Source organism: Schistocerca serialis, chromosome 5, assembly GCF_023864345.2.
Source record: "Schistocerca serialis cubense isolate TAMUIC-IGC-003099 chromosome 5, iqSchSeri2.2, whole genome shotgun sequence".
NCBI lineage: Eukaryota > Metazoa > Arthropoda > Insecta > Orthoptera > Acrididae > Schistocerca > Schistocerca serialis.
Window position 1 is genome coordinate 56,068,603 of NC_064642.1, and position 576,716 is coordinate 56,645,318.

Below are 576,716 nucleotides of genomic sequence, written 5' to 3' on the forward strand. Positions count from 1 at the left end.
ATACTACATTGGTTTTCCTTGTAGCTTTGGTCAGTTAAGGTCGTACTCACATTAGCTGTATGTTAAGTGTGTTGCATAGCTACTGGGCGTTGCCTCATAACGATCGCTTACTTCACATATACGATCAGTGTCTTATTAGATTCCCCTAAAAACGGGAAGGGCGAACCATCTAAAAACTGTGAGACGATGTATAAAGGACAGGGTAATATATCAAACAGTTTTGTTCTACGTAGCTATCCTCCTTTCTCTTACTTAAAGGTAAACAGTGTTTACAGCAAAATTCAAACTGTCAATGTTTAATTCAGGTTTCGGTCCAAAAGTGTTGATTTGTAACAATAAACAGAGAGGTGTTGTAGTAAAAATAAAGAAAACAGTACAGTGCTAGAAAACGCAGTTTTCTTAACAAAAGGGTAAAATTAAAAAAAACACACACACACACAAAACAAAAGTGTATGAAACATCACTTCAATACTTTGTTGAACTTACGTGAAAGATGTTTCTGCTATTCATAAACAACTTTCGCATTTACCGATGATAACATGAACCTCTTGCCTTTGATCATGATGAAGAACGTGTTACTGAGTACAGAATAACAACAATAATTATATTTCTGAATGTGAACCGTATTTTCATCAAAAATAACTGCTTTGGTTACATAAAAGCGTATAAATTACACGATAGTCTAATTTCATTACTTATAAAATGCAATTTATATTTTGCAATGATATAAAATACACAATGAACCAACACTAAATGATGTGCGGCTCTAATTTATGAGCAAAACAAACAACCAAATACACACATCAAAAAAAGTATTGCACAATTATCTGTAACAGTGACTTTTTATTTCCTCCAACGGCGTGTTTCGAAGCCTTACATCCTGATCTTCAGGAGCGTCATGGGATCACGTTACATATCTGTTTGCTACATGTAGCCATTTGTTTGCTTTGAGTTTCATTTCGAATGTATTCCAGCAGAAAGAACCGAATGTTTGTCATAAACGTACATTTTCATCTTTAGATGTCACACAAAAATGAAACAACAACAAACAGTCCCCTGCCTGTACTGCTTATGTTATTGTTTCGTGTTTTTGAGACGTCTGAAGATGAAAATTTACATTTCCGACGAACCTCAGTGTTCCTTCTGCAGTAATAATTTTAAGGTGACCATGTAGCTGGGAGTCGAAGTTGGGACCAATTTTGTAACTTCTTACTCCTCGAAATGCAGTATTGCTCTCTAATTGTTATACATTATTAAAACTTATAACGAAATGAATAGTAGGCACCAAATGACAATATAACAGACATAACCCAACACACATTCATAATCACTAAGTAATTGTACCACAATTAAGTCTTAAAAGTTACAGGACAGGACGCAACACTCGCTTAGGTAATTACACACAATTTTTAACACTCAGTTTTCACGCCGTCATGCTTTTTGTGATCAATGAATTTGATTCAGCAGATGTTTGATTTCCTTTAAGTTTAAGAAGTCGTAGAATTCCAAATGACTGTGTTTCGAATTCACTTTCATCATCAGTACTGCTTCCAAAGTCTCCGCTTTCATTCGAGTGTTCTCACTGCTCATGTCTTATTCATCAAAGGCATGATCGACTGCTAGAAATAGAAAGAGTTATATGTTGAAACCTGACATGATCGAGAACTTGATTCGATTTCTGAAAACCAGAACATTTAGCCATCCCGGCGAAACCTAATGGGGAAAAGGGGACTAGACTCCAAAAATCGGAACTGTCTCGGCCATATAGGGAGCCTGGTCACTTTATTACATACGAAATGAAACTTAAAACAAACAACTGGCTACATACAGCAAACAAACATGTAATCAACCCATTGATCTACCTGAAGATGAAAGTGTAAGCCCACGAAACGCATAATCGGTGAAAATAAAAAGTGACTGACGCAGACAATTCATTTAATTTATCCTTAATTGTCAAAGTGTCGCAGTTCCCTACCCACAATGCAACATCGACTACCTAAGATGTTGGACGTTGTTATCTAGAAAACTTCGTGATTCATGAGATCGTAATTTCATAAATGACATACAGACGGGTCGCACCAGCTCGGACTACGACGAGCGCAAAAAGCATTCATCTAGCTGCATACTTCTGTTAAAAAACTAAGTCTGTGGGGTGTAAAAAGAAACGAATACTAAATGTGAACGGCCAGTCCTGTGGAAAATATCTCTGTAAATCACTTTTATATAAAAACTAGAACAAAATACACTCACGGCGATAACAAGGTTAAGAAAATAGAAAATGTCACAGAAAAGCTACGTCAAAAAATATTCGTCCATTCACGTTTTTTGACATTTAGAGCCCGAGGACATGGTTTAATTACAAATACCGATACTTAGCGAGATTTTTCTTCTCAGTTATTACTGCTTGCAGTCATCTGGACACAGAGTTGACTAAGTTTGCTGTCACAGAGGATGGAAAATTGTCGCATTCGTCTTGAAGAGTTTGTTTTCCACCATCAGGAAACACCCACCGTGTTTCACCGAGGTCGCAACGTTCCGTGGCAGCATCTCCGTGTTTTTCTTACGCCTCACCATTCGCCTGCCATCGGACCCAAATATGTTAGGTTTACTTTAATCAGAAAGTAGAACTCTATTCCAGACGTCTTCCTTCTTGAATCTATGTTTCTATGGAAAAAAAAGGACGTTTCTTCCGAGTCTCTTCAATAACTCACAATTTCTTGCGAACTACCTGGCCTTTATATCCGTACTTCTTGCAGATATTTGTGATTGGCTGGGAAATACCTTCTTGCCGCTCCCCCCCCCCCCCCCCCCCCCGGCCCACCGCCCCCCCCCCGACTCTAAACCCTCCAACCAACTTAGCAGCGCTGATTTTTATGTTTCTTCTTGATTTCCCTTACGGTAAACCTCACGCCCGCGTCGGTGAGTGAGCGAGGGTGTCCGGTCCGTAGCTGGTTTCTCAAAGTTTTGCTCGCACAAAATCGATCTGTTCTCGGTGAACGGTCGACACCGGTCGACCGACTACCGTAGCATTTTCGTAAGACGATCTGCACTGTTCATGCAAGCGTAGAATACGTTTTCTTTCAGTTATGGTTGTCTCACTACCCTTACGGCTCATGTTACAGACTGCACTGTCCCGGTGTAGCTCAAAACAACAACAGGTGGCAGATTGCCTGCTGGCGGTTGACACTAGTGTGTGCCGTAGCCCGGCATTAAAGTTTCGGCCCCGGGCGTGAATTCCAGTCGTATTGAGACGGTGGACGAATACGTTATGAAGTAGCTTTTGTATGAAATTTTGCGTTTTGTCAAACTTGTTATCGCTACGAATGTACAGGGTGTATCAAAAAGAATCATCCGATTTGGCACGTCTACACTCCTGGAAATTGAAATAAGAACACCGTGAATTCATTGTCCCAGGAAGGGGAAACTTTATTGTCACATTCCTGGGGTCAGATACATCACATGATCACACTGACAGAACCACAGGCACATAGACACAGGCAACAGAGCATGCACAATGTCGGCACTAGTACAGTGTATATCCACCTTTCGCAGCAATGCAGGCTGCTATTCTCCCATGGAGACGATCGTAGAGATGCTGGATGTAGTCCTGTGGAACGGCTTGCCATGCCATTTCCACCTGGCGCCTCAGTTGGACCAGCGTTCGTGCTGGACGTGCAGACCGCGTGAGACGACGCTTCATCCAGTCCCAAACATGCTCAATGGGGGACACATCCGGAGATCTTGCTGGCCAAGGTAGTTGACTTACACCTTCTAGAGCACGTTGGGTGGCACGGGATACATGCGGACGTGCATTGTCCTGTTGGAACAGCAAGTTCCCTTGCCGGTCTAGGAATGGTAGAACGATGGGTTCGATGACGGTTTGGATGTACCGTGCACTATTCAGTGTCCCCTCGACGATCACCAGTGGTGTACGGCCAGTGTAGGAGATCGCTCCCCACACCATGATGCCGGGTGTTGGCCCTGTGTGCCTCGGTCGTATGCAGTCCTGATTGTGGCGCTCACCTGCACGGCGCCAAACACGCATACGACCATCATTGGCACCAAGGCAGAAGCGACTCTCATCGCTGAAGACGACACGTCTCCATTCGTCCCTCCATTCACGCCTGTCGCGACACCACTGGAGGCGGGCTGCACGATGTTGGGGCGTGAGCGGAAGACGGCCAAACGGTGTGCGGGACCGTAGCCCAGCTTCATGGAGACGGTTGCGAATGGTCCTCGCCGATACCCCAGGAGCAACAGTGTTCCTAATTTGCTGGGAAGTGGCGGTGCGGTCCCCTACGGCACTGCGTAGGATCCTACGGTCTTGGCGTGCATCCGTGCGTCGCTGCGGTCCGGTCCCAGGTCGACGGGCACGTGCACCTTCCGCCGACCACTGGCGACAACATCGATGTACTGTGGAGACCTCACGCCCCACGTGTTGAGCAATTCGGCGGTACGTCCACCCGGCCTCCCGCATGCCCACTATACGCCCTCGCTCAAAGTCCGTCAACTGCACATACGGTTCACGTCCACGCTGTCGCGGCATGCTACCAGTGTTAAAGACTGCGATGGAGCTCCGTATGCCACGGCAAACTGGCTGACACTGACGGCGGCGGTGCACAAATGCTGCGCAGGTAGCGCTATTCGACGGCCAACACCGCGGTTCCTGGTGTGTCCGCTGTGCCGTGCGTGTGATCATTGCTTGTACAGCCCTCTCGCAGTGTCCGGAGCAAGTATGGTGGGTCTGACACACCGGTGTCAATGTGTTCTTTTTTCCATTTCCAGGAGTGTATATTTCTGAAACTAATAAACATACACAAATAATTTTGGTTTTTGATGAACGGGAAACTCAATAAGTTTTTTTCCATACTTTCCATAGGTGTTCAATATGACAGCCCCCCTCCCACCTTGAGATGCACGGCAAATGTCAATGCGATATTCAAATTGTTCTCACACTGCAGCGAGCATGTTTTGATTTACAACTTCCACAGCTGCTGTTACGTGATGTCTCACCTCATTTATTGTTGTTGGTAACGGAGGCACATAAACACAGTCTTTTATAAACCCCCACAAGAAATAATCAGATACAGGCCAGTAAAGTAAGGCTGAATCATTTGGTCCAGTGCGACCTTCGATTTAAAAATTCCCGCACTTCCAGATGCGGTTTCCCATCGTGTTGGTAAATGAATTCGTTCGAATCGGTCTCCAACTGTGAGAAAAGAAAGTTCTCAAGCATATCGAGATATGTGCTTCCTGTGATAGTGTTCTCGGCAAAGAAAAATGGACCATCCACCTTTTTCTGTGAAACTGCACAAAACACATTAAATTTTGGAGAGTCCCTCTCATATTGTACAACTTAATGCGTTTGTTCCGCACCCCAAATTCTCACATTATGACGGTTCACCTTTCTATTTAAATGGAATGTTGCGTCGTCACTAAACACGTGGAAAAATACTGTCATCCTCCGTCTTGCCAAGAACGAAAATAGGGAACTCCACACGTTGTTGTTCGTCACCTCCACGAAGAGCTTGCAGTAGCTGGATTTTGTATGGTTTCATGAGTAAGCGTCGACGCAACACAACCCGTTACGTCGCCGTAAACGAAACTGTACGTATTGCCACAGGATGCCTCAAACCAACTCCCACAGACATCATTTATCCACAGACATCATAGGCATAGCACCACCCACTATCCGCAGACAAGTAGCCGCCGAGATCGAAAGATCAAAACAAAAGAATGATCCTCGACACCCGATGTATATGCACCGGAAACAACGTGTCCGGCTGAAATCCCGCAGGAGTTTCATGGAAACTACTGAAGAGCTCGCCACCAAGCCCGTCGCAAGGCGGCTATCTCTCTGGGAAGAAATGGTGCCACACTCCACAATGGAACTACGAGGGCCGTTCAGAAAGTAACCTCCGGTTGATTTAAAAAAATACACCAAGTTAAATAAAAATATTTTAATATATACATCTTACAACTACATCTTTGCACTATTTTTCTACATAGTCTCCATAGCGATTGAGGCACTCTTCACAAGCTTTGAAATTCCTTCTGCATAAAAATCACCCGCTTGTGCCTGGAGCCAGCCTGTGACCGCATCTTTGAGCTCTTCGTCGTCATCAAACCGCTGTGACCCAAGCCATTTCTTCAAATGCATGAAGAGGTGATAATCACTTGGCGCCAGGTCTGGGCTGTAAGGTGGATGGTTGATAACGTCCCACTTGAAGGACTCAAGAAGGGCCGTTGTTCTGCGAGCAGAGTGAGGACGGGCGTTATCGTGCAAAAAAACGATACCGGAAGTCAGCATACCACGGCGTTTGTTCTGTATAGCCCGTCGTAACTTTTTTATTGTTTCACAGTACACGTCTTGATTAATGGTCGTACCACGTTCCATGAATTCAACCAACAACACCCCTTTGGCATCCCAAAACACCGTTGCCATCAGTTTTCTGGCAGAAAAATCTTGCGAGGCTTTTCTTGGTTTGGTAGGCGAATTTGAATGTGCCCACATCTTTGATTGTTCTTTTGTCTCAGGGTTCACGTACTTAATCCAGGTTTCGTCACCGGTCACGATTCTGTTTAACAATGGTTCTCCTTCGTCCTCATAACATGACAGAAAGTCTAATGCAGAGGCCATTCTTCGAGTTTTGTGGTGGTCGGTAAGAATTTTGGGCACCCATCGTGCACAGAACTTATGGTAACCCAATCTTGCTGTCACTATCTCGTACAAGAGAGTCTTAGAAATCTGTGGAAAACCAGTAGACAACTCCGACGTTGAGAAACGTTGATTTTCACGAACTTTTGCATCAACTGTCTGAACGAGTTCGTCAGTCACCAATGATGGTCTACCACTCCTCTCTTCATCATGAACGTTTTCTCGTCCACTTTTAAATAAACGTACCCATTCACGGACAACTCCTTCACTCATAACTCTTGGTCCGTACACGGCACAAAGCTCACGATGAATAGCTGCTGCAGAATATCCTTTGGCTGTAAAAAACCTTATGGCAGCACGCACTTCACATTTGGCGGGGTTTTCTATTGCAGCACACATTTCAAACTGCCACAAAAACTAAACTAGCGCAGGTACGACGTTCACTCGACCACGGCTTGATGCCGACTGACCTGTTGAGTGCGTGAACGCACAGATGGCGTCGCTACTCCCCCCACAACCCGCACTGTGACCAATCGGAGGTTACTTTCTGAACCGCCCTCGTACTTGAGGAGGGATCTGCAGGATTTCAACTACCTTTTACAACTTGGAGGTCATTAAACCGGCTGCGCACTGGAGTAACTGGGTGCAAATCAAACCTATTTAAATGGGGTTACAGTGATAGCGATAGGTGTGAATGCGGAGCGATACAGGACTTGGACCACCTACTGATCTGCCCAGATATGTCTATAACATGCACTAAAGATGATATTTTGAAAGTCAATGACAAAGCAATCTATGTTGCTAATTACTGGGAAGGGAAGATATAATTGGTGCATCCGGACACGGAAGAACAAGAAGAAGAAGAAGAAGACGGATATCGGGGGCACGTTGTGCTGTCGAGTTGCAGAGCGAACGGATTTCTGCGGACTCCTTGTGAAACTATGGCGGATGCGTTCGATGTCTGTGTCAGACACTCGGGGACGGGCAGGCGTTTTGTGTTTACACAAACAGCCTGATTCTCGGAATTGTCCATGCCATCGCCTGATGCTCTGTGCTCTAGGAGGATCCACACCGTAACGAGTACGAAAGTCACGCTGGACAGTTATTACTGACCCGCACTGCGCAAAACGTAGAACACAAAAACGCTTCCTGTTGTCCCGACACCATTTTTCGTAGAACTGAAGGGGGCGCACTCTGCTGCCACCTAACGGGAACCATGTAAACCTCGAGAGTTTGCTCATTCCAACATCACGTTGCTCACGCACATGTCTCAAGTAATATAATAGTTATGATTTCTTACATCGGATGATTCTTTTTGATATACCCTGTATTTTAGTTCCTCGTTTTTTCAATAAAAAGGACTTAGTAAGGCACTTCTCACAGGACTGACTCTTCAGGTTTTGCACTCTTTTCTTTTCACGTGCCACCGACTTACTTCTTTAAAAAAGCTACACGAATACTTTTTGGACTCACTGCGTTGACTCGCCCTGCTGTGCTGGGCCGGGACGACCACGCGTTTTGTTCGGCGGTCGCGCTCCTCGCATCACGGAGGGCCTCTCCCCCGCCTCCCCCCCTCCCCCTAACACCGTGGCGGGATGCCGACTGCGCAATTTATACGGCAATATCGCTGATTGCGCTCTAAATCATTCACGTGCGCGGTGGGGGCCGCGGCGAGCGCATTCAAGCTGCAGCACTTACCGGCGCCGAAGAGGGATATTATTTACGTAGAAAATACACACAAGCAACGACAATGGAAACTCATTTCTTTGAATGAAAACATAAGCACAATGGCCAGAAAACTAGTGTCCCCATAGAGACATCACGCTAAATCTACAAGCTTCTTTATGTGTGCCACATCGAGGTGTAACCACCCATTGCTGACTGGATCATGTAACTCTAGCAAACTGCGGAGGTAATAGGCTTGTTGGTTGTTCCAAATCGTGCCACAAACCGTCTATGGAAGTAAGATGAGGTGATGTAGAAGACCAGGCGAGTTGCCACAGGATTCCTTAGTGTTCTCCCAACGAGCAGCGTATGAGTGCAGTCCTGCGAACACGCCTGCTATCCTGGAAAACGGCAGTGCCCACAACATACTCATCATGAGGATCTAGAAGGCAACATCTGTGGAAAACCGAGAATGTAGGAACAAACACGCTGGTGTTTATTACAAAACTAATGGTTCAAATGGCTCTGAGCACTATGGGACTCAACATCTGAGCTCATCAGTCCCCTAGAACTTAGAACTACTTAAACCTAACCAACCTAAGGACATCACACACATCCATGCCCGAGGCAGGATTCGAACCTGCGACCGTAGCAGTCACGCGGTTCCGGACTGAAGTGCCTAGAACGGCACGGCCACCGCGGCCGGCACAAAACTAATACCCCATGTTTTATATTACTTCTGCATGTTACACTCGTGATAGCATTATCCCATGATTAAGAGCGTTGTGGGTATTGTAGCCAACAGTATTTTTTTCCGATTAGTGACTCAAACACACTGATGAGCCAGAACATTATGACCAATTGCTTAAGCCGGACGGCGTGGCCGAGCGGTTCTAGGCGCTTCAGTCCGGAACCGCGCTACCGCTACGGTCGCAGTTTCGAATCCTGCCTCTGGCATGAATGTGTGATGTCCTTAGGTCGGTTAGGTTTAATTAGTTCTAAGTTCTAGCGGACTGATGACCTCAGAAGTTAAGTCCCAGTGTGCTCAGAGCCATTTGAACCAATTGCTTGATAGCTTGTTTGTACGTCTTTGAAACGAAATACATCACTTGTCCTGTGTATCACGGATCGAACAGTTTGTTGGTAGGTTTGTGGAGGTATGCAGCATTAGATCACTACGCTCAGGCCATGTAATTCGTGCAAACAACGGGCCGCTGATCTGCGTACGCTATAATGGAGCCCAATAGCGACACAGACGGGTTCCGTAGGATTTACATCAGGCGAATTTGGTTGCCGAGACACCACCGTGAGTTCTCTGTAATGCTCCTCAAAGCACTGTAGTACGCTCCTGGCTCTGAGACATGGAGAATTACACTGCTGAAAGATGACATCGCCGTCGTGGGAGACATCAAGCATGAAGGGATTCAGGTCAGCGTATCTTCGATTACTACCACAGGTCCCATGCAAGCACAGGAAGACACCTCCCTTTGCATAATACTGGTCCCAACAGCCCGCGTCCGTGGCGCGCTGCACGTTTCGAGCCGTCGTTAACGTCGATGACGATGTTTGTGGAGACGACCATCGACGTACTGTAGGAAAAATGTGATCACCCGCAGAACCCATATGTTTCCATTGATCGACGGTCGAATCCCGATGGTCCTGCACCCACTGTAATCGTAACTGACGATGTCGTTGGGTCAACATGTGAGTACGTGGAGTTAGTCTGCTGTGGAGCTCTGTGTACTACAGCGTACAATGAACGGTGTGCTCCGAAACACTTGTGCGTGCATCAGTGTTGTGCTCTTTCGGCAGAGATGCCACAGATCACCGTCTATCCTACTTTACAGAACAGACAAGCCTCCGAACCCCACGTTCTTTGAAGAATCGTGGACCTCCAAGCATTCAGCGGCTTGTGGTAATTTCACTGTCCGTCTACCTCTTTCCGTAGATGCTCACAGCAGTAGCACGTAAACATTCGACCAGCTTCGCCCCTTTCGAGATACTCGTTCACATGCTTTGCTTAATAATAATCTGTCCTTTGACAAAGCCTCAGTGGATTTTCCTCATTTGCAGCCCGTATCTTCGCTATAGTCATCCCCCGCCCGTCTCTGCTACGCTGACATACTTTTCATAGTGGGTCAGGTGCCCGAAAAGTTAGCAAGCGGCATGCGACCTCGCGGTGGCCACTGGACATAATGTGTTTACTTATCAGTGCTTGTGCTTGTGCCTGTTTTCCCGCGGAGACGTAGGGTCGGCATGGTTAATCGGATGTGGCAATGGTAGTTTAAGGGGTGGCCGGATGCCCTTCCTGCCGCCACCCCGTACCCGCCGGGAAGGAATTAGTGTACCCCAACTGTCTGCGACTAGTGTAATCCATGGAATAGTGCGAAAGTGTTCAGATATCTGCGAGCCGTGTAACTGAGGCGGAACGTGGAGACCAGCCCGGTATTCACCTATGGAAATGTGGAAAACCGCCTAAAAACCACATCCCTGCCCTCGACATTAATCCGCTGGGCGGATTCGATCCGGGTCCGGCGCGCCTACTCGAGTCCATGAAGCAGCGCGTTAGCGCTCTCGGCTAACCTGGCGGGTTATGTGTTTACTTATCAGTGTACGTACCAAATTTGGCTGGTACTGTTCCAGACTACCACAGTCATGTCTAAATGGAATCACGTCTTCGCCTACAACCCTACAAATTAGTCTCTCTTGCTTCCATGCTAATTCTTTCCTAATACTGTAGTCCTGAGACATACATTTGTACTACGTGAAACCGGTATTTTTCCCCGAGATCCAGAGCTTTCAATCAGTATCCTCGGATTCATTTGGTGCGGCCTTCCTTCTTCCTGTTTGCTGCGAATACATGTTACATACATATTGAGTTACTAAGTTCACCACACGAACCGAAGTCTGCTTACTGACTTTCTCTTCAGCCTCTTCCATTGGTCTTTGTCGTTCGCCATTAGTTCGTGGTCTCCCAGGATCTCCAGGTCATTCCTCGCTCCATCCATCCACTTCAGTGTTGGTCTACGAAGGTGTCTCGTTCCTCGCAGCTTCCTTTCTAGAACTGTCTTTACCATCCTCTATTTTCTTCTCAGTACAAGCACCGTCCATTCATTTCTACTGCTCTCTGTTGCAGCTGTCACATCTGGTTCATTAAATAGGGTGTGATTTTCTTGTTCTAAAAATGGCACTTTCTGATGCAGGTTCAAAGATTTTTCTTAATACCTTGTTTTCGGAGGTCATAAATTTCTCTCCATATTCATACTCAGTGTACATGTTTCAGCCCAATACATGAACACCGATCGCATAAGTGTCCTGTGAATTCACATTACGTGTCTTTAATGCAGTGGTTTCCATTGCATTCTGCATTCTCATGCCGTTGATCATTACGGATTCTATCACGTTAAGGGGCAGTTTGCGACCCGAAGGGCAAGATGATAACCTCAATTTGTCTCAGCTAGTCTGACCACTTTGACGAAACAGTTGGCAGAATGAGGGAGACGTCATACACCAAAAGTTTTCGGCTGCCATAACTGATGGTTTTTTGTCACAATGTAAGCGGAGGCTACAAAAGAACATGGAACCTTGTTTTTCATTAGATAAAACATAAAATGATGAGAAAAAATATTGTGATCATTGCCCACCACGAAACTGGAAGACACCTGGTGGCGTTGCAAGCTCGTGACGCACAAAGGAAACTACATAAGCGGCTCGGAGACCAATAACGAATCATTACAGCGACAACAACGGACCGCAGATGGGGAAATCCACTGGCATAAGCCACTTTCACGAAGGGCAGATTGTTATGGGCCGAGCACCTCGGAAATGTCGAAGCTGCACGGCTCTCGCGTGCTACTGTTGTGAGCATCTGCGGAAAGTGACTGAAGGACATTAAGTGATGAGAAGGCGATAAGGTACATCCAGCTTCGTATAGTAAATAGATATAACTGATATCTTCGGGTACCCTGATATCTTCAGATAAGAGTACACTTGTTCGGCTACCATTGCAGTCAACTGACAGGACGTTCCGGTTTCTCCCCTATGCTCTCCTTTTCCACCTTCCCTCACCATTTCCTCTCCGTTTCGTTCTCCTCCTCTCCATTTCCCTCTTCCTGCACCATTCACTCTCCCTTTCTCCTCCAGTGCCTTGCTCCCTCTCTTTCCCTTTGTCTCTCCCTCTGGTGTGTGTGTGAGTGTGTGTGTGTGTGTGTGTGTGTGTGTGTGTGTGTGTGTATGTGTGTGGAGGCTGAAGGGATGGTCTGTAGAAGAACGCAGCGGCTAGCGCGCCACAGCCGATGCTATCGTGTCATTCGCGCAAAACACGAGCACGGCGGCACGCCGTGGCCATGGTGAGGCGTGTGCAGAGAAAGCCGGAACGGAGCGGCTCGGCTGAACTCGGAGCTCCGCGGCGGGGAGCGGAGTGGACTGCCGCAGCCGGCAGGCACTTCATTTGCAAACGACGCGCCGCGCGGCTACGGTCGCACACGAGCGCCCACGATCCCCTCCCACCCCCGCGCCCCGCCGCCGTGTAATTGTTTATAATTGCCCCACTGCCACCTTCCCATTCTCCGCGCCGTGCACTTCACTGGCTGGTACGCGAACCTTCCGCATCGACGCTGCACACTCCATTCCCCACATCCGCTGCGAAGCCTCTTTCTGAGCATATCCACACTTCTAACGTACAGTCATGGAAATAAGTATTCATACAGTAGGTGGTGACAAACTACGATGGTGTGTTGGGATAGTAAATTACCCACAGCGCCGATACAAATAAGTACGATGATGTAGCGCCAGATAACCATGTTCTTGGTACGGAAGCTTCCCATGTGCCATGAATCTATTCTGGGAAAATAAAATATGTTACACACCGCACGGTCTACGACAGGGCAAAATGTATCCATACAGCGGACTACTTTCAACCAAACAAACGGCTGACGCAGCCCCGGAGTGCACGCCACACTTGTGTAGTCGTGTGGCGGCCGTGAAGCAACAGCACGTCGGACTTGGGTACCGTGGAACAGTAGAATGGGCCGCAAGGGGAAGGAAACGACCATTGAGGAACGAAAATATCGTTGTCGCCCAGTATCTTCAACACAAGTCGTATGCCGAAATTGCGAACATCATAGGACGAAGCCGAGCGACTGTACAATCTATCATCAAGCGATATAAGGACAGACATGTAGTAGTAAACAGTGAACGACACGGTCGTCCACAGAAGCTTACAACAAGAGAGACCAGAATGCTACTAAGAATCATCAAGAAAAACCCGAAAACGACAGCGTCGGTACTATCCGCACATGACCACTTCCGAAAGGAAATCACTCCAAGGGCAGTTCGTACCATTCCCAGTCGTTCGGGCTACAGACCCAGGGTCCCGAGACGAAAGCCCTACATCAGCAAAAAGAACAGGAAGTGGCGGATGGAATTCGCGAAACAGCATCTATCCAAGACAGCAGACTTCAGGGATACTGTATCGTTCAGTGATGAAAGCAAATTTAATATCGTGCACAATGATTGTAGGATCTTGGTCTGGAGAAGACCGAATACAGACCTCGACCGAAACAACATTCAACCCACGGTGAAGCACGGAGGTGGTGGAGTGATGGTATGGGGCTGTATGTCAGCCTCCGGTGTCGGAAAATTAGTGTTTGTGGAAGGTACCATGGAAAAATTTGTGTATATGAACATTCTCAAACAGAACTTACAACAGAGTGTTGACGCCTTGGGTCTTCCTAGAAATTATTACTTCCAACAGGACAATAATCCCAAACATACGGCGCAAATTTTCCGGCTGTGGTTGCTCTACAACACTCCACACACTCCTAAAACACCAGCTCAGAGTCCGTACCTGAGTCCCATCGAACACTTGTCGAGTGAGCTGGAAACACGAGTGACAAAACACGACATCCGTAGTAAGTCCTCTTTGAAAGAGACTCTCCTTAGAGAATGGGAAGGTATCACGTCGGAAACTACAAGAAAATTGGTCCATTCCATGCCACGGAGGTTGCGAGAAGTAATACATCGGAAGGGTATGCATACAAAGTATTACACGTGTTCTGGCTTCGTTAGAAGTGTCATTTTCTGTTGGTGTATGAATACTTAATTCCCAGCGCAGTAGAGAACTAGGTAGACGTTTTTATATGTTGTTTTGTAAAGGCTTGTTCATTCTCGTTCTATATACCAGCATAGCTGCACTGGCGACTGGCCAATGTGTATAGTGCGTATCCAATTAGAATTTTTGGTTTCGTATTATCAATAAAGGCAGTTTACTTTTCCACGCTCTAGTGTATGAATACGTATTTCCATTACTGTACATTTCGTCAAAACTGCATCCCTAGCACAGCACGGCTAATAATAAATGTCCTGCAGAGAGGTTATTTCCCTGTAAACTGTACGGTACAAAATTATGTAATCGGACATAAATTATGTAATGGCACATAAATTATGTAATGGGGCATAAATGACCGGGATTACTGTGTGACATTGAGAATATACACCGCCTGACAAAGATTAAGTGAAGCACCAAAAGGACACAACCAGATGTTAATGTAACTTCTTACAAGTAGACACAATTGGTGAGTAGCTAAATGATTAGAATTGCAATTCTTGCCACAGGTAGAGCGGCCACCACAGTTCACTAGTGTTTTTCGTGTTTGGTGTTACTACCAGGCCTGGTAGGGCATATAAAGGGCGTGTACTGTAGGATGCCGAGACGCTCCATATTCACGTGTGACAGCGTTGTCAGCACATGAACTAAAAGACGAAACTCCGTCCGAAAAGCTCCCGGAAAATCCGATGGTCCTGACCGACCGCCGTGTCATCCTCAGCCTGTAGGCGTCACTGCTGTGGCAGAGCGGTTCTAGGCTCTTCAGTCCGGAACCACGGGGCTGCTACGGTCGCAGGTTCGAATCCTGCCTCGGGCATGGATGTGTGTGATGTCCTTAGGTTAGTTCGGTTTCAGTAGTTCTGAGTCTAGGGGACTGATGACCTCAGATGTTAAGTCCCATAGTGCTTAGAACCATTTGAAACTATAGGCGTCACTAGATGCGGATGTGGAGAGGCGTGTGATCAGCGCACTGCTCTCTCGGCCTTTGTCAGTGTTCGTGACCGGATCCGCTACTCGGCAAGTGGACGGTCATCCATCCAAGTGTTAGCCAAGCCCGACCGCGCTTAACTTCTGTGATCTGACGGGAGCCGATGCTACCACCGCGGCAAGGCCATTGGCTATCAAGACTTGAGTGAGCACAAAACGGGCTCGTTGTGGGTCGCCATTCGGCCAGCCCGTCGAACATCCAAATTTTTGGGGCATTCGGCTGTGGCAGCGACCCGATGTTGAATTGATTGTGAACGAGAGGGCACGCATCTCGTTATCAAGGTTCCAGGTGACCACGTCTGATCACTTCAAGGGAGGATCGCTGTACTGGGCATCAAGTGGGTACATCATAACATCATAACCCATTTACGTGTGGGTCTGCCATCCGAGAGCAAGTAGTGGACTCCGTGCAGCACTCAGCATCATCCCGCACCATTGATCACGAATTAGCAGTAGCCAGAGCAGGGAACTACCGTCTCTTACGTAGGCTGAAATTAACATCACAACAAGAACGGCTGCATTTCGAGAGGTGCCGTGGCTGAAAAGCGTAAAGTGCTGATCAACAGCGTCGTGTTGTGTTTACCGATGAATCACGGTCATGCAGTACCCTGGACGATCAGAGTCGGCGACTGTAGCGGCTACCTGAGGAGACGACCCATTTCTTCGAATATTTTGGAGGTGCCCAGCGGTGTTACTCCTGCGGTCATGGTGTGGGGAGCGTTCGGGAATGACTTCAGGTCGAGGCTGGTAGTGGTTGATGGAACTGTGCCATCACAACACTACGTCATGAACTTGCTGCGGCCATGTGTGCTACTTCTCATGCGGCAGTATCGTGGTGCCACTTTTCAACAGGACAATGCTCGTCCAGGCATGGTGCGTGTATCTGTCAAGTCACCGCGTGATGTTGAGGTACTCCTGTGGCCGGTAAAATCGCCGTATCTAAATGGTTCAAATGGCTCTGAGCACTATGGGACTTAACATCTATGGTCATCAGTCCCCTAGAACTTAGAACTACTTAAACCTAACTAACCTAAGGACATCACACAACACCCAGTCATCACGAGGCAGAGAAAATCCCTGACCCCGCCGGGAATCGAACCCGGGAACCTGGGCGCGGGAAGCGAGAACGCTACCGCACGACCACGAGCTGCGGGCAATCGCCGTATCTCTCCCGACACTGGAGACCAGTGACCAGCTCGGACGTCAACTGCTTCCCAGTGGCAGTATAAAGGATATGAAGGCCTAGCTACAACAGCTTGCCTCATGAGAAGATACAACAGCTTAATGAAAGGCTTCTGAACTCAGTTAGTGCATGCATACAGACCAGAGGGGTGCAACGCCAAACTTGTAAGTGGGTTCATACGGTCAAGTACTTTGTAAATCGATGTTGTAGTCACTGAGGTAACATCACACACCCTCTCAATCGGTGAATCTTTATTTCGTCTCATCCTCCCCTTGTAGGTGTTACAGTTCTTTCGAGAGGCAGCGTATTTCATGTACCTTGAGACACGCAGCCCAACTTACGTCATCTTAAGGCACATGCACTATTTTCCTGGCCAGTTTTAACTCGCGCATCCTGTATCGCGCAGATTTTTCTGTGCCACTGTCGAGTGTGGAACAGACAACGAACTCACAATTTAAAGGACAATGCAATGTACACGAAAGAAAAGATACTGCACCGTTGGCTCCCACAAGTCGTCCTCGACGGGAGACGTTAGGTGATATCTTTCCGTGATGTCACTATGACGTATGCGTGCCCACTTTCCACCGTTCGGGAGTCTGTCGAATTTCGAGGTCATATTCTGAGAGTGGTGAACCTCCCGTGGCACGAATCTCACACTGCTATACTTGCTGTCGTAACTTAATGTTATTAGAATTAATGTCAGTGGTTCCTGTTTGCAATTCCTAACTACTTCCAAGCATGAAAGTAAAGTGTGGCTAACCCGGTGCCCCATTAGTTTTAATAAATGGAAACTTATTTATAGATTGTGCACCAGTGGATAACACACAACTTGCCTAATCTTTTTCGATATGACTTCGTTTTAATCGATCTGATCGTTCAGTTGAGGACACTGTATTTTTTTGTAATGTCGCCTAGTTACGTACACAACATAATACATGCTTTGCACACTACAATAATAAATGTAATATTACGATAATACTCTCTGAAACTGTAAAATGATTGTAAGTATGGAGTATCGTTGTGACTGTGGTAGGCATTCTTGCACACGAATTAAAGGAGTAACTCGTTATCTTCACTTGGTGCGTCCTATAGAATTATGGTCGCCTTTCTTCCTTTGAAAGTGAGAACCTGGCAACTTCATGCTCGTGATTTGCGTATGTGTTATCTACAATACTAAAGAATAACCTCTACAGATGGTAAAAGTGTGGTGATTGTATGGAACATGTTCTAAATTTTGTGGAAATTTAACCGAGAGAAAAATAAATTTGTTCTTTGCACTTCGAAGTAAGTGAAACAATAAGAAAAAACTGCATCAGGAAAATCCCTATCTGCATATGTACTTTAAAGATGTTCTTGTCTGGAAGTTAGGTCTCGTAAAATACCTAGCTATAAATTTTCTTTTATACTTAATAAACGGCTGAGACTACGTTACCCTTCACCTCAGTCTTTTCTATGCTTTTTATTCCGAGTGGTACCTAGTTTCCTTTACCAGATAATCATCGTGTTTTGAACATTTGCTGTCGTTTCCGTGTTTCCTGCTTAATCTGTAAATTGTTGACAATGACAACTCATTCCTGGAAGAAAATGGCTCTGAGCACTATGGGGCTTAACATCTGTGGTCATCAGTCCCCTAGAACTTAGAACTACTTAAACCTAACTAACCTAAGGACATCACACACATCCATGCCCGAAGCAGGATTCGAACCTGCGACCGTAGCGGTCACGCGGTTCCACACTGAAGCGCCTAGAACCGCACGGCCACACTGGCCGGCCATTCCTGGAAGACAGCGCACTAATATGAACATAACATTGAATATAACGGAGTATAAAATTCCGTCCGAACCAGCCTCGGAAGGCCTAATAGTAACGACCTACCACCGTGTCTGTTGTGTACGACTTCAGACACAATGGTAAGGAGAGGAGGGGGGGGGGGGGTGGCTACAGAACGCTGCGGCAACTGTCGTCGTTGGAAATTTACTTACTGGTAATGCTACAAGCATACGAAGACTCATTACAAATAAGCAGCAAGAAACAGAGCCCAGCCATCAGAATGTCGACAAAGAAGAGGCTCCCTGTAGTAAGGCACGGACGATGAAGTTGGAGCCGCGAATAGCCAGTGTCTGCATAGCGTCACATGGCAAAGTGGTTGCGAACGCAAGTCGGTTGAGCAGCTGCTGCCAGCCGTCCATCCTATACTGCGGCGGCAGAGGGCGCTCTTGGTACAGAGCAGAACTGCCGGAGGTGTGGCTCAGCGGGCATTCTCCATTGGGTCCATGTGATCCGACATGACCACTATTGGCGTTTGACGCAAACCTGTGGGTTGGTATCGATACGTGATACCGCAGAGTCATCTTCACCCAATTGGCAACACTGGCTGCAGACATGGAGGGGAGGGGGCATTTGGTCAGCACACCGCTCTCCCAGTTGTCAGTTTTTGTGAGCAGAGGACCTAGTACTCAATCATTGGCCTCACAAGGGCTGACTGCACCCCGCTCACTGGCAGTGCTCAGTATGACAGAAAATACTTTTATTTAATTATAGAGAAGTGAAGGGCAAAAGAAAAAAAAGTTATAAGTAACAAGACATGAACTACCTTCTTGTCTGTAAACTGACCTCCCAGTCCATTATGCCACCGCCAATACTAGCAATTGGTGACTGTTTTTTTTTTTTTTTTTTTTTTTTTTTCTGGCCGCCTGGGAGGCGGCGCGTGGGTCTGCTCCTGTGATCTGCAAAATAGGCCGAATGAAGGAAGCAAGTAGGAGGAGGAGAGGTAAAGCACTTCGGTACTGCATGTAAAGTAAAAGCACATTTAATAGAGAATATTAGTAAATGACATCTACTGAACTTAGGCTTGATGAGCACGTAGGTGTGAAGCTGTTCATGTATCAAAGCTAACAGTTACTATTAGTTAAACTATCACTGAAGTAACAAAGGCAAAGTCTGTAATGGCTAGCCCCCTACGAAGTAGAAGCTACGTTTGTCGGCCGTCTGCTCTTGATCAACTGGGCAAAAAGCAGAGCTGCACTCGTTGAGCTCCACAGCGTCGGCTAGAGGGCGCTGTGGTCGGCGTAGTTCGTCCGCTCTCGTAGTGCCAACCTGGGAGCGAGCACCTACGCTGTGACATCGAAATTATCGATACCACAGTTTTAAAGCAGGCCTCCAGAAGGCTTTAACCGCCGATGTCTTTATCTTACATTTAATTACAACGGATCATACCAATAATGACGCGTTTTCGAGAGATACTCGATCTTTGAACCAGCGTACATTCACAGGATGTACATTGTAACAAGCTATCGAATCAGAGCTTAAACTAAACTGACGAAATCCAATATGGCGTCTCCCATTTCTCTGAGCTTGATCCGACCACCGGAATAGATAAACATCCCAAACGGTCGAAACTGGGAACGGGAAAGTCATAGGGAAGCTACGTAGATCAGCCAAGTGAACGTAACGTCCACCGGCCTTGGCAGGACAGGAACGGGCGGCGCGGTGACGCGTGAGAGCGGCCGACAGATGGCGTCGGATTAGCGCCGTTTACCGCCGCCCCCCGCCCCCCACCCCCTCACGGCTCGCAGGTCGTGACGCGGCGTCGCGGCTCGCGCGGCCTCCGCAGCGTCGGCAGAGACGCCGCGCCGGGAGATGCGGCCGCCCGATATCGTGCCGCAGCCGGCGACGCCGCCGTAAAGTCCCGCCTGGCTTCCCAGCGGGGGAGCTGCCGCGGGGTCGGTCTCGCCGTGTCGCCGCTCTCTTCTTCATCTCCTATGAAAATACTGTCCACTCTCCAACAGCCGCCCAAGATACAAGCCGATGATGGCTCTTCTCACCCCGCGGAGGGAACTGTGCACATATTGTCTAGCTCAGCCTGAGATCTATAGCGTCAGAAAGGCACTCCTATGTGTGTGATATAATGACTGCAGTGGACGGAACATTGGCTAGAACTCGGACTCCTACATTGATGTTTACTTACACTATGCAGAGCAATTACCACGATATGTTTTTCTTTTTTTTCGGGCAATAGGTAAGTGAACTGCTCATGTATTGAGTACAAGGAGAGAAACCACCGTAAGTCGGAAAACTGGATTGCAGTGTGTTCTACTTTACGCTACCATACTTTGTACTCGTTGTCTCAAATAGATGAGTCAGACATCGGATGTTCGCAAGGAACCGTAATAGAGCCTCTAATATTTTCAATATACCCTCTAAGTCCAAAACGTTGCGAGACCGTGTAAGTAGGCTGTTTAGGTTTTTATATTGGTAACGCCATGCAGCGCTCTGTATGAAAATCACTGGCTGTGCTGTGTGCAGTCTGTGGCTGGTTTGCATTGTTGGAATTTGCTATTGTAGTGTTGGGCACTTGGCTGTGAACAGCGCGTAGCGTTGCGCAGTTGGAGGTGAACCGCCAGCAGTGGTGGATGTGGGAAGTGAGATGGCGGAGTTTTGAGAGCGGATGATCTGGACATGTGTCCATCAGAGACAGTAAATTTGTAAGACAGGATGTCACGAACACACACACACACACACACACATATATATATATATATATATATATATATATATATATATATATATATATATATATATATATATATAAAATTGAACACTATTAAGGTAAATACATTGTTTGTTCTCTATCAAAATCTTTCATTTGCTACGTATGCCTTCAGTAGTCTGAATCTTTTATTTAGCTGGCAGTAGTGGCGCTCGCTGTATTGCAGTAGTTCGAATAACGAAGATTTTTGTGAGGTTAGGTTAATGTCAGTCAGGGCCATTCTTTTATAGGGATTATTGAAAGTCAGATTGCGTTGCGCTAAAAAAAGTGTTGTGTGTCAGTTTAGTGATGATCAGAATAAGTAAAGAGAGAAATTTCTGAGTATGTTCAGTTTTGCACAGCTGTTTGAAAATCAAATAACGTAAGATGTTTATCAGCACAATCATTCATTAATTTTTCTAAGGGGTCGTTTTAACCGGATTAATAGAAAAGACACAAGTTAAAATAGTGGTTTTAATGCTACACGTAGTCTCTCACCACTTTAGTACAGCTGGCAGGACGTTCATACACCCGTACAAAACCGTCACAAAATTCTTCTTTGGGACGTTGTTCGCCCGTCATATTGCCTTGAGTATCGGTCATGTCTTCAAAGTCTTGACCGTCAACAGAAATTCTGCACTCTGTCGTTTAGTGGTAGGTCCGTATTGATAATACCAAGTCTTATCACCTGTGAACATTTTTTTCCAGAAAGAATTGTCTCCGCTTTGAACTTAAATCAGGTCGCGGTAGGTGTCCAAGTGTCTTTGTTTTTCTTCAGGAGTGAAAGTGTGGGGAATTCGCCTTCGTAGTTTGTCAGCGGTCAGCGCGCCTGCTTCGTATTCGCAGGACACGGATTCGATTCCCTGCACTGCCAGCGGTTTTTCCTTGGTCGGAGGATTCTAACGGGGTGCACTCAGGATTGACATGTCAGATGAGGGGTTCCTTATTGAGCAGTAACTACAGATTCGCTCTACCAAAACTGCGGTTCGGCAGATTTGATATACTACATAAATGACTTAGTAAATGGTAGGTATTGGTAATTGGTAGGGAAAGAAACATAACTGAATGTGTAAGAGAGAAAATGAGAGCTGACGACTTCTATTTCCTTGGTTGTCTGCTTTGCACATAATTAGAACTGCATATTATTCAGTGTTAATTCACTGTGTATTTTATATCCTTCCAGAACATAAATAGCATTTTATAAGTAATAAAAATTAGTTGATCGTGTAACTTACGCGCTTTCATGTAACTTCAGCAATCACTTTTGACGCATGTACAGTTCACATGCAGGAACATATATATACACATACTTGTTTTGTAAATAAAACCGCCTTTTGCTGCTGCTACTTAATTTATTTATCCCAGACGCGCTTCGCCTTTTTCTTCTGCTAATACATTATCAGTGGGATCTATAACGATACAGTTTTGTTAGTTTTAGATTATTGAACAGTTGGCATCGCAATTTCTTATGTAAAAAAGTAATTACATGCGATCTGCTGATCTGCGTTTCGTCTCTTCTGGTCAGAAGGTCGCACTACCACTTTATTACTGACATATAAACACAACTTTTGATGTCAGATACAAGGAACTCATGAGAGCCTGGAAATATGGCACAAACCACTCCATATTTGAAGAACACCTAAGAGAAAATGACCACAAACCAACTACTAGAAGTAACGAGTTGCCGCCTTATGGGAAGAGTCATACTAGCTTTCGTCTGAAATCATTTAGAGAACCCCAGGACGATTGAAATCCGGGTCGCCGGATAACAGGGCCGAGCGAGATGGCTAAGGCAGTGGTCAACACACAGGACTCGCATTCGGGAGGACGACGGTTCAAACCCCCGTCCTGCCATCCAGATGTACGCTTTCCGTAGTTTTCCTAAATCGCCTGAAGTAAATTCCAGGATGGTTCATTTCAGGATTAATCGGTCCGTCCCCCTCACGTGAAAGTTAAGTGACACTTTATCAGTACTCTCATTCCGTTCCTGTACTTCAGTTTTGAATCGTATTAGTAACACATATTCGTCCTTTAGTAAACTTCACACTAACACCCAATATGATTTATTAAAACAGTAAGACATACGATCCTCATGTCGGCCGAAGCAGAATAGGCATCTTTCTCTCTTTGTTCAAAACTATGTAGGCCACGTCAGTGATAGTACACCCACTGAGATATCCCTTTCTTGCGAGCAGGTTGGTACCGCCATAAATCAGGCCAAAATGCAATTTCGTTAGTTGGGCGAGAGTGCTGTGCCTTGTGTCGTTCTGTTGGTACCGACAAGAAGTTCGTTCAAATGGTTCAAATGGCTCTGAGCACTATGGGACTTAACTACTGTGGTCATCAGTCCCCTAGAACTTAGAACTACTTAAACCTAAGGACATCACACACATCCATGCCCGAGGCAGGATTCGAACCTGCGACCGTAGCAGTCGCGCGGTTCCGGACTGCGCGCCTAGAACCGCTAGACCACCGAGGCCGGCGAAGTTCGTTCCTTTCGTTTTCGCTCCACATGGTGTCTCTCTCAGAGCTGGCTCAAATGAAAACCATCTCGAGTTCTTTTTGAAATTGGAGATGTACGTTTACAATGGCTTTCAAGTGAAAGACTATTGCAAAATATAACAGCATTGTGACACTCAGAACTAACGAAGTCAAACGTCGAATTCAAGTCTTGCCTCACTTGCTACCTGTACAGTCGAAACAATTAAAAAAATGTATTCCACAAATTTTGATCACGCTGCTAACATCACTGACCCATAAATACGATTACTTGTCATACCTGAAGAACTAGGCTGTCTCGTATGTCTAAAAGTCGAATAGTAAAAACAGAGACAGCGCAAACTTAAATTCGCAATTTGTGTATCATATTTACAAAAGTTTAAGTAAACATGTCAGAGATTTACTCAGCGAAGTAATAGCTGCAATGAAAACGATGTAAGTGTTGTGTCTAGACAAGACAGCCCAGACACAACGAGAGGAAGCCGAAAGGCACGCGCTAAGCCAAAGCAGGGTGCGTGAGGTCTGAAACAGGACACGCTATGAACGCTATAAAGAAAAGTACGTAGCTTCTGGAATACTTAACTTTAATCCATCCTTTTGGTACATCTGGAGATTGTGGCGATACAAGTGAGACTCTTTAGATACATGCAATGTTACTAATGGCGCCTTGCTGGGTCGTAGCCATTGACTTAGCTGAAGGCTATTCTAACTATTGGCTCGGCTAATGAGCAATGCTTCGTCCATGTAGTCGCTAGCAAAGTCGTCCGTACAACTGGGGCGAGTGCTAGTCCGTATCTCGAGACCTGCCTTGTGGTGGCGCTCGGTCTGCGATCACACAGTGGCGACACGCGGGTCCGACATGTACTAATGGACCGCGGCCGATTTAAAGCTACCACCTAGCAAGTGTGGTGTCCGGCGGTGACACCACAGTAAGATCTATGTATATGCTACAATTACAATATATTTCCAGGGAAACACCACGGCAGGTTACACCTGCATGACAGTAGAGTAGGTTCGAAGAGCAGGGTAGACGTACTGGTAGTTTGAAATTATGTGTCACGTGGCCTGGGATGGTTAACACTGTGAGACTGTTGCTAGTCACAGGTGAAAGTCCAGACCGATACACATTTGTAGTATCCGAAATAGTTTATTATATGCTTCACAACTTTGGAAGAATCTAAGGACTACTTCCACTCGCTTTAAATTTTGTGTTGTGGTTTCTTAAATCACTAAAAATTGAGGGGAAACATGAAAGTATTATTTGTTATAAGTACTCATTTCAATAGCTATGTGAATCGCTGTACTGTAACCACTAAAGTACTAGACTATCATTTAGCATAAAATTACTTCATCAAACTGTCTGAAGTCACTAAATGCTAATGTTGCATTGAGGTTTTTGAAGAAAAACTCCATCGGAAAATGATCCAACTGCAAGCAAAGCTAATTTAAACGCTATGTCTGGTTTGAGTAACAAGGTGCTTTATTAGGCACGATCTTATTACTTAATGATGGTATGTCCGTGCCTTCCTCCGACCTCAGAACCGGTTTACCCAGCCAGTTGTAGGCGAACGCGCAGTTCAGTTTGGAATCTGGATCACAGTAAAACTAGTTTTTTTTTTTCACATACGCGACATTTTGCCACAGGCATAAGCCGCATTAATAGCCATAAAATATTTTATAACCAACCGAGCATCGAACGCTGAACGGTGGACCAGAAGATTAGCAACACGAAGCAAACCTGAAATTCACGTCAACCCATCTTATCTATAATCAATCGCCTCTTACTCTGTACCAATTTTTAGTGCTCCATACTTCAGTTGGTAGAAACGAACCCCTCATACGAGGATCATTTTGTTGTACGTCTGCCTGCCCGTCTATCTGTTGGACTGTTAGAAACCTCTTTCTAAGAAATGGTTAGAAGTATTTTTACTCGCGAATGGTTAGACTATCAAGTTAGAATATATGTCACACACTATGTTCTATGATTCCTTGATAGCGTTAACAAGTTAAATTTTTAAATTGACAGAATCATAAGATACGGTTATTTATGTCACGTATTTTGATACTCGCAAAACCAAAGCCATCAAAATAGTTTTTGACAGTGATGCATCGATATCGCCAGCTTCCACCACTGGGTCGCTATTTAATTTAATTTGCTAAAAGTAGTCTGCATGGTACGGTGTCTGGCATCTTGAAATCGTCATACAGCAATTACAGTGGGTCCTTTGCAAAGCATTTGCAGTTACAAACTACGAATACAGAAATGGAAGTAGAATCGTTTACATTGGTCAACTTTTAAAGAGGCCTTTTGCATGTTGTAGACGCGAATTGTTTCGAGCCACTGCATCTATTAGATTCCAAACCTGTTTTGTATGTACCCTGCCCCAATTGTCCCATCCCAATTACTTGCAAAGTACATTGCTAGCCCTAACGGCGATGTAAGACCTTACCGAAATGTAATGGACCCGATCATGGCAAGAATGATAGTGGGTATTGATCTACGGGACCATTGGAGGAGGATATACGCAAAAAAAGGAATCTAGTACATTAGCATATGCAGTGGTGCAAAGCCATTCGCGTCCACAATGTGCAAAAAGGTTTCTTTAAAAGCTGAGGAATGAAACGATCACATTTCCACTTCTGTGTTCGTGGTACGTAACTGCAAATGTTTTGTAGAAGATACACTGTAATCGCTGTACGACGTTTAAGATGCCAGATAATGTACCACCCAGACTACTTTTAATAAATATAAACAAATAACCTCGACTTAGAATTGAACTCTCAATCTCCTGCATGCTAACCCAGAACGGTATCCACTGCACCAACTGCACAAGAGTGCTGTATCTACTTACAGATGTAGTTGCTGTAGATGCGATTACAGTGTTGCCAGATTGCCAATCTTTAGTGTGCATTTACTGCCCAAAATATGTGCAGGACGAAATTTTGTGAGATATATTTTTTTACTGAAGTATGTGAGGAATCGCGCTGCGAAGTTGGAGTCCGCGAATTTTTCCTTCCCCACGTATTTTCACTTGTACTGGAAAGCAGTTACGGCGATTCGTTGCGCACGTGCTGTGGCCTTGCGCAGAGACGGCGCCGGCAGTCTGAATTCAGTTCCGGAGAGTTCGTTCAACAGTTTGCTCACCTGAAACAGGCAGACAGGTTGGACCGCGGAAATATTGTGATAGGGTGACTTCATGATCTGGCTGCAGACCCAAAAAGAGTGTTATCAGTAACGGCTCTGTCGTACTTGGGGCATTCTTGAAATTACCTTTACGTTTGTCACTTCTCCCGTTTAAAAACAAGCGAGCGACGTGGCGCAGGTGGTTAGCACAATGGACTCGCTTTCGGCAGGACGACGATTCAAACCCCCACCAGGCCATCTAGATTTAGGTTTTCCGTGATTTCTCTCAATCGCTCAAACCAAATTCCGGGATGGTTCCTTCAAAGAAGGCGCTGAGATACCCTTGCCCATCCTTTCGTAATCCGAACTAATGGTCAGTCTCTCATAATCTCGCTGTCGGTGGAACGTTAAACTTTACTCTCCCTTCCGTTGACAACGTGTTTAGATCTTCCTACAGCGAAGCCCCCAATCCATTCACAAACCTATTCCGATACTGGGTAATCTTGTATTTTGTTCAGTAAAAGACAGAGCGGAACTGTTTCGAATGCATTCCGGAAACCAATGACATCAGACTGGAGGCCTCTGTCTAAGGTACGTTGGATCTCATGGACGAATAAAGCAAACTGAGTTTTACAGAAGAGACTTTCGTTATCCAGAAACGTCAAAATACGTCGACATAAGGCAGTTCTCGTAACTCTACAAGAGATCGGTATCAGCGATGTCTGCCAATAATTATGCACTACTGTGCGGCAACGCTTTTTGAAAATGACAACGATCTGCGCTTTTTTCTCCATTCATTATGTACCCTTCGTTGCTCAGTGACGTATCGTAAGCGACTGCTAGGAGAGAAACAAGGTCTTTCGCATAATTTCAGAAGGACTAACAGGTATTCCAGTCGGCACAGATTGCTTTCCGCTCCTCGTCTGTTTCGCTTGCTCATAATTATTGATACAAAGCTATTGGAACATTAGAAGCTTACTTCGGAAAAGAACCATGTTTCCGTAATTCGACGTAAAAGAAGCAGATAATGTAACTCATTTTCCGTATTCGCGTACTGTTCGTTCTCCTAGTCGCCAGACATGAAGTTGCCGTTTCCTGGCTTCACGCGGCCGGTTAAACTACCGGTCAATAGCGTACGTGGGCTCCAGCTGCGCCCACATACCGGCCCTCCCACACCTCCCGGCTGAGTCCGCACGCTCACCACACAACCACTTAGGACCTCTTGCTTTCTCCTAATTGCCTCGTCACAGGTGTTCAACTCCGCACGTACATTACACGGGGCTCTCAACGAGAAGCGGTTCCTGCAGAGCCCCGCAGCAACAAAATAAATGGTCTTTTGACGTAACCAAGTAGACACTGACCACGAACTCCGACTTCAAGCTGAAAGATGTTGTATCACCTTCTCACTAACAGATCACGATTACCAATTCTTCTTAATATATATATTCATAAAAATTATTTTTTGATTACATGACTCCCACAAATTAAAATATTATCCCTTCTGAATATTTTTTTCCGTTTCATAAGCTGTTACTGTTGAAGTCATGGACTTCAGGAAAATCGGAGTAGAAGGATGATGGAAAATTGGGTGGGCTGATAAGGTTGTAGATGATGAGGTTGCCGGCACAAGTGACGAAGAATGCAGCGTATGGAAAGCACTGACAAGAAGAAAAGGCAGGATGATAGGACACCTGTTAAGACATCAGGAAATAATTTCTACGGTATTAGACGGAGCAGCAGGAGGTAAAAGCTGTAGACGAATAAAGAGACTGCAAATATCCAACAAATAATACAGGACGTTGGGTCAAAGTGCTACGCTAAGATAAAGAGGGTGGCACACGAGAGGAATTCGTGGTGGGTCGCAACATATCAGTCAGAAGAATGATGCTTTATATATATATGTAATAAATAGATGTGTAATAAAAATAGCGTATACGTCTTTCACCGAGTGAGGTGGCGCAGTGGTTAGCACAATGGAGTCGCATTCGAGAGGACGACGGTTCAAAGCCGCGTCCGGCCATCCTGATTTAGTGTCTGTGATTTCCCTAAATCGCTTCAGGCAAATGCCAGAATGGTTGCTTTAACAGGGCCTGGTCGATTTCTTGTCGAATCCTCCCTTAATCCGATGGGACCGATGACCTCACTGTTTCGTCGTATCATCTTCTTTCCCCCTCCCCCCCCCCCCCCGAATCAACCAACCAACCAACGCCGTTTCCTGCTCCCGCTAATAATGTTCGCCTGTGAAGCGTAGCTCCTGCCATGACTTTCAGAGTTTCCTCTCCATCGCGAACCTACGCAGGCTCCTCACCAAAGTGCTATTAAAACTGAGTATCCTGATTTAAATAAACAATCCTTGCATTCATGTGTTTAAAAGTGATTTTTTTTTCTAAAGTAAAAGGAATAGTAGAAGCTAGAGTAACATTTGGATGCTTTGTTAATGAACCACTCCAAGTGAAATTGTTTAGGTAGGAAGTTTACGTACAAAAATTCAAAGATCAATTAACAGGAAAGTGAGATTGGATAGGCTTTTGCAAAACTACCCTTAGTTTATTATAAAATTTTGCTTTGTATGAGTACAGTGCAAGATTGTATAAATATTATTGCAAAGACTATCTGCTTCACAGGTAATTAAGTTCAAGTACATATAAATCTTTAATGAACAGATTTACGGTAGTACTGTTAGAAGAAAAATTACGCACATTTTTAAAGAAGTTTTATTTTTGGTACTCATCATGGAAGGCTCCTTTTTTAAGTTAATTAAGCCCAGTGTTGTATTTTACTGTCTTGCAAAGTAATTTCAGTGAAGGATTAGCTTTTAGAGTTAGTCTTTAATATTGCAATAATCAAAGAGCTTTGACTAGTGAAACTATACTAGTTTATGGGTCCCCACCATATTCTCCACCTATTAAGAAACAATTAAACTATTACTGTTATATGTAGGGGAGGTTAAACAGTGTATTTATGGTGTTATTCATCTTTATTTGTATTTTTCATGTCAGTGAAGATAGAAGCCCCTCAGGTCCAAATTTAGTTCTGCACTTAATGCACTGACATTTCAGTATTTGATTGAGTGCACTGTGTCAGTTTGCTATTCAAAGGGAAATCCCAACAACAGTAACCTCAAAAACCAATGTTCAGTTTCCTCAAATATATATTTCCAAATTAATATGCCTAATTGGGCTGGCGACCGTTCATTTTTTTAAATTCATTTATGATTTTACCACTTTCGTTAACTCCCAAGATTAAAGCCCGTTTGGTTTTCTGTTATTTCACCAAATTGAAAGTTATAGTCAGATACCATTGTCTATTAGACACACGCGGGGTCGAACTTCGAAATCCCCTCAGAGAGTGACATTAGCATGTTTCACGGCACGTTAGTGTTATAAGTTGTTCTGAAAAATCGCACCAAATCAGCGCAAGGAATTGCTCGGGAGCTGCACAGTGCTACTACACAGTCCAGGTATCACAATGACAGTCCCAAGGGCATTAAAAAGAATATGTTACAAAGCTTGAGCAGCTCCTCGCAAGTCACACATTTCTATAATCACCACTAAGCGACGCTTGAGGTGGTACGAACAGCGTCGCCAGTGGACGGTGAATGATTAGAAACGAGTGCTCTGGAGTGAAGAATCATGCTATACCCTGTGGAAATCCGATGTAAGGTTTTGGGTTTGGCGAAAGCCTGGACAACGCTACGTGCCATCACGTGTGGTGCCAGCAGCGAAGTACGGAGGAGGCTGTGTTAGGGTATAGGAGTGTTTTCCGTAGTTAGCGTGTGGTCCCTTATTGCGCTTAAGAAAACGCTATATGCGGAAACATGATGATGATGATGATGATGAAGTCCTATACTCCATAACAGAGGGTAGGGGACGATGCGGGAGACCCGCACCGCCGTACTAGGCAAGGTACTAGTGGAGGTGGTTTGCCATTGCCTTCCTCCGACCGTAATGGGGATGAATGATGATCTACATCTACATCTACATTTATACTCCGCAATCCACGCAACGGTGTTTGGCAGAGGGCACTTTACATGCCACTGCCATTACCTCCCTTCCCTGTTCCAGTCGCGTATGGCTCGCGGGAAAAACGACTGCCGGAAAGCCTCCGTGCGCTCTCGAATCTCTCTAATTTTACATTCGTGATCTCCTCGGGAGGTATACGTAGGGGGAAGCAATATATTCGATACCTCATCCAGAAACGCACCCTCTCGAAACCTGGACAGCAAGCTATACCGCGATGCAGAGCGCCGCTCTTGCAGAGTCTGCCACTTGAGTTTGCTAAACGCTATCACGCTTACCAAATAACCCTGTGACGAAACGCGCCGCTCTTCTTTGGATCTTCTCTATCTCCTCTGTCAACCCGACCTGGCAGGGATCCGACACAGATGAGCAATACTCAAGTATAGGTCGAACGAGTGTTTTGTAAGCCACCTCCTTTGTTGATGGACTACGTTTTCTAAGGACTCTGCCAACGAATTTCAACCTGGCACCCGCCTTACCAACAATTTTATATGATCATTCCACTTCAAATCGTTCCGCACGCATACTCCCAGATATTTTACAGAAGTAACTGCTACCAGTGTTTGTTCCACTAACATATAATCATACAGTAAAGGATCATTCTTTCTATGTATTCGCAATACATTACATTTGATGATGATGAAGATGACACAACAACACCCAGTCATCTCGAGGCAGGTGAAAATCCTTGATCCCGCCGGGAATCGAACCCGGGATCCCGTGCTCGGGAAGCGAGAACGCTACCGCGAGACCACGAGCTGCCAACATGCGGAAAGATACGAACACATTTCACAGCACTGTGTACCGTGTGCAGTAGAAGAATGGTAGGGAAAATATTACTGTTTGTTTCAGCATGACAATGCACGCTTTGATAAAGCAACATATGCGAGGCAGCATGTGCCTGGCCAGAGTCCCGACCTGAACCCAATGGAACTCCTCTGGGATGACTAAGAACGTCAGATTTGCTCCATTCTGCCACGTCTGACAACACTACATTCTCTGATTTCGGCTGCTGAGGAAATATGGGCTGCCATTACTTCACAGACATTCAGCCCCTCACCAAAAGCGTCGCCGGCAGAGTTGCAGCAGTCATAAAGACGAAGGGTGGATACACCCTACATTAATCACTCTTAACAGGTGTCTGGATACCACTGACGAGATAGTGTATGACGATCTTTCGGTGTCGCACTCCTCTCGTTAATAATGACTCTAACAGTGGCCGGTTGTGCAGCAGTGCAGTCGCCAGCTGGACGATGCAGAGAGGCTCGCACTGAGCAGCGGGTGCGCCTGTTTGGAAAGGTCCCTCCCCCCCCCCCCTCCCCCAACCCGAGTGTCGCGCGTTGCACCGGCCCAGTGACCTGCCGCGGCGGTGCAGTGTCGCCTCGCCACGCCGGCCCGGTTCCCAGGCGCCACGGACTTTCTCCGGGGCGTCAGCCGGGTCAAAGGTCAGCGCCGGGCCCGCGTCCACCCGCCGCGCCGTCTGCCGACAATCGCTGCGAGCGTCTCCCACCGGCTGGACACACCCTGGAAACAACTGTCTCGGCCATTCATAAACTGGTTACAATCTCAACAATCAGCAAGACGCAAGTTCACTCGTGATCTCGTGACCAACGGCCTAGCAGGCGGTCGATGTCAATAACTTGCTTAGAATAATTACCGAGTGTATCAAGTTTAGGGAGACTACTGGTTTCCTCTCGCGCCATACATAAGACTATTGTCACACCCTTTACTGGCTTTACCAAATCTGTCCCGTAAACTACACTACTGGCCATTAAAATTGCTACACCAAGAACAAATGTAGGTGATAAACGGGTAGTCATTGGACAAATATATTGTACTAGAACTGACATGTGATAACATTTTCACGCAATTTGGGTGCATAGATCCTGAGAAATCAGTACCCAGAATAACCACCTCTGGCCGTAATTACGGCCTTGATGCGCCTGGGCATTGAGTCAAACAGAGCTTGGATGGCGTGTACAGGTACAGCTGCCCATTCAGCTTCCACACGATACCACAGTTCATCAAGAGTAGTGACTGGCGTATTGTGATGAGCCAGTTGCTCGGCCACCATTGGCCAGACGTTTTCAATTGGTGAGATATCTGGAGAATGTGCTGGCCAGGGCAGCATTCGAACATTTCCTGTATCCAGAAAGGCCCGTACAGGACCTGCAACATGCGGTCGGGCATTATCCTGCTGAAATGTAGGGTTTCGCAGGGATCGAATGAAGGGTAGAGCCACGGGTCGTAACACATCTGAAATGTAACGTCCACTGTTAAAAGTGCCGTCAGTGCGAACAAGAGGTGACCGAGACGTGTAACCAATGGCACCCCATGGCATCACGCCGGGTGATACGCCAGTATGGCAATGACGAATACACGCTTCCAATGTGCGTTCACCGCGATGTCGGCAAACACGGATGCGACCATCATGATTCTGTAAACAAAACCTGGATTCATCCGAAAAAAATGACGTTTTGCCATTCGTGCACCCACGTTCGTCGTTGAGTACACCATCGCAGGCGCTCCTGTCTGTGATGCAGAGTCAAAGGTACCCGCAGACTTGGTCTCCGAGCTGATAGTCCATGCTGCTGCAAACGTCTTCGAAGTGTTCGTGCAGATGGTTGTTGTCTTGCAAACGTCCCCATCTGTTGAATCAGGGATCGAGACGTGGCTGCACGATCCGTTACAGCCGTGCGGATAAGATGCCTGTCATCTCGACTGCTAGTGATACTAGGCCGTTGGGATCCAGCACGGCGTTCCGTTTACCCTACTGAACCCACAGATTCCATATTCTGCTAACAGTCATTGGATCTCGATACGATAAACTGCAATCGCGATAGGCTACAATCCGACCTTTATCTAAGTCGGAAACGTGATGGTACGCATTTCTCCTCCTTACACGAGGCATCATAACAACGTTTCACCAGGCAACGCCGGTCAACTGCTGTTTGTGTATGAGAAATCGGCTGGAAACTTTCCTCATATCAGCACGTTGTAGGTGTCGCCACCGGCTCCAACCGTGTGTGAATGCTCTGAGAAGATAATAACTTGCATATCACAGCATCTTCTTCTTATCGGTTAAATTTCGCGTCTGTAGTACGTCATCTTCGTGGTGTAACAATTTTAATTGCCAGTAGTGTATATGTGTTAATGTTTTCAGACTGACAAGAATTATTCAATAATCGACTGAACAAAGTCTGTTTCATTCTTTTCATTATCTGTGATTAAGATAATAAAGTTGTTCTATTGTCGCTCTCTCTCTCTCTCTCTCTCTCTCTCTCTCTCTCTCTCTTTTCTCGCACACATACACACAACACACTCTTTCTCTCTGACCTGCATCAAACAACATCAACATCGATTGCAGCAAACTTATCTTTGGGACTTTTCCGCTGCGACAGTCAGTGACACACGGAGGTAACGAGCAACGGAGGTATCCCGAGTTGGCAAGTACCCGACAGAGTATCAATGTCGTCTACTCTTTTACCTATTTCTGAATATTCTTGTCCTTTTTCATATTTATTCGGATTCCTGATTGTATATTTGTGTGGGTTAACTGAAAGCAGTTAGTTAGTACCTGGAAAGTATTGTCTATCACAGGGCTCGTAATTAGACTTGGTGAGTAAGAAAATACGTAGTAGTACTAAACAAATAATATTCGTCTCATTTTTCGATAATTTGTGAGAGATCCACAATCACGTTTCTCTTATGCAACTTGATTGATGATACGACGCAGTTGTCTAGGAAAGAATTTGTATATTAACCTTATCGTGCCATTGCCTGTTATTTAGCTTTCATGTTTCTTTGTTGCAAAGTTCTATCGCCTGCATACTTATTGTTAAATGGTGCTAATGAACAAAGTGGTCAGTGGTAGATGTTGTGCATCATTCAATTGTTGTAGAATATAGCTGCTAGTTCCATAATTTTCAGTAGGTCTCCTGAAGCTTCTACTCTTTTTTAAATAGTCTGATTGCTCTCGCTGCTGATTATGTATCCTAGACCCGTCGACTGGCTAGCCGCTCGGTCTAACGCGCTGCTCCCCGAGCGGGAAGGCGTGCCAGTCCCCGGCACGAATCCGCCCAGTGGATTAGTGTCGAGGTCCGGTGTGCCGGCCAGCCTGTGGATGGTCTTTAAGGCGGTTTTCCATCTGCCTCGGCGAATGTCGGCTGGTTCCGTTATTCCGCCTCAGTTGCACTACGTCGGCGATTGCTGCGCAAACACTCTCCATGTACGCGTACACCATAATTATTCTACCACGCAAACATCTGGGGTTACACTCGTCTGGTATGAGACGTTCCCAGAGGGGGGATCCACTGGGAGCCGAACCGCACAGTAACCCTGGGTTCGGTGTAGGGCGGCGGTGGGGTGGGTGGACTGCTGTGGCCTGTTGTAGGGTTGTGAACCACTGAGGGCTACGGCGGGACGAAGACTCTCCATCGTTTCTAGGTCCTCAGTTTAATACAAAACACACAATCTTAGACCCTGCTTGATCCATGTTCCAACCACGTGCCTGATCTACTATATTCATCATAGCTCTGAAATAAATTAGTACAGTTTACAATTCATTTAAGGATGTTCATTGCCCGCCACTAATCCCGCAATGTTCAGCTTATCATTGGACTGTTTTCACGTTCCCTACAACAAATATATGCTGCAGTTTCAGTTTTTCCACGCTTCTCTTAGAAAGCACTCTACAAATGCCTTACATACTATCTTCGCAGGCTTTCAATTGTAGATGTACAACATGTTCAGAACAAGAGAACGACGGCCGCTGCCTGACTTTAACATGTCCTCTCATCACAATTTGTTCGCTACATTACGCCTCGGCGCTCTTAGACCCCTTTCGCAATTGCAGCTGTTTTCTCCTACTGCTATACACCACCTGCCGTCGTATATTCAAACATAACATGGTATGCTAGTCGTACACGCGACAGATAGGAGCGAATTATAACGTCACTGAGTTGCAAACGTTATTATTCTCTAAATTATGGAAACAACTGCAGTGTGTCGGGATTTTACCCATGATGGTGGATACTTCCTTTTGACTAGAATACACTAACTGAAAATTTTTGAAATTTGTGTAAATTCCTATGGGACCAAACAGCTGAGGTCATCGGTCCGTAGGCTTACACACTACTTAAACGAACTGAAAGTAACTAACGCTAAGAACAACACACACACCCATGCCCGAGGAAAGAGTCGAACCTCCGACGGGGGAGGGGGGGGGGGCGGTGCCGGGCGAACCGAATCGCGCAGCTACACTAACTGAAACTTGAAACTCCGAAGTTACCAGCGATGAAAACAGGGAGCGAAAGGTTATCAGAAACTTGTACAGACCCCAACATGTACGCAATCGAAGGTTATGAAAGATATGCAGTTATTAACAATAGCATTAACAAAGGATTACAACCTATCCCCCATCTTAATCTATCTTTACATGGAGAAATCAGAAAAGAAAATCAAGGAAATATTTCGAATAGGTATTAAAGTCCAGGGAAAAGTAATAACAAACTTGTCAGTTGGTAATTATTGTTGTGGCAAAAGTAGACCAACCCAAATGTTTTAGCAGGTCTACTATGGTTTATTTCTTTTTTAAGAAACAGACCGTAGAAAGTCCCCTTACGCTGTTCGAGTAGTATAAATAGGGACGCCACGTCATCTGCATGGCGAAAAATTATAATGGGTGGTCCCACACGGATCAATCATTGGTCCACTACTGTCTTGCTGTATGTTAACGACCTGTCATCGTATTTCTATCAGGACAGTTTATAATGTGTTGTTGGAATAATAGGTTAATAGGAGGCTGGATCATTTCGACATTACAAAACTAGGTGAAGCGCATTTCTTCAAACATGAAGGCTAGACCATTTGTGCAAAACCATTCAATAACTTTAACAAAAATATCATTTGCCATATTGCTCGGCTTCATATCAATGCTTTATTGCGCTCGGTCAGAGACGACCTTGGCCTCAGAAAGCGTGGCGTGTATTAAATCCCATGCCAATGTGGAAAATCGTAGTTGAGCAGACTTGCCCAACCGTGCAAGAAGGTTGCGTCGAAGACCATCGTCAGACATGCCTAGGGCAATCTGATAAGTCAACGGTAGCGGAATATTGCCTGGACACGGGACATCGTATGCCTTAGAACAGACGGGAATTTTGTCCCCAGCGTCATCTTTCTGGGACTGTGCTGTTGAAAAGGCCATACAAATCCGTACGGCGGACAATCTCATCAACAAGGATGCCACTTGGAAACCAGCACTGACTGCCATTAAATCAAAAAAAAGAAAACAGGAACTTCCGATTCATCATGTAACGCAACGCGCTACTGAGATTTAGTTCAGCCTTTACCCGCAGGAGCGCCCGGCAGCACAGTTATTGTCAATAGCGCACGGGCGGATGGCCTTTCTGCGGCTCCCAGCAGGGGGCACCCGGAGCGCCGCTTTCCTCCAACTACGAGCGTCTTCCCGCGCACGCCTTTGCCTGCTCCCGGGATGATGAAATTTCGATGCCGCCGCGCGATTATCATGAGTCGCGCCTTGCAGCAGTAACAGCAGCAATCACCACCTGATAATGTGGACCACTTGCATCGACGAAATACTGAGCGAGTTACACAATACGATCCGGCGGCAAACCCGGGAAGCATATTTGCAATGTTTGCATTATCTGAAAACAGGACTAATTCTGCCTCCTCATTCAAATAAGATGACAGGACCTTAACATACAACAAGAACAGTAGTGGACCAATGAATGATCCGTGTGGTACACCCCCCCCCCCCCCAAATTGTAATTTTTCCCCATGCAGAAGGCGTGGCGTCTCTATTTCTACAACTCTAACAGCGTAAGGGAACTTCCTGCTTTCTGTATCTTAAACAGGAAATAAACCAGGAAATTGCTGAACTACGTGTTCCATAAAATCTTAAATTCTTCAATAAAATATTATGACTGAAACAATAAAATGCCTTCGATAAATCGCAGAAGATCCCAACTAGCTATGTTTCAGGATTTAAAAAAATGTGTGTGAAATCCTATGGGACTTAACTGCTAAGGTCATCAGTCCCTAAGCTTACACACTACTTAACCTAAATTATCCTAAGGACAGACACACACACACACTTGCCCGAGGGAGGACTCGAACCTCCGCCGGGACCAGCCGCACAGTCCATGACTGCAGCGCCTAAGACCGCTCGGGTAATCCCGCGTGGCTTTCAGGATTAAAAGATTTTATTGTGTAGTCAGTGAATGTGTTTCACCGGCCGCTGTGGCCGAGCGGTTGTAGGCACTTCAGTCCGGAACCGCGCGACTGCTACGGTCGCAGGTTCGTATCCTGCCTCGGGCATGGATGTGTGTGAATGTCCTTAGGTTAGTTAGATTTAAGTAGTTCTAAGTAGTTCTAAGATGTTAAGTCCCATAGTTCTCAGAGCCATTTGGACGATAAATGTGTTTACTTACGGTTGAGGAAGAGGGGGGGGGGGCACTTGTTGCAAAGGTTGTTTCGGATACGCTGCAGAAGTTTCGCTTGGTAGCCCTCACACGTCCTCCATACAGTCCCGATCTCTCCATATTCGATTCCCGTATTTTTGAAGTCGTGAAGGAGGACATTCGCTTTGGACGAAGAGTTGTAGGCCTGGGTACAGTCATGGTTCCGCAGACAGCCGCAAAACATTTCTCCATTAAGGCATTGATCGTTGTATATCACAGTGGGACAAATGCATTAACAATCGTGACGAATACTATTGAATTTAACAAACAGTTTAGTTACTTTTTCTATCCCTCTCGTTTTTATTTCACTCCCACTTATAAATGTTTCGTAGTTTTTGCGCAGTCGAACCACGAAGGTACTTATGAATATCATTGTTTGTGTAAATAACATATTGGTACAACAAGTTGTTCGCGAATGATACAGTTGGATACAGAGAAGTCTCAACGCTGGAAAATTGTTGAGAAATGCAGGAAGGCCTGCGGAGGATCGATGCTGGGTGCAGAGGTTGGAATTTGAGACTCGACATAAACAAATATAACATATTGTGCATAAATAAGTGGAAATTCCCCTTATTGTGTGGTCACCCGACTGCACAACAGTCAGTCACATACATTAAATACCTGGGAGTAACCTACGTAGCGATATGAATTGAACTGGAACGACCACATAAAGCTGGTCGTTGGAAAATAAGATGTCAGGCAGATCCAGTGAAAGCATCCTCAGGAAATGTAGTCCAATGACGAAGGATATAGCTTCCAAAACACTTATTCGACCTTTTCTCGAGTACGGCTCGGCAGTCTGAGACATTTGCCAGTTAAGATTGAGGCAAGATCCAAAGAAGGGCACGACTTTCTTCATAGGTTGTTTTAGAAAACGCAAATGCATCAGGGGCATGCTCAGGCAACTTATGTGCCACACACAACAAGATAAACTTTGTACATGACGCTATGGTTTATAGCCTCCTCCTATGTATTTCTCGCAAAAAGACAGTGGAGGTAAAACCAGAAAGCTCACACGGAGGTTACCTTCATTCGTTCTTACGGCGCATCACTCGTAACTGCAACAGAAAGGGCGCAGCCGCGAATCCTCCCGAAAGCAGGTAGGTAAGCAGGTAACAGGACCGAATCCTCCCAAACCGACGCAATGCGACGGAGCATTGTGTGCGCTAACGACCACAGTTGCCTGCGGCCACTTAGCAGTTCGCAGCGACAGACCATGCCTGCGACCACTTCGCAGTTCGCGGCAGATCGTTGTAGAGTGAACATGTCCTCAGACGAGCTCACAGTTTCAGTAAGTAGGAAGGGAAGGAAAATGTTGGTTTTGAAAGGTAAAACCTTCGGTTTTCAAAAACTGGTGAAAGGTGGTCTAGCGCGATGGACGTGCAACATTGAGGGCTGCAGAAGATTTGTTAAAACTATTTCTGTTGAGGAGCTGGATGTCGTGGAGTGTCAAGAAGAGCACAATCATGAAGAAATGCCTCATAACAAAATTCAGAGGCAAGAAATCATTTCTGACCTAAAGAGAAAAGCCATACACGATATTTGTGAAAGACCGTCAAAAATAATTTACCAGAAGTTAAAAGGAGAAGATGAACACTGAGATAGAATTTGTATTGCGAAATCATGATTTGCTATTTTAATAAATTAATTATGAAGAAATCAAGGCTATAAATGATTCCAGTTTCTAAAAATAAATATCTAAATAAGATAAAAGGTAAAACTTTTAAACATACAATACACGCGAAAAAATTTTACATCTTCTACTGTAACTTCATATGCTTTCCTTTGCCTGCTTGGGGTATTCATAACGTTTAGAACTGCTACCTCCTTCAAACGGGAGGATTCAGTCCCATTGTTTTTCAGACCCTTGCGGGTTTGGGAGGATTCAGCACCATTTTTCTGACCGCAGGAGGATTCGGGGCTGCGAACAACAGAAAAGGGTGAAAGTGACAGTGGTACACAAAATACCCCTCGCCACACATCATAAGGTGACTCGCAGAGTACAAGTGTATGAGTCACTTCCCAAATCAAAGAAAGGCAATGGCTTTCCATCTCCGATAAGTCTATCCGCAGTAAAGCGTACCGGTAACTGAAAAAGCTTTCAGGCTGATGAAGATCTTACATTTACAGATATTCCCCAATTTATTCAGTGTGAAACGGTATGACACGAGTTTCTGGTTCGGAACAAAAAGAATAACATCGTTGTTTGTAAGATCAGACTAAGCAGTAGAAAAAAGAGAAATTTGTTTTTAGCATGATCTATCACGTTCTTTTGACGTGACTGTATAATGGCGGGCTTTAAGATGTTCATCTGAGTTGCTGATTTTATTTTCATGCGTAAACATGGAATCCACAAATGGTCTGAACCACCGAAAGCATACTTTAACAGCTTTAACGTCAGTCGGAGCAGTAGAAGTTAAGCTTATGATACCATAAATAGAGAGCAGTTATGTCAAGCTCTAGATGAACTGGGAATCTCTAGAAAGTTGGTAAGGCTGGTGAGAATGACAATGAGCGAAACGCAAGGTGGTGTAAGAATAGGAGGAATGATGTGCAGTACATTGAGTATTCAAATCGGATAGCGACAACGGGATGCATTGGCATGCCTTCTCTTTACTGCGACCCTGGAGATGGTGATGAGAAACGCAAACCTTCTGAATAGGGGAACGATCTTCTATAAATCAGTGCAGATACTGGCCTACGCAGATGACATAGATATAGTAGCAAGAACCCAAAAAGCATTGGAAGAGACATTTACAGCTCTTGAACAGGCCAGTAGGAACATGAGGTTACTTATTAATGAACAAAAAACAAAATACATGGCAGCTGGAAAAGCACACAGAGAAAATATGCCAAGTGCAATAACAGTGGGCAATTATACATTTGACAGAGTTGAACATTTCAAGTACTTGGGCTCTACAGTTAAGCATCTAAATGATACCTCGTATGAAATTAATCAGAGATTGATACTAGCCAACAGAGCCTATTTTGCCCTAACAAGACTTCTATCCTCAAGGCTCCTGACTCGTACCACTAAATTAACTGTGTATAAATCACTTATACGGCCAGTGCTTACATATGCCTCTGAAGCCTGGACATTAACAACTAAAGATACTGAAACAGTGGATGCATTTGAACGAAAGGTACTTAGACGAATTATCGGCCCAATCTGTGAAAGAGAAAGATGGAGGAGGAGATACAACCATGAGCTGTATATCATATACGAAGACCAACCCATCAGAAGGATAGTGATATCGCCGGCCGGTGTGGCCGAGCGGTTCTAGGCGCGTCAGTCTGGAATCACGCGACGGCTACGGTCGCAGGTTCGAATCCTGCCTCGGGCATGGATGTGTGTGATGTCCTTAGGTTAGTTAGGTTTAAGTAGTTCTAAGTTCTAGGGGACTGATAGCCTCGTTAAGTCCCATAGCGCTTAGAGCCATTTGCGAGGGTGCCATGACTGTGTGTAATAAGATGCACCGTCGCTTGTTGGTAAACGTAATCGTAACACGTGCAGTATTAATACGTCACTTTGGGGGGGACGCATTCCGACTGGTCAACGTTAAGAAGCCTAACGGTGCCGGACCCACACGACGGTGGGGGCACTACCGCCGCGCGGATGCGACCTCCTCAGCGGGTGAGGAATGCTCTCTGTAATACGCGTAATTAACACCCGTCTTCTCCTCGCTACCAATTAGCATATGATTTATACAGCGCCACGAACACAACACACGCCACCTTTCTCCACACGCAACAAAACCCTCGAACTGTACATAACACTAACCCGGTGAAATGGAAGGCACAACTGGGCTAATGATGCCCAATCTCCCTTTACCGCTGGGTGATGAGCTGTATATTTACAATTAAACCTCAGGATGGAGCTAATAAATCACTAGGCTACGAAATACGTGATGAAATAAAACCTCACTTAATATTCAATCACAGCTGCGGCGACCGAGCGAGGTGGCGCAGTGGTTAGACACTGGACTCGCATTCGGGAGGACGACGGTTCAATCCCGCGTCCGGCCATCCTGATTTAGGTTTTCCGTTATTTCCCTAAATCGCTCCAAGCAGATGCCGGGATGGTTCCTTTCAAAGGGCACGGCCGAATTCCTTCCCCGTCCTTCCCTAATCCGATGAGACCGATGACCTCGCTGTCTGGTCTCCTTCCCCAAACCAACCCCAACAGCTGCGGCGAAGGTGAAAATGTGGTAGAAAAAGGGCTGTTTTTGTGTACATAGGAGGTAGCTGGTCACCAGTCTTTTGAACTGCTATTACGATGTCCTTCTATTCATACACTATAAACAGAATACAAACCTACGCAACAGCATTTTGATACAAAAGAATATTTGACGCCGTAAGTCTATTTTATTTACAACTTCATTCATTTAGTTGTCGTAGCCTTTACTTATCTCTGTTTCATACATGCAACATGCTCGTTGTCCCTTAAGTGTACCGCTGCTACAGGAAACCCGTGTCCGGGCCCTGTGGGGGCGTCGAAGTTTCAGAACAGTGACATCTCGGCCTACTGTATTGGTAGCCTAATACACTAATGTCCGAAAGTTCAGCATATTCGCGTAAAGGGGATAGGTTGCCTTATCACGATGTTGGAAGGATCACAGAACAAGCTACAGGTTAATAAAACATTCTCGGGTTTCAAGCCGCGTCAAGTGGTTTACTGCCCACGAGCTTTCGGCAGAGATCTCCCCTGCCACTGTCAAGTGGATGACTGTCGTGTGGTTGTCATTGCCGTGCTTATATACCGTGCCGTCGCTCTGACGTCACTGGTGCTCGGTCCCGCACCATATATGGTAATGTTTTGGCCGCGCAACCGCCGCGACCGCTTCAACTCCCTCAGCACCGGATCCCACGCTGTACTCAGCTGCTATCCACCGTCTCTATTGAAGGTGTTGTCAGAAATTCTAATCTCTACGGCCTCGTTTATCACGCTATCCCTGAAGCGATTAGTCCGTTTAATAATAGACGTCTCATCGAATGCAATTCGGTGTCAGTTTTCCAGAGCATGTTCGACTAGAGCTGACTTTTCGGGATGGCGCAGACGGTAACAGCATTCATGTTCTATGCGGCACTGTTCTATTGTGCGAACAGTCTGGCCGACATAGAACTGCCCACATCCACACGGTATCTTGTAAATTTCTGGCGTTCTGCCACATCCACACTGTGTCTTGTAAATTCCTGGCGTTCTGAAGCCTACATCGTCTTTCACAGGTTTCATTAGTTGCCGGATCTTTGCCGGAGGCCTGAAGATTGTGTCTATTATATGCCTCTTCAGGAGCCGACTAATCTTTCCTGTTGTCCAACCACAAAACGGTAAGAATGTAACCTGCTTGGTGTCTTCTTCAGAGGAATAATTCCTTTGAGGCTTGGATTACACTGCTTGTGAGACTTGTTTGTTGTTGTAAGCGTTTTCCTCAAAAACTTTGAGCCACTTGCTCTAGGAGACCTGCCTACGCCGGCGGTTCTTTTTTGTCTGTGCGACATGCGGCGAGTATACTCTTCTGCGGCTTCGTTGCGAGATGCCAACCTTGGTCTGGCACCCTGTTCTTCGGTCGATATCAGAGGATTCGTCTGTGAAGAGCACATTTCTCCATTTCATTCATCGTCCAGTTTTGATGTTGCCGACTCCACAATACACGGGCTCACGTCTATGCTGGAGTGAGCGGGATGCACACGGACGGATGACTGGGAAACAACCCTGCTGTTCTGAGCCTCCGATACAGTTTGGCTGAAAGCAGCAAGTCTTGAGGCAGCTACAAGCTCTGCAGCCAACAGTCTTGCAGGTGTTCTGCGATTTCGTCGGGCAGTTACAGCCAGATATCAGTCCTGCTGTTGGGTGCTTATTCGTGGCCGATTTGTGCTGGCCTATGGCGAATATCTCCTGTGTCTCGAAACAGTCGCCAAAGCCTCGAAATGACACTTTGTGGCACATTCAAAGATACTGAGACTTCGGTCTGTGTCTGGTCTACTTCCAGGTGGCGGAGTATTCTACCTTGCAAAACAGTCCAAACAGCGCCTTTGCGATATTCACCAAGAGACTATATTCTGCTCACTATGAACGGACAAACAAGACTGTGACATGAGTGATCTCATGCACCGCTTGTATTTATCTTTCTTACGCCGCTATTCACGGCAACGTGTTCTACTTTCCTAAACAGAGCGAAAAAGTTGGTTACGTAGGTAAAAATTTACGGTGATGATGTGTGTCTGCTCATCTTTTGTCTTTTAATTTTCGAATGTTTGTGATTATGCTTAACTTCTGGATACTAGTGTAGTCATAAAATACATCAGGCAGCATTGTAAGGAGCATTCACGACTGCGCCTAATAGCCTTCCAGTGCCAATGCATCATAAGCACACCAGACAAAAGAAAACAAAAGTAACTCCCAGGAGGCACCAGACCAATACCGTGTAGCACCGCCCCTAGCCTTTTACTGGCCCCAGTTCGTCGTATTCGAACAGTTCGATGCACCTATAACTTCCAATATGGTACGCGGTGTGGCCGAGCGGTTCTAGGCGCTTCAGTCCGGAACCGCGCTGCTGCTACGGTCGCAGGTTCGAATCCTGCCTCGGGCATGGGTGCGTGTGATGTCCTTAAGTTAGTTAGGTTTAAGTAGTTCTAAGTCTAGTGGACTGATAACCTCAGATGGTAAGTCCCATAGGGCTTAGAACTATTTGAACCATTTTTTGAACCTGACAAGGAATATAGGGAAATAGTGCTTTGCGACGGTTTTCTAATGCACCGTCCGCAGCTCGTGGTCTAGTAGCTAGCATTGCTGCCTCTGGAACACGGGGTCCCACGTTCGATTCCTGGCAGATTTGGGGATTTTCCCCGCTCGTGGACTGGGTTTTTGTGTTGTCCTCATAATTCCATCATGATTCGGGAAAAATGGCAAAGATTGGGAATTTGTACGGGCGCTGATAACCACGCAGTTGAGCGGCCCAAAAACCATGTACCATCGTCATCTTTTTAATACACGAAGCTGTCGACCGAAAGGTTAGTTTGAACACATTTCGTGTAGCTTTTGAGGCCCGCACAACTAAACATTCCACTGAATTCCTTCTCCATCCTCACCCAATCCAAGCTCGTGCACTGACGTCGACGAAACTTTAGACCCAAATCATCCTGTTCCTTGTGATTTCTGCGAACTCGTCTTCACGCAAGTAAACAGTACCACGGGAGAGCTTCGACCCTGCGACCACGCGGCACAGTGGAGACAGAGAGATCCCTCGCTGGTGAGTTGTTTTGACGGGCTGCCAGCGACACGTGGCGCCCGCAGAAAACTGCGCCGCCTCTGTCCGACACGTGTTTGCGCCCCAGCGGCAGCGGCAGACAAAAGGCCCATTGAGCGCTCCGTGGCGCCACAGCCGCGGCAAGAGTCGGCGAGTGTGCTGCACGCCCGCCGATAGCATCTCGGCTGCCCGGGGCGTGCGCGATTAACGCCCCGCTGTCACATCGCTACGGCCGCTCTCAATAGCCGACTCACCTAAGTGATTCCCCATTCCCACTGCTGCCGTCTGTTTACCCGAGCTAACCGTTGCAGGCAGATGCTCGGCCATTACAGACGTGCCACTATACATAATGCAACACCTCGCACCGAAGGCACGCGTGCTATCCCGCAGCCATTCCGGGTATACAAATTGCTGCGTTACTCCGGCGTACACGGCGCCGCGAAGGAGAGCGGAGTTCTATAGAATACTTGTAAGGCGCTGACTGCCATAAACAAGCAATTTAATACGGTACGTGAGTACAAATCAGGTTTCGAATACACATTAAGTAAATGTGTGTTCACACGTATTCGTGGAACGGCAAGGGAAATGCGTCAACGATTATTATAATTCGTCAGGTCTTATAATTTCTCCCTGAAGCCACCAAAAAGAAACGAGAGTAGATGGAAATGCGCCAGCCAACTACAAAGACAGACTGCTGCTGTTGCTGTCGCTACAGCGCTGTATTGCCTGCATATAAAGCACTGACCTGCTCATCGAGCTCTTTCGGATGATATCTACTTCGGAGGAAGACCATTCTTCAAACGTCTTTCGCGGGGATTGAAATTTATTCCAGCTTTCTTGACGTCTGGAAAATCTTAGACACAGTTCGTCTTCGCCGGCTAGCGAACAAACCGCCGCTTACTTTATCAATATAACTAAATTATGGAGGCTCTGTAAGATATTCGAGATGTTATGACATGAGCCTGTAAACGAAACATCGACCGTGTTTGAAGTACTTATCAAGAAGGGATGACGGTATACAATGTGGGCTCAAATTCTCTGTACAATTATGAATGTTTATATTACAAAATCTACAGAGCTTACAAATTTGCGCTTCGTAACAAATGAAAGAATAAATCATCACTCAGAGAGCACTACAATCTCTGTTGTACGAGTGTAATCCCAAAAGTAAGGTCTCCTATTTTTTTTACAAGTACATAGACCTATGTATTTCTGCAATGGTATAGATCAGTTTACAGCTTGAACATTTAGCTATTTTTCGACATAATCACCATTTCTGTCGATGCATTTTTGTAGACGCTGTGGCAGTTTTTGTATGCTCATGTCATACCAGCTCGCAGCCATGCTGTTCAGAGAGTTATGAACCTCTTCTTTCTCCTCGTGGCCGGCCGGTGGGGCCGAGCAGTTCTAGGCGCTTCAGTCTGGAACCGCACGACCACTACGGTCGCAGGTTCGAATCCTGCCTCGGGCATGGATGTGTGTGATGTCCTTAGGTTAGTTGGGTTTAAGCAGTTCAAGGTTCTAGCGGACTGATGACCTGAGATGTTAAGTCCCATAGTGCTCAGAGCCATTTGAACCATTTTTCTCCTCGTCGTCGGAGCTGAATCGCTTTCCGGCCAAATGTTCTTTTAACCTAGGAAACAGGTGATAGTCATTGGGCGCCAAGACAGGACTATAGGGTGGGTGGGTGATTATGTTCCACTGAAACTGTTGCAGGAGAGCAACGGTTTGCCGGGTGATGTGTGGGCGAGCGTTGTCATGGAGAATGTGTACGCCCTTCCTCAACTTTCCTCTTCTCCGGTTCTGTATTGCCCGTTTGAGTTTTTTCAGAGTCTCACAGTACCTGTCATCGTTAATTGTGGTCCCTGCGATTCAGCTGCGACGACGAGGTGAAAGAAGAGGTTTATAACTTTCTGAACAGCTTGGCGGCGAGCTGGTATGACATGGGCATACATAAATTGCCACAGCGTCTACAAAAATGCATCGACAGAAACGGTGATTATGTCGAAAAATAGCTAAATGTTCAAGCTGTAAACTGATGTAAACCATTGTAGAAATACACAGGTCTATGTACTTATAAAAAAATAGGAGACCTTACTTTTCGGATTACCCTCGTTAAATGCTATCACGCGAGTGGAAGCTGCAGCGCGTTCTGTGGTATCACGAGACAAAATGTCCCAACAACGAAATTTTGAAGGACATACGGAAGAGAAGCACCTAATAGAATAAGTACTGTTGCGCGGTACATAAAGTTTAAACAGACGGGTAATGTGTTTGATCTTCCGCCGAGAGTGCTGTCTTCGGTCAGTGAACAAAGTGTCGGACCTGGGAAACGTGTGTTCTTACGAAGGCCTTCCAAATCTGCACGACACACATCTCGTGAATGAAGGATTCCTAGGACCACATTGCAAAGAATTCCACACAACACATGGCGCATACATGCATATAAAGCCCAGATAAGACGCACCTTACAATCAGATGATGGAAGTCGGCGAGCAGCCTTTGCGCCTGAGATACTGGGACGTATCGACACCGGCAATGAGTATCTTCAACGAATTTGTTTTCAAGATGAGGCTGCTTTGCACATATAAGGTAAGGTTAACAAGTACAGTGTAACACCCCCACCCGTCACTTATCTGGTTTTGGTGTGTTTTCACCCCAGGTAATTGACTAACAGATCAACAGAGAGTGCAAAACTGCCGCAGTGTCGGATAACGCAAAGAAAGTAATAAGGCCCTGTGACTCCTGATTGAACTGCGGTGGCAGTGTTGACATTAATTGATTCAGAATTGATCCCTTTTAATTAAAAAGGGGTGCACATTGATATTATATTCAGCTATTGAACACCAGATGCAAATGTTGAACATAAAATTAATTAAGAAAGTGACTTGGGATTTCAACTACTTGATTGAAAACAGATGCAGTCGATTAGCACAGATTTACTTTAACTCACGACCTTCAATCATCACATTACATGACTCTCCTAACAGGCATTGGTAATAAATTGCGTTTGTGTGGAGTAAAGCGCGATAAATCAATAGTAATTCCTATCGACTACCCCGGGCATAATGCAAAGTGCAAGAAGAATTGTTCAGTACACCACCCATGAAACCCTCGAGGAAACTTTGCCGACATGATCCAACAAATTAATCAGTGGCCAGAGCGGGCGTAATATCACCGAATTCAGCATGGTGGAGCAGTGTCGTTCTGCGGACGTCGGCCGACCTCGTGGTGCTGCAAGGCTGCGCTCGTCTATTCACTCCTAGCTATCTTGCTACGTACATAGCTGAACCAAACCTTCCTATCTCCAAGCTCAATCGTTCCATTTGCTAAGTCCTAAACTGCAGAGATGCTCACTCTTTCTCAGGCAAGCTGAGTAAAGAACGCCATGTCCGCACTCTAGGCAAGCTGGGAACAGAAGACCACTACGGAGACTTCTCACAGTCCGCTCTTTGCTTTGGTTTCCCCTCCAGCAAAAATCACTTACGCCAATTGCAGCGCAAGTCGCGTTAATTATGCGTCGCTTCCCAGCGCCGACCAATGCCTGCTCTGGGAAGTGAACAAATTCCCAAAAAATTTCCCTTCCTCTCAACTTCTGCTATTTAGTTCCTCCCAGGCCACCCACCAAGGTTAGCGTCTGCACAAACACCAATTTTTCCGGAATTCGGACTCCCAGGGGAGTACTTCAAATTCCTTGGTCCTACGTTCCCATCGGAGGCTGGCGTATTTCATTCTGTCGCTCTTCACCTGATTTACTTCAGACTCTGCAGACCATGAATTCAGCGTGAAGTTGCTATAGTCACAAAGACGCATATTTTGACCTCTGTTGACCGCTCCACCGTAGCTTTGCACGGCTTTCTCGCATGTTTCACTGAAAACGGGACGACGGACATTTATCAACAGGCGTAAAGTTCTCCGTCTGTTTCCTGGTACACCAGCATGTAGTCGGGGTCAACCACCCACTCACTGTCACTCATCTTAAGGCAGCTGGAGGCCGCACCCCATTACCGCTTTCTCAGAGCTTGAGCCGCCCTAAGCTGCCTATTGTCGCTTCCATTCGCCGCTCCCCCGCCGGCTACGGTCAACTCGAATACTTCCCTGGGACAAACTAGCCTCCAGTAAATCGATGCGTTTCCACAAAGTTTTCATGTCGTGTGAATTACTTTAAAACTATCACCCGACATTAATTATTCCAATACGTCCATACTATACCCTCTACAAGAAGCATTGTGCCTTGTCAGTCATTTTTGTTCAGCCCTACTGTTCGCTCAACGTGAGTTAGGTGATCTTTAATGACTTCATGTAAGGGGCATGGTTCTCTCCATCTTACAACAGTGTGAGTATATGGGGTTCAGAAAGTCCACACGTTGCCTTAGATCACTTTATGAATTCCGCTGAAATGAATGTGTGGTGCTGTTTTATGCAGAATGGAGTCATTGCCTCTTTCTTTTCTGTTGAGAAATCAGTAACAACTAGCATCCATCTGGATATTCAAGAACAGTGTGTAGTCTGATCTGGTTTTCGAGCGAGATGGTGCACCAATGCATTGCGGATTGCGTCTTAAAAATTTTCTTAATGAAACATTTCCTGACAATGGATTTGGCGTGATGTTCCCACTGCCTGTCCTGCAAGGTCTCCAAACACAAAACCCTCGTATTTCATTTTATGGAGCTACATACCTCACACAGGGATCATTAGAAAAAGATAACATGGACTAAGACGCCTACAGGTGCAAACCGACAGTCATTTTTCCCTCACTCAATACGTAAATGCAGCGAGCAGAATATCGATACCATGCATTGTACAGTGCCTTGCGGAGTATACATGGTGGTCTATTGACAGTGACTGGGCCAAATATCTCACGAAATAAACGCCAAACGAAAAAACAACAAAGAACGAAACTCGTCTAGCTTGAAGGGGGAAACCAGATGGCGCTATGGTTGGCCCGCTAGATGGCGCTGCCATAGGTCAAACGGATGTCAACTGCGTTTTTTTTTTAAATAGGAACCCCCATTTTTTATACATATTCGTGTAGTAAGTAAAGAAATATGAATGTTTTAGTTGGACCACTTTTTTCGCTTCGTGATAGATGGAGCTGTAACAAATAGCTTCAAATAGCTCTGAGCACTATGCGACTCAACTGCTGAGGTCATTAGTCCCCTAGAACTTAGAACTAGTTAAACCTAACTAACCTAAGGACATCACAAACATCCATGCCCGAGGCAGGATTCGAACCTGCGACCGGAGCGGTCTTGCGGTTCCAGGCTGCAGCGCCTTTAACCGCACGGCCACTTCGGCCGGCCGGAGCTGTAATAGTCACAAACGTATAAGTACGTGGTATCACGTAACATTCCGCCAGTGCGGACGGTGTTTGCTTCGTGATACATTACCCGTGTTAAAATGGACCCTTTACCAATTGCGGAAAAGGTCGATATCGTGTTGATGTATGGCTATTGTGATAAAAATGCTCATCGGGCGTGTTCTGTGTATGCTGTTCGGTATCCTGGACGACATCATCTAAGTGTTCGGACTGTTCGCCGGATAGTTACGTTATTTAAGGAAACAGGAAGTGTTCAGCGACATGTGAAACGTCAACCACGACCTGCAACAAATGATGATGCCCAAGCAGGTGTTTTAGCTACTGTCGCGGCTAATCCGCACATCAGCAGCAGACAAACTGCGCGAGAATTGGGAATCTCAAAAACGTCGGTTCGAGAATGCTGCATCAACATCGATTGCACCCGTACCATATTTCTATGCACCAGGAATTGCACGGCGACGACTTTGAACGTCGTGTACAGTTCCGCCACTGGGCACAGGAGAAATTACGGGACGATGACAGATTTTTTGCACGCGTTCTATTTAGCGACGAAGTGTTATTCACCAACAGCGGTAACGTAAACTAGCATAATATACACTATTGGGCAACGGAAAATCCACGATGACTGCGACAAGTGGAACATCAGCGACCTTGACGGGTTAATGTATGGTGCGGCATTATGGGAGAAAGGATGATTGTCCCCCATTTTATCGATGGCAATCTAAATGGTGCAATGTATGCTAATTTCCTACGTAATTTTCTACCGATGTTACTACTAGATGTTTCACTGCATGACAGGATGGCGATGTACTTCCAACATGATGAATGTCCAGCACATACAGGTAGTTCGCGTGCGATTGAAGCGGTATTGAATAGCATATTTCAGGACAGGTGGATTGGTCGTCGAAGCACCATACCATAGCCCGCACGTTCACCGGATCTGACGTCCCCGGATTTCTTTCTGTGGGGAAAGTTGAAGGATATTTTCTGTCGTGATCCACCAACAACGCCTAACAACATGAGTCAGCGCATTGTCAATGCATGTGCGAACATTACGGAAGGCGAACTACTCGCTGTTGAGAGGAAGGTCGTTACACGTATTGCCAAATGCATTGAGGTTGACGGCCATAATTTTGAGCATTTATAGCATTAATGTGGTATTTACAGGTATTCACGCTGTAACAGCATGTGATCTCGGAAATGATAAGTTTACAAAGGTACTTGTATCACATTAGAACAACCAAAATAAAATGTTCAAACGTACCTACGTTCTGTGTTTTAATTTAAAAAACCTACCTGTTACCAACTGTTCGTCTAAAATTGTGAGCCATATGTTTGTGACTATTACAGCACCATCTATCACAAAGTGAAAAAAGTGTTCCAGCTAAAACATTCATATTTCTTTACGTACTACACGAATATGTAATAAAAATGGGGGTTCCTATTTTTTTAAAAAAACGCAGTCGATATCCGTTTGACCTATGGCAGCGCCATCTAGCGGGCCAACCATGGCGCCATCTGGTTTCCCACTTCAAGTTAGACAAGTTTCGTTCTTTGTAGTTTTTTCGTTTGACGCTTATTTCGTGAGATATTTGGCCCGGTCACGATCAATGGAGCACCCTGTATATGGACGTACAGGTGTAGGTATTCACCTACCTACGTATCCTGCCGATCGAGATATTAAATTATCGCCAACCTTATAGATAAAAACACTGTTGTATTTTAGAATACAAATGTAAAACGTGCCCAGAAGTCAAGGCTACCATCTGACGATCGGCTAAGGCCCGAAACTATTAACGGCACAATAAAAATATTTCACAAAAGGTTGTGGCAAGTTTCTGTACTTCCTACAGTGTAATTTACAAAAACAGCTGTGGTGTTCTCTAACGAACAAGGATAAGAAAGTAACTGATACGTGCCATCTGTCAACGAATCTGTCGCAATGGAGTGAGGTATGTGGCAAATCGGAGACGACTCACTCTTGCGCCGCCACGGCGATTTGTTGAACTTCGCTTCGGTTACGGAACATCCGCATTTCTGTGAGGAATGTTTTGTGACGATAGCCCCCCCCTCCTACTTTTGGCCGTGGTATACAGGTCACCGCAGGCACTGGAGGAATTCGGCTGGTCACCACTCGGCGTGACCAGGCGGTGCCTCGAGATGTCCCGTCAGATCGGGGCGGTGCGCTTTCACGGCCAGAGAGCCGTGACACAGTCGGCCACTCAGCGCCGGCATTCGAAGCTCGCGGCGCGCGGGTTAGGACCCCCGCGGGCCGGCGCGGCGCGTCTCCGTGGAGACAGCCGGACCGAGGCGAGACGGCTCAATCCACGACGTCGTCGCGTCGCGTGCCCCGCATACTGAGGCGCCGCTTTCTTCCGCCTCACGGACCTGTAAGGCATCCGTCGGCCTGTAAGGCATCCACGACGGAGGCGCCGGCGGGTCGCGTGCGGGACAACACCACTGCATACCGTCATCACTCACTGGCGGGCGCGACACGGGTCCGGGTCTGCTCGAGGCGAGGAATATCCCTCCAGCTGGTGGAAAGTGTGCCACGTCTAGGGCTGTCTGTGCCACTCCCTGTTCGGTTCAGTTCAGGAATGGTGCAAAGGGTAAATAAACTTTGCACCACATCTCAGAAATCAACCCATATACGCATAAAAGGTGGAGGCTACAGCCAAAATATTGTAATTAGAATTAATGGTGTGCCCATATGCAGAAGTTCCACCTGTAAGTGTGCGCTTGGATGGAAAATCATATTTTGATACCTACAATGTACACTACTGGCCATTAAAATTGCTACAACACGAAGATGACGTGCTACAGACGCCAAATTTAACCGACAGGAAGTAGATGCTGTGATATGCAAATGATTAGCTTTTCAGAGCATTCACACAAGGTTGGCGCCGGTGGCGACACCTACAACGTGCTGACATGAGGAAAGTTTCCAACCGATTTCTCATACACAAACAGCAGTTGACCGGCGTTGCCTGGTGAAATGTTGTTGTGATGTCTCGTGTAAGGAGGAGAAATGCGTACCATCACGTTTCCGACTTTGATAAAGGTCGGATTGTAGCCTAGTGCGATTGCGGTTTGTCATATCGCGACATTGCTGCTCGCGTTGGTCGAGATCCAATGACTGTTAGGAGAATATGGAATCGGTGGGTTCAGGAGGGTAATACGGAACTCCGTGCTGGATCCCAACGGCCACGTATCACTAGCAGTCGATACCACAGGCATCTTATCCGCATGGCTGTAACGGATCGTGCAGCCACGTCTCGATCCCTAAGTCAACAGATGGGGACGTTTGCAAGACAACAACCATCTGCACGAACAGTTCGACGACGTTTGCAGCAGCATGGACTATCAGCTCGGAGACCAAGGCTGCGGTTACCCTTGACGCTGCATCACAGACAGGAGCGCCTGCGATGGTGTACTCAACGACGAACCTGGGTGCACGAATGGCAAAACGTAATTTTTTTCGGATGAATCCAGGATCTGTTTACAACATCATGATGGTCGCATCTGTGTTTGGCGTCATCGCGGTGAACGCACATTGGAAGCGTGTATTCGTCGTCGCCATAGTGGCGTATCACTCGGCGTGATGGTACGGGGTGCCACTGGTTACGGCCAGAGGTATTTGTTCTGGGTACTGATTTCTCAGGAGCTATGCACCCAAATTGCGTGAAAATGTAATCACATGCCAGTTCCACTGTAATATATTTGTCGAATGAATACCCGTTTATCATCTGCATTTCTCCTTGGTGTAGCAATTTTAATGGCCAGTAGTGTAGCATGCTCTAAATGTTTGAAAACCATGTACAAAATGATTAATATTGCACAACGAATATTCAGTCTGCCTCTAAAAATTTTTCGTCTCTATCCTGAGGCGATGCAAGCGGCCACAGAGAGTTATCCTTGAATAACCATAACAAAACCAGCGGCTATATTAGAATCCAACGTCGTTTACTCTTTTTAACATATGCTACCAGTTTCGACACTATATGGTGTATCTTCAGGCCCCAAGCGTAACCTGCCATTCACAACCGTTTTCACGTACAGTGAACAAAATAATATGCAGCGGGCCAAAATTAACTGGACTGCGTACCTTCCTTGGCAGTAACAAGCCCAGCATGATCGGACGACAACTGGAAGTCCAGAAACAACGAGTTGTCGTGCGAGCGTATGGGAACATTGACTGAGGCTAGCGACATAGCAACATTACGCGGTGCAGGTGAAGCGTAGAGTTCTACTGCGTTGTTCGGGTGCATTTCGCACAGCTCAAATGACGCATTACGAGTAGTGTTTGCGTGCCTATCTGTTGATCTGTGTATCAGAGAAAGAGGGGTCGCGTAGGCGCCACAGGAGGAATGGTCGATTTTCAGAGATACGACAGGAACGATCAATCGAAGCAAAAACACCTAGTAAACTGAGTTCTAAAATGCACAGCTGAAGAGCAATGAGCAGGTATTGATCTTAAGTTCTATGAAACAAATATCTTCTAATGTAAGTGCTTTGGGAGGAGGTATTATGAACCTAAACAAGAAGAAGAAAATTTTCTAGTAAACATCGGCACGAAATCGTATATCTTAAGAGTTATGAACACTTATTCATTAGGATGTGTTTTACACTATCTAGAATGAAGAAATGCCTACAGCTCTTAAGGTATGGGTTTCAGGGCCCATATTACTAGACTTCTTTGCTGTAAGTGATCGTTACTGTCTTATCCCTGAATACTGAACATTCCTCCTGGGTCATCATGTATAATGGATGAAGGAAAACAGCCCACATAAAATAAATGAAATAGTTGGGTCTCGTGAAGACAACCGCATCTCCGTCAGAGAGCGTATTATGTGACAGAAGAGATTGGATGGACTGTTCAGCTACTGGAAGGCCTCCTTCTGCTTCTGCCCGAATGTCACGGAGAGACCTCCAAATGGGTCAGACTCAACCAACCGCTACTCTTGCGCTCTATCCAGCAAACGGAAAAGTGCTATAGGAACATTTTCAGCTAGGGACACAAGAGTTTCAGGGCAACAGTATCCACAAGGCACTGCGTAATGAGCTTTATTTCAGCTTCTTGAATCAATCAGCTCCATTCTTCTGACAACCAGCCAAACCTGGACGAGCGGACCGTTAAAGGCCAGCACAGGACAGAAAGACGTGAAGGATGTGACGTGTCTTGAAGGAGGGCAATAGCTCCACAGTACCACAGAAACGAATGGAAATAGGTCTCAGTGAACCATCAGCTTGTCTTTGTTTCCAAAGTCCAGCTACACTCGCATCCGAAATCAATTCTGAAAGGAGGACTGAATCTGCCGTACTGCACATGCCATGCATCTGGTGAAAGAGAAACACCAAAGTTCACTGTCGACTTGCTTTACGCTCACAGAGGCTCCTGAATCCAGTTAGAAAAGGAAACCGGACCTGAATTGCCTAGGCACTGAGATTACTTAACTTTATTTGTCGCTTACATCTCTTTCTAACAATGATAAATCGCACTGTTTCTTTCTGCTTCTTATTCTTCTTTTCAAACCATCTCTCTGGCTTTTTATTACTGTTAGTCATCCTTATTAGATTTTTGTGATATTAGGTGGAAGGGTAGTTTCAGTATGTAGCTTTAATGGACAAATTAGTAATACGAAGGTAAGTCAATTATTATCCGCAAAGTAGTTACAAAATTTTTATTGCTATCAAATAGGATACATACAAGAACATCATTTATCGACATAGTCTCCTTGCGTTTCAACGCAGTTGGTCCATCGTTGCACAAGCTTCCTGATGCCCTCATAAAACAAGGTTCTCGGTTGAGCTGCGAGCCAGGAATGTACCGCTTCTTTCACTGCTTCGTCCAAGGTAAATCGACGGCCCCTTAATGCCCCTTAAGTGGACCAAACAAGTGATAGAAGGGGCAAAATCGGGACTATATGGAGGATGATTCAGTACTTCAAATTTGAGTTTCTGGAGCGTTTCAGCAGTGTGGGCAGCAGTATGCGGACGGGCATTGTCGTGCAACAACACAACACCTTCTGACAGCAATCCTCGGCATTTGCTTCGAATTGCAGGCTTTAGCCTGGCAGTAAGCATCTCACTGTAACGTACACTGTTTATTGTTGTGCCCCTTTCTACATAGTGTTCTTGTAATGGACCTTGCGTGTCCCAAAAAACCGTAAGCATCAGTTTTCCTGCCGACGGCTGGGTCTTGAACTTTTTCTTGCACGGCGAATTTGGATGTTTCCATGCCATACTCTGCCGTTTACTCTTCGGGTCGTAATGACGGATCCATGTTTCGTCACCAGTAATGATCCTGTCTAAGAAGTTGTCCCCTTCGTTACCACAGCGATCCACATGTTTATTGCAGATGTCCAAGCACGTTTGCTTATGCAACTGTGTGAGTTGTTTTGGGACCCATCTTACACCAGCTTTATAAAACCTAAGTCCGTTGTGTATGATTTCGTAGGCAGAACCGTGACTAATTTGCAGACGATGTGCCATTTCGTAAATAGTTAATCGTCTGTCTACGAGAATCATTTCACGTGAACGCTCAATGGTTTCTTCATTTGTGGCGGTAAACGGTCGTCCGGCTCCCTCATCGTGCGTAACACTTGTGCGACCATTTCGGAGTTTTTCAATCCATTCGTAGACACTCCGTTGCGGTAAAATGCTGTTCCCGTACTGTACCGAAAGTCTTCGATGAATTTCGGCCCGTGATACGCCTTCCGACCGCAAAAAACGGATCACTGAGCGTTGCTCTTCTTTGATGCAAATAGACAGCGGAGCAGCCATGATTAACAGCACGGCAGTGATAACGAAACTAAAATAGTACTTGAAAATTGCAAAGATAGAACAACAAATAAACAAGGCATGCGTCATCAGCGTAAAACGACAGTACTACCAAAATAAACAAAAATATAACTAAATTGCGGATAGTAATTGACTAACCCTAGCTTACAGAATGAACTCGTCCAGAAGAACCCACATTGCCGGAGCTGTCGTCTGCCGATAGGTTATGAGGCAATGTCACCAGTACAAATCAGCTACTTTAAGAATTAACGATAAAAACGTGTGCGCCTTTTTTGTATAAGTTCTTTTAAATATAATGTAAAAATGTCGACTTATTTAGCTTAGTGCTGGAGAGCCAGTACAGACAAATAACTGTAAAAAAATTTATTATGTCACATATCGGAAAGTGATAATCAGGAAGACAAACTGCGTAATTGGTGCAGGTCATTAGGTGAACTGACGGTATAGCTTAGCGCGCAGAGCGCTGACTTGGGCAATAGAGAGCCGAGTGCATCGTCCATTCTGTCTTACGGCGGTTTTCCACGCTCGCTTAGGCAAACGCTGGGCTGGTCCCCAGCCTCGGCCTGGGAAAATACGATACACAGTACGCTAACATACAGAAGAAAGATGACACGATTTACCGACAGAGGGCACAGAACACTTCCCTCAGTTAGATTAACTGACGATTTTGGTAACAGGAAGGGGCATCCAACCACAAAGTTCAATCATGTTATTACATCACGAAAGCAGAAGACACCGTACGCTAAAATTAACCCTAGAAAAGATAGAAAAATGTATTGAAATTAAACTGTGACACGAGATGAAGAAGAAGAAGAAGAAGGACATTGACATGGTGCATAATTCGTCCGTACTAGCACATATACCGACAAAAGGAACGAAGATGTCATTTAATAACAAAAATTACATGTTTGAGGAAAGAGAGGAGGGGCACGTTGAGTTTCAGCAAGTTTCTCAGTCTTTGTTGCAACATTCTGATTTCGATTCTTCTATAGTGTGCATTTAAAGCAATTTACAGAGATTACCTACCCTACTATGGAGATTAGATAAGACAACTCTTTTTAGAGAATGTGGAGAATAGAGCGTTATAAAAACCTCAAAAACCATTTACATCATCAGTTTCGTATCTTTAGAGAGAAATGTTTGCGTAGTCTGGCGTCACTTACGTAACTAGAGGTTTACCTTTCAGCGCAACCGAACAGCACGAAGCACAAGGAGGAAGCGAGGAGCCAGAGAACGCACTCTGAGATCGCAAATCACGCGGCCGACCGCCGTAAAACCCAACGGTTCTTAGCGTGATGCCACAGCACGACCCTGAAGGGAGACATTCCGCGTAGAGCGAGTGAGGGCTCATTTGCATCCAGCGTTTCTCGAGACAAGCAAGGAAACTGGAGAACACCACCAGTGTCAATTCTGCATGACGCGCGGCCCGGGACGTCGCCGTGTATCAACGGGTGCCGTTTCCATGCAGTAACTTCAAAATGGCGCACAAAGCATGGCTGAGAAATTTCTAGTCTTAGAAACATGGTTCTTAATGTTTATGACTGGAAAATGTATGACTCCTTTACAATAACTACATCTGTGCAGTTAACTAAGAGGGCTATTTGGAAAGCAAGTTCCGATCAGTTGCGAAATGGAAACCACTCTGAAAATCCAGCGAAGCACAGTTGTGCTGGGTAGTGTCCCTAGGATGCTCGTCGATCACGGCACGTTGCTCTTTTCAATCCTGAGCGCACAATGAGTACGTACAGATGCCTAGAAAATAATGTCACTCGCCAAGTTTGAGAGCCTGGTGAGAGATTTCGCCTGATAACGTGCAACCCGCATAACATAACTGTCATGCGTTTCGTTCTTCATGATGGTCCTCGACCGTACTCTGCAGGGGCAATGAAGATGCTCCTGCAGCGGTTTCGATGGGAAGTGTTTGATCACCTACAACACAGCCCGTAGCTCTCTCGTCGTGAGTTTCATCTCTGCTAACATGAACCGACTACTATGAAGGCAACATTTTAGCACAGACAACGAGCTATAGACGAGCACAGAGAATTGGCGGAAAGCGCAGGAGGCTGCCTTCTATGACGAAGGTATTGCAAAATTGATACAACGCTACGACAAATGTCTAAGTCGGACTATGTAGTGAAGTAGCTGTAAGGTGTAGCATACTATCGCAAATTAGATATTTTTACTTTGCACATTGGTTTTCATTTCGCGACTGATCGGAACTTAATTTCCGAATAGCTCTCGTATATACTTTCCAGAAATATCCACAACTGACTCTTCAGTATAGATAAAATCACTCGAAAAACCGCTACTTTTCAGTTGTGGTTCAGCAGTTATGGAGGCCCGAAAGGCCGCGCATACAGAGATATTTCGTATAAGCTACCAATTATTTCACACACTATTCTGAAACGTTGATAAATAGTCAACGCAATATCAAGCAGGCGCTGAAAGTGAATTACATCAACATAATCAGGATTTGATCTACTTTCTGATGGGTCACATCCCATACTCCTATTACCAGAGCTGGAATAAGAACAGACTGCATGAGATACATGACTAAATAAGTCAAGGCGTTCTCACAAAGGTTGGGGATTATAGAGATGATAGTCACTGGTTCTCTCTCCTACAAAATCTAAGATTTCCTTGAAAGCGGGGCTTAATAACCAACAATTTGCTCTGCGAAAAAGCGTCAAAAAAGTAGCCACAGGATTTATACAAGGCGTGTATTTATAAGGACCTAGATTCTGTGAAACCGGCTGAAAAAAGGAATCTTCTTTGTCATCTCAGCCGTCTATTCTTCTCACGCACACCGTCGCACGAGAGAAATAAAGAGAAATTAAACGCAAACTCTGCAGTACCCCGATGCTGGCGCAAATGATGACCTATGATACAGAGTAAGTGCAACAGGGATGCAACGGCGAAAATACAGAGGAGTTCTACGTAACAGAAACATCCTACTCCAAATTGACTGTGGAATAATCTACCACTGCAAAATACCACTGAGAAATCCATCTCTGTCGTGCCGTAGCGCATAACATGACTGATTTTGACAGACTGCGTAAGGTACAGCACCATCAGATAGCAGACCTCCATTTAGCCAATCACTTTCGATGGTACTGGAACGTACAAAGAACAGCACGGCGCATGGTAGTCTGAAGTCTACAAATCAGCTCATTGTTGACGGACAAAGAAACGAGGAGGACCAAAGAAACTGTGGACAGATAACCTCACTAAAGCAGCACAGCCACGCCCAGAAGACGCATCGGATCGAATTAAGTATCGTATGTTGATAAACAAACTAACTCTATTGACCATGGGTCTAAGCTAGGCAGAACAAGAAAAAGTACAGAGCTCTGACAATGTACACGTCCGAATGGGAGCACCCTTCCTATCTCATCTTCTAAATATCAAGACACAAGCAAACGCCATTCGAAATGTCAAAATTTAGAACATACTGTATACATGGTCCACATTTTTAAATTGACTTTGCCTGTGTTTTATACAAGCATTTAAGACTTCTCCTCTCCCTCTCCGCCCCCCCCCCCCCCAATCCGCCTCACGCAACCTCTATGCCAGAACATGACACAGTGGCGGTATACTAATGATACCCGTGTCCATGTTCTTTCCGAACAATGATACGTATCTCCGGCAACATAAAGAATTGTTACTCGCACTCGGCGGTTGCGTCAAAACAGAAAGTTGCTCCATTCCGCCTCCGCAGCAGTTGTTTGCAGAAGTAACAATCAGTGTGATAGCTTGTTTATGCCGCCAGTCTGTTTCTTATTCCGCATGAACTCGTGAATTCACAAAGATAAACTTTATTGGAGTTTTATGCAAACGTGACTGCCCGCCGTCACGACATCTGAACAATTTCCTGGAAGAGCTCGGCGATTAGGGCCCTGATTGTCTGGCAGTTCCCTCACGAGATTATATTTCACGGGCTATCGGGTAATATCTTTTTGCGGACGCGCGACGACCAGTAGAGCAGATAACGAATTTAAAGAAACGTTCTTTGGGATTAGTTACTACCGCTGTCGCACTCTCTCTCTAAGCGGCGCTTCATTTGATTGCTGCAGCCAGAAATAAATTTACGAAACTTAAGGCAGTAATATAATTTGAGAGAAGGAGAAATATAACCTTCTTTTCCAATGTATCATACAAACTCTGAGGTATTTCATACTAGTTACGATATCAGACTGACGTATTGTATCCTTATGTCTTAGCTAGAGCAATATGAAAGATTCATTAGAAAGATTGCATACCGCCATTAGTGATATTAACTATCAATAAAATTCCAGGACAGTCGAACGAGATTGGTGACAAAAATTCGTCGGTTTAGCCGGGAGGTTGGCAGCAACACATTTTGCACCAAGCGGTATTCACTCAGACAAGCGTTATATTTGTACGTAGCATCTTGTCTGTTTGCTAGCATTGATCCAAGCTTTTACACCAGCGATCGAGATGGTGGAACGCCCTAGTGTGGTAGCACTCGACTCAGAGGTAGACAGTTTCAATCCTGGTAGTGGAAGAGAATTTAGTGGTCACAGCTTGCTTGGAAAAAGACAACTGGTTTCGTAATTTGAATAAAATCATTTTGGGTATTAGCTCGAGTCATTATGAAACACTAAAAAAATTAAAATGCTGACCTTTCGCAGAATTTGCAAAGATTGTTTTCACGGCAATCAACTGTACTTAATCGCCCTGAAGAGGCAGCTGCGAAGTCGGTCGAAACGTCATCATTTTAGTAGTTTTAGTTTTTCATGATGACGTGGCCCAACACCCACAATGATTTCAGTCAAAGTGACACTTGTCGTGAAAGCCTACGAAATTATATTGGTGGTGTAATCTTTCTGACCATCAGGCTACGTGTCAATGCATTGGATTTAATCCTAAATATCTCCGCAGTCTCTAGCTGAGTGACGGCATGTGACACTGCTCCAGGTGATCCGTCCGTCTATTGTGGACGTTAATCTCAAACTGCGATTCCGCTGGCACCCTTCTCTCTCATCGTCTGGAACAACGCAGGCGTGGTTCTAGAGTCCACATTACCATGTCGCAGTCAGCTACAGATACGAAACAAAAACTCACATTCGAAACGGGAAGGTTCCCTGAGTGCACCTAAAGAAAACCCTTTCCGTCCGTGCAACTGAACTCCAAGGTCACAACTCAGCAAACGATGTCATTTGACGTCAGACATGGGTCAGTAGGTGAGCAATCATTTACAATAGGGGACATAATTGTCGAGAGCATTGAAAAAGTGGCATCATCTGTGCTCCGTGGATTAGCGGCGAATTCTTGTTGCGTTGTACTAAGAGAAGTGCAGTGATAAAGGGACTCGGTAATGGCTTCCTCTACCAGCACTCGTTGCTGTAACGAGCACTCTCACTTCTTGACTAGCAGGATCCCTCAAAGAGCTCACAAGCCATGGCGATAAAGCAGAACAATTGATTATGTTTCATCGTGTGTTCAGCTGAGGTAATAATTCCATTTTTCTACATGGCCTTTCGACAACCGAATCTGTCGTCTTCTTCAGGTGGCGCGAGCTGTGTTTACGCGAGTAGTCCCTACCTTGGTGTCGCACCGCCGCTTAGAGTTGAGTTCGATCCTTGGCGCCCGCTACAATACGCCCTTTGACGTTCATTTGTTGCTCGTTGGTTTTTCGATGCCCGCAATGTTATTCTACGAAACGCCCATTCTCTCGCCGCTTTCCACCTCTGATGGATAAGACGGCAGACGAGGTCTTAACAAAGTTGTGGAACCGAAGCCTTGGTTAAATTGGAAATCGGTTCAAATGGCTCCGAGCACTATGGGACTTAACTTCTGAGGTCATTAGTCCCCTAGAACTTCGAACTACTTAAACGTAACATAACCTAAGGACATAGTGGCCGTGCGGTTCTAGGCGCTACAGTCTGGAGCCGAGCGGCCGCTACGGTCGCAGGTTCGAATCCTGTCTCGGGCATGGATGTGTGTGATGTCCTTAGGTTGTTGTTGTTGTTTTCAGTCCTGAGACTGGTTTGATGCAGCTCTCCATGCTAATCTATCCTGTGCAAGCTCCTTCATCTCCCAATACCTACTGCAACCTACATCATTCTGAATCTACTTAGGGTATTCATCTCTTGGTCCCCCTCTACGATTTTTACCCTCCACGCTGCCCTCCAATGCTGAATTTCTGATCCCTTGATGCGCCAGGACATGTCCTACTAACCGATCCCTTCTTCTAGTCAAGTTGTGCCACTTGTCTTCTCCCCAATCCTATTCAACACCTCCTCATTAGTTACGTGATCTATCCATCTAATCTTCAGTATTCTTCTGTAGCACCACATTTCGAAAGCTTCTATTCTCTTCTTGTCCAAACTATTTATCGTCCATGTTTCACTTCCATACATGGCTACACTCCATACAAATACTTTCAGAAACGACTTGCTGACACTTAAATCTATGCTCGATGTTAACAAATTTCTCTTCTTCAGAAACGCTTTCCTTGCCATTGCCAGTCTACATTTTATATCCTCTCTACTTCGACCATCATCAGTTATTTTGCTCCCCAAATAGCAAAACTCCTTTACTACTTTAAGTGTCTCATTTCCTAATCTAATTCCCTCAGCATCACCCGACTTAATTCGACTACATTCCATTATCCTCGTTTTGCTTTTGTTGATGTTCATCTTATATCCACCTTTCAAGACGCTATCCATTCCGTTCAACTGTTCTTCCAAGTCCTTTGCTGTCTCTGACAGAACTATAATGTCATCGGCGAACCTCAAAGTTTTTATTTCTTCTCCATGGATTTTAATACCTACTCCGAATTTTTCTTTTGTTTCCTTCACTGCTTGCTCAATATACAGATTGAATAACATCGGGGAGAGGCTACAACCCTGTCTGACTCCCTTCCCAACCACTGCTTCCCGTCCTTAGGATAGTTAGGTTTAATTAGTTCTAAGTTCTAGGCGACTGATGACCTCAGAAGTTAAGTCGCATAGTGCTCAGAGTCATTTGAACCACTTCGGCCGGCCGAGGTTTAAATCCCGGAAGATTGGTGACAGGGGAGTACGATAAACTCATGCTCGAGTTCTTCGAACCACGCATGGGCACAGAGAGCTCTATGGCACGTTGCATTGTCCTGCTGGTAGATACCATCGGCGGAGCAACAACAAACTGCATATAGTGGTGGACACGGCGTGCAAGGATAGATGCGTACTTTGGTTGATCCATTGTGGGTTCCAGAATGATGAAATCACCAATGGAATGACACAAAAACATTCGGAGACTATAACGCTTCCTACTCAAGCCTCAACCTTCCGACGATTGTTGCAGTGCTGTACACGCCAATGGTCCTGTCCAATGGAGCATAAAACGTGATTCATCTTAAAAAGGCCACCTGTGGTCACCCAGTGGACGTCCAGTTGCGCTACCGGCGTGCAAAATCGAGCCTTCGTCGCCGCATGTGTGCACGAACCAGTCGCCTGCTGCAGCGGCCCATACGCAGCAACGTTCGCTGAACGGTCGTTGAGGAGACACTGCTGGTAGACCCTTGGTTCATCCTGGAGGTCAGTTGCTCAAGAGTTGCACGACTACTCGCCCGTACCCACCTCCGCAGCCATCGCTCACCCCTGTCACCCATGGTCCTTGCTGCACCACAGTTGCCTCCCCGCTGGTTTTGGATCGCGCCATTTTCTCATGCACGGTATACTTTAAGCACGGCGGCACTCCGACAGTTTACAAACTTAGCCGTTTCGGGAACCCTTCCACCCTTGACGTGACAGCCAATGATCACATCCCTTTGGACGTCAGATACATCACTTCATTTCCGCATAACGACAACGACTACACTGTTTTCCGCGTCCCCCCCCCCCCCAATCATCCTTCATATACCTTTCGCTGCTAGTGCTACCACCTACCACCGGTGAGTGGTTATTGCCCTTTGAAGTCGATCAAATGCGGTGGTTGTTTGAGGAGTTACTGTGCAGACAGGGAGGTCTGACTATCGGCCCCTAGCGGCAAAGTCAGAGAGAAAGTAACCAAAGGATGTCCTCAGGGCTCCGTCCTGAGACCTCTCTTTTGGGACATCAATATGGAGCCACTTCTGGAAGACCTAAAGAGCAGTGACGATGTGCTAAAGGCCATAGCCTACGCTGACGACCTCCTCCTTCTGGTTGGCGGCCGGAGTCGCGAGGATTTAGAGCCGTAAGTGGAGAGAGCCATAACTATTCTGACAGCATGGTGCCGCAAGGCAAAAATAACAATCGCGCCTAGTAAGTCAACATATTTGCTACTTAAAGGTCAACTTGTCAGAAATCCAACAGTAAGAATTAAGGGCTCACCAGTTCTTCGGCGCCGTGAGGCCCGATATCTAGGTGCAGTCATCGATGGGAGGTGGAACTTTACACCACACATTGACACCGTATCTCAAAGATCTCTGGTGTTGCAAAACAGCCTTATCGCAATAGGTCACAAACGTTTCCATCTTCCACCTAACCTAATAAAGCTTCACCACAACAGCATCCTAACATCGATAGTAGGATACGGATCAAGGGTCTGGGCACACAGGCTCATGAGCGTCATGCCTGCCGTGGCCGTAAGAAGGGTACAGCGAAATATGCTCCTGCGTTCAGTAGGAGCATACAGAACAACTCCTGGGGGGGGGGGGGGGGAGGGGACGCTTCTAGTGCTAATGGTGATCTTCCACCAGATTTCAAAATAAGGGAGCAGGCTGCCTGGTACTGCGTGAAGAAGGAGAGGAGGGAAAAAATAATGGAAATAATGGGAGTTTATGTTGGGGACAAGCTTGCAAAAAAAAAAAATGAGTGGGTTAGAACTATGGCAGGATCAATGGAATAATGAGGAAACGGGGCGCAGAACCTATGAGCTGCTGAGAGACATAGAGGAACGCTTAAAGCCCACATACCTCAAACCTACGAGAGGACTGCTGCACTTTCTTACTGGACATGGGCCCTACCCGACATACCTGTGTCGGTTTGGGAAGCGGGCTACACCAACATGTGACTGTGGCGCTGCGCAGGGCACTCCAGAACATGTGCTGTATGAGTGCCCCCTCTTCGATGACGTTGCAAAGCAGCTCAGACAACAGCTCCCAAACAACGACACGCACAACCTGCTAAGGCAAGAGGACACATTCAATGTCCTAAATAAGCTTTCAGATGAGATGTCAAAAAAGGTCCTTAGGGAATTTCTGAGGAACAACCAGTAACAATCACAGCGCCTTAGACTCCGTGAACCCTCCCTGTTCCACCGGGGCCTGGACTTGGCCAGCCGCTTCACGGCTGGGATCCACCTTGCCTTGAATTAGGGGGGAGGGCGTGCATTATCTACCGATCAAGACACGCACCAATTGAGACGTTAGATATAAGAATTAGGTTAGAATGTAGAAAGATAGGATAAAACTTCTCAGCAGAGCACTGCAGCGAAACAAAGTCATCGGCCAGACCAGTGCCAGGGCAGGCCCACTGGGATCAGCTCTGTCAGCCAGGCCAACAACAACTAGGTTTATAGATCACTGGCACACCTGTAACGCTGCAGATAGCATAGGCTAGTAGGATAAATTAGATGTACCTTAATAACAGGTTTCAGAGAAAGATATAAAATAACCAATACTTGGACATAGGTAGAAATTAAAAACTAGAAGACTAGATATCCCTGCAGCGGTAGAGTAATTATAACTACTTACCTGTAGTGTACCAATAACAGCTGCAAAAATGTAAAGTATGAAATTAGAATCCACTAATGTATTTAGGTAATGGGTTAACATGTATAAATACAGTAATTGAATAAAGAATTAAAAAAAAAAAGATGCGGTTGTTATACGAGGGTCACTCCAAAACAAATGCACACTATTTTTGTAAAAGTACAGTTTTCATTCTGCATGTGTGAAAGTTTTACAGTGTGTAGATACATCCTTCCCGCTTGTTTTCAACCTGTTCCCGTGAGTGACGCCGTCACAGCACGTCTTCAAGATGGCTGCTACACTTGACTTTCGTCAGAAGTAACGTGCTGTCATTAAAAATTCCTGTGCTGTGAAAACGAGACAGTGGGAAACATCCACAAGAGGTTGAAAAAGGTGTATGGAGGTGCTGCTGTCGATCGCAGTACAGTTAGTCGGCGGGCAAGCAGGTTACGTGATGAAAGCGGGCACGGCAATATTGAGGACTGTACTCGCGGCGGCAGGCCTCGTACAGCACACACTCCAGACAATGTGCAAAGAGGTGACTACTGACAGACGCATCACAGTGAACGAATTGTCACGCTACGTTGGGATAGGGGAAGGGAGTGTCTGCAGAATACTGAAAGTGTTGGCGTTAAAAAAGGTTTGTGCCAGGTGGGTTCCCAGGATGTTGACAGTGGCTCGCAAAGAAACAAGAAAAACGGTATGCAGCGAACTTTTGGAACAGTACAAGAATGGTGGAGATGAATTTCTTGGAAGACTTGTGACAGGTGATGAAACGTGGCTCCATCATTTTTCACCAGAGACGAAGAGGCAATCAATGGAGTGGCATCATGCAAATTCACCCAAGAAAAAAAATTAAAACCACACCACCTGCTGGAAAAGTTATGGTTACGGTGTTTTTCGATCCCGGAGGACTCTTGCTTGTGGACATCATGCCAAGTGGAACCACCATAAATTCTGATGCAAATGTGAAGAAACTTCAAGCTCGACTGAGTCGTGTTCGACCACATCGGTAAAAGCAGGATGTTTTGCTGTTGCACGACAATGCACGGCCACATGTCAGTCAAAAAACCGTGGAAGCGATCACAAAACTCGGATGGACAACACTGAAACACCCGCCTTACAGTCCTGACCTGGCTCCATGTGACTATCATCTCTTTGGGAAACTGAAAGACTCTCTTCGTGGAACAAGATTTGAAGATGATGACTTCCTTGTGCACGCTGCAAAACAGTGGCTCCAACAGGTTGGTCCAGAATTTTACCGTGCGGGTATACAGGCGCTGGTTCCAAGATGGCGTAAGGCAGTTGAGAGGGATGAAAATTATGTGGAGAAATGAAAATATTGTTCCTAAAGGATGTATCTACACACTGTAAAACTTTCAAACATGTAGAATAAAAGATGGATTTAAAAAAATATATAGTGTACATTTCTTTTGGAGTGACCCTCGTTATAATGTGACTGGACCGTGTCCTTTCACCGATATGTTTTTGACGCGTATTAGTTATGGTGTACCCTGCACGTGGAAACAGGCAATAAAGCGCTGGATTTCCTTTGCGGATACTGCTAAAACCCGCAGGTTGACGGCGCTCAACTGATTAAGTTACAAGGCGATCAGCGAAGCGACTGGCGCCGTGGGTCGTGACCGGCGCACAGAGAGAGAGCCTCCGAATACGAGCGCCCCTGGCCGCGCCGGCGCCACATACGGCTGCTATCTGCGCCGGGCCCATCCATCCGTGCGACAGGCGAACCGCACCGCCTCACGGGTGCTCCATCACCGCTACTGGGTCCTGCTCCGGCCGGCACGACCACCACCACTTCCACAGCACGCCACGGCCGAGGCGGGCGATTTGTCGGACATGTCAGGCGACGTTAATCGGAGAGATAGTGGGGGTACTCAGAGCGGTTATTTCCTAAAATCGTTTCGGTGTTCAATAACAACGCTGCACGGATACACAGAGATCGTTCACAATGACGGTGCAGTGCTTCTACGTTAATTAGTGTCTGTGAAGCGATAAACAGGAGTACTTAGCACTTATCTTCAAGAGCACGGAGCTACAAGTAACAGACAGCTATGGAATTCAATAACAAGCTATTAGAGTGGAAGGAGTAGCTTCTGTCCCAACTCTCGGGTTATCGTCGCGACCTCGTGAAGTGGAGGTTGTAGTATCGAATCTCATCTCTGGCAGCGGTGAGGTTTCTGAATGTGTTGTTACTGTGTAGACATTAGAGCATAATTCGTACCCAATTGAATTCTTCGTGCCCAAAGACTGGAAAGTTGCACAAAAAAATGGTTCAAATGGCTCTAAGCACTATTGGACTTAACATCTAAGGTCATCACTCCAGTAGACTTAGAACTACTTAAACCTAACTAACCTAAGGACATCACACATCCATGCCGAGGCAGGATTCGAACCTGCGACCATAGCAGCAGCGCGGTGCCGGACTGAAGCGCCTAGAACCGCTCGGCCACAGCGGCCCGCCGAAAGTTGCACAGGTAACACAATATTCAAAGAGGTAGTAGCAGTAATCCACTAAATTATAGGCCCATATCATTAACGTCGATATGCAGCATGATTTTGGAACATATATTGTGCTCGAGCATTATCAATTGCGTCGAAGAGGACGGTGCATTGACACATAGTCAACACGTATTCAGAAAGATCGTTCTTGTGAAACGTAAATAGCTCTTTCCTCACGCGAAGTGCTGAGTGCTACTGACAAGCAATTTGAAATTGGTTCCGTATTTCTAGATTTCCAGAAAGCGTTTGACACTGTACCACACAAGCGGCTTGTAGCCAAATTGGGTGATTATGAAATATCGTCTCAGTTATGTGACTGGATTCGTGATTTCCTGTCCGAGAGGTCACATTTAGTGGTAACTGACGAAAAGTCATCGAATAAAACAGAAGTACGTGATTTCTGGCGTTCCCCAAGATAGTGTTACATTGCCCTTGCTGTCCCTTATCTATATAAACGATTTAGGAGACAATCTGAGCAGCTTTCTTAGTTTGTTTGCAGGTGATTCTGTCGTATATTGACTAGAAAACTCATCACAAGATCAAAAGAAATTGCAAAACTATTTAGGAATCTGTATTGTGGGAAAACTGGCGATTGACCCTAAATAATGAAAAGTGTGAAGTCATCCACACGACTTTTAAAAGGAATCCGTTAAACTTTGCTTACACGATAAATCAGCCAAATCTAAAGGTCGTAAATTCTACTAAATACCTAGGAATTACAATTATGAACAACTTAAATTGGAAACAACTCATAGAAAACGTTGTGTGGAAGGCAAACCAACGACAGTGTTTTTATTGGCATAACATTTAGAAGATGCAACAGATGTCTTACAGAGGTTGCCTACACTACGCTTGTCCGTCCTCTTTTGGACTACTGCTGTGCGGAGTGGGATGCTTATCCGATACGATTAACGGAGTACATCGAGAAAGTTCAAAGAACAGCAGCACGTTTTGTACTATCGCGAAATAGGGGAGAGAGTGTCACGAGCGTGATAAAGGAGTTTGAGCGGACTTTATTAACACAAAGGCGTTTTTCGTTGCGGCGGAATCTTCTCACGAAATTTCAATCACCAACTTTCCCCTCCGGATGAAAAAATATTTTGTTAACGCCTAGCTACATAATAAAACAAGGGAAATCAGAGCTGCCACCGAAAAATATAGGTGTTAGTTTTTTCCGCACTCCGTTCGAGAGTGGAATAATAGTGAATTATTGTGAAGGTGGCTCGATGAACCCTCTGCCACGCACTTAAGTGTGATTTGCAGAGTATCCATGTAGATGCGGATGTATGGCCTGTCTGGCGTTGTTATTTCTTTCCATGTTTTCGCACGTCATATATGTGGACCTGTTTTGGTATAGATTTTATGTATCTAGTTGGAGTGTCATTCTCTTAGTCCAAAGTTGGACAGCGTCGACCGATTTCAGGTACACTTCAAGTACCTGATGTTGTAGCCGGTCTACCCCTACGACACGCATTCCTGGAGTATTTGCTGCAACTTGCTGCAACAGTTTCGTCACTGTAAGGGAGTATCGAATCCTGTGGTGCTCTTCACTAGCGCACGGAAAAGTACTTCCTTTTGAGATTATAGTATTCACCAATTCTAGTATTTAGTATTGATCAATCTACGGGAGGCTTTTGACGTTACAAGACGCGATGAAAATACAGGGTGTCTACACCGAAATTTCGTATTGTGTAAGGCAATTTAAAAAACCGGTAAACCTTTCTTCGTTTCAGGTCTGACTTTTCCGTTGGGTGCAGAAGGAATTTTGCAACATCTGGTGCACTTTCGTTGTTGAATTGTTGTTGGCAGAAGCGGAAATAGCGTCAAAAAATGGCTCTGAGCACTATGGGACTTAACATCTATGGTCATCAGTCCCCTAGAACTGAGAACTACTTAAACCTAACTAACCTAAAGACATCACACACATCCATGCCCGAGGCAGGATTCGAACCTGCGACCGTAGCGGTCACGCGGTTCCAGACTGAAGCGCCTAGAACCCCACGGCCACAGCGGCCGGCTAAATAGCGTCAGTTCAGGAGGAGGCACAAACAGTGCTTTGGTACGGAGAGTTAAAATCAAACATTACGGTGCAAAGGCAGTTTCGTGGTGTTTACAGGCAAGCAGCATCAGACGCCAAGACTATAAAAGTATGGCACAGTCGGTTTCTGGAAACTGATAGCACTGCAAAGAGGCATGGAGGGGGTCAGCTCTGAAGAACAAGTTGAGAATATCCGCCAAACATTCCAATGAAGTCAATGAAAATCAGTTAGTCAAGCTCCATGAGAACTTGAGTTGCCTCGTGCAACTGTTCGTAAAGTCCTCAGAAAGCTGTTGCGTCTGTATTCATAGAAGGTGCAGATACTGCAGGCTATAAAGCGTGATGATAAGCAGCGACGATACGAATTTGCATGTGAAATGCTCAAACGAATTGACCGGAATCCTGCATTCCTGTGAAGCGTAATTTTTTCTGACGAGGCGACATTCTTGTCTCTGGAACTGTGAACGAGCATGATGTTCGAATTTGGAGGTCGCAGAATCCACACAGTGTAAGGGTAAAGGTACGAGATAGCCCGAAATGTGAACCTTCGGTATGGCCTCATGTGTGACAAGGTAATTGCACCGTTCTTCTTTGCCAAAACAACTGTCACAGGAACGGCGTACCTAGACGTGCTGAAGATCTTTGTCTCTTCCCAGACTGGAGACTTGCAACCAAGCCTTTGGTTTCAGCAAGATGGTGCTCCACCTCACTGGTCGCTGGATGTTCGGACAGCTCTGAATGCAACATTTCCTGGACGCTGGACTAGGCGAAGAGCATCCATGAATTGGACTCCACGTCCTCCTGACATCACACAGTTGGATTTTTTCTACGGGGCTACGTGAAGGACAGAGTGTTCACCAATGCCGTGCGGGACACTAAAGACCTTCGTACTCAGATGAGGAAGTCATTGACACCATTCCTTCCGACATGGATGGAAATGGAAAACATATTCGACATTCTTCGTGTCACCGCGGGGGCTCATGTGGAAGTGCAAGTATTTTTTTTTTTTTCAAAACGTATCTTCACATACAACTTATTTTTGAGAAAAAAAGCCGCGCGGATTGGCCGCGCGGTTTGAGGCGTCATGTCACGGACTGCGCGGCCCCTCCCGCCGGAGATTCGAGTCCTCCCTCGGGCATTGGTGTGTGTGTGTGTGTGTCTGTGTGTGTGTGTGTGTGTGTGTGCGTTGTTCTTATCATAAGTTAGATTAAGTAGTACGTAAGTGAAAGGACCGATGACCTCAGCAGTTTGCTCCCTTAGGAATTCATACACATTTGAACGTTTTTGAAAAAAATAAAGTTGCTTCATTTAGTTTTGTATATGGAACACATTTAAAATAGGGAATTTCGGTGTAGACACCGTGTATATTGGAAACACGGTGATTACCGTGTAAGACGTGTATATTTCTATTGTCAAACCATAGTTTATGAAAGATGTTTATATTTTATTAATAGGATTAAGTAGGAATAATTAATATTTGTCATGTTGGAAATAATTGTGGTAGCAGGGAATGTCTGCACCAAAGTATTGTCGTCAGGAGAGGCCGCACACATTGATATAATTTTAAAAAGGGCGGGAGAGACTGCGTACGGATACATTTCAAGAAAAGAGCGGGAAAGACCGCGCATTGATACATTTTGTAATGGTAGCAGGGATTGTCTGCCCCAGAAAGCATTGTTGGCGGGAGAGATCGCACTTCAGCGTTCGTAGGAAGTCAGTAGCGCGCAAGATGTGAAGCGAGTCGGTAGCAGGTCTGAAGCGAGAGGTTGAGAGGAGGGGATGTGCCTGACAGCCAATAGCTATGATTTACAAGAGATTATAAACGGATGTACAGAGACATCAGCTAACTATTATCATAAAAGGAACTAATATTATTGAATTAATTTTTTGAGAAACTCAAGACTACTGAAGATATGTTTGCGCATTGCTTGTTAGAAGATTATTGTAAAAAGTAAGTCCCATTTGAACGTTTGTAAAATCATTTCATTGAGAATATAATTAATTTTTGCCAGCAATATTGCATTACTGGTTACAATCCATCTCAAAAACCATCAACGTAAAACTTTGCCAAATTTTATTGTTGTCAAGAAAAAGTTTAACTATGAATTACATAACGCCAGTCAAATTAATGAAAGAATAACGTCAGCTTTGCTATTAAAGAATAACGTCAGCTTTGGTAATAAATACAGCCACTTATTATGACAGCCCACCAGCAGCTAATAGAGTATAGTAAAACAGAGTAAGTATATTCATGTCGCAGTTCGATGTAGCAGTCAGATGGCGATCCAGCAACACTAAAAAAGGTAAGGAACAGTTTTGGGTTATTGCAGGTAACGACTGAGGGCCACGACGACGGCACATTCTATGTTTCGTCGAAATAATAAGAAAATCACTTCTAATAAGCAGCAATTAAATTTGTGTGCGAAGAATGAGAAAGAGAATAAATTTCAAAGGGAAGATTTCGTTTGTTATTATTAAGCAAGAGATAGAAATCCGAAGGGAAGGTTTCATAGGATATTGTAGAAGGGAAGGTTTCGTAAAAAACAAATGAGATATACAGGGTGTTACAAAAAGGTACGGCCAAACTTTCAGGAAACATTCTTCACACACAAAGAAAGAAAATATGTTATGTGGGCATGTGTCCAGAAACGCTTACTTTCCATGTTAGAGCTCATTTTGTTACTTCTCTTCAAATCACATTAATCATGGAATGGAAACACACAGCAACAGAACGTACCAGCGTGACTTCAAACACTTTGTTACAGGAAATGTTCAAAATGTCCTCCGTTACCGAGGATACATGCATCCACCCTCCGTCGCATGGAATCGCTGATGCAGCCCTGGAGAATGGCGTATTGTATCACAGCCGTCCACAATATGAGCACGAAGAGTCTCTACATTTGGTACCGGGGTTGCGTAGACAAGAGCTTTCAAATGCCCCCATAAATGAAAGTCAAGAGGGTTGAGGTCAGAAGAGCGTGGAAGCCATGGGATTGGTCCGCCTCTACCAATCCATCGGTCACCGAGTCTGTTGTTGAGAAGCGTACGAACACTTCGACTGAAATGTGCAAGAGCTCCATCGTGCATGAACCACATGTTGTGTCGTATTTGTAAAGGTACATGTTCTAGCAGCACAGGTAGAGTATCCCGTATGAAATCATGATGACGTGCTCCATTGAGCGTAGGTGGAAGAACATGGGGCCCAATCAAGACATCACCAACAATGCCTGCCCAAACGTTCACAGAAAATCTGTGTTGATGACGTGATTGCACAATTGCGTGCGGATTCTCGTCAGCCCACATATGTTGATTGTGGAAATGTACAATTTGATCACGCTGGAATGAAGCCTCATCCGTAAAGAGAACATCTGCACTGAAATGAGGATTGACAGATTGTTGGATGAACCATTCGCAGAAGTGTAACCGTGGAGGCCAATCAGCTGCTGATAGTGCCTGCACACGCTGTACATGGTACGGAAACAACTGGTTCTCCCGTAGCACTCTCCATACAGTGACGTTGTCAACGCTACCTTGTACAGCAGCAACTTCTCTGACGCTGACATTAGGGTTATCGTCAACTGCACGAAGAATTGCCTCGTCCATTGCAGGTGTCCTCGTCGTTCTGGGTCTTCCCCAGTCGCGAGTCGTAGGCTGGAATGTTCCGTGCCCCCAAAGACGCCGATCAATTGCTTCGAACGTCTTCCTCTCGGGACACCTTCGTTCTGGAAATCTGCCTCGATACAAACGTACGGCGCCGCGGCTATTGCCCCGTGCTAATCCATACATCAAATGGGCATCTGCCATCTCCGCATTTGTAAACATTGCACTGACTGCAAAACCACGTTCGTGATGAACACTAACCTGTTGATGCTACGTACTGATGTGCTTGATGCTACTAGTACTGTACAGCAATGAGTCCCATGTCAACACAAGCACCGAAGTCAACATTACCTTCCTTCAATTGGGCCAACTGGCGGTGAATCGAGGAAGTACAGTACATACTGACGAAACTAAAATGAGCTGTAACATGGAAATTAAGCGTTTACGGACACATGTCCACATAACATCTTTTCTTTATTTGCGTGTGAGGAGTGTTTCCTGAAAGTTTGGCCGTACCTTTTTGTAACACCCTGTATAGAGGAGACGGGAAGGTTTCAACAGGAGCTGTTGGCAGGCAGAAAGCGCAGTGTGGCAAGGCGCAGCAGTAAGGCGTGCGGCGTACCTCGGGCAGCGCGATGGGAGTCTCAATGGCGACGGCGCCGGCGCCGGGGGCAGCGGCGGGCTCCGGCGTCTCGGACCGGGCGTCGTGCCACTCGACGGCCTCGCCGTCCGACGCCGGCAGCGCGCCGTCGCCGTCGCACGCGGCCGCGCTCTGCTCGCACCTGTCGCCGTCCTCCGTTCCGGCACTTTCTGCGTCCAGATTCGCGCTCACCGACTTGTCCGCAGTGCACCTGCCTCCTGCACTCGTCCGATCCTCGGGAATTTCCTCGGCGGCGGCCGCGCCGCGTCCCGTGCCGCCCTCGTTCCTGGAGTCCAGCACGTCTCCGGGCCCGCCCCGGCCCGGCCTCAGCTCGACGCTGTCGGGCGGGCGGCCCTCCTCGGCCGGCCGGCTCCCGCCGCCGCCGGACGACGCCCGCCGCTCGCCGCGCACCACCTCCGCGTCGTCCCGCGGCGCCACCTCCCGGGCGGCGTCGGGCGCCGCCAGCTCCCCGTCTTCGGCGGACGCGGCGCCGTCGGACGCGTCGGCGGAGTCATCGTAGAGGTCGCGTGCCCGCAGCACTTCGACCCTGTCGAGTGGCAGTTCGCAGACGTGTTCCTCGCACACGTGCTCCTGGCTCTGCTCCGCGACGTGGTAGTGCTCCACGTACCAGGAGGAGGTCCTGGCCGGCTCCTCCGCGCCCTGTGACGACGACGAGCCTCCGGAGGCGGCCCGCCGGCACTTCTTCAGGTAGCTGCGCACCCGCTTGGCTCGCCCGCCGGACTTGCGTCTCTCCACCACCGGCTGCTCTTCCTGCTGCTGCTGCTGCTGTTCTTCCTTAGCTTTCTGCTGCTGCTGCTCTTGTTTGCGCTTTTGCTTCTCCTGCTTCTTGCTCTGTTGCTGGTCCTGTTTCTGCCTGCTCTGCACCTGGGGCTGTGTCGGCACCGTCGGAGGTGCTGCGACAGCTTGGTCCTCACAGCCGAAAAACTCGTCCCTCCGCTGCCAGAGTTCAGGGTCCGGAGGGATGGGCGGCTCCTCGGGATTTACCTGCAACACCGTCACAAACGACGCCATCAATTAAGGCAAAAAGTGTTGTTGATACATATGGCTACATTAGAAAATCATCCCGCAATACATATTTTCACATCTCACTGGATATCAACGCGAAAGTATTAATACCTCCACACATAAAAATTTTGAAAATAATAATAAAAATGTAAGTGTCGTGTGACTAGGGTCTCCCGTCGGGTATACCGTTCGCCGGCTGCACGTCTTTCGATTTGACGCCACTTCGGCGACTTACGCGTCGATGAGGATGAAATGACGATGATTAGGACAACAAAATCTCCGATCCAGCCGTGAATCGAACCCGAGCCCTTAGCATTCACATTCTGTCGCGCTGAACAGTCAGCTACCGGGGGCGGACGATAATAATAATAATAAAACGTAAGTAACAGAAAAGCAATAACACACACTTTCTGGCGATTTGCTATAATTTTCCTGATTATATCGCTGTATAATTTACAGAAACTGACTTTCTGACATGCTTCTGCATTCAAATCTGAGTATATCAGTAGATGGTCTGAACGCATAACAGCGGTTTTACAGACAGGACATTCATTTCTCGGAAGGAGTCCTATCCTGTTTAGAGATCGGGCTAGGCAGTTAGTATATTTAATGTTCTTAGTCGAAAGTTGGCTGCCTGTTCCATCCTCGGTTTATTCATGAATAGCCCCGTATATTCTAGTATGTTCCCTCAAACTTTTCGTTTTGACTTACTTGTTGGGTCTGCTACGTGGGAATCTACAATCGTTTCTTCAACAAGTTTTAAACTATCATGTGGAATAGGTTTTTGTTATACAGTTTGACTGTCACAGAGAAGAAAATAGCAACCAGCCACTTTCTACAATTCCATTTATTTATTTAAATAGCACCGTTACCAGTTTCGAACTGAAAGGTCCATCTTCAGACAGCTAGTTCACGTTACGATACATTTTACATTTGCTTTTTCCCAAACATGAAATTTCCTTGTGATGGTGGTGGTGTCGTTGAATAAACCGCGTCATTCCATTCCAGTGCTGAGGGCCTGTGATAATGCAGCAGCGAAGATTGTATGATGCACTTTTTTTTTAAGTATATTTATACACATAATCTGAAGTATAGCTCACACACCCAGAAATTTCAACAAACGGAAGTATGTACACAAAGGTGGCAATGTCGCAACCATAACGATATTATAATTTGCCGAGCATATGCATCGTTCTAGGGAGAACCAGAAGCATAAACAACTGTCCAGTGTGGCGCTTACACCATCATTGCCAGTGCGAGGCTTGGAGATGTGTCGAGCGTGTGGTGTGGGACAGAGATACAGAAAGCGGACTGGCGACCCTGCAAGGAATCCTCCGTCTTCTTCCACGCAGAAGGCATCGGGCGCCCACCTTCCTACCTACAAACCACTATAGTAACGACACAGAGCACACAGCTTGGAAACAAGTGGCACAGGAGAGTGATTTCTATGCTTATTCCGCATGTGATTATGTTCCGCATTCGGTTCGTCAGAGTTGTCGTCAATACTCAAAATGACAGGGAAGAGCAACGTAACCGAAGTAATGTAACCACGTAATGACAATCTCCAGACTGTAACTAGCTAGGGCAATACAAAGTTTTGTCAAATCATTGTTGCAGGTATTATCAACAGTCTCACAAAGGGACCCTCCTTACTGCAAATCACGGATTTTGATGCACTTCAAATATGTTGTAGTGGCGCTTACCCTGGGTACCTGGCTATCCGGTTTTTTAGTGACGGGCCTTGGTTTTTGAGAAAATTGATTTTGAAGTTCACTGCGCGATTTGTATATGTGTTACATTACATATATTCCGAGCAAGTCAGCGTAGCGTAGCGGTAAAGGTTCACGGCTACTGCGCTGGAGGTACTGTGTTTGAATCCTACTCATGTACTTTTTTTTTATAAAATCGATCGAATTTTTCAATTTTATTTCAAAGAATATCAACAAACAGTGTAAGGTGTGCAGTATTATAAAGATATTTCAGTAATTAATTTTTTCAAATTTTCATTCCGTTTATGATTCGCATCATATTCTCCCAATTCATCTCTGTCTTTCGGCCAAGAGCTCCTGTATTGCGATACATATCTCATCGCCAATTGCAACGGAATTGGCAGAGATCACGCGAGGCGGTGTAATCGTTACGAGATTCAAATCGTGGAGTAGATTTTCGGTGTATTTAAAGGCATTTGTGATTTCGCCTTTTGATTCTTCGTTCAACTCCTCTACTTCTGGATCTTCTTCTGGCTGCACTACTGCAGAAACACTTGGTTCTTCCATTTCAAAGATTTTTTCTAACACACGGCACTAGAGAAGCTTTGCGAGAAACTGACGCTGTAGTTAGATGCGAACGTAAAGGAATGCAACTCGCATCCTGATTGGCCTAGGAGCTGGGGTTCCTGTTACGGCTAACAGTATTCACGGGAGAGGGGACGATAATGGGCGGAGATCGATTTCAGGTAATACAAGAAGCGACCGTTGTACGAACATTTGGCACTCCAACTGCGAACCACAAACAGAACGAATATTTGAAAAAATTAATAACTGAATATATCTTCACAATTTCGCACACCTTACACCGTTTGTTGATATTCTTTGAAATAAAATTGAAAAATTCGGTCGATGTTGGAAAAAAAAATACACGAGCAGGATTCAAACACGGTACCTCCAGCGCGGTAGCCGTGAAACTTTACCGCTGCGCTACGCCGGCTTGCTCGGAATATATGTAATGTTTTTTCTCAAAAACCAAGGCCCGTCGCTAAAAAAAAACGGATAGCCAGGTACTCAGGGTAAGTGCCTCTACAACATATTTGAAGCGCATCAAAATCCGTGATTTACAGTATTGAGGGTCCCCTTGTCAGATGTATAACATCAGTATAGCTGAAATATACCCATCGTGAATAAAGTAAACAATGTGTTTAAGTATCATTTAAAAACGATAGACCGGGAATAAAGACCATGTAATGGACAAAACTGTAGGTCTTGGAGTATTCTAGTTAAGGAGAATGCATACTCTTTTAACACCTATCTCTTTTTTACATGTACGAACCTGATCCGGATTTAGCTCGGCTGTCTCTCTAAGAAATAACTTGAACACATTGCGTTACGATACACTCTGAACTTCTTCGTAATTTAAAGCTCTGTTGCAGAGGAATTGGAAAGTAAAGTCTCCTCCGTATCAAGGTCAGCTGAGACTGAAGTCCAGCTTACTTTAAGAAGTAACAGGGAAGCAGCGGCCGAGTTCCGTGTAATGAACGCTCGCAGCATTGGGTTGGAAGATTAGCGGAACAAAGGAAAATTTTTAAGTCAGGATGTACTCAAGAAGATTTAAATCTCTTTCAAGAAGAGTACCAGTGTAATCACTGATCCACCTCCTTGCTTCTTGAAAGATCGCATCTTGAAGTCTGGTTCCAGTATAGAACAAGTGGGCAATATACGAACCTGTCAAACCTTCCGTTGCGCCGTACACTGCCCTGCATCATGAGTTCGATTCTGGAAGCTCTTTAACAACACTCACGTTCAGAAAAAGACAGAACAGCTTGAATGACTGGAGATAGGACGTTCATATTCACAGGGCATGTACATTAGCTTGTTCTGCACAAATGATTCTCATTTCAGTCTTCTCGATTCAGTATGTGTGCCCTGTTGCCTACTAGCCACAGGGTCCGCCATGGACCCTGGTAACTTATTCCGTGCGTGACACATCGACGCATGTAAAGCGCGAATGGCGTCTGGTGGTATTCCCATCCGTGCTGCATTCACCTGGTTCACCTGTGGTGGCTGGCATTGGGACGTAGAGCTGCACCCACCATTTCACCATACCCCACACATATTCGACTGGCGACAGGACTGCTGATCTGGCAGACCAGGGCAAATGGCTGGCATCTTGTGATGCCAAGAAGGCTCGTGTTCGTTCAGCAACATGTGGTCGTGCATTGTCTTGCTTAAAAATGGCGTCTGGGGTTCTGTGAGGAAAGGGTATGGCTATGGGTCACAGGATGTCATTCACATAGGTCACACTGGTCACAGTGCCCTGGACAAGCATCAGCTGTCTTTTGTGTTTGTACCCAATAGCACCCCACACCATAAAGCCTTGAGTTGGTGCTGTATGTCTTGTGCGAATGCAGTCACCATTTTCAAACAAACAGAACCTGTATCTTTCAAATAACTTCCGGGAATTCAGCCAGGTAACACTTTCAGCGACCGCCGATATTTCAGCGGGAGAACACCCCGCCATTTTCAAGGCAAACTGCAACGGACAGGCGGCGTACATGCAAATTTAATACCTCGGTTCTCGGACAGAAGCAGGAAAGATAACACACACACACTGAACACTAGTGCCACCAAAGATGACCAAAGTCAGAGCTATCGATAGTGAGACTATGAATTCGCAGGTGAGGTAGCATTGAGTCTGTCCCTCTGTTTCTTGACAAGGGAGAGAGCCGGATTCCCAACAGAGTTTAAACAGAAACCTCCATCCCTGTTAACGAGGTTGCTCGCTAATTTAATCTCAACTGCCTCCCTAATAACACTGTCCCAATAGCTGGACGTGCATGCCAATATCTCGGTGTTATTACTGTACATCGGGTGATTGATGATAATTCTGAGTCAACACCTAAGTGTACTGCCTTTTTGCCTTACGTAGGAAACACGTCCAATAAGATCGGTCGTGTTTTACGGAAATACGATGTGAAATGTGTGTTCCGACCTCCATCTAAAATTAGAGCACTTTTGAGTTCCGTTAAGCATGATCTTGGACTGCGTAAGGCGGGTGTATATCGTATTCCTTGTAGCTGCGGCATGGCATATATTGGTCAAACTATCAGGACCATGGAGGACAGATGTACTGAGCATAAACGGCACACACGATTACAGCAGCCAAATAGATCTGCTATTGCCGAACATTGCTTGGATACTGGTCACCCCATGTTATATAATAACACCGAGATATTGGCATGCACGTCCAGCTATTGAGACAGTGTCATTAGGGAGGCAGTTGAGATTAAATTAGCGAGCAACCTCGTTAACAGGGATGGAGGTTTCTGTTTAAACTCTGTTTGGAATCCGGCTCTCTCCCTTGTCAAAAAACAGAGGAACAGAGTCAATGCTGCCTCACCTGCGAATTCATAGTCTCACTATCGATAGCTCTGACTTTGGTCATCTTTGGTGGCACTAGTGTTCAGTGTGTGTGTGTTATCTTTCCTGCTTCTGTCCGAGAACCGAGGTATTAAATTTGCATGTACGCCGCCTGTCCGTTGCAGTTTGCCTTGAAAATGGCGGGGTGTTCTCCCGCCGAAATATCGGCGGTCGCTGAAAGTGTTACCTGGCTGAATTCCCGGAAGTTATTTGAAAGTTGTATACGCCAGGAGAAACTCAGAACCTGTATCTGTCCGAAAACACTATCTGATGCCATTCCTGTCCCCATGACGTCGTTCCATAGACCATTGGCATGTAGTATATTCTTGCACGTTTGTCAAAGGCTGGGGGAGAAGTGGACGACGCGCACGTAACACATGCCGTAATAAACGGCGACAGACTGTCACCCCTGATGGTGTACGACGTATTAAACTCTTATACTGTTGCGCCACAGCCGAGGAGGACGCAGATCTGTCCTGCAATGCAGTTCGGATGAAGAGTCAATCTTCCAGGGGGGTTGGTCTGGGTGGTGCGACCTGGCCCAACCCGTCGCCTTCTACAGCCTTCCGTGAACCATTCTGCACACACCCGTTGCACTACGGAAACACTTCGTCCCACACGAGCAGTAATTTCCTGTACGGATGCATCACATTCTCTCGTTCCAAAAATACGCCGTCTTTCAAACTCACTGATTTGACGGTATCGTTCACGCATACGTCAGTGAGGCATCCTGCACGTCCGCTAATGTCACACTAATCCATTACCTTCGGTTTATAAAGATAACGACAGCCGCAGGCACATTTTACGTGTCGGTGGTGTTGCGCCATGATATCTATCTTGACCTTGAACCCGCGGGCCGACATGGTTCAAATGCTAATAATTTCCACAGAACATACTGATTTACATGTCCTGTGAATATGAATCTCCTATCTCTAAACGTTCAGGGTGGTCTATTTTTTCTGAACATGAGTGTATTTGCATCTAGATAAGATGTAATATTCAGTTAAGCTCAAAAACAAAACAAATAAATAAAAATACCTATCACAAGTGCTTTTCTAACAAACTTAAAGCATTACAGTGGAGTAGTGAAATCAGGATTATAAGCTTAATGAATTAGAAATAATAAAAAGAAGACTTATATGGAAACTATTATGTCCTCAGAAAAACACAGGATTTTGAAAATCATGAAATAGCGACGAAATTCTGAGTACATTGAAAATATAGCAAAACCAATGAGGAAGATGAGGTTAAAATTTTTTGGACATATTTACAGAGTGGATGACAAGTAGCTCTTCAAATATCTTAGCGAAAAGAAATTAATAACCACCTGGATTGAAGCCGTTAGGAAAAACTTGGAAAGGAGAAACGTAAGAGAAGAAGTACTGGAAAGACAGAGTTTTATGGAAAAAATTTTAAACCCGGAGGGAAAATGTAAGGAGCACAAGGCGGTCTGATGAAAGGAAAAAGAAAAGGTGAAGCAATGAAAGAATGCTGGAATAAAAGGGAAGAACAACAAAGGATTAAAATTTAAGATTGCAACGTCGCGCCCAGAATGCCTTAACGCAAGGGAAAAAAAAGCAAAAAGGTAGTGTTACTTTACATGAGTTATTTCCAGAAAGAAACTTCTTGTTTTTGTTTCTTTTTTTTTTCTTTTAAGGAAAGAAATCTTTCACAACCGGACGTAAGTACAAATGAAAAAGAAATAAGATCGAATTACCAATTGCAGTTAACGATTCGTCTTCAAGGGTATTAAAAAGAAGATGAACCTAGAGATTACATAAGTTTCAGACCAATCCTTCAATTGCTTCCAGAGGAATAAGTGCTCACGCCAACGGGGGTTTCAGATGTTGATAACCTGTTGTGTAAATACAGGTGCGCTTCCAGACACCTCCACTCCACAACCTGTACATGTTCCTGGAGACCACAGGGTGAGGAACACGACCGACAAACCAAAAAAAGCGAGCGGAGGGAGTCGTTTAGCGATTCACCAGGGTGAAGGTCCCACTAATCTGGGGGACAATCTGTTCCCAATCACAGCCTCCATCGGATAAGAGAGGGTAGCAGCCCGTCGCGTTAACGTGTGATCGTCGCTGCGTGACCAATTAGGGCATTAGCTGCGGGGGCAGCGCCAGCAGCCGCGTCCCGATACCGCGATAGCCGGCAGGTCAGGGGCCGGTGGCGCTCGGCGAATGCGGTGGGAGCGGCCAGCCAAAAGCGAAAGCTGTGCGGTTCAAGTGCGCCACACACTCCTTAACGAACGGTGCATGTACCGATAGTGAGCAAGTGGGAGTTTCTTTTGTTTATGTCAGATATGCTAGCGTCGCCTTGATAGGGATAGTACTAGCATAGTAACAGGTCAGCCGAACAAGGATACAAAGACACATCAGCTTACAACTTTTTGGAGGAAGTACGTACTGGCGCGTCCTGTTTTCCAGAATGACCATTTGAGACACTCTTTGATTTTCTTTGTCAGTTTGTACTTACGCCATGTTTGCGCAATATACAGGGTGATTCAAAAAGAATACCACAACTTTAAAAATGTGTATTTAATGAAAGAAACATAATATAACCTTCTGTTATACATCATTACAAAGAGTATTTAAAAAGGTTTTTTTTTCACTCAAAAACAAGTTCAGAGATGTTCAATATGGCCCCCTCCAGACACTCGAGCAATATCAACCCGATACTCCAACTCGTTCCACACTCTCTGTAGCATATCAGGCGTAACAGTTTGGATAGCTGCTGTTATTTCTCGTTTCAAATCATCAATGGTGGCTGGGAGAGGTGGCCGAAACACCATATCCTTAACATACCCCCATAAGAAAAAATCGCAGGGGGTAAGATCAGGGCTTCTTGGAGGCCAGTGATGAAGTGCTCTGTTACGGGCTGCCTGGCGGCCGATCCATCGCCTCGGGTAGTTGACGTTCAGGTAGTTACGGACGGATAAGTGCCAACCTTTTTCGTAGGACTCTCCATACAGTTGATTGTCGAATTTGCAGCTCTCTGCTAGCTATGCGAGTCGATTTTCCTGGGCTGCGAACAAATGCTTGCTGGATGCGTGCTACATTTTCATCACTCGTTCTCGGCCGTCCAGAACATGTCCCTTTGCACAAACACCCATTCTCTGTAAACTGTTTATACCAACGTTTAATACACCACCTATCAGGAGGTTTAACACCATACTTCGTTCGAAATGCACGCTGAACAACTGTCTTCGATTCACTTCTGCCGTACCCAATAACACAAAAAGCTTTCTGTTGAGCGGTCGCCATCTTAGCATCAACTGACGCTGACGCCTAGTCAACAGCGCCTCAAGCGAACAAATGTACAACTAAATAATACTTTATAGCTCCCTTAATTCGCCGGCAGATAGTGCTTAGCTCTGCCTTTTGTCGTTGCAGAGTTTTAAATTCCTAAAGTTGTGGTATTCTTTTTGAATCACCCTGTATATACCGATCCTGCCCGTCACTCTGGGAATGTATGGCAGAAACGCCATACCCGACATTTCTTTTTCTGATTCTCACTTCACCGAGTGTTTGGCTGTGTTATGATTCTAATATCACTTTCGGAGCACCTGTTGCTCCTCAGAACACTCTCCACGTGTTGCATTTCGCGTCTGAGGTGCTGTGGCTCACTTTTTCGTTACAAGTATCTTAATCATGCTTCTTTGTTGGCTCAGGTGGTGATTTGATAGTTTGTGCAGGTATCGGTACGTGTGTGTCGGTTTTCGATACACGCTGTGTGCCAGGTTTTCACCATCCCTTGTGACCAGCACATCTAGAAATGGTAGTTTTTTCTCCTTCTCTACTTCCATAGTACAGGGTGTTTCAAAAATGACAGGTATATTTGAAACGGCAATAAAAACTAAACGAGCAGCGATAGAAATACACCGTTTGTTGCATTATGCTTGGGACGACAGTACATTTTCAGGCAGACAAACTTTCGAAATTACAGTAGTTACAATTTTCAACAACAGATGGCGCTGCGGTCTGGGAAACTCTATAGTACGATATTTTCCACATATCCACCATGCGTAGCAATAATATGGCGTAGTCTCTGAATGAAATTACCCGAAACCTTTGACAACGTGTCTGGCGGAATGGCTTCACATGCACATGAGATGTACTGCTTCAGCTGTTCAATTGTTTCTGGATTCTGGCGGTACACCTGGTCTTTCAAGTGTCCCCACAGAAAGAAGTCACGAGGGTTCATGTCTGGCGAATAGGGAGGCCAATCCACGCCGCCTCCTGTATGTTTCGGATAGCCCAAAGCAATCACACGATCATCGAAATATTCATTCAGGAAATTAAAGACGTCGGCCGTGCGATCTGGCCGGGCACCATCTTGCATAAACCACAAGGTGTTCGCAGTGTCGTCTAAGGCAGTTTGTACCGCCACAAATTCACGAAGAATGTCCAGATAGCGTGATGCAGTAATCGTTTCGGATCTGAAAAATGGGCCAATGATTCCTTTGGAAGAAATGGCGGCCCAGACCAGTACTTTTTGAGGATGCAGGGACGATGGGACTGCAACATGGGGCTTTTCGGTTCTCCATATGCGCCAGTTCTGTTTATTGACGAAGCCGTCCAGGTAAAAATAAGCTTCGTCAGTAAACCAAATGTTGCCCACATGCATATCGCCGCCATCAATCCTGTGCACTATATCTTTAGCGAATGTCTCTCGTGCAGCAATGGTAGCGGCGCTGAGAGGTTGCCGCATTTGAATTTTGTATGGATAGAGGTGTAAACTCTGGCGCATGAGACGATACATGGACGTTGGCGTCATTTGGACCGCAGCTGCAACACGGCGAACGGAAACCCGAGGCCGCTGTCGGATCACCTGCTGCACTAGCTGCGCGTTGCCCTCTGTGGTTGCCGTAAGTGGTCGCCCTACCTTTCCAGCACGTTCATCCATCACGTTCCCAGTCCGTTGAAATTTTTCAAACAGATCCTTTATTGTATCGCTTTTCGGCCCTTTGGTTACATTAAACCTCCGTTGAAAACTTCGTCTTGTTGCAACAACACTGTGTTCTAGGCGGTGGAATTACAACACCAGAAAAATCCTCTGTTCTAAGGAATAAACCATGTTGTCTACAGCACACTTGCACGTTGTGAACAGCACACGCTTACAGCAGAAAGACGACGTACAGAATGGCGCACCCACAGACTGCGTTGTCGTCTATATCTTTCACATCACTTGCAGCGCCATCTGTTGTTGAAAATTGTAACTACTGTAATTTCGAAAGTTTGTCTGCCTGAAAATGTACTGTTGTCCCAAGCATATTGCAACAAACGGTGTATTTCTATCGCTGCTCGTTTAGTTTTTATTGCCGTTTCAAATATACCTGTCATTTTTGAAACACCCTGTAAATTTTATGTTGTGGAGACTGTTCAAGTGTCTTAGGAAGTCACCGAGACGTTCTTCACCATGCCTCCACACAATGAAAGTATCATCGACGTATCTGTACCACACTTTAGGTTTACAAGATGCAAAGTCAATTGCCTGTGTTTCGAAATGTTCCATGAAGAAGTTGGCCACCACTGGACTAGGAGGACTACCCACGGCGACGTCTTCCAGCTGTTCGTAGAAGTTGCCATTCCACGTAAAATAGATAGTGGTGAGACACGCATGGAACAGCTTTGTGATGTCTTGCGGGAAGATGGAACCGATGTGCTCCAGAGTGTCCCTGAGTACCACTTTTGTACACAAAGAAACAACATCAAAGCTGACCAGCATGTCGTTTGGTTCAAGTTTCAGTTTCTTCAGGTTCTCAATGAAATGTCCTAAGTCCTAAACGTATGTGTCAGTCTTCCCCACGTGCGGCTGGAGCAGAGAGGGCAAGTGTTTTGCCTGTTTATACGTAGGTGAGCCAGGAGCGTTAACATTCGATCTTAGTGGAACGTTATTCTTATGGATCATAGGGCTTCTGTGTTGCGCAGTTTCCTCTGTATGTCCGCCGGCAGAGAAGACGTCTTGATTAACCGATTCGTATTCCGCGTGATTCGCTGCATCGGACCTGCGCTTAGTTTCCGATAGTCGTCGGATCTAATAGGTCTCAGATCTTCTGCTCATAATCTTCGGTCTTCATTACGACGGTCGCATTTCCCTTATCGGCAGGCAGTACCAATATACTATTGTCGGCGTTAAGGTACTTAATGGCTTGTACCTCTTCTTTCTTCAGGTTGTAAGCAAGTGGTTTTGCTAGGCGCAGTATCCTAGCTGTTTCAGTGCATATTTCCTCCGCTCTTTCACAAGGGAGGGTCCGAATGGACGCTTCGGTATTAGCAATGATGTTCTCCATGGGTACACTTCTCGGGATGATAGCGAAATTCTCTCCTTTTTGAAGGACGAACACTTCCTCTTCGGTCAGTTGTCGTTCAGTGAGGTTGGCCACTGTGCGGACATGACATGTCGGGAATCACCTCATCAGTCTGCTTCCGGCATCTTGCAAACTTTATCTTCTGTCGCTCAGTGCAGGGCTGGAGTTCGTTTTGCGTGCTCCTGTGGGTGATACTGTCGATCTTATCTCAGTCGTCTAGAAGCATTCTGCTACTTAATTGATAGAAAATGTCCGAAAGTTACTCATCCGTTTTTGTCAAGTCTCGATTAAGACGCTCGTAACGCGGGCAAGACGAATAAGTGAGCCACAGAACCTCAGGCGCGGAATACAACACTTGGAGAGTGTTCTGAGTATGAACAGGTACACCACAAGCAGAAACAGCTGCCATCACATGTCCGAATTCCACGCTGGCATGACCGTCACCAACAGGAGACTACTGTTTGTCGTCGCACGATAGTGTTCTTCGCAGCAGCCAGGGTCCCTCGGCTGTCATGCCGATATGAAGCCGACGGATTCAAGATGACCGTACTCAACACCAAACAAGGTATCCGCGTTCTCCACGCGACTAGCTCCCGAGAGTACACACACATTGTTCCTTGGGTTGTGCAGGATCTTACAACCACGTCACGCACCTTTAGTCAGATAATGACTTGCTTGCAACACGGACAATGCGAAGGCCTCTGGTACACCGCTGACTGTTAGTACAACGACCATTCTTCTGACTTCCTGTGGTGCAGGAGATGAAAGAGGCGCGCCGACCTTCGGTTCCCAGCGGCAGCACTGGACATGGGAGTGGCACCACGTCATAGTTCCAGAGGAGTCCTGGTTCTGCTTACAGCACCACGATGGACGTATCCATCTGTGGAAGCTCCGACGAGAACGCATTCCGTATCGTCAAAAGGACGCAGAATCTAGTGAGATGGTACGGTGTGCCACTGGGGACACAATACCATACCCTCTGGCTCGCAAAATTCAATGTCTTTACTGAAGCGAGAGATTGAAGTAGGTAGCTCTGCCCAATATTCGGGGTCTCCGTGGCCTTGTCGTTCAGCAACGCAACGCATAATCCTGCCCATGCTGTCCTGACCAACCGCGATACAAAGGATGTTCTACTGTTGCCCTGGGCAGCAAGTTCTAAGATTTATCAGATAGAGAAAACATCCGATCATGACTTGCTGAGACAATGCCATAGGCCAGCCGGAGTGGCCGAGCGGTTCTAGGTGCTACAGTCTGGAACCGCGCGACCGCTACGGTCGCAGGTTCGAATTCTGCCTCGGGCATGGATGTGTGTGATGTCCTTAGGTTAGTTAGGCTTAAGTAGTTCTGAGTTCTAGGGGACTAATGACCTCAGCAGTTAAGTCCCATAGTGCTCAGAGCCATTTGAACCATTTTGAACAATGCCATACTAGCACTCACCAATCATTACTATAAATGGAATAGCAAGCATTTAAAGCTGCACGGAATGACGTAACCGAAATTGTCATCAATGTCTAGCAGGATTAAAGTCACTGTTTTTACCAGAGGTGGCCTGTCTGTGTCTAGTAAAATTTGCATACTTCCAAGGTGACAATTATTGAACTTTATGAACAAACATAAATTAGGCTCGAACTACAGTATGCACACACTTTATTTAACACGTAAATCTCACTACAGACATTCGGATTTAGGTTATGACATGTTCGATATGCCTCCCATCATTGGCGATGATGTAACGCAGACGAATAGCGAAATTCTGCATGTCCCGCTGAAGTGTCGGAACATCGACGCTGCCGACGACCTCCTGAATGGCTGCTTTCAGCTCAGCAATGGTTTCGGCGTTATTGCTGTACATCTTGTCTTTAACATAGCCCCTCATGTGTTCAGATACGGAGAATATGGCAGCCAATCGAGGCACAAGCCACAGCCAGAATGCGGTCCCCAAAGTGTTACTTCACCAAAATGAAAGCCGACCAGAGTGGCCAAGGGGTTCTAGGCGTTTCAGTCTGGAACTGCGCGACCGCTCCGCTCGTAAGTTGGAATCCTGCCTAGGACATGGATGTGTGTGATGTCCTCAGGTTAGTTACGTTTAAGTAGTTCTAAGTTCTAGGGGACTGATGACCTCAGAAGTTAAGTCCCATAGTGCTCAGAGCCATTTTTGAACCAAAACGAAAGTGGGTTTCGTCGCTAAACCAAACCATGCATACGTGAACTATTTCCCATCATGCCCCGCGGCCAACCGTGTAATATGAATGTCCTAACACAAACCGTTCAGAAGTTATGACGATTTAATTCGTATAGTTCAATAATTGTCACCCTATGTGTACAGGATGATCCATTGACCGTGACCGGGCCAAATATCTCACGAAATAAGCGCCAAACGAAAAAAACTACAAAGAACGAAACTTGTCTAGCTTGAACGGGTAAACCAGCTGGCTCTATGGTTGGCCCGCTAGATGGCGCTGCCATAGGTCAAACGGATATCAATTGCGTTTTTTTTTTTAAGTACGAACCTCCATTTTTGTTACATATTCGTGTAGTACGTAAATAAATGTGAATGATTTAGTTGGACCACTTTTTTCGCATTCTGATAAATGGCGCTGTAATAGTCACAAACATATGGCGCACAATTTAAGACGAACAGTTGGTAACAGGTAGGTTTTTTAAATTAAAATACAGAACGTGGGTACGTTTGAACATTTTATTTCGATTGTTCGAATGTGATACATGTACCTTTGTGACCTCATCATTTCTGAGAACGCATGCTGTTACAGTGTGATTACCTGTAAATACCACATTAATGCTATAAATGCTCAAAATTATGTCCGTCTACCTGAATGCATTTGGCAATACGTGTAACAACATTCCTCTCAACAGCGAGTAGTTCGCCTTTCGTAATGTTCGTACATGCATTGACAATGCGCTAACGCATGTTGTCAGGCGTTGTCGGTGGATCACGACAGCAAATACCCTCCAACTTTGCCCACAGAAAGAAATCTGGGGACGTCACATTCGGTGAACGTGCGGGCCATGGTATGGTGCTTCGACGACCAATCCACCTGTCATGAAATATGCTATTCATTACCGCTATTCAACCGCACGCGAGCTATGTGCCGGACATCCATCATGTTGGAACTTCATCGCCATTCAGTCATGCAGTGAAACATCTTGTAGTAACATCCGTAGAACATTACGTAGGAAACCAGCATACATAGCACCATTTAGATTGCCATCGATAAAATGGGTGCCAATTATCCTTCCTCCCATAATGCCGCACCATACATTAACCCGCCAAGGTCGCTGATGTTCCACTTGTCGCAGCCATCGTGGATTTTCCGTTGCCAGTGTATATTATGCCGGTTTACGTTACCGCTGTTGGTGAATGACGCTTGGTCGATAAATAGAACGCGTGCAAAAAATCTGTCATCGTCCCGTAATTTCTCTTGTGCCCAGTGGCAGAACTGCACACGACGTTCAAAGTCGTCGCCATGCAATTTCTGGTGCATAGAAATATGGTACGGGTGCATTCGGTGTTGATGTAGCATTCTCAACATCGACGTTTTTGAGATTCCCGATTCTCGCGCAATTTGTCTGCTACTGGTGTGCGGATTAGCCGCGACAGCAGCTAAAACACCTAGTTGGGCATAATCATTTGTTCCAGGTCGTGGTTGGCGTTTCACATGTGGCTGAACACTTCCTGTTTCCTTAAATAATGTAACTATCCGGCGAACGGTCCGGACACTTGGATGATGTCGTCCAGGATACCGAGCAGCATACATAGCACACGCGAGTTGGGCATTTTGATCACAATAGCCATGCATCAACACGATATCGACCTTTTCATTGGTAAACGGTCCATTTTAACCCGGGTAATGTATCACTAAGCAAATACCGTCCGCACTGGAGGAATGTTACATGATACCACGTACTTACACGTTTGTGACTATTACAGCGCCAGCTATCACAAAGCGAAAAAAGTGGTCCAACTAAAACATTCATATTTCTTTGCGTACTACATGAATATGTAATAAAAAATAGGGGTTCCTATTTTAAAAAAACGCAATTGATATCCGTTTGACCTATGGCAGCGCCATCTAGCGGGCCAACCGTAGGGCCATCTGGTATCCCCCTTCAAGTTAGACGAGTTTCGTTCTTTGTAGTTTTTTTCGTTTGACGCTTATTTCGTGAGATATTTGGCCCAGTCACGATCAATGGACCACCCTGTATTTCCAGATCACTTAAGAATTTAACCATATCTCCTCCCTGCTTTATCAGATATATCAAGTAGTGAAACTTTGTTATTTTCTGTTCTGCCCGGTATTCCAGTTTTAATGGGCAATAGTGTAGACATGATTTTCAAAATGAAATGAACTACCTATAGCAAATAATAATAAGTATCTAAGCATGATGACGAAATAAGTTTTCCGAGAAGGCCGTTTTCAAGTAATTATAATTATTGTCCCGCAAGAAAGGTGAAAGAGAGCACACTCGTTCATGATGAATGTCTCCTGTATGAAAGGCACAGTATGGTGTACGTCTCTCGGTACACAGTACAGCCGCAGTAACTGTCATATAGAAAGCTTGCACGCACGCAGCTGGAATGTAGGTGCCCGTCGGTCGGCCGATAGGGAATGTTGGGATTTATGCAGAGTTTCTCCGAGCGGGCGGAAGCGGCCGGCACTGCAGAACTATACAGTGCAGTCGTAAAGCAGCCGCCCCGCAGCGACCCCGGGGCGGCGAAACAAACGCACGGCGCCCTGCCGGCAGCAGAAGTCACTGCCAGGCCGCTGCGGCTGCATGTCGGTCTTCCCTGGGTACCAGGCGAGATCACAGAGTCGTACCCACGCACGAGGCGAAACACAAGCAGAGGGACGCGCGTACACAACGACAGCGAAGAAAACGTACATGCACGCAAATGTGAAGCGTAACACTTCGAAGAAACAGTTCGATGCGTATCAAACTTGGTGGAGATGTCCGTTATAAAAATCAGTAAGAGATGTCGTCCTCACGGGCACCAATACACTCTCGCGCGTATTGTGGTATGGAAAAAAACAACTTCAGAACATCATTTTGAGTCATTTATGGGCCAAGTCTAAAAAGGATGTCGTATCATGAAAACTCCTAGCGGGAGGCTGTTATGAAACTGTAAGTGTTCCCACTACATCCACAATATGTCCTACGGGTGACGAATCAGGGGACGGGTCAGACCAGTCAAGATTCCGTACATTCCTCAGGGTATTTGTTGTCAACTACTGTGTGGGGGTCTTGCATTACGATGCTGGAATACGCCATTTGGCTTTCTACTCATGATGAGTTGCGAAAGGTAAACCATCCCTGCCACACAGCTGCGAATGTTCAGCCTTGATTCAGTAATTACCGAGTCGGCCCTGCTGTCATGGCCAACAGGTCCTCATGCCACGATTCCAAGAACTGGAAAGCTATAGGTCTCGAGAATCGCTGCTTTCTGTGACGTTTAACGCCGCGCGGTTTGAGGCGCCATGTTAAGGCCGGTTCCCACTAGGGCTGCCGCGCGTCAAAACGGCGCGTCAGCGGCGTGGTTGCCATGGAAATGGCGTCAGCGGCAAGGCGCGGCGGGCTCTGCGTCGCGGTTTGACCATGTCGAACCGCTTCCGCTGCCGCGTGCCGCGCTCCAGGTGCGCGCCGCCAATCACAGAACGCGCTGAGCGTGACGTCAGGTACGGACTCCCGGGCCACACGAACTTTCGCCGAACCGCTGGCGCGGACGCGGCGGCAGCTATGAAATACTTATCATCCGATTCCAAGGAAACTATTCGGTAGAAAAATTTGATTCTTGGGCATGTTACAGCCTGATATCTTCCCTCGATAAAGGACCGAATTTCTTTTCGTTATTCGTCGTGGTTACTTGCTGTATCGCATTTACGTAAACCTTTACACGAAATTTTAATGAGTGTGCAGAGGTAAAAACGCATTGCGTGGACTTTGCGTACAGTTCATTTTAGGTAATACATTATTGCGTATGAAATTTAGTCAACATATCGAAATTGTTTTTAAAGCTGAGAGCAGATCGATAGCTATCACCGTTCTCGAGATATTGTCTGATATGTCGGCGGACGGGCTGTGCCGTGACCGCGCGCGGGTTGCTCGGCGACGCGACCGGTGCTTCGTCCTGCTCGTCGTAAACCATGTGGTTTATCAACCGCAAATTTCGTAAACGGTTCAAGAAACCGAAATGTGGTTTTTTTTTTTTTTTTTTTGTGCAAACGATATCTTGTGAAAAGTCATGTATTTCGTCGCATGATAAATATCCTAAATCTGTTTATCTACCAAGATATGAAAGTAACTACAGTTTTTCAGAAGGGATAGATGAATTTTTTTAAACGGCATTAATAGCATGTCGAATGAGAAGTTAAACCGAAACTAATTTGCTGGTATGTCATAAGATGTAATTTACTAAATATGTAGAGCTATTGTTTATTTCCTTTCTTTTTTCTTTATCCAGTGTACTTTACTGATTCAAGACGCGTTTCGCCTTTTACTTTAAGGCATCTTCGGTGGAATCTAGAATGATTCAGTTTTGTTTTGATATGTGATACTTTGAGATTATAAAACAGTTCACATCTTTTTTTACGTGAATGACTGATTACTTTCAGTGAATCGAATTTTTGGCGGACATGTACGTTTCCCCTCACCTGGTCACATGCTGGAGGTTGAACTAAAACTTAGATTATGGAACATAAGCACATTTTCATGTTCGCTCTTTTTTCTTCAGTCACTAGCAGTAGACGTTTTACTGAAAACTCTGATTTGACGTCGTAACTACAGTGTGTTCACCTCATGTCCCTTCCTGTCTGGTTTGTTTATGTACATGTTGCCAAACTGCAGAATTATATGCTGAAAACTAATGTTTGTTTATTTTCGTTCTCCTTATATCTGTATGTGTGTGTGGCTAGCCGGTGATAGTTATAGAAAGTTGAAAGTGAATCCAGTAGTTGTCAGACAGTGGTTGAAAGATTTGGTGTTCAGCTGATTTCAGTTTTGGTTTAAATGTTTTGTGGAGGAGTGCATGGAAGAGTAAATTCACTGCTTACATTAACAGATAAAATAGTAGAATAGTATTTCAACAGATGATTATTATCAGAATAGTATCAACCAACCCCTTTGTCCTCACTCTTTGACGCCCCATAATACGTCCTGTCAACTAACCCCTATTGTTGTCAAAGTTGTGCCATAATTTCCTCTTCCTCCTCTATTTAATTCCGTACCTCTTCTTTAGTCACACGATTCTCGTATCTAATGTTCAGCATTCTTATGAATCACCACGTTTTGAAAGCGTCTATTGTCTTTTTCACAGAACTGTTCATCATCCTCGTTTCACTTACGTACAAGGCTGCACTCCACACAAATACCTTTGTAAAATAGTATCCAACCATTAGAATTTATATTCGGCATGAACAAATTTTCTTTTTCAGAACGCTTTTCTTGCTATTGACAGTCTTCAGTCAGGTTTGCGTCTGCATCAGGAAATGCCTTACAATTTAAAATCTGGTTTCGAAAACTGTTCGAAATATATATTATTCTTTCGTGATTCTTAAGAAAGGTGCTGGCGATGATTACATTATGCTCTGTGGGAAATTCAGGTGGCTTCCACTTTCATCCCTTCCCCCTAGCCTTTGTGTTCTTACTGTTTCGTGTACCTGCTACCGTATCACATTTTAAATTTTTGTCTCGCTTAACTATCTGAATAATTTCTTTTGTCGTACATTGTTTCAATGTGTTAGGAGATAGTGAACAATCGTGAACGGTAGTCGTGAAATCTGTTCATGGTGAAATGAGAAAACACGAATAATGGAATATGTGAAAGAGTACATTGTACAGAAAATGAAAAATTGGTATGTCTTCACCCAACTTCGTCTTTCCTTCATGTAGGTGTAAGATACAGTTAATCAAACGCACCGCGCGTTTCGGTGGGTCCCACCCCGTACCTCAGTGGCTGTCCGTCATTGGCTACCGCTAACGTCTGCCGCTTCCAGATGGGAACGCCAATTCCGCGAGCCGCCGCGTCAACGCGGAAAACGCTTGCCGCTGCCGTTGCCGCACGCCGCGCTGCCGCGCTCTAGTGGGAACCGGCCTTTAAGGCCGGTTCCCACTAGAGCGCGGCAGCGCGGCGTGCGGAAACGGCAGCGGCAAGCGTTTTCCGCGTTGACGCGGCGGCTCGCGGAATTGGCGTTCCCATCTGCAAGCGGCAGACGTTAGCGGTAGCCAATGACGGACCCGGTTCCCACTAGAGCGCGGCAGCGCGGCGTGCGGAAACGGCAGCGGCAAGCGTTTTCCGCGTTGACGCGGCGGCTCGCGGAATTGGCGTTCCCATCTGCAAGCGGCAGACGTTAGCGGTAGCCAATGACGGACAGCCACTGAGGTACGGGGCAGGACCCACTGAAACGCGCGGTGCGTTTGATTAGCTATATCTTACACCTACATGAAGGAAAGACGAAGTTGGGTGAAGACATACCAATTTTTCATTTTCTGTACAATGTACTCTTTCACATATTTCATTATTCATGTTTTCTCATTTCACCATAAACAGATTTCATGACTACCGTTCACGATTGTTCACTATCTCCTAACACATTGAAACAATGTACGACAAAAGAGATTATTCAGATAGTTAAGCGAGACAAAAATTTAAAATGTGATACGGTAGCAGGTACACGAAAACAGTAAGAACACAAAGACTAGGTGGAAGGGATGAAAGTGGAAGCCACCTGATAGAATTTCCCACAGAGCATAATGTAATCATCTCCAGCACCTTGCTTAAGAATCACGAAAGAATAATATATTTTGGAACAGTTTTCGAAACCAGATTTTAAATTGTAAGGCATTTCCTGGTGCAGACGCAAACCTGACTGAAGACTGTCAATAGCAAGAAAAGCGTACTGAAAAAGAAAATTTGTTCACACTGAATATAAATGCTAATGGTTGGATACTATTTTACAAAGGTATTTGTGTGGGGTGCAGCCTCGTATGTAAGTGAAACGTGGACGATGAACACTTCTGTCAAGAAGACAATGGACGCTTTCAAAACGTGGTGATTCATAAGAATGCTGAACTTTAGATACGAGGATCGGGTGACTAAAGAAGAGGTACGTAATTAAATAGAGGAGGAAGAGGAAATTACGGTACAACTTTGACGACAATAGGGGTTAGTTGACAGGGCGTATTGTGGGGCGTCAAAGAGTGAGGACAAAGGGGTTGGGTGATAGTATTCTGATAATAATCATCTGTTGAAATACTATTCTACTATTTTATCTATTAATGTAAGCAGTGAATTTACTCTTCCATGCACTCCTTAAAACATTTAAACCAAAACTGAAATCAGCTGAACACCAAATCTTTCAACCACTGTCTGACAACTACTGGATTCACTTTCAACTTTCTATAACTATCACTGGCTAGCCACACACACATACAGATATAAGGAGAACAAAAATAAACAAACATTAGTTTTCAGCATATAATTCTGCAGGTTGGCAACATGTACATAAACAAACCAGACAGGAAGGGACATGAGCTGAACACACTGTAGTTACGACTTTAAATCAGAGTTTTCGGTAAAACGTCTACTGCTAGTGATAGAAGAAAAAAGAGCGAACATGAAAATGTGCTTATGTTCCATAATCTAAGTTTTAGTTCAACCTCCAGCATGTGAGCAGGTGAGGGGAAACGTATATGTCCGCCAAAAACTCAATTCACTGTAAGTAATCAGTCATTCACGTAAAAAAAAGATGTGAACTGTTTTATAATCTCCAAGTATCACAGATCAAAACAAAACTGAGTCATTCTAGATTCCACCGAAGATGCCTTAAAGTAAAAGGCGAAACGCGTCTTGAATCAGTAAAGTACACTGGATAAAGAAAAAAGAAAGGAAATAATCAATAGCTCTACATATTTAGTAAATTACATCTTATGACATACCAGCAAATTAGTTTCGGTTTAACTTCTCATTCGACATGCTATTAATGCCATTTAAAAAAATTCATCTATCCCTTCTGAAAAACTGTAGTTACTTTCATATCTTGGTAGATAAACAGATTTAGGATATTTATCATGCGACGAAATAATGACTTTTCACAAGTTATCGTTTGCAAAAAAAAAAAAAAATTTCGATTTCTTGAACCGTTTACGAAATTTGCGGTTGATACAACCACATGGTTTACGACGAGCAGGACGAAGTACCGGTCGCGTCGCCGAGCAACCCGCGCGCGGTCACGGCATAGCCCGTCCGCCGACATATCAGACAATATCTCGAGAACGGTGATAGCTATCGATCTGCTCTCAGCTTTAAAAACAATTTCGATATGTTGACTAAATTTCATACGCAATAATGTATTACCTAAAATGAACTGTACGCAAAGTCCACGCAATGCGTTTTTACCTCTGCACACTCATTAAAATTTCGTGTAAAGGTTTACGTAAATGCGATACAGCAAGTAACCACGACGAATAACGAAAAGAAATTCGGTCCTTTATCGAGAGAAGATATCAGGCTGTAACATGCCCAAGAATCAAATTTTTCTACCGAATAGTTTCCTTGGAATCGGATGATAAGTATTTCATAGCTGCCGCCGCGTCCGCGCCAGCGGTTCGGCGAAAGTTCGTGTGGCCCGGGAGTCCGTCCCTGACGTCACGCTCAGCGCGTTCTGTGATTGGTGGCGCGCACCTGGAGCGCGGCACGCGGCAGCGGAAGCGGTTCGACATGGTCAAACCGCGACGCAGAGCCCGCCGCGCCTTGCCGCTGACGCCATTTCCATGGCAACCACGCCGCTGACGCGCCGTTTTGACGCGCGGCAGCCCTAGTGGGAACCGGCCTTTACGGATTGCGCGGCCCCTCCCGCCGGAGGTTCGAATCCTCCCTCGGGCATGGGTGCGTGTGTTGTCCTTAGCATAAGATAGTTTAAGTTAGCTTAAGTAATGTAGGCGTCTAGGGGCCGATGACCTCAGCAGTTTGGTCCCTTAGGAATTCACACACATTTGAACATCTATGACGTTTCAAATGGTTCAAATGGCTCTGAGCACTATGGAACTTAACATCTGAGGTCATCAGTCCCCTAGAACTTAGAACTACTTAAACATAACTAACCTAAGGACATCACACACATCCATGCACGGGGCATGATTCGAACCTGCGATCGTAGCGGTCGCGTGGTTCCAGACTAAAGCGCCGAGAACCGCTCGGCCACTGCGGCCGGCGTGTGTCGTTTCGCCGGGTAGCCTTCGGCAATATTGACTCGATCTGACCGCCACAAACAGATACAACACTCATAGCTGAACGCCACAGAATGTCTCTGGCTCTCACCATGAGAACCTCTGTTATCTGTGAAAGGGTAACTGGAGTTCTCAACACTGCTTCTAGTTACATATTGCGACGGTTCGTGGAGACATTTACGACTGTTGTTATTTATAAAAATATAGGGAATCCGATACATCAGAATTTAAAAGAATGTAATTATGGGTTCTGGGTATATCGAAATAAAATATCGGTAAATATATTTGTCGACGGAAAAAATATCGACGTACCTGCTTATAAAAATATCGGCTGCACATTGTAAGGATAGAGCTGGTTTAGAGGTGTATATTTAAGTATTGATTTATTATTAGATATTCTGAACATCAACAAGCTAGCAGCCTGCCTATCCCCCTTAGAGCAAGAATGGAAAGGTAAACGATGCACGTTCACGCTTGGCGATAACCACTTTGCTAACAATGGTGACTGCATGTACGTGGCACAATGAAAGGTGTCCGATGGGTCCGTCGTTTTTTTTTTTTTTTTTTTGCCTTCAATGCCAGCGACCTAGCGGTTGTAGTGGCAAGATTGTGTGGTGAAGCTACACGTTGCTGTTTCTGTTGGTAGCATTTCACCTTACATGTCTCCGCCCACCGCAAAGGCCAATCTTGTCATTTAGGTTTTTCTTCATCAAATTTCAGCAGCTGTTGTTGAAGAATGCCGATATGAAGAAATAGTACATTAGTAGCGTTCAAATGGTTCAAATGGCTCGAAGCACTATGGGTCTTAACATCTGAGGCCATCAGTCCCCTAGACTTAGAACTACTTAAACCTAACTAACCTAAGGACATCACGCACATCCATGCCCGAGGCAGGATTCGAACCTGTGACCGTAGCAGCCGCGTGGTTCCTGACTGAAGCATCTAGAACCGCCCAGACACAACGGCCAGTATTACTAGAATTAAAGATTGTTTTTCAACGCAGCTGGTGTGCTATTTCTTCACGTCTGAAATCTTGTTATTCCATTCACTCCCCCACCCTCCCAATGCAGTCGGACTTCTTCTTTTGTACCAAATATACTTGCTTCACACAGCCAAAGAGAAAGTTTGGACGTGATGAAAGCTCAAAAAGTAGCAAAACTCCGTCACGCGCTGAAAGTAAAATTACGTTCTTCTACAATGTCAAAAGAACAACTTCAAATACTTACCGAAAATTGTGAAAAAAATATAATATAAAATAAAAATATCGGCATTCGATATTGTCATTTTGATATCGATATATTGGAAGAAAATATAGCCAATATATACATATATCGATAATTTTTGGAAAATATCGATATGTCGATACCTTATGACAGCCCTAGTGACATTCTGGTATGCCATCTGTCCACTCGTCAGAGCCAGTCCGACAGTCCTATCTGAACGTCATGCAGTCCTGCCTCGCTCTAGTCCAGAGTCAATTTTCTCGTTCTGCAATCGCTGCACTGCAGGTTGTGCGATCTGTCGCTACGGTGCTCCCTCGTCCCTCGTGCCAATAATTTGACCTTTCATGAAGTCCGGTATTGGACAAGCAGCTGCACGTGCAAGTGCACGTCCAAAAAATGTTCAAATGTGTGTGAAATCTTATGGGACTTAACTGTTAAGGTCATCAGTCCCAGAGCTTACACACTACTTAACCTAAATTACCCTAAGGACAAACACACACACACACACACACACACACACACACACACACACACACACACACACATGCCCGAGGGAGGACTCGAACCTCCGCCGGGACCATCCGCACAGTCCATGACTGCAGCGCCCCAGACCGCTCGGCTAATCCCGCGCGGCGTGCACGTCCAATGGGCATGCTATGTTGCGACCTTGATCCGAAAGGTGCCAGAAACGTTAGGCAGACCAAAAGCCATTGTGTATTCACAGAATTCTTAATTTGTAGGAACGGCTCTTTCTGTACTGAACTGACCGGAAAGAAGCTCGAATAGGAATGAAATGTTGATCAGTATACTCTACAGGCATGGAAATACTTGAGCATCAGTGCCTTAGTGTTCTGTCAGAGTGTTCGTCGTGTAATGAATTCCTTTTCACTCAGTGTGTGTGTATATCTTTCTTTTTCGTGAATGTGCACAGTGCTGTACTTTGCCCGTCGCCGCACCGTGTGAAACCGATGCACCGTCAGCGGGAGAGGCGGCACGTGGTAGCGGGTTCGCGCCATCGCACGCCGCCCCCGGACGGCTGCTTTCGCCGCGCCGCCCCACCCTAACCCGCCTCCCGGGGTCAGCCCGCAATTCCGCTGCGTGCATCACGACCGCCGGCCCCATATTGCGCCGGCGCCGCCAATTCCGCGCTCACGACGCGGAATACATTAGCCAGCCGCCACTGCGCCCCCGCTCTCGCCGCCGTATGGGTTCATTCCGCACTCTCTGGCTCCCACCTCTGCGGGGTGACGTCACTGCGACACAACCGTGAAGCGGACACGAGCTGGGAGAGAGCACCTAGTTTCCGTCCGTTTCTAGCAGACGTGTGCACAATCATCCGTTTTTCATACTTTGCGGTTCTTTCCCGTCTCGCGTTTACTAAAATCTGTTATGCCTCTTCTCCTTCATGCTGCCAGAAATTTTGCTGGAATTTTTAGAAACCATGTTTTATAATACTACGGTAACGTTTATAGGAAGTTAAGCTTGTAAGCATGAACGTGTAATAAAAATACGTTATTTCCTGCTAATCGGAAGGAAATGAACAGATATTAAAGTAACTTCGGGACTAACTCAAGACTGTGTTGTAGTGCCATCATCACTGTTAGCAATATATACTGCCAGACAGAAACAGAGAAGCACCGTGACGACACATCATCATCATCAGTGTTCTGCCAAAAGGCAGGTTTTCACATGCTAGTTCTCCAGGCTGTCCGGTCTTCTGCCATCCTCTTCAGGTCTGCATAATTTCCTCTTCCCTTTATGTCGTCTATCATCTTGTATCTCCTTCTTCCTCTCAGTCTTCTCCCACAAACCAATCCTTCCAAAGCATCTGCTAGCAAGCACTCTCTTCTCAATGAATTTCCCAGCCAGTTCTTTTTCCTTTCTCTTACAACCTTCAGCAGACATCTTCTCTCACCAACCCTTTCAAATACTCTTTCATTACTCACTCTTTCCATCCAGCTTATTCTCTCCATTCTCCTCCACATCCACAACGCAAATACTTCTAACATTTTTTTCACCCTCTCGTCTCAGCGTCCATGTTTCTGCCCCATATAGTGCCACACTCCAGACAAAACATTTGCGAAGCCTTTTCCTTAGTCCTTTATTTGCCACATACGAGTCTCTCCTCTTTCTGTTGAATGCCTGCCCGCATCTCGTGGTCGTGCGGTAGCGTTCTCGCTTCCCACGCCCGGGTTCCCGGGTTCGATTCCCGGCGGGGTCAGGGATTTTCTCTGCCTCGTGATGGCTGGGTGTTGTGTGATGTCCTTAGGTTAGTTAGGTTTAAGTAGTTCTAAGTTCTAGGGGACTGATGACCATAGATGTTAAGTCCCATAGTGTTCAGAGCCATTTGAACCATTTGTTGAATGCCTCCTTCGCTATGATAATTCGAGTTTTCACCTCCTGGTGACATCTCAAGTCGTCAGTTATTGTGCTTCCAGTTATGCACGGTCACGGTCAGCTGTCAGTGTAACTTCGTCCACGTGCGCACCACTGACAGATGTGTAAACGTCTGCACTTTTCTGTGACACGCAGAACGGCCACCAGAGAGCGTTAATGTCGTTTTTAACAGGCTAGTGAACAACATGGAGATGGCACGGACAACATTATCAGCACCTATCATAGTTTGGAAGGGGCACCCTGTGTGTCTCCATTCGTATCGCTGGTCGAATCGTGTAATAACCAGATTTGTGGGGGGCGTTCTGATGTGAAAGTCGCTGATGTTGCACTGCATGGAAACGAGAGAGCATGCATACTCAGTGCTTCCGGTCGACAACCACGAGCGAAGATCGCCATATCGTAACCCCTTCACATCTGTGCCTGCCGTCCGAGAACAAGTAATGGACTCCGGGCAACGTTCTGTGTCATCCGCACCATCGGGATGGCCTGAATTCACCTCTGGTAGTGATTGACGGAACTGTGACGGCACAACGGTACGTAACGCACATCCTCTGTCCTCATGTCTTACGTCTCATGCGACAGTGTAGTGGTGCCATTTTTCAGCAGGATAATGGCCGTCCCATGGCACCTGTAACATTGAGGTATACCCATGTCCAACAAATGGCTCTAAGCACTATGGAACTTAACATCTGAGGTCATCAGTCCCCTAGACTTAGAACTACGTAAACCTAACTAACCTAAGGACATCACACACATCCATGCCCGAGGCAGGATTCGAACCTGCGACCGTAGCAGCGGCGCGGAACCGGACTGAAGCGCCTAGAACCGCTCGGTCGCACCTGCCGGCCGTGGCCAACAAGATCCCCAGATTTGTCCGCTGTAGAACGTGTGTAAGACTTGTTCAGACGCCAGCTCCGACCCTGTGCCAAGCATCGAGGATATCAAAAACTAGTTACAATTGTTGTGCGCCAGCCTGGTTCAGGAGAGGATACAATGGCTTTGTGACACCCTTCCAAACTAAGCAGTTCGTGAAACCAGGCCAAAGAGGGCGCATTGTCATACTGGACTCATACTGCCAAATTGTTTGCAAATTTGTCCTGATTTTGTAATCACCGAAATAACGTCGCGTAGCCTCTCAATAAATGCAGTTTCAATTTCTCCCCCGCCCCCCCCCCCCCCCCCTTCCACGTGCTTCCGTTGTTTTTTTTTTCGTTTTGTTTTTTTTAGCACTGTACATATCGGGACTAAAATGTAGGCAGTATACGACCGTACTGTGAGCTGTTGCAATTTCATGGCCTTGTAGGGATAGTTGAGTCGGCGTCTCTATGTTTATCATACTTATTTTATTGATGTTGTAATGTCACTGCGTAATGTGTTTGATTGTAATATTCCGGCTACGAGTACCAGCGATGATGTGCAACCGGAATTTGATATTACAACGCTCTTTGCTCTGACGACACGCTCTTCGCTAAAAAAAAGAAAAATCTATGTTTTCTTGTCATTGTTGGAAATAAGTAATGCTAATTGGACACTGTGTTTTTTTGTGGAAGATAAGTTTGCATACAGAAGTAATGTGAAACGCAGAAGTCAACGTGTAATCGCGATTATCAAGAGTAAACACTGAATTTGTGAAAAAGGTAAATATCGTTTACGAATTTATTCGATATTGGATCCTCGGACCTTCAGAAAAACTATTAGTGTGTTTAGCAACACAGTGCATGGTGATTTCTTCGCGAATTAACAATACTGGGCTAATCTGCTACTATCACGGTCCGAACGACGTGCAATATTTCGCCGTCAGCTTGTGTGTTCAAGACGTTCCCTGAGCGACCAGTTTGCTAGTCAGAAGATATCATATTGACACTGTTGTTCAACCTTATCATTCTGAAAGTGTTTTCCTTCTTACGGCGACTGTGAGTACTTTTGTGGCCAAGAGAGAGACAGAGTCTTCATCGCGAGTTGTAGCAGTTTTCTCCGACTTTGCCTGGCGTTCTCTGAGAACTCGAAAAGCTGAAACCTCCGACCGCCGGCTCATCCTGTACCTATACCGTTCTCTCCTTACAGCAGCCACAAAGATAACATATTCATCTATAATCTTTTTTTTCAACAATTTTTTATCTTAGACTGAAAAAAGTTTTTTAGAATGTGTCCATCTAGGAAAAAAATCAAAAGCGAGTTTTTATAATGCAGTACCTGTCTTATCTGTGTCAAAGACAAAAAGTCAAAGAGCAAGAAAGTTAATACATTAATAATATCTTCTTTACGACGTAGATGCAGTCTAATTTCGGTGTCTGTCATCCACGTCATGAAAGCGTTGTAATGTGGTGGTGCTCGGTTAATTCGACTGGGCCGGCCGAAGTGGCCGTGCGTTTCTAGGCGCTGCAGTCTGGAACCGAGTGACCGCTACGGTCGCAGGTTCGAATCCTGCCTCGCGCATGGATGTGTTTGATGTCCTTAGGTTAGTTAGGTTTAACTAGTTCTAAGTTCTAGGGGACTAATGACCTCAGCAGTTGAGTCCCATAGTGCTCAGAGCCATTTGAACTATTTGAACCAATTCGACTGGTGGGTATGGACGAGGAATCCGATAACTCACCGATATACGTGAGTGTACATTTTGTGGGGATACGAAATGGCCGGCCGCAGTGGCCGTGCGTTTCTAGGCGCTACAGTCTGGAACCGAGTGACCGCTACGGTCGCAGGTTCGAATCCTGCCTCGGGCATGGATGTGTGTGATGTCCTTAGGTTAGTTAGGTTTAAGTAGTTCTAAGTTCTAAGCGACTGATGACCTCAGAAGTTAAGTCGCATAGTGCTCAGAGCCATTTGAACCATTTGATACGAAATGGAATGATCGTTTAGGCTCAGTCGTACGCAAAGCAGGTGGTACAACGGAACCGTTGGTGCTATACTGGCATAAGGCAATCAGTCTACACAAGAGATATCTTGTAAAACACTCCCGGGAACCATCCCAGAATACTGATAAGGCGTATGGGACCCATGACAAACAGCACCGGGCATTGAACCCATATAAATTAGAGCAGCAAGAATGGTCATGGGTTTGTTTCACTAAAACGAAATCATCAGAAAAGTTGTGAAAAATCTCAAATGGCAGACCCTTGAAAATGATCGATAACTATCGCGCGAATGCCTCCGCACAAAATATCAAGATGCAGCAATAAGCAATGAATTTCGATTTTTATAAAACCTACTTGTACAGATAGTATGATGAATGCCAGTTCATGCCATCCTCCCCGATACAAAAAGGCTTTCTTCACCTCTACGATTCACCGCCTTCTTTGTCTGCCTTTGACCGAAAGTGAAACTTATAGAGAACCCACTAACTTAAAGCAGATCGCAGTAGCTAATGGTTTTTATGTAAATGACGTCACGCGCCCTTACAGCAGGATAAACAAACAGCAGGCGCGCGCTCGTGCACGTGCGCGTGCGCTTACACAAACGTACACACACACACACACACACACACACACACACACACACACACACACACACAGAGAGAGAGAGAGAGAGAGAGAGAGAGAGAGAGACTACGAAAACAATTCCCATGACATTTAACGGCATAATGTCCCCGCAAATAGAAAAATGTTTTAGGAAATCTGATGTTAGATGTGGCTTTCAGGTTAACACCACCCTAAAACTGCGAGTAAAACTTGAAGTAAAAATAACATGAGAAATTTGATGGCTCTGGAGTATTCAAGATTGATTGCAGTAACTGTGGCAAATGTTGCATAGGTCAAACGAGCCGCTCTTTTAACGTAAGGTTTAAAGAACACATTCACAGCCACGGAACAAAACTGCTTTGGGACGGGATTTAACTGAAACTGGTGAAGTTCTAAGATACAGTGAGAATAAGAGAACAGTATGCGTATTCTCCACAGAGTGGAAAAGGGCCGTGTCCTGAAGCATTTGGGAAAAAAAAGGAGCGACAAAAACGCTTAAGTTTCAGAGCGATTTAATGCCCAATGCCTACTTCGCTTAATTTGACAATGTTCTACATCAGTCACTAAACGCTTCTTTTTTACATACCTTGCTGACAGATTCATCTAGTATAGAGTGCCTTACATATTTACTTCGTTTTCTTACGTTGTGCGCATAACTCTAGTGTTTTTTGTTCCTTCTCTGCTTACGTAATACAATTCATTAACTAGATAATCTTGCTCATTCACTGATACGGGGTTTTATCATTCTTTTCTTGGAACGCGTGCCGCAGGGTATGAGGGGCTCTCTGGCGTCACGTTCTTCTAGCCACTTCTCGCCTATGCGGCGTTCTGGCGTTAGCGCCAACAGAAGGCGTTGGTAATGTGCGGCAGTCTGTATTCATTCATTGGGCTTCTTTAGCTATTTCTTTTGTAATTTTTATACTATTCTGGGTCCTCGGAAAGCTGCTTATTATTTATGTCATTATCTATAGCATCGCCACTTGAGCGTATGTCAGTTAATGTCTCTTAATTTTTTCCTTTTTAACAATCTAACTTCTGTCATGTTTTGTTTCATTGCATTTGATTAGTGTAATGCCTGTTACATCTTATAAACCCATTGCAGACTTTACAGATTGTATCCCCTTTTTATTTTACATCGTACAATTAATCAGTTAAGAATATGTGTACGCCTACAGTAGCGACATCTGGCGAACGTGCAACACAAATATTTTGTGGCTACCGTACGGCAGTTTGCTTTGAACAGTAGTGCTGCTGACGCGATGACTCTTGTGTATACAATTACTTATATACATTTGACGATGCTGGCGCTGGTACTGTGTTTAGCATTTGACGATACCACTATGGCTCCAGCATCTTAGGACATGTTTTTATAAAACAGGTATGCCTCTTCATATATAAAAAACCTCAAATGCCCATGTTTGTTAGTAATACTTTTCATTATGGTCTATTTCATTGTCTTAATCTGTAGACAACCTGCTAGTGTTTTTGTATTTTTCCCATATTTTGCTGCATATCTGAAGATAGTCACTATAGACCGAAACCGGTAGTCTGATAACAAAAAATTTGTGGCCATAGACGTGAAGTAAAGGAAATTTACATCTACATATACACTCCGCTAGCCACCAAGCGGTGTGTGGCGGAGGGCACAATTCGCGCCAACGTCATATTCCCCCCCCCCCCCCCCCCCCCCCCCCCCGCCCTCACTGTCTGTTCCACTCGCGGATCGCGCGAGAGAAAAACGACTGTGTGAAAGCCTCAATACGAGCTCTTATTTCCCATATCTCTGAATGGTGACATTGTGCGATTTGAAAATTGGTGGTAATAATATATGCTCTACATCCTCGGTGAAAATCGGATTTCGGAATTTAGTGAGCAGCCCCTTCTGTTTAGCGCGCCTTCTATCTGCAAGTGTGTCCCACTTGAAACTTTCTGTGATATTTGTAACGCTCTCGCGATGGCTTAATGTACCAGTCAAGAATCTTGCCGCTCTTCTTTGGACCTTCTGTATCTCTTGAATCAGACCCAACTGGTAAGGGTCCCATACAGATAAACAATACTCCAAGACTGCCCGAACTATCGTATTGTAAGCTATTTCCTTTGTTGAAGGACTGCATCGCTTCAGAATTCTACCAATAAACCGCGCAGTTCGCCTTGCCCTTTACTTGTGTAATCTGATCATTCCATTTGAGATCATTTCGAATAGTCACACCCAGATACTTGACGGACGTTACCGCTTCCAAAGACTGGGTACATATTTTGTACTCGCACATTAATGGGGATTTTCGACTTGTTATACGCACTAGGTTACACTTACTAATACTGAGAGATAACTGCCAGTCCTTACACCACGCATTTATTTTCTGCAAATCCTCATTGATTTGTTCACAACTTTCGTGATACTACTTTCCTGTAAACTACAGCATCATCTGCAAACAGTCTAAGGCTGCTGCCAATACCATCAACCAGATCGTTAATGTAAATCGTAAAAAACAGCGGACCTATTACGCTTCCCTGGGGCACACCTGAAGTTACGCTTGTTTCTGCTGAAGTCACCCCATTCAGGTCGACATACTGCTCCTTGTCTGTTAGAAAACTTTCTATCCAACCGCATATGTCATCGGATAGACCGTAAGCGCGCACTTTTTGGAGCAATCGACAGTGCGGAACAGAGTCGAACGCCTTTCGAAAGTCGAGAAATATGGAATCAACCTGGGAGCCGGTATCTAGAGCCTGTTGTAGATCATGCACGAAGAGGGCCAGTTGTGTCTCGCAAGACCGCTGTTTCCTAAAACCGTGCTGGTTTCTACAGAAGAGCTTCTCAGAGTCTAGAAAGGTCATTATGTCTGAACACAAAATATGTTCCATGAGCCTACAACAAATCTACGTTAGTGAAATTGGCCGGTAATTATGTGCATCCGATTTTCTACCCATTATATAGATTGCTATGACCTGGGCCTTCTTCCAATCCCGTGGAACTTTACGCTGTTCCAATGATCTCTGATAGATGATGGATAAGAATGTCGCTATATTTGTAGCATAGTCAACATATAATCTTACGGGGATACCGTCTGGGCCAGATGCCTTCCTGGTGTCTCCGGATCTTAACTGTTTTACAATACCAGATACACTAATCACTATGTCAGCCATCCTTGCGTTTGTTCGATAACTGAAAGGGGGAATGATGCTGCAATTCTCTACCGTAAACGAGTTTCTGACAGCTAGGTTTAGAATTTAGACCTTCTGTTTATCATCATCTGTTACATTACCCGTAATAAACCAAATAGTGGAGTTTAAGAAGCTATTCTTTCCAACCTCCACAAGCGAATGCAAGAGGAAAAACCCTGATTACTGGTACAATGGGGAGCACCCTCTGCGATGCACTTCCCAGTGGTTTGCAGAGTAGAGATATGCACTACTGGCCATTAAAATTGCTACACCAAGACAAATATATTATACAAGAACTGACATGTGATTACATTTTCACGCAATTTGGGTGCATAGATCCTGAGAAATCAGTGCCCAGAACAACCACCTCTGGTCGTAATAACGGCCTTGATACGCCTGGGCATTGAGTCAAACAGAGCTTGGATGGCGTGTACAGATACAGCTGCCCATGCATCAAGAGTAGTGACTGGCGTATTGTGACGATCCAGTTGCTCGGCCACCACTGACCAGACGATTTCAATTGGTGAGAGAGCTGGAGAATGTGCTGGCCAGGGCAGCAGTCGAACATTTTCTGTACGCAGAAAGGCCCGTATAGGGCCTGAAACATGCGGTCGTGTACTATCCTGCTGAAATGTAGGGTTTCGCAGGGATCGAATGAAGGGTAGAGCCACAGGTCGTAACACATCTGAAATGTAGCGTCCACTGTTCAAAGTGCCGTCAATGCGAACAAGAGGTGACCGAGATGTGTAACCAATGACACTCCATACCATCACGCCGGGTGATACGCCAGTAATATGTTGATGACGAATACACGCTTCCAATGTGCGTTCACCGCGATGTCGCCAAATACGGATGCGACCATCATGATGCTGTAAACAGAACCTGGATTCATCCGAAAAAATGACGTTTTCCATTCGTGCACCCAGGTTCGTCGTCGAGTACACCATCGCAGGCGCTCCTGTCTGTGATGCAGCGTCAAGGGTAACCGCAGCCATGGTCTCCAAGCTGATAGTCCGTGCTGCTGCAAACGTCGTCGAACTGTTCGTGCAGATGGTTGTTGTCTTGCAAACGTCCTCCCCATCTGTTGACTCAGGTATCGAGACGTGGCTGCACGATCCGTTACAGCCATGCGGATAAAGATGCCTGTCATCTCGACTGCTAGTGATACGAGGCCGTTGAGATCCAGCACGGAGTTCCGTATTACCCTCCTGAACCCACAGATTCCATATTCTGCTAACAGTCATTGGATCTCGACCACCGCGAGCAGCAATGTCGCGATACGATAAACCGCAGTCGCGATAGGCTACAAACCGACCTTTATCAAAGTAGGGAACGTGATGGTACGTATTTCTACTCCTTACACTAGGCATCACAACAACGTTTCAGCAGGCAACGCCTGTCAACTGCTGTTTGTGTATAAGAAAGCGGTTGGAAACTTTCCTCATGTCAGCACGTTGTAGGTGTCGCCACCGACGCCAACCTTGTGTGAATGCTCTGAAAAGCTAATCATCTGCTTATCACAGCATCTTCTTCCTGTCGGTTAAATTTGGCGTCTGTTACACGTCATCTTCGTGATGTAGCAATTTTAATGGCCAGTAGTGTAGACAGCTTACGTAGGCGAAGATATCTGAATCGTCTCCCGACAAGGAACTCACATCGAGAAGCTTTCTGTCAGAGTAATCAGTACGGACTGGCAGGCGACGGCAGGTAAACGGAAGAAAGAGAGACAGGAAAGTTGAGAATGGCGACGCCGCACCTGGCGGCTGACGAGCCCGCGCGGCGCGGTGGGCTCCGCAATTAACGATAAGGCGGGCGAAAGCCGCCTCCCTTTCGTTTCGGCGCACCACCCCCCTTTCCCGTAACCGCCGCCGCGAAAACTGTAGTTCGCGAAACCCACTTTGTCGCTAAGCCCCGACCCGCCGGCGAAAGCACGCCGCGCCGCCGTCGCGGCTGGTGTGATAAGGTTGTCCGGCAAGGTGCCAGGAAACACGTGCCTCCGGGAGAAACGGCAGCGCCTGCCGGGTGGCCGCTGTAAAGTGAGGGACACGGTACATCCCAGCGCGGAGAAAGCCCGCCACCTTCACTTGACGCGCAAATTTTCTTTCACCCGTGATGCACAGTGAATAACTCGCGACATTTGTGGTATTCTCCGAAAGAAACAAAATTCGTACTGTGCCTCCCTAAAACGTTTCACGCATCATTCGTTTATCTGGAATCCCATAAATCGTGCACCATACCTGTTCCTCTTATATCTGTCACTGAAAATTTATAGCTCGAATAGTGTTCCCGATTGTCGTAAATGCAAGAGCTACTTTACCTTCAGCCTCCGATCGTTCGTGAAATGGGAACTACAGTGAAAATCAAAAATGTATTATTTGCAACGTCTAGTTACACTTTCTAACTGATTCTCTACATAATCGCCGCTCCGACTTAGACATCTGTCGTAGCGTGTTGCCTGCTCCCCGATACCATCGTACAACGCAGCCGCCCGCGCTTTCCACCAATTTCCTATGCTAGTCTGCAGCTCACTGTGTAAGTAGGCTGTTTAGGGTTTTATGTTGGTAATGCCACGTAGTGCTCTGTATGAAAATCGCTGACTGCGCTGTGTGCAGTCTGTGGCTGGTTGGACTCGTCAGTGTATTGTTGGGCAGTTGGATGTGAACAGCACGTAGCGTTGTGCAGTTGGAGGTGAGCCGCCAGCAGTGGTGGATGTGGAGAGAGAGATGGCAGAGTTTTGAGTGGACGATCTGGATGTGTGTCCGTCAGAAAAAGGAAATTTGTTTAATTGGACGTCACAAAATTATATATAATAATATATAATGACTTTTGAACGCTATTAAATATATTATGCCTGTTCTCTAACAATATCTTTCACCTGCTACCTATGCCTATCATTAGTTAGTGCCTTCAGTAGTTAGAATCTTTTATTTAGCTGGCACTATTGGCGCTTGCTGTACTGCAGTAGTTCGAGTAACAAAGATTTCTGTGAGGTAAGTGATTCATGAAAGGTATACGTTATTGTTAGTCAGGGCCATTCCTTTGTAGGGATTATTGAAAGTCAGATTGCGTTGCGCTAAAAAAATATTGTGTCGGTTAAGTGATGATCCGAATAAGAAAGAGACATCTGTCTGAGTACTCTCAGTTTTCCTCAGCTGTTTGAAAATCCAGCACTGTCATTCATAATTTTTCTAAGGGGACGTTTCGTAACTGTAGTGCAAAAGTGTTGTTCTCAGCCGGCCGTTGTGGCCGAGCGGTTGTAGGCGCTTCAGTCCGAAACCACGCGGCTGCTACGGTCGCAGGTTCGAATCCTACCTCGGACATGGATGTGTGTGATGTCCTTAGGTTAGTTAGGTTTACGTAGTTCTAAGTCTAGGGGACTGATGACCTCAGAAGTCCCGTAGTGCTGAGAGCCATTTGAACCCTTTTTTCTTTTTGTTGTTGTCATAGCCAGCGGTTATGTGAACCAACAGACAAAAATCATTGGGAGACAGGTCAGGGCTGTATGGAGTTTGATCAAACACTTGTCATCGAAAACGCTGCAGAAGCCTCGTTGTTCCTCTTGCAGTGTGCGGCTGAGCATTGTCATGGCCGCGCGGAATGGCCGTGCGGTTAGAGGCGCCATGTCACGGATTGCGAGGCCCTTCCCGCCGGAGGTTCGAGTCCTCCTTCGGCCGTGGGTCTGTGTTTTGTTCTTGGCATAAGTTAGTTTAAGTAGTGTGTAAGTCTAGCGATCGATGACCTCAGCAGTTTGGTCCCTTAGGAATTCACACACATTTGAACATTGTCATGAAGAAGGAATCGCATCACAGTCATGTTATGGGGGCTACATGAAATCAGGCAGAACCAGTCAGCAGACACTCCGCACCTAGCGGGAGACACTAACTGTTCTGAGGAATTTTGTGTGCTATATTAGAGACACTGCGCACACCATGTGCACACAGTTCTGTCGGATTTTCATTCTGGTTGTAATTTCGTGACCGGTCCGTAGGTGAAAAAACAAATCCCTTGTATTTCAGAGAACCCTAGGCGACTCATTAGAAAATATTTCAGCACCCACTTGCAAACATGGTTATTTATAAATGAGTTAGCAGCTTTGGGAAATAAGTGATGAATATGATTTGAGAAACCGTCTAACGTCCGCGCGTCTACGCACGATATAGTCGTTGAAAGATGTAGAGGGTACAACCTCTCCCTAGATCAATTCAGTCACATTTCATCCACTCAGGTGCAACGAAATCACGCTTGACGATTGCCTACGTGGTCGATGATTTTCCCCAGTCTACCTATCCTTGTAATTCTTGTGTTCAAGACTATCTGAGTTCTGTGTTCTTGTAATCTCCTACGGGTCAGAGAATGGGTCATCACTACTGCACGTTCTTTTGTACCTAAAGCAGTCCATAATGGGATTATGACAGTAACGGATACACGCTTCTTGGGGTGAAAATTAAAATTTTTCGTTTGTGTATACATTGTATCGTGAGAAGTAAAACAATAATTAGTTCCTTTACTAGGTGGTGTTTGGAAGTTTGTGGTTCACACACAACCAAATTCCCTCGAACTTCAGTCAAGGGAATTCGCAACTTTCTTTCCACCTCAGATTAAGTTGATGATGTGGCGACATGCATACAAGTCTGAAGGAACAGACGTTGTCTGCAACGATTTTCAGCTGTGAAAGTCATAAAATGGATTCACATTTTGTGCTAGACAAGATCTGGAACCCGGTTTCCCATTTGCGATAAGCGGAAAATTATCAGCACCGTAAAAGGGACGACGACATCAAAATTACTCTGAATTCAATTATCATCGTCAGCGTTCGATTGCCCACAGATGCATCATTACGGAATTTCCACTGCCAACTTAATATGTCTCAACGCTGTAACTTATACAGGGTGTTACAAAAAGGTACGGCCAAACTTTCAGGAAACATTCCTCACACACAAAGAAAGAAAATATGTTATGTGGACATGTGTCCGTAAATGCTTAATTTCCATGTTAGAGGTCATTTTATTACTTCTCTTCAAATCACATTAATCATGGAATTGAAACACACAGCAACAGAACGTACCAGGGTGACTTCAAACACTTTGTTACAGGAAATGTTCAAAATGTCCTCCGTTAGCGAGGATACATGCATCCACCCTCCGTCGCATGGAATCGGTGATGCGCTGATGCAGCCCTGGAGAACGGCGTATTGTATCACAGTCGTCCACAATACGAGCACGAAGAGTCTCTACATTTGGTACCGGGGTTGCGTAGACAAGAGCTTTCAAATGCCCCCATAAATGAAAGTCAAGAGCGTTGAGGTCAGGAGAGCGTGGAGGCCATGGAATTGGTCCGCCTCTACCAATCCATCGGTCACCGAATCTGTTGTTGAGAAGCGTACGAACACTTCGACTGAAATGTGCAGGAGCTCCATCGTGCATGAACCACATGTTGTGTCGTGCTTGTAAAGGCACATGTTCTAGCAGCACAGGTAGAGTATCCCGTATGAAATCATGGCGGTGAGTCGAGGAAGTACAGTACATAGTGACGAAACTAGAATGAGCTCTAACATGGAAATTAAGCGTTTCCGGACACATGTCCACATAACATCTTTTCTTTGTTTGTGTGTGAGGAATGTTTCCTGAAAGTTTGGCCGTACCTTTTTGTAACACCCTGTATACTACCGATCTTAAAGCTTACGCTGTCAAATTATTTCGGTGGTGAGTGCACATGGGGCTCCAGATAGTTCAGCAGTATTTTCAGAAGACACATTCGAACAAGTTTTAAATTAAACCAATTAGAAACCGCGTTAGTGAGAAAAACATGGGCGGTACATCAGCAATCTAGTTTTCTCTGGCCACTACAAAGTAGTTAGCACAGTACATAGAGTCATGATAAATAAGAAACGGAAAATCATTAAGAGAACATCTTCTTGTCAGCTGATTTTTTTTAGAGACGAGACACTAATTGCGTCAGACAATGAGGATGAACTTTCTTACTGAAGGAATTATACCGGATTTTGCCTGAATGTATTTAGCGGAACTACGGAAATACGGATCTAGTATGATCGGACCGATATCTGAACCCCACTATTCACTAATAAAAGTGCGCTGGAGAACTGAAGATACCAGGAAGCTGTGACTACATAATAGTCTCTCTCTTGTAATGAGTATTTTGAATGTGATTCATCAGGTCACCAGTCGTCAACTGAATTAGCTGGCATAAATTTATGTCAAACGCTTTTCTCTCCTTAGTCAGAACAACATTATAAACAACCTTAAATGGTAGTAGACTTGTAAACATTTGTTTCTGAATACTTCGCGTAATCTGTTGTGTACGTGGATGTTACCTTTTCGTATTAAAAACACTTTATGGGGCTCGTTAGTTTCGATTTTTCATCAGTTGCTTGCAGGACTGTTTAGCGTTACAGTAAAAACACCAGAAACATCGTAAAAGTTCAACGAAACCCCCTTGAACCATCGGTTACACAGTGGAAGCATTGTGTCCGCCGCTGAAGTACATGAACGCCACCCGAATAATGCTTCCTGTATGTAGTCAATGTCTGACCTATTAAGGGGGAACACACAATTTTCCATCTGACAGCACAGGTCAAGAAATTTACATTCGAGGCAGTGCCTGAGCCTGTGGTTTAAACCTTCTATCCGGTTCAAAACCAGATCACCGGAGTCGGCACTATGTAAAATAAGCCTTATATTGCAGAGCATTTCATTAAGTACACCGCATATCAAACAAGAACTACGACAGCATGAAGCTAATGTTTATATGACAAATGGTTCAAATGGCTCTGAGCACTATGGGACTCAACTTCTGAGGTCATTAGTCCCCTAGAACTTAGAACTAGTTAAACCTAACTAACCTAAGGACAGCACACACAGCCATGCCCGAGGCAGGATTCGAAGCTGCGACCGTAGCGGTCTCGCGGTTCCAGACTGCAGCGCCTAGAACCGCACGGCCACTTCGGCCGGCGTTTATATGACAACCACCAAGTAATTTAGTTACGATGTAATGCTATTTTGATTCTACAAAATGTCTGGAATTTCTAAGGACAGCAGTCTGGAGACACAGATGTAGCAAATGGTTCAGATGGCTCTGAGCACTATGGTACTTAACATCTGAGGTCATCAGTCCCCTAGACTTAGAACTACTTAAACCTAACTAACCTAAGGACATCACACACATCCATGCCCGAGGCAGGATTCGAACCTGCGACCGTAGCAGCAGCGCGGTTCTGGACTAAAGCACCTAGAACCGCCCGGCCACAGATGTAGCAAATAATGGCCTCTACGTACTTGCATTAAAAAAATCTTACTGATAGAAAACACATGTAAGTTCAATGTTTATTTCAGTGTAGGAAAGTATACTGTTCGTGATTCGAACAAATACAGCTGTAAGAACTGCAGAGTAACAGTCTTAAAATCAATTTAGCCAACAGCAGTCTCACTAATGCAAGCAGCAATTTTCTATGCCTGAAGATGAGCGCCTCTGGCTCGAAGCAAATGAGAAAAACAACACTACGGTTGTATGTGGAACACGTGCTGCGTACAGAACCCCTTAGCCACAATGTATTTGCATTATTTTTATCTGATTTGAGCTGAGAGGTACCGCTCGTAGTATTTTCGCCTCGGGAAGCGGAAGGACGCTCTAGTCGCGGGCCAACTGGAAACTTGCAGCCTAGAAATGGCGACACTCGCGGATGGAGCTGGTGACGGGGAGCGGCAGCCAGCCGACGCGTGTAGGTGGCGACGCTGCACCCTGCGTCGGCTGAAGTTCGTGTCGCAACAACTACGTGTGCCGACCAGTAAGTTGTTCTGAAGCAAAGACGTGATTCGACACCTGCTGTCCACAAAACTAGGACACATCGGACGATTCGCACTCACTTCGTTCTCAACTGTCGCCCATTGTCGCCGCGTCTTGATCCGCTGCTGCTGCCGCCGCCACGAGGCGGAACATTCTGCGAAACAGCCGCGTCAGTACGGAACCCACGTTATAGGAGTTGCCGTTACAGACAAATCTCTTCAAAGCCCATGCTGGGCTAGGAGACCGTCACGTTTGTCTGAACCGGCTACAGAAACTTTACCTACCATTTCCATTCAGTGAGTCGCTTGAATCCAAACTTTCTGTCTAATCGTTACAAGAACTGGTTCCATTTCTAACCCCAGAATACAAAGGCCTGATAGTTTGCCTTTCAAACTTACTGATCGATAACTAAAGTCATTTCACGGCCATCTGAAGCAAAGAACGCACATACTGACGTTACAATTACGAAAGTGCATAAATTCCCGACTGAATTTTCTGTCTAAACGAACACTGAGATACTGATGTACAGGGTGATCAAAAAGTCAGAATAAATTTCAAAACTGAATAAATCACGGAATAATATAGATAGAGAGGTACAAATTGACACACTTGCTCGGAATGACATGGGATTTTATTAGAACCAAAAAAATACGAAGTTCAAAAAATGTCGGACAGATGGCGCTTCATCTGATCAGAATAGCAATAATTAGCATAACAAAGTAAGACAAGGCAAAGATGATGTTCTTTACAGGAAATGCTCAATACGTCCACCATCATTCCTCAACAATAGCGTAGTCGAGGAATAATGTTGTGAACAGCACTGCAAAGCATGTCCGGAGTTATGGTGAGGCATTGGCGTCGGATGTTGTCTTTCAGCATCCCTAGAGATGTCGGTCGATCACGATACACTTGCGACTTCAGGTAACCCCAAAGCCAATAATCGCACGGACTGAGGTCTGGGGACCTGGGAGGCCAAGCATGACGAAAGTGGCGACTGAGCACACGATCACCACCAAACGACGCGCGCCAGAGATCTTTCACGCGTCTAGCAATATGGGGTGTGTTTTTGGTTCTAATAAAACCCCATGTCATTCCAAGCACGTGTGTCAATTTTTACCTCTCTATATACATTATTCCTTGGTGTATTAAGTTTTCAAATTTATACTGACTTTTTGATCACCCGGTATATTTAACATATGCTACTGTTCTGCCCTAAGATCATATCGTATGTCATTGGTTGCACTGTAGCAGAATACTGCAAACACGTAGTATGTTCCTTTTGTCAAATCACACATGATACATAGAAGTCCACGTTCACTCCTGCAGCCTCTATCAAAATGAAATGAAATGATAGTATGGCACTGCTGGCTGGGAGGCCCCAACTGAGGAAGTTCGGCCGCCGAGTGCGAGTCTTATTACAGTCGACGTCACACTGGGCGACCCGCGTGCTGGTGATGAAGATGAAATGATGATGAGGACGACACAACACCCAGTCCACGAGCGGAGAAAATCTCCAACCCGGCCCGGAATCGAACCCGGCCCCACTGCATGGGAGGCGAGTACGTTACCAACCGGCTAGCAGGCGGACAGCCTCTATCAAATCTAGGCGTATGGCCACCTATAACGCCGGCCGGTGTGGCCGAGCGGTTCTAGGCGCTTCAGTCTGGAACCGCGCGACCGCTTCGGTCGCAGGTTCGAATCCTGCCTCGGGCATGGATGTGTGTGATGTCCTTAGGTTAGTGAGGTTTAAGTAGTTCTAAGTTCTAAGGGACTGATGACCTCAGATGTTAAGTCCCATAGTGCTCAGAACCATTTGAACCACGCTTAACAGAATGAACGTATAGAATTCTGGTGAGTTTCTTTTACACTAATTACGTCTTCTCAATGCAAACCTTTAATCCACGCAAAGTGGGTAAAATGGAAACTTGCGTATGGCGTCAGTGGCCGGGAGTTCCCAGTCGTGAAGTCCGGCCTCCAAGTGCACGTCTTACTGAGTGCGACACCATATTGGGCGACCTGCACGTCGACAATGGAGATGAAATGATGATAACAACAACACAACACTCAGTCCCTGAGGGGAAAAAATATCCGTCCCCAGCCGGGAATCGAAACCGGGCCCCCGTGCGTGGCAAGCCAACGCGCTGACCGTTTTTTTTTTTTTATTATTATTATTTTTGTTAATCTCATTTTGCTTGTTTTCGTTCGTTGTATCTGCTCGGGGCGGACGTCACATGACACCTGTTTCTGTTCGTCGTTGATACATTAACTCAGTTGTTTTATTACAGAGGGCAGCTAACCCTCTGACCGAACACGCTGAGCCGGCCGAAGTGGCCGTGCGGTTAAAGGTGCTGCAGTCTGGAACCGCAAGACCGATGGTTCGAATCCTGCCTCGGGCATGGATGTTTGTGATGTCCTTAGGTTAGTTAGGTTTAACTAGTTCTAAGTTCTAGGGGACTAATGACCTCAGCAGTTGAGTCCCATAGTGCTCAGAGCCATTTGAACCATTTTTGAACACGCTGAGTTACCGTGCCGGCATCCATTCAGCTAATGGGGCGGACGGCAAGGTGGTATTCAGTATTATCAGATTTATCTCTAATAGTTGTATGAACCATCTTCATCAGATCTGAATGATTGCATTTCTCAAACACGACGGCGATACACAGGTACCCTTTACATGACTAGAAAGCTATCTACTTTCCTCTGTATACACAAGAAGAAATACACATTCACATACACCAGGCGTCAACTTTTTTGGAGGGAAGAGGGGGGGGGGGGGGGGGGGAGAGACACATCGTCTCAGAATTTAATTAAAAATAGTTCCCAACCCGACGGCCTCACCATGGTTTTCGGGAGGCTTCCTTTCGTTTTGAGGACAATGCTGCAAGTAAAGACCTCGCTGCAAATGTTGCTATTACCTTTGCCTGGTATATGGTTGAAAAGTCCCTGACTGTCGAGTACAGCAGTACGCGAACAGCAAGCTCTGCCATTAAGGAAAGATAATGAAAAGCGATAAAAACAAAAAGTAGCAAAAATCAACGTGAGACCATATGCTCAATATTAAACACGAAATACTTTTTTTGATGTTTTGTAGGACATTAGGAAACCGTTTTCTGTTTAATATTGCTGTCATGTTCTGTCAAGCACCGACAGGAAGTTGAGTTGATATTGTGAGATGCCCATTCAAGATATTACACACCTTTGTAGTAAACAACTGCTAACTGCCCAGATTTATCAGATACGGGTGAGAGAATATACAGCGGTATGTTCCAGAAATGCAGATGACGCAATTCCCAGCTGCCCTGCGTCATTGAGGAGACATTCGTATGCGCAGCCATGCGGGAGAACAGCATACAGCTAAGTGTCTCCCAGCTAGAAATCTGCGGGATGTGTCGCCAAAGGTCACTTCCCGTGCCAGAGGAGATACTGTCTCTCAGGAGAACGGAGACTGGTAAGACTGGAAACAGGGATTACTGCGTAGCACGTCCTTTCTCCCAGCAATATTAACTTGTTCTCCCGGTTCACCGCCAGTGAGAATTTCTCTGTGTCCGTTCACGGTAATTAGCGCTGCGAACAGCACGTCTACATGTTACATTTTATAACAATTCTGCACAAGACTTCTGCCAGGTGTAGCTTTTGTTGACCTTTCGGCGGCCTTTGACACCGTAAACCACAGAGTGTAACTGCACAAAATCTACAACCTGACTAACGACTATGCGCTGACGAGGATAATTGCAACACTCTTACATAATCGACGTTTTTTCGTGGGCTTCCAAGGAAAACACAGCCGATGGAGAACTCAAAAGAACCGTCTCCCTCAAGGAAATGTACTGTCATCTGTTTTATTTAATGTGTACACTAACGATCAACCACAGCCACAAGAATGCAAAAGTTTCATATGTGCTGATGACCATGCTCTTGCTGCCCAGGGCAATTGGTTTGAAGATGTAGAGATAATGCTTACACATGGTCTACAACAGCTTGGTGCTTATTATAAAAAGAATCAACTCGCACCCAATACTAAGAAAACGCAAGTGTGTTCATTCCATGTGAAACATAAACAAGCTGACAGGAAACTTGAAATATTCTGGACTGGGGTTGCACTAGAATAATATTCCCACCCCAGGTATTTGGGTGTCGCTCTCGATCGTACACTGACCTACAAGGAACATTGTCTGAAGCTGAGGCAGAAAGTATCCTCCAGAAACTGCCTTCTTCGTAAACTGGCGGAATCGAACTGGGGTACACATCCACAAACGTTAAGAACAACAGCTCTTGCCTTATGCTATTCTGCAGGATAGTATGCTAGCCCAGTGTGGTACAATTCAGTACATGCCAAGCGGGTTGATGTAGCCTTAATAGCCGGCCGGGGTGGCCGAGCGGTTCTAGGCGCTACATTCTGGAACCGCGCGACCACTACGGTCGCAGATTGGAATCCTGCTTCCGGCATGGATGTGTGTGATGTCCTTAGGTTAGTTAGGTTTAAGTAGCTCTAAGTTCTAGGGGACTGATGACCTCAGAAGTTAAGTCCCATAGTGCTCAGAGCCTTTTTTTTTTTTTTTTTTAGCATTAAATGACAGCTGTAGGATTGTTACAGGCTGCCTAAGGCCAGCCCCCATGGACAAAGTTCAATGTCTTGCTGGGATTTGCTCCACGTGAAGTCAGAAGAGAGGTCGCCGATAACATCGAGAGGCATAAATTAAATACAGTGTTCTCACATCCACTCTTTGGATGTCAGCCTGCCAAGCCAAGACTGAAGTCCAGGAGGAGTTTCGTAACAACTTCACAGCCCTTAGAAGGATCAGCTGCGGCTAACCGACTCACCAAGTGGGAAGAAAGATGCCAACACCTGTCAAACTGGATGACTCCACAAGAATCCCTGCCGCCTGGACACATGGAGAAGTGGGTCATCTGGAAGTCCTTGAACAGACTACGGACCGAAGTCACAAGATCGAGGGACAATCTCCTTAAATGGAACTTCCAACTGCCAACACAACACTGTGCGAATGCGGTGAATTGCAGACAACGCAGCATCTCTTCAAATGTAACTCAAGCCCAACCAGCTGTAGCATGAAGGACTTAACGTCTGCAGCACCCAATGCTATCAAAGTTGCCCAATTCTGGATGAATACTGTATAGTTTTCTTTGTATGTATTGTATATGAGGTGCGGCTAAAAAAAACCGGACTGATGCTGGAAAAAACATTTATTTACAATTATTTACAATTTCATGTTATCTCCTTCAATGTAATCTCCTCCTCGGTCTCTACACCGCTACATACGAATTTTCCACTGTTCATAGCAATGCTGCAGATCATTTTCGGTAAGTCTATACATTACTTCCGTCGCTTTTTCTTTTACTGCTTCAACAGTCTCAAATCTAGTTCCTTTCAAAGCTGACTTGACTTTAGGGAAAAGAAAAAAGTCACAGGGGGCCAAATCAGGTGAGTAGGGTGGATGATCTAAGATGGGAATGTTGTGTTTTGCCAAAAACGTCTTCACTGACAACGCACTGTGAGCTGGGGCATTGTCTTGGTGAAGGATCCATGACTTTTTTCTCCACAAATCGTTCCGTTTTCTCCGTACTCGCTCACGTAGAGTAGCCAGGACGCTAATGTAGTAATCCTGATTCACTGTTTGTCCCTCTGGTACCCAATCAATGTGCACAATCCCTTTGATGTAAAAAAAAACAATCATCATTGCCTTGAATTTCGATTTTGACATTCGTGCTTTTTTTTGTCGTGGAGAACCAGGAGTTTTCCAATGCATCGATTGGCGTTTAGTTTCGGGATCGTAAGTAAAAAACCACGATTCATCGCAAGTAATAACATTTTGTAAGAAGGTGGGATCACTTTCAATGTTTTCCTGGATGTCAGAACAAATCATTCTTCGGCGTTCCTTCTGTTCAATTGTGAGACACTTTGGAACCATTTTTGAACACACTTTGTTCATGTTGAAACTTTCATGAAGAATCTGCCTAACACTTTCCTTGTCAACTCCTGTTAACTCAGACACTGCTCTGATTGTTAAACGGCGATCTTGTCGAACAAGTTTACCGATTTTTTCAATGTTTGCATCAGTTTTTGCTGACAATGGTCTGCCAGTGCGAGTGTCATCACTGGTGTCTTCGCGGCCATCTTTAAATCGTTTAAACCACTCAAACACTTGTGTTCGCGATAAACAATCATCGCCGTACACTTGTTGCAACATTACAAACGTTTCACTTGCAGATTTTCCTAGTTTGAAACAAAATTTGATGTTAACACGCTGTTCTTTCTGAACACTCAACATTTTCCGACGTACAGACAAAACGTCAACTACTTAAAACAGACGCCACGGGCAGACTAAGTGCAGGAGGCAGATGAAACTCGAGCAGTTTGCGGAGCGAGAGTCACGTGACAGGCCACGCGACTTTCAGCCTTATTGCATTCGTTTTATTGTTTCACCAGTACTAGTCCGGTTTTTTTCTAGCCACACCTCGTATGTGTTCATTTTAGTGTACCTCTGACACGAATAAAGAGAGAAAGACCATGAGTAACACCGTTATCGTATGGTGAAAGTATCTATGACCTTCTGAGAGTCCCTCCCCTCCGCAACTCTTGCACACTGCTGCCCAAAACTTAAGAGGGAGAGTAACTTCCGCATAATATGTCACTGCCAAGAATCATACTAGCAGCGCCATAAAACGTGGGCCATACGTCGAAAGAGCTGTTACATTATAGTGTAGAAGGTAACTGAAAAATATACGCACTTAGACGAACAGAAATGACACTTTTATTCAAATGACGCTAGCTGCGCAGCATTTGTGCACCGCCGCCATCAGTGTCAGCCAGTTTGCCGTGGCATACGGAGCTCCATCGCAGTCTTTAACACTGGTAGCATGCCGCGACAGCGTGGACGTGAACCGTATGTGCAGTTGACGGACTTTGAGCGAGGGCGTATAGTGGGCATGCGGGAGGCCGGGTGGACGTACCGCCGAATTGCTCAACACGTGGGGCGTGAGGTCTCCACAGTACATCGATGTTGTCGCCAGTGGTCGGCGGAAGGTGCACGTGCCCGTCGACCTGGGACCGGAACGCAGCGACGCACGGATGCACGCCAAGACCGTAGGATCCTACGCAGTGCCGTAGGGGACCACACCGTCACTTCCCAGCAAATTAGGGACACTGTTGCTCCTGGGGTATCGGCGAGGACCATTCGCAACCGTCTCCATGAAGCTGGACTACGGTCCCGCACACCGTTAGGCCGTCTTCCGCTCACGCCCCAACATCGTGCAGCCCGCCTCCAGTGGTGTCGCGACAGGCGTGGATGGAGGGACGAATGGAGACGTGTCGTCTTCAGCGATGAGAGTCGCTTCTGCCTTGGTGCCAATGATGGTCGTATGCGTGTTTGGCGCCGTGCAGGTGAGCGCCACAATCAGGACTGCATACGACCGAGGCACACAGGGCCAACACCCGGCATCATGGTGTGGGGAGCGATCTCCCACACTGGCCGTACACCACTGGTGATCGTCGAGGGGACACTGAATAGTGCACGGTACATCCAAACCGTCATCGAACCCATCGTTCTACCATTCCTAGACTGGCAAGGGAACTTGCTGTTCCAACAGGACAATGCACGTCCGCATGTATCCCGTGCCACCCAACGTGCTCTAGAAGGTGTAAGTCAACTACCCTGGCCAGCAAGATCTCCGGATCTGTCCCCCATTGAGCATGTTTGGGACTGGATGAAGCGTCGTCTCACGCGGTCTGCACGTCCAGCACGAACGCTGGTCCAACTGAGGCGCCAGGTGGAAATGGCATGGCAAGCCGTTCCACAGGACTACATCCAGCATCTCTACGATCGTCTCCATGGGAGAATAGCAACCTGCATTGCTGCGAAAGGTGGATATACACTGTACTAGTGCCGACATTGTGCATGCTCTGTTGCCTGTGTCTATGTGCCTGTGGTTCTGTCAGTGTGATCATGTGATGTATCTGACCCCAGGAATGTGTCAATAAAGTTTCCCCTTCCTGGGACAATGAATTCACGGTGTTCTTATTTCAATTTCCAGGAGTGTACTTTAGAGAAATAGTTTTATTTCTTGCTTTTCATGTGTGTTACCAATTCTGTTTGTCAGTTTGATTCGGCATGTGTGTGTACCAGCTTGTCTGTTGAGTTTCAGTTTTATGTCCTTGTTGTGCAGTGGTCGTGTTGTTGGTGAGTGCGTGTGCGTGGTGCGGAAAAAAAAGGAGTCCGAAGAACAAGGAGGACAACATTTATTACAGATAACAATTTCTAATCATAGTTTAAGGGTGTCATTTATTACACGTGGACGCCTATTTGTGTCTTCTAGACTGGTATGAATATTTTCATTAGTGATAGAAGCGGGTTATCAAATAAAATATCCATATTTTAAACATAGCTGCACAACAGCAACGGTTCCACGTAACTGGTCGGCTGTTTATAACGTTATTAAATAAAATATCTATTGCGACCCAAGACTGGTATAAACCCTATCAAAACGGTTCTATATGTTGGGAATGTTTGAACTCTTGCTTTCTAGTATTCTGAAGGATTTTATTCAGTAAAATCGCCCCTATTTTGAAAAAATAAAGGAAGTTCTTTTTCTTCGCGTCAAGGCTCTGTGATACACGTCTTTGAATTCCACATCCTTCACTTTGATGCTATTTTGTTCCGAAATCTGAACAAATGAATGGGTGGACGAAGATTCACATCGAAGGAAACTGAAGCAGTGACAAGCACATATTTTGTAGCATTTAACAAAAAAAAAATGGTTCAAATGGCTCTGATCACTATGGGACTTAACATCTATGGTCATCAGTCCCCTAGAACTTAGAACCACTTAAACCTAACCAACCTAAGGACATCACACAACACCCAGTTATCACGAGGCAGAGAAAATCCCTGACCCCGCCGGGAATCGAACCCGAGAACCCGGGCGCGGGAAGCGAGAACGCTACCGCACGGCCACGAGCTGCGGACAGCATTTAACAGATCTTTATTTCAGTGAGGATACTAGAAATCTGGGATTACGTTGGACAAATTTTATTTATTTTCAAGGTAGTTACGTAACTAAGCATAAGATACAATCCTCTTATTTGTTTTCTTTATTAGCACGTTCTGAACGTACCTCGCAAATAGTGTGAAGGGAATTTCGATGAGAAGAACTCAGGACTAAGAATTCTACGCAGAGCACGAGCTGCAGAGACGCAGAAAGCGAGCTACTATTATTCTACCTGTGTGCTCTCGCCTGCACGGGCCGGGCCCTACCGCAGCCTGTTCGTACATGCGGGAGCGCGGAAGCGCCGCGGGCGGCTGCCGTACTGTGGCAGGGCCGGCGCACGTGCGCAGGAGAATAGCCGCTCGAGACTGTTATCGATGCCCACACGTGTCAGCGACCTTTCGCCGGTACTCGCTTTTTGTCCGTAGGCCGGATCGCTCTTTGGCCGAACCCTAAACGGGAGTACACTCTGTGTTGAGTGCCGAGAGGCCTCGTGGCTGCGTACGCGAGGCACTGTTGAGGGGAAAAAAAGCAGCCGCGCGCGTCGGTAACTGTGGTCCAATCTTGCCGAGAGTGAGAGGTGTAGCCTGTCGTACGACATCACGTGCGGAAAGTACCAATTTTGTTTCGTTATACCACTGGCGAACCGGGCGAGGTGGCGCAGTGATAACGCACTGGACTCGTTTTCGGCAGGACAGTGGTTCGAATCTCGTCTGGCATTTCCCGTGGATTCCTTGAACTGTTTAAGGTAAACGCTGATCTGGTTCCTTTGAAAAAGTCATGGCCAGTTCGTTTCTCCAGCTCCAGTTTTTGCTCAGTCTATAACCAGCTCATAGTCGACGGAATGTGAAACAGTTATCTTCACTTTTCTTTGCCATTGGAGAATGCGTTGCAATCTTTCATTATCTCTGGGTACCCATCCGGAGTAATCTGAGACAGAGAGACCACATAAATGGAAACTACTGAAAGACTGAGACCACAGAAATTCATCGGAAGAATTCTTAGGAATTTAACAACCGAAACACACAGAATTACTGTTCCATAATAATATTCATTTCAAATTTCGTTGCCGGCCGCGGTGGCCTTGCGGTTCTAGGCGCTTCAGTCCGGAACTGCGGGACTGCTACGGTCGCAGGTTCGAATCCTGCCTCGGGCATGGTTGTGTGTGATGTCCTTAGGTTAGTTAGGTTTAAGTAGTTCTAAGTTCTAGGGGACTGATTACCTCAGATGTTAAGTCCCATAGTGCTCAGAGCCATTTTTTCAAATTTCGTTATGAACCAGCTTTCCCAAAAAAATGGCTCTGAGCACTATGGGACTTAACATCTATGGTCATCAGTCCCCTAGAACTTAGAACTACGTAAACCTAACTAACCTAAGGACAGCACACAACACCCAGCCATCACGAGGCAGAGAAAATCCCTGACCCCGCCGGGAATCGAACCCGGGAACCCGGGCGTGGGAAGCGAGAACGCTACCGCACAGCTTTCCCATTTCTGAACCATCAGCAAACAGCTTAAGTTGTCTAGAGTTGTAGAAAATCGAAAGCCGGTTCAAAACGAAATATAAAATAAATATTGTTGTGGTACTGTGTGATTTCTTTTTTTATGTGTGGTATAATTATTAAGAGCAGGAGCTTAACAGACGTAATCAAAAAATCACAGTAGCAGGAGTTAATAGAAATGCATTGTGGCTAATGAGAAAGCCTGGTAACTTAATATGCAGAGAGTGAATGTTCCAAGACGAACAAATAAACATTTTAATGTTCAAATGTGTGTGAAATCTTATGGGACTTAACTGCTACGGTCATCAGTCCCAGAGCTTACACACTACTTAACCTAAATTATCCTAAGGACAAACACACACACCCATGCCCGAGGGAGGACTCGAACCTCCGCCGGGACCAGCCGCACAATGCATGGCTGCAGCGCCCCCGACCGCGCGGCTAATCCCGCCCGCCAAACATTTTATTTCGTCACACCCTACGATCTGTGTTGTGACCGTTAGAGTACTTGGGAGAAATTAGGGTTGATATGGCGTCATACCGACAGTCGCCCCACCCGCGCAGCATCCTCCAGTGGAATACTATAGCCGGCCAGAGTGGCCGAGCGGTTAAAGGCGCTACAGTCTGGAACCGCACGGCCGCTACGGTCGCAGGTTCGAATCCTGCATCGGGCATGGATGTGTGTGATGTCCTTAGGTTAGTTAGGTTTAAGTAGTTCTAAGTTCTAAGGGACTTATGACCACAGCAGTTGAGTCCCATAGTGCTCAGAGCCATTTGAACCATTTGGAATACTATACGGGAAAATAGACATCTTATCTGGTGCGTTACGTTGTGATCAGCCCGATTTCTTAGCGGCCCATATACAGATTCTACACTCGATTTACCAATTTTACTTAAAAATAGAATATGGCTGTTATCTTCACTTCACCGGACAAAGTAGGGTTCAAAAATGGTTCAAATGGCTCTGAGCACTATAGGACTTAACTTCTGAGGTCATCAGTCCCCTAGAACTTAGAACTACTTAAACCTAACTAACCTAAGGACATCACTCACATCCATGCCCGAGGCAGGATTCGAACCTGCGACCGTATCGGTCGCGCGGTTCCAGACTGTAGCGCCTAGAACCGCTCAGCCACCCAGGCCGGCAAAGTAGGGTAATTTGTAGATTTTCCTGATATGATATATATGTTTTCATCACCATCACGAGTTTCCGTTTATTGGCCTGCCTGTGCTAACTCGCTTCGATCTTTTTTCGTCAGCGTGTACGTGACTTATGGATGTCAGATGTTCCTAAATTTAATCGTGTAGCTTAAATTGTATCTCTGCTGGGTATCATACCTCAATAAATTACCCAACTACTTTGTGTATCAGGAACATGCAGCAAAACCCCCTTCTGACTATACTGATCTGAGATTTCTTCTATACCGCCGAATCTTAGCATGGCTTTTTAAGCTAGATCACCACTGATTTCTTACCTCCCTCACTCCACCTGTGCTCTCTTCTCTAACGACCTTAATTCGGTAGAACATGAAACATTGTATTTCCTTGCACAAGTATATTGTAGAGACTGAAACAAGTAATTAAAAATGTCGTTATAACGACTAAGGAGTTGACAACACCAAAATGCAAGCATCTGACTGCTGCAACGTAGGGAGTGTTGCGAGAGAAACAAATGTCACCTTTTTTTTGTTTTTTGTTTTTTTAACGTCCCGTCGACAACGAGGTCATTAGAGACGGAGCACAAGCTCGGATTAGGGAAGGATGGGGAAGGAAATCGGCCGCGCCCTTTCAAAGGAACCATCCCGGCATTTGCCTGAAACGATTTAAGGAAATCACGGAAAACCTAAATCAGGATGGCTGGAGACGGGATTGAACCGTCGTCCTCCCGAATGCGAGTCCAGTGTGCTAACCACTGCGCCACCTCGCTCGGTAAATGGTACCTTTCTCGCGCAGTACTCTTTCGGTGGGCACCTGTGGTTTTTGCTTCTTCCCGACTGGTAAGAAATTTTAATAGCTGCCCTGTTGTGAGAAATGCTTCTTTACTAATTGTGAAAGAGGAAAGCGAACAGCACAACACAACATTCATTACATAAGCGACACTAAAATACTACGCACAGTATTGTTATCGTTGTATCTCTAAGGTACACAAAACAGTAGCGATCAGGAATCTCCCGAACCCTACACCTTCACAAGCATAGAGGAATCCTAAAAATAGTACAGTTCACTTCCGGACTGGGGGCCCGTGGTCGCCATATAAAACTACTCACTGACGCTTCATCCCGATCTGCGAAAGACGTCTTCAAAGGTGACTCAGCATCATCTTTGGAAACATCTTCCGCAGATGGGGACAAAACATCATTGAATATTTACATACACTTGTAAGGCGGCCGGAGTTGACGGACCTTACATGAGCTTGATCCATAACGACAGGACGATACTTTGTGAGATCCTCAGAAAATAATAATTACATTATATCAACAAAGGGCAATTGCAGTTAATCTCATGTACCGAAAACCAACATGGACAATGGCCTCGAACAAACAAGTTCAAGTGAAACGAATTTTGGAGACCAACCAAGCACGTGGTTAATGATATCGTAAAAATCTCATTTAGCAAGAGAACGGCGAGCTTCAGTGCAGAATGGGATAAGGCCAGAACAATACATCACTCCTTTTAACGGTAAGTGGCTACACGTCATTAACAGGGCTAGGCAGCGTCCCATCAAGAAAAATTGGAAATGTATTCACCTCTAGCGAGACGGCGATTGGCCGAAGCCATACTTGGCGACACTGACGCAACACGGTAGGGAGATCCCCTTCACATAAAAGCATTTTCAGACCTTAAGGCTATATATATATATATCGTCTCGCGGCGGACCGCACAACTGTGTGGAAACAAGGGAGGGCGTTGAGAGCTTTGCTTTCTGTGAAGTGAAGACGATACGCTTCACGTATCGTGACGACAGATAACAGAGCGTTAGTTAATTATCCCTGCGGGAATTTTTGCGGGCAAAAAAATTGTGCACATCGCTCCAACCCATAGCGTGTGTGCAATAGCCAGTATTTCGACAAGGAAAAGATTAAGGTTCTACGGAACACAGGAAAGTTGCGGCTGACTGCGTTCAGTCAAGGTCATAGTGGGGAATTAGCATTTGAGATCCAGCACGGAGACAACGCCGTTGCAGATGCCTCTGTGTAAAGTACCACTGCAAATTAGGCCACAGTAAATGTTGAGTCTAGGTTTTGCTCACTCCAACTTGCGTACGCTTTGACCATTGAATATCAAAAGCTAGGATACTAACCTACCCTCACACTGAGTACATGAGAGTTTTTTTTCATTGGTTCAAGAAGTAAATTTGTTCTCCACCAAGTCAGTGCATTGACCAGCTATGAAAACGTAGAGGCCGGCCGCTGTGGCCGAGCGGTTCTAGGCGCTTCAGTCCGGAACCGCGCAACTGCTACGGTCGCAGGTCCGAATCCTGCCTCGGGCGTGGATGTGTGTGATGTCCTTAGGTTAGTTAGGTTTAAGTAGTTCTAAGTTCTAGGGGTCTGATGACCTCAGATGTTTTAAGTCCCATAGTGCTCAGAGCCATTTTAACCATTTGAAAACGTAGATTTAAATGAGCTGATGAGGATTTTAAATAATCATTCTTTCCTGTGATGAAAAACTTTCATGTGTAGAGATAACGATTTTAATAATTGTCATTTCAATACGTCCAAGAATTAAATATTTTGTTACTGAGTGTCAAAAGTAATTGAACATTATTGTTGTTTATCACTTGTGCCCTGAAAGCACAGTTGATAAATTATATGTAGAATAAAAAAGGGAATAGCTGTTTTGTTTTTCTAGACACCAAACATTCACTTTTATCAATTCATGCATTCTAGGTAGGTGGCAGCAGCATTTCTAATGATTTTTGTTACGATTCGCACCTGATATTAGCTGCCTTACAGGGCCAGGGTCATATTTATTTAGAATGTCTGTTTGACACCCAGGGCTTCAGAAGACAGTTCAGATGTTTTGGCCACTTGCGCGTTAAGTGGTGAGCTAAGTCTGCACACATTAGTCAAATTGGTTCAAATGGCTCTGAGCACTATGGGACTCAACATCTTAGGTCATAAGTCCCCTAGAACTTAGAACTACTTAAACCTAACTAACCTAAGGACATCACACACACCCATGCCCGAGGCAGGATTCGAACCTGCGACCGTAGCAGTCCCGCGGTTCCGGACTGCAGCGCCAGAACCGCACGGCCACCGCGGCCGGCACACATTAGTACACTCACAGTGCAAATACAAAGGTCAGACGTACTACAGACTGACCACAGCCTCTCAGCCCGAAAACTTTAACTGAAATAAACGACGACTCTGGAAGCCTACACTGTATTAGAAAAATCGACGATTGCCAACAGGCCAAAGAAAGGACATTCTCAGACAACAGTGTTAATTTCTTGCGGGTGTCTCAGGATAGCATGTCAGTTGTTGCCATAAAACTGATGAAGCACACCGCAACTTGACTAAACATTGCGAAGCCCGATCAGGAAAAAAATACTTTTGTCGAAGAAATAAATATTACTGGCCTTTAAAAGGCCTACAGTGTTATTGCACTTGATTTACAAAGAACAAAGACATAATAACAAAAATAAGTAACGAAAAACTTTGATCCAGAATGTTAGGAAGTGGTTGTATATAATATTTCTATGCAGATGCTTAAACATACATAACTACCGTGTGGGTAAAAAAGGTCTCTAATGCCCATTTGTAGCATTCGACTCGGAAACAGGAGTTTCGAGTCCTGGCGGTGAAAGAGACTTCGGCGCTAGTGTTTGGTCGACAAAAGAAGGAGAGATTATGACGTAGTTTCTGATCACCAGACAGTCCACAAATGTTCTCGATTAAATTCCAAACCGCCTCTGTGATTCAAGTGATCCGTATGTCGAATCGGAGCGTTTAGCTCTACGGGTCTCTTGGTGCTATTCGAGAGAAGTAGGCTACGCCCTGGTACCAGTTCGCCCCTATCCCTCCCTTCTCCTTGATCATCTACACTAATTAAACATTTATATGAAAGTATGGTGTCTGTTCTTTGTATCATTAGTTCCTTTCCTTTCTCCTCTCCACCTCGAATTTACATAGCAAATTAAACCTACACTTATGATAGTGCCTACATTCAATAGATACGATACAAAACGAGATACACATACGACTTCTTAACTGTGCCCGACTGAAAGAAAGCAGTGGGTTGCCGCGTAAGCGACAGTTTCCAGTGTGCATACTAGAGCATGGATGAAGTTGGAAGATGTCACCACACTCACTAGAGAGCAATTAGGAAGCTCGAAAAAGTGTTCTTTTTTGCAGATAATAATGTCATCTACTTTGGAGTATGCCTCCTATTAACTGAATCTGTATCTTACTAATATTGTGCCGTAAATATCGTTCTTCCCTAATTGGAGTGGGTACCATCTCATTAGTTATTCCATCTACCCAACTAATCTCTTGCATTCTCCTGTAACACCACATTTCAAAAGCCGCTATTCTCTTCTTGTCTGAACTGTTTATCGTCCACGTTTCATTTCCGCGCAATACTATGAAAGCGAAACGTTACGTATGTACACTCCTGGAAATGGAAAAAAGAACACATTGACACCGGTGTGTCAGACCCACCATACTTGCTCCGGACACTGCGAGAGGGCTGTACAAGCAATGATCACACGCACGGCACAGCGGACACACCAGGAACCGCGGTGTTGGCCGTCGAATGGCGCTAGCTGCGCAGCATTTGTGCACCGCTGCCGTCAGTGTCAGCCAGTTTGCCGTGGCATACGAAGCTCCATCGCAGTCTTTAACACTGGTAGCATGCCGCGACAGCGTGGACGTGAACCGTATGTGCAGTTGACGGACTTTGAGCGAGGGCGTATAGGGGGCATGCGGGAGGCCGGGTGGACGTACCGCCGAATTGCTCAACACGTGGGGCGTGAGGTCTCCACAGTACATCGATGTTGTCGCCAGTGGTCGACGGAAGGTGCACGTGCCCGTCGACCTGGGACCGGACCGCAGCGACGCACGGATGCACGCCAAGACCGTAGGATCCTACGCAGTGCCGTAGGGGACCGCACCGCCACTTCCCAGCAAATTAGGGACACTGTTGCTCCTGGGGTATCGGCGAGGACCATTCGCAACCGTCTCCATGAAGCTGGGCTACGGTCCCGCACACCGTTAGGCCGTCTTCCGCTCACGCCCCAACATCGTGCAGCCCGCCTCCAGTGGTGTCGCGACAGGCGTGAATGGAGGGACGAATGGAGACGTGTCGTCTTCAGCGATGAGAGTCGCTTCTGCCTTGGTGCCAATGATGGTCGTATGCGTGTTTGGCGCCGTGCTGGTGAGCGCCACAATCAGGACTGCATACGACCGAGGCACACAGGGCCAACACCCGGCATCATGGTGTGGGGAGCGATCTCCTACACTGGCCGTACACCACTGGTGATCGTCGAGGGGACACTGAATAGTGCACGGTACATCCAAACCGTCATCGAACCCATCGTTCTACCATTCCTAGACCGGCAAGGGAACTTGCTGATCCAACAGGGCAATGCACGTCCGCATGTATCCCGTGCCACCCAACGTGCTCTAGAAGGTGTAAGTCAACTACCCTGGCCAGCAAGATCTCCGGATCTGTCCCCCATTGAGCATGTTTGGGACTGGATGAAGCGTCGTCTCACGCGGTCTGCACGTCCAGCACGAACGCTGGTCCAACTGAGGCGCCAGGTGGAAATGGCATGGCAAGCCGTTCCACAGGACTACATCCAGCATCTCTACGATCGTCTCCATGGGAGAATAGCAGCCTGCATTGCTGCGAAAGGTGGATATACACTGTACTAGTGCCGACATTGTGCATGCTCTGTTGCCTGTGTCTATGTGCCTGTGGTTCTGTCAGTGTGATCATGTGATGTATCTGACCCCAGGAATGTGTCAATAAAGTTTCCCCTTCCTGGGACAATGAATTCACGGTGTTCGTATTTCAATTTCCAGGAGTGTATTACCTGAAGTCTCCTGAGTGAACGCTCCAAGTTTCCGTCACTTCCGGCAGACAGCGTAGCTGCAGGACAGTTTCAAAATGGTGTCTGTATGTGATGTACGTTACAAGCAATGTGTCGTCATTGAATTTCTCACTGCAGAGAAAGAAGCTGTGGGGAACATTCACAAACGCTTGTGCAAAGTCTATGTAGCATCTGCTGCCGACAGAAGTACAGTGAGTCGCTGGGTACGAAAGGTGAGGTTATCAGAAGGCGGTTCGGCGGAACTCCACGATTTGCAGCGGTCGGGGAGAACACCCAGGGCTGTCACACCTCCCATGTTGCAGCAAGCTGATGTCGTCACTCGCGAGTTTCGGCCATTACAGGATGCCTTTCGTGGAAGACATTTTGAGGATGGTGGGGAGGTGATTCACAAAACGAAGCACTGGCTCCGCCAACAGGACAAGGATTGGTACTGACAGAGCATACACGCCCTTCTTTTGCGCCGGAGGAAGGCCACAGAACGGGATGGAGATTACATGGAAAGATAGGGTGAGTAGAGAAAATACCATTCTTTCGTGTGTGTAATTCTCATTATGTTCAATAACGAATTGTTGTTCGTGGGTAGCCGGCCGCGGTGGCCGAGCGGTTCTAGGCGCTTTAATCCGGAACCGCGCGACTGCTACAGTCGAGGGTTCGAATCCTGCCTCGGGCATGGATATGTGTGATGTCCTTAGGTTAGTTAGGTTTAAGTAGTTCTAAGTTCTAGGGGACTGATGATCTCACGTATTATGTCCCATAGTGCTCAGAGCTATTTGAACTTCCTGGGCAACCCTTGTAGTACTCAGTGTTACATAAATTTATCTTATCCAGCAATGCTCTTCTTTATTGCCAGTCTGTAGTTTATATACTCTCTACATCTGCCATCATCAATTATTTTGCTGCCTAAATAACAAAATCGAACCTGGGACCATTACTTTTCGCGGGCTGGTGCTGTACCGACTGAGCTATCAAAGTGTGACTCACGAAACGTCTTAACAGCTTCACTGCTGTGAGAACCTTATCTCCTACCTTCCAAACTTGACAGGAGCTCTCCTACGAGGTGCATTCAAGTTCTAAGGCCTGGAAAGAGATAGAAACATGCGCATTGTTTTAAAATGAGGCCGCGTTCATTGTCAATACATCCCAGAGATGGCAGCACCGTACGGCAGATGGAATTTTACCGCCAGCGGCGAGAATGAGAACTGTTTTAAATACTTAAAATGGCGACGTTTTTCTTACTTGAACAGCGTGCAACCATTCGTTTTTTGAATTTGCGTGATGTGAAACCAATTGAAATTCATCGACAGTTGAAGGAGACATGTGGTGATGGAGTTATGGATGTGTCGAAAGTGCGTTCGTGGGTGCGACAGTTTAATGAAGGCAGAACATCGTGTGACAACAAACCGAAACAACCTCGGGCTCGCGCAAGCTGGTCTGACGACATGATCGAGAAAGTAGAGAGAATTGTTTTGGGGGATCGCCGAATGACTGTTGAACAGATCGCCACCAGAGTTGGCATTTCTGTGGGTTCTGTGCACACAATCCTGCATGACGGCCTGAAAATGCGAAAAGTGTCATCCAGGTGGGTGCCACGAATGCTGACGGACGACCACACGGCTGCCCGTGTGGCATGTTGCCAAGCAATGTTGACGCGCAACGACAGCATGAATGGGACTTTCTTTTCGTCGATTGTGACAATGGATGAGACGTGGATGCCATTTTTCAATCCAGAAACAAAGCGCCAGTCAGCTCAGTGGAAGCACACAGATTCACCGCCACCAAAAAAATTTCGGGTAACCGCCAGTGCTGAAAAAATGATGGTGTCCATGTTCTGGGACAGCGAGGGCGTAATCCTTACCCATTGCGTTCCAAAGGGCACTACGGTAACAGGTGCATCCTACGAAAATGTTTTGAAGAACAAATTCCTTCCTGCACTGCAACAAAAACGTCCGGGAAGGGCTGCGCGTGTGCTGTTTCACCAAGACAACGCACCCGCACTTCGAGCTAACGTTACGCAACAGTTTCTTCGTGATAACAACTTTGAAGTGATTCCTCATGCTCCATACTCACCTGACACTCTCCGTGGCCGCACATTCACCACCCGTGCTGCTATTGCCTCAGCGATTTTCCAGTGGTCAAAACAGACTCCTAAAGAAGCCTTCGCCGCTGCTATGGAATCATGGCGTCAGCGTTGCAAAATATGTGTACGTCTGCAGGGCGATTACGTCGAGAAGTAACGCCAGTTTCATCGATTTCGGGTGAGTAGTTAATTAGAAAAAAAATCGGAGGCCTTAGAACTTGAATGCACCTCATACATGCCTCACGGGACTAGCAGTGCTGGAACACAGAGTACAGCGGAGAAATGGCTTAGCCGCAGCTTAGGGAGTGGTTCCAGAATGAATTTTCAGCCTGTAGCAGAGTGTACACCGATTTCAAACTTCCTGGTACATTAAAACTGTGTCAGACGGGACTCGAACCTGGTACCTGCAAGGTAGCTGGTTAAAGTTTTGAGTCCCTACAGTTAGGCAGCAGAGAGGTGAAGGGTGAAAAGGGAAGAAAATGAAAACAAAAATACTGCGTGCAGTTGGTAAGGTGATTGCAAGCAGCAGTGTTGGTGGCTAGCCAAGTAGGGAGTGTATTTTGCGATCGGTGAAGTGCAGCGTGCGGAGAGGGGTGGCGGCCCGCGCGCCAGCCAGACGCACTCGGCCGTTTCCCACAGGGCGTCATTGTTCCCCGGGAGGACGGCTCCTCGTGATAATGGAGCCGGCATTAAGAGTGAAAGAGCCGCCGTGCGCCGGCCCACAGATAAGCGAGCCAAGAGGGCGGCCGCCGCCGTAATTAGGAAACAGTCTCGGGGAGGCGGCAGATAAACAGCGCCCGCCCGAGGAACACGCAGCAGCCGGGGGCGGGGAAAAACGGCCACCCCGCCGCGGCGCCTAATTAAAGCCTCCGGCCAAGTGAAACTCTATTTGCAATAAAAAGCCCCGACAAAAGTCCGTACTGGCGTCCCGCCCGCAGTCGGCGCTAATCTACATCTGCCCAGCCTTCCGGCCGGCCCGCATTCCCACGGCACGCCAGCCAGGTAGCTCTGCGATCGGCGCCGATGTTTCGCCGATATCTCGACCGTTGTGCCGAAGCCGGGATCTCGCAGCGAACGCGGAACGGCCGATCCGGGGCTGATAGATGTAATCGTCACTGTTTGCCATCTCTGTCAGCAGCTTCTCTTAAGTCAAGATAGTGAAAACACACTCAGTCATCTCCGTCAAGTTAGGGAAAGTTTTCACACGGTTTGAATGTCTCCTGTTGTCTGTCTTTCCTAGATTTTCCCTCCCTATGCGTTCCACTGTTTTCATGATACAGCAATTTAATTTCATTTTAACTCTGTGACCGGATGCCCCTCTTGTTGTCACCATGCTGAGCGAACGTGAGACATGGATGTCCCGTGCGACATCTCAGTTTCCTTCACCGGCGTTTCTGCTCATGAGCGTCCGCAGAATTAATTGTTTCCAGAGGAGGGAAGCGGGGGGCGCGCTAGGGTTGACTAAAATGTGGATATTTAAACAAAAACAACCCACTACGTAAAATTGGGTTTTTTGGGTTTTTTTCGTACAGATGATTAAATAGTTCAATTTTAATTCCCATGATTAATTTATTCAAAACACTAAGCCATTCTTACAACTACTTCTTCAATGCCTCATTTCTTTCACTGCCAGCACTGCATCAATTCAGAGAACCTTCTCCACCCACAGTTATGTTTAGTAAATTAAGAAACAGTTTACGAGAGAAAACACGCGAGAAATTAGTGAAGATCTATAAATATCTGCATTTAAACTCAGCTGTACTTTACAGTCGTTACGACTCCGTATATATGTTTTTCCTGGAAGTGTAAACGTTATTTGTACGTTGTATGTTAACTGGGGACCTAGAAACGACTGAGAAGCTCCGTCCCCGACACAGCCGCAGTGGTCCACAACCCCAAGACGACTACCGCAGTCCACTTCACCCCTCTGCCTCTCCACATCGAACCCAGGGTTATTGTGGGGTTCGGCCCCCGGTGGACCCCCCAGGGAACGTCTCACACCAGATGAGTTTAACCCCTATGTTTGCGTGGTAGAGTAATGGTGGAGAACTTGTTTGCGCAGCAATCGCCGACATAGTGTAGCTGAGGCGGAATAAGGGGAACCAGCCAGCATTCGGCGAGGCAGATGGAGAACCGCCTAAAAACCATCCACAGACCGGCCGGCTCACCGGAGCTCGACACAAGTCCGCCGGGCGGATTCGTGCCGCGGACCGGGCGCTCCTTCCCACTCCGGAAAGCCGTGCGTTAGACCGCTCGGCTAACCGGGCGGACCAAGTGTTACTTAACTGGATTTCTTATATTGCAAGAAAAGTTAAAACACAACATTGTTAAAATAAATTCTTGTGACAGTTAATAGTTCCATCCAATATCATGGCTCTTTTTAATTTGTGTAAAGCTGACTGTGTAAAATTTTGCATACTAATTAAATTTTCATAATTAAATATAGTTCCGTTTTATTGAGTTTATAGCGGTTTTTTTTACACAGTTTTAAAGAATGCTTTTTTTGCCATTTTTAAAACAAATGAGCCAGCCAATTTCGAGAATTGTACGCCACAGGAACTAAATAATAAAGATGACACAAAAGACTTAATATAGCTCTGAGAATTGGATGTTATCCATTCAGCACGTGAATAAACTCTCCAGATTCCAGGGAAGGAGAGGGGGGGGGGGGGGTGGATTGGAGGAGGTGCGGGGCGTCAAGCACATCTCTTTCCCCGGCCCCCCACCACTCCGACTGCTGACGCCTATGTATTGTGCTACAGTAGACGGTCTAAGTGTACTCCTTACTCACTTCTTCTCTCCGTCTCACAGTTTAACTTCGATTACAAGACGACATTCACCTCCCTCTCTTTCTTAACGTTTATTTCATCCTGCAGGGTCGACTGTTTTAATGATTTAGCAAATTTATTTTTATTTTAAGGTTGTGGCCAAATGTACTCCATGCCGCGACAATCAGCCTAACTTTTCTCTCTCAAGTAGCTACGCTGCGCGTTACAGTGTACGAGTAGGTCTTGAAGGTACTAAATGGTTCAAATGGCTCCGAACACTATGGGACATAACATCTTGGGTCATCAGTCCTCTAGAACTTAGAACTACTTAAACCTAACTAACCTAAAGACATCACATACATCGAAGCCCGAGGCAAGATTCGAACCTGCGACCGTAGCGGTCCCGCGGCTCCAGACTGAAGCGTCTAGAACCGCTCGGCCACAGAAGCCGGCTTCAAGGTACTCTAGAGTACTAAAACAAAACAGATTCTATTCTAAGAGCACTACACAGACAAGGAATTCTCAAGCCTTTACCTTCTCTGTTCAACATGAGTTTCTTCTGTATTCCAAGTCGTTGTCCTTTTTTCTTTTTTTTTGTAATTCATTAGTTTTTAAAGACGTCGCTTAACACTCAAAATTAGAAAATTTGCTTTTGTATTGGCAGAAACTTGAAACTGGCACCGCCGCCTCTAACAGGAGCACGTAGAAGGGAGAACCGATAGAGGTACTCAAGGTACGCTCCGCCACACACCGTCAGGTGGCTTGCGGAGTATGGATGTAGATGTAAATGTAGACTGTCGAGTCACACACGAAGAAGTCCACAGCGCTGCTAGGAGGAGGACGGAGGGATCAATTAACGTCAATTTCGCGATGGTAGACGAAACAGTTTTTACTGTTTACGACAAATGACTCTCGGTAAGCTCGCTACTACTCAGTATCCACAACAAGTTTCGGCTTTCTTTAAACTCATGCCGAAATAGTACGCCTGACCGTTCGACGGGGCGGGGCGGGACCAGGCCGGATGCATGATCGGTTTGCGAAAGTTTATTTTAAAAGATACGGGAGGCAGTGGGACGGCAGGAGGGGGTGAAGCTGCCCTCCCCTACCCCCGCTATTATAATGATTTGTTAATATCCCCACAGTAACTGCAGATCACAGCACCCCAAGGTCCGCGGACGCCAAGAAATTCATTCAGTCAGTTGTTTCTGAATAGACATCTGGAGTCACGCTGTATGTCCTCCTTCTCACAGGTACTGGAGGGTGCTTAATGGTTGATTCACAGAAAGTTAATAGAGTTGGACCTATGTCTGTTAAGTTGATTTTAGACTCCGAGAATTTAGGGACCAGGGTTTAACATCGTACTACGGCGATATCGTTCCGTCCAGATGCTCGCCGAGATACTGCTATTCTTCGAGTCTTAAGATCTGCAGACGCTATTGTGTCAGCGTACAATAAGAAGGTCGTTCCCGCACTCCGACACTCTCAGGGGTGTTTGTGTCGGAAGCAGTCCGAAAGCGGCAGTCACATACCTGTGTATATATGAAGATGGTATCTGCTCTTTCGGACATGTCCGAAAGAACAGATACCATCTTATATAGCTCACCGGCCATGCCGGCCGGAGTGGCCGTGCGGTTCTAGGCGCTACAGTATGGAGCCGAGCGACCGCTACGGTCGCAGGTTCGAATCCTGCCTCGGGCATGGATGTGTGTGATGTCCTTAGGTAGTTAGGTTTAATTAGTTCTAAGTTGTAGGCGACTGATGACCTCAGAAGTTAAGTCGCATAGTGCTCAGAGCCATTTAAACCATTTTTTTACCGGCCATCTGACCTTCTTGTTCTGTGTGGATGCACAAACAGTGCCCGAACTCTTACGGAAATTGGTAGTAAAGCCGCGAGTAATGAGTGTAATTGGCAGGGCCACTATGAATACAGTGCGGGACAATAAGTTACGAATGTGGGTCTCACGGGAGGCGTGCAAGGGACAAGTCCCTGCAGTCGCACTATCCTCTGTGTCCTCGGTGGCTCAGATGGATAGAGCGTCTGCCAGGTAAGCAGGAGATGCCGGGTTCGAGTCCCGTCCGATGCAGATGGCTGCTAGCGTAGGGGTAAAAAGTGATTGGACATGAAATTGCAAACTGCGCCGGCACGGTAGCTCAGCGTGTTCGGTCAGAGGGTTAGCTGCCCTCTGTAATAAAAAAAAACTGAGTTAATCGATCAACAACGAACTTAAACGGGTGTCTTACGACGTCCGCCCCGAGCAAATGCAACGAACAAAAGCGAACAAAATGAGATTAAAAATAAAAATTAAAAAAAAAGATGGATAGAGCGTCTGCCATGCAAGCAGGAGATCTCGGGTTCGAGTCCCAGTCGGGGCACACATTTACAACTGTCCCCATTGACATATCAACGCCTGTATGCAGCTAAGGGTATTCATTTCATTGTAACATACCTGAGTGTCGTCCGGTCGTTCATTGTTTACACTGACAACTTTGCTTCTGGACTCTAGATTTAGGTTACGAGTACTTGGTTTCCACTTCGTTTATATTTCTTTCTTGGTTCAAATCCCCGTCCGACCATCCAGATTCAAATTTCCCTGATTTGCCAAAATCACTCCAGGCAAATGCCGGGATTATTTCTTTGAAAGGGCAGGGCCGATTTCCTTCCCCACGCTTGCGTCATTCCGAGGTTGTATTCCGTGTCTAATGATCGTTGTGTCGACGGGACGTTAAATCGTAATCTTCCTTCGTTCCTTCCTCCGTTCTCGGGTCACTGCTTCCGATCGCTTCTTGTGCTACTTCAGAGCTTAGGAACGTAGGCAGACGACCTGCAATAAGGCCAGCGCTACAAAGTGGCCGTGTTCAGCGCCGCAGCTGAACCTCGCGACTGCGTCCCGCTCAGGAGAAGTCACGGGGCACTGCGCAGTCGCTGACTCGCGGGCCAGAGGTTAATTAAACACCTGCGCACGGACAGCGGCTGCGCGCCGCCCGCTGCACTCGCCGTTAACGCCGCCCATTGTGCTCGCTGCTGATGGGCACGCCGCCAGTCGTCCACACGCTCCTCTCCCCCGCCTCACTTTCTCGCCTTCATTGATCCTACAGCAACTTGAAAATCGCTTAGATCAGTGGTGGTCAAACATGTGGCCCGAGTCACGTATTCCTGCGTCCCGCGCTTCTCAGGACCATTCTACAACAAAATGCATCCAGCAAATAACAGCTAAATCCACTACCATTAAGACCATATTTAAGGTTGTAGTTTTCCTGCTCAGTAACAAACAAAAATAAGAAGACAGTAATACCCTAAGATGTGCTCAATGACGCTGGTGAATTCGGACGTGACCTAAGTACAGTTAGCCACAGATTGGCAGAGAGGTACGTAGCGCGTCCACTACAGGGTTACAGGATGTCAGAGGAGGACGTTTTGGTGTTGTCCTCCAGCACTGGTAACTAACGGGCGTGGGTAAATGTAAATGTCGTGTGACTAGGGCCTCCCGTCGGGTAGACCGTTCGCCGAGTGCAAGTCTTTCGATTTGATTCCACTTCCGCGACTTGTGCGTCGATGGGGATGAAATGATGATGATGATTAGGACAACACAACACCCAGTCCCTGAGCGGAGGAAATCTCCGACCCAGCCGCGAATCGAACCCGAGCCCTTAGGATTGACATTCTGTCGTGCTGCCCACTCAGGTACCGGGGGCGGACACGGACGTGGGTGACTCGTACCGATCAGCTGATACGGTATAAATTTCAAACGGAAGTAATATGGATTCGTGAATGCGCTTTATAGAGACGGTCATCTTCAAATGCGGTACATATTTGTAGCCAGGAATATGACATTCAATTTCGGCTGGTGGTGCACGAAAAACCGGCCCCGAGTAAAGACTACTCGTCAGTTACGCTCGAATTGTTACTCGCCACTAGCAGATCGACAACAAATAGATAAACATTTATTTTGGGTTTTTCCTTTAAGTACGTCTGTCTGTACCCTACATTTCTCATGTTGTTATATGACGTTATTTGCGATTTTGTTCTCCAGTTGTAGTTATACTTATTGTATGTTGTACGGTGCTGGTCTTTTTATGTTTTGACTTTTGCTGTGAGAGCACATGCATGTTTGATGTTTGTCAAAGACCCTGTAACCCAAAGCCAGAATAAAGAAATTAAAAAAAAAGACATGTAATAATCAGGTACGAAAGAAATAACAAATAAGCTAATGCAATAGTCTATATTTAGTGAAATGATCTTGTCCTTCACATTACATTAGGTGTTGAAAATGACTTCCTTGTGGCTGGCCGCAGTGGCCGAGCGGTTCTAAGCGCTTCAGTCTGGGACTGTGCGAACGCTACGATCGCAGGTTCGAATCTTGCCTCGGGCATGGGTGTGTGTGATGTCCTTAGGTTAGTTAGGTTTAAGTAGTTCTAAGTTCTAGGGGATTGATGACCTTAGATGTTAAGTCCCATAGTGCTCAGAGCCATTTGAAGCCATCAAGAGTCGCTACTGACATTGTGGGCTGGCCACTGAGGCTGCGTATGTGCCAAACTTGTTATTAACAGGTAAGTCGTGCGCCCCCAAATAGAGTAGCTGTACTGAGGGCACGCTGAGATGGCTGCCGGACTCCAAGTGCTGATGGTTAAAAGTCGTCATCACTTGGAACGCTTCACGTCGAGTGTTCTCTATTTCAGATCACCGTCGCCCTCAGCGACCCCTAAGTTGTGACACCGTAATTACATGACGAAGTGTTGTTGTGTTGACTGTGTGAGCGGATGATTAATAACAGTAACTGTAATCATTTTAAATTCATTACGAAATATGATACACGATCGCAAAACGTTTAGTAATTGTTCTGAACGTAATTTTTCTTCTGCTCATTGCGATGTGCAGGGTCGCGCACTAAAAAGCGGCACCGAGCACTATTGTTGCTCGCCTGTCGTCTTTTTTTTGTTTCGAAGCTGTTGCGATTACGTTTTGTATCGTGATCATGGAGGGCGTTGCTTGTGTGTGAAGGAAATATCTCAGTGAGATGTATGCTCTTCAAAAAAGGAATCACAGTAGTGGAGGCGATCGCGTGTACCGGTTCGCTTGAGGAAACGCGGGACATTTCTGCAAAGACGTTTCCTGGCTTTTCTTTGCCAGCAGGCGACAGCAAACAGTGAAGTACTACAGTGACAGCTGCAAACGCAAAAAAAGAATCGAGCCCCGTGCGTTCGTACACCTGTTGTTATCACGTATATTCGACAACGAATGATCCAGAGTCCAAAAAAGTCGACACGCATATTGTCGCAACAAGTGAACGTTTCGAGTAGGTCTCGTCAACGTGTTTAGAACTGAAGGAAGAGGATAAGGTAAATATCTGAATTACTGTACGTGGCAATGTCAACCGGTTGAGAATGGAATTTTGGATTTGCTGCTGGACTTCATGACTCATGAAAAGGAGGGGGGGGGGGGGGGGGGAATTTGTCACACTTCACGCGAGCCAGTGTTACGGATTCTCGAAAAATTCACAGAAGAGGGCTGTCAACAAAGCATTGTGGCCGCCGCCTTCACCGGACCTAAGCACTTGTGGCTTTTGTCTGTGGGGCAGTCTAAAGAGAAAAGGGTATGTAAATGACCCGGTAACGGTAGAAGACTTGAAGGACAACATTCGCCATGAAAGTCTGAGAACTGATGCAGTAGAGTTTCGCAAAGTGTGTGTTTTAACATGTTAGAGCGTCCGCAAAAGTGCACTGAAGCTCAAGGAAGTTCAAAATGGTTCAAATGGCTCTGAGCACTATGGGACTTAACATCTGAGGTCATCAATTCCCTAGAACTTAGAACTACTTAAACCTAACTAAGCTAAGGACATCACACACATCCATGCCCGAGGCAGGATTCGAACCTGCGACCGTAGCGGTTGCGCGGTTCCAGACTGAAGCGCTACTTAAGTCTATGTAGGCTGAATAGTAAAATTCTCTGAAGATCTGCCCCGAGAAAATATAGTCTGTCATCTATTCAGACATGTTTAGGTTTGGTTGCATCATCAAAAAAAAATGTTCAAATGTGTGTGAAATCTAACTTAACTGCTAAGGTCATCAGTCCCTAAGCTTACACACTACTTAACCTAAATTATCCTAAGGACAAACACACACACCCATGCCCGAGGGAGGACTCGAATCTCCGCCGGGACCAGCCGCACAGTCCATGACTGCAGCGCCTCAGACCGCTCGGCTAATCCCGCGCGGCAGGTTGCATCATCATCATTAGGTCTGTTTCATTCATTTGGAAGCAGTCTCGCCGAAACACACATGTGTAAAGTTAAAAAGATGACGAACAGCATTTTGTTCGAGGTGGGATCCTCAAGGGACTTTATGGGTAAAGAGTATTTATTCGCCCGACATTATCCCTCTTTCTGTTCACTTCAGCTATTAGTCAAAATGACCCTCGTTTGTCTGACAATCTGCGTGGTGGACTACGCTGAAAGTGAGGACATTATCTGTCGGCCATGACGACTCCTCCTCGTCTTACAGACACCCTGTCATTACCTGATCTCGGCATTTTCGCTGGTGCGTCCGCTACCTACTGACGCCCGCTCCCTGCAGCCATGACCCTGGTTTCCGGGACGTTCGAGATCCCCTCGCTGCAGCGCGGAGCCGGATACAACAGGTGCTGCCCGCCAATCGCGAACCCAGGCTATAGAAAGTGGCCGGCCTCCCCGCGCCACGGCGAACAGGTGCGTTTCCTACACTTACGGCCGGACCTCATATCTGCTGCAATCTCATTTGTCGTCCTTCATTTTATCCACAGTGCTTATTTTCTCTTTAATGTGAGTCACGAGGCGCAGTCAGCGTGTGGAATCCGATAGAAGAGCGGATGCTGTTTGAGAAACAGCTCTCTGAATTAAAAATTAGAAAGTGGCAAAAACACTACCGCAAATGCACGATTTCAGTTCCAGCAAAAAGAAATAATTTATTTACCTCTAGCCGCAATTAAAATGAGAGTGCACTTATCTTAGAGATTGGATCTCGTCCTGGCTTTGAATTGTGCATCTCAGCCCATTCTGAACAACAGAGGCTATACTCTCTGTAGAACTTATTTGCGCTCATTAACCTTGCTTTTTCTTTAAAAAAAAAGTATTCAACGCAAAGATTAAGTAAAGAGATTTTCTTGGAAAAGACGAAGTTTCTTCATAAAGAAAGAATTTGTATATTTTGGAATCCTCCTATTAATCCAGCAACCGCCCAAGTGATATCGATCCTCCCTCACCCACATCTACATCTACAGGAGCTCTGTGCAGTTCACACTTCAATGTCTAGCAAAGGGTTCGTCGAAACACTTTCATGCTATCTCTCTACCGTTCTGCTCTCAAACAGCGCGCGGGAAAAACGAAAACTTAAATCTCCCCGTGCGACGTCTGATTTCTCTTATTTTATTAAGATGAACATTTCTCTCTGTATAAGTAGGTGTCGACAAAGTATATTCGCATGCGCAGGAGAAGGGTGGAGACTGTAATTTCGTGAAAAAATCTCGCCTCCCTATCCTTTGGAAGTCGAAGCGGTAATTACGTCATACTTTGGCCGGATATACAATTTATTCGCGGGTTTCAAAATGGCTCACAAAATTGAAAAAAAAAAGTTCAAATGTGTGTGAAATCTTATGGGACTTAACTGCTAAGGTCGTCAGTCCCTAAGCTTACACACTACTTAATCTAAATTATCCTAAGGACAAACACCACACACACACACCCATGCCCGAGGGAGGACTTGAACCTCCGCCGGGACCAGCCGCACAGGTGGTTGTTGTTAATTCGGGGGCGGATGGTAATGGGACTTTGCGGCCACGGTGTACAGTAAATCTTTCGGGTAGCTTGTCTTTCTATCTTTTGCTCCGCCGGGACCAGCCGCACCGTCCATGACTGCTGCGCCCAAGACCGCTCGGCTAATCCCGTGCGAGCGGCACAAAATTGAAAATTTCATCAAGTGTAAGGCATACGCTAATGATCAACTGGATCAGAGACAGGTACGTCCGATCACGGCGGCAAGGAGTGGTGGCAGACACCTGCACCGTTGAGGAGACAGCCTGATGCATCACAGCTGACTCGCCGTCCACACCTCACCGTGCTGCATTAATGGAAGGGACAGGGAAGATCCAACTAACAGCGGCGCTTTTCGTCAGCGGACCATTAAGTCGGCTGAAGAGCGTTACAGAGATGCCCAAAAAACTACACTGACCGACGTTACTAGACAGTTGTTGTGACTCACAGATATGTTTACTTTGAAATTCCGAGACGGTACTTAGCACGATGCATCGACAATATGTTAGTCCTCGCAGATAAACTCCTCCCGCACAGGCCATGAAGGCCCACAGGTACCGTCTGGCCGCCGTGTCATCCTCAGCCCACAGGCGTCACTGGATGCGGATATGGAGGGGCATGTGGTCAGCACACCACTCTCCCGACCGTATGTCAGTTTCCTCGCACATACGTCTCGCGAAGACCAGATAAATTTTAGCTCCTTCCGACATCACAGACAATCATCCTGCCCATTCCGGTACTACATGTACCCGTAAGGTGCGTTGCAGAGTACAGATATAGATTGGTTGGAGTTGGAGGAGGTTCTAAATGTGTCCAACAGGACTGAGACGACATCACCTTGGGACACCACGCAATCAGCCTCATGTCTGTTCAGCGTTCCTCAAGTCATCCCGACACACATCGATCACTATCGAGAGGTGCATCGTCTTTCTGAAGCTTCACGTCGTCTGCTGGCTGTTGTACGCGAACAAGTGAACACACATTGACGGATAGTGAGTTCCTGAATTGCTCGACGGCGGAAGAGCATGGCGCCAGCCTTTTGGTTTCAAAGACTTATCAAACTACAATCAGTTACATTGCGAAAGTACGCTAAAATGAACGCTGAGCAAGTATTCTTGAGCATTTCAGCTGACAAAATACTTAAGAGATGGCCACCAGGCGTGTCTGGACTGTGATAAGGGCTGGGTTACTGTGACTTTTTTTCCGGGGACGAGTCGTCATTGCTGGAGCGCACGTAGTGGAAGGGTGACGCCTTACTACAAATACGGTAGCCGTAAATTATTCACGTCCCCCCCCCCCCCGTAAGTATAATACTTTTAATAAACCTACAAAATACGCAGATGGCAGTTCAGATATTGACGATGGAGAATGTGTTCGTACGAGGGCAGGCTGAAAAGTAATGCCACCGAAATATTTATGTGGAAACTCTTAAAGCTCTCCAAATAAAACAAACGTTATTAACAAAATTCAAATGGTTCCAAGCACTATGGGACTTAACAGCTGAGGTCATCAGTCTCCTAGAACTTAGAACTAATTAAACCTAACTAACCTAAGGACATCACACACATCCATGCCCGAGGCAGAATTCGAACCTGCGACCGTAGCAGCAGCGCGGTACCGGACTGAAGCGCCTAGAACCGCTCGGCCACAGCGGCCGGCCATTATTAACATTCTACATCTTTATTCTACATGTCTACATATTTATTCCTCAACACGGTCACCATGGCGACAAACACATTTCCCTCAACGAGAGATCAGTTGTTGATACCGCCACTGTAGAATGTTTGAATTTGTTTACGGAGCCACAACCGCACCTCTGCTTGCACCGCTGCATCACTATCAAACTGAAGTCCTCGTAGAGTCGTAGTCGTGGAAAATGCTCGATGAATGCGTAATTTTGTGGTTTTTGCAAAGACATATCGAGAATACGAGGGCTGCTCAATAAGGAATGATCATAATTTTTATGGTCATAATGTCTCGCGCCAAAATTAAATCTTATTATAATCTGTTAGCTTAATGTGCAACAAACACGCCGTAGTACTTTCATTGATGGGACTCCCGGTTCTCGCCTGTGAGAGGCTGCCCGCTGCAATGGAGGTAACACGCGAGGAACAATATGCGGCTTTGAAATTCTGCTTTCGTCTCAACAAATCTTCAGCAGAGGCCTATACAGTGTTACAGGAGGCCTATTGAGAGTCTGTTCTTTCCTACAGCACAGCTCGAAGGTGGTTTAAAATGTTTAAAGAGGAGAGACAACCAATTTCAAAGGAAGATGGACCCGGTGCTGCAGTTACTGCTCTTACGGAAGAAAACACAAACACTGCTGCTGTCATTGTGAGAGAGGGTCGACGAATTACCTTAAGATCACTTTCTGAAATACTGAACAATCCATTGGGTGCCACCCACACGTTGGCGACAGAAAAATAACACATGACACGTGTTTGTGGGCGATGGGTTCCAAGACTGTTGATTCCCGAACAAAAGGACATTCGCGTGCAGGCGTGCATGCATTTAAAGTTGACGTTAGAGGAAGATCCGGAGTTTCTTTCCAATGTAATCACTGTTGATGAATCTTGGCTACATCATTTTGATCCTGAGAGCAATCTCCTTCGCCACCAACCCCAAAAAGCAAAAGTGGTTGCTTCTGTTGGGAAAGTTATGGTCCTCTCACTCTTTGATATTCATGGAATGGTTTATCAGCATGTTGTAGCTGCACACACATCAGTAGCTGGACAATACTACATCAATGTCCTGAAAACATTGCAAGTCCATATCAGGCGCAAAAGACCAGATTTCAGGCTGGATGCTGCACCACGGAAATTTGGGACCGCATATTGCCAATGTTGTTGCTTTGCAAAAATCAACGTGAAGTGCATCCCCCATCCTCCCTATAGTTCGGATTTAGCCCCACGTGACATTTTTCTATTCCGTAACATGAAGACACGCGTTCTTGGAGGCATTATCAATCATCAGAAGCAGTGGTGAAGGCTGCGGAGGCGATTTTGAAGGACCTCTCAAAAAATCGTTTCCAGCGTGTATTTGAAGACTGGCAGAAACGGTGGGACAAGTGCATCATATTCATGGGAGACTACTTCGAGAAGAACCATCAAATTGCGGTTAGTTAACCCCTTCGACAAACAGGGATAGTTTGAGGAAATAAATTTTTACTACCTTCCTCAAACGATATAACGATCAGAGTAGTGGAGTCCAGTTTATATAATCTGGCTATTAGAGCTATAATTATGATGCAAGTGACGACATTCACGTTCAAAATGTGTCGCTAGCTTGTGCCCTTATGACCTGATTACGCACAAATATGAAAACTCTGATACCGTGATAGCAGTGTATGTTGATGTCGTAGTTGCGTTACCGATAAAGGAGGTAATTATGAGAAATTACTTAGAAGCGACTATCAACCATCTAGTCTGATCAGAGAAGATAGAACCAGACGACGAGATTATGGATTTAAAATCTAAAAGGATGTAGTGTTTAATACAGGTCGTATTCAAAGTTGTAACTATTTACAAGTGTCTGCACTGTGAGCCTATCGACGCCGAATTTATAATTTCCATGTTCTCTATCGAAGACAATTGTACTGATAAGTTTAATCGAATACTCTCATTTGTATTTCTGTTTGGACAAACACGAACCCCAGCATTCGTAGTGGTGTTACATCAGTCATCAGTAGCAGCTTCATTGATTCAGCTGGTACGTTCATCAAGGTCACAAGTAGATGTTGTTGAAGATCTTTGGCAGACAGCTCCGAACTCTGCAGAAAAGCTACCACCTTTAAATTTAAAACAACCGTAAGTGGTGAGTGTATAGAACTTAGCCGCCCGAAGTGCGTGCCTAGTTATGAAATTAGTTAGTCACATGTTCCATGGATCATTTTGCACGATAGACCGTAAAGATGTGGAACGAGTCATTACACGGGTTTGGTTTCAGGAATCACAGTAGTATTTGTTTTGTAAACAAAATACGCCTCCTCTTGCTCAAAAAAATATTCAAATGTGTGTGAAATCTTATGGGACTTAACAGTTAAGGTCATTAGTCCCTAAGCTTACACACTACTTAACCTAAATTATCCTAAGGCCAAACACACACACCCATGCCCGAGGGAGGACTCGAACCTCCGCCGGGACCAGCCGCACAGTCAATGGCTGCAGCGCCCTAGACCGCTCGGCTAATCCTGCTCGGCCTTCTTTTGGTGCACTGTAACTATTTTACTTACCCAGACGCGTTTCGCATTCTTTTATTTCAAGGCATCATCAGTGGGATCAATAATGATGCACTTTTGTTTTGATATGTATTATTCGTAGCTTATAAAACATTTCACTTCTCGCTTTTTACGTAAATATCTGTAAGTAACCATTAATTTACATAAAAGGCGAGAAGTGAAACGTTTTATAATCTACGAATAGCACACATCAAAACAAAAGGGTATCCTAAGTGTATCATCATAGATGCCTTAAAGTTAAAAAAGGCGAAACGCGTCCGGGAGAATAAAAAAGAGAATTATTTTACATTCACATCACAAATTAACTTGTACTTACGTTTACATTCTGAACATTTCTAAGGTTTTTTCTCCTTTTTTACTATAGTACCGCAGAAAAAATACTGTGCTGTGGTTCAAATGGCTCTGGGAACTATGGGACTTAACATTTTAGGTCACGAGTCCCCTAGAACTTAGAACTACTTAAACCTAACTAACCTAAGGACATCACACACATCCATGCCCAAGGGAGGATTCGAACCTGAGACCGTAGCAATCGCGCGGTTCCGGACTGAAGTGCCTAGAACCGCTCGTCCACCGCGGCCGGCTACTGTGCAATGTTGTGCAATGGTGTGTTAGAGAGGTAATTATTCAGGCACTCAGTGCAGCTATAAAATGGAAAAGGAACTGTAGTCGGTATTATCCCACGAGGAGAATCAACCCGTTTGGGAAAAACTAAAGACAACGATTAACTGAGGAGGTGTCGCAATGTGTAAATACTAAACCATCAAAATGAAATGTTTCGCGTCTTGTTCGTTTTCGTAGGCACAATTCTAACAATTCAGTACAGCAGTACTACAGGCCACGTGGGAGCACGTAGTTCTAAAATGCACACATTGCGCTTGGTCTCGAGTACTGTTCGTCGGTCTGGGGCCGTAAAAGGATTGGATTAACGAAAGAGATGAAAAAATTCTGAGAGGACAGCTGCACGATTCGTGTCGTCTCATTTTAGTCAGCGCAGGAAATGCTCCACAAACTGCTCCAGGAGACCTTACAAAAAAGGCGTTTTACACTGCGGACCGTCTTTACACATTTACGAGAGCCCCCGTTTCAAAGTGGATCAACAATTACAGTACTTCGGGTCAACAAGTGTAATGCTTTCTCCAGCATACATCTCGCGTGATGATTACGATGTTGAAACTGGAGAAATTCGAGCGTTACCACCAGTTTATCGTTCCTCGTGCCACCCACGAAGTAAATAGAAAGGGCGGAAAATTATACTGGTACACAATGTAACCTCCCCCATACATAGTACGATGGTTTACAGACTAGAGATGTAGATGTAACTGAACGTCAGTGCTGTTTTGTTTGTTCGGGTCCGCAGCTCGTGGTCGTGCGGTAGCGTTCTCGCTTCCCGCGCCCGGGTTCGATTCCCGGCGGGGTCAGGGATTTTCTCTGCCTCGTGATGTCTTTAGGTTAGTTAGGTTTAAGTAGTTCTAAGTTCTAGGGGACTGATGACCATACATGTTAAGTCCCATAGTGCTCAGAGCCATTTTTTGTTTGTTTGTTCGGAATGTTTTGCTTGCGAGTCGTCCGGCACCTTGCGCAATGCCTGACGCCCCAGAAGACCTCTGGGTGGCTCACCGCTCCCTGTAAATCACGACCGCCGCCAGCAGTTAGCGGCCCGGCCCGTGAAGCGGCGCGCTTCCGCACTGCTCCCGTGACTCCGGGCCGCAGGGTCACGATCCACTCTCGCCGGCGGAACAAAACAACCTCGGGGACAGAGCGCGCCGGCCGGAGAGAACGAAACGCGATTACATCTCCGTCGGTAACAGCTCGGCCGGATTCCCCGTGTGTGAGAATACGGCCTTCGCCTTATTGGTCAGCGACAACGAGCCTAGCCCGGGATTGTTACGCGCTTACGAGCGGAGGATGGAGGACAAATAAAAGTCAGTCGTAATAAAACACGGAACCTACGGCGCCCTCCGCTGTAACACAGGGCGCCCCCCAACCCCCCTGCCTTTCTTCCTCTGACTAATTCAATAAGCACAGGCCCGCGCCGCGTGCCGCCCAAGGACGACGAACAATTGTAGGCTCACGACCGGCGAGCTGGGGAAAGGTAATAAATAGCGGCGAGTTGTGGCGGCCGGGATCACCAATTAGGAGGGACACCGTGGTGGCTTTCTAATCTCCCCCGCCGATACTGCACTCCGATTGTGGGGCGCCACGTGAGGTCGCTTCCCACGGTCGCGGCGCGTCGTCAACTGATCCCCAACCTATAAAATCCACCAGAGAACTGCTGGCATTTGCACACGACCTTTAAAACTTACATCTACATCTACACCCATACTCCGTAAGCCACCTGACGGTGTGTGGCGGAGGGTACCTTGAGTACCTCTATCGGTTCTCCCTTCTATTCCAGTCTCGTATTGTTCGTGGAAAGAAAGATTGTCGGAATGCCTCTGTGTGGGCTCTTATCTCTCCGATTTTATTCTCATGGTCTCCTCGCGAAATATACGTAGTAGGGAGCAATATACTGATTGACTCCTCGGCGAAGGTATGTTCTCAAAACTTCAACAAAAGCCCGTGCCGAGCTACTGAGCGTCTCTCCTGCAGAGTCTTCCACTGGAGTTTATCTATCATCTCCGTAACGCTTTCGCGATTACTAACTAAGCGCGCTGTTCTCCGTTGGATCTTCTCTATCTCTTCTATCAACCCTATCTGCTACGGATCCCACACCGGTGAGCAATATTCAAGCAGTGGGCGAACAAGTGTACTGTAACCTACTTCCTTTGTTTTCGGACTGCATTTCCTTAGGATTCTTCCGATGAATCTCAGTCTGGCATCTGCTTTACCGACGATCAACTTATATCATCATTCCATTTTAAATCACTCCTAATGCCTACCCCCACATAATTTATGGAATTAACTGCTTCCAGTTGCTGACCTGCTATATTGTAGCTAAATGATAAAGGATCTTTCTTTCTATGTATTCGCAGCACATTACACTTGTCTACATTGACATTCAATTGCCATTCTCTGCACCGTCCGTCAATTCGTTGCAGATCCTCCTGCATTTCAGTACAACTTTCCGTTGTTACAACTTCTCGATATGCCACAGCATCATCCGCAACGTGAATAACAAGTACTGAGATGGCACAGAGTGTGCAGGTCCAGTGTAATTTACTCTATGAAATACGTTTCAATGTAGTCAGAGGTTACGATAACTGAAATCACAGCCAGGCCAGAGATAAGCCTCGATCGCACGGTCCCCGCTTTGCAAGCCACTAGGGCTGATGAAAAAATATCGATATCTTTTCGAATATATCGATACAATAGGCGAAAACAGTCACTCATATTATCAATATCGCTATCGAAATGGCAATATCGAGTGCCGATATTTTTATTTTAAATTCCATTTTTTTTCAAAGTTTTCGGTAAATATTTGAAGTTGTTCTTTTGAAACTGAGTAGCACATAATTTTACTTTTACTGTGTGAACGAGTCTTACTACTTGTTGAGCTTTCAAGACGTCCAATCTTTCTCTTTGAATGTGTGAAGGAAGTATAGGTGGCACAAAAGTAGGAGTTCTATTGTACTGGTGGGTGATGGGCCGAATGGAATAACAAGATTTCTGTCGCGTTAAATCAAATTTTTAAAGAATCGTGTGCTGTTTCCTCACATTGGCATTCTGCAAAAGTAGCTGCTGAAAATGATGACCAAAAATCTAAATGACAAGACTGGTCTCTGCGGGGTGCACGGAGACATGTGAGGACATACGTTGACGTAATTGGCTCTCGGCGGTACCGACAGAAACTGCAACGGTCAGCTTCACCACGCAGTTCTGACACTACAACTGCTAGGTCGCTTGCTTTGGCAGAAATGAAAAATTTTAAAAAAATAAAAAACCATGAAGTTGACATAAAGTGTTTCCGACAAATATGATACGTGAAGAAACCGAACGACAGACTCATTGGACACCATTATTTTGCAACATCCATCCAGTTACCATTCTCAGCAAAGTTTTTATCGCCAACCGTGAACATCCGTTTTCATTTCAATTCTTGCTCTAAGGGGGAAATGCAGACCGCTAGCTTGTTGATGTACAGAATATCTAATAATAAACCAATACTTACAATACTGCCCATTAAAATTTCTACACCAAGAACAAATGCAGATGATAAACGGGTATTCATTGGACAAATATATTATACTAGAACTGACGTGTGATTACATTTTCACGCAATTTGGGTGCATAGATCCTGAGAAACCAGTACCCAGAACTACAACCTGTGGCCGTAATAACGGCCTTGATACGCCTGGGCATTGAGTCAAACAGAGCTTGGATGGCGTGTACAGGTACAGCTGCCCATGCAGCTTCAACACGATACCATAGTTCATCAAGACGATATTGTGACGAGCAAGTTGCTCGGCCACCATTGACCAGACGTTTTCAGTTGGTGAGAGATCTGGCGAGGGCAGCAGTCGAACATTTTATGTATCCAGAAAGGCCCGTACAGGACCTGCAACATGCGGTCGTGCATTATCCTGCTGAAATGTAGGGTTTCACTGGGATCGAATGAAGGGTAGAGCCACGGGTCGTAACACATCTGAAAAGTAGCGTCCACTGTTCAACAATGCGAACAAGAGGTGACCGAGACGTGTAACCAATGGCATCCCATACCATCACGCCGGGTGGTACGCCAGTATGGCGATGACGAATACACGCTTCCAATGTGCGTTCACCGCGATGTCGCCAAACACGGATGCGACCATCATGATGCTGTAAACAGAACCTGGATTCATCCGAAAAAATGACGTTTTGCCATTCGTGCACCCAGGTTTGTCGTTGAGTACATCATCGCAGGCGCTCCTGTCTGTGATGCAGCGTCAAGGGTAACCGCGGCCGTGGTCTCCGAGCTGATAGTCCATGCTGCTGCAAACGTCCTCGATCTGCAGATGGTTGTTGTCTTGCAAAGGTCCCCATCTGCTGACTCAGGGATCGAGACATGGCTGCACGATCCGTTACAGCCATGCGCATAAGACGCCTGTCATCTCGACTGTTAGTGATACGATGCCGTTGGGATCCAGCACGGCATTCTGTATTACCTTCCTGAACCCACCGATTCCATATTCTACTAACAGTCTTTGGATCTCGACCAGCGCGAGCAGCAATGTCGCGATACGATAAACCGCAATCGTGATGGGCTACAATCCGACCTTTATCAAAGTCGGAAACGTGATTGTACGCCATTCTCCTCCTTACACGAGGCATCAGAACAACGTTTCACCAGGCAACGCTGGTCAACTGCTGTTTTTGTATGAGAAATCGATTGGAAACTTTCCTCATGTCAGCAACCTTGTGTGAATGCTCTGAAAAGCTAATCATTTGCGTATCACAGCATCTTCTTCCCGTAGGTTAAGTTTCGCATCTGTAGCACGTTATCTTCGTGGTGTAGTAATTTTAATGGCCAGTAGTGTATGTTAAGACATCAGGGAATAACTTCCATGGTACTACAGGGAGGTGTGGAGGCAAAAATTCTAGGGAAGACAGAGACTGGAGTACCTCGAAGAAACATATTAAGCATTTGTGATGTGCGTACTGTAAGACCTTCGATACACACACCATCAGATTATTTGACTTGTCGCTCTAACGAAGTAGGCGAGTGTCAGCAATATGTCTCGTCGTCTTATCGTGGCGTGTTTATCTTCTGCCGTTAGGTCAGACGATAGAAATGCCACTTGCGCGCTTAAGAGTAGAAGATTGACGGTGACCAACTTTAAACAGAACTTGATTAATTTTCACACACATTTATTAAAATAATAAAAAGCATAGACATTACGTAACTTGATTCTGGATGCTGTTTACAATTGACAATCTGAAGTTCCTTTGGTCTTGGTACGTTAATCTTATTCTCACATATCTCTGATTCTTGACAAAGTGTCTATACATTTATTTTCATGGCTATGTACAGGAATATGATAATCTTATTAGGCGCAGACAGAAACTTGACTATAGACTGGTACAGACTAATGCAGACTGGTACAGACTGGTGCAGACAAATCCAGACTGACTGATCGGAGGTCTGTACACTCGTTATAATACCTCGCGCGTTCGTGTATCATTGAGCGAGTGTGATCCGCGATGAGAAAAGGTTCTACTTTAGCAGCGATCTCATTGGCTGCGTTACATATTAATACGCGGATCGGCGGAAGCAGAATTTGGTCCGTCTCTAAGGCAGCGCCATCTCGCAGTGCAGAGACGGACGAGTGCTGCGCCTGCACTGTTGTGCTTAACGGGGCGCGCTCTAGTGGGAAAGTTGTGTACGCGCTGAGTACGCGGAACTATGCACACAACAGAATTATATGAGTATTATATTAGAATATATGTAAGAATTGAAGATGTGCGGTGCAAGTCCTACGAGGTTGGCACAAGACAGCAATTCGTGGCGGGCTGCATCGAACCAGAAAACTGACGACTCAAAAAACTTTAAACGTCAAAGCATTTTATAATACTGTGATTTTTAGGGAAGCTCTATTCAGCAATATTGAAAAATAAATCAACTTCTACAACATTTCTTTACCCTTGGTACCACGTCTTTGGGGTAATATTAGGTATTAGGAGATGCAGCGATAGCTATGACATTGCACCAGTGGATGGTATGCAAGTCGGGACCAGTGTCAATAGGTGCTCAGTTAATATTCCATTTCTTGAAGCTATCGAAAGACTCAGCAACAGTCTTACGTGTTCGAAAGACTTACCAGGGGTCGATAAGCGAAAAGTACATATCTGACGAGACCTTATAACAACATTGACCATTCGACGTCTCACTAAACTAAGAGAACAATCGCAGTGAGCACGGCGCATCGAATGAGACCGCTACACCGTGATACGGCGCTGTATACGTACGCAGATTTGTTTCGCTCACTTGGTGCCTGCCGGCTTGTGGAACGCTCATTGTGGGCTGCAGCCGCCGTCCGCCGTCCGGCGCACAAAAGGCGCCGGCGATTGCAGAGGCCGCCCCCCTCCCGACCAAACGCCCGCCACGGCTCGCCCAATGCTTCATTTAACGTACACCAGATAAGCGGATCACCTTCACGACGGAATGTCCCGTGACACGGCCGGATTGTGCAGCTGTATTGGTTCATTAGAGCCGTGTAATCATTCAGCTTCCAAGAAGCCCGATGCGCCGGCAATCCGAGCGGAGAGAGGCAGGCCTGCCGGTAACAAGGCCTCTGCAAGAGGAGAAGCTCGGCCGGTCGCACTGACACCTAAGTACCTTATTCAGCTGACTGTAGGCGCCAGTGTTGGTGTAAAAGGACGGCGGAGCAGTGGCGGCGGAGGGGGGGAAGGGCAACTCGAGCAAAATCGCGGCGTTTCGCCTTTCCTTCAGATCTATGGAACGACCGTTTCCTAACAGGTCAGGGCAGAGGTAACCGGAATAAAATAATAATTGGATCCTTTTACCGACCTCCCAATTCAGATGATACAGTTGCTGAAAGGTTCAAACAAAACTTGAGTTTGATTTCAAACACGTACCCGACTCATACGATAATAGTTGGTGGTGACTTTAATTTTCCCTAGATATGTTGGCGAAAATACATCTTTAATTCCGGAAATACGCAGAAAATATCATCTGAAATTGTGTTAAACTCATTCTCTGTTAATTATTTCAAGCAGTTAGTTCATGAGCCCACGCGAATAGTAAACGGTTGTGAAAACACACTTGACTTCTTAGCAACAAATAATCATGAGTTAATAACGAGCATCAAAACCGGTACAGGGATTAGTGAACACAAGGTTGTCGTAGCGAGACTGAATACTGTAATCCCCAGATCCTCGAAAAATAAGCGAAAAATATACCTATTCAAAAAAGCACATAAAAATTCACTTGACGCCTTCCTGAGAGACAATCTCCACTCATTCCAAATTAATAGTATAAGTGTAGACGAGATGCGGCTTAAATTCAAAGAAATTGTATCGGCAGGAATTGAGAGATTTATACCAAATAAATTAACCAACGACGGAGCTGATCCTCCTTGGTACACAAAACAGGTTAGAACACTGTTGCAGAAAAAAAACGAAACAAACATGCCAAATTTAAACAGACGCTAAATCCCCAAGATTGGCGATATTTTACAGATGCCGGCCGCGGTGGCCGAGCGGTTCTAGACGCTCAGTCCGGAACCGCGTGACTGCTACGGTCGCAGGTTCGAATCCTGCCTCGGCCATGGATGTGTGTGATGTCCTTAGGTTAGTTAGGTTTAAGTACTTCTAAGTTCTAGGGGACTGATGACCACAGCAGTTGGAAGTCCCATAGTGCTCAGAGCCATTTGAGCCATTTTACAGATGCTCGAAATTTACCGCGGACTTCAATGCGAGATGCCTGTAACAGTTTCCACAACGAAACTTTCTCTCGAAAACTGGCAGAAAACCAAAGAGATTCTGCTCGTATGTGAAGTATGTTAGCGGCAAGAAAGAATCAATGCCTTCTCGGCGCGATAGCAATGGAGATAGTATCAAAGACAGTGCTGCCGAAGCAAAGCTACTAAACACAGCCTTCCGAAATGCCTTCACAAAAGAAAACGAAGTAAATAATCCAGAATTCGAATGGAGAACAGCTGACAACATGAGTAACGTAGAAGCAAATATCCTGGGAGTAGTGAGGCAACTTAAATCACTTAATAAAAGCAAGTCTTCTGGTCCAGACTGTAAACCAATTAGGTTCCTTTCTGAGTATGCTCATGCATTAGCTCCATATTTAACAATCATATACAACCGTTCGCTCGACGAAAGATCCGTAGCCAAAGACTGGAAAGTTCCATAGGTCACACCAATATTCAAGAAAAGTATTAGGAGTAATCCACTAAATTACAGGCCCATATCGTTAACGTCGATATGCAGCAGGATTTTAGAACACATATTGTGTTCTAACATTATGAATTACCTCGAAGGAAACGGTTTATTGACACACAGTCAACATGGGTTTAGAAAACATCGTTCCTGTGAAACACAACTAGCTCTTTATTCACATGAAGTGCTGAGTGCTGTTGACAAGGGATTTCAGATCGATTCCGTATTCCTGGATTTCCGGAAGGCTTTTGACACTGTACCACACAAGCGGCTCGTAGTAAAACTGCGTGCTTATGGAATATCGCGCCAGTTATGAGACTGGAATTGTGATCTCCTGTCAGAGAGGTCACAGTTCGTAGTAATTGACGGAAAGCCATAGAGTAAAATAGAAGTAATTTCTGGCGTTCCACAAGGTAGTGTTATAGGCCCTTTGCTGTTCCTTATCTATATAAACGATTTGGGAGACAATCTGAGCAGCCCGTCTTCGGTTGTTTGCAGATGACGCTGTCGTTTACCGACTAATAAAGTCATCAGAAGATCAAAACAAACTGCAAAATTATTTAGAAAAAATATCTGAATGGTGCGAAAAGTGGCAGTTGGCCCTAAATAACGAAAAGTGTGAGATCATCCACACCAGTGCTAAAAGGAACTCAAACCTCGGTTAACGATAAATCAGTCTAATCTAATAGCCGTAAATTCAACTAAATACCTAGGTATTACAATTACGAACAACATAAATTGGAAGGAACACATATCAAATGTTGTGGGGAAGGCTAACCAAAGACTGCGTTTTATTGGCAGGACACTTAGAAAATGTAACAGACCTACTAAGGAGACTGCCTACACTACGCTTGTCCGTCCTCTTTAAGAATACTGCTGTGCGGTGTGGGATCCTTCCCAGATAGGACTGACGGAGTATATCGAAAAAGTTCAAAGAAGGACAGCACGTTTTGTATTATCGCGAAATATGGGAGAGAGTGTCACAGAAATGATACAGGATTTGGGCTGGACATCATTATAAGAAAAGCGTTTTTCGTTGCGACGGAATCTTCTCACTAAATTCCAATCACCAACTTTCTCCTGCGAATGTGAAAATATTTTGTTGCCACCGACCTACATTGGGAGGAAAGATCACTACGATAAAATAAGGGAAATCAGAGCTCGTACAGAAAGATATAGGTGTTCATTCTTTCCGCGCGCTATACGAGATTGGAATAATAGAGAATTGTGAAGGTGGTTCAAAATGGCTCTGAACACTGTGGGACTTAACATCTGAGATTATCAGTCCCCTAGAACTTAGAACTACTTAAACCTATGGACATCACACACATCCATGCCCGAGGCAGGATTCGAACCTGCGACCGTAGCGGTCGCGCGCGGTTCCAGACTGAAGCGCCTAGAACCAACTCGGCCACATCAGCCGGCCGAAGGTGGTTCGATGATCCCTCTGCCAGGCACTTAAATGTGATTTGCAGAGTATCCATGTAGATGTAGATATAGAGGTTATTACCGCGAGTAGTGGACGCCTTATCTTTAGTGAATATCGGCCAGCGGCACCAACATCTTCAGGATGATCAACACGTGGCAGACACAGTTTTGGGTGTTGCTCGGACGACGGTTCGTGAGCTGGGTCTGCATAGCTCAACTGGTAAGGGCAAGGTTCGGGACTCGGGTCTCTGTCTGGCACACAGTTTTCATCTGCTAGGGAGTCCAAAATAGCATACACTCTGCTGCAGAGTGAAAGATTCATCCTGGATCTTCACAAATCCTTACTGATGAGTAAAAGTGAAAGAATTATCCTTGCCAGCGATTGCCACCTTCAATGTAAATTTCACGGCTTGAAACCGAAACACTTTTCCAGAGTTGTTAGACCAAACGAGCGAAAGCTGATGTCCTAGTTAGATAAATGAAAGGGAAAAGGTGAAGGAGGAATTATTCGCAAACTCTCATACGTACAAGTTAAATACAATGTTACGCGAGTTCTTGGGCGACGGAGCCTCAGCAGCATTCTGCGTCCCACCTGTGCCCCTAACGTAGATTCGGGATGCATCGACAAGCCGTCGCCCAGTGGCGTGGTCAGCCGTCTTAACGATGAAAGCAGCCGATAGCGCCGGCGTCTCGCAGACTGCAAACAACGGCCCCTCAAGGAGATGCGTATCTGTAGCCGGGGTCGCGCTTTGGGCTGCCCCCTTCTCTGTCTCTCCCTGGGCTTTCACCGAATTCATTACGGCGGCGGGCGAGCTCTGTCCGTAAGCTTCAATGGCCGCTTACCGTCCCCTCTGATTTGTTCCCGAATCGTTCCTCTGCAGGTGACGTAGTCCGCGAAGCGTTAAGTTCGCCATTGTCTCGGCTGGCCATCTCGCGACGCGGAAGAGCTCAAAAGGTACCACCTGGCGCCCACAGGCAGCATTCCGCTTCGCTGCGTCGCGCCCGATTCAGCGGACGTTACTATTATTTTCACGGCGTGCTCTGGACGGGTCACTAACTTGTAGCGTTGTCTGATCGCATTATCTCTCGACTCTGTGCACTTCCGAGACAGGTATGAGGAAGAATGCGGGGGTAGGAAATTTCAGAAAGAAGCACACATGTTTCCTTTGCGTAGAAAGTACGATTCATTCTTGACTCACGGCTATGCATTTCTAGGCAGTCTTTGTTAGCAATGAAAGCACGGAACCGATCTTCTAACCCAGAAAAGCGCGTTGATCATATGAAGGGCTTATTTCAATAGTGGTACAAGTCCATTTTCGAAACTTCCTGGCAGATTAAAACTGTGTGCCCGACCGAGACTCGAACTCGGGACCTTTGTCTTTCGCGGGCAAGTGCTCTACCAACTGAGCTACCGAAGCACGACTCACGTCCGGTACTCACACCTTTACTTCTGCCAGTACCTCGTCTCCTACCTTCCAAACTTTACAGAAGCTGTCCTGCGCACACTCCGCTGCAGAGTGAAAATCTCATTCTGGAAACATCCCCCAGGCTGTGGCTAAGCCATGTCTCCGCAATATCCTTTCTTTCAGGAGTGCTAGTTCTGCATGTTTCGCAGGAGAGCTTCTGTAAAGTTTGGAAGGTAGGAGACGAGGTACTGGCAGAAGTAAAGGTGTGAGTACCGGACGTGAGTCGTGCTTCGGTAGCTCAGTTGGTAGAGCACTTGCCCGCGAAAGGCAAAGGTCCCGAGTTCGAGTCTCGGTCGGGCACACAGTTTTAATCTGCCAGGAAGTTTCATATCAGCGCACACTCCGCTGCAGAGTGAAAATCTCATTCTGGAAGTCCATTTTCGTTAATTCTGAGATACAGAGTCCTAAAGTTAAATGACCGCTTATAAATCTGCAGTTAAGATTCCAGAAATATTCAAGCATATGGCTTCTTGCTAGAAATGAACCTTTATTTCTGTTTGTTTGGGCCATTAATTTCAGAAGCATTATAGACAGAAAAGTGTAGGTAATGGACTTGTACCGCTATTGAAATAAGCCCTTCATATATGAACATGAAGCACGAATAAGATTTTATGTTTGAAGACGAGATGATATTCGTGATGGAGAAACTTCTTATCTTTTATCATACCATGAACTGTGGACATTCAGAATCGACACAGCCATTTTGAACCCAATATTATTTATTTAGCTTATGGCATGACACACTACATTGGAAACAGCATAAAAGAGAATAAACATTGTGTTTTATTTTCATTTATTTATACGTTTGGCTAGGGCCCCCCGTCGGGCAGACCGTTGGCCGGGTGCCGGTCTTTCAATCTGACGTCACTTCGGCGACCTGCAGTCGATGAGGGTGATAGGATGAGGACAGCACTACACCCAGTCAGTCCCTGGGCGGAGAAAATTCCCCGACCCAACCGGGAATCCAACCCGGGCCCAGAGGATTGACAATCCGTCACGCTGACCATTCAGCTACCGGGGGCGGACTAATATACGTAATAAAATAATGTAAATTGAAGATTGGCACATAAGAATAAATGTATAACTACATTACAAAACAATAAGGTTGCACAAAGTTCAGATTCCAGTATTTTCAGCAATGACAATTATACCCTTCGATTCTGCAGCTCCTCCACAGCTTGTGGTGTTGCCCTCAGGAAGTCGTCATCAGCGCCGGAGAACGCCCTCAGTGGACACTCGCTGGCGATGCGGTTGATGGTTTGTTCTTTGGCACCACAGTCGCACACAGGGTCAGGTCTCAAGTTCCATCTGTACATCGAGGATCCGCATCGGCCATCATCTGTTCGTATTCTGTTCAGTGTTGTCCAGGTTTTCCTTGGGGGCTGAAAGCCCGCTGGATGGTTGGGAGTCTCAAATAAAGTATGCCATCTTGGATCGGCTCTGTTTCTCCAGTCCGTTCGCCAGATTTCAACGCCATTGTAGTTTTGGCTCAGAAGTTGCTGTGCAGTCTTCAAACGGGGATTTCTGGATTTGAGTGTTCTAAATACAGTAAGGTCCTGGTGGATTGGCAGGGCTGTATTATTGGACATCTATTTAAACTCCCTTATGAGTATATTGTATCGTCGTATATAAGGCGCTTCGATGTTACTGAGGGATTGGGTTGGGTTGTTTAGGGGGAGGAGACCAGACAGCGAGGTCATCGGTCTCATCGGATTAGGGAAGAACGGGGAAGGAAGTCGGCCGTGCCCTTTCAAAGGAACCATCCCGGCATTTGCCTGGAGCGATTTAGGGAAATCACAGAAAACCTAAATCACGATGGCCAGACACGGGATTGAACCGTCGTCCTCCAGAATGCGAGTCCAATGTGCTAACCACTGCGCCCACTAGATCGGTGATGTTACTGAGGACTGTTAGCCAGGAGAGTGGAGTGGTTTTAATAGCTCCAACAACTATTCGCATCTTCTGATTTAGCACCACATCTACTTTTCTCACGTGTGGGCTTTTTAGCCACACCGATGCACAGTATTCAGCTGTTGAATAGACCAAGCTTAGAGCGGTCTCTGCGCCAACTCTCCAGGCCGTTACCGCTGATTTTGGAGAATGTTGTTTCGGGGTTTTAGTTTTGCGGCCAGTTTTGATAGGTGCTTTTAATACGAGAAAGGGCGATCCAATGTTACGCACAGATGTTTTGGATGAGAATTGTAAGGAAGCCCAGTACCACATAAGAGATGTTTGTAGAGGTGTTCCAGCCAGCCTATTATTCAGGTGGAAGCATGAGGTCTTCGTTTTAAGTCCGCTTGGGTTTAGTCGGCATCTCCTGAAGTATTCAGCCATCAATTCCAGATCTTGGGTGAGAGTCTGTTCAAGTGCAGTCATATTAGTATATTGGCTTGCAAGAGTGATGTCATCTGCGTAAATAAAATTTTCTGGATGCGGTAGTTGGTAGATCGGCCACATAAAGATTGAACAGCAGAGGCGCAAGCACTTATCCTTGGGGGAGACCATTACTCAGGAGTTTTGACTTGCTTAAAGAGCCATCCATTGAGATTTGCGAGACTCTATTTGACAACATGTTCTCTAAAAGAGACGTCATCGTTTAACATCTAGTACCTTTTAGGAACTTATATCTTAGAACCTCTCTCCAAACAGTATCATATGCTGCTCTCAAATAGGCGAAAACCGCACCAGTTTTCAGGCGCCCCGCTCAATGAACGTTGTTAATGCGAGGACCTGATCCTCGCAGTTTCGAGTGGGTCTGAAGCCGGCTTGGTCGATAGGCAGAGATTCCAGTATGATTGGATTTACTCTGTTCTAAAGAAGGCGCTCAAGCAGTTTATATGCTACACTTAAGAGAGCGATGGGTCTATAGCTTTCTGGTTTATGGGCTGGCTTTCCTGGTTTGGGGAAGGCAATGATCTTTGCCCTCTTGCATTCTTTTCCCAAAACTCTTGACTGGAGTAGCTGGGAGTAAAATGTCGTCAGCCATTCTTTTGTTTTTGGTCCACAGTGTGTTAGGAACTCTGGGTGTATGCTGTCGAGACCAGGGGCCTTGCCGTTTCTTACGCCTTGTAGGACCTGTAGCGTTTCTGTGACTGCGAACGATTTTGACAAGTCTTGTGGTTCACGACTGTTTTTCTTTAATGTGTTTAGTTCTTTCTTTATTTTACGTGAGTGTTCTTCATCGACAGGTGTTCTAGACGTTTTGACTACATTGTTGGCAATTTGGTCTGGTGCAATACTTGGTTTAGTTTGTGGTACATGTGAATTAGCTCCTAGTTTCTTCAGAATGCTCCATGCTTTTCTACTAGAGCGTCTAAAATCCAGTTTTTCAATGGTGTTCCTCCAGTTGACCTTCCTAGCTTCGTCCAGGCTATGCAGGGGTTATCGACCCAGTTATCGACCACATTAGGGCCATATCTGACGCCTAGCGAATTGTGGAACGTCATACTCACGACAGAGGTAACGGCAATAGTGCTGACTTCCGTCTGTTGTAGGGCATTAGAACGTGTTCCAAGCTCGAACGTTATGGCATACCTGAGTGAAAAGAAGTTTCTCACAAACGACTAGTACTGGTTCACGAAATATAGGTCCGCAAGTAAAAATAAATAAATTCAAGTAAAAATTCTATCTTACGCAAGAAGCAATTCTTTTATTTTTCTTTTATACATGAACAGTGAAAAAGATCTGAAGATAGCACATAGAGTATTGAAACACGTATAGGTAAAAGACAAATAAATTAATTGCGTTTTGCATAAGGCGGAAGTTTTCAGCGATTTTGATTTGCAAGCACAGGCAATAAGAAATCTACAATATAAAAAAATATAACTCATTACTGCGTCGAGCCCCCTGGAACACACATTAAAAGATTTCTGCAGAATGGCAAGATGTGTCACCAAAAATATGTGGTTTGTCTGTATTAAAATCCACCAACCATTTGGGAAAATTTGTTTGTAAAACAGTGTCTGTTAAACAGAAAACAGGGTCTGTGCCATCCACTACTTAAGGTAGGAGGCCATACGCTTCATAACATTTTAAATTTGTGTTAAATTGTTTTCGTTTTCAGCTACGGTGGTGGACAGGTCTCATGTCAAGCGGAAGGTGCCCTTGTGTCGCATTATGAAACACACGTAGTTGAAACATGTACGGAGAGTGGTAAACCACAAGCTTCACATATGGGTGTATCACCTCGCCGGAGGACCAAACCGTGGGTCAATGGACATTATTCTTTTTTTAATCTGGTGAGTTGCTGTCGTTTGTTCAAGGCGCTGGAGGTCGTGGTTATCAGCGCCTTTGCAAGTACTACAAGATATTAACGTGGTTACAACATATAAAATGCAGGTACGTTAAAATCTCGATAAGGTTACATGTAATCTCATTCCTTCTCAAATGTACCCTATCATTCTCAATGACAGGTAATTGAAAATGTTACCACAGTGTGTATCTTAGTACGAAATATTAAAATGTGACAATTATACTCGAAAAGTCACACAACAGCGAATCTGGAAATGATGCTTGGCTGATCACTCACTTGCTCCAGTCGTCCTCCGCACACGCTAAAATCTCCTGCCGAACAACTTGGGTAGAAGGCGAGTCACAACACAAAATCTAAAACACACACCTCAGTCACCTCATCGTCACATAAAACTGAGGGGAGCTCTGCTTACAAACCGTCTTCTGCCCTTGTGCCGCGATTTAAAATACACTCGTTAAAAATATGGCAATCTAAGAATCACAAAGTGACGGGCCTTGTTGTCTGACAAGGAAGCCGTGTGTCAGGGCGCCGTGTTCTATTCGAAGACGTGTAGACTTCATCCCGTCTGACTGGCAGGAAGGAGATGCGCCACGGGCTAAAACTCCCTTTTATGGACCTTAACTTGTTATTTATCACTCTCATCCAATCGCCCTCCCACAGAAGTACTGCGGACCTTCTGAGCAACGACGTTATGGGACGCAGAGGGATGGAGGAGGAGGAGGAGGAGGAGGAGGACATGAGTGTTTAACATCCCATCGACAACGAGGTAATTGGGGACGAAGCACAAGCGTGGATTAGGGAAGGAAGGAGAAGGAAATCGACCGTGCCCTTTCAAAGGAAGCACCCCGGCATTTGCCTAGCGCGATTCAGGGAAATCACTTAAAACCTAAATTAGGATAGCTGGATGCGGGTTTGAACCATCGTTCTCCTGAATGCGTGTCCAATGTGCTTTACATTTGATAGGGCATATGCCTCCTTGGCCGCGGTATCGGCTACCTCATTCGCATGAATATCCACGCTACAGGTGCCCAGTAACTCCTCTTTATAGCCGGCCAAAGTGGTCGTGCGGTTAAAGGCGCTGCAGTCTGGGACCGCAAGACCGCTACGGTCGCAGGTTCGAATCCTGCCTCGGGCTTGGATGCTTGTGATGTCCTTAGGTTAGTTAGGTTTAACTAGTTCTAAGTTCTAGGGGACTAATGACCTCAGCAGTTGAGTTCCATAGTGCTCAGAGCCATTTGACCTCCTCTTTACTTCCTCTTTGAAACTGGAGAAGTGCGTCCTGGATATTCTAGACTGCTTTACCTACTGGGTACGTACGTTGGATGGTCTGTAGGGCACTGAGTGAATCGGAGCTGATAAGGAATTTCAATCCCTGACCTGATAGGTAGCTTTTAGAATCGTGGAGATTTCAGGATGAAATGCATTGAACTCAGTGGGCAGACGGATTCTGAGGACACGATCGGGAGTAACGATGGAACAACCACTAGTGACTCCCTGTTTGGACCAGTCAGTACGTAATGCGTTAGAATCATGGTGAAAGGTATCTGTATAGATTATGAAGGATATCTGTGGATATCATGGACGGTATCTATTAAAATTCTGCCAACAACAAATGATTTTAATTTACCAAATGGAGGCTAGGGCTGTCTCAAATTGATTCAAATGGCTCTGAGCACTATGGGACTTAACATCTGAGGTCATCAGTCACCTAGAACTTAGAACTACTCAAACCTAACTAACCTAAGGACATGACACACATCCATGCCCGAGGCAGGATTCGAACCTGCGACCGTAGCAGTCGCGCGGTTCCGGACTGAAACGCCTAGAACCGCTCGGCCACCGCGCCCGGCTGCTAAGGCTGTCTCATCAAACGGAAAATGCATTCTGTTCTCAGTCAGGCAATCGATCTGTTCATAGGGAATGTACTTTACAAAACTGAAATTTTACTTAATAAGCAATTAAATAAATAGACCTTTATGAATTATGCAAGGGATATACGCCGTAGAATTTAACCTATAAAACAGAGATTAGTATATTTGGGATAAAACATCAAGAGTGAATTTAAACTGGATTCAACATTTACCTTATGTAATCAAATTAGAAGAGCACAATACATTTATCCAAAATCTTAACGGTTGCTACCGCCTGCTCTAAATAACCACGTGAGTGCAACAAATAATCAGAAGCCTTATGGGCTTGTGAATCATTAGAGTGTCATGAAATAGGAATCACTTAATGCAACAGAATCGCACACGGACTTGAAGCTCACACTAACACCACACAGTAGATACAAAAGGAACTAGAAAAACTAGAACATGTAACAGAAACCTATATCGTCGGCAAAACGCCTGACGCAAAATACGGAAAACTCAAGTCCTGGAACTGAACGAGAATTACTATCCGAAATGTAGATCACACCGAGAATGCCTATAACACACAGCACACACACGAAGTCAATGTAATTAAAGCCCTAGAAGTATGGAATAAGAACGGAAAATCGACGAACTCAAGGCCCTTTCGTTTTTAAACACGTGGCCCCAGCCAGACCAAGAAACAACATAAAATTGAAAATTCCGAAAAGTCGGAAAAGTGGAACGAACTATCCATATAACTAAATAATCGCGGAACAATTGCAAGATGAAACAGATTTCGAGAACTGAAGGTTCTCCAAAACGACGACGGACACGTGGGATTGAACAACAAAGGCACACGAACTAGCGCATGTAAATTACGTAACACCGGCGAAACTCACGAAACAGAAGAAGCAATAATAGCAATAAACACAAACACACCCACATTCACAGTGGCAAAGACGAATTCTAATTGAGGCTAAGCAGAGTTTACACACCACGCTGCCACATTTCTAAGTTCTGGTTGAACAAGGTACCTACTAATAAAATGGAACAATAAAAAAAACTATCACTTCCCATTCCGAATGAAATATTCTGCATTATTGTACAGGTCTAAAGCTAAAAAAGAAATGGTTCAATACTTCGACTAGGCTGAAATTTACACAAAATCAGTCACTTTACTCATTACTTTCCACTCCGAATGAAATACACTATGAAAGGGTCCTGCAGTCCCCTTTCATTATCATTTTATTTGCTTCCCAATGATACAGAACTCTCTGGCATGTGCCAGTGAATGAATGTGGCTGTGTTTCATTTTTCTATACAGTGGTATAGTGTGCTGTAGAGAATCAGCGCCGGTCGTACAGAATGGCCAACCCTTGTAGTTTTCAGGCAGGCAAAGAGGTTTGCTCCATTTGTGTGAAAGTTACCGGTGTTTGGTGGCGGAAGCCTCATCTCTGGGTTTTCCTGGCCACGGGGTCGCGCGGAGACGTTGGAGTGTGTGAGACGATCAGTCTGCTTCCAGTTCGGCGAGGGTCTGCAGCCAAAGTCTCGTCGAAGATGGGTGAGTTGACTTACCCGCTTGGCGCGTTGTCTCACAGCAAGAGGAGAGCTTTTAGCTTTTGGTCTCGCGTTTCATCTTATAAAGATTGATTAGCTGGGTCGCACTAAGGAATGCAAGACCTCTGCGGACTTTCAGTTTGATTCCTAATGCAGACTTGACTGTTATCCGTTAGAAGAACGTAGCACAAAGGTGTTGCACATGTTGAAGCGCCCTCGGTTGAGTGTGAATGTTGGTGTGCCTGCAACTGCGTGTGTATGCATTCGAATCTTTTCCGAATCTTGGTAATTTGTGCTTCTTTGTTAATTTCCTTTGTCTCATTACTTTACGTCCGGTGGAAACCATCCACATGGGTTAATACTAGAGTTTGTTAGCCCTCTGCCATTATCCTTTGCCTCTTAAAATGTGTCCTCTGTAAGATGTTAATTGTTCGCGATTGCGTGGTTTGATGTTACTAAATTTGGCCATGGTACGTAGAAATTGTCTCCGCGAACCACGTGGGCACAAGAGTCCGTTGTGAAACGTATAGCGTTTCACAAGCGATTGTACTTAGTTACCAGGCAACAGCAGTCTATAGATGCATTACATCAATGTTTTAAGGAATAAATAATTTTGCCTCCAATCTTATCCAGTGTACGGATGTTACGTCTCCATTACCTACGCCATTTACCTTATAGTTTTCCTTGTTAGCCCAACCATAGCGTTTCCATGTGTACAGGTCCAATAATTAGTGTCCTTTTACGTTTAAAACAAGTGCTTTGGAAAAGATCTTGTTTTCAGGACTGCTGCAAGGTGCACTTACGCACAGTGTTCGCACACTCTTTGCTTTATTCAATATTTGATTCACAGTATCAATGCCTGGATCATATTAATAATTACATCCCAGACTTTATCAGTGATTTTATAATTAATGTTCTTTTGTGAGTTTTTCTTATGAATAAATTGAGTAATTTTCCGACTCAGCGCAACCGCTTATCCGTCGTGTGCCTAGAGTTGGTGGCGACCCAGTCTTTTACGTTGTTTTCAATGTCAGATAGCATTTTCTTATTCAAAGTGCGCTTGGTTCTTCTAGCCATCAGGATACATTCCAAGTACGCTTCACGCTTCTTATAATTACATGATTACAAAGGTCTGTGGCTACGAAAGAACTGGATTAAAACTTCGAATAGGTAAAACTTAAACAGACTCAGTTACCATACTCTTTACTGTAAACGAGTTGCCGCAATCAACTTCTGTCTTCAAAATTCCAGGACCAAGTGTCCAGCACCCTGACCCAATCGGGGTCCCCACACGCATGTAGCGGAAGTTGCCAGAGAACACCCTTACCGCACCTCGCCAACTCCAGCACAAGAGCGCTCCGTTTAGAAGGGGACGAACCCTCTTTGCCACTCTATAAGCTGGGTAAAGTGCCACAGTAACAGACAAGAAGTTTACCCGCCACCAGACGTTAAGTCAACTCAGTAAATGTACACATTCGCTCAATCCGTCATTCTAAGATGGTAGAAATGGGAGAGAAGAATACCGGTACCATACAAGTGCGTTGTCATTAATTATGGGGAAAGTATAGGGAGCTGAGATGCGCTTAAAATAAACACATGGATATAAAATAGCCATAGAATACGTATGCATTCAGCGAATGTATGCAGTTGTGGCTGAGGGAGTATGCTCACCTGCCGATTATTTGTTTTGGCATGTTTACTGAATGAACTGGAAGTCCAAGGTGCTGAACGATATGCAAAATTTCATTTAAACATTATGAAGAGGCTAATATGGAGACGCTTCATCGGTACCTATTTAAAATGGTATACAAAGTTATTCTTAATAACATAGTCTTGAGTAAACAGTGTAAAGTTATCTTGTGTTTCACCAACAACCAGGGAATCAGTTGTTTCCGTCGTTGTGATTGGCATGACTCGCCACGCCTGGGTGGTAGATTTTGGTTATCAGAGTTTGACGTTAAGCACATCAAAATACACTACTGGCCATTAAAATTGCTACACCAAGAACAAATGTAGATGATAAACGGGTATTCATTGGACAAATATATTATACTAGAACTGACAAGTGATTACATTTTCACGTAAATTGCGTGCGTAGATCCTGAGAAATCAGTACCCAGAACAACCACCTCTGGCCGTAATAACGTCCTTGATACGCCTGGGCATTGAGTCAAACAGAGCTTGGATGGCGTGTACAGGTACAGCTGCCCATGCAGCTTCAACACGATACCACAGTTCATCAAGAGTAGTGACTGGTGTATTTTGACGAGCCAGTTGCTCGACCACCGTTGACCAGACGTTTTCAACTGGTGTGAGATCTGGAGAAAGTGCTGGCCAGGGCAGCAGTCGAACATTTTCTGTATCCAGAAAGGCCCGTACAGGACCTGCGTGTAACCAATGGCACCCCGTACCATCACGCCGGGTGATACGCCAGTATGGCGATGACGACTACACGATTCCAATGTGCGTTCACCGCGATGTCGCCAAACACGGATGCGACCGTCAAGCTGCTGTAAACAGAACCTGGATTCATCCGAAAAAATGACGTTTTACCATTCGTGCACTCAGATTCGTCGTTGAGTACACCATCGCAGGCGCTCCTGTTTGTGATACAGCGTCAAGGGTAACCGCAGCCATGGTCTCCATATACCCTCCTGAACCCACCGATTCCATATTCTGCTAACAGTCATTGGATCTCAACCAACGCGAGCAGCAATGTCGCGATACGATAAACCGCAATCGCGATAGGCTACAATCTGACCTTTATCAAAGTCGGAAACGTGATGGTACGAATTTCTCCTCCTTACACGAGGCATCACAACAACGTTTCACCAGGCAACGCCGGTCAACTGCTGTTTGTGTATGAGAAATCGGTTGGAAACTTTCCTCATGTCAGCACGCTGTAGGTGTCGCTACCGGCGCCAACCTTGTGTGATTGCTCTGAAAAGGTAATCATTTGCATATCACAGCATCTTCTTCCTGTCGGTTAAATTTGGCGTCTGTAGCACGTCATCTTCGTGGTGTAGGAATTTTAATGGCCAGTAGTGTAATTATCTTCTGACTGATGGCTGGCATTCCGCTGATGTCGATACGAACCGTCATTCTCGTGCATCAAGAAACCGGGAGACACTTTCCGAACTTCCCTCTACCTTCCAAACAGCCCCCTTAATATTGAGCTTTCCTTTTCTCTGTTATGAATTCGTATCGTGTCTCCTTCAGTATGGAGACGAATGTGTGGGCCGGGATGGGTGAGGGATGGTGGAAGGGGCGGGGAGGGCAGTGGCAGTACCCTGACATATGCGGATCGGATAGAAAGCCGCGTTCCCCGTTTCGCGAGAAAGCCGGAGCGGCGTCCCCGGCCAGGAGAGACGAGAGGTAGAGGCAGGCCGCGCTCTCGGGGGCGGCGGCGGCGGCGGCGGCGGCGGCGGCGGCGGCGCGTTTTGATTTGTGGCGACACGCGAGATTGCGGGGGAGGCGGCCTCGGCGGCAGTAAATCGCGCGTCCGCGGGGGCGGGGCGCGCGGGGGCGGATGCGGGCGCCGCGGCGCCGTAATTGAGGCGTCCCTGCCCGCGGCCGCGCCGCACTCTCCTTCCTGCGGTCTGCGAGGCAGCCGCGTGAGAAGCGCCAATGCCGCCACTCAGTCCACCTGCGAAGGAACTCACTCCGTCGTCGAGCCGTACAGAACCGCAACAAATAGCGTTAGACTCTTATCACATACAAATGTGTGGAACACTTTTTACGGAAATTAAGCTGAAAAATACTGTCCGCTGTATGCACGCAGCAGGTATTTTCTGCAAGCTTTCTTTTTAATGGCATTCTTAATTCGCAATTACACATATGGCTGAACATTGCTAAAGGAATATTTGGAATGGGTATCTGGAGTCGCGCATCTCGCAAAAGGCCACTGATCGGAGATGCACCTAAAACTGCGTGTCTTAAATGGGCCTAACAACACACAGAATGGACAGTAACTGAACTGAGGCCTGTAGTGCAGTCCGCCAAGGCGTGATTTTGCTCCCTTTCAAATGATGCAAAGTGTTGAACCCACTAACGATTCTATGAGACGTTTAATGCAATAGTGGGTGGAGACTGTAGTTGAGAGGCTTTGTTTTGGGGATGTTTTGCGCTCCATGACTTGTGCGCAGTCATTGAGGTTAGCGGGATCACAACCAGTCTTTTTATTTCAACATTTTTCGGGACCAAGTGTTCCACTTTCTTCTGTATCTTCATAATGAGTAAGCTGTGGACATTCCCATCTTTCAAATGCCAACAACAAAAATGGTTCAAATGACCATAAGCACTATGGGACTTAACAGCTGAGGTCATCAGTCCCCTAGACTTAGAACTACGTAAACCTAACTAACCTAAGCACATCACACACATCCATGCCCGAGGCAGGATTCGAACCTGCGACCGTAGCAGCAGCGCGGTTCCGGGCTGAAGCGCCTAGGACCGCTCTGCCACAGCGGCCGGCTGATAACAACAGTTGAAACTTCTTAATAAAATATTTGCTTAAACTGCTGAGTGAAACGGAATGCAAGTGTCACTTTGATAGTCTTTATCCTTACGACACTGACCTACTGAATTTGTCCTGGCAAACAGAACTCAAACTTTTCGTATTCATTAATTAATTTCAATATACAACGGTAACGAGATCTGACTGCTACCAAATTAACGCAAAAAAATGGTCCTCACTAAAAAGAAATCCTAACAATAACTTATACATTTCATTAAGCACTTACCTCACAAAAATCTTCATTATGCGAACTATTGCAATACAGCGAGCGTCAATACTACCAGCTAAATAAAAGATTCTAACTACTAAAGTCACTAACTGCTAATAGGCATGTGGTTAGCAAAGGAAAGATTTTGTTGCAAACCAAATAATATATTTTTTACCTTGATAATGTGACATCAGTTCAAACACGAATATAAATTGTCATTGACATCCAGTACAAAGATATATAATCATGAATAATATACAATCTCCAAGTCGGATACTTCCAGATCGTTAGCCTACGCTAACACTTCAGACATCTACCCTCCATCAATGCTAACTTCTCACATTTAACATCCAACTGCCCAACAATACTCCCATCACTGCTGGCGACTAACTTCCAACTGCGCAACAGTACTGGCGATTAATTTCCAGCGAGTCCGACCAGCCACAGAGTCTCTTACAAAGAAAGCGCAGTCAGAGATCCAATGCAAAGCGCTACACAGCGCTGCCACAGAAGCAGCACATTTACACAGCTTTTACAAAGCTACTTGCTTACGTTTCTCGATTGACGGAAACTGAGTCACCCTGCCACATCTTGACTGGTGCGCTGAATCATCCGATACCAATCTCATAAAAAATGGTCTAGCACTATATAGAACAGACAGTTAAACGTATCAGTCAAAATTCCCACAGTTAAGTAGCTGCATGAGATCATATTATCAATGAGTGGCTTCTCCTTTGTGTAGCATATGACGAGCCCCTCATCAAGGACGTGTAGGTCCAAGGGATGTCGACCGACCGTTGTAGCAGTGTTACACCGCTCTCCCTTCCGTTTTTCAGGCTTCCCAGATCGTGGAGCCGCTACTATTGGGTCAAGCAGCTCCTCTATTGGCATCACAAACCTGAGCGCACCCCGTACAAATCCTCCAACCAAGGAAAATTCCTTGCCAGTTTCGGGAGCCGAACCAGTGTCTTCGGATGGCAGCTATCTACGCTCACAACTCAGCTACGGGGACGGACTATGTGTAGCATATTGCAAGCAAATCAGCACTTGCCAGCAAGCCCAGTTCCCATGCGTTGAAACAATAATCGTGGAACAGATGAAAAACTGGAAAAAAATTCACGTTACTCAAGACAGTTTGTGCTTATTTTAGTTTTAATCGAGCATTTATCAACAGTTTCTGTGCTGTCCGCAGTGGATTTTTCTATATTATTCCACCTCACATCTTCCTACGTACGTTACTGATTTTAGGTCGTACAATATGCACTATGAATTACACTGAAGAGCCAAAGAAACAGGTACACCTGCCTAATATCGTGTAGAGCCACCGCGAGCAGGCAGAAGTGCCGCAACATCACGTGGCATGGACTCGACTAATGTCTAAAATAGTGCTGCAGAGAACTGACACCATGAATCCTCCAGGGCAGCCTACACATCCGTAAAAGTACAAGGGAGTGGAGATCTCTTCTGAACATCACGTTGCAAGGCAACCCAAATACGCGCAATAATGTTCATGTCTGCAGAGTTTGATGGCCAGCGGAAGTGTTCAAACTCAGAAGAGTGCCCTGGACCCACTCTGCAGCAATTCTGGACGTGTGGGGTGTCGTATTGTCCTGCTGCAATTGCACAATAGACATGAATAGATGCAGGTGATCAGACAGGATGCTTACGTACGTGTCACCTGCCTTAGTCGTGTATCTAGACGTATCATGGGTCCCATATCACTCCAACTGCACACGCTCCACGCCATTACAGAGCGTCCACCAGCTCGAACAGTCCCCTGCTGACATGCAGAATCCATGGATTCATGAGGTTGACTCCATACACGTAAACGTCCATCCGCTCGATACAATCTGAAACGAGACTCATCCGATCAGGCAGAATGTTTCCAGTCATCAACAGTCCACTGTCGGTGTTGAAGGGTCCAGGCGAGGAGTAAAGCCTTATATCGTGCAGTCATAAAGAGCACACGAGTGGGCCTCCGAAAGCCCACATCGATGATTTTTGATTGAATCTGCAGCAATTTGCGGAAGGATTGCACTTCTGTCACGTTGAACGGTTCTCTTCAGTCGTCGTTGTTCCCGTTCTTGCAGGATCTCTTTCCGGCCGCAACAGTGTCGGGGATTTGATGTGTTACCGGATTCCTGATATCCACGGTACACCCGTCGAATGGTCATATGGGAAAATTCCCACTTCGTTACCCCGGAGATGCTGTGTCCCATCGCTCGTGCGCCGACTGTAACACCACGTTCAAACTCCCTTAAATATTGACAACCTGCCATTGTAGCAGCAGTAACCGATCTAACCACTGCGCCAGACACTTGTTGTCTTATATAATAGGCGTTGTCGACCGCAGCGCCGTATTTTGCCTGTTTACATTTCTCTGCATTTGAACAGGCCTATGCACCCCTACACCAGTATCTTTGGCGCTTCATTGTATATTAGGCTATGGAGAGCTAAAGTTATTATTAGTTTTCCGTCTTGAGCTTATTGCAGCTTAACTAGCGAGAATTACACCAGACGCGTTTATAAAAGCATCTTCCGTGGTTATTGGTGTTTCTCTACATGTATGTACTGAACTGGGGACCTAGAAACGACAGAGAGGCTTCGTCCCCGCCGGCTGGTTTGGCCGAGCGGTTCTAGGCACTTCAGTCTGGACCGCGCTGCCGCTACGGTCGCAAGTTCGAATCCTGCCTCGGGCATGGATGTGTGTGATGTCCTTAGGTTAGTTAGGTTTAAGTAGTTCTAAGTTCTAGGGGAATGATGACCTCAGATGTTAAGTCCCACAGTGTTCAGGGCCATTTTGAGCTTCGTCCCCGCCGTAACCCTCAGTGGTACACAACCCCGCAACAGGGTACAGCAGTCCACCGACCCCGCCGCCGGATCACACAGAACCCATGGTTATTTTGCGTTTCGGCCACCAGTGGCGGCAAGCCGGGTAGGCTGTTTGTCTACGTAGTCTCCGAACGACAGCTCCTTCGCTCCTTGTTAGCAGCGGCTGACGTCGAAAGATTTCTTTTCGCATATGCAATTTGCAGTTTTTGCCATTTCTTGCGCTGCATTTGGGTTATTTACACTTATCGCAAAAACTGCCAAGTGCGTATGTGAAAGGAAAGCTGTTAACAAGGAGCGAAGAAGCAGTCGTTCGGAGAACACTTAATGAACACCAGCAACCACGGAAAATGCTTTATAAATAAAAGCTAAACACGTCTGGTGTAATTCTAGTAAGCACAAGACGAAAAACCAATAATATTTGATTTTATCACTTGTTGCGGAGATTGGCCATGCAGACAAACGTATTATGCAGAGCTTGTTTATCTAGAAAATCTCAATATTTTAAGTGCGTAAGTATTCAGTGAACAATGTGAGATGCAATTTCATCTCAGAGCGCTTAAGAAAGGACTCATGTTAGACGGATTTAGTTAACAAGGAAGGAAGTTTAGAGTTGAAAGTCTCATCAACGGTAAGGTCTTAGCAGTGAGTGGAGTAAGTACCGCGAAGGTAGCCATCTCGGTAAGGAAACATAATAATATTAGTCTAAAATGTTTTTGAAAACCACCAAAAATCTGCGTCTTGGTGGCCGTTCTCTGGGCTGAACGTTTATGCTTCCAGATTTTTTTTTTTTTTTCAAATATGAGCTCTGTGTCTTATTGAGTCATATCGGATTGTTACATGGTAACACGTTAAAGAAGAAATAGGTCCCGGCGGAGGTTCGAGTCCTCCCTCGGGCATGGGTGTGTGTGTTTGTCCTTAGGATAATTTAAGTTAAGTAGTGTGTAAGCTTAGGGACTGTTGACCTTGGCAGCTAAGTCCCATAAGATTTCAAACATTTTAAAAGAAAAAATATATGGACGTAAGATACTTGATATAATCGAAATACGTAGAGAATCCTGTCTGGCTGGTACACTATAAGAGGCGATATCAAAACGAAAATCATCCCGAAGGCTACTAAAGAAGCACGGCATATTATCTCTGAGTTACATTCTCCAATAACGTAAACTGTGTGCACGTGGTATTGAAACAGTCACAAAGAGTTCATACAAGATTGCAATCTCTGCTCGTACTGAACCAAGATATAGCCCTATTACATGCACACTGAAATGGGAAGTGGTACACCATGCATCACCAGTCCGCTATTTATCAAACGTTGCGGGCATGTTAATCGCTTAACGGGTATTAAATGTTTAAACTTTCATTTAATTCAGAACCGATGTTCATCACCATGGTCAATGTGGGGTGTAACAACGGGAGGCTCGAATATACCCTTGCATGCGTTGTGGCGCAGAAGCAAACAGCTTCTGGATGAAACTTCCTGGCAGATTAAAACTGTGTACCGGACCGAGACTCGAACTCGGGACCTTTGCCTTTCGCGGGAAAGTGCTCTACCAACTGAGCTACCCAAGGACGACTCACGCCCCGTTCTCACAGCTTTAATTCCGCCAGGACCTCGTCTCCTACCATCATTCTAGCTTCTGGATGTTATCCTGACACATTTCCTTACATGCTTGGAACGTATGCTCCATCAGTTCCTGAAGACTGATTACTGCAGGGTGGTATTAAAGTGTAGGTTTCTATATCGCATCCCTGTCATGCTCTGTGGGTGATAACTCAGGCAACCGGGCTGGCCATTCGAGCATCCATACATTCCTCAAGGTGTCTGCATTGTGAACTGCAGTGTGGGGCTTCATTCTTGCCGCGTACTGGCGAGCGTTCGGCCTCCCTTTAAACATTGTGAAATTAGTCCTGCGGTCATACATAATAGCTCATCATACCACGACTCTAGTAGCTGGAGAGATATCGATCTCGAGAACAGCTGTTTTCTGTAATCTCTCATCAGGTGGTCTAAGGACATGTTGGAGTTGGCTGACCACTGTGATATCGATAGCTACGATGCCACAGCATAGGTGCCCGTTATTAGGTTGGCAGTACGAGAGCGGCAGATCTTCGCAGACCACAGCGCCCTCTAGCCGAAGCTATGTAGCTCTACGAGCGCCAGTCCACTTTGGCAGTTCATCAAGAGCACACGTCCGGGACACTTCGCTCCATCTCCGCTTCGTATAGAGACTTTGCACTACTTACGACGGCTCTAAGGCTTCGCACCTACGTGCTCAAATGTACAAAGTTATGTATGCCTCTGTAGATATTCATCCACCAGTAAACCCCTTTCACTTACTTGCAGTACCGACGTGTTTTGCCTCACCTGCTCCTACTCGCTTCCTTCATTCGCCCAACCTTTAAGTTTTCGGGAGCAGACCCACGCGCCGCCTTCCAGGCGGGATACAAAAACCACCACAAACAAGCGAGACTCATCGCTCAACACCACTGTCTCTACGTCAGTGTGTCTCTGTTGTCCTTGGTATGGTTTCAGTGGTAAATGACGCACGGCACTTCCACATCTCCATCCAGCTTCCAGTAATCTGTTAGCCTGCCGGGGTGGCCGAGCGGTTCTAGGCGCTACAGTCTGGAACCGCGCGATCGCTACGGTCGCAGGTTCGAATCCTGCCTCGGGCATGGATGTGTGTGATGTCCTTAGGTTAGTTAGGTCTAAGTAGTTCTAAGTTCTAGGGGACTGAGGGTCTCAAATGTTAAGTCCCATAGTGCTCAAAGCCATTTGAACCAGTAATCAGTTCCCATCAGCTCGTGATGACACATTGCGGGTAACCTCTGCCCGAATTTCAGCTGTTGTCATAATCGCCAGAGCCAATCAGAGAATATTTCTATATTTTCGTGATAAAGTCCTCCTAAAAAAACGTTCGATCAATGTGTTGGTGGGGCAACACGTCCCATTTTCGTAGGTGAGGCTAAATTCAAAACAGTACAGACTACCTCTAGCAGTCATACGTACATACCACTGTGCGCTCTTCGAATCAGTACTCAGCTTTGCAGCTAGCACGTGGGCACATAGACTGAACGTTGTCACCAACAAAGCATCCGTCAGACGAGGGCAGAGAAGTGTCCTACTTAGGCTATCTGGAGCCTTCGGTACCACCTCAGCGGATGCACTGTGTGTGGTGCTCGGAATATGCCCCATAGATATCACGATCAAATACAGAGCAGCGAGGTACTGGTTAAAGGTGGGGAGACTAGATAAGGTACACAGAATAACCGGTGTGCCCATAGAGACGATACGTCACCTTAAAAGTTGGCGTTTGGATACATGGCAAGGTGAGTGGGATGTAAGTGATAAGGGACGTAGGCTGCACGACTTCCTCCCTGACGTAAGGGAGCGGTTGAGAATGAGACATATCGATCCCAGCCGCGGTATGGTACATTTCTTAACCGGGCACGGACCTTATCCCACGCACTTAAACCGCGTGAGTCTGAGGCAGACACCTACATGCACATGCGGGGAAGAAGGTTCCCCAGAACACACTGTCTTTTTCTGTGGGCAATACACGAACAATAGACATACACTACACTTAGATTACACAGATACAGACATAGATATATACACAGCAATAAGAGACGAAGAACAATGGGCACAATTAAACGCACTGACAAACAGTATTTCAAAAACAACGCATGAAGAGTATATGCGGACACGACATCACAGACATGCCCATGTGCAGCGTAACAGAAATCTCCAGAGGATGGACAGCGATACCCACAGTGACAGCGAAAATAGTGAAAATGAGGAGGAACAGGAGGAGGAAGCTGAGATGTGACAGTAAATAAGCAAATTGCTGGCAATCTAGCCAAGAAAACACCAAATGCTGTACAAGGATGCGCACCTAATGTAGTTAATACATAGAATTATTAACAAATAGGATAAGAAACATTATTTCTCTACTAATAACCATTTGTGTGTGTGTGTGTGACTGGCGGTCAACGGCTCGATGAAACCATTCCGAGGTATTCACCGTCAATCACACTCGGTGATGGTACTAACATTTCTCTCATCTATCCTATCTTCATTTTATATTCTTCTTAAAAACAACAAAATTTTATTTATATTTCAACCTCAAATTATTGTTATTTTGAATCATTCTTTGTAAATGTTGTAGATAAAACAAAAGGAAAGAAAACTGTAAAAAGATAAAAAACGAAAATTATAAGATGTACGACCTGTTTTAAACATCAGGTAACAGGTCTATAATTTGGCAATAAATAAATAAAAAATTTTCGTAGGTGTATGTAGGAAGGATGCGCAAAAGTGGAGCAACGAAGTGTGATGGAGAACAAGGCAGGGCACAGTGGCCGACTGGTGGAGCGGAAGTTGGGAATGCGGTCGAGAGGGGGGGGGGGGGGGAGGGAGGAGGAGAGAGTTATGGGGCGGAGACCTGTCCAAATATTGGTCCCGCACCCCCGCGGCGCCTGCGCACACGCAGACACGCAGCCGCGCGCGGGCGACCACAAATCTTTGGGCGGGTGGCGAGCGCTTCCCATGGCCCGGGCCGCGCCTCCTCCCCGCGCCCTCCCCTCTCGAGGGTCACCTCACCGGCGCGACGCTCTTCCACCGGGACTTCTACGGCGAACCCTCGCCTGAATGCTGCTGCGACTTCAGTTCTGTTGCTGCTTCTTAGGACCTCTGTGCAGCAACTGCAAGTTTCAAAACAGTGATGAAAATGCCGCAGATCAGTTTTCCATTTCAGATGATATTTCATCGTTAACTTCGTATACGGGACGTTTAGCATCTTGCTGACGACGAGATGCCGCAGAGAGTGGCAAATCACTGGCCAAATGCTTGATTGTCAGATCGGGTGAATTTAAAATTCGGTGTAACAGAGTTAACCTGTTACTTGTTTTCCCACACTCTTTGATGAACAGTATACTGAGATTATCAGAATTTAGTGCTACACACTCAGTGACGTTACCAACAGCATTCTTACCGAAACTTCGCCTTTCGCGGGCAACTGCTCTACAAGCTGAGCTACCCACGACTCTCGCCCCGTCCACACAGCTTTACTTCTGCCAGTACCTCTTCTCCTACCCAGCTTCTGTAAAATTTGGAAGGTAGGAGACGAGGTACTGGCAGAAGTAAAGCTGTGAGGACGGGGCGTGAGTCGTGCTTGGGTAGCTCAGTTGGTAGAGCACTTGCCCTCTAAAGGCAAAGGTCCCGAGTTATAGTCTCGGTCCGCCCACAGTTTTAATCTTCCAGGAAGTTTCATATCAGCGCACACTCCGCTGCAGAGTGAAAATCACATTCTGGGTCCAGCGTTCTAACCGTTGTAACAAGAATGAACTGTTGTGTACAGCTTACAGAGTTCTTTCACTGTTAGTTGGTTGATTGTTACCATCTAAGAAGTCTGCACGCGAAGCTTCAACCATCCTGGCAAACGAGAGGACGTCGTTTAGCACTTCACACTTCAAACCATAAGCAGACGAAGCATCCATCATACAGATTTCAGGAACTATCGAGGACAGAAATCATTGAGACGAATCGGGATTCTTTTATCTGCATAACCATAAAAAACAACATATTGTCAGAATGAGATTTTCACTCTGCAGCGGAGTGTGCGCTGATATGAAACTTCCTGGCAGATTAAAACTGTGTGCCCGACCGAGACTCGAACTCGGGACCTTTGCCTTTCGCGGGCAAGTGCTCTACCAACTGAGCTACCGAAGCACGACTCACGCCCGGCACTCACAGCTTTACTTCTGCCAGTACCTCGTCTCCTACCTTCCAAACTTTACAGAAGCTCTCCTGCGAACCTTGCAGAACTAGCACTCCTGAAAGAAAGGATATTGCGGAGACATGGCTTAGCCACAGCCTGGGGGATGTTTCCAGAATGAGATTTTCACTCTGCAGTGGAGTGCGCGCTGATATGAAGCTTCGTGGCAGATTAAAACTGTGTGCCCGACCGAGACTCGAACTCGGGACCTTTGCCTTTCGCGGGCAAGTGCTCTACCAACTGAGCTACCGAAGCACGACTCACGCCCGGCACTCACAGCTTTACTTCCGCCAGTACCTCGTCTCCTACCTTCCAAACTTTACAGAAGCTCTCCTGCGAACATATTGTCAATATATACTGCAACTAATATGACTGTTCGGCGAAAGGAGTGTAAATTTGATCTCCACGGATTGCAAGTGGGAACGGCCTTGCCGCAGTGGATACACCGGTTCCCGTGGGACCACCGAAGTTAAGCGCTGTCAGGCGTGGTCGGCACTTGGATGGGTGACCATCCAGGCCGCCATGCGCTGTTTTCGGGGTGCACTCAGCGTCGTGATGCCAATTGAAGAGCTACTCGACCGAATAGTAGCGGCTCCGGTCAAAGAAAACCATCATAACGACCGGGAGAGCGGTGTGCTGACCACACGCCCCTCCTATCCGCGCCGGCCGGAGTGGCCGACCGGTTCTAAGCGCTACAGTCTGGAACCGCGCGACCGCTACGGTCGCAGGTTCGAATCCTGCCTCGGGCATGAATGTGTGTGATGTCCTTAGGTTAGTTGGGTTTAACTAGTTCTAAGTCCTAGGGGACTGATGACCTCAGATATTAAGTCCCATAGTGCTCAGAGCCATTTGAACCTCCACTGAGGATGACACGGCGGTCGGATAGTCCAGTTACGCCACTCGTGGCCTGACGACGGAGTGCTTTTTACGGCTTACAAGTTGTCCATGAACAGATGCATCATACTGACAAATGATAGGCGTATCTCTCTCCCTCCCTCCCCCCCCCCTTTCTCTCTCTCTCTCTCTCTCTCTCTCTCTTTTTCTCTTGCTATTTCTCTTCCTCTCATAGTATGTCAAGCGATGTTTCCAGATCGTTGAACAGCAGCTGTACTGAATGATCGCTTAATGTATGATTAACAAAGCTCCCCTTCCAATAAACGAAGATAATAATTCCTCATACTTCTACTTTTTGGCTTGCTGCTGAACGATAACAAGGGAAAAAAGGTAGGAAGAAAAAAACAGCTCTAAATTACAAGTCAAATAATTTATATTTTGATTTAAGCCCAACTGAGGTCTTACAGTAAGGTTTGAACGTCCACTCCATTGTTCAAATGGTTCAAATGGCTCTGAGCACTATGGGACTTAACATCTACGGTCATCAGTCCCCTAGAACTTAGAACTACTTAAACCTAACTAACCTAAGGACATCACACAACACCCAGTCATCACGAGGCAGAGAAAATCCCTGACCCTGCCGGGAATCGAACCCAGGAACTCGGGCGCGGGAAGCGAGAACGCTACCGCACGACTACGAGCTGCGGACCACTCCATTGTAGTTCACTTGCTTTCAGTCTATCTAATCTATTAGATCCGCGGTACGGCTGATAAGAAACGTAATTAATGCTGGTAGAGAACGACACCATGTCACCGACGCCAGCATGAAGTGACCATACAGGTGGCGCTAAGTAAACATATACTGAAAAGGAATAATGGAAGTCATTTAATACCAATATTCGTAACAGAAGCAACTGAATCGGTATTACACCCGAGTTGGAGTACTGGAGCTCTATCAAGCTATCCACAAGCTGTCTTCGATTGATGTTTCAGAAGGAAATCCATCTACACTCGGTGATATAGTGTACACCGGGTGGTCAGAAATAGCCTGAAAAACTTGTAAGGTAGTTGTAGGACAGGTTGTGTCGAGAAACATTTTTTTTTAAATCTATATTTTGCTCCGTTTCCGATGCAACTGGCAGTCACGTTAGCCAATGGGGTCGTTGTGCGCACGAGACTGCTCAGTAACCTAACCTCTCACCTAACCTGGCTCGAGTACGACCCTCACAACCGTCCCATCTCCAATTTTTGTATCGCTCTCTTGTTCAGTTTCAGGAAACCAAACGAAGAGTCCGTTTGGCGACACCGCTTCTGGAGAGCCGCTTGAATTACCGCGCGCAATAGTCTCATTGGGTAACTTTATCAACTCGGAAATGGCGCACCGTATCTAATTTTTTTCTTAACAACTATTTCTTACCACAGCCTACCTGGCAACACGCCTACAAGCTTTTCTGAAATTATCTAACGCACGACATTCTGTCACAACCTAGGAATCTATGGCAGTCTGTTTCTTTTTAAAAACCTACAAAATTACACATTATATTTTCCAAAATTTTCAATTTAATTCAAATTTTAAAAAATACTCGACTGTCACTTATGTCGTTCTCTGTAACTTCTGATGCCTTTATTATTCTGCACTGAATGACAACATGCCGAGATTGAGAGACACTGCATTGTATTCGGAAGCAGCCGAGTAAAAAAACCTCCTGTTCATCTCGATTTATTTTTTCTGTTGTTTGCCTAATCCATTTCAAGCAATTGCTAGGTTGCTTCCTGTCTTTTCAGGTTTTGTTAATCGGACGAGTCAAATAGCTAGCGTTACGACAATCGCTACAGCGTCTGTTATTTAGTTTTTATATTGAGTAAGTTTCCTATCTGTTATGACTGGTTAATACTGTGTGCCGGGTCGGGACTCGAACCTGGGAAAACGGGGTTCCGAGTTCGATTGTCGGCCGGGTCGGGGATTTTCTCCGTCCGCGGACTGGGTGTTTGCGTTGTCCTCATCATTTCGTCAGTATTCGGGAAAATGGCGAGACAGGACAGTGAAAAAGGTTGGAAATTTGTATGGGCCCTGGTCACTACAGTGCTGAACGCTCCACAAACCAAAACCGTCATCATCATCGAACCTGGGACCTTTGCTTTTCGTCTGTAAGTGCTCTCCTGACCGAGCTATCCAAGTGGAAATCACGACCAGGCCTTATAGGTTTCCTTCCGCCAGTACCTCATCTCTAGATTTCCAAACTTCACAGTAGTTCCTTTACTGCTCTGCGGCGCTAGCACTCCTGGGAGAAATGATATAGAGGAGACACAGCTTAGGCGCAGCCGGGTGGTGACTCGAAATTGGACACCTCGGTTGGTAGAGCACCTGCCCGCGAAAGGCAAAGGATCCATGTTCGAGTCCCAGTCCGGTAAACAAGTTTTAATTTGTCAGGAAACTTCAAATCAGCGCACACTCCACTCGAGAGTGAAAATTCATTCTGGAAACAATCCCCCATGCTATGGCTAAGCCATGTCTTCGTAATATCCTTTCTTCCAGGAGTACTAGTCCCGCAAAGCAGCATGAGAATTTCTGTGAAACTTGGAAAGTAGGAGATGAGGACGGGTCATGAGTGGTGCTGGAATAGTTCAGTCGTTAGAGCACTTGCCCTCGAAAGGCATAGGTCTCAGGTTCGAGTCTCGATCTGGCACACGGTTTTCATCAGCCACGAAGTTTCGGTAGAATAACTGTTACGAAAAGGGCAGTTATGGTGTAATCGGATTAGCAGACGTTCGAAGTGCCCCTTTTAGGCGCAGGTGCAGTAGAGAGAAGGTGGCGACCCTCTCCCTCTCGCTCTGCCGGGAACAATGTTGCAGCGCCTTCTCAGAGGCTACCGCACTTGTCGGCGCGCTATACCGCCGCTCCGTGAAAGCGGCGTCTCTTTCTCTCCGCGGCGCCGCGCTGTACCAGTGTGCTGTATATGCGCCCGGCGACCGACCTCGGGTCCTACACTACACGGTCCCTGAACACGGATAACGAGGTCGATCGCAGCCATACATAAGCTGCGCACTCGATCGAAACGTGTCTGCCGGACAATTTAATACCTCCACCGCCCTCTCTCAGCAAAAATAATACTTTTCGCGTTACAGAACCCGTTTCTACGTGTCTGTAAACGTTATACGCCGAGGATTTACTATTATCCCGATAGAGAGAATATTATCCGACTGTCTCTGGAGAAATACGAGATGTACCTAGGCCTCTGAACGAGTGCTTTCTATGTGTGAATCAAGCAGTTCTCTCCAGGCACCTTGCACAGCTTTCTTAGTGCAATAAACACCTCGTAGGCATCTCATTTCGAAAAAAGGCAACAAGAATTTGGTTGCGAAAACCGTTGGATAGCAAGTACTAAGAAAAACGCTCTTTCATTCTTTACCGTTACTCTTTCAAGAGATCCGCAAGTGTTGCTCTCTGCAGTGTGCGACCGGTCGGGTTGTTTGGGAATGTACGTGTGGTGTGGATGACAATATGAAATACTATGTCCCTCACCAAATCGCCGAAAATTAAAGTTCTAAGCTTTTCACCAGTTCTATACCAGCTCGGAGCCCTCACGCGCTACTGCACAAAAAGATGTACACACGCAATGCACAGCACGAACACTTCGATTGGCCCCCGTAAACGTGGTTGGACTTACAAGTTTGGCTACGTTTCATCTATGGGGCGCCAACGCACATTTATCACAATATACCCAATGTTACACAGAGGTGTTTAATATAAATGTAGGCAGGATTTGCAAAGCAAAAATCACTTTCGCGTACACGTATTTTTTTAAAGTATCACTAATTCGAGTTTATTTCCAATAAGAACATAGAAAAATCGAGAGTCAGAGTTTACCATAAATTAATTTCAGAGCCTGATCGAGTTTATTAAGATCTTTGCGCCGGGTGAATAAACCACGATTAACTGCGTGAGTTATCCTTCGGAAACCGTTGAAGTTTCACACTACATCAAACTACTTGAAACCTTCAAGTGCAGCTTGTATCACACGCAACCCAAAAAGTGACAAGTTCATTAGATGACGAAAAATATCTCTGTCCGAAAGTAGGAACTAGCGGCTGTGTCGCCGCTCATGAGATAAAACTTTCTCCTAACACAGCCTGACTGCCTCCAACGGCGTCCGAACCTAGACTCACCACCAAATTACCGCAGTTCACCCACGAAACCTCGGTCAAGTACTACTGAAGTCTGTTAAAGTACTGAACAAGAAAACTGCTGAAATTCTTAATTTTAATCTTTTATACACATATGATGCATCAGATCACACGAAAATTTTCCGTAAAATATTATGCTGTTATCAGTTTTCTTTTATTTACCTAGTTTATTCATAAACAATAATTTCTATGGTTTACCTGCGTTTTCGGACATATAAGTGTAAATATAAGCAAATAATTTAAATTATATATTAAATAATTTCCTTTATATTTAAAGTTTGCAGTGCTGCCGCTACTTTTAATATTTCTCTATTTATTTAGTAAAAACAGTCGTTTTTAATTGTGCGAAATCCACTTTTCGGGCTCTCATTTAAATATGTGAGAATAATTTCAGTAAATCTACTATCACAGTCCGATACAGTTCTACGAGATGTATACGTAGTCACTTCGTTTGTTGCAGTCGGATAATGCTTGTCGAGATATTGACTTTTACAGTTCAGGAAATATTTATAAAATTTAATTTACAATAAGTTATAAACTAATGCAGATATCTTCACATGCGTAATCGTCCATCTTTTCCGCTTCAAATGGGCCTAGTGACTCTTCAGTGACACATACGGCTCAGTCTTTATTAATTTTTCGGTGTAAGCTTTAATTCTGCAATGGAAGCGAGAAGCGGCCATGAGGAACGAGCAGCCATTGTGCTGCCCAACGGAAGGGTTTTCTAGGTCGCGCGGTCACCTTAGCGGCCTGTGGAAGTGCAGAGACAACCCCATCTGTGGAGCATAGTCCGAAACTGGCCCTGCACGTGCTCCTGCCCAGCTGATTTCAGCTGTCAACACGAATATGACCCGAACGTAGCCGCCGCCTGCGTGTCAGCTGTCGCGTGTTTGTGACTGAATAAAGTGTCTCTTTCCTTTACAATACGCTGTCATGTTACAAGTGATATTCTTTTTCCCATGTTCAATACATGTGAACTCTGGCACAGTCTATACAAATAAACGCAACGAAAATACCAAAACCTAGTAAAAGATTCACCTTAAGTTAAAAGTTTTTATAGGTATCATATACTCGTAGAATTGTCTTTACGGTACATCAAGCCGACAGAAAATTTGGCTAATTTAGATACAGCGAGGAGAGATGCATTATACTAAATATACAATACTCTTGAGCTTTAGCCTGATGGCCGTCTGTAACTGATTATCTTCATAAAAGCGAGATTCTACCGTTGCGCAGAGTTTACAATACAAAGGACCCGCCTGCAAGTATGTTCAGTGCGTTGTAAACGTGAACCGATACCAGTTCGCAGATGGAGAGAGTGTCACCATTCACAAGTTATAATTATTTTGTCCGTGATGGCTGACCCGGAATTATTTTAAATTGTCGCAATTTCAGCTAATGAGCGTTTTATCTACTCGTAATTAGTGTCAGGTTCAGGAATACTTTTCATGTGCAGTTTAGATGTAGCGACCCCCTTACCCAGTGTGGCCTCCGACCCACCTTTTCCACCAAAGACAAACTCCTTAACCTCGTTCACCTTCTCTCCCTCCAGCTTAACTCCCGTCGCTCCTCCATTTTTGTTTCCCTCGACCTCCAAAATGCCTCTGATCGTGTATGGCATCCCGGTCTCCTCTTTAAACTCCAAACCTACGCCTTGCCTATCAATTTTGTCCGGCTGGTCGCTTCCTTCCCCTCGCGCCGTCCTTCTTATTTCACCCTCCACAACACCAACTCCCGTATCCTTTATCCCACTGCTGGCGTCCCCCAGGGCTCCGTTCTCTCCCCTCTCCTTTATCTCTTGTACACAACTGATACGCCCAAGCCACCCCCACCTGTCCACCTTCTCCAATATACTGATGACACCGCCTTCCTGGCTCTCTATCCTACCCTTCAATGGTCCCAATGCACCCTCCAAACCAACCTTGACCAGTTCACCACTTGGTGTAACCGGTGCTTCCTTCATCTCAACCCCTCCAAAACCCAGGCAATCATCATAGGCCACACCACCCACTCCTTCCGGCTCCATGATTTCTACCTCACCCTTGATGGTCGTCCCATCCAGCTCACCCCCACCCTGAGATACCTTGGCCTCACTCTCGACCATCAACTCACCTGGACCACTCACCTCCCGAACATCCAGCAGGAAACCCATTTCCACCTCTGCCTCCTGAAACTCCTGTCTGGCTGGACATGGGGATTGCATCTTTCCACCATCCTCCACACCTACAAATCCCTCATCTGTCCTACCCTCTGTTATGCCAGCATTGCTTTTACAAGATCCTCCAAATCCTCGAATGCCATGCACTCTGCCTTGCCTTCCGTATCCGCCTTCCTTCCCCCACATGGCTCCTGTATGAACTCACCCCCTTCCCCCACCTCCTCCTTTTCCTCCAACATCTCCACATCCTTTACACTGTCTGCAGGCTTGTTCCCCCCCACCCCCAGGTTTCCTCCTTCCTCTCCACCCCCCGCCTGTTGCCACGCCTCTATTGCTGTATCCCTTCCTCTCTCCACCTCCACACTTTCCATCTCCTTCATCAGGGCAGTTTCCAGCACCTCCCGCTCCTGGATGTTGTACTTCACCGTGACATATACCCTTCCTTCCAACTGTAATCTGGCCTTGTTCCCCCCCCCCCCTCTCTAGGGCCCCCCTTTTCCTCTCCCCTCCTTCCCCTCCCCCCCCCCCCCGGAGTCCCTGCACCCCATCCTCGCCTCTTTCCCTCCCCGGCCCTCTTCGGCGCGCTCCCCGCCCGTTTCCCCCCCTCTCTTCCCCTCCCTCCCTTCTTCCCTTCTCCCTCATCTCCTTGCGCCTGGAAGATCCTCCGTTTTGCATATCATCATCAGTGTGCTACATCACTGTTGTGTGATTTTAATTGTGTGTTGGACTTGTACATAGTGTTACTGTTGGTGATTGTTATGTGCTATGACATCTGTCGATACTTTTAAGTTCCTGCCATACTTCGCCTTGTGTTCTTTTAATTTTCCCAGTGTGTGGTTTCTGTGTGCACTACTTTTTTACGGTTTTTATCCCCATTTTACAGTCGTCCCCTTTTTGCCTATTGTCTTCCATAATGTTCCCCCCTTGTTTATATCTATGTACACCATGTTCTCTCCTTTACATAATTTTTAAATGCCTTCTATTGTATGTTATATGTCTTTCAGCTGAACAGCAGAGCATTGCTGTTGCCAGCCCACCTCGATGGGGAATTGAAAAACAATAAAGAAAAAAAATGTAGCGGCGAACACCAGGAACAGAACATATTGTCATGCATAATACGGTGTAGCAAAAACGTTGGGCAGGTAGAACAGATTCGAGTCGCTCCCAGATTGGTAGATAAAGGTCCCGTTCGGTTGTTTTCAAAGGAATGTTGTACCGTCGTTTCTGCAAAATAGTGGCCACTTCAGGAGGCGATGATGGAGGTGGGCAGCGATCACGCACCCTTCTCTCCAAAGAACACCACAAAGGGTAGATAATACTGGGATCTGGCGACTATAGTGGCCAGGCGCGATGCGGCAATTCATTCCAGTTCTCACAAAATCAGTCCTGCACGGTGCAGCTGTGTGAACAAGGACCTTTTGGTCTTGCAGCGCGGTATCACCATTGGTAACAAAACTGTTCCATGGGATAGACGTGATCAGCCGAAATGCCTACATAACCCTTCGCAGCAATAGGACGTTGGACGTTGCTCGACATTCATAGGTCCCACGGAATACCTCTACATGGCTGCCCATATCATTATCGAACCCCCTCCCCCCCCCCCCCGCCCTCGCTCCCCCGCCCCCCCTCCCCCACGTGTTTCACTCTCGGGAAGTATACACGGCCAGAGGTTGGAAACAATGAGAAGAAAGAGTCGTTCGACCAAGTGACTTTCTTCCATTGCTCCACAGTCCATGTCCGGCGCGACGCTTTCCTGCCATGGGCGCCTGCATCACATACGAGTGGTTCTGGAATTCTCGAATTCCAGCCCGCCATGTGATTCCTTACTGACACGAATCACGAGTGCGACACTCGGTTGGGTAGTGACTTTTGCAGCCGTCGTCTCACTTTTCGTTACAATCCGCTTTAACGACCGCCCGTCACGATCATTCAACCCACACTTTTGTCCACCTTGTGAGTTAGCGGATTTTCTTTTTCCGCTTTCCTAGTATGCGGTACCATAGCCGGCCGGTGTAGCCGAGGGGTTCTAGGCGCTACAGTCCGGAACCGCGCGACCGCTACGGTCGCAGGTTCGAGTCCTGCCTCGGGCATGGATGTGTGTGATGTCCTTAGGTTAGTTAGGTTTAAGTAGTTCTAAGTTCTAGGGGACTGATGAACTCAGAAGTTAAGTCCCACAGTGCTCAGAGCCATTTGAACCATTTTTTTGAAGCACCATAGGAGCACCAACAATTTGACCACATTCTGAGTTACTTAGCTCCGACATAATGCGTTCACAACTGTACAGAGTACTGTTTTGACTACAACGAACACCAAGTCTTGCGGGCGTTTCACTTGTTTTGTGAGACGCTATGCTACACTGAAGCGCCAAGCCACTGGTATAAGCATGCGTATTCAAATACAGAGATATCTAAACAGGCAGAATACGGTGCTGCAGTCGACAACACCTATATAAGCCAACAACTGTCCGGCGCAGTTGTTACATCGGTTAATTGTGCTACAATAGGAGATTATGAAGGTTTAAATGTGTTTGAACGTGGTGTTACAGTGGACGCACGAGCGATGGGATACAGCATCTCCGAGGTAGCGATGAAGTGGGAATTTTCCCGTACGACCACTTCACGAGAGTACCGTGAATATCATAAAATCGGTAAAACATCAAATCTCCGACATCGCTGCGGCCGGAAAAAGATCCTGCAACAACGGGACCAACGACGACAAATGTGTCAATTCCTAAGGGACCAAACTGCTGAGGTCATCGGTCCCTAGCATTACACACTACTTAAACTAACTTATGATAAGAACAACACACACATCCACGCCCGAAGGAGAACTCGAACCGAGCGGACACTCCGCGCGGCGGCTGAAGAGAATCGTTCAGCACGACAGAAGTCAACCCTTCCGCAAATAGCTGCAGATTTCAATGCTGGGCCATCAACAAGGATCACCGTGTAAGCCATTGAACGAAACATGATCGATATGGGCTTTGGGAGACGAAGGCCCACTCGTGTATCCTTGATGATTGCACGACACAAATCTTTACGAGTCGCCTGGGCCCGTCAACACCGACATTGGACTGCTGATGACTGGAAACAAGTTGTCTGGTCGAATGAATCTCGTTTCACATTGTATAGACCGGATGGACGTGTACGGGTGCGAAGACAACCTCATGAATCCATGGACCCTACATGTCAACAGGGGACTGTTCTAGCTGGCGGAGGCTCTGTAACGGTGTGGGGCGTGTGCAGTTCTAGTGATAAGGGACCTCTGATACGTTTACGTACGACCCTGGCAGGTGACACGTACGTAAGCATCCTGTCTGATCACCTGCGTTCAGCCGTGCCCATTGTGCATTCCGACGGACGTGGCCAATTCGAGCAGGACAATGCGACACCCCGCACGTCCAGAATTGCTACAGAGTGGCTCCAGGAACACTTTTGAGTTTAAACACTCCCGCTGGTTACCAAAATCCCCAGACATTGTTTACCATATCTGGGATGCCTTGCAACGTGCTTTTCGGAAGGGATCTCCACCGTCTTGTACTCTTACGGATTTACTGGCAACCCTGCAGGATGCATGGCGTCAGTTCCCTCCCAGCATACTTCAGACATAAGTCGAGTTCATGCCACATTGTGCTGCACCACTTCTGCGTGCTTGGGGGGCCTAAACGTATTACACTACTGGCCATTAAAATTGCTACACCACGAAGATGCTGTGATATGCAAACGTTTAGCTTTTCAGAACATTCACACAAGGTTGGCGCCGGTGGCTACACCTACAACGTGCTGACATGAGGAAAGTTTCCAACCGATTTCTCATACACAAACACCAGTTGACCGGCGTTGTCTGGTGAAACGTTGTTGTGATGCCCCGTGTAAGGAGGAGAAATACGTACCATCACGTTTCCGACTTTGATAAAGGTCGGATTGTAGCCTATCGCGATTGCAGCTTATCGTATCGCGACTTTGCTGCTCGCGTTGGTCGAGATCCAATGACTGTTAGCAGAATATGGAATCAGTGGGTTCAGAAGGGTAATATGGAACGCCGTGCTGGATCGCAACCGCCTCGTATCACTGGCAGTCGAGATGACAGGCATCTTATCCGCATGGCTGTAACGGATCGCGCAGCCACGTCTCGATCCCCGAGTCAACAGGTGGGGACGTTTGCAAGACAACAACCATCGGCACGAACAGTTCAACGACGTTTGCAGCAGCATGGACCATCAGCTCGGAGACCATGGCTGCGCTTACCCTTGACGCTGCATTACAGACAGGAGCGCCTGCGATGGTGTACTCGACGACGAACCTGGGTGCACGAATGGCAAAACGTCATTTTTTCGGATGAATCCAGGTTCTGTTTACAGCATCATGATGGTCGCATCCGTGTTTGGCGACATCGCGGTGAACTCACATTGGAAGCGTGTATTCGTCATCGCCATGCTGGCGTATCACCCGGCATGATGGTATGGGGTGCCATTGGTCACACGTCTCGGTCACCTCTTGTTCGCATTGACGGCACTTTGAACAGTGGAAGTTACATTTCAGATGTGTTACGACCCGTGGCTCTACCCTTCAATCGATCCCTGCGAAACCCTACATTTCAGCAGGATAATGCACGACCGCATGTTGCAGGTCCTGTACGGGCCTTTCTGGATACAGAAAATGTTCGACTGTTGCCGTGGCCAGCACACTCTCCAGACCTCTCACCAATTGAAAACGTCTGTTCAATGTTGGCCGGGCAACTGGCTCGTCACAATACGCCAGTCACTGCTCTTGATGAACTGTGGCATCGTGTTGAAGCTGCATGGGCAGCTGTACCTGTATACGCCATCCAAGCTCTGTTTGACTCATTGCCCAGACGTATCAAGGCTGTTATTACGGCCAGAGGTGGTTGTTCCGGGTACTGTTTTCTCAGGATCTATGCACCCAAATTGCGTGAAAACTTAATCACATGTCAGTTCTAGTATAATATATTTGTCAAATGAATACCCGTTTATCATCTGCATTTCTTCTTGGTATAGCAATTTTAGTGGCCAGTAGTGTAGTCAGTCAAGTGTATGAGTTTCTTTGGCTCTTCAGTGTATAATGATGGTAGTAGGTCCACCCTGCTATGCTTCATCGTGTATTCATGTCAGAATCAATGCAACTGCTGAAGTGCTGGTTTTAGGGACGTTCGCGTCACGTGGGGAGGCGCTGGTGAGTACGGGCCACGTGCCGGCAGGCGGCGGCCGCACGCGGATGCGCGCCACGTCCACGTCCGCCGGACCGCGTCCATTGTTCCAGCGGCACCTCGGCACCTCGGCGCCCGCCGGCGTTGCTATTCGCCGCGTGGCGCCTCCAGCCAGCCACCCACGCATGCGGGCGTGCGTACCTGAGCGCGCCCGGCGCTTTCCGCGGCACGCCGAGGCCGCGGCGGGCACCGCGCTGACACGCGCCGCCTCCTTCGTGCCTTCGGACGTCGCTCCTGTCGAGAGATATCGAAGCCTCGTGGTGTACGTGTTTCCTCCAGGAAACCGTGTGGGACGATCCAGAGAAAAGGAATGGCTCGCTTTTATCATTTTCGTTCTGTCATTCAAGATCAGATCTCGTGGTCTCCGACAAATACCGGCTTTCTATTTTTGAAATTACATCTCAGATTTTCAGCCAATAGGTATTGTTAAAGCGTTGAAGCGCTGTAACAAATATGTCTGAAAAGGCCGGGCGCAGAATCACATTTGGTGGCGGGAGGGGGGGGGGGGCGTATGTGAGCTAGGAACAAGGAGTAGAACGTTTTCGGTTTAGCATGAACCAGCGCCCGTTTGTTCAGCCATTCGAACATCTGACTTGCTGTAGCTATACTGTAGTAATATCTGCCGTTCCGCAAGGTAGTGTCACACGCCCTCTGCTGTTCCTGATTTATATAAACAATTTAGGTGATAATCTGAGCAGCCCCCTTAGATTGTTTGCCAATGACGCAGTAATCTATCGTCTAGTAAAATCATCATCAGACGATCAATTCCACTTACTAAATGATCTAGCGAGAATTTCTGTATGGTGCGAAAAGTGACAATTAGCACTAAACAAAGAAATGTGCAGGGTCATCCATATGGGTACTAAAAGAAATCCTATAAATTTGGGTATACGATAAATCGCACAAATCTAAGGGCTGTAAATTCGACAAAATACCTAGGAATTACAACTGCGAGCAACTTAAATTGGAAAGACCACATAGACAATATTGCGCGGAAGGCGAAACAAAGTCTGCGCTTTGTTGGCAGAACACTTAGAAGGAGACAGCCCACATTACACTTGTCCCTCCTCTGCTGGAATATTGCTGCGCGGTATGGGATCCTTACCAAGTAGGTCTGACGGAGGACATCGAAAAAGGGCAAAGAAGGGCAGCTCGTTTCGTGTTATCGCACAATGGGGGTGCGAGTGTCACTGATATGATACGCGAGTTGGGGTGGCAGTCACTGAAACAAAGGCGGTTTTCTTTGCGACGAGATCTATTTGCGAAATTTCAATCACTTACTTCCTCTTCCGAATGCGAAAATATTTTGTTGACACCCACCTACGCAGGGAGAAATGATCGTCATAATAAAATAAGAGAAATCAGAGCTCGAACGGAAAGATTTAGGTGTTCCTTTTTCCCACGCGCCATTCGAGAGTGGAATGATACAGAAGTAGTATGAAAATGGTTAGATGAACGCTCTGCCAGGCACTTAAGTGTGAATTGCAGAGTAACCATGTAGATGCAGATTAAATTATCAAGTAAATTTTGAACGACTAAGAGGAGCTGGCGAACAGACAAATTATGCGAATCGATTAATCCCCTTTGCACAAATTTTAATTGGGCTGAAATTAATGTCCAGCCAATGACAGCATTTTTATGTGCGCCGTTCGGATTTTTCGTGCAAAATCATGCAAAAACACGTTTTTTTCTGGTATGTTTTGAAGCACGGGACTTCTATACCTTAAACTTGCTCGGATTAGTTCAAACTTTACACGACGGTAGATAAATGCCGAACATCAAAACCACTTTTTTTTTTCAACCGTCTTTATCCGTTGTGCAAATACGATCATTTAAAGTCGACCTTTATTTAGTACGTAAAATTCTTTTTTACTTTAATTGAATGCAAGAAAAAGGGAGAATAAAATAAAATAAAAAAATTGCATTACGATAAAATTGAAAGCTGGGTATCAAAAATCAATCTTCATTCTGATTTGACGCCCAAAAAACAAGTTTCTTCTGAGTTTTCTTACGCGCCACACTTCTATGTTTCAAATTTGTGCCAGTCGGTTCAAATCTTGTGAGAAGGTAGGCAAATATATGCAATTAATGTTCGTCCCGTTGGTTTGTGAAAGCTTTATCAGTTGCCACGATATTAGCGACATGATGAAAGAGAATAAAAGAAAGCCAATAGTGGACCAGTCATCGCCCGAGACAACAAAAAACTACATCGGTTGCCAAGCTATGGCGGTCTAATGCCAAAATTATGGTAGAGTAAAAGTTAGGAACCAAAATGAAAATGCTTCTATCATAGCAAGAAAAAGCGATTATATCCTGGGCAGAGTTAAAGCACTCCGTCTTCAAGCCACGAGTGGCCTACCGGGACCATCCGACCGCCGTGTCATCCTCGGTGGAAGATGCGGATAGGAGGGGCGTGGGGTCAGCACACCGCTCTCCCGGTCGTTATGATGGTATTCTTGACCGAAGCCGCTATTATTCGGTCGAGTAGCTCCTCAATTGGCATCACGAGGCTGAGTGCACACCGAAATATGGCAACAGCGCATGGCGGCCTGGATGGTCACCCATCCAAGTGCCGGCCACGCCCGACAGCGCTTAACTTCGGTGATCTCACGGGAACCGGTGTATCCACTGCGGCAAGACCGTTGTCTGTCCCGGGCAGAGTTAGGAATGTGAAGAAGGGGACAGCTTCAAATACATTTAAATCAAAACATCTTGACATGTTAGCGGTTTCATATGAGTTAACCCCACTTCCCCAGCGTGGTGAGCTCTTCAGGTGCAAGGTGTTGACCAACTGCATGTTCCAATTTATATAGGCTAAGTCCCTGTTTCTGATTTAAGTCTCTCTGAAGCTGCCAGTTAAGTCTAGAAGCTAGTTTCCTTCTTTTAAATCCCTAATTCTGCCCGGGACATATTCGCTCTTTTTTGTGCTATGACAGCATCTTTCCTTCTGTATTATTAAAAATCGGACGTACTTTTAGCAGCGCTGTAAAAACTAACTTTTAACTGGCTGATTGTCCACCGTTTCCCGGTTACATATTTTTATGTCATCCCTTCCCACTCCTGCCTCAAGCGCCGAGAGATCCATAGGAGCCAGATGAAAAATCAAGAAACTATGGATTCAACACTATTGTCAGTCTTTCGATTATTTTCACATGTCATCTTCCCGCCTTTCCAGTCCCTACTTCCGGCGATTCTCGGGGCGTCTTACTCCACCTGAATATTTTTCCAGACGTCATATTCGTACCTAGTTCAGTTGAAATAGCTCCAGCCGTTCGAGATTTGTGTGTTCTCAACCTCCAGCCCCAGAAATAATACAGCTGAGTACGTCTGAAGCCGGAGGTAATTTTCTTCTATTGCTAAATTGTATATGTGCCACGTTTGGTTTAAGTTATGCCAGGCGTTCCAGAGCTATGTTGGAACACAAGCAATAAATAAAAACATACACATGGTAAGACAGCTAAGAAAGGCCAGCCCAAGCAAATTTAGTAAGAGTAAATATACGTTGGTACGGTTTTCGTTAATCTTTATTGGAAAATGTGGCTAATTTTCTAATGTACGCAGTTAATTGGTTCAAATGGCTGTGAGCACTATGGGACTTAACATCTGAAGTCATCAGTCCCCTAGAACTTACAACCACTTAAACCTAACTAACCTAAGGACATCACACACATCCGTACCCGAGGCAGGATTCGAACCTGCGACCGTAGCGGTCGCGCGGTTCCGGACTGTAGCGTATGCAGTTAATTTTTAACGTTTACATACTCGTGTTGTAAGGGAATAAATTTTAAGTGAAAATTATATGCATCACATGGTTGTTTCTAAGGCTTCCTTCCGCGACAATTGTTACGTAACAAGTTTTATTCCCTTTTCCCCTGCCTTCAGCATCCTGCGAATCAAAAAGGTTGTTCAGCAGATGTTTTTTCCATTACTGTTAAAACGGTATCACAGGTGACTCTGCAAACATTTTACACAAATAATACGTTAGTATCCTTTGATTCGTATAGAGTTAAAATGTGGTTTGATGGCTCAGTGAAGATGTTCCATATACAGAGGCCGTGTGTCGTGCGTTTGAGCCCCAGTTTGCCCTTGCCCTTGGGTTCTTCTTCTCTCTCTTTCTCTCTCTCTTTCTGGTTTTTTTGTCGTTTCTTACACATTTGTTTCCCTCAACTCGAAATTCTTGGCTTCAGCAGGAAAGAGTTGATTACACGACCCAGTCATCTCTCGCTCCAGAGAGATTCAAAGCTACTATACGAAACGGTAAAATGGGACTTCTCACGACTTCAGACCTGATTGATGATTTAGCGCCTAGGGTACCGCTTATACCTGTTACATTCCGTCGGAGGATGACACGTACCATCCATTTGAAAAGTAAAGCCGATGGACAGGAAAGAAAATTCCGGCACTATACGTGTGTTCCAAATTTCACCTGTCGCACCGCGTCGCCATTATTTTGACCCCCACCAGAACCGGACAGGAAGAGTAATTGGAGGTTTTCAGGAACCATCAGCGTCGCGCACAGAGAAAGCCGAAGCCCAGTGCCGGACCGCCAGCGGGGGCGGCGGTGGGTAGGACCCGCTTGGCGGCCGCGCGTGCTCCTCCCACGCACGCGCGCACGCACTTTCTCACGCGCCGCAGGTGAGCCGTGCTTGGAACGCCTCCCTCGGCCGTATCGCGAGATGATCACCGCTTGTGCCGCTGCGGTGCGTTGCCTGGTGTCACCTTTGCTTGGCGTCGAGGAAGGTTCGGAGGTCCCAGCCAAAATAGCACACGTACTTCACAAGTCAAACTTGTGGCCTCCAGCAACGTGATGTGACGAATTTGGTGGCTGCAAACGATTCCAGATCACTGGTCCGGGAGTTGATTTGTGCTGTCATGTTTTGTAACTATGTGCAACGGCTTATACTGATAAATCAAAAACATGTCTTCATAGCTGAGCATTTGTTTTATAAACAACTCACGTAAGGCACTCATGACTGACATCGCACATGTTTTTACACTGTCGTCAACCTACATTTGGTTGCCATTCACAAAAATTAAAAATATTTCACGTCTCTATGACCTACTGTAACATAACTAGTTCCAACAAACAGCTAGGTTGATGTACCGTCACCGCACACAACATTACGGTAAGATGCTTCACTTTAGGAGATGTCGACGTTTTGGACCTTCTACGGAAAGTATAACAATGATTCCCAGGTACCAACATGGTCACCCACACTAATAGAGCGGCCTAAAGACGGTTTAACGTAACACCGAAATGGGTTGCCCATGAATAAAACCAGTAAATGTAGCAGATGGTGCTGTGCTTCTTACATATTAATTCACTCTCAAGTGATGCATGGCGTGTATCTAAAACGTATTTAAAGGAACCCTCTCCCCGCCAGTTTAAGGAATGTGATGTCACAAAATGAAGTACAAAAGTATATTTAATAATAGAACTAAGGTGCCTGAAGGCTAGGACTATTTTCATTTATATAAGTACTGTTTTAAAATGGTTTACATATTCTTCATTAAATTTTTTGAGTGTATATAAAAGTGGTAGCAAACATACTTGAGTCCACTGTTATATCCTCAAACCTGTCAGCCATGTTAGACGGAGAATTTATGTATAAAATGCCTCATATTAACGGGGCTTCTGTGCCGATTACAACACTCCCCTTAGATTCTGCGAGTCTGTAAATTTTCCGAAGCTACTGGGGATTTAAAATTCTGTTTTATATTCTAGTAATTTTAGTTTAGCTGATGCGTTCGGATAACAGTTGTATGTATAAATCACGATCTCTTATCTTCCATGCGCTGAATAAGTGTTACTTTTCAAAACAGTCATTTAACTGAATTTAAATGCACACAATATCTCGCCTAAACAAGTCTGTGTTTGCAATGCAAATGATGTCACACATAGGAGATATAAATATAAAAAACTGGCATACTTTGCTTATTTCCATTCCATTATATCATATGGTATCATATTTTGGGGTAACTCCACAAACTGAGAAAAATTGTTTAGAGTACAGAAGCGTATATTAAGAGTAATGTGTAGTGTAAATCCAAGAACATCGTGTCGGAACCTATTCAAAGAATTGGGCATACTAACCACAGCTTCTCAGTATATTTATTCCTTAATGAAGTTTGTTGTAAATAATACATCTCTTTTTCCAACAAACTGCTTAGCACACAGTATGAATACTAGGAATAATAACAATATACATAAAGATTTAAAATCACTTACTCTTGCCCAGAAAGGAGTCCAGTACTCAGCAACGCATATTTTCAATAAGTTACCAGCAACCATTAAGAGTTTAATTTCAGACAAGGCACAATTTAAACATAATTTAAAAGAATTTTTGGTGGCCAACTCCTTCTATTCCATCCATGAATTTCTCAACAAGTGCAGTAGACCATTTTAATGAAAATTTATTATACTTTAATTTTTGACAATACTTGGTTGTAACAGCCAAGTAACTACCACCGTGTGAATGATGGATGTATGGAAAGTAGATGTAAGTCTTATGTCTGTAAATAGTGGAAGTTTCATTTTAAATCTTGTAAACAATTTGTTTATAACTGAGGATCACTGAAGTGAATAATTTACTTTCATTTTTGACAATACTTGATTGCAATAGCCAAGTAACTAGCTACTGTGTGAATGATGGATTTAATGAAAGCAGATGTAAGTATTAAACCTGTAAATATTAGAAGTTTAATTGTCATTCACGTACATAATTTTACTGTTTATTGACTGAGGATTATTAAAATTAATGAAACTCAAGTTTTTCTAATAACATTTGTGTAATGTGTTTATCTGACATGTTCCTCGCCCAGAAGGATCCCCTCTTTTGTGGGTCTATGGAATGAATAATTAATCTAATCTCTAATCCAATCTAATCATTTATTCGTATACGGAACAGTTTCGGAATTAAACGAGTTGGTCTCCATGAAACCAGTTGCTATCGCCCCTGAGTTCACGGCTGCAAAATGTGTGGTGATGAATTACATTGGTTTCAACATCTGAAATATGGATTTACTACTGGCATTCTAAAACACAATTTTTGAAGGATAGTATTGTATCAACGGAATCAGCAGCAGTCAGTAGTATTGTACTGCTTTCATAAACACACTTATCACCCAGAACATTATGACTACCGACATTTGGCACGGATAGCAACGGCGACGCTTCGTGGCATGGAAGCAATGGAGCCCTGATAGGTCGCTGGAGGGAGTTGGCCCCACACCTGCACACACAAGTCACATAATTTCCATAAATTCCGGGAAGGGGGGCGATGAGCTCTGACGCCACGTTCAGTCACATACCAGATGTGTTCAGATCTGGCGAGTTGGGGGGGGGGGGGGGGCCAGCACATAAACTGGAAATCGCCACTGTGTTCCTCAAACCACTCAATCACACTCCTGGCCTTATGACGTGGGGCACTGTCTTGTTGAAAAATGACACTCATGTCAGGAAACATGAGCGCATGAAGGGATGTACATGGTCTGCAACCAGTCTACGACACTCGTTGGCCGTCGGGTGCCTTGCACGAGCTCCACTGGACCCTTCGATGTCCGCGTGAACGTTCCCCAGAGCATAATGGAGGCGCCGCCAGCGTGTCTCCGACCCGCAGTACAGTTGTCAAGGAGATGGAAGACGACGGATTCGCCCCTTCCCAGTGGCATGATGAAGGAAGCATCGGGATTCATCAGATCACGCAACGCTCTGTCACTGCGCCAACGTCCAGAGCCGATGGTCACATGCCCATTTCAGTTGCGGTTGCCGATGTCGTGGTGTTAACGTTGGCAAATGCATGGGTCGTCGGCTGCGGAGGCCCATTCTTAGAAGTGTTCAGTGCACTGTGCGCTCAGACACACTTGTACTGTGCCCACCGTTAAAGTCTGATGATAGTTCCGCCACAGTTCGCCGCCTGTTCTGTTTTACCACTCTGCCCAGCCTACGGCGCCCGACATCTGTAATAAGGAGTGGCCACTCAACCCCACTACGCCTAGACGTGGTTTCACCTTGGTTTCGCCACGTCTTTAAGACACTCACCACAATTTTCCTGGAATACTCGACGAGTCGGGCAGTTTCCAAAATGCTTGCGCAGAGCCTCCGGGCCATCACAATCTGCCCTCGGTCAAACTCAGATAGATCGCACGCCTTCTCCATCTTATACACGGACAGCACGCATACTGATACTATATGCACCGTGCGTGTACCTGACTAGCAGTCATTCCTCGACAGGTGACGCTATTATCGCCTGGACGGGTTAATATCGATAGTAGATCGGTGGTCATAATGTTCTGGGTGAACACTGCTTGGCTATGTATAGAAACTGAAATTCACATTTTATAAATTTTTGGTTACGTTCGAAGAGTTTGTTGTTAGGTGTCTGGATCCACTTTGCCTTGGTAACCGTTTATGAAATCATATCTCTTTTTTTTTTTGTCATCAGTCTTCTGACTGGTTTGATGCGGCCTGCCCCACGAATTCTTCTCCTGTGGTAACCTCTTCATCTCAGAGTAGCACTTGCAACCTACGTCCTCAATTATTTGCTTGACGTATTCCAATCTCTGTCTTCCTCTACAGTTTTTGCCCTCTACAGCTCCCTCTAGAACCATGGAAGTCATTCCCTCATGTCTTAGCAGATCTCCTATCATTCTGTCCCTTCTCCTTATCAGTGTTTTCCACATATTCCTTTCCTCTCCGATTCTGTTCAGAACATCCTCATTCCTTACCTTATCAGTCCACCTAATTTTCAACATTCGTCTGTAGCACTTTATCTCACATGCTTCGTTTCTCTTCTGTCCCGGTTTTCCCACATTCCATGTTTCACTACCGTACAATGTTATACGCCAGACGTACATTCTCAGAAATTTCTTCCTCAAATTAAGGCCGATATTTGATATTAGTAGGCTTCTCTTGGCCAGGACTGCTCTTTTTTCCATTGCTAGTCTGCTTTTGATGTCTTCCTTGTTCTGTCCGTCATTGGTTATTTTACTGCCTAGGTAGCAGAATTCCTTAACTTCATCTACTCCGTGACCATCAGTCCTCATGTTAAGTTTCTCGCTGTTCTCATTTCTACTACTTCTCGTTACCTTCGTCTTTCTTCGGTTTACTCTCAGTCCATACTCTGTACATATTAGACTGTTGATTCCGTTCAGCAGATCATGTAAATCTTCTTCACTTTCACTCAGGATAGCAATGTCATCAGAGAACCATATCACTGATCTCTTTTCACTTTCAATTTTAATTCCACTCCTGAACCTTTCTTTTATTTCCATCATTGCTTCCTCGTTGTACAGATTGAACAATAGGGGCGAAAGGCTACATCCTTGTCTTACACTCTTTTTAAAATGAGCACTTCGTTCTTGGTCGTCCACTCTTATTATTCCTTCTTGGCTGTTGTACATATTGTATGTGACCTGTCTCTCGCTATAGCTTACCCCTATTTTTCTAAGAATTTCAAACATCTTGGACCGGTTTACATTAAAGAAGGCTTTTTCCAGGTCGATAAATCCTTTGAGCGTGTCTTGATTATTCTTTAGTCTTGCTTCCATTATTAACCGCAACGTCAGAATTGCCTCTCAATGTGTTCGCCAACAGCAAGAGGAAATAAAGCACTCCTATCACATGTTATAAACCACACGTTGCACGAGCTAAACACGTGTCGAAACTCGCAAGAGTAATAATAAAAACGTTTCGCAGAGGGCAAGAAAAAGTCAGCAACCCGCTGGTTTACCAGGGGTGTGAAACCACACGCAATAAGAATACTGTAAAGCGCTTTTTATGAAAATACTTTCACTTTCGTTAATTTGACACGTACATGGTTGTATCTGTGTTAAGAAAATAATAATTCTAGCAAAGATTTTATTTCTGGTAAATAGAGCGTTAATTAACAGTAATTCTACGGACTGATATGCATTGGAATGAATATGTAAAAGCAATAGCAGAGAAGGCGAATGAAAAACTCAGATTTTTTGCGAGGTTTTTGGGAAAGAACAGTTTATCTCTGAAGGAGACCGCATGGAAGACGTTAGGGAACCGAACTGGAGTACTTAAAAAAAAAACTCGACAACAGACATCGAAAAAGACAGAGAAGCTTATGTAACTTAGATGGAAATCTTTAGGAGTGAAGGCATATGATTCTCTTGAAGCCGTGTCGGTTAAGTTTAAAGGACCCCTATTTGAGGTACACTGTACAAATTTTATGTTGTTTCTTGCTCAGAGCTAATGAGAATAAGATAAGAGAGAATAGTGCTCATATGGCAGAACAGCATTTCCTCCAGTCCTTACGAGAATTGGATAGGGCTGTGAGTGATGCAGAACACCCAGTGCTATACACTCCAAGAGTTGAAGAGTATAAATGTTGATGCAAACAGTCTGATCTGATAGGTATGCCCATTTTGTGATAGTGGGTTTCAAACATAGTTTTGCGGGTGCCTGTATCTGCCATCCTCGAGAGACCTAATGGCCTTGTGTGCTTTAATGTTTGTTCGTCACAATTAAGACTGCAAAACATATGCTGTCAGCAGAAAGTCATCAGGAGAGCGGCGAGAGTTAACCGATGACTTCTTACCCTACTAACCTTCAAGCTACACTCAACAACGTGAAGTCCCCGTTGAGTCAAATGACACACAGGCCGGTTAAGAAATCCGACGGGGCAGACTTTACGGAGAAGATCGAAAGCGAAGGTTGTTTCCGAAGTTTTCGATCGTCTATACGCTATATACATGTTCACCAACATAATGTATGATTCCATTAGATATTTAGTCGTCGGTCTCAAAAGCTGGGTTCTACCACACCAACGAAACTCCCCTCTTGCATATTACCGCAGTTCGAACGGCTAAAACCTAATAATAATTACGTTACAATACTGTAAAGTGTATTTTCTAAAACTGATCGGGATCTTTTATCAATAAAACTCTGCAGCTAAGTACAACCGGTGTCTGAAGGCTAACGAAACTAAAGAAAAGCACGTGTTACAGAGGAAAACAGTGTCATGTAAAAGAAAATTATTACCAACAAATTCAGAAGAATCATAAATAAAGTATTATTTCGGAGAAAGCACAAAACTTGCTTGAAATAATATAAATATTGACACATGCACTTCTTAGATAGTCAAACAGAAGATTCTTTGTTGTATGTTCTCTCATTGTTCGTCACCGAAGGCCAAATGTGGTCTTTCAATGCAGTGATAAAAATACAGCGAAATGAAATAGTATGCACACTTGATAAGGAGGAAGTGTGAACGTACTGCATCGTTTTCGGTTCATCCGCACTACAGTAGAGCAATATCTAAAGCTCAAAGTGACCATAGTATCTAAATATTTGCTCCGAAATGTTCCATTCCGCTATTTGCACAGCGAAAATACGCGCGGTATACGTTCTTTTTTATATATTTTTTGCACAGACGATAAAAACTACCACTCCGATTCAGAGTTGTTATGAAACGTTAAATACACACGTATTTCAATTTTCATACGCTCTGGTAGAAAATGCTCCATGAAGCGGTAAGCTGTAACTACGCTTGCAAATGCAAACAGAACATTTATCTTCTGGTGAATAATTTATGAAGGGAGACTGTGTACCTCTGTATGAAAGCTTGTACAATCGGTCTCTAACTTTCCATGGTGTAGTTTTGCAGGATGGACTGTCGTGAAAGACACAAGAGAGCCCTTCAACAGAGGTACAGTTCAAATGGTTCAAATGGCTCTGAGCACTATGGGACTTAACATCTACGGTCATCAGTCCCCTAGACTTAGAATTACTTAAACCTAACTAACCTAAGGACATCACAGACATCCATGCCCGAGGCAGGATTCGAACCTGCGACCGTAGCGGTCACGCGGTACCAGACTGTAGCGCCTAGAACCGCACGGCCACACCGGCCGGCAGAGGTACAGTTATTGTAGATGAAGCGCAGTAGCTCTTCTGTTGCGTGGTAAAGCAACGAGGTACCGTAACTGACATTTTATTTTCTTCCTAACAGAGAAATATTAGCGGAAGAAATAGAGAACGAATACGCTTAAAATTGTTGGTTGAACACCCAGCTAATAAAATAGTGAGTAATCCTGATATGCAAATGAGTGGCTGGTTTACATTTATGTAGAACATCAAATTTAGTACGAACGTTATCTCGATTTTAAGTGCCATAAAGTTCGTTGCCCGGAGGATGCTGAAAGGGTCGCATGTAAATAAATGTTGACACGCATCTGAATATACACTGTTCCACTAACTATAAAACAAAGTTGTAACACTGACTTCCATTAAAACCTTACGAGGTGCTCATGAGTCACGTCTTATCTGACGGCGCGTTTTATTGATCTTAAAAGTTGTTCTAAGTGGCAGTCCGAGAGTGTGACGACAAAACTTTACTGGGGGACCACCCGCCGCCGTTCAGTTAACGTTGAAGTGCCTGTCCTCGGCTTGATGTATGAGGTACTAGAGGCTGTTGAAAAGCCTGTTTTGGTCCCGCTCTCTTGAAAAGAATCACGTAAAAAACAAGTGGGGCCCACGGACAAAAGACACAGAATGTAGACGCTGCAACCAGACATCCTAATATTCGAAATCCTGGAGAAGATGCATAAGCTACATCGACAGGCAGGCGAACATCTACCCATAACAGGTCGGAGTAAAAAAATGTGGATGATTGCGCACTGTACAGTGGCTTACAAAAGATTTACACGAATGCAGGAAGCCTAGGAGATTTTGTGGGGCTGTAAAGAAGGATTGCAATTAGTCGGCGCCGCTGCGTGTCTTGTTAACGGGGGAAAAAAATCAGTGGAAAAAGTCAGAAAAATTCGGAAAAAATATGAAATTGTAAATTGGACGGGTAGTAAAGTTGAGTTTTCCAGAGAACATAGCACTGCTGGCTGAAAGTAAGGAAGGGGTAGTCCCATTGCTGAATGGGATAGGCGGCAGCCTTGCTAGCGACGGCGACACGGATATGATATTTGACTACCCCGCTTGTGAGACTGTCTGCCACGCAAAAGACAGCAGTTCGATTCCCGCTACAGCCAGTGTACTTTCCCTGGTGGGAGGACTGGACTGGGCTACACTCAGCCTCGTGATATCGACTGAGGAGTTACCTGACCGAGCAGTAGCGGCTCCTGGTCACGAAAACTGACAACGGCCAGAAGTGCGGCGTGCTGACCCTACGACCCTCCATTCATCATCCAACGAAACCATTGGCAGAGGATGACAAGGCGGCCGGTCGGCACCTATTCACCCGCCAGGGCCTATGGACTGTATTCGCGTTACAAACAGACGATGAAAACAGTTTGAAAATCAAACTGAATTTACTTTTGTTTCACAAGCTGCGACATCGTCGCGAGAAAACAGTGACCCATATATGTAATAAGTTTCCTTTAATTTACGTCTATGGTCACAAACATTTTATTAATAGATTACCGGTTTCGGTCTTTAATGACCATCATCAGATCTGTTTCATAAAAACAAAGTCCTAATGTACTGCAGCCATAGTGGCATCGTCAAATGTTAAATGCAGAATCAGCACCAGCATCGTCAAAGATATATAAATAACATCACATGCACGAGTCATGTTGTCAGTGGTACTCACAACACTGGTACTCTGAGCGATTGCACAAGAAGCGTTAGCTGACAGTTTCCAAAAGGTTTACAAACGATGCCAGAAATATGTTGTAGCTGATGGTGATTACTCTGAAGGCAAGAGAAAGTATTTTATTTCTATCTCCTCCTTCCTTTATTTTCTGAGGTTATTCATCTAACTTTTCAGATGTGCCTTGTAGTTTAGATTCCATCAGTATTCATAGACATTATGCTCTCTCGGGGTTACACGAACAGACAGCGTGATAAAATGACGACTAGAGGTATGGTAACCAGAGCTAATAAAATTAGTCCTACACAGGTGAAAAGAAATCAATGAAATACCGGCGTGTGCCCCTCCCTTGTACACGATGACAGGTATCTATTACAGTGACGCCGTCCTAGCGTACAGGCACAACAATAAAATCGATGCGACCACCAGCCGGCAGAGAAATAACCCAAGGGACGAACGAATTATAACGCGCGCGCGACTTGTCGCCTGCTGTAGACCTGTCCACGACACAGTGGTGCCCGGGCGTGCTGACGTATGGCGGTGCCGAGCACACAATACCACATTCTTTAACCGGATGTGGGAGACGTATTCAGAGGGAAAACGAAACGTGTTAGGAGTTAAGGCGGGATAACTCACGGCGCAGCTGGCCGGCTTTGACGAGGACCAGGTGGGAGGCCGCGCCCAGATCCACGTGGCCCAAGCGTGGACCGCGTGCTCACGGACCGTCCACTCTCCAAGAGCTGAGCCCGCGTCACTGCCACCTGCTGTAGCGCGCTGCCGTTGGCATTAAAAAAAAAAAAAAAGTCCAGTTCCCGCAGAGACTACAAATATCTTCGTGACCTCTAGCAAACTGACCAGGAAAGTTCCATGTGACTGTGATAGACTGCTTAATGCGCTGAAAGAGAGAATGTTCAGCTTCAACGTCTCGTCGACGGATACGTCAATACAGACCGACAGTCAGCTACAACTGCGAACAGACGGAGAAGGAAATGGGCCACGTCCTTTTCAATAACCTGAATCAGCAAGTGGACACTTGAACCCCGCCCCTCCAGAATGCGAGTCCGGCGCTTTAAAACCTGCCCTCAGTACAATGGGCAAGGAATCTCCAATAACACGACGTTACCAACATTACGTTTGCAGCACATCCCACAGTTTCTGAAGGGTACGTACCATACAATCCGTGCAGTTGTAATTTTTCCTCCTATCTATGTAATTATGTAGTTATGTAGTTCTCAATTCGTTCGAGCAATCAATCAGTCATAACAGGAAACACAATCATAACTCAGTCACTCAAAATGATTCAGAAATTTTACTTGTTAGAATGAAATCAGACGATGATTCTTTTTCTCTGCATGCTCGTGCTTTGCGGCAGCCTGCTAATCTGTGCAAATAAAATGCCTCGTAATTTTGGGAGCGTTGTATAATCAGTCGGGAAACTTCAGATCAAGCGGATATTTGGCTTTGATGAAGTTGAACCTACCGAAGAAGTAATGGAGCTCTTGGATTATTAAATGCAGGTTCGTATCCAGTCTTTCGGAAGTTCCCTTCTGATTAACAACTACGCAATATATCGATGAATATCATTAATTCTCAAATGCCAAATACACACCTTTTGTATGAAGGAGCAATGTATATATTTCCCTTTTAATCGTACAATTTCGTATCAGTTATCTTTTGTCATAAATCTCAATATTCCGATTACAATTCTTCAAACAAAGCTCAGGCTAATCGGCACGAAGACCATCTCAGAAGCTTTTTTCTAACAACCACCAGAGAGAGTACCACAAAGAATAATTATGCGCTCATGGCATAGCTATTGTATGAAACTACTTTGCGCATGGATTCTGCGAGTATGAAGATAGAAAATTAGTAAACGTCATTCAAGGGTAGAATTGTATCAGAATAATTCATCGAATATAAAGAGATATTACACAGTGTATAACTACGAGGCGTGTTTTTTACGTAAGTACCGTTTTGAAATTAAAAAAAGACGTGCTAAGATATCTCCATGATTTTAGATTTACATGAAAGCCTGTACCTTAATCTACGCACTGACGCCATTACAGTCTGATTCTTTCTTGTTTACGTTGTGTACTGAGTGTTTAAGATGCCTCCGATAATCGTGAGTCCCGCCGACTGTGAAGTACGGGCTGTTATAAGATTTCTTAGTGCTAAAGGCCTAAAAGCGATCGATATTCATCGTGCGATCTGTGCAGTTTACGGAGAAAACATTATGAGTGATGGAATGGTAAGAAAGTGAGTGAGAGCATTTAAAGATGGCCGCACAAATGTGCATGGTGAACAACAGAGTTGGCGGCCTTCGGTCGTTAATGAAAGGTGAGCGAAAACAGACGCTTTACGATATCCTCTTTGCGGGATGACTTTCCTTATGTTTCTCGTAGCGTTTTGTATAGCATTGTGACCGAGCACTTGAATTACCGAAAATTGTGCGCACGTTGGGTACCGAAAACGTTGACGGATACGCACAAAACCAAACGTTTAGACAGTGCACTGACTTTCCTTGAGCGGTACCGTAACGACGGTGATGATTTCTTAAGCCAAATTGTTACGGGCGATGAAACATGGGTGGCCTTCGTCACACCAGAATCAAAGCAACAGTCCATGGAAGTTGAAGTGCATGGCAGAGGCTACATCCCATTCCATTTACGTACGGCGCACGGGAAGAACGTTTGTTTAACTGGCTCCAAGTGTGCTGAATTAATCTAAGCTTGTCCTCACGATCCCTCCAATGCATAGTGGTTATAGTATATTCCTCGAGTCATCATCTACAACTGATTCTTGATACTTTGTAAGCACACTTTCTCGGAATAGTTCACGTCTACCTACAAGAGTCTGCCAGTTCAGTGTCTTCAGCATCTCTGTGACTCTCTCCTACGAACATGTAACCATTCGTGCTACCTTTCCCTTCTGTAAGTCTTCTGTTAGTCTCATTTGGTACTGGTCCTAGACACTTGAGCATAGTGACTGAGGTAATAAAATACATATTCAATTTCACTATTCCAGGCAGCAGGGATAAAACATGGGGAGCAAAAGGTTATCTGCTACTTGTACAGAAATCACGATGCAATTATAGAGGTCGAAGGACACGGAAGCGAAGCAATGGTCGAAAACGGAGCGAGACAATGTTGTGGTCTATCACCGATGTTATTCGAGCTGTACATTGACGAAGCAGCAAAGGAAACAAATGAGAAATTTGGAAATGGAAATTAAGTTTACGGAGAGGAGATAAAAACGTCGAGGTATGCCGATGACATTGTAAATTCTATCAGAGACAGGAAAGGACTCGCAAGTACAGTTGAACGGAATGGATAGCATCTTGAAAAGAAGTTACGAGATGAGCATAATGGAATAAGCCGAATTAAATCAACCCTTGCTGAAGGAATTAGATTAGGAAGTAGATGAGTTTTGCTGTTACGTCAGCCAAAAACAGTGACCCAAGTAGACAAGATATAAATCGCAGACTGTCAACAGCAAGAAAAAGATGTCTGAAAAGAAAAATTTGCTAATATAGAATATAAACTTAATTGTTAGAAAGTATTTTTCAGGGCATTTGTCTGAAATGGAGGTTTCTCCGGGAAAAAAAGTGGATATTAAACACGATGAGAATAAAAGCTTTCCGAATGTAACGCTGCAGGATAATCCTGAGGCTTAGATGGGTAGATCGTTTAACTAGTGAGTAGGTCCCCAATAGAACTGAGGAGCAAAGAAATTTATGGCACGGTTTGACTAAAAGAAAGGATAGAATGACAGGACTTGTCCTGACGCATCAAGAAATCGTCAATTTCGTAATTGAAGGTGACATTACACACTTTACATTCCGACCATTGGTTCATGAACAATTTGTAACCTGTGAGAAGCATCTACAATCGTCTTTCAGGCCGTCGCAAGAGCGCGCGTTAAACGACAAACCAGTACATTCGTTCCCCCAAACGTGACCACGCCTTGTCTCTGACGTCTCACAAACGATTTTCTTAGTTATTCCACAAGAGCTCTGTAAGCGAAGCCGGTGCTTCGCAGATGTAGCTGTCAGGTGCCGCATGTGGGCAATACAACTACTCCAATGGGTCTTTAAAAATGGCTGATTTCCGCTAGACGAAGGTACATTTCGAATCTGACACGTTTGGTAATGTCACCCAAAGTTGCAATAAAACATAAAATGGAAAAAATAGAGAGAGACAGAAAAACATTCCCTTGGCGGAGGAATTATGCGGGAAAAAAATATATAAGAAAAATAATAGTTCCCACATGCTGAATGTAGAAGCTGTACGGCGTCACAGCCAACGTTTGATGTTTTAAAGTGTGTGAGATGTGGCGTTATATTGCTGGAAGATCCGCGAGGTGAAACAGCTTTGCCTTGATACGAATCCACAGTATCCGTATCATAGCAACGTCATTGATTCGTGTACTTCAGTGCGTACGGGTTTGTCAGTTCTCTGTTGTACGTGGCTTGAATCTCTAACTTTGATCTGTTGTAGCAGGAAACTGATCACGCTATAGTAGTTCGATTATCGGGCAGACATACGTGAGATGGGACGGAGACCGAAGTGTCTTCACCGTGACGCTTGTCAGAAGACCTCAGTTGTACTTTGAAATTAACAGGTGTACTAAGAGATCCTGGTAATAACGTGACAAAATCATTTTCAATGTACAGCGATCCCTGCTGGTTCAATAGTCGAATTGTTGGCGCTTAATTGGTGAAATGGGAATTCGACTGACAATAAACATTAGGACTGTTGGAGACTTATTTCAGATCCTCTTACTGTAGAAAAAGCACCTGATAATGTGCAGGGGTCGGAAGGCTCATGCACAACGAAATTACCATGTCTGCACAAAGGGACAGCATCTCGCACTGTGGCAAAGTACCACTAATCTCCGAGTGATTGCCGGCCATTAGGAGAGGAAGACGAATACAAAGCGCGGTGGGCAGTTAGTGAGAGCGAACCAACTACGGAGGTCGTTCTAGGCGTTGTTCTGTTCCGTTAAAACCCAACAAGGCAAGTAACGGCGACAGCTTGTCGGTGAAGAGAGTGGGCAGTGCTGCCTATTATGGACGCCATCCTCTACAGACTGCAGATGTAGACAGATGGAGTTTTATTATTATTATTATTTGCAAAACGCCTGTACAGGAAAGACGAGACTTATGAGTATCCATCGCTAATCAGAGAAGACAATCGTTTGCTCACCAATGGAGATGGAATTCTGGGTCGTCTGAAAATCTTTTGTGGCCGGAACGCTCGCTTGCAGTCGTCTCCTCTGAAGCAGCATTCACAGTAGAAATAGCTGCTGTGCCCGGTTATCTCCTTGCTCATTTAGGTGGTGGATTGCCCCACGTCTGAGCGTTTGTCGGCATTATGCAATGTCGCAGCCGGTATCCACTTTTTGCATCGTGTGACTTTGCTGTTCAACAGTTTCCAATTCGGTCATTCGCTGTGTAGCGATTTAACCACTCACAAAGCATTTTCACCGAAACAACACGCTGTCGATTGGCAAACTGCGCTGTAACCAAAGTACGTGCTATTTTCGGCCAACAGTCAATACTTACTAGTTTATTACTGTACCTTGTACGACAAGTTCTTACATATTGGTCAGAAGTCTGGATGATGGCACAAGCCGATATGCAAAACGTAAGGGCATTCGAAGGATGTTGCGACGAATCTATGAGCTCTTGAGAGTTGCAGAGGAATATATACTCATAAACCACTCCAACTTATACAAGATGAACGTATAGTTAAATTTCTCAAATCTCATAGAATACACTGTTTTGCACATACAGGAAAGGATGGCGGATGGCAAGATGCCCAAAAGATAATGAAAGGAAGACTGTATCCCGTCAGAGGAAAGAGTCGACCAAGAGCGAGTTAGATGGACAACGTCTTGCATGATCGTCCCAAAATGGAGAAGAAAAGCAGAGAACAGAGATGTATTGAAGCAGACTGTTGACGAGGCCAAGGCCCATTAAGCGCTCAAGTGCTAAACAAGAACAGGAAGCAAAAAACGTTACTACTGACATTCCTCACTCCAGGCCTTACTGGTCACTGTTTTGATACAAAACGGTAACGAGCTGCTCGTTTGCAGACAAATCCTCGCAACGCTTCCACAACGCATGGTGGAGCGCTACCCGAGGCAAGCCTCACACGCTGGCACTAAGCGCTACTTGACTCTTTCTGCTCTCCAAGCCCACACTCCACAGAGACTCTTCCACAATGCTCACACTGTCCGCTGCTCGTGGTCCACTGGCTAACGTTGCTGCCTCTGGATCACCGGGTCCCGGGTTCGATTCCCGGTCGGCGTTGGGGATTTTCTCTGTTCGGGGACTGAGTGTTTGTGTTGTCCTCATCATTTCATTATCATCATAATTCGTGACAGTGGCTAGATTGGACTGTGCAAAAACTGGGACTCTGTACGGGCGCTGATGACCGCGCAGTTGAGCGCCCCACATCCCAACGTCATCATCACCACAACGCTCACAACCACCACACCTAGGGAAAATGCGATAGTAGACGACTCGACTTAGCCGCAATCCCATAGATGTTAATACACAACAAAATTTTACTCCTTAGCGGACTATAAGCAACACTGAACCTTGTGACAAATTAAAACCGTGGGTAAAAAGTTGCCGGTCGGTTCAGTAAGTTCCCTGATGCTCCACTATTTCACCTTTCTGCATTGGTAATACCATAACATCATCAGAAAAGTCTGCAGAGTTAGTAAGGCATGGACAGAAACTAGAGATAAGCTGAAGCTGTGGATCGCTTGTGACAGCGAAAATATTGCAAAAAAAAAAAAAAAAAAAAAAAAAAAAAAAAAAAAAAAAAAAACTTTTTGTGGGGTTTTCCGAGGAACCGCCCATGAAGTAATTGTTCCTCCACAAGTCACATCAAGCCCACCGTAGACTACATCAAATGCAAAAAGAACCAACCGATTTGTTCCATTTGTCTAAGCTGGAGGAAGTGTGCAACATTCATATTTTGATCCTTTACTGTGGGATTGTGACGCCAAGATGATCCTTCTGTTGGGTAATCGAACGGTCCCTAGCCCAAAAGCTATCCGAGACAACTGACGCTAGCTTTCTATCACCAATAGAACCGAGGTATAAGCACTGGAAAATCCTATTTTTATGAGCGCACTCATACCGATAAAATAAAAACAAAGTGGATTCGTGGAACTTCTGTTTCCAAAACAAATGCTAATTTATCAACTACAGGGGCGCAAATGTTGTTGTTGTTGTTGTTGTGGTCTTCAGTCCTGAGACTGGTTCGATGCAGCTCTCCACGCTACGGTATCCTACGCAAGCCTCTTCATCTACCAGTACCTACTGCAGCCTACATCCTTCTGAATCTGCTTAGTGTATTCATCTCTTCGTCTCCCTCTGCGATTTTTACCCTCCACGCTGCCGTCCAGTACTAAATTGGTGATCCCTTGATGCCTCAAAACGTGTCCTACCAACCGATCCCTTCTTCTGGTCAAGTTGTGCCACAAACTCCTCCCCAATTCTATTCAATACTTCACCATTAGTTATGTGATCTATCCATCTAATCTTCAGCATTCTTCTGTAGCACCACATTTCGAAAGCTTCTATTCTCTTCTTGTCTAAACTATTTATCGTCCATGTTTCACTTCCATACATGGCTACACTCCATACAAATACTTTCAGAAACGACTTCCTGACACTTAAATCTATACTCGATGTTAACAAATTTCTCTTCTATAGAAACGCTTTCCTTGCCAAGGCCAGTCTACATTTTGTATCCTCTCTACTTCGACCATCATTAGTTATTTTTCTCCCCAAATAGCAAAACTCATCTACTACTTTAAGTATCTCATTTCCTCATCTAATTCCCTCAGCATCACCTGATGTAATTCGATTACATTCCATTATTCTCGTTTTCCTTTTGTTGATGTTCATCTTATATCCTCCTTTCAAGACACTGTCCATTCCGTTCAACTGGTCCTCCAAGTCCTTTGCTGTCTTTGACAGAATTACAATGTCATCGGCGAACCTCAATGTTTTTATTTCTTCTCCATGGATTTTAATACCTACTCCGAACTTTTCTTTTGTTTCCTTTACTGCTTGCTCCATATACAGACTGAATAGCATCGGGAATAGATTGCAACCCTGTCTCACTCCCTTCCCAACCACTGGTTCCCTTTCACGCCCCTCGACCCTTATAACTGCCATCTGGTTTCCGTTCAAATTGTAAATAGCCTTTCGCTCCCTGTGTTTTACCTCTGCCACCTTCAGAATTTGAAAGAGATTATTCCAGTCAACATTGTCAAAAGCTTTCTCTAGGTCTACAAATAGAATACTCTTTCTAAGGCGCGCGGAGTGGTCGCGCGGTTCGAGGCGCCATGTGACGGATTGCGCGGCCACTCCCGCCGGAGGTTCGAGTCCTCCCTCGGGCATGGGGTGTGTGTTGTTCTTAGCATAAGTTATTTTAAGTAGTGTGTAAGTCTAGCAACCGATGACCTCGGCAGTTTGGACCCTTAGGAATTCACACACATTTGAAAATTTTTGACCATTTTCACTTTCTAAAAATGGAAAAGAGCACGAGAAAAGAGCAAAATTCCTTGACGGAATTCTTGACCGCGGGGAATAATCCATTCAGCAGTAAAATCCATTTTCGCATGCTGAATGGCGACAACGGCATTGCGACTTTTTCACGACCACAGACATTTACTGCTGCCCGTCGCCGTATGACGCCGAGTGCCGACAGAAGGCTGCGCGTGTTTTGTGACTCCCGAGGAGCTACCGTCGTGCGGATAAGAATGTCAGTAAGAGAGCAAAAGGAGTTTGTGTCCGACAGAAAGCGGTAGGCGCGCCCGGGCCGCGTCGTGTCGCGTGTGGCGCGACACAGAGACCTGCAGGCCGCGCTGGGGCGGGCAGGTGGCGGCGTGTCGGATTCCTCGGCCATTCAGCCCGCAGCCGCGCCGCCGCGCCGCCGCGTCCCGTCCCATTACCGCCGCGGCCGGAATACATTACGCCCGCCGCCCGACGCCCGATGCTCCCACGCGCTGCCGTCCACGTGCGCCTCTGCTCCCACGGCGCACGGCCCGCCAAATACCCACCTGAGCTCTCGGCACGACTGGTTACACCTGTCCAGCTCTCCGTGCGCACTTGCCGCGCCCGGCAGTTGCTCGAAGTGGCTAGGCGGGGCGCATGCAGTGTTACAAAGGCACGCGTGCCTCTTGACTGACCGGCCAACGTGCAGTCGGTGAGGCACGAGCTACAGTCGCGGTCCTGATCGTTCGCTGCATTGTTTTGCAACATCTCACTGCCAGAAATACGGCGTTGGGTCTATTGCTGAGTTGTCTAACGAGAAACACACGGAAAAAAATGATTCAAATGGCTCGGAGCACTATGGGACTTAACTTATGAGGTCATTAGTCCGCTAGAACTTAGAACTACTTAAACCTAACTAATCTAAGGACATCACACACATCCACGCCCGAAGCAGGATTAGAACCAGCGACCGTAGCGGTCGCACGGTTCCAGACTGTAGCGCCTAGAACCGCTCGGCCACCCCGACCGGCAAACACACGGAATTTAAAGAGGATTGTCGTGAATTTCATTGATCGTGGTTGGTTAATTCCGTGAATTGCGAAGATAATGGAACGAATGACTGTCTACGGTTACTCACAAGTAAGTTCGACCTGGAAACAACAAAGCCATCTCTGAACAAAATACGAAGCCTTTGTTCATACTTCTCACGGTTACATGTTGAAACTGACTCTGGTACCCTTGGTTTGTCTCCTTGGTTCCTCTGCTTGTCACCTTACTCAAAAATACCTTGCACTGACGTGACCAAATAAAAGAACACCGCAACCGTCCACTGTTTATGAACGTTGCTGAACCACGTGTTTACTGTTCGAAGCCCTCAAACAGTGTGGGAAATTCCACCTCAGTCCGAAATCTCGCCAACACCCTATCACTCTTCTTTAGAGTTTGAAGCCATGAAATAAACAAAAACGTTTTCCAACAGTTTTCACCACAGACTGGAAAATTCTCATTGATATTGCTTAAGTTCCTCACGTATTCTGTAGTTACATTGATAATTCTCTCTTCTTTTAATTGATTTGTGTATCACTCTCCATGTTTCATACCTCCTGATGTAGCCTTGTCTAGTACTAATTTTATTTTATAAGTTTTGTTTATTAATAGAAACTGTTATGTAGGCATGCTATTCCTATTTTGTGCTAAAGGTTTTCCTGTCTACTCCATTGTTATCTATGTACTGTTCAATTTTTACTTTTTCATTGCAAAGGTGTTACTTACTGTATGTTTCTACTTCATTCTAGACGTGTTACTTCTCTTCCAATGTTGTTTGCAAACATTTTAACTTCTTTGGTGGTAATACTCAGTAAATGTCTGAACATGGCCTTGTAAGCCGAAAACCGGTCAACAATAAAAGTAATATTGTAGAACAAAAGCAAACGGGTGCTTTTCATTTATTATAATGTTGTTCTACCAAAAACCGACGGAAGATTCTGTTAACATGGAAAATTCTCGGTTGCTTTTGGAGTTCTATGTAGCAGGTACCGTGAATTTCACCACTAAACTGCCGTATTTGGTTTGGGCAGCAAGATTTGAAAATGAAAAAGCCAACCTCCTCGTCACTGGTACAGCGCCTCTGTGTTTCCTATTTTCCTGACCTATTAGTGACCAACATGATGAAGTATTAACTTCGAAATCACGAGTGTATTTTGCAAGACTACACTGGACTTGCAGTATGATCTGAAAAGCTAAAGGCGACCATGAGTTTACGCCCTGACATCAGTCACTTTAACTAGTAACCCTTCAACGTGACTACCTGGTCAATGCGTCTGCTAAATTGATTTTTGTCCTTTGAATGTCTTTGTTGTTGTTAGTCTTCATCAGAGGTTATCACATTTACTTGACTCTAAACGAACTTGAATGCTGAAATAATATTAAGGAAATGATGGCCCTGTCATTATTGTAGTCAGTTGTTGTTGGGTGACGAAGATATCAAATCGGATTGATCTTTTACAAACGTTATAGTCAATTTTATTGATTAAAAAATAGGACAAACAATGCATGTCACGTGTGACGACAAATATAACATGATCTGTTGGCAACACAAATAGACGCAACAGGCAGTGGCGACTGGTTGGCAAAGACTAAGATTTGTCTGATTGAACTTTGGCTCAAAACGTGAATAATGCAATCTCAAATTATCTCACACTGAATAGGCTTTGATGGATTTATTCTACGCAGAAATTATACTAGGTTGGTCCAGCTGAGAACAGGTTTGCCCTACAAATCCAGAGCAGTAATACTACACACCTTTCTCGCTGTCTAGAGATTTCTAAGGTGACAGTCGTGATTCTAGCGTCTGCAGAGCAGCGATTTAAGGCGTCTTTGATTCGTTATCGCGGGCACGAAATATTGAAACTCGAAGCTGGTGATCTGTTAGATGGATCGCAACTACTGTCTAATGGGGCCCTGAAACCGCAGTAGATTCCAGCGTGTGACACTTCTGGTCGCCGGTCATACCATGCATCAATTTGACTCACTTGTAAGGCAGTGGTAACACCGGTTCCCAACCGATCACCGAAGTTAAGCGCTGTCGGGCTGGGCTAGCACTTGGATGGGTGACCATCCGGTCTGAAGAGCGCGGCCAAAATGACCCTGATTTCGACACGTTGTGGTTCTTGCAAGACGGAGCTCGATCCCATCGAAGCAGGAGAGTGTTTCACGTTCCGGAGGAGCGCTTTGGGGACCGCATTCTGGTTTTGGGGTACCCAGAGGCCGTATTCTCCGGATCTGAACACGTGTGACTCCATTCAGGAAGTTCCGACACTTCAGCGGGTCATGTAAAATTTCGATATTCGTCTGCGCCACATCTTCGCCACTGATGGCAGGCATATCGAATTGTCATAACCTAAAGCCGAATATCTGTAGGACGTTTACATGTTGAATAAAGTGCGTGCAGGTTGTAGTTTGTAACTAATTTACGTTTCTTTTCATATACGTCAGCCATTGTGAACACGAGGGGATCTATCACAACAGCGCCAAAAGAGAATCACCATAGGCAATGTTCATCAGTCGTATACAGGATTAACAGAAGTCTTCATTCCGACCATACTTCAATTGCGATCTCCGTGTAGTGTCTCGATTAACTACAAGAAGAATACAGAGAATTCAAATAGGAAACATTCTTCTGATGGAAGTGTAGCAGCAACATTTCGACCTGCCAAGTCATAGTCTGAGGTTAAGTTGCTGCTTCAGGCCACGCACTTAGCCTATATTGTACTAATACCAACGATAAGAGCACAGTGCGATACGAAATGGAACAAGCACCAGAATTGCGTAGGAAGGATGAGTAATAGAAGACTTAGATTTATTTGTGAGAATGTTTGGATAGGGCTGTGTGTGTGATGAATACGGTCGTATACGGGAAGCTTGGCACAGCTCTAGTATTTAGGACGTTTATCTTGCATGAGAGTTTCATCCATTATGGATCTGGAAGGCAGCGACTGTGATGAATAAAGGTTTTAAGGGACGATTGCAACCAGTCGCCTTTTGTGGATGGTAGAAGATTTCTGTTTTTCCATTACCAGTTTCAAGTCGCCTAGCGACCCATCATCAGATGGTGTACTGTTCTTAGTGGTTGTGGCATTGTGGGGGTCGCTTTATTGAATTATTGGCATCCGTGGGACTGCGCACCAGGATTAATCCCACAGATGCAAATAGCTCCACATCCCCAGTATGCTGCAGATCATCACTAAGAACTACTCGCTAACTTACGATGGGTCTCTAGGTGGCTTTAACCCAGTCCTCATAAATTAAAAAAATTCTACCTTTACAAAAGGCGAATGGTTGCAGTCATTTATGAAAACCTTATCATGTATGTCTGGTAGCAGACATCCAGAAAAATTCAAAGAGGCACTGTTAGGGTTGTAATAGGTTGGCAGAACTTTTACGAACTTCTAAGACAGATAACCAAGGAAAGCAAATTGCAAATGCTGAAAGAAAGCAGTAGCTTGTAAGGTGGCAGATTAAATGAACGACAATTTCACACCCTACATGAAAGATTTCATACATCGTAACAGGGAAGTGAATATGTCACATGACATACTTTGGCGAAAACGAGCAGATTTGCCCATAAAAATGTACAGTACGCAATGCAAAGGGAGGACACTCAGTCGACGGTATTAACACACAAACTAAATCCTTCATGTCAGTGAGCAACAGAAGAAGAAAGCTGCTGGAGGAAACGTCTTAGTTTGGGAGCAGATGCAAGTTGCAGCATCATGGCCCGAGTACAACGGAACGCTCTTAAAGCGACCCGTGGCGAGGAACAACGAACGTGCTGGGTGACTCATCGAAGAGGGCAGGTAGCGAGCCAGCGGCGTGATATGGAGATAATCTTTAGAAAACTGCGTTGGAGAATTTCCAGATGGAAACAAACAGACCAGCGTTGCAGTCGATCACGTGCACTGCGTGTGGTGTGCTCACGTTTACGCGTATAACTTTTAGGCGTCTGGAGCGGGCACAAAATGTCCAATTGGCTGACATGAACTAGGAAGTGCCGAAATTTCAACGCAGTTTGATTGTAGGCCCTTTGCAATTGGTAGAGATAGTTTCCACAAGATTAAAGGAATGTTCCTATTGGTCGAAAAAAGCCGTGACGTGGAGCATGAAAGGACCCAGGTGGGGGACAGTTTTGTTACGAGAGACACGTGACCGAAAATTTCGGGGACTCTCCTCTGAACCAGCGTCAAGTGTAGGAAAGGGCGCATCGCGCTCTGTACGACGCCAAAAGAGGAATTTTGTGTGAACACTGCGTTCACTTCTGCTGACATTCAGCTAGATATCAGCTGTAGCGTCGTTGAGCTCCAACAGCAGAGAAACGAAACAGGCACGCAGTTAATTGTTCTTGCGAGAACTGAGATGGCATTGTAATATGCACGCTGCTCCATCCATGCACATGCATAACGCCATATTTCAAGACTAGGGATGAGTGCATGTTTTCTCGCCTAACGAGAAACATAGGACACTTTCTTCTGCTAAAATCAGCAAAGATTTTGATCAATTTTTATAGGACCTTCAGAGGAGGAGAGCAGCTTTGCAGCTGACAGCTCATCGCAGCTAAGGTAAATACTGGTAGCAGAGGCATAAACTTGTTGGTTCACCAGCTTGCGTCCACTGTGAACTCGAGCAACCTTGAGTTATCTTTCAGCTTGTGACAAAAACTAACCATCCTCCATAGACTTGTCATCCTAAATAGAACCGAACTTAGAACCGGATCAGATGATTTGTCATAATACTGGGCAACTTCAGGATGCAGTAGTAAGAATAATTTTGTAGAGAACCTTCTGGTTAAAATTTGAGATTGTTGTGTTCATAGTTATTTCCATTAAACAGGACGAAATGCGTTATCTTGACAACTGTCCTAACATTGTCATGTCACAACCTACGTAAATTCGTGTATTTCTATGACAGTAATCCTGAATTAAAAACAATTTGTGCACAGTTAAACACCGTTGTACTCTAACACAGAATAAGGGTCCACTCCTTACCCCAGTCATTTATTCTGAAGGCGCTAACGCTCTCACAGGGTATTTTTGCTGATGTCTGACGACAGAGCAAAGGAGTGGAGTGTCAGAAGCTTACTGGATCAGTTTAGAAAAGGTATGTCTGACACCAATAGGTAATGGCTGTGGTAGTGTTGTGGCGGCACCAGACGGAAGTGTCGACTTTAAATCAATGTAGGAGTATCATCAATAATGTACTGAAGAATAAACAGTCTATTGCACTGTAGGGGATTGTCGGATGATTTACGTACATGGAATGTTTTCTGCCAGTCGAAGTACCCGCTGGGATTATAGGGATCCGGCACTAATTATTTTCCAAAAGATTCTGGAGAACGTTACACGACTTGTTACTGTGGCGTATCTGTAATACACTTGAAGCCATCACAGCCACAGAAGTGCGAAGCGGAGCGAAACAAACACTGATACGAAGGCAGATGTTTCAAATGCAGCACTTTTTCTAGTATATACAGGACACTAAGTTAAAAAAATAAAATACATGTCCACTTTTATTAAAGCGGCAGGGAACGGGGTAGGAAAAGGAAAGGAGACGAACTCGTAACATATAAGCCAGTTGACACCCTTTCTGTCACTTATCTGTCCCCTACTGTCTATGGTGTGTCACTACCGGGAGCTCGAGAAAACAAAATTCCTTGAGCTACGACTGGAACACAGGTCTTCGACAAGTGCACTGAGAGCTCCGTCGTTTAGAACTCATCCGTGATTGTGTTGCAGTTGCTCGACAGAGTCCAGATTTCCTAGTCTCTTACGTATCAGTTTCGTTGCACGCTGTAATCGATGTGCAATGTGGACCCGCAGAGCAGCTGTTAATCTTCTTGATTACGAAGGGAAGCAAATAACGCGATAGGCGTGTTAAACTGCTCTCAGTTCAACTAATATGTGACTGATCCCCGGGATTCCGACATCCTACAGTGTGTAAGTAGGCTGTTTAGGTTTTTGTGTTGGTAACGCCACGTAGCGCTCTGTATGAAAATCACTGACTGTTTTTTGTGCAGTCCGCGGCTGGTTAGCATTGTTGGAATATTCACTACTGTAGTGTTGGGCAGATGGATGTGAACAGCGCGTAGCGTTGGACAGTTGGAGGTGAGCCGCCAGCAGTGGTGGATGTGGGGAGAGAGATGGCAGAATTTTTAGAGCGGACGATCTGGACGTGTGTCCGTCAGGAAAAGGAAATTTGTAATACTGGATATCATGAACTGATACATATATGATGACTTTTGAACATTATCAAGGTAAATACATTGATTGTTCTTTAACAAAATCTTTCATTTGCTAACTATGCCTATCAGTAGTTAGTGACTTCAGTCGTTAGAATCTTTTATTTAACTGGCAGTATTGCGGTAGTTTGAGTAACGAAGATTTTTGTGAGGGGAAGTGATTCATGAAAGGTATAGGTTATTGTTAGCCAGGGCCATTCTCTTGTAGGGATTATTGAAAGTCAGATTACATTGCGCTAAAAAAAAAAAAAAAAAAAAAAAAAAAAAAAAAAATTGTGTGTCAGTTTACTTTTGATCAGAATATGTAAAGAGAGAAATGTCTAAGCACGTTCAGTTTTGCTGAGCTGTTTGAAATTCAAATAACGTAAGTGGTTTGTCAGCACAGTCATTCATAAATTTTTCCAAGGGGATGTTTCAAGTGTAGACCCACTGCGAAGGGAAGTGATGCAGAAACTCAAGAACAATTCCTGTAGCCTGAAGCTCTACTATCGGCCGCTGTTGTTTGTGTATGGGGATCGTTCTTAGAATACCGCGTGCAGCAACCTTTGTTTTTTGTACGCCCAGTATTCTTGAGTGATGTACATCACTCAGACACAGACACACACACACACACACGGCAGAGCCGAGAGGAAGAATTCCCGAGGGCGTCTGCCGGTAGTATCTACATCTTACACGCATTACATAATGTAACCACGACAAAGGATTTCAAGCGGGGGCTCGTGCGTATAATTTGTCGGACAAAAAAGCGGGATGCAGCAGCGCCGCATCCGCATGATGGAGTGCCCGGCGGCGTGGAAGCGTGGAATGTTCTAATTATAACGCCCCCACTGCTTCGGGGACTGCTGGCCGTAGCTCAGATATCCGTCTTCCCATCGCGCCACCGTAATTACGCTTTTCTTTAAAAGGCCCATAAATTAGTTCCCGACGGACGAGGTGAGTCGAGCCGAGCCGCCCCGACGCGATTCCTCGTAGCGCCACCCGACCGCCACGCAAACAGAAACGTTTACCTGAAAGGGACCGGCGAAGGGAATTAGATGGAGTCAGGAAGTACCTCGGGCCGGAAAGGGCGGGACAATCCGCCTGTGTTACGCTACTCAGTGCAATAAGTAACTGAAGAAATGTCATTAAAATTACTACAGCACGAAGATGACGTGCTACAGACGCGAAATGTAACCGAAAGGAAAAAGATGCTGTGATATGTAAATGATTAGCTTTTCAGAGCATTCACACAAGGTTGGCGCCGGTGGCGACACCTACAACGTGCTGACATCAGGAAAGTTTCCAACCGATTTCTCGTACACAAGCAGCAGTTGACCGGCGATGCCTGGTGAAACGCTGTTGTGATGCCTCGCGTATGGAGGAGAAATGCGTACCATCACGTTTCCGGCCCCACGCCCGGGTTCGATTCCGCGGCGGGGTCAGGGATTCTCTCTGCCTCGTGATGACTGGGTGTTGTGTGCTGTCCTTGGGTTAGTAAGGTTTAAGTAGTTCTAAGTTCTAGGGGACTGATGACCATAGATGTTCAGTCCCATAGTGCTCAGAGCCATTTGAAGCATTTTGGAACGTTTCCGACTTTGATAAAGGTCGGATTGTAGCCTATCGCAATAGCGGTTTATCGTATCGCGACATTGCTGCTCGCGTTGGTTCAAATGGTTCAAATGGCTCTGAGCACTATGGGACTCAACTGCTGAGGTCATTAGTCCCCTAGAACTTAGAACTAGTTAAACCTAACTAACCTAAGGACATCACAAACATCCATGCCCGAGGCAGGATTCGAACCTGCGACAGTAGCGGTCTTGCGGTTCCAGACTGCAGCGCCTTTAACCGCACGGCCACTTCGGCCGGCTGCTCGCGTTGGTCGAGATCCAATGACTGTTAGCAGAATATGGAATCGGTGGGTTCAGGAGGGTAATACGGAACGCCGTGCTGGATTCCAACGGCCCCGTATCACTAGCAGTCGAGATGACAGGCATCTTATCCGCGTGGCTGTAACGGATCGTGCAGCCACGTCTCGATCCCTGAGTCAACATATGGTGACCTTTGCAAGACAACAACCATCTGCACGAACAGTTCGACGACGTTTGCAGCAGCACGGACTATCAGCTCGGAGACCGTGGCTGCGGTTACCCTTGACGCTGCATCAGAGACAGGAGCGCCTGCGATGGTGTAGTCGACGGCGAACCTGGGTGCACGAATGGCAAAACGTCGTTTTCTCGGATGAATGGGCCGGCCACTGTGGCAGTGCGGTTAAAGGCGCTTCAGTCTGGAACCGCGGGACCGCTACGGTCGCAGGTTCGAATCCTCCCTCGGGCATGGATGTGTGTGATGTCCTTAGGTTAGTTAGGTTTAATTAGTTCTAAGTTCTAGGCGACTGATGACCTCAGAAGTTCAGTCGCATAGTGCTCAGAGCCATTCGGATGAATGCAGGTTCTGTTTACAGCATCATGATGGTCGCATCCGTGTTGGCGGCATCTCGGTGAACGCACATTGGAAGCGTGTATTCTTCATCGCCATACTGGCGTATCACGCGGCGTGATGGTATAGGGTGCTATTGGTTACACGTCTCGGTCACCTCTTGTTCGCAATGACGGCACTTTGAACAGTGGGCGTTACATTTCAGATGTGTTACGACCCGTGGCTCTACCCTTCATTAGATACCTATGAAACCCTACATTTCAACAGGATAATGCACGACCACATGTTGCAGGTCCTGTACGGGCCTTTCTGGATACAGAAAATGTTCCACTGCTGCCCTGGCCAGCACATTCTCCAGATCTCTCACCAATTGAAAACATCTGGTCAATGGTGGCCGAGCAACTGGCTCGTCACAATACGCCAGTGACTACTCTTGATGAACTGTGGTATCGTATTGAAGTTGCATGGGCAGCTGTACCTGAACACGCCATCCAAGCTCCGTTTGACTCAATGCCCAGGCGTATCAAGGCCGTTATTACGGCCAGAGGTGGTTGTTCTGGGTACTGATTTCTCAGAATCTATGCACCCAAATTGCGTGAAAATGTAATCATATGTCAGTTCTAGTATAATACATTTGTCCAATGAATACCCGTTTATCATCTGCATTTCTTGTTGGTGTAGCAATTTTAATGGACAGTAGTGTAGTATCTTGTATTTCCACGCCCCAAAAAATTGAGGCAGTCTGACAAAGAAAATGGGGCGTTCGCAAGATGAGGACGAAACTAAATGAAACTTCAGAGGGGATGCGATTTTATTTTTCTGGTTACAGAATCTCGTCAAATTAACAACGAAGCTGGCAGTATGAGCCGAGTCATCAGCATGGGGCTGCACCCCCTCCGGCCTGGGTGCACGCAGTGGTTCGCTTGGGCAGTGTGCCATGAAGCCTTTCTATCCTCTCCTGAGGCACGTTGGCCCACATCAGTAGTAAGTGGTCCTTTATGTCCTGCGGACTGGCACTGGGACGGTCGCGTATGACTATTCTCACCTTCCCATGTAATCCATCATGGGGCAACTGTCACATCCGAATGCCCCCAAAAGCTGGATATTGCCCAGTTCGACCATCTGGCCAGATGGAGACCCATAATGAGGCCGCCTTAACTCTGTCAAGTGCTGATAACGCTGTCTGGCATGAGCACGCGGCATCTGGGTGTCATTCAAAGCAATCACTCAACATTTGATGCTACTCACGCCCGTTATATACGCTACCGCGGTTGGTAAATGCTCTACACACAAACCGAACTACGCTAGTGCACTCTGGTGGCCGTGCTCTATCACAGAGAATTGTAATTCTAATCATTTACAAACCTTCTGATGATGAGTTCGTCTACGAAGTAACTTGACATCCGACCTGTGTCTTCTTATTGTTTCTCTTCTTTGTCAGGCACAAAAGAATGCAGGTTATGCTTGTATTCTATCGTGTTAGTCACCAGGCACGATTCAGAAAAGTCTGTGTAAGTTCAAGAAATATCAGACGTGTAAAAAGGTGGTGGAAAATGCGTGGAGCTTTCCAAAAACGAAAAAGACAGTCTAGTCTAGCGCAGCAAAATCTGCGCAACGTACTCGTTGAGTGCCTGCAACCGTGCATACTTCATGCTTAAATCTGGAAGTCGAATTTACCCGTTCCACAAAGTGGTACACACATCAGTTTGTCTCACATCTAATTGAAGAGCACAGTGCTGTGGATGTAAAGCGTTTCGTAGTCAGGCGCGATCGCAAGCGGAGGAGGGAGGCCAACATCATGGTTTCACGACGGCACACAAAAAAAGTTTTGGTAGAAGAGTTTATATTATGATGAACCTGTCAGTTTGCAAATTTCGCAGCTAACTTTGGGAGAATAAAGCAGCGATGAAACATGCAGTGTCAGAAATGGCAAGGAACTGCACTAATTACAAGGTACGTTTAGCGCAGTATACTTTCCAACTGCTTGTCTGAGGTCTGCCCTCGTGGACTGGCTTACGGCCTGACCTGATCAAATGCATTCCCGTCACAGAGGGGCGCACATTCACTGGCTGCTGTACCTGCTGTTAACAACAAATCCGCCAAGGTTTGAGAGCCCACAGTAGAACCAACAAAACACGGAAAGCCGAGAAAAGGAGGACGGAAAGAGAACGGACCACCACCAATGAGCCGCGCGGGGTAGCCGCATGGTCGTAGGCGTCTTGCCACGTTTCGCGCAGCTGCCGCCGTCGGAAGTTCGAGTCGTTCCTCGGGCAAGGGTTTTTGTGTTGTCCTTAGCGTAAGTTAGTTTAAGTTAGATTTAGTAGTGTGTAAGCCCAGGGACCGATGACCTCAGCAGTTTGGTCCCATAGGAAGTTACCATAAATTTCTAAATTTACCACCAATGTAAAAAACGTAACCGAAAACTTGCTTCACGAATGAAGACGGAAATGATTGAAAGAAGCAGCACTAGTCACATCTAGTGCACACTCGCACTGTAATAATCTTCCAGTCCGTCTACATAAGCATGGTGAAATACTGACAATGGTGAGTACACACTTCGATTTTATATTGTGTAAAGTAGCTTTATCAGAGTTGTAAGAGGTTCTTCGGACGAATGATTTCAAAAGCTATACTTTGTAAGTAGGCTGTTTAGGTTTTTATGTTGGTAACGCCACGTAGCGCTCCGTATGAAAACCGCTGACTGTGTTGTGTGCAGTCTCTGGCTGGTTGACATTGTTGGAATATTCGCTAGTGTAGTGTTGGGCAGTTGGATGTGAACAGGGGGTGAGGCGAAGTGATTTTCCTAAACCACTCAAGGACAATACCTGGAAGGTTCCTTTAAAAAGGCACGGTCTATTTCCTTCCCCGTCCTTCCGCAACCCGAGTTTGTGCTTCGTCTTTTTATTAACCTCGCCTCGCTACGTATATATATTATATTGTTGCCAGCCAGGCTTGACAAGACGTTGCATGGTAACACAGCAAGCACGTTGTGTTCGAACAACAACGACAGACAGTTTGCTGGTCTCTATCACTCGACCGCTGAAAACTCAATCAAAAATCTATTTTCATCCAAGTACATTTCTCTCGGATGTACAAGTGATAGCTGTACGACAGTCCTATCACAATTTCTGCAAAAGTTTGTAGTCTATGTCTACACTTCTGAGACAGCAGTCACCATAATGTTGCGTTGCATACTCGACAAAGCGAAGTGTGTGGCTGGAAGGAAAACGTCACATTCTGGAACTCCTCGGGGTGCAACGTGGAATGTGCGTCTTCGACCTTCTTTTGCAAGAGAATAACAATAAATACTCAAAAAGATTATAAATAGGTATTTCATTTTATATTTGTCCTGATTACTCGAAGTTTTGATTAAGTTTACTTCCAACGTATAACACGGCACAATACTGCCTTCGTCCGTAAGCACACGTTTCATTTTCGTGTCCTATCGATCAGATAGATAATGTAAGCCTATATGAATATGTGAGGGACATGAGTTGGTCATATTACAAAAGACAGAAAGCCTTGAAAGATGTCAACGATTATACTGCATCTATACGATAAACAACTCTCTCAATCGCACTTTACTATCGACACGAATGTTAAATTGTGTGTTCTGATAGACTCCCATCATTAACACAAATTTTGCTCTTATTTTTGAGAAGAATGTGAGGAAGGCAGTCGGTCGAAAACACATAGTTCATAGTTGATGTTGGTATACAAAAATGCACTGTAGGCAGTTCTTTCATTGTATGTATATGTTTAGCTCACCTCTCTTCGAACCGTATAGGTTTTGGAAATCAGACGTCCTGTTTACCCTTTACGCATCTCCTTTCTTCTCCTAATGAGGATGAGTGGACGCCATTCTGGCACTCCCCCACCCCCGCCCCCCACCACCACCTCCTCAGAAATAGCCTTGTCAGCACTGGACAATGAGCCATCGACGCCAAGTTGTTGTCACACACACTGATCACTCAGTTACGAAGGTGAACTCGGCCGCATGAGAATACGAGGAACAGACAAACTGAGATTTTTTAATGAGCCGTATTTCGTTCCAGGAAGTACCACAGACTAAACAGCTTATCCTTTGCCTGTCGCAAGTTAACCAATTCCACATGCACCCTCGGTAATTAACCGGGAAAAATTACCCCATTAAAGCGGACAGAGCCTAAAAAAAAGCAACAACTTAGCGCGTCGACCAGCAGTAATATCTAACTCTATGGAGAACGACGCTGAGATGGAACCGTCAAAACATCTGTATGTATCCCAGATGTCCAGACCTATCCACTCTTGAGCACAAGCTAACAAAGAATTTATATCGTACACGTAGAACTCAAGATGCTCGTGTTGCTGACGGATCACCACTGAGCATACTTAACGCGTTACACAGCAACACATCTCTGTTGCCAGTGTACGCCCGTCTCCTTCATTTGTGTGGTTCGCTGCTCCGCAGTCAACTTTCGGGGTAAACGTCATGCTGTCTGCCCAGAGCCTTCGTTGTGGGCCCAAAGAACTCTCGAATAGTAGTGAGAAACCAGACACCTAAAATGACTGCCCCGACTGAGGCGTATCGCCTTCCATCGCGTCTATGTACGCAAGAGACAGTAGCAGGGAGACAGCTTTATACATCAGTGATGTCTCGCGCGACAGAGGCGCTCGGATCCAATCGCTAACTGCAGGTAGTTTCGACTGTGGCCGAAAGGTGTCAGCCTCTTACAGTCTACGAAATTGTCAAGTAGTTAAAACTGTATAGTTCGGAAACAAAACGGTATTTATTACGATTATTGCGACTTTCATTCATTATTCCTCATTTTTTTTAATTGTTACTGTGAATGATGGTGTGAATGAGAAGTATTACATGAATGAATACTGTTTGTTGTGGGTTGGCAGGAGAGCCGACACCGTATTATTAGAGGAAGCCGAAAGGCACGCGTTTTAGCTGACGCAGGCTGGCGTGAGGTCTGGAACAGGACAAGGAAATTAGACTTTAGAAAAACGGACGTAGCTGGTGGAATACTTAACTTTAATCCATTAATGATGAGCGTCGCTCTTGACTGTACATGACTCAGTATCAATAGTAACTGGTAATGGCGCCTTGCTAGGTCGCAGCAAGCGACGTAGCTGAAGGCTATGCTAACTATCGTCTCGGCAAATGAGAGCGTATTTTGTCAGTGAACCATCGCTAGCAAAGTCGGCTGTACAACTGGGGCGAGTGCTAGGAAGTCTCTCTAGACCTGCCGTGTGGCGGCGCTCGGTCTGCGATCACTGATAGTGGCGACACGCGGGTCCGACGTATACTAACGGACCGCGGCCGATTTAAAGGCTACCACCTAGCAAGTGTGGTGTCTGGCGGTGACACCACACTGTTCTATCTATTAACTGAGTAAACATTAGAGTGAGAACTGGTGTGCTGAGAGCGTGAATCAGACTCAGGGAGCTGTAAAGTGCAACTAGTCCGTTTATGGGACTGAGAAAGCAGAATATATATTACGATAATTTTGTTATTTAAAGAAAGAGTCATTTCCATATTTATGGATATTAGAAATTCTTGCTTTTGATGAACTGTCCATAAAAGCTATTAAGTTGTGATTCGTCAAAAGTAAAAGACGCGAGACTGAGCGGTTTAATGTTATTTTGGAATGGTTACGAGGTATATCAGCCACTCAGAGAACAGTAAGTTCGCCTGTATTTCGTGGACTACGAGAATTGCTTCGTGAAACCAAAGTGGAATATGGATCTTAGCTGTGGTCATGTTCGGAGGTGGGTATAAGGAGCACTGAATGAATGTGAAAATTTTACATAATAAAGGTGCAAATCGACCGTGAAGTGCCGCAAAGTGGACGCGAATATGTGGAAAAGACGAACACGTGAAATTCCGATTTTAATATGTAAACTCTGACTTTTGAATAACCAAAATCGGCGTGCCATTTTATACAAGGCGCGATCGCAAACTGAACAATCGTAGTGGTCAAACTGTTTAATATTTTAGCGAGCATTCTGTCACAGACAATCCGTTTGTAAATCATTTTGGTAACGGGTTTGATTAATTACCATTAGCTGGAATCTACCCTGCAATTAATCGCTCGGCTAACCTGACACTGAAAAACATTTTCATGCGACCTGTAGAGATGTGTAGCGCGGCTAGTTTCCGCTACAGCTTTTTCTAGTCAACGAACATTACGCATTTTTCTAACAGGAAAGGTGTGTTGACATGACTGCAGAAAAAGAAAGCATCGGAACGCGAGTGGACACTTTTTGTACGAACAGCACAAATAACAGCGTTGTCGCGTGCTTTACCTGCTGTACACAAACGATATGCGATCTAGCTGCACATATATCCAGACAGATCTTGATACAATTTCGTAATCAGTCAAATTACCTAAACAGTTTCAAGAGGCATGAAATGGAATGATTACATAGCCTCAATCGTAGTTAAGGCAAACGTCGGTTCAGTAGCAAAGACACTGGGAAAAAGCAGTCTACAAAGGAGAATGTTTACAAATAACTTGTGTGTGCTATCTTAGCGTATAGTTCGAATGTGTGGAACTCATAAGAGACATGACTTTCAGGGGATTCTCGTAATGGAATTTTTAGCTCTGTTTCCGTGATTAAAGAAAGCAACAAGTAGCTAAAGAGGGTCCGCCTTCCGCAAGAAAACAATTTTTTTGTTTTGTTTAATCGCCGAACATATGTCAGCAAAGTCGTGTCACTTTCAGTGGCTTTTTTTCCAGCATTATGTTTGCCTTGTAGCTGCCAAATGAAATCAGCCACAAGTCTATATTAATACAGCATGTTATCATAGCCCTTAACTGTACTCAGTTGTTTTTCTTCTGTGTAATGTGTTGTTATTTTTTAGGGTTCCGTGCCTCAGTCGGTAAGAACGGTACCGTTGTAGGATCGCTTTCTTGACTGTTTGTCAGACTCTTAAGAACCCCTTTTCTCAGCAACGGGTGGACGCGTAAAGTTGAAATTTATGTCACATACTAAGGTCCATGGTCCCTTGGCAGTGTAAAACGTTTAAGCTGTGAAGTTGATGCAATCAAGAGATAGGCCAATTATTCACATATTTTGGTATTCACAAGCTCACTCATTAAAATCTACCCGTTCACGTAGAATAATGAAATTCGGCGAAAAGCAAGGTTTCACAGTACAAGTAAGGGAAAAAGTCCGAATATGGTGAAATCTCAATTATATCACATAAAAATATCTTTTTTGTCATTAGAATTTACATTGCATTCATCAACTGTCAAAACCATCATACAAAAATATTATTGCATACAAACATAAAACGTAAGTTGTAGATGTCTTAGTATGTAAGTAAGAAATATTTTATTAAGTTTTCTCTCTCTACCCATATAAACGAAGCCTCCCTCTCGCACAAGTTGTACTTGTGCAACACAAAGGCCAAAGCAACAACGGAATACTCAAAATTCGGCAGTGAACTCGAAGAAACGTCATTTATAAACAAAAACAAAAAATAACTAAGTACGGTTTACAACAGGTCTACTACAGCAATAACAACACGCTGTCATAGATTTGTGGCTGATTTGTGTTGGCAGCCACAAGCCACACACAATGTAAGAAATACAGAAACAATGGAAGAAAGAACCCCTGAAGATGTTGTGACTTCGGGGAAACATGTTTAGAGATTAAACAAAACAAAAAAAGATGCTTGCAAGAAGGCAGTCCCTCTGTAGTTCACTATTAACAGTATACAAAGAAGAGCCGTACGAACAGTCACAGGTTTCTTTGTCTCACGGGAGAACATGGCGGAAATACTGAAGAACCTGAATTCCAGGTGTTTAAAGACAGACGGGAATACTCCCGCAGAAGCCTACCTACATAAGTTTGAAGAACCACGGTTAAGAAGCACGACATTTTCCTCACTCTCCTACGTATCGCTCCCGCAGGAACAGCAAACGTCACAGTATACCAATGACAGCGCGCACAGAGGCATTTAAGCAGTCGCTCTAACCATCCTCCGTTCGCGATTGTGACGGAAAGAAACCCTAGCATTTGGTAAAATGCCAAGTACCTTCGGCCACGCACTTCACAGAGGTCTATCGAATCTGTATATAGATGTATAAAGTTGTCCCACTGAATGCTTAAGGTGTGCTGCAAAATGCAGAGCAACGACAGCTAAATAAATTAATAATTAGCGTTGCGGGTGCAGTGTAGCTGTCTACCTGTTGCGCCGCGTTTGTTTTGACTACGGCGTTTGCCGCGCTTTCGGCAGGTGCGTGCCCAGAGCGGCGCGGCAGGTTGAGGCAGTCTCCGGGACCCGGGACCCCCTCTGAATGGGGCCCGGCATCTCGGAACACTTGAAAGGGCTAGCCGGCGGCGCGCGCACAAAAAACGCCGCCCCGAGTTATGAACGAGCCGTGATAAAGGGCCGCGGCCTGGCCGCCTCTCGCCCGACGTGTGTGTTTACGGCATTAGCACCTGCCTGTGTAACGAGGGGAAATTCCAGCGCCGACACTCGTACCTCATCACTCTACACCCAAAGTCAGAGGCGCCACCACTTACTGGACGGCGCAACGGGGCTGCCGTGCCAGGACCCTAGGTTTCTGTTGAAACCCACCAATAATAACTTTGGCAGCTAGACGCTGTGAGCGTACCGAACTCAGGATAGTATTTACTTATTTCTTCGTTCATGTATTTTAATGCTGTGCGGTTGTACAACTTATGCAGGCTTAATATTACAAAGGAGCAGCGCACCAGGGAAACTAGTAACCTTTGCTAACAATAAGAGCTATTTTATGTCTAATAATGGAGGTTGGGCAAGTTGCGCGCCAATGCAAATCGAGTGAGTGCGGTTGCTGCCTAGCGTAGCTTGCGCAAAGTTAGGATCGCTATCGCGCTTATGAAGTAATATTGATGTTAAGCTAATTAAAATCAGTCAGCTTCCGTAACTGAGCGGTCAGCGCTCCTGCCTGCCACGTAAAGGATACAGGTTCGATTCCCAGTGGAATCTGCGCAGAATACCCTGGCCGGTAGACGCGCAGACGCGCAGAATGCCGCGGTCAGTAAATGCGCAGACGGCAGGACACGCGTGGGGAGAGAGAGGGACGTAGTGGTAGGGGCTGTGAGCAGGCACTGTAGGGCAAATGCCGAGCGCTGGAGGCGAAGTGCCGTTCTAAACTGAAGCCTACATTCACATTTTTTGCAAATATTAAATGGGACCCCTCATACCCACACTTGCATGGTGACCTTCAAAAAGATCTGTCACCTCTGCTTTGGTTAGTATCTAAACAGAATTCCGCTGAAAATGTAGCAATTGGCCGGCCGTGGTGGCCGAGCGGTTCTAGACGCTACAGTCTGGAACCGCGTGACCGCTACGGTCGCAGGTTCGAATCCTGCCTCGGGCATGGATGTGTGTGATGTCCTTTGGTTAGTTAGGTTTAAGAAGTTCTAAGTTCTAGGGGACTGATGACCTCTGCAGTTAAGTCCAATAGTGCTCAGATCCATTTGAACCAAAATTTAGCAATTTACGTTCGCATGGCTTGTTGACCATTTGTAACTTTCAGAGTAGCGTCAGGAGTTGCGAATTCTGAGTAAAACCTATTCATTTTTCTTGATGCCATGTTAAAATTGGCTTCTTTTGCCAAAACACAGTTGAGTTTACAAAATGTCACCTCAATAACACGTTGTGGAGACACAATTGCAAGGATTCTGAAATAACGCCTTATTAAGTTTAGTAAGTGAGAAAAAGTAAGGTCAGTACCGTGTGAAAAAATCCAATCCTCGGTACAAGGTAAATGTGTAATGTCTTCTGTTAAGTTGTTCACAAGCTCATAGCATTTCTCCTTTCATCACCTATCGATGGCCCTTGAAAATTAGATTCTTTAATTTAAAAACTCAGTAGTTAGTGGAATAACACAGTAGATAACGAAGTTTTGCATAATAAACATATGGCAAAATACTCTCCTCTTTCGATGCTATCATTTACCACAATCTCTTTTCAATATCTCAAATCGTTTATGACAAATAAGGAGTGTTGTGAACATTTCATTCTGGCTTTATCGCAGGCGTGGCGCGATTGCAAATGAGTGTGCTACATCAGATCAATTTTCTCGAGATTTGTGAGAGATTGAGACCTCCACGCAAGTCTAAAGAAAAATCGATGTGGTGGCTAAATTTCATACGCAGCAACATACGAGTCATTTAATAATTAAAGAGACAAATTGTCATGGAGAAAAAAGTGTTTATTTTTACAAAACAATACTTTTCTTCTTTTCAACGTAATCCGCTTGTATCCCTTATGCACTTGTTCGAACGGGCTACAAGATTTTTATTCCGGCTGCAAAGAACTCTTTATGTTTGAACCAATTTTTGCACAAACTTCTTCACGTCTTCATTGCCCTGGAGCCTTTTACCATTAATGCCTCCTTCAGTGCACCAAACAAATGGAAATCACTAGGTGCTAAATCAGAACTGTAAAGGGGATGACGCAGCCCATTTTGTCGATGGTTTCACGGGTTATTTGAGCAATATTAGGACGTGTGTTGTCTTGCTGGAGAATAACACCTCTCCTCTGAGATCTACGACGTCTCACTTTTATGGCTGGCTTCACATTGTTTAAAAGCAAATCCACGTAGAACTGGCTGTTCATTGTAAGCTGCTCACAAAGAACTGGACCTTCAGCATCCCAAAACACCGTCAACACGATTTTTCTTGCTGATGCCTGGGTTTTGAATTTTTTCTTGACAGATGAGTTGGTGTGCTTCCACTCCATGCTTTGTCTTTTTGATTCTGGCTCATAACAGTGAACCCAAATTTCATCACAAGTTAAAATTTTGTTGAGGAAGTGCTCACCTTCTCTTCAATAATGTTCCTTTAGCTCTGTGCACAGTCTCAACCTTGTTTCCTCGTGTAGCCGCGTCAACTCCTTTGGGACCCATCTTGCACATGTTTTGCGGTACTTCAGCTTGTTACAGATAATGTTATGAACTGTACTAGTATCAACTATCATTTCCACAGTCACACTGCGGTCGACACCAATAATGTCATGAATTCGACTTTCAAGTGAGGGAGTTGAAACTCGACTGGTCAGCCAGAACAGTCTTCGTCAGTCACTGAGTCGCGACCATTTTTGATCTGCTCTACCCACTTGTAAAAATTTTCACGATCCATACAACCTTCGACATAAGCTTTAGACATTCTACAGTATATCTTCACTGGTTTCTAGCCTTCAGCAAGTAAAAAACGAATAACAGAACGTTGTTCACCTAATGTGAGTGTTTCAAGGGGACTCATCATCATGAAACGTATTTTTGAGGTTATAAGCAAAACAATGTTGATACATCACATGATCAGGGCTCATCACAGTGATGCCAACTTATAGCCATAAAGTGCCAAACTTGCCCTACTAACAGTTTTTCCCCCGACCAATTTGTCTCTCTAATTATTGAATGACCCTCGTATTATGTAATATGCACCAATCGCAAAATCATAGCAACCCGAATTTTTCATTTGAAACTTTTTCGAATTTCTCGCAGTATCTTACTTCCGTATAAATATCACAGCAACTATGACCATTAATGGAATGATGGCCACATTGTCATGAACCTGAAATACAAAGCTGCAAGAAATGGAAAAATGAATTTTTTTTATCCAGTAGTTTGTGGAAATCTGTTGAGAAAGACTGCACAGCATACACCTCGATAATGTCATGGCCGACCGACTGAAAGGTGGCAAACACTGTCGGCCTCACATTCTAAACTAACGCGCCCGGAGCTTTGAACGAGAACTGGTCAATGTGCATCGACTGCAGATGTAGAGCGGCCATAAGATCAATTGTAATGTGAATTATTTCCTCATTTTCAAAAATTCATATCTTTCTTCACAGTCAGATATCAATGTTGACGCACGCAGACGCTTGGTGACAGCCGTACTGTGCGGAGATCGTGTGCTGGGCTACGGGAGCGCGTACGGTACTGCACCAAGCCTTAGGAACCCGCTTGCGGGAACAGTCGCTCGTTTGTCCGCGCTAAGGCCGGACATTTACGTGCACTGAGGCTTCCGAGCTCCTGATTTTATTAAATCGGGAGCGAAGTTGCAGGAAGATTCGGACACCAAGGGCTGTATTACCGACAGCTGTTGAGCAAATTGTCGGTGTTGGTTGTGGGCTGCGGGTTGGCGCGGTTTGGGGCGTGCCTTCTTGCTGCCGTGTGCTGCCTTTCCGGCTGGATCGAGCACCTCGCTGCCGCAGGTACTCCATCTGCCCCCCCCCCCCCCCCCCCCCGCCCCCGAGGCGTAGGGAATTTCCCAAGTCAGGGCCTGGTCACTGGCCAGACACCCGCGCTTGGTAGGACGTTAGGGTCGGTGTTGTCGCCTGAGACGGATAACGGTGCCAACGAAAGCGACTCCCGACACTCCCTGGCAGCTTTGACTCCCTTTCCGCCGACGGACATGAAAATCATCGGAGCGAGAGCGAGAATTGTCCCTCAAGCGGGAGGGTCGGCCATTGCGATCTTAGGAACTGAAGAGGCGAGTGCAAACAGGGAGCCCTCAGCTCCAAAATCCCCCCTAGGCTTATCACCACCAACTAGAGCTCTTCCACCCCCATCACAGCTTCCACTTGCAAGCGCAACCAAAGACAGGAAAACCCCTACCGTACTGCGACTGCTACTTCCGAAAGGACAAGCGTCGCCCAAGCAAACAACGAAACAACCGCGTAAGGAGACAACCCGGGAGGAGAGGAGTGTAACACCGGCTGTAGAGAGGGGAGAGGGGGGGAAAAACTGGCCGGACACAACAGTAGTCGAGGATGTAATCGCAGCAAATGAGGATAACCCTGCAGAAGCGGGAACGGGCGTGGCTAGTAGTAGCCTAGAGTTCCTCACAAGTCTGATACCAGGAAGGAACCAGGCAGCGACAGACGGGGCGGCTGTCCAGCAGGGGTGCTCAGGGGCGGCCTCTGAGAAGACACTCCCCACAAAACAGACCGATTTAGGAGAGGAGAATATCCCACGTAAGAGGCCAGCGGCAACTTCCAAAATAACATCCCCAGAAAAGCTAACCACCTCGAAAGGAAAATCCCCCAGTTTGCAAACGTGCAAAAAGGCATCACATGCCGGCACAAAGGCCACAAAAGGAGTACAGCTAACTGAGGACGGCTTCCAAGTGCCGAAAAAGAGGCACACGGCCAGAGCAGCGGTGCTCCACCAAGTACGACCACTTGACACCTCAAATAGGTACGTCACATTCACGGACGAGCCGGGGGAACCAACAACAGGGGAACCCACTGAGGAACCGACACAGAGAACAGTCCAAATCCCACCAATAGTCATTGTATGGACCGAGGACTTCAAAAGCCTCCAAATCCTTTTGAAGGGTGTGACATCGTCCACACTATCATTCAAGGTGGCAGGCAGAGATACCTACAAGGTCCTCACAAAATCCAGAGAGGACTACGACAATATTATGAAGGTAGTGAAAGATAAACGGCTGCACTCATATACTCACAGCACCGAACCATTGAGGCTCCTGAAGGTAGTGTTCCGCAGACTCCCCTTCCAGATGGATCCTGACCATCTGAAAGAAGAACTTGAGGACCTAGGCTACGGAATAAGGGCTGTATCACGCATGAAGACGCCGAAGACAAATCGGCAAACGCCGTTGTTCATGGTCGTCCTGGTAGACAACGTAGAAAACAGGAAGATATTCCAGGTAACTAGGGTCGCGAACATTACGAACGTGCAAGTTGAGAAGTTCCGCGGTAAAGGACGCAGGGCACAATGCTACTCCTGCCAAGGGTTAAACCATGTGGCAAGATATTGCACAATGCCCCCACGGTGTGTGAAATGCGCAGGGGAGCACCAAAGTAGAGACTGCCCCACACCAAGCACGAACACGCCCAAGTGCTGCAACTGTGGGCTCGCCCACGTAGCAAGCTACAGGGGGTGCGTGGTCTTCAAGAAGGCTGACATCAAACAGACTAGGAACAACATACAGGCGAGAAAAAACACCACACCAGCCAGGAAAATCGAAAATGGCGTAAGTTACTCCAGCATTGCCAAGCCGCGAAATGACGCGGAAGCAACAGCGGGTGGCAAGCGAGCAGGCGCAGGAAGCGCTAGCGAGCAAGCCACCGCGCCCGAGAGCACAGCTAACACGAGCGAAACAGTGACGACCACAGAACACACCAATGACGCGAATAACACCTCCGCAAACATCGCGGAAGAACTCCGCGAGATGCGCCTTCTAATGACATCGGTAGCCGAAATGATGAAAACACTACCGCAGCTCATAACTGCACTTACGACAGCCAACAAGGCCCAACAACCACCTGGAACCAATACCAATGAATAACGCCATTCATGGATTAACAGTTTGCGCCTGGAACGCAAATGGCATACGTACCCAAGGTGGGGAATTCAGGCAGTTTCTCCGGGACGAGGCAATAGATATATGCCTAGTCTCGGAAACTATGCTAAAGCCAGGTATTTTCGTACGTGCGGCGAATTACACATGCCACCGCACAGATAGGTTAACTCATGGAGGAGGCACTGCCATTTATATTAAAAACTGCCTCAAACACCACATTGTGCAACTGCCGAGACTTCGCACGGTTGAAGCCACAGCAGTGGTAGTACAAACATCGACAGGCGAAACCACATTCGTTGCAACCTACCGACCACCAGGTAAACTACTGGACCCGGCGGACTTCGCGGCATTGTTGTCCATCCGCGGTAAAATCTTTATCGCGGGTGACCTCAATGCTAAACATGCCGAGTGGAACTCCAGAGTGACCAATACGAGTGGACGTCGCCTGTTAAATGTGGTTCGACGGCACAACGCAGTCGCCCTGGGACCGTATGATCCCACCTGCTACCCTGCAAAAGGCGGCCGTCCCGACGTGCTCGACATCGCACTGCTGAAGGGAGTGGGCAGCCGCACAACTGCGACAACCCGAAACGCGCTCTCGTCGGATCACCTACCGGTAATATTCGACCTGGAGGTTCAAGGCGAGCTACTCCAGAGCCACCGAAGGCCACTAGGTAAAGTCAACTGGGAACAGTTTAGAGAGAGCCTGCAAGGTACCCTCAATGAAATCCCAGACCTGGCTGACATAGGTACTGATGAGGCAATCAGAAGATTTAATGCAGCTACAATACAGGCTGTAGCATATGCCTCCCCCAGGGGCCCACAAAAAATTAAAGACTTTTCACGCCAGCTCCCCCCAGAGCTAATAGACGCTATAGCCCACAAAAATAGAGTCTTTCGGGAATGGCAAGTAACCAGAAGTCCTGTCACTAAGCGTCTCCTCAACAGGCTCAGGAGAGAGCTGAAAGTGGCGGTGGAAGGCCATCGTAATAGGGAATGGGAAGGGAAGATAGCCAGCCTGCAGATAAACGATGGGTCAGCCTGGAACACGACTAAGTACTTTCTGAGGAAAGGACAAAGCATCCCTCCCCTACAAGTCAGGGGTGAGGCGATTTGCGAGCCTGACGCCAAGGCCAGTGCCTTGGCCGATGTCTTTGCGGAGAACTTCACTCCTGTAGAGGATCCCATCGATGAGGAGCACATTCGTATACTACAGCAACGGCTCCCAGTCTTCCTCGAAAGTGATGGCGGAACAGACATCGAAGACTTCTCAGAGGAGGAAGTGCAGGCTCAATTGAAGCAGTTAAACCCGAGGAAAGCGGGGGGGTGCGACCAGACAGAAAATGCAATACTGCTCCAGTTACCACAAGCAGCCATTCGCCCCATCACCGCGATCTTCAATCGGATCATGCAGACTGGCAACTTCCCCTCAGCATGGAAACATGCAGAGGTGGTTGCCATACCGAAACAGGGCAAAGACACCAGGCTTCCACAGAACTACAGGCCGATCAGCCTTTTACCATCAATATCTAAGGTATTTGAGCGCCTGTACTCCAAAAGGCTAATGCTTCACGTCAACGCTGAGGAGCTAATCCCGCCGGAACAATTCGGCTTCCGACGTGGACATAGCACAGAGCAACAGCTGTTACGTCTTGTGGAGGATGCAATAGGTGCCCTGGAGAGTCGACAGTACGCAGGGGTAGTGCTGCTTGATGTCTCTAGGGCCTTCGATTGTGTGTGGCACGAGGGCCTCCTCTACAAACTGTTTGCAATGGGGGTACCTACGCCACACGTTCGACTCATCAAGTCCTACCTTAGTGGACGCACGTTCAAGGTCCGTGCGGGAGCGGGTATATCCACGGCAAGGCCCATACAGGCGGGAGTGCCACAGGGTTCTGTCCTTGGCCCCCTTTTGTACTCCCTATACACCTCGGACACGCCAAAGGCTAACAGAGTCTCGGTCGCACTGTACGCCGATGACACCGCGTTGTATACCAGAACCGCGAACGCAAACCTCATGCGCCGCCGCCTGCAGACGGCATGTGAAGCTTTAGGGACATGGGCCACAAAGTGGCGCCTGAAATACAATGCCAGCAAAAGCCAGGCAATCATCATTACAAGGAAAAGAATCCCCAACGACCTACAGCCGGTGCGGATCATGGGAGGCCCCATCACATGGACCCGCACTGCAAAATACCTAGGGGTTACCCTGGATAGGCGCCTCACGTGGGGACCGCACATAAGGGACATTGTGGGTAAAGCCTATGGCAGATTGAGAGCGCTATACCCAATCCTGAACCCGAAGACAACCCTACCCACACGCTGCGGCATTACGCTGTTTCTCGCCCTTATAAGGCCGGTGATGGAGTATGCGGCAGTAGTGTGGGGCAACGCGGCAGACTGCCACATCCGGAGATTACAGGGCCTCCAGGGTAGAGTGCTTAGGATGGTCATGAAACTCCCGCGTGATTTTCCCAACAGGGAGTTGCATGCCATCACTGGAGTGCAGCCAATAAAGGATAGAATAAGACAGACCGCTCAACTGTTTTATGAGAAAACACAGCAGTCAGAGAACAGACTGGTCTCGAACCTCGGAAACCAACCACATAAAAGGGCCACCACAAGATGGCCCGACCTGCTCCGGCAGTAAAACCTTTACAGTAACGATTATAAAGTAACATAAATGCTCATCACAAAATAGGACCTACACACACGATAGGCCCACTCCAACACATATGAGGAAACGCAGGAATAGTGCTTGCACTTAACTTGCTTAACCAAGAGGTAGTCAGGCACTACCCAACCAGGTAATGAGCGTGCGAGCGAATGTTGACTCTACTGCCGGGGATTGTCCCCTTCCTGGGAGGACTGGAACAGGGTGCAGTGAGCCTCGTGATGCCACCTGAGGGGCAGTAGCGGCTCCACAGGAAGACTGGAAAACAGCCGGGAGAGCGGCATGCTGACCGCATCCCGAAACATACCGCACCCAATGATGCCAAAGGCAGAGGATGCCATGGCGGTGGGTCCATACCGATGGACCCGCCAGAGGCTGTGGCCGGAGTTCACGTTTACGTAATTAAAATCAACATACGATGTTCATCAGAGAAATCACTGATAGGACTGCACACTGTATTGTCTTTTCTGTTGTTTTGTCAAGAAATTATTTTTATCGAAGCTCCTCCTCTATTAAACTTCCTGGCAGATTAAAACTGTGTGCCGGACCGAGACTCGAACCCGGGACCTTTGCCTTACGCGGGCAAGCGCTCTACCATCTGAGCTACCCAATCACGACTCACGCCCCAGGCTGTGGGTAAGCCATGTCTCCGCTATATCCTTTCTTTCAGGAGTGCTAGTTCTGCAAGGTTCGCAGGAGAGCTTCTGTAAAGTTTGGAAGGTAGGAGACGAGATACTGGCAGAAGTATAGCTGTGAGGACGGGGAGTAAGTCGTGCTTGGGTAGCTCAGTTGGTAAAGCACTTGCCAGCGAAAGGCAAAGGTCCCGAGTTCGAGTCTTGGACCGGCACACAGTTTTAATCTGCCAAGAAGTTTCATATCAGCGCACAATCCGCTGCGGAGTGAAAATCTCATTCCTCATCTATTAATCGACACGGCTAAGCTGTAAGACAAAGTGGTCATTCAAAAGCAAAGATATGAATTTTTGAAAATGAGGAGATAATTCACATTACAATTGATCTTATGGCTGTTCTACATCTGCAGTCGATGCACTGCAATATTCATCGTCCAGGTCATAATGGTTAATGCCTCTGAGCACTATGGGACTTAACAGCTGAGGTTATCAGTCCTATAGAACTCAGAACTGCTTAAACCTAACTAACCTAAGGACATCACACACATCCATGTCCGAGGCAGGATTCGAGCCTGCGACCGTAGCGGTCTCGCGGTTCCAGACTGCAGCACCTAGAACCGCACGGCCACTTCGGCCGGCAATTTGAGGTTACTACTGATCACAATGGACACATAATCTTTCAATAAACATGACGCTAGCCGCGGTCATGGACACAACAAGAATAACAGCTAGACGAACAGCAACGTTGCTTCGCCTACAAGCAAAACTATGCCGTTAAGTGGACGGTGTGTGGTCGAGCAAAAACCGATTAGCGCACAATAGTGAACTCGTAGGAGCAGAAATCTTACGCTGCATGTAAGAGTCGTACATGTCCAGAGTCCAAGTGGTAGTGTTACTCGTATACCAAGAAGTGCTGCTGAGCCTCATACTTATAAAGTATTTCTCCCTGCGAATTCAGGGAGCCTTAATTTCCGCAGCGTATTAGAAAGGCAATCACAAAGTTTAACTATTGTTTCAATGTCTGGCAGAACTGCAGACACATATCTGCATACGAAAAAAAATTAATTCCGTGACTTTACTTTCTCGAGGCGGTGGTGAAACACGTATGTAACATAGCAGCGATGGCGAGGCATTGTAGCATCTGTGACCAGAGAGTATGCGCTTGACCGCGCGAGTGTTGCGAGCGGTTCTCAGTCTGTCAGTCAGTCGTTGCGAGTCTGTAGCTCTGTCTAGTTGAGGGCAGTACTCTGTCAGTAGTCGTCGCGAGCAGTAGCTCTGTTCAGTGGCGTGCAGTACGCTAGTAGTCGTCATGCTGAGCGGTCGGTCAGTGGTAGCAGTCCAGTGGGATTGCGTGATGTGGTCTGGCGACAACACTGGTCAAGATGCTGAATGAGGTATACTGTTAATTAAGATAATCATCGGATAATGTAAAGTTTAATTATTGTAACTAATTTTCAACAAGTGCCCCCAATAATAACTTTGATTTCAAAAGCAATTTTACATAAAAATTTTCATTTTTTATTGAAGTAACTATTTCGTTCCACTTCCCCTAAACAAAAGTTTCAGTTTTCAATTAGATTACAAAAAAAAAAAAAAAAAAAGGAATATTATTATTTGCAATGCAGTTCCTCCAAGCGGTGCGCAACAACAAGAGCAGAAATTTGACTAGGTGTTGCAATGAGGTAAGAATTTAATTTTGATTTTTGCACAGGGCCAAAGACCGATATTTCGGTTTAATTGAATAATCATTATCACTGAATGGACCTTAATTTTTTTATGAAGAACTTATACTTGAGTCAGATTGCGATTCTCACTTTTATTGTCATTAAATTTAATTGCAGGGAGGTTACGTTTGGCTCCCATTTCTATTAAGTATTGTCATTACATTCCTTTTTTTTTTTTTTGTAATCTAATTGAAAACTGAAACTTTTGTTTAGGGGAAGTGGAACGAAATAGTTACTTCAATAAAAAATGAAAATTTTTATGTAAAATTGCTTTTGAAATCAAAGTTATTATTGGGGGCACTTGTTGAAAATTAGTTACAATAATTAAACTTTACATTATCCGATGATTATCTTAATTAACAGTATACCTCATTCAGCATCTTGACCAGTGTTGTCGCCAGACCACATCACGCAATCCCACTGGACTGCTACCACTGACCGACCGCTCAGCATGACGACTACTGGCGTACTGCACGCCACTGAACAGAGCTACTGCTCGCGACGACTACTGACAGAGTACTGCCCTCAACTAGACAGAGCTACAGACTCGCAACGACTGACTGACAGACTGAGAACCGCTCGCAACACTCGCGCGGTCAAGCGCATACTCTCTGGTCACAGATGCTACAATGCCTCGCCATCGCTGCTATGTTACATACGTGTTTCAGTGGTTAAAACTTTATTACTACCCCTCGTAACTGTTGCGCCAGGGATACCTGTTTAGTGGAAAGAAGCCCAGTATCGATATGTGTGTCAACCGCTCCAAAATGCTACCAACGGCTTCGCGGAGCTTGACAGCACCACCCGTCGTGCGGATCACCATGAACAGTGGCCCTTGCGGTCGTCTCGTGAAACACTGAAGAACTGAGCGAGGCGACGCAGCACTACTCGAGCGAACAGGATTCAAATTTCCATCCACCTTCCCCATGTAAGTACCTTGTGTTTCCTAAATCTTTAAGGCAAAAGCTGCAGTATTTACTACTTTTTCCTTAAACAAAAAAATTAATCCCTTCGTCTCGAACGGCCTTGATGTCTACCGAACGTTCATCATTTTTCCAGAGCTGAGCGGCTTGGAATTTGATTCAGGACGGTGTCACTCGGCCTAGTTACCAGAAAGTTTACGCGCCGCCTGGCCTCCCACTGCTGTCCCATCATCAGTGATTAAAATATCTTTCACAGCCGGCATTCGAATCGACAATCTACATGCCTAGCGTGATTGTGTTATCGTGCGTCACCGGCCTCGGCATAAATCGAGCTGTGCACTGTTGCTTAGTCGTTTTTGTAGGTTGTGGAGACAAAAAAATTACTATTTCAGTAATAAGTAAGACCTGCTGAAAAGATGTCTCCGTCCTCCGGACAAAAACTCTACCCTGATTTTCATAAAGTTTAGAAGCAAGTCGACATCTAGGTTGTCAGCAGTTAATAAAACATTGCAGCATAATAAATGCTTTGAAGATTTACAGAAATTCGTGAGAAGCTAAATGGCAGCCACAGTGCAATAGGGCTCCATTATAAATCCCATCTAGTGGTTGCAAGAGAGATTTTTACCATCTCCCGTCGGTTTATGTATATCCACCTTTGTCCTTCCCCTGTGAACAGTGATCAGATCATTGCATGTGATGATACCGATTATCTCAAATTACTCAATTACAGTTGTAGCAAGAATGTAAACTTCATATTTTTCAGAACTGCTAATAGTTTTAAACTAAATGTCGTTTGCAACGGAACAGGGTGATGCCGCGATTGACACTGGACTTGCACGCAGGAGCCGTATGTTTCAAATCGCCGTTTCTGATTCACGTGTTCTAGCGAGTCATTAAACAACCCCACGCCACAGCTCAGACGCTTTTATTCAACTAAACCGTCACCCTCTTGCTTCCCTATCCACATCCAACTCCCGGGTTCGATTCCCGGCGGGGTCAGGGATTTTCTCTGCCTCGTGATGACTGGGTGTTGTGTGATGTCCTTAGGTTAGTTAGGCTTAAGTAGTTCTCAGTTCTAGGGGACTGATGACCATAGATGTTAAGTCCCATAGATCTCAGAGCCATTTGAATCACATCCAACTAAATTATTTCTCCATGTCTAATGATGTCGTTGCTAATCAGGACTTACACCATAAAAAGTTTAAAAACCACCTGAAATTCCAGTTTTACGTTTTGTCACAGAAATGTAATTCGTTACTTCGCCGGAACATTTATTTTTCTGTAAACAAACTCTGCAGCTGTAGATTGTAAGTTAGCGCCTCTCTACCATCCCAGTGACCTATAACACTGCAAACGGCACAGGATTTACAGCGTATGAGTCAGTGGTGACTATAATACACAGACAAAAACTAGAAAGCGTTCCCCTACAGATTTTGTATGTGGTGGTGATTATAATACAGAGACAAAAACTAGAAACCATTCCCCTACATATTTTGTATGTGGTGCTACTATCGTTTAAATTTCGAGTCAGTGTTTCCTATATTATTTCTTCGAGAAATTAAGTAAAGCACCAAAATTACCGATTACGTTGACTATTCTTAAAACGTTTTGTGAATGTGAGTAAAAAATTAAAAAGTATCTCATAAGACAGCTCACATCCTTGTTCTTACAGTCGACGGCCGAAAAAGAGGCGAATCACGCCGCCATTTGACATAAATCCCTGACCGTCTCCATGGAAACGAGGAGCGGCCGAGGATGAGCTCGAGAGAGACCGTACAAGACATGGAACAGCACTCACACTATTTACCTAACTTTCTCCCGGTACGGGAGCACTCCCTCCTCCAGAAGGAACGCCAAACCGGGCCAGTGTAGCCAAGTCCTGTTTGGACTCTAGTCAGGTTATACCGTAACGTTTAAAGAGAGTGAATACTGTCGCTCTCCACGCTAAAACTGTTGTTCCCGCAGATAAAATATGCCGTAGTGGATCTTTATAAGACTTTGCATTTGTTAAAACCTTCATATGCTTTGCGTAATAACAGAGAATGTTACAGAACATATAATGCTCAAAATAATACAAATGTGGATTTACGTAAGCACATGTTTCGTTCTCCTGTTTTGTAATCGTGTATAGATTAAGCCCTTTTAAAAAGGAGGAGTGAAGCGCATACTTCAGTCCGGGTCTACACTCCTCACCCCACCGACTGCTCTGCCCCATCTATTTTCTTCATACTTCAGCGCATTTTAAGGTCAGTACCCGGAATCAATTTCCTAAAAAAGTACGACGCAATTCCCAAAAAAGCTTGAAAAATAAGCTTTTTAAGATCAGAAGATTTCCCAGCGCTACCGCGTAAAAAAAACATACCCACATTATTAACACACCTGCCAGTAACTGAAAGTGTAATGTAAGAGTCTTTTAACTGAAAGATGTCCTGGTTCGAATCTCGCTAGTAGTACCTTTCTTATTTTACAATGCTCCTATGCGCATCTGTTCCCATCTCTCGCCATTGGACGGTACATCCAGCGTTGTGGAACGTGATCTATTTGGTGGTCCAGGTGTTGTGGTTCAAATGGTTCAAATGGCTCTCAGCACATCTGAGATCATCAGTCCCCTAGAACTTAGAACCGCTTAAACCTAACTAACCTAAGGACATCTCACTCATCCATGCCCGAAGCAGGATTCGAACCTGCGACCGTAGCAGCAGCGCGGTTCCGGAAAGCGCCTAGAACCGCTCGGCCACAACGAGCGGCCAGGTTTCATCGAACTACGTTACTTGTCAGTGACACATCACGAAAAAGTTACTTTCGTCTTTGAGTGTTGCACACCACTTTATTTTCAGAAAGATTCTGCGAGCCGACCATCAACTTCCATTGGTAACCTTCCCGAAACAAAATTAACACAACACGATTTCAGAGTCTGGAATGAAAACAAGTCTCGCCGAAACAACGCAAGTCGAGTTTAGACGGAAACAAATGTAATTTATTGCATGAAATTAACTATGTGTATATGAGCTGATTCTGTAAAGGAATTCGTTAACGGATTTGGTCACTAATAAATCCATTATGCTTCACTTAAACTTTTCATTGTTGCTAGATAGTTTGGTGTTTGGGAGATATATGGGAATCTCGGGTGTCCCAGTTTTGTGTCGACTTATTGGAAGATGTAGCTGTGCGTTTGTGAGTTTTTTATATTATATGCTGTTTGGTGAATGTGGAAGTGCACTGCACTTCATTTCTTCAGTTGTTCAACAGTGGCCCGGTTAGGTGCGCACCAGCTTGCAGTTATAACGTAGTGTTGTGCACTAGTTTGCGTGAGGCCGAGTCGCTTTGTAGACGCGTGTCTAGCAAACGGCACTGCCCTGGCAACTTTACTGAGTAGTGTGATTTACGTTACGTGTAGACCCGTCTCTATGATAGTGGCAGGTGGTCATCTACATCTACATCTACATCTACATCCATACTCCGCAAGCCACCTGACGGTGTGTGGCGGAGGGTACCTTGAGTACCTCTATCGGTTCTCCCTTCTATTCCAGTCTCGTATTGTTCGTGGAAAGAAGGATTGTCGGTATGCCTCTGTGTGGGCTCTAATCTCTCTGATTTTATCCTCATGGTCTCTTCGCGAGATATACGTAGGAGGGAGCAATATACTGCTTGACTCTTCGGTGAAGGTATGTTCTCGAAACTTTGACAAAAGCCCGTACCGAGCTACTGAGCGTCTCTCCTGCAGAGTCTTCCACTGGAGTTTATCTATCATCTCCGTAACGCTTTCGCGATTACTAAATGATCCTGTAACGAAGCGCGCTGCTCTCCGTTGGATCTTCTCTATATCTTCTATCAACCCTATCTGGTACGGATCCCACACTGCTGAGCAGTATTCAAGCAGTGGGCGAACAAGCGTACTGTAACCTACTTCCTTTGTTTTCGGATTGCATTTCCTTAGGAATCTTCCAACGAATCTCAGTCTGGCATCTGCTTTACCGACGATCAACATTATATGATCATTCCATTTTAAATCACTCCTAATGCGAACTCCCAGATAATTTATGGTATTAACTGCTTCCAGTTGCTGACCTGCTATTTTGTAGCTAAATGATAAAGGATCTATCTTTCTGTGTATTCGCAGCACATTACACTTGTCTACATTGAGATTCAATTGCCATTCCCTGCACCATGCGTCAATTCGCTGCAGATCCTCCTGCATTTCAGTACAATTTTTCATTGTTACAACCTCTCGATACACCACAGCATCATCCGCAAAAAGGCTCAGTGAACTTCCGATGTCATCCACAAGGTCATTTATGTATATTGTGAATAGAACGGTCCTATGACACTCCCCTGCGGCACACCTGAAATCACTCTTACTTCGGAAGACTTCTCTCCATTGAGAATGACATGCTGCGTCCTGTTATCTAGGAACTCCTCAATCCAATCACACAATTGGTCTGATAGTCCATATGCTCTTACTTTGTTCATTAAACGACTGTGGGGAACTGTATCGAACGCCTTGCGGAAGTCAAGAAACACGGCATCTACCTGTGAACCCGTCATTAAGGTAATTAGTAACTGTCTGTGTGCATGTTTTGTAAAACCTATAAATATTCCTTATTTGCCGTCTTATGTGGTAATCTGCGACCGTCACAGACCTTTCGTGAACCTGCCAGAACATCTCCCACCAATGCTCCCTATGCAACCCTGACGTTAGTCGAGGACTAAAACACTAGTCAAGGACAAAATACATAGAGGCGCAGGCAAAAGTAGCCCATGCAAGTACAAAGGAAATTCAGTGAAATTACGGAAACAAAGAGCGGAAATGGACTTATCATTTATTTACAATAAAAAATACATTTATAGAAAAAATGACCACATGCGATGTCAATACATAGCATATTCTACATACTTCTAAGCATACCCATACAAAGTTCGGATATCGATGACGGCAACAACGCTTGTGATGTTGTCTTTCAGTTCCTCTGTTTGTGTGGATTTGTTTCATTAACCTTGCTGTTCAAGTGTCGCCACAGGAAGAAAATGGTTCAAATGGCTCTGAGCACTATGGGACCTAACTTCTGAGGTCATCAGTCCCCTAGAACGTAGAACTACTTAAACCTAACTAACCTAAGGACATCACACACATCCATGCCCGAGGCAGGATTCGAACCTGCGACCGTAGTGGTCCCGCGGTTCCAGACTGTAACGCCTAGAAGCGCTCGGCCACCTCGGCCGGCCACAGGAAGAAAATCACACGTTGTTAGATCCGGCGTGGTGAGCATAAATGTTTGTCGACAGTTCGTTCCTCAGTGAAGAAATCATGGACTCTTTCCAGTGATATATTATACGTGTGGCATGTTGGCCCAACTTTCTGGAAGAAGCAGTACTGTCTTTCATATTCGGTGAACTGAGCATAAAATGTGTAAAAAATTTCCGCATAAGCAACCGTAGACTTCTTTGGGCTCTGAATAATTTCTGGCGTGCGAACTGAGGGAATTCTTTGGCGTTTTACATTCTGCACAGTTCCTTAGGTGCGCCAGTTTGTACACAGACTCTGTATTGCTCACTTTGCTGGTGACATGTGACCCCGGAAACTTCGCGAGTTTCCTTCATCGAACCTGTTTTCACATATGCTTCCACAGTTTCAATTTTCTGTTCTATCGACAAAGTCAATTTGCAGATCGCAAAGAGAAACGTCCAACTTAAATCATGAAATAAATTGAAATGCTACCAGTCGATTATTGCATAAAACTGTCCATTTCAGAAGTCGAAATATTGCAGTCGCATTCAAAGGGGAGGCGGCCAACAACGTAATTTAGTATTGTGAAATAATGTACGGTTCAGATTTTGTCTGAGTTCTCGAAGAGTGAAGTCCTATTTGGGGGTCTACGTCTTAATGTAGACTCCGAACTGTAGTCCAACTTGACATTTTCCACATTAACAAGTCATTGCCAGGAATGAGAGACGCAATACGCAACAGAAAAAAAAACAAATCCTACGGTCGACGGTGGGTTGAAGACTGAGCCTCAGGTCATCGAATTCGTAGTCTGACACTTATCCACTGCTTGTAATCCGTTTCATGCTATCGGCGACCTCACAAACGCGCAAAATAAGTTGCATCATGCCTTAGGTCAATGACTTGGGTCGAAACTGGACTGCTTAGGGGTACCTCATCGCATTTCCTCCCTGAACTCGAAACATAGAAAAAAATGTTCAAATGTGTGTGAAATCTTGTGGGACTTAACTGCTAAGGTCATCAGTCCCTAAGCTTACACACTACGTAACCTAAATTATCCTAAGGGCAAACACACACACCCATGCCCGAGGGAGGACTCAAACCTCCGCCGGGACCAGCTCGAAACATAGAACCATTGTAAATTAGGAAGGTAAGTTGCAAGTGAATCGAACGATGTGGCCGTATGACTGAGTGGGTAAGGAAGAAAGAAGGCAAATAAGAAGGTTTATAGTTCTAATTGTACTGACGCTTTAGGTACCAATTAGCGGTATATTTATGTGTGAAAAACGTCGATGGATGAAGTTGTCTATAACCAAGAAACTCACCTGATGACATAAATATCCTGCTCCTTCGACTAAGATTCGGGAGCTTGTTGATCTCTCAGAGATATCTTCGTAGTTATGCTCTCTTCATAGAAAAAAATTTTCAGTCACATCAGTAAAAGAAAACATCACAAGAGGAAATCATTACACAAGATAGGCTTCCTGTTTCTTGTGGTTTATCTATCTTTTATTGGAAAATGAGCATTATTTCAGTTTTTGCGGTAATGGTGTAAGGAACTGATCTTGAACTTGCTGGAAGCTTTGCTGTAATGGACGCAGTATTTAGCATAGTTTATCACGAAGAAACCGTTTATTATTTCTAAAAACTCTACTGGAAGTTTGCATGTGTACGATAACTTGGAAGCGGTAACATCCGTCAAGTATCTGGGTGTGACTATTCGAAATGATCTCAAATGGAATGATCAGATTACGCAAGTAACGGGTACGGGGAACTCTAGATTGCGGCTTATTGGTAGAACCCTTAAGCGATGCAGTCCTTCAACAAAGGAAATTGCTTACAATACTTTAGTTCGTCCAGTTTTGGAGTATTGTTCGTCTGTATGGGACCTTTACCAGTTGGGTCTGATTCAAGACATTGATAAGCTCCAAAGAAGAGCAGCAAGATTCGTGACTGGTACATTTAGCCATCGCGAGAGCGTTACAAATATCATAGAAAGTTTGAAGTGGGACACACTTGCAGATAGACGGCGCGCTAAACGGAAGGGGCTGCTCACTAAATTCCAAAATCCGATCTTCGCCGAGGATGTAGGGCCTATATTATAACCACCAACTTTCAAATCGCGCAGTGATCACCATTCAAAGATAAGGGAAATTGGAGCTCCTACTGAGGCGTTCAGACAGTCGTTGTTCCCTCGCGCGATCCGGAGTGGAACAGAGGGGGGAGGGGGGGGAGATTTTACTTTGCCGCGAATAGTGCCCTCCGCTACACCTTTTTAGCGTTGGAAGTGCAAGGTCCAGCAGCAAAGCACTTCCCTTACGTAAAGGAAAATCTGCAGTGATGCATCTTACAAAGCGAACAGAGTGAATAGCTAATGGAGTCCAGTGTGGTTTGCCGTCGCCAGAGAGAGAGACATTAGGCCCGCTGCAGTAGCAACAGCCAGCCGCAGTACATCACGCCGGGGGCCGACTGAATGGCCCCGCGCAAGCACGGCTTACACAAACACGTCCAGACGCCGCATTACGCCATTACTGCAGGCGCGGCGGCCGCCGCCTCGTATTTCATGCAGTTACAGCCACGGCAATTGACGCTTTTACTGACTGCAAACACTCGGCAGGTGGCGAGTAACCGGCCGCCCCTTCCGCCTAAGCGTGGCCGAGCGCGGCGAAGATGGGCTGCAACGACTTCTCGAGAAGCAAGTGCGAGAAAAGGCATGCGCAAAGATTACGAGGTGTGCCTCTTCGAAATTACGCGAACATACATGTGGGAAACACAGTGCTAACCTAACACATCTCGCAACTAGCAGTCGTCGGTGAACATGTAAGTTCCATCGTTAAAATCTTTCACATCCAGCACACAAAAAACATGAAAACTGCTACGGCACGATTGGCTGGGTGTGCCTCAAGTGTGATGTTCAGCGGCCTCTTTGCAAGTTCTTTCAACTGTACGCTACTTCGGTGACCATCCCCAGTAACCTTACAGGGGAAAGGGAACCTACAGTTCACCCTTTGAGTGCCAACATATTTTGTTGTTGTTGTTGTCGTCTTCAGTCCTGAGACTGGTTTGATGCAGCTCTCCATGCTACTCTATCCTTTGCAAGCTTCTTCATCTCCCAGTACCTACTGCAACCTACATCCTTCTGAATCTGCTTAGTGTATTGATCTCTTGGTCTCCCTCTACGATTTTCACCCTCCACGATGCCCTACAATACCAAACTGGTGATCCCTTGATGCCTCAGAACATGTCCTACCAACCGACCCTTCTTTTAGTCATGTTGTGCACAACTCCTCTTTTCTCCATTACTGTTCAGTACCTCCTCATTAGTTACGTGATCTACCCATCTAATCTTCAGCATTCTTCTGTAGCACCACATTTCGAAAGCTTCTATTCTCTTCTTGTCCAAACTATTTATCGTCCATGTTTCACTTCCATACATGGTTACACTCCATACAAATACTTTCAGAAACGACTTCCTGACACTTAAATCTATACCCGATGTTAACAAATTTCTCTTCTTCAGAAACGCTTTCCTTGCCATTGCCAGTCTACATTTTATATCCTCTCTACTTCGACCATCATCAGTTATTTTGCTCCCCAAATAGCAAAACTCCTTTACTACTTTAAGTGTCTCATTTCCTAATCTAATTCCCTCAGCATCACCCGACTTAATTCGACTACATTCCATTATCCTCGTTTTGCTTTTGTTGATGTTCATCTTATATCCTCCTTTCAAGACACTGTCCATTCCGTTGCACTGCTCTTCCAAGTCCTTTGCTGTCTCTGACAGAATTACAATGTCATTGGCGAAGCTCAAAGTTTTTATTTCTTCTCCATGGATTTTAATAGCTACTCCGAATTTTTCTTTTGTTTCCTTTACTGCTTGCTCAATATACAGATTGAATAACATATAAAAACCCACATATAAAAAAATTCAATTCTAAAAATGTTCACTAAAATTGACCTTTATCATCATACTGAGCAACGAATACAATCAAAACTGGCAAAAAGTTAACAATCAATTGTTTTAAGGAGGCGATTCCACTTTGGAAACACTGGGACATACTGTATTCAATCACCCATCATTTCATGAGATATGTTTGAAATAAATTTCGAATTTTACGTAGTCACAATCCCACATGTCGAAACTTCCACGAACTCATAACGCCTATGTTCTGGCATAACGACAAGCGCCGGCACGAAGATGAAGAACGTAACCGCAGAGTAGGCTGTGAACCAACGTCAGCTAATAGTACGCTGACTGGGACCGCACCACGGCAGGAGCCTCTATCCGAAGAGAATATAAGCGCCGCTCCATCCAGCCTCAGCGGACAGTAGAAGACGGACACTGAAGACCCGGACCAGAAAGCACGCACTAGAAAAGAGGCACTAGAAGAGCCGTTACTTGTGATCCATATGAACTTATGTGAATTATTTGCATGTACACTTTATGTAGCGAAGGACATTGATTATTTGGATGTAGCCATTTGCTTGCGACCCAAAGTTAAATATTAATTGTTGTTTAGCTATCCGAGAAAGCAGCATCCTTTAGGCACCCTATAAGACACGAGCGTGCAGGACACCACAGCTTAAAACAAACTACAGTCCTAAATAACAAGCGAAATTGGTCCTACAATTTAAGAAATTAATATCAGAAGTACATATTGTGTTATTCAATCTCTATATTGAGCAAGCAGTAAAGGAAACAAAAGAAAAATTCGGAGTAGGTATTAAAATCCATGGAGAAGAAATAAAAACTTTGAGGTTCGCCGATGACATTGTAATTCTGGCAGAGACAGCAAAGGACTTGGAAGAGCAGTTGAACGGAATGGATGGTGTCTTGAAGGGAGGATATAAGATGAACATCAACAAAAGCAAAACGAGGATAATGGAATGTAGTCGAGTTAAGTCGGGTGATGCTGAGGGAATTAGATTAGGAAATGAGCCACTTAAAGTAGTAAAGGAGTTTTGCTATTTGGGGAGCAAAATAACTGATGATCGACGAAGTAGAGAGGATATAAAATGTAGACTGGCAATGGCAAGGAAAGCGTTTCTGAAGAAGAGAAATTTGTTAACATCGAGTATAGATTTAAGTGTCAGGAAGTCGTTTCTGAAAGTATTTGTATGGAGTGTAGCCATGTATGGAAGTGAAACATGGACGGTAAATAGTTTGGACAAGAAGAGAATAGAAGCTTTTGAAATGTGGTGCTACAGAAGAATGCTGAAGATTAGATGGGTAGATCACATAACTAATGAGGAAGTATTGAATAGGATTGAGGAGAAGAGGAGTTTGTGGCACAACTTGACCAGAAGAAGGGATCGGTTGGTAGGACATGTTCTGAGGCATCAAGGGATCACCAATTTAGTATTGGAGGGCAGCGTGGAGGGTAAAAATCATAGGGGGAGACCAAGAGATGAATACACTAAGCAGATTCAGAAGGATGTAGGTTGCAGTAGGTACTGGGAGATGAAGAAGCTTGCACAGGATAGAGTAGCATGGAGAGCTGCATCAAACCAGTCTCAGGACAGAAGACCACAACAACAACAAACATATTGTTTCAGTGGTTTGATTTCGAAACCGCTCGTAAAACAATAGCACAAACTCAAATTTACGTTACAGTACCTGTAGATATGCTTACTTGGACGGTCAATGGTCTCCTCTTATGATCACTATACGAACAACAACACGTCACACTCTCCTACAATCTTGCAGTAGCATCTCAGCGCCGACTGTTGCTTTGGACGCTGTCAGTGACTGCTGCAACGCACTACATACTTAGGAGTACCTCAGTATACCACTAGCTGTCTCTGTCTTGCAGCAGCACCGGTGGTACTTGTGAAAGGCACTGGTACTTCAAAATAAACTGATAAAGTGATGTTTCAGGCACAAGCCGCTAGTACACAAAGCGTTAACGTGGAGTCGAAACCACGAGGTGTTCCTCGGATATCTTCACATCATGAAAGGTGAACAGTAACCTAAAGACAGACTCAAAATTTCCAGTCCCTGGTCAGAATTGGATCCCGTAACCGTACTCGCGTCCTACCACCGCTGGACCACCAAACCCCACACTAAACCACACTATTGTCTGATGACAGGACATGCTCAACACGAATTTTCTCAGATACGTTATAATGTCTGCCTGATAAGACTCGGCAATACACATGTAGAACTACTGCTCAACAGAAACGAACTTAACATCGGGTGTACTTTAATGAAGAGTGCCACGGCCAGTAAGAGCCATCCATAAATTACGCAAAGGGGACGGAGGGGGTCAACAAAGTGTGACATAACGTAAAAGAGGGGGGGGGGGGGGGGGGAGCGTGGATGAGTCATAACATTCATGATGTTGCATGCATAAAGTGTTGTATAATAGCTCTAAACTCCAACTCTAATGAAAAACTTTAAAACATTACCAGTTCTATCATTACTGTTTATTACTAATTTAGCACGTGACGGCCGAGTGAAGTGATTGTTGTTCAGGCTCGCTGTCTGCGCAGGATACCGTGACCGATGCGCAGAGAGCATTTATCGTTCAAAGCGCTTGGCCAGTTGATTCGTTTGTTTGGAAGGGGAGGCCCAGCATTGACTGGACCTTATAGCCATTCGGCGATGACAATCGAGACGCACGCCCTGCAATCTTTCTCTAAGTATTTTACAGAAAGTATTCGGTAAAAACATCTCATTTTTGCTTTTCTTGTACCTTTATACACTATGTGAACAAAAGTATCCGGACACCTGGCTGAAAATGAATTACAAGTTCATGGCGCCCTCCATTGGAAATGCTGGAATTCAATATGGTGTTGGCCCACCCTTAGCCTTGATGACAGCTTCCACTCTCGCAGGCAAACGTTCAATCAGGTGCTGGAAGGTTTCTTGGGGAATGGCAGCCCATTCTTCACAGAGTGCTGCACTGAGGAGAGGCATCGATGCCGGTCGGTGAGGCCTGGCACGAACTCGGCGTTCCAAAACATCCCAAAGGTGTTCTACAGGATTCAGGTCTGGGCTCTGTGCAGGCCAGTCCATTACAGGGATGTTATTGTCGTGTAACCACTCCGCCACAGGCCACGCATTATGAACAGGTGCTCGTTCGTGTTGAAAGATGCAGTCGCCATCCACAAATTACTCTTCAACACCGAGAAGCAAGAAGGTGCTTAAAACATCAATATAGGTCTGTGCTGTGATAGTGCCACGCAAAACAACAACGGGAGCAAGCTCTCTGCATGAAAAATGTGAGTGTAGGCTTCAGTTTAGAACAGCACTTCCCCTCCGGCGCTCGGCATTTCCCCTACAGTGCCCGCCTGCAGCCCCACTACTACCGCTCACCCCTCAAGTGCCCTGCCATCTGCGTATCTAGCGGCCAGTGTATCCTGCGTGGGCTCTACCTACGGACTGAGCGAGGTGGCGCAGTGGTTAGCACACTGGACTCGCATTTGGTAGGACAACGGTTAAAACCCGCATCCACCCGCCTGATTTAGGTTTTAAGTGATTTTCCTAAATCGGTTCAACCATATGCCGGGATGGTTCCTTTGAAAGGGCACGGCCGAACTCCTTCCCCATACTTCCCTAACCCCATGGGATCGATGCTCTCGCTGTTTGGTCCCCTTCCCCCAAATCAACCAACCAATTTACCTACGGTGTCGTGTGTGGGTCGCCTCTGGCACATGCTGAAAGGCCAATATCGCCTTTGAGACTTTGACAGAAACCTCTACCGATCCAATTTTGTCAATGTTGGACTGTTTATATCATTTAGCCCAAACGTGACTTTTGCTGAGTGCAGGACGTGTTTTTCTTTTTCCTGTTTCTACTATTTTGTGATTTTCAAATTATATAACAAATTTAAAATGAGTAAAAAATGTTATTTACATATTATTTACCACAAACTATATGAAATATATAGTTCAGCTTATGCTGATAAAAATAATCAAAAAATACAATACAAAGTTAATACCTTATAGCGCAGTTTGAAAAGAAGTGACAACGTTGAAAGTGAAGTGGATTCAATACCCGAACCAAAGAATTGCAAATAAAACTGACGAAAAAGAAAGCGACACACAGATTTTTTTTTTCGAAACTCTTCGTCGTCAAAACCAAGAAAACAACTAAGGGCCTTGGGTGTAAAAGTATATTTGAATTTTACAGTATTTTAACATTTCGTTCTCCACCGCTAAAAATATATTTAGTGTTTGTGGCTAATTGAAAAACAGAACAACCCAGTCGGTTATATTCAATTCTTATTCACTACCTATTGTAAAGCAAACTCTTTCTGTCTGTAATTTCGAAAGGTACAGTTCTCACTATCGTGTAGTTGGATTCTTCAGGCTGATTTAGTGTACACGTTGTGTGGAATGCACGTATTCAACATTTTGCATGCTTACTCTTAATTGCAAGAAGAAACCTAACAGGACATGCGAGAAGAAACTGAAGATATTAGTATGCAACCAAGTGGAATCCAGTTACCTCAAACAGTACCTAAATCAGCGACTAGTCAGAACACTTCTAAAAATAAAATTTTAGCATATACAGGAATCTGAGCTCAGTAGCTTGTTGTGATCATGCAATGCTGCCATGGCGACAGATGAAGTAACAAGGACAATAACAGTATTAGGGAAAGACATTCAAAAGGAAAGAAACACATTGAAGAGAAATATCATCGCAGTCAAACGACAGAAAAGAAGTCGCGATGCCTAAAAAAAAAATAAAAAAAATAAATAAATAAATAAATAAAAATAAAAAAAGGGGGGGGTGTTCTAGAAATCTATGGAAGTAATTCCAAATTAACAGCAGCTCTTAAAATCGATCTCGTTATTTGATTTCATAAAGGCGAATGTAGTTTTCGGTGGGGCAACTGATGATCGACGTCGCACTAAAATTATAATGTGCTGCAAAATACTACACGACTTACAAGCTGAACTATGTAAACAAAGCTATATGCTACCAGCCGATCAGGGTTATTTCCTTCCCAGGCGGGTCAATACAGAGGAAGGGAAAAAACACGTGGTAACCATTCCTGTTAAATTGTGCAAACTAGATTCTACGCTTCATGTAAAGTACAAAGATGGCAAACTCTTTATAGCTGCTACAAGAAACCCTGAATCCTTAGCTTCAATGTTGAGCCTTGGTCAAGTACTCTTTTTATCTATGGATGAAAAAGCATATGTGCCATAGAAGCAAATAGTCAAGCACCAGTAGTAATGCACTTTTACTACTGTGAAAAAATTACTGGATCATGTCTTCGTAGTCGCTGAAAAACTCAAACTTATCCCCTCTGTTTATGCAGACATTGCAATGAAGAAAGGCTGTGAAGGGAAACCAGAAGTTGTGACACACTTTAGGCCTACAGATTCGTAGCGATTCGTAGTGGAAAACATTCTTCCTCTATCACAAAGCCTCATCCCACAGACGTACATAGACTTTTTGAATTACCAGCTTTCGAGAAGTTAATGAGAACTCGAGAAAGTTTTGTAAAACTCGTGTTTATTGTCACTTGGAATGGTGGTCCAACGAAAATTCACTGTACAAGTGAGTTACAGTATCAGCTGTACAACATTTGAAATATTTTCACTTGGCTGCTATTTACATCGCCATAGACGCTCCAGGAAGAAATGCACTTAACAGAGAGTAGCAACGAATGGCGCCTCTTAGTCGCAAAGTTACTGGTGTTATGTCAAAACATGACAGTTTTGTTTCACATTTTGATTCCAGTAATCGAACTAATCAAAGCCAGAAAAACGGAACTTTGAGAGTGTAGGCATCGTGCTGGCCAGCTCCTCACTGACGGTTTTCCTATGGTTGCCGAATACATTGCGCCAACAGATAGGAGACTGGATGCCATACAGGCTAGGAGATTGAAAAATGGTGCTACTTGGTACGCAAATAATGTACGTGAATCACAATATATTGTTTGCAAATTGTAACATGTCAGGTTGTCGCGTGTTGCGGTGTGCAACGATCTAGGCTGTGGCGATTATTGGAAAAGGAATTTTTCCACCACCAGTTTTGGTTAAACTGACTTCAGACAGGTAAGTGACCGTAGGAAGTTATGACTCTGAAGGTAAATATGCTCCGCTGTTACTACAGTTACCTCTGGATCTCTGAGCGTCATCGTTCCGTACACTACGCCTATTGCCCCAATGTCGAGACATACTTATTTAAATGATCTGTCGCCTATATTTTTCATCATACAGAGCCACTAATTGACACATGGAATCACATAAGAGCCAACAAGAGGTTTTGCCCGTCACGAAGCTTCATTCTAAAAGAATTGCAGCAAGACGTGCCAAGAAAGTTCTATGTTTCATAAACGATGTCGGTGCTGTATGGTTGGAGGAAGATGATGTGGACACATCGAATGTTCCTAACATTATCCAAAGCGAGAACGAGGTGACTGCTATGCGAGTCACGAATAATGTAAAGGAATGTGTTCAAAGTCCTTGGACACAAGATGATTAAATTTTGTATTGTTCATTTGATTTGTAATGTTCTGCAAATTTCCTAAAACGCTTGATTTATTCTTGATTTTATGAAGAAAATATCTTATACAGAAATATATAAATAATTTTGGAAGTGCTGTTTTAATTTAATAAATTCTAAATTTAAAAGTGCGTTTATGTGACCACCTGTGACAAGAGGGGGGAGGCTCCAAAAATCACGAAATTCGTGTGACGTAATTTATGGACTCCCCCTGCAATGCTCTGAATATCAGGCAGAGCCGTTGGCAATCTTGTTCTACGATGGCCGTGCTGACATTTACAGAAAAAATGTGGACACTCTGTGATTGTAAGGAAAGCAGCAAGTTCTGAGTGTCTAGTTCGTTATCCAAATGAGTTCAGATAATCGCCGGCTGGTTCCCTTGAAACACCAAGGGCAGCTTGCGACCCCATTTTTGCAATGCGAGAAGGCGCCGATCCAGGATCCAGCTTTGGGAATGGAGAAGGAGTCACAGTAATTTGTTACTAAAACTCTCCTCCTCCCTCCACACACACACACACACACACACACACACACACACACACACGCACAGACACGCACTTCCCACAAATATTTTAGTTCAGTGAAATACATAATTTGAGAAGCATTCCACGTAAAAACTAGTTCAAAAAATGGTTCACATGGCTCCGAGCACTATGGGACTTAACATCTGAGGTCATCAGTTCCCTAGAACTCAGAACTACTTAAACCTAACTACACTAAGGACATCACACACATCCATGCCCGAGGCCGGATTCGAACCTGCGACCGTAGCGGTCGCGCGGTTCCAGACTGAAGCGCCTAGAACCGCTTGGCCACTGCAGCTGGCGGAAAAATTGGAAATTATATGAATCATGCAACTGATTTGAGAACTATAATAGCAACAAATAACTTTGACAGTGTCAGAATTTACGCGATATAAAATCGAACTGTGGCGTGTCCATTATCAGTATGGTAGTGTGTGGATGGTGGGGAATGCTGCGGGTTTTTTTTTTTCTGGGCGTTTCCGCCTACATTTGAGAAAGTCATTTCTTATTATTTCAGTGAAAAGAGTTGCCTTACTCAGCTCTCTGTCGCTCGCTAGTTCTACCTGCGTGAACTCCCTGGAATTTGTTGCGAGCAGCAGGAGCGGCCAGGCTGTCAATGTACACCATTACCAGCTGGAATGTTCTGTGCTGATGATCAGACCACGAACACGGACCCTCAGGCGAGCAACTGGGAAGCATCCTGCCCTAAACATAGTTGTTAATTTTCTAGAGTCCTCGCCACTTTCCAGAATCTTAGTTTTCAAGGCACTCCTTTCATTTCTCAGCTATTCACATCACTTTATTTTCCTCTCTCTCTCTGTTTCATCACGTTCCTCTCTCTCTCTCTCTCTCTCTCTCTCTCTCTGTCTCTCTCTGTTCTATGCTCTCTCTCACGTCCACTGCTGCTAGCAACCACAGTTTCAAAACGACTTCCCTGTAACTCAGCTCAATTTTTGTATTCATAAACGAATGTGAACTGTGCTTATTTTTTCGCATTTCTGCACAACAGTAATTGCTAAATGTTCTGTAATGCCGTATACTAGGTGTAACTGCTTATCGTAAATTCAATGCAAAATACGAGTGCTATTCGGAAAGTAAGGAACGATAAGTTGCGCAATGGAAACCACAGTGAAAATCAAAACTGTTTTATTTGCAACGGTTAGCTACACCTTCCAGCTACTTCTCTACACAGTCGCCGGTCAGACTTAGGCATCCGTCGTAGCGTTGTACCAACTTTTCAGTTCCCTCGTTATAGAAGACAGAACGTAAAGATGGCTAGAAGTTAGCGTCTCCCACCAAGTATGAGGGCCTGGCGAAAGATTTCGCCTGAAGCTATCCAATCCACATAACATAACTGTCATGCGGTGCGTTCTACACGACAATTCTCGGCCGCATTCTGCAGGGGCAATGAAGATGCTCTTGCAGCGTGCGCTATGTCCGCGGACCTACCTGAATCACGCGCGCCCTGCCGTCGCGCAGCCCGGCCGCACATGCTCGGTGGTCGGCCTTAGCTTCACGTCGCGGCCGCCGGACGTTCATGGCGTTATCTCCAGCTGAAGACGTCGCGCCATTCAATAGTTCTTGCCTGCAGCTCCCTCTGTGGCCACAAGATACAACGGGAGCACAGACCTGACGCCACAGCCACTCGCTCTTGCTCGCTAGCTGTGTTAATATCGAAGTGTTATTGTATAGATATTATATGACAACCTTGGGCTTAGAACTTAGTTACGAATTGGATTGCACTGTGGATTTGTGAATTGAATTGTGAACTTGATTACGTAGCTACTTGCTACGAGAACAATAGACGGTGGAGAATAAAGACAAGTAATCTTCCTGATCGCTGGCGCCTTACTCTGAGACTAATCTTTTCTCGGCCATCAGATCTTGCGTCACACCCCGGTCACGTCCTGCTACCAATTCCAACTTACGTTTGCCACTCCAGGCAGACATAAAAAAGTGTTTGATCACCCACAATACAGTGGCTCTGTGTGTGGATGCGCACGCATATACCAGTTTCTTTGGCGCTTCAGTGTAAATGTTCTTAGGCTGAATCCGTAAGTGTTTGCACCCTTATTCACTTACTACAAATCACAATTTCTCCTCTCGGTTCCAGATTCGCCTCTGTTAAGCATCCTAGGTGATTTTCTCGCTCTCACTCCATTAAAAGTGACTTGCTGGACCTCAGCCCACACTGTTGTCAACGTCGTAAACGGGCAACGCAAGCCACACTTCTGCATCCAAATCTACATACATACTCCGCAATCCACTATACGGTGCGTGGCGGAGGATATCTCGTACCACAACTAGCATCTTCTCTCCCTGTTCCACTCCCAAAGAGAACGAGGGAAAAATGACTGCCTGTATGCCTCTGTACGAGTCCTAATGTTCAAATGTGTGTGAAATTTTATAGGACTTAACTGCTAAGGTCATCAGTCCCTAAGGTTACATACTACTTAACCTAAATTGTCATAAGGACAAACACACACACACACCCATGCCCGAGGGAGGAGTCGAACCTCCGCCGGGACCAGCCGTACAGTCATGACTGCAGAGCCTTAGACCGCTCGGCTAACCTCGCGCGGCTACGAGTCCTAATCTCTCTTATCTTATCTTTGTGGTCTTTCCGCGAAATATAAGTTGGCGGCAGTGAAATTTTACTGCAGTCAGCCTCAAATGCTAGTTCTCTAAATTTCCTCAGTAGCGATTCACGAAAAGAACGCCTCCTTTCCTCTAGAGACTTCCACCCGAGTTCCTGAGGCATTTCCGTAACACTCGCGTGATGATCAAACCTACCAGTAACGAATCTAGCAGCCCGCCTTTGAATTGCTTCTATGTCCTCCGTCAATCGGACCTGATAGGGATCCCAAACGCTCGAGCAGTACTCAAGAATAGGTCGCATTAGTGTTTTATAAGCGGTCTCCTTTACAGATGAACGACATCTTGCCAAAATTCTACCAATGAACCGAAGATGACTATCCACCTGTCCCACTTCATATCGCTCTCCAATGTTACGCCCAAATATTTAATCGACGTGGCTGTGTCAAGCGCTACACTACTAATCGAGTATTCAAACATTACAGGATTCTTTTTCCTATTCATCTGCATTAATTTACATTTGTCTATATCAGTCCGAGCTGCTGATACGACCCGTGCCGCGACGCGACAAGGCATGTAGTGCCGCTTCGAGCGATAGCCCAGAGCTCGTCAACGACCACAGAACACAGCACGGGACATTAATCCCTAACCGCTCCGTCCTTCCCTCCGAGAAGTGAAGCCCGCTGCTAAGTCAGAAAGCCTGCTGTGTGGCTGGGCGGGCATCGGGCAGGTCCAGGAGACGGCCGCTGAGAGATCTCACGCGCGCCTACCGAACCGCCGACAGACGTCCAGACAAGGGAACACGACGGCGCGACCCGGCGGGCGCCCCTGGCTTGGGAGAGCGGGAGCTGATAGGCTGGAGTGCGCGGCCGTGTCCGGCGGCGGCCGCTCATCCATTAGTCAGGCCGGCGCGCTCTGGCGCCAGTCGCAGGGGCGGGGGCGGGGGCGGCTCTAGCCTGGCGCCACCGGGGACTCTCCTCCTGGACTAAACGGGACACGCGGCCGACATCCTTCCCCTCGTGTTCACGTCCTTCGGAGACCCGCCACACCAGCGTGTTGCACGCCAGTCGAAACAAAGCCACGAGGAAATGGTCCGATCCGCCATGTCGAAGCATAAAGGAAGGAAGATTGGGTTTAACGTCCCGTCGACATCGAGGTCATTAAAGACGGATGGTTAAATTGGCTCTGAGCACTTTGGGATTTAACATCTGAGGTCATCAGTCCCCAAGAACTTAAACCTAACTAACCTAAGGACATCACACACACCCATACCCGAGGCAGGATTCGAACCTGAGACTGTAGCGGTCGCGTGGTCCCAGACTGAAGCGCCTAGAACCGCTCGGCCACACCGGCCGGCCATTAGAGACGGAGCACAAGCTCGTATTGTGTGAAGCATGAGGAAGGAAGTCGGCCGTGCCCTTTCAAACGAACCATTCCGGCATTTGCCTGGAGCGATTTAGGTAAATACCGGAAAACCGCCGGACGCCCGGGTTTGAACGCCGTCCTCCCGAATGCGAGTCCACTGTGCTAACCAAAGCACCACCTCGCTCGGAATGTCGAAACATGCTCTGAAATTTCTTATATAGGGAGAATAAACACTGCAAGTATTTAAAAAACTGTTGAAAACTGCCGTATTTGAAGCTCGCTAAGTGGCTGGAGAATAGCACTCCCAAGCCGGAGAAGCAGCGGACTGCGCATGCGCAGCGTGGCAGGCGCTGTCCATGTCTTTGGTTGACGACGCATCGGTAAACGGGTAACAAGACTCGGCGCGATGGTAATCTGTAAAGCGAATTTCAATTTTCGTTGATAGTCTCTTTAAAAGAATTGTCCACAGTTTTATGTATGTATGTATTGAACTGGGGACCTAGAAACGACGGAGAGGCTTCGCCACTGCCGTAGCCCTCAGTGGTACACAACCCCACAACAGGCTACAGCAGTCCACCCACCCCACCGCCGCCCCACACCGAACCGGGGTTATTGTGCTGTTCGCGCCCCCAGTGGGCTCCCCCCCCTCCCCCCCCCCTCCCCCCGGGAAAGTCTCGTTCCAGACGACTGTAATCCCAAATGTCTGCGTGGTAGAATAATTATGGTGTACGCGTACGTGGAGACAGTGTTTGAGCAGCAATCACCGACATAGTGTAACTGGGGCGGAATAAGGGGAACCAGCCCGAATTCGCCGAGGCAGATGGAAAACCGCCTTAAAAGCCATCCACAGGCTGGCCGGCACACCGGACCTCAACACTAATCCGCCGGGCGGATTCGTGCCGAGGACCGGCACGCCTTCCCGCTCGGGAAGCAGCGCGTTAGACCGCACAGCTAACCAGGCGGGTTGTCCACAGTTACTGTGTTCACACAAATCTGCAATTCATTTAACATCCATAATAAATACTAGTTGCTCTTGCAGTGGCGTAAGTGTTAACAGAGGAGATAAAACTAACAATTAATATTCAGCGTGTGCAAACCCAGTTTTGCTGCATAGAACCTGGCCGTGAACTGTATAAACGGAAGAAATACTTACACAAAGTAATAAATACATGCCAAAATGAAACTCGCAAAAGAATGAAAGACAAACTACCCGAAAGATTTACTGTACACGGTGGCCGCAAAGTCCCATTACCATCCGCCCCCCCCTCCCCCCCAATTAAGAACCACCACCAACCCCTGAACTTAGACAAATAACAAGAACAACAGTTCTTTACAGGACGTTTCTTGAGATATGAACCACGTACGACCGCACGTGACAGGTAGTGCACCATTACCATTGAAGAACTACTCGCCTGCTCCCTCCGAATCGCAGCTGAGGTGAGCATTGCTGCTTAAGCAGATTCAAGAAATCATACAGCACAGGAAGTCCCGAAACACCGATGTTTATTTCAAATAAAGGTGTAGAGTAGATGCTATTAACTCGTAGCTGACGTAAAGACGAAGCTAGCTGTTATGCCCACATCTCCTGTGTCAAAGGCACGTCAGTCAGGTTCCGTGAAAGAACTGCGAGTGAAACGCAGTTCATCATTTCGAGGCGAAAAACGAACAGTCCGTTGTGCAATCGGTTAACGCTATGATATATTCATATACAACAATAACAGCGATAAGTATGAGTATGCTGTTTCCGCAGTTTATACAGGAAGTTCAAACTGTATCAGGAATAAAAATAAAAGAAGCTCTTCATTGGCGAAAATCTTATAGTCGAGTTGTCAAAATCTGAAAAAATGGGAGAGAATAAGTTTCAGTATTACATCCAAAACGTCTGTTTACCATTTGCAGAAAATAATTCATTACTTTTGTTGCGCTCTTGGACTGGAAATAAGGACACGTTTCTCTTTGAGGAGGACAACGAAAACACTGTTCATATAATTCGGACTCCACCCATTACAACCAACGTGATTTTCGATAAAGAATTTTTTCGACTGTAGAAAGCATTATTAAGGAAACTGTCGGACAATATAATTTCCGATAGCTCTGTGTCATTTGAGATTTATCAGGACAACAGTATTCTTAAATTTCAGTCATTTGTGCATTTCCAGTTTGCATTGGCACGTCTTACGAATTGCTTTAAGTATGCACAGTGTGCAGCAGATCAAGCAGAATAACAACCAGGACCATATCTTACTCACCGCAATTCTGTCTAAATAAAACTAGTAATTATTGGGAAGTGTCTGAAACGATAAATTTTTCTTTCGTCAGGTGTACCTGGTGTAAGGAAAATCTTTTCTTTCGTCATTCAAATGACACTTTGGTTTACTGTGTCGAACATGGGGAACAAACATTATTCAAAAATATCGTAATAACTCTGCTACAAGAATTATTATAAAATGGTGCACGTGTAAGAAATACTTAATTTCAGTAAATTATAGTCACAATTCATGGAAGTCGTCTGTAATGTAACGTCATACACTACCTCGATTAATTTTTCTCCTCTAAACACCTTCGTGAGAATTACAAATACAAGGATTTAGCTGCCGATATGAACTGCGTGCTGTTAAAAAATTGATACATGACTTTTGTGTGTGGTTTAGGTGCTTCACATTCGCGTGTGTCACTCTAAATATTCACACTACGCGGCTCTACGCTCGCTAGTCACGGCCAGTCGCGCGCACGCGCGCGCGCGCGCGCGCGCGCGCTAGGGTTTAGAAACCGCTATGATGAGCGGTTCTTCGTGCGACAAAAACGTGTAGCTTCAACAATTTAAAATAAGTACTTGCAGTGTGTCTTAGGGGCTAAAATTTTGACAGTGCATTTCTTTTCCTCTATTCTTGGTGCATAAAAAAATTTCAGGGTGGGTTTCGGGGTGTCAGATTGGACCATTCTCTTGTCAGAGTAATGGAGGAGTTTCAACACAGTACAGGGATTCTGCAGTTATACAGGAAGTTTCGACGATCTACAGACAATCTACAGGCTGATTTAGCTAAGTTGCTCACCTCAGATATTTCCTGCACCGCGGAAGATATTGTAATTCCATTTTCACCCAAATAAAGTCTGAATAAGTCCTCATTAAACTACATATGGTCTCTTTTCACATGTGTGTTAATTACACAGATATCAGTACGAACTTCGCTTTTTTACATGGAATGATAGTACCCAATCCTCCTTCAATCACAAATCGTGATTTTCATTACAATACACGCCGCATTTCGAGCCCTAGAGCTTCATCTTCAGGTGCGTAATAACCCTACGTCATTTTCTGAATTTAGGTTACTACCGGTCTTGTAAACATAACATTGTTACATTACAAGGCGACACATTATGAGCCGCGACGTCTGAGGTGTCTCGCCACGGTTCGCCCGGCTGCCCCCGTCGGAGGTTCGAGTCCTCCCTCGGGCGTGGGTGTGTGTGTTGTCCTTAGTGTAAGTTAGTTTAAGTAGTACGTAAACCTAGGGACCGATGACCTCAGCAGTTTGGTTCCACAGGAACTTACCACCACCACCACCACCACCACACATTGTGACTATAATTTTTACAAAACTAAGATAAAAATAAAAGTTACTCACTGTTTCCTACAGTGGTTACACACTGTACTTAGAAATTATATAACCACTGCTGGAAACAGTAAGACATTTTCATTCTTGTGTAACGTTTGTTAAAATTGTAGTCATTATGCGCCATCTTGTGATATATCTATAAATCCTTGATTGAACCAGTAGTAGCCTTAATGCCAAAAATGATGTACACTGATCGATCTCCTGAAGACGACCCCCAAGGGTTTCGAAATGCATTGTGCATTGATAAAAATCTCTATTTGTAACTAAAGGAGGATGGCTTTTTTTATTTCTTTTATGTAATACAGTAACGGCGGCAACACGACAGCAGTGGACAAAATTGAGAGCTATTGTAATTTATGCTGCTACTACCATAGTTCTAAAATAAACAGATTAGTGGTTTAGGAGTAATAACAATATTTACAGATTAGGATTTGTCCGTACTGACCATGAAACCGACAGCTGTCTTACGCAGAGGTCCATGTTTACGGAACTGTCGTGGCAGGCTGAGGGGTAGCTCTAGTTTGACGCAGCTGAAGATAGTCTGCATTTTGAAACTGGTACTAATCATGTACGGCTACATTTCGCTGGACCGATACGCCAACTGGATGGCGAAGGACGTGCTGTCTAAGGATGAGTCACTAATTAACTACAGTAACAGTTCTGCTCTTCTTGCTGCCAGAGCGCTAAAAGAAAGGTACTGTCAACAACAGAATGGATTTGTAAAACAGCGAAATAGATAATTTTTTTTATTTGCACTATGGGACTTAACATCTGAGGTCATCAGTCCCCAAGACTTAGAACTACTTAAACCTAACTAACCGAAGGACATCACACACATCCATGCCCGAGGCAGGATTCGAACCTGCGATCGTAGCAGTCATGCGGTTCCGGACTGAAGTGTCTAGAACCGCTCGGCCACCGCTGCCGGGTGAACTAGGTACTCGTAAATACTGTGAAATAATAACTTCACATCATTGGTCTAATATCAACATACACACTGTAAAATTACATCGGCAACAGCAACAACAAATCACAAAAGAATGTGACTATAAACACTTTCTTACAATACTCTTATTTTGAGAGGTTACAAGCCTCTTGTGGCCATTCTTCACTCATTTTTCTCATATTCTTAATTGATATAATTTTATTAATGTGTCACAGTGGATGTGGGCCAAGAAATGTCATTTTTGTCGGAACCGCGCGACTGCTACGGTCGCAGGTTCGAATCCTGCCTCAGGCATGGATGTGTGTGATGTCGTTAGGTTAGTTAGGTGTAAGTAGTTCTAAGTTCTAGGGGACTGATGACCAAAGATGTTAAGTCCCATAGTGCTCAGAGCCATTTTTTTGTCATTTTTGTGAATGAAATTGGTAATGAGGACGTTAAGGTCAGCGGAGCGAGTATCATAGAGGCACACAAATTATTTATCGACTACTACTACATCTACACTAACTTTTGCAAATCACTACGACTCGTACGAAAAAGTGTACAAAGCATATGTGTGAAAGGCGATATTGTAATGCAGTGCGTATAACGTGACGTAGTGCTCAGACTATTGTACTGCAGTGTGGTTCTTTGTGTCTCTTATGGGGTGCAGCAAATTATTAACGAACAACCAAATGAGTAGCACCCAGAGGAAAATGTCTCGATGTACACTCCAAATTTCGGAGTGACATGAAAAAAAACTAGAGTTCAAAGTACGACCTGACAACTAACAAGAATACTCGAGAATATAAGGTATTACACGTCACACTTTTGTTGTAACACTCTAAAACACAAAAAAATGGCTCTGAGCACTACGGGACTTAACTGCTGAGGTCATCAGTCCCCTAGAACTTAGAACTACTTAAACCTAACTAACCTAAGGACGTCACACACATCCATGCCCGAGGCAGGATTCGAACCTGCGACCTTAGCGGCAGCGCGGTTCCAGACTGTAGCGCCTAGAACCGCTCGGCCATCTAAAACACATTTTAATCCTTTCACTGCCATTGGGGCATTTGCATGTGTGACACGATAGGTTATCAGAGAACCAGTCGGAATTCGCTGCAAGTTACGTACAGAGTGTAAGATTGCTTAGTGCATTAATGGTTACACGCCCTACCACAAATAGAAGGATCGATGTGACTGTCACACGAGACATTCCAGTTTGCATGGAATGATAAAGAGCAGTTCATTTGGAATAATCTACCGAAATGCAAAGAATTTATAATTATAAATATGATCCAAGTGTTTTTACAAATATATATATATATATATATATATATATATATATATATATATATATATCATAAAAATACAGGATGATCATTTTATTAGCACTGGCACATACAGTATGATTCAGCTGCCCCTACCAGTGGGTTCTATGCAACCTGCAACACTTTCAAAAACCACATTTGAGATTTTCGTATTCTCTCACTCCCTTACACAAAAATTTTTAGTCATAAACAGCACGTTTTGTAGAAAATTTAATATAGTAGTTAAGCTTTGTACTGGAATACGTTCTTACTGGAGACCATGATTTTCAAACTGTTCTAGAAAAACGCTTTTGAAAATAACTTTTGTACTTTCATCTTGAATAATTCGAAAACTACGGCCTCTGGCGAAAATGTATCCCAGTACAGAATTTAACTACACGAAATTTCCTTCAAAAACATCTTGTTGATTCTTTCTGTAATTTGTGCACAACGGGAAAATCTTGTGTGTGGTATCTGAAAGCACTGCAGGTTGCATAAACCCACCGCTAGGGGCAGCTGAATCAGTCACCCTGAATAGCAGACCCACGTCAAAATATCAGTGGGACACATGTGGCGTACTCATCCCCGCGTTGGAAACTTTGGACAGTGAAACAGCGGATTTTTTTTCATATTGCGACGACGACATTAATTACAACAATTATACATTAATGTTTCCCTCTCTGAATAAAAAGGTGGTAGTGAAAAATTTAGATAGAACCATGCAGATTTTCTCATCTACCGCTCGTACGTACAAACGACGTTAAACTTGTATTGCTTTCGTTTATAACGACTTGCGCACGAAAGCACGGCAAATCGGCTCAGAGTTTTCTCCACTGGAGGAGTTTTAGTTTCTCTTTCATAGACAGCAGAAGCATTGGCAAGGTCGGCACGCCGGGAGTCGAAGTAATTACACAGCCGTCGCTCTTGTGGCCGGAGAGCACAGATGTTTAATTTGCTGTCGTCCTAGGGAGTCAACAGGAAAGGTGCTATAGGCGTGTCGTATCATCGCAGGAACTTCATCTCAATCTTTCCGACCGCCACTGGCGTGAAATTAAAGTTATTTTAGAAATTAGTTAAGTCGTCGAGTGAAAGAGAAGATGCTCTTGAAATGAAACATGACTGAGAATGGTAATCCCAGTTTTTCCATCACATGTTCTTTTAGTCTCTGCTCGTACACTCTAGAAGCGCATTGCATGCACGTTTAGGCCACATCCTGTTCACACCGCAACAAAATGCAAAAATTATAGAGTACTCCAGAATGTTTTGCAGAATAGTTGTTTCCATTTTACGTGCAATATTTCGAGGACCGTCCCAGTCATCATCTTCAGGTGTTGCCAGTTTTCCTGGTTACGTGTACTCGATGCCTGGCTTCTAACCAGACTCTCAGCTATCTCAGCTAGTCGACTTCGATTCCCGAGGCCCACAACGTCCTCTGGTGCTCTTTTTTATTTTCCATACGCACTGATACTCCGCGAAACGCAAATTCTCTCAGCGTTTTCCAAATGTGGTGGATGTCATGGAGGGCGAGACTTTAATAAATTGAGTGCCGAACACTGAGCGTAATTTAAATTGAAACTGCCGTCCCCGTTTATTAGGTTTTCTGACGTATTAATTTCGATAGACTGTTTGATTATGGTGTACCATAAATTTGGAGTTTGCACCACGATACTGTATTTCGAGGCAGTGCTCGGCGAAAACTGATTTGCTTGGTTGTCTAATCACGTTTGTCGTTGATGCTAGCACTCACTTTATTAAAATCTCGCTAGCCATCACATCCACCAGAGTTAATAAACGCTGAGAGAATTTGCGTTTTACAGAATATCAGTGAGAGCTGTGAAAAGCAAAGGGGCATCAAAGGGCCTAGAGGGGACGTCGGGAATCGAACTCGGCTGTAAACAGCGGCATAAGATCGACAATACTTCACAGTCTGATTGGAGTCCAGGCAGCAAGGACACGTAACAGTAAAACTTGCAGCACCAGAAGATGACGACTGGAAAGTGTGTGAATAAAATGGAAACAACTACTCAGCGGGGCATTCTAAATACGCTGCTAATCATAGCAGTACCCACTCATTTTCAGTAACGTGTATTACCAGGGGAGGTAACTTTATGCCCACCCTAAAACAAAATAAAAAAATAGAAAATTCTTTAATGGTTGTTGACTTCTACTCACAACATAAATGCGAAAGGTCACATCTGCCACTAACAAGGAGAGGTCTCCAGCGGGGGGATCGACTTTTTAAAACTAAATATACGGTGATGTAGTTCAAGATTCCAGGCATCGCACCACGCAGCCATTCACCCTGGTGGGCCGCCGTTTGCGAGTAATGGACGAAAAAAATTTCGGAATTTTGCGTGATACTCAGTAGCGTTAAAAAATCTTATCAGGTGTAGTAATTTTATTATTTTTAAATTTTTATCGAAATGATTTTGATCATTATTTTTTTAATTAATTGGTTTAAATATATTTTCTTGTTTCTATTTCTTTGTCACATCCTCGTATGAAATTTTTCATGTGTTCCACTTTTTCTTTGTATCATTCTTTTCCCGATCAGAATCCATGGAGAAGAAATAAAAGCTTTGAGGTTCGCCGATGACATTGTAATTCTGTCAAGAGACAGCAAAGGATCTGGAAGAGCAGTTGAACGGAATGGATAGTGTCTTGAAAGGAGGATGTAAGATGAACATCAACAAAAGCAAAACGAGGATAATGGAATGTAGTCGAATTAAATCGGGTGATGCTGAGGGAATTAGATTAGGAAATGAGACACTTAAAGTAGTAGACGAGTTTTGCTATTTGGGGAGCAAAATAACTGATGTTGGTTGAAGTAGAGAGGATATAAAATGTAGACTGGCAATGGCAAGGAAGGCGTTTCTGAAGAAGGGAACTTTGTTAACATCGAGTATAGATTTAAGTGGCAGGAAGTTGTTTCTGAAAGTATTTGTATGGAGTGTAGCCATGTATGGAAGTGAAACATGCACGATACCCAGTTTGGACAAGAAGAGAATAGAAGCTTTCGAAATGTGGTGCTACAGAAGAATGCTGAAGATAAGGTGGGTAGATCACGTAACTAATGAGGAGGTACTGAATAGGATTGGGGAGAAGAGAAGTTTGTGGCACAACTTGATTAGAAGAAGGGATCGGTGGGTAGGACACGTTCTGACCCATCAAGGGATCACCAATTTAGTATTAGAGGGCAGCGCGGAGGGTAAAAATCGTAGAGGGAGACCAAGAGATAAATACACCAAACAGATTCAGAAGGATGTAGGTTGCAACAGGTACTGGGAGATGAAGAAGCTAGCACAGGATAGAGTAGCATGGAGAGCTGCATCAAATCAGCCTCTGGACTGAAGACCACAACAACAACAACAATTTTAGTTACTTCCGACACAGCGTCTATTTTTAACTGTACGTAGGGAATAGCTGACGAGGTTTACACGTGTACATTAATAGATTCAGCTTATCCACACTGTCCTACTTCGCCCATAGCGCACTTGAATTGCGGCACTGTCAGTTTTGGTTATATCCTTGCCGAGTACAATGCAGCTGCGGGGGCCAGGTCACCGAGAACGAAACTGACGACTGCTTTACGAGTGGATAGTTGGGCGGCCTTTGTTCCAGCCCACTGTTCCGAAACACGGCCCTCCTCGGACGGCCGCGAGGGCGGGCGGCCCTGGACTGTGACACAACTTCCGGCTCAGCGACGGTAATAAGCCGGCGCCCCCGGCTTATGTTAGAGCCATTAGAATTGCACATGAGACTGCCCGAGAACGCGCCGAGCGGCCGTTTTTACGGGGGAGCCCGCCCCGCTCGACAGCACCTTTGGGTTTATGCGCGCAGAGTGCTCCAGTTCCGTCCGGACGAACAGAGAGCAGCGGAAACAGCTGCGTCGAATGCAGTACACAACAAACGCGCAAGGGCCACCTCGCCCCATCGGCGACAGCTTACACCGGTAATCGGCCCTGAAAAGGCAGCCCGTTACAGGCGATATAGTGACACCACAAAAAAACTGTCTCAAAGCTTCTACTCGGCAGTAATGTGCTCCGAGTTACCGACAAATTAGCCGGTTAACATACTGCAGAAGTAGCGCAGCCCTAACGCAGTGTGTACTACCATTGTCAGAAATACGAGGGTTGGAACTTTAACAGTGGCAACTATTTATTTACAGCTCGTACAAAATAGATACGTCTTTCAAAGTTGTAGTGACCTTCAAAGTAGTCACCAACATTGTGTATAACTCGTTGCCAGCGATGTGGAAGTCGTAGGATACTCTTAATCCGTCGGCACACGTACCGTGCATCCGAACGTTGAGCGTTGAGCGTGCCGAGTTTCTGACGTCATAGCGTGGAACAGCACGTTCGGGAGTCTTTCTGAACGTGCAGAGCAATATCTGGCATGTCAGACATTCTGAGCGCGCGTCTGAGCGTTGACCAATGAGATGGCACAACGCCACCTACGTCACACGCACGCCGTCTCCCTTCAGTACAGAGTTGTGATGCACCATATTCTATATGTATATTTGCCGTTTCTGAGCACCAGCAAACTGAGAATCACTGGAAAACCCGTTGTTAATTGTGTGATTCGTTCCAATAAAATAATGAGAAACATCATATTCGTGGCAAAAGAATTATTGTAAATTGCGTATTATGAGTGTAGGCTATTTGAAGGCAGCGACACACTGAAGATCCACCCAAAACGCATTGTTCTTGGTACAATTTGTTATAATTAAATTGCAATTAGTAACGTATCTACGACTAAGGTTTGCAGCAAGGGCTAGGACACTGTGATTAGATAACAGACATGCGTTGTTAGCTCAGCGTAACGCGTAGCGTCTCTGGCTTACAGTGACTTGTTTCTTAGGGCGGTGGCTCGCGTTTTCACACATCCAAATTTGTTTTCCTTAACATTCGCGTTTTATTAGGTTCTGATACTTTTTTATTAGTTTTATATAAGTACATACTATAATATTTGATGTTACGTAATTATAAGTTCACCTTTATTTTTTAGGGGTGACTTTGTTCGATTGACTTAATCTACTGGACAGCTTGCGCTACTTGTATAAAGATATTTTGCTCATTTTTCTTTTACACTTCGTAATTCACATGTTGTAAAGATTCTGCTGCTGGGCGGGAACAGTGATCAAGTAAGACTGACCTTGGGGTTTTACTAAAATGTAGGAATGACGAAATAATGTTTATCTTATGCGGAGAAGTATTCCAAATTTGTACCGCACTATTTGTTATGACACTTTTATAAGCTTGTGTCCTTATTGATTGGACATGGTAGTTTCCATTTCGTGGACGATGGAGGAAATGTGCGTTTTAATGGAGCTAACGTGGGAATTTTACGCGCGCCCGTTGAGTAAACAGTGTGATTTACGAACTAGAAACATCCCTCAACTGCCGCTGGAGTGCGTTGCGATCGCGTACACCACGTTGGGGTCGATCGCGTACACCACGTTGGGGTTCACGTACCGTATGCAAAAGTCGCATCGGTCCTGAGCGTTGAGCAGCACGTTGAACTTGGCACGCTGAACGTTAACGTTCGACAGCACGGTCCGTGTGCCGACGGATTTAGCAGTGCCAGTTGTGTAGACAGTTCGAGTGGCGCGCTCTATTGCCCGACGAATTTGCAGCGGTTCTCAAGCGAATGCCGTGAAGTGTTTCCTTCAGTTTAGAAATAGAGTTGAACTCACGAGGGCTTACGTCAGGGGAGTGCAGTAGGTGGTATAGCACTTAGCAGCCCAATCAGTCAAACAAATCAGTAACAGCTTGCACTGTTGGTGCTTGAGCATTGTACTGGAAAATTATGGTGTCACGTCCTGCAGAGCGTGTCATCACTTCTGAGTCTAAGCTGGTCGTAGCCTGTGTTCCAAAATGAACAGCATAGAGACAGACGTGATGACACTTTCTGTTGGACCTGACCGTCATTTTGCAGGACAATGCTCAAGCACGTTAATGATTTGTTTGACTGATGGGGCTGCTAAGTGCTGTACCACCTACTGCACTCTCGCTGGCAACGGGTTATACACAATGCTGGTGTCTACTTTGAAGGTCGGTGAAACTTTGAAACACGTGTCTATTTTGTACGAGCTATAAATAAAGAGTTGCCACTATTAAAGTTCCAACCTTCGTATTACACTGCTGGCCGTTAAAATTGCTATATCACGAAGATGACGTGCTACTCAACGACGAACATGGGTGCACGAATAGCACAACGTCATTTTTTTGGATGAATCCAGGTTCTGTTTACAGCATCATGATAGTGGCACCCGTGTTTGGCGACATCGCGGTGAACGCACATTGGAAGCGTGTATTCGTCATCTCCACAGTGGCGTATCACCCGGCTTGATGGTATGGGTTGCCATTGGTTACACGTCTCGGTCACCTCTTGTTCGCATTGACGGCACTTTGAACAGTGGACATTACATTTCAAATGTGTTACGATCCGTGGCTCTACCCTTCATTTGATCCGTGCGAAACCCTACTTTTCAGCAAGATAATGCACGACCGCATGTTACAGGTCCTGTACGGGCCTTTCTGGATACAGAAAATGTTCGACTGCTGCCCTGGCCAGCACATTCTCCAGATCTCTCACCAATTGAAAACGTCTGGTCAATGGTAGCCGAGCAACTGGCTCGTCACAATACGCCAGTAACTACTCTTGAACTGTGGTATCGTGTCGAAGCTGCATGGGCGGCTGTACCTGTACACGCCATCCAAGCTCTGTCTGACTCAATGCCCAGGCGTATCAAGGCCGTTATTACGGCCAGAGGTGGTTGTTCTGGGTACTGATTTGTCAGGATCTATGCACCCAAATTGCGTGAAAATGTAATCACATGTCAGTTCTAGTATAATATATTTGTCCAATGAGTACCCATTTATCATCTGCATTTCTTCTTGGTGTAGCAATTTTAATGGCCAGTAGTGTACATTACTCTACACCGTAGTGTGCTCATCCACAACGAAGGAAAAAATGCGGTACAGCAGAACCTTCTGAGAAGTTTCCCTAATGAATAATACATTTATAGGAACTTATTACGAATCTTCAATAATTTACGATTTATCATCATTTTTCGTGGAACGCAAAATTTCCGCGATATAAACCTGATTGGAACTCTAACTTGCTCTGGCCGAGCGGTTCTAGGCACTTCAGTCTGAAACCGCGCGACCGCTACGAATCCTGCCTCGGGCATGGATGTGTGTGATGTCCGTAGGTTAGTTAGGTTTAAGTAGTTCTAAGTTCTAGGGCACTGATGGCCTTAGAAGTTAAGTCCCACAGTGCTCAGAGCCATTTTTTGAAACAAATGATAGTCGGGAATGAACCGTAAAGGAAAAATTTATTACGTGTTACTAAAGGAACCTTCGGTAAATGCACGAAACGTTAAATTCTTCTGTAACTTCATCACAAAGCCTAAAGCTAATGTGAAGTTTTTTCTTTAAATAACTTTGCTCACCAACATACGTTTCAAACACAATCATGAACTCTGATCAGCCTCAAATGAAATCTATTGGTCCTATTCGGCAGGCAACAGACATTATATGCCACTACAGTTTCCGTCATAATACAACATAAACTAATACATGCGTGCTTACAAACACACACACACATAGGCGCGCAGAGAGAGAGAGAGAGAGAGAGAGTCTGTCCAAATATTTCATTTCCATTTTATATGAAGCTTGACACTTAAGAAACAACGTATTTCATGTAAACTAAAGAAATACTAGTACGACTGTTACGACTAATTTCAGTTTCACATTATTTTCCACGGCATAGATTTGTTTCTGAACAGAAAAACAACGTTTGAAGTATTGAAGTAGGTATGGCTATGCTTACGAATACCTCGAGCCGTGAGTTCAGTGAATCTTTATAGTGGACCATTATATAACAGTAGAAGCACAAAACCATCCAAATTAATTAAGTAAAATTTGAAGATATTGTGCGAAAACTCAAGAGCTACGAAGAAATTACGAGATAAATAATCAGCACTAACATACCAGTTTCAGAAAAGAAAAAAATAGAAAGTTGAAAATTATTTAAATTATTTCTTGACGAAAAAAAATACTGGAAATTCTGTATTCAGTGTGGTGCTGAAAAAATATGAATCGGAGTATATGCAACGGTAAAAATACGTCTCCAACCAGGTTGCGATGAACTTCTGTATTCTAGATGGAAGGTATGAAATATATGAACAGCTGACGACCAAAAACCAAGTGATTCCTCACAGGCCGAGGAAAAGGAACACTCCCTGCATAACGCCACTGGCAAAGCGCAAGAATTTTATGCGTTAAGTCTAAACTTAGAAACCATACGACATAAACGCCAAATTATTTTACATCGCAGACGCTGATACGAAGAAGATTATATTGTGGAAAATGCGATTAAAGTCAAACGCACCACAATGTAATGAACCTCTGTGGCAAAATGCTGAAGACAACGATGGATAGTGTAAAAAACCAATATGTCGACATTATTGAATCTTATGCACGCTATCTGCATTAAGCTTGTATTTTTTGTTAATGTCCAAACAACAACAAAATATAAGAAATAAAACGACTGTGGGCGTCTTTGTGAATCCATCTACTCTTACAACGGTAAAATACGGGTTAGAAGAAAAATATTAGCCTTCTTTGGCAAAAGTAAAAACGCTTTATCACTGACAACAGAAAAACAAATTGCGGGATTAATTGGTACAAATTTTTGTTTAAGAGGGAATTTTCTTCTGTTTACAGAAACTGCAGTTGATACAGCAACTAAATAGATCACTTACGGAAGTTCTTCATAGGAATTTTAACCCAGATCATAGATTGTTTGACACCGACAATCAGAACATGATTTACTTTTAAGAGATATGGAAACGAAGTTGAAAAAAACGACAAGTAACAGGATAAGTGAACATAATTTATTCCTCTACCTAAATAAATAGGACTTTCAGCAGCAAGGATTGAGAAATATCACAGTAAAATTTTTATATCTATTCCAGCCAATGACGAAATACGTTAAAGATGGGAATACATCATGAACACCGAAACAGTCCAGCAATGTCTGCATTGTTCATCAGTGTAAGAATATTATTTTGAGTGAAGGTGAAAGTCAAACCTAGTTTTCAGAACCCGATCTCACATCCCTAGGGAATTCTTACCATGAAAGTTGTGAGTATTTGTGTTTTTATTAATACGTACACTGTCTTCATTTCTTGTAACTAGAAGAAACATTTCCCTCATGAGATGAAACTATGACACATATTTTCAATAACTTAGCTCCGAAGACGTGGAACCACACACACCAAAATCCAGAAAAACTTTATTATTGTTTTGTTTATATATACCAGATAAATTAGCTAATCGGTTGTCAGAGTCACAGTTGCACTTCACGATAGGCTCATCGAGGGAAATACGATTTGTATTTTCATTTGTGAAATATTCTGGAATATTATAAATGTAATTGGCATGGTTTACCAATATAAAGAATAAGAACAGCAACTTGGATGACCGGGGGAAAACAGATCGTCGTTACATCGTAAAAAAATATAATGTATTCTTTGTCTATCACAAAACTCTTGAAAATGTGTCATTTCATAATCACAAGATGGTAAAATATCGAGTTAAGTGGAGCATTTTAAATTGTTGTGGGTTCACATAGAAGAGAAACGTTCTTTATAGCATCCTATGATTTACTGTTACGGGAGTTCATTGGTCCTATGAAAAAACAAACTATAGCACTGTTATCAAAATTTACATTATAACTTTATCATGGGATATACAGTTAACAACATGATCTCTTTCAAAGACACTCATTCATAACCAGATAAAAAAACATTTCCCGCTTGAATAAAACTGCCTTCATCAGTATGCTGGAAGGTATACACTGTTCTTCAGTATACTTTTATTTAAATATAACTTTAAGGGTTTTCCAGCGAAACAGTCCTGTTATTCTTTACTGCAGGTGACAATTATCTCAATAACACAGCACTCATTGCTACATGCTACAGCATATTTACAGTCTTTCTTGTTTCTTTTATTGATCCAGGGTTCCGAAAACTAGATATTCAGTTGTTTCTTCTGTGGAAAATAGCTTTTGGTTATACTGTCCTGTAAGACTAGAGAAAATAACAAAACGCTAGCAATCGAAGAACAACTTATTGATCTTTCTACTTTTTTTCCTGAGAGACACGGAGCCTGTTGGTGTCATAATGACATGTAATACGCAAGCTCCTGGTAATAAATATGCAATAGTCGATGTTGCACCTGTTAATGATTTGTTGCTAAAGAAGAATACTAACCACTTTGTAATTTGCTCCTAAACAAGTGGATCCCAGAATGAAAAGAAAAGAAACACGAACGATGCAGATTCTACGGTTAAGTAGAAGTTCTTAGGTAATATGATGGGTGCTCATAATCGAGAAACAATAAATGAGCAGTTTCTAACCGGTAATAATATCCCAGGTTATGGAGTGTTTAAAAAATCCTCCCAACATAAGGTTTGTCGTGGAGCTGTAGACCAAGTGGCTAAAATAACAAGTCATACCATGTCGGCGTGTGAAACTGATGTTCATACTGCCTCTTGGACAACTCTGCTTCTGAGAAGAGAGTGCGACAGAGAAATATGAGAGAGTTATGCCGAATGCTCCTTTATGACAACCGTTTGCAAAGAACTTTCTACGACCGGAGTACAGCATATTCTGACCGACGTTAAATAAGCGTTCGATAACAAAAACGTGAAAATATAATCGTTAGTTCCTTATGTTGTTCAATAAACTGAGAAAAATGGCAGCGAGACGGTTGTTCTACAAAAGAGGCGAACTAATCCGGCGACATTGCTGATTGCGCGGCGAGAATCAACTGTTTTTAATCAACAAGCGAATCATTTCTTCCGACCGTTAACTCGATCGCAACTTCGAAGGCGCCTTCAGATTCGCTTGACATGCGCCGAAAATGTGATGGATCTGATTTTGCATGTGCTTCCCAACAGGCGAAAATGTTGCAGGTCGAACCAAAGCATTTGTTTAGTTCTTCGATACGCTCAAATCAAAAAAGAAAAACCATCTATACAGTTCACACAGATAGTACTTACAACACAATGCACAGCGGTTTTCGCTCTACTTTTAACGATCTCTTCGATTTGTCCAGCAAGAAAGAGGAGATGTAACATCTGGGAGACTGCTGTTTGCAGAACTATTTTTGTATTCTGGCCTCCATTTCATACACTACGTCCATTTTGAAACAATGTCATCAAGTCAGTCAATGCCTAAGCTACGAATCTATCTTGATAATAGAACCAAACTGGTTAACTTACATTAGCTTCTCCTTTCTACGCAACGTTTCTCTTTTCGCTAAGGAGAGTGCATTCAAAACGTAATCTTCAAAAATTAAAAGTTATGTAACACACTAGAGTACGTAACGCACTGCGTTACATTACAGCTATCCACAGTCAGTGAAAACTGTGACACCTGTAAGTGTGAGAAGGAAAATGCAATATTTGGTTTTTCTCTTATCACTACGTACCTGCGTACAACTTTTTACTGGCATAGAAGTACATCAGTATCTGAGTATAAATTAGTATACTAAGATACTGTTCTGATAATGCCACTGTAACAGCTTCCAAAATCATTGCAACTATCGAACTATCATTCCTACCTCAACACGGAAAGTTCGTAGGCGTGACGTCAATAAGGATACAATTTTTTGCGAGTTTATGAGCGATCTGTTTCAAGGCAGCCACGCTGGAGCACCAGCATCACAATGGCGATCCGGCCTGTCATCGGGTTTGTCCCCCACTAGTTTACCCGCGTTCTAGAGACGTCACAGGAGAGCAACAACGTTAGACACAATCAATAAGCGCACCGAGCGCCCGGCGCTAGTCAGCTGTTCTCGAGGGGCGCGGCGCCGGCCGCCATTCCGGCGATGCGCAGCTTATGACGCATGGCTGCCAACATAATGCGGCTGCACGCAGCACACGGAACGCACCTTGTTGCAGCGGCGCAGGCCGTCGACGCAGCGCGACATGTCCGGCAGCTGGTCGTGGGCGCGACTGCCGTTGCCCGTGGCCGGGGTCTCCTGCTCTGCAGCGGCGCCGCGCGCAGCCGCCCTCGCTCAGACGTGCCGCTTTAACAGTTTGGCCCGCCGGCCTGCCATCTGATACCGGGGAAACCGAGCTGATTCGGCGGACACAAAAACCTAAGCCGCACGTCCGGCACAGGGCAACCAACAAAACGCGTAACTGTGTCAGTCCCGCACGCCTCGCGGCGACTGTTTAGCTGCATCGCTTGCGATTTCAAACGAAATACAACTGCGAGAAATACGGCATCGTGGGTGGTGCTCTCCGTGCTTTTACGTATGCTGCGAATGTGTATATGGCGTATATGATACGGATCAATCGCAGATTTGTGTAAAGGTAATCCTTTACAGCAACAGATAATTTCAAAGCAAATTATTCCTACGAATATATGACGTTATACACGTGAATGCCGGGCCTTATTGGAGTACATCAGCAAGAGCAGATTCTTGCCAGATGACTCATATTGCTGTGTCTCAAGTCATTAAAATAGGCAAAAATTACTGATCCTGCCGTTACAGTTTTTCTTTAGGGAATATGATTCGTGGATCACGAACAACTGAATTAATCTTTATGCTGCACTGCATTATCAAACGAGACAAAATATTGGGTTCCTAATGTTTTTCTTTCGCATGTTGGTATTCCGGTTGCTATGGGTTTATTTACCGAGTGTCATTTTTCATTTGTAGATCACTGTTCCTTTTTAAGTATACATATTGACATTTTGTCATTTGGACACAGTGATTGGAGCTGTGGGCTCTAGAAAATGGAGTACCAAGTGGAGGAATCGGAACGTTTCAGACAAATTCTTCTGTCTGAGTTCCAATAGACGGGTGGCAGCAACGGGGGTAGCCAGAAATGGGGATGATGCCACTGGACAGAGCAAGAAAATGGTTTTCTTGTTTTAAGCAGGATCGTTTTGGCGTTAGTGACTCTTCATGTTCAGGAAAACGTTGGCGGTTTGATGATGATCGTTTAAACGCATTAATCTACAATGACCCACGTCATTGTACTCGAGAACTGGCAAATGTGATGAACTGTGATCATTCCACTATCGTGCGACATTTGAATACAATGGGGAAGGTTCAATAAACGGTGTATGGCTATCGCATACTCTACGCCAAAATCACAAAAATGTACGGGTGGCCACATGTGCATGTCTGCTTGGTCGTCATCAATTGGCACGTGCACATACCGACCATTCCTACCCTGTATCGTTACTGGTGACGCGAAATTGTCTCTTTATGCTAACCTAAGGAAAGGAGCCCAAACAAAGCAGCAATTCCCCGTACAAAGACCTGCGCGCATCCAGAAAACATAATGTTATGCACCTCGTGCAACAGCGACGGTGCGGTGTACTACGAACTGCTTCCCCGTGGTGCAATCATCACTGCTGACATTTATTGTCAACAACTGAGACTCCTTGCAGACGCGGTCCAAGAACGACGACCAAGAAGACTGCGTGAAGAAATGTTACTCCAAGGTAACGCCCGTCCGCAGTCTGCCAGACTGACAAAAAGCACTATACAGAAATTGGGTTGATCATGTGTTGTCATATTCTCCCCTTTTCCGCTCGCTATCGAACAACCTTCAAGGAACTTCTTTTCCGGATGAAAACGCACTCCGAACAAGACTCGACGAGTTCTTTGCCTCAAAAATCACATAGTTTCTACAGTCGTGGAATCGAAAAGTTATCCCAGCGTTCGCGGAGTATTGTAAACAGCGAAGGAAAATATGTTATTGTTGAGTAAAGTCTCTGTCCTGTTTATCTATTCTGATTATTAAACTTACGGAAAACGCTACGAACTTATGCGCCAACCCAGTATATAATTTAATGAATCGATATTTGATTCCCTCGGCGTAGAAAGGCAGTTCAGGATATGCAGTGTGTATAACAATTGGAAATTTGTGGTAAGGTCTTATGGGACCAAACTGCTGAGGTCATAGGTCCGTAAGCTTAAGCATTACTTAATATAATTTAAATTAACTTACATTAAGGTCAACACACACACACCCATGCCGAAGTGGCCGTGCGGTTCTAGGCGCTGCAGTCTGGAACCGTGAGACCGCTACGATCGCAGGTTCGAATCCTGCCTCGGGCATGGATGTGTGTGATGTCCTTAGGTTAGTTAGGTTTAAGTAGTTCTAAGTTCTAATGCCCTCAGAAGTTGAGTCCCATAGTGCTCAGAGCCATTTGAATCATTTTGAGGATTCGGATCTCCGACGTGGGTGGGGGGGGGGGGGGGGGGGGGGGGGAGCCGCCCGCCGCCCGACGCCCGCCGCCCGGACAGTGACAAGACGCCTCACCAAGAGTGAAAACATACGGCAACAGATGTAAAAACGCTCCAATAAACAGGGGTCTACAAATCAGTCGTTTGCGAGATAATTGCGAATGTGTGGTTACGAGGGGACAATGACTTTAGTATACAATACCCTCCTAGTTAGCACAATTAACGTATCTGAAAACGTTAACTTCTCGATTATGTCCCCATTAGTAGTTACACGGTACAGTGTACTGTACACTCACACCTGTTTAAAGAGTGTTCCACAGTTAGTCATGATTGTAATGCTGCACTCGTCTCTGCAAAGAGTTATAAATTTTTTTCAAATATTCCCAATCTCTAATCCAGTGCTTCAACAATATCAGCGAGAGTACAGCACACTCCACTTTTGAGGTGCCCCAGACAAGAAAAACCAGAGGACTGACGGCTGCTGCCAATCGTTGACAAAATCGACGCATCAGACGTCTTCTTACCACAGCAACAAATCACAGCGGTGGCCCACCATGCACCTACCACATTCCCTAACCATGGGCCATGGGTGAAAACTGAGCCTTATTGGATGATTACTTAATTGAGAAGTTAACATTTCAAATGCGTTTGAAGTAAGAAGAACAATATTTCATACTACAGTCAGTGGGGCCTCTTAATCAGATAGTCACAATTATCTCGCAAACGGCAAATTTGCATATTCATGTTTAATGGAAAGTTTATGCTTCAATTATCATACAGTTTCACCCTTTTCAGTTTTCGGTTTTAATTGCAATACTCACTGTATGTGTATTTAATAGTGGATGTCCGACACCCGTTTGCATTTCGGTTGTATTTCAGAGTGTGCTCTGAAGATGGAACTTTCGCTCTGAAATACATACAAACTCAATACAAACAAAAATACACAACGTTGATGGACATTACTGTACAGAATATAAAAACTGTATCAACTTTAAAAAAAGAGATTTCACCTAAAAAAATAAAATAAAAAGAACTTCGATGATGGCAAATCTACTGTAATACGTTTGGGTAAAGTTAGATAACAGTCTGTATCATTCCGAAACTTCATGTCTCACATTTCATGTCGACAAGAATGATCAATACAACGACTAAGGGCGTACAACGATTACGACAATTAATCTGGTTCTAGGTATTATTTATCGCAGGAGGGATGATGCAACATCAGGATGTAATGCCCTACTGACGACGAGGCCATTACAGATGAGGCGCAAGATCCAAATGGGGAAGTGTGGGGAAGGAAACCGTTCCTGCCCTTTACTAAGGTACCATTCTGGTATTTGCTTAAAGGCGTTTAGGGTAACCACGGGAAACCAAAATCAGGATGGTCAGCGGCGGCTTAAAGCAGCAGCCCTCCCGATGGGACTTGTGCTTTAACCACTGTACCACCTCGTTCACCAATTATTTTCGCACATCTAGATCGTGACTGTTTATCAGTATTATTTTATATTGTTTACCAGCTTCGATCGTTGTCTGTCTTTATAAATCTATGAACCATGTGTTCAAGCATGGCTGTATCATGCAGACAAATAATGTGTGCTACTCTCATTGTGTTGACATGTAACGATGTATACGTAAATGTTAAGGAGCGCGTTGATCTACTAGTAGCAACCAGAACGTTATCCTGAAACAAGAATCTTCGAGCATCGCAACTAAGGTTGGGTGTATGACGCAGAAGAGCACAGGGGCTGTTTCTGTCCAGGAGCTACACAAACCACCCGTCAAACGGGCTGAGGAATCCTTTCAGACTGTTAACTTTCCGACGTGAGCTCACTATTGGCACACAAAGAAAGACAACGTGCGTGAAAGACGTTAGTATATACAAGAAACGGAACTAAGATTTCCACAACATTATGCTAAACTGCCGGCCGCGGTGGTCTCGCGGTTCTAGGCGCGCAGTCCGGAACCGCGCGACTGCTACGGTCGCAGGTTCGAATCCTGCCTCGGGCATGGATGTGTGTGATGTCCTTAGGTTAGTTAGGTTTAAGTAGTTCTAAGTTCTAGGGGACTGATGACCACAGCTGTTAAGTCCCATAGTGCTCAGAGCCATTTGAACCATTTTATGCTAAACTAATGAATAACAAATATTCCAATCGGAGGAATCTACATACTGCCCGAAAACGACAGACAGGAGAGCTCAGTCTATTGTGCGCATTTTTTTCCACCAAACGGGAAACAACGAAAACAGCTGCGAGGCTGTAGACGAGTGCCTCCGCAGCTGCACAGCACACCATCATCTCAAGTTTCGCGGGACATCTCGCAGGACAGGAATGAAGAGTGAGGTTTAACACACTGTCAACTAAGACATCACTCAGAGATCGGACTCGAAGGTTAGAGGGAAGGAAAAAGACTGGAGACTTTTCAGAGGAATCGTCCAGATATTCTACTAAAGTGATTTAAGGAAACTACCGAGAACGTGATTCTGCATGGTTGGACAGAGATTTAATCGCCTTCCTTCCCAAACAGGCTTTCCCTGAAAGCCCGGCGTTGTCACTCACTTTGTGATAGCGTCACACAATTCTTGTGAGTAATTTTAGGAGTGATGAATATCAGAGAAGAACAGGGCTAAAGTTTTCAGTTATTCTTCCGTGTACCAGCTCAATGTGAACTTAATGTACAATACTGAGAAGTGAACAACCACTAGTACTCGCTACGCTAGTTATGAGAGACTGTTCCTAGGCACAACTATAAACGTATAAGAGTAACAGATGTACGTAACTGTTACCCGTAGCAGCGACACTGAATGTCAGCGGTATTTCATTTTGTGTTACATTGCATGGGGGCTTAATTATTTAAATGTGAAATGCAAATACTTTTAATTTTTAGTAGTTGTCTGTCCGGTTACGAAGTCTCGTAAACGGTTGGCCCTGACTAGTTTTAGTACGCAATCTGACTGCATAGAATAACAACAAAGAATGAAAGAAAATTTCCGTTAACACAATTAATTAATTAAGTCCCCAGCAACTATAAAACGTACGAAACCAAAGCACAAGTGTAACTGTTCTGTGTGTGGAAGTGTGATTCAACGTACACATCTGGCACGATTCTTCGTCAATAAGACAAGAAATTTTAAATACCATTTATACTGAAGTAATTAAAAAAATTAGAAATACTATAATTGCACAAGAATACCAGAATTACACTCTAATACAAGAACACAAGCCAGATGCTTTGTTGACTGAACCTGTAATGACGCATTATTTAAGACATTGAAATAATAACAAGAAAAGGGAATTTTTTTACCTTCATATATATTGACGAAAAGCACTCTGATCAATACAATATCTCCATTCGAACAACATCTGCTGTCTAGCCCATCAAACAACTGCATAAAACATGGAACAAGCACTCCCTACTACAACATCTCAACACCGACTCACAACTACCACATCTCGATAAGCACTCTCCACCACGACTTCTCGACAAGAACTGCCCGTGGAGGCGGCTGAATAATACTCTTTGGCGCAATCTCTGGCGCTGTGGCTCAGTGTAGCCACCTTTCAACATCAGTACTCAAACGTGATGGTGCTGACATTTATTATCCAATAGATGACGCAGTGAATGAACATTCAGCGATAAAAGAGTTTGAATCTCCACTAAGACGAATAGAGGGTGGGACAGCTAAGCCACCCAAAATGCATACCGAACAAAAAACTTATATCGAGGTGCGGTGGTTTGGCTTAGCCGTCTCATCTTGTAGAATCCACGAGACGTAATGCACTAAAAGACTAGTCCGCTAAATAAGTGTGAAACGGAATAAATACACTTACAGCATGTAACTCACATCTTTCCGCTGATAATTCATACATACTGCAAATGAAGGTGATGGTTCTGGAGGTATGGCTGCATATCTGTTGTTGGTGGGCGATTTTCTTCCATTACATTAAACACGACAGTCTCCTACCATCAACATGTTGCTCACAGGAACTGACTGACTGCGGAGGCTCTCCTCGAAATGTGTCACTCACTGTACAGTCTCCACATGGTGCAATGTCAAAACTCGCCGCCTACATAAGGATGTCATCCTTGAAGATGATATGTCTCACGGGCACATACAACTGCTGAGAGCAGCGCACTGGAGGCGTGTAGTGTGGTCCGATTTTGTCCCTTTCCAGATGATGCAAGGCGTGCGTGCGATGTTCTCTCAACAAGGTGTTCAGTTCGCACTGGATGGAGCGTGTAATTCGGGCCGCAAGGTGTTCTGTGTTTCTTTTTGGGGGGGAGGGGGGAGGAGGGGATAAGAGAGCCGACAGGTGGGATTGGGTGGGGGGTTTGTACCATGACTTCGGCCCACTTTTTCAGGTTACAGTGGACAAGAACGAGGACGTTCATTTGAATAACCTCAGTGACCATTGTTGCACTTTCGTCTGTATAGCCTGTCTCAGGAGAAATGGTCAATATTAGGGATACCACAGGAACGACCGTTCGGAGCAAAAAAGTCTAATAAACCTGGGCTCTAAAACCCATGCGTTAAAAGCTATGAGCACTCCATCATCGATACTGTGGAACAAATGTCTTCTACTGCAAACTCTTTGATTTCCATATTTTGAGAGGAGATAGTATGGACCGAAACAAGAAAATTTTTTCTAGTAAACGTGAGCTCTAAAATGCATACCCTAAGAGCTACGAGCACTTGCTCAGTCGAAGAGGTGTGTTCAACAGCAGCGAAGACGAACAACTGCTAATAGCCCGTGAGGTATGTACTTTTGAGCCCATGTTTACTGGTCTCTTTTGTTTCGAACGGTGGTTTCTGTCATATCCCTGACTACTGACCAGTGCTCCTGGAATACCCTTTATCTTCATGATGAGTATGCTGTGGTTACCTGTGTCTTTAGGATAGAAACAGTCTTGTTCACAGGACTGCACACGTACATACTTGTTTGATGAAGAGACAGGCATTCTACCACAGCTCGACTGACAAGCTAATTCACTCAATATCAATCCCATAGGAAATACCTGGGACCTCTTGGAACAACGGGTGACACGTAGGAAACAAAATCCCAGTAATTTTGTCGCTCCGCGCGATCTACAGCTACATCTATATACACTCTCCGCAATCCACCATACGGTGCGTGGCGGAGGGTACCTCGTACCACAACTAGCATCTTCTCTCCCTGTTCCACTTCCAAACAGAACGAGGGAAAAATGACTGCCTATATGCCTCTGTACGGGCCCTAATCTCTCTTATCTTATCTTTGTGGTCTTTCTGCGAAATGTAAGTTGGCGGCAGTAAAATTGTACTGCAGTCAGCCTCAAATGCTGGTTCTCTCAATTTCCTCAATAGCGATTCACGAAAAGAACGCCTCCTTTCCTCTAGAGACTCCCACCCGAGTTCCTGAAGCATTTCCGTAACACTCGCGTGATGATCAAACCTACCAGTAACAAATCTAGCAGCCCGCCTCTGAATTGCTTCTATGTCCTCCCTCAATCCGACCTTATAGGGATCCCAAACGCTCGAGCAGTACTCAAGAATAAGTCGCACCAGCGTTCTATAAGCGGTGTCCCTTACAGATGAACGACATCTTCCCAAAATTCTACCAATGAACCGAAGACGACAATCCGCCTTCCCCACAACTGGCATTACAGGCTTGTCCCACTTCATATCGCTCTGCAATGTTACGCCCAAACATTTAATCGACGTGACTGTGTCAAGCGCTACACTACTTATGGAGTATTCAAACATTACAGGATTCTTTTTCCTATTCATCTGCATTAATTTACATTTTTCTATATTTAGAGTTAGCTGCCATTCTTTACACCAATCACAAATCCTGTCCAAGTCATCTTGTATCCTCCTACAGTCACTCAGCGACGACACCTTCCCGTACACCACAGCGTCATCAGCAAACAGCCCCACATTGCTATCCACCCTATCCAAAAGATCATTTATGTAGATAGAAAACAACAGCGGACCTACCACACTTCCCTGGGGCACTCCAGATGATACCCTCACCTCCGATGAACACTCACCATCGAGGACAACGTACTTGGTTCTATTACTTGAGAAGTCTTCGAGCCACTCACATACTTGGGAACCAATCCCATATGCTCGTACCTTAGTTAGGAGTCTGCAGTGGGGCAACGAGTCAAACGCCTTCCGGAAGTCAAGGAATATGGCATCCGTCTGATACCCTTCATCCATGGTTCGCAAGATATCATGTGAAAAAAGGGCGAGTTGCGTTTCGCAGGAGCGATGCTTTCTAAAGCCGTGCTGATGCATGGACAGCAACTTCTCTGTCTCAAGGAAATTCATTATATTCGAACTGAGAATATGTTCGAGAATCCTGCAACAAACCGATGTTAAGGATACTGGACTGTAATTTTGAGGATCCGTCCTTCTACCCTTTTTTATATACAGTCGTCACCTGCGCTTTTTTCCATATCTTATCATTAACGAGCGGCTTCAGCTGGACATGGCACATCTGGGGAGACTTGTGAACCCTTTTACCTAGCCAAACTGTGGCCACCACGAAAGCTTCAGGCGGTGTAACACGCTATTAACGTGATGTCTCCTTGGAGCAACAATTTTTTTGTCCTGTGTTCTTAGGTTATGGACTGTATACTTGTAGGTAAGATCTGTTCTCTTCATTGGGTCATTATTCTATCGTTCGCTGCCCCACGGAGCGCGCGGAAACACTGGGCAGAACAAAGGCAGGATCACCTACAGCTACAGGGCGGGCGAGCAAACGAGCGCAGCCGAATTGAGGGTTTTTTCCCCCCCGCAGGACGCCTGGGCGACGCGGACGGCCCCGGCGTCCCTGTGATGTTGGGCAGAGGCAGGCGCCGTCGCATCCATCACTGACGTCAGCAGGCGCGCCGAGGGGAGCTGCCGCCGGACCAATCGCGCACCGCTCCACGCCCTCCCCGTGCCATAATATTGTCGCCCTGCCTGGTATTTATTTGCTTTCGGCCGTCCCCTTCACCGGCTGAAGGTTCCTCGAGCGGACGGCTTCGGCTGGGAGCGCTTCGTCGCCACAAAGAGGCCGAGCCAGGGCGACACCCCAGGCAGCAAGAGCTGACACTGCTCCTAACCCTGCGATCATCACCAGATTACAACGAAATTACGAGCTAAGCACCTAACTTCGAAGATAGTTGCATTGGTGCGCAAATGCATGTTAATTGGCAAGAAATCGTCAGAATGGTTCTCTTTCTTCTCTTGATATTATGTCAACCTACAGAGTTGCGTTTTGCATATCTTTTGTCAAGTCGTACGTACTTGTTACTGAGTAAGGATATTCCATGACACTCGACGTATGGATTCGGGAGTCCTTAATACAAGGGTCACTCCAAAAGAAATGCACACTATTTTTGTAAAAATACAGTTTTCATTCTGCATGTGTGAAAGTTTTACAATGTGTAGATACATCCTTCCCGCTTGTTTTCAAACTTATTTCAACCTGTTCCGGCCGGCCAGAGTGGCCGAGCGGTTCTAGGCGCTACAGTCTGGAACCGCGCGATTGCTACGGTCGCAGGTTCAAATCCTGCCTCGGGCATCGGTGTGTGTGATGTCCTTAGGTTAGTTAGGTTTAAGTAGTTCTAAGTTCTAGGGGGACAGATGCCCTCAGAAGTTAAGTCCCATAGTGCTCACAGCCATCTGAACCATCAACCTGTTCCCATGAATGGCGCCGTCACAGCATGTTTTCAAGATGGCTGCTACCCTTGAAGTTCGTTAGAAGCAACGTGCTGTCATAGAATTCCTGTGCTGTGAAAACGAGACAGTGGGAAACATCCACAAGAGGTTGAAAAAGGTGTATGGAGATGATGCTGTCGATCGCAGTACAGTTAGTCGGTGGGCAAGCAGATTACGTGATGAAAATGGGCACGGCAACTTTGAGGATTGTACTCGCAGCGGCAGGCCCCGTACTGCGCACACTCCAGACAATGCGCAGAGAGTTAACGAATCGGTGACTGCTGACAGACGCATCACAGTGAACGAATTGTCACGCTACGTTGCAGAATACTGAAAGTGTTGGCGTTAAAAAAGGTTTGTGCTAGGTGGGTTCCCAGGATGTTGACAGTGGCTCACAAAGAAACAAGAAAAACGGTACGCAGCGAACTTTTGGAACAGTACGAGAATGGTGGAGATGAATTTCTTGGAGGAATTGTGACAGGTGATGAAACATGGCTCCATCATTTTTCACCAGAGACGAAGAGGCAATCAATGGAGTGGCATCATGCAAATTCACCCAAGAAAAAGAATTCAAAACCACACCTTCTGTTGGAAATGTTATGGCTACGGTGTTTTTCGATTCCGAAGGACTCTTGTTTGTGGACATCATGTCAAGTGGAACCACCATAAATTCTGATGTATACGTGACGACACTGAAGAAACTTCAAGCTCGACTGAGTCGTGTTCGACCACATCGGCAAAAGCGGGAATGTTTTGCTGTTGCACGACAATGCACGGCAATATGTCAGTCAAAAAACCATGGAAGCGATCACAAAACTCGGATGGACAACACTGAAACACCCGCCTTACAGTCCTGACCTGACTCCATGTGACTACCATCTCTTTGGGAAACTGAAAGACTCTCTTCGTGGAACAAGGTTTGAAGATGATGACTCCCTTGTGCACACTGCCAAACAGTGGCTCCAACAGGTTGGTCGAGAATTTTACCGTGCGGGTATACAGGCGCTGGTTCCAAGATGGCGTAAGGCAGTTGAGAGGGATGGAAATTATGTGGAGAAATGAAAATATTGGTCCTAAAGGATGGATCTACGCACTGTAAAACTTTCAAACATGTAGAACAGAAGATGGATTTTAAAAAAATAGAGTGGATTTCTTTTGGAGTGACCCTCGTATTATGTCCGAAAGAACAGACACCACATGTTCATACAATTTGGTAGCCCTAGCTGGGCAATGAATCCACCTCCTTCAGTGCAGATGCACAAACACATCCGACGTCCTGCGGGAATCTCGGAAGAGCGAATATGGAGGAAATCGACAGAGGCTGCTGATAGGTGACGCTCTATGGGAGTGTGTGTAGGCCCTGAGGCGAGCCGAGATAGTCCGTGCAGTTGCGGTAACACTGCGTCCCGGATGGCGCAGTGGTTACTGCACCTGCCCAGTAAGCAGGAGGTCACGGGTTCGAATCCCGGTCCGGTACACATTTCCACTCGTCGCCGTCGATTTCGCGTAACGTCCCAGTGCAGCTGACAGCAGTGATCCCTCTCCTTTCCTTTCCTTTCTTCCCTTCTCCACCTTCAATTTACACATAATGCACACACATCGAAAAATGTTTTGCATCACCTCGGTTCCGAGAGCTCCGGAACCTATACAGAAAATTGGAATAGAGATCAACATAAACATCATTTCCGCCCTTTTTATTGCTCATGAAAACCACACTTTCATGTTGTACCGCCATACAGCGAGACCTTCAGAGGTGGTGGTCCAGACTGCTGTACACGCCGATACCTCTAATACCCAGTAGCACGTCCTCTTGCATTGGTGCATTCCTGTATTCGTCGTGGCATACTATCAACAGATTCATCAACACACTGTTGGTCCAGATTGTCCCATTCCTCAACGACGATTCGGCATAGATCCCTCGAGTGGTTGGTGGGTTAAGTCGCCCATAAATAGCCCTTTTCAATCTGTCGCAGACATGTTCGATAAGGTTCATGTCTGGAAAACATGTAGGCCGCTATAGTGAGCGATGTCATTATCCTGAAGGAAGTCATTCACAAGATGGGCACGATGGCGGCGCGAATTGTCGTCCATGAAGACGAATGCCTCGCCAATATGCTGCCAATATGGTTGCACTATCGGTCGGAGGATGGCATTCACGTATCGTACTGCCGTTACGGCGCCTTCCATGACCACCAGCGGCGTACGTTGGCCCCACATAATGCCACCCCAAAATAGCAAGGAACCTCCAACTTGCTGCACTCGCTGGACAGTGTGTCTAAGGCGTTCACCTGACCGAGTTGCCTCCAAACACGTCTCCGACGATTGTCTGGTTGAAGGCATATGCGACACTCATCGTTAAAGAGAACGTGATGCCAATCCTGAACGGTCCATGCGGCATTTTGCTGGGCTCATCTGTACCGCGCTGCATGGTGTCGTGGTTGCAAAGGTGGACCTCGCCATGGACGTCGGGAGTGAAGTTGTGCATCATGCAGCCTATTGCGCACAGTTTGAGTCGTAACACGACGTCCTGTGGCTGCACGAAAAGCATTATTCAACATGGTGGCGTTGCTGTCAGGGTACCTCCGAGCCATAATCCGCAGGTAGCGGTCATCCACTGCAGTAGTAGCCCTTGGGCGGCCTGAGCGAGGCATGTCATCGACAGTTCCTGACACTCTGTGTCTCCTCCATGTCCGAACAACATCGCTTTGGTTTACTCCGAGACGCCTGGACACTTCCCTTGTTGAGAGCCTCTCCTGGCAAAAATTAACAATGCGGACGCGACCAAACCGCGGTATTGACAGTCTAGGCATGGTTGAACTTCAGACAACATGAGCCGTGTACCTCCTTCCTGGTGGGATGACTGGAACTCATCGGCTGCTGGACCCCCTCCGTCTAATAGGCGCTGTTCATGCATGGTTGTTTACATCTTTGGGCGGGTTTAGTGACATCTCTGAACAGTCAAAGGGACAGTGTTTGTGATACAATATCCACAGCCAACATCTATCTTCAGGAGTTCTGGGAACCGGGATGATACAAAACTTTTTTATGTGTGTATAACAGCTGCGGATTATGCGTAGTGTCTATTCTTTCGGACATGTCAGAAAGAACAGACACCACACATTCATATAAATCCTTAATATTTTTCGCCACATGTCTCTCACGCATTCTCTTTCTCGAATGGAAGTAGTAGCCGACATGGACTGTGTTGATAGGCTCCACATTGCATTTCGTTACTCTCAGAAACAGTGTGTGTTCTGTAGGTGGTGCCCCAGAGTTTTAAAAATTTAAAGTGTGATTATCACTAGGATACGTCGTTTTAGAAGCTCTCGATCACACAGATAATCAGGGTCATAAGCCATCAAGCTAGTATATTTAACATAGTTAATAGTGTGATGTTAACAATATAACATTTGCTGGGCGATGCTCTTAAAAACCCGTTGATAGAAAAACATTTGGTATCATACATCGACTGACAATAAAAGTGAAGCGTCCAGAAGGGGAGGAGCAAACGAAATATTACTTCGCAGACTAAGAGTGTATGTTATGTAATTTCAGTGATTACAAAATCGAGTCAGATTTACAAACAACTTGACAGTATAAGCCTAGTTGTCAGTGTGACATAACACCCGCTCTGGCAGGGATGCATGAACTGATTCGCTTGGGGAGTGTGACATAAATCCATTGTATCCTCTCTCGAGGCAACTGGCCCAAAACTGTTGTAACTGGTCCTTGATACCCTCAGTACTGACAGTGGGTGGAGGTTCGAGATGATCCCACACCTGTTATGTCAGGGACAGATCCGGCTATCTTGCTGGTCATGGGGCTCAACACTGGGAGGGGGTGGGGGGGGGGGGCGGACAGCTCATGGGGATATGTGTCATGTATGGACGAGCATTGTTCTGCTGGAAAACAGCACCACGGCACTGTCTCGTGAGAGGTAACGCATGAAGGCGCAGGATGTCCGTGGTGACCCGTTGTACCGTCAGAGTTCTCTCAACCACATATGGCTCTCCACACCATGATTCTAGGAGTAACACCGTAGCGCCTCCCGAAAACACAGGAAGAATGGGACCCCTCCTAGGTCGATGCCGTAGTCATCCGGGACAGTACAGAACCGCGATTCAGCGTCGCACGCAATGCGACGTCATTTATCAGCACATGCTTCCCGGTCGAGGCTCCACTCCAACGCAGCGGTTTATGTTGTGGTGTTAATGGCAGCCTACGCTTGGGGAGGTACCGCTGGTCTTCGAAAGATGGTGCGGGCTGATACAGAATGTTGCACGGAACCTATGATTTGTTCTCGGATGCGAGGCACATATGTGCTTAGTACACAATATAGCGATTCCCCCTTGTGGTGATCAAGCTTGATCGACGGAAACCAATCAAAATAAATTTATTATCGACGACATAGCACTTCTGCGTTAAGTACAGTGTGTTTCACGCACTATGGAAACGCTGTGTTCGGAGTTGCAAGGGAGACAGTACCGGAGAGGCAGCTCCCAATTAGCGCAAGAGCAGCGGTCCGATCCTAGGCATTAGAAGGTGGCGTACTCGTTTCAGCCAAACTAGATGAGTCAGGAGAGGCTTTGGAAACGAGTTCATGAAAATGGTTGCATCATTTAGCACTGCAGCCAACTGGCTATTAGTAGCTTCTTCTCGCAGGAATGTGCACAGATTCAAATTGAAAGGCAATAATTGGTACTCTAATATAGTCGAATGGTTACTACTCCAGGCTCACTGTTACTGGCATAGATTCGAGCGTCCGTTGCCCTCACAAAATTACGTAAGCGATGGCGAAAGGCAGGGATTCAAAAATGGTGCAAATGGCTCTGAGCACTATGGAACTTAACATCTGAGGTCATCAGTCCCCTAGAACTAAGAACTACTTAAACCTAACGTAAGGACATCACACACATCCATGCCCACGGCAGGATTCGAACCTGCGACCGTAGCGGTCGCGCGGTTCCAGACTGTAGCGCCTAGAGCCGCTCGGCCACTCCTTGTGGTTTGGTTGCACCTGAATCGAAGCATACAGAGATTCTTGACGAGAAAACTTTGCTAAAAAATAATTTATCAGTTTACTTCTCTAACTGTTTTTGCAATTCTTGAGAGATAAGCAGCACAGGAGATCCTGCTGAATGCTGTCATCAGAGACAGGTGTGTGACGGTAAGTTGGATTACAGCTCACCAAAACTCAAAATTGCTTAAAAGATGTCAAGCGCAGTTAGGCCTCCGCAATCTCCTGACCACAGAGAATTAGAAATAACAAAGTCAGTGCTCATATCGGGTACACTGCAAAGGCACCACAGTCCGTTATCGCCTCTAGCTCGTTTCAAAATTTTCATCTCAAATTTCTCTTCATCTCCAATTTATTGCGACTCTCTCATTCCCATTTCATCTCCCTTATTTATATCTGCTCCTGATGCCATGTCTCCACAGTGGAGCGGTCCACTGGTGACATTCCCTGTCGTGCTGCAGCCTGTTGCGGTGTGCTCGTGATTCGGGAAACATCACCGGGACGTGCAGAGTCGAGCACTTGTCGAACTGGCGTCGCGCGCTTCCCCACCCGCCGCTTCCAGTGTTTACTCGCCGGAGTACGCTCTACGCAGCCACCCTCTGTTTATCAGTCACTGGCTGATCACACAGTAGCTTCAACATGCTGCTGGCGCCTTCAGCGACATGTTTCGGCAAACAGCTAACTGTGGTGGTTGACATAAAAGCAAGGACGTCATCAACCGTTCGCAACACAGACTACACGCCGATTACATATACACTGTTTTAGACGTTTTCATGGGGTCCCATCATCTACCATTCTCTTAAAACGTCCAGGAAAGTTATGTTGCCGATTGCTGTACTCTTGTCACATGGCAGCCTTACAGATTATTGTATCATTGTCTTTCCTGTGGCGCTTCTCAAAAATGTTTAACTTTGCCAGCCATTACTTGGTTACTAATTGTCTCATTATACAGAGAAAGCTTGCGACAACGTCCGTGAAACATAGACTTTAAAATTCTTAAGATAGCAGAGAGAAAATACACGGAATGAAATGTTATCTACAACTGTACAAAACACAGGCTACAGTTAGCAGAATAGAAGGACATGAGAGGGAAGGAGCAGTTTAAACGAGAATAAGACCGTGTTGTAGTATTTACCCGTTGTTATTCAATCTGGCTTTTTTTACATCATTCTCTGGCTGAACTATTCAACAGATTACCTTCTGAGTGTGCAGCTCCCTGTCTGTTACTTCCATTGCTTCTATCTGTGTGCTCTCGAGGCTCTGTTTAACTTGTTGGATCCATGCTACTTTAAATTCTACTTTACATGTCATATTTTTATTTATTAAAATTAATAATTTTTGTATAACTTAATACACTTCCATTCCTTCATCCCACAGTTTGAAATACGCCCTTCCTCCTCCCCCCCCCCCCCCCCTTACACACACAGGTGCATTTCATTACAATACTTCACACAACTATTGTCGGATTCGTAAGCGATTCTTCCCATCTACTTCAGAGAATTTCTAATTTATATTTCAGTGGCTTTGGACGAGTTTAATTTTCAGAAAAATACAAGATCAAAGCTTTTTTCACTCTCTTTCTATTATCCAGGATGTGGATCAACTCTAAATTTTACTAAATTGTGTATCCCTAGACACAGGTTGACGTTTGTTCAGTATTTCAGTGATAATAGACGTGTGGTTTAATTCTCTTTTCCCAAGATTGTCATTTCAAAGAATTTGCTCTCTTCTCAAGAAGAAATCAAGATTACGGAAAAAGGAAGAATATTAGGGATTAACGTCCAGTCGACGAAGATGTCATTAGAGACAGAGCACAATCTCTAAATGAAAAGGGATAGGGAGAAAAATCGACTACTTCGTCTTGAGACGAACTATGTCGGAATTCGCCTCTAACGATGTACGGAAGAAAGGCTAGTTATTAATGCTGCATCGATGACGGAGTCAAACGAAACATCCCGGAGTTTCCCATTAGCGGTTTACGGAAATCATGGAAAACCTTGCCTTAACCACTGTGCGACACAGATCCGTAAGTAAAATAAGGTCATGGACTGTGTGGCTGATCCCGGCGGAGGTTCGAGTCCTCCCTCGGGCATGTGTGTGTGTGTGTGTTTGTCCTTAGGATAATTTAGGTTAAGTAGTGTGTAAGCTTAGGGACTGGTGACCTTAGCAGTTAAGTCCCACATTTGAACATTTTTTAAGTAAAATAAGAGTTCAAAGTCCCGTTGACGACTGAATCGTTACATTCTCAGAAATGAGAAGGAAAACAGGTGTCCCACGGCATTCACTCACATGAACATGGCAGCGAGTTTTGTGGTTCTCACGAACTTGTAAAAGATAAACCAATAAAAGTGTGAATAAACAGCACGACAAACGTATTTACTATAAGTGACGATTCTTAATCGCTCTGGCGGGGTAGTAGCTGAAAGTATGAAAGCTGTTGCTCTATTCAAAACAATGGTGGCACCGATGACGAGCAACGACAAAATGGTTCAAATGGCTCTGAGCACTATGGGACTTAACACCTGAGATCATCAGTCCCCTAGAACTTAGAACTACTTAAACCTAAATGACCTAAGGACATCACACACATCCATGCCCGAGGCAGGATTCGAACCTGCGACGTAGCGGTCGCGCGATTCCAGACTGAAGCGCCTAGAACCGCTCGGCCACCGCAGCCGGCGAGGAGCGACACATCCTTAAGATTTTAAAGAATGAAACATGAAACGTGGCCCTCTGTTTATTCGCAAGTACAATAGCACAAGTGGACGAAGTTATAAAGACATTTAAACATCACTACACTGACGGAAGAAACCACTTGAAGAATCAATAATTCATATGCGACGGAAATCGGCCGAACAATATAGAAAGGTTTTGTGAAAATGTTTTCAATTTTGAACGCAGTGGATTTACGCCAGTCCTCAGACATGAAGACAGTACAATTCGACAGTAAACGCTCGTTGAAATTTAGGTCGTCAGAGATGAAGGTTTGGGTCAACTAGACAAAGATGGAGAAAAAAATTAGCTGTGATTTTGTTGAAGGAACCATCGTGATCTGATTAAGGGAATTGATGAGAGACTTTTTTGTTTATATAAATACAAAACAATTAACTACGGAAAATAACATGAAAGCTAAATGAGACTGGTCAGACAGAAATATGAAACACATTCCTGTAGAATACGAGTCGATGGTTTTACCCAGCGGGGCATCTCATCCATTATTGCACGCAGGATCTATTGGTATTGGGTGGCGGTGATGCGGTCACACGCAGCTGAAGACGGTAAAACTGTATTTGAGGAAAGGGGCAATACACGAGGGTAGAAGTTCTTGTACGCCGATACAATTTTTACCTTCTGCAAGAACTGACATATAACAGCGCACTTTCTGGCAATGAAAGTTAAGCTGATGATGACGCTGTAGTGAATTATCACATACGAAGCTCAAGAGGGTGGACGTGAGGGTGAAGATTCCCTTCAACTACATAATATGACGCCACCGCAGCAGGTAGGTAGGTTTCAGCCCTTAAGGTGATAAACTGCCTCTAGGAGTACGCCTATTAAGAATGATCAATGGAAATTGGAAGCAGAGGGTAGCGGAAACGACAGCATCCTCTATAATTGTTTTCACAGGAAACCCGATCCTGTAATTCCAAAAATTCCTTCCCTGTCACAAAGTTCCGGCAACAGACTACCCACCTAACCAATTTCCAGGTAGACAGAACGGTCGAGGTAAGTAAAAACCTCTCATTAAGTAGAGAAAACTCCTGGTATCAATCTGCCCTGGGATAACGATAACGTCTGAAAATGAAATTTATAGTATTAAAAATCTGCTGGTGGCAATAAACCAACGACGTACGAGTCTAAGGAGAGCTTCAAACACAGAAATCCAACATAAAAATGTCTATAGCATATAGTGCAAAGTTCAGAAACTGCTGAAGTCACGGAAGAGTTAAATATTCGCTACTGTCAAGCATTCTTCCACTGTAATCACTTAGAGCACATTACTGCAAAACAGTGCATTGAATCTTTTTTAGCTATCGTCAATGAAGTACACACCTGTTACCAAGGAAATATTTTTCTACTCGATAACAGCACTACAGCCAATTGCGTACGAGTCCACTTTTCGTATCGGAAGATGAGAAGCTGCTATCCAGTCACTATTTAGAGGAAACGCTATTGTTAATTCAATCGTCAAGCTGTCCGGAAGTTTTGGAGCTACATCACTTCTGGCTTCAGATTTTGTGAGACATTTCGCCAACTTATTCTATTTTATGCGCCATTTCGTTGACTTGAAACGACACTTCAAACTGCAAAGACATGATGTCCATCTAATAGCGGTGTCAGAGTGATGTGTCTACCTGGAACGATTACAATACAATGTTTGTGTCCCTTGCAGACATTGTTCAACTATTGTTTGTCTACATTAATAAAATACCCTGAGAGAAATTTCATTTACATACCAATTTCTTCTTCTACAGCTCTTAAAATTCGTGTTAGGATCTATTTGGCGAGCGGGATCGTCTGCATGCGACTCGATAAACGAAACAGTCCTCGTAAAGACAAAACGCTTAAAGAAAAACGTACAATACCCATCCTAAATATTTCAAATAAAAAAATCATCGAAGCAATACATTATCCTTGAAAAGCGTCTGGCACAGTGTTTGGAATTTTATAACGCAAGTAAAGCCCATATTAATGAACTTTTCCAAAGATGACTAGCTCTCTGAGAGAAAATATAACAGGGTTATATTCTCAAGAAGATGGTGCAAGAAAAAAGCAATAAATCTAAATTTTATTCAAAAAATTCCTCCTTAATAATATGTTACAAGACTTCCCGACGATCGAGCAGCTACGACTGCGCAAAATTTAACTCCATTATCAGCTTACTACATCCAAAAGAATGGAAATGTTGCCCTTTTTGTGGCCAGAGACTGCTAAACCTTTAAATCTTCACACAATTACTCTCCATATGAAGTCAACAATCAAATTCGAGCAATGACCAAGAAGGACTAATGCCGTGTTCTTCCGAAGGAATTTTTCCAGCAATTGACTTACAGTGGTATAGGAAAATCGCGGAAAATCTAATTCTCGTTTGCCTGACGGGGATCTGCACTGCATCCTCCCAATGGGAGCAGATTCGAGTGGAAATGTTTGAATCAAAGCACAGTTCTAAATTCACAGTCAGAACACCACTGAGTATCCTCTGACAATGAAACGCACAAACAGCAATTCAAACTGTGACCGTGAATCCAAAGGGGTTCGTTACTAAAGAAACTGCTACCGAAGTTACTGAAAATCGTTTCTTGCTCGTCGTGAAACTACCTCTTCGACGACAAAATTATTGCTGGAGCACCGTTACAGCTCTGACGAATTCAAGATACATTCATTATCACACATACTTACGCCGTGAATCTCATGCAGGGGACGCTGTTCTCTGTCAAATTGTGGCAGGGTATGTACAAGTCCTTTAGCGCCACTCTTAACCTGTTACTCAGACAGAATCGACGCTATCTCTTAGTTCATCCCAACAAAATATCTAAGATTCCACTGGAATTGAGGGCAACTTTTCCGATTAAGACTGTAATATTTATTAGGTCCTCTTTTTGATCACATCTTACATCCTAAACTCTTGTCAGCCTATACATTTTCAAATACGTATAAACGTATTGAAATTACAATATCTACAATGTTTACAGTGACTTATTGAATTCCTGGAATCATTACTGTAATTAAATATAGTTTTTGACGCCCACTGCACAAAGTCCGCCGCTGTAGAGGTGTGGTCAGTGTGTATGACTGCCTAAAGTTTTCGTCGTTGGAAGGACTGGAACGGCTTGCATCCTGCTCAAATGGCTCTGAGCACTATGGGACTTAGCCGGCCGGAGTGGCCGAGCGGTTCTAGGCGCTACAGTCTGGAACCGCGCTACCGGTACGACGCAGGTTCGAATCCTGCCTCGGGCATGGATGTGTGTGATGTCCTTAGGTTAGTTAGGTTTAAGTAGTTCTAAGATCTAGGGGACTTATGACCTCAGCAGTTGAGTCCCACAGTGCTCAGAGCCATTTGAACCACTATGGGACTTAACATCTGAGGTTATCAGTCCCCTAGAACTTAGAACTACTTAAACCTAACTAACCTAAGGACATCACACACATCCATGCCCGAGGCAGGATCCGAACCTGCGGCCGGAGCAGTCGCGCGGTTCCGGACTGAAGCGCCTAGAGCCGCTCGGCCACAGCGGCCGGCTTGCATTCTGCCTCGTGATGCCAACTGAAAAGCCTTTTTTGGTTGGAAGCAGCGGCTCCAGGGTCTGAGAAGCTGACAGTGGCCGGGAGAGCTTTGTGCTGACCCCACACCCTCTGCAGTACAGCATCTGAGTGACACGATTCACAGAGGATGACATAGTGGTCCGTCAGTACTGAATAGTCCGTCAGGGTCGGTACGCGGGGCTGCTTATGTTGAACAATATGCGTAATATCTGCAGCGCCTCGTTGCATTATCTGTAACAGTTTATCGTTATGGTCATTGTATACGGGTTTTGGTATCCATACGCAACTCTTCAATAAATTTACACGTGAAAACAGTGTGTATGAACTGACACTAATTGTGTCTTTTACGTGACTAACGAGGGATTCCAATAAATGTTACAGCCTAAGCGAAAAAAGTTCTCCACCATTTAAAAACTTTGTAGCTCTGGTGTCCAACACGAAGAAGATGTACCATTGGAAAATTCAAAATAACAACACTGCTGTGCTATAGCAGATAATTTGTAGAGTGAGCACCTAGCAACGCTACGCTAGTGCAGAAGCTGATAAAAATCAGGACCGTTGCGTAAAAGGAGTAACAGTGCTTTATAATGTTCGTCGCTTTCTAGATGTGTTACAGTGGATATAATTCTTCTCAGCAATGTGAGGCGTTGGAGCAATAGCTAAACTTTCAGTTGGCTGGATCTTTCGGTCGGCCAGTGTGGCCGTGCGGCTCTAGGCGCTTCAGTCTAGAACGGCGTGACCGCTACGGTCGCAGGTTCGAATCCTGCCTCGGGCATGGATGTGTGTGATGTCCTTAGGTTAGTTAGGTTTGAGTAGTTCTAAGTTCTAGGGGACTGATGACCTCAGATGTTAAGTCCCATAGTGCTCAGAGGCATTTGAAGCCATTTGGATCTTTCGAATAACATTAGCCGGTGAAGAGTAGGCAGAGAAATAACAGGTAAAGAAAGCGCAGACCAGGTTAAATGTACGGATCTAATCTTGAAGCTTATGTACGGGAAGCGGATGTGAGATACAGAAGGATGTTGGCTAGAATTCAACGCTCAGTTGACACGGAGCTCATTAGGGGAGCAGCTCCGGTTTTAGGCAAGAGAAGGACAGGGGAAGGAATCACCTGCGGTGCGAGCTGAACTAACGAACGTAACATAAATCTGAAGTCACGAAGCATAAACGTGAAAAAATCAGGATGGAAGGAAGGAAGGAGAGGCACACAGCAGTCAGTCGCGAACCCGCTAGCTTTTATTATTCTTGCAAATTTAGATTTCGGACGCAAATAGCCATCTTCAGTGCATTTTCGTTAGATTTCAACAGACTCGCGGCAGTTCAAGTCACCACATGTTCTTACAGGTGTATATGCAGAAGGACACACCTGTTGTTGAAATACGAGGAAAATGCACTGAAGATAGTTAATTATAGCCGAAATCTAGATTTGCAGGAATAATAAAAGCTAATTGGATTGCGACTGACTGTTCTGTGCCTCTCCTTCCTTATAGGCTACGGCCGCTGTGCACAACGGTTCCTGATGGAATCAAAGTTGATTAAAACAGGATGGCTCAGTGAGATCAGACCCCTGCTGCTTTGGAGCACGAGTCAGTTTCTTTGCCAGTGCGTTATCTCGCAAGGAGCATTAGCGACACGAGGCAGGTGAAGTACTGCAGAAATTTCTTGTAATAACCAGGCCGTCTTATAGTCCAGCTTCTAACCGTGTAGCGTAAATATGTGATCTTCGGTAAAATAAACACGATATCATTCGAATTTCGAGACTGGTAAGGGACAACTCGAGAGATAATTTGTACGCTTTCCATCATTCAAATTGCCGTCTGTTTATCCTTCACACATCATGTTCCCAGGTCCCCTACACTACTGGTCACAAATACTGCAGCACCGGGAAGGATAGCAAATAAGGAATTTTGAGTTATTAACAAATCATAGTGGCCTGCCAGATGCTCGGCAACGTTTAAGCAGATGTTTTCAGTATGTGAGACATTTGCACGACTTAGGACCATATAAACAGTCGAACACCGTCTGTATCGAGACAGGTAGGGACAGCACGGGTAACAGACGATCTTCTGTTATGTTGTTGAAAGATAACATCTCGAAGACATCGAAGACAGGACAAAGCCACTGGCCTTAACACATCAGAAATGTAGCGACTGCTATCCAAATTATTGGTTATGTGGACCAAAGGCTGTGGTCTTCTGTGTACTACGGCGCCCCGTACGATCGCCCCAGGTGCTGGGTCTGTATGACGATGAAGAATGGCATCTGGCATTGTTCGTTGTCCTCAGAGTATCCATAAACTGATACGAACAACGTAGTGCTGAATGCTGACCCGGGGCTCGTCTGGAAAAACGGAGTGGTGGCACTTCTGTCCAGTGATGTCTTTGGGACAATCAGTGTCGGCGTGCCTTTCTCTGATGAAGGGTAAGGGGAAGAGACAACAATGGCTGCCGTGCGGTGCTGACAGATGGTGTCGCTCCAGAGGTTGTCGTACTGTTCGAATGTGTACTTCCCTTGCTGCAAATGAGCACATTACCTGACTGGTAGTTCGTGATGTGGCTATACGTTCTGGAAAGCCAGAGCTAACAATACAAGGTGAAAAATAATAAAACCGACAAGCTGCAGCGACGGTTTCCTGACTGTAAATGGAGGAAAAAAGGTCCTATGAACATATGTCTGGAAGTGCATTGTTGCCACAGTGGGCGGCGCTGACGAACGACAGTTCCTTTGACCAAGTGCCGTGGGTTCCTTGTGTGTTGCAGGCTGTGTGATTAAAATGAAATGATCGTATGGCATTGTTGGCTGGGAGGCCCCATTCGAGGGAGTTCAGCAGCGGTATTGCAAGCCCTTTAGGTGACGCCACATCGGCGACTTGCGAGTCAATGATGATGCAACGATGATGGAATGATGATGGACACACAACACCCAGTCCCTCCCGGGAATCGAACCCGGGCCCCCTGCGTGGTAGGCGGTAACGCTACCACCACGTAACGGAGGCAGACAGGCTGTGTGATTGACGCAGCGTACTGTAAGCAGCAGAATGGTACGGTATTCGTATCGGGAACTAGTCGAGATGGTGTTTGTATACGGCCGAGCAGACAGAAACGGTCGAGAGGCAGCACGGCCATACCAGAACAAGTACCCACACAGACAACAACCACATGACACAACATTTCAAGCCTTTTTTGGGCGTTTGTGTGATCACGGGCCGTTTCAGGCAGACGAAAGTGCATGGAGGCGGCGGAATGTGCGGACACCAGATTTGGAGGACCGGGTCCTACACGATATTGAAACAAACCCTAGTACCTGCCAACATGGTTTAAGCCAAAGTATGGTTATGTGTATCCCGCATAACAATCGCTATTTTCCCTATGACCTGCAATACCATGTAGGTTACTTTGAACATTTGCTGTGACGTGGGTGCGATGCAGTTCTGTACTGTGTTCCGGGACGATTTGTCGTCGCACGCACACCGTCCATTTCCGGACACATGTTCACAGAACCTCCATTTTCAGTCAGGAATACGCCACTGCAGTTTGTTTTATTAATGTTCACCCTGAATACCTCTCACCTCACGCGCTAGTCGTGTGGGGCTGTTGAAGTCCTCCGTGTTGATGAGTGTGGCCCTCCGGAATCCATCCATCTCGCATTCGCATGACAGTCGCGGTACGCCAATGAACGCAAGCAGCAACATCGCAGAACGACGAACGCCAGTCTCAATAGGACACGATCCTGCCGATATCAAATTCCGATACGTACTTGTAGACTGTTCTCCTTCTTGCACTAGGCATAACACGGCCTTCTCACAAAAAACCGTCACTCAAATGTGATTTCTGAACGAGCAGCGAGCGGCGTAATCTTTCCTTATGTACAGAGTGTAGATGGTGTGATTCCTAGCTTCTTTGTGCGGCTGCGCTGAAAGGCTAGTAATTGTCCATATACAAGAATGTCAGACTGATGTTTGTTGCGTGACACCTTAGTGATACAATTTTAATGGCCAACAGTACAACATGATGTGAGGCAGACGAGGATCGAGCAACAGCACAAGAGGGACAGCATTGGCCGCGAACCGATGCTGAGCCAGTGCGGTTAGCCGAAGGTCAGCCGACACGCTTTATCGGTGGTGGCCGGGATCAATACGGCCCTACGCCAGCTGCGAGCGGCGCGCTACCAGCGAGTCCGCTAGACTCACACACACTGTGCTGCAGTCAGGTCGGATGAGTACCAACCACGTCTCGTTAAACTCTTCCGAACGTGACTGTCCATTATGTCTCACCTGTCATTAACATCATCATCATCATCATCATCATCACCCTCAGTTCAAAAAATGGCTCTGAGCACTATGGGACTTAACATCTGTGGTCACCAGTCCCCTAGAACTTAGAACTACTTTAACCTAACTAACCTAAGGACATCACACACATCCATGCCCGAGGCAGGATTCGAACCTGCGACCGTAGCAGTCACGCGGATCCAAACTGTAGCGCCTAGAACCGCACGGCCACACCCACCGGCTCACCCTCAGTCATTCGAAATCTACTGGTGGATAACGTCTGTCTCTAGACTTTTCCAAGCATTACGCTGTTGAACTATTCGCATCGACATTTTGTTCCTTCCCCTTTTTCTAATGTCACCCACTCACCTTCCATAAGACAATCGTCTTGTTCTTTTCTTACAGCTAGAACTCCACCTACCATATCCGACTAACTACATCCTATCCTATCCACTCGAAATTACTTTTCTCTGCTATTTTAACTACGTCTCCCACTGCCCAAATTTTTTGTGTAATTTTCACTCTCATCATTTCCAGCTTCCTGAAATACAGTTAACCCTCTACATCTACATCTACATGACTACTCTGCAATTCACATTTAAGTGCTTGGCAGAGGGTTCATCGAAACACAATCATACTATCTCTCTACCATTGCACTTCCGAATAGCGCGCGGGAAAAACGAACACCTAAACCTTTCTGTTCGAGCTCTGATTTCTCTTATTTTATTTTCATGATCATTCCTACCTATGTAGGTTGGGCTCAACAAAATATTTTCGCATTCGGAAGAGAAAGTTGGTGACTGAAATTTCGTAAATAGATCTCGCCGCGACGAAAAACGTCTTTGCTTTAATGACTTCCATCCCAACTCGCGTATCATATCTGCCACACTCTCTCCCCTATTACGTGATAATACAAAACGAGCTGCCCTTTTTTGCACCCTTTTCGATGTCCTCCGTCAATCCCACCTGGTAAGGATCCCACACCGCGCAGCAATATTCTAACAGAGGACGTACGAGTGTAGTGTAAGCTGTCTCTTTAGTGGACTTGTTGCATCTTCGAAGTGTCCTGCCAATGAAACGCAACCTTTGGCTCGCCTTCCCCACAATATTATCTATGTGCTCTTTCCAACTGATGTTGTTCGTAATTTTTACACCCAGGTACTTAGTTGAATTGACAGCCTTGAGAATTGTACTATTTATCGAGTAATCGAATTCCAACGGATTTCTTTTGGAACTCATGTGGATCACCTCACACTTTTCGCTATTTAGCGTCAACTGCCACCTGTCACACCATACGGCAATCTTTTCTAAATCGCTTTGCAACTGATACTGGTCTTCGGATGACCTTACTAGACAGTAAATTACAGCATCATCTGAGAACAACCTAAGAGAACTGCTCAGATCGTCACCCAGGTCATTTATATAGATCAAGAACATCAGAGGTCCCAGGACGCTTCCTCGGGAACACCTGATATCACTTCAGTTTTACTCGATGATTTGCCGTCTATTACTACGAACTGCAACCTTTCTGACAGGAAATCACGAATCCAGTCGCACAACTGAGACGATACCCCATAGGCCCACAGCTTGATTAGAAGTCGCTTATGAGGAACGGTGTCAAAAGCTTTCCGGAAATCCAGAAATGCGGAATCAACCTGAGATCCCCTGTCGATAGCGGCACATAAGTTTCTTTTATTTCGTCCTCTTTGTTCCAATGATATACATGTGACGTCCTATTTCAAAGAGTTCTATTTGGCACTGCAGTTTACCAGTAAAGGAACGTTCTGATGCACTGAGTTTTTCTGAAGTTAGAGTCCAAGCAGCGAACACGCACAAATCAACGCTCGTTGTAGCTAACAGGCCCGGTCAGTATAAGTGTTGTGCGTAGAAATGAAGTCGTCACAGCTTCTAGGTATTGTAGCTTGCACATTCCATTGTTAGCGTACGTCTGCGTACACAGCTCCCCGTTCGTCCAAACAATACACACTTCGCTGAACTAGAGATACATCTGTTTCTGATACAATTATTGCCTTAACACTTTCACGGGCAAATTTTGTATCAACTCAGCGAAGATAATTTTTTTGCTATCGTACTAGGAATGTGATCAACTGACTATATTTTTTATAATTTTATTTTTGTGATTTAGGACTAAAAAATATGGTGGTACACATATCACCATGGCACTTTCGTGAGGTATTAAAAGTGGTGGTAAATGGATTTCCGACTTCCCTTTTGTGTGCTTGTACGTGTCTCCATTGCCCGTAAACAAATCATGAACAGTTTTTTCCGTTTTTATTCCATGTTTCCTTTTACTTTATTCAACAAATATTTGTTATCGATATTAAAGTTTACAACAATGCGAAAACAAGTCTTGAAACTTTATCGCGCAATAAAGGTATGAGCTGATAACAGCTCGTAATAATGTATATTGCAGAAGCGAAGAAATGTGTTCCGACAACAGTAGTGATCCCACGACGAACGGAAAATGATTGTTGTAGCAGTTTTCATACCCCTGGTGCAGTTTACTAGCACAAGATGTCAGGCATAGACAGAGGTAGTAAAACGTATTCCCAAAAGCTTTGGGATACCCGTAAGCTGGTGGTAAGCATGCTTACCAAGGACCACAAATGACATTAATTTTGTGGTAAGTGTACTTCCGAAGCCTCTTCCAGAAACTATATTGGTGGTAACCATTCTTCCCAATAATCATTAAAACATCGTTGTTTGGCGGGATACATACAGTGTGTAAACTTTTACAGGGCTATTACAAATCATTGAAGCGATTTCATGAATTCACTGTAGCTCCATTCATTGACATATGGTCACGACACACTACAGATACGTAGAAAAACTCATAAAGTTTTGTTCGGCTGAAGCCGCACTTCAGGTTTCTGACGCCAGAGCGCTCGAGAGCGCAGTGAGACAAAATGGCGACAGGAGCCGAGAAAGCGTATGTCGTGCTTGAAATGCACTCACATCAGTCAGTCATAACAGTGCAACGACACTTCAGGACGAAGTCCAACAAAGATCCACCAACTGCTAACTCCATTCGGCGATGGTATGCGCAGTTTAAAGCATCTGGATGCCTCTGTAAGGGGAAATCAACGGGTCGGCCTGTAGTGAGCGAAGAAACGGTTGAACGCGTGTGGGCAAGTTTCACGCGTGGCCCGCAGAAGTCGACGAATAAAGCAAGCAGGGAGCTAAACGTACCACAGCTGACGGTTTGGAAAATATTACGGAAAAGGCTAAAGCAGAAGTCTTACCGTTTACAATTGCTACAAGCCCAGGCACCCGATGACAAAGTCAAACGCCTTGAATTTTCGGCGCGGTTGCAACAGCTCATGGAAGAGGATGCGTTCAGTGCGAAACTTGTTTTCAGTGATGAAGCAACATTTTTTCTTAATGGTGAAGTGAACAGACACAATGTGCGAATCTGGGCGGTAGAGAATCCTCACACATTCGTGCAGCAAATTCTCAATTCACCAAAAGTTAACGTGTTTTGTGCAATCTCACGGTTTAAAGTTTACGGCACCTTTTTCTTCTTCGAAAAAAACGTTACAGGACACGTGTATCTGGACATGCTGGAAAATTGGCTCATGCCACAACTGGAGACCGACAGCGCCGACTTCATCTTTCAACAGGATGGTGCTCCACCGCACTTCCATCATGATGTTCGGCATTTCTTAAACAGGAGATTGGAAAACCGATGGATCGGTCGTGGTGGAGATCATGATCTGCAATTCATGTCATGGCCTCCACGCTCTCCCGACTTAACCCCATGCGATTTCTTTCTGTGGGGTTATGTGAAAGATTCAGTGTAAACCTCCTCTACCAAGAAACGTACCAGAACTGCGAGCTCGCATCAACGGTGCTTTCGAACTCATTGATGGGGACATGCTGCGCCGAGTGTGGGAGGAACTTGATTATCAGCTTGATGTCTGCCTAATCACTAACGGGGAACACATCGAACATTTGTGAATGCCTAAAAAAACTTTTTGAGTTTTTGTATGTGTGTGCAAAGCATTGTGAAAATATCTCAAACAATAAAGTTATTGTAGAGCTGTGAAATCGCTTCAGTCATTTGTAATAACCCTGTGGATGGCAGACCTCTCCCTAATCCTGAATCGGCAGAAGTCGATAAACGTCGGGAGGCTTCGGTAGGCACGCAGTTCCGACTGCTGCCAACATTACGTAGCTGACTGTGTTGTACAAGGTAGCCACTGTCGTCTGCTTCGTTATTGTTTTGCGCTGTACTGTTCTGCGTGTTTCTAATGTGCAGTTGTGCTAAACATTATCAAAATGAGTGAAGAGACAGTTGCTGGCCCATCTCGGGAGTCGCCAACAACCCCTACGGTTAGATGGAAACCAGTATTACGTAGCGATGCTCGCAAAATTATATTGCGTGTGATTGAATGCTGCGAAAGGGAAAGGGAGCAGAAAAAATTGCTTCACGCCATTTACAAATCTTCAGTGACAGCTGCTACATACACAGGACAAAGCATGCGTAGCATTGGAAGATTCAAACAGTTTACCAAGAATCATCCTGGCGTATCACCACAAACGCCTGGCAGGAAAAGGTGAGTTTCCATTTCAGATATTTTGTTCACGATCACTTTGAAGGAATCACCAAAATTTCATCGCAATCGGATGAATGGTTTGGGAACGAACAGAGTGCAGACATAACATACATTCATTTTTATATATAGAGATTGACAGTTACGTTATACTATATGACCTGTTTAAGGATATTTAAATTTTATAATTAATAGTTTAACATTGCAAGGAATGAAATAAAATGAAAATAAAAATTGCGAGTAGTGGGAATCGAACGCGTGACAAGCCTTTACCTAATCAATTCCGCTACGCATAAAACGGTGACCTAACTGTAGAAACAGTGCCCATTACTGTTCTCGGGCGTTCGGAGAACAACTCACCAAAGTTTCATTGCAATCGGTTGAATGGTTTGTGAGCGCATAGTAGACAAACATACATACATTCATTTTTATATATATGTAGATTTTAATGTACATGACGATTATATGTGTGTCACAATTATGGTAGCGCGATCGTTATTCTTACAAGGGAACCTCCCCATCGCACCACCCTCAGATTTAGTTATAAGTTGGCACAGTGGATAGGCCTTGAAAAACTGAACACAGATCAATCGAGAAAACAGGAAGAAGTTGTGTGGAACTATGAAAAAATAAGGAAAATATACAAACTGAGCAGTCCGTGGGCAACATATGCAACATCAAGGACAGTGTGAGCCCAGCAGCACCGTGGTCCCGTGGTTAGCGTGAACAGTTCAAGTCTTCCCTCCAGTAAAAAGTTTTAATTTTTATTTTCAGACAATTATCAGAGTTCAGGCACTCACACATAATCAATTTCGCTCTCCAAAATTCCAGGACGTGTTCAGATTTGCTTGGACATATGCAGGATTTGACGGTCTACACAGGGAAAAATTTGAAAACGTTAAAAACATATGTTTTGACAGAGCACAGAGAAAACTGTGCGACTGTGAAACTGTTGCATTCATTTGTTGCAGTTTATGTGACACACTCTTATGATTTCATCACTTTTTTGGGAGTGATTATCACATCCACAAGAAAACCTAAATTGGGCAAGGTAGAAGAATCTTTTTACCCATACGCCAAGTGTGCAAGTTAGGTGGGTCGACAACATATTCCTGTCATGTGACGCACATGCCGTCGCCAGTATTGTATAGAATATATCAGACGTGTTTTCCTGGATCAAATGTTTTCGGTTCCCATTGGAGAGGCACGTCCTTTCGTCTACTAATCGCACGGTTTTGCGGTGCCGTCGCAAAACACAGGCCCTAAACTTATTACAGTGAATAGAGACGTCAATGAACGAACGGACAGATCATAACTTGCAAAAAGATAGTAAGTAAACTTTTCGCTCAAGGGTAGACTTAACCAAGGACCTTCCACTCCGCAGCTGCTCACGCTAACCACGGGATCACGGCGCTCCTGTGCCCAGATATGCCTTGATGTTGCATATGTTGCCCATGGACTACTCAGTTTGTATATTTTGCTTATTTTTTCATAGTTCCACACAACTTCTTCCTGTTTTCTCGACTGATCTGTGTACAGTTTTTCAAGGCCTATCCACTGTTGCAAATTATAACTAAATCTGAGGGGGTTGCGATGGGGAGGTTCCCTTGTTAGCAGCTTGCTTCCTTCGCTACGCAATTTTCGTTGCTTAATTTGTTTATAATTTGCGGCCTCTTGTTGTATCGTTAACTTTGATTTTGTGAGCTGCGCAGATGAGCAGACGTTGTTACGCTTCCTCTAATATAGCGCCCCACACTTTTTGGTATCTTCCTACAGTGTTAGCGTCGTCTTGAAATTTCATTCGAATTTAGAGAACTTTATCCTGTATTAATTTTTATTGTGATTTTTGTCAATCATTAGAACAAATAAAAATCTGTTAATGATTCCAAGGTCTTCTATATTGCCCTAAAACTCTTCCATGGTTAGGCGACCCACTTACAATAAATACAATCTAGAGCATGCCTTAAGCTTGTTGTGACCTCTGTGACTGCTTTATCGTTGAGCACAGTGGCCAAACTCAACGATCAGTCATGTTAACAAATTGCACTTGTTCGTCTCGTATGATCACAGATTTATTTTATAACGAACAGTGCATTTACGATCCCCGGTCCTAATCCAGAACTCGGACGCAACTTTCACTTCATGCACCGAACCACTGTGAGCAACAGTTGCATACTGCTAAAGTTAAATATAATGACTACCGGCCCATACTCGTTAGTGATGAGCTACAGATGATGTTACAGCACACAGAAACTTCATCACTGCATTTATTAGCAACTTAGAAAATACTTTTTTCAGTACACTGGAAAACATTATACAATAGATACATATGATTTTTTTTTTTTTTTACTTTTCTTGTATGTGACAGAAAGTACGCGCAAATCTATTCTGTTTTAAAGATAACAGTTCCCTCTATGGAAGGAGACAATACGGAAAAGTTACTTGAAATCTTAGACCTAGCAGACAGGAAAGATCAATATCCATGTCTGCTCTAGAGCCAAACATGGAATTGTATCGTATGGAAGACTTAAACAGAATTCTTGTACTACGGTACTTGCAATGTTTTTACTGTTGTGAATGATTATGAAACAGCCGGAGAAGCTGCAACTCGTTGACAGCGTATTGTCTATCATCTCAAAAATACCACCAAGGCTTCCGAAAAAATGCAATCTCGACGGACCACCATCCACAGTCTCTCCATAAGATACAACCGAGATGCAATCAAATCACAGACGTTTGCCAGTTAATGTGATGAACCCGAACTGCACGTGATCAGATCTCCTCCCATTAGCGAGCATGTTCAGGTAAATTGATTGTATTCCGATACAAGCAGTGGCACTAACGCCGCTGCTTACGTCCTTATTTTGTCTCTGCTGTCAGAAAAGACGATGACATATATAGCTAAATCTCACATAATATCAAATAAGATTTCTTCAAATTCCATTGTAAACAATTGCAATAATGCAATGTTGTTGTTGTTGTTGTTGTTGTGGTCTTCAGTCCTGAGACTGGTTTGATGCAGCTCTCCATGCTACGCTATTCTGTGCAAGCTGCTTCATCTCCCAGTACCTACTGCAACCTACATCCTTCTGAATATGCTTAATGTATTCATCTCTTGGTCTCCCTCTACGATTTTTACCCTCCACGCTGCCCTCCAATACTAAATTGGTGATCCCTTGATGCCTCAGAACATGTCCTACCAACCAATCCCTTCTCCTAGTCAAGTTGTGTCACAAACTCCTCTTCTCCCCAATCCTATTCAGTACCTCCTCATTAGTTATGTGATCTACCCATCTAATCTTCAGCATTCTTCTGTAGCACCACATTTCGAAAGCTTCTATTCTCTTCTTGTCTAAACTACTTATCGTCCACGTTTCACTTCCATACATGGCTACACTCCATACAAATACTTTCAGAAAAGACTTCCTGGCACTTAAATCAATACTCGATGTTAACAAATTTTTCTTCTTCAGAAACGCTTTCCTTGCCATTGCCAGTCTACATTTTATACCCTCTCCACTTCGACCATCATCAGTTACTTTGCTCCCCAAATAGCAAAACTCCTTTACTAGTTTAAGTGTCTCATTTCCTAATCTAATTCTCTCAACATCACCCGACTTAATTCGACTACATTCCATTATCCTCGCTTTGCTTTTGTTGATGTTCATCTTATATCCTCCTTTCAAGACACTGTCCATTCCGTTCAACTGCTCTTCCAAGTCCTTTGCTGTCTCTGACAAAATTACAATGTCATCGGCGAACCTCAAAGTTTTTATTTCTTCTCCATGGATTTTAATACCCACTCCAAACTTTTCTTTTGTTTCCTTTACTGCTTGCTCAATTTACAGATTGAATAACATCAGGGAGAGGCTACAACCCTGTCTCACTCCCTTCCTAACCGCTGCTTCCCTTTCATGTCCCTCGACTCTTATAACTGCCATCTGGTTTCTGTACAAATTGTAAATTGCCTTTCGTTCTCTGTATTTTACCCCTGCCACCTTCAGAATTTGAAAGAGGGTGTTCCAGTCAACATTGTCAAAAGCTTTCTCTAAGTCTACAAATGCAGTAAATGGCCAAAAATAATAATAAAGTCGGTTCAATTAACAAAAAAAAAAAAGACCATACGGCCACATACAATAGCGGCTGATACTGGGACACAAAAAAAAAAATTCTGTCTTCCCGTGAAACTTTAACCGTATATTTCTCACAGTTTGATAGGTATCTGAAACCAAATTAGGTGATCGTAGCAACATAACTGTTCGATGCGTATCGAGGAAATGAAATGGTAGAACGGGCACTGAGCCGGCGCGTGCATTACTATGCGCGCAGCGCCGGGCCGACCGCCGTCCACCAGGAATGCTGGTGCTCTACGCTGCGCTGCGTATCGACCAATTGGCCCGCATTCCTCAGATAGTCGATTGCTGCGCCGCCCCACCCCAGCTGCTGTGGTCGCTGCCCTCATCTGATTAGCGAAATTTAATTTCGCGCCGCGTCGGATAACACTGCGCCCGGTCGAAGCTACAGGCAATGCCTCTACAGCATCAACACGAATTACTATTACTGCTGCAAATCCGGCTAATCCATTTTATTTTTACAACAGTTGCCACTCACCGTATATCGTGAGTGGCAACTTTTCCTTTTATAATATTGTCACATTTCATCCGGGATTTTCCATTGTTTGATTTTAATTTTACAAAAAAATACACTTGCGAGAGACGAGTGTCGCTTTGGGGAAACTATTAGGGAACACTTTCTTTTTCTCCCTGAAGTGTTGGCAGAAGAGCCAACACCGTGTTGCTAGAGGAGGCTGAAATGCACGCTTTTAGCTCACGCAGACTGGCGTGAGGTCTGGAACAGTTAAGGGAATTTATAGTAGCAAATAAAGTACGTAGTTGATGTAATACTTAACTTTAATCCATAATTGGAGAACATCGGTCTGACGGTACAGGCATCACAAGTTAAATATCTATTGATAATGGCGCCTTGCTAGGTCGTAGCAAATGACGTAGCTGAAGGCTATGCTAACTATCGTCTCGGCAAATGAGAGCGTAATTTGTCAGTGAACCTTTCCTAGCAAAGCCGGCTGTACAACTGGGGCGAGTGCTAGGAAGTCTCTCTAGACCTGCCGTGTGGTGGCGCTCGGTCTGCAATCACTGACAGTGGCGACACGCGGGTCCGACGTATACTAGCGGACCGCGGCCGATTTAAAGGCTACCACCTAGCAAGTGTGGTGTCTGGCGGTGACACCACACTCCCGTTATTATTATTTCGTTCCCTCGCTCATGCTAGGCGGGTATGGTTTGGTAGCAAAACACTGCCGAGCTTCAGCGGAAACCATTTATAAAATACTGACTTACTGTCCACGGCTTCGTCCGCATATACGTATGTCACGTCGTACCTCAGATTCGCCAGCCCGTGTTGCGATGGCTCATTCACTCATTCCTTGTTAGCGACTTTAATGTCAGTCTTCAGATTCAGCAGTTCGCATTGTGTTAACACGTTCCTGTTTAGCCTGACGTCGATGACGCTATAATTTGATTATCGCTACAATTTCTTCGCAATAGTTTCGCTTTCTTCTTTTCCGTTGACTCAGACCGAAGACGTTATCTTTTCAGCCATATTGTCGTTTCGTGAAAAATGACTGTCGCTGGCGTCTGTCTTCTTCTCCCCTGTTTTATTCCATGCGAATCCGAGAAGGAAGTTATAAGTATTTGCTCTATTTAGCCGTGGGATATAATCTTTGTCGTTGAAACACGCTGACAAAATTATTGGCCCGCTGCACTGCTCATTTTCGCGTCTTGCTTGACGCCTTGAATATCAGAAATAGGAGACATATTGCGCTTCACACTTTTAAAGTATTCTAACCGAAATAAACACAGGAAATAAGTACCAACAGGAAGTTTTCAAACAGTTTCACAAATCACATCTTCTCATCCCCACCTCTACCACTGGGGTTAGTAGAAGTATCTTGTCCCCACAGTATCATACAAATAATGAGATATGCATATGCCATATTTTGTTGAAACTGCTCCTTGCATTCCTGAGTTATACTTTTTTGTCGCACCTTTTCACCGCCATCTTCAGCCATATATGTCTTACGCTCGCAGTAATTTTTGCAGGTAGGAAGTGATGTATGAGCGAAATTTGGTAGCAATTGCTACATGTGATACGCTGATATGTCAGTATCGTCGACTCATATACCCCCTCCCCCCCCACCCCCCACCCCGAGATGAATCATCGTCGGTCATTACAAATGAGCCTAGTGACGCCGAAAACTATGGATATGGAATCGATACTATTATCGATCATTATCCAATAATTCTGCATGTGGCGGCACTTCACTCCCATCCCTACCCCTAGGAGTGAAAGAAGTATATAATCCGCACAGTATTTTTATACAAATGGTGCAAATGGCTCTGAGCACTATGGGACTTAACTGCTGAGGTCATCAGTCCCCTAGAACTTAGAACTACTTAAACCTAACTAACCTAAGGACGCCACACACATCCATGCCCGAGGCAGGATTCGAACCTGCGACCGTAGAGGTCGCGCGGCTCCTGACTGTAGCGCCTAGATCCGCTCGGCCACCCGGCCGGCGCTTTTATACAAATGCTGTGTCGTGTATGTATAACATTTGGTTGAAATTGCCCTAGACGTTCCTGAGTTAACCCTTTGTTTCCTGACATAAGAAAAAATTTACTTTTTAACATTTTCTTTGCAGAATTTATGCTATTGTGGCCTCAAATGACGGTAGGATTTTTTGTGAAATTTTATTTTATTTTTTACAACTTTTTTCACTCCTGGTACTCAGAAGTACCGTCAGACTCCATGGACAGAATCACAACATGCGCAGAAAAATGCTCCAATTTTTATAACTTGTACTTTATTCCACGTAAATATTAAATATTTTTACATTAGAAAATTATACAAAAATACTATATTTCTGATTTCTTAAATTTCGCATAAATTTACCTTGTAGAGCAACTTTACAATACATAGTAACTTAGCTATACATTTTTGACCGTATATACATATCACATATTTAGTGATACCTCATGAAATTGTAGGAAACAGTTCTTTTTCTCATTGCAGCACAAATACACTTTACATGTACTACATTGTTAATGTGGTCTCGACTGAATTTTATTTTTCGCACACATTTCGCATCGTCCTCTTTTACAACTGAACACTACAAAATGGTTTCCTCGGTTGCCAACACGTACATCCTTAGGAACAGAAAAGTTATCTTTCCTTCTCTTTGGGGGAGTTATTTCATCTTTACCAGAGTTTCTCTTTTTGAGATTTGGCACTTGCTGTTCATTCATTAGCCCTAGTGCCACAGCACGCCTGAATTCCAGCAGTGGCAGTGCCCCATGTAGATCACTGAAAATGGCGTAAGCATTGACAAAAGAAATTTCTATTGCTCCCCAGAAGAGACGGTGCCACCATTTCTTTGATCGCCTGTCAAGACCATAAGCTGAACGTAATCTGTCCGCATGATCCACACCACCCATGTTTTTATTGTAATCACATACAATAGCTGGACATGGTATTGTCATACTAGTTCCATCTTTCTGTTTTCTTGACACTACGCTCTGTTCAGTGCCATGGAAGTTTGACGCAAAATACACTACTTTATTGTTCAGCCATTGAAATACTGTTAGGTCTAAAGATGACACTCTGTGATTTGATTCTCCACGCTTTAGACATTTTTCTTTAGGTAAATTCGCTGGCAAACCTTTCCTGTTTGTTCTAATTGTTCCACAGGCAAATGTATTTACGGATTTTAATTTCTCCAAAAGTGGAATAGAAGTAAAAAAATTGTCAAAGTACAATTTTCTGTACTGACCCCAATACGGTTTAGACAATTTCAGTACTACTCTCTCCCCTAAACCGTACCCTTCAAAGTCCTTCTCCAGTGTCTCATTTCTACCTTGATACACTTCAAAATTGAGTGTGTATCCTTTTTGATCACAAATTGCCCATAGTTTATAGCCTCTTTTGATTGGTTTTAATGGATTATATTGCTTTATGCTACTTCTTCCCTTGAAGACAATCATTGATTCATCAGTACTGAGCTCTCTAGTGCCCCTGTATATGGACATAAATTGCTTATTCAAAGCAGTCAGAGGCGGGCGTATTTTATACAATTTACCAGTGTTTCTTTCTGGAATTTTTGTGTTGTCGTTAAGATGTAAATTACTCAAAATAAAATCAAACCTGTCCCTACTCATGCATCGCCTTACAATAGAAATACCAAGGTCATCACATGCAGACCAGTAGTGTTTCCACGACGGCAGCTTGTGGTAACCCATAAATAAATTAATTCCCAAAAAAGCAAACAGCTCATGTTCCTTCAGATTTAAAATTTTTCCCTTCTGTGTTGCGTAAAGATTGCTCTGGAAAATTATGTCTTCTACAATTGGCTTCAAAATGAAAATAAAAACATCAGTAGCTGTGAGGCAATCCTGAAATAATTCTTCCATAGGCCCTGCAAAACGAATACATGAATGGAAATAGTACTGCAGTTGTCACAGACGGAACAGGACTCTATAGTAATTCGTGAAACGAAAAAGAAGAAATTGACTAATGCTGAAAAAGAATTTATGATAATCTAAGTGTAAGACGATACCTTCACTATATCTGTATTCACAGTTCCTTGTTTCAATGTGTTTGTCTCTCCACATTCTCTTTGTCCAATATTCACATTGAGGTGAAGATGTAAACGGCAAAGAACTCTCTGAGGCATCATTATCCGAACAAGTGGAGTTTGTTTCACAATCTGCCTCTTGCAAATTGCACGAAAAAGCTTTATCAAAATTATTAACATTCTCGTCATCATCTTCGATGTCAGTATCCTCTGAAATATCAGAGGGAATGTCCTCATACAAAATTGCTTCAATCTCTGCATCACTCAAAGGTCGAAAGTAGCCACAAGTTTTACGATTTTCGTCCATCTGTGTGAGAAAAAGTGGAGGTAACGCACTGTTGCTACAATAAAGTGCTCGCACAACCTGGCGGTACTAATAAGTCCGCTTCATATTTTCCACTTTATCTCACTCACTTGTAACGTAATGCTTCAAACTATTACAAAAAAACAAAGAAGGTAAGTACTTACAATGGAAAGCTCAACGGAAGTTTCAATAAATTGCGCACAAATTCAGGGCAACACCATAGAAACAAGCACATACAATCTTCTGTTTTCACAGCAGCTGCGCGAATAACAATTTCAAGCTCTGACCGCCAGAGAGGTCTATATATTGCACAATAACATCTCTGAAACAGTAGAGCAGAGTTACTGTTACGTACCGGCAGGCTCTCAGATCACGAAACTGCACCACAAGAAAATAATGAGAGTCAAAACTTACTGGTACTTTTAAGTACCGTCAGGCAACAAAGGGTTAAACTACTGTGTCACCTCCATTTCGCCCCCACCCTTGCTCCTGTAGGAGTTAGGTGGTTGTTACTGCCACAGTATTTCTATCCAGATAGTATGTGATATGTGTACGAAGTTTACCTGAAATCGATTCAGTGAAACAGAGAGAGACTTGGAACGTACATACATAAATAGATTTTTTACAAATATATGGTTACACATAGAGTTCCTAAAAAATTAAGAAAATAAATTATGTACGTGTTTTTAAAATTATTAAAGGGGGTGTTGGTAAATTGAAGATTTTAAGTAAAATGCGGCTGTAACTTTTTCAAAAAAATATAGTGAATTGGCGATAGCCCTTATAAAAATTGAGGCTTTCAACTGATTTGTGTGTGTGTGTGTGTGTGTGTGTGTGTGTGTGTGTGTATTGGGGGCGGGTAAAGAGGAGCCCTGACACAGAGAGAAAAAGGAGTATACTGTTAAAGTTGGAAGGGAGGGTAAATCTCTGAACGAATTTCATCATCTGGTAGTGAGAGGCAGTTGAAGTTTCGATGGGACAGGATATGGAGAATGTGTAGATGTAAAGTTGGTGGGATATGTTGGTACAAGCGCGTGAGATACAAGGGTTAATAATTAGGGATGAAACGATAGGGTAGTTGGTGTCCAGTTTCTGAGAAGTGTAGGAAATCCGCAGGTATCAAGAGTGGCGGAGGACATGGGAGAAATAGAAGCTCATACAGGATCCTAGTAGGGCATGGCAAATGATACGGAAGGCAACGTAAAATGATGGCATTGGAGGTTTCTAAAATGCTCTTTCGATGTCAGTTTTTGAGCGAGAATTTTGTCCCGAGATCCTACATAACTTGTCGGCCTGGGTGGCCGAGCGGTTCTAGGCGCTACAGTCTGGAACCGCGCGACCACTACGGTCGCAGGTTCGAATCCTGCCTCGGGCATGGATGTGTGTGATGTCCTTAGGTTAGTTGGGTTTATGTAGTTCTAAGTTCTAAGGGGCTGATGACCTCAGCTGTTAAGTCCCATAGTTACTATTTTTACTAGAAACGCTAATTCTGGGGTGGATTTGGGCAATAAGTTACGAATGTAGGTTCTGAAACATTATAAATCACAGGGAAAAGGAAAAATAGATTTTAAAAAAATCAGAATAAGAAAATGTCCAGTAGATTAAGGGAAATTTCTTGTTTGTTTCTTATGACGGAATGAAACCAAAGAGCCGCAGAGACACATAACCAATCGACAAAAGCGCGATCTTTTAACATTGTAAAGAAACCAGTGTGCCGAAATTAACTCTAGCCACAGCGACAGAGAGCAGCGCCTCTGCGTCAGAGATCGACGAGAATTTGAATGCGAAATTTTGAAAGAATAAACGTTTGTTCCCAGTGAACGTGTAATGTTTTGCGAAAGTCATGAGTGTAAAGAACAGTCAAACTGTGACCTGTAGAACAATCGCAACAATTTATTGTTTAACAATTCATCGAATATTTGCAGTTTGGCTTCTTTCTGTTTTCACTTCCGTCTGAGAAACTTCTGGCGAAGATGAATGTGTGTGAACATGTAAAATAGTGTCTTACGTAGACAAAAGAAAAAGATTCTTCAAAAAAGACAATTGATAATATTAAATATTTTGAATATAAAGTAATAAATTTCTATATCTCAATTTTGTGCAACTGTGTTTTTGTTTTGTGGCTCTGAGCACTATGGGACTTAACATCTGTGGTCATCAGTCCCGTAGAACTTAGAACTACGTAAACCTAACTAACCTAAGGACATCACACACATCCATGCCCGAGGCAGGATTCGAACCTGCGACCGTAGCGGTCACGCGGTTCCTTTTGTTTTGTATAACCAAGAATAAATGATGGGCTTTTGTTCACGAACTTTAATAAATATGTAGTAATGAACCTGCTTTTTTTTACAACAGTAATACATTAGTTCAGTTTTGTCATTCAAGTTAAAGGGAATCCACACTGGACTTTTTATGAACACACACACACACACACACATACGTATGAATAATCTTGTAGTTACTAACCAACACCAATGAAGCGGGAGATTTGAAAGTGATCGGATCTTCGAACTTTTTTTACATCCAAACGGTACGTTTGCAGGCACGGATTCCTTAGCAAAACGTTATTCACCAAGTCCCCTCTACAACCTCTATGAGCCTATAGCAAGAATTATGAAACACCCTGTACAGAGGCATGCACGTGACGTCTCCCCCCGCCTCCCCCCCCCCCCCTCTCCCACGTTGCGTCCTCCACAGCTCACTGCATTAGGCAACCGAACTGTAATTGTGATGGGGACAATATGTTGTTACATGCTATAGGCATTCCAAGACTGTAAATAACATGTATTAAACTAAACAATTTAACTGTTGTAAAATTATTTTCGAAATTAATCGTTACAAGTAAACCAAAGATATGGACTATCTGTAACCAGTATTGTTGGAACAAGATGCTCATTTCAGCCAGTGACTTTCAGTGGCGCTGTGTGGTTGGGAGGGTTGCAACTTTGATAACGTGCTCAACACATTTCCTGGTTTACTGGATTCAAACTGAGTGGACAGACCGACAATGGTCGTCTGGTGGAGAGATGGGCACAGTGGAATGCTGCCGAACAATGCATATGTAAGTATAAAAATCCACAAAATTGTCAGTTGTACGCTTTGATTATTTAAAAATTTGTGGCATCTTAGTTTCTAGTAATTTAGCGTTGACCTAGGTGGAATATTGCAATGACTATCAGCCCGCTCAACTTGTCTCATTTTAAAATGTAATGCGCCATGGAGTTATGGGGCGCATTCTCATATTCTGGCAGGTTACAGAAACGAATACTTGGGTAACTATTTCATTTGCAAATTAGCTACTCACAGATTCATTTTCTTCTCTGATATTATCGTAAGATTTTCTTTTTCAGAATTACACGGTAATTCTGTGGTTCCTACTAAAGTACAGTGAACGCACTTTTTCTTGACTTATGGGTTCTAATTCGGAATTTATAGTAGTCGTAGAACTTGAGGACCGTGTGTTTTATCTGTGTGCTATAACCGTAGTGATCACTTAATAATGAGCAGGTAACAATGCAATAGCCATTGTTGAATCCCGCGTTTCATTATGCTGTGTTGTGTTGAGTGTTTTTTGTTGTACTTTTAAGTTTCTGGGTTTTCCGTTTTGAGATAAAATGTGTGCCTTGGCTTGGTTCCACCGCTTCCTGCTTTCGGCTCAGAAAATCGGCCAAGAAAAAGTGCGTGTAATATGTACGCTCACACAATCGGCGTAAATAACTGCATATATATTTCTTAAAAAAATGAAGTATCTATATGAAAAGATTTTATTATTCGAATTTCGTTGTATAAGTTATTAATTAAAGAGGGACTTCAGTCATTCACGATCTTAAAGTTAATGCTATAAACAGTGATAGCCTGTGAAGTATATTATCTAGATCACGAACCTCTAGATAGCTTCATTTGGCGGTGGGGAAACTGACATTCAGATAAATTTAAGAACCATTGTATCTCTGTAACGTCAAAAAATCAGCTTGGCGAAGAAGTTAAAAGCCATAGATGTGATTTGTGAACAGCTGCTTATACACTGGAAACCCAAATTTTTAAGTCCTGTTCCACTTATAGTTACAGACATTGATATTATAGACGGTGAAATCTTTTTATAATGTGAGAGGTGGTAACCGTTTTCCACCCCAGCAGAGCAAACTTTCCACCGCTTCAGATAATATGGGGCATCTGCCATACCGGTATTATGCGCGCGCCACCACGCCACAAGGTCTAAAACACATGCGGCACTGCTGACCATGTTAAATATTAGAAACTGAGACGACTTAATTCGGTGAGTGGATTCTTCGGTGGTTGTGTAGCACAATAACTTCATATTTAGGAATGTGAAGCACCCACGTTGAACGTGCGCTTGTCTTCGTTTTTCCCGTTAACGGGTTTTCAGTTACACAAGGCCTTCAGCAAAAACAAAAACAATTTCGCTACCAAAATCTGAAGACTGAACAAAGACTTCAGAAAATAGGTGTAACAGTCGAAAATGGGGAGAGGTGAAAGGTCTGTTGATAATACAACATAAACTACATTGATGTGTAAAACAGTTTGTTTGTAACACATAACGTGTTTTCCAAGACATCTTTCGATTTCTGCAGTTATTTTGCGAAGTTATCCGGCACTAAGCTATTGCAGTTTCTGACATAAGTTATTCGATATTTTAGTACTGCAGCATCTGACAGTAAGAGCCATCTGTTGCCTTTAGACCAGAAATGGGTTTAGAGCAAAAATAGAGTGATCCTTCATTGTTTTCGTCTGTAATTTTTATTGATATTAATCATAATAGAAGATGAATGGAATCACGAGTAATAATATCTTATTGCGGTTAATGATATGTACCTTAACAGTTAGTCTTCTTTCCTGGACGTAGACGAGTTGTTTTCGTGGAAAGTATAATTCCTCGTGTATTTTCTCACTGCCATCGATTGTAGCCGCCTGACATTGAGTTTTTTCTGCTGAGTGCCAACATTAGTTAGCGTATTTTGTAATTTTTAGCTACAGCATTACAGTTTCGATTATACACATTCATTTAAGTAATTGTGACTTTGTGTTTTATCTCTGCGTTCGTAAGATAACAGATGTTTGATTCATTTGCTGTCGGCATTGCTTTGTTTACCTACAGTGCAGCGTAAGTAAACAAGAGCAAAAATGATTGGGTGCAGTAACTATCAATTAATTCATAAAATTGTTTTCCACCGTCACAGAGCTCAGTATTAATGCATAATGGATAAAAGTAATAATACGTTATCCAGAGATAACATCTATACTTGTCTCTCGTGGCGATGAAAGCAGGGGATAAGAATCGCGCGGAATGTGAAATAAGCGGCGTTACAAAGACGTGGCGACAAACTCCCTGTCGAGCTGATGCCGAGGACGCACAAAGAACAAGACTGTCTTTGATCACACGCCGTAAATTTTAGCAGAGACGAAAAATTAAGGATTAACAAGAAAACGCCACGTCTCCACCGTAAGCTAGCCCCTCCTGGGCGAATTCCACGACGGTACGGAACAACATGGCTAATGAATAATGCAAGCCAGTGGAAATCAGATTCATATTTATTAATCCCAGTTACGCACCAAGCAGACAGGCATTTTAAAAAAATTTCCAAGTATGCTAATTACAGCAGAAAGTTGATTTACAAACTTTTCAGATGATATCGAATCTGCCAAAAAAAAGAACTGCCAAGTAACTTTTTGCCATTGGTTTTCCCCTATAAAGTAGTGAATAAATAGTGGTAAAAATGCTCACTTTTGGTCGGGAGAACAATGCTTCGAAACACGCCCTGTGTGTTTTCCGTGAATTATCTCAGATCACTGCTAAGACAGTTTCTTACGCAATGAGAGCGTCTTCCCATTTTCTACCTGCAGTGATTTTTTAAGTCTAAACGAGTCATCCGTTTCTAACGACCTCTGTTCACGAGGCGTAAATGATCTGACAAAAGTCCCTTGAAATCTGTAACCTTATACTAAATGAGAAATACCACTCTCGGCAGAAACCGTTCATAATTAACTAAACCCACTCCGAGTTTGCTTACCGAATAATGGTCTCTAAAGTACGGAACATCATGTTTGATTTTTTATTTTCCCGGCGTTTAATGATTTTCACCTCTTCTAGGGTATTTAGGCGGGTGGCGTCATCCATATGCTATATTTCCATTTGGACGACACCAATCGTTGGAATACCGAGAATGATCACACTAACAGAAACCTGCACTTACAAATTTTATCGATGTGGATGTAAGTGGCCGCTTGCTCTCCACACAATATCTAGATCTACGGTTATAGTCGGAAACGATCAACACTGCATGGCTGAGGGTACTTCCCACTCTCCAAGTTGTTATGGCTTTTACCTATTCCATTCACGTATGGATCGCGGCAACTATAATTCGTTAAACGCCCTTCTGTGAGCTGTTGTTGGTTCAGTTTTGTCTTCTTACTAGATTCATCACTTATAGATGATGAAACTTTGTAAGCAGGCTGTCCGGGATTGTGTGCGTCTGCCTTTACGAGTATGGCATATTATAGTTTGCTCAGTCCACTCACAAACTTCGCTTGATACCCCACACGATCTTACTTTCGAGAGTTGTAAACAGAATTGGAGGTACTTGGAATTTCCGAACTTCTTAAACGGTTATGGAAAGTGTATGCCGGACGCAGTAGTAGTACGCTGCGTGCACCGTATTTGCTTCCCCAAGGAGGGAAACCATTTTCTGCCTCGCTCACGCAGTGTAGCCACGCCCACTTCTCAAAGAAAACTCGTCATCCAGTGTTCACTGCATTGTAAACTGGCAAAGTTTAGTAGCGATTCGAAGCAAGTGGTAACAGCAGCAACCGCTGATCCGATATAGATTTGAACTGTACAGTACGTGGCTTTGGAAGATATCTACTAAAATTTCATTTTCCTGTACGCTAAATACTTATGATATTTCCAGGTATTAAAGATTTCTTCCTATCTTTGAGCAACATCAGTGGCAACCTTGATTTATTCATTTCAGTATGTGGGCGCTTTCCTACCAGCGCCAGAACTGAGTTGTGTTTCAGTTTCTCGAGCCGCAAACTCATTTTATTTTGCAGTTCATTTCTCAGTCTGATAACGTTGGGATCTCCTGGTGAACTACACTCCTGGAAATGGAAAAAAGAACACATTGACACCGGTGTGTCAGACCCACCATACTTGCTCCGGACACTGCGAGAGGGCTGTACAAGCAATGATCACACGCACGGCACAGCGGACACACCAGGAACCGCGGTGTTGGCCGTCGAATGGCGCTAGCTGCGCAGCATTTGTGCACCGCCGCCGTCAGTGTCAGCCAGTTTGCCGTGGCATACGGAGCTCCATCGCAGTCTTGTAACACTGGTAGCATGCCGCGACAGCGTGGACGTGAACCGTATGTGCAGTTGACGGACTTTGAGCGAGGGCGTATAGTGGGCATGCGGGAGGCCGGGTGGACGTACCGCCGAATTGCTCAACACGTGGGGCGTGAGGTCTCCACAGTACATCGATGTTGTCGCCAGTGGTCGGCGGAAGGTGCACGTGCCCGTCAACCTGGGACCGGACCGCAGCGACGCACGGATACACGCCAAGACCGTAGGATCCTACGCAGTGCCGTAGGGGACCGCACCGCCACTTCCCAGCAAATTAGGGACACTGTTGCTCCTGGGGTATCGGCGAGGACCATTCGCAACCGTCTCCATAAAGCTGGGCTACGGTCCCGCACACCGTTAGGCCGTCTTCCGCTCACGCCCCAACATCGTGCAGCCCGTCTCCAGTGGTGTCGCGACAGGCGTGAATGGAGGGACGAATGGAGACGTGTCGTCTTCAGCGATGAGAGTCGCTTCTGCCTTGGTGCCAATGATGGTCGTATGCGTGTTTGGCGCCGTGCAGGTGAGCGCCACAATCAGGACTGCATACGACCGAGGCACACAGGGCCAACACCCGGCATCATGGTGTGGGGAGCGATCTCCTACACTGGCCGTACACCACTGGTGATCGTGGAGGGGACACTGAATAGTGCACGGTACATCCAAACCGTCATCGAACCCATCGTTCTACCATTCCTAGACCGGCAAGGGAACTTGCTGTTCCAACAGGACAATGCACGTCCGCATGTATCCCGTGCCACCCAACGTGCTCTAGAAAGTGTAAGTCAACTACCCTGGCCAGCAAGATCTCCGGATCTGTCCCCCATTGAGCATGTTTGGGACTGGATGAAGCGTCGTCTCACGCTGTCTGCACGTCCAGCACGAACGCTGGTCCAACTGAGGCGCCAGGTGGAAATGGCATGGCAAGCCGTTCCACAGGACTACATCCAGCATCTCTACGATCGTCTCCATGGGAGAATAGCAGCCTGCATTGCTGCGAAAGGTGGATATACACTGTACTAGTGCCGACATTGTGCATGCTCTGTTGCCTGTGTCTATGTGCTTGTGGTTCTGTCAGTGTGATCATGTGATGTATCTGACCCCAGGAATGTGTCAATAAAGTTTCCCCTTCCTGGGACAATGAATTCACGGTGTTCTTATTTCAATTTCCAGGAGTGTATTTAGGTAACTCGTCAGCGATAATATTTTGCTATTAGTCACTTAAGAATACCCTGGAGTCTCATTGGTTACTCTTTCGTAACACTTTAATAGTTCGAACATCCGTTTGAGATTATTTTGCTCAGAGGCAATTATCACAAAGGGAACTTTCAGGCTGCATGAGCACTATTTCACTTAGAATGGAACGTAACTGGAGAACGTCTGGGACATGTAGTAACAGGAGTTCCTCCGTGCCCTGACATCGAGAATCATTTTCTTCGTGTTGATCGATTATTGTCAAACATTGCTTGTTATACTAATTAATCTTATAAGAGAAACTGGTACCACCTACTAAACTAACTACGCGAAGAAATAGGGCAGTAATTATAATAGTTGAAGTGTCCCTATTAGCTGAAGTAGCCTACAGGATTTACAATGGGTGCTGGTTTTTAATAACGATACATCGGCACAAAATTCTATGTTGTCAATGCATATGTATCTTTTGTATCCCTAGAGATATAACTTCATCGTGGCAGTTAACTTTTTTCCGAGGAGTCGGAGATAACTCCATAATGGAATTGGTACAGTTCTATAACCCAAGTTCTAAAATAGCATAGGGGAAATACAATATGGAAATACAATATGGCGTTCAACAACGGCTACTACAGTGCTACAGCACAAAATGTTGATCCGTCGTTGGGGATGACAGTGGGAGGATATTGAACGCTATAGATCTAGTAGAACAACTCTGTGACTGACAGTGCTAAAGTTAGTCCAGCTCGCAGGAAATATTTAACAAACGAACACCGTCCACTTCTGATTATTCACCATAGCGTCCCTTTAACATAGCTTTCGCCTTCTGTTTCGCCCGTAACACGTAAAAAAGACAACTGGCATAAAAGTACAGTTGCGAAGATTTACGAAAATTCTATTGTACACCGTAAGCAATATATCAAAACGTAGTAGCTTTTTTTTGCACATTTTTAAAATTTATTGTCTTTCGGTACGGTCCCATCCATACAGCCATCCCATCAGTGGATTGCCACGAGAGGAAGGATAGCACAACACGCACTCCCCGAGCGGAAAAAAATCTCCGAGGCGGGCAGGAATCGAAGACTGGCTCCTTCGGTTGGGAAACTGCAAAGCTGACCGCGCAGCTTCCGAGGCGGATAGTCGCGCACCTTGAACGTAAAGGTTTCCATTCACTTACATTGTGGACTATATAAAAAGAAATATTCGTTTGTCACAGGTTGAAACGTATTACTAATGTAACAAACTACATCTACGTATATACTCCGCTAGCCACCAAGCGATGTGTGGCGGAGGGCACAATTCGCGCCAAAGTCACATCCCCCATCCCCTCTGTTCCAATCGCGGATCGCACGAGGGATAAACGACTGTCTGAACGCCTCAGAACGAGCTCTAATTTCCCTTATCTTTGAATGGTGATAATTGCGCGATATGAAAGTTGGTGGTAATAATATATGACCTACATCCTCGGCGAAGATCGGATTTCGTAATTTAGAGAGCAGCCCCTTCCGTTTAGCGCGTCGTCTATCTGCAAGTTTATCCCACTTTAAACTTTCTATGAGATCTGTAACGCTCTCGCGATGGCTAAATGTACCACTCACAAATCTTGCTGCTCTTCTTTGGATCTTCTCAATCTCTTGAATGAGACCCAACTGGTAAGGGTCCAAAAAAATGTTCAAATGTGTGTGAAACCTTGTGGGACTTAACTGCTAAGGTCATCAGTCCCTAAGCTTACACACTACTTAACCTAAATTATCCTAACGACAAACACACACACCCATGCCCGAGGGAGGACTCGAATCTCCGCCGGGACCAGCCTTACAGTCCATGACTGCAGCTCCTGAGACCGCTCGGCTAATCCCGCGCGGCAGGTATTATGTAAAGCTTCATTATCTACCGTGTTATTCCACTAACCACAGACTTTTCCAGTGAAATAATATAATTTTTAAGGGCCATCGAAAGCTGGTGAAACGAGAAATGCTATGGATTATTGAAGTCATTAAACGTTTATTTTGTACCGAGGATGTGCTTCTTCATAAGATGCTGGTCTTACTTTTCCTCGGCTCCTCATTTAATAAATCACTGTTTCAGAATTCCACTGTAATTGCGTCTGCACAACATGTTGGTGAGTTGAAGCTGTGTAAAATACCGTTGAGTTTTGGCAAAATAAGCAAATTTTAACATGACAACAAGAGAAGTGTGTTGGTTTTACTCAACATTCCCCACTCATAACTCTTCTCTGAAAGTTTTAGCCGGCCGGGGTGGCCAAGCGGTTCTAGGCGCTACAGTCTGGAAGCGCGCGACCGCTACGGTCGCAGGTTCGAATCCTGCCTCGGGCATGGATGTGTGTGATGTCCTTAGGTTATTTCGGTTTAAGTAGTTCTAAGTTCTAGGGGACTGATGACCTCAGATATTAAGACCCATAGTGCTCAGAGCCATTTGAGTCATTTTTGGAATTCGAACGTGGGGAAGGCACGAATCCAAGTTTAGGTCTAGGGGAAGGGGTCACAGTTTTATTCGTCTCTCTCCAACTCCCCTCCCCCTCCCCTCCCCTCCCCTGAATCCCCCATCCGTAATATAGCGTGCCGTCATAGCCACTTTCAACACGTCGCTGATACCTTCGAATATAATAACAACCATAAAATATTTTGATATAAAAAAAATTGGCATTTTGGTATAAATGAGTTGGTCAGTTCCGAGACAAAAATGGTTCCAATGGCTCTAAGCACTATGGGACGTAACATCTGAGGTCATCAGTCCCCCCAGACTTAGAACTACTTAAACCTAACTAACCTAAGGGCATCACACACATCCATACCCGAGACAGGATTCGAACCTGCGGCTGTAGCAGCCGCGCGCGTTTCCGGACTGAAGCGCCTAGAACCACTCAGCCACAGTGGCCGGCGTTTCGAGACATATCATGCTATAACAGCTATATTCTGTAAATTATACTCAAAACTTACTACATCCCAGAGAACTAGTGGGTGTCTAGTGAATACACCGTATAAACTAAAACTTTGTACTCAAGACTTTGGGGGGACGGGGGAGGCAAATGCTTCCTTTTGCCGTCGCGCCCCTCCTCCCGTGTGCACGTATATGTACGTGAAGAGTACACCGTTTTTGCATAACTTTACTAGAAATTCCATTTCAGAAACATAAACGCTTTTCATTATAGCCGAGGTATTCGTCCCGAGATAATCTGCAACTGCATTGGTATTTAAAACGGTACTGATTTATTATTCATTCTCACTTGCACGTTTTGAATTACATGGTATGTTTCGCCGGCTGGAGTGGCCGAGCGGTTCTAGGCGCTACAGTCTGGAGCCGCGCGACCGCTACGGTCGCAAGTTCGAATCCTGCCTCGGGCTTGGATGTTTGTGATGTTCTTAGGTTAGTTAGGTTTAAGTAGTTCTAAGTTCTAGGGGACTGATGACCTCAGAAGTTAAGTGCCATAGTGCTCAGAGCCAGTTGAACCATTTTTGAACATGGTATGTTTCGATCACTCTGGATAATCTTCAGATTCTAAGTAGTTGCGTCAGCAACCCGTCTTGTCTGTTCAGAACCTCATACCAGAGTACTGCCAGAACACAGAATCTCACTCCAGAGTACAGTCACTCTGAAACGAAGTTCCGAAAAATCAAGACGGGTTGCTGACGCCTGAAGATGATACAGAGCGATCGAAATATGCCATGTAATTAAAAATGTGCAACTGAGACTGAAGAACAAATGAGAATTATATTAAACTGTAGAAATAATTCAAAAGCCAAGATCGGTTAAATACTGTTTACTGGATAACCGGTTTCAACACACTGAAGGTGCCATCATCGGATCTGTGAAGATATAACAAGACAGGTTTGAGGGAGGGCACGAGTACACTATTAGTGCAGTATCACATACCTGCACTACACAACTGCACTAATAGTAATTTATAATGTGTGACTCATGTAAGCCCTCCCTCAAACTTGTCTTGTTATATCTTCACAGACCCGATGATGGCACCTTTTGTGTGTTGAAAACGGTTGTCCAGTAAACAGTATTTAAGCGATCTTGGCTTTTGAATTATTTCTACAACAGAGTGATCGCCCCACTACACACTGTGTGTTCACTGCAAAATTATTTTTTATTATAAGCGCTTTTGCTAAAATGTTGTTTTCGGGGGAGGAGTGCATGAAATCCATCATGCTCCCCCAATCCCTTTCATCCACGACCGCAGTAAGATTTGCCTTCAGACTATCACCTACATTGAAATTGTGAAGATCAGTGTAATATTCAAACAGAAGGGGAGAATGTTGAGTGGTAGATTTTCTTAAGATACTAGTAAAGCTCGAGACTTGTTAACAAGGGACGGCCGCAGAACTCTACAGCCTGTGACATACCTGTGTAACGGACGCCATAGCCGAGGCCGGCGCTAGGGTGCGTTGCTTAGCCAAGCCGCAGACTCCGCACTGACAGAGCGATGCTTACCTGAAAACAAAAGAAACAGCGTTAGTCACCAGGGGAGGAGTGTGAGCAGCACCCACGGCCAGTTGCGAAACGCATACGCGCGCAGCCTTCAGCGACGCCGCCTGCAGCCTGGCCATACTGGCCGCCTCCGCTCTACCCTCACAAACGCCCACTCACGGGAAACGGCGGCGCACGCGCTAACCGTACTGTTGTGTGCAAAGGGAACGCTGCTTCCTGCTCATCACTGTAAAACTGCCCTGTTACTCTCTCTCTCGCTCTCTCTCTCTCTCTCTCTCTCTCTCTCTCTCTCTCTCACACACACACACACACACACACACACACACACACACCAATTATCGTTGAACTTTAAAATGTACGACGTTCTTTACATAGTTAAACATGCCATTTTATGAGGCGTGGCGAAGAGTACTTCTCGTGTCTCTTTCATTTTTCCAATTTCGTATTCTATTCGCGAATGGTTTCTGAGAGGAAAGACTGTCGTTAACCATCCGTGTGAGCTCAGATATCTCTGATTTTCTCGTCGTGGTCTTTCAGCGAGACGTACACTGTCCGATCGAAGGTATCCGGACACCCCTATATAATGCGGAATCAGCCACTAGATGTCACGAGAGATGGGCCCCCAGTATAGAATCTAGTTCCTTCTCTACATTGTCGCACAGATGACAAAATAGTAGATATAGAAATAGATGGCAGAGGGATAGAAAAACAATTAAAATCACTCAAAAGAGGAAAGGCCGGTGGACCTGATGGGATACCAATTCGATTTTACACAGAGTATACGAAGGAATTTGCTCCCTTCTTCCAGCGGTGTACCGTAGGTCTCTACAAGAGCACAGCGTTCCAAAAGATTGGAAAAGAGCACAGGTCATCCTCGTTTTCAAGAAGGGACGTCGAACAGATGTGCAGAACTATACAACTATGTCTCTAACGTCGATCAGTTGTAGAATTTTGGAACACGTATTATGTTCTAGTATAATGACGTTCCTGGAGACTAGAAATGTACTCAGTGGGAATCAGCATGGGTTTCGAAAAAGACGATCGTGTGAAACCCAGCTCGCGCTATTCGTCCACGAGACTCGGAGGGCCATAGACGCGGGTTCCCAGGTAGATGCAGTGTTTCTTGACCCGCAAGGCATTTGATATACACTCCTGGAAATTGAAATAAGAACACCGTGAATTCATTGTCCCAGGAAGGGGAAACTTTATTGACACATTCCTGGGGTCAGATACATCACATGATCACACTGACAGAACCACAGGCACATAGACACAGGCAACAGAGCATGCACAATGTCGGCACTAATACAGTGTATATCCACCTTTCGCAGCAATGCAGGCTGCTATTCTCCCATGGAGACGATCGTAGAGATGCTGGATGTAGTCCTGTGGAACGGCTTGCCATGCCATTTCCACCTGGCGCCTCAGTTGGACCAGCGCTCGTGCTGGACCTGCAGACCGCGTGAGACGACGCTTCATCCAGTCCCAAACATGCTCAATGGGGGACAGATCCGGAGATCTTGCTGGCCAGGGTAGTTGACTTACACCTTCTAGAGCACGTTGGGTGGCACGGGATACATGCGGACGTGCATTGTCCTGTTGGAACAGCAAGTTCCCTTGCCGGTCTAGGAATGGTAGAACGATGGGTTCGATGACGGTTTGGATGTACCGTGCACTATTCAGTGTCCCCTCGACGATCACCAGTGGTGTACGGCCAGTGTAGGAGATCGCTCCCCACACCATGATGCCGGGTGTTGGCCCTGTGTGCCTCGGTCGTATGCAGTCCTGATTGTGGCGCTCACCTGCACGGCGCCAAACACGCCATCGACCATCATTGGCACCAAGGCAGAAGCGACTCTCATCGCTGAAGACGACACGTCTCCATTCGTCCCTCCATTCACGCCTGTCGCGACACCACTGGAGGCGGGCTGCACGATGTTGGGGCGTGAGCGGAAGACGGCCTAACGGAGTGCGGGACCGTAGCCCAGCTTCATGGAGACGGTTGCGAATGGTCCTCGCCGATACCCCAGGAGCAACAGTGTCCCTAATTTGCTGGGAAGTGGCGGTGCGGTCCCCTACGGCAATGCGTAGGATCCTACGGTCTTGGCGTGCATCCGTGCGTCGCTGCGGTCCGGTCCCAGGTCGACGGGCACGTGCACCTCCCGCCGACCACTGGCGACAACATCGATGTACTGTGGAGACCTCACGCCCCACGTGTTGAGCAATTCGGCGGTACGTCCACCCGGCCTCCCGCATGCCCACTATACGCCCTCGCTCAAAGTCCGTCAACTGCACATACGGTTCACGTCCACGCTGTCGCGGCATGCTACCAGTGTTAAAGACTGCGATGGAGCTCCGTATGCCACGGCAAACTGGCTGACACTGACGGCGGCGGTGCACAAATGCCGCGCAGCTAGCGCCATTCGACGGCCAACACCGCGGTTCCTGGTGTGTCCGCTGTGCCGTGCGTGTGATCATTGCTTGTACAGCCCTCTCGCAGTGTCCGGAGCAAGTATGGTGGGTCTGACACACCGGTGTCAATGTGTTCTTTTTTCCATTTCCAGGAGTGTAGTTCCCCACAATCGTTTAATGAACAAAGTAAGAGCATTTGGACTATTAGACCAATTGTGTGACTGGATTGAGGAGTTCCTAGATAACAGAACGCAGCATGTCATTCTCAATGGACAGAAGTCTTCCGAAGTAAGAGTGATTTCAGATGTGCCGCAGGGGAGTGTGGTAGGACCGTTGCTATTCATCATATATATAAATGACCTTGTGGATAACATCGTAAGTTCACAGAGGCTTTTTCCGTATGATGCTGTAGTACATCGAGAGGTTGTAACAATGGAAAATTGTACTGAAATGAAGGAGGATCTGCAACGAATTGACGCATGGTGCAGGGAATGGCAATTGAATCTCAATGTAGACAAGTGTAATGTGCTGCGAATACATAAAAAGATAGATCCTTTATCATTTAGCTACAATATAGCAGGTCAGCAACTGGAAGCAGATAATTCCATAAATTATCTGGGAGTAGGCAGTAGGAGTGATTTAAAATGGAATGACCATATAAAATTAATCGTCGGTAAACCAGATGCCAGACTGAGAGTCATTGGAAGAATCCTAAGGAAATGTAGTCCGAAAACAAAGGAAGTAGGTTGCAGTACACTTGTTCGCCAACTGCTTGAATACTGCTCACCGGTATGGGATCCGTACCAGATAGGGTTGATAGAAGAGATAGAGAAGATCCAACGGAGAGCAGCGCGCTTCGTTACAGGATCATTTAGTAATCGTGAAAGCTTTACGAAGATGATAGATAAATCCCAGTGGAAGACTCTGCAAGAGAGACGCTCAGTAGCTCGGTATGGGCTTTTGTTGAAGTTTCGTGAACATACCTTCACCGAGGAGTCAAGCAGTATACTGCTCCACGACGAGACCATGAGGATAAAATCAGAGAGATTAGTGCCCACACAGAGGCATACCGACAATATTTCTTTCCACAAACAGTACGAGACTGGAATAGAAGAGAGAACCGATAGAGGTACTCAAGGTACCCTCCGCCACACACCGTCAGGTGGCTTGCGGAGTGTGGATGTAGATGTAGATGGCGAGTACTATGCTGTCAGTCGAGAAGCAGAAACAGCTCAGTGGGTTGGTCGGAAGCTCAGTGACTTCGGACGTGGGCTAGTCATCGGATGTCACCAGCGTCCTTGATCCAACATGGACATTTCAGCCTTTCTAAGGCTGCCCAAGTCGACTATCGGTGATGTTATTGCGAAGTGCAACCGCAAAGGAACGACCAGAACTAAACCATGACCAGGCGGATCTGACGAACTGACGAACGGGGATCGTCGAGCACAATGGATGGTGGTTATCAAAAATCGAATGCACTCAGCGGAAGTAAGCAGTCTTGAGTTCCAAACTGCTATCGCCAGTCTATCTAGCGCGATGACTCTGCGTAGAGAATTAACAATATTGGGGTACAGTGTCCGAGCGGCTTCGCTCCAGGTCCCAGCGTCCCACTCCACTTCCCTGTGTGCGGCTCCCCCAGAGACATTCAGACACCTCATTAAAATTGTCCCCGGCAGAGTTGAAACCTTCATAAAGGCGAAGGGTGGACATTCGCTATATTAATGTCACCGGTAGGTATCCAGAAACTTTTGATCAGATACTTACTAAATCATCCGGTGACGACACGCGTCGCTTTTCGTTGAATTTTCTCTGTATTCAACATGGTAAGCGTGGAAAGCGTCCCACACCGGTGAGCAATACTCAGGAACAAATGTTTTGTAAGCCACTTATTTCGCGAATGAATTACATTTCCTCAAGATACATATCGGGCCTAGCTAACGGAGATGCGGTCATGAGTGCATGAGATGTGCTTGCTTCTGTGAATGAATGAATGTGAGTACGTGTGTTCCCTTATGTGAAGAAGACTTTTCTTCTGCAACTCAGCGTGTCATTTTAACATTAAGCAGCAATTTATCTTTTTCCGTATATGGTATGTCTGTATCATTCAAACTTCCTGTTTCCTCCGAATCAAACACACCTGCCTCTAAACAGCCGATGCCGTCACTCCAGAACATTCCCAATCCAACTCTTCTGACACCTCTTAAGTATAAACAATGTACAACAACAGACCCGTAGTGCTTCCACTCATCTTCCAGTGATACTTTCGTCGAAGAGGACTTCCTGTTATCAGCCGTGGCCTATAGAGTGGACATAAAACCTGTGACGTTCTCATGTCGTAGGTGACGAGGGCACCTATTGAGAGATCTGGTACGCTGGATGTGTTCCCTCCTGTTTTTCCTGACTGTGCAGACGATACTCTTCTGCCTCTTTCCGTATGTTAATTGTATTTTATGGAATAAATTACTATCACGAACATGTTTTCAAAATTTCAACATATTTTTCCAGATACCAGCAGATTCCACACCCATGTAAATGACATACAAGCAATGAAGGAGGAAATGATGTATGTCGAATATATGTACTTACGTGATTGTAATTTACTGTTTGAATAGAAATGAAGAGTTCTGGCACAAACAATTCATTAGCGTAACAAATATTGTAATTGGCCGGTACAGTATCTCAAGACTGACGGCCCTGTATTATTTGTAATCTGGTGAGCAAGATGTATGAGACAGGCGAAATACCCACAGACTTCAAGAAGAATATAATAATTCCAATCCCAAAGAAACCAGGTGTTGACAGATGTGAAAATTACCGAACTATCAGTTTAATAAGTCACAGCGGCAAAATACTAACGCGAATTCTTTACAGACGAATGGAAAAACTGGTAGAAGCGGACCTCGGGGAGGATCAGTTTGGATTCCGTAGAAATGTTGGAACACGTGAGGCAATACTAACCTTACGACTTATCTTAGAAGAAAGATTAAGAAAAGGCAAACCTACGTTTCTAGCATTTGTAGACTTAGAGAAAGCTTTTGACAACGTTAACTGGAATACTCTCTTTCAAATTCTGAAGGTGGCAGGGGTAAAATGCAAGGAGCGAAAGGCTATTTACAATTTGTACAGAAACCAGATGGCAGTTATAAGAGTCGAGGGGCATGAAAGGGAAGCAGTGGTTGGGAAAGGATTGAGACAGGGTTGTAGCCTCTCCCCGATGTTATTCAATCTGTATATTGAGCAAGCAGTAAAGGAAACAAAAGAAAAATTCGGAGTAGGTATTAAAATTCATGGAGAAGAAGTAAAAACTTTGAGGTTTGCCGATGACATTGTAATTCTGTCAGAGACAGCAAAGGACTTGGAAGAGCAGTTGAACGGAATGGACAGTGTCTTGAAAGGAGGATATAAGATGAACATCAACAAAACCAAAACGAGGATAATGGAATGTAGTCAGATTAAATCGGGTGATGCTGAGGGGATTAGATTAGGAAATGAGACACTTAAAGTAGTAAAGGAGTTTTGCTATTTAGGGAGTAAAATAACTGATGATGGTCGAAGTAGAGAGGATATAAAATGTAGACTGGCAATGGCAAGGAAATCGTTTCTGAAGAAGAGAAATTTGTTAACATCGAGTATAGATTTAAGTGTCAGGAAGTCGTTTCTGAAAGTATCTGTATGGAGTGTAGCCATGTATGGAAGTGAAACATGGACAATAACCAGTTTGGACAAGAAGAGAATGGAAGCTTTCGAGATGTGGTGCTACAGAAGAATGCTGAAGATAAGGTGGGTAGATCACGTGACTAATGAGGAGGTATTGAATAGGATTGGGGAGAAGAGAAGTTTGTGGCACAACTTGACTAGAAGAAGGGATCGGTTGGTAGGACATGTTTTGAGGCATCAAGGGATCACAAATTTAGCACTGGAGGGCAGCGTGGAGGGTAAAAATCGTAGAGGGAGACCAAGAGATCAATACACTAAGCAGATTCAGAAGGATGTAGGTTGCAGTAAGTACTGGGAGATGAAGAAGCTTGCACAGGATAGAGTAGCATGGAGAGCTGCATCAAACCAGTCTCAGGACTGAAGACCACAACAACAATATTGTTAATGTTCCAACCCGGAGTTTCCAAAGCTTCCTATGACAAGATTCTTACTAGAGACTGCCTATTTTCGAGATCAGCTGCGTGTATGTTAGGAACGCCTCTACAAAAAGCTCTCCCAAGTTTTTAACTCGTGGAGAGAAGATCGTAAAACCGCTAAAAAGAAAAATCTTCCATCCGATCTCGTTGCAACAAATAACCTCATACGTTTTGAAGCCAAACAGAAATGCTATAAAATTTCTCCACATCAAGGGCGAGAGATTTGCATCTGAGAAATTAGTCACGAAACTGTATCGTATTAGTCTTTAACTGAAATGATGCCGAGGTCCATTCGATGAGAAATCTTATTCGGCATTAATTTGCAACATGTGAGTCCAACAGGGGAAAAAACTATATCCACATCTACATCTATAGTCTGCGAACCATTGTGAAATGCGTTGAAGAGGGTAGTCCCACTATACCAGTTAAGGGGCTTTTTCCGATTCCATTCACGATGGAGAGCAGGAAAAATGATTGTTTAATTGTCTCTGTGCATGCCGTAGTTTATCCAATCTTACCCTCATTATCCTTACTGCCGAGACGTGTAGATGGTTGTAGTACAGTCATCATTTACAGCCGTTTACTGGAAATTTGTTAATAGATTTTCTTGGGATAGTTTCCGCCTATCTTCAAGAGTCTGCCAGTTCAGGTCTTTTTAAGCATCTCAGTGACACACTCATGCGGGTCAAAAACATGGTGACATTCGTGCTGCCGTTATCCATATACGTTCAATATCCGTTGTCAGTCGTATTTGTTAATGGTGCCACACACATGAGCAATATTTAGGATGAGCCTCACGACTGATTCGTAAGCAATTTCCGTGACAGACTGATTGCATTTTCCTGGTATTTTACCAATAAACTGAAGACTCCTAGCTGCTTTATCCGCGACTAGCCCTATGTGATGGTTCCACTTTCTGTCTCTACGCAGTGTTAAACCCAAGTATTCGTATGAGTTTACAGATTCCACCTGTGACTCACTAATATTATATTCTTAGGAGAACATGGTTTTTTTGTAAACTGCACAATTTTATATTTTTGAACATTTAAAGCAAGCTGCCAATCATTGCGCTGCTTTGAACATCTGCGAAAAGTCTGAGGTTACCGTTAATGTTTCCCTCAGCATAATTAACATACAATATGAACAGCAAGGGGCCCGATACACTTCCCTGGGGTACACCTGAAGTTACTTCTACATATTTCGATGACTCCCCATCAGATGTAACATGCTGCCTCCTCTCTACCAAGAAATCCTCAATCCAGTCACATATTTTGTTTGGTAACGCCATATGATCGCACTTTTGATAGTAGGCTTACGTGTTGTACTGAGTCAAATGCTTTTCGGGAAATTGAGAATTACAGCATTTACCTTACTGCCTTGATCCATGGCTTCTAGGATGTCGTGTGAGAAAATTGCTATTTGGGTTTCACATGATCAGTGTTTCCGAAATCCATGCCGGTAAGCATGGAAGAGGTCGTTCTGTTCGAGATATCGTATTATGTTTAAGCTCAGAACATGTTCTAATTCTACAACAAATGGATGTCAAGAATATTGGACGGTAGTTTCGTGGATCACTTTTGCTACCATTCACGTAGACAGGTGTGACGTGCTTTCTTGCAACTACTGGGTACAGTTTTTTGTTCGAGGGATCTACGACAGATTACTATGCAGAAGGCCTAACTCAGCTGCGAATTAGGCATAGAATCTGATAGGGATTCCATCGGGCCCCATTGGCTTTGCAGTTTTAGAAATTTCAGCTGTTCCTCAAAGCCACTGACACTACTATATATTTTATTCGTCTTTTCAGAGACACTAGAGTTGGGGCAATAATCCTGGAATTTCCTTTGTAAAGGAACATTTGGAAACGGAGTTAACAATTTCTTTTTCTGCTTCGTTACTGTCTACTTAAGTTCCAGTTTCGCCCATGAATGACTGGACGCTAACCTTGCTGCCACTAACAGCCTTTACATATGCAGTCTTCCATATTCTAAAAACTTTTAATGCCGTGTTGCCTCGTTATGAAACACGCCCCGCAGCGTACTGAAGGAGTGCTGTGCCTCTCCACTTTTCAACCTCTTATATGTAACAGCTACTGGTAGACACACTCGTATTTGTAATAGTTAAGATCTTCCCATCACATTGACGTCTGCAGACATTACAAAGTCTTGAGGACTTAGGCCCTAGGTAGATATGAGAAACTGTGGCGGGCCGATAAACCTGCCTAATGGTATAAAGGTTTGTTCGTGAAGGAAAAAAAATGTGCCGGCTGTGAGGCGTCCACTGACGCAAGGGCGTCATGTGCAACGTACAGCACATTGGTATAAGTCGCAAACCCATGTTTCGTGATACACTAACACCGAACGGGGACAAAGTGACTAACAGTCTCGGTTAAGCAATCTCCTGACGGGTTGTTTTGCTACGAAGGCTCTCATTGTCGCCCGGCACGCCGCCCTATTCCGTTTCTGTTTTTTGCTAATTACTTTTGGAACTGAGAGTAGCTGTACTGGAGTTAGCAGCTGTGTTTGGAGAGGAAATGACCCTGTCGTCGCGTCAGGTGGAATAGTTGGGGCTGTCGCGTGACTAGCATGACGTCAGACCTGCTGTTCCCGTCGGATCGACATTCAAGAGCGTACGATCGTCTGGACGTGAAACTGCATCGTCCTTGATTGCGATCACGTGCTGGGGTCCGACCCAAGGGGCACTCCATCTCCGAAGTGAAGCATTCATTGGACTTGTTGTGTACCAGTCGCTTTTCTCGTTTTCAGCCATTTTGACAGCTCTGTTGAGGACCAAGCGAGCATTTACAGGCGCGAACGAACAAGCGACGACCGCATAGATTCGACATGCCATTTCCCGACAACCTCTGCACTTACAGCCAGACTATTCTCTTTCGTCATCGCACTTGGGTGTCCTTAGTACCACGCAACGATAGCACGACTTTTCGTCCCGCTTCTATTATTACTCTGAGAAAATTAACGGGAAATTGCATCGCAAGAAACTGTGGCCTCCACAGCCCGTTTATTTCCTTCATACCTTAATACAACACTACATTTCTCTATAATTGAACTATAGGCAGCTGTTGCATTGAAGAGGAGAACTGAATAGTTTGGCGTGTCGCGAGACTGGGATGTCGTCAGCCCCATCCACTTTTCGATTATGCAGTAGTCGAGGGCAGCAATAGCTGCTGTGAGCTTCATTACTGAAACATCTTCTCTTCTATTTTGGGTTAAATTTGAAAACGTGTTTTTCCTTAGGCCGAATTGTTTGGTAAATTTTTTTTCGTTAAAAATGATTGTCATTTCTGTAACCTATTTAATGTTACTGGTTGCAATTGCTGCTGCCGATGCTTTTTTCGTTATTTTACGCCAGTTCATTAAAATATGTCTTGGCCAACGCTGTGTGAGCCTGTATTCATACTTGTAGCCCAGATTTCTTATATTGATATTTTTGGATCGAGCTGGTTGTTCAGACTCGCCGATTACCGATAGCTTTATGTTTCGGTGAGGTACTTAAGCCGGCTGTGTAGCTCAAGCCCGGGGTAGTCCCACGAGAGATAAATACGTATTTGTAGGGGTCGATTTTGCATCTGCTATAACGATGTACAGGGGTATCAGCAGCATTGTCCTCAAGGACAGTGCTATATTAAAATACCGGTCGCATAAGGCTGAGTCCTGTAGCCGCCGAAGTTTATTTTGCCGTTCTTGGGGTTAAATATGGCGCAGAGTTGCTGTGCAGTAGTTCTGCAGTTGCCTGCTTTTCGTGTCTGATGCGAACAGAGGTCAGCGTTGCCGACACTTTGCGCTTCGTGATGATAATTGATTTACTTCGATTGACTTGAATGCTAGTCTGCATTTCGTCGCTTGGTATTCTGGTTGACTGCCAGTCGTCCGCAAATGCCGCTGTACTAGCAGTGCACTGAGGGTCTTTGCGCAAATGAACCGTCATCGGCGTATAGCGCCAAATTCAGTCGCGGTATTGTGCGGAGGTCCGCTATGTATAAGATATACAGGGTGATTCAAAAAGAATACCACAACTTTAAAAATGTGTATTTAATGAAAGAAACATAATATAACCTTCTGTTATACATAATTACAAAGAGTATTTAAAAAGGTTTTTTTTTCACTCAAAAACAAGTTCAGAGATGTTCAATATGGCCCCCTCCAGACACACGAGCAATATCAACCCGATACTCCAACTCGTTCCACACTCTCTGTAGCATATCAGGCGTAACAGTTTGGATAGCTGCTGTTATTTCAAGTTTCAAATCATCAATGGTGGCTGGGAGAGGTGGCCGAAACACCATATCCTTAACATAACCCCCATAAGAAAAAATCGCAGGGGCTAAGATCAGGGCTTCTTGGAGGCCAGTGATGAAGTGCTCTGTCACGGGCTGCCTGGCGGCCGATCCATCGCCTCGGGTAGTTGACGTTCAGGTAGTTACGGACAGATAAGTGCCAATGTGGTGGCGCTCCATCCTGCTGAAATATGAATTGTTGTGTTTCTTGTTCGAGCTGAGGGAACAGCCAATTCTCTAACATCTCCAGATACTGTAGTCCAGTTACAGTAGCACCTTAGAAGAAAAAGGGACCAAAAACTTTATTGGCTGAAATGGCACAGAAAACGTTCACCTTAGGCGAGTCACGTTCATACTGAGTTGTTTCCCGCGGATTCTCAGTGCCCCATATACAGACATTGTGACGGTTGACTTTCCTGTTAGTGTGGAAAGTTGCTTCATCACTAAACACAATCTTTGAAACGAAAGATTCATCTGTTTCCATTTGAGCAAGGATAAAATCACAGAAATCGATTCTTTTAATCTTATCAGCTGCAGACAGTGCTTGAACCAATTTCAGACGATAAGGTTTCATAACTAACCTTTTTCGTAGGACTCTCCATACAGTTGATTGTGGAATTTGCAGCTCTCTGCTAGCTCTGCGAGTCGATTTTCCTGGGCTGCGAACAAATGCTTGCAGGATGCATGCTACATTTTCATCAGTCGTTCTCGGCCGTCCAGAACTTTTCCCTTTGCACAAACACCCATTCTCTGTAAACTGTTTATACCAACGTTTAATACATCACCTATCAGGAGGTTTAACACCATACTTCGTTCGAAATGCACGCTGAACAACTGTCGTCGATTCACTTCTGCCGTACTCAATAACACAAAAAGCTTTCTGTTGAGCGGTCGCCATCTTAGCATCAACTGACGCTGACGCCTAGTCAACAGCGCCTCAAGCGAAAAAATGTACAACTAAATGAAACTTTATAGCTCCCTTAATTCGCCGACAGATAGTGCTTAGCTCTGCCTTTTGTCGTTGCAGAGTTTTAAATTCCTAAAGTTGTGGTATTCTTTTTGAATCACCCTGTATAGTGTCGGGCCAAGCACTGATCTTGCAGGAAACCCGAGCGCCGATTTTGACTCGTTTGATCGTCATTAGGACGTGGGTGTTACAGCCAAGGAACACACTGTGGTCGATGTCGTGCTGACGCTCGTCCTCTCACGCTATACGTGCTGCCGCCTACTATTCTGTCTTGTAACAGCGGATAGAGCGCCACACTGCAGATCAACCACCACTTGATTGCTGGAGAATAGTGACTGCTCAACAGCCATATCATCCGAAAGTAGCCTCAGAAGCGGACATCGTGCACGTATAGGGACGCTCCAATACCAGATACGAAGCTATATTCGGTATCGATAAGAATACCTAAAATTGTATCGACACCTCGATAATATCAGAATAAAAGTATCGGCACCGATAAAATCGCAAGGTATTGTTTCCTTATGTATTTTTAAGTTTTTCTTAAACACAAAAAGACTTATTTAGCATACCGGTTAAACTGTGGAAATTATGCTACGTTCTTATGAACCAACTTGAGTTGACAATCAAATACAAACGTATGTACTGCGACCGCAAACAAATTATAGGCCTTGACTTAAATTTTGTTCTTCCAATATGTGTCATTATTACAGAGTATCATTACAATCTTTCGTTTGTGACAAAGTAATTCGTTTGCAGTAAGTTTCTTAAAGACAAAAGCAGCTATAAAATAAGGCAAATTATGGGGCCTCGTGTACTGACGATCAGCGTCCGTCGAGCATCGCGGAGTGTGGATGCAAAAAAATCGCGTGAAACTTGTGGAAAAAAATCACTCGTGGGTTCCAAAGTGTTGCTGGTCGAGCACATCCTCATAAGCCACATATTTCTATAGTCCACGTTAAGCGACGCTTAAGTGGTGTAAGATGTGACGCCGCTGGATATTGGACGACTGGAGACAAGTGATTTGGAATGGTTAATCACGCTCTACGCTCATTCATTCATTCATTTGTGTCCGGTCAGCATCTCCAGTAGGTAGCAGCTCCCATGGCCTTGTTGGTTCCCTCGATAAGGTCCAGCGTTGTGCAAGGTTGTTCAAGTTGAGGACATATTAGCAGGTGGGCCGGGTCTTGTGTTGTTCCGCACTCGCAGAATTTATCTCCATCAGCTGTAAGAATGCCCCATTTTCGCATGTTGGTCTTGCATAGAGGAACGCCCACCCTAAGACAATTGAGCGATCTCCAAATAGGGTAGGGCAAGTCGTTTCCTGGAGCTAGATCTTCCTTTACAGGGATATCAGGTGGTAGCTTGCTCTTCCCCCTGGTGATGCGGTTAGACTCTGGTTGAGTCCTGGCGATGAAGCTCTTTCTCGACTTCAGTCGACGGACTACAGCCTAATGATTATGCAGTGGATGTCGGGGATCAAAAGTTTGCTTAGCCCTCTCTACATCAGCAGCAACATTCCTTCTAATAGTGGGGGGAGCTATTCCAACAATCTGGTAGATTTTATCGACTGGAGTTGGCTTCATACATCCCGACAAGATTCGGACGGTCTCATTGATTGCAATGTCAACCTGTTTGGTGTGAGTGGATGCACTCCACACAGGTGAAGCATATTCTGCAGCGGACACACACAAAGCAAGAGCTGAAATTCTCAGGACGAGAGGACTTGGTCCCCAGGCGGTGGATGTGAGCTTCCTCAAGATGTTATTCCGTGAACTAACTTTCAGACTGGTGTTATGGCAATGTTTCTTGAAGGTAAGAGTTCGGTATAGGGTAACACCCAGATATACTGGTGTTGAACGATGCTCCAGTCGTTTGCCTTGCCATGTAACGTCCAGTTCCCGCCGAGCTTCTGTATTCGTCAAGTGAAACGCGCACACCTGAGTCTTGTTGGGATTTGGCTTTAGATGATTGGCTTTGTAGTAGGAGCCAAGCGTATCTAGCGCAGAAGTCAACTTTTCCTCTACACTGTGGCATCGCAATGGAAAGGTTTGGGTTTCGCCAGCGCATGGAGAACATTAACCAGCCACCTGTGTAGGCCATAGGTAAAGTATGGAGAAGATGGTGTTGCGATATGGGGGCGATCCCTTTATTGCGCTTAAAAAAACGCTACTTGCGGAAGGATGTAAACACAGTTTGCAGCATTGTGCTCTCAGTACAGTAAAGAAACAGTTAGGGGACGATGATTGTATATGCCTGACAGTGCACTGTATCATAAAACAGGATCAGTACGACAATGGTTTGTGGACAACATTCCTGAAATGGACTTACCTGCCCAGAGTCCAGATCTGAACCTAATGGCCAATCTTTGGGATGAGAGAATGTCGACTTAGCTCCAGGCCCCTGCATCCAACATCGGTAGCTTATCTGGTTTTTGCTCTTGAGGAAGAAAGGTTTGCTATTCCTCCACAGGCATTTAGACACCTCATCGAATATATCGCTAGCAGTGTTAACAGCCGTCATACAGGCGAAGGTTGGACACACCACGTATGAAGTCCACTAATAGATGTCCGGATACTTTTGATCAGATAGTGTACCTTCCATAACATATCTCCCTCTCTCTTTGTACGACATACCGTCATTTTGCGCTGGCGTTACCGGTACTGCAAAAGATGTCAGGTAAAAAACAGTCACTTAGCAAATAAAGTACTGAAGGTCGCAGGCAGACCTCACAGTGAAATGAAATTTTCACTCTACAGCGGAGAGTGCGCTGATATGAAACTTCCTGGCAGATTAAAACTGCGTGCCGGACCGAGACTCGAACTCGAGACCTTTGCCTTCCGCGGGCAAGTGCTCTACCAACTGAGCTACCCAAGCACGACTCACGCCCCGTCCTCACAGCTATAATTCCGCCAGTACCTTGTCTCCTACCTTCCAAACTTCACAGAAGCTCTCCTGCAAACCTTGCAGAACTAGCACTCCTGGAAGAAAGGATGTTGCGGAGACATGGCTTAGCCACAGCCTGCGGGTTGTTTCTAGAATGAGTTCGAGTCTCGGTCCGGCACACAGTTTTAATCTGCCAGGAAGTTTCAGACAGTGTTTGATCTGCAGTTAAATAAGACCCATAGTCTCGTCATGTCGCGAGGGAGGGAAGACCAAATGATCCGAATAGCTTTCCACAACATCAGGTGCCTATGAGACTCCCCAGGTCACCTGATCACTATTCAAGTGAGCAATTCTATCCCCAACGCTTTTGGTGTCTTGTAGAGTACATACCACGGCACATCGTGCCGAAAGAAATGATCAAATGTGTGTGAATTTCTGAGGGACCAAAATGCTTAGGTCATCGGTCCCTAGACTTACACACTACTTAAACTAACTAATGCTAAGAACAACACACACACACCCATGCCCGAAGGAAGACTCGAACCTCCGGCGGGAGGGGCCGCGCAGTCCGTGGCAGGACGCCTCAAACCGCGCGGCCACTCCGCGCGGCGTACCGAAAGAGTTCCACGTTACTGAGTTAGTGTCTCGACTTCAGTTACTTGGAAATGTACCAAGAATTAGTTTCTTGGCACAATGATATTTCTTGCACACATTTCATTTGGAAATTACTATCTCACTAAACGGCGCCGGGAAACCGGTGCCTCACTTTAAGCCGACTGCTTGTCGACTATAAGATTTAAAGGCTGGGGCACCCCATATAACTCTGGCACAGAACGAGTTTGCGTTCCTGCATTAATTTTCGCAACGCGTGGTCAGCGCAGATTAGCATTTCAACAGGCTGCCTGTAGGGAGCGAATTAGTTGCGGAAGCTTGCTGAAGTTTCACATTCACACATACACACACTCGAGCGCGCGGGCACGTATGTACTAGCAGGGGAGGGAGAAAGCGGGAAAGGTAAAAGAAAGAGGGAAGTCAACGAGCTCTCACAGTAAGAGAGAGACCGTTTTATATATATATATATATATATATATATATATATATATATATATATATATATAATTTCAACGACGATGTCACTAGCGACGTAGCACAAGCTCGGATATGGTGACGGAAATGGACCGTGTTCTTTTGCGAGTGACCATCCCTGCAACTACCTCAGGCGATTTTTGGAAACTCGGGAAAACCTTAATCACGACGATTGGATGGGGATCCTACCCGATTACTTTCAGATGAGGAACTAATATTCGTTTGTGAATATTTAGTTTTTACTGAAATAGATAACTCACAGCATGTAGCAGTGGTCGGCAACTGGCGTCCGCGAAACTATTTCGTACGGCCTGCAAATCCATGATTGTTGATATACAGAACAAAACGGTCAGGTCGTTTGTGCGTCTTTCGTAAGAGAAAAGATGTTTCTAAACAACGAGTTGGGACCCTGACTGATTTTTCTCACTGCCTCAGCAGGTACCTAAAATATACACGTGTGTGAACCCACTTTTAATTATAGTCCTTTCCTTCGTGCAATTGATTATTAGTCTGCAAATGACGCAAATACTCAAGTAATGTTGTTCAGTGTACCCTAATTAGTCACCAGTAGAAATATCTTCACTTATACACATTACACATCTTCAGTGGGTCCAAGGAATTTGTGTTGCTGTCAAAAATGGTTCAAATGGCTATGAGCATTATAGGAGTTAACATCTGAGGTCATCAGTCCCCTAGAACTTAGAACTACTTAAACCTAACTACCCTAAGGACATCACACACATCCATGCCCGAGGAAGGATTCGAACCTGCGACCGTAGCGGTCGCGCGGTTCCAGACTGAAGCGCCTAGACCCGCTCGGCAACATCGGCCAAGCTGCTTACTGTCGCTTTTTCACTTCTCGCAAGGGTGTTTTTGTTTTTGTCAAAAGTGTCAAATTGCACCGTCGTTCGGAATCCAGTTTAAACTATAGACCTCATTTTAGTGGCTAGGTTAGCTGGCTTGAAGGTCGGAGGATAAAGCACTGGTGCGCAAACCGCAGTTCGGTTTGGAAACAGCTTTAGTAGTCAATGCTCGTGTATGATCAAAGGGAAAGTGTGCCTAGAGCTTTACTTAATACATTCGTTGTTGTACAACACCCATTTTGGCTGCAGGACAAGTGGCATATGAATCATCAGTAATTGGGTGTTAGTGCCAGAAAAGAAGCCATGTAATTTATGAGTTGAAAATGGCTACAGAAAGATTACTTATCAAATTCTCGAAAGTAAAGCTGTTCTCTGCTCAGGAAGAGTTCGAACGGCATATAACTCTACTAAGCATTGATCCTGTTGGAGGTGTTATACACGTTTACCTTCCTCCGACATTTGAATTGACGTACCTAAGCAGTTATAGAAGGCTGTACAGTTTAACGTGGACTCTGGACCACAATACAGTTTGGCATTATTCACACTGACAAACCTTTGCCAGATATGAAGTAAGCAGTTAGCGACAGAAAAAAAATCCTAGCGATCGAACCCACACCTTTGGATTTCTAGAACTCCAAACCACTGAGCCACACATTCAGTGACGTATCACATAACAAATTAAAATACTAACTGTAGGCGAATGTCAAACCTCCAAGCTTGTTTTAAATATTAGAGTCGTACGGTCAGATGTCTTGGATAACTCGCAGAGACTCTCAGTCATGACATTTAACAATTATATAATGGGCCCAGCGAAATAATATGTACTAAAGAAATTTCAGAATACGCTAACGTGGCCGCAACACGAAGCATTCGATCTGGACATAGCAATGACTCTGACATAGTTACGTCGAAAGTAAACCTCATGAACAAGTATTACCAATCATGAAGAGACAGCGTGCGCTAATGTAGCCGTTGATTTGCCACTTCTCTTCACGACTCGGGGCAGCAACGTTTCAAATTAATATTAGAGTTTAATGTCGTCCCTATATCGACGCATCAGACATGGAACGTAATTTGGATTGGTTAAGGGTACAGTAGGACAGCCGGCCGTGGTGGTCTAGCGGTTCTAGGCGCTGAGTCCGGAGCCGCGCGGCTACTACGGTCGCAGGTCCGAATCCTGCCTCGGGCATGGATGTGTGTGATGTCCTTAGGTTAGTTAGGTTTAAGTAGTTCTAAGTTCTAGGGGACTGATGATGTTAAGTCCCATAGTGCTCAGAGCCATTTGAACCAACCACAGTAGGACATTGGACATAACTTTTCTGTTGAACGAATCTTCACATAACTCCCCTACGTAATTTAGAGAAACCACTAAAAATCTGTGTCAGGAGGACCAATTGAACACTCAGACCTACAAAATTCCTTTGTTTTCGTAGATATATCTATCGAAAAAGAATTCCTGGTCTAAAGACAAGACGAGGTCCTTTACGTCAACGATGACAACGCGGAACTGCAAACATGGATTAGTGAAACCTCTTCGCGTTTGCCATATTAGGTTCGTGAATGAAATAGTTATCGTAAACATGTACGTAGATCTAGCTTACAAACTTAGATATATCATATTCATAGTATTCTTGAAGCTGGACGTTGGTCTTACGTGTCACAAGAAAATGTTGGTAACCTAAAACTATATCGATATAATTTTTCTAGTTAGTACCCAACGTTGTGTTGTAAACTGATGATCAAACGTTGCGGTTAGTATTGCAGGGATGCACTACTAAAGCATTCATCACCCGTATGCTGTACGGGATGAAGCCGCGGTACGGAATTAAATTTACGTGTCACCGGTTGGAAGGACTGGCACATATCGTCCATTTTTTTTTTTTCGTGACACTTTGTGGCGTCATAAAACCACAGGACTTTACTACGCATATACAGAGGAACGGGACTTCAGAGAGCAATAACGATAGTACAAGTTCCTCAGCGGCACTGTCAACAGGTACGCTACAGTGTGCGGGTGAAGTGACAGTAAATTGCGAACGTATTCCAAAGCTGAAGTACGAGGGATAGTATAATTCGTTTGGGCAAAACGCCTACAATGCGCACAGATCCCCCGTGAAATTCTGGCGATACTCGCACCAAATGCAGTATCACGTCCACTGGTAGTGTAGTGGTGGTAACGATTTGGCCAAGGCCGTGCACAGACGGGGCTGATTCTGATCGGGAAGTCCAGATCTTGCAACATTCAATTCCCAACTTTTCGGCAAGCTTAAAGAACATCTGGCAGGGAGGGGCGCAAGAGATTTTCCAACTGTGAGGAAACTTACAAAGCGGTTCTTTAATTGTTACGTGAACAAGCAGCGGGTTTCTACTGTCGAGGTACTGAACTATTGACAGAGCAGTCCGACTGTTGTATACGGAGACTTGGTGACCATGTTGAAAAATAGTGTCATGTATCTGAGACATTTTGAAGTGTAGTGCTGCATTAAATAAAAAGTTACATGGCCTACCATAATAATGTATCATATCTTTGAACTCCTCTCGTATACGGGGTGATTTTTTCCCACCTTCTAGAAACTCTAGGAACTGATCGATGAGGGGATATGAAACAAAAAAGATCTAATGAACTTATGACCGTAAATGTATGGCTTCCCTGCTAGAGACCATTTCTTCAATCATACATTGTTAGAGACCGCAGGCACGAACCTACTAGGTTGTCGTATCAGGAGAAGTGGTGATAATCCGACGTGGCGCGCCCCAGGTGGCGGATGGAGGATCCTAACCAGCCTTGCTGGCGGACTTGAAGGAAATAAAATAGCTCTCGCTGACCAAACACACTCCACAATATCATTCATCATCCCACCATTTTCATTTATCACTTTTCCAGATCACATCTGGAATCCTAAATCCTGACCACGGTCGGAACAGTGATCATTGATCAGACAATCAACCCAACAAGGAAAGTCTTGTAACGAAAGAATCCGCCGTCTTGGATACACAGCATCGTGGGTCCAAGAAAAGACACCACTCGGATACGGTGGGGTGTCACTTGGAAGATTGTGGTGATTCGGGAGCACCTGGCAGCCCAACAAACAAAAGGCAGACAGAGACTTAAATTCAGCAAACCCGGAAAATTCTCTTTCTTTGCAACATTAAATATAAATTCAATAATGAAAACTGGTAAACTGAAACACGTAACAGACGTAATGAATCAACACAAAATTCTAATAACATTCCTTCAGGAACTTCGAAACGTAGATCAGGACCCATTTGAATCTGAGGTATACCGTCTCTACAAAGGACCTCCGGGAAAAAGAGTAATAAAAAGTGTCCCGCAATTTGGAATGGTATTTCTGGTTCATAATAGTATATTAGTCTCAGTGGAGGTCTTCTTGTCAAACTCACCAATAACGGCAACATTGACAAACAAAGTACAGAACAAAATATATACACTGATTAATGTCCATGCCCCAACAAATGACAAAAACATGAAAGATAAGGAAGGAGCGGAAATAGTTTGGGAAGAATTGAACGAACTGATATCAAACATCCATGACACCCATATTAAAATCATGCTTGGTGATTTCAGTGGAAAAGAAAGAAAGTATCGCACTGTTGTTGATAAATGGCCAGCACATAAACTGACAAACAAGAATGGTCAAAGACTAATTGAACTTTGCATAGATCATGGACTTATCCTCTAAACTACAAAATTTAAGAGAAGACCGCACAAGTTAATGACCTGGAAATGCCCTAATGTTAAAATGAGGTTGTGGCAAATACACCATACGTCGCAATGGATGTACTTAGCACAAGGAAATCTATGAGGTCAAAGTCCTTCGTGGAGTGGACATCAATCCAGATCATCACATTTCAAAGATAAAAATTAAGTTAACCCCAAGAAAGAAAAATAAACCATAAAAATCCACTAGGAGGAGACAATATGACCCCAGCTATTTAATAAATGTGTTGTATTCAGAGAGATCCAAAACACTTCCAAGCGACGAACTAGGAACGATTATTGATAAAAAGAAAATCATGGCCGAAGAGATTGCCCCTGTCAGAAGAAGAAAGAAACATGCCTGGTGGTATGAAGAATGTGATAAAGCAATACAGAAAAGGTACAAAGCGTGGCTGAATGACCAGCAAAAGAAAACTGAAATCTCGAGAAGAGCTAACTATTGCCAGAAGACAAATCAGAAGAATCAAAAGAGACCATCAAAAAGAAACCCTAAACTTCATACAGAAATCACTCAAACAAAATAAAACAAGGGACTGTTGTAGGACAGTCAGGAAATATCAATCAAAGTATACTCCACTCACACTCATGATGAAAAATAAAAATGGGAAACTAGCGCACAATAATCATGATAATGCCAACATTCTCGCTGATCACTTCAAAGAATTACGAAATGCCGAGGAACCAAAAGAATACCTAGATTTAGAACCACATCCAGAAAACAAAACACATGCAGAGAAGATTACACCACCAGATATCAGTGAAGTGATCGAAGCAACTTGGTGGTTCAATAACTACAAAGCAGCAGGTGAGAGTCAACTGGTCGCAGAGCTGTGGAAGAACGCAAATAAACAAACACTTCAGCACCTCCATAAGCACATAGTAGGCATGTGGAATTCTGAAAAAATGCCAGAAGAGTGGAATACAGCTATAAACCACCCATTACACAAAAAGGGTGATAGATCGGACCCAAACAACTATCGGGGGATTTCGCTGCTTGATGCCACATAGAAGATCTTGTCTAGAATTATCTTACAAGAATTCAGGAAAAACTCGACCAAGAACTTAGAGAATATCAAGGAGGATTTCGTAATGGAAGAAGCTGTCCAGATCAAATTATCAGCCTTAAGCGGATCATGAAACATTAAAGAATGAGAAACAAGAAGATGGTCACCACTTTTGTTGACTTCAAGTAAGCATATAACAGATCCATCGTGAGTCAATACTTACAATCCTCGCGGAATTTGTATTGCACCTGAAACACGTTAATCTCATTGGATTCACCCTAAATAATAGTAAATCAAAAGTTAAATTTAGAGGGGAACTATCTGAATCATTTGAAATCCGGACGGGACTTCAACAGGAAGGTGAACTCTCACCACTACTATTTAACTGCGCACTGGAGGATATCATGCGAGAGTGGAATAAGGAATACCAAACAAACATCAAGATTGGCAAAAATATCAAACTCAATTGCCTGGCCTTTGCTGATGATCTAGCGCTGTTCGCAAATAGCGTGGAAGAGGCGAAACACCAATTTGAAGAACTCGAAAAAATAGCAGCAAAAGTAGGACTAAGGATCTCGCTTGAAAAGACAGAAATGATGCCATGCTTCAAGGTTGAAACACCAGCCATTACACTGAATGATAAGAAACAAAATTGTAAATAAATTCAAGTATCTTGGGGAGCTTATAAGTTGGAATTCAAACGAGAAAATGTCAGTAGAAAGTAGAATAACTAAACTGAAACAAGCGCAACGCATCACTTGGCCAACATACAAGAAGAAATGTCTCTTGATAAATGCAAAACTCAGACACTACCATTCTGCTATTAAACCTGAAGCAACCTGTGCTAGTGAAACACTGTTCAAGATGAACACCAAATCAACCACAGCCAAACTACAAAAGGCAGACAGAAGAATCCTTAGAACAATTATAAACAAAAAATACCAAGTAGAGGGACAGTGGCGACTATTACCCAACGAAGTTGTATACCAAGAAACTGAGTCAACAATTGACACAACGAGAAAAGGAGGGTTGTTTTTTTCTGCCACATTTCCAGACTACCAGAAACCAGGCTACTGAAACAACTGTTCACCTACTTTGGGAAAAGTAACTGGTTCAAAGAAGTTCAAGATGATTTAGACGAGTTAGGCTTGACAATGCAACAAATTGAAGGCAGAGAAGAGAAGAAGATCCTGAAACACAGTGACACGAGATTTAAACTAAAGACATTTACACACACAAAATACACCATAACTGCTGAAGAAAGGGGCGATAGGTATAATTTCGTTCTTTAAATGGTATTCTTTTCCAGAAAAATGAACAGCTTATTCCTAGCTACTGAGTCATAATTGTAAAAAAACCTGTGTCAAATATCCTTCTTAAGCCCTGCTGGTTGGCCAGTATTGTCCGAAATTATTTCGGCCTCGGAGTATTGAAGCGCGCAATTCTTTCGGTCTCCTCAGTTCAGGATTACTTAACTATACATAACTATACAGTTTGCTGCAAAAAGATCTATGTAGCCCTCAGGTTCATCATCTGAGATGCGTTTCACCTACTCTATTTGCAACCAATACGGCTTAGGGTATTGTAAGTATTTTGTCGTAGCGTACTACCTACTTATCCATGAATCAAAGATTAATTCTTTAAGTTTTCTAAATGGTCTTACAAATAAACGCGAAAATTATTCACAATGAGCTCACTAGACGACCTACTGAAATGAAATTACTTTTCAAAAATAGTGTATTTCGTATTTCTCACAGCAGAACATAATTTTCCATTCCGTTGAATGAAATTCACATGCTGTTCCTGCAGCTCTCAGTGTTCTCCATAGGGGACAACTTCTAAAGAAATTTATAACTGAGTCTCAAAATACCCCTGTTTACTTCGTCAAACAAATGTTCCTCTTTGCTGTTGCACCCAAATCGCCAGAGAAACAGAATCTATAATTACCGAATACTGCAGCATGCCTTGGCGACGTCGTTTACGTCAGTTCTACATCTACATCTACATTGATACTCCGCAAGCCACCCAACGGTGTGTGGCGGAGGGCACTTTACGTGCCACTGTCATTACCTCCCTTTCCTGTTCCAGTCGCGTATGGTTCGCGGGAAGAACGACTGTCTGAAAGCCTCCGTGCGCGCTCTAATCTCTCTAATTTTACATTCGTGATCTCCTCGGGAGGTATAAGTAGGGGGAAGCAATATATTCGATACCTCATCCAGAAACGCACCCTCTCGAAACCTGGACAGCAAGCTACACCGCGATGCAGAGCGCCTCTCTTGCAGAGTCTGCCACTTGAGTTTATTAAACATCTCCGTAACGCTATCACGGTTACCAAATAACCCGGTGACGAAACGAACCGCTCTTCTTTGGATCTTTTCTATCTCCTCCGTCAACCCGACCTGGTACGGATCCCACACTGATGAGCAATACTCAAGTATAGGTCGAACGAGTGTTTTGTAAGCCACCTCCTTTGTTGATGGACTACATTTTCTAAGCACTCTCCCAATGAATCTCAACCTGGTACCAGCCTTACCAACAATTAATTTTATGTGATCATTCCACTTCAAATCGTTCCGTACGCATACTCCCAGATATTTTACAGAAGTAACTGCTACCAGTGTTTGTTCCGCTATCATATAATCATACAATAAAGGATCCTTCTTTCTATGTATTCGCAATACATTACATTTGTCTATGTTAAGGGTCAGTTGCCACTCCCTGCACCAAGTGCCTATCCGCTGCAGATCTTCCTGTATTTCGCTACAATTTTCTAATGCAGCAACTTCTCTGTATACTACAGCATCATCCGCGAAAAGCCGCATGGAACTTCCGACACTATCTACTAAGTCATTTATATATATTGTGAAAAGCAATGGTCCCATAACACTCCCCTGTGGCACGCCAGAGGTTACTTTAACGTCTGTAGACGTCTCTCCATTGATAACAACATGCTGTGTTCTGTTTGCTAAAAACTCTTCAATCCAGCCACACAGCTGGTCTGATATTCCGTAGGCTCTTACTTTGTTTATCAGGCGACAGTGCGGAACTGTATCGAACGCCTTCCGGAAGTCAAGAAAAATAGCATCTACCTGGGAGCCTGTATCTAATATTTTCTGGGTCTCATGAACAAATAAGGCGAGTTGGGTCTCACACGATCGCTGTTTCCGGAATCCATGTTGATTCCTACATAGTAGATTCTGGGTTTCCAGAAATGACATGATACGCGAGCAAAAAACATGTTCTAAAATTCTACAAGAGATCGACGTAAGAGATATAGGTCTATAGTTTTGCGCATCTGCTCGACGACCCTTCTTGAAGACTGGGACTATCTGTGCTCTTTTCCAATCATTTGGAACCCTCCGTTCCTCTAGAGACTTGCGGTACACGGCTGTTAGAAGGGGGGCAAGTTCTTTCGCGTACTCTGTGTAGAATCGAATTGGTATCCCGTCAGGTCCAGTGGACTTTCCTCTATTGAGTGATTCCAGTTGCTTTTCTATTCCTTGGACACTTATTTCGATGTCAGCCATTTTTTCGTTTGTGCGAGGATTTAGAGAAGGAACTGCAGTGCGGTCTTCCTCTGTGAAACAGCTTTGGAAAAAGGTGTTTAGTATTTCAGCTTTACGCGTGTCATCCTCTGTTTCAATGCCATCATCATCCCGTAGTGTCTGGATATGCTGTTTCGAGCCACTTACTGATTTAACGTAAGACCAGAACTTCCTAGGATTTTCTGTCAAGTCGCTACATAGAATTTTACTTTCGAATTCAATGAACGCTTCACGCATAGCCCTCCTTACGCTAACTTTGACATCGTTTAGCTTCTGTTTGTCTGAGAGGTTTTGGCTGCGTTTAAACTTGGAGTGGAGCTCTCTTTGCTTTCGCAGTAGTTTCCTAACTTTGTTGTCGTACCACGGTGGGTTTTTCCCGTCCCTCACAGTTTTACTCGGCACGTACCTGTCTAAAACGCATTTTACGATTGCCTTGAACTTTTTCCATGAACACTCAACATTGTCAGTGTCGGAACAGAAATTTTCGTTTTGATCTGTTAGGTAGTCTGAAATCTGCCTTCTATTACTCTTGCTAAACAGATAAACCTTCCTCCCTTTTTTTGTATTCCTATTAACTTCCATATTCAGGGATGCTGCAACGGCCTTATGATCACTGATTCCCTGTTCTGTACATACAGAGTCGAAAAGTTCGGGTCTGTTTGTTATCAGTAGGTCCAAGATGTTATCTCCACGAGTCGGTTCTCTGTTTAATTGCTCGAGGTAATTTTCGGATAGTGCACTCAGTATAATGTCACTCGATGCTCTGTCCCTACCACCCGTCCTAAACATCTGAGTGTCCCAGTCTATATCTGGTAAATTGAAATCTCCACCTAAGACTATAACATGCTGAGAAAATTTATGTGAAATGTATTCCATATTTTCTCTCAGTTGTTCTGCCACTAATGCTGCTGAGTCGGGAGGTCGGTAAAAGGAGCCAATTATTAACCTAGTTCGGTTGTTTAGTGTAACCTCCACCCATAATAATTCACAGGAACTATCCACTTCTACTTCACTACAGGATAAACTACTACTGACAGCGACGAACACTCCACCACCGGTTGCATGCAATCTATCTTTTCTAAACACCGTCTGTACCTTTGTAAAAATTTCGGCAGAATTTATCTCTGGCTTAAGCCAGCTTTCTGTACCTATAACGATTTCAGCTTCGGTGCTTTCTATCAGCGCTTGAAGTTCCGGTACTTTACCAACGCAGCTTCGACAGTTGACAATTACAATACCGATTGCTGCTTGGTCCCCGCATGTCCTGACTTTGCCCCGCACCCGTTGAGGCTGTTGCCCTTTCTGTACTTGCCCAAGGCCATCTAACCTAAAAAACCGCCCAGCCCACGCCACACAACCCCTGCTACCCGTGTAGCCGCTTGTTGCGTGTAGTGGACTCCTGACCTAACCAGCGGAACCCGAAACCCCACCACCCTATGGCGCAAGTCGAGGAATCTGCAGCCCACACGGTCGCAGAACCGTCTCAGCCTCTGATTCAGACCCTCCACTCGGCTCTGTACCAAAGGTCCGCAGTCAGTCCTGTCGACGATGCTGCAGATGGTGAGCTCTGCTTTCATCCCGCTAGCGAGACTGGCAGTCTTCACCAAATCAGATAGCCGCCGGAAGCCAGAGAGGATTTCCTCCGATCCATAGCGACACACATCATTGGTGCCGACATGAGCGACCACCTGCAGATGGGTGCACCCTGTACCCTCCATGGCATCCGGAAGGACCCTTTCCACATCTGGAATGACTCCCCCCGGTATGCACACAGAGTGCACATTGGTTTTCTTCCCCTCTCTTGCTGCCATTTCCCTAAGGGGCCCCATTACGCGCCTGACGTTGGAGCTCCCAACTACCAGTAAGCCCACCCTCTGCGACTGCCCGGATCTTGCAGACTGAGGGGCAACCTCTGGAACAGGACAAGCAGCCATGTCAGGCCGAAGATCAGTATCAGCCTGAGACAGAGCCTGAAACCGGTTCGTCAGACAAACTGGAGAGGCTTTCCGTTCAGCCCTCCGGAATGTCTTTCGCCCCCTGCCACACCTTGAAACGACCTCCCACTCTACCACAGGTGAGGGATCAGCCTCAATGCGGGCAGTATCCCGGGCAACCACAGTCTTAGTCCGATCAGGGGATGCGTGGGACGAGCTGGCCGTCCCCGACAAACCCCCATCCGGACCCCCACAGTGATGCCCATTGGCAACAGCCTCAAGCTGTGTGACCGAAGCCAACACTGCCTGAAGCTGGGAGCGAAGGGATGCCAACTCAGCCTGCATCCGAACACAGCAGTTGCAGTCCCTATCCATGCTAAAAACTGTTTTGCAAAGAACGTCTGAACTAATCTACAGAGAGCGCAAACAAATCGACAAAATTTAAACGGTTATTAAAATACAAGATTGCCTAGTAAATGCAGTAATGCTGCTACTTGCGCACTGCTGACACTGCTCGGCGGCGGAAGGAGACTAAGCGAAATTACACTATTCAGGTACTAAAACACGATGCTACACCAGTATTGTCTTTCTACCCGGGAAGTCCCTAATTAAAATGGATTTCAGACCCCTAATTACCTCCGCTTATTAAACGTCAGATTCCCATATATAAGAATCAAAGACTACTTAGTTTGGCCTGATCGACTACAATCTCACTCATATAATTATACCACAACCAGAGAGTTATAATCTTTTTAAGGAACAAAGTATATGTATAATGCATACTACAACGGATCTTGACACCCATGTATGACCTTAAACACGTAGGTACTAAATAACTGATCCAAACAGTTATGTGTAGAACTTCTAGGGATGAATCATATTAACTTAAGCACGTTTAAAATAAGATTCCTATTTCCGACGTGTCACCCATACACGCATAAAACTATTGACATGTACGACTGTACAGTCTGCTAGACTCTTCGTTTTAGGTGAATGATGTGTTACCTGATCCCGATGTGGCCCAAATGATTTAGTTTTCGCAAAGAACAAAGACAAGCCGATAACGTAGTGCTAACCAGTTATAGGATGCTAGTGAACTGCTTTTGCCAGAGATTCGTTGCATGGCAACGATACGTATTTATTATTATCTGTGGAAAGCCGTTGCAGGAACAAAAGAGTTCCCGCATGTGTTTATCAACAATGTACAGCCGGCTTTTAAGTACACCGTAGTGTTCATGCAAGCTTCATATATTTTTAAAATAGTAGGGCCAGTTATAGCTGACTTGCATGCTAGACAAACACATCTCAACCAACAGTCTGTAAAAATGGACTCTGGACGCTTAACCAATGTGCTTTTAAGGTAAGATTATAATTTATAATACACATTTTTGTTAAGTATTTCGTCTAATGTGAAGATGAACTGTCCTCTTTAACGTGTAAACAATTTTCTTTCTTGCAACTTGTAGTTCGTCAGTAGCTCAATAGAAATTACGTTTTCAATCACTAAATAACTGACGTCGAAACATTCTAATTAAGAATAAAGTCACTTTATGTAGTGTCTAATTACAACAGTTTCCATTTTCTGTTGTAAACAGCTTTAAATGCTGTGTATTTAAACGGTTCTCAGTTCTGCTTCAGGCTATTATAAATTCCGAATCAGAAGTTGTTAAAATATTATTAGATGAACACGTGCAGTTCATCATCGCACTGACTGATTAGTATGCCTGCAGTATTCATCATGAATGTTTTACCGAAGAGAGGAGGCCGCCAACGCTTCGCCGTGAGTCACCGTTGATGTAGTTGGCAAAGCCACCTGCAGATGGCAGGATGTACAACGGCTAGGTTGTGGCGCCACGCGTGGCTATTTAGAGAACTAGCTGTGGTTGTTCTACTTTGCGTAGGTTAACCGGTATCTGGTTTTATGTTAGCGTTTACTGGCGATCGTTTATCAATTTTACACGACGAAAGAGTGGGCGAATACGCTTTAGAAGCAAATGAAGTCTTCCTGTTTCATTCATGTGACATAAATGAGTAATTTTTGTCTATAAATAAAATATAATGATAGCATCTTTCCGCTAAGCAATATCTTGGTGGCTTATTTTCTTTTTCATCTATTTCGTACATGGAGATTGTTTACTTTTGTATGCAGACCTGTCAATCTTGCTTGCCAAATTACTACGCCCTTTCTGTACTGCGTGTGATAGAATAGTATTAAGACATACTTTGTGAATTGCTTACGACTTGTCAAACAAAAAAGTGCTATTGAATTCCGCTAGTAAGTGCCGACACGTTTTTGCGCTCAGGGAAACGGCGGTTGGCCGCGCGGGGAAGTTTCAGCGGTTAGCAGCACTGCGGCGGGCGTCACGGCAGCCGGCAAGGCAACGATCCGCAGTCTGCGAGCGCTTCGCCTGCATGCTGGTTAGTTGGTTGAACACTGTTGCCAAGTACGTGATGAGTGCTGCATCGCAGAAGCCACGCGTCATATTCGTGCTGGGCAGTCCGGGCTCAGGAAAAGGCACGCAGTGCAAGAATATCGTGAGCGAGTTCGGGTATGTTCACCTGTCAGCTGGAGACCTGCTGCGAGCGGAGCGTACGAAACCGGGTTCGCAGTACGGAGAACTTATAGAGACACACATTCGCAATGGTACAATCGTACCCGTTGCGATCACATGTAAACTGCTGGAGAATGCGATGGTGGAATCGAGCTCCAACAAGTTCTTAATCGATGGTTTCCCACGTAATCAAGAGAACCTAGACGGGTGGACGGCGAACATGGCGGATCGCGTTCAGCTGCTTGGAGTGCTGTTCCTAGATTGTCCGCAGGAAGTCAGTACGCAGAGATGCCTGGCGCGTGGAATGGGGCGGTCAGACGACAACGAGGAATCTCTAAGGAAGAGGTTTGTCACGTACATGAATGATACGTTGCCCGTAGTTAAACATTACGAGCAGCAAAACCTTGTGCATCGCGTAGACTCTGTCAAACCGGCGGAGCAGGTGTTTGAGGACGTGAAGAAAGTGATTTTAGAACTAGAGGCAAAGGCATAATTCGCAGTATTGGTATCTCGTGTGTCATAAGTTTTATATTTCAAAATTACATATTGATACTAAGACGGCAGTATTCTTAAATTCCTGTGATCCTGCAAGCACCAACAGCATGTCCCAGGTGAATTTTAATTGGCAAATGCCACCAAAACGTTTGTTAATGTACACAAGGCATTTATATTTGTTTCGTGTTTGTCCTTTTTACATTCTTACTGAAGGTTCATTAAAAATGAATAATGATTATTTAACTATATAGATAGGATTCACGGATGGTATGTATAATGTTTTAGTTGTTTGGGCATGGGCAAAAGGGATTAAATTTATTCATTTTCTATTCGCCATACATGCTGCATTCGCATTTGCGTATGACGGTCAGATGTAATTAGCTTGAAGGCTCATGTCAGAGTAGAAACAGGTACGAAATCAGTAGACAGCGAGTTTTATAAAAATCTAATTTGCGCAGTATGTTGTCTGAATGTTCTTTGTGTTATGTGTATCAATATATTATTTAACAAGTGTCACTGCTTGAGGAACATCCCTAACTGTGTAACATGTTTGTGATCTAAATAGTTTATTTATTTCCTTCAAATTCCCAAGTGGAAATATTTCATCATGTATAAAAATGATTGTTGGAATGTAGCATATGAGGTATATTAAAGAGTTAATAAATGTTATCAAGCATCAGACACCATTTATTTTTAACATCCCTGCTGCAGATTCCATTGTTTTCTTCTTGAGTAGCAAGAACAAAAATAAAATTTTCTAGCTATGTGTGTTGCTTTATACAAAATGTTCTCAGGATGATATGTAGAAAAGAAAATATACTTAATTGATCAGATTTTGTGGAGATTCCAAGTAGAGTAACGCAGTTAAAATTCCATATACTATTTAGTTTCAATGTTGTCTTCAATACTTTTGCATGAAATAAGGTTCAGTAGGTAACAGAAATTAAGGTACAAATGTGCATGTGACTATCTTCATAAATTTATGAAAATAATGAAACCTGTCACAAGATTACTCCTTTTGCAACATTTGCCATATTGCAGTATATGCTTAGTTTGAACCATTACAGTTGCTGATTCTCAGCATACTAGGTTTAGGAAGTAACTGTGTGAAGAGTATTGGTTGAACAAATACCTCTATACAGATTTTTAAATATTCTTACAACAGGTATCTCATAGTTTACACTTCAGTTACTGTGTGAAGGGTATTGATCTTTTGTTATAAGGGCTATTAATTTGTCATTACATAATAAAGTTGTTTTTAATGCAGTATAATGTATTGTCAAATCACAATGTGCAAAGCATGCAACATTAGTAGTAACAAGGTGTTTTAGTAAGCTGTGAAAAATATTGGAGGTACAGATAATTTTGTCACATAGTTCCTGTGTTATGAGGTGGTGCCAGAACATTTCTGTTGATGGTATTGACAGAAATGCTTCTGCTTTGCATTAATGTAAATTCTTTGCTTATCTTTCAAGCTACTGAGTGCTTCATCTGCAAATTTATGTTGCCCTTCACATTTAAGCTAGTCAAAGCTCAATACTGTTAAGACACTACAGCCCTCTTCAAAAATGCATATTCATGTACAGAGGATTCATAATAGGAATGCTTTATAGTGTAGATAGTATGAAAGAGGAAAAATATATTTCCTTCAGTTGCACACACAGGAAAGACAAATCAAATCATAGGTGTATTTACTCACCTCTATCTCATGTATTAAGGAATACATACAGATTTAGCATTCCTTTTTTTCCCCTCTCATTTGTTTCTTACTGAACATCTCTATATATCAAAAATTTTGAGTCATCCTATATTATTTCCCTGCTTTTTTCCCCACATAATCTACTGCAAGCACTAGTAGTTCTGCACTAGCTGCATGTTCTTTGTTGCAAAGTGGTTGCTGAGTATATGCTGATTTCTAGGAAAGCCACACATCTCTGAAAGTTTATGTAGTAATGACACATAGTATGGGAAATTATACTTGCCTTGGGTAAATATGAGGAACTTGTCTCCACTGGGTACTTGATTCATTCATAGGCCTAAAAGCTGGATTGACATTTGTGAACCACAAACTTATCTTTATAACAGGAACAGGGAGACTTGGATAATTGATTTTGTGTGTGTGTGTGTGTGTGTGTGTGTGTGTGTGTGTGTGTGTGTGTGTGTGTCAGATAAATGAGGATAATGGCAGAGCATTTATTACTCCTGCTGCAGCAATTACATTCTGTAGCTATTTCAGATATGTGTAATTATTAAATATGTGTTGGAAAACAGGAGGGAAACCAATCTCACCATTCTAAATCAGTTCCAGATGTGGATATACTGCCATGAGATGTTCACAGGCATTCTAGATTTCAAAGTGAAGCTTGCTCCCCATTACAAAGTAATGAACATACATAATGTTTACAAAGCTTGACAGACTACACAAGTTTAAAATTACAAACACATGAAGATGAACAAATGATGGTAAGTGTCTTACGCTGTTTCAATCAAATTTGCCCGTTTCAAACAAGGTAATGACCTACATATAAGTTCCTGAAACCATTAGTGAAGTAACTATGTTTTTTTGCATTTTTCTCTTCTAATGTTACAGCTGGTGGCAATGAAAACATGGTTAGTAAGTCCATTCTACACTTTTTTTTTGCAATAACAAAAAATTGATTTTTTATTACTGTGAGTTGCTGTTCATTGACAGGCTGAAAAAGTTGAGAGGCTGTACGTGCGCCCCCCCCCCCCCTCTCTCTCTCTCTCTCTCTCTCTCTCTCTCTCTCTCTCTCTCTCTCTCTCTTTCTTTCTTTCTCTCCTCCCCCCCCCCCCCCCCCTCGCCCCTTTAGAAAGAAAAACCTCGCAGAATGAACTCGGTCCAGCATTGCCAAACAGTTAGATGTATCAACGTAGTGTCAGTTTGAGGAAAGCAAGAACATGACTTCGAAACCATTTATGTATTTACCATATTGCTCCAGGATATTTACAATGTGCCGATATATCGAATTAGCTATGACCTTGTTCTTAAATAGAGCTATATACTTTGTAATGGCAGTCTAAACCCCTTAGAATACTGATTTCATTGATTTAACGCAGTTTTTCGCAAAAACTAGATAATGATTAAATACATATGCTTAACGAAATAGGGAGATGCTGTCTCCTTCGCTCAAGGAGAAGATATCGCTGATGCCGGAAAACATTGCGTTGCCTCCGCGTTTGTGAATGGACAAATGTAATACTTGTCCTGGCACTTGAATTTAGAAAACGACATAGCTGCTTTTGCGATAAATTCACTGTAAATCTTACAGAATTCAGTGAATGCTGCTTCAAAAATTTATATTGTCATTAAAAATCATTTGTTACATTGCATCGGAAGATAAAGTTTCAAGTAGTGACAATCGGTGTAATTACTTGCCATTTGACGTACTGTAATTTACTGCGAATGTCATTTGGAAGCCTATAATCGTTAACGAAATATTCAGGGTGGTGAAGATACTTTTTTTACTCCGAATCAGTGATGTTCGGGGGGAGGGGGGGTGTCTTAAGGCCTAACACGCCTTTTATTGCGTGTACTGTTCTCCATGTAGAACTGCAGTAGGCTGAGGGGAACTCTCGTAAGTAGCGTGATGTTGAAGGAAGTAGTTTATTTTTTAATGGAACTACATAATTCTTGTTACCTGTGGCGTTGACACTTTTCTTAAGTGCCCTAGAATTGTACTGAAATTGAAAGGCAAGGCTGCCGGAAAGAGCTGTTGCCATGTAAACACCTCGGAAGTGGGGCTCTTGTGCCAGGCCCCGTCGTATGCAACAAGAAGGTAAAACATATTGCCTCTTGGCCCCATCTTGTACGACATCGATGCAAGATAAGCTACGGTTTTAGTAAAGGGGTCTATATGCTAAAGGCTAGTGTATCAAAAGGCTTTTAAGAATGTTTCAGATATGTGCATGTACTCAGGTTTAAGGGAACAGCTTTTGTGAAGACGCACATACGATAAAACGAATGGAGGACTGCAGGGTTTGCCGGAGTTCTGCTGACACCACCTTTGCCAGCCAGTTTGGGCACCAATTCCCCGGAACATCTTTCCTGGACTAGGTTGTGTCCGCTAATTTCCACTTTCAAGCAGTCGTATCTCCATTTTTTTTTTTTTTTTCAGCATCGCCAGTGATTAAGGGGCCTCCACAGGTCAAATATTTATTAACAATAGTAAGTGTAACATATTGAAGCCGCCACCACACAATCAATAGTTATGTCAGTATTTTTATTTGGGAACGCGATTTGAAACAGCCAAGATGTCGAAGAACATTTTACCGGTTTTTAGCTATTTTATGAACAAAAGAAAGAATGGAGACATGAATCGTTAAAAAAAAATTCTCCATGTTGATTAGCTCACTGATGTCCCATGATGTCTTGCAGCTTATGAAAATTTGATTATTAGTGATATCACGGAACAGAACAAATAAAGGATGGTAATCTGGGAGGAAATTGCAGTTGGAATTTAAAAAAAAGATTAGGAGTAAATGGAATTTATGCAGACATTAAGGTTATTTGAGTAATGCTAAGCGTTGTACTATCAGCAAAGACGAGCAGTGCAGTTGTCAAGATACCCGCAAAAGCAGTAAAATATGTCGGCAGTAATGTTTTTTAGGTAAGTAAAGAACGCGAAGAAATATTTTGTGTTTGTTGATCATCATTTCATGTGCCATGAAGATCAATACTACTGTAGAGTAATATGCTAAAACGAACGGGGAGACAAGTCTTAAATATATGGAGAATAAGGTTTAGATCAACACGGAACTGTGTATTGCTACAGCTGAATCTCCAGATTCCTTAATCATTTGTCATAATTTCGTGAGGGTGCCGTGCTTTTTAAGACTAACAGTTACTATGTTAATAAGATGTACCGTTCGAAGTGGTAGTTTTCTGGCCGCTACAGTGTGGAACACTCCATTCTACAAGCGAAAACTTGTTTTAATATTTAAAATGAAAACAATCTCACAGATAATCAGTTATTATCCACATTCCGAAGCACTGAATGTAATTATTGCGTAGACTTTCAGTAGCTAAGATCTTCGTATCAAAAGCGCTATTCAAAAAATTTAGATTTGAACTGTCGTTCTCGAAAGTGCGAGATGATAGCGACCGGGAACCCTTCCCCCTGGGACCAGGTAAATCCTTCCGCCGGTCTCTTTGTCCGCACATCTCCGGACATAGATACGACAGATATCAGACATACGGGTTGGTGTTTTTATTTTTTCAAGATACAAAGTAATGTAAGATATTAAATATTCTTTAATCTTGCCGCGTAGTCTCAGGTGCCTTGCCAGGGATCGCGCGGCTTCCCCCGTCGGAGGTTCGAGTCCTCTGTGGGGCGCGCGTGTGCGCGCGCGTGTGCGTGTGCGTGTGTGTGTGTGTGTGTGTGTGTGTGTGTGTGTGTTTTGTCCTTAGAGTAAGTTAGGTTAAGTAGTGTGTAAGCCTAGGGACCGATGAACTCAGCAGTTTGGTTGCATAGAAACTTAGCACAAACCAACTCTGTCCTCTTGGCTTGTAGTAAATACAGGGCCGTTTCTACCATTATGCAAGACTAGGCGGCCGCATATGGTCGCAAATTTAAGGGGGAGGGAAAAATTAATGTCAAATCAAACAGCGAAAAAGTTTAGGAAACGAGAAAAAATGAGAGTACAAATTAAAATAACGAATTGTTTTCAAAAGCCGGCCAGAGTGGCCGAGCGGTTCTATGCGCTACAGTCTGGAGCCGCGCGACCGCTACGGTCGCAGGTTCGAATCCTGCTTCGGACATGGATGTAAGTGATGTCCTTAGGTTAGTCAGGTTTAAGTAGTTCTACGTTCTAGGGGACTGATGACCTCAGCAGTTAAGTCCCATAGTGCTCAGAGCCATTTTGTTTTAAAAAGCATACGGAACTGTATAAGTATTTACTTACTTTGACGGAACTGAAAACAGTGCCTCTATCTACCTCAAAACTAAAGCAACCGCTACTGAGTACGAAACAAAACAACCATTCTTGCAATTAAATAACTGGCGCCAAACTTGGTTGCACTTGTATATTCAGTTGAGTTTTAGTTGAAAATGTTGAAGTACATTTTCCTATTTCAATTATGTTGGGAAATGTCAGACATTGAGGACATTTGTTATCCTCAGTCAGTTTTAAAGGAAATGAGGACGAAGCATGAAACTGTCCCCGGAAAATGAGAACTTCTGGTCACCTTAATTTGATGATTAAAAGTATAATAGGAGATTCACATTCTTGTGCCATTGGTGGTCGTGGAGAGGGCGGGATACCGTGGAGTCCAATGATAATAAAAAAAAGGGGGGGGCTCATTTTCCAACTCACACTTAGAGCAGCAGAACACTTACCAATGGCCCTGAAGTGTAAGCATATAAATCTACAAGCATGAACCCTCATATTTCATTAATTACATTATTACGTGTTTGCCAAAAAGTATTTTAGGCTTAGTGATATAAAAGCATGGAGGAAGTACTAAGTCTACTGCGCTTTCTTGAGTAAGTATAGTCTTAATACCAAAACAAACAAACGTCTGATCAGGCCTTGAAGGCCCAACGATATCGACCGGCCGCCGTGTCATCCTCAGCCCATAGGCGTCACCGTATGTAGGTAAGGAGACGCATGTGGTCAGCACACCGCTCTCCCGGCCGTTGTCAGTTTTCGTTACGTGTGCCGCAACTTCTTAATCAAGTAGTTTCTCCACTAGTCTAACAAGGGCTGAGTGCACCCCACCTGCCAACAGCACTCGGGAGACCCGGACAGAGATCTATGTAAGTGGTGGCCAAGCCCGACTGCGCGTAACTGCGGTGATCTGACGGGAAGCCGTTGGGAGTCTTAACAGCAACTACAGCGTATTCATTTTGAGATGTCTGTTAATATTTTACATCCTAAATTTTGCTATGAGCTTCTTATTGCGCAATTCAAATTTTTTTCGCTGGGACGCTGTTGGTTGGAAATTTTTATAACATGAGAGTGACTAGTTTTCAGTTGTAAGTTGCATAAATATTTCATGACCCTTTCACACGAACACCATTTTTGGCAAAACGCTGTGAACAATATTTACGGGCAAATGTCCAATAAGTTACACTGCATACTACAAGAAAATGCTGACTCCAGCTGCGTTGCTCTTTTATTCGGTCAGTTTCCAGATATTTCTGCGCAACTTTTCAACGCAGCTAACAAGAGTTGAAACGCTATAATGCTTTCCTGAGGAACATTCGACTAGTGTCAAAGAAGTGGCAGAGCACGCACTGAATGAGACCGACCACGTAATAAAATTCGCCGACACGGAAGTTCTGGCTGTAGAGAAGCACTATCACACGCGCTTGTTTAGAGAAGCTGTAGAAATACAAAAACACGCGAACAGGTTGAACAAGAAAGAGGAAAGCCTTAAGGTAAACAGATCCTGGCTTCCCGTACTGCAGCGAAAGACCGTCGCAGGTAGCAAGAGGAGAACCGCACCGGAAATGACCGCGGAGAAGCCCTCGGACGTTGGCGCGCCAGGTACATATAGTCTGCGGCCGCGAGCTCGGCTCCAGTTCACCACCGGCAATGGAGGGTGAAGCTTTGACAATGCCAGCCACTCGTGCTGGCGAAACGTCAGAAAAATCATTAGATGAACGTCGGCCGAAGAACCCGAGACAGAAGCCAATAGGCAGTTTGTCAACAAGTGGCCACGAAAGCCTTAACAATTTTGTAAAGAAGTAAATATTTGCAAATAAAAAGCACACCTGTTTCAATACAACGGTTAAGAGGATTAATCATGCAGTAAAATTATGTGCCCCTGTACGTACTGTCATTTCCCGAAAACCTGTGTCTCTAACTGTTCACAGCATGGAAGGTAGTGTTGCATCTTACGTATGGCCCGCCCGTTGTATAAAAGAATTGATTGTGCAAGTTTCATCAAACTTTTTTTAGGGTTCCGTGTCTCAGTCTTTAAAAACAGACCCTTATAGGCTCGTTTAGTAAAGTTTCACTGTGCAAGTACAGTACAAAAATGTGAATACTGTTGAACTGTGGTTATATCGTATACAAAATACAATGAAGCGCCAAGGAAACCGATACAGGCATGCATATTCAAATATACAGATATGTGAACAGGCAGAATACGGCTCTGAAGTCGGCAACGCCGATATAAGACAGGAAGTGTCTGCCGGAGTTATTAGATCGGTTACTGCTGCTACAATGCTAGGTTATCAACATTTAAGTAAGTCTGAACGTGGTGTTATAGTCGGCGCACGAGCGATGGGACACAGCGTCTTCGAGATAGCGATGAAGTGGGCATTTCCCGTACGACCATTTCATGAGTGTACCGTGATTATGTCAGTAATCCGGTAAAACGACAAATCGCCGACATCGCTGCTGCCGGAAAAATATCCTGCAAGAGCGGTACTAAGGATGAGTGAAGAGGATCGTTCAGCGTGACAAAAATGCAACCCTTCCGCAGACTACGGCAGATTTCATTGCTGGGCCATCAACAATTGTCAGCGTGAGAACCATTCAACGAAACGTCATCGATATAGGCTTTGGGAGACGAAGGCCCACTCGTGTATCCTTGACGACTGCACGACACAATGCTTTACGTCTCGCCTGGGCCCGTCAACACCGACATTGGACTGTTGATGACTAGAAACATGTTGCCTGGTCGGACGAGTCTCGTTTCAAATTGCATCAAGCGGATGGACGCGTACGGGTATGGAGACAACCTCGTGAATCCATGGACCTTGCATGTCAGCAAGGGATTCTTGAAGCTGGTGGAGGTTCTGTAATGGTGCAGGACAATGCGACACCAATACGTCCAGAATTGCTGTAGAGTGGCCCCAGGAACACTCTTATGAGTGTAAGCCGGCCGCTGTGGCCGAGCTGTTCTAGGCACTTCAGCCCAGAACCGCTCCGGCCGGAGTGGCCGTGCTAGGCACTACACTCTGAAACCGTGCGTCCGCTACGGTCGCAGGTTCGAATCCTGCCTCGGGCATGGATGTGTGTGATGTCCTTAGGTTAGTTAGGTTTAATTAGTTATAAGTTCTAGGCGACTGATGACCTCAGAAGTTAAGTCGCATAGTGCTCAGAGCCAGTTTTTTCTTCTGAGTGTAAACACTTCCGCCGGCCACCGAACTCCCCACACATGAACATTATTGAGCATATCTGGGATGCCTTGCAACGGGCTGTTCAGAAGAGATCTCCACTCCCTCGCACTCTTACGGATATATGGAGAGCCCTGCAGCACTATTTCATACATTAGTTGAGTCCATGCCACGTCGTGTTGCGGCACTTCTGCGTGCTCGCGGAGGTCCTACACACGTTATAAGGCAGGTGTACCAGTGTTTTAGGCTCTTCAGTGTATCTTTTGCCATTTGAAAATACGTTGCATTCATCATCAGTCAAAAGCATAATAGACGAACATTACTGTAAGCAAACATAAAATGCAAGTTGCAATCATGTTTAAGTAAGTAAATAATAAATTTTATTAAGTCTTCTGTCTGTACTTATATGAACTGTAGGACCCTACTCGTTTCTTTTTGTATATCCTGGCTGGTGTGAGGGACTACAGCAGAGATTTTGATACGTTCTTGGAAATCCCAGGACCAGTATCGTGTCAGTATCGATATCGATAACAGGCAAATATCGTTGATTAGTTTACTCATACTGAGAATGAAGGGGCCGTCTGTATGTACTTCCTTAGTAGAAGAAAAACTTCTTAGCCAAGATCGCAATGAAACCCTGTATTGTGTATACCGGTCTCGCTAAAACTATGTTACCAGCATAAACTGTACGAAGGGAATCCTTAGTGCACGAGTCCTACTAGCATTTGGCATTTTTTTTTTTTTTTTTTTTTTTTTAGTTTTCATTGCAGGAATTTATTGAAATGGTGGAACGGGACTCTGAATTTATAATCTTGTTTCAAACACTGATTAACATTTAATCTCTGACCGAGGTGCCGGATACTTGTTGAAGAGTGCGAATCCTTTGTATGCAGTGATGTGAACAGACTGTGGGAAGCTCATTGACTTGTGTGGCGTGTGGTAACTGTTAGTAGGCAGCGGCCAGTGTTTGGCTGTTTTAATTGCGCGGCACTTAGCGCCGTATGGAGGAGCATGTTAATGTGCGCCGGTGTCAGGTAGGTGGGCCCGCGCAGCGCGGTCACGCCCTTCGCACGCGGGCCACAACTCACAGCGAACCCTTCCCCCCTCCCACCCTCCTATATATATCACGCCATGTACGTGAAGAATGTTGGCCGGGTATTTTCGTTTCAGGTTTCATTGGTCTGTGCTGTTGAAGAAAGAGCAGAGACAGTTCGGTAATATCGGTTTAAGGTAAACGAGACACTAGTTTTTGGGGAGGTTTTTTTTCCACTCTCTCTCTCTCTCTCTCTCTCTCTCTCTCTCTCTTTCTCTCTCTCTGTTTCGGAGTGCCGCTTCATACCGGCCAATAAACGAAATGTAACTACAATTCTGAACTGTTACTATCATTATTGCCGTAGCTGCTGAGCAGTATGCATGAAGAGGTGTCGCTGTGGAACAAGAAGTGATAGATTTTCTGCAGATTTTGTAATTCGTGTCAGAAGTTTCAGAGTAAGAAAATAAATGAAGAATAAAGGAAAGATATGACAATAAATTTTTCTACAGTAAAAGAACATATGCTGTAAATTATACAGGGGGCTCTAAAATGCATACCTTAAGAGCTATGGACAATTGTTCACCTTCGATACTCTGAAACATATCTATTCTATTGAACGAGTGCTCATAGCTGTTAAGGTATACATTTTAGAGTCCATGTTTACTGGACTTTCTACCTTGTTTTGGTGAGTACTACCAACTCTCAAAATATATAAATCAAAAAAGGTTTTGCATCACCTCAGTTCCGAGAGTTCCGGAACCTGTACAGAAAATTTGAATAGAGATCGACATAAACATCATTTCCGCTCTTTTTATTGCTCATGAAAACCACACATTGCGAGACCGTCATTGGTGGTGGTCCAGACTGCTGTACACACTGGTACCTCTAATACCCAGTAGCACATACTCCTGCGTTGATGTATACCTGTATTCGTCGTGGCATACTATCCACAAGTTCATCAAGGTACTGTTGGTCCAGATTGTCCCACTCCTCAATGGCGATTCGGGGCCTAGATCCCTCAGAGTGGTTGGGGGGTCACGTCGTCCGTAAACAACCCTTTTCAATCTATCCCAGCCAGTTTCGATAGGGTTCATGCCTGGAGAACATGCTGGCCGCTCTAGTCGAACGATGCCGTTATCCTGAAGGAAGTCATTCACAAGATTTGCACGATGGGGGCGCGAATTGTCGTCCATGAAGACGAATGCCTCGCCAATATGTTGCCGATATGGTTGCACTATCGGTCGGAGGATGGCATTCACATATCGTACAGGCGTTACGGCGCCTTCTATGACCACCAGCGGCGTACGTCGGCACAGCAGGGAACCTCCATCTTGCTCCACTCGCTGGACAGTGTGTCTCAGGCGTTCACCTGACCGGGTTGCCTCCAAACACGTCTCCGACGATTGTCTGGTTGAAGGCATATGCGACACTCATCGGTGAAGAGGACGTGATGACGGTCCTGAGCGGTCCATTCGGCATGCTGTTGGGCGCATCTGTATCGCACTGCATGGTGTCGTGGTTGCAAGGATGGACCTCGCCATGGACTTCTGGAGTGAAGTTGAACATCATTCTGGCTAATGCGCACAGTTTTAGTCGTAACACGACGTCCTGTGGCTGCACGAAAAGCATTATTCATCATGGTGGCGTTGCTGTCGGGGTTCGTCTAAACCATAATCCATAGGTAGCTGTCATCCACTGTAGTAGTAGCCCTTGGACGGTCTAAGTGAGGCATCTCATCGACAGTTCCTGTCTCTGTGTCCGAACAACATCGCTTTTGTTCACTCCGAGACGCCTGGAGACTTCCCTTGTTGAGAGCCCTTCCCGGTACAAAGTAACAATGCGGAAGTGATGGAACGCGGTATTGACCGTCTGGGCATGGTTGAACTACAGACAACACGAGCCATGTACCTCCTTCCTGGTGGAATAACTGGAACTTACTGGCTGTCGGACCCCCTCCGTCTAATAGGTGTTGGTCATGCGTGGTTGTTTACATCTTTGGGCGGGTTTACTGACATCTCTGAACAGTCAAAGGAACAGTGTGTGTGATAGAATATCCACAGTCAACGTCTATCTTCATGAGTTCTGGGAACTGAGGTGATGCAAAACTTTTTTTGATGTGTGTATTTAACACTTTTCTTTTAACACCCTGTGTATAACAAAACAATGTGTACAGTGTATGGTGAAAAGTATCCTGAAACCTCTTGACGGATGTTAATGTGCGATATGTCGACCCTTCGCCTTTATGACAGTTTTAACTCTGCTGGAGACTCTTTCAATGTGGTGTCTGAATGTCTCAGGAGAAATGGCGGCTCATACTTCCTCAAGAGACGAAACCATGGGGTTACAGATATTTGACCCTAGAGTCTGGAGCTAACTCCGAAGGTGTTCGATTGCCTTCAGGTTAGGACTCTGGTCAGACCAGTCTATTTCCAGAATGTCACTCTCTCCAGACCGTCGCCACACTGATCCTGCTTTATGATAGGGTGCGCTGTCATGCTTATACGAACAGTCATCGTGTCCAACTGTTCTTCTCCTCTCCGCTGTAAAATGTGTTCACATCCTTCCGCGTTTAGCGATTTCGTAGGTGCAGTAAGGAGACTGCTCCCCACTTCGAGAAACACCCTCATACCGTAACACCACCTCATCCACACTGCGCTAGTGAGTGCGGCAGGCAGGTAGCTTTCTCCATAAATCCGCCAAACCCAAATCCTTCCATCGCACTGCCACGGGGTATAGCGTGATTCATTATTCCAAATTACTAGTTTCCAGTCATTCACTGTCCAGTGGCGTCGCCCTTTACTTCACCTCGAGCATCACATAGCATCGAATTCCGAAATGTGTGGCTGATGAGGAACCGCTCGATCATTGTATCCCGTTCTTTTTAACTCCCTACGCACATTCATTGTGATAGCTAGAATGCTGATAGCACTTTCTAACTCACGAGTGGTTCCTTCCGCTGACGCCCATACGATTTTTTACGACCACCCTCTGCAGTGCTTGATGGCCCCTGCCTCTGAGTACTGAAGGTCTGCGTTTGTTCCTGGTCTAGCGAAGAATCCCACTTTCATTTGGATAGGTTCATTAATAAACAAAAATGGCTCATTTGGGGGACCTAGAATCCGCACTTCGCGATAGAGAACTCTCTTCACCCACAGTGGGTGACTGAATGATGTGCAATGCCCAGTCGCGGGATAATCGGTGCGATATTCTTTGATGACACGATGACTACCGAATGGTATGTGATGAATGTTTTCGAAGATAATTTCATCCCCATTATCCAAAGTGACTCCGATTTCGGTAAGATGTGGTTCATGCAAGACAGGGCTCGACTCCATCGAAGCAGGACGGTGGTTGATGTCCTAGAGGAGCAATTTGGGGACCGCATTCCGGATCTGGAGTACCCAGACGCCACTGGAATGGTCCTCGATTGGCCGCCATATTCTCCGGATCTGAACACATGCAATTCCTTTTTGTGGGGCTATACAGCAATAACCTCAAAACCACTGCTGAGCTGAAAACGTCCATGCAGGAAGTCATCTACAGCGTCGATGTTCCGACACTTCGCCGGTTCATGTAGAATTTCGCTATTCGTCTGCGCCACATCGTCGCCAATTGTGGCAGGCAAATCGGAATATTTGTAGCGACATTTACGTGATGAATAAAGTGTGTGCACGTCGTAGTTTGTAAACAATTTCTTTTTTTTCATGTAGTTCAATAATTGTCACCCAGCAGGAATGGTCAATATTCAGGAACGGTCATTCGGAGCAAATAACTCTGGTACATACGTCCTCTAAAATGCATACCTTAAGAGCTATGAACAATTGTTCACCTTAGATATTGTGAAATGAATCTCTTTCACCGCAAGCTCTTCGCTTTCTGTATTTCGAGACGTGGTGGTATGGACCAAAACAAGAAAAAAAGTCCAGTCCACGTGGGCTCCAGTGTGCATAACTGAAGAGCTACGACCACTTGTTCGTCCTTTCTACTGATCAAGTGAACATACCTCTTAATTTACGCACTTTAGAGCCCACGTTTATTGGACTTCTTTGCTTCGAATGAGCCTTCCTGTCATATCCCTAAATACTGTCCATTTCTCCTGGGATAACCTGTAAATTAATAATAATAGCCGTAATGAATGTATGTAATTTAAGAAAGATCAGTATTGTTAACACTGTGTTAAAAAAATTCTTCATTATGTTCCTGTCGAATGTGAGAGTAATAACATCTGACAGAAATGTATGACAGCAGTACGGCATCAAATGAAATAGTGGCAATAAACTAGAAATGGACAGGGATGAGTAGTGTTGACAGTGTAACAGAGATACTGGTTCATGGTTCAACAGGAGGTAAATAGCTGGGATGTGTCGAGAGGAGAAACTATGCCGATAACACCTCACGCTTTTAAACTCCTCTGCAGACCATAGGGAAGTTTGTTCCGTAGGAGTATGGTGGGAATGGAGAAAGATTTAGTGTTATGCATAGGCACGGCCACAATGTTAATCTGGTATCGCAGCCATGGAATGATAATAACAATCTGATAAGTGATGATGATGATGATGATGATGTTGATTGGTTTGTGGGGAGCTCAACCGCGAGGTCATCAGCGCTCGTGCATTTTATACCGTGATGCAAGGGCAGAAGCACAAGTTGATAGAGATCTGCCCTGTGTTTTAGCTAATGATGAGACGAGTGTGTCTAGGGTTTTAAAGTTTTGTGATGTGTCTGGACTCTGGCCTAAACTTTTAGACTGGGGGTTTTAGTGTATTACAAAGTGGCTGGCTCCTCCCTTTTTTCCTTGCGGTGAGCCAGCCACTTCCATCTGCTATATTGTTTTAGCTCCCTCTACAACTTCCTTCTTGTGTTGTCCATGTTTTACTGCTGACGATATGCTTCGTCCCACGTTTCGGTGTGGGTAGGCACATATTTTCCCAACCTTGTTACCTGTGTTTTACGTTCTGTTTTGTCTTACTGTTCTGAGTCTTTTCTTGACACCCGTCTCAATCTGTTACTGAGCTGGCGCTGAAGACCTTGCCGTCGTGCGCCCATACTACCCTCTCCATCACCGTCATCATCGTACAAAGTCCCAACTTTTACAGAGTCCAATTTTTACGCAATCCAATCTAGCCACTGTCACGAATGTTGATGATGATGATGAAATGATGAGGACTACACAAACACCCAGTCCCCGGTCAGAGGAAATCCCCAACCCGGCCGGGTTGATAAGTAAGGCTCTGAGCACTATGGGACTTAACATCTGTGGTCATCAGTCCCCTAGAACTTAGAACTACTTAAACCTAACTAACCTAAGGACATCACACACATCCATGCCCGAGGCAGGATTCGAACCTGCGACCGTAGCAGTCGCGCTGTCCCGGACTGAGCGCCTAGAACCGCTAGACCACCGTGGCCGGCTGATAAGTAAGAATAGCTACTTATGATCGATAAATAAAACAGCACGAAACTTCCTGGCAGATTAAAACTGTGTGCCCGACCGAGACTCGAACTCGGGACCTTTGCCTTTCGCGGGCAAGTGCTCTACCAAATGAGGTACCGAAGCACGACTCACGTCCGGTACTCACAGCTCTACTTTTGCCAGTATCTCGTCTCCCACCTTCCAAACTTTACAGAAGCTCTCCTGCGAACCTTGCAGAAGTAGCACTCCTGAAAGAAAGGATATTGCGAAGACATGGCTTAGCCACAGCCTGGGGGATGTTTCCAGAATGAGATTTTCACTCTGCAGCGGAGTGTGCGCTGATATGAAACTTCCTGGCAGATTAAAACTGTGAGACGAGATACTGGCAGAAGTAAAGTTGTGAGTACCGGGCGTGAGTCGTGCTTCGGTAGCTCAGTTGGTAGAGCACTTGCCCGCGAAAGGCAAAGGTCCCGAGTTCGGGTCTCGGTGGGTCACACAGTTTTAATCTGCCAGGAAGTTTCATATCAGCGCACACTCCGCTGCAGAGTGAAAATCTCATTCTGGAAACATCCCCCAGGCAGTGGCTAAGCCATGTCTCCGCTATATCCTTTCTTTCAGGAGTGCTAGTTCTGCAAGGTTCGCAGGAGAGCTTCTGTAAAGTTTGTAAGGTAGGAGACGAGATACTGGCAGAAGTAAAGCTGTGAGTACCGGGCGTGAGTCGTGCTTCGGTAGCTCAGTTGGTAGAGCACTTGCCCGCGAAAGGCAAAGGTCCCGAGTTCGAGTCTCGGTCTGGCACACAGTTTTAATCTGCCAGGAAGTTTCATATCAGCGCACACTCCGCTGCAGAGTGAAAATCTCATTCGGAAAACATAGCATGTGAAAGACGCCGTGCTTAAACTGCCGCACCCACTCTAACAGCACAAAAAGGGCTGGTATGTTCTAACAACCTTCATGGCTAGTACGAGTCGCCTGGAGTTTGCACTATTTGTGCGAACTACGTCGCAGTAATAAAGACTTGGCAGGACGACAGACTGGACTAATTTTTGTTTTATTTGAGGTGCAAAACACACAGTGAGATCGTCCGGAATGTGGACACGACGTGAAACCAACAGAAAGCGTTGTCGGCGCACGAGGATCATTCCCAAGAATGGGCCACGCCTTAGCGCTCGGGCCTGCGTGCACAGAGCATTGGCACGCCGTGTCCTTGTGGCTTGTGCCCCCTGAGAGGGAAGTAGCGACCCCTGTCAAGCCGCAGACTTCGTTCCGCAGTGCGGCGTGAGTGGCAACGCCCTGCGCGTTTCACCATCCACCTCTGCTCCCACTCCAGAGCACGCCTGCCGGCCGAGCACGAGTGAGAAAACTCGTGCGTCATGCAGAGTTCACACATTAGGTTACCCAAGTGCCGGGCAGAGTAGCGCCGTGGGAAGTACTGTTTCCTAGTGGATGATGCAAACAGGGCGCCATCATGCCTTGTTAGGCTCGTACCTAGTGTCTGTAAAGATTCACTCTGCTCATAAGGTCGTTCTCTAGTAACGATGACACTGCAGCTTTCTAAACACAGGTCGTACAATAGGACTGGCTGCATAACTCCAAAACTACAGGTCGACTGAGGTGCTTCAGAAATACTGGTCCTCTTCACATGAGATCTACAGCATGTTTCAAAAAGATACATGTCATTTAACTAGACTACACCTTTTAACGAACCAAGGTGGAAACTGGGACCAAATTTTTGGTTTAGCATTGGACTATAAAGTTTTATACGAGGGCAGTTCAATAAGTAATGCAACACATTTTTTTCTCGGCCAATTTTGGTTGTAAAAACCGGAAATTTCTTGTGGAATATTTTCAAACATTCCCGCTTCGTCTCGTATAGTTTCATTGACTTCCGACAGGTGGCAGCGCTGTACGGAGCTGTTAAAATGGCGTCTGTAACGGATGTGGGTTGCAAACAACGGGCAGTGATCGAGTTTCTTTTGGCGGAAAACCAGGGCATCTCAGATATTCATAGGCGCTTGCAGAATGTCTACGGTGATCTGGCAGTGGACAAAAGCACGGTGAGTCGTTGGGCAAAGCGTGTGTCATCATCGCCGCAAGGTCAAGCAAGACTGTCTGATCTCCCGCGTGCGGGCCGGCCGTGCACAGCTGTGACTCCTGCAATGGGGGAGCGTGCGAACACACTCGTTCGAGATGATCGACGGATCACCATCAAACAACTCAGTGCTCAACTTGACATCTCTGTTGGTAGTGCTGTCACAATTGTTCACCAGTTGAGATATTCAAAGGTTTGTTCCTGCTGGGTCCGTCGTTGTCTAACCGAACACCATACAGAGCAAAGGAGAACCATCTGTGCGGAATTGCTTGCTCGTCATGTGGCTGAGGGTGACAATTTCTTGTCAAAAATTGTTACAGGCGATGAAACATGGGTTCATCACTTCGAACCTGAAACAAAACGGCAATCAATGGAGTGGCGCCACACCCACTCCCCTACCAAGAAAAAGTTTAAAGCCATACCCTCAGCCGGTAAAGTCATGGTTACAGTCTTCTGGGACGCTGAAGGGGTTATTCTGTTCGATGTCCTTCCCCATGGTCAAACGATAAACTCTGAAGTGTATTGTGCTACTCTTCAGAAATTGAAGAAACGACTTCAGCGTGTACGTAGGCACAAAAATCTGAACGAACTTCCCCTTCTTCATGACAACGCAAGACCTCACACAAGTCTTCGCACCCGAGAGGAGCTCACAAAACTTCAGTGGACTGTTCTTCCTCATGCACCCTACAACCCCGATCTCGCACCGTCGGATTTCCATATGTTTGGCCCAATGAAGGACGCAATCCGTGGGAGGCACTACGCGGATGATGAAGAAATTATTGATGCAGTACGACGTTGGCTCCGACATCGACCAGTGGAATGGTACCGTGCAGGCATTCAGGCCCTCATTTCAAGGTGGCGTAAGGCCGTAGCATTGAATGGAGATTACGTTGAAAAAGAGTGTTGTGTAGCGAAAAGATTGGGGAATAACCTGGTGTATTTCAATGCTGAATAAAACAACCCCTGTTTCAGAAAAAAAATGTGTTGCATTACTTATTGAACTGCCCTCGTATTTGCAAAAGAATTATCTAATATTAAACTGTCCATTTGCATTAATGTGACCACCTGTCAAAAGCCTGAATAACCATCTTTCGCATAGTGGACAGCATACTAATTCCCATCTTGCCCCGTCAACTGTGCAAACCATGACGCAAGTCATGACGATTTTATTTCATGTAGTTCAATAATTGTAACTCTGTATTGCTATTATCATTATGTAGTATGCATCTTTTAATGTTGATTCACGAAAGATGTCTGATTAGATGTAAGAAAGGTCATGAAGGACTTAATCTTGCGTAAATGCCTAAATAAAGTAAACATAAGAGCCTGTGACGGTAGGAAAGTGTTGCCTGCGGTATCATAACATGAACGGCAACTTACAGTAGCAAAACAAAAACAGAAATTAAACTTTCTGGCAGATTAAAACTGTGTGCCGGACCGAGACTCGAACTCGGGAGCTTTACCTTTCGCGGGCAAGTGCTCAGGCATGTGAGCTACCCGAGCACGACTCACAGTTCGTCTTCAAAGCCTCAATTCCGCCAGTACCTCGTCTCCTACCTTCCAAACTTCACAGAAGCTCTCCTGCAACCGCGCCCGGGTTCCCGGGTTCGATTCCCGGCGGGGTCAGGGTTTTTCTCTGCCTCGTGATGACTGGGTGTTGTGTGCTGTCCTTAGGTTAGTTAGGTTTAAGTAGTTCTAAGTTCTAGGGGACTGATGACCATAGATGTTAAGCCCCATAGTGCTCAGACCATTTTTTTTTCCTGCAAAACTTGCAGAACTAGCACTCCTGGAAGAAAGGATATTGCGGAGACATGGCTTTGCCACGTTCCAGAAGGGCTGATTATGACCTACCACAACACCCATCACTGTTTGTGAAAAGCAGCGTCATGAACAAAATATCTAAAGGACATGGAAATTATAAGGCCTAAAGAAGATGAGACTTGTAAGTAACTGGGATTACAAACTAAGTCGCTGTATATTATCCCTAGATTACTAAACCCTCACAAAATTTTCCGATTGCAGTAGGGTATAAAACAGGACATAATTAAAACAACGTATCTTTTAACGACGCCCAAGCACACGCAAAAAATTGGGCTACAGTGTTGTTGCACATTTCAGTGTTTTGAGTTAAATGTTGGAAGAATGTGTGGACTGTGAAGTCGGAAGCTGACGGCACAACATTGCTGCAGAAGCATTGTGCTTGCTTTTGACACGCAGAACTGAGGCGTTTTTCGCCTCACATTTATTACATTTCCCAATTATTTTGCGAAGATCTAGTAGCGAACATTGGCTTCTGCTTTGTCACTAGCTAACGATACTGTAAATGTTGGACTTGTAATTTATTTTATTTGGCTCGTTCCACATCCCTGAATGTGGTATCTCTGTGATATCTGCGGAATACGGCGATCGAGTTAATTTATTAATGTATCAGCTGATGAAACAGTTGTGAGTGTAAACTAGACATAAAAATATTTCTTTATACAGTACAGCCGGTCGGATACACTCTTCGATATCTTGAGTCACTTATGAAATACCAAGAGAGTAATCCACATTTATAAGGAGATCCTATCCTATAAAGTAGCGTTAAACACCAGCAGTTAACATTGTCAGTTGTTGTTGTTGTATTATACCTTACTTATTGTAACGCAGATCTGATTTGTACTACAGTTTTTGTTTCAACAGGAAACCAACGGGGGCTGTATTTACTTTTATAATTAATTTTGCAATTGGATATAAATTTCTTAAATTTTAGGCCCGTTTTTTGCCTGTTATTTAGAACTATACCGGTAGTTTGCTTTAGACATTATTGTTCATGAAAATTTCGATACGTTATCCGTGATCTAAACGTCCGTCTTTTAGAATAAAAAATTCCGAGTAATTTAGCTGTAGAGACATGTGAAGCAGAAAGTGACACTGAATATGCTTCTTTGAATATTCTCCATTAGGCAGGTACATCAGAAACTTCAACTGCTTTGGCCAGCACCTGAACTACTCACTGACAATGCAGTTCATCGTGAAGTTGATGACTACACTGAAGGTGAGCTTGCTATGATAAACTCACCAATAAGATGGTTTTACATCGTCCAGATTAGCAGCTGTTCATGACTTCTCTGAAGAGGTCGTGCCAAAGGTTGACGTAAGCTGTGAATCTCCCGTGGTAGTGTTTGTAAGTTCGTTTCCACATATATGATTGGAGGTTGATTTCCACAGATATGATTGGAGGTTGGTAACTGTATGTCCCAGTCGTTCCAGAGTGAAACCATCCTCGTAAAATAATCGGTTGTCTACTTATGTTCTTGGGACTCAAAGGGTTAAAAGGAAAGAAAAGGGTGGGTTGTTTTAATACTAAGAAAATAAATTACAAATCAAATAACTTTTAGACCCCATTACAAGCAGGCGAATACGTCGAGGTAACCCGTTAATTGAACCTAAACTCCGCGCGGCCAGGTCATGAAGGACCAACGGCACCGACCAGCAGCCGTGTCATCCTCAGACCACAGGCGTCAAAGATGCGGGATATGGAGGCTCATGTGGTCAGCACACCGCTGTCCCGGCCGTACGTCAGTTAACGAGACCGGAGTCGCCTCTTCTCAGTCAACTAGCTCCTCAGTTTGCCTCACAAGAGCTGAGTGCATCCCGCTTGCCAACAGCGCTCGGCATACCGGATGGTCACCCATCCCAGTGCTAGCCCGGCCCGACAGCGCTTAAGTTCGGTGACCTGACCGCAACCGGTGTTACCACTGCGGCAACCCGGTAATTGCGCAGGCTACACAGTGTGCTCGTACCTGCGCTCCAATTGTCGGAACTGAATGAGACACTTAACCACGTTAATCAACCTGTTCAGTTGACGAGCTACTGTGTAACATATTCAGGTGCTTGCAGACTACATAAAAGGCCTACGACTCATTTGACAGACAAACACTATTCCAGATACTTTATGAATCAGGGATAGATGAAAACACCAGAAGACTTGTTGAACAAACGCTCACAGATACAACATCAAGTATTAAGTTTCAAGGTGAAATTTCTGAACCATTCAGAATCAAAACAGGAGTTCGACAAGGAGATTGACTGTCCCCATTCTCTTTAACTTGGTTTTAGATAAAATAGTAAAAACATGGGAATGCACATTAAAAAAACAGAGACACAAATGGTATAAGCATGGGCCAAGGAAAGAACAAATTTGAAGTGAAATGTCTAGCCTTTGCGGATGGCATGGCATTGATAAATGAAAACCGAACAGACGCAACAGTAATGCTTGATCTGTTACACAAGATTGCTGAAAAGACAGGGCTAAAACTATCATATGAAAAAACCGAGTGTATGGAACACAAACATAATACAGGAAAGTTTATGGAAACAAAGTATGGAAAAATTAAGAGAGTTGATAGATTCAAATACCTGGGGGAGTGGATCCAAGCCAATGGACTGGATAACACAACAAATAAAGAAAGAATGAAAAAGTTAGAATTTGCATATAAATTAACACAAAACTACTACAATAAGAAATCAATATCCATACAAGCGAAGATTAGACATTATAATTCAGTTATTAGGACAGAAGCAACGTATGGATCAGAGTGCCTAACATTGAATAAGAAAGGCGAATTAAGAGAACTAGAAAAAAGAGAGAGAGAAGTACTAAGAAAAATTCTCGGTCCTGAGAATGCAGCTAGGGTCAACTTCCTACGTTTCCGAGTGTGAGTCTGGGTGTCAGTTGTTCCTCCAGAGTGGCGCGGAGGAAAGTGGCGGAGCGCTATTTTCGCTTTCGCCACGGGCGGCCGAGCAGCCGGTGGCCTCGGACGGGCACGGCTGGCCGTGGGCAGCGCCGACCAGGGCAGAGCAGAGGTCCTGCTCTGCCGGCTGAGTCACGGCCGCGCCTCGCCAGCGGCGCACTCGCCGGGCTTCGCCGCACGCTTAACTGGATTCCGGAACTCGTCCTCTCCTCGCAGCTGTGCGCCCGCGTCTTCGTAGCGGCTCTCGTACAAGTTTCGTACTCTGGAAACAGTACGTCACCGAGCAAAGTATTAGTAATTCCACGAAAGAGCACTCTGGCACCTGGCTGTTATATGGCTCCCCACTGGTGACGTAAGTCCCACGGTAGTAAAAGCGGTGTGCGCAGAGTCCGCGCGGAATACCTTGGCCGGTAGATGCGCAGTCGGCAGGGCACGCGCGGGGAGAGCGATAGTGGTGGGGGTTACGGGCAGGCGCTGTAGGGGAAATACCGAGCGCAGGAGGGGAAGTGACGTTCTAAACTGAAGCCTACACTTACATTTTTTTCTAAATATTAAGTAGAGCCACTCCATGACCACTCTTGCATGGTGACAATTCAATAAGATCTACTGTCACCTCTGCTGTGGTTAGTACGAGGGTGAGTCAAATGAAAACCTTAAATTCGTAATAACAAATCGAAATTTCGCGCCGTTATCCTGTAAGTTGGTAAGCGTGCTACAAACAGCGTGCAGAATGGCCTGTAGGTGGCAACATAGTGCAGATGCCCACATACTGTTGCAGTATCAGTATAAAGATGGGCACCCCACTTGCGACATGCACCAGGGAAGAACAGCGTTCTGTTATTCGGCTTTTGCATAGTGAAGGTGTGAAACCTAATGAAATTCATTGAAGAATGAAGGTTCAGTACGGTGATGCATGTTTGTCACAGCAGCAAGTCTATGAATAGAGTAGGAAGTTCGCAAATGGGTGTGACTTTAGTGGAAGATGCTCCTCATCCAGGTCAGGCACAACGAGCTGTGACTCCACAGAACACTGCAGCAGTTGAGGCCATAGTGAAGGAAAACCGCCAAGTGACACTGAATGACATTGCAGCATGTTTACAGATTAGTCATAGGTCAGCACACCACATTGTGCAGGATGTGCTCCAGTTTCACAAAGAGTCTGCAAGATAGGTGCCATGGCAGCTGACTCCTGAAATGAGAGAACGACGTGTTGATGCTTGTGAAGAACTTCTTCGGCATTTTGATCGAGAAGGTGATGGCTTCCTTGCAAGAATCGTTACTGGGGACAAAACCTGGGATCAGTTCCACCAACCGGAAATGAAGGGAGCGAGCAAGAAATGGTGCCATTCCTCATCACCAAAACCAAAGAAGTTTCGAACAGGACCATCAGCAGGGAAGGTTATGCTGACTCTCTTTTGGGACGAAAAAGGCGTCATTTTGGAGCATTACATGCCTAGAGGGAGCGCTGTCACCAGTGCATCATACACAGATCTCCTAAAAAATCATCTGCAGCCTGCAATCAAATCAAAGCGACGTGGATTGCTGTCAGCAGGTGTCCTTTTGCAACATGACAATGCAAGGCCCCACACTGTCCGTACAACAGTTGCAACAATCACAGACCTTCATTTTGAGTGTCTTCCTCATCCACCATACTCACCAGACCTTGCCCCAAGTGATTTCCATTTGTAACTTCGAGAGAAGTGTCATGATTGGCGAATTTTCAGTAAAACCTACATTTATCTTGTTATTATCTTAAAATTTGCTTCTTTTTCCGAAACACAGCAGAGTTTACACAGTCTCACCTCATTAACATGTTGTGCAGACACAACTGCGTGAAAATTCTGAAATGACGGTTTATTGAGTTTGTTAAGTGGGGAACTGAGAAAAATAAGGTCAATAGCTTATGAAGAAACACATCCTTCATACAAAAATAAATGTGCAATGTCTTCTCTTATGTAGTTCCAAAAACCCATAGTATTTTTCATTTCACCAGCTATCAAAGTATATGATCGGTCATATCAGCTTCTCTCGCCATGGATATTCCAGCTACTCTGTGGATGGCTCAAGATGCTCCATAGATAATTTGGAAAGAGTCAACCATATTGTAGGTGGCGAACAATGGCGTGGTGCTGCTGATTAAGGTGACACCAGAAATCAAGGACGTGTTTGGCATCGTCACGATAGAGATATTTCATGCCCTCGCTGCAGATCCACAAGACTGCATTCGTCCGAGCCCTAGGATAGACCGTTTCATCTGGTAGAAGAACCATGTGTGCACCGATATTGAGTAGCGTTGTACATAAAATGTGCGTTAAAATCTGGTGCGCAAGGTACCAAACCTGCCCCGCGTCTCCACAGCTGAGACGGTGTTGGTCGGTGTCTACCTCGAGGCGTGTCAGGCAAGAGGGTGAATCCGCCATGCGGTATCTTATAAGGGCATTCGTGTGTCACATACTTCCTGCTGACAGCCACATACCATGTGGCCTGTGCGTTAGAGTCAAGTAAGGGATGGTCCGCCGTTTTCCACACCACTGGACATTTGGATTCGATCACGTTAGGCCGGCGGTACCGCTGTAGTTTACCACAGAGTCTTTATGCCGTTGGCCACTTGACCGCAGACGTGTGTGTCATTAAATGTACTAAATTCCAACCAGTCACATCAGATACACTCACACTAGAAAGTCTAACTTTCGCTCATTCTGCTTAACTTCGACCAACGCGTCTAGCTTCCAGCACCAACCTACTAACATGCACGCTTGTTACGCACTGAAAACAATGCCGGTGCGACTCCACGATGCTCCCACCAACAAAACGCATGTAGCATACCAAAGGTTTCAGAGTGTCCACTAGCCTATGCTAAACAAAGCGTACGATTGTAGCAGACACAGTACTATTGCAGTGTCTTCAGTACCCATACGAAATCGAGTCACAACAAAGCAACAGCGATTCGTAGGGCATTCGACTCGATGTACAGTGACGAGCCAAAACAGTATGATCACTGGTCACCGCGAGAGGTTGTAAGCTGCCTCGTGGCGCTGAGGACACGAGACACGGTAAGAGAAGTATATGGGCGCAGCAGAGACGAACGGGAAATCATTCTAACGACGATAAAGCGGGGCAAATGTGGAAATCCACCGAACTGAGCTACTTTGACAAAAGCCAGGTTGTTGTGGCCCAGTGTCTGGAAGCGAGAGTCTCGGAAACGGTGAAGCTGGCCGGCTGCTCGCGAGCTGCTGTCGTGAGCGTCTGTGGAAGGTGGTTGAAGAATGCTGAAACCACGAGTAGACAAGTAGAAGTTGCACGTCCATAGCTCATCACAGAACACAGGGATCGGAGGCTTGACCGCTCTGTACAGCAGGATAGGCGGCGATCTGCAGCAGATATGGCAACAGAGTACAGAGCTGGCGCAGGTGCAGGTGTTTCAGCGCACAGTGTTGGACACGGTATTCCGTATCAGAGGACGCCTACGTGTTCCCATGCTGACCCAACAACAGTTATGGTTACATTGGGCACGGGATCACCGCCGGCCGGTGTGGCCGTGTGGTTCTAGGCGCTTCAGTCTGGAACCGCGTGACCGCTACGGTCGCAGGTTCGAGTCCTGCCTCGGGCATGGATGTGTGTGATGTCCTTAGGTTAGTTAGGTTTAAGTAGTTCTAAGTTCTAGGGGACTGATGACCACAGATGTTAAGTCCCATAGTGTTCAGAGCCATTTGAACGGGATCACCGAGATTGGATCGCGGATCGATGGAATAGTGTCATCTGGTCCGATGAACCCCTCTTATTTTTAAACCAGGTCGATGGTCGTGACCAGATTTGCCGTAATCCAGGAGGACGGCTGCTCGAAACATGCTTCGCGCGGCGGATGCATGCCAGTGGGGGAAGTATTTTGCTATGGAGAACATTCACCTGGGCTTCTATGGAACCTGAGGTAGTGATCGAAGGCACCGTGACAGCTGTGGACTACGTGAACGTTATTAGGGACCACCTGTAACACGTTGTGCTTGATGTCTTCCCCAACAACGGTGGCATCTTCCAGCAAGATAACTGTCCGTGTCACAAGGCCACAATCGCGATGCAATAGTATGAGGAGCATGGCAGTGAACTCACGATAATGTGTTGGCTGTCAAATTCGGCTCATCTGAATCCGATGAAACGCAACTGGGACACAAACCAGCTGCCGGTAAATTGCGGGAAGTGTGTGACTTGCGCTTAGGCATCTGGTGCCATAAACCTCTGGAAACCAATCAAGTACTGCTGAATCCAATGCACGCACAATCACTGCTGAATAGCGTTCCAGAGGAAGACCAACGGGCTTTTAAGTAGGTTGGCTCATCAGTGTGTACTTCAAATGACAAATATTAATTAATGAAGATGTCTTAGCCATAAATAATGTCTCTGACAGCCTTTTTCCATGATGGCGTCGATACTTCAATATAAAAATATTAAATAAAAGTCTGTTTGCAAACACTTTCGAATTATTTCTATGCTCTTATTATAACAAACACTTCAGACGATCAAACTAAATAAGGGGAGGTTGGCAAAGCTTATAGGTGACAGCATAGGTGGGGTTGGTGGGATCACTCATGGGAAAATTCGTGCAGTAGTGGGTGTTAGAGCTGCACCTTTTTAGATTGAAGTCAGCTGATAGGTATTCCTGCTTAAGGGAAGTCTCTCTAACAAAGGAACCACTTTTGACAAAGCTTAGGTATCCGAGTAAAGAGGGAATTAGTATATTTCATCAAAATATACAAGGTATTAGAGATAAAGTTAGTGAACTGCTTATAGATGTTGACTCTGAAATTATTGGTATATCTGAACACTTCTTAAATAAGGAGATAATTCAGAGGCTTCCTTTACCAGGATACAGGTTGGCTGGCAGCTTTTCTAGGAGCTCTTTGCGGCGCGGGGGAGTAGCCATGTATGTGAAAAACGGCATTACATTTGAGTCAATTGATGTTTCAAAGTACTGCACTGAAAAGGTGTTTGAATCTTTTGCAGGTGTGGGTAAATTTAACGGACCTAAACTTCTAACTGTTGTTATTTATAGATCCCCAGACTCTGATTTCACAACATTTTTGCTAAAGCTGGAGGAGGTTCTTGGTTTACTTTATAGGAAATACAAAAAGTTAGTTATATGTGGTGACTTCAATATTAATTGTGTAAGTGATTGTGCAAGGAAGAGGATGCTGGTAGACCTCCTTAATTCATGTAATCTTATGAAAACCGTATTCTTTCCAACGAGAGTGCAAGGGAACAGTAGAACAACCATAGACAACATTTTTGTTCATTCCTCATTACTAGGAGGGCATTCTGTTAGCAAAAAGGTGAATGGCCTTTCAGGTCATGATGCACAAATTTTAACTCTAAAAGATTTTTGTGCTGCAACACGTGTTAAATATAGTCATCAGCTGTTTAGGAAAGCTGATCCAGTTGCTGTAGAGACCTTTGTAAACCTTATCAAGGAACAAGAGTGGCAAGATTTTTATTGCGCTGATACAGTAGACCATAAATATAATGCTTTTCTCAAGACTTTTCTCGTGCTCTTTGAAAGTTGCTTTCCGTTAGAACGTTAAAAACAGGGTACTAGCACAAACAGGCAGCCTGGGTGGCTGACTAGAGGGATAAGAATATCTTGTAGAACAAAGTGGCAATTATATCAAAACGTTAGAAACAGTCAAAATCTAAATGCAGCAGCCCATTACAAACAGTATTATAAGGTGCTTAAAATGTTATTAGGAAGGCATAAAGTATGTGGTATGCAGATAGAATAGCTGAGTCTCAAGATAAAATTAAAACCATATGGTCAGTCGTAAAGGAAGCGTCTGGTCTGCAGAGACAGGTCGAGGATATAGAATCAGTGCGTAGTGGGAATGTCCGTGTTACTGATAAGTCGCATATATGTACAGTATTTAATAATCACTTTCTGAATATAGCAGATGAACTAAATAGAAACCTAGTCCCAATAGGGAATCATATAGCGCTCTTAGAAAAAAGTGTTCCGAGACTGTTACCTGAAATGATCCTCCATGATACTGACAAGAGGGAGATTGAGTTAATAATTAAATCACTAAAGACCAAGAACTCTCATGGATATGACGGGGTATCTAGCAGAATACTGAAGTACTGTTCTAAGTATGTTAGCCCAGTACTTAGCCATATCTGTAACTTTTCCTTTAGGAGTGGTCGGTTTCCTGACCGATTAAAGTACTCGGTAGTGAAGCCACTTTATAAAAAGGGAGACATAGATAATGTTGACAATTTTAGACCTATTTCTATGCCATCGGTGTTTGCTAAAATTATCGAGAAGGTTGTATATATAAGGTTACTGGAGCATTTAAATTCACATAATTTGCTGTCAAATGTTCAGTTTGGTTTTAGAAATGGTTTAAAAAATGAAAATGCTATATTCTCTTTTCTCTGTGAGGTTTTGGACGGATCAAATAAAAGGTTGCGAACGCTAGGTGTTTTCTTTGATTTAACGAAGGCTTTTGACTGTGTTGACCACAAAATATTACTGCAGAAGTTGGACCATTATGGAGTAAGGGGAGTAGCTTACAATTGGTTCGCCTCTTACTTTAAGAACAGAAAGCAGAAGGTTATTCTCCGCAATATTGAGAGTGGTAGTGATGTTCAGTCCCAATGGGGCACTGTTAAGTGGGGCGTTCCCCAAGGGTCGATTCTGGGGCGACTGCTGTTTCTTATTTACATAAATGATATGCCTTCTAGTATTACAGGTGGTTCAAAAATATTTGTTTGCTGATGACACCAGCTTGATAGTGAAGGATCTTGTGTGTAATATTGAACAGTATCAAATAATGTAGTTCATGAAATAAGTTCGTGGCTTGTGGAAAATAATTTGATGCTAAATCACAGGAAGACTCAGTTTTTACAGTTTCTAACTCACAATTCAACAAGAACCGATATTTTCATCAGACGGAATGGGCATATTATAAGCGAGACGGAACAGTTCAAGTTCCTAGGCGTTCGGATAGATAGTAAGCTGTTGTGGAAAGCCCATGTCCAGGATCTTGTTCAGAAACTAAATGCTGCTTTATTTACCATTAGAACAGTATCTGAAATAAGTGACAGTTCAACACGAAAAGTAGTCTACTTCGCATATTTTCGTACGCTTATGTCGTATGGTATTATTTTTTGGGGTAATTATTTTGATTCAAAAAGGGTATTTTTGGCTCAAAAAGGGCTGTTCGAGCTATCTGTGGTGTAAGTTCGAGAACCTCTTGTCGACCCCTATTCAATAGTCTGGGAATTCTGACATTGCTCTCACAGTATATATTTTCTTTAATGTCGTTTGTTGTTAGCAATATTAGCCTATTCCCAAGAGTTAGCAGCTTTCACTCAGTTAGTACAAGGCAGAAATCCAATCTGCATGTGGAATGCACTTCTTGACTCTTGTGCAGAAAGGAGTGCAGTATTCTGCTGCATCCATTTTCAATAAACTACCACAAGAACTCAAAAATCTTAGCAGTAGCCCAAACTCTTTTAAGTCCAAACTGAAGAGTTTCCTCATGGCTCACTCTTCTATTCTGTCGAGGAGCTCCTGGAAGAGCTAAAAAATTAAGCAAATTCCAGCGTTACATCGTTGATTTTCTTTATTTAAACTTACGACTTGTCACCTGAATATGTTTTTTTGTATTTCATTTTATCTGTTTCTAATATCGTGTTATAATTTCATGTATTGACTCGTTCCATGACCATGGAGACTTCTCCTTAATTTGGTCCCACGGAACAATAAATAAGTAAATAAATAAGGCGGAAACACGACGAGACACTCGTTTTCGTATTGTGTTCTATACCGGCGTTAACTGCCGGCAGTTCTAAAAGTATTTGCGTATTTCACTGTACAAGTGTAGCTTTATTCATGAAAGTTCCAGAAATATATAATATTATAACACTTGCATTGTTTAGTATTTAAAATCTATGAACAAGTTTGCGTAACGGAAGTCTTACCTGTACTTAAAATGTTCCACCATGTGGACAATAATGCGGCGTATTCATCCTTAGATGGTTGCAGTGTCTTGCAACACACACAGTGCCATTTACCATAATGGTTATACTGTCTATTGAATCTGACACGCAGATTAGTGGCAGTTCCAAAGGCATACCCTTTAAAGGGCGGCGAACAGCTGTTCGTTCCTTCTTAGTCAAACCTGACGTTGTGTTCCGTCACTAATGACTTAGCCGTCGATGGGACATTAAACCGTAACGTACCCTCTTTCATTTCGTTTCACGAGCTGCTTAGTGATTCGTTTTGAAGAGACCATGAGCTCGTCACTTAGTGATTTTAAAGCAGAATACTCTCACCAGATGTAAACTAATGTCCGCTGATTTTGCATGCTGAATGCAGGTAAAGTTGCGGAGCCTCTTATGGCAACGGAATACTAGGCGTCACAGGCCGACGAGAATAACAGGATACACGCGAGAATAATTATTTCACGCAGAGAGAATGTTGTGAAACTACACGGCACAGGCCTGTTTCGTGTTACATGCAAACGCACTCCGTCGTCTTCTCGGCGGGTAACACGGCCTGGTACAAATACACTCCTGGAAATTGAAATAAGAACACCGTGAATTCATTGTCCCAGGAAGGGGAAACTTTATTGACACATTCCTGGGGTCAGATACATCACATGATCACACTGACAGAACCACAGGCACATAGACACAGGCAACAGAGCATGCACAATGTCGGCACTAGTACAGTGTATATCCACCTTTCGCAGCAATGCAGGCTGCTATTCTCCCATGGAGACGATCGTAGAGATGCTGGGTGTAGTCCTGTGGAACGGCTTGCCGTGCCATTTCCACCTGGCGCCTCAGTTGGACCAGCGTTCGTGCTGGACGTGCAGACCGCGTGAGACGACGCTTCATCCAGTCCCAAACGTGCTCAATGGGGGACAGATCCGGAGATCTTGCTGGCCAGGGTAGTTGACTTACACCTTCTAGAGCACGTTGGGTGGCACGGGATACATGCGGGCGTGCATTGTCCTGTTGGAACAGCAAGTTCCCTTGCCGGTCTAGGAATGGTAGAACGATGGGTTCGATGACGGTTTGGATGTACCGTGCACTATTCAGTGTCCCCTCGACGATCACCAGTGGTGTACGGCCAGTGTAGGAGATCGCTCCCCACACCATGATGCCGGGTGTTGGCCCTGTGTGCCTCGGTCGTATGCAGTCCTGATTGTGGCGCTCACCTGCACGGCGCCAAACACGCATACGACCATCATTGGCACCAAGGCAGAAGCGACTCTCATCGCTGAAGACGACACGTCTCCATTCGTCCCTCCATTCACGCCTGTCGCGACACCACTGGAGGCGGGCTGCACGATGTTGGGGCGTGAGCGGAAGACGGCCTAACGGTGTGCGGGACCGTAGCCCAGCTTCATGGAGACGGTTGCGAATGGTCCTCGCCGATACCCCAGGAGCAACAGTGTCCCTAATTTGCTGGGAAGTGGCGGTGCGGTCCCCTACGCCACTGCGTAGGATCCTACGGTCTTGGCGTGCATCCGTGCGTCGCTGCGGTCCGGTCCCAGGTCGACGGGCACGTGCACCTTCCGCCGACCACTGGCGACAACATCGATGTACTGTGGAGACCTCACGCCCCACGTGTTGAGCAATTCGGCGGTACGTCCACCCGGCCTCCCGCATGCCCACTATACGCCCTCGCTCAAAGTCCGTCAACTGCACATACGGTTCACGTCCACGCTGTCGCGGCATGCTACCAGTGTTAAAGACTGCGATGGAGCTCCGTATGCCACGGCAAACTGGCTGACACTGACGGCGGCGGTGCACAAATGCTGCGCAGCTAGCGCCATTCGACGGCCAACACCGCGGTTCCTGGTGTGTCCGCTGTGCCGTTCGTGTGATCATTGCTTGTACAGCCCTCTCGCAGTGTCCGGAGCAAGTATGGTGGGTCTGACACACCGGTGTCAATGTGTTCTTTTTTCCATTTCCAGGAGTGTAGCTTTGCCCGCATCCCGTGGTCGTGCGGTAGCGTTCTCGCTTCCCACGCCCGGGTTCCCGGGTTCGATTCCCGGCGGGGGTCAGGGATTTTCTCTGCCTCGTGATGGCTGTGTGTTGTGTGATGTCCTTAGGTTAGTTAGGTTTAAGTAGTTCTAAGTCTAGGGGACTGATGACCTCAGATGTTAAGTCCCATAGTGCTCAGAGCCGTTTTTTTGAACAAATAGCTCACTAGAACACGGAAAACCATCAAACCGGAGGTTAGGAGTCCTTCTACTGCAGGTTATATGCCGCCGTCTTACTCTGAACTACTTCATCCAGAAAATTGAGCAAAGGGGAAATTACAGTTTAACGAACGAGGTATTCGTCAATTATTATTTTATACTTTCCATATGGTTAAGTAAGATGAATCCATTTTGCGACCCGCTTAATAACGAACATTAAGTAACCTGGGTTCCAAATCCGTTAGGTCCTTTCTAAAATGGTCCAAACACTGCTGAGGAATTCTTTTTCTCATTTACCTTTATCTAGTGTTCAACAAATACTGTTAACGCTTGCACAAATGTCTTTCATAATTAATTCGTCATGTAAAATGTACCGCGTTCTTTCTTCCGGTCCCCTATGGCGCCAGCAGTTCCCACATGCTGTCAATCCCCCATGGTCCAGTACTCCGCAGTATCACAGTGTTTTCATCTGCGGTCTCAGTTTTGGATATCCTCCCCGCGGGTCATCGTCCAGAAAAGTTCTGCCGAATTTGTGTACTCAGCCACTCGTGCGGACTACATTTATGCTATCACCAACTTCGAATGAATAATCGATGACGATAAACCTTTCAAACTCAAGAATTTTATGGCCGCACAAACTTCTAGGTACTCAATTCCAGCAAAACAAACATAACACGAGCGGCTCTAGGCGCTACAGTCTGGAATCGCGCGACTGCTACGGTCGCAGGTTCGAATCCTGCCTCGGGCATAGATGTGTGTGATGTCCTTAGGTTAGTTAGGTTTAAGTAGTTCTAAGTCTAGGGGACTGATGACCTCAGATGTTAAGTCCCATAGTGCTCAGAGCCATTTGAACCATTTTTTGAAACATAACACGACTTTTTTAACACAAACTTAACCATACAGCAGACCAGTTGTACATCTGACTTACTGCGCTTTCGGTTGTATTAACGCTGTCTATGTGTTGGGCTGAGGAATTATAACTGTCATGGAGGAAAACAAGTTTGTTTCAAACATTGAACACGGATACAGGAAAAACTACTCGCGTGGAACAGAGCTCTCTTTATACACGCACCGTGGTATCTTCGCAAACGCGAAACGCAGGTTAACAGATAGATTTCGTCTACCTGCACTTCCGAAAGACGATCGACACTGAACCATTTCGTCAACCACGAAGCGAAAGTACGATCGTACGCATTGTTTTCGAAGATATGTCATTGGCTCGAGGAATGTTTGACTAATAGATGCAGAAGAAATACTTGACAAACTACTAGGAGAGTATCAAGCTGGATTTAGGAAGGGAAGCTCATGTGCAGAACAAATATTAAACTTATAGAACACAATAGAAATGAGGAAAATCAGGAACTTAATATATGTAATGACTTTTGTCGATTTTAAAAAAAGCCTATGATTCAGTTGAAAGAAATTCACTGCTTGATCTCTTAAAAGAATTGGGACTCGATACTAAAACAACTGAAATAATTAAAGGAACTTCGACAGATACCAAATCGAAAGTAAAATTTAGGGGAGAGCTCTCAAAATCGTTTGAAATAAAGTCAGGTGTCCGACAGGGAGATGGTTTGTGACCTTTGCTTTTCAATTGTGAGTTAGAGAAGGTAGTTCGAGAATGGAGGAAGGCCATCAATTCTAAAGGAATTCAACTAGGAAGAAATCCAAACAAGATCACTGTCGACTGTTTAGCCTTCGCAGAATGGCATTGATTACAGATTCGCTAGATAATGCCCAAGAACAAATAAGAGAGCTGCGAAAACATGCAGCCAAAATAGGACTACAAATATCATGACAAACATCTGTGATGCTTCTCAAAATATTGCGGTTGACAACAATACAATACACAAAACAGATTCCTATAAATACGTAGGAGAGTGGATTACATACAATGCAAAAGAAAAGACAGCTATAGAAAATGGAAAGAGTGTTTCATATGACCAAAAACGCTTATAACAAAAAATCCCTGCCCTGGAACACGAAATTAAGACACTACTAAACAGTGGCCAGACCTGAAGCTCTGTATGCGGCAGAAACAAACTAACAAGAAATAGAGGTCTTGAGAAACTAGAGAAGGTAAAGAAGAATTTTAAGGAAAGTACTAGGAGCTAAAAGAAACGATAACGGTGAATATAGGTTAAGACCAAACAGAGAGCTACACTTGAAAACTGAAAAACTAACTGATGTAATGAGGAAGAGAAGGCTGCAGTTTTTTGGACATTTATTCAGAATGAATAACAACAGACTAACCAAGTGGATATTAACATTACTCAATAGCTACAAATCCAAGCCCGCATAGTTCATAGGGACTGAAAAGGACATGGAAAACGCTGGATTTGCAATAGACACAACAGAAAACAGAACACATTTCAGAAAGGCAGTTCAAAAGGCAGAATTTCAGGATGGAAAGAAAACAACTAGACGAAAGTGGTCCCAAGAAGAAAGAGAACAACACTCTAAAAGGATGAAGAAAAATTGGAAATTAAGGAAATCTAATACAATGAGGAGTAGCCAAAGTTGATTCATCGTACCCTCCAAATGGGTTATTCAAAGAAGAAGAAGCCGCACGGGATTAGCCGAGCGGTCTCAGGCGCTGCAGTCATGGTCTAAGCGGCTGGTAACGGCCGTGGTTCGAGTCCTCCCTCGGGCATGGGTGTGTGTGTTTGTCCTTAGGATAATTTAGGTTAAGTAGTGTGTAGGCTTAGGGACTGATGACCTTAGCAGTTAAGTCCCTGAAGATTTCACACTTTTTTATTTTTTATTTTTGAAGAACAAGAAGAACGCAGTACTTTACCACGGAAACGAAAGTAACATCTTATACGCACAAAGGAAGCGTAGTTGGATCTCTAACGTTCTCACAAGGGGAGGCCGCCAATTGTGAAATTCAGATTCGGTTCATACTGCGCATAATAAAAGCTCATGGCCAGAGGTGTAATGTGGCAAAGCACCAAGATGCACTTCTCAGCCATTGTCGAGAAAATCGACAGTTAAAAGAAACCGTTGCGGTGAAATTCTCTCTGCGATTTATAATTTCCTACAGCGTCTTGGCGCAGCGGTAAGCGCTCGGGTTCGTAATCCGAAGGTCGCTGGATCGAATCTCGCGCCATGCAACTTTTTTTTAGTATTTGTTTTTTCTAATTCATATATATATATATATATATATATATATATATATATATATTTCCGGCAATCAGTTGCAACAATTATGCATATAATAAGTTGTTGAAAGTGGTTCGTCGTGGAAAAACTGGCGACTTCGAACATGATTATGTTTTCCGCAAACACAGTTGTATTTCACAAATGTTATTAATTGTCTTCATAATGTTTACACGTGTGGTTAACGGAAGACGTAGAAACGATATTCCGAAACGAGTACGTATAGTGTAAGTCAAACGTTCGAATTAGAGTAGAGACCCCACGATATATATATATATATATATATATATATATATATATATATATATATATATATATATATATGAATTACAAAAAACAAATACTAAAAAAAAGGTTGCATGGCGCGAGATTCCATCCGGTGCCCTTCGGATTACGAACCCGATTGCTTCCGCTGCGCCACGACGCTGTAGGAAATTATAAATCGTAGAGAGTATTTCACCGCAACAGTTTCTATTAACTGTCGATTTTCTCGACAACGGCTGAGAAGTGCATCTTGGTGCTTTGCCACATTACACCTCTGGCCATGAGCTTTTATTATGCGCAGTATGAATCGAATCTGAATTTCACAATTGGCGGCCTCCCCTTGTCAGTGAGGATAAACGATTTATCAGATACAATCAACCGACCAGAGAAGAATCAGTATTAGGCGATCGCATGAAACTGCTGAAAGACATCAAATTTTCACTTGATTTAATGTATGGCAGCTCTCTTTAATTGTGGACAGGGTAGGCGGGGGTAAAGGTGAGCACTTAATATTGTTCTGTTTGTCCCTTTTTGCATTTATGATTACGTGACAATGAAAATTGTCCACAATACACCTAGGATCATGCCTTACACGATACCGTAAGTTCAAGTTTGCGTGCGTGACGTATTAAAGTTACATTCAACAGAATGTTACAAATGAGGAAATCTGTCTTTGCTCCAAGTTTGGGGTTGACATCCAATCGTCTTGGGCAAAATTCCACACAAAAAGAAGTTATTTTAACGGACTAAAGAAGAATCACAGTATTTGTCGGGTACTGCCATTATTAACTCGTATAATCTTTAACTATATCAAAATCATCACAATCATCATGATGGTTGTTTCCATCTTCGTATGGTATTAAACATCAGAACTGACACTAAAATATCACTAATTTAAATACAAAACATTTTAACACAAGGAAACACATTGAATTATTATTATTATTTGGCTTTTTCTTGCGACACTTTTCTGCAGTTTCTCGGTACAGTCTGTATTAATGTTTCGTCTTCATTACACACTAGATGGAGCGGAAAAATACATTTAGATTGCAAAGTTTCCAAGGTGCTGCAATAATGTTCCATTTGTGCTTTATTGAACCCCATTATCCTTCCGATGCTGATTTTCTCCGGTTGCCTCACATTTAAATTATGACGAATGGTGAATGAGCGAACCCAGTCTTCCCCTACCACTTACGTTTCTTTTTTAAACGAGTAGTTTCCACCGTTACTTTCGGCAAACTGATATGCTAAATGTCGGAAGTGTATAAAAGTAAGGCCACAGAACATACATTCCTGGAAATTGAAATAAGAACACCGTGAATTCATTGTCCCAGGAAGGGGAAACTTTATTGACACATTCCTGGGGTCAGATACATCACATGATCACACTGACAGAACCACAGGCACATAGACACAGGCAACAGAGCATGCACAATGTCGGCACTAGTACAGTGTATATCCACCTTTCGCAGCAATGCAGGCTGCTATTCTCCCATGGAGACGATCGTAGAGATGCTGGGTGTAGTCCTGTGGAACGGCTTGCCATGCCATTTCCACCTGGCGTCTCAGTTGGACCAGCGTTCGTGCTGGACGTGCAGACCGCGTGAGACGACGCTTCATCCAGTCCCAAACATGCTCAATGGGAGACAGATCCGGAGATCTTGCTGGCCAGGGTAGTTGACTTACACCTTCTAGAGCACGTTGGGTGGCACGGGATACATGCGGACGTGCATTGTCCTGTTGGAACAGCAAGTTCCCTTGCCGGTCTAGGAATGGTAGAACGATGGGTTCGATGACGGTTTGGATGTACCGTGCACTATTCAGTGTCCCCTCGACGATCACCAGTGGTGTACGGCCAGTGTAGGAGATCGCTCCCCACACCATGATGCTGGGTGTTGGCCCTGTGTGCCTCGGTCGTATGCAGTCCTGATTGTGGCGCTCACCTGCACGGCGCCAAACACGCATACGACCATCATTGGCACCAAGGCAGAAGCGACTCTCATCGCTTTAAGACGACACGTCTCCATTCGTCCCTCCATTCACGCCTGCCGCGACACCACTGGAGGCGGGCTGCACGATGTTGGGGCGTGAGCGGAAGACGGCCTAACGGTGTGCGGGACCGTAGCCCAGCTTCATGGAGACGGTTGCGAATGGTCCTCGCCGATACCCCAGGAGCAACAGTGTCCCTAATTTGCTGGGAAGTGGCGGTGCGGTCCCCTACGCCACTGCGTAGGATCCTACGGTCTTGGCGTGCATCCGTGCGTCGCTGCGGTCCGGTCCCAGGTCGACGGGCACGTGCACCTTCCGCCGACCACTGGCGACAACATCGATGTACTGTGGAGACCTCACGCCCCACGTGTTGAGCAATTCGGCGGTACGTCCACCCGGCCTCCCGCATGCCCACTATACGCCCTCGCTCAAAGTCCGTCAACTGCACATACGGTTCACGTCCACGCTGTCGCGGCATGCTACCAGTGTTAAAGACTGCGATGGAGCTCCGTATGCCACGGCAAACTGGCTGACACTGACGGCGGCGGTGCACAAATGCTGCGCAGCTAGCGCCATTCGACGGCCAACACCGCGGTTCCTGGTGTGTCCGCTGTGCCGTGCGTGTGATCATTGCTTGTACAGCCCTCTCGCAGTGTCCGGGGCAAGTATGGTGGGTCTGTCACACCGGTGTCAATGTGTTCTTTTTTCCATTTCCAGGAGTGTATATAGATGTAGATCTTGCCCCCGTAACGTCGCGACTTCCAATTACACTGTTGCTGTTTATTTCAGTTTAGCCGTTACTGCAACATATTCGTGGTGTGCTCAGACGTTATGGAGCAGGTCCACGCCGCCCCAATGTGTCCGTGACAAAAGGCGTCTGTGTAGGAGGGACTCGGGACGGTGACTTCCGGCTGTCACACACGTGTGCAACACACTCCCCCTTCTCGTGTCTTTCTGACACGCGGTAAACAGCCGGCAGCTTCCAGATGGCTGCCGTCTCCCTCCCCCGGTACCGTGGGACACTCGGGGACATCACTCCAAAAGCACTCTTCGCTGTGCTCTCACAAGAGGTACCAAGTGACCCACCTGCTATTCATTTTATCTCACCACCTAGTTATTACAGTGTATCGTTTGATTTTTACAATTCTACTTTAATGTGGTATTAGATAAATGAACAGCGGCCCAAGAAGACTTCTTATTTAGGATCTTGTCTGCAGCGACTTTCGTGGAGCGATAGTTCGCGAGACGCGTGGTACACCCAGCTGCGGTTCGAATCCTCGCGCTGGATTAACTACCGTCAGTCTTGAACAGTAGCCGATCTGGTAGTTGTCTGGGTGTGATTCTTTTAACATCCACGGCACGTTAGTTTTATCTTTTATTGATATGCTGTGCTATGACACGTGATTAATACTTGATCTTCTACGCCGTGATAAGGATGTAAGCCGAAATTGGCAGTAAGACAATTAAACAGTAGTCAATTGCCTTAAAAAATATTAGATACGATTCTACAACTGATTACGAAAACTAGGCTCCCCATTTCTGTCTTACATAGCTGATACACTGACAGTTAAAATACGGAAACACATCGTAGAGTCGATGAAAGATTAACGGGTGAACTATGTAATTCCCGAGATTAAGTGAAATCTGATCGCACAATGTAAGCTTTCGCGGCCGTGATTTACATCGTCGGTAATTTTCGTTATACGGCAGTTAGGATGGGCTCTGATAAATGTTTCTGCACCCACCGTTTCGTCTCCTGAAGCTAGGAACATCCCATACAATAAACCCTTTTTTGTATGAATATGAAATGCGTCACTAATGCATAGCGTTTTTGCAGAGAGGCTGATATACACCGTTGTTAAACCCCTGTATAAGAAAGCATAGGTACCGATATGTTGAGCTATTCACCACATTTTCTAAAATATTTCAGAAGGTGATGTTTTCTAGAGTAATATCACGTTCAAGCAACAATAAGATCCTCTGTAAATAAGTTTGGATGTCAGAAGAGTTGCTGCACGGAGAACGTGATTTTCAGTATACGTCCGCTCCCTAAGTTTTACATGCATTATATACCGAACCAGCGTAGGTTGGTATTTCTGTGACCTATCCAAGGCATTTGACTGTGCGAATCACAATATTCTTCTAGTTAAAATGATGTTTCATCGAACTGATGGCATAGCCAACCAATGGATAATGTCGTATCTAAACAAAAGAATGCAGAAAGATTACTTAGTAACCCAACAATGTAATCAGGGGAGCCTCTTCTGAGCGAGGAGGATTCACGTATGGAGATCCCCATGGCTCCGTCATTGTTCCTTGTACATGTAAACGATCTCTCGTCTAATATACAACAAACTGGATTATTTCTTTTTTGCGGATGACAGTAGTATCGCATCAATCCAAGCATACATACAGCAATGTTCTTAAAAGTGTCAGTGAGTGGTTTTCGACCAACGGTCTCCTCTCAGTTTTGAAACGACACAACATATTCAGTTCTGCACATCTACAGGTACTACACCAATAACAAGTGTACACTGGTTGAGGAAATAATAAATAGAGTGGAAATTTCAGTTTCTCAGGTGTTCATATTGATGAGAATTTAAACCGGAAAAATCACAGTTTGGAACTCCTAAAACTGATTAGTTCAGCCACATTTGCACTTATCATTTCAGGTCTTATGGAGAGACAAATCATTACGTTGACATTTCTGCACATTCTCATTCAATAACGTCAAATGGAATAATAACACATATTTACGAAAGGAAGCCTTCAAAAAGGTTCTGTGGGAATAATATGTGGCGCTCACCCAAGGAGTTAGCCATTTTGACATCTGCTTCGCAGTATATATATTCCCTCATGAAGTTCGTTGTAAATGATTCACTGCAGTTTAAAAGTAACAATGTTCTACATACCTACAATACCAGAAGACAAAAAGATATGCGTGACTCCAAACTAAGGTTGTCTTTAGCACAAAAAGGGGTGCACAATGCTGCAACTAAAATTTTGAATCACTTCGGCAGTGATATAAAATGTCTGACAGACAGGAGAGTAAAACTGAAAACAAACTAAAGTTTCTCGTTCACAACTCCTTGTGTTCCGTAGAAGAATTTCTATTATTGTAATGTACAAAAGGTGGTGGTTAGGAATTACTAATACACACCCTTGCACTTAAATAATAAATAAATAAAAAGAATCCTTATGAAAGTTCAGCGGATATTAACAAATTAATTTCTGACGTGAATACAAAATGACGCGTTGTGTATCATCACGATTTATCGCTCAAATCCTTGGAGCATGAGAGTAACTAACGTGATATCGCTCGAGAGACTGGTGTAACGCGGTATCTAGCTATAGGGGAAATGAACTTGGCGTCCAGTACTAGACAGCTGACAACAGTACTACCAAAGCATGAATTGTTCCATTATGTTGATCGCAGACATGCCAGAAACAGGAAGCCGCAGTGACAGTCGATGACGTCATAACAAGGTTTCTGCGCTGTTAGCGACGCGACGCGGTCGGGTTCAAGCAGCCAAGATAAGCTTGTTCGACTGCCTGCCCTTCAAGTTCGGTTATCTCTTCCGTTACGTGAATGACTGACGGGGTCGTTTAAATTAAGCTAATACAAAAGCGATGAGTGTTCCAGAGAGAGACGAGATAGCCTGTCTCAACACGCAGTAAGATGTATTGCAGAAGATCCATCTTTATGCTCCAGTAGCGGCAAGTACGGTGTGGTCGAAGTTGCAGTTTCAGCTGTTCCGATTAACGTGTGACAGATCATCAGCATTCAACAAATGCTGTTCTCTTCATGCACGGAGCTACACACATGATGCGTTTTGCCAGGCTAGTGATTCTGCGAAAATGTCCCGTTTGCTTCTCGCAATGCAGTGGAAAAAAAGGGGCGAAAGCAGGCAAAGCTTCACGGTCTAACCCAGATGGGACAATCGGAACCGACTGGCCGCCATGTCATCCTCTGCCTATCGCGTCATTCGGATGTGGCGTGGGGACACGTGAGTCAGTCAGGCTGCCCTGGCCATTGTCCGATTTCGTGACCTTGGGGCCTCTGTACCACACTCGTGCCGTTCCTCAGTTGGCTCACGAGACTCAGTGAAACTGTCTCCAGTCCTCCCACTAAGCAAAACTCACTGGCAGCACCGGGAATCGAACTCGGGTCATGGCTGCAGGATCCAAATTGACTTGAGAATAGCCGCGCGGGACTAGCCGAGCGGTCTTGGACGCTGCAGTCATGGCCTGTGTGGCTGGTCCCGGTGGAGGTTCGAGTCTTCCCTCGGGGGCATGGGTGTGTGTGTTTGTCCTTAGGATTATTTAGGTTAAGTAGTGTGTAAGCTAAGGGACTGATGACCTTAGCAGTTAAGTCCCATAAGATTTCACACACATTTGAACATTTTTTTGACTTGAGAATATTTCTAACAACAATATGGAGTTGTGGGCCCGTCTTGATGCAAAACACTTTTGTCGTTTATTTATGTATCCCAAACCAGATTCAGCCACAAATACCGCCATCATCAGTGAGCTTTTTTATTCTAAAATATACAGATACAGTATACTCAAAAAACATTGTAAAATATTATTACATGTATACTGTGTGGTTCCAAATATTGTTTCTGTGAATAATTTCATAATACCTCATTTACTGGACGTCACAGCATGGTTTTACGATTGTTGCCGCTGTTTTCGGCATATTTTCTGCTTTCTTTTTTTCTGTTTTTCTCGGCATACATCATGTCATCTGCAAATGTATAAGTGACTGATAGTAAAAAAATACAAAAACGTGAACTTATGTATGTTAGTGCTATACAATTCGGATCGCGGTAGCGTTGTAGATACAGTTTTGGAGTGTACTTAGTTAGGTAGTTAGTCATGTGCTCACTTTTGTCGGATGGCTTGCAGCTGCTTTCAGACATAGAAAAACATAACTTTCGCACGTTGGTCGTAATCCAAAACATTACACCATCTTGCTGCCCGTGTGTGTCGCATACTGCGAGTAGATTATGAAAATTGTAGCGGGAGTTCTGAGGACTTGTATTCCTTATTTATGTTTCTGTGTGTGACTGATGAGACATGCTTAGCTGGAATTGAATTATATTCTCTTAACTGTTAATTTGGCAACGGCCTTGCCGCAGTGGCTACACCGGTTCCCGTGAGATCACCGAAGTTAAGCGCTGTCGGGCGTGGTCGGCATTTGGATGGGTGACCATCCAGGTCGCCATGCGCTGTTGCCATTTTTCGGGGGTGCACTCAGCCTCGTGATGCCAATTGAAGAGCTACTCGGCCGAATAGTAGCGGCTTCGGTCAAGAATACCATCATAACGACCGGGAGAGTGATGTGCTGACCCCACCCCCCTGCTATCCGCATCCTCAACTGAGGAGCACACGGCGGTCGGATGGTAGCGGTAGGCCACTCGTGGCCTGACGGCGGAGTGCTTTTTTTTTTTAACTGTTAATTTACAACATCTGGTGAAACTGGAGCAAATCACGAAAAAGCAGAGAGACAAAAATAACAATAACAGACGAAGTGCATTTTACTTGTAGCTGTAGGAAACAAAGTGGGTGATACGTCCTCAGTTCCTCACGCCCTGGAGCGGCGGCAGGCGTGTTGGGCGGATGAGTTCACAGCCAGGCGCCTCTGCTATTGATCGACGCCGCTGGGAAGGACATACCGGGTTGACCTGTCAAGCATGACTGGACACAGGAACGCCGCCCGTCTCTATTTCTCGAATCGCCCCTGCACAACGTGCTTCAAATTCCTTTCCCTTTTTAATTACATCACGCAGCGGAAGACTCGTCTTGTCTCAGAGTCGGTTGCATTATGACTCCGTGCAAAGGCTGATGGAGTTAAGAGACGTAGTGAGCAATCTGCACGTGAGCTAGTGCATAGCGGATATTCCCGTATAATGATACCAGCTTTCAGGGGTGGTGGGAAGGGCAAATGTACAAGTTTGACAAAAGATACGAGGCCAGACGCATTGTAGAATAATTCTCGCACATTGTAGGATAATTCTCGCAATAAAATATGAGAACTTACAATCGATGTTTGAACCGATTTATTATGAACATAGTAGCCGACATTATCGAGTAGGGCAAACCGACCATCCGGTAGGCACATATCATGAGGCGCGAGGTTAGGAAATTCCACTGATGGATTGCAGATGGCTTGACGAGTACGCTGACCTGGTGAGGCCGACCTAAAGATCTGTGAGACATTATTAGTCTGTGCCTACTAGATGAATCGCACAGTGAAGCAGAAATATTCCAAGAAATTTCGGTACTTCCACACTGCTCAGTTTTTACCACGGAAGCGATCGCGATTCGAGTGGCTCTCAAATTTGGTCGAAATTCTTGGCTCCAGACTCAAAAAGCTCTTTGCAGTCTAATGAAAAATCGAAACGGGACAGCAAAAGGAACATCTAAATACTGCACACTAAAGGAGAATCATTATAAAGTAAATGAAGATGTATAAGAATCTCTTTTCTGTGGGCCCCAGCTCATATAGGGTTGGTTTACAACGACAAGGTGGGGCCGTTGGTGAAGGAGGCCCGTGTTTCTGGCTCTGCATGGACGTTAGTCGAGCATCCCCCAGTTTAAAGTCAAGGATGCGGCGCCTCTCAGTCTACTATGAGAGTCATTACTACACTGCAATGCAATTAGAAGCCCCCTCTGGTTTTAAAAATTGCAGTTTCTTCGACGCACAACGAAACCGCTTTTTGCTAAACATTATGAAATTGAAGGTGCCCCTTGCAGCAACTGCTACTGTTTTGTTGTAACATGAAGAACCTCAAATATGCAAAATCTTTTTTGATTTAATGCGAGGTAGTAACGTGTGTCTATGAAATTTGGTGTATTATCTTTTTTCACATTCACAGGTTAATCACTGCGTGTATGCTCCTACATCGTTGTTGACTCCTTTTTCTTGTATTCTACTAGCTGAAGAAGAGCAGTTTCGCTTTGTCTTTATTTTCATTTCTTTCTTGAGACAATTTCCAGATCGCTCGAGAATATAGTAAAAATGAACATTCAAAAAAATCGTAAAAATATTCGTATTTCACGCCCAAAAATTGTCTGAAGTACCCTTAAATCCACTTAATTATTCAGCAGTGTACTTGAACCTTCTGTCATTTTCACGTTTCCTTCATCTGCCCTAATCAATTTTCAAAAGTATACTTGACACATGCGTCTCGCTATAACCTACATATACCTTTCTGACGTCGATTGTACCGCCACCATAACCAGATAATGGAATGTTCTCGAACATTTTGAAAAATACTCCAACAGTCTCGAAAATTTTAAAATTCAGTGGAAAATTCTAGAACATGATGGAAAATTGTAGTACGTCCTCGAATCTTCTGGAAGACTGTACAACATTCTTGAACATTGTGGCCAGTGTCAGCCATTTTGGCACTCCATTGTCATATCCTTCACTTGCACTCCATAATTAGTCCATCGGTGCGATGCCCTCTTTTGACACCTACATCGTCGAACTCAATCCCAGCAGTCCCTAACCGAAACATTCTTAAGCGTTGAGGATGGGGGCTACCATATCACATAACCCTAACGGAGCTGCGGGGATGGATTTCAGAGCTATTGCAACACGCACAGACAAGCCACGCTTAGCTTTATTTCATATATATGCTGATTTTATCAATAGTTGGTATCGGGTCAGAATTATTTAGCTGTAACTATTGTCTCTGTATGGATAATGTAAAATCATCTTAAATAGTTGTTCAAACTCTTGATGTTGTGATTTCCCCGTATATATATTTTTATATTCGTACCAAGTAGTTGGCAGTATCGTTCATTAAACGGTAGCCAACTACAGCAACAACAAAAATTACGTTTAGTAGATCAGCCCTTACGAAAAGGCGTTCTTTATGGATATGAGATTAGCAGGCTTGGTTTCCGGGTATGGAAACTATAGGATAGGAGATAGGGGTTATAGTCCACACAGGAGACATCCAGCGGACATAGTGTTTCCAAAAATGTTCTGACGGGAACAGACCAAGTATTACCACAGTACAGGGTCAAGAAGGGAGAGGGGAAAAAAAAACCGCTAGAGAATCCCCGGCGAGGTGCTTTATTGGAATAGTTGCATTGATAAAAGTCGAATGACATCGTTTTGTGATCGCTGCGAACGTTAAGCAGCAGACAACCCTGCGTTGAGTGCACGTGCATCTGTGAATGCAGAAACGACACGCCGAGTTAACTATCAGTGATATCGTAAGTAAAATTGAGTTACAAATGTTACTCATTAGCACGTTAGACTCGCTAAACACTTAATTACCTGCCAGTTAAAACTGTTAGCAGTACAAAAGCTTTCAAAACTGCTCAACATATTTCGATTTATAATGAGGTGACAAAAGTCATGGGATAGAACCTAATATCGTGTCTGATCTCATTTTGCATGATGTAATGCAAAAACTCGACGTTGCTTGGAAGTCCCCTGCAGAAATACTGAGCCATGCTACCTCAATAGCCGTACATAATTGCGAAAATGTTGCCGTTACAGGATTTTATGCACGAACTGACCTCTTGATTACGTCCTGTACGTGTTCGATGGGGTTAATGTCGGGCGATCTGGGAGGCCAAATCATTCGCTTGAATTGTCCAGAATATTCTTGAAACTAATCGCAAACAATTGTCGCCCGGGCCGGCCGCGGTGGTCTAGCGGTTCTAGGCGCTCAGTCCGGAACCGCGCGATTGCTACGGTCGCAGGTTCGAATCCTGCCTCGGGCATGGATGTTTGTGATGTCCTTAGGTTAGTTAGGTTTAAGTAGTTCTAAGTTCTAGGGGACTGATGACCACAGATGTTAAGTCCCGTAGTGCTCAGAGCCATTTGAGCCAATTGTCGCCCGGTAACATGGTCTTTATCATCCATACAAATTCCACTTTTTGTTCAGGAACAAGAGGTCCACGAATGGCTGCATATTGTATCCGAACATAACCATTTTCGATTATGATCAGTTCAGCTGGACTAAAGGACCTATTCCATTGCATGTAAACACAGTCCACACCATTATGGAACCTCCACCAGCTTGTACAGTACCTTGTTGACAACTTGGGTCCATGTCTTCTTGGTGTCTGCGGCATACTCCAAACTTACCGACGGCTCTTACTGACAAGGGGAGGCCGCCAATTGTGAAATTCAGATTCGATTCATACTGTGCATAATAAAAGCTCATGGCCAGAGGTGTAATGTGGCAAAGCACCAAGATGCACTTCTCAGCCGTTGTCGAGAAAATCGACAGTTAAAAGAAACCGTTGCGGTGAAATACTCTCTACGATTAGTAATTTTCTACAGCGTGGTGGTGCAGCGGTAAGCGCTCGGGTTCTTAATCCGAAGGTCGCCGGATCGAATCTCGCTACATGCAACTTTTTTTTAGTATTTGTTTTTTGTAATTTTATATATATATATATATATATATATATATATATATATATATATATATATATATATAATTGCCGGCAATCAGTTGCAACAACTATGCATATAATAAGTAGTTGAAAGTCGTTTGTCGTGGAAAAAAAGGCGACTTCGAACATCATTATGTTTTCCGCAAACAAAGTTGTATTTCACAAATGTTATTAATGGTCTTCATAATGTTAACCACTTATAGTTAACGGAAAACGTAGAAACGAATACGTATAGCGTAAGTCAAACGTTCGAATTAGAATAGAGACCCCACGAACACAAATTTGCTGTGGCAGGTATGAAATATAAACTCCGTTACTCGCTCGTTACACTTGAAGGACAGATGTTGAATGGGCCGAAACGAGCCGCCCCATAACAGCGTTGTTGCCAGCTAACTTCGAAAGAAGCTAGATGCGGTCCCTAGCGCAACTTATAACATCGTCGAAAATCAGTGCGGACGGGACAGCTTTGGTACACCCTGCTAAACCCACGCCCGGGTTCCCGGGTTCGATTCCCGGCGGGGTCAGGGATTTTCTCTGCCTCGTGATGGCTGGGTGTTGTGTGATGTCCTTAGGTTAGTTAGGTTTAAGTAGTTCTAAGTTCTAGGGGACTGATGACCATAGATGTTAAGTCCCATAGTGCTCAGACCCATTTTTTGAGTCACCCTGCTAAACAAACGGAAAAATGGAGGCGGTACAATTGGACAGCGATCCGCCTTCACCAACATGCAAAAGCAATTCATATATATATATATATATATATATATATATATATATATATATATATATATATATATATATATATATATATATATATTTGAATTGCAAAAAACTAGTAATAAAAAAAATATTGCATGGCGCGAGATTCGATTCGGCGACCTTCGGATTACGAACCCCAGCGCGCTTACCGCTGCGCTATGACGCTGTAGAAAATCATTAATCGTAGAGAGTATTTCACCGCAACGGTTTCTTTTAACTGTCGATTTTCTCGACAACGGCTGAGAAGTGCATCTTGGTGCTTTGCCACATTACACCTCTGGCAATGAGCTTTTATTATGCGCAGTATGAATCGAATCTGAATTTCAGAATTGGCGGCCTCCCCTTGTGAGTGAAATCGGGACTCATCTGACCAGACCACGGTTTTCCAGTCGTCTAGGGCCCAACCGATATGGTCACGAGCCCAGCAGAGGCGCTGCAGGGGATTTCGTGCTGTTAGTGTGGTGTCATCGTCAGACACCACACTTGCTAGGTGGTAGCCTTTAAATCGGCGCCGTCGGACCCGTTTGGCGCCACTATCAGTGATTGCAGACCGAGCGCCGCCACACGGCAGGTCTAGTCTCGAGAGACTCACTAGCACTCGCCCCAATTGTACAGCCGACTTTGCTAGCGATGGTTCACTGTCTACAGACGCTCTCAGTTGCAGAGACGACAGTTTAGCATAGCCTTCAGCTATGTCATTTGCTATGACCTAGCAAGGCGCCATATTCAGTTACTATTGATATTGATATTGTGAATCATGTACCGCCAAGAGCGACGTTCATCATTAATGGATTAAAGTTAAGTATCAAACTACTTCCGTCCGCTTTCTGAGTTCTAATTCCTTGTCATGTTCCAGACCTCACGTCAGTACAATTCTTCCCTCTTCACGCCATCCTGCGTGAGCTAAAACGTGTGCATTTCGGCCTCCTCTAGTAACACGGTGTTGGCTCTGCTGCCAACACTACAGTTAGCACAGGCACTGGCGTCGGTCATCTGTTGCCACAGTCCATTAACGGCAAATTCCGCCGCCCTGTCGCGACGGATACGTTCGTCGTGCGTCCCAAATTGATTTCTGCGCTCATTTCACGCAGTATTGCTTGTCTGTTAGCGCTGACAACTCAACGCAAGTGGCGCCGTTGTCGGTCGTTAAGTGAAGGCCGTCAGCTATTGCGTTGTCCCTGGTGAGAGGTAGTGCTTGAAATTTGGTGTTCTCGGCGCAGTCTTGACACTGTGGATCTCGGAATGTTGAATACCCTGACGATTACCGAAATAGAATGTGCGATGCATCTAGATCCAACAACCATTCCACATTCAAAGTCTGTTGATACCCGTGGCGCGGCCATAATCGCGTCGGAAATCTTTTCTCATCAGTCACCCGAGCACAGATGACAGCTCCGCCAATGTATTGCCCTTTTATACCTCGTGTATGCCATACTACCGCCGTCTGTACAGGGCTATTACAAATGATTGAAGCGATTTCATAAATTTACTGTAGCTCCATTCATTGACATATGGTCACGACACACTACAGATACGTAGAAAAACTCATAAAGTTTTGTTCGGCTGAAGCCGCACTTCAGGTTTCTGCCGCCAGAGCGCTCGAGAGCGCAGTGAGACAAAATGGCGACAGGAGCCGAGAAAGCGTATGTCGATGCACTCACATCAGTCAGTCATAACAGTGCAACGACACTTCAGGACGAAGTTCAACAAAGATCCACCAACTGCTAACTCCATTCGGCGATGTTATGCGCAGTTTAAAGCTTCTGGATGCCTCTGTAAGGGGATATCAACGGGTCGGCCTGCAGTGAGCGAAGAAACGGTTGAACGCGTGCGGGCAAGTTTCACGCGTAGCCCGCGGAAGTCGACGAATAAAGCAAGCAGGGAGCTAAACGTACCACAGCCGACGGTTTGGAAAATCTTACGGGAAAGGTTAAAGCAGAAGCCTTACCGTTTACAATTGCTACAAGCCCGATGACAAAGTCAAACGCTTTGAATTTTCGGCGCGGTTGCAACAGCTCATGGAAGAGGATGCGTTCAGTGCGAAACTTGTTTTCAGTGATGAAGCAACATTTTTTCTTAATGGTGAAGTGAACAGACACAATGTGCGAATCTGGGTAGTAGAGAATCCTCACACATTCGTGCAGCAAATTCGCAATTCACCAAAAGTTAACGTGTTTTGTGCAATCTCACGGTTTAAAGTTTACGGCCCCTTTTTCTTCTGCGAAAAAAACGTTACAGGACCCGTGTATCTGGACATGCTGGAAAATTGGCTCATGCCACAATTGGAGACCGACAGCGCCGACTTCATCTTTCAACAGGATGGTGCTCCACCGCACTTCCATCATGATGTTCGGCATTTCTTAAACAGGAGATTGGAAAACCGATGGATCGGTCGTGGTGGAGATCATGATCAGCAATTCATGTCATGGCCTCCACGCTCTCCCGACTTAACCCCATGCAATTTCTTTCTGTGGGGTTATGTGAAAGATTCAGTGTTTAAACCTCCTCTACCAAGAAACTTGCCAGAACTGCGAGCTCGCATCAACGATGCTTTCGAACTCATTGATGGGGACATGCTGCGCCGAGTGTGGGAGGAACTTGATTATCGGCTTGATGTCTGCCGAATCACTAAAGGGGCACATATCGAACATTTGTGAATGCCTAAAAAAACTTTTTGAGTTTTTGTATGTGTGTGCAAAGCATTGTGAAAATATCTCAAATAATAAAGTTATTGTAGAGCTGTGAAATCGCTTCAATCATTTGTAATATCTCTGTATATCTGCATATCGCTATCCTGTAACGTTTGCCACATCACTGTAAGTCGATTTAGAACTCCCGTAACCTGTTATCTTAGAGTTTGAGTGTATTACAGAAAACCAGCCGGGAAGAAACAGTGCTTTGGTGTCACGTGTAAAATCCGTGTCATGTTTTAGTCGACGTGTGGCTACATTTTCCTTGCGAGGGTACCAAATTGCACATACCGCGCGCAATCCGCTAAAAGAGGCTGGCAAAATATTTATCAGTTACAGTCTACGTAGCTTCTCCAGGTGGGAGGGGGAAGGCTGCAGGAAGTCGTGTGCGCCCTCTGTGCGTGAACAGTGTAAACTTTTCTGTGGTTTTCGTGTTTTAACTGTTTGCTTTTCATGTTTTCTGAGACGAAGATTGGGGATCAGGCTGGCGTTTGACTAAATTGGCGTAGGAAACCACCTAATACCCTCAGTCATGCTGCCGGGCGTACCATTAATCTAGCAAGCAGATTTGATCCAGGTCTGATGCTTGTCTCTGCATCTTAAGCCAACCCGCCGTCCGCTGAATTATGAGAATGGGCCAGATGTAGAAGGCAATTTCTGGCAGCAGGCGGCAACCCTGCGTACGAATCGCCTGCGAAACGATCTCTCAACGGTGCCAAGAAGAGCAAAATAGATTTCGCTGAAGTATACATGTCATGTACCTCCTAGTGGTGCTAGCGACAAAAAGGAGGTTAACTCGTATGGAATAGTTCGATTTCATTGTTACTGCCACTACTTCTGTAGACAGGAACAAGTTCGAATGTATAGAAACTTTGACGACGAAAGTATTTCGGTTGGGTGGTGTTCCGCGTTATAGGTGAATCAGGACTGATGTGGTGGAACACCAGGAGAGATTCAAAAACTTACGTAGATACGCTTGAATCCTTGAGTTATTTCGGCCGATTAAGAAATCTGACGACAGCTTAATTTGACAACATAATGGCGCCATCGACGTGACCATTAAGTCGCAGGACTGGTTTCTACAAAATGAAATGCAACTCCTGAGATGAGATGGTCCAATAGCTGAGAGCCCTTGGAGGGAGTGTGTGCTGCAGTGGACGCCAATGTGGAACTGTGACAGAGCTGTCATTCTGGATCAGTACACTGCAGTTTCAACGGACGACGTGAACAACCAGAAGCAATCGAAACCGAAGACAATGTTTGAACTGAGTAAGCACGCTAGTGGCTCCGTTAAGTACTGGATATATAGTGTCAAGTATTTGCTCTCTATTTTTCGCACACTCTGAACAGTAAAATATTGATTTCATACCAGTTTCCACCCTTTAAAAGAGGATTTTGACGCAAATGCAATATACAGCCCAAAAAACGTGCTGTTGGTAGCGAGACTAGAGTGTCTTTGAACAAGTCTCCTCCATTGTATTGAGGGACTGCGCAGAGGTTCGAGTCCTCCCTCGGGCATGTTGTTCTTAGCATAAGTTAGTTTATGCAGTGTGTAAGTCTAGGGACCGATGACCTAAGCAGTTTCGTCCATTAGGAATTCACACACATTTGAACTTTTTTCCATTGTATTGAATGTGTAATACCTTTTTCTGTCATGGACATACTGCTTAACTCACCCTTACACTATGGTGCACACAAAGCTCTGTCAGAGGAGTAAAGCAACCAAAGTGCGAGAAAAATGCCATTCAACATCTTCAGTCCCAGAACTTCAAATTACTGAAGTAACACTGAAGCTACTAGCAGTCAAACAACGCATTTTCGCCTTTGTTTTTCAGTTGCTTGCTCGAGTATGGTTCGTGATATATTGATCTTTGTCGCATGTTTTTAGTAAAAAGCCTCTAAAATGTAATTGTTGTACAGTATTTTCCAGCCTACAAGACCATTGCAGGCTAGAGAATGAAAAATGATATGCCTTACAATGCCTACCTTCCACTACTCGATGAAGAATGTGCTAATCCATTTGCATTTCGGTGGAGCGCAGCAGCCAGAACTATGTGGATGACATTATGCAGAGAAAACGAGGCTCTGCCGCCACGGAGCAGGTGGACTCGCGTCATCAACAATAGTTTAAACATACTCGTCCAAGTCATCATCGCTGATATTCCTTCGTACATAACATTTTAGAAACGTTTATACCGTTCTTGCTTCATTGTCAACAGCGCTGGGATGGAAAACAGCAGGTTACTGTATGAATTTACGTAGATATGGTAACGATTTCCAAAGCTTACATATTCAAAACATATCTTCCGTCATTTATATGCAAGTTACTGATACACAGCTAACCCTCGTTAGTACCATTCAGCGAACGAGATTTTTATGTCGGAACTTTAACTCCCCCTCCCTCTCAAGTTGGTTGTTAAAAGTAGTGTTGTGTAGTTCTGGTCTGAACTATGATACGCTTCCTGAGTTATGAAGAAAAAGTGCTTCTTATTAAGAAGAGTTTATGTTGTATGTATGCCGTACTTCTGCAGAATCACAGAGCGCTTGATATATTTCGATATCACTGATGTGCGTATCTACTGAACCCACACTGGAAACAACTATTGCATCACGTTGTCCTTGTCAGATAAGCACAACATGACTAAACCTCCTTTGCAGCCTGAGTCTGCAAGTTCCGTATCAGTAAGCGATTACGCCGTTTCCTTAAATCATGTGTTACGTATCCAAGGCATAACTTCATCTCTAATTTCGTTCCATCTCTTATATACATCGATTTACAAAACCCTTCCAGTGTCGTAAGATTACACTGCGCATCTTACCTCAAAACCTCTTTATTCTCTCGTATCTTACTTCTTGTCAAATGTGACCTTAATAGTCAGTAAGAGTAGAGTATCTAACTCAAACAAATATCGCCAATATCTAAAATATTTTTCCACTCGAATTTTTAGGACGTTGCACACTGGCTGACATTTTAGAAGAAATATGAATCGGACGTGACAAATATCCAAAACTGTAATGCAGTATTTAATAGTCGTCTATGGATTTATTTGGTGGCATCCTTCATCTCTCTCTCTTTTCGACGTATGTGCTATACAGAAAGCAATCGGTTAGCTGTTTTACACATTCTAATCTTGGGATCTTCCCCTCACAGTTCTCCACAGTATTCCTCATTTTAGTGATCAGGTACCTGTTTCTAGATGTCGTACCAGATGTCCTATAGGCTTGCCCCTCTTCCACACTTTTTGTCCCTCGCCTATTGTTTCTTTACTATCATATAACTACATACTTATTTCGTATGCTTAACTTTCAACCTCCTTTCCTAGCAACACATTTAAATTCGTTCCAGTATCTTCCTTTTTCTGTTTTATTTCTGTTCTTCCGTTTACGGTTTCAAAATTTCTACCAGAAGTCCATAAGAATATTTGATACTGGGACAGATCCTTTGTTAAAGACAGCTTCCTTCAGATGTGCCAGTTTGCTTTCGATGTCCTCCTTGCTTTCACCATAATACGCTATGTTGTCTTCATGACAGCAGAATTCTTTCGCTGATGACGTAGTGGAATCCACAGTTTACATATTTAGCAAGCCTCTGTTGGCCTTTCCGATACATTTTTATCATTCGTCTTTGTTCACGCCAGCAGTTCTATGCTGTTACGGAGTACAGTTGTGCCACTTAACCGTACTTTCTATTTAGTCTATTATTAAATCCCCACTTTACTTCTTGATAGAAGCCTGAAATGCTGCAGAGACTTAACAGTGTTTATATTGACAAAAGGCCACGCTCAGTACTCTGTGAAGGATTTACAATCTTTTATTTCTTTTTTTGTAGCGAGTCGCAATACAGAAATATTAAAAATATTTTTAAAAAATATTTTCTTTGTTTATATTTCATGCTACATTTAATGCATTATTTTGTGGCCATTTATTTCTGGTTAATTATTAGGAATATTTTTATTATTTTTTCAATAGCCTACAAGTATCTCACTTCATAATGAACAACGGTACGAGGTGACAAGTGAAAGCAATGCACAGTGAGACTATTCCTTTAAATTCACTTTGAAGATCGTGTGCAGTGTTTTACTTAGAGAATAAACAGTATTTAAGTCGTTGATTGCGTTGGCTAATCTATAACAATTTTTGTTCCTTTGCCTTGATCGATAGGGTGAGTACAGAATTTCAGCGATAACTGGAAGGCAATCTGAGACAACTTTCCAATGATTACTTTTTTTCCCGTTGTAGTACTTGCAAGGGAATGACTATGAGTGTGAAATATCAGGAGATGTATGCCCAGCTGTCAGTATCGGGCAATGCGCCAAGAATATTTTGGCATCAGATGTTGTCTCTCAGTTTTGTTGCAAATTGACCGTTACCTTGAGAAACTATTTTAAAATTTGGAACGCTACCTTCATTGTGATAATCTAGTTTACTGTCCCTAAGTGTAAAGTTCTTGGCAAAAGGTGGCAGAGAATCTCTTAACTCATTGTGGCTACTGGTTTCTGAGTGGAAGTTGGTGGATAATGGCCTCCTTTGTGTAGAAGCCTTCCTTCAAGAACGTATTAGAATTAAGTTCTGCAGGACAGACAACGTTACGCAGCCGTCTAGTGTGTTAAAATGCAAGAGGTACTGTAGTACTCTCAACTAACAATGTAATAGGTATCTTTAGGATTCTGAAGTCCTAAACGAAATAATTTTTAACACCCACAGAGTTTTATTGCTTCTTTTTTACTCAGTATTTCAAGTGTTCGCTGTAATTAGAGAAAGAAATACAGGGTGTTTCAAAAATGACTGGTATATTTGAAACGGCAATTAAAACTAAACGAGCAGCGATAGAATTACACCGTTTGTTGCAATATGCTTGGGACAACAGTACATTTTCAGGCGGACAAAGTTTCAAAATGACAGTAGTTACAATTTTCAACAACAGATGGCGCTGCAAGTGATGTGAAAGATATAGAAGACAACGCAGTCTGTGGGTGCGCCATTCTGTACGTCGTCTTTCTGCTGTAAGCGTGTGCTGTTCACAACGTGCAAGTGTGCTGTAGACAACATGGTTTATTCCTTAGAACAGAGGATTTTTCTGGTGTTGGAATTCCACCGCCTAGAACACAGTGTTGTTGCAACAAGACGAAGATTTCAACGGAGGTTTAATGTAACCAAAGGACCGAAAAGCGATACAATAAAGGATCTGTTTGAAAAATTTCAACGGACTGGGAACGTGACGGATGAACGTGCTGGAAAGGTAGGCCGACCGCGTACGGCAACCACAGAGGGCAACGCGCAGCTAGTGCAGCAGGTGATCCAACAGCGGCCTCGGGTTTCCGTTCGCCGTGTTGCAGCTGCGGTCCAAATGACGCCAACGTCCACGTATCGTCTCATGCGCCAGAGTTTACACCTCTATCCATACAAAATTCAAACGCGGCAACCCCTCAGCGCCGCTACCATTGCTGCACGAGAGACATTCGCTAACGATATAGTGCACAGGATTGATGACGGCGATATGCATTTGGGCAGCATTTGGTTTACTGACGAAGCTTATTTTTACCTGGACGGCTTCATCAATAAACAGAACTGGCGCATATGGGGAACTGAAAAGCCCCATGTTGCAGTCCCATCGTCCCTGCATCCTCAAAAAGTACTGGTCTGGACCGCCATTTCTTCCAAAGGAATCATTGGCCCATTTTTCAGATTCGAAACGATTACTGCATCACACTATCTGGACATTCTTCGTGAATTTGTGGCGGTACAAACTGCCTTAGACGACACTGCGAACACCTCGTGGTTTATGCAAGATGGTGCCCGGCCACATCGCACGGCCGACGTCTTTAATTTCCTGAATGAATATTTCGATGATTGTGTGATTGCTTTGGGCTATCCGAAACATACAGGAGGCGGCGTGGATTGGCCTCCCTATTCACCAGACATGAACCCCTGTGACTTCTTTCTGTGGGGACACTTGAAAGACCAGGTGTACCGCCAGAATCCAGAAACAATTGAACAGCTGAAGCAGTACATCTCATCTGCATGTGAAGCCATTCCGCCAGACACGTTGTCAAGGGTTTCGGGTAATTTCATTCAGAGACTACGCCATATTATTGCTACGCATGGTGGATATGTGGAAAATATCGTACTATAGAGTTTCCCAGACCGCAGCGCCATCTGTTGTTGAAAATTGTAACTACTGTAATTTCGAAAGTTTGTCTGCCTGAAAATGTACTGTTGTCCCAAGCATATTGCAACAAACGGTGTATTTCTATCGCTGCTCGTTTAGTTTTTATTGCCGTTTCAAATATACCGGTCATTTTTGAAACACCCTGTATTTACATAATACAGAAATCCGCGTAGTTTAGTGCGGTATTCATGTGGAACCAATAACTAAATACAGTAATATCAATTTTAGAATTACATGAATGCAGCAGTTATTCCATATTGTTTTACAAGTCAGGTTTATATGCGAAAGCCAGAATTATATTACTAGGCTTAAAAATTTCTAAAAACGGTTAGTGATTTGTTAAAGTTTCGCATGTTTCACCCATATTTTCCACCCACATTGACCAACAACAGATTTATTTCAGACGTATGGACTTCAGTGACGCATGTACTGCGGGATCTTTTTGTTTCTTTGATCGAATATCATCTTCAGGTTTTATAGTGTAACATTGTACAAATTTTCCTTTATTTTAAGTGAAACATGCAATTTCACATATGTTTCGAAAATGACTGCACTTTACAACTAACACGATCAGGGTATTCACCATGCGGCTACAGCTCACTTTTATGTCCGTGTTTGCTTTCAGATGCTTTGAAAAGGATTCTGCCTGGAACAAACACATTTTTCGTCGTTTTTCAGCCATACATATTCCACCGAAGTTTAAACATCATCAATGAGTTCCCTTTACTTTTCAGTCGAATAACTGATGTCATGTTGGACCGTGAGTATTATCATGCAATTTTTTTCCTGTTATTCTGCAGAAAAATAAAGGAAAGCAAATAATGATGGGGATACTTCACTAAAATTTATATGAGTGAAAAATGAAGAAAATTGTACATCCTCAATGCAGAATTCTTTCCAAAAGAGATTTACCACCACTTTGATATACGTATGAGCATTTCCTACGTCCAGCTGTAGTTGTGTCTTTATACCAAATATCATACATAGCATTTTTTCAAAACTCATAACGAATACGAACCAAGCGCTAACTAATTCAGTGTCTAAGGTTTACTGCTGACAGCGGAAAAGTCGTACGTCTCTGTCAATCAATGCCAAGCCGAATGACTACTTGCTTAAGGGCCAGAGGTGAACCAAACTGTCATTGATTCGCTCGACTTGTGAAGCTCTCTCTCTCTCTCTCTCTCTCTCTCTCTCTCTCTCTCTCTCTCTCTCTCTCGAATAAATGATCCAATTTTACCGAAAGTATAATCATTTGTTAGAGGGAGACGAAGAGATGAATACACTAAGCAGATTTAGAAGGGTGTGGGTTTCAGTAGTTACGCAGAGATGAAGAGACTTGCGCAGGACAGAGTAGCATGGAGAGCTGCATCAAACCAGTCTCTGGACTAAAGACCACAACACAACAGTAATCTTTTGTTTTTCTGTACATGTACGTCAGATCTACCGATTTCCGTCCTATTCGGATAATTCCTTCGTGCTGCGCCGCTGTTTTTGTGTTACAGAGTATCACATAAAATTTTACTCAATAGAAATTGGTTTTGACCTAATATAACACTTTCAACCTGTCCATAAAATTGTATGAAATACCTGTCCCTTTCCATATCTATCTTTTTAGTTGCATTTACTTCATGAGATTTCTCCATGTGTTTCGGAAATTATTCCCTACTTCCTGACCTGTATTGGAAATCAAAACCACCTCTTATTCACGGTGGCTTAATAGGTTTTGTGGGCGATAGTTTCCATGAAGCAATTGGGCAAAGCCTGATATGAGAGCACTGCTCGTGACATTGTTTTTCCGAACAACCTTTTGAAGCAACTGATCTACTGGATGTTCCAAAATGAATATTTGGGTTTTAAGACTGTGTAGTATTTATTGCACTCAACTTCTAATTATAAGTAATACATCAAATGAGCAGTTTTGTTAGTATACCTGTGCGGGCGCACTGTTTCCTTCGTGTTCCGTTAGGGAGCTGTAATAGCAAAGATGGCGACTAGTGGACAAAAACCTTTTTGTTGTTACAGTCTGCAAGTACTGTATCTGTTGTTATAGTGCAACGTGCGTTCCGCATTAAGTTCCACTGTAATACTGCAAGTGATTATTACATCCATCTAGGTGTCATTAAGTTTGAACGCACTGCCTGCCTTTGCAATGGGAAGAGTACGAGACGACCAAGAGTGACTGAAGAGGTTGTTAGTTAACTACACATTCCATACATGATTTGAACGATTCTTCTATCGCAATGAAGTTGAACGAGTCAGTTTATATGATATCTTAACATTAAAGACCACATTATTATTTTAGTCCTTCTGCACATGCAAATACACTTACAAACACGATTTTTTGTTGTTGAAATAGTGAGAAAATCTTTCACCCTTAGCTCCAAGAACTGAGTTCGGAAGGCTAGTCGTGAATTAGCAGTTCCAGTGACGTCTTTGTGGAGATTTTTAAGGAGACTCTTACGAATTGGTCTTTATTCTTTACAGTTGCTACAAGCTCTAAAGCCTGGAGACTACTTTTCGCGTGCCAACTTTGTAAAAGAAATGTTGCTGCATGACGATGAAGATTTTCTGGTCGTATGAATGTGATGAATTCGACGTTTCATCTTGGTGTAAATGTGAAAACACGTAATGTGTGCGGAGGATTAGCAAATCCCCACGAAATAGTACAGTAAACTGAATGTTCTTTGTGCCACATCGCGGCGGAAAGTTTATGCGGGTTTCTTTATCGGTGAAGCAGTTGTAACTGATGTTTCTTGTTTCTTGATGCGCTAGAATTATGGTTCTTTCTTCAACTGGAAGCTGAACCACGGAACTTTATTTGGCAGCAAGATGGTGCACCGCATCACTGACGTAACTCAGTACTCGATTGGTTAAAATACATTTTTACCCGACCGCTGGATTGGCCGCAAGGGGCCGGATGGCGTAGCTTGAGCCTCCAAGTTCACCCGATCTGACGCCATGTGACTTTTATGTTTGAGGGGTTCATAAAGGACCGTGTGTATGTGATTCCGCTACCAGCTCATCTACGCGAGTCATAAAACTTGACTGAAACAGTTGTTGCAAATATTACTCCTGAAACACTGAGCAAGGCATGAGAAGAACTTGCCCATTGACTCGATGTGTGGCCTGTGACGAATGGTGCTCACACTGATCACTACTAAGAAAAACTGTTTATTTCGTTCTTTCAGTTGATGTATTATTTATAACTGTAAGTAGATTGCAATAAGTACTACAAGCCTAACCTCGATATATAGTTTGGAACGCCTGATATTTTAGTCGAAGTACGGTTTTCTGTGTTTTTATTCCTTCCTCTCACCGCCTTTCGAATTGGTGCAATCCGTATATTGGAAACAGTATTTGCATGCGAACAGGATGGACAATTTGTGACGGCCGCAGAATGTCATGAAGTTTCACAGAATTATCCACATAATTGGCCATCTGCGTAGCTTAAAATTACATGAAACTTAATTTGATTCTTAAGACATGTCATAATTCTGTGGCGTAGGGCATGTTTAACGCCATGGCAATGACGTCACAAGCTATCAGAATAATTGAAACATCCGCAGCTGAAACTGGGCAGTTGTGTGAGCAGTTTTGGAGAATGTTGAGTTAGGTGGACTAGTGATTCTGATTTTTCGATTTTATTAAATAATTTGCTGGAAATATAGACTGACCCAGGTGCACAGTGTGTTTGTACGGAACAATAATAAGCAAACATTACTCGAAGTTGATTTTTTTGTGTGTTTATAAAGCCAAGATCACCTCAGTGATAAAACAGACCCAAACTAACGACCACAAAATGAATACATCCACAGCAGTTGTGTCTTTGAGAATCTGCTGATGTAGATCTCAGTGCTATAAACGAGGTCTCTGGCGTGGTGTAACATCTGCCAGCGATCTGCTCGCGTGTGGACGGCGCTGGAAGCGACGGCGGACAGAATAGGCCAGGCCTCGTGAGGGTACGCTAACTGCTGTTGCATCAGCTCTGTGACGCACGTAATCGCGTGTTTTCCGACGAGAACTAGAAACGACGAAGGTTTACCTTGGTTTAACTACGTGTACCCAAGCAGGGACTGTTCAAACGCAGCACTCTGTGTAAGAGAATACCCAGGACAAGACTGATAGCGCGTACACGTCCCCCGCCCCAGCAACGTCTATTATCAAAGCGAGAAATATGTGGCTAATACGCCGATGACGCCAAAATGGTGTGCGTTTACGTCAAAACTTTTACGCTCCAATATATACAAATAAAACTCAATCCCAAGCATCTATGGAGCTATTGGCATTTAAATTCATACTACACACTCATCTCTTCACAAATTACGGCTCAGTTTCAGTGCGTCTGATGTGATACGGAAGTTTGTAATACCTCCCAAATGTTAAAAGCCACAGTACGCAAAAGTGTGCGTAATCTTTCTGTGTGGTTGGTTCCCGCAAACTTCTTTACGACTTACATGTTTAAAAACCATGCATTCTTAATGGAACAATATACGTTTGTACCCACACGTTAACTTTTGCTGAAACTACTAAGGACATGTACTAAATGTGAGGTCGATGCCTGTCCGCAATGAACACATTCAGGTCAGTTGACCGATGTTTATTTGACGATTGAGAAAAAATCACGATGTGCCGAGTGCTTGTATTTTACAGTTACCACATTATCCAAACATTACGGGGAAGCGAAAATTTACCACTTTTTCGCTTCACACACTGAACGTATTGTTCGTCGATCGCAGCTTACAATGACTAACATTTCTTATGATGCAAAACTTTTTTTGATGTGTGTACTATACAGCAGTTAATACCTACGCTTTTGATCATTTTGTTATACGTATCTGTAATAAACTACTCACATGTGTGAACTATAGAAAGCAATCTTGTATTTCATGATTTTAATTTGTTTCTCAAACTGCATATCATCTTATTCGTATACGTCTCAGAAGCTGTAATTATGAGCCACGTATTCACATCCAATAGCCCATTCACAATGTAAATAATTGGGGAGCTATAATTTCCAACAAAGATAAAGGTAATTTTCCAAAGAAAATACTGTACTCTCCTTTCCGATAAGCAAATTTCTTGTAATTATGATATGAGGAGGAGCGATCTTTGCTTGCTTTCAAGAAACTTTTACTAGCCAAGATTGCATGCAGAACTATTTATTCCTGACGTGCGTTTGCAACAATTAAGACTGTCATTTTTATGATCATCAAAAAAATCTGGTTGTAATACGTTCTCTTCCATTACGACTGTATCACTCATGCCGTGTCGACATCATAGTGTTTAGTATGTAGCACACACTGATTTTATTTTTAACACAACCTGTATGGAATGTGCTACGTACTATCCACAATAATGTCAGCATGGCATGTGCAATATAGTCATGATGCAGCAGGAGATATAACACAAAAAATTTTTTGAGGATCAGAAAATGACAGCCTTAACTGTTGCTGACGAACATCAGGAATAAATAATAGTGAATGCGATCTTGGCTATTAAAAATTCCTCCTTTCCAAGCATATATCTCGTTGCATGGAGTACGTTACCATGATTCACCATATTTATTTGTACTTTGTGGTCGGATGATCTTGTTGTCACAGTTGTTAGTTAACCTAAGAGGGGGGGGGGGGGGGGGGTCAAGTGGGAAAGTCTGTGCGGCGTCTGTCTGTGGTGAATCGTGTAAAATTTGTTCTGTTAAACTGTCTTGCGTATTGTATTTTCAGACGTAGAGATTGGGGACCGGCACAATTTTGCCGAAACCAGCGTGGAAAACGGCCTAAAAACCACACTCAGCCTGGGCGGTTTACCACTCCAGCGTGGATTCGATCACCGTCTCGCCAGCTAGAGCACTGCGCAATGGGAAAAAAAACTGCACTGCTACTTTAAAACATTGTGAATTAGCTTTCACTAATATTGTTCCACGGAAGGTGAGGAAATAATTTCAGAGATTCATCGAACAATGTAAGATGGTAGCACAACCAGCCTTATTATGAACAGATTACTCCAGAAGTACTGGCGTCCTGTAAATTTAGATCAGTTTTGCAAGAAGTTTCATTTGCTTATTATGACTATACTTCTTTATCTGACTTTAGCAACGTTTAGCAGCAGTTTGTCACAGGTAGCTAGAGCAATGAACAGACGTGTAAAAGTCCTGAAAGGTTACGGAAAAGGCTACAGATTGTTATACACTCCTGTATTTCTGAGTTTATGCTCCACTGGAAGGTAAGTTACAGTTAAATTGTTATAACGTAATAAAGTCAGTATTTGAGATAAACGTTCGCAGTTTAACTAGTATGAGTCACTTGAATGTCCCGAATGAACAATTTAGGGTTTTTCAGCCTTCTAAAGATGTGTACCATGTTAATTTGTATGTCTGCGTAGATAAACAGCATGTTTCGTGATAAGAAACTAAGCATTTCGTGCAACCAATCCCTTTCTCTCCCTGTGCATTTTGCCATATCAAAAAGAAAAGTAATCTTCATAAATAGCAAACTAAAACCAGTGTTTAATTAACGCTCCAAATTTCTTCTCGGGCCGGAAATAGGAACAGCACGGGGGACGAAATTACGAACATCTCCGGATCTATTATAATGGTCGCTGCATCAACACAGGCCAGACGCTTTATCATAACGATTACACACCTGAAACTGCAACCCACGACTGAAATTCAGCCCAATATTTGAATTAGCGCTCACACCAGGGACTGCAGGTTGTTAATTTGACTGCTACTTTACCTCACCGGAAAAAAAGGAATTCCTTGGTACATCCAAGCTACACGACCTCGACACCACCAACTCTGTCCTCGATACTGTGGACAGAGGCTTCACATGTACACGGAGCTAAACATTTGTTACCAACTATTGAAACCGAAAATTCCTGCGGGGACGATACTGGGGCCCGTTACCGTACGGAATACGTTTCATGACCGCATGTTATCACCATTTCGGAGAACGACAATTCCTTCTGTACGGGTCAACATTGGTTTCAGAAACAATGATCTTATGAAATTCAGCTCGCTGCATTCGTTCATCAACACCAGAATGCAGTAAACGAGTACATCGGTGTCCAAGTTAATGTCTTACGGATATCCGATAAAGTTCAGCACTGTCGCCTGGTGAAAAACTGCGGAATAGTGGGCCAGCTTCGTAACTGAGTTATAGATATTCTAGCTGATAGAGGGCGAAATTGTCTTAAAGAGCGGGTATCGTTCAGTTTTTCAAGCTGTAGAGAATCGACGCTTAGTGGGGTGCGTGGCCAGTTGACCTTCAACATGAAAGAATGTAACGTATTGTCAAAAAAGAAGCGAAAATACCCATTATTGCTGAATTAAGTGATTGACCGCCACCACTTAAAATCGTAAAATTCTTCATGCAGAGCGACGTACAGCGGAAGAATGACTTAGGACTATGTAGGTGTAGGAAAACTAGGTGTCAACAGAAATTCGTAGGAGTAATCCTCAGGAAATCCATTCCACCAAAGGAATCATTTTCCCCCGTCAGTATTCCTAACGACACTTCACAGCGAAAGACGCTATGGTATTTTCTTTTGTATCGTTATATTTGTCGTAAATTACATCTATGCAATGATATACACTGTGAATTGGCTGTTGGGTGCGAAAGCGTGGTTCGTAATTACGAGTTCTAAGAACTGGATAAGGAGGTAAAATGACGCGGTGGGAAACACGTATTTTTACAAGGCTTTACTTCGGAAGTAGCTCAAGGCGTGCGAAACACTCCATCCATCTGCATACACAGAAAACGAAGAAGGGCTCTGTGCAGACTTTGTGAAGTGCACGTACGACCCCCGGTAGGGACAGAAGGAAACAAAACGTGCATGATCTCTCAGTCTCCAGAAGGAAGAAAATTCACAGTGTGATCAATTAGTCGTGACTAATTACTGATGCCTTGTAGGTCGTCCTTTGGTCTTCTATACAACATTACTGTGTTGTCATGAGACGTCGCGAATAATCTTGTTGTGTGTCAAGCCATGCTCCATGCGATCTAATCTTCAAGGATGATATTTATATTAGGATGCACCGTGGAGCCGGCCGCGGTGGTCTAGTGGTTCTAGGCGCGCAGTCCGGAACCGCGGGACTGCTACGGTCGCAGGTTCGAATCCTGCCTCGGGCATGGATGTGTGTGATGTCCTTAGGTTAGTTAGGTTTAAGTAGTTCTAAGTTCTAGGGGACTGATGACCACAGAAGTTAAGTCCCACAGCGCTTAGAGCCATTTGAACCATTTTTTTGCACCGTGGATGCTGTGTGCGTTTCTATGAAGCCCAAGTATCTAGTTCCACTGAACCCCGTTACGGATAGCTGTTACGCTTAGTTCGTGAAAGTTAGTTGCAACTTCTTCGAACCGCTCCCTCACAGTCTGCGTACGATGACTAGGAACATTGTGATTTTGAAAGATGCCGTCACCATCTGCGAGAAAATGCAATTTCGACTGACGCCCACAGCACACAAGGAAATCCGCTCCTGCTCTCATTTGCCTTCTTTCGTGGGCTCCGTACAGCGCACACGATGTTTCCGTTGACTCGAAACACGCAGATCGCGTATAGATAGGATAACCAACACTTCTATCGAACAATATTTTTTTAAGCCGTCAGTAATTCAAACTGGCATGCTCATTGGACCAAGCAAGACGTTTCCACTGCGGAACACGTGCGAATCGTTGTTAATGTAGAGGCAGTTTGCAAGCGTAATCCATTTGTGCGAATTTTTATCGGAGATACGCCACGGATGTGTTGAGAGTATATGTTTGCGCGACCTTTGGTGCGTACCATGCGGTATCGGGGCGCTGCCTCGAATGCCAAGACGAACACCGTGGTCGGTCTGAGGCGAAGGGGGAGGGGGAGATGGGGGGGTTAGGGGGGCGGTTAGTAGTCATTAAAGCGTTCACCAGTATTCAGAAAGAGCTGGAGTCACGGGATCAGTTCCCTGTCCCGCCACCTACATTTAGATTTTTTGTTGTTTCCCTGAACAGTTACAGGTGGTGGGTGCCTCTCGAATGGTCAGGTTAGATGTCACGATTGATTAGTGTAAATTGGTGTTCGTTGCGATGTTCGGGAACGAAAAAGATTAAAATACTGATTGTTAAAAAATGCTGAGATTCACCAAAATTTTCAGGGCACGTTCAGTGTCAGTACTTTTTATGTTACATTATAATTAAAAACGTGCAACAGTCTGAAAGCTCAATACTAAACACCTAAAAATTATGAAAACAATGCTGATGGAACGTGAAAGTGGATATCTTTGCCGAATGGAGTGTCGGTGCTTCATTGAAGAGATATGTTTGCTGCAGTGTTGTGTTGAAGTGAACTATCACTTATTTGGTAGTGTAGGATACATTACTATATTAAAGCATGTTCTAAAAGCATTGTAATCCAAAATTGCTAAAAATAAACAGAAATTTCATTTATCATCTACCATGTACATATGTACATGACTATGCTGTTCACACTTAATTGCTTGGCAGAGGGTTCATAAAACCACTTACAGGTTCTTTCACTACGGCTCCAGTCTCGAATAGCAGGTAGAAAAAAAATGAACATCAAAATCTTTCCGTGAGAGCTCCGAGTTCTTTTATTTTTTAAGTTTCACAGAAGCTCGAAATGTAGTGCGAACCTAAAAGCGAGGTGTCTTTAGTACTTTCCACAACGAAACTCTGTCTCGCAATCTGGCAGAAAATCCAAACAGATTTTGGTCGTATGTTAAGTACATCAAAGGAAACACACAAACAATACCTTCAATGCGCCCTAATAATGGTGATGTTACTGATGACACTGCGGTCCAGACTGTATACCAGTCTTTCTCCTTTCAGAGTATACTGATGCAATAGCTCCATACTTAGCAATCATATACATCCGCTCTCTCATTGAAAGGTTCGTAACTAAAGACTGCAAAGTTGCACAAGTCACACAGTTCGAGAAGGGAAATAGGAGTAACTCGCAGAATTACAGGCCCGCACCGCCAACGTCGATTTACACTAGAATTTTGGGACATATATTGGGTCCGATCATTATGAGTTATCTCGAAGAAAACACTTTACTGACAAACAAAAAAAATGGTTCAAATAGCTCTGAGCACTACGGGACTTAACATCTGAGGTCATCAGTCCCCTAGAACATAGAACTACTTAAACCTAACTAACCTAGGGACATCACACACATCCATACCCGAGGCAGGATTCGAACCTGCGACCGTAGCGGTCGCGCGGTTCCAGACTGAAGCGCCTAGAACCGCTCGGCCACACCGGCCGGCTATTGACAAACAATAAACATCGACTCAGAAAATATCGTTCTTGTTAAACGCAACTAGTTCGTTATTCTCAACGAAAGTAGTGAGTGCTATTGATGGGGGATACCAAATTCATTCGATATTTTTCGATTTTCGGAAGACTTTCCGTACCTCACAAGCGACTTCTAATCAAATTGCGTATCTGTGGAGTATCGTCTCATTTCCTGATTTCTTCTCAGAAAGGTCACAGTTCGTAGCAATTCATCGGGTAAAACAGAAGTAATATCTGGTTTTCCCCAAGGAAGTGTTATAGGCTCTCTGCTGTTCCTGATTACATAAACGATTTAAGAGACAATCTGAGTAGTGCTCTTAGACTGTTCGAAGATGTCATTTACCGTCTTATAAAGTCATCAGATGATCAAAACAAATTGCAAAACGATTTAGACGAGCTATCCGTGTGCTGTGAAAAGTGAAATTGACTCTAAATTATGAAAAGTGCGAAGTCATTCATATGAATATCAAAAAGAATCCGCAAAATTCCGAATACACGATAGAAAAACACAATTCTGAAGGCTGTAAATTCAAGTAAATACTTAGGGATTATAATTACGAATAACTTGAATTGGAACGGTCGCATAGATAATGTTGTGGAGTTAGTAAACCAAAGACTACGATTTATTGACACAACACTAAGAAAATGCAACACGTCTACTAAAGAAACTGCCTGCTTTGCGCTTGTACGTCCTCTTCTGGAGTATCGCTGTGCGGTGTGGGACGCGCATCAGATAGGACGGAGGACGTCGGAAAAGTTCGAAGAAGGGCGACTCGATTGGTACTGTCGCGGGATAGGAGAGAGAGCGCCACGGATATGATACATCACGATCTTTGTCCTCAAAGTGTCAAAATATTTTGCTGGCATCCACCTACACAGGGAGGAATAATCATCATAATAAAATAAGAGAAATCAGAGCTCGCACAGAAAGATTTAAAGTTTTCGTTTTCGCTGCTGGCTGTTCAGGAGAGGACGGCAAGGAAATAGCTTTAAGATGGTTCGATGAACCTTCTGCCAGGCACTTAATTCGAAATTGCAGAGTAATCATGTAAATGTAGATGCACTTTACGATGATGCTGGTTTCTTCCTATGTAGGTGGGAGTCAACAAAATATTTTCTCATTTGGAGGAGAAAGCTGGTGACTAAAATTTCGTTGATTGAAATTTCGTGAAGTCTCGCAGCGACGAAAACCGCCTACTGGCTGCCACCTCAAATTTCGTATCAGACCCGTGACACTCTAACCCCAATTTCTCGATAGTACAAAATGCGAGCTGTCGGCGGATAAGTGTAGTGTGGACAGTCTGCTTCTTCTAAGTGTTCTGGCAATAAAACGAAGTCTGTGGTTGGCCTTTCCTACAATATGTTCTTTTCGATGGTTGCAATTTAAGCTTCTCGTAACTGTAAACCCTAGACATTAAACTGATTCAACAACCTTTAAATTTGTATGAGTTATCGTGCAACCGGAATATAACTTTTTTTTTTAATACTCAGGTAGAGTGCCTCACATTTTTAATTGTTTGGGGTCAAATGTCACTTTTAAAACCAGACAGGTGTCTTGTCTAAATCATTTGCAATTGGTTTTGATCTTCTGACAACTTCACCATGGTTTTGATCTTCTGACAACTTCACCAGTCGGTAGACGACACAATCATCCGAAATTTATTACCATATCAGACACGATGATATTGTTTGTAATTTGTCGACCTTCTTCTTATGCCTTTTAGTAGTTGTTTCTGTTATAGTGTCCGCAGATCTAAACATAGGGTGATCCGTTTTATATCACATACAATCGCACCAAAAAGTATTGGCACACGTGCGTATTTATCGTTGCTGGTTACAAACGCCGCACTTTCCGGTACACAGTACATGTACGTGCTACCTCACATACCAGACATTACAATTCTGCCCATAGTGCCTACCATTAACAAAGAAATGCAGTGTTATGGGCAAACACGTATCTCCTCTGCACACAAAAAGTATTGGCACAGAGCATGGCATCTCGGTATATTGCTGGGTTTTCAGGTACCGGAACGCCATCTGCTGACACATTAGACACTGCGTGTTGTTGACGGCCCGGTCGCCAGTATGTTGCTGTAGTGCGCGATAGTGGTCAGCATGGGGCCGAAGAAGAAGGAACATTCAGTGGCGTTGCGTGAGAGAGTGGTATTGCTCCATTCACAAGGGAGAAGCTATCGACAAATCGGAGCAGAGGTGTCTGTGAGCTACACCACGGTAAGAGCCATCATTCAGAAATATAAAGAGACTGGAACAACAGTGAATAAGTGTCGTCCTGGACGTCCAAAAGTGCTTACAACCCGAGAGCGTCGCCATATCATCGCACTTGCTCGGAAGGAACCTGCTACAAGTGCAGCAACTATTGCTGAGATTGTTCAGACAACGTCCGACAAGACGGTTAGTGTTCAGACTATACGAAATGTGTTGAATGAGGCTGACATGCATGGACGTTCTCCCAGGAAGAAGCCATACATTTCGGAAATTAACCGGCAGAAACGCCTGCAGTTTGCCAAGGACTACATCAGCAAGCCGATGGAGTTTTGGAACACTGTGATATTTAGCGACGAATCGAAGTTCAATGTGTTCGGATTTGATGCAAGAAAGAAAATTTGGCGCAAGCCGAATACGCACCTCGACATCAAACACATGCATCCCACAGTCAAACACGGTGGGGGCGGTATCATGGTCTGGGGCTGTATGGCGGCTTCCGGCGTTGGAAATCTAGCTGTAATTCACGGCACAATGGATCATATGAGATACATTGACGTGTTGCGAGGTAATTTACACGCTAGTGCACAGAAATTGGGCCTTACTGGGGTGTTTCAGTTCCAGCAAGACAACGACCCAAAACATACCGCCATGAAAACCCGGGAGTGGTTACTGTACAATGCCCCCAGAAGGGTTCTAACACCACCTCAGAGCCCTGATTTGAACCCCATTGAGAACCTGTGGGCTCATCTTGACACACAAGTCAGAAAAAGGCGTCCGTCCGGTAAAAACGACTTGGAGAAAGTGCTCCTGGAGGAATGGTCGAAAATTACCCCTGATATCACCCGGAATTTAATACAAAGCATTCCTAGGCGTTTACGTGCTGTTATAGATGCTAAAGGGATGCACACTAGCTATTAGATGGTGAACATCAATGAAGAAAACGAACACACTGTCCGATTCATATGCGTGTGCCAATACTTTTTTGGGTGCAGAAGAGCGATGTTTTTTTTCATGACACTGTATGTTACTTTAAGGACAGGTGATTTTGACATATTTGTAAACTATGTAATGTAAGGTGTCACATGTATGGGTTCTGTTCTGAAATATATGTTTCGTTTAACCTACAACCACTAAAATGTAACTGTGCCAATACTTTTTGGTGCGATTGTATCTGTCTGCACTTGCAGCAGCTAGCGCTTAATAGAATCCGTACCTCGTCGTGTATCCTACTTTTGCAAAATCATAAATAGCTATACGTAATTTTATGTTTTTAATGGTGTTTCTGAAGAGGCATGTAACAAGGAGGCATAGACGTTACGGTAGCAACATATTCCGACTCCAGTGATTCGGTACGTGTAACCCACAGTCAAACAGTGATACGAAATGGCTCTTGCTGTGTTATGTATTGGTACGAATGCTGCACCTGAAGCAAATAGTTGTGTGGCCCACCGCTAGGGCGCAGCACTGCTCGAGCCCACGAATACGGCTCGCGAAGAACTGCGCCTGTAAGAAGCGTCATTTGCTTGCTGGTCGGTTCACCCTCTGAATGGGCTCTGCAGACCCAGCATACAGATGTGTGGGAGGGGGGGGGGCAACGACTGACGCCGTGCCTTTCAACCTTGACAACAATGAAAGGCGCTCGAAAAACAAAGCACTATACGTCTATTCTTTCAGTCAGTAGCATTTTAGAGTAAATATATTACATTTTGTACTACATCACTATCGCGGCCACAGAGTTCCTGTTACGTCATGAAATGAATATGAAAAATTGTTCAAGATCTAGATCATTTCCACATTGGTTAACATAAACATCTGCGCTCCTAAGAGCACAGAAGGGCTTGTGGAGATGGGTGCGTATCGTACCAGAATATTTATATAGTTATTTGTTTATTTATTTCTGCATTTATTTCATCTGGAAAGATTAGAGCCTGAAAGCCGTCTGTCACATAAAACCAGACATCTTTAGCGAGTCAACGGTACAATTGGCGTAGTACCTGAGCAATACAAACAACGTCAGGTAACTATAAAGCTATTCTGGAAGCTTTTTCTGCAGTTCAAAAGCGTTGCATTCCTGCTTTGCCCGCCTGCCTTCACTATCCAGCTGCTGTTCCGTTTCCGCTCATTTCGAAAACCCTTGAAGTTGCCGATCAGTGATCTTTACTTTGATCGGTTAGCGATGTCGTCTTGAGTCCAATGTTCTTGGGGTCCTTCCCTAATCCTTTGGACCTGTTATCAGAGATTTCAGTTATGTTGCTCAGTAGATAATTAATTGCTTCGTTTGTCGGTTTGCATCCATTCTGAAGTATCAGTGTTATTAACAGTGAGCAGTTTCCTCATTATGTTCATGTCGAATGTGGGTAGTTACATCAAACAGGAACGTATGACAACAGTACTGAAGGAACCAATGTGGAGAAGTTGGCTAGTCAAAGAAAGAGCTAGAAATAATAGTGTAAGATTGACGGATGGGACAGAAGGAAGGAAACAGAAATAGAAAGGAATGACGAAGGTACGGGTGGTTTACAATGTGACAGAAACAATGGTTCCATGTGGACAGAAGGAAAACAGCTGCATTATGACGAGAGAGTAGCAACGTCGATGATAACGGCTTTAAGCTCCACTTGAATCCAGAGTGGTTTTGCATAGGACACGGGTTACAACATAACTTGTTCCATAGCCGTATGGATGGAATGGAGGAGGAGAAGGAGGAAGATTTAGTGCTATGTAAAGGTACAGATGCGGGACGAATCCGATCTGCTATTGTTGGAGTATGTAATGATTCCTCAGCTTTTCCTGCAACCTAGGCTCTCGAAACTTCAAAATGTTCAAATGTGTGTGAATTTCTAAGGGACCAAACTGCTGAGGTCATCGGTCCCTAAGCTTACGCACTAGTTAATCTAACTTAAACTAACTTACTCTAAGGACAACACACACACCCATGCCCGAGGGAGCACTCGAACCTGAACCTCCGACAGGGAGGGGGGGGGGGGGGGGGGGGAAGCCGCGCAGTCGGTGATATGGCGCCTCTGACCACGCGGCTCGAAACTTCAGTATTTAAGATTTAAGTTCTCCGTTATGCTTTCCGTCTTTTATTTAGCGATTACCGTTTGTTTATCTTTTCTCTCTTGCATTTTAACAGAAGACGACCAATCATGCTGGAGAACGGAAATGCGACTTTGCTTTTTGTAAAGTCATTTGTTGAGCAATTCTGTCGCTTTCACGTATTGACGTAATTATATTTGAAATGTATTTTAGCAGTACTGCACATCCTCATCACACCGACAACGTATCAATTTTCCTCGAAGGAGGTGAGAGTTAATATCCCTTTCGCATCGTCTTCCAATTCGAGCGCTGTGTTACGTGCACTGACTGCGCATCTACATACTACTGCTGTAGTTTTGAGATCTGATGATGACAGCAAAGTAATAAAGTAGCATGAGGCCTAGACACTCTCTTTTATGACCTAATATTACTTTCGTGGGATCGCTTCTTGTAATCGCTTAGGAAGAGCACAACGTCACATCTGCTGCATAAAATAGGCATTGCAACACAACAAATTTAGCATTTATGGTACATTTTTGCACGAGTGAGTGAACCTTTATACTAACTTCAATATGTGAGGGCTACGTGAGACTTCCCATGCTGTCCAGCATTGGCTGGGCTTTACCATTATCGTTCTTCAACCTTTGGATGAGGTCTGAATTTGCAGCTGTATCTTGCGGATAACTGCGGCGATTGCTTGTGCAGCGCTGTATTGCATTTGTCCTGGTTACGAACGATTATGGAAATAAAAGAAAGAAAGATGGTGAAACACGCTGTGGAAACATAGGCCTCTTCTCTTGGATAAAAAAAGTGTCGAACACCAAACTCACTGTCCCAGCGTGGACCAACTGTCTTCATAACCTGGGACAGAATAGAAATAGAAGAAAGTGCGCGAAATCTCACTGGTCAATATTTCTCCGAAGCTGCTGTGGCATTTCAGTCACGACGAGTCGATATGGTACGTGCCTTGACATTTGCCCGTAAACAGTGGCTCAGGCAACGTCACATTTTTCAGATTTATTTGTGTGGCGTTTTGAATACGTAACAGGTTCGCCTCCGTAGCGCAGCGGTAGCATTACCGCCTACAACACAAGGGGGCCCGGGTTCGATTCTCGTTAGGGGACTGGGTGTCGTGTGTTTTTCATCATCATTGACACGCAAGTCTCCGAAGTGCTGTCTCCCAAGTGCTGTCAACAAAAAAGACTTGCAACACGGCGGCCGAACACCGAAGGGGATATCCCGGCCAATAAATGCCATGCGATGATTTTATTTCATTTTTTCAATACATAACAGCGATCCAGCCCGCTTATCAACATAAAATAAGATGCGTAGCATTTCAGAAGTTATGTTTATGACATTTTAACCGGTGTAATGACATATTTCGGCTTAAAATAAAACTACTTCCTATATTGTCTGAAATTGTTGGCAAGAAAATTTCCTCTCCATGGCTCCACTTTTTATAAATGGCTCTCCTACAACCTTAACAGTATAGCTATAACTGTCTCTCTTGCAAACTTAACAGTATAGTTACTGAGTTGTAATGTACTTGCCTGTGCTTATTTGCGCGTTTTTAGTCGACGTCGTTGTCATACAGTGCGGCAGCGCCATACGGTAGACAGTTATTTTGTAATAATGCACAACATCAAAATGAATTATCCCTCTGCAAGGCGGCGTGCGCGCTGTTTTGAAACGCTGTGGCAGTTTAAAAATATTTGTGGTTGGTTGAGTCATTCACATTATTAAAAATGTGTGCCAGACATAGATCCGAACCCAGAATCTTGCCTCCCGCGGGCAATGCTCTTCTCCACTGAGCTGTCGCGATAAAATTTCCTAATCGATTATCGTTTATTGATACAAAATCATTCGCGACGGCTAGCGACAGACTCCCGGCTAGCAGCAGTCTTTGGCAGTAACCTAAATTGATACTACATAAATTCTGGTTTTTCATAAGCGTAAGACATGTTTTTTGCAACAGCACGACATTGCTCTCTGCTTGCTGATTTCATACATTGCATACAATCCTTCTGAAATTACGTTTTAGGATTTGTGTAGGAAATCCGTATTTCGAACGTTGAAAGCAGTTAAATTCATCACCCAATATTTTAATACTGTGAATTGAGGATCTATAAAACTTCAGATCATCATAGGATAATAGGTTTCATATGGGACCTACTCATTTGGTTAATTCCAAAATTGTGTCATATGTTAACGAAAGCAGTTACGTTGCAATACTGTAATTCAATTAGAGGACTGTTTTCAAAAGTAATGTTCATTCGACTGATGCTAGAGAAGAAAAGATGCCGTTTTACACATACAACTGTAATCAAAATGCGTCAGATGAATCAATATTAATAAAATATTAATCATAATGTGAATTCTTCATGATTTCGGAAATATTACAAACTCGCAAAATCTAAGACCAGCTTTGGAATCATAACAAAAATTCGCTTAAGATGAGACATTTTACGCGTAATTTCAAGTTTCGTAAACTTTACATTTATTTTGTATTCTTAACACGAGAGAATGGCTTGTGGAAGGAATAGTTGACTCAGATGTGGATGCTACCACATTTATTCACATTACGATCACTTTAATGTACAAAGGGAAAACTCTTTTGAGTTAAGACTAATATAAATTAAAATAGTTCAAGCCGTCACGCAGCTTAATTCTATTGTGATGTACATATCTATACTCATTTTTGTCGCCGCACATCCCTTTTAGACTGATGGGGAGAAGCACGTCTATGTAGACATTGCTGAGAGGTGCCAGAAGGCAGCTCCGTGTGAGTTGATGTTGCGGTAGACCGGTGATACCGACAACACCTGTATTTTTAGCCGGCCGGTGTGGACGAGCGGTTCTAGGCGCTTCAGTCTGGAACCGCGCGACCGCTACGGTCGCAGGTTCGAATCCTGCCTCGGGCATGGATGTGTGTGATGTCCTTAGGTTAGTTAGGTTTACGTAGTTCTAAGTTCTAGGGGACTGATGACCTCAAGTCTCATAGTGCTCAGAGCCATTTGAATCATTTTCTGTATTTTTCCGAATGCCTTCCAAAACTAGGTTGGCAACAGTGAAAAAACATGACAGTTGGCTGTCGTTATTGGAAACTGTCGTTGTGATATGTGCTTAGTTCATAAACATCGTACTATGAGTACATAGTTGTGACTTTTTAATATAGTGAACTTCGGGACCAAACTTCTGGAAAGAACTGCAACCAGTTAAATTCATCACGTTATTGATGAAATCTAAAAATTAAATTTGTGGCGTCAGTTGATTGGGGTCTCGGTGTTTAATTATTTAGTGACCTCGAGTTTAGAAACCGTCACACCTCCCAGGCAAGACCCGCGACGCGTCCTCTCAGCTTCGCTTCCTCCAGCAACTCTCTACGTGCCTGGATAGTTCAGTGGTAAGAGCATTGGCCCAGTAAGCAAGATTGCGGGTTCGAGTCCCGGTTCGGAACACTGTTTTAATCTGCCTCAAGATTCAATTTAACACGATGTCCGTTTCGAACCCCAAGAACTCTCATACTTATTCTCTCTCACCGGACGTATATGGCAGCAAGAGCTCCCGTTTGCGTCGTTAAATAAAACTTCCATATATGTGGACTACGAAGAACAGCCGGTCTGAAGGATGGTTCAGTGACCGGAGGTAACGGTACAGTAATAGCATTTGCGCAGGTCGCCATCGTATGCCATTAGCGAAAGAGAGCAGTCGACGTTCGGGGCAGTGACGCGATCCCAGGCCACGCTAATACCTGATTGTTATTCATGCCTCCGTGTGACCCGGCCGGCGCACGGCGCAGGTCGCCGGCTCCCCTCTATTAGTTGTAATTACAGTGGGAGGGGGGGGGGGGGGGAGCGAGACCACAGGCGGGCCACCTTATGGCGCTCTGTACGGAGTGTCGTCACCCTGCCTTCAAACTTCAGTCTGAGGCGTTTCAGTCGCCTGTACAAATATTTTGAGTGCTTGTTTGGGATTGTTGCAAGAGACTGAGACACTTTCCAGTAGTTTAGGGTGTTTTGTACGACTTCATACACAGTGATAAGGAGAGGTGGGCTACAGAGTGGTGCCGCAACTGTCGTCGTGCGCAAGCTGGACAGGAGCAGAAATGGTTAGCAAAGAAGTTAACATAGTAAACAGAATATGTACTTCACTTGTACTTCTCCACGTGCAAGAATTAGTGTCCAACTGTCACAATTTCAACAAGAAGAGGCTTGCTGTACTAACAAGGGAACCTCCCCATCGCACCCCCCTCAGATTTAGTTATAAGTTGGCACAGTGGATAGGTCTTGATAAACTGAACACAGATCAATTGAGAAAACAGGAAGAAGTTGTGTGGAACTGTGAAAAAATAAGCAAAATATACAAACTGAGTAGTCCATGGACCACATAAGCATCATAATGGACAATGTGAACTTAGGAGCGCCGTGGTCCCGTGGTAGTGTGAGCAGCTGCAGAACAAGAGGTCCTTGGTTCAAGTCTTCCCTCGACTGAAAATTTTACTTTCTTTATTTTTGCATAGTTATTATCTGTCCGTTCGTTCATTGACATCTCTGTTCACTGTAATAAGTTTAGTGTCTGTGTTTTGCGACCGCATCGCAAAACCGTGCGATTAGTAGACGAAAGGACGTGCCTCTCCAATGGGAACAGAAAACATTTGATCGCAAGGTCATAGGTCAACCGATTCCTCCACAGGAAAACACATCTGATATATTCTATACGACACTGGTGACGGCATGTGCATCACATGACAGGAATATGTTGTCGACCCACCTAACTTGTGCACTTGGCGAATGGGTAAAAAGATTCTTCTACCTTGCCCGATTTAGGTTTTCTTGTGGATGTGATAATCACTCCCAAAAAAGTGATGAAAACATAAGAGTTTGTCACATAAACTGAAAATAACAAATTAAACTTTTTACTCGATGGAAGATTCGAACCATGGACCTTTCGTTCCGCAGCTGCTCACGTTACCACAAGACTATTTTTTTTTTTTTTTTGCATTTTCTTCGTTATTGATCGTTGTGTTTGGTCGTTGCGGACGTCGCAAGACATCCTGTTCAAGTTCGGTGGGTGATCGTTCCACTCAGTTTTTTATTACAGAGGCCAACCGGCTCTCTGACCGAACACGCTGAGCTACCGTGCCGGCGAGACTACGGCGCTCCTGCGTTCTCATTGTCCTTAATGTTGCTTATCTTCCCTTGAACTACTCAGTTTGTATATTTTGCTTATTTTTTCACAGTTGCACAAAACTTCTTCCTGTTTTCTCAATTGATCTGTGTTCAGTTTTTCAAGGCCTATCCACTGTGCCAACTTATAACTAAATCTGAGGGGGGTGCGATGGGGAGGTTCCCTTGTAAGCACAAACGACGGTGTTGTAGCGATGGGGCTCCAAGTGGACATAGGTTGAGTGGCTGCCGCCGGCCCTCCTATATCGCTGTGGCAGAGGGCGGTAATGGTACGGAGGCACTGCAGGGGTGGCTCGGCGGGTGTGGTCCATTGCGTCTGCCGGATACCGCGCGACCGCTATTGGCGTCAGAAGGAAACTTGAAACTCTGTTGCCAACTGTGACGGCTGAGGGGTGGTGTCGATATGTTATGCCACACAGAGAAGGTAAGCAGGTTAAAGAACTCGACATCTGCGAGAAGGGCTCGCACTCTGACAGTTCCGTACAAACTTAACTATGGGTGTTGGTAATAATTAACAATTACGCGTGGTGCAATGGCATCAAGCATGTCTTTCTACTGGACGCCACTTCAGTGACTTGCTTATCTACAACGTACCCTAGTTATGAAACTGGGAAAGGGTACCTGCAGGTATTGTTTCTGGCAACTCCTCACATCGTTGACAGCTGAAGACTAGGTTAAAACGAAGACGGAAAAATCCCTGATCTGACCAAGACTCGATCCCCCGGTCACTCGGTTTACAGGCACGCGTTTTACCACTAGACCATCAAGCAAAAAGGATTCCTTACTGACGGACAAAAAATGGCAAAAAAGTATTTTTATGTGATACAGTTACAAATTTAAAAATTTAGGATTTTTTACTTGTACTGTGAAACATTGCTTCTTGTGAAATTTCATAATTCTAGGTCAACGGCAAGTACAGGATAGCTTTTGATGAGTGACATTGCGAGTATCTAAATATGTGACATACATGGCCCTATCTACTGACTTACAAGATTATGTTTTCCACAGTAGTCGGACAGGAAGACGGACAGGCAGCGAAGTCATCCTGTAAGTGCAGGGGTTCCCAAATTTTTCCTCCGACGGGACACTTTGAGAATGTTGGGAACATGTTGTTTATTTTAAAGGTTAATAATTGTTTTACAAATGAGAAGAACTTGTTTCATTCGGTGATTACTTCAATTTTTAATCATAAGTATTAACACAGAAATGATAATCAAATTAATAAAAAAGTAATTAGCACCATGAAAATATCGAGGCATAAAGCCATTTTATTAACAGTTTACCGCGGAGCACCAGTGTTCTTGGAAATCTATAAGGCTTCCGTTTTGGCCTTTTGAGGTAAATACTCTTTTTTAATCGAAAGTGTTTCATTGTTTCGGCACTTGTTAAGAATTTCAGGACAATTTGTTTCAAAAATTTAGCAGCTGTCGAACCATTTGCGGTGTAACAGTTCAAAGCAGCGACATCTAACAATAACGCCATGTTAGATGCACCATCATTTTTCTTTCTTCTCATACCCTTCTTTTCAGTTTTGTTTTCGTATTCAGTTGATAATTAGGCGATGGTTTTTTTCATTGTTATAGGGGCGACAAGAGGAAGGCGAAACAAGCAAATAATCCCAATAAACACAGGTCCAGAAGCAAACCGCACGGTGGCTTGTGGAATACGAACGTAGCTATAGACAGAAAGCCGCTCGTTGGTAACGGAGACATTCGAGAACCACTGTGTGAACGTCTTCTTCATTTTTGGAGATTCTCTTTCTCCGATTTGTTCCTCTCCGACTGTCTGAAGATTGTCGCCTCAGATCAACGTCGATGAGCTTACAGCCGAATCAGCGCCACCCACGCCTGTGCTGCCTTGGTCAAATTGTTGGCGCCATTTCACTGCAGCTGGTCGCGATACTGCATTTGTTTCATACAACGCCAGAATTTCACCGCGAATCTGTGTGCACTTAGACGTTTTGCCCACAACAATCGCACTGTACCGTGCACAACAACTTTGGAATGCAACCCAGTTTCCGTGCCATTTCTTTCGCACCTGTCATCCGTGACGCACCAGAAATGTGTCTGCAGCAAACCTGGAACGTGTGCCCTCTTCTGACAATGTGCCACTTTTTTTGCGCAATAGTCTTTGCGTAGGAAGATACTTATAACGTAGTTTCAAAAGTCCTTGCGTAATTTTCACCTCAAAGACTTCGAGCAAGTACGCAGTGCTGTCAGTCTTCGGAAAGACTGAAACGCGCACTTTAAACTTCTTCCCAGTGTTGTAGAAGATCGCGTCGGTCTAGAGTTCACGATAACAAGTGTATTCCGCTGCATAGAGGAGGTCGTCGCCGCAATTGCTGCTTAACAGCCGTGAGATGGCCAGCGGGGCTACTTTCTTACAGAGATCTTCCCATCCGCTGTCCTCGGTTGGCCGGGATCTAGAGTGTGTCGTATGAAGTGGGTGAAGGGAGCTAGGAGAAATCCTTCGGGAATGGGGCTAGGAAACGACAGTGGCTGTCGAACGAGGAATTGTATTTTCGTACCCTACTGTAGAGAGGTCATTCACATTCGTAATACGAAACAAGTTGACGACGTTTCGTTACAGGCAAACTAAAGAACTAGTCAAGTCAGAATTCTTCGCGGCCAGAAAACAGATACAACATCGTAAAATAAAATGGTCGCATTTCGTTTGAAATCGCTGTCGTACGAACTACCTATATTGGCCATTAGCACCACAGTATTATCCGAGAACAGCTCTACAAACTTTATGTGTCCTGTGGATGAACATTTGCGGGGTTTTGTTCCATCTGTTGACCAAAGGCTACAACACGACTTTTGTTTGCTTCTATCAGATTTGTTGCTGCCAGACCCTGAGAACAACCATCTTCCAGGTAGCATTTGGTCGCTCTCTAGTTTGTGTGGCGGGTAATGAGCTAATTCTGAAGTGCTTTCTGCCCATTGAACTGTTCTCTTAATGAACAAAATTGACAAAATAATCATCGATATTTATCTGAAATATATGCAAGGCATTTAAAATCTGTTTTGTAAACTGGACTGCATCAACAGTGGGTAACATGTTACATTTATGCTTCTCCTTCATCGCACACTATTAGACACCGCTTTCAGAATGCCATGTTATGTTTATCGCACAGTCATAGCTATTCTTGTTGTTGTCTTCAGTCCGAAGACTGGTTTTCTGCAGGTCTTCGCGCTAGTCTACCCTCTCCAAGCCTCTTCATCTCTGCATATACTACCGGCCATTAAAATTGCTACACTAAGAAGAAATGCAGATGATAAAGGGTATTCATTGGACAAATATATTATACTAGAACTGACATGTGATTACATTTTCACACAATTTGGGTGCATAGATACTGAGAAATCAGTACCCAGAACAACCACCTCTGGCCGTAATAACGGCATTGATACACCTGGGCATTGAGTCAAACAGAGCTTGGATGGCGTGTACAGGTACAGCTGCCCATGCAGCTTCGACACGATACCACAGTTCAAGAGTAGTGACTGGCGTATTGTGACGAGCCAGTTGCTCGGCCACCATTGACCAGACATTTTCAACTGCTGAGAGATGGAGAATGTGCTGGCCAGGGCAGCAGTCGAACATTTTCTGTATCCAGAAAGGCCCGTACAGGACCTGCATTATCGTGCATTATCCTGCTGAAATGTAGGGTTTCGCAGGGATCGAATGAAGGGTAGAGCCACGGGTCGTAACACATCTGAAATGTAACGTCCACTGTTCAAAGTGCCGTCAATGCGAACAAGAGGTGACAAGAGACGTGTAACCAATGGCATCCCATACCATCACGCCGGGTGACACGCCAGTATGGCGATGACGAATACACGCTTCCAATGTGCGCGCACCGCGATGTCGCCAAACACGCGTGCGACCATCATGATGCTGTAAACAGAACCCGGATTCATCCGAAAAAATGACGTTTTGCCATTCGTGCACCCAGGTTCGTCGTTGAGTACACCATTGCAGGTGCTCCTGTCTGTGATGCAGCGTCAAGGGTAACCGCAGCCATGGTCTCCGAGCTGATAGTCCATGCTGCTGCAAAGGTCGTCGAACTGTTCGTGCAGATGGTTGTTGTCTTGCAAACGTCCCCATCTGTTGACTCAAGGATCGACACGTGGCTGCACGACCCGTTACAGCCATGCGGATAAGGTGCCTGTCATCTAGACTGCTAGTGATACGAGGCCGTTGGGATCCAGCACGGCGTTCCGCATTACCCTCCTGAACCCACCGATTCCATATTCTGCTAACAGTAATTGGATCTCGACCAACGCGAGCAGCAGTGTCGCGATACGATAAACCGCAATCGCGATAGGCTACAATCCGACCTTTATCAAAGTCTGAAACGTGATGGTACGCATTTCTCCTCCTTACACGAGGCATCACAACAACTTTTCACCAGGCAACGCCGGTCAACTGCTGTTTGTGTACAAGAAATCGGTTGGAAACTTTCCTCACGTCAGCACGTTGTAGGTGTCGCCACCGGCGCCAATCTTGTGTGAATGCTCTGAAAAGCTATAATTTGCATTTCACAGCATGTTCTTCCTGTCGGTTAAATTTTGCGTCTGTAGCACGTCATCTTCGTGGTGTAGCAATTTTAATGGCCAGTAGTGTAATTGTACATTTACTGGAACCTGCTCACTTGGCCTTCCTCTATAATTTTTACTCGCCCACACTTGCCTCCATTACCAATCTGACAACTGCTTCATTACTCAGGATGCGTCCTATCAACTGATCCCTTCTTTTAATCAGGTTGTGCAATAGATTTATTTACTTCCCGGCTCGATTCACTACCTGCATTAGTTATCCAGCATACCTATCTAAACTTCAGCATTCTTCTGTAGAACCACAGCTAAAAGGTTTATATTTTCTTTTTTTCTCTTCTGTTCATCGTTCATGTTTCACCCCCCTACATCGTTACACAGTAGATGAAGAAGAATTTCTTATATTTTAATTTACACTGCAAGTTGAAATAGATTTTTTTTTCGAGGCTCTTTTGTTGCTGTTGTCACTCTGCAAATTGCATTCTCTCTACTTCTAACATCGCCAGGATGCTCAAAAAGCGAGACTCATCTACAGGTTTTACTCATTTCCTACCCTAATTTCATCTCCATTGCCTGATTTAATTCGACCGCTTTCCATTATCCTTCTTCTACTTTCGTTAGTATTCATCTCGTAACCTCTTTTTCGACCATATCCATTCCGTTTAATTGATCTTTCAAGTCGTTTATCTTTGAGGGAATTACAGTGGCGTGTGCTAATCATGAAGCTTTTATTTCTTCTCCCTGAATTAGATCTCCACTTCTAAAGTTCTCTTTGGTTATATTCTCTGCTTGCTGAGTGTATAGACTGCACAGCACGGGAGGCAGCCTACAACCTTGTCTCTTTCCCATCTGAACCACTGCGTGCGTTTCACATTGACCTATTCTTACAACTTCAGCCTAGTTTCTGTAAAAGTCGAGGGCAACCTGTCGCTCACTGTATTTTATTCACGCTACCTTCGATTTCCAACCAGTGTTGCAAAGTCGCAAACAACGGATATGAGTTTCATAATTAGATTCTTCCGTGTGAAACGGAGGCTCAACGTAGGGCCGCCACATTTCTAGAGGAGAGAACGTTAGGGTTTCTACACCCCATCCACTTGTAGGTCGAAAGAGGCCTAGCAGCGGTTCCGTTGTACTAGAGTAGTTAGCAGTCCGGCCGTGCATCTTGCGAAGGAATTATTCTAACATTTGTTTTAAGTAAGGGAACGACGGAAATGTAAATCCGTAAGGCCAGACGGGTATCGAACCCCAGTCTTTCCGAATACGAGGCTTCGAGCACTGCCCCTCCTCGCCGCGTCTCTTCCTTTCGACATCGTTGATCGCCCAGGTGGCGTTTTTGAGCATGCGGCGCACAGGGAGGAATCAGTTTGCACAGGTTCTCAATGTTACAGACTCCACAGTAACTCTGTAGTTAACATTAATCAGAGAAAAGATTATAGAGCAAACTGGCTCGACCATATTCTACTCGACCTACATGTTCTGATGGCTAGCTTAACAGAGCAGTTTACCGAAGGAAGGAAAATTATCATTTAAGTCCCTTCCCTCGACTAGATCGTTAGAGATGCATAAAAAGCAAGGACTGAAGAAGAAACGGATTAGTTATAATGATAATTATGTGCTTAAAGAGACTAAGACTTCTATAGCCATCGGTGTCTTATTCACTCTCCCACTTTCCGCCCCTGCAAAACGGAATCTGTGCACCCTATGTGTCTGCGTCTAGAGCACATCTCATGCTCAAGTGCAAGAACGTTTTCTGTATGTTTGCATAGCGTATGTATGAGAGGGGACGTGGGTGTCTGGAACCTGATGGAAACCACATCCAGTCTGGCCGTCTCACCAAGCCTCGTCTTTAACTGATTCCAGGCAGGTTTGCCTCTCCGTGTTCCGGAAGTGGCGCGTTAACGTGCACGGCTGTCGGGACGAGTAAGTGGAACTTCTAACAATACCACCACTTGCAAAGTAGGTTAGAAATCAGATTAATAATGTTGCCCACGCAGCATATGTTTGCTTTATCGGGCAACAACAAAGTTATTGACTGTGGATGGTATCGTCAGAATGGAAATAATGAAGTCACTGTAAAAAAGTCATTAATTTTGGCACTTATCTTGAATTGATTCCCACGTAGACTTCGTCGAAGTTGTTGTGGCTCATCTTGTTGATTTTAGGATGATTCCACTTTGACTGATATAAGGTCCAGATCTGTATTTTAGCAATATTTGAAGACCTAACAAATGCGTTTTTCAGGTAATTCTTAATGATCAAACAATCCTAGATCAGAAAAATGGTATGGTATAAATAATTTTTGACTTGGTGTTCACGATTCACATTTTTATTAAACTTCTTGTAAATTCACATATACTTCTTCTTAATTGTCACATGATCAAGAAAACAGTTTTGTATCAGTCTTCATATATTTAATTTCCACTTTAACCAAACACATGACTTGACTGTTCTTTTACAAAGCGAAATAACAACTTAACTTCTGCAAAGTGAAACAAAGACTGCTCTGTACGCATTCGCGCCAAAACGGTTACAAGTAAGTCAAAGATTATGACAGTCTCACAGAAATGAATACACAGAAGAACCATATCACTGTAATATATCGCTACATCGGAGTACCTATACATTAATAAAAGCAAATGTAAATATTGTCACAAAAATATGTCTGTTACTTCGCAGAAAAGTGGTACGATATTACTGGTATCGAGAACTGGGGTTGGAGTGCCGTAATGGTCACGTAAATAAAGAACCATTACAAACTGAACCGACTATTCAGCCCTTCGCCTGAAATTATTTACGGGCAGTGCGGAAAACTTGGATCAGGATTTGAACTCTGTTCCTGCTGAATGCCACTCTTGCACTTTGCCCGCTAACTTGAGCGAAAAGTAAAGGTACGGTTTCGAATCCTGGCGACGTCATGTTTTTTATCTCTTAGCGTTTTTCATGTTTCTCTGTTGCGGAGTGGGAAACATCCCGAAATCGAAGATAACTGACGCAGTAAAATTATCGAAGGATTCGCCACCACCACCACCTCCGTTTCCTTGCGATTTGTATCAGTTTCTCGAAACAGCTAGTCGATATCAGCGGAAGAGAGGAATCGACGCTGCTTTCATCACGCCGTAAGGCCCGCCTTAATACTGTTATTAGCGCCGAAGCTCATTAGCGAGCAGAACGTTAATTGCGAGGGGGCCTAGATCCGAGGCGGTGATTGCAGGAACAACGGGACGTCGGCCGCGGGATGCGGGAGCCGCCTTCAGCACAGTGGGGCGCGCGGCGTGCGCTACCACCCACCTACCCGCGGAATGCAGCCGGCCGTATCTGCATGCAGCGGCGGACGCGTGCCCGTCACGCCTCACGCATAGTCACGCGCGCCGGGGAACACGGCGCAGGGGTCGGCGGACCCATACAGACACACATTTTTGTATGCGGGGCTGATGCGAACTCCGCCGGCGATCTTTTTCAGTGTCCGGAAGGGGAGGAAGGAAGACTAGGGATAACACAGCGGACTGGGGACGGATGAGGAAGGGAATCGGGCGTGTCTTTTCAACGGAATCACCCTGGCATTCCCCTGAAGCGATTTAGGAGAGCCATGGAACAAACAAATCTGGATGGCTCGACGGGGATTTGAAACGCTACCTTCGCGAATACGTTCCTGGTGTTTACCCCTGTGATACCTCAGTACGTCGACAAAAATTGCTGATTGGGTTAACGTAAGGAATCCGTTGTCCTCATTGTCTAATTACGCAATAACTAGGCACTCGGGGACCTTAACAGATACACTACTGGCCATTAAAATTGCTACACCAAGAAGAAATGCAGGTGATAAACGGGGGGTATTCATTGGGCAAATATATTGTACTAGAACTGACATGTGATTACATTTTCAAGCAATTTGGGTGCATAGATCCTGAGAAATCAGTACCCAGAACAACCACCTCTGGCCGTAATAACGGCCTTGATACACCTGAGTCAAACAGGCGTGTACAGTTACAGCTGTCCATGCAGCTTCAACACGATACCACAGTTCATCAAGAGTAGTGACTGGCGTATTGTGACGAGCCAGTTGGGCGGTCACCATTGACCAGACGTTTTCAATTGGTGAGAGATCTGGAAATTTGTGCTGGCCAGGGCAGCAATCTAACATTTTCTGTATCCAGAAAGGCCCGTACAGGACCTGCAACATGCGGTCGTGCATTATCCTGCTGAAATGTAGCGTTTCCCAGGGATCGAATGAACGGTGGAGCCACGGGTCGTAACACATCTGAAATGTAACGTCCACTGTTCAAAGTGTCGTCAATGCGAACAACGTTTCACCAGGCAACGCCGGTCAACTGCTTTTTGTGTATGAGAAATCGGTTGGAAACTTGCCTCATGTCAGCACGTTGTAGGTGTCGCCACCGGCGCCAATCTTGTGTGAATGCTCTGAAAAGCTAATCATTTGCATATCACAGCATCTTCTTCCTGTCGGTTAAATTTCGCGTCTGTAGTACGTCATCTTCGTGGTGTAGCAATTTTAATGGCCAGTAGAGAGATTTTGAAAGGAATAACGAGCTGCAAAGGGGTTTAAGGACGAATTTGAATTTTGCGCCATTTTGTCATATGGCGGTTGGTTTCGTCATATGACATTTGGCAGCCGTGGTTTTTTCATGTTTGTTACTTGCGATCTTTCCCATCAGTAGCGTGATAGCTTTTGTGTGGTGAGCATTGTTGTTTGATGTTTATTTTCGTCACGGAGCAGATGACAACTGAGCAGCGTATCCAAGTGATACAAAGTTATTACAAAAACAGTGAAAGTCCGACGGCAGCCATTCGAGAATTGCATGTGACACTTGGACGTAATGCTGCTCGAACCGAATCATCAGTTCGGAAGATGATACGGAAAGATTGAAACCACGAGTTATGTTTCAGAAGTTAAGGAAACAGGACGACCTCGTTCTGTTCGAACACGAGAAATCATTGCTGTCGTGCGTGACTATGTGACTTTAGGTCCAGCAAATCGGTTCGTTGACGAGCTCAACAACTGAATTTATCACCAAGTTCACTGCGTGAAACCTTTTCTAAAGATCTGAAATTTCACGCGTTCAAGATTCAACTGACACAAGAGTTGAAGCCTGCATATCATGGAAGGAGACATCGATTTGCTCAGTGAGTCTTGGTTCGACAAGCGAAGAACGAGAACTTAACAAAAAGAATGAATTTACTCAGATGAGGCGAACTCCCAACTCAGTGGGTACGTCAGTAATCAGAGCTGCAGATTTCCGGTAAGGAAAATCCACGAGTGACTGTGGAAGATGAGAAGCATCCATAACGGACGACTGTGTGGTGTGGGTTCTGGGACGGAGGGGTGATCGGCCCGTACTTTTTTGAAAATGATGAGGGAGCTGCTGACACTAAACGGCGGCCGTTACCGAAACATAGTTTCTGATTGGTTTTTCCCTCTTATCGATGAAAACGACGATCTTTGGTTTCAACAAGATGGTGCGACATGTCACACATCCTGTGGAACAATAGCTTTAATAGACCGATGACCTCGCTGTCTGGTCTCCTTTCCCAAAACAACCCAACCCCAACCCCAATAACTTTGATAAATGAAAAGTTTCCTGAAAAAATTATCTCTTCGCGTGGCAACCAGGAATCACATGTCAGGTCACACGATCTTACGTCTTGACCTTCTTTCTGTGAGGATTTGTGAAATCAAAAGTGTACGTGAACAAACCAAAAACAATACGCCAATTGAAGGACGAAATTAAAAGGATTATTAACGGCATCCCAGCAGATGTTTTTGAACCCGTCATCGAGAACTTCAGTGAATGCATTGCTCGTTGCCGCGCGGCTTTGGATGTTCATACGAAGGATATAATTTCTCATACATAAATGCGAGAAGTTACTTAATATGTTTGTAAAAAAAAATATGTTCTATGACACTTTAATATTCGTCCCTTCTTCCCGGTTACCCTCTACTTACATCTTGGCAAATGTAATCCTAAAAACCAAAAATTTTTGAAAAAAAGAAACTACACTTACATCGATTAGTCCCGAGCTCTTCGAGACTTACTTAGAACACTAAATCACGGTGACACCAGGTGTGGTTTCACACGCTAGTCATCCAAGTGGCTTCAACCAGGAACATCTGCACCGGGCTGAAAGCCATACATTAAACAAACAACGAGTGCGGTGTCTGGTCACCGGTACAAGACAGAACGTCAATAGGGGATGCTATTCCCTCCCATGGTTGTCACGTCACAGAAAGGCGCGATGAGCATGCACCACGAGTACTAGAGTTCTTATATGCCTGCAACAAATCTAGGGACATGGGTTCCACCTGACGTATGGTAATGCCCGAGGACACTGGCCTGTTAGAAGACTCCACACATGAGTACGTGGTTCGTTTACAGGGTCCATCTTGACAGCCTGTTCATCATGCATTGGACGCCGCAGTTGCAAGTAGTACAGCTTCAACACCGCCACTACGGGGCACTGCTGACCTCTGGCGGGCAAGTATCCAGCAACGGGAGGCGTCACCGCAAGCTATGCTGACCTACACTAAAAGGATGCTTTCTGCATCCTTTATAGACGTGTAAGAGCGTAGCAAAATGGCTCAAATGGCTCTGAGCACTATGGGACTGAGGTCATTAGTCGCCTAGACTTAGAACTATTTAAACGTAACTAACCTAAGAACAACACACACTTCCATGCCCGAGGCAGGATTAGTGCGACCGTAGCAGCAGCGCGGTTTCGGACTGAAGCGCCTAGAACCGCTCGTCCACAACGGCCGGCTAGAGCTTAGCATCCCATTTTGGTATACTGTCTGCATTTCCCCAGGTTGTCGGACACAATACATGTTTTCTGCCTAATTTGTGGATTACAGCTTGGTACAAGTTCTCCTGGTTGACTGCACTTGGATGGGCTACCTTCTCAAAGAAGATAGGGTGACACCCGCGGCCAACGATTGGGTTTCCGGTATGCACTACTGGCCATTAAAATTGCTACACCACGAAGATGACGTGCTACAGACGCGAAATTTAACCGACTGGAAGAAAATGCTGTGATATGCAAATGATTATCTTTTCAGAGCATTCACACAAGGTTGGCGCCGGTGGCAACACCTACAACGTGCTGACATGAGGAAAGTTTCCAACCGATTTCTCATACACAAACAGCAGTTGACCGGCGTTGCCTGGTAAAACGTTGTTGTGATGCCTCGTGTAAGGAGGAGAAATGCGTACCATCACGTTTCAGACTTTGATAAAGATCGGATTGTAGCCTGTCGCGATTGCGGTTTATCGTATCGCGACGTTGCTGCTCGCGTTGGTCGAGATGCAATGACTGTTAGAAGGAATGTGGAATCGGTGGGTTCATGAGGGTAATACGGAACGCCGTGCTGGATCCCAAAGGCCTCGTATCACTAGCAGTCGGGATGACAGGCATCTTATCCGCATGGCTGTAACGGATCGTGCAGCCACGTCTCGATCCCTGAGTCAACAGATGGGGACGTTTGCAAGACAACAATCATCTGCACGAACAGTTCGATGACGTTTGCAGCAGCATTGACTATCAGCTCAGCTGCGGTTACCCTTGACGCTGCATCACAGACAGGAGCGCCTGCGATGGTGTACTCAACGACGAACCTGGGTGCACGAATGGCAAAACGTCATTTTTTCGGATGAATCCGGGTTCTGTTTACAGCATCATGATGGTCGCACGCGTGTTTGGCGACATCGCGGTGAACGCACATTGGAAGCGTGTATTCGTCATCGCCATACTGGCGTGTCACCCGGCGTGATGGTATGGGATGCCATTGGTTACACGTCTCTTGTCACCTCTTGTTCGCATTGACGGCACTTTGAACAGTGAACGTTACATTTCAGATGTGTTACGACCCGTGGTTCTACCCTTCATTCGATTCCTGCGAAACCCTACATTTCAGCAGGATAATGCACGACCACGTGTTGCAGGTCCTTTCTGGATACAGGAATTGTTCGACTGCTGCCCTGGCCAGCACAATCTCCAGATCTCTCACCAATTGAAAACGTCTGGTCAATGGTGGCCGAGCAACTGGCTCGTCACAATACGCCAGTCACTACTCTTGATGAACTGTGGTATCGTGTTGAAGCTGCATGGGCAGCTGTACCTGTACACGCCATCCAAGCTCTGTTTGACTCAATGCCCAGGTGTATCAATGCCGTTATTGCGGCCAGAGGTGGTTGTTCTGGGTACTGATTTCTCAGGATATATGCACCCAAATTGCGTGAAAATGTAATCACATGTCAGTTCTAGTATAATATATTTGTCCAATGAATACCCGTTTATCATCTGCATTTCTTCTTGGTGTAGCAATTTTAATGGCCAGTAGTGTACTTTATGTCCATATCATTGTGTTACGTTGTTACCTTGGAAACCTTTTGTGAACGCTTCATCGCTGTGGTAATGATGTTTATTGGATCTCCAAGATTGCTAACTTAATGGACACGACAGTGTTTGAACAGTTCAGCAATCCTCTGGCAAAACACACGCTTTCGTTACAGTATTGTTGAATGCGTAATCTGCTACTGCATACGACGGCCCCTTTATACCAAAAAAACGCGCTGATGAACCAGAACATTGTGACCTCTGTCCACGGCGAAACTGAAAGCCACCTGGTGGTGTTGGGCGAACGCGACGCAGTGAGGAAAGCTTATAAAAGGAGAAGAGGTGAATGGTAAATCATTCCAGCGACAAGGCTGGCCGCAAGTGGAGGTAATCCACCGACATGAGAGATTTTGCGAAGGGCAGACAGTTTTGGCCCGGAGCCTGGCAAAGTGTTTCCGGGAAACGGCGAAGCGGGTCGGCTGTGTGGACGTTCGAAGATTAGTCGCTCTGTAGAGCAGCATAGGCGGCAGTGTGTGGCAGATCTGACGAGGGAGTACAACACGGGTGCCGCTGTGGTTAGCACACTGGACTCGCATTCGGGAGGACGACGGTTCAATCCCGCGTCCGGCCGGCCTGATTTAGGTTTTCCGTGATTTCCCTAAATCGCTCGAGGCAAATGCCGGGATGGTTCGTTTCAAAGGGCACGGCCGCCAACTTCCTTCCCAGTCCTTCCCTAATCCGATGAGACCGATGACCTCGCTGTCTGGTCTCCTTCCCCAACCAACCCAACAACACCGGTGCAGGAACAAGTGCTTCGGAGCTCACCGCTCAGCGGACACTGCTGAACATGTGGCTCTGGAGCAGACGACCGCTACGTGTTTCCATGCTAATCCAACGACATCGTCAGTTACGATTCCATTGAGCACTGACTCATCGAGGTTGGACCGTGGGTCAATGGAAACACGTTGCCGCTCGGGTAAATCACGTTTCTTTTGACACTAGGTCGACGATCGTGTCTGAATAAGCCGTCATGCAAGTGAATGGCTGCTCGAAACGCACCGTACCACGGAATCGAGCCCTGGTTGACATTTACCTGGGCTTGCACGAGACCTGTGGCAGAAGTTAAAGATACCGTGGCATCTACGGACTACGTTAACGTTACAGCGCATTACCTGCGAGATCTGATGGCTGATCTCTTACCCTACGGCGATGGCATCTTCCACCAGGATAGCTGTTCGTGCCACAAGACCACAGCAGTGCCACAGTGGTCGGAGGAGCTTGATAAGGAAGTCGCCTTCACGTCTCGGGCACCAAATATGAACCAGATGGAACCCATCTGGGACGGTAAAGGAGTGCCAGACCCGCTCCCACAAACCACCGTCTCGCAATTTATACGAACTGTGTAACCTGTGCGTACACATCTGAGGCCACATACTTCCAGAAACCTACCCAGGGCTTGCTGAATCCATGCAATGTAAAACTGCTGATGTGTTGTCTTTCACGGGTAGGTACAACACGGGATTAAGCAGGTGGACACATATTCCGGCTCATCACTGTTCGATAACGCGTATCTCGGCGTCGCCCCGTCATATGAACATGTGGCAAGGGTATATTCAAGAGAGCCCCGGGGAAGCTTTCTAGTTGGCGTGATGAATGGCAGCGAGCTCTAAATGTAGAAAAATGTTGGATAATGCGGACCAGCAGGAAAAAAACCTTAATGTTCCGATACAGCATTAGTTGCGTTCTCCTACTGTTGTACAGAAACCAGAAGGCAGTTATAAGAGTCGAGGGACATGAAAGAGAAGCAGTGGTTGGGAAGGGAGTGAGTCAGGGTTGTAGCCTCTCCCCGATGTTATTCAATCTCTATATTGAGCAAGCAATGAAGGAAACAAAAGAAAAATTCGGAGTAGGTATTAAAATCCATGGAGAAGAAATAAAAACTTTGAGGTTCGCCGATGACATTGTAATTCTGTCAGAGACAGCAAAGGACTTGGAAGAGCAGTTGAACGGAATGGATAGTGTTTTGAAAAGAGGATGTAAGATGAACATCAACAAAAGCAAAACAAGGATAATGGAATGTAGTCGAATTAAGTCGGGTGATGCTGAGGGAATTAGATTAGGAAATGAGACACTTAAAGTAGTAAAGGAATTTCGCTATTTGGGGAGCAAAATAACTGATGATGGTCGAAGTAGAGAGGATATAAAATGTAGACTGGGAATGGCAAGGAAAGCGTTTCTGAAGAAGAGAAATTTGTTAACATCGAGTATAGATTGAAGTGTCTGGAAGTCGTTTCTGAAAGTATTTGTATGGAGTGTAGCCATGTATCGAAGTGAAACATGGACGATAAATAGTTTGGACAAGAAGAGAATAGAAGCTTTCGAAATGTGGTGCTACAGAAGAATGCTGAAGATTAAATGGGTATACCACATAACTAATGAGGAAGTATTGAATAGGATTGGGGAGAAGAGAAGTTTGTGGCACAACTTGACCAGAAGAAGGGATCGTTTGGTAGGACATGTTCTGAGGCATCAAGGGATAACCAGTTTAGTATTGGAGGGCAGCGTGGAGGGTAAAAATCTTAGAGGGAGACCAAGAGATGAATACACTAAGCAGATTCAGAAGGATGTAGGTTGCAGTAGATACTGGGAGATGAAGAAGCTTGCGCAGGATAGAGTAGCGTGGAGAACTGCATCAAACCAGTCTCAGGACTGAAGACCACAACAACCACAACAACAACAACAACAGTGTTCTCCTTGACACAATCACGTGTTTAAGTAACTGCAAAGCCACATGAAATGGAACGAGTATGTGAGGATTGCGGTAGGGAAGGTGAACGGTCGTCTTCGGTTTATTGGGAGAATTTTAGGGAAGTGCGGTTCATCTGCAAAGGAGACTCCATATAGGACACTTGAGCACTGCTCGTGTGTTTACGACCCGTAGCAGGTCGGGTTAAATGGCTCTAAGCACTATGGGACTTGCCATCTGAGGTCATCAGCCCCTAGACTTAGAACTACTTAAACCTAACTAACCTAAGGACATCACACACATCCATGCCCGAGGCAGCATTCGAACCTGCGACCGTAGCAGCAGCGCGGTGCCGGACTGCAGTGCCTAGCACCTCTCGGCCGGCCCCCGGTCGGGTTAAAGGAAGATACCGAAGCAATTCTGACGTATACTGCTAGATTTATTACCGGTAAGTTCGAACAACAAGCCAACTTTTACACTAATGCTTCGGGAACTCAAAACGAAATCCCTGGGGGGAAGACGACGTTATTTTTGAAAAACGCTATTGGAACAGCTACAGAACCGTGATTTGAAGCTGACTGCACAACGATTCTTCTGTCGCCAACAAACTTTTCGTGTAAGCACCACGAAGCTGAGATGCAAGAAATTGGGGCTCATACAGAGGCATATGTTGTGGTCTTCAGTCCACGGACTGGTTTGCTGCAGCTCTCATTGCTACTCTATCCTGTGCCAGCTTCTTCATCTCCCAGTACCTACTGCAACCTACATCCTTCTGAATCTGTTTAGTGTATTCATTTCTTGGTCTCCCTCTACGATTTTTACCATCCACGCTGCCCTCCAGTACTAAATTGGTGATCCCTTGATGCCTCAGAATATGTCCTACCAAGCGATCCCTTCTCCTAGTCAAGTTGTGCCACAAATTTCTCTACTCCCCAATTCTATTCAATACCTCCTCAGTAGTTATGTGATCTACCATATAATCTTCATCATTCTTCTGTAGCACCACATTTCGAAAGCTTCTGTTCTCTTCTCGTCCAAACTATTTATCGTCCACGTTTCAATTCCATACATTTCTACACTTCAAACAAATACGGAGGCATATAGACAGTCGTTTTTCCCTCGCTCTATTTGCGAGTGGAACAGGAAAGGGTTATCCTCCACGACACACCGTAGGGTGGCTTGCAGAGTGTGTACAGGGTGACAATTATAGAACTATTTGAAATAAAATCGTCATAATTTCTGAACGGTTTGCGTTAGAACTTTCAAACTGCACTGTTGGCCGCCGGTTCTGTGGCCGAGTGGTTCTAGGCGTTTCAATCTGGAACCGCGTTGCTGCCACGGTGAGGAGGTTCGAGTCACGCCCCGGGCATGGATGTGTGTGAAGTCCTTAGGTTAGTTAGGTTTAAGTAGTTCTAAGTCTAGGGGACTGATGACCTCAAATGTTAAGTCCCATAGTTCTCAGAGGCATTAGAACCATTTTGAACCACTGTTGACCGCGCGGCATGATTGGAATTTATATGCGCGTGCATGGTTTGGTTTCGCGACAAAGCCCGCTTTCATTTGGATGGGTTCGTCAATAAGCAAAATTGGTGCATTTGGGGAACTGAGAATCCGCATTTTGCGATCGAAAAGTCTCTTCACGCCCAACGGGTGACTGCTTGGTGTGCAGTGTCTAGTCACGTAATAATCGGTGCGATATTCCTCGGTGGCATGGTGACTACCGAACGGTACGTGAAGATTTTGGAAGATGATTACATCCCCATTATCCAAAGTGACACTGATTTCGACAAGATGTGGTTCATGCTAGACGGAGCTCGACCGCGTCAGAACAGAAGATTGTCTGATGTCGCCGGCCGGTATGGCCGAGCGGTTCTAGGCGCTTCAGTCTGGAACCGCGCGACCGCTACGGTCGCAGGTTCGAATCGTGCCTCGGGCATGGATGTGTGTGATGTCCTTAGGTTAGTTAGGTTTAAGTAGTTCTATAGGGGACTGATGACTTCAGATGTTGAGTCCCATAGTACTCAGAGCCATTTGTCTGATGTCCTGGAGGAGCGCTTTGGAGACCGCATTCTGGCTCTGGGGTATCCAGAGGCCACTGGCATGGGCCTCGATTGGCCGCAATATTCTCCGTATCTGAACACATGCGTCTCATTGTTGTGGAGCTATGTTAAAGACAAAGTGTACAACAATAAACCCCAAAACCATTGCTGAACAAGGTAAAGCCATTCAGGAGGTCATCGACTGCATCGATGTACCGACAATTCTGCGTGACCTCCTGAATGGCTTTTTCTTGCTCTGCGCCACAACGTCGCCAATGATGGCAGGCTTATCGAACATGTCACAGCCTAAATCCGAATATCTGTAGCGACGTTTACATGTTGAATAAAGAGGGTGCACGCCGTAGTTTTGTAACTACTTTAGGTTTTTTTTTCATATAGTTCAATAATTGTCACCCTGTATGTAGATATAGACAAGTAAGTAGGCCTGCTGTCCAGGGAGTGCCAAAATTGCCACAAGGTTTCATTTTACTGTGTGATGATAACAACAAAGATGTGTGGGAAAAGAAGCGGTTTTCTGTCTTTTCCCCACTTTTGATTCACTGCTGTGCTTGTCTCCCGTCAACCTTGATTAGTACTCCAGAAGAACTGAATTATCAAGGCACAGTTCTGGAGCAGTTGCCATGTTTGCCATGGCCTCTTAAATGCCATCTTGTAGTGTTCTAGCTGTCTCACACATTTTGTACAACCCAGCCACTTGTATCATAGGAGCAGCGCCATAGCGGGAGCTGACGTCAGTCGGCTCCGTTTCGTCAGCACATGATTCCCGCGGCTTCCTTCTTCTGGAATTTTCCATCACAGCTTCTCAGGCTACCGCGACCGTGTCTGTGAAACGCCGCCTTTTAATTTTCCCACTCGTCGTCAGCTCGCCATTTAAGATATAGATAGCGCATAATTTTAGAAGCGAGAGATCACGCTCTTATTCAAAATGATAGACACAGCGTTTCCCGACTAATGCAAAGCTCTCGGGTTTCCAGCCGAATGATATCGTCGAAATGGTGCGACGTTTGATATCACCCTCCACAGCATCGATTTTACCCCTGTTTAAATGGAAATCTGAAGTACAGTGTGGCTCTGCGTATTCTGTATTAACAAAAACATTGTAGTGAGAGGTAGCATATTTACTTGCAGTAGTACTGCAACAGCTTTTTAACGGTAACTTCTCATACTACAACAGAAAAAATTATTTCTGTTGATTAGTCGCCATTTTGCAAACTACGTTCACCCTGCCACCTGGTTAATCACAGAGAAACGTACAGTGGCATCAACAAAAATTTTAAATATGCCTTCTCACTGACCATCAGCACAAACTGGTGGGCATTACATATTTGAAGCTACAAGGTGTCAAAACCCGATGAGCCATTTGTAATCACCCTGTATCTGCCGAAATACCAGCGAAATGCGCCGCCTCGGGCATGGATGTGTGTGATGTCCTTAGGTCACTTAGGTTTAAGTGGTTCTAAGTTCTAGGAGACTGATGACCTCGGATGTTAAGTCCCATAGTGTTCAGAGCCGCCGGCCGAAGTGGCCGTGCGGTTCTAGGCGCTGCAGTTTGGAACCGCGAGACCGCTACGGTCGCAGGTTCGAATCCTGCCTCGGGCATGGATCTGTGTGATGTCCTTAGATTAGTTAGGTTTAACTAGTTCTAAGTTCTAGGGGACTAATGACCTCAGAAGTTGAGTCCCATAGTGCTCAGAGCCATTTGAACCATTTTGCTCAGAGCCATTTGAACCATTTTGCTCAGAGCCATTTGAACCATTTGAAAATGCGCCTGACGCCTCTTGGCGGCGACACACTGTGTAAACTGGACATTGACTTCCTGCGCTAACACGATATGGATTGAGTTTCCCCAAAAGCAACCGCAAGAGTGTATGGACGTTTCTTAAAGTCGACATGTGTGTATCCGCTGGATGTCTTGTTCCCCAGACGGGTAGTTTAAATTAAGAAGGATTCCAAGAGCGGCGTGTTTTCGTGGGGCTCCCTGCGACTCTGTCAGAGCAGCTCTCACAGGAAGAGGGGGATCCACTGGGGGCGGTGACGCCGGGGCTGCTCGGCTGCCGACAGCGACAAACAGTTTCACTCAGCGCAGCCGGCGTCCGTCGCCCCCCTTTGTACCGGCCGGTAGCCTGGGCTCAAGGCCGTCACACAAATGAAGAGCAGAATCACCGCTGTCGCGCCAACACACTTGAACTATCAGCAGGTCCGTAGTACCAGCCTAGGGTCGAGCCCACGGCGGGAAATTCATCGAGGTGACAAAACACTGGAACCCTAACACGGAACCGTCCAAAAAAATCAACATAATAATTTCGTTTTAGCGACAGCGATGTTAAGCATCGTGTGAATCAATCAGATTTTTTAAACGCGGGCAAGTGTAAGTTTCAGGGATACCGATGATTGCAGTTCCCCAGTCTCTCGTTTCTTTACTTCCTGGTTCTTTGCCGAACTAGCCAACTCGGTCACTTAGACGTTATACTCGTATCTGAGGAACGGTTGGGTAGGGAAAGGGAGGGTGAGTGGAGCGGGGCCTAAACCCCTGTCTCATCCTCAGTACCTATGAACGTCGCAAACCTCATTTTCTTCCTTTCTCCCTACGAACTAATTGTAAATCCGTTCTTTTAAAGAATGATTCGAATCTTCTTTTACAGAATAATGAAAACAAATAGACAATGTTTAGTGATGAAATGCAATAATAGTTGTTGTTTTAATAAATGGGAATAGTACCGAAACGAAAGAATACAAAGAATTTGTCTTTGAAAGTAAACAATTGAACAAGGAGATTATTTGGTTCAGTTTGCGAGGGAGAAATTACTTTTCTGTACACCTGACAAATTATCCGAAATACTTAAGTTAGACGTTTGAGATACAGCAGGTGTCTTTGCTGAATAATTTTAGTATACGCCCTGGTGGTGTTGCGAACTTCAAAACAAATTACGTCAGCAGTTCGTTACCCAGAAACGGTTCGTATTCCGACACTTATCAAGACATTTTGTCTTCTTTTTTTATTTGGTTCACTGCGTTTGCTAAATATTTGATCATTTATACATGTTATGGAAATGCATAAATTTCTGGGTCCCAGGAGAGCAATATGTAGTGTAAATACCTAAATAAAATATGTTTTTAGTAAAGAGCTTATCGATGATTTAGGTTGGGAAGGAAAGGAAAGTGTGAAATTGTGCAAAGGGAATAGGTGGCCCCTACTGCCGAACCTAGTTCAACGTTTGCGACGCTGCAACTTTGGATGAAAATAGAACATCAAGTGGTTCTCAACAAGGGAAAAAATAATGATAGCTGAATATGATCCACTACTTATCCGCCTTCCCTTATTTCACAAAGTGCGTGAACTAAAAAATGTTAGTGTTCGTAAAAAGTGGTTTAGTGTATGCATCTGGAGCATGTATGTTTCCCATACATCAGGTAACTTCATACCACATAGCCGGACGGAGTGGCCGAGCGGTTCTAGGCGCTACAGTCTGGAACCGCGCGACCGCTACGATCGCAGGTTCGAATCCTGTCTCGGTCATGGATGTGTGTGCTGTCCTTAGGTTAGTTAGGTTTAAGTAGTTCTAAGTTCTAGGGGACTAATGACCTCAGAAGTTAAGTCCCATAGTGCTCAGAGCCATTTGAACCATTTTTCATACCACATACACCTGTATATGTCGGCTACAGCAGAAAAACAACTAACTCTCTAAGTGGTGTTCTACGTAATCGGAGACTCATTGCCCTATCTTCTCTGAAGACAAAGCAGATGATCGCAGCAAACATGTCTGATTTCCCCCTACCACTTTCTATTTTAGGATTTTCTGTTACTTTCTCGAACAGAGATATTCATCTATACTATCCACACTTTGATTTAACTAGCGGCTTTCAGTAATCCGAATCATTCATCGCAAGCACATTATGTTGCATGCTTAGATACGTCTAAAAGTGCCCCATATATGTTGTGTCTTGTAGATGTAGCTTCTCAGTTCATTTGGTCTTCGAACTATCTCCTCCTCCTCTTTTTAGTGGGCTGTAATTTTGATACGTATCCGGTTTCATACCTTCATGTTTATCTCAGATTTTCTTGTTATTACTGCATTGTCTGTAACGGAATGATGTAAGATGCTACACATGAATTTGGTTTACTGCATCCCGGGCACCAATTATTAAAAATTAAGTGGATATTTTTCAGTCCAGCATAAAAAGGTATTTAATCAGAAAAACAAAGGATGATTCTTCTGAAAGCAGGCATATGTTTAAAGCTTTGTGTGCTGCTCAATGACAACGGAGGGGACAGTGAATAGGAAGCATACTGGAAAGCAAGAAAGCACAGTTTGTGTAGATAATCGAGTACGAGGAATGTGGTACGTTTTCGCCATTGCGTTACTTCGCTCGCTGGCCTGTGGGAGATGTGTGTTTTCCTCGACTCTCCTTCCTTATTCAGCTGTTTATTCTTTTTTTTTTTTTTAATCAACGCTGCTGAATCCTAAATTGTATCAACAAAGTCATTTGTTCATATCTATCTCTTTTCCTCTCTTCAAACCGAGCGAGGTGGCGCAGTGGTTAGCACACTGGACTCGCATTCGGGAAGACGACGGTTCAATCCCGTCTCCGGCCATCCTGATTTAGGTTTTCCGTGATTTCCCTAAATCGCTTCAGGCAAATGCCGGGATGGTTCCTTTGAAAGGGCACGGCCGATTTCCTTCCCCATTCTTCCCTCATCCGAGCTTGCGCTCCGTCTCTAATGACCTCGTTGTCGACGGGACGTTAAACACTAATCTCCTCCTCCTCCTCCTCTCTTCAATGTTTGTCTAAGAAGGGGATCACACAGCAATCGGATATATGGTACGTGAAGTTCGCAACTCACATATCACTCATCAAAAGCAGTTCGATGCAACTCTAAAAAAAAAATCTGTAAAATCGATTTTGATGTTTCCGACCGTCTTTAATATGCTAAAGCAAGGTTAGTTTGTCTCGACAGGTCGTGTGGCTGTGTGGCACAGGTACGAGTACCAGCCCTAGAACAATGTGAAACATGGGTTCCGTGAACACTACCATGAAGTGTAAAATACACAAGGATGAAAAAGAACGTAACTTGTAATGGTTTTTTAATTTAAACAATTTTTTCGTAAAAGGTCAGTAATTAAAAAGTATATATCCAACGAAAAATGGAGTTATGTGTGCGATATGTAATTATGCATATGAAGAGGTTCATTTTTCATAAAAACAGCAATTATATTTCTGGCAGGTTATTATATTTTATATTTGTTTTACATTTTTATACTCATTTTCAAATTTAATGAGTTATGTGTTTGAATGACGTAGGTATTCAGAAAAAAACGAAAACAATAATGACCGAAACGAGACTCGAAACAGTGATAACCAGCCTCAAGCACTGAAGTCGGAAATGGCGGTGGTGTTGGGTCAGTGGAATCCACGCTGTAGGCCGCCTGTCTCGGAGATGTGCAGGAAGTAACCTATAAGAGCTCGTTGTTTCACTGTCGTGCGAGCTGCTGCTCAAATTGCTGCTGCAGATGCAGGGGACGCAGAGCCATACGCCGAACAGGATGGCCTTCCCTCTCGATAGTGCCACGTGGCTGTCCGTAGCCCAGTCTTCTTGCGCCCGTACATTTTCGTGATCACCGCTGCCAGCAGTCGTGTACAGTGGTCACATTCCTGCCAAGACTTTCTGCGTTGTGGGAGAAGGATCATTCACCTTCTCGTTGTCATTTTGCACGGCGTCGTTCAAAATCAGTGGGGGGATCATTATGGTATTTTTGTCGGCTTAAAGGCATTCTTTACTAACATCAACTCACCACGTCCAATCTCAAAGGTAATTAAAGTTCACGACCTTTACAGCGTGTATTTAAAGCAAACCTGATTTTGGTTCTCATAGTGGCGCTGCTAGCGCCACTATTATGCAACGCGCGAAGTTTTAATAGACATCATCTTCCAGATGTGTTGCGTTTTTTCCCGTCATTGTGTGTTGAATTATGGATTGGGGAAAAGAGAAAATTTGAAACTTCCTGGCAGATTAAAACTGTGTGCCGGAGCGAGACTCGAATTCGGAACCTTTGTCTTTCGCGGACAAGTGTTCTACCAGTTCGCAGGAGAACATCTGTAAAGTTTGGAAGGTAGAAGACAAGGTAGTGGCAGAAGTGAATCTGTGAGGACGGGGCGTGACTCGTGCTTGGGTAGCTCAGATGGTAGAGCACTTGCGTGCGAAAGGAAACGGTCCCGAGTTCGAGTCTCGGCCCGGCACACAGTTTTAATCTGCCAGGAAGTTTCATATCAGCGCACACTCCGTTGCTTTCTGGAAATATCCCCAGGCTGTGGCTAAGCCATGTCTCCGCAATATCCTTTCTTTCAGGAGTGCTAGTTCTGTAAGGTTCTCAGGAGAGCTCCTATAAAGTTTGGAAGCTAGGAGACGAGGTTGGCAGAAGTGAAGCTGTGAGGAAGGGGCGTGAGTCGTGCTTGGGTAGCTCAGATGGTAGAGCACTTTGCCCGCGAAAGGCAAAGGTCCCGAGTTCGAGTCTCGGTTCAAAATGGTTCAAATGGCTCTGCTCACTATGGGACTTAACATCTGTGGTCATCAACCCCTAGAACTTAGAACTACTCAAACCTAACTAACCTAAGAACATCACACACATCCATGCCCGAGGCAGGATTCGAACCTGCGACCGTAGCAGTCGCGCGGTTCCGGACTGAGCGCCTAGAACCGCTACACCACCGCGGCCGGCTCGAGTCTCCGTCCGGCACACAGTTTTAATGTGCCAGGAAGTTTCATATCAGCGCACACTCCGCTGCAGAGTGAAAATCTCATTCAAGGGAAAACTTGTTTCAAAATATGATGAATGAACCTACAGGATTTCCACGTCGCGAATTGAGGTGCTGGAAACTACAGCTGGCGGATATTGTGAATGAGACTGAGTTTTTGAAGGACTGAGTAGGGAGAGGGGCGCAGTATTGAAAAGAATAGGTGAAAGAAAGTAGAGGTGAGATAGTTGAAAGGGTAGAGGTGAGGTAGTTGAACGGCTGGGAAAATAGAAACGAAGAATGTAAAGCAAGATGTGGCTCTAGTATGATTATTGCTGCTACACACGCCTGAAGAAAGCGAGTAACCTAAACTGACAATGCAGAAGTGGTTATGAGAAGCGCTTATGTAGCAGGTATAAAGCCAAGTTCAGTAAGGGTTCGGTATACTAGCACATCCGGGTGCGATTGCGGTCAGCCACAGCACACGTTAAGGCCGCGCCCGCCCGACGCACAGCAACGGATCGGAACGAAACTGGGAGAGCGCGCGGCGGCGCTGGCGCTGTGGCCCGACGTCTGGCGTGCGGTCGTGAACAGCCGCCGGCGCACGGCCGCCGCGCCGGGACGCGCTCCGCCGACGCTGAAATGGAGTGAGTGGTCATTGGCCCCGCTGTGGCAGTGGCTGGCTAGCGCGGCCGGGCTTAACAAGCGGGCCCTTATAGAGCACAGCAGAGCAGAGGTGCCGCTAGGATTTATGGCGGCTCTAGGCGGAGCGCCCCGGCGGCGGTCGAGACGCTGCACAGGCCGGGACCACCCGCGAGCGCCACGCCCAGGATGAAGACGCCCAAGCCCCAGGCGTCGCAGGTGTGGCGCCCGTCTTCCTGTCCGCTGCCGGCTACTGACTAAAGTGGGGTGTGCCACACGGCTCTGTTCTGGGTCCGATGCTTTTCCTGATACATACAAACTGTTATTGCGGTCTTTAGTCCGAAGAGTGACTTCACGCAGCTCTCCGTCCGACCTATAAACAGCACTCAACTCGGAACCGAACACCAGCCACAACCGGACCATGGTATGGTTCCATTCAAAAGTAATCACCACACGAGGCGTTTATCACGCTGGGCGACGAGAACGCGGTCGGCTGCTGACTAATTCAGGCTCTACGAACTGTGTTGCAGTGTTTCCCAACCGCGTAGCTGAAGTGTAGCCTTCGTCCGTTTGGCAGTGTGGACGGCGGGCATTACAATACAAAGGGATCATTCTGTCCCACAGTATTGTGTTCAAATGTGTGTGAACTCTGATGGGATTTAACTGCTAAGGTCATCAGTCCCTAAGCTTACACACTACTTAACCTAAATTATCCTAAGGACAAACACACACACCCATGCCCGAGGGAGGACTCGAACCTCCGCCGGGACCATCCCACAGTATTCCTGGGCGTTTTGACTTTAAGGCGTGTCTGGAAAGTGTCTTCGTGGTACTACGCATTGATTGCGGTTCCACGCTCGAGGAACTCGGCGACTAGAGCGTCCCTGCAGTCGAAGAAGGAGGTTATCGTCACTTCACCAGAACCTGTGTGAACATCGTGCCGTCGCCAGCACACCGATCGGGAGATGTAGCGCGAAGATCGATAGTAGGCGCCGGATCAAGCGCACCTATGACGAGACAGGCCAAAGACACACCGACAAGCAACAGCCGCCAACGCCCTCTCGACAGCAAGTACACACATCAAAGGAAGTTTTGTGTCACCTCGGTTCCGAGATTTCCGGAACCTTTACAGAAAATCGGAATAGAGATCAACATAAACATAATTTCCACCTTTTGTATTGCTCATGAAAACCACACATTTTGTGTTGTACCACCATATAGCAAGACCTTCAGAGGTGGTGGTCCAGATTGCTGTACGCACAGGTACCTCTAATACCCAGTAGCACGTCCTCTTGCATTGATGCATGGCTATATTCGTCTTGGCGTGCTATCCACAAGTTCATCAAGGCACCGTTGGTCCAGTTTACCCCACTCCTCAACGGCGATGATCCCTCAGAGTGGTTGATTCGTCACGTCGTCCATAAACAGCCCTTTTCCATCTATCCCAGGCATGTTCGATAGGGCTCATGTCTGGAGAACATGCTGGCCACTCTAGTCGAGCGATGTCGTTATCCTGAAGGAAGTCACTCACAAGATGTGCACGATGGGGGCCCGAATTGTCGTCCATGAAGAAGAATGCCTCGCCAATATGCTGCCCATATGGTTGCACTAACGGTCGGAGGATGGCATTCGCGTATCTTACAGCCGTTACGTCGGCCCCACATAATGCCACCCAAAACAGCAGGGAACCTGGTTGGAGGCATATGCGACACTCATTGGTGAAGAGAACGTGATGCCAATCCTGAGCGGTCCATTCGGCATGTTGTTGGGCCCTTCTGTATTGCCCTGCATGGTGTCGTGGTTGCAAATATGGACATCGCCGTGGACGTCGGGAGTGAAGTTGCGCATCATACAGTCTATTGCGCACAGTATTATTCGTAACACGATGTCCTGTGGCTGCACGAAAAGTATTATTCAGCATGGTGGCGTTGCTGTCACGGTTCCTCCGGGCCATATCCGTAGGTAGCGGTCATTCACTGCAGTAGTAGCCCTTGGGCGGCCTGAGAGAGGCATGTCATCGACAGTTCCTGTCTCTCTGTATCTCCTCCATGTCCGAACGACATCGCTTTGGTTCACTCCGAGACGCCAGGACACTTTCCTTGTTGAGAGCCCTTCCTGGCATAAAGTAACAATGCGGACGCGATCGAACCGCGTTATTGACCGTCTAGGCATGAATGAACTACAGACAACACGAGCCGTGTACCTTCTTCCTGGTGGAATGACTGGAACTGATCGGCTGTCGGGCCCCCTCTGTCTTATAGGCGCTGCTCATGCATGGTTGTTTACATCTTTGGGCGGGTTTAGTGACATCTGTGAACAGTCAAAGGAACTTTGTCTGTGACACAATGTCCATAGTTAACGTCTACCTTCAGGAGTTCTGGGGACCGGAATGATGAAAAATTTTTTTGATGTGTGTATTTAGGACGTCGCAGCTGACTAGAGGGCCTTACGATTTTGTGTATTCAAGTTAAGTACCAGCTTCTTGTAAATAAAGAACCGTCTTAATCCACGTGTGCATTTGTGTTATAGAAAGAGGATACCGGTCACACATAAGATGAAACATCCTCTTAGAAAAATTTATGAATTACTGTGCTGGTAAACCTCTTACGTTATTTGGTTTTCAAACAGCTGAGTAAAACTGAACGTACTCAGACATTTCTCTCTTTACTTCTTCTGATCATCACTAAACTGACACACAATATTTTTAGCCCAACGCTGTCTGACTTCAAATAATCCCTACAAAAGAATGGCCGTGACTAACAATAACCAATACCTTTCATGAATCACTTACCACACAAAAATCTTCGTTACTCGAACTACTGCAATACAGCGAGCACCTATACTGCCAGCTAAATAAAAAGATTGTAACTACTGAAGGCACTGACTACTGATAGTCATAGTTAGCAATTGAAAGATTTTGATAGAGAACAAACAATGTATTTAGCTTAACAGTGTTCAAAAGTTATATCAGTTCATGATATGCAGTCTTACAAATTTAGTTTTTCTGACGGACACACGTCCAAGATCGTCCGCTCTCAAAACTCTGCCATCTCTCTTCCCACATCCACCACTGCTGGCGGCTCACCTCCAACTGTACAACGCTACGCGCTGTTCACATCCAACTGCCCAACACTACAATAGCAAATACTTCAACAATGCAAACCAGCCGCAGACTGCACACAGCACAGTCAGCGATTTTCATACAGAGCGCTACGTGGCGTTACCAACATAAAGACCTAAACAGCCTACTTACAAAGAACATACCTTTCTTCCTTATGGTACGAGACTCTACAGTGGCGACGAGGATTCTACAAACAACTTTTGATTTCGTTTGCCGGGAGAGATGCGGAATGTTCCTGCTGTCGATTTTGCCGTCCTCATTCGACCACAAACTGGTGACCCCACGTAAGGTGATGGCGACCTTCTTCTTAGACTGCCGGGGCGCTGTATTCGTCGAGTTCCACAATCAACGCGCAGCGCTATGAAGGCACGTTGCAGAAACTGTGACGCGCCATAAAGTCAAAACGCCCAGGAATTGTCAGACGGAATAATTCTGTTGCACGATAACGCCCGCCCCCACACTGCCAATCGGACAAAAGCTACGTTTCAGCAATTTGGTTGGGAAACACTGCAACATCCTCCGTACAGCCCAGATCGCTCACCGTATGTTTTCACATCTCTACAAATGTCTTAAAATGTGTGATCACTTTCGAATGGAACGATTCCATGTACCCGTGCTGACGGGTGTTCGATTTTCATTTGATTGCCGCTCATATATTTCTTAGAACCTGCTTACTCGTCCTGTACAATTTCCCCCCCCCCCCCCCCCACGCACACACACACATTTCTTTCCCTTACCAAACTGACAAATCCTTGATGTGTCACGATGTCCCCTATTAACTGATCCCTTCTTTTAGTCAAGTTATGTCATAAATTTGTTCCCCGAATTCGATTCAGTACCTCGTCATCCATTATTCTTCTGTAGCAGCACGTTTCAATAGCTTCTGTTCCTAAGACTGAAATGTATATCAGAGGCTGACAAATTCCTCTTTTTCAAAATTCTTTTTCTTGCTATTGCCAGTTTGCATTTTATATCTTCCCCAATTTGGCCATCAACAGTTATTTTGCTGCCGAAATAACAAAAACCATCATCTACTTTTAGCGTCTAATTTCTTAATCTAACTCCCTCACCATTGCCTGATTTACAACTACGTTATATTACCCTTGTTTTACTTTTTTCATGTTCATCGTATAAATTCTTTTCACGGCACTATTCATCCCATTCAAGTGCTCCTCTAAGACGTTAGCCTTTCAACCAAAACTGCAATGTCATTGGCAGACTTCAATGTTTTAATTTCTGCTCCTGACATTTAATTCCCTTTCCAAATTTCCATTACTGTTTGGCCATCGTAACCTCTTGAACAACGTTACGTATAAGCTACACCCGATCTCACTACTTTCTGAACTATGGCTTCCCTTTCATGTATTTCCATTCTTATGATCGTGTTACTGTTCTGGTGCAAGTTATAAATAATCTTTCGCTCCCTGTATTTTATCCCGGTTGTTTTCAATATTTATAAGAGTATACCTCAGTCAGCATTAAATAAACGAGAAACAGGAAGTTAGAAAAATTTAAATTTTTGCGAATGAGAAGCTGTAGAATGTATTGTAGATATGAAGGCGCCAACTTGCATAACTGGTAGTGTCAAATGAGCTAAGTGAACAACTATTCAATTGTACACTTATATCGACATTTGGTGTCCTAGACCTAAATCTTTAAGCATAGCTTAAGTGAACAATATATAACGCTTCAATTGAGGGACATATGTCTTAACTGTTTACTGTATGTAATCTAATATAAAATATTTCACACCTAATAGTCGCGCCTTTGTAGAATTTATATCTTTGGGCTAATAATTCATACAACTGACACAGGAAGTTAACAAGTAACAGTAATTTTTGAGACAGACAATAAACAAAAAAAAATACCACCGAAGACAGTAAATGAGTAATAAAAACACTATAAAATGATGTCCAAAATACTAACACGAATTCTTTACAGACGAATGGAAAAACTGGTAGATACCGACCTCGGGGAAGATCAGTTTGGATTACGTAGAAATGTTGGAACACTTGAGGCAATAGCCGGCCGCGGTGGCCGTGCGGTTCTGGCGCTGCAGTCCGGAACCGCGGGACTGCTACGGTCGCAGGTTCGAATCCTGCCTCGGGCATGGATGTGTGTAATGTCCTTAGGTTAGTTAGGTTTAAGTAGTTCTAAGTTCTAGGGGACTTATGACCTAAGATGTTGAGTCCCATAGTGCTCAGAGCCATTTGAACCAACTTGAGGCAATACTGATCCTACGACTTATATTAGAAGATAGAGTAAGGAAAGGCAAACCTAGCATTTGTAGACTTGGAGAAAACTTTTGACAATGTTGACTGAAATACTCTGTTTCAAATTCTGAAGGTGGCAGGGGTCAAATATATGGAGCGAAAGGCTATTTACAATTTGTACAGAAACCAGATGGTAGTTATAAGAGTCGAGGAGAACGAAACAGAAGCCGTGGTTGAGAAGGGAGTGAGACAGGGTTGTAGCCTATCCCCGATGTTATTCAACCTGTATATTGAGAAAGCTGTAAAGGAAACAAAAGAAAAATTTGGAGTAGGAATTAAAATCAATGGATAAGAAATAAAAACTTTGAGGTTTGCCGACGACATTGTGTCCGAGACAGCAAAGGACTTGGAAGAGCAGTTGAACGGAATGGACAGTGTATTGAAATGAGGATATAAGATGAACACCAACAAAAGCAAAACGAGGATAATCGAAGGTAGTCGAATTAAATCAGGTGAGGCTGAGGGAATTAGATTAGAAAATGGGACACTTAAAGTAGTAGATGAGTTTTGCTATTTGGGGAGTAAAATAACTGATAATGGTCGAAGTAGAGAGGATATAAAAAGTAGACTGGCAATGGCAACGAAAGCGTTTCTGAAGAAAAGAAATTTGTTAACAGCGAGTATAGATTGAAGTGTCAGGAAGTCTTTTCTGAAAGTATTTGTATGGAGTGTAGCCATGTATGGAAGTGGAACGTGGTGTGCGTTCACGAACCTCTTGTCGACCTCTGTTCACGAGTCTGGGTATTTTGACATTGGCCTCTCAATATGTATATTCCTTATTGTCGTTTCTTGTTACCAATATTAGTTTATTTCCAACAATAAGCAGCTTTCACTCGGTTAATACTCGGCAGAAATCAAACCTCCATTTGGATCGGACTTCTTCAACTCTTGTGCAGAAAGGTGTGCAGTATACTGCTGCATCCATTTTCAATAAGCTGCCACTCGAATTCAAAAATCTAAACAGTAATCCTCGCGCTTTCAAATCGAAACTGAAGAGTTTCGTCATGTGTCACTCCTTCTATTCTGTCGAGGAGTTCCTTGAAAAATTAAGCTGATTCTCATTGTATAGCTGATAGCGTTTGCTTAAACTTATGGACTGATTTTCTTGCAGATTCATGAACATTTATTTTTATCTGTTATTACTTTTACGTTGTAAGTACATGTACTGACACGTTCCATGACCTTGGAGATTTGCTCCTCAATTTGGTCCTACGGAACTTGACGTGTAAATAAATAGTTTAGACAAGAAGAGAATAGAAGCTTTCGAAATGTGGTGCTACAGAAGAATGCTGAAGATTAGATGGGTAGATCACGTAACTAATGAGGAGGTACTGAATAGAACTGGGGAGAAGAGGAATTTGTGGCATAACTTGACTAGAAGAAGGGATCGGTTGATAGGACTCGTTCTGAGCCATCAAGAGATCATCAGTTTAGTTCAAATGGCTCTAAGCACTATAGAACTTAACACCTGAGGTCATCAGTCCCCTAGACTTAGAACTACTTAAACCTAACTAACCTAAGGACTTCACACACATCCATGCCCGAGGCAGGACTCGAACCTGCGACCGCAGCAGCAGCGCCGTCCCGACCAATTTAGTATTGGAGGGAAGCGTGGAGGGTAAAAATCGTAGAGGGAGACCAAGAGGCGAATACACTGAACAGGTTCAGAAGGATGTAGCTTGCAGTAGTTAGTCGGAAATGAGGAAGCTAGCACAGGGTAGAGTAGCATAGAGAGCTGCATCAAACCAGTCTTTGGACTGAAGACCATAACAACAACAAAATAATGTCTCTATAAGGCGGAACTCCTCTCCATTTCTTACTAGTTAGGGACGGTGGAGCCTGCGGAAGGATCACGTTGGGTGGTTGTATGGAGCATCGTATCTTTTTTGCGATCGGAGAATTACAGTTAACTCCCAGAGGTAGAGAAATGAGGAGATTCTAAAGCGGTAAATGTTTTCCACGATAACAGAACAGAGGTATGGGTGGTCCTAGCAACTGGCGGCTGTTTTTTATTCCATATATTAAATTTATCGTTTTTAATGTATATCTTTGTTTGCAGAGCTTTCCTAATTACATGCAATGGTAACTGTTGTACCATAAACCTTTTGCGAATTACTTACCCTTTTCTTCAACATCTTATCCACGAAATGTACTCTCACCTCTTGATTCAAACTTTTGAACGCACGCGTTTTTTTTTCCGGGGGCGTTCAGTCACGATCTTCAGTCACTTGTGTAAAAATGCTCGGTGACTTTCAGCTGGTCGTCGGGCGAGCCCTATGGCGGAGTTCCCGCCAGGTTCCCAGCATCTGCGCGGATACAGTCGTGATGCATGAGGCGCGCCCCTGCCATTCACGACGCAAAGCCTCTCTCTCTCTCAGCGTGATTTCCGTTCTCCGGCCGACCGTCACGGACGTCCAGCTGTCTTACTGTGCACTCTGACGTTACCGCTTTACTTCTGCTACCGCTACTATCGTGAGCCGGCCGTTTGCATGCGAAAAACCAGTTCTCGCAATTGCAGACAAAGAAAGCCCTCCGTCGTCACTGGCGGTGTGTCTAAAGAAACCTTGACTGCATTCTAGAAAGCAACTGTGTCTTCAAAATACGTACACCTGCGCATTCAGAATACTACTCCAACAGTTGATGTTAAAAAAAATGCGATGGTACCATCAAGCAAAATTAAAACAAAACAAAATATAAGTATATCAGGAGTAATACAAGGTGCAGCTGAAACGTTAGGTGAATGGTCTCAGAAAATAAAATAAACAAGAGTTACGAACAAAATACCTTGACTGGCCTTCAAAGTAATCACCATTAGCTACGACACAGTTCTGGCATCAGCAAACGCGTCTTATGGAATCGCCCGAAGCATCCTGGTTACGCATTGTTGGATATCTGCACCATTAAAGGGTCTATACAAGGGAGAACAACTTGAAGAAATGGAAGAGGATGTATATGAAAATGAGACGGGAGATATAGTACTGCGAGAAGAATCTAACAGAGCACTGAAAGACCTACGTTGAAACGAAGCTCCAGGAGTAGACATTTCGTCAGGACTGCTGATAGCCTTGGGAGAGGCAGCCATCACAGAACTCTTCCACCTGGTGTGCAAGATGTATGAGACACGCGAAATACCATCACACTTCAAGAACAATATAGCAATTCCAATTCCAAAGAAAGAAGCTGCAGCTGTGGAAACTACAGAGCTATCAGTTTAATAAGTCATGGTTGTAAAATGCTAAGACGAATTCTGTACAAAAGAATGAAAAAACTGGTGGAAGCCGACCCCAGGAAAGATCAGTTTGGATTGGAGAAATATAGAAACACGCTACGCAGTACAGACCCTCCGACTTATCTTAGAACATAGGTTAAGGAAAGGCAAACCTACGATTATACCATTTGTAGACTTAGAGAGGGCTTTTGACGATGTTGACTGGAATACTCTCTGTGAAATTCTGAAGGTAGCAGGGGCCTATAAAGGGAGCGAAAGGCTGTTTACAACTAGTAAAGATACCAGACGGCAGTTGTAAGAGACGATGGGCATGAAAGGGAAGCAGGAGTTGAGGAGGGAGTGAGAGAGGCTTGTAGCCTATTCCCGATGTTATTCAATCTGTATGTTGAGCAAGCAGTAAAGGAAACAAAAGAAAAATTTGGAGTAGGAACTAAAATCCATGGATAAGAAATAAAAACTTTGTGGTTTGCCGACGACATTGCGTCAGAGACAGCAAAGGACTTGGAAGAGCAGTTGAACGGAATGGACAGTGTCTTGAAAGAAGGATATAAGATGAACATCAACAAACGCAAAACAATAATAATGGAATTTAGTCTAATTAAATCAGGTGATGCTGAGGGAATTAGAGTAGGAAACGAGACACTTGAAGTAGTAGATGAGTTTTGCTGTTTGGGTTGTAAAACAACTGATGATGGGTGAAGTAGAGAGGATATAAAACAGACTGACAATGCCGAGAAAACATTTTAGATGAGTTTTGCTGTTTGGGTTGTAAAACAACTGATGATGGGTGAAGTAGAGAGGATATAAAACAGACTGACAATGCCGAGAAAACATTTCTGAGTAAGACACATTTGTTAACATAGAAGATAGATTTAAATGTCATCAAGTCTTCTGAAAGTATTTTTCTGGAGTGTAGTCATGTATGGAAGCGAAACAAAGATGATTAACAGTTTAGACGGGAAGAGAATACAAGCTTTTGATGTGTGGTGCTACAGAAGAATGCTGAAGATTATTAGATGGGTAGATCACATAATTCGGTTGGTGGGACACATTCTGAGACATCAAAGGATCACCAGTTTACTTCTGGAGGGAAGTGTGGGGGTAAAAGTCATAGAGGCAGACCAAGAGATGAATACAATAAGCAGATACAAAGGATATAGGTTGAAATAATTACTCAGAGGTGAAGAGGCTTGCACTGGATAGGGTAGCATGGAGAGCTGCATCAAACCAGCCTGTAGACTGAAGACCACAACAACAACTGGAGGAGATGAGACCTGGCGCTACCAGTGCGATCCGGAGATCAAGCGACAGTCAATGTCAAGGTGTTCATCGTCTTCCCCACTGCCTTTGCTGTTGAAGAAGGCGATCAGCATCATCTCACTCTTGGTCCCGGGTTCGATTCCCGGCCGGGTTGGTGATTTCCTCTGCCTGGGGACTGGGTGTTTGTGTTTTTCTCATCATTTCACCATCATCATCATCATTCTGACAGAGAGTAGATTGGAGTACGAAAGAAATTGGGCTGTGTAAAAATTGGGACTTTGTACGGGCGCTGATGACCACGCAGTTGAGCGCCCCACAAACCAAACATCATCACATCAACATCATCGTCTCAGTCATGAATTGCCTGCCTGTGTGGCCGTGCGGTTCTAGGCGCTTCAGTCTGGAACCGCGAGACCGCTACGGTCGCAGGTTCGAATCCTGCCTCGGGCATGGATGTGTGTGATGTCCTTAGGTTAGTTAGGTTTAAGTAGTTCTAAGTTCTAGGGGACTGATGACCACAGCTGTTAAGTCCCGTAGTGCTCAGAGCCATTCGAACCATTTGAACTGATGACCACAGATGTTAAGTCCCATAGTGCTCAGAGCCATTTGAACCATTCAGTCTTGAATTCTGTCAGCCGACTTGTTTTGGGAAGCAGGGATGATGATGAACACCACGCCATTTACTGTCACTTGGTCTCTGGACCGTACTGGTAGCTCCAGGTCTCATCTGCTGTAATGATGCGGACATCCAAGAACACTGGACCACGGCGCTTCGAGCGATTTTACAAGACGCGTTCGCTGACAGTTTCCAACAGCGTTACAACCGATGTCAGAAGTTAGTTCCTGTTTCCTTCATTTTCTGAGACCAATCACCGAAATTTTCAGATGCACATTATAGTTTGTGATCTACTGGGTAGCGCTTACAGTTCGCCAATTTCTATTTTTTTCTACTATTTCCCAAATAATTACCGAATTTAAAGAGCGAACAAACTGTCCTCGGAAGTTTTTACACCTTTGCTTCGAAAAGGAGATACGTAATGCAGTGTTCACTCTTAATTAAACCACTAGAAGTTATCAACGATGCAGAACCTAAATTGGCCTCAACACTGCCCCAAAGATAAGCAGGAAATTTTACTCCGCTTTCTCTGTTTCTCCGCCTGCTACCACTCAGCTGGTCATAGCAAACAAATATCGGCATGTACTTGGACTGTCAACAGGATCTGTTCAGAAAGTAAACCACAACAAGGAAATATATTCCGATAATCTGGAGCCAGCCTGGCTCTGAGCACTATGGGACTTAACATCTGAGGTCATCAGACCCCTAGAACTTAGAACTACTTAAACCTAACTAACCTAAGGACATCACACACATCCATGCCCGAGGCAGGATTCGAACCTGCGACCGTAGCGGTGGCGCGGTTCCAGACTGAAGCGCCTAGGAGCGCTCGGACACCAGCGGCCGTCGAGCCAGAAGAACGGAGGTTTCAGTTTATGTAAGCCTATTCTCATTTACGCTTCCTTTATGAACTTCAAGCCAATGCTCGACGGCTCTCACTACAGGATCACGGATGAATCCTTTCCCCTCTTCTCTGGAGTCAGATACTACGCCATTACTAAAAAATTGTACGAGGGTAATCCCAAAAGTAAGGTCTCCAATTTTTTATAAGTACATAGTCCTGTTTATTTCTTCAATGGTTTACATCAGTTTACAGCTTGAACATTTAGCTATTTTCCGACATAATCACCGTTTCTGTCGATGCTTTTTTGTAGACGCTGTGGCAGTTTTTGTATTCTCATGTCATACCAGCTCGCCGCATGCTGTTCAGTAAGTTATGAACCTCTTCTTTCACCTCGTCGTCGGAGCTGAATCGCTGGGACCACAATTAACGCTGACAGGTACTGTGAGCAATTCAGAACCGGAGAAAAGGAATGTTGAGCAAGGGCGAACACATTCTACATGACAACGCTCGCACACACATCGCTCGGCAAACCGTTGTTCTCCTGTAGCAGTTTCAGTGGAACATAATCACCCACCCACCCTATAGCCCTGACTTGGCGTCCAGTGACTATCACCTGTTCCCTAGGTTAAAAGAACATTTGGCCGAAAAGCGATTATCTCCGACGACGAGGTGAAGGAAGAGGTTCATAACTTTCTGAACAGCATGGTGGCGAGCTGGTATGACATGGGCATACAAAACTGCCTCAGCGTCTACAAAAATGCATCGACAGAAATGGTGATTATGTCGAAAAACAGCTAAATGTTCAAGCTGTAAACTGATGTAAACCTTTTTAGAAATAAATAGGTCTATGTAGTTATAAAAAAACAGGAGACCTTACTTTTCGGATTACCCTCGTATATGACGAGTCACTGTTCAACTAGAACAAACCAGCAACCCGTTCAGACGCTCAAGGACCAGCCATTTTAGTATATAGATTCATTTCATTTTGATTTCGAGTGTAACATATTTATGGTCACTTGTGCTTTTGTTTAAATGCATTTTTATTTGTTCAGCGATGTTATGGTTAGTGAATCCACTACGGCTACAGTGATTTTTACATACTGCACAATCAAAGAGACAACCTGCTTTATTCTCATAAAATAAAGATGACGTAAGTTTTGAGTACTTCAGTCGATCACAACATAGCTTAGCGCCTTGGTATGTTATCAGTGGGATCATAAACAGAAACACGCAGGTCGTTATTTGCATCATATAACAGCTGCACCTGATGAAACAATGCAAATACTTGTGAACTTTTTATCGTCCTAATAGATAATCACTGCTATTTGATTCGGAACGCCTTGACAGTTTCCAAAATGGGTGTAATCTCCTTTCTGTATGAGTAAAGAACAGCTCTCATGACGGAGAATACTGGTAGGAAATTATTTTGAGCAGTCTACGAGTATCTGCGACTGCTGATTCTTCCGTTCATTCGACATCTCTCTTGTGCACAGATAATGTGGTTTGCAGGTGATTTCTAAACAGTCTGCAAAGATGCGTAACGTTATTTGTATGAGTACGCTATTTGCACCGTCTGTGTTGTTCGGAATCACGATGCAATGGTCCTTCTGATATGGATGGAGGCACTGCGGCGACTACAGCCATTATGAAATACGTTACGTATTCGCAGTTGCGAATATACACTCCTGGAAATGGAAAAAAGAACACATTGACACCGGTGTGTCAGACCCACCATACTTGCTCCTGACACTGCGAGAGGGCTGTACAAGCAATGTTCACACGCACGGCACAGCGGACACACCAGGAACCGCGGTGTTGGCCGTCGAATGGCGCTAGCTGCGCAGCATTTGTGCACCGCCACCGTCAGTGTCAGCCAGTTTGCCGTGGCATACGGAGCTCCATCGCAGTGTTTAACACTGGTAGCATGCCGCGACAGCGTGGACGTGAACCGTATGTGCAGTTGACGGACTTTGAGCGAGGGCGTATAGTGGGCATGCGGGAGGCCGGGAGGACGTACCGCCGAATTGCTCAACACGTGGGGCGTGAGGTCTCCACAGTACATCGATGTTGTCGCCAGTGGTCGGCGGAAGGTGCACGTGCCCGTCGACCTGGGACCGGACCGCAACGACGCACGGATGCACGCCAAGACCGTAGGATCCTACGCAGTGCCGTAGGGGACCGCACCGCCACTTCCCAGCAAATTAGGGACACTGTTGCTCCTGGGGTATCGGCGAGGACCATTCGCAACCGTCTCCATGAAGCTGGGCTACGGTCCCGCACACCGTTAGGCCGTCTTCCGCTCACGCCCCAACATCGTGCAGCTGTTGGTGTTGGTGGTGTCGCGACAGGCGTGAATGGAGGGACGAATGGAGACGTGTCGTCTTCAGCGATGAGAGTCGCTTCTGCCTTGGTGCCAATGATGGTCGTATGCGTGTTTGGCGCCGTGCAGGTGAGCGCCACAATCAGGACTGCATACGACCGAGGCACACAGGGCCAACACCCGGCATCATGGTGTGGGGAGCGATCTCCTACACTGGCCGTACACCACTGGTGATCGTCGAGGGGACACTGAATAGTGCACGGTACATCCAAACCGTCATCGAACCCATCGTTCTACCATTCCTAGACCGGCAAGGGAACTTGCTGTTCCAACAGGACAATGCACGTCCGCATGTATCCCGTGCCACCCAACGTGCTCTAGAAGGTGTAAGTCAACTACCCTGGCCAGCAAGATCTCCGGATCTGTCCCCCATTGAGCATGGTTGGGACTGGATGAAGCGTCGTCTCACGCGGTCTGCACGTCCAGCACGAACGCTGGTCCAACTGAGGCGCCAGGTGGAAATGGCATGGCAAGCCGTTCCACAGGACTACATCCAGCATCTCTACGATCGTCTCCATGGGAGAATAGCAACCTGGATTGCTGCGAAAGGTGGATATACACTGTACTAGTGCCGACATTGTGCATGCTCTGTTGCCTGTGTCTATGTGCCTGTGGTTCTGTCAGTGTGATCATGTGATGTATCTGACCCCAGGGATGTGTCAATAAAGTTTCCCCTTCCTGGGACAATGAATTCACGGTGTTCTTATTTCAATTTCCAGGAGTGTATTTCATGATTCGTATTAAACGCCCTGCGCAGCAGAACTTACTACTCGATCGTCTTTATAAACTGAACAAACGAGATAAATATGCGTCTCCTTGCAAGATCATGTGCAATATAAATTGTATGCCGAACTGGTACTCGAACCTGGCACCTCGCCTTTCGTGGGCGATGCTCTTACCGACTCTGAGGTAGTCAGGCACAATCCACGGATTGTACGCGCAAGGGCTTGTTTGAAGACTGGAAAGCTGAAGAGGGGTGCTGGCAGAATTGAAGCTGTGCAAGAATTCCGTTTCTTAACTAGTTTCACCAAGTTTTCACGAATATTTCAGCGGTACAAGTTGTATTTCGCCAAACTTACTACTGGAATACTTGCCCACTTCCCCTGTAAAGGCTATTGCACTGTGTGTGTCGTTCTGTATTTGACATTTAGCCGCTATGCGTGCCAGATTGCAGTTCGTCCACAGTGTCTTGAAACGCGTTTTCTGTTGCACCTGACAAATTTGGTTTCTTATTTTTTAAAAAATGGTTCAAATGGCTCTGAGCACTATGGGACTTAACTGCTGAGGTCATCAGTCGGACTTAACTGCTGAGGTCATCAGTCCCCTAGAACTTAGAACTACTTAAACCTAACTAACCTAAGGACATCACACACATCCACGCCCGAGGCAGTATTCGAACCTGCGACCGTAGTGGTCGCGCGGTTCCAGACTGTAGCGCCTAGAACCGCTCGGCCACTCCGACCGGCTCTTATTTCATAATACGAAAATTTTGATGTGCTAATTTAATAGTGCCCTACATATTTGTTTTTATTATTTTCTGTGCAGCTTTTCACAGCACTTTTTCCCGCTGAATTTAAAAACATACAGCACGATTCAACGTTACTATGGTTATTACACCTTCTAGGTAACGCACCATCAATTTTTGAGATGTGGTCAGTTTCTTTGCTTCTACGACGTCATTCGGGTTGCCGCATTGCTCCGCGTCGCTTGGAGTTCTTCTGCCTAGTGCATGTTTTCCCGACGTCGACTGCACGAACTCTGCGATCCTTTTTCTCTCTGGCTCTGCCGATTCATACTGCAGCCATTCAATAGGTTTTCGTTGCAAGAAGTACTAACTTCTTCAGACAGAGCTTGCAAGTGTGGAAGGGGAAATTCCTGCCACAGGATTTCAACGCGGTTAAAAACAAACACGGAGAAAAGAAATCAGCCTGTTGACTGACGCATTGTTTAGGGGGAGAGGCTTTGAAATACACTCCAGGTTGTAGTGGCGGGGGACAGCAGCCGTGGCAGGATGTGTCTGCTCCACTGGCGGTGAATGGAGCTGTCACGCCAACGGCCAACGTCAGGGGGAGCACAGAATTTCTCCCTAGTTCTCTCGCAAACTGTCGATGTTCTTAGAAAGTCCATTATAAAAAGAGTACAGTGATACCCCGACGTCACCACCCCGTTTTACGTAAACCCGGAGTTAGGCGATTTGTCTGTTGAGCGCCGCGCACAGCTAGTTCTCCCCCCCCCCCCCTCCTCCCCCCCCCGTTCTCTCCCCCCCCCCCTCCTCCCCCCCCCCACCAAGCCACTCTCCCCCTCCGCACAGACAGTGTTCGGCTTACGACAGGTTCGGGCGAGTTTCGTGCGGAATCGTAACTTATTCATTTCCTCCCTACAGGAAAAGATAACCATTAACTTCGTAATGTAGACTGAATATTATCAAAGACTTCGACGTAAAAATTAGAATTTGTGTATTGGCAAAAAAGTTGGATCTACCAGAATCAGCAATGAAAGATGTTCAGTGTTTGAATTCAATTACCGTTCGTAAACGTCATGCTATTATCGCTCAGAATGGTAACAATGTAAAAATTGTGATGTGATAATGAAGCAAAGCTGAAAAACTGTCTCGTTGATGAAAACTCTGTGTGCTCTCAAACTAAGATGATTTTTGAGAGATTAAAAGAGAATTTCTTAGAACATTGTTCCTGGAAAACAACGATCTATTAATATTGCTACTTGTTTAGTTAAGACGGTCGTGGTCGCATTTAAGCTGATAATTTTTATTTTTCAAATAGAAAAAATAAGAATTAACAAGTTGTATACCATGACGACTGTCTTTTCTAAACAAATTAAAAGAAGAAGCTGGGCAGGCGGACAAAGATGAAATGCTTAAGGGGATACGGAATCGGATTTTGGGTTAAAAAATCGAATTTTTTTTTATTGGCGTATTATATTCTGCCATGTTTCATCTTTAAAATGACGTATCATACATAGCTCTACTACAATTATAACTATTTTATTTTTATATATTTGTGAGATCGGGTATTGCGCTTTAGTTATACACGTCTCTCGTGGCTGACCATGAACTTTTTGGCAGTACCTTTAAAGTGACATGAATTCAAATATCCCGGTTTCCAGCGACTATTTATACACTAGTTGCCCGAAAATGTTTCTCTCTGGTTTCCTCAAGTTACTCTTTGACTTTGTGGCGGGACTGTTTTGTAAACAGTGTGATATAAGAAAGTAGTTGTTGTTGAGTTATTTCGTATTTAGTGCTTCATTTTTCGCAGTGAAAATGTCTAGAGCTAAAGCAAAAGTATTTAAAAAGCGTGTGAACTGGCAAATGAAAAGAAATAATGATTCATTAGCAAAGCAAAGCAGTTCATCATCATCACTGTTGGAAAATGTGAATCCACTTATTACTGATTTGCCGAACGAACTTACACCAAATGAAAACAGTGCTTCTCATAAAAAACTAAGAGATTTGGAAGAGAAATATAATTTACTTGATAGAGGGAATGAAGTTTTTGAACTCATTGATACGAATATATTGTGTGAAGCTCTTGAAAACAGTTTGTGCTGCAAAAAATGTCATGGAAACGTTTCTCTGAAAGTAGAATCCCATGTTGGCCTGGCTGCCCAGTTTAATTTAATATGCAGTGTTTGTAAATACAGCTGTAAGTTTCCAAGTTCGGTTTCAGTAACTGTAAATAATGGATACAAGAAAACTGAACTTTATAGTGTAAATATTAGGTTAGTTTATGGATTGCGAGCAATTGGTAAGGGCAAAGCAGCTGGTGATATGCTATGTGGTGTTCTAAATCTTCCAAGTGCACCTTCAAAGTTTGAAGCTTACAATTATGTACTAGGATCTGCAGTTGAAGATGTAGCACAGAAGTCAATGCAGGTTGCTGTGGAAGAATCAGTGGAAGAAAATGACGGCAGCCGTGACCTCACAGTGGCGTTTGATGGCACGTGGCAGAAAAGGGGCCACACCTCCAACAATGGTGTTGTAACAGCAACTAGTGTTGATACTGGCAAGGTTATTGATGTTGCAATAATGTCTAAATACTGTAGGTGCACAGGCAGGCTGAAAAATGAACACAGTGATGACTGTATTGCTAATTATTATGGTAGTAGTGGTGGCATGGAGGTTGCTGGGGTGAAGAAAATTTTTCATCGCTCTTCACAGTGGTATAATGTTCGCTATGTCAAATATCTGGGAGATGGTGACTCTAAAGCATTCAAAGAAGTTTTGGAAAGCAAACCATATGGGAACAGTGTAAATATAAGCAAACTTGAATGTATAGGACATGTGCAGAAGAGAATGGGTGCCAGGCTGAGAAGGTTAAAATCAGTTATGAAAGGAAAAAAACTAGATGATGGGAAAACCTTGGATGGCAGAGGAAGATTGGCTGATTCCATAATAGACCACATTCAGAACTGCTATGGCCTTGCAATCAGGCAAAATACAGGCAATCTTGAAGAAATGAGGAGAGCTATATGGGCTTTATATTTCCACACCGCATCCACGGATGAGCATCCACAACATGGTTTGTGCCCCAAAGGTGAAAACAGCTGGTGTAAATACAATAGGGGACTAACAACAGGAGAGAAATACATTCACCACCACAGTCTACCATCAGCCATCATGGCAGAAATAAAGCCCATTTTCAGAGATCTGGCTGACAGAAGTCTTCTGATGAAATGTCTTCACGGAAAAACGCAGAACCCCAACGAGTGCTTGAATAGTGTGATATGGCATCGTCTCCCAAAAACAGTGTTTGTCGGAATTAATACACTACATTTTGGTGTGTATGATGCTGTGGCAACCTTCAATCTTGGAAATATAACTAAATGCCAGGTCCTTCAAAAGTTGGGTATGTGTGTTGGTTCCCGTACGGTGCGTGCTATGTTCTTTTTAGATCAGCACAGACTAAGGCATGCTGATAATATAATCAAGACATTAGTGAAAAAAGCAAGACAGGTGCAGAGGGGTGCCAAAAGAAGACTTGAAGATGATTATGAAGACTGTGAAGGGGGTATTAGCTACGGATCAGGAATGTTTTAATCTTCTTTCTCCGTTTCCCGTAAGTTTACTTTTTACTTCATCTAGGAACATTATCTCAGGTACTGGTCAACCTAGAAGTCTGAAATTTTTATGACGTAGTGACATAGGTCCCTATTACATACTGAAACAACGATTTTTTAATTACTTGATTTACAAAAGACTTAGGGGTGATAGTCTAGTAAAAAGCGATGGAAAAAATTTACTTAAAAATAAATGTACAATATCTCTGTAAGAAAATACTTTGACAATAAACTGTTGTTTCAGTATTGTTGTAAAATATGAATGCACATACAGTAAAATTTTTACCTCTCTGTCTCCAGTAGTTTGTGAGAAAATGTTCCCTATAGTAGGCATATATTAACATTGCGGGGATAGGTGATTCCGTATCCCCTTAAAGCTAGTAACGACTGGTTTAGCCGACTCAAAAGTCGTTATTAATTGGCATAGCATCGTAGAAAGTGAGAGGCGGCAAGCGATGGTACAGGGACTGTGCCACTCAACGGGAGAAACTGAAGGCAGTGACACCGTATTCAACGTAGATGAAACTGGCCTGTTCTGGAAGAATATGCCTAAAAGAACTTATATAGTGCATCGAAAGAAAACTTTTCCTCAGTTTAAAACCGCCAATGATCGATTAATACTGATGGTTGGTGCGAATACAGCTGGTGATTGTAAATTAAAACTTCTTGTAGTTTATCACGCAGAAAAGCCAAGCGTTTGATAAAAGATATAAGCATTTTAAATCTTAGTAAACGTACTCCAGGAGGAACCAGGGGATTTGCCATAGCAACACCTACCACAAGAACATTCAAGAAATAATAGATGCGAGCAGCACGAGCAACTTGCGAAGGCACTTATGCAACAATCACATTTTTTTGGTGTTAATATCATTAGGGAAGGCAACATCGTTTGCTGTCCGCGGAGAAAATGGCACTTCTGTTATCAGCGAATATAATTCTTCAGCCTTAGGTAAAAGTGTACGTCGCAGGACCGACAGAACGGCGTACACTATGGCGGAATTATTTTTAAAGAAAATTTCGTTATTCCGACATCGTCAACAAACAACCCGTCGTACAAGGAAACTAAAATACTAGAATTTATATGTTTTTCATTTCAAATTGCTGTTGATAGTTTTTATGAAAACGAAGTCTTTCGCGAGGGCACTGTTGTACAAAACATTCTCGGACTTTTCTCGCGTCAGTTCAGGGAATAACCTCGAGGTTTTGACGATTACCTCCATCGTCTTCGCCTTGCTCCTGACGAAGACGATGGAGGTAATCGTCGAAAGCTCAAGATTTTATCATGAATTGACGTGACAAGAAGTATGGGACTGTTTTATACGACAGTCTATTTTTAATAACATTTGAAAGGCATATTTCATTTGCCAATAATTCAGTTGTATTTCAGGATGTCACAAAAGATTATTGATGTCACGTACTTCTGCGCTAACGAAAGATACACGTACGATTGGAATTGAAGTGGGGCCAAAGAGCCGGCCCCGGTGGCCGAGCAGGTTCAAATCCTGCCTCGGGCATGGATGTGTGTGGTGTCCTTAAGTTAGTTAGGTTTAAGTAGTTCTAAGTTCTAGGGGACTGATGATCTCAGATGTTAAGTCTCATAGTGCTCAGAGCCATTTGAACCATTTGGGGCCAAAGAATTCGAAACTGCTTTTAACCTCTACACTATTGAATCACTTGATTTTACACTGCGCGAGCAGACTGATGAAATGGTGTCGAAACTTTAACCGTCATTTTCTCGGAAACTATTGAGCATCGGCAGCTGAGCCAAAAGAGGTGTCCCTTTATTTTCACCTTTGTTTCACTCTGCAAAGTTTCGACGGTGTCAGAAAGCGACCTATGGTGGGTTCCCCTTTCATCCTACCTTGCAACCTCCTCGAATACAGCGGGCGGGGATTCGATAAGAAGCTGTACGCTACCCCAGTCTTTTTGAAATAGCGTCGGCGATATTATCCGGATTGGCTCGTGTTTTCTCGTTCCGCAGTATCTGCCTGATATCGACTCTTGCATGCCGACTCGGCGAGCATCAGTCATCTCGGCATATTGCCGGCATTCTCAGATAGAGCATTCTGGCGTACGTTCTTCACCGTAGGTACATTCAGAGGCGTTCTCGCAATTCGAAGTGACCATGTGGTATTAGAACCATGATTCGTCAAAAAGAGCGCCGTTCTACGTGGGGGACACAAATGCCTCATTCACAGCGAAGAAAATGTTAGTAGCATAAGGTGATCCCTGGCCGACACACCATAAGGTAGCTTCTCGAGAATATATGTATATGTTCGCTAATGAGTAGTAGTTGTTGCAATATTCAGTTCGAAGACTAGTTTGATGGAGATTTCAACTCTATCCTGTACGAGTCTCACCATCTCCGAATAACTACTTAGACCTGTAGCCCTTCAAACGTGTCTACTGTCTTAATGTATTCAGCCCTTGGTCTCCCGCTACAATTTTTAGCCCCGCCTTCCCATCTACACAGACACACACACACACACACACACATTTACCTTATTACCACATTGACTATTCCTTGATGCCCCGGTATCAGTCCTACCAACCGATGCCTTATTTTAGTCAAATTGTGTAGGTTTTCGATCTACCCATCTTGCAGCTTTCTTTCGAGTAGCAATTCCATAAGACGTATATTCTCTTGCAATCTGAACTGCTTACTGTCCAGGTTCCACTTCCGTACAAGGCTAAACCTCAAATACTCTATAGCACTTGGATTTATATTAAATGTTAACAAATTCCTCTTTTTCTTTCGGAAATTCTTCCTTTGATGTAGCCAGTCTGTGTTTCATACCATCACTGCTTCTCTCATAATCAGTTATTTTTATGACCAAATAACAAAACTTACCTTCTGATTTGTGTCATTTCCCAATCTATTTCCCTCAGCATCGTCTGATTCAATTCGATCTCATTCCATTTCCTCTGTTTTACTTTTGTTGATGTTCATCTTAATGATCTCTTTTCAAGATATTGAAAAGCGTCAAAGCTTTTCATGTTTATAATTAAAGGAGATGTGTTGTTGTTGTGGTCTTCAGTCCTGAGACTGGTTTGATGCAGCTCTCCATGCTAATCTATCCTGTGCAAGCTCCTTCATCTCCCAGTACCTACTGCAACCTACATCCTTCTGAATCTGCTTAGTATGTTCATCTCTTGGTCTCCCTCTACGATTTTTACCCTCCACGCTCCCCTCCAATGCTAAATTTGTGATCCCTTGATGCCTCAGGACATGTCCTACCAACCGATCCCATTTTAAAGGAGATAATGGCTTTTAAAATCAGTCATTAGTTTTTTGCAATATATGAAGTGTGATGGAGGTGAATTATTGTGTCATGAAGCATAGGTAAAGGGCTCTGATTCTTCTCTTTGCAAACTTGGTACACTTTGTGCATGAAAGGAATTCTTCTGATGCGTTCCTAGCAGGGAAGCGGAAACTACAAACTTAGAACGAAAAACAGCTTTGTCACGATTCTAGGTAACGCGGACAGAGCGCGAGTTGAATAGCAGCAGCATGACTTGAGTGCCCAAGAATCTCAAGTGTCGCGGGGAATTTTGGCCGTTTCCCGCGAGCAGAACACCTGGGAACGTAGCGTCAATACTCAAAGGGAGAAGTCTTTGTCTATTTGTATATTCCGTCTCACACAGAGTATCGCTCTCTTTTCCTCGTGGAATGTGACGGCAAGGAAATTTTGAAAGGAACCTCTTCATTGGCAAGTTCGTTTTGAAAAATTGCCAAAGGGTGGAAAGAAGACGCTGGAGGGGGGTTGGGTTGAATTGGTGGAGGAGACCAAACAGCGAGGTTATCGGTCTCATCGGATTAGGGAAGGATGGGGAAGGAAGTCGGCCGTGCCCTTTCAAAGGAAACATCCCGGCATTTGCCTGAACCGTTTTAGGAAAATCACTGAAAACGCTGGAGGGGAGCGGCTCTCTCTCTCTCCAGGTGCGAGGAGCGCACTAGTATTGGGCAGTCCCGAATATTGCTTCTGAGGAGGCAGGAGTTTACTCTTGTCTGCTTCCGATAAGTCGCAAGGATTCTCTTACCACTTGTCATGAGACAATGCACTTTGCATTCGTCGCAAACAGCGTAGAGAGCAAAGTAGGCGAGCTTCACTCACTGTGCGCGTTATCAAGAGCTTAACTCAGGATCACATTTGGATTTACTACATGTCCGATGACGGTAGTACTGTTAGAACAGTTTTGATATTTGTTTAATGCAGTTTCAGTAGGTTTGCACTTGCAGATCGACGCATACCGTCGTCCAGTAATGATAACTTCCAGTAGCAGGTTTCGGTCACTATTTTCAACGTAGGGCATGTTAGATGCTATCAACTACGCCGCCGGCAGAGTCTTGATGCAGCCGACGCAATCAGCCGACTCCACCGCCACGCCGAGCACGCTATGAACATGGTAAGACAGAAAACGCCCGCTTTCCTAGCTGCGCATTCTTCTTTCGCTTTCTTCAATTTCTTTGCAATGTGTTAGATGCTCATAAAGATGCAAGGCACAATATTCACTATTTGCCCGTTAAGAGAGTCATATGATCAGCTGGTTTTTTTTTTTATTCCTTCCTCATTTATTACACCAGGTCAACCCCTCTCGTGTAATTTATTTATATGTTAAATTAGAATGAAGTCATACAATGCTCATGTTAAAAGACAAATACCAGGGCAGGCACCTTATATAATTCACTTGTAAGCTCTTGGTACCAATTCAGTTCTATTTGTTTGTTTGTTTTTTTAATACTTTCTACAGTATCTGGCGACCCAAATTTTTTATTTTTGTTTATCATTATTTGAATATGAAACTTCCTGGCAGATTAAAACTGTGTGCCCGACCGAGACTCGAACTCGGGACCTTTGCCTTTAGCGGGCAAGTGCTCTACCAACTTTTTTTTTTTTTTTTTTTTTAAATACAACAAAATATAACATATTCTGTCTTCTTCCTTTTTTTTTTTTTTTAAATTGTTTTTGTTTTTGGTCGATGCATGAGAACGTGGATAAGGGTGTTGTATCATGTGACAGGTAGGCATGGTACACCCCAACTTTGAGGGGGGTCAAGGAAGACGCTGCGGAGATAACCGGCAAAAGTTTGTCGGTAAGATGGTTTTCGGGTGAGGGTGCTATGCGCGGTCACAACTTCGTACCAGAAGTCAAGGACTGTATGCGGACCACTCCGAAAGAGATATTCTAAAGCCTGTCCTCGAAACCAGATTAGGGTATGGTGCTTAGCAAGAGGGTAGTGAAATGTCTGAGGCAACAACAGGAAATCCGGGGTTACCGTCGTTGGTGGGGCACGGAGGTAAAAGCCCACGATTCGTTGGATGAGGAGACCAACTGAGCTAACGAAGCACGACTCACATCCGGTACTCACAGCTTTACTTCTGCCAGTACCTCGTCTCCTACCTTCCAAACTTTACAGAAGCTCTCCTGCGCAGGAGAGCTTCTGTAAAGTTTGGAAGGTAGGAGACGAGATACTGGCATAAGTATAGCTGTGAGGACGGGGCGTGAGTCGTGCTTGGGTAGCTCAGTTGGTAAAGCACTTTCCCGCGAAAGGCAAAGGTCCCGAGTTCGAGTCTCGGTCGGGCACACAGTTTTAATCTGCCAGGAAGTTTCATATCAGCGCCCACTCCGCTGCAGAGTGAAAATCTCATTCTGGATTATTTGAATAATTTGCGAGTGATTGTTAAATGAATTTGATAAAATTATAATAATTATTGCATATGCAGTTTCACTGAATAAACCACTTATATGTTGAACAGCACTCCTTGGATTTCATTCATAGAATTTAAATAAAATCCACATCTCTTTCTCCCTCCCACACGAGGTATCTTGCAACATTATCCATTACGTCCAACAGCTCTTTCAAGTCTCTTGGTGACAGAATTAGAATGTCATCGACCACCCTCAGCATTCACTAAAATGTGCGGCGACATTCTTGGATGCCTGGCCGTGGCGGCAGTGTTTTGAAACTCCATTGCTGCATGCACTGTCCCGGCTGTACACGCTCCTGCCGTGTGGCGGCGGAAGTAGTAGCACGTACAGGTCGCCCTCGGAATATCTACTCGCCCCAGACAAGCTTGTTTCCGCCTCATGCTAAAGACACGTATTATGGTAATGCACATCGTCAGGTGTCATGTGTTATGGAAGAGCCGTCATTTTGAGGAATAAACATGAAGCGTAGCGAGGCGGGGTTTACAAATTCCGTATGCGAGCCGGTATTGTCCCGCGCTCCTTAGCATGTACTCTTCACTGTGGGCGCCCGTGTCCCATTCTGGAACGTGTCCAGAATTTTCTTCCCGTCCTGTGCGTGTTCACTTTAAAGTAACTAGGAAATTATCACGAGTTTAAAATGGCTTAATGTTAGGAACGAAGAATGTATCAAATACTGATTGAAAATCACTTCTATTATAAATTACCCTGTTAATAGTCCACTAAGTTAATAGAGGCCTGCATCACTAGTGTTTACCACAAATCTAATTAAATTTGCGTTTTACGAATGGTTTCCAACTGAAAAACTTGGACATCTTTCTTATTGTTGTAAAAATCCACTTCAGCTGATTTCTCTGTGTCCTAATAAATATAACCTATAACAGCCGAAATATAACACTTTGCCTCGTTTAGTAGAAGCTGGGGTGGCTTTTCCGCGGCATAAGGTGCAAAGACGCAACTGTGTACTTGGGGGGCAGTGGAGTTGAAAAGCCTTACCCGGTCATCCTGGTTTAAACGGCCTTGCCGCAGTAGTAACATCGGTTCCCGTCAGGTCACTGTGCTGGCATTTGGATGGATGACCATCCGGTCTGCCGAGCGCTTTTGGCAAGCGGGGTGCACTCAGCCCTTGTGAGGCAAACTGAGGAGCTAGTTGATTGAGAAATAGCGGCTCCGGTCTCGGAAACTGACATACGGTCGGGAGAGCGGTGTGCTGACCACATGCCCCTCCGTATCCGCATCCAGTGACGCCTATGAGCTGAGGATGACACGGCGGCCGGTCGGTGCCGTTGGACCTTCATGGCCTGTTCGGGAGGAGTTAGTTAATTCATCCTGGTTTAGGTACTTCGCGGTTTCCGTAAATCATTTAATCTATACGTTCAGACGCCTCCTTGAGTAAAACCACGGCCAATTTCCTCTACCATTCTTGACTCACCTTGTTGTTGTTGTTGTTGTTGTTGTGGTCTTTAGTCCGAAGATTGGTTTGATGCAGCTCTCCATGATACCCTATCCTGTGCGAGCCTCCTCATCTCTGAGTGACTACTACTACCTACATCCTTCTGAATTTGCTAACTGTATTCACCTCTTGGTCTCCGTCTACAACTTTTGCCCCACACGCTTCCCTCCGGTTCTATATTGCTGGTCCCTTGATGTCTCAAAAGTGCCATGTCAACCGATTTCTTCTTTTGGTCTTCACCCGTACCAGAACTAAATAATAGTCCCTCTCCTTCAGCGACCGCTACGGTCGCAGGTTCGAATCCTGCCTCGGGCATGGATGTGTGTGATATCCTTAGGCTAGTTAGGTTTAAGTGGTACTCAGTTCTAGGGTACTGATGACCTCAGATGTTTAGTCCCATAGTGCTCAGAGCCATTCGAACCATTTGAACTCCCTCTCCACTGATATCGCCATTTTTCCCCCTGCACAGGCAGACAAGGCGGGAATTCTTGAATCTTTATTCATCTGATTCTAACGGGGCAAAGCGACTTTCCAGATGGCAATATTTGTGAGGGCATTACTAGTTACAGCATTTGCCTGATAGCGAAGAGTAACTTCCCGGATAGTTTGATCGCAACCGAGGGATTTGGCTACTTCGCTATACATGGTACAGCCGGCCTCTGTGGCCGAGCGGTTCTAGGCGCTACAGTCTGGAACCGCGCGACCGCTACGGTCGCAGGTTCGACTCCTGCCTCGGGCATGGGTGTATGTGATGTCCTTAGGTTAGTTAGGTTTAAGTAGTTCTAAGTTCTAGGGGACTGCTGACCACAGCAGTCGAGTCCCATAGTGCTCAGAGCCATTTGAACCATATTTTTATACATGGTACACTATAGCCGCAGCCACATATATTTTTGGCTCGAGAAAACAGTGTACCATGTATAAAACTAGCTACACTCTCAGTTGCAGTCAAGTCACGTATTACATTTAGCTAGACTTTAAACAATCGTATCTCGACAACGGGTAAAAATTAGTGGATAAAAAATTTCGTTTTGACTTTATGCATTTATTCACCAGAATGAAAACTGTTCCTATCGTAGCACAAAAAGGAGAATATGTCTTGGGCAGAGCTACGGATGTAAAAGAAGAGAACTAGCTTATCGACTTGCCTCGCGGCTTCAAAGACATTTAAATCAAAACATCTTGGCATGAGCTCAGTGAGCTCTCTTAGCTGCAAGGTGTTGGCGCACACTTTGCCATACTGCACGACATGACATGTTGGGTGGCATGATGGCACGTGCAAAGTTATACGAAATGACATCATGTATCATGTTGCTTTACTTGACACGATGCATTATACTACATGACATGAGTTCTAATACTGACAAGTGAAAAAGGGCGATAATGTGAAGGTGTTTTGAGTTACATGTCTTTGAAGATTCCGGATAAAATGGCTCTGTCCCCTAGAACTTAGAACTACTTAAACCTAACTAACCTAAGGACATCACACACATCCATGTCCGAGGCAGGATTCGAACCTGCGACCGTAGCGGTCGCGCGGTTCCAGACTGCAGCGCCTAGAACCGCACGGCCACCGCGGCCGGCATTCCGGATAAGTTGAAAAGCTAGTTCCTATCTTTTACACCCCTAACTCTGCCCAGGGCCTATTCGCCTTTTTTTGTTCTATGACAGGAGCATTTTTCATTCTGGTTCCCATCTTTTACTCTACCAACATTTTGAAATTTTACCGCCGCCATTGCTTTGCAACCGATGCAGTTTTTTTTGTTGAACCGAGCGACGACTGATCCGGTACAGGTGTTAATTATTGTCCCTCGAACCATGTTGCTTATATTGTGTCACAGCAACGAATAAAGCTTTCACAAAACAACAGAATGACCATTAATTAAATATATTTTTCTATCTTCTTACAAAATTTGAACCGATTCGCAGAAATTTGAAGCAGGGATGTGGCGCTCACAAGAAACTTGTGTTTTGCACGTAAAATCCGAATGAAGCTACGTTTTTGAAAGCGAGTTTCCAGTTTTATATTTTTTATTTATTTGAATCACTTTACGCCCTTCCGCGCATTTAATTCACATAACAACGAATTTTACGTGCTACATTTAACTCCACTCTAAACCGTTGTATCTCGACAGTGGGTAAAGATTATTATATAAAAAAAATTGTTTTGAATTTACCCATTTATCTATCTTCGTGCAAAGCTTGAGCCGATTCGTACAGTTTTAAAGTATAGAAGCAGCGTGCTTCAGACCCTCCAAGAAAAAAGAAAAAAAGCTTCCTTTGCACGTAAAATCCAAATGAAGCTGCCGCGCGTGGTAGCCGCGCGGTCTTAGGGGTCTTATCACGGTTCGCGAGACTTCTCCCGTCGTAGGTTCGAGTCCTTCCTCGGACATGGGTGTGTGTGTTGTCCTTAGGGTAAGTTAGTTTAAGTTCGACTTAGCAGTGAGTAAGCCTAGGGACCGATGACCTCAGCGGTTTGGTACCATAAGACCATACCACAAATTTCCAAAATTTTCCAAATGAAGATAGATGTATTTAAACGGTTAAAACTTGTCTTTGAGATCCTACATGCTGGTGGAGCAAATCTGAATCATCAATTTCGCTCCAGTCCAGAGTTATTTAATGATGACTGTTTCTGCACATAAAATCGGAACATTGCACATACAAGTGGTGGCATTAGCTGACCATTAATTTCAGCCTAATTAAAATCTTTTGCAAAAGAAATTAATCGAGTCGTACAATGTGCCTGGACGCCAGCTCCGGTTCGTCTTTCAAACCTTGCTTAATATACTGAATCATAGCTATAGTAAGACAAATACTCGATTGGACCGCTGGTCAGTGGTAAACAAAAAAGTTTTTGCCTCGTGTTCCTAGCTGAAATAGGAACCGAGCACCAAGACCACCAAATCCGCAATTCTGCGCGCGTTTTTGTTACAGCGCACGCGTGTTTGTGTTCAATTGTTTATTGTATTAAATTGTTACCTTCCTTTGTTACTTCGTAACACGATTCAGTTTGTGAGAAAAGAAGTTCGTCCTGATACGACCCATTGTGCACTTCGGATCGCATTCAGTTACCTGGTTCAAATGGCTCTGAGCACGGGACTTATCATCTGTGGTCATCAGTCCCCTAGAACTTAGAACTACTTAAACCTAACTAACCTAAGGATATCACACACATCCATGCCCAAGGCAGGATTCCAACCTGCGACCGTAGCAGTCGCGCGGTTCCAGACTGTAGCGCCTATAACCGCTTGGCCACCCCGGCCGGCCTGGTATCACTTGTTTTGTCACTGTGTGATGACACTGCCCTTTGTATCTATTTAAATGTCGGGATAAAAGATGGAAGTGAGGGAAACTAAGTATCATTAAAGACCGATAGGTGATAGTCATCCCGCGGACTGAAATATATATATATTTTAACGCGTTACCGGATTTGAAACGTTTCCTTTTGGTTGATTTGGGGGGAGGGAACCGAACAACGAGGTCACTGGTCCCATCGAAGTAGGAAATGATGGAGAAGGAACTATCCCGGCATTTGCTTGAAGCGATTAAGATTTGGCTATTTATATTTCAGTATCGTGTAATTATGATGTTAAGTTGAAACCTGTCCAAACCTGCAACAAGCCAACACGTTTATCGACTGTCAGTCCTTTCTTAACTGTTGACAGCTGGAACCGAGAAATGTCGCTGGAAATGAAAGTGAACTGTTGACAGCTGGAACCGAGAAATGTCGCTGGAGATGAAAGTGAAGTGGCGAATGCTTCTGGAATACGACCGGTGGCGAGAGTTGGTCTTTGCAAGATCTTCTTCGCATTCAGAAAGACGTTGTGAACCATTCGCACACGGAAGGGAATTTTGACAGCAATCGCGTCGGCCTTAATATGGCCATGGATAAGGAAAGGGAGAAAACTGGAGGTAGCCTTACACGATTATTCACAGAAATTCGCTTAGAGGATTACAACCTCAAGGAAACATGCCGCGCAATGTTGAAGAAGTAGAACCGTGAGTTACTAGGTCTACAACTTTGCTTCCTCCGTTTTTTATCCAAGTTCGGGGCTTTATTGTGAAAAACTTACAAAAAATATAATTCATACTATTTCCCATCGCTGGCCACTACATTCTCCCATTTTCGGATAGCATACGAATCCCGTGGCGGAAGTACTGGGCGTCTTTTGGGAGGATCGATGAATCGATTCAATTTTGCACTTGTTCATATGATCGGAAGGGCTGGTCAGCCAGACTGTATGCCACTTATCGAAAAAGGTGGTAGTGAGACAGAGCAACATATGGACAATACGGAGGGAGGGACAGGACTTCTCATTTCAACGTTTACATGGATATTTTGACGGGTTTCGCGACATGGGGTCGAGCTATGACCTGCTGCAAAATTACCATTACGTGTGTATCGCTGTATTGTGGCCGTTTGTGTTTCAGTGCTGGGCTCGAACGCATCAATTGCTTTCGATGATGATGTCCTGTGACTGTCTTCGTCTGTTTCAGTAGCTACGAAAACGTTCTGTCTCCTCCCGGCCTACCGGTCTTCGACATCAAAATCGCCGTTCTTAAGGCGTTGAAAACATCCTCTGCACGTTCTTCCACTAATAGTTCCCTCACCATTCGTCTTACCAAGCACTTTAAGAGCCACAGCCGCAGATTACTTCATGTTAAAGAAGAAAATTAAAACTTCCCGTAAATAGCGACAAATGGATACGTAAGTTGACGTACTTAATCGAGAAAAACATTACGATGCAACCACAAATCGGCTGACGTTTTTATGGCATTATGTTTGCAGCTGCCTAAGCTTATTGTATTACACCTATGACCAACCACCTGAACCCCACTTGCAGTTACTGCCATCTATTGCAAAACGGCGGAAGCATAGTTGCAGACCTAATAAATGAATCGTAGACGACAAAACGGAGATTTGTTTTTGAGAACAGGTGAGAATTAAATTTGTGTAAAGCGTTTACAAGAAGAAAGACGTCATAGTCGAGCTGGACAAGTGATTGTGGAAGATGATCTCGGTCTCGTGCTTTAGATTCAATAATTTCCTTACGTCCTCCACCGACTGGGTTAGGGTGTGTATGGGTAAGGATGTCTAGGCGATCCAAAGACACTTTAACTGAAAACTGTGGAATTTACGAGAGGAAACGTGATGCAAATGGGTAAGAGCTAAGAAAGACTGAGCAGACAAGTGGCGTTCTCGATTAGCACGACCCTTTACGACAAAGGCCCCCCGCAGCCGTCGAGTCCCAGAACAATCGCTGTTGCCCAACGAACGAATCTGCGCCATCGTATTGCAAGTGTATTTACGACCGGAGCACGACGCGCTGCAACTCTCCTCTTACAGAAAGAAGTGCAATTAGCGGTGGACCGGTGGAGTGCCGCTAGCGACTCGTGTGAAACGGGTCGCAGAGGGAGAGGCGGCAGCGGGCGCAAAGCCACGCGCCGCCGGCACCGGCTGCGGCGTTTCGCCACGGCCGGCGGCTCGCGTCGTCAGTCATCCACTGGAGGAGCGCATCGCGCAGTCCGAGAGTCGGGCCGCGGTCGGCTGTTACCGGATTTAGGAGCGACCTGTAGCCCATAGTCTCGCGGCCGTGAGAAATACTATTGCTTGCGCCACCGGAGTGCTCACTTTTCGCGTAACTGCTGCAGGTTATGGTGTACACAGATAACACAGGCTAACAAAAATTTTTTTACCCCTTTTTTTAATTTGATAGCTGGTCTTTATAGATTTTATGATTTGCATCCAAATCTTGCCTTAGTTTTTCTGTATCACCCATAGTTTTCTAGCATTATGCTTTTTATTATATAGTATAAAAATCCTTAAAGCAGGGGGTCATGATGGTCTGACAATTGCCATACTGATGCTTACAGGGGAGGAAACAGAAAAACATCTGTCTAAAGTCTTTACTTCGTGTATACAGAATGGCAGCATCCCAACCTGCTGGAACAAAGCAAACATAATCTTACGACATAAGAAGGGAAGTATTCACGATCTGAAGAACTACAGCCCCATTAGCTTACTTTCTGTTATATATAAAGTGTTCACTGAAGTCCTGATAAGTCGCATTAAAATGGTAGTGGAGACTGCAGCCCACAGAACAAGCTGGATTCCGCAGTGGTTTCAGTTCAATTGACCATATAAACACACTGCCTGAGGTAATTAGTCGAGCCAATGAGTATGAAATGCCACTATGCATAGCCTTTTTGTGTCGACGTACGGTGAACCGGTCGTCTGTGGATGGTTTTTAGGCGGTTCTCCATCTGCCTCGGCGAATGCGGGCTGGTTCCCCTTATTCCGCCTCAGTTACACTATGTCGGCGATTGCTGCGCAAACAAGTTCTCCACGTACGCGTACACCACCATTACTCTACCACGCAAACATAGGGGTTACACTCGTCTGGTGTGAGACGTTCCCTGGAGATGTCCACCTGGGGCCGAACCACACAATAACCCTGGGTTCGGTGTTGGGCGGCGGAGGGGTGAAGTGGACTGCGGTAGTCGTCGTGGGGTTGTGGACCACTGGGGCTGCGGCGGGGACGGAGCCTCTCCGTCGTTTCTAGGCCCCTGGTAACAATACAATACAATACAATGCATAGCCTTAATTGGCTTCGAAAAAGCCTTTGATTCTGTCACCCACACTGCAGTCATACAAGCACTGGCTGAGCAAGGAGTCGAAACAAAATATATAAACATATTGTTCAACATCTATGACACGTCTGTAGCATCTATCAACATAGGAAAAAACAAGTGCGAATTTACCATTGGAAAAGGAGTAGAGCAGGGCTATCCTATATCCCCAAGTTATTTATAGCTATGTCAAATGGTTCAAATGGCTCTGAGCACTATGGGACTCAACTGCTGTGGTCATAAGTCCCCTAGAACTTAGAACTACTTAAACCTAACTAACCTAAGGACATCACACACATCCATGCCGGAGGCAGGATTCGAACCTGCGACCGTAGCGGTCGTGCGGTTCCAGACTGTAGCGCCTTTAACCGCTCGGCCACTCCGGCCGGCTATAGCTATGTCCAAAATTGTTTGGAACAACAGAGGAATAAGGATAAATGGTAAAAGGCTCACCAACCTGAGATTTGCTGACGATATAGTAGTCCTAGGTAACAGTAAGATGGAAATGCGGTCCTCTATAAAAGACTTAACAAATCGTTGTCAGGAAGTTTGACTTAAAATAAATCACTCTAAAACTAAGGTTATGCATACTAAGTGGGTAGCTGCAGGACAAGTAACACTGAACGGCAACATCCTAAACAATGTTGCAGAATAAGTTTATCTGCGGCAATTAATAGACACAAAAGGGGATTTGAAACCTGAAATTTTTCGTCGAATTAAACTGGATTGGAGGGCTTGCGGAAGGAATCCTACCGGTTTTAACGTATGGGTGTGAAACTTGGATTTTAAATGAATTTTTCAAAAGGAAACTTAGAACTGCTCAGAGATCTATGGAAAGGTCAATGTTAGGTCTCGCTAAGAAAGATCGACATAAAAATGAAGACATTCGAGCAATAACAGGAGTAAAAGATATTAGAGAACGGGTTAAGACTGAAATGGCAGTGGGCAGGACATATTGCAAGAACGAAGGATGAAAGATGGACAAAATCAGTTTTAGAGTGGAGTCCCAGGGGAAAACGAAGACCACCAGGGAGACCACCTGATCGCTGGGATAAGGAACTCAGAAAGTTGCGGGCTTCAATCGGCAGAAGATAGCAGCGGGCAGAGATGCATGGAAAAACCTTTTAAAAATGTATTTAATAACTTAAAGAGGCTACATCTTGTATAGATTGAATTAGCTGAACAATAAATAACTAAATAAAGTATAAAAATCGTATGCTGTACGGTAAACGGGGAAATTAATGAACCGCTTTGTTATAACATAAGCATGGTTTCTATTTACAGTAAGCTACCTAAAACAATGATACGTGTTAATAAAGGTTTCACTTGTCAGCTGGAATTGGTTTGTATTTTCTTTCCCTTTTTTCTTTGAAGCTTCTTGTGTAGCTTTTTCTACGAAGAGTCGCATGCTGAACTTCTCGGTGAAGTGACTAACAGTAGTCCGCCATCATGTTGGTGTTCCGGCGGCCTTGGTACCGTTTCTCCATCACTTTAATGTCCTGATGAAAACGCTCTCCTTGCTCCTCACCAACATCTCCCATATTGGCTGGGAAGTAATCAAGGTCAATGTTCAAAAAGTTAACTTTCAGGCTCATTAAACATCATAAGGTTTTAAACTTCTTTAAGATTGTAGCTATAATGGAAACATATTCTGGGTCTTTTTCGTGTCCTAAGAACTTTGTAAGGCCTTGCTTGAATGACACCCGTACTTCTTTCTCATTTAAGCTCATTGTGCATTCAAAGTTAACATCAAACACCAATTTTCAAATGTCAGGTCCAACAAAGACTCCTTCTTTTAGTTTAGCTCCTGAAAGGTGTGGAAACTTTTGGCAGAGATACGTGAAACATGGTCCATCTTTAGGCAAAACCTTTACAAACTGTTTCATTACACCTCCATTACACCTAAATTTATATGTAGAGGTGGTAGGAGTACGCTTTTTGGATCTACAAGGTTTTTGCGTAGAAAGTTCTTCTCACCAGGTTTTAAAGACTCCCTTACAGGCACGTTATTTCTGCACCAGTGTTGATCCCTAGCCCTATTGTCCCATTCACACAAGAAACATGGAAATCAAAAGGCCCTTTTCTTCTTTTTGGACCATTTTCTCAGCCGCGCGGGGGTGGCCGAGCGGTTTTAGGCGCCATGTCGCGGACTGCGCATCCCCTTCCGCAGGAGGTTCGAGTCCTCCCTCGGGCATGGGTGTGTGTGTTGTTCTTAGCATAGGTTAGTTTAAATAGTGTGTAAGACTAGGGACCGACGACATCAGCAGTTTGGTCCCTTAGGACTTCACACACATTTGAACAGTTGGCCATTTTCTCAGATCTTCAATACACAAATAACATACCTTATGCGGCGCCCAAGATTTATCTTGATCACCAAGTTTAGATCCAAAGTGTGAGAGATGAAACTTTTTCACAACGTCTGTAATGTTTCTTTGGTGTTTTTTAATCACAAATTCACCACAGATATAACAAAAACTGTCAGCAGAGTTTCTACAACCACGATTAGACATTGTACCGAGCACATGTACAGGAAAAGGGAAAGTGAAGTTAGGTTGACAGTAAACAAAACAACGTGTTAACACAAAAATAGAATCGACCTTTTTTTTTGCCAGCAAATGTTTTTCGGCAGTGCTACCAACGTCATCTACATTCATACACCTCCTTTTTAAACTAATTTAACTATATAAAAGCTGTTAAATTCTTTAAAAATCACTTAATTTAATAAAGCGCACTCTACAGACAGACATGGCAGACTGACGTCATTGCCTTGTACGTCACATGGTACATACTTGGGCTGCTGATAAATATCGATATATCGATACTCTTCCCATAAATTTCGATATATATCCACGGTGTTTTTTTTTCCGATATATCGGTGCATCGATATGGAAACTGCTGAAAATGATGAAAAAAAATCTAAATCACGAGATCGGTCTTTGCCGTGGGCGGAGACGAGTGAGAGGGAAATGCTGACGTAATCGGCGCTAGTAACAGAAACTTAATCGTATAACTCCACCATGCTATTTTGACACTACAGCCACTAGGTTGCTAGCGTTTGGAGAAATGAAAAAAAAAAGCAGGGAAGTCGACACGAAGAGTTCCTGACAAATCCGATATTCGACGAAACCAAATGACAGACCCATCGGCACCTTTTATTCTGCCACTTACACGCAGTTATCATTGTTAGCCAAGCGTGAACCTGCATCGTTTTCCTTTCTTTTCTTGCTCTAAGAGGGATAAACAGGGATCTAGCTAACTGATGTACAGAATATCTAATAATAAAGCAATACTCAAATATACAGGTCTAATACCGGCAGTATATTTACAATCTGCAGCAGATGCTTTTATAGGCCAGTACGTAGATATTTTTTCCATTGACACAGTGATATACCAATGGACGCACGAGACTATCATTGCTCACAGTGATTCATGATGATGGGGATGAGGACTACCGAAATAATGGTCACAACGAAATCCATAAAATGTTTGTATACCCGAGAAAGTACAGGGCTATTACAAATGATTGAAGCGATTTCATAAATTCACTGTAGCTCCATTCATTGACATATGGTCACGACACACTACAGATACGTAGAAAAACTCATAATGTTTTGTTCGGCTGAAGCCGCACTTCAGGTTTCTGCCGCCAGAGCGCTCGAGAGCGCAGTGAGACAAAATGGCGACATGAGCCGAGAAAGCGTATGTCGTGCTTGAAATGCACTCACATCAGTCAGTCATAACAGTGCAACGAGACTTCAGGACGAAGTTCAACAAAGATCCACCAACTGCTAACTCCATTCGGCGATGGTATGGGCAGTTTAAAGCTTCTGGATGCCTCTGTAAGGGGAAATCAACGGGTCGGCCTGCAGTGAGCGAAGAAACGGTTGAACGCGTGCGGGCAAGTTTCATGCGTAGCCCGTGGAAGTCGACGAATAAAGCAAGCAGGGAGCTAAACGTACCACAGCCGACGGTTTGGAAAATCTTACGGAAAAGGCTAAGGCAGAAGCCTTATCGTTTACAATTGCTACAAGTCCTGACACCCGATGACAAAGTCAAACGCTTTGAATTTTCGGCGCGGTTGCAACAGCTCATGGAAGAGGATGCGTTCAGTGCGAAACTTGTTTTCAGTGATGAAGCAACATTTTTTTCTTAATGGTGAAGTGAACAGACACAATGTGCGAATCTGGGCGGTAGAGAATCCTCACGCATTCGTGCAGCAAATTCGCAATCCACCAAAAGTTAACGTGTTTTGTGCAATCTCACGGTTTAAAGTTTACGGCCCCTTTTTCTTCTGCGAAAAAAACGTTACAGGACACGTGTATCTGGAGATGCTGGAAAATTGGCTCATGCCACAACTGGAGACAGACAGCGCCGACTTCATCTTTCAACAGGATGGTGCTCCACGGCACTTCCATCATCATGTTCGGCATTTCTTAAACAGGAGATTGGAAAACCGACGGATCGGTTGTGGTGGAGATCATCATCAGCAATTCATGTCATGGCCTCCTCGCTCTCCCGACTTAACCCCATGCGATTTCTTTCTGTGGGGTTATGTGAAAGATTCAGTGTTTAAACCTCCTCTACCAAGAAACGTGCCAGAACTGCGAGCTCGCATCAACGATGCTTGCGAACTCATTGATGGGGACATGCTGCGCCGAGTGTGGGAGGAACTTGATTATCGGCTTGATGTCTGCCGAATCACTAAAGGGGCACATATCGAACATTTGTGAATGCCTAAAAAAACTTTTTGAGTTTTTGTATGTGTGTGCAAAGCATTGTGAAAATATCTCAAATAATAAAGTTATTGTAGAGCTGTGAAATCGCTTCAGTCATTTATAATAACCCTGTATCTTTTGCTTGACACCGAACGATTACGCTTCATCATTTTGTGGGATTTGGTTTAATGGGTGGTGGTTTGTATGGGCATTCAGCGTTGACGCAGGTAACTCCTCTCTTCGCGCTCGAACAGCAGTGACGCAGCCGCGAGCTCCACAGTCGGCAGCAGTAGCAGGTAGGGAGCGAGGCGCGCGCGGATCTCTCCCGCTTTTTGCGCCCTCGATGAATCACGCCCAGGGCAGAGTGCTGTCGCTTTTCCGCGGCACAGCCTCCGCCGTCCACTTTGTTGTGTTAGAGGTGAAACACCTTGAAACGACCGAACGCTGTACTACAGGAAGCCCCACTAACGACCGTAGTTTATGGAATACCACTTGACAAGAAGGAATCTCAACTGACACATTACCAGTCGTTCCATTAAAAGAGCACAGTGCTCGTGCTCGAACACTGTAGACTGAGTATGTCTGGTAGCAGCCAGTGATGTGGCGTAATAGTGCAGTAGTGTGTGTGTATGTCAGTGGGACGTGTGGAATCAGCACAGAAACATGGGGCGATGTGCAGGTGTTGTGGTGGAATGGCAGAAAGGACCTGTCATGTTTTGACGTGTCCGTCACCACACCAAGAATGAAGTTAACCGATCTGTTGGCACATTTACGCAGACTTTCAAACGTCACTACAAGGAATGGTGTACCACTGACAGCCACGTAACACGGCCTAAGAACATTGGTCGTTAAAAGACCCTAACCAACGGCCACTGAAGACGAGGGTCACGCCTTGTCAATGACAATTAGTTCCAAGCCTGACAGGAATTGCTGCTGTCGGCGAATGGAGGCCTATCTCAAAAAAATTTTCAAATGTGTGTGAAATCTTATGGGACTTAACTGCTAAGGTCATCAGTCCCTAAGCTCACACACTACTTAACCTAAATTATCCTAAGGACAAACACACACACCCATGCCCGAAGGAGAACTCGAACCTCCGCCGGGACCAGCCGCACAGTCTATGACTGCAGCGCCGGAGACCGTTCGGCTAATCCCGCGTGGCAGGCCTATCTCAACCAGTTCCCAGCCGAATATTGCAGAGGGGGACGGCATACAATAAGACACTGTGCATTGGGTACTTCGCAAAAGAGCATTGCTCACAGCGGTGCATAAAGTTGACGTCTTCATTGAGCCAAACGACACAGAAACTGGGCTGCCGCTAACAGGATGAGTGTAGTGTGAGCCGGCGAACTGCGGTTTCGCTCTCTTCAAATAATGCGAGACGTGAAGAGCACCGAGACGAAATGAGGCGCTTCTACAGAGGGCCGGAGGTGGCTCTGCGATGTTTTCGGAATGTCTGGATCCATTCATTCAGATTACCGTCAATATTCCCGTTGACCGGGTGCTGCCCATTCTTCTAGGTCTTCATTGTTACAACAGCAGAGTTCAGAGCGCTGCAGGGATACGTTCCTGGTCCTATCGTTCAGGCACCCTATACCACCCGATCTAAATACCTTAAAAATGTCTCTGACTATATGGAATAGCGATTGTAGCGCAACAGTCAGCTACCCCACAATTTCACAGCTCTGTGGAATGTAATTATCAGTGATTGGCATCAAGTGGATATGGCAAACCTGAGGAACCTCTCTTCCTCGCCGGAGTGAATCGATTCTGAAGGCTGGAGCCGGCGCTGGACGGAGTTAGCACCAAGTCTCCTGGAGTGACCGAATTATTGTCTGCTGTGCTTGTGTACCCCGTGACCGAAAAAGGGCGCAGGTCTCACATACCCACTAAACGGTCCGGACACATTACTATGACCACGTGTCAAAAGCCTGAGTAACTTACCTTCTCCAGCGCGGACCCCTGCAAGATGTGCACGTAGAGAGTCAATGAGTTTCTGGAAGCTATCGACACGGATGTGGAGCCATGGCGAATCCAGCTTCGCTAGGCTCCTTGGTTCAGGATCCGTGACGCTAACAGCCCTGTCGTGATGGTCTCACAGATTCTCGATTGGATTTCAATCCGCGGAGTTTGGTGGCCAGGGAGTACGGTAAACTCATGCTCGTGCTTGTAGAACCACCCACGTTCACTGCGAGCTTTATGACACGTTTCGTTGTCCTACTGGAAGATGCCATCGTGCCGACGAAAAAACTGTGTGTGGGGGTGGACATGCTCACTTGTGTTGATCCATCGTGCCTTTCAGAATGACGAGTCACCTATGGAACGCCACGAAAACGTTCCCCGGACCACAACGCACGCGGGGTGTGTACTTTCAGACGTTTCACGCCGTACACGCCAACCGTCATCTGTTCGAGGGAGCGTGAAACGTGGTTCATCTGAAAAGGCCGTCAGTCCACATCCAGTGCCAGTCCAGGTGAAGACACTGTTGGTAACCCCTTGCTTCATCTGGGCGGTCAGTTGCTTAACTGTTGCACGGCTATTCGCCCGTAAACATCTCCGAGGCCGCAACATCTCCGAGGCCATCGTTCACCTCTGCCATCAATGGCGCGTGGTTTTGGATACGACCATTTTGCCATGAACAGTGGACTTACGCCACGGCGACACGCGAATGATCTATAAATTTAACCATTTCTAAAATGCTTCCATCCTTGGTCCGAAAGCCAATGATCATGATCTTTTGGACGTCAGATAAAACAATCTATTTCCGCGTTACGCCAACGACTGCACTGTTTTCCACGTCCCTCCGGCACTCTTTTTACAGGGTGGTCCATTGATCGTGACGGGGCCAAATATCTCACGAAATAAGCGTCAAACGAAAAAACTACAAAGAACGTTACTTGTCTAGCTTGAAAGGGGAAACCAGATGGCGCTATGGTTGGCCCGCTAGATGGCGCTGCCATAGGCCAAACGGATATCAACTGTGTTTCTTTTAAATAGGAACCCCCATTTTTTATTACATATTCGTGTAGTACGTAAATAAATATGAATGTTTTAGTTGGACCACTTTTTTCGCTTTGTGATAGATGGCGCTGTAATAGTCACAAACGTATATGTACGTGGTATCACGTAACGTTCCGCCAGTGCGGACGGTATTTGCTTCGTGATACATTACCCGTGTTAAAATGGACCGTTTACCAATTGCTGAAAAGGTCGATATCGTGTTGATGTATGGCTATTGTGATCAAAATGCCCAACGGGCGAGTCCTATGTATGCTGCTCGATATCCTGGACGACATCAGCCAAGTGTCCGGACCGTTCGCCGGATAGTTAACGTTACTCGTATTTAAGGAAACAGGAAGTGTTCAGCCACATGTGAAACGTCAACCACGACCTGCAACAAATGATGATGCCGAAGTAGGTGTTTTAGCCGCTGTCGCGGCTAATCCGCACATCAGTAGCAGACAAACTGCCCGAGAATCGGGAATCTCGAAAACGTCGGTGTTGAGAATGCTACATCAACATCGATTGCACCCGTACCATATTTCTATGCACCAGGAATTGCATGGCGACGACTTTGAATGTCGTGTACAGTTCTGTCACTGGGCACAAGAGAAATCAACAGCAGTAACGTAAACCGGCATAATATGCACTATTGGGCAACGGAAAAATCCACGATGGCTGCGACAAGTGGAACATCAGCGACTTTGGCGGGTTAATGTGTGGTGCCATTATGGAAGGAAAGATAATTGGCCCCCCATTTTATCGATGGCAATCTAAACGTGCAATGTATGCTGATTTTCTACGTAATGTTCGACCGATGTTGCTACAAGATGTTTCACTGCATGACAGAATGGCGATGCACATCCAACATGATGGATGTCCGGCACATAGCTCGCGTGCGGTTGAAGCGGTATTGAATAGTATATTTCATGACAGGTGGATTGGTCGTCGAAGCACCATATACCATAGCCCGCACGTTCACCGGATCTGACGTCCCCGGATTTCTTTCTGTGGGAAAAGTTGAAAGATATTTGCTATCGTGATCCACCGACAACGCCTGACAACATGCGTCAGCGCATTGTCAATGCATGTGCGAACATTACGGAAGGCGAACTACTCGCTATTGAGAGGAATGTCGTTATACGTATTGCCAAACGCACTGAGGCTGACGGACATCATTTTGCGCATTTATTGCATTAATGTGGTATTTACAGATAATCACGCTGTAGCAGCATGCGTTCTCAGAAATGATAAGTTCACAAAGGTACGTGTATCACACTGGAACAACCGAAATAAAATGTTCAAACGTACCTACGTTCTGTATTTTAATTTAAAAAACCTACCTGTGACAGGGAGCGAAAGGCTATTTACAATTTGTACAGAAATCAGATGGCAGTTATAAGAGTTGAGGGGCATGAAAGGGAAGCAGTGTTGGAGAAGGGAGTGAGACAGGGCTGTAGCCTCTCCCCGATGTTATTCAATCAGTGTATTGAGCAAGCAGTAAAACAAAAGAAAAATTCGGAGTAGATATTAAAATCCATGGAGAAGAAATAAAAACTTTGAGGTTCGCCGATGACATTGTAGTTCTGTCAGAGACAGCAAAGGACTTGGAAGAGCAGTTGAACGGGATGGACAGTGTCTTGAAAGGAGGATATAAGATGAACGTCAACAAAAGCAAAACGAGGATAATGGAATGTAGTCGAATTAAGTCAGGTGATGCTGAGGGGTTTAGATTAGGAAATGAGACACTTAAAGTAGTAAAGGAGGTTTGCTATTTGGAGAGCAAAATAACTGATGATGGTCGAAGTAGAGAGGATATAAAATGTAGACTGGCAATGGCAAGGAAAGCATTTCTGAAGAAGACAAACTTGTTAACATCGATTATAGATTTAAGTGTCAGCAGGTCGTTTCTGAAAGTATTTGTATGGAGTGTAGCCATGTATGGAAGTGAAACATGGACGATAAATAGTTTGGACAAGAAGAGAATAGTAGCTTTCGAAATGTGGTGCTACAGAAGAATACTGAAGAATAGATGGGTAGATCACGTAACTAATGAGGAGGTATTGAATAGAATAGGGGAGAAGAGGAGTTTGTGGCGCAACTTGACAAGAAGAAGGTACCGGTTGGTAGGGCATGTTCTGAGGCATCAAGCAGATTCAGAAGGATGTAGGTTGCAGTAAGTACTGGGAGATGATGAAGCTTGCACAGGGTAGAGTAACATGGAGAGCTGCATCAAACCAGTCTCAGGACTGAAGACCACAACAACAAGAACAACCTGTTACCAACTGTTCGTGTAAAATTGTGAGCCATATGTTTGTGACTGGTTCCAAGAACATCAACTATGCGAAAATCAACACTCAATATTGAAACATATGGATATTAGTTCCTCAGGTTTGTATTTTCTGGGCACTAGAAAAACTGCGTCCCTGTGGCACGTCAAATCAGCGTTCCGACTGGCACGAAATTTTTCCTGAGAAGCAGGACGCAACACAATATCGAGAGTCGAGAGTCATTTATGGCCACTGATGTAATTTTCCGATAAAGATAGCTTTATGTTGTAAAATGTTGTACCAACGTTTCGGTCACTGCTGCAAGTGGCTTTCATCGAGGGAGAGTTTTATGGTAATTGACTCCACCTGATGATGCAAACACTTCGAAACGCGTAGGAAATTTAAAAAAAAAAAAAAACTTTAGATTCAGTGACTCGTTACGCTGTATATTTGTATTTCCAGCTGTCTTGTTTGTCACATTATGTTCTCTCTGGGCGATGTCTGTTGTAAAGTCTTACTCTGTAATGACGGCGTAACTCAAAATTTTATATAGTCGTGCAAAACGTTGTAGTTCTAGCACAGCATTGTATCGGAATCTAGCATTAGCTATAGTCGAGCCGATATCGATAGATCTCTGCGCGCATTAAGGAAGTACCGCTAGGTGGAATATTGTTTGGGCCGTTTCTTGGCCGTAATGGCTTATGAAGGCAGTTCCGCAGCCTGGGTCCGGCACGAAGGACGCCGGGGAGAGGGTTTATGCGCGGCTCCCACGCGATGCAGTAAATTGCAGGCGACAGGCGGCTGTTTGCGAGACAGGCGGTCCGGAACGAACGTAGCGTCGGAAGGACATCTCTGATACGGGCGTGGGAATGTCTCGACGCTGCGGGCCTGCCGCGGTCGTAGCCGCAGCTTCACCGGAGCGGACGGATCGCAGAGGTGCGATTGTTTTCCCGAGGCGTTTTACGTTTTCCGACTATTGCAATTCTATATATATATATATATAAAACGAAGTGATCAGGCAATGTTTATAGTTTCCACGTGATTTTCTTCAGTGTACACTATCTTATCAACAGTATCCGGGGACATATTATTCGACATTAATATGCATTGTGTCTGTGTAGCGGTTCGTATCACGCGAGAGCAAAAGGTACGTGACCGAACAAGATACACTACTGGCCATTAAAATTGCTACACCACAAAGATCCGTCCTACAGAAGCGAAATTTAACCGATAGGAAGAAGATGGCCGGCCGTTGTGGCCGTGCGGTTCTAGGCGCTTCATTCTGGAACCGCGTGGCCGCTACGGTCGCAGGTTCGAATCCTGCCTCGAGCATGGATGTGGGTGTTGTCCTTAGGTTAGGTAGGTTTAAGTAGTTCTAAGTTCTAGGGGACTGATGACCACAGATGTTAAGTCCCATAGTCCTTAGAGCCATTTGAACCATTTGAAGAAGATGCTGTGATATGCAAATGATTAGCTTTTCAGAGCATTCACACAAGGTTAGCGCCGGTGGCGACACCTACAACGTGCTGACATGATGAAAGTTTCCAACCGATTTCTCATACACAAACAGCAGTTGACCGGCGTTGCCTGGTGAAACGTTGTTGTGATGCGTACCATCACGTTTCCGACTTTGATAAAGGTCGGATTGTAACCTATCGCGGTTGCGGTTTATCGTATCGCGACATCGCTGCTCACGTTGGTCGAGATCCAATGACTGTTACCAGAATATGGAATCGGTGGGTTCAGGAGGGTAATATGGAACGCCGTGCTGGATCCCAACGGGCTTGTATCACTAGCAGTCGAGATGACAGGCATCTTATACGCATGGCTGTAACGGATCGTGCAGCCACGCCTCGATCCCCGAGTCAACAGATGGCGACGTTTGCAAGACAACAACCATCTGCACGAGCAGTTCCACGACGTTTGCAGCAGCATGGACTATCAGCTCGGAGACCATAGCTGCGGTTACCATTAACGCTGCATCACAGACCGGAGCGCCTGCGATGGTGTACTCAACGACGTACCTGGGTGCACGAATGGCACAACGTCATTTTTTCGGATGAATCCAGGTTCTGTTTACAGCATCATGATGGTCGCATCCGTGTCTGGCGACATCGCGGTGAACGCACATTGGAAGCGTGTATTCGTCATCGCCATACTGGCGCATCACCCGTCGTGATGGTATGGGGTGCCATCGGTTACACGTCTCGGTCACCTCTTGTTCGCATTGACGGCACTTTGAACAGTGGACGTTACATTTAAGATGTGTTACGACCTGTGGCTCTATCCTTAATTCGATCCTTGTGAAACCCTACATTTGAGCAGGATAATGCACGACCGCTTGTCGCAGGTCCTGTACGGGTCTTTCTGGATACAGGAAATGTTCGACTGCTGCCCTGGCCAGCACATTCTCCAGATCTCTCACCAATTGAAAACGTCTGGTCAATGGTGGCCGAGCAACTGGCTCGTCACAATACGCCAGTCACTACTCTTGATGAACTGTGGTATCCTGGTGAAGCTGCATGGTCAGCTGTACCTGTACACGCCATCCAAGCTCAGTTTGACTCAATGCCCAGGCGTATCAAGGCCGTTATTACGGCCAGAGGTGGTTGTTTTGGGTACTGATTTCTCAGAATCTATGCACCCAAATTGCGTGAAAATGTAATCACATGTCAGTTCTAGTATAATATATTTGTCCGATGAATACCCGTTTATCATCTTCATTTCTTCTTGGTGTAGAAATTTTAATGGCCAGTAGTGTATTATTTGAAGCGTACTCGCGCGCAACTGTGAGAAAGCAGCATTATCGCTGACGCTCTCTCTATTCCTTGAACTAAGATAGCTTTAGTTCGATGTTAACTATTGTGGAAAGGTACGGTCTAGTTTGTTATGTTAATGAGTATTGAGTATTGACGAATGCATTACGGCTTAAGAGAGAAGGCATTGTTGCGAGACCGCCATCTTCAGTGGAATTCCGATTTTGTGCGAGAAGAATAAGCCAATAAAGAGAGTTCTCGGCAGCGTAAACAAGTTGTGTATTGCGTAAATTATTCTCGATCTTATGGTTTCACGTTTTCAAATATTTGTGCATGCATACGACATGTGTGAGTACAGGACCTGTGAGTGTGGAAGCTCGAACCTGCAAACTCTATACAGTCATTAACTTAAAGTCTTTTAAACAAATCCACTTCGACGGACAGGCTTCCATAGGAAGGAGAATTGGACGGCAGTTATCGTAGACTATGATTCCTACAGATTCAGCACGCAGTTCGACGACCGACTGAGACGTCGAGTACAGCTTATGGTCAGCGTACTGCAGCAGATCTCTAGTGAGAACTCTCTTCTTATGGAGTGAATACTAAAGAACTAATTCATTGAATCAGTAGTAATAATAATAATAATAATAATAATAATAATAAAAGCAGTTCATCGAGGTGAAAGGAAATTTTCAACACAGATATCCGTACGATAACTGGGTTCAGAGTGAAACAGTGACTCCTCTCATGAATCATTGCCTCTCAATAAAATTATAACGATTTACCTTTCACGTGAGAGGGAGTTACATCTGCCCTTCGTCTTTTTGCCAGCATGAACTCTGCTGGAGACACTTTCAGTGAGGTGTGTAAATGTCTGTGGAGGAATGGCAGCCGATTCTTGCTCAAGAGGCACAATGAGAGAAGGTAGTGATGCTGGAGACTGGGGTAACATCAACATGTTACAGGGTCTGCATACTGCTGACGCCTTGCACCCACAAGCAAATACCTTTGGTAGACAAAAATAAATGATTGAGTTGCAAAAGACGCAGGTTTACTCTTATCTGCATGATAAATGTTACAATCCTGTTTATAATAGAAAACCTTCCGGACCACGGCTCGCTCTGGCTATTTTGTAGATGTTTCTGTTTCGTTGTGAGTACTATACTCCAAGGCAGTGATTCCCAGCGTGGGGGTAATTCCCCCTGAGGGGTAAAATGAAATTTTGTGAGGGGTAAAAACTAAACAATTGAACTCTCTTTCAGTCATGAAAGTAAATTATGTTCAAAAGATCATCACTACTATCACATTTCGTAAGACTAATACTGATTATACAAGTTATCAATAATTACTTTTTCTCAGTTAGGAGCATTAATTCACCCACTACACACATACATTGTGCTTTGTCTCGTACATCGCTGAGGATAAAAATGAGACATGTACCTAACAAATACTAAATATCTCAATAAAATGTGTTCAAGTTCTAGGTAGTATCTGCAGAAGCCCAGAAATTGCTTCATTAGCCGCTTCGAACCAAATAAATGAATTAATTGACTGCACGACACAGCAGTAACTACATAAGACCTACTACAGTGCTGCACACAGCATTATTATTATTATTATTAGTGGCTGTGCACGGACACAAAGCATTAACGGCCTGAAGTCTTCCAATTTCTGCCAATTCAGATGTAAGGAGTGCAGCAATCAAATGATTTACGAACTGTAAGTATAGTGCATAAATTTTAACTTGGTTGACTTTGAATGGGGCTGCAGTTCGCAGGTCAAACAGTTGCCGCAGTGGAGAGGCGTAATGCGGGGGAAGTGTGTTTTGAAGCATGTTTCTACCCTCGGGTGGATACTTAGCTTTCTTATCTGAGAAGCAGTTGTGGGTAGCACTTGCAATGTACCACGAATTCCTTCGTCATTCATTCTAACACACACACACACACACACACACATGTATATATAAGTTGACATACCAGAATAACTCGAAAAATAAGCTTCACATGAAAGAATGTGTAGAGTCCAAAGTTGATTATTTTCGAGGTGGACATAAGCTGGTGCTAAAATTAGCCCATCACCCCAGCCCCCAGGGTGTGGGGCGGGAGGCAACTTCAAAATTTCAAATTGGAACCCCCATTTTTATTGCAGAATCAGATTCTACATAAAAAACTACGTACATTTTGTCTTAAGCATTTGTTTTGATTCTTGGTAGTTGACGCTGTAATTCAAGAACATCCATGTTCTCATTTTTGCGTGGAAAATGGTTACGGATAAATAAAAAATACGTATATACTTCGTAAATTTTGATTCGCTAAGACTGAAACTCTCCCTCTCTTCCCGTAGGGAGGGGTTTGAGAGAGAGAAATTAGAGTTTTACAAACGTTGACTCGAATCTGCGGAAAAAAATAATATTTGAGTCAACATTTGTAAAACTCTTAATTTCTCTCTCTCAAACCCCTCCCTATGGGGAGAGAGGGAGAGTTTTAGTCTTAGCGAATCAAAATTTACGAAGTAAATAAGTATTTTTTATTCTCGTATTTATCCGTTACCATTTTCCACGCAAAAATGAGAACATGGATTTTCTTGAATTACAGCGCCAATTATCAAGAATCAAAACAAATGTTTAAGACAAAATGTACGTAGCTTTTTATGTAGAATCTGATTCTGCAATAAAATGGGGCCCCCATATATACTCGCACGCACGCACACACACACACACACACACACACACACACACACACACACACACACATACATATACATACGGTGCGTCAAAAAAATACACTCCTGGAAATTGAAATAAGAACACCGTGAATTCATTGTCCCAGGAAGGGGAAACTTTATTGACACATTCCTGGGGTCAGATACATCACATGATCACACTGACAGAACCACAGGCACATAGACACAGGCAACAGAGCATGCACAATGTCGGCACTAGTACAGTGTATATCCACCTTTCGCAGCAATGCAGGCTGCTATTCTCCCATGGAGACGATCGTAGAGATGCTGGATGTAGTCCTGTGGAACGGCTTGCCATGCCATTTCCACCTGGCGCCTCAGTTGGACCAGCGTTCGTGCTGGACGTGCAGACCGCGTGAGACGACGCTTCATCCAGTCCCAAACATGCTCAATGGGGGATAGATCCGGAGATCTTGCTGGCCAGGGTAGTTGACTTACACCTTCTAGAGCACGTTGGGTGGCACGGGATACATGCGGACGTGCATTGTCCTGTTGGAACAGCAAGTTCCCTTGCCGGTCTAGGAATGGTAGAACGATGGGTTCGATGACGGTTTGGATGTACCGTGCACTATTCAGTGTCCCCTCGACGATCACCAGTGGTGTACGGCCAGTGTAGGAGATCGCTCCCCACACCATGATGCCGGGTGTTGGCCCTGTGTGCCTCGGTCGTATGCAGTCCTGATTGTGGCGCTCACCTGCACGGCGCCAAACACGCATACGACCATCATTGGCACCAAGGCAGAAGCGACTCTCATCGCTGAAGACGACACGTCTCCATTCGTCCCTCCATTCACGCCTGTCGCGACACCACTGGAGGCGGGCTGCACGATGTTGGGGCGTGAGCGGAAGACGGCCTAACGGTGTGCGGGACCGTAGCCCACCTTCATGGAGACGGTTGCGAATGGTCCTCGCCGATACCCCAGGAGCAACAGTGTCCCTAATTTTCTGGGAAGTGGCGGTGCGGTCCCCTACGGCACTGCGTAGGATCCTACGGTCTTGGCGTGCATCCGTGCGTCGCTGCGGTCCGGTCCCAGGTCGACGGGCACGTGCACCTTCCACCGACCACTGGCGACAACATCGATGTACTGTGGAGACCTCACGCCCCACGTGTTGAGCAATTCGGCGGTACGTCCACCCGGCCTCCCGCATGCCCACTATACGCCCTCGCTCTAAGTCCGTCAACTGCACATACGGTTCACGTCCACGCTGTCGCGGCATGCTACCAGTGTTAAAGACTGCGATGGAGCTCCGTATGCCACGGCAAACTGGCTGACACTGACGGCGGCGGTGCACAAATGCTGCGCAGCTAGCGCCATTCGACGGCCAACACCGCGGTTCCTGGTGTGTCCGCTGTGCCGTGCGTGTGATCATTGCTTGTACAGCCCTCTCGCAGTGTCCGGAGCAAGTATGGTGGGTCTGACACACCGGTGTCAATGTGTTCTTTTTTCCATTTCCAGGAGTGTATATACACACTTTGAACTGTCATAGACAATTTATTTCCTGTTCTACATCGTTAAATATCTGTGAGAAAGTAATGTTATGTTTCTTCAACAGGTGGCAGCAGTGGCAAGGAAGTAACCGCAACATGGCGGACGTGCGTTTGAGCTTTGAAGCGCGGAAGCAGATAATTAAGTGGTACTGGAAGTTTGAGAATGTAGCTGCGGTTCGAAGACAGTGGAGAAGTGAGTATGGTACAGAACCACCTTCAAGGTTAACAATTACACGTCTACGAGACAAATTCGAAATTCATGGAACAGTGTGTGATGTGCATAAAGGTCGATCAGGGCGACCTCGTACAGCTGTAAGTGATGATTCTACAACTGCGGTCTTGGAACTGTTTCAGCGTTCTCCTCAAAAATCTTCAAGGCAAGCGGCGCGTGAGAGTAATGTAAGTGCTAGTAGTGTGCTACGCATTCTGAAGAAAGGCAAGTTTCGTGTGTACATTCCAAGGCTGGCGCAACAGCTAAGTGACGACGATCCAGATCGAAGATTAGAATTTTGTGAATGGGTTCAGGAGATGGTGAGACATGAACCGGGATTTATGGGTAGCATAATCTGGTCGGATGAAGCCCAATTCAAACTCAATGGAACTGTCAATAGGTACAATTGTGTGTACTGGGCTGAAGATAATCCTCACATTACAGTTGAAAAGGCTGTGAATTTGCCTGGTGTAAATGTGTGGTGTGGTTTGTCTGCAAGGGGACTCATTGGGCCTTTCCGTTTTGAAGGTACTGTTACTGGAGTAACGTACTTAACAGTGCTTGCTGACTCCATATTCCCTGCCATTCGTGCATTATACGGTAATGACGAGTTTTATTTCCATCAAGATGGCGCCCCACCGCACTATCATAGGCACGTACGAGCATACCTGGACCACAATGTGCCAGGCCAGTGGATAGGACGCAGGGGACCAATCGAGTTTCCTGTACGCTCTCCAGACCTCACGCCGCTGGATTTCTTCTTGTGGGGCACAGTAAAAGATGAGGTGTACCAACGTAAACCACGTAACCTGGACACACTTTGGAATGAGATTCAGGCGGTGTGCGCAGAAGTGTCATTGGACACTTTGGTACGATGTACGGAATCAGTAGTGACTCGTACTCAGAAATGTATTGATGCTGAAAGCCACCAGTTTGAACATTAATCACATTTGCAAAGTACATTTATCATTCCAAATGGACTTCAAGCTTTCCATTTCCAGAAATTTAACATTGTAGAACGGGAAATAAATTTTCTGTGACGCTTCAAAGTGTGTATACATTTTTTGATGCACCCTATATATATATATATATATATATATATATATATATATATATATATATATATATATATATGTTGTTGTGGTCTTAAATCCTGAGACTGGTTTGATGCAGCTCTCCATGCTACTCTATCCTGAGCAAGCTTCTTCATCTCCCAGTACTTACTCCAACCTACATCCTTCTGAATCTGCTTAGTGTATTCATCTCTTGGCCTCTCTCTACGATTTTTACCCTTCACGCTGCCCTCCAGTGCTAAATTTGTGATCCCCTGATGCCTCAGAACATGTCCTACCAACCGGTCCCCTCTTCTTGTAAAGTTGTGCCACAAACTCCTCTTCTCCCCAATTCTATTCAATAGTTCATCATTAGTTATGTGATCTACCCATCTAATCTTCAGCATTCTTCTGTAGCACCACATTCCGAAAGCTTCTATTCTCTTCTTGTCCAAACTATTTATCATCCACGTTTCACTTCCATACATGGCTACACTCCATACAAATACTTTCAGAAACGACCTCCTGACACTTAAATCTATACTCGATGTTAACAAATTTCTCTTCTTCAGAAACGCTTTCCTTGCCATTGCCAGTCTACATTTTATATCCTCTCTACATCTACCATCATCAGTTATTTTGCTCCCCAAATAGCAAAACTCCTTTACTACTTTAAGTGTCTTATTTCCTAATTTAATTCCCTCAGCATCACCAGACTTAATTAGACTACATTCCATTATCCTCGTTTTGCTTTTGTTGATGTTCATCTTATACCCTCCTTTCGAGGCACTGTGCATTTCGTTCAACTGTGACAGAATTACAATGTCATCGGCGAACCTCGAAGTTTTTATTTCTTCTCCATGGATTTTAATACCTAGTCCGAACTTTTCTTTTGTTTCCTTTACTGCTTGCTCAATATAGAGATTGAATAACATGGGGGAGAGGCTACAACCCTGTCTCACTCCCTTCCCAACCGCTGCTTCCCTTTCGTGCCCCTCGATTCTTATAACTGCCATCTGGTTTCCGTACAAATTGTAAATAGCCTTTCGCTCCCTGTATTTTACTCCTGCCACCTTTAGAATTTGAAAGAGAGTATTCCAGTCAACATTGTCAAAAGCTTTCTCTAAGTCTACAAATGCTAGAAACGTAGGTTTGCCTTTCCTTAATCTAGCTTCTAAAATAAGTAGTAAGGTCAGTATTGGCTCACGTGTTTCAACATTTCTGCGGAATCCAAACTGATCTTCCCCGAGGTCGGCTTCTACCAGTTTTTCCATTCGCCTGTAAAAAATTCGTGTTAGTATTTTGCAGCTGTGACTTATTAAACTGATAATTCGGTAATTTTTACATCTGTAAACACCTGTTTTCTTTGCGATTCGAATTATTATATACTTCTTCAAGTCTGAGGGTATTTCGCCTGTCTCATACATCTTGCTCACCAGATGGTAGAGTTTTGTCAGGACTGGCTCTCCCAAGGCCGTCAGTAGTTCTAATGGATTGTTGTCTACTCCCGGGGCCTTGTTTCGAGAGAGAGAGAGAGAAAGAGAGAGAGAAATTAAGTATCGTTGATCTTTCATCGTCTTAAAAAGAAAAAAGCGTGCCAAGAAAAGTCTTTCATTCTAGAGTTTAGTTAGGTGCTGAAGTTGGTAATAATGTAGGTTGGGTGGGGGGGGGGGGGAGCAACAAACCGTGGGGGCGGAAGGCACGGGGTATTACTAATGTGTAATTGCACTCAGAGGTAATGGTGTAAATCAGGTTGGGACCCACTGTTCTAAGGTATCTTCGCGGAGCATTTTAAAATACAGTTTCAGCTGGGCTGGCGTGAGTCTCCAGCAGCGGAGAGCGTGAAGGAGGGTATCGGGCGCGGAGTAGAAAGTGTCGATCGGCTCAGCGCGCGGTCCAGCAGATTGAGTCAGACCGGGCCGCGCACCACGCACCGTTACACAACGGCGGCCGGCGTTGAGCAAAGCGCCAGCCAGCCTCCAGCGGCGCCCGCGACTCTTTGCTGGAGGCGGCCTGGGGGAGGGGGCGAGAGGGGCGCGGGACCTTGGCATTGGCCGCCAACACGCGTGTGCGTGGGCGAGTGCGTACAGGCGCGCTGCCGTCTGCGTGGCTGCTCCGCAAGCCACGGTGCGGCTGTTCCACTCGCCGTTGCAGAGTCGTTAGGAAACGGAGAGCGACTTACAATTAGACATAATACGTAGTGAGTTCAAAAAGTAACGCGAATTTTGTGTGAGGCAGCGTTGTAGCCTATCTCCGATTTTATTCAATCTGTATATTGAGCAAGCAGTAAAAGAAACAAAAGAAAAGTTCGGAATAGGTGTTAAAATCCATGGAGAAGAAATAAAAATTGCGAGGTTCGCCGATGACATTGTAATTCTGTCAGAGACAGCAGAGGACTTGGAAGAGCAGTTGAACGGAATGCACAGTGTCTTGAAAGGAGGGTATAAGATGAACATCAACAAAAGCAAAAGGAGGATAATGAAATGTAGTCGGGTGATGCTGAGGGAATTAGATTACGAAATGAGACAAAGTAGTAAAGGAGTTTTGCAATTTGGAGAGCAAAATAACTGGTGATGGTCGAAGTAGACAGGATATAAAATGTAGACTGGCAGTGGCAAGGAAAGCGTTTCTGAAGAAGAGAAATTTGTTAACGTCGAGAATAGATTTAAGTGTCAGGAGGTCGTTTTTGAAAGTATTTGTATGGAGTGTAGCCATGTATGGAAGTGAAACATGGACAATAAATAGTTTAGACAAGAAGAGAATAGAAGCTTTCGAAATGTGGTGCTATTGAAGAATGCTGAAGATTAGATGGGTAGATCACATAACTAATGAGGAGGTATTGAATAGGATTGGGGAGAAGAGAAGTTTGTGGTACAACTTGACTAGAAGGAGGGATCGGTTGGTAGGGCATATTCTGAGGCATCAAGGGATCACCAATTTAGTATTAGAGGGCATCGTGGAGGGTAAAAATCGTAGAGGGAGACCAAGAGATGAATACACTAAGCAGCTTCAGAAGGATGTAGGCTGCAGTAAGTACTGGGAGATGAAGAAGCTTGCACAGGATAGAGTAGCATGGAGAGCTGCATCAAACCAGTCTCAGGAATGAAGACTACAACAACAACAACAACAAATCATTTGACGTGAACGCTCAATGGTTTCTTCATTTGTGGCGGTAAACGGTCGTCGGGATCCTTCATCGTGCGTAACACTTGTGCGACCATCCGCGCGACTGCTACGGTCGCAGGTTCGAATCCTGCCTCGGGCATGGATGTGTGTGATGTCTTTAGGTTAATTAGGTTTAAGTAGTTCTAAGTTCTAGGGGACTGATGACCATAGATGTTAAGTCCCATAGTGCTTAGAGCTATTTGAACCATTTTCTGTGCGACCATTTCGGAATTTTTCAACCCATTCGTAGACAGTCCGTTGTGGCAAAACACTGTTTCCGTACTGTACCGAAAGTCTTCGATGAATTTCGGCCCCTGATACACCTTCCGACTACAAAAAACGGATCACTGAACGTTGCTCTTCTTTGGAGCAAATAGACAGCGGAGCAGCGATAACGAAACTAACCTAGCAGCTTGAAAATTGCAAAGATATAACAACAAATAAACAAAGCCTGCTGCGTCGTCATCAACTTGAAACGACAGTACTACCAAAATAAACAAAAATGTAACTAAATTGCGGATAATAATTGACTTACTCTCGTATATGCACAGAAGGTTATTTTCGGTTATGAAACTAGACAGGTCAAGATTACCTGACAGCCTGAGTGACGGAAATCTGTATAACTGCATCTGTCCGTATGCCTACAGTTTGTACCAGATATAAATTTCCTTGTGTCTTCAGCACGCCAAAAATTATTAAATAGTACTAAAAATTTGAAACTTCCTGGCAGATTAAAACTGCATGCCGGACCGAGACTCGAACTCGAGACCTTTGCCTTCCGCGGGCAAGTGCTCTACCAACTGAGCTACCCAAGCACGACTCCCGGCCCGTCCTCACAGCTATAATTCCGCCAGTACCTTGTCTCCTACCTTCCAAACTTCACAGAAGCTCTCCTGCAAACGTTGCAGAACTAGCACTCCTGGAAGAAAGGATGTTGCGGAGACATAGCTTAGCCACAGCCTGCGGGTTGTTTCTAGAATGAGTTCGAGTCTCGGTCGGGCACACAGTTTTAATCTGCCAGGAAGTTTCATATCAGCGCACACTCCGCTGCAGAGTGAAAATCTCATTCTGGAAACATCCCCCAGGCTGTGGCTAAGCCATGTCTCCGCAATATCCTTTCTTTCAGGAGTGCTAGTTCTGCAAGGTTCGCAGGAGAGCTTCTGTAAAGTTTGGAAGGTAGGAGACGAGGTACTGTCAGAAGTAAAGCTGTGAGTACCGGGCGTGAGTCGTGCTTCGGTAGCTCAGTTGGTAGAGCACTTGCCCGCGAAAGGCAAAGGTCCCGAGTTCGAGTCTCGGTCGGGCACACAGTTTTAATCTGCCAGGAAGTTTCATATCAGCGCACACTCCGCTGCAGAGTGAAAATCTCATTCTGGAAATACTAAAAATTTGTTTTGCTTGTCATCTGTGTTGCTGAGAAATGTGAAACAAAGCCGAATGGCGCACGTGGCGATTTCACAGTTTGTCCCTTGCCCGCTCAGACATCGTTGCGTGGTGGAGCGAGCAGAGCATTTGGCCGTCCTTGTATTTTTTAGTATCAGACAACAGGTGCGTACAGCGACGTATAGACAGTATTTTTATTTTTTTTTTACTGGCTCAGTACATTGACGATTGGGACAAACAATAAGAACGGACCTCGTCCCTCCGCTGCTTGGGATCCGTGCCTGGCAGCGCTGTGCAGCTACAGTAGCTGTTCACTGGCGCCGTGTTTCAATTTCCTGTGGCTGGTGGAGACACAGCTTCTGCGCATGCGCCGGGGCAGGCGGCGGCGCGGATGTCTACTGTCTCGTCACCCCGTCGAGTCGAGAGATCGTCTTCGGGGTGCTCAGTTCCAGACACCACACCACACTGGCAAGCCACTTCTGTCTGCTATACTTAAATAATACTAATCAAAACCAGCAGCTGTATTGTAATCCAACGTCGTTTATGCAAAACATGCTACCAGTTTCGATGCCAAAAAGCATCATCTTCAGGTCCCAAGCGTAGTCTGCCATCAAGACGAAGACCAACGGCTCCTTAAATGGAAACAGTACAACTTATTAAGCATGTGCAAGCAACAAAGTCGACTGCAGTGGAGCCAAAATCATCTGGATTCCTATCATCTGTTACTGCTACGAACATACGGAACCTAGTTGACTTTGGCCCCGCTGCAATCGTCTTTGTTGGTTGCACATGCTGGCGCAACGTGCTTAATAAGTTGTTATGTTTCCATTTGAAGGCTCCGTTGGTCTCTGTCTGTGTGGTTCGTACGTTGCTGGCATGCTGCGCTTGGGACCAGAAGATGACGCTTTTTGGTGTCGAAACTGGTAGCATGTTTTGAATAAACGACGTTGGATTATATATAATACAGCAGTTGGTTTCGATTATCATTATTCAAGTACTTCATGTCTGGCTACTGTACCACTGTCCTCAATAGAGTGTCAGAGTTTGAATTGTGTTAAGTTACTATGGGACCAAACTGCTGAGGTCATCGGTCCCTAGCCTTACGCACTACTTAATCTAACTTAAAAACTATCTTATGCTAAGGACAACACACCCACCCATTCCCGAGGGAGGACTCGAACCTCCGGCAGGGGGGGGGGGGGGGGGGGGGGGGGTGAGAGAGCCTCAGACCGCACAGATAACCCGCGCGGCTGTCTACTACGATTTTTGCGGAACTCCATGATAGGAAATAAGTAATTTTTGTTTTACAAACTGTAGCTAATGTCGACTGCAAATCACTCGTCTTCAAATTTTAGTAACATCCGTTGACAGAGAATTTTATTTATTTATTAATTTTTTTTGTTTCAGGATATCATGCTAACAGCCGCGTAACTGAGTGACACTACGGTGTAATCAGAACGAATGTTGTAATACAATTTGCTGCAGCAAACAGGCTTACTTCAGAATACTTACATAATCGTTGTTTGGTGTAACCGTGTAAAGACTTGACGAAAATGCGACAATTATCGCCTTGTCTCCAAGAAACACTTTACAAAAATACTTAGAACCTTTCCGACGCGACAGACTTACTCAGAAACGTTATCATCGCGACGTAGTCGCTGGAAACGCTTAGAAATGGCGTTGTATGGCAGACATTAGGTTCTTTACAAAGCAGGTACATCTGATAGAAAAGAAAATGAAACAGGTAAATGAAGCAGTGATTATCTGGAAGCGTCTTTGGCAAAAACAGAAAGTAAAAATATAGTGGTTCTCCTAATAAAAAAATAGCGTTTTACCATGTAATTTCGTTTCTGGTATCTGGAATGTGCTTAGTATTTATCCATTTTACATTTTTTTGTGAATTTTTTGCAAGAGGTTAAGTAAGCATGTTTAGTGGGCAATACAGGAGTGAAAAACTTGCTGCTCAGCTTCTGAGGTCCGATACCGATGACAATACGTTAAGATATTGTGAAATGTGAAGTGATTCACTTGTAGGGAAGGCTGCATCTGTCGTGAGGGAGTAAATCATACAGAATAGTTCCCAAATATCTCGGAATCAAGTTGCGCCATGTAGCGATGTTATCGTAGGGTAGACATACGGCGTACCCAAACGCTAAATGACTTACGCCTGTTTTTGTTCCTGTTCTTCTACACACACTTTCGGAAAACAACAAAAATAATAACGTAAAAAAGCGCCTGTTCTTCTCCCTCCGCAGTCCACACCGTCGTTTCCCGGCAATGACCATTCTTTTTCTGCCTGCGGCCTTTTCATCCCGTGCCGCTTTAATCAATCTTGTGTTGTTGTTCCATCCAGTTGGGATTCCATTCTTTTTCTTTGCCTTTATCAACGCCACGTTGCTTCCCAGAACTCGGAATTTTAGCTGTCCACTCTTCTGTATGCACTGCACCGATCCGTATTATGCCTCGACTGGGAGCGAAATCTGACGGTTTCTCCGTGCAGGCTCCACTGAAGGAATGCTACAGATGATCACTAAGGAGATGTGTTGTGGGGTCCTCCAGTTTACTTCTCATGGACTTTGCGGTCGGTATTGAGCATTATCTGTTGTAAAGAAACATAAACGTGAGATATTATAAAGGGGTAGGGGACTTTAAGATGGCTGGACAACGCATTTAACATCGTAATGTGCACCTGTCAGTATAAACGTTGAAACAGCTCCACAGGTAATGTAACTGAGATGTGTATAAGCTTTATGTATGGGAAGAAGCAATACGTCTCGCGCAGCAGTAACAGAGAGAGATCCCTGATTGGCCGCGCGGGATTAGCCGAGCGGTCTCAGGCGCTGCAGTCATGGACTGTGTGGCTGGTCCCGGCGGAAGTTCGAGTCCTGCCTCGGGCATGGGTGTGTGTGTTTGTCCTTAGGATAATTTAGGTTAAGTTGTGTGTAAGCTTAGGGACTGATGACCTTAGCAGTTAAGTCCCATAAGATTTCACACAAAGTTGAACATTTTTTGCACAGACCCCTGTTTGCCATTGAAAGGAAGTCCATCCCTTTGCAGAACGTTATGACGACGATGAACAAGAAGAATAAATGTAGTAATATGATGACAACAGAGTTTTACAACATTCAACGAAGCGGTTTTGCTACTTCCTTCTACAATATGACATTTCAGGCGTTGTTACATTACTACTTTCCATTTTTACAAATGTCAAATTCTCAACTTTGTGTAGACCCCTATTGCTATGGTCCTAACGTACATTTTCCTTATAAAAGCTAACATCTGAGGCGACACATGTCTTTAGGTTAACGCTTGAGATAACAGATTTTTTTCTTCAAACGTCTTCAAACTACTCAGCGACTCAGTTTGAAATCTTTTCACTGAAAATTTACGTGTTGCGACTCGATTTAGTGGGCTAGGTTCAATAAATAGCATTTGAAGATTAAATTTTATTGTTGAAAATTTGACACTACACGAACAAGCGCTATGAGCACTTGTTCAGTAGAAGAGATGTGTTTCGCAGTAGCAAAATGAACAAGTGGTCATACCTCTTAAGGTATGTATTTCAGAGGCCACGTTTACTGGACATTTTGTTCATGTTTTGGTCCACAATGCCTCCTCCCAAAATACGGAAAGCAAAGAACTTGCAGTAGAAGAGGTCAACTGACAGATGCATCACAATGATTTGACGCTTATATAACTTTCTATTCGATCGTTTCCGAAACAGGGTCCTTTACATTAGACGGATACATTTACCCATCCCCATCATTTCTGGAAGTTCGTAACATCATCACGGAATCACACTGTGTAATATTTATATATAAACTAATGGTTAAAATGGAATGCAGCTTTGGTGCGCAAGAAAGAAAGTGACATGACGTTAGCAGTGGAAAGGTAGGCTTTCTGTTCAGTATTGGATGACTCGGCTGTACTACAGACAATGCGCGGCATCAGGTGACGCTCGATAGTTAACAACAGCAAATGCTGGCGTATGCCGTGACAATGGCTTGCTGAAGTGGACTAGGTGACTACAGTTTTCACTCATTTGCACTGTGGTACCGCCTGCAACCTGAAGGTCAGAGCAGGTTGGGATACTGGCATAATCATTCAATAGGCCCGGTTAAGATCCTCCATTTCCTTTGATTGTGTGTGTGTGTGTGTGTGTGTGTGTGTGTGTGTGTGCACGCACGCGCGCGCGGCTGGAGGGGGGAGATCAAAGACCGTTTTACACGGGAGGCTGTATATCCAGGTACAAGAGCTGAAGTGATTCAGTTTACATTGATCGTAATTCGGCGTTTCTCACTAGATAAACGCAGACAAACAAACAAAGTCCGCGCAGGCCTTGAACACCCAACGGCACCGGCCGGCCGCCGAGTCATCCTGAGCTCGTAGGTGTATCCGGATGCGAATACGGAGGGGAATGTGTTTAGCACACCGCTGTCCCTGCCGTTGTCAGTTTTCGCGACAGATGCCACTACTACTCAGTCAAGTACACTACTGGCCATTAAAATTGCTACACCAAGAAGAAATGAAGATGATAAACCGGTATTCATTGGACAAATATATTATACTAGAAATGACATGTGATTACATTTTCACGCAATTTGGGTGCATAGATCCTGAGAAATCAGTACCCAGAACAACCACCTCTGGCCGTAATAACGGCTTTGATACGCCTGGGCATTGAGTCAAACTGAGCTTGGATGGCGTGTACAGGTATAGCTGCCCATGCAGCTTCAAGACGATACCACAGTTCATCAAGAGTAGTGACTGGCGTATTGTGACGAGCCAGTTGCTAGGCCACCTTTGACCAAACGTTTTCAATTGGTGAGAGATCTGGAGAATGTGCTGGCTAGGGCAGCAGTCGAACATTTTCTGTATCCACAAACGCCCGTACAGACCTGCAACATGTGGTCGTGCATTATCCTCCTGGAATATAGGGTTTCGCAGGGATCGAATGAAGGTTAGAGCCACGGGTCGTAACACATCTGAAATGTAAGGTCCACTGTTCAAAGTGCCGTCAATGCGAAGAAGAGGTGACCGAGACGTGTAGCCAATGGCACCCCATACCATCACGCCGGGTGATACGCCAGTATGGTGAAGACGAATACACGCTTCCAATGTGCGCTCATCGCGATGTCGCCAAACACGGATGCGACCATCGTGATGCTGTAAACAGAACCTGGATTCATCCGAAAAACTGACGTTGTGCCATTCGTGCACCCAGGTTCGTCGTTGAGTACACCATCGTAGGCGCTCCTGTCTGTGATGCAGTGTCAAGGGTAACCGCAGCCATCGTCTCCGAGCTGATAGTTCATGCTGCTGCAAACGTCGTCGAACTGTTGGTGCAGATGGTTGTTGTCTTGCAAACGTCCCCATCTGTTGACTCATGGATCGACACGTGGCTGCCCGCTCCGTAACAGCTATGCGGATAAGATGTCTGTCATCTCGACTGCTAGTGATGCGAGGCCGTTGGGATCCAGCACGGCGTTCCGTATTACGCTCCTGAACCCACCGATTCCACTTTCTACTAACAGTCATTGGATCTCGACCAACGCGAGCAGCAATGTCGTGATACGATAAACCGCAATCGCGATAGGCTACAATCCGACCTTTATCAAAGTCGGAAACGTGATGGTACGCATTTCTCCTCCTTACACGAGTCATGACAACATCGTTTCACCAAGCAACGCCGCTCAACTGCTGTTTGTGTATGAGAAATCGGTGGGAAACTTTCACGTCAACACGTTGTAGGTGTCGCCACCGGCGCCAACCTTGTGGGAATGCTCTAAAAAGCTAATCATTTGAATATCACAGCATCTTCTTCCTGTCGGTTAAGTTTCGCGTCTGTAGCACGTCATCATCATGGTGTAGCAATTTTAATGGCCAGTAGTGTAGCTCCTCAAGAGGCCTCACAAGAGCTGAGTGCAGCCCGCTTGCCAACAGGACTCGGCGGACTCGGACGGTGAGAGACACACAGTCGATCGACAGCTATTCAGACTGTGTGCGACTGCTGATCCCCCTTCGAAGGCAGTTTCGCTACACGACGTCCAGTCGTATCTCTAGTGTTTCCGCCCTCTGTTCATTATTTGTATACAGTATAACTTGTCTTGCGTGTCTGACGATTGGGAAAACGGTGACTGCATTCGATGTGGCGGAGTCGATTAGTACTGTGGAACTATTCAGATACATTAATTGGAAGAATGGTTTCAATATTGTGAAGCGTTTGTGAAACAACGGAAATAACGTGCGATAAAATTTTAAACAATTTCTCAGTATCTGCTAGAAAAGGCTCATAAAGGCAATGGATAGTTCGTAAACTTAGCCGAGAACTAGTTATTGGACGCCACCGGCTGTTTCTTCTCCGTATTTTGCATTTCGTCGTACTGGTGACACTTGCAGCAGCCGCAACTACTTTCTCTAAAGGCCACGTTTAACTGGCTCGTTTTACAAACAACACTCCGACAGGCCGCAGATTCACAAAGGGAGTGGGACTCTTAAGAGACAGCTATGCGAGTATATGACTTCCTACCTTCCACTCAAGAAAGACTTAAAATGAAATACTTTCAGCCTACGAAAGGGACAGTATACTTTCTAGCAGGTCATGGACCCTATCCGTCGTATCTGCACCGGGTGGGGAAAAGGTCAGGGCCAGCTTGTGAGTGTCGAGCAGAGGTGGGCACCACAGTACATATAATCTTCGGGAGCCAAAAATAGCGCATAAGTTGCCTACAGGGAGAGGCAAATCATTTGGAAACAAGACGTTTATGTCGTCTTACGTGATGTGGAGAAATGTAAGGTACTATGTGATTTAACGGAAAACATCTCGGTGTACGCTCATCAAATTTATCAGAGGGCAATGGTGCAGCGTGGCGAAAGACAGGAGAGAAAATCCGTGTGTGCTGAGAGACACACAGTGGCAGAACTCAGGAGTGCGTCACAGCAAAGTAATGTTTTCCGCCGACAAGGGCTGCTCGGTCTTTGGCCAGGTCGCTCCTACTCCGAAGTAGGATTGAGTAGGATGGATATAAGGTAGGGATGTAAGTAATGGAAGACTTTCCCGCCTAGCGAAATCTAGGGGCACGGTGAAGTTTATAGGACTGGGTTTAGTTGAGGGTTTGCCTCTTCTTGACCTTCCGACTTAACGAAATTAGAGTCAAAAAGTGTTCGGGGGTGCTCTTGCTGGTGGGTTTGCTTAAGTGAGCATTGTAGAATGATAAACAATTATTAATGTTTTGTTAATAGGTATTAAAAGACATGTGTTATTAGTTTGGCAGTAGTTTGTACTACATAGTAAACCCCGCTCACTTCTATGTAGTTAGGGACGGGTTCTGGCCCCCTTATGAGGCTTGCTATGACGCGGGAAATATTGTAAAATAGTGATAAAATTGTAAAGCAAAACTACTGTAAACATAGTAATAAAATAAAGAAATAGATAACCACGTGGCACAGGAGCTACAGTGAGCGAGACTTTGGTAGTGTGCGTGGAGGAGCGGCTGCAGCTGCATCCAGAGGCACCCCTTCCCGTGTGAAAGTAAAGGCGTCTAGAGGGGCGGCAAAGGCAGAGGACGGAGCGGTGACACTCGTCTGGACTGAATTAACGTGTTTTCGCACAGTTTTCTAATCATAGTAATCAGACAGCGGGATGTAAATTACAAGACAAACAAAAACTCTTTCATGCCGAATGCCTTAGCCCTGAACTCATAATATGTGACGAGAATAAATTGCGAGTGTTAACACCGATGTAGTAATGTCTCATGTTGTCGTACAGCGATACACCTGCTACAATATACGCATTCAGATCGCAATAAGCAACACAGCACTTGCATCTGAAACTGATCATTGTTGCAGCTACGCCGGAATACTGCCAGAATGTCCGAGAAATCGCACTACGAGTATTTTGTACTAACAAAGGGCTTTGAATTTACACATGAAATGACAGAATGGTTACATGTTTATTGGACGCGCGGAGAGTGTCACGGAAATAATGAAAACTTGACAGGCACTCAAAGGTGGGCTAAAATTTCATCAAATTAAAAAAAAAAATTAAGAAAATGTTTTCACAGAGGTCACTAGCAACACTCTTAATTTTCGTACATACGAGATCTGTGCGGAGCGCGAAAATGAAATTAACTACAGCTCGCACTCATTCGTATAAATGGAACAATAAGAAGAACCCTCTGCCACGCGTTTCTCAATTACCGTTGTCGATGTGGGTGTCTCAGTAATAGCTCCGTTTCCGGACGCAAACTCTTACCTTACGCTTCGAGAGCCACGGCGTCGACTTGCTGCCATCACCTTAATACGAAACGATGGTGAACCGGCTTCTTACCTGAAACAACAAGAAAGAGGGGACGAGTTAATGTTATGACACACGTAAACAAAAGCAACTAGTAGAGCAACTGCTTTCACTGTTTTGACGCGTGACGAGGAATTTCATCGCTTACATTGGCTAAAGCGCTTAACCCAGTCGCATGAAATGGCGAGTTGTAGTCATCGGATGACGAGCTTTCCTCGTAAATGCGAGCTTCCATATATGGATTGGTGGAGTTCTGCTCCTACCTACCAGCTACCTCTTATTGTATTCCAGAACGAAGCACACGCCATGTATATCGTGTGGTAGCTGGTATTAGTGAGCAACCAACTTGGTGAGCAGGGATCAAATGGTTCAAATGGCTCTGAGCACTATGAGACTTAACATCTGAGCTCATCAGTCCCCTAGACTTAGAACTACTTAAACCTAACTAACCTAAGGACATCGCACACATCCATGCCCGAGGCAGGATTCGAATCTGCGACCGTAGCAGCAGCGCGGTTCTGGACTGAAGCGCCTAGAACCGCACGGTCACAGCGGCCGGCTGTGAGCAGGGTAGTGCGTGGTGGTGATGAGGGTTTACGGCAGCTGCTAGAGAGTGCACAGTTCTCTGACTGCTCTGTTCGCAGGCGCACACAGTTTTAATTTGCCATAAGTTTCAAATTAGCGCACATTCCGTTGCAAAGGGGGAGTTTATTGTGGGATGTTTGCTTTGTTCAGATTCTTCGTTCTTTCACACTTGACTGGTCGTCACTATAGGACCTGCTGTTGATCAGACAGTATAGCTTACGTCAGTCGTTCCACTCACGCTCTCGAGGATCCCACCATCTGGCTGAAAGGCAGATCGACCACTCTGTTCTTTTTATAGTCATGGAATGGCGGTGCTATGCGTCGCGGTCTCTCTCTCTCTCTCTCTCTCTCTCTCTCTCTCTCTCTCTCTCTCTCTCTCTCACACACACACACACACACACACACACACACACACACACACCTGCAGGACTACGAGACCACCAGCTGCGCTGGAAATCTTGGAGAAACAATTGCCGGTCCGCATTTGGAGAGCGAGCGCCGTGTTCCACGGGGCGCCCACGGCGTCGGCGGAGGACAAAAGGAGTGGCGCCATAAAGAAGCGGCTGGCAGCTGGCGCCAGCAGGGAGGGCGACCTGCCCACGCGACACGGACCGCCGGGTCGCCGAGGGTCGATTGTCCTGTCGCGTAAATCATTCTGGTCGCCGCCATTCTTTCGCGAAGCCGGGCCGATTGGCCAAATGTCAAGCGGAATAAACGGATGAGGCGGACCCCTGTGTGTGTGTGTGTGTGTGTGTGTGTGTGTGTGTGTGTCAAGGCTGGCCGGAGCGGCAGGCGTGTCAGGGGCCGCCCGTGGGGCGCCGGCGCCACACATTCCGTGCCTCACCATCTGGGCCGAAGCACTGTGCAGCACTCGTTTACGGTGGCGACCCTTCCAGGATATCAACCGCAGTTGGGACTGACCTCAGATACCCTGGATGAGGGAGCTGGAATGCCGAACCGAGCGACGTGGCACAGTAGTAACACGCTGCTCTCGCAATCTGGAGGACGTCGGTTCAGAACCTCATCCAAGCGATATGTTCCTTTTGTCTCGCCCTCGCAGCTGCCGACGCGCACCACTGTTCCATCGCTGCCACAACCATAAACTCTGGATATCTAATGCCTCCGCTGTCTGCTATTTCTTTCTACTACTTTTTTTTGGGGGTCATTAGTCTTCTAACTGGTTTGATGCTGGCCGCCACGATTTCCACTCCTGTGCCACCATCCTGCAGCCCACGTCCTCAGTCATTTGTATTCCAATATCGGCCTTACTCTACAATTTTTGCCCTCTACAGCTCCCTCTAGTACTGTGGAAGTAATTCCATGATGTCTCAACAGATGTCCTATCATCCTGTCCCTTCTCTTTGTCAGTTTTTTCCACATATTCCCTTCCTCTCTGATTCTACGCAGAACCTCCTCATAACTTACCTTATCAGTCCACCCAGTTTTCAACATTTGTCTGTAGCACCACATCTCAAATGCTATGGATGTTTTTAAGTTGGAGATTAACGATTGACTTATATGACGATAGGGTATTCATTTCAACGAAAGAACCACAACACGACTACTCTAAAACACCAAGTCAACAAAACTATAGCGCAGACTGACTTATGCATAATTTCCTTATCTCCACCTTTTGTAAATGAATTAAGATCCCGCCTGAATGTCATGCGCAGGTCCCAGGTTCGATTCACCATATTAAGAACAACTGATGCAGGAGATGTAACGGCTTGGGTTTTAGTCAGCAACGACTGGGAAAGATGTGCTTAATTGTTTTATTTTTATTTTGTCTCGGCTCCTGCAGAACTACACGAGCCAAAACTACATTGCCGCCACGGAACGAGTCACTGCTAAATTCACTGAATATTGAGAAATCACAAACTAACTTAAAAAAGCACGATAGCACTACACAGTTCGTAATCAAGATTCTAAACACGCTAATGTCAAGAAAGCTCATCATCTGTATCGAGTCCTTTGAATCGTTCGACAACAACGATTATTTGGTCAGTCTGTGATATTAAAATTTTGTGGCAGCAAAACCTGAATCAGGGTGGCTGGGGAGATCTGAATGCCGCAGCACCCCCCCCCCTCCCCCCTCCCCCCCCCCCCCTCCGCCCATCTCCTGAAACAAAACAATTACAGAGTCACTTGCGGGTGTGGTGCACTGGAGATCCAAGCGTCTGGAGATCGATCCATTCTGAGCCTTACGGACTTTCTCTGTCACATATCACGTTTTGGAGTCGATATGGAAGAGATAAGGGATCCAGTATTAGAGTCAAATTTTGAAAGAGCTTTGAAAGACTTGAGATTAAATAAGGCAGAAGGGACTGATGACATTCCATCGCAATTTCTAAAATCATTGGGGGAAGCGTCAAACAAACGACTGTTCAGAGTAATGTGTAGAATCTGTGAGACTGGCGATATTTCGCAGAAATATCATTTACGCAATTCCGAAGATAGCAAGAGCCGATAAGTGCCGAAACTATTACACATGCAGCTCAACAGCCCATGCATCTAAGTTGCTGACAAGAATCATATACAGAAGAATGGCAGAGAAAATCGAGGAACTGTTAGATGACGATCAGTTTGTTTTTAGGGAAGGTAAAGGCACAATAGAGACAATCCTAACGTTGCGCTTTATAGTGGAAGCAAGACTGAAGAAAAATAAAGTCACATTTGTGGGATTTGTCGACCTGGAAAACGTTCGACAATCTAAAATGGTGTAAGTTACCCGAAACTCTAAGAATAATACTAGTAAGCTATACGAAAACCCGAGTAAATACAGTATGTGGAAGCACCAACAGGGAACAATAAGAAGTGCACTGATTAAAACGAGGGTACGACAGGGATGTAGTACTTCGTCCCTACCATTCAATCTATACATCGAGGAAGCAGTAGTGGAAATAAAAGAAAGGATCCAGAGTAGGATTAACATTCAGGGTGAAAAGATATCAATGACAAGATTCGCTGATGACATTGCCATCTTTAGTTGAAGGGGAATCACAAGATCTGTTGAATGGAATGAACGGTCAAATGTGTACAGAATAAGGACTGAGAGTATACCGACGAAAGACGAAATAATGAGAAGTAGTACAAATGAGAACAGCGAGAAAATTAACAACAAAATTGGTGATGTCAAAGTAGTCGAAGTTTAGGAATTCTGGTACGTTGGAAGCAAAATAACCTATGACGGACGGAGCAAGGAGGACATAAAAAGCAGACCTGCACAAACATAGGTTTCATCTGAGAAAGAAATTTCTGAGAATGTACGTTCGGAACACAGCATTCTGTCGTAGTGAAGCATGGACATTGTTGAAACCAGAAGAGAAGAGAATCGAAGCGTTTGAGATATGGTGCTGCAGAAGAATCCTGAAAATTAGGTGGACTAATAAGGTAAGGAGTGGGGAGGTTCTGCTCAGAATTGGCAAAGAAAGGAGCGTTTGGAAAACACTGCCAAGAAGAAGGGACAGGATGATAGGACATCTGTTAAGACAGCAGAGAATAATTTCCGTCGTACTAGCAGGAGGTGAAGAGGGTAAAGATTGTGGAGGAAGGCAGAGATTACAAAACATCCAACAAATAGTTGAGGACGTAAGGTACAAGTGCTACTGTGAGATGAAAAGGTTGGCACAGGAGAGGAATTCATGGCGGTCCACATTCCACAAAACCCTGGTTTAAAAAAAAAATCGCTTCTTTCACCTGTGGCAATAGTTACTAATGTGGAAAATGCTGATGGACCGTGGTTCTGATTTTACATTACTCTGATGTCCCCTTATAATTGAATGAGAAGTCTGTTTCCTGTGCTAGTAGTCATAATCAAATTGCTCTATCTTGGTTTTCATCCGTAGATTAGAAGTGACCTAGGTGCAGATTCCCACCGAGAGCCGAGTGTGACTACCGATGTTTACTCTACCTTTCCTAGGAAAGTGGGCAGCAGTTGTGATAAGTGGGCATGCACAGTCTGAAAACAGGGCCGGATGGCTGAATAGTCACAGTTCTCAGGAAGTCGACCATTTCCAGCCTCACTCAATCCTGCCACCACTGTCTTATCTTACCGCAACTGGACTTTAAGAAAAGTGGCTGGAGAAATTATCATTCACGAAACTTAAGAGTCTAAACATTGACCCGAGTAATAGCTGTTCCACAGCAGAAGATCGTTCTTGCTGGTGCACTACTGTATTTCATTTTGAAAAGGGACGTCGAAAATGGAAATTCAGAAATGTCGTAGGTACACATTTTACCAGGACCTGCCAGCCCTCCACCCTCTATTACGTGTAATCAGTGTGGCGGTACTTTTCAACCCAGGATTGTTCTGATAGGCGAGAAGCGTACCTCCACACCTGTACGGAGATGCAATGAAGGAAATACAGAAGAAAAATGAAAACTCTGATGCAATCATCAAAGATCTAAGGACGACGAGGGCGTAGCACCTCCAGTAGGAGCACACCTAGTAACCTAGTGCCTGTTTCGAGGGGAATCGACAGCGTGATGGTCGAGAAAAAGTTCGAAATTTTTTATTATGGAATTCGAATCTATAGATTCTGAAGAACTATTCCCCAAAATATTATGCGCGAACTCCAAAAAGTAACGATTCTGTAAGCGTTTGAAGACGAGCGTTCACAACACAAATGCCATTGCCACAAGTAGTTATCGAAGCCATCACCCCTATTTATACCGAATTGAGCAAACCTGGTTTGTTTTGGCGGTTTTACTCAAAATGTGAACGAAAGTTTCAATAGTCTCATTTGGAGATAAGCTCAAAAAAAAAAAAAAAAAAAAAAACCTTCAAATTTGACTGTATATCTATTCAGTGTAGGGCGTACTGCATTAATGCACGTGGCAAATACCCCTGAAATCAAAATCGGCGATGAAATGCGCCGATTGTGTGAAGATAGAGAAGTCAGGGGTGATGCGCTCAGCGACAGAAAGGGCTTTGAGGACGGAAATGAGGACTTACCAGATCAAAGCGGCGATCCACTAGCCGGGACGCTAGTTATTAAGGACCAGACATCGATGATATCCCTTAAATTTGATGCTTTGTCCTTTATTTAATGTGACAAAGACTTGTCAAATTTCAGCCGCGTTTTTCTCAAAACCATGGCTGTCGACGCCCACGCTACAGTTTTCATACGATTTTAATCATTTTTTTGTATCCCTTGAAGTAAACTGAATTCTCTTCAGTTCATCAGAGCCGATTTTTTTATGTTGCTGTTTCGTATTTTTTTTTTTTCGGTCAAAAAGGGAGGTTCCAAAAGAGGGGGGGGGGGGGAGCGGAAAATGGCCATTTTATCAAACATGAGTAATTTCGCCAAAAAAATGTTTTTTGCGACTTCCTGTGATGAACAAAAATTACATCTGTAAGGATCACTGTGATATGGTTCAAATGGCTCTGAGCACTATGGGACTTAACTTCTGAGGTCATCAGTCCTCTAGAACTTACAACTACTTAAACCTAACTTACCTAAGGACATCACTAACACCCATGCTCGAGGCAGGATTCGAACCTGCGACCGTAGCGGTCGCGCGGTTCCAGACTGTAGCGCCTAGAACCGCTCGGCCAGTTTATTTCAGTTTTAAATAATCACAATCGGAGTTACAGCGACGACCGTCGGTCTATCTCCTTTCAGAACTGCCTAGGTAAAATCCCATTCCACAGTGAAGATATTAATCCTTTCAATATAAAAATACCAACAAAAACTTCAGTGTGTGCTTTATTCGTTGCAGCAAACCCCATTTGTCTACTACATTCCAGTACGGAGAAAAAAGATTTGAGCAATATTTACGTCCGTCAGCCTGTCGTTTCTCCTTAAACTAACCTTCAGGTTGCTGAGAAGTTTACTTTCAGCTTTTGTAGCGTTTTGCAGCACTTGGCTCAGTAATTCGATAGAAGCGTGCTCACGGCTGAAGAAACACAGTGTCAGTACTGTGCAGAAGAAAAGATGTGCCCGGTGTTGACACGTGGCGATCAGATGGTAGGCGTCTGCTGCAGCGCAGGGGCTGTGAGTCAGCGCGGCTTTTATCGCCGATCGCCGTGACTGCTCCGGTTACATGCAGAGCAGGCAGCCCGACCTGGGCTGGCTTCATTAAACATCGCAATTAGGCTGTGCACACTCGTGGCCCGCGGCCAGCTCTCGCAGGGAAATATGATTGCCGGGCCATTAATCTCGCGCTAACTGTTGGCCGTACTGGCTTGCTCCACGCCTCGCCGCAACCCCGTTGAACGGGTGTAGGTTGTGAAAGAATGTGTAATGGCTCTAGTCTGCCCGCGGTCATCAGTCTGCATGAATTTCTTGCAAGTGAAAGTGATTTGTCGTAATATGCGGATCGTCTTTCGCCCCTGCTTGGCGAGTAGGATCATCGCATAATGTTCAAGCGAGTGCCAAAGTAATTCACACGTTGTGTTTATGATTGCTTCCGAATTCGAGGTTTTACAATTTGGAAAGTGCGGAATGTATCAAGATTAGGCTCGCCTTCGTCCCATCTGTAGACAAAGATTTCTGCCCCGTTAAGTCCTTAGTACGACTTATTTTCCGCAAATTGTTCAAGATAATGAATCCTTTCTTATCTGCTGAGGCAATGAAGCTGTTCCGGATTTTTAATGGAGCCGTCTATATTTTAACGGTGTTTCTTAGCTCCTAAAAATAGGGGTGCACTAGTATGTCCCTTGTTACTGTTTGCATTGAAAATTTTCGCAAGACAGGGGGAAAGTATGCGTTATAATAAAAGACATAACAGCCGAATTTCCACTTTGTTTTCCGATGGGTTCTGCACTGCCTGTCTGAGTATGCTCATTTAGCACATATGTAACCTATTTTTGCCGCAAACGTTAACAAGCGACGTGTGACTATGTTTCTACTTTTAGGAGCTTTCGAATACCGTTAAAAAAGTAGACTGTTCAGTTAAAAAAGTCGCAATTACTTCAGTATCTCGGCAGGTAAAAAAAGGAAGAAACATTAAGGTTGGTAGCCTTATCAAAAGAAATAGTGGAAGACATGTGGTGCTCTGCAAATTGAGTTATCTTTTCTTCCACAAATAAATTTTTATAGGCTTCTCATCGTATCCTTTGTGTACTCAATGTCTTCAGCTTCTGTTCGTCTTGAACTTTCCATATTTCGTGCCTCTGTGCTTCCATGGCGTCGTTCGTGATCACACTCATAGATAGATATTGCTGTAAATTACACACTGGTAGCGTAGCACTATTTATTGCCTGCAGTGAAAACCTCGCCAAGTCAGTCCTCTTCGCTAACCGTCACCGTCACCGTCCAGCCAGCTACTTGGTCCCACGACACAGTTTGTGACCTCTGTTTATTGTACATCTGTACATTCGCTGAACACCAATAATCGCGTGGAAAACGGGAATAATTCTTCCCTATAGCAACGCGATTTAGGACTCTCTCAATTTTTCGTACTGCAACAACTAAGTGTGAATTCAGGAAGGATCACTTCCTCCCAAACTTGTGAAGTGCACCAAGAAAGGCCGGCCGGAGTGGCTGAGCAGTTCTAGGCGCTACAGTCTGGAGCCACGCGACCGCTACGGTCGCAGGTTCGAATCCTGCCTCGGGCATGGATGTGTGTGATGCCCTTAGGTTGGTTAGGTTTAAGTAGTTCTAAGTTCTAGGGGACTGATGACATCAACAGTTAAGTCCCATAGTGCTCAGAGCCATTTTGCACCAAGGAAACACCACATCTGCCTCAGAAAGTGAGGAAAGTTTGCCTCAGAAAGAAAGTGAGGAAAGTTAAGCATAAAACTCGGAGAGGAATAAAAGCTACCGGCAGGCTACCGAGCAAATGATCAGTACATACAGTTCAACGCTCACCTGAATAACTGAGGAAGGTAGGGGGGGGGGGGGCTGGGGGAGGAGAGCAGACAGCGAAGTCATCAGTCTCCCTGGACTAGGGAAGGACGGGGAAGGAAGTCGGCCGTGCCCTTTCAAAGGAACCATCCCGGCATTTACGTGGAACGATTTACGGAGATCACGGAAAACCTAAATCAGGATGGCCGGACGCGGGATTGAACCGTCGTCCTCCCGAATGCGAATCCAGTGTGCTAGCCACTGCGCCACCTCGCTCGGTAAGTGAAGAAGACCCCAAGGGGTAGACCAGTGGGTGCGATGATTACGTCAGTTTCCAAGTTTCTCAGCTAGCGTTCGAAAAATAAAGAGTCGTGAATATGGCAAGGAAGGCTAGTAAATTATAAGCTTTGCTCAACAAGGGATACACTTCAGTTTACCGCCTGGGGGTTGGCAGCCCACAGTCTGACCGCACATGCTGCCTACGCCAAATCAGTCACGCTTCGTGAGACCACACGTAGAACTAGCAGTCAACAGCAAGATGAGTTAAGCAAGACAGAAATGGAAAGAAAGAATGAAACAAGAAACAGGAAGAATGTCTTCTCCGAACGGAAACGGAAATGACTGAAAGAATCTCCATCTCCTACCCCTTTTCCCATTTACACGCTCGCATAGGGAGATGTCGTTATCGCTGAAACAATCGCTTTTCGGTTATATAGGTTTTCTCCACGCTAGTTTAAACTGACGGCCGCTCAAAATGACCGGTTTCTGAAATAACCGATTTTCGAATTTTTCATTCCTATCACTTCCTGTAATATACGTAGAAATCCAACAAAAATTGAAAAAGTCTACCCTCTCAGTTTCCACACATAGATTCAAAATATTGAATTAAACAGGTAAGTAAAAGGAAACTTATTTCGTTCACAGTTCGCTGGTTTTCTCGAATAGTGGTAAGTGGTTGAATATTACAATAAATCGCCAGTATTCTCCTATTATTCTAATTTTTTGAAACTGTGCTCAAAAATCACACTGTAATCGGGATTCATACCATTATTTGGGCATTACGAGTAGTGAGTGCTAAAGGGTGAAAACTGAGGTTGAAGAACTCTGTTTTTCGTGTTAACTTGTCCGTTTTCAAGGACTACAGGCAAATAAAACCCTATTAAGTTGGCACAGGCAAAAAATCAGCTACTTTCCATATTTATTGTACTCTGTGAATGAATTGTTGTTAAATTTTTACTTTATTACTGTTACCATAATTTTTTCCTCTTATTATTTCACAGAAATCGCAGACAAATCTTTAATCTTGTAGAGCAAATGAAGCATTGCATTTCGTTGCTACGTCACTTCGTAAAAGTATTTCCAGGCTAGGTTTGGTGATCTACAATACAGTGGATGTCCGGGGGCAACAACGAACACCTACTGTAGGGAGCAGCTGGGGGCCAGTCCTACACACTGCATGTACAGGTACCTTAAGCCGCGACACACGGCAACAGGAACATTACTGCCCAGCAATGCTGTACAAATTCTTACACTACGTGTTTGTTGCTCGTTTCTGGCGGTATTATTATTAAAATAGCATTGATCGTTTTTTCCATTTTGTATAATAATGCAGTACTTCAAACCAATGCAAATATTACGAATAAAAATTACACCTTTATTTTAAAAATATTTATTTGAAAACGAAAAATATTAGCACTGCTGCTATGGCTAATTGATGTTTCGATTTTTGTTCCCATTTGTTAGTAAAAAGTTCAAAAAAATGTTCAAATGTGTGTGAAATATTATGGAACTTAACTGCTAAGGCCATCAGTCCCTAAGCTTACACACTACTTAACCTAAATTATCCTAAAGACAAACACACACATCCACGCCCGAGGGAGGACTCGAACCTCCGCTGGGACCAGCCGCACAGCCCATGACTGTTCCTAGATGATTGTGTTCTATCAATCGACCTCCTCTTGTAGCCAAGTTGTGCCATAAATTTTTATTTTCCCCAGTTCTCTTCAGTACCTCCTCATTAGTTTTTCAGTACCTCCTCATTAGCTTCAGCGATCAATCCAACTAATATTCAGCATTCTTTTGTAGCATCATTTTTCAAAACCTTCTTTTCTCTTCTTGTGTGGACTGCATATCGTCCACGTTTCACTACCATACAAAGTTATACTCAGTATAAATACCTTCGCGAAAGACTTGCTAACACTTAAATTTGTATTAGATGTTAACATTTTCCTCTTTTTCAGAAATGTTTTCCTTGATATGAGAGTCCACATTTTATATCCTCTCTACTTCGGCCATAATCAGAGATTGTGCAGCCCAACTAGCAAAACTGGTCCACTACTTTCAATATGTTTCGTAATCTAATTCCCTCAGCATTACTTGATTTAGTTCTACTACACTCCAGCACACTTGTTTTACTTTGTTTCATGTTCATATTATAATGTCTTCTCACGACACGATCCATTCCGTTCAACAATTCTTCTGTATGGCTTACCGTATCTCATAGATTTTCAATGTCATCGGCAAATTTCAAAGTTTTTATTTTTGCTTCCTGAACTTTTAATAACTTTCCAAAATTTCTCCTTGATTTCCTTTACTGGTTGCTCAATGTACAGATTGAATAACATCTGCGAGAGGCTGCATTCCTATCTCACTAACTTTTCAACCGCTGCTTCCCTTTCATGACACTCGTTTCTTATAACTGCCACCTGGTTTCTGTACAGGTTCCAAATAGCCTTTCGCCCGCTGTATTTTATGCCCGGAATCTTCAAAATTGCGACAAGTGTATTCCAGTCAACGTTGTCAAAAGCTTTCTCTAACTCTACAAACGCTATAAACGGAATAGTGCATTTCTTGAATCCATTTTTTAAGGTAAGACGCTGGGTCATTATTGCCGCATGTGTTGCTACATTTCTCCGGAACCTCATTTGATTTTCCCCGAGGTCGACTGCTACAAGTTTTTCCACGCTTCCGTAAATAATCTATGTCAATATTTTGCAACCACGACTTAGTAAATTGATGATACTGTAATATTCACATCCTTGAGCACATACTTTCTTTAGAACTGGAGTTATTACATGCTTCTTGAAATCTGGGTGGCCGTGCGGTTCTAGGCGCTGCAGTCCGGAACCGCGAGACTTCTACGGTCGCAGGTTCGAATCCTGCCTGGGGCATGGATGTGTGTGATGTCCTTAGGTTAGTTGGGTTTAAGTAGTTCTAAGTTCTAGGGGACTGATGACCTAAGATGTTAAGTCCCATAGTGCTCAGAGCCTTTGAAATTTTTTTTTTTTTTTTTTTTTTTTTTTTTTTTTGAAATCTGGGGGTATTTCGCCTGTCGTAACTTTTGCAGTCCAGGTCAAATAGTATTATCATGGCTGGGTCCCCCAAGGATAGCAGTAAATCTGGAGGGATGTCATGTACTTCTTATATCGTGTAAATTATAACGTTGCTAAAGCTTTGAGCGTTGGGAGCAATTATGATTCTTAAATGAAATGCATGGCGTACTAATTTCTCGAATTTGCCGACAATTGCCTGTAAAAAGATACATTTTTTTGTGAATAGCGGTTTCTTTTAAGTTTAGCAAAAGCGATTACTAGGTATTAACGTAAAAAATATTATAATATTAAAACGTTTTATTGCTATTATTATTAAAACCCTGGACATTTGTAAGGAGGAAGAAAGAAACTGACTCCCCCTCTCCACTACCAGAGCTCAAAACTCTACCAACGCGTGGTGTGACGTTAAGACAACCTGAACCCGTTTTTATTTTTAGAACATCAAGGTTATCTATTTTTACAATGATGAGCGGTTCCACTGTGTAATACAGTTTTGTTCATTCGGGAGGACGACGGTTCAATCCCGCGCCCGGCCATCCTGATTCAGGTTTTCCGTGATTTCCTTAAATCGCTCCTGGTAAATGCCGGGATGGTTCCTCTGAAAGGGCCCGGCCGACTTCCTTTCCCGTCCTTCCCTAATCCGATGAGACCGATGACCTCGCTGTCTGGTCTCCTCCCCCAAAACAACCCACCCCAATACAGTTTTGTTACTCCGCAGCAAACGTCTTTCAACGGTAGATTGTCGCACAATAACAATGCACGACTTTCACTGAAACCAGTATTCATGGTCTGCAATCGCCAGGATGGAAATTAACCTGTGGAGTGCTGACGCCTGAAAACTGAAGGCATCGCCGCGACAGAGCGCTCGTCGCCAGCTCTGATGTGGAGGGGCGTGTACGGAGGGCAGCTTTCACTGGCGGCCGTCGACGTGGACGAGAGCACACGGCGAGCAGGCCGTGGTTTGCGAAACTCAAGTGGCGCCGCCAGAGAGACAAAGAGAGAGAGAGAGAGAGAGAGACGCGCCGGCTGGAGAGCATCCAAGTCCGTGTGGGCAGGGTCCGCGATCTTGACTGCCTTCGTGAGTCGTGAGCTGCCCGACCCTCCGGTAAGTGGGTCTGCAGCCGTCGCCGTACTATGTGGGTTAATTGCGGTTCCAGCTGGCGCCACCCCCATCGTACACACACACACACACACACACACACACACACACACACACACACAGGAGCGCGCGCTTTCATTAGGCGCTCTTCTCTTAAATGTTAACTGTAGTTTTAGTACGCCCTTAAATAAAAGATTAAAATAGCTCTAGAACACTAACAACGGAAACCTGCAACGACATGGGCAGATTTATATTCGTTAGACTGAACTGTAATGAGAAGGAAGGTATTTTCCGTATTCTAATAAGCTGATAAACACAGTTATCAATTTTTTTATCTTTATCACCCAGCTGAAGACATATACAAAAGAGCAAACAGAATTAAATTCGGCTCGACAGGTTAGTATGTTCAACACCGGTAACACAACACCTACGGCGTAGGACAACCATTGGCATCGAAAGCCGTTTCCAGTCGTCTTGGAATGGACAACTACAGTTCTTTCAATGCAATCTTAAACCATTCTTCCAGCAAAATATTGGCAAGTTCGGATAAAGATAGTGGATGTGGAATTGCAGACTAAATGTAAATAACGAAGACACTTTATTTTGCCAAAATTGGTCAAAACATAGTTTTTGGTCCGCCATATTGGATTGGTCATTTTGAATTGGGAAAATATAATTTCATATTCGTTTCCAGCGACATCAAAAATTTATAATAATATTTAGTTTTTATGCAATAAAAGTAATAATACATATAAAATTTTTCACTAAGCTTTCCACAGGTTTTTTTCACAGTTACGTGCAGCATAAAATAAAAAATGTTCAACATATTAACCTCTGCCTTCGACTCCCGAAGAGTAATCACTTTTCTTGGGAGCTTATACTTATAATTAAGAAATTTGTTAATAATAGGCCTAAACTATATTTGTAAAGCCATGAAGAGTGGAAACAAAACCCGATAACTCGAACTCAAAGTTCAAGTTAGCACCATATCGTTAAATTTAAGGCTATTTCATTGCGGTTAGGTATAAGCTTCCCTAAATTTAATGTAGCGTCGACTGATGTTATCCATTGTTGATTTCAGGTAACTCCTGAGGGGCTACACTGCAGCAGTCTGCGTACTTCAAACTCTCATGCCCTTGGATCAGCCATAATTGCGGATGCCATTTTTTTGTGTTGAAAATCTAAAATAAAGTTGAAAGTATGATCAATCGTAATCCCCAAACAGATTCTGTGTATATCTTTTCACTGTCTCAAAAAATTTTTTTTTGCTCATTTGAGTGAGAACCTGGCCTTAAGCCCATAATGAAGATATTTGAGGACACTGAAAACAGGTGTCGTGTGCGAAGAGAGAATCGGGAGGAGACTATCGTGCAACAGGTTACATAACGGCAGCGTTGCTTAAATTCCTCGCTGGAGGTGCACTTACTAGCAGTTAAGGGCGTGCCGTATACGGAGCTGGTGTTTGCCTGAAGATGCCGTCACCGCAGCTCCCGAGCACCTAGAACCTGCCCGAGGCTCCGTCATTACGGTCGCCATTAGGCCGCACGGTACACCGGCTCAGGCGTCTCCACAAGGGCACACAGTCGCTGGTAATTACGTAGCGGTTTCTTCGAACACGGGTAGAAACAGTGCGAGGTAACAGTAAGCCATCTGCGAGGGAGCGAATAGGTGCACACAGACACACTGGAAAACAAACAGCTTTATCGTTCTTTGGAGGTTCGAGAAGCACGACAGTGCAAAAATATAAATTGCAGAGAATAAAAACAGCGGATATACATAGATGAGCCCATAAATTATGACCACCTGCTTAAATAGCGTGCTTGTGACACTTCTGGAACGCAATGCAGCGGTGTAAATGGAAATCAGCGTTTGGCGTCATTGGCCGGGAGGCCCCTTACGGGGCAGGTCCGGCCGCCTTGGTGCAAATCTTATTACATTCGACGCCACATTGGGCTACCTGCGCGCCGGATGGGGATGAAATGATAACACAACACCAAGTCCCTGAGCGGAGAAAATCCCCGACCCAACCGGGAATCGAACCCGGGCCCGTAGGACGGTAATCCGTCACTCTGACCACTCAGCTATCGAGGCGGACAATGCAGCGATGATTCTGCGTGATATGGATTCGACAAGTCCTTCGTGGGTCTCCTGAGGGGCGTGGCACCATCTGTCTACATACAGGTCACAAATGCCAGTAAGGTATGGTCCGGTGCTTCGAGGGTGGGACCCCATAGTGTCCTATGTTTGTTTCATGGGTACGGATCAGGTGAATTTTGTGGCCAGGACAGCAACGTTGATTTCACTATCGTCCGCTTCAAACCATGGCAGCAGAATTCTGGCCTTGTGACACGGACAGTTATCCCCCCTACTGGAAGACGCCATCGCCGTAGGGGTAGACATCAAGTATGAGGGTAAACGATTGGTATCTAATAACGTTTGTGTACTTCACAGCTGTAATATTGCCTTCGATTGCTATCACAGGTCCCTCTGACTCCCAAGTGAATGTCCTCTGTAGCGTAATACTACCCCGTCGGCTTCTCTACGTTGGTAACTGAGGTAATAACGGTATTATCCGGTCAGTAAATAATGAATTAAACAATAGGAGACTAATCCCTACAAAACATGACACGCGGCTTATTTTACAAGTAACTACACAATGTACAAGCAAATAGCTGTGTTTCGTCATAAAAATAGAATGACGGAATAAACATCGCAACACCAATAAATGATTAATGTAGAGTAAAGAAAATTCTGGAATATATTTCTCTAGATAACATATTTAAATGATTGACATTGCAAGATCACAGGTTAATGTAAGCGCGAGATACGCCATTGCAAATGTGAAACAGGCGCCGGTTGTCAGTTTGTACGTGGAGCCCTATGCCTGTTGCACTTGGTCGATCAGTACAGGCACGGCTAATGCTGCGTATGGATGACGGTGGAGTTGCGTTTCGATGATGTGCCATATGTGCTCAACTGGAGACAGATCTGGTGATGGGGTAGACCCAAGCAACATGTCGACACTCTGCAGAGCGTGTTGAATTACAATAGCAGTATGTGGGCGAGCGTTATCTTGTTGGAAAACACCCCTCAGAATGCTGTTCGTGAATGGCAGCACAACAGGCACAATCATCAATAGTTGGAGTAACTCTGGATCGCGCGCTAACATATAAAAAGCATTACATCAAACAGATAGTGGCAACCAGAAATAACATAGTGAAAAAATTGACAGGTACATCATGGGGTACTAATCCATGCACTGTGCGCTCAAGCGCGCTTGCTCTATGTTATTTTACTGCTGAATATGCATGTTCGGTATGGTACAAGTCCAGTCATGCCAGGAACGTAGATGTCGCTCTAAATGAGTCTTGCCGGATTATCATGGGTTGCTTAAGACCTACTACCGTGTACAAACTCCATTGCCTCGTAGCCATAGCTCCTCCTAAAATCAGACATGAGGTAGATGCGAGATATGAGAAAAGTAAGGCCACAACGAAGGAAGCCCATCCACTAAATGGCCATCAGCCCGCACATTATAGGCTGAAATCAAGAAAGAGCTTCTTGAAAACTGCTGAGGCTCTCATCGAGAATCCACATACGGCAAGGATCTCGCGATGGCGGGAGAAATGTCGGTATTTGGGATAATGGATGGCTCCAAAGGAAGAACTTCCCCCTGGACATTCGGAGAAGTAGTCAATATGGAGGTCTCTCAATAGGTTACGATCAAACACAACGAGATGCAAGGCCAATCTGCGGACTTGGGGTTTCTCTGTGGACTCAATTCTTTGCCAGTGTGACGTTGAGCAGACTAACAGCCATTTCCTTCAGTGATCCTTATCACCAACCACCTGAAAGACCTAATGAGAACTACACCAAATGCACTTGAAGTGTCCAATTTTTGGTCTTCTTTTGTGTAAAATTATGTCAACACACACACACACACACACACACACACACACACACACACACACACACACATATATATATATATATACAGGGTGTTACAATGTCATTTGAAGAGAAGTAATAAATTGAGCTCTAACATGGAAAGTAAGCATTTCCGGACATATGTCCAAACAACATATTTTCTTTCTTTGTGTGTGAGGAACGTTTCCTGAAAGTTTGGCCGTACCTTTTTGTAACACCATATATATATATATATATATATATATATATATATATATATACAAAGAAAGAAAATATGTTATTTGGACATGTGTCCGGAAACGCTTACTTTTCATGTTAGAGCTCATTCTATTACTTCTCTTCAAATGACATTAATCATGGAATGGAAACACACAGCAACAGAACGTACCAGCGTGACTTCAAACCCTTTGTTACAGGAAATGTTCAAAATGTCCTCCGTTAGCGAGGATACATGCATCCACCCTCCGTGGCATGGAATCCCTGATGCACTGATGTAGCCCTGGAGAATAGCGTATTGTATCACAGCCGTCCACAATACGAGCACGCAGAGTCTCTACATTTGGTACCGGGGTTGGGTAGACAAGAGCTTTCAAATGCCCCCATAAATGAAAGTCAAGACGGTTGAGGTCAGGAGAGCGTGGAAGCCATGGGATTGGTCCGCCTGTACCAATCCATCGGTCACCGAATCTGTTGTTGAGAAGCGTACGAACACTTCGACTGAAATGTGCAGGAGCTCCATCGTGCATGAACCACATGTTGTGTCGTACTTGTAAAGGCACATATTCTAGTAGCACAGGTAGAGTATCCCGTATGAAATCATGATAACGTGCTCCATTGAGCGTAGGTGGAAGAAACTAAAATGAGCTCTAACATGGAAATTAAGCGTTTCCGGACACATGTCCACATAACATAACATCTTTTCTTTATTTGTGTGTGAGGAATGTTTCCTGAAAGTTTGGCCGTACCTTTTTGTAATATATATATATATATATATATATATATATATATATATATATATATATATTATTTCTGTACTTTTGACACGATAAGTAATAAAATCAGACTGATGTACCAATTTGCAGTCTTGGTGTGTGGGATGAGCACGAGAATTCTCCCGCTGTCATACGAAATCGCAACCTTGACTATAGCTCCGAGTGTAGGTCCAGTGTGTCTAGCACGTGGACAGGTTGGTTGCAGGCCCTCAACTGGCGTCCTCCTAGCCAACACACGGCCATCACTGGCACCGAGGCAGAACCACAACAGACCACCACCGCGTCTCTCTATGAGATCTCGCTTGACACCGCCGAAGTCGCAGATGGCGGTGGTTTGCGCTCAGTCGAATGCACGCTACAGGGCGTCTGGTTCACAGCTGTTCTGGAAGTAACCGATTTGTAATAGTTTGTTGTACGACTGCTGATCAAGTTACTGCTGCAGATGTGGTCTTGCTTCTCCGTAGCGCTACGTGGTCGTCTGCCGCCCGGTCTTCTTGCGACCGTACGATGTCGTGACCACCGCTGCCAGCAATCGTGTACAGTAGCTACATCCCTGCAAAGTGTTTTGGTATTATCGGAGCAGACCCTTCCACATTCTCGTAGCCCTATTACACGACCTCGTTCAGACTCAGTGAGGTGTTGATAATGGCGTCTTTGTCGGCTTAGAGGCGTTCTTGACTAACATCAACTCACTACGTCCAAGCTCAAAGGTAGCTAACATTCACGACCGTTACAGCGTGTATTTAAAACAAACCTGATTGCAACCTCACACTGTCGGTACTAGCGCACCTCTTATGCGACTGGCTCGAAATTTGAATAGACATCATCTTTCAGATGTAGAAACACGACTAGCAACTTTTGTTTAATGTCGCACAACTCCTTCTCGGTGTTGCGATTTTTTCCCATCAGTGTCAAACAGGTAAGACGCACCTGAAAGTAGTAAACCTGCCAAGAAGCAATAATAATTACTAACCGTTCTGACAGCTCCATTATATAAATTTCAAATGAGTATTGAATTTACTTAAACGTACACTGAAGCGCCAAAGAAACTGGTATAGGCATGCGAATTCAAATACAGAGAGATGGAAACAATCCTGTTGGAAGAACAACCGCAACTGACCGTTGTAGCAGAGGATGAAAATACCCCTTCAGTTGTAAATTACTCTGTTTTCACACGACCGGTTTCGTACTGTTATAAGCCCATCCTCAGGTGTCGTACTGGAAATAACAAAAGACGGGAGATAATTTTCACACGCCGCAACAAACATAAAAAAAACAAAAAAAACAATTTTTTCCTAAAAAGTTTTAAAAACTTTTAAAAACATTTCGAAACCGCCATTCGGGCTAGGTGCTGTGAAACCTATGTCAATGCGCATGTGGCACTAGACAGTACTACGGGCGACTGCCTGGGTAGGCAACACAAACAAATGATATCACGACACTTAACGCTGTGCTGTGGTCCCCGAGCGCCGTGTGTACCCGGCGCGGTGTGCTGCCCATGAGCGCAGAACAGGGAGTAGCGGATGCGAACGAGGAGGCAAAGTGGTAAACCAGAGTGGCAAAAGTGCTGCTATCTATTGCCGTCAATAGATGGCAGCACTTTTTCCACTCTGGTTTACCACTTTGCCTCCTCGTTCGCATCCGCTACTCCCTGTTCTACGCTCATGGGCAGCACACCGCGTCTGGTACATGCATTGGAATCCATCATGATTTCCTTTCGTTACCGTTGAGCGCATAATTAATTAGGTGGTAGGTAAGGAGGAGGTCGAGTGCATGTCTCGTTCTCATGCAAAATTAGTCAGAATTAAATAGGTACAAACTCTTCTCCACTCCGACACCTCGCACGTTGTCACGCTAACAAGTCATTTCCTTCGATTTTGTAAGCTGTAAGCTCGTCATTCCAAAGGATCGATATTTCTGCGGTTAAATTGGACTGACAAGCTTACGGAAGATAATCTTCAAATCTCAAATGTAAGGTGTCGGCCGAGCTGAAAAAAAACCTGTTTTTGATCAGTGTATGCTGTGAGACTCGGGCATTAAACGAGTTCATTGTCAGATAACTCATACTAGCTCAAGGAGGAATGGAAAGCAAAGAAAGACAGAAAGAAGACAGTAGGTATCAGACGTTCAGCAAATGTCTGTGACATAATGGAAGAGATAAATACCTTGAAATGGTAGTGGGCTGGTCATGTCGCTCGAATAAAGGATGGCACATGGTCATAACAAGTACTACGTTGGAGGTCAACTTACTAGCAAAGGCCGAGGGGACGACCACTGGACATGTGTGACGGAGACCTAGAAAAAGACAGCTGGTCCGAATTTGCAACGGGAAGCTCAAAATCGGCAGAAGTGTAACGAGCTGCTGGGTCTCTCTTGTTGCACGCCGACTCAAAAAGGCCACAAGATAGCTGACTGACCTGGCTGAAGATACATACTGCTCACTTTGTGCCATCAAGACGTACGTTCTCCTGGTGGTGAGTTACTTCACGAAATTGTACCAAAATACATTAATCATGGAAGATGTGTCGACTTGTTTGTTTCTCAAACTAGAAAATGTACGAAGAGGGAAAGTTGTTGAAATTAGCTGTTTAAGAAACTTAATAAATAAAAAGTTGCTTCCTTTTCAAATTTTTATCAGTTGATACGCCGAAATTCGTACCCTGCCTGAGAAGGTCTCGCTGCAGCTCAGATAATTAAGGCGACCTCAGTGCCGCTCTCTCGCCGTCCTTCGTCCATTGTTTATTGGCTCCCGGTGATAGATTTGCAGCTTCGCTGTACAGCGGACCTCTCCCTGGCGCGCTGTCGGTCAGCGGAGGCTTGCATCAGGGCCGCTCCCACACCGTGACTCACCGCCAGTCAGATTCCCAGGCGGAGCTTGAACGGCTTCGCCACCGCAGCATCGGCAAATCCTCTTACTGCCTAGCTCTGACCTCACTGAAATGGCACTTAAGCAAAGTGAGACATCGGGCGACCTAGAAAGAGAGGGGCAGAATGCGTAACTACAATACTGTCAGTAACAGTATTTTCCATCGGTAATAGGGATGTACGAGTATGTAACACTTGTAAACGACTGGACCTGCAGGACGAGCCCTACGTACTAGAATAAACTAAAGTGCTTGTGCTACATTTTCTATTAATACTGTTTATCTGTTTCCAAGTCATGTATTTGCCGACAAAGTAGTCACACTAAGGGTATGAAATAAACATGGTATTAATTGCTATTTTTATTATTACTTAAAAAAACCGTGGTTGTAATAGCCAAATAAAATGGTTCAAATGGCTCTGAGCACTATGGGACTTAACATCTGAGGTCATCAGTCCCCTAGAACTTAGAACTAGAACCTAAGGACATCACACACATCCATGCCCGAGGCAGGATTCGAACCTGTAACCGTAGCGGACACTCGGTTCCAGACTGAAGTGCCTAGAACCGCACGGCCAAACCGGCCGACAATAGCCAAATAATAGTAATGGTAATGGTAACAATATTCTGTAGATATGTGTACAAGGTGATCGAAACGAGTAATCCTTTTCATCTTTCAATTTTTCGTACATGCCTCTTCCTTTCCCGATGAATGTGCTGTTTGGTATTTGCAACATTTGCTACTACACTGAAGCGCCAAAGAAACTGGTATAGGCATGCATAGTCAAATACAGAGGAGGAGGTGGTGATGGATGCGCCAGGTTAGGATGGATTGCAAGATGGTTGGTTGGTTGTTTGGGGAAGGAGACCAGACAGCGTGGTCATCGGTCTCATCAGATTAGGGAAGGAAGTCGGCCGTGCCCTTTCAGAGGAATCATCCCGGCATTTGCCTGGAATGATTTAGGGAAATCACCAAATACAGAGATCTGTAAACAGGTAGAATACGGCGCTGCGGTCGGTAACGCTTATACAATCCAACAAGTGCCTGGCATAGTAGTTAGATCGGTTACTGCTGCTACAATGGCTGTAGCTCTTTGTTATTCAGCTACAGAATATGCTTGCCCTGTCTGGTGCAGATTTAGTCATGCTAAACAAGTGGATATCGCCTTAAATGAAACCTGCAGACTCATTACGGGATGTTTGAGATCTAAACCACTTGTTTATCGTCTACTGGGCATCCCACCTCCACATATCCGTCGTGAATGTGCATCCAGATTGGAAAAGTCTAAGGCATTGAATCTGAAGACCCACGCACTACACGGGTATCAGCCGGCAGTACCAAGGCTCAAGTCAAGGAAAAGCTTTCTCCATTGAACTGAAAGTCACTGAACCACCTTAGAACTTCATATGGAAGACCCTCAACAGGCTGCGTTCTGGAGTTGGAAGAACGAAGACCAACTTGAAAAAGTCGGGATTTGCATGCATCTCCACAGCATGTGGATGTGGTGAAGAACAGACAATGAGTCATCTTCTTGTCTGCAGCCTATGCCCAATGTCATGCACGCCACAGAATTCATCGATGCCCCCAAAGAGGCATGCGAAGTTGCTGCACACTGGTCACGCAGCACTTAATTGTGATTGTAATGCTTACAGTACCATGTTTTAGAACATTTTGTATAACTTGTAAGCTATAGTGTGTGTTGGTGACACGATTAAATTAAAATAAAATGGCATATTATCAACATTTAAGTGAGTTTGAACGTTGTTATAGTAGGTGCACGAGCGATGGGACACAGCATCCGAGGTAGCTATGAAGTGGGGATTTTCCCGTACGACCGTTTCATGAGCGTATCGTGAATATCAGGAACCCCGTAAAGCATCAGATTCCGTCATCGCTGTGGCCGGAAAAAAATCCTGCAAGAACGGGATCAACGACGACTGAAGAGAATCGTTCAACGTGACAGAAGAGCAACCCTTCCGCAGACTGCGGCAGTTTTCAATGCTGGGCCATCAACAAGTGTCACGTGCGAACCATTCAACGAAACATCATCGATATGGGCTTTCGGAGCCGAAGGCCCACTCGTATACTCTTGATGACTGCACGACACAAAGCTTTACGCCTCGCCTGCGCCCGTCAACATCGACATTGGACTGTTGATGACTGGAAACAAGTTGCCTGGTCGGACGAGTCCCGTTTCAAATTGTATCGAGCGAGTGGACGAGTACGGGTATGGAGACAACCTCATGAATCCATGGACCCTGCATGTCAGCAGGGGACTGTTGAAGCTGGTGGTGGCTCTTTAATGATGCGGGGAGCGTGTGCAGCTGGAGTGATATGCGATCCCTGATACGTCTAGATACGTGACACGTACGTAAGGGTCCTGTCTGATCACCTGCGCCCATTCATGTCGATTATGCATTCCGATGGACTTGGCAATTGCAGCAGGACAATACGACAATCCACACCTCCAGAATTGCTACAGAGTGGCTCCAGGAACACTCTTCTGAGTTTAAACACTTCCGCTGGCCACCAAACTCCTCAGACATGAACATTATTGAGCATATCTGGCGTGCCTTGAAACGTGCTGTTCAGAAGAGATCTCCACCCCCCTCGTACTCTTATGGATTTACGGACAACCCTGCAGGATTCATGTTGTCAAATCCCTCCAGCACTACTTCAGACATTAATCGAGTCCACGCCACGTCGTGTTGCAGCACTTCTGCGTGCTCGCGGGGGCCCGTCACGGTATTAGGTAGGTGTACCAGTTTTTTTGGCTCTTCATTGAATTTCCTGCTTTAGTCGACTTTCTATTATTTTCTGCCTTTCTACTACTTTCTGCTTTGTTTGATCATTTGTAAGTCTCAACAAAAATTTAGTTAGAATGAAACTGCAGTGAATCATTTGTGAGGAATGCGTCAGTTTCTTTTTTGGTTTTGCATGGCTTTAGAGTTTCGATCGGCAATCAGCCCATTATTTGTCTGAAATGTTTTATTCTTTACAGAGTCCATTGTGGGTAAGTCATCCATATATATGTTTTGAGTTGCTGTTTAATCTGTTGCGATAAAAATGTCAGTTTCTCCGTAGTGCTGTATCACACAATTTATTTTCTCGTTCAGTTAATGTAAAGCTCATTGCAAGACTATTCATTGTGTTCCCAGCTTCAGGTACCAAACGGGTTCCGACAAACAAATGCCAGAAGGACTTTGGTCGAGAATAGGAGGACCATGTAAGGAAACCAGTCACATGACTCTCTGCTGCTGCCGGAGGTGGCTGTCGTTGTTTATGTTGTTTCGTGGAACCTGTGGCAAGCTGAATTTACCACGTTGGCTGATTTCCTCGTTGTGTTCTGCTGTTCTAAACGAACGTTTTTGGTGCCTGTGGCAATCGAATTTTGAGTCAAGAAATTATATAGCGTTGAATTGTACAGAGATTAAGCATGAACATAAATTTGTGGTAGAACTGTAGGAGAAACGGATATTCTGACTGGAATAAGTACCTAGTTTTTATTCCCATACTAATCAGTCTTGCGTTAAAGTGTAAGATAGATAGCAGGAATATTTCTGTAAATTTACTGAAGGGAATGCACCTTAGTTCATAAGTACTGCGAAGTCAAGGTAATCAGTGGCTTGTTACTGTGTAAGTGGTTGGGTTTCATAATTCGTTTGGCTTTTTTTTATCATTGAGAATTCGTTAGCTTATGTAGGTTCAAGGTAACGAGACGGTGGTGAAGGGGAGGGCGCGGGGGCACTCAGTGTCAAAAGCCGCTACGATGTACAGTTTAGGTAACGATGGATTGGTAAAGTTGGTGGTGTGCTACGACCAGCTCGGTCACCATACATGGCGCTTTTGAAAGACGTTTTATATGCTCACTTGAAGATCGCAGTACTTGCATCCCAGAACTTGTAACTGGTAACCATGACTGTCATGAGCGTATAAAACAGGCCGAGGTTCCACGGCGCAAAATAATTCGTTATCAAAGCGGTCAACATTTTCAAGAGCTCCTCTATCGAAACAGTTCTGTGTTGTTATGTACCGTAATAAACAGTAATGTGATCGTTACCTTATTATTTATCTTGTTTTTGCAAGTTTTCGTTGTCTGTTCCTGGTAGTCAGAATTCAGATAGGGGGAGGGGCTGGAACCAGAGGCCAGGGTGTGTTTACTGTGTTGTCAACGGTAAGAAACATGAATTAACAGGAACAATTCAACAATAACTAACAAGTAAAACAACACACGTTCCGTACTACAGGCATTTGCACGATAAGCCGCTGTTTTCGATGTGATACTATCTTAAAGATAACTGGTGTGACACAATTACTTTGTTAAGAGTCACATTGCAATACCTTGGAAATCGATAAAATGGAAAATTTGTTTGTAGCAAGTCTTTTCTCCCCAGAATGGTACACACAGTCACTTCTCGACGATAGTCCTGCACACTCTACGAAACTGTATTTTGTTTTGTAATGAAGCCTATATACTGCAGCGACAAAAGTTATGGGTTAGCGATATGTACCTATACAGATGGCGGTAGTGTAGCGTACACAGGGTATAAAAGGGCAGTGCCTTGACGGAGCTGCCATTTGTGATTCACGTGAAGAGGCTTCCGACGTGATTATAGGCGCACGACCCGAATTAACGGACTTTGAACGTGGAATAGTAGATGGAGCTAGACGGATGGGACATACCATTTCGGAAATCCCTAGGGAATTCAATATTTCGAGCTCCACAATGTCAAAAGAGTGTGCCGAGAGTATAAAATTTCAGACATTGGAAAACGCAGTGGCCGACGGCGTCCTCTTAACGACCGAGAGCAGTGGCGTTTGCGTAGAGTTGTCAGTGATAACAGACAAACAACACTGCTTGAAATAACCGCAGAAATCAGTGCAGGACGTACGACGGACGTATCCATGAGGACAGAGAGCCTGCAGCGCCTCTTCTGGTCTCGTGACCGTATCGGTTGGACCCTGGACGACTGAAAAACCGTGGCCTGGTCGGGTGAGGTGAGGTGAGTTCTGATTTCAGTTGGTGAGAACATGGTAGGCTTCGAGTGTGGCGCAGTCCGTACGAAGTCATGAACCCAGGTTGTCAACAAGGCACTGTGTAAGCTGGTGGTGGCTCCATAATCGTGTGGGCTTTGTTTACATGGAATGGGTTGGGACCTCTGGTCCAGCTGAACCGATGATCGACTGTAAATGGTTATGGTCGGCTACGTGGAGACCATTTGTACGCGTTCATGGACATCATGTTCTAAGACAATCTTGGAATTTTTATGGAGGACAGTGAGCCGTATGGCGGGGCCACAGTTGTTCGCGACTGGTTTGAAGAACATTCTGGACAATTCGACCGAATAATCCGGCCACCCAGATCGCACGAAGGGACATAAGCGCCAGTTCGTGCGCAAAATCCTGCAACGGCAACATTTTCGGAATTGTGGACGGCTGTAGAGGCAGCATGGCTCAATATTTCAGTAGGGGACCCCAAACTTGATACAAACCTAGCACGTCCAGTTCCTGCACTACGCTGGCAAAAGGAGGTCCAACACGACATTGGGAGGTATCCTATGACTTCAAAAGAGTTTGAATCTCGCAAATCCATAAATGTTATAAAACAGGAAGTATCCCTGTGTATGTAACGGTATGCATGCGACAGCATCCCTATGTATTATGTCCCAAAACGCCGCGCATAACAACAGGATTTTCTTGGGCTCATCCTCGGGTTCTATTGGTCATAAAAAAAAAGACCTTGCGCTAGGGCTAGGGACCATTTGTACATCCAACAGAAGATCGTCTTAGTGTCACTATCCTACAGTACCGCTTCAAAGTACGAATATTCCCCGCTTCCTCCTGCTTAGGCAAATGTAAATAATCGGTTGGTACTTTTGGCATTTGATGTGGTCTACGGCGTGCTTGATGAGATTTATGGAGGTATCATTAGCTCATGGGCGACTTCTCGGAAAACCCCACAAAGAGGTTTTTTATTTTATTTTATTTTAGCAGATTCTCGCCGTCACCAGCGTACCGAAACCCAGCCGAGGATTCCAACATGGCACAACAAAAGCCCGCAAATTTTGCGATATATTCCTAAGATTACGATCTCGAAAAACCTTGAAAATTTTGTTGATATCATTGTGCGTGTCCAAGGTACAAAGGTTCAAAATTACACTACTTCTGCACATAAAATTCTGTATGAGGCGAAATGTAAATAACAGACAACTGCGGCAAATTGTTCAAATTGTAACGGTTTATTCTCTAGGCATTTATCTAGAAGAGCTATCTCCCCGTTTTCAGAAATTTTTATCTGTTACCGAGAAACACTCCAAAAGCTTGGTTTTTAGGTACCAAAACTCAATCGCGGAATCCGAGAAGACTGTAATTTTTACGATGTATTCATAAGTTCCCGATCTCCAACAGACTCTAAAGTTTTCTACGTCTCTTTATGAGTTTCCAAGCTACAGAAGATCAAATTTACGCTACTTGTACGCGCAAAGTAGGCACGTAAAACCCAGTGTGAGATGAAAATGTAGTTTGTAAAGTAACGTAGCAGGGACAAGTATGGTGGTGTGAGTTTCTGGTATCGTCTGTTAACCCCATGGTGTAGTACTGAAGCACATCAAATGGCTCTAAGCACTATGGGAGTTAACATCTGAGCTCACTAGTCCCCTAGACTTAGAATTACTTAAACCTAACTAACCTAAGGAAATTACACACATCCATGCCCAAGGTAGGATTCGAACCTCGAACCTGCGACTGTAGCAGCAGCGCTGTTCCGGACTGAAGCGCCTAGAACCAATCGGCCACAACGGCCGGCTGAAGCACATCGGAATAATTTTTTCTTCACATAAATGCTGTCAGAGATGTAAAACTGCTTTTGCGTTATTTTGACACAAGTACCGCGCAGCCGCTACAGTCGCAGGTTCGAATCCTGCCACGGGCATGGATGTGTATGATGTCCTTAGGTCAGTTACGTTTAAGCAGTTCAAGTTCTAGGGGACTGAGGACCTCAGAACTTAAGTCCCATAGTGGTCAGAGCCGTGTTTTTTTTTGTTTTTTTTTTTTTTTTGACACAAGTAAACTATCTAAATCTTACTGACCAATACATTTCTTTTCATATAGAAGAAGGGAAACAGCGGAAAAATGTTCCTATCGGAGCACAAAAATGTGAACATGTTTGTGTGGGGTACCATCTGCCTCATTCTATCATGCTCAGCACCTTGAAAGATATTGCCAAAAATTTTGGCATGCCTACATATTCACGCTTTTTTATGCTGAGAGGGAAGAAGACAATGGCAGCTGCAGGGAGACGATGAATAAGATACTAGACAGGGATTGTGTTAGGTGAAGAGCGAAGGAGACAATTGCACTGTGAGAGAAAGAGGTGGACACAGTGGCAGTGGAATGTAGTTGACAGTAACACGGAACAGTGCGAGGAAAAGAGTGAAGGTGGCGGTGCCGAGGTGGGAGGGGGAAGGGGTCATAAAGAGGAGGTGGAAGTAGATTAGAGCCAGTGGCAATGAGAGATAGAGTGTATGACGATGACAAGGAAGAAGAGATAGAGAGAGAGAATGACAGTGAGGAAAGACAGCAACATCAGGAAGGAAAGAATGAGATGTTAGCAGTAAGAGAGAACAAGAGGGAGACAGTGACAGACTGACGATGACAGAGAGAGGAAATGACAGTGAGTTGGGCTGAGTGAGAGAGAAAGGGCAACTGGCAGTGGAAGGGAGTGAGCGACTTACGGCAATGGACTAGCGAGAGTGAGTGAGTTACAGTTGCGGGAGTCTGAGGTGAGTTGTACGTTTAAAAAAGTGCAAAGCCAAAACTTTTAGGAAACTTTTTAGAGGTGCTGTGGAAGATTGGAAGGAGGAGCTGGGCTTACAGAAGAATGGAACAAATACATACGTGGGCAACGCTGGGTACTCAGCTAGCTTATTATAAAGTCACACACCAGGTGAGAGTCCTCGGCTCTTCTGTCTGCCGGTGAAGATGTGGTATCCGGAGAAGCGGCTTAAAGGACCTTCCCCTCGACCTTTTCGCAAATTTCTCTGGAGCAGCTCACGCGATAGCAGCGACGGAGCGAGTTCAGTGGCCTCCCGCAAATGAAGCAGAGCTCGCGGGCGCAGCAGAAGGCTACGGCACTGCTGCCTGCGCCGAGTCCGGTTTTGTGGGCGCAAATTTCTGTGGCTGCCAATTTCAGTTGTGGAATTTTGGAACACGTATTACATTCGAATATAATGACTTCTCTGGAAACTAGAAATCTACTCTGTAGGAATCAGCATGGGTTTCGAAAAAGACGATCGTGTGAAACCCAGCACGCGCTATTCGTCCACGAGACTCAGAGGGGCCATAGGCACGGGTTCCCAGGTAGATGCCGTGTTTCTTGACTTCGGCAAGGGGTTTTTATACAGTTCCCCACAGTCGTTTAATGAACAAAGTAAGAGCATATGGACTATCAGACCAATTGTGTGATTGGATTGAAGAGTTCATAGATAACAGAACGCAGCATGTCATTCTCAATGGAGAGAGCTTTTCCGAAGTAAGAGTGATTTCGGGTGTGACGCAGGGGAGTGTCGTAGGACCCTTGCTATTCACAATATACGTAAATGACGTTGTAAATAACATCGGAAGTTCACTGAGGCTTTTTGCGGATGATGCTGTAGTATATCGAGAGGTTGTAACAATGGAAAATTGTACTGAAATGCACGAGGATCTGCAACGAATTGACGCATGGTGCAGGGAATGGCAATTGAATCTCAATGTAGACAAGTGTTATGTGCGGCGAATACATAGAAAGATCCTTTATCATTTAGCTACAACATAGCATGTCAGCAACTGGAAGCAGTTAATTCCATAAATTATCTGGGAGTAGGCATTAGGTAGGAGTGATTTAAAATGGATTGACCATATAAAATTAATCGTCGGTAAAGCAGATTCATTGGAAGAATCCTAAGGAAATGCAGTCCGAAAACAAAGGAAGTAGGTTAAAAAAATGTTCAAATGTGTGTGAAATCTTATGGGACTTAACTGCTAAGGTCATCAGTCCCTAGGCTTACACACTACTTAACCTAAATTATCCTAAGGACAAACACACACACCCATGCCCGAGGGAAGACTCGAACCTCCGCCGGGACCAGCCGCAGAGGTAGGTTACAGTAAACTTGTTGGCCCACTGCTTGAATACTGCTCACCGGTGTGGGATCCGTACCAGATAGGGTTGAGAGAAGAGATAGAGAATATCCAACGGAGAGCAGCGCGCTTCGTTACAGGATCATTTAGTAATCGAGAAAGCGTTACGGAGCTGATTGATAAAATCCGGTGGAAGACTCTGCAGGAGAGACGCTCAGTAGCTCGGTACGCGCTTTTGTTGAAGTTTCGAGAACATACCTTCACCGAGGAGTCAAGCAGTATATTGCTCCCTCCTACGTATATCTCGCGAAGAGACCATGAGGATAAAATCAGAGAGATTAGAGCCCACACAGAGGCATACCGACAATCTTTCTTTCCACAAACAATACGAGACTGGAATAGAAGGGAGAACCGATAGAGGTACTCAAAGTACCCTCCGCCACACACCGTCAGTTGGCTTGCGGAGTATGGATGTAGATGTAGAAGAGCGGCCGGGCCATCACTGAGAGAGGCAGTTCGTTCAACGCCCCCCCCCCCCTCCTCCCTCCCCCACAGCCATGGCGGCACAGAGCAGCAGAAGGCGGCCTGTGAGTCGCAGCACAGTGCTGTGGGCCCACACCCAGCCTTTTGCGGGCGCTGCGCTCTGCGGGCAGCGTGCGCCGCGAGTCTGCGGGCGCCGCGACAAGACGAGACAAGACAGCGCCTCCTCTCCTCTCCGCTCACCTTGGCCGCTTATCGCGTCCCCCGGCTTCCTGCCATTGTTCCCGCGGGAAGGTCGCGCCGCGCGTCCCCCCCAGGATTCAGGGAGCCAGGAGTAGCGAGCTGGAGGCACAAGCGGCAGTAGTAGAGATGGATAGTTCGCGAACGAACGGGTGCAAAGGAACGGTTCACCAAGATGAACGAAAGGACCGAGGAACGAATTCCAAGGAACGATCGGTTCATAGTTCACTTCGGTCGCGGCGGTCTACTTATAGTTCCCGGGAAGGATGAACGATCGGTTCATAGTTCACTTCGGTCGCGGCGGTCTACTTATACACTCCTGGAAATGGAAAAAAGAACACATTGACACCGGTGTGTCAGACCCACCATACTTGCTCCGGACACTGCGAGAGGGCTGTACAAGCAATGATCACACGCACGGCACAGCAGACACACCAGGAACCGCGGTGTTGGCCGTCGAATGGCGCTAGCTGCGCAGCATTTGTGCACCGCCGCCGTCAGTGTCAGCCAGTTTGCCGTGGCATACGGAGCTCCATCGCAGTCTTTAACACTGGTAGCATGCCGCGACAGCGTGGACGTGAACCGTATGTGCAGTTGACGGACTTTGAGCGAGGGCGTATAGTGGGCATGCGGGAGGCCGGGTGGACGTACCGCCGAATTGCTCAACACGTGGGGCGTGAGGTCTCCACAGTACATCGATGTTGTCGCCAATGGTCGGCGAAAGGTGCAAGTGCCCGTCGACCTGGGACCGGACCGCAGCGACGCACGGATGCACGCCAAGACCGTAGGATCCTACGCAGTGCCGTAGGGGACCGCACCGCCACTTCCCAGCAAATTAGGGACACTGTTGCTCCTGGGGTATCGGCGAGGACCATACGCAACCGTCTCCATGAAGCTGGGCTACGGTCCCGCACACCGTTAGGCCGTCTTCCGCTCACGCCCCAACATCGTGCAGCCCGCCTCCAGTGGTGTCGCGACAGGCGTGAATGGAGGGACGAATGGAGACGTGTCGTCTTCAGCGATGAGAGTCGCTTCTGCCTTGGTGCCAATGATGGTCGTATGCGTGTTTGGCGCCGTGCAGGTGAGCACCACAATCAGGACTGCATACGACCGAGGCACACATGGCCAGCACCCAGCATCATGGTGTGGGGAGCGATCTCCTACACTGGCCGTACACCACTAGTGATCGTCGAGGGGACACTGAATAGTGCACGGTACATCCAAACCGTCATCGAACCCATCGTTCTACCATTCCTAGACCGGCAAGGGAACGTGCTGTTCCAACAGGACAATGCACGTCCGCATGTATCCCGTGCCACCCAACGTGCTCTAGAAGGTGTAAGTCAACTACCCTGGCCAGCAAGATCTCCGGATCTGTCCCCCATTGAGCATGTTTGGGACTGGATGAAGCGTCGTCTCACGCGGTCTGCACGTCCAGCACGAACGCTGGTCCAACTGAGGCGCCAGGTGGAAATGGCATGGCAAGCCGTTCCACAGGACTACATCCAGCACCTCTACGATCGTCTCCATAGGAGAATAGCAGCCTGCATTGCTGCGAAAGGTGGATATACACTGTACTAGCGCCGACATTGTGCATGCTCTGTTGCCTGTGTCTATGTGCCTGTGGTTCTGTCACTGTGATCATGTGATGTATCTGACTCCAGGAATGTGTCAATAAAGTTTCCCCTTCCTGGGACAATGAATTCACGGTGTTCTTATTTCGATTTCCAGGAGTGTAGTTCCCGGGAACGAGGAACGATCGGTTCATAGTTCACTAGTTCACTTCGGTCGCGGGGGTCACTTCGGCAGTTCTCGTCCCAGCCTCGGTCCCGTGCTCGTCTCAGTCTCGGTCTCCCTCGGCCGCACTCGTCGTTCTTCTCATGACCACCTGTCTCAGTTCCACTGCCGACTGCTCCTAGTTAGTTCAGTATCCAGTTGTTCGTTTCGACCGGTATTCAAAAACTATTTTATAGTTACGTAAATTACATAAAAATTACGTTGTATGTAATAAGTACGTCTTTTCAGGTAACAAAAGGGCATATCAGGTCACTTCATTATATCGATGAACAGCAGAAGATATACTTATAACAAGGCAAAGTTTTTGTTATTCGTATATTTTTTGGTTTCATCGACTTGATTAAGCAACTAAGTTTCAATAATTTGCTTAATTTTTAGTGTAAGAAAATTCATATAAAACGATTTTCGTGTATCTTTCATATACAAAGCATTACATTTAGGAAGGCTCTAATTATTTTTAAGTTTGGTTGTTTCCAATTTGCATTACCTGCTAGTTTGGTTTCTATGAAGAAAAAAAAAGTGGGTTGTGGGTCTCTTGGCTCAGTAGGAAAAGCGGTGCCTCTCCATTTGAAAAGACATAGATTGCCATAAAATCTTATTTACTTATTATCTCAAAAACATTTGTTCAGAAGGAGCTTTACTGCGAACTTAATTAGTATTATTATTGCTGCATTAACTTTAATAATGGAACATAAAAACCTAATTTTTACTAAGCGTGTGTCGCAAGTATGATGAGAAAACCACATTTTATTTTATGCTTCCATAAAGTCTACTTCACCTACGAACTCAGAGACAACGTGATGTATATATAGGGTGTAGACGACTATTGTTTACAACGTAGCATAGCTATGTAGTGGAAGTCGAAACGAATTTTATGCAAGACACTTGTGGTCTATTAAGTTGGGAAACAGCCACCAACAGGTTTACAAGACTACATGTGCTATAGCCCACGAACGTCGCGTGAGATTTTCATGTTCTCTTCTCCAGCTCTCTACACATCGTCATCGATTGTTTCGCCATTATTGCTTGCATTGGCTTGTAATTTCTTCACTGCCCAATTATTACATGTTTGTCTGTTTGTTGTATCTGCTCGTAACGGGCAACACATCGTCCGTAATTGGCGAGCAGTCTGTACTCGGGGCCGGTTTTCCGTCCGCCACCCTATATTATTTCCCTGCGGTCAGCCACACAAGGCTACGGTTGGCTAAACGAGAGGTTCTGCAGAATCACAGAAATTACTTCTAAAAGTTTGTAAGAATTCTGTAATGAATGAAAACTCTACAGTCCAGGGGGGAGGCAAGTGCCACCTCTTGGTGCCCTCCATCCTTCAGTCACCTACACTACTAGTTTTCAGTTTTTCATAAGAACCATATACTAAGCACAAATGAACGGTGAACGAGTAAAAATGAACGGTTCCCAAAAAAGAACGATCGGCAGTGAACTAGTTCCCAAGGATGATCGAGTTTGCCCATCTCTAGGCAGTAGCAGCAGACTCCGCCAGTAGCCGGCCTCGGTGCTGCCCTCGTCACACGGCCGGCGACTCTCATTGCTCCTCATTAACTCGTCCCGCCACTGCGACGTCTGCCGCCGGTAGTTGCTCTCCATTGCCGACGCGAGCCCCCTCTACACGATACACTTTCCCGTCTCGGTTAACTACTCGAGACAAGTGAGTTAAGGGGGGGGGGGGGGGCGGGGTAGGACGTCAAACGGGGCGACTTGGAGCAGGAGAGGCATCTCAGGACATTTTAATTTCCAGTGTCTATACTTTTACAAACAAAAGTCATAAAACTTTATCAGCATCACCAGAAAGGATTCAGGATTCACACCCATTGTCGCATCTTCTAAGTGTTCTGCCAACAAAGCGCAGTGTTTTATTCGCCTTCCCCTCAATATTATCTACGTGGACTTTCCAATTTAAGTTGCTCGTAATTGTAATTCCTAGGTATTTAGTAGAATTGACAGCCCTTAGATCTGTGCGATTTATCGTGTATCCAAAATTTATAGGATTTCCTTTAGTACCCATGTGGATGACCTCGCACTTTTTTTTCTTTAGTGGCAATTCCCACTTTTCGAACCATACAGAAATTCTCTCTAGATCATTTTGTAATTGGAATTGATTGTCGGATGATTTTACTAGACAGTAAATTACAGCGTCATCTGCAAACAATCTAAGGGGGCAATTTTGATGCTGACATGTAAACGAAAATGACCACTCCAAACAGACGAAATTCAGTACAGGAATAAAAGGCCAGGGGCGCTGCAGTTAAGGGGGGTAGTTAATTACCTCAATTTTTGTCCGCAGCTCGTGGTCGTGCGGTAGCGTTCTCGCTTTCCACGCCCGGGTTCCCGGGTTCGATTCCCGGCGGGGTCAGGGATGTTCTCTGCCTCGTGATGACTGGGTGTTGTGTACTGTCCTTAGGTTAGTTAGGTTTAAGTAGTTCTAAGTTCTAGGGGACTGATGGCCATAGATGTTAAGTCCCATAGTGCTCAGAGCCATTTGAACCAACTAAAAGAAATCCTACAAATTTTGGGTACACGATAAATCGCAAAAATCTAAGGGCTGTCTATTCGACTAAATACCTAGGAATTACAATTACGAGCAACTTAAATTGGAAAGACAACGTAGATAATATTGTGGGGAAGGCGAAACAAAGACTGTGCCTTGTTGGCAGAACACTTACGAGGGAACCTCCCCATCGCACCCCCCTCAGATTTAGTTATAAGTTGGCACAGTGGATAGGCCTTGAAAAACTGAACACAGATCAATCGAGAAAATAGGAAGAAGTTGTGTGGAACTGTGAAAAAAATAAGCAAAATATACAAACTGAGTAGTCCATGCAAAAGATAGGCAACATCAAAGAGAGTGTGATCTCATCAGTGCCGTGGTCTCGTGGTTAGCGTGAGCGGCTGCGGAACGAGAGGCCCTTGGTTCAAGTCTTCTTTTGACTGAAAAGTTTACTTTCTTTATTTTCGCAAAGTTATCATCTATCCGGTAGTTCATTGACGTCTCTGTTCAGTGTAATAAGTTTAGTGTCTGTGTTTTGCGACCGCACCGCAAAACCGTGCGATTAGTAGACGAAAGGACGTGCCTCTCCAATGTAAACCGAAAACATTTGATCGCAAGATCATAGGTCAACCAATTCCTCCACAGGAAAACACGTCTGATATATTCTATACGACACTGGTGACGGAATGTGCGTCACATGACAGGAATATGTTGTCGACCCACCTAACTTGTACACTTGGCGAATGGGTAAAAAGATTCTTCTACCTTGGCCGATTTAGGTTTTCTTGTGGATGTGATAATCACTCCCAAAAAAGTGATGAAAACATAAGATTTTGTCACATTAACTGCAACAAATGAATGTAACAGTTTCACAGTCGCACAGTTTTCCCTGTGCTCTGTCAAAACATAGGTTTTTAAAATTTTCAAATTTTTTCGTGTGTAGACCGTCAAATCCTGCATATGTCCAAGCAAATCTGAACATGTCCTGGAATTTTGGAGAGCGAAGTTGATTATGTGTGAGTGCCTGAACTTTGATAATTATCTAAAAATAAAAAATTAAACTTTTCACTCGAGGGAAGGCTTGAACCAAGGACCTCTCGTTCCGCAGCTGCTCGCGCTAACCACATGACCACGGCACTCCTGAGATCATACTCCCTTTGATGTTGCCTATCTTGCGCATGGACTACTCAGTTTGTATATTTTTCTTATTTGTTTCATAGTTCCATACAACTTCTTCTTGTTTTCTCGATTGATCTGTGTTCAGTTTTTCAAGGCCAATCCACTGTGCCAACTTACAACTAAATCTGAGGGGGGTGCGATGGGGAGGTTCCCTTGTTAGAAGATGCGACAAACCCACTAAAGAGATAGCCTACATTACACTTGTCCGTCCTCTGCTGGAAAATTGCTGCGCGGTGTGGGATCCTTACAAGGTAGGATTGACGGAGGACATCGAAAAAGTGCAAAGAAGGGTAGCTCGTTTCGTGTTATCGCGAATAGGGGTGAGAGTGTTACTGACCTGGACCGAGCGTGGTGGCGCAGTGGTTACACACTAGACTCGCATTCGGGAGGACGACGGTTCAATCCCGTCTCCGGCCATTCTGATTTAGGTTTTCCGTGATTTCCCTAAATCGCTTCAGGCAAATGCCGGGATGGTTCCTTTGAAAGGGCACGGCCGATTTCCTTCCCCATCCTTCCCTCACCCGAGCTTCCGCTCCGTCTCTAATGACCTCGTTGTCGACGGGACGTTAAACACTAATCTCCTCCTCCTCCTTACTGACATGATAAGCGAGTCGGGGTGGCAGTCACTGAAGCAAATGCAGTTTTCTTTGCGGCGAGATCTATTTACGAAATTTCAATCACTAACTTTCTCTTCCGAATGCGAAAATATTTTGTTGTCACCCACCTACGTAGGGAGAAATGATCATCATAATAAAATAAGAGAAATCAGAGCTCGAATGGAAAGATTTAGGTGTTTATTTTTCCCACGCGCCATTCGAAAGTGGAATGGTAGAGAAGTAGTATGAAAATGGTTCGATGAACCCTCTGCCAGGCACTTAAGTGTGAGTTGCAGAGTAACTATGTAGATGTAGATGTAGACAACTGTCTGCTGCGCAATTTGGTATTTTAACTAGGACTATTGATATGTTTAAAAATATCGGGAATCCGATGTATCGATGATTAAAAAATGTCCTTATCGGCCCTCGATATATCGAAAGAAAGTACGATATGTCGACGACAAGATATCGACTCACCGGCCTATAAAAATATTGGCTACACATTGTAGATATACTGCCAGTTCTAGAGCTCTATACTGAAGCATTGATTTATTATTGGATATTCTGTACATCAACCAGGTAGCAGCTTGTTTATCCCCCTTAGAGTAAGAACTCAAGGGAAAATGAAGGTGATAACTACTGCAACTACTGCACTTTGCTAAGAATGGTAACTGCATGTAAGTGGCACAATAAAAGTGTCCGATGGGGACGTCGTTCGGTTTCGTCACATAGCGGATTCGGCCGCAACTTTTCAAGTCGACTTCCCAGCTTTTTTTTTTTTTCCATTTCTGCAAACTCCAGCGACCTAGCACTAGTAGTGTCAAAATTGCGTGATGAAGTTAATCGTTGCAGTTTCTGTTGGTATCGCCAAGCGCGGGTTGCGTCAGCATTTCCCGCCACAGATCTCCGCCCTCCAAGAATACCTATCTTGTGATTTAGATTATTCACCATTTTCAGCAACTGTTTTTGAACAATGCCGATGTGAAGGAATAGCTGCGTTAAGGTTTTTTTAACGCAACTGGTATGCCATTTCTTCACATCGGAGATCTTATTCTATTCACACCGCCGGCCCCCAGTGTAATCAGATTTCTTCTTTGGCACCTATGACTTGCTTCACAGTCACACGTTACGGACGTAACGGACCAAACATAACCCCCGTTACGATCCAAATATCTGTTCCATACGATGACAGACAGAATTAAGCGTCAATCCTTTTGGGTACGCATCGTTGCACAGACAACGTCGCATTTCTCTGAGGCTCGTGAAAAACATCGATCGAAACTCGAAGCGTACTTTCAGAATACTTATTCCTGCGCGTATCGTATCACGATTGCATTACAGTTATTACGACCGCATGTGCATAACGATGGTAAGACGGTTCGCTTTAAAAATAGGTCAAAGAATGCTCTGCACGTCACACAAAAATGTAACACAAATACCCTACACATGATTGGAACGAGAAGAAACTATGTTCCACCACGTAGTTGACAGTGAATGCCACAGATGTGTAAGTAGAGAACTTCAAGTACAGCAACGTGAATCATTTCGAGCAAAAAGTAACTATGTAGTGATCGGAAAACTTAAACCAATTTATATGTATCGTATGGCGCATATGTTGGTAAATAGTATCAAAGTTTTAGATTTCTTGCCACCATTTCATTAATCTTTGACAGTGGTTTGTGGAATAGTTAGTAATCACCTAGTAAGTACTGCAACGTCAACTTGTTGCAAAGCTTCGTTCGTTCGTGACGGAACACGTGTCCTGTTAGAAACCGTGTACGGCAAGCAACTCATTCGTCACTGTCGCCTTTCTCGGCATAATTATAGTCTTTACCGTCGTCATGATGTACGTAAGACGTTACCCAATGGCTAGTGCACACTCGGTTATTACTTGTGTGTCATGTGCGTAATCACTGTCACCCTTATCTGGCAGTCCGGCTGTGTATGTGTGTGTGTGTTGTGCGTTGTGCGCGTTACAACGAAACTTTTCGTAGAACCCGCTGAACCACTCCTGTCGAATTACGAGTAAGTGTGATTCGACATGACTTAAGGTATCTGCTCGTATCATCAGATATAGGCCATTTGGCCGAAGGATCAGAATTAGACAGCAGATTTGGTTGAAAGTACTCCTTATCCCCATCGCCTTTCAGTTCGAACGCTAAGAAGATTGAGGAACAGCACCAGAATTTCTTGACTCCTGCTACAGCTCCAACTAGGTCCATCTTGCAGTAAAAGTTCAGTGCATATGCTCACCGGAAACAATATTAGTCGCTCCCTCAAACAGAGCATACTGATCGCTTGGTGGCGGTGTGGATCCTGTCGAACTTGTAGAAGGAGGTCATGACGTAAGCCATGGCAGTGAAATGGTGTACATGTGTCGTCGGTTGTATGAAATTAGCACAGTAAGGTGGCTCGACGTGGACACGTGACAGAATGGCAGTAAGGAGCTGTCGTATTTGGACGTGACCACGACCATATCGAGATGTGTTGGTGTGTTAGACTGCCAACGTGTCTACAAGGAGTGGTGTACCACACGCCTTCATGTAACACGGCTTAAGAACGGTGGTGGCTTGTCGATGACAGTCGTTTTCAAACCCGACAGAAATTGCTGCTGTCAGTAAATGCAGGCCCACCTCAACCAATGGGCTATTTTTCTATGTTACGGTTCGGATTGGTGCTATTCTGAGTAATTATAACATTTAAATAGCATTTACGGTCAATATTTTCACAAAATATCTGTTAAATTGTATGCAATTAAAGCTTGAAAATCATTAAATGTCAAGTTCTGGTCACGTGGTCGAAAGCGCTCTGTTATTGGGTGATGTACTGGTGACGTCACAGACTAGTAATATGACGAAACTACACGTGTGTCATAGAAGTATTAGCCGAAGTTATGAGGTTTTTACGTACTTTTTCTGCATACAAAACATAAAAAAACTATTTTGACGACTATGTGGAGATGCACCTTGGAAGACACGGCTGCAACAAGGGGTAATTTTATTATCAATTTTATTGTGCCTGGTGCATGTTCCATTTTAGCGAGTTTTAACAGGTTCTTTTACTTTTTATTATTTTGATGATGGAAGCTTGACTTCCGAAACGCGTCAGTCTTAGTGTTTTACACTATAAACAAGTGGTTGAGCCGATACATTTTTTAACATTGACTATTGTACATGCCTGGGATGCCTTGCAAGGTGATGTTCAGAAGAGATCCCCACCCCCTCGTTCTCTTACAGATTTATGGACAGCCCTGCAGGATTCATGGTGTCAATTCGCTCCAGCACTACATCAGAAATTAGTCGAGTCCATGCCATGTCGTATTGCGGCGCTTCTGCGTGCTCGCCGGGACCCGTACTCGGTATTAGGCAAGTGTGTCAGTTTCTTTGGCTCTTCAGTGTATATACAATGTATTTAGGATCAGTGAGTCTATACCTGACATATCACGACAGTGTGCTTGTATTTGAAAGTATGCACCAGTTTTCGTTTTTATAATTGTGAGATGGTAATGCGAATAACGTATTTCCCGAAGAGATCCGTTGTACCGTTTTGGAGGAAAAGACGTTGTAAGGTTTGTATGTGACACTTGCAATACATTTTCTCATAAACGCATTGTTACTTAAAGCAGCATCGTCTCCAAGAATACAGTGACGAATTTTACCCGCTGATGCAGTAACATTCTCACGGTGGGACGGTATGCTTAACGCCATCGAGGAATAGCGTAAAATGCTTTCGAAGTGTTTGTGGACGCGTGCTAGCATAATGCACTCTCGCTTGCGGCATCTGCGTCTACGTCTCGGCAGAGGAGCGGGAGGGGGCCTGCCTGCAGCAGGATGTGTGATTGCAAGCAGCGGCGGCGTGGTGTCACCTGCCCATTCTATGGTAATGGCGAGGGCGGCGTCCGCAGTGCGCGTGCGCAAGGCCGCGGCCACGCCCTCTCACACGCGAGCCAGCCGCCACACGTCCCATATAGCACGCCACGCGGGGATCTGTCCATTGTCCGACGGCCAGAGGAGAACAAAGCCAGGCGGATAGCGCGGGACCTTCCTTTCCTCTTTTCACTGTGAAGTACCGTAGCTCAAAAACTCCAGCTTAAAAACTTCTGCCGCCGGCGTTCGCACAGTCCACACTGCTTGCGATTCGCGTTATTTCGCTACGCGACGTAATCACTACGCGAGGGTTAATACACCACTGACCATTAAAATTGGTACACCACGAAGGTGACGTGCTATAGACGCAAAATTT

At 44.8% G+C, this 576,716-nt stretch overlaps 2 protein-coding genes, 1 non-coding gene and 2 pseudogenes across 3 annotated transcripts; 2 read left to right on the forward strand and 3 right to left on the reverse strand.

The window, feature by feature from the left end:
• Nucleotides 1-53,073: 53,073 nt before the first annotated feature.
• On the reverse strand, nt 53,074-287,530 carry LOC126481742 (mushroom body large-type Kenyon cell-specific protein 1-like). The gene is made up of 3 exons (XM_050105697.1): nt 287,456-287,530; nt 76,203-77,100; nt 53,074-53,351 (listed from the first exon to the last, which is right to left on the reverse strand). The coding sequence occupies exons 1-3, from the start codon at nt 287,492-287,494 to the stop codon at nt 53,074-53,076; spliced, it is 1,215 nt and encodes a 404-aa protein (XP_049961654.1). The 5' UTR covers nt 287,495-287,530.
• Nucleotides 199,922-200,039, reverse strand: LOC126482824 (5S ribosomal RNA; annotated as a pseudogene).
• Nucleotides 287,531-367,742: 80,212 nt separating the features above from the next.
• Nucleotides 367,743-370,134, forward strand: LOC126481326 (UMP-CMP kinase 1). Its single transcript, XM_050104992.1, has 2 exons — nt 367,743-367,768; nt 368,712-370,134. The coding sequence occupies exon 2, from the start codon at nt 368,821-368,823 to the stop codon at nt 369,451-369,453; it is 633 nt and encodes a 210-aa protein (XP_049960949.1). The 5' UTR covers nt 367,743-367,768; nt 368,712-368,820; the 3' UTR covers nt 369,454-370,134.
• Nucleotides 370,135-412,554: 42,420 nt separating this feature from the next.
• LOC126482830 (5S ribosomal RNA) lies at nt 412,555-412,672 on the forward strand (annotated as a pseudogene).
• Nucleotides 412,673-505,193: 92,521 nt separating this feature from the next.
• Trnas-gga (transfer RNA serine (anticodon GGA)) lies at nt 505,194-505,277 on the reverse strand. The gene is given in 2 exon segments: nt 505,194-505,228; nt 505,238-505,277. It is a non-coding gene; the product is annotated as a tRNA-Ser (tRNA).
• Nucleotides 505,278-576,716: the final 71,439 nt, after the last annotated feature.

Bases quoted from the DNA above. Each gene is read 5' to 3' on its own strand.
- LOC126481742 (XM_050105697.1), bottom strand. From the start codon at position 287,494: ATGTCGCGCTGCGTCGACGGCCTGCGCCGCTGCAACAAG. The intron at 77,101-287,455 runs GTGCGTTCCGTG...ACGGTGTTGCAG, and splicing joins GCCTGCGCCGCTGCAACAAG to GTAAATCCCGAGGAGCCGCC. The intron at 53,352-76,202 runs GCGCGCTGCCGG...ACTTTCCACCAG, and splicing joins GGCCGCGTGCGACGGCGACG to CTGGAGGGATATTCCTCGCC.
- LOC126481326 (XM_050104992.1), top strand. From the start codon at position 368,821: ATGCTGGTTAGTTGGTTGAACACTGTTGCCAAGTACGTGATGAGTGCT.